We start from the raw sequence: 576,716 nt of genomic DNA on the forward strand, positions 1-576,716 counted from the left end.
ATTAACATGATTACCCTAACTGAAAGGGTTACCATGGGTAGCTTTGTTAGGTGTGACGCAGTTTATAAGAAGCCTTGCTTTCATGATATACTAAGTTGCATCCTCACTACAATGACTTGGCTCACATCTGGTGAAAGCCACAATTTCGACTCCTGTCTGAGTGAAACTGTAAACTTTTTAAAGATGAACTCCTCACTGAAGAAGTGAAATGCATCACACAATATGTATCAGAAATAAATATAAATTACAATAGACTTTCTTTTCCTTTGACCATACTTACTTCTTGAATGCTACCTATACATGTCTGTCTGATTCTAGAGCGTGAGCTAGGGAAGTCAAGCCAGTGCTGGGCATGGGTGAAATATTTCCACAGCTGGGCTTCAAAATAGAGCTGTATATTTCAGACAGGTTTATTATTCTGAGTCAAAGTATAGCACATATATAGTCGTAATTTTGTGTGTGCTTTCTCCTCCTGTCCCTTATATCTGTTGTTGTGATGACCTTACGTATTTCAGTATTTTACCTGAAGTCTGCCTTGAGTATTTTCGGAAGCTAAGAGAAAAAGTGGATAAGTTTAACCTTTTGATATCCCTTCAAACACTTGTATAATCACTCAACAGACAGTGAGGCATATCTTAACATTATGTCTGTAATGTATATTGCAGTCACCAAGTAAAAGTCAGAAAATATATATTTTTCTGTATTACCTTGAAGAAGCAGACATTTTTGTCAGAAATTATTTTTTAAAAAGTACCTGCCTTTTCTTATGATGCATATTTCTGTACCCTAAGAAATCATACTGAGAAGATTCCACTCAAATACAACTTTGTGTATAAAGAATTTGTTCCTATTTTGTGCCACAAACTCCTGTGATTGTTCACCAAAATGAGATGTAGGGTGGCAATACAATGGGAGAAAACAGATCACAGTGGTGTTTATTGCAGTGATGACTCCCTGAAGTCCTCTGTTAAGAATGAACAATATTAAGAAAATTAATTTGCTTGTCGTTATTATCTAGCATGACTAATATGAATAGGCTTACCGTGCAGCAGCTTTAATCAAGCTACTTTTGTAAAATAGCTGTGAAGACACTGAAGCATGAATGCAGCAGGTCAGCAGCCAGACACTATCCTCTAGCTGCTAATCTATGTTCAAAACCAGGTTATTTTTCACAAATACTCTTTCTTTGCTTCCCTTTCTCACCCACTTGAAGACGATTCTGTGGATGTCTCCTTGTGCTGCAATGACAAATTAACCTGGTGTAGTGGAAGTCTCCTTGTGCTGCAATGACAAATTAACCTGGTGTAGTGAAAGGTGTCCTTTCCTATGGCAGGGGAGGTGGAACTAATCTTTAAGGTCCCTTCCAACCCAAATCATTCTATAAAAAAACAATCATAAAAGACCAAGATCTAAAATAAGACACAGCTGGTAAAAGTCATAAAGAGCAACAAGAAGACTTTCAGTAAACATGTTAGTATCAAGATGAAGATAAGGAAAAAGATGATCAAGGGCAAGAAAGAACTGATGAATATATGAATTATGCTGAAGTGTTTGATGTTGCTTTTAGCTTCAGATTTTGCTAAAAAAATATCTGAGATCAGGCAGCTGACACATAATCAACAAGAGAGGGGTAAAAATTCATTCTGAAGGAAGGCAAACTATATTAAAGAGCTCTAACATAAGTAAGACTTTTTACGTTGGACAGTCTAATTGAATTTTATTCAGAAAACTTTAAAGACTTGCTGAGAACTTATAAAATACATGAAAGATTATGAAAATTTGGAGAGCTGTAAAAAGGAAAATTGCAGTTCTCATCTTCAAAAAGGTGGAAAAGTAGGAATGAAATATAATATGCCAGTCAGTTTGGTTCCTTTTTTAAAAAGTTGGAACAAATAATCAAACAGTTTATAAGCACCTGGAGATAACATAAGAGTACGGTAACTGTCAGGATAAATTTCTTGGGAACAAAGCTTGTCGGAATAATCTGATTTCCTTTAGGTGATATGATAATGGCCATACAGATAAAGGCGAAGAAATGCATATGATGTGTTAGATATTTTGAATTTACAAAATCTTTTGAAGCTGCTTTACATGACACTTACAAGCAAAAGATAAGATTAAGGCGATTAGTATTATAGATGTGCAAAGTGATCAGATGTGCCAGAAAGTCATTAAGAGTGACTGGCTATCAAATCAGAAGGTAGTATTTAGACAGGTACTGTGGGGGTCTTTCATATATCTTGTAAGGTTCTATTTTTTCATGAATGATTTATATGTTGAAATACAGAGTAAATTTATTTAATTTCACAAATGATCCATTGAGGAAGCGATCAGAAAACAAACAAATAGATAAGCTGATAAAATTCAACACAGAAAGTTTTGAAGTTCTAACCTGAGACAGGAATAATGAATGAATTGTGCAAATAAGGCTTAGAAAAGAAAACAGGCAGGAAAATGCTCTGAAGAAATCTATCTGGTCAGCATACTCACTCCTAAATTGAACTTGCAGTGAATATGCCATGCTGTTCTACGGTTCTGGATCATAGAAATGGAAGTGCTGTGCATAAGATATGTAAATTCATCTTTCTGCATTCTTTGCTGTAATAAGGCTGCCATAGACTACTGGTCTAGTTTAGTGTGCTGACTTAAGGCAAAAGTAAATCAGACAGAGATAGAGTCTGAATTCCAGTGCAGAGCAATAAGAATAAGATTTAAAAGTATAAGAAGCTATTATGTATGTTGTTTTGTTCTGTCATATACAGAGCAACAAACAGAAAAACTCTTTCAGGAGGCATAATCATGAACCACATCTTTGCTTTCATTGAAGAATCATATTCCCACAACCAGCAAAATAAAAGTATACTGATAGACAGTTAAACCTACTTTTTGTATGCAGAAACCTTAGTTTGTAATTAAATGGAAAAAAAAAAATCATGATTATTTACTTCTGAAAAACAGAGTGTTCAGAAAATGTTATACCATAAATTTTGTATTGATATCTGATTTTCTTTCTTGATGGTCATTTTGTCTACAGTTCTGACACTTGGGAAATGATAGTTTTTATTTTGTTCAGAATTCCTATCAAGCAACAACATATCACAGAATCACAGAATCACAGAATGGTAGGGGTTGGAAGGGACCTCTGTGGGTCATCTAGTCCAAAACCCTTGCCAAAGCAGGGTCACCTACAGCAGACTGCACAGGACTGCTTCCAGGCAGGTCTTGAATATCTTCAGAGAAGGAGAATCCACCACCTCCATGGGCAGCTTGTTCCAGTGCTGCGTCACCCTCAGAGGGAAGAAGTTCTTCCTCATGTTCAGAAGGAAATTCCTGTGCTTCAGTTTGTGCCCATTTCCCCTTGTCCTGGCACTACTGAAAAAAGTTTGGCCTCATCCTCCTGACAGCTACCCTTCAGATATTTGTAAGTATATATTAGGTCTGAATATTGACTGAATGTCATTGACTAAATGTAGCCTCAAAATCACAGCCCCTGGTTCACTTGGAGGAGTTCAACCACCCTGACATCAGCTGGGAAGACCACAGAGCTAGACACACGCAATCCAGGAGGTTCCTACAGAGCATCGATGATAACTTTCTGATGCAAGTGGTGGAGGAACCAACAAGTAGAGAAGCTCTGTTGGATCTTGTATGAACAAACAAGGAGGGACTGGCTGAGGATGTGAAGGTTGGAGGTAGCTTCGGCTGCAGTGACCATGAAACAGTGAACTTCAGGAACCTGTGTGGAGGAAGCAGGGCGATAAGTAGGATCAAATCCTTGGACTTCAGGAGAGCTAACTTTGCCCTCTTCAAGGAGCTACTGGGAGGAATCCCATGGGCCAGGGTTCTCGAAGGCAGGAGGACCCAAGAGATCTGGTCGCTGCTTAAACATCACTTCCTCCACACTCAGTATCAGTGCATCCCCCTGAGAAAGAAGTCTAGGAAAGGAGGCAGGAGACCCACATGGATGAACAAGGAGCTTCTAGCAGAACTCAGGTGGAAGAGAAAGGACCATGAAATGTGGAAAGAGGGACAGGCCACTTGGGAAGAGTACAGGAATGTTGTCAGAGCATGCAGAGATGCAATGAGGAAGGCTAAGGCTCACCTGGAATTGAATCTGGCAAGGGATGTCAAGGACAACAATAAAAGCTTCTTCTAGTACATTAGCAGCAAATGGATGACTCAGGAAAATGTGGGGCCACTGCTGAATGAGGCGGGTGTCCTGGTGACGGAGGACGCAGAGAAGGCAGAGCTACTAAATGCCTTCTTTGCTTCAGTCTTCAGTGCCAAGGCAGGCCCTCAGGAATCTCAGGCCCCAGAGGTAAGAGAAGAAGCCTGGTGAAAGAAAGAGCTTCTCTTTGTCGAGGAGGATTGTGTGAGAGATCATTCAAGCAAACTAGACACCCACAAATCCATGGGCCACGATGGAATGCACCCATGAGTGCTGAGGGAGATGGCGGATGTCATTGCTGAGCCACTCTCCGTCATCTTTGAGAGGTCCTGGAGGACAGGAGAGGTGCCTGAAGACTGGAGAAAGGCCAATGTCACTCCAATCTTCAAAAAGGACAAGAAGGAGGACCCAGTAAACTACAGGCCGGTCAGCCTCACCTCCATCCCGGGAAAGGTGATGGAGCAGCTCATTCTGGATGTCATCATCAAGCAAGTGGAGGAAAAGAAGGTTATCAGGAGTAGTCAACATGGATTCACCAAGGGGAAATCATGCATGACCAATCTGACAGCTTTCTGCGATGGCATGACTGGCTGGGTGGATGAGGGGAGAGCAGTGGATGTTGTCTACCTCGACTTCAGCAAGGCTTTTGACACTGTCTCCCATAACATCCTCCTAGGGAAGCTCAGGAAATATGGGCTGGATGAGTGGTCGGTGAGGTGGATTGAGAACTGACTTAATGGCAGAACTGAGAGGGTTGTCATCAGGGGCGCTGAGTCTAGTTGGAGGCCAGTAATTAGTGGTGTCCCCCAAGGGTCAGTACTGGGCCCAGTCTTGTTCAACTTCTTCAACAACCTGGATGAAGAGTTGGAGTATACCCAGAGCAAGTTTGCTGATGACACAAAACTGGGAGGAGTGATGGATACTCCAGAAGGCTGTGCTGCCATTCAGCATGACGTGGACAGTCTGGAGAGTTGGGCGGAGAGGAACCTGATGAGTTTCAACAAGGGCAAGTGCAGGAACCTGCACCTGGGGAAGAACAACCCCATGCACCAGTACAGGCTTGGGGCGGACCTGCTGGGGAGCAGCTCTGCGGAGAGGGACCTCGTAGTGTTGGTGGATGACAGGATGACCATGAGCCAATAGTGTGCCCTGGCTGCCAAGAAGGTCAATGGGATCCTGGGGTGCATTAAGAGGAGTGTGGCCAGTAAGTCAAGGAGGTTCTCCTTCCCCTCTACACTGCCCTGGTGAGGCCGCATCTGGAGTACTGTGTCCAGTTCTGGGATCCCCAGTTCAAGAAAGATGAAGAGCTACTGGAGAGAGTCCAGCGGAGGGCTACGAGGATGGTGAGGGGACTGGAGCATCTGTCCTACTAGGAGAGGCTGAGGGAGCTGGGCTTGTTCAGCCTGAAGTAGAGAAGGCTGCGAGGGGACCTAATATATGCTTATAAATATCTGAAGGTTGGGTGTCAGGAGGATGGGGCCAAACTCTTTTCAGTGATACCCAGAGTCAGGACAACGGCCAATGGGCATAAATTGAAGCAGAAGACGTTCCGTCTGAACATGAGGAAGAACTTCTGCACTCTGAGGATGACAGAGCACTGGAACAGGCTGCCCATGGATGTTGTGGTGTCTCCTTCTCTGGAGATATTCAAGACCCGCCTGGACGCATCCTGTGCAGCCTGCTGTATGTGACAATGCTTTGGCAGGGGGGGTGGACTAGATGACACTCCTGGGTTCGGCCAGGACAATGTTAATTTTCACCTGAATCCAGTAAAGGAGCACAGCCGGGCGGGCTGACCCCACCTGGCCAAACAGACCAGGATATTCCATACCATGTGCCGTCATTCTGGGTTCCGGTGGTGGCAAGCTGGGCGGCGGGAACTCACTCGCGGCTCGGGCGTGCGTGGCGGCGGTACGGGAGAGCGGGTCTCTGGGTTTTGCAGTTTGTGTTGTGTTTTCTCCTTATCTGTATCGTTGTTGTTACTATTCCCTTTGTTTGCTGTTCTGTTAATCTGCGCTTACCCCGACCCACCATTTTCTGCTTCTTTCTTTCCATTCTCCTCCGCATCCCAGCGGGGGAAGGGGTGGCCGCATGGCGCTTTTGTTGCCAGCCACAGCCAAACCATAACAATGACCCACAGAGGTCCCTTCCAATCCTGAACATTCTGTGATTCTGTGATTCTGTGATTGTGGGATGCATTAAGAAGAGTGTGGCCAGCAGGTCGAGGAAGGTTCTCCTCCCCATCTACTCTGTCCTAGTGAGGCCCCGTCTGCAGTACTGTGTCCAGTTCTGGGCTCCCCAGGTCAAGAAATATGAGGAGCTACTGAGCAGAGTCCAGCAGAGGGCTGCAAAAATGATGAGGGGTTTGGAGCACCTCTCCTAAGAGGAAAGGCTGAGGGAGATGGGCTTGTTTAGCCTGAAGAAGAGAAGGCTGAGATGGGACCTAATAAATGCCTATAAATATCTCAAGGGTGGGTGTCAGGTGGATAGGGGCAGACTCTTTTCAGTGGTGCCCAGTGACAGGACAAGAGGCAATGGGCACAAATTGAAGCATAGGAAGTTCCGTCTGAACATGAGGAAGATCTTCTTCACTCTGAGGGTGACAGAGCACTGAAAGAGGTTGCCCATGGATGCTGTGGATTCTCCTTCTCTGGAGATACTCAAGACCCACCTGGACAAGGTCCTGTGCAGCCTGCTGTATGTGGCCCTTCTTTGGCAGGGGGATTGGACTATATGACCCGCAGAGGTGCCTTCCAACCCTGAATATTCTGTGATTCTGTGAAGACAGAACAAATCCTAGTGGTAGTCCTTTCCAGACACATGAAGTCATTGTGAACCATCAGCATGTTATTTGTGACCATATTTCACCATTTCAAGTGTAACCATGCCAACTACCTTCTGTGATGAGACAATTGACTCAGTGGACAAGAAGAGTGTAAGAGTTGTCATTTTTCTTCACTTTAGCAATGATTTTGACCCACTATTTCACACTGTCCATGTAGCTAAATCGAACACTTATAGATATGGAGATTATATATAGAGAGATAGACATAAAAAAACCCTCTTCGTTGTGATGGTGGTCGAGAACTGGAACATGTGAAATATCCATACCTGTTAGACATTCTCAAATCTAACAAATCTAACAGAGCAATCTAAATTGAAAGTTACCCCTGCTTCGATCAGGAGGTTGTTTAAGAGGACTTACAGTGTCCCTTCCATCCTTACAATGTTTTGGTTGTTTTTTTCTTACAATTTTTCCAAAACTATAGGAAATCTATCTGTAATACCATATTTGTTGATTTAGAGGGCAGATTTAGATTAGATATTAGGAAGAAATTCTTCACCATGAGGGTGGTGAAACACTGGAACGGGTTGTCCAGAGAAGCTGTGACTGCCCCCTCCCTGGCAGTGTTCAAGGTCAGGTTGGCTGGAGCTCTGAGCACCCTGGTCTCGTGGAAGATGTCCCTGCTCGTGGCAGGTGATTTGGAACCAGATGATCTTTCAAGTCCCTTCCAACCCTATGATTCTATGAGTCTATCATTTAACCTTAGCTGCTTCTTTCAGAATCTAATGTTCTTTCTTCTAGCTTCCTTAGCGGACACAATTTTAAAAAACTGTTAAAATTTATTTCCTTCAGATGTTGTACTGTGTTATCATATTAGCCACTGCTTGGCCATGTTGTGATTATTTCTTTACATTTAATTTCTTTTTTGAACACTTCATCATTTTCAATGCTCTTTCCTGAACTCCCTCTGATTTGTTAATATATGTGTGATACTGAGGTTCCCAGAACTGAACTTATTCATGGAGGTGTGATCACACTGGGGCCATACAGAAAGAACTTTTGTCTGCCTTCTGTGTGACATCAATGTGACAGATTCCTTAGTCTCTAACAATAATTCTCGGTTCATTTAAAATGATCATTTTTTTATTTTTGTAAGCCTGGTACAAAAACACAGACATGCACAAACATGCACAAGCACACAGACATATACAGATGCATACCGACATACACAGTTTAGAGAAATTGAGCTAAATTCTGTCTAACATCTCCCGTCCAAAAGGACTGCTATATGAAAATAAAAAAAAAAAAAAAGGACAAAAAAGAAAAAATACTATTTTGGCCTTTTTTACAGCAGGAAAAATGGGAAAATCTGTGGTAATTATAATAATTAACAAAAACCATCAGAACAGATGTAGGAGTATATTAGTTATTGATTCATTTCCCTGGTACACCTGGTCATGTAGTGAGTGGAATGCTTTTATAAAAAACTTTCAATACGACAGTAAATTGTAACACTTTGTGAATAAATAAATCAGAAAGTATAACGGAACATGAACTGGAGGAAGATATCTTGGGATACAGGAAGTAGAAATGTTCTCAAAAGCTGTCTGTACTTAAAGCTTAGCCTTGGCAGACTGTCATCTGATTTCATACTAGCAGAGTCATACAAGCCATCCCTCCAGTTTTAGGACGGGATTGATCAGTTAGTTTGATCAGTTTGGGGAATCTCTCTCTGACTGTCCCAAGAGAATCATCTTCACAGCAAAAACTTCTCACTCTGCTTAACAACTGAATCTCAGCAAGATGAAGCATAGCCTACAGGATCTTGCTCCCCCTCGATTATATACCTAGACAAAATACAGTTCAGAGAGGTCCACAGGAACAGGTTATGAACTACAAGCAAGAAGTGAGTTCAGAGGGTAAAAGTGGCAGTTATTTTTCTACATGAACAAAACTGATAAAAACATTTGCCTTTTCCTTAAAAATGTGTCACACTGAAAGTCTAACACTGATGTTTTTATAGTCTTGCTTCGCACAAATGTCCCAAAAATATCTTCTAAAAAAAATCAGAAAAGCACCGATTTTTATATGATCAACTGATTGCACTTTTTTAAAAAGAAATATCTAGAACTCACTTCAGCATTTCATGACAAAGAATTATTTACAGATAAAGCAAAAACTTAAGATAATCTATGTAGAGGTATTTACACTTCTTCTGGTATCTACCATTTAAAAATCACATTTTGTGCCTCCAGGAAATTAGAACAGGTCTGGACTGTGCTCCATGTCATAAACTTACAATCTTTGAAACCAAAAGGAGCACAAAATGCTGATTTTGAAGATATTTTTACATTTATTTTCTCTGTTGGCACATATGTCATCTGATCCTCAAGGGATATACAGTGAAATTAATTTCTGCAAACATAGCTAGTATGGCTTCGAGGCTGAACAAGGAGTTGACCCGGAGAAGAAAGAAACCAATATGTCTCTCTCTGAGAGTTTCTGCCACTGAAAGGCAATTTTCTTATTAATCTCTCATCTCAGCTTGCTGAAGAGAGACTTGAAATCAAATGAAACAATTCAGACATCTTTGAGTGCCTTCAGATAGGATCTAGTAGGGAGTTGATGAGTAACCATTTGACACATTCTGCTCACATTCTGCGTTCATAGTCTTCTGTGTTTTATTTTTTTTCCCCAAGTGACTAAATGTGTTGCTTTGGCTATATATCATTACCATGTTTTTAATTTTAACTGCTTGCTTAGGCACATGAACTTCACTCTGACATCCTGCTAAAGTTTTTCTAGATGTTTGCTAAAGAATAACACCATGGGAAAACAAAAAATATATAAGAGCAACTTCTCTTTTAACACTTTGTGCCACAGTGGTGTAGCATATTTCCGTTATTCCACAATGAATTTCAGCTGTTGAAACATGTCTGCAGCCTAACTTGCCTCCATAACCTTTTGGTTGCATTTCTTTGCATAGTCATTTTCAGCTTTCTGTTTAGTGCGATCACTTAACTCTGTTTTTTTAGAAAGCACTCTCCACTTTAGTTATGCTTTTTCCCAGATATGTCAGCTCTGTAAAAAAATATAAGTGATTAAAAGTCATCTGACTTGAGACAGACATTTTGCTGACTGATCTTCCCTGTTTTCTGTTCGGAAACAGAAGAGATTCCCATCAGATCTTCCACTAGTTTGGCTTGCATGACACCAGACAGACAAATTTTGTCTTGTTTTGGAGTATGTTTATGCCATTTCTAGCATACTATATCAATGATCTTTCCACAAATAAAATTTTTATAAAAACATATTTATTTATTTTCTTTTATCTTAACCTGATCGAAGGGCACTTTGAGTGTCACCAGAATTAATATTACAACATTCTCAAAAATGCTTGTGGAATAACGCACTAGGAACTAACAGTAATTTGCTCATTATAATGTTGGTGCTAGTAAGATCACAAACATATCATCATCCTTGTTTCTTGATCCTGAGTGTCACGGTTGTGTCTTTTTTCACCAAAGCTCATGTTTTATTTGCCCTATTTTCCTGATGAAAACACAGAGACTTTAGTGGGTATTATTTATGCTTTGTGATGGAGGATAGGCCTCTCTTTGAACTCAAGAACTCTTCACAGGTAGAGTCAGACAATAATATACAGGAATACTAGATTTAATTATAATAACAGCTATGAATATTAATGCATGAAACATAATCTTACACTTTAGGATAACTATTCTTATTCAAGACTAACAATCAGTATCTTTTTTTCTAGTGATGGGGCTTCCTAATCTCTTTTCAATAGCACTTCGGCTAATCAGCATGAAGTAAACCACCACACTATTCAGAGAAAAAACGTACCTCTGTGGTCTGAACAGTAATGGAGTCTTACAACACATTATAAATCCAAAGTTACTGAGGCAGTAAGAAAGATGAGCAACAATGTACCCATACAGCAATTTACCTGGTCACTGATAGCAAACACAGGGTCATCAGTGATACCATGGCTCCAAGGAACTATCAGGGACGATTAATGTTCAGGTGATCTGACAGCAACAGCCAATCATGCAAAGAACTTTTGAATGTGGGTAAGAGCTGCGCCACTTCTTGGCATCACCAATGAAAATGTGAATTTACAAAATCATAACTTACATGGAAGTAGCACATCCTACATGTCATGTCAGGCAATGTCAGTGGAATAGTGCCTATGTGATGATGTTGATCAGGGGGCAGAGTGTCAGCTGTCAAGAAAAGAGACCTGCACATACAGAACAAGCTCATAATAAAGACACTCCCATAGAATTCCCAACAATTCTCAGCTTCTGTTTTATTACAGAATCACAGAAACACAGAATGGTAGGGCTTTGAAGGGACCTCTGGAGATCACCTAGCCCAACTCCCTGCTAAAGCAGATTCTCCTAGAACTGGTCTTACAGGCCACATACAGGTGAGCTTTCACTATCTCCAGAGAAGGAGAAACCATATCACCTATAGGCAGCCTGTTCCAGGGCTCCGTCATCCTCAAAGTAAAGAAGCTTTTCCTCATGTTCAGACGAACACCCTATGCTTCAATTTGTGTCTGATTCCCCTTCTCCTGTCACTGGGGACAACTGAAAAGAGTCTGGCCCCATCCTCCTGACACCTGCCCTTGAGATGTTTATAAGCACTTACAAGATCCTCTCTCAGTCTTCTCTTCTTCAAGCTATACAAGTCCAGGTCCCTCAGTCTTTCCTCGTAGGACAGATGCTCCAGTCCCCTCATCATCCTCATAGCCCTCTGCTGGACTCTCTCCAGCAGCTCCTCAACTTTCTTGAACTGGGGAGCCCAGAACTGGACAGAGTACTCCAGATGGGGCCTCACTAGGGCAGTGTAGAGGGGAAGGAGAACCTCCCTTGACTTACTGGCCACACTCCTCTTAATGCACCCCAGGATCCCATTGACCTTCTTGGCAGCCAGGGCACACTATTGGCTCATGGTCATCCTGTCATCCACCAACACTACGAGGTCCCTCTCCGCAGAGCTGCTCCCCAGCAGGTCCGCCCCAAGCCTGTACTGGTGCATGGGGTTGTTCTTCCCCAGGTGCAGGTTCCTGCACTTGCCCTTGTTGAAACTCATCAGGTTCCTCTCCGCCCAACTCTCCAGACTGTCCACGTCATGCTGAATGGCAGCACAGCCTTCTGGTGTATCCATCACTCCTCCCAGTTTTGTGTCATCAGCAAACTTGCTCTGGGTATACTCCAACTCTTCATCCAGGTTGTTGAAGAAGTTGAACAAGACTGGGCCCAGTACTGACCCTTGGGGGACACCACTAATTACTGGCCTCCAACTAGACTCAGCGCCCCTGATGACAACCCTCTCAGTTCTGCCATTAAGTCAGTTCTCAATCCACCTCACCGACCACTCATCCAGCCCATATTTCCTGAGCTTCCCTAGGAGGATGTTATGGGAGACAGTGTCAAAAGCCTTGCTGAAGTCGAGGTAAACAACATCCACTGCTCTCCCCTCATCCACCCAGCCAGTCATGCCATCGCAGAAAGCTATCAGATTGGTCATGCATGATTTCCCCTTGGTGAATCCATGTTGACTACTCCTGATAACCTTCTTTTCCTCCACTTGCTTGATGATGACATCCAGAATGAGCTGCTCCATCACCTTTCCCGGGATGGAGGTGAGGCTGACCGGCCTGTAGTTTACTGGGTTCTCCTTCTTGCCCTTTTTGAAGGCTGGAGTGACATTGGCCTTTCTCCAGTCTTCAGGCACCTCTCCTGTCCTCCAGGACCTCTCAAAGATGACGGAGAGTGGCTCAGCAATGACATCCGCCATCTCCCTCAGCACTCATGGGTGCATTCCATCGTGGCCCATGGATTTGTGGGTGTCTAGTTTGCTTGAATGATCTCTCACACAATCCTCCTCGACAAAGAGAAGCTCTTTCTTTCACCAGGCTTCTTCTCTTACCTCTGGGGCCTGAGATTCCTGAGGGCCTGCCTTGGCACTGAAGACTGAAGCAAAGAAGGCATTTAGTAGCTCTGCCTTCTCTGCGTCCTCCGTCACCAGGACACCCGCCTCATTCAGCAGTGGCCCCACATTTTCCTGAGTCATCCATTTGCTGCTGATGTACTAGAAGAAGCTTTTCTTGTTGTCCTTGACATCCCTTGCCAGATTCAATTCCAGGTGAGCCTTAGCCTTCCTCATTGCATCTCTGCATGCTCTGACAACATTCCTGTACTCTTCCCAAGTGGCCTGTCCCTCTTTCCACATTTCATGGTCCTTTCTCTTCCACCTGAGTTCTGCTAGAATCTCCTTGTTCATCCATGTGGGTCTCCTGCCTCCTTTCCTAGACTTCTTTCTCAGGAGGATGCACTGATACTGAGTGTGGAGGAAGTGATGTTTAAGCAGCGACCAGATCTCTTGGGTCCTCCTGCCTTCGAGAACCCTGGCCCATGGGATTCCTCCCAGTAGCTCCTTGAAGAGGGCAAAGTTAGCTCTCCTGAAGTCCAAGGATTTGATCCTACTTATCTCCCTGCTTCCTCCACACAGGTTCCTGAAGTACACTGTTTCATGGTCACTGCAGCCGAGGCTACCTCCAACCTTCACATCCTCAGCCAGTCCCTCCTTGTTTGTTCATACAAGGTCCAACAGAGCTTCTCTCCTTGGTTCCTCCACCACTTGCATCAGAAAGTTATCTTCGATGCTCTGTAGGAACCTCCTGGATTGCGTGTGTGTAGCTCTGTGGTCTTCCCAGCTGATGTCAGGGTGGTTGAAGTCCCCCATGAGAACCAATGCCTGTGACTGTGAGGCTACTTGCACTTTTTTCTAGAAGGCCTCATCAACTTCCTCCTCCTGGTCAGGTGGCCTGTAGTACACACCCACAATTATATCACCCATATAAGACTGTCCCTTAATTCTAGCCCGCAAGCTCTCAACTCCTTCTTCATCTGTCCCTAGGCAAAGCTCAATGCATTCCAGTTGCTCCTTCACATATAGAGCAACTCCACCACCTCTTCTTTTTGGCCTGTCTTTCCTAAAGTGTCTGTAGCCATCCATGACAGCATGCCAGTCATGCAATTTGTCCCACCACGTTTCTGTGATGGCGACCAAGTCGTAGCTGTCCTGCTGTATAATGGCTTCAGCTCCTCCTCTTTGTTGCCCATGCTACGTGCATTGGTATAGACACACTTGAGCTGGGCTGTCAGTCTCACCCCTGACCCTGGCATGCCACGCCTGGGCTCGTCCCATTGGCCTTCCTGGCAACCAGGGCACACTGCTGGCTCATGGTCAACTTGTCACCCACCAGCCCTCCCAGGTCCCTCTTCTCAGAGGCAGAGGTAAGACAGGCTTGTCTGACAGTTTTCCTCCTTGAAAACAGGCGTCACATTTGTTTTTTCTGTCATTGGGTATGTCTTCTAGTCTCTGAAACTAGAGTAACATTTTAAAGATAATAAAGACAGCCTAAGAGTGGCATCAGCTCTTTTTGATGCATCCAGTCTGGTCCCATGGACTTGTATACGTGAAGTTTGCTCTCGTGGTCACTAAGACATCTTCCATTTAAATGGTATTCTTTTACCTTTGGTAGCAATTCTTTACCCTATACTCTGCTACTAGGGACAGATACTTGGGTAGTCTGACAGCAGACCTTGTTGAGTAGAGAACGTGCTTAGTACTTTAGGCTTTTCCATATACCATGTAGCTAGATGTCTTTCTCATTCAGCAACAGGCCCACATTTTGCTTTTTCTGCCATTTGTTTCTCTACTTACCTATAGAATTGCTTCTTGTTCCCCTTCACATCTCTTGTCATTTTCAGCATGAGCTGAACTTTGCTTTCCTTAATTCTCTTCCTAGAGACCTAGGCACTGTTTCTGTATTATTCCTGATTGGAGTGTCCCCAGCTTCACTCTTTACACATTCTTTTTGTGCTTGAGCTCATCCAGAATTTCTCCTTTGACTCAGCTGGCCTTCTACCACACCTTCTTGTTCATATTGAGATTGATCTTCTTGTGTTTTAAGGAGGTTTTCTGTGAAGAAAATGGGATCTCGTCAGTCTCTTTGCTGTTCAGGTCAGCTTCCCATGGGATACTGCGTATCAGTCCCCTGAAAAAGCTGAATTTCATTCTTATCTTCACTGCTGAAGCCCAAATTTGCTCTTCTGCAACACAGAAACTGTATGGGTGAACAGAATTCACCTCATTGACAATAAAAGAGACCAAAGCAGATGCATCCTTAATCCTTGGAATGGTTCCTCTGGCTCTTTTTTCTAAAAAACTTTGTATCCAACAATCTTAATGGTCCTATCTGGAAATAAAATTTATAGTTGTGAAATGATAATAAAATGTAGTGACCTTGAATCTTTTCTTTGGATATTGATTCACAGATTAAATCTTAGGTAACAGATAATACTTTTACTCAGTAATATTCATTTAAATACCAATCATAATTTAAACTATGAGTAAAAAGAAAAGTACAAGTCTCATCACTGACATTCATTGGATAGTATTAAGTCTTTTAGTATTATTATAAAATATTAACTATGGTATTACAACATTTTGAATAATGTATTCACATTTAGATATCTACATAATAGAATCTCAGAAAAACAAGTCTAAGAAGGCACTGAGAGGTTATCTAGTCCTTTTCCCTACCGTAAGGCAGAATCAGCTATTTCTCTGATTCTGCATAGACAATTTTGTACTTCTCTTAAAGACTTCTGTGACAGAAACTCCCCCAGCAATCTATGCCTCTAATTCACTACCTTACCTTTACATGTTTCCCCAGTGTCTATTCTGAATTTTCTGTGTTGTTTTGAAAGCTTATTATATCTTGTCTGATACATCTTGATTATGGAGGACAGTTTTTTTTCCTTCTCTGTGTATATGGATATCTAATCTGGTTTACATCCACTCCAATGCCATTTAAGTACACTTTAACCATGTCCTAGTTTTGGCTAGGGTAGAGTTAATTTTCTTCCTAGCAGCTGGTATAGTGCTGTGTTTGGATTTAGTAAGAGAAGAATGTGACTGTTCATTGATGCTTTAGTTATGGCTAAGCAGTCAAGGCTTGTTCTACTTCTCACATCAACCCATCAACAAGCAGGCTGGCAGTGCACAAGAAGCTGGGAGGGGACACAGCTGGGACAGCTGACCTCAACTGACCAAAGCGATATTCCATACCATAGGACCTCATGCTCAGCACATAAAGCTAGGGGAAGAAGAACGAGGGTGTGGACATCAGGAGCGATGGCACTTGTCTTCCCAAGCAACCGTTACATGTGATGGAGCCCTGCTTTCCTGGAGACGGCTAAGCACCTGCCTGCTGATAGGAAGTAGTGAAAGAATTCTGTATTTTGCTTTGTTTGTGTATGTGGCTTTTGCTTTACCTATTAATCTGTCTTTCATAGAATCATAAACAGTTTGGGTTGTAAGTAACTTTATAGATCACCTAGTTCCAACCCCTCTGCCATGGACACGGACACCTTCCACTACACCAGATTGCTCAAAGCCCCGTCCAACCTGGCCTTGAACACTTCCAGGGAGGAGGCATCCAGGACTGCTCTGGGCAACCTGTGCCAGTGCCTCATCACCCTCATGGTAAAGAATTTCTTCCTTATACGTAATGTAAATCAACCCTCTTTCATTCTAAAGCCATTGCCCCTTGTCCTATCACTACATGCCCTTGTAAAAAGTCCCACTCCTGTTTTCTTGTAGGCCTCCTTCAGGTACCGGCAAGCTGCAACAAGGTCTCCCTGCAGCCTTCTCTCTATGCTAAAAGACCCCAAATCTCTCAGCCTTTCCTCATAAGAGAGGTGTTACATCCCACTGATAATTTTTGTGTCCCTCTTCCCTTTATCTCAACCCATGAGTTTTCTCACTTTTAGCCTTCTGATCCTCCCCCCATCCCACCGGGGAGGGGTGAGAAAGCAGTGTCTGGTGTTTAGCTGCCAGTTTAGGTTAAGCTGTGACATCCCATTTTCTTAAGAAACAGTTACGTGAAAGGGCAACAGATACGTTACAAAAGTGAAACTATATGACATGCAACTGCCTTTCTATTTGTCATTTTGTAGAAAGATTATATTGTTTAGGTTGATTTGACCCTACTTGTTCTTCACAGAGCTCCGTTCTGCGTGCTGTGTCCTTCTTTCTTATATCCTATGTACTTGCAAATAGGTTGTTTGATTATTTGCTCCTGAATTGTTCAGAAAGTTGAAGTCAGGGTGACTTGGCTGTAGTTCTCTAACATAGCTACCTGACTTCCCCCCTGCCCTTTTCTTTTTGTAGGCAGCTGTTAAGCTTCCTGTTATCCATAATTCATTAGAGTGATTAGTGCAACCGGTTGTATTGATACTGAGTTAACAGTAGTTATCCAGTTAATTTATGATTAACTGTACATATACCATCAATTGTATATTACTCCTGCATGTCAAACTAATTATTTACAGATCAAATTTTTGTTGTATTACTAAATCATCCATCAAAAGTGAGAGAATCTTCCTCGTGATCATTTTAGTTACAAATGAGAAAGTGCTGCTCTTTTAATAAATTATCGTCACCAACAAATTCTCATTGTGCTCCTATGAGTCATATAGAAAATGAGATGTAGTAGAAAATACCCTCAGCTGTAATAGACAAAATAAAAACAAACCCAAACATAAAAATTCAAACAGGCATAATATTGCAATAAATAATCTAACATTTTTTTTGTCTAACATAATTTCACACTGTCCATATTATTTTGTGGACTCAGACCCAGTGCTCAGTGTGTGCCACATTAATCCTGAAAAACTGGTGAATCATTAAAAGTGGTTATTGTGCCATGACTGTGCTTAGGTGTAGTGTTCCTTACAATTTCTAGGGAAAGGGTTTTGGCATCTGCTAAGCCACCATCGGTCACAACTATTGTATTCATCCCACTCCGTTTTAAGAACTTATCTCAGGAGTCTAGGTTAGGACCATAGGTTTTCACAGAATCATAGAATGCTTTGGGTTGGAAGAGACTTTTAGAGGTCATCTAGTCCAACTCCCTACAGTGAGCAGGAGTATCTTCAACTAGACCAGGTTGCTCAGAGCCCCGTCTAACCTGGTCTTGAATGTTTCCAGGGACGGGGCCTCCACTACCTCTCTGGGCAATCTGTGCCAGTGTTTCACCACACTTCTCTTAAAAAATGTCTTCCTTATATCTAGTCTAAATCTACCCTCCCTTAGTTTAAAGCTATTACCCCTTGTTCTATTGCAACAAGCCCTGTTGAAAACATTTTCCCCATCTTTCCTATAGGCCCCCTCCAGGTACTGAAAGGCTGCAGTAAGGTCTCCCCAGAGCCTTCTCTTCTCCAGGTTGAACAACCCCAACTCTGTCAGCCTTTCCTCATAGGAGAGCTGTTCCATTCCTCTGATCATTTTTGTGATCTTCCTCTGGACCCGCTCCAACAGGTCCATGTCTTTCCTGCGCTGGGGCCTCCAGAGCTGGACACAGGACTCCAGGTTGGGTCTCACCAGAGCGGAGTGGAGCAGCAGAATCCCCTCCTTCTACCTGCTGGCCATGATTCTCTTGATGCAGTTCTTTAAGGGCTGATCCTTAAAAGCCCATGTCCTCCCATTGGCTACAGGGTGACTGCTATTCTCTGATGCAGTGAACAACCAAAATAATATTGAATGAACCTAGTCCTTAAAGACATGCTTGAGTGTAATGTTTTAAGAGAATGGTTATATTTTAAGTAATGTATATATTCACTGTGAGAAACAAATGTGGAAAGATGTGATTTTGAAAGAAACCTAGATCTGGGAGGAAAGAGAAAAGTTAGAGAGTACAGATAGTATAGACAGCATGTGGCGAGACTAGTTTGGTTGTAACTACAGTAGTGCAACTGAGTTTGGCTTTGGACACTAAGTATTACATAACTGAAAGAAAGGAAAATTCTGGAAAAAATTTATATCAAAAGTACAACAAACAATTAAATGAAGGAATAATTTATTTAGCTGTTAATAATAAAATATTTTGCCATCTTTTAATGTATGCTATCCTCTGGAGAGATTTAGCATACTCAGTGTGTTGCAAATTCCTCCACTTCAGTTTGTGAGAGACGTGACAATTCAGTGCTTGAGTTGGAATCAATTTTTGGCAGATGACATAATCTTTCAAAACAATTGTTAATGGAATTTAAAGACATGATCATCATCTCTGAAAGAGTTAATTTTTTACTTATACTGAAAGATTATTTTAGTTCTCCAATGAAAATCTGTCACCTGGGCAGAGACTTTGTTGACGTATACGAACTACAATTATATTATACATAAATAAAAGGTTTGGTTTAGTTCTTCTATCATCCTGTTGTGCATAGTCATATATAACATTCATAAATAAAGAGATCAACATATTCATGAGATTATAAATATCTATGTATACAAACAGACTTGTGTGTGAACCTTTTCAAATTTTTAATGATTTATGCACAGGAAACAAATAAACTGAGTAATGGAATGAATTCTATGTAGATATGCACATTTCAGCAATCCTTCCATAAAAAGGTCAGAGGATACTGGAGTGGATAATATTCTTTTTTTTTTTTCCCCTCTCTATGTACAAGAATCTGCAGCTTCCCTGAAGGTCAGTTTGGCAGCTTTCGGATGCATTAAATTCATTTAAACTCTAAAAACCAGTGAAGAAATGAAATAGTACTGAACAACAGAAGCACTCTGTGGTGCTTACAAACACATTTACAGCAGGTGAACCCACTGTACATGCCAATTTTTTGCGCTCTTCATTATAATAGAAAAAGTGTAGGCAACAATGAACTGCAAACCTTATTTGGAAAACACATAACTTACAAGCATCAAAAGACACCTGAAGTCACCGCTAAAGCAGATTTCATAGTTGCCAATGAGTATTTTACCAATTTGATTAAAAGAACTTTAAAAGCATTTTAATCGTATTTCTTCTTTTGGCTAACAACCTCATTCTGAGAATATTATGTCTACAGATGCTCAGTTCTAAAAAGCATTATTTAGGCCTGAGAGAAAATTCCTACCAATGTTACTGAGGTCTAGACTAAGTGATCTTTCCTAAACTGTCTAACAGACTTCTTTCAAACACTAAATTGCTAAAATTTTCTCACTTCTGTTTACACTTACCTTGTTTCCTCCATGATAATGGCTGTGTGTGACTACTATCTCCTCTGAGTCTGCAAATCATAACCTACAGAAGAAGCAAAATATGGGAAAGAAGCTTAAGTCAGGGGAAAAATACAGGTCGGTGTGAATGTTATTTGGGTTTATTATGAACATGCTTCTGCCAGTATTGAATGATTTACACATTGTCCAAGCCTAGGAAAAGGTAATTCCCTGTTCTGAGTAAAGAAATTCAATGCTAACTAAATATATTGGAAAAAGCTGATCTCATAGTCACTAATTTACGCATAAAAACTTTCAGAAATTGCTCCAGTTTTAGGTACAGACCTAAGGTCCACTTCTTTGAAAATGGGTCTAGTAAATATAGGAAATGTAACTCTATATAGATAGTGGGATTTTTATGTTCTTTTCCTTTGCTAATGAAAACTAGATAAATATCTTGATAGAATGCTATGTGTCAATGGTATCACTAATTCATTTGGAAGTTGCCAGGAGTGTGTTTTAAGCTGATTTAATCACAGAATCACAGAATCATAGGCAGAACTGTTTGCTATATAAACATAGGAAAAGATAAGAGTAGCTGTACTCTCTGCTTGGGTTTCATTTGGATTTTTTATGCCGATTCTTGATCATTCAGTCAGTGGCAATGTTATATTGATGAGGGATGTCGTTCATACAGAAAATAATTTCCAATGTTCATCTACAATGAGATGTCATGATAAGATTGTCTGATTTTTTTCCTTTTCTGCTGGGTTTTATTTTGGTCAATGTGGTTGCACAGGAAGAGTGAAGAGCTTAAACAGTTCTTATGAGTCTTTATTTGTTGAAAATGCGAAGAGTATAGGACATAAGGAAGAGAATCCAAAAAAAAATGAAAAACTCCCTGAAAATGTTTTCTGTCATTCTGTTTTGATTTTGGTTTTTAAAGTGTCTTATTCTAAACTACTACTTGAGAAAAATTCTTTAGAATGCTTTAAGGACTCTTTATAAATCTGACGGCGTATATTTGAAAGCATAAGAAGCTGAATAAAAATTATGTTTTGTCGTAAGATTTTAAAAAAAAATCTATCTCTCAAAAATGAAGGCCTAAGAACCTATTTTAATGATTGTCAAATGATACATAAATATTGTTAAAATACTACTGATTTAGAAAATTTGCTGTAAAGTTTGGTGAACGAATACTTATGTACGTAGAGTTGGGGTTTGACCCATTGCTATCATTGACTTAATTCACTCATAAAAATGACAAAATAAGAGTTAATTTTTCATGGCACATAGGAAAAGAATCTATTCGTTTTCATAAAAATTGAATTAGTGTTCTTGATACATTCTTGTGAAAATTTTGTAAGTAACTGTCATTTAAAACACATTTGGCCCTATAATTCTATGTTTACTATTCTTTGTCTCAGGAGTTGACATTAGAAAGTTGTCAGCTGATAATAAGGAAGAGTTCTACTGGTTAAATAGTCTTAAGTTTAGCTTATGATAAATCAGCTTAATAGGCACATTGAAGTGCATTTTTGAAGATGAATCTATAGCAAAACTCTGTCCAGGGTGTGAATATTGTCTTCTAACAGGATCTACAAAGCATAATTTGGCACCATTTTTAGACTGATCATACTTCTTTCTGAATTCTTCAGCATACGTAGTCTGGACTGACTTGGAAAAGTGGCGCTCTGTCATCCAACTGCTGCCAGTTTTCTATCTCTGGCTTTTCTGGCAGTATTTAAGGTATGTTTTATCCATAGGAAAAACCTTGCTATATATATATAGCAGTTAATTTCCTCTCACCGGAATGACCAAAAGCAAAAATAGAACTCTTCGTGCTCAGTTCTTTCCTGAGAGATGATCAATAAGAAGCCAAAGGCACCTATGTAAGTCTTCATATCATAGGTGTCAAGTAATATGGTATTTTATAAAACATATAATAATAAATATTTTTTTAAAAAGTCAATTGAAAAGCTAAAAAATTGTAATTAGATATTGAAGTTGAATGTTTTTAGAGCAAAATTTCACAGAATATGGCTCATCATACAGAGGTTGAAAATTAAACAAAAGCAAAAATACACCAAACCCTGCAAGAGCTGTTTTGACAGCTGAGGCTTGAGAAAGTGCACAACATAAACTGATGCATTTGGCTTTTAGCATTAATACTGGGTCATTTTATGTTGAACTGTTTTTTAAGTATTCCAGGCAAGTCAAAAGAAAGTATTGATCAGATTTAACTGATGACATGCCCATAAAGTCATCAGCAAATATCGGTGTCTAATTCTGAAGTACGTGCACATGTCTAAGGTAAAGGATTATAGCACAGTGGCATTGATAAATAAGATTTTTTCATGTTTTTATTTAGATGTTAGATGCTTTCTGAGAGATTAATAAACTAATTTCTTCCTATCCCATTTTGGTCAAGTTTAAATGCTTAGACAGCACTAATAAAACATTGTTCTCAACTTATCTAGGGAACTTTGGGACTTAAAAGTTGCACCAAGCTTGGCAAATTATTTTTTTTGGAGCACTGTATGTGGATGTCTCATAAGCTTCATGTAGCTTTGCTCCTGGAACTCTGAAATAGCCTAACTGCACAATTTTTTTCCCTCTCAGTACACACAGAAACATCGTGATTTGTGATAATACTAATGAAAAAAGCAAAATAGCAGCATGTGAACCTCTCTCTCTAAATAGTATTTTCCTGTAATTTGGATATGAATTTTCTCACCTATAGTTTACTCTAAATATCACATGGTCTCTAATCAAATTTTAAGCCAGCTACAATGACATTTTTATCCTGCTGCTTTCTATGATTTGTCAGGAAGGTTAAAGAACTGTCATTACAGAAAAAATAAAGTTCTGTATTTGTTAGTATTGTATATTGGAAATAGCAATGCTAATACTCAGGCCAACATATTTCCACAAATTTTCAGTGGCTCACAGCTCTCATTTGTATTCCTGTAAGGATTATGGGAAAATTACAAAAAGGTATTTGTGAGCCTCCTGATAAGCAGAGTGGTGGAAAACAGAAGCAGCAAACCCACTATCTTTACCAAGGGCGTCCTTAGGAATACATCATAAAAATAATTTGGTCTGACTGACTTAGCAGGGAATTCGCACCAAATCTCCATGCTTGACAACATCTACGACAGTCCCTTTGCAGTCATGTTCATTCTTCTGGAAGAATATAGTATGTTGTATAGGCCAATCACACAGCCACTCTTTCTTGTCCATGTCAGTGACGATCTGACTGACAGCTGGTAACATATGGTGCATCCATAGGGACAGAAGAATGCTCACACAGGGGCTGCTGATAACCTTTCCTATGAGTGCCTCTATAAATAAGAAGCAAATATAAAGGGATTATATTGATTAAACTAATGTCAGAGCTGTTGATAAGTTGTAATTTCCTTTAAGAGGTCATTCGGAGGGATAGGCTGCTTCTTAGTTAAAATTATTCAGCAATCTAGAATTAGCATGAGCCTTTTCTCTTTTTCTTTTTTTTTTTTTTATTACGGTATATGCACAAACGTGTGTGATGGAGCTGATAACTGATGATGATGACAGTAATGATAATGGCTGCTTGATTTTTTTCTTATGCTGCTATTCACTAGTCCTGTGTGCTGAAGGCATATGATAAGCACTAAGAATTCATTAAGGAATTCTGAGATAAATGATTCCTTTTTTCACCTGAAAATACTTCTCGTCTATATTTCTGATCCCAGCTCCCTCCTGTTGAGAACTTTAAATAAAAAAGGAAATTTCATGGCTGATGTTATTTTTTAAATGAAACTTTATAATAACTGACATTTAAAAAGCAAGGAAAGACTCTTCTATATGTTGCACATCCTTCTAATAATCTACTTACCATTATCGATGAATCAAAAGAATTCTAACAAGAGAGCTTTTATGTTCTGCATATTACAGCAGGATCTATAAGTTGGTTTTCATAATGGAACAATGTAAAATTAAATAATCTCCCAGAAAATACACCAAATTTACACACTGAATAGTTCTTTAATTACCGAAACTGTACCACACTGTGCTGAATATTCTGGATCCCAAACTCCCAGAGTTAGGATTGGAGATGTAGCTCTTGTCACTCATAAGCCCTATTTATCACAGAATATCACAGAATATCACAGAATAGTAGGGGTTGGAAGAGACCTCTGTGGGTCATCTTGTCCAACCCCCCTGCCGAAGCAGGGTCACCTACAGCAGGCTGCACAGGACCTTGTCCAGGTGGGTCTTGAATATCTCCAGAGAAGGAGACTCCACAACCTCCCTGGGCAGCCTCTTCCAGTGCTCCGCCACCCTCAGAGGGAAGAAGTTCTTCCTCATGTTCAGACGGAACAGGACACAGGAGGCTGCAAAGTTATTGATTTTTAAAACTTCTATCATCAGATTCAGCAATTCACCAGGACTGTTTGATTGGTCATTTGTCACAGGTACACAGATTCTCTACTTGTACATATGGCTTGGTATTAATTTTCTATTCCAGTGATTAACCATAGACAATTCAGGTTAAAAAATGTAGGAGTGCTGGGTATGCACAGAGTAATCATGTATCTTCACAGTTACAACAGAATATACTGAGTTGACCTTGAAATGAAGAACAGAAGAGGAGAGATAGGGTCATTCTCTTTTCACACAAAAAAGGGAAATGAACTTCAGGTCATTCCTACTTTCTTGGCCATTGGCTGTTATCCTGGAGGTGTTGTGCTTGAGAGATTTTATCAACAATATTTTGTGATTACTATCGGGCAATCCAGAGAACCACATTAACATTGGCCTCAGAGGAATTTTTCCACATGTCATCCCAGCCAGAGGCTAAAGAGCTATAAGGGAAGTTATGGAGGAAAGCTAATTAGAAAAGGGAAAGGAGGATGGAATTGAGTATAAAGATAAAAAAACCAAAAAACCCAAAACTATTATTTTCAAAGTTGTAATGTTATCTGTCCTTGTGTGTATTTCTAGCTCCTTTCCTCTGATGTCCTGTGACATTCTCACTTTTTGAGTTACATTACATATTCAATCAGACAGCCAGCTTGGAGGAATATTATGCCATCAATTTTTTTTCAAGTATGAAATCATATAGCATAATATTTTCATGAAGGTCATTACTGTAAAATAAAAAACTGGAGACGTATAGTATATGTATTTATTAAGGGTGCCCATGTGTCATAAAACATAGGATTCAAAACATTTGTGACTAGAATCTGTCACATTTAGATAAGAGGTTAAGAAAATTAAGAGTGTTACCTGAAAGTTTGTATCTTCATGGAAGATCTTCCACATACCTTCTTTCTTTGTTAATTAGACTGTGACAAAAGAGCACTGTAATTTTTTTTTTTTTTACCTGCAGATTTCAGAACCTTTCTGGTACCTTTTGGTAGATTCCTTTACCACAGAGGACTAACTGGAAGTCTACAGCCCTTTTGAAATAGCTTATGTTTTCTGATATGCATACATACTTTGGTTCTCTTGGATGCAACTACGGTAAAAATCTGAAGTTCAAGAAACCACAGATGAACCAAGTCTTTCTTTACATTCAAAGAAAAAAATAGCACTCTTAGGACACGGTTCATTTGGATTTTTCTGCATATTTATGTTAAGAAGAGCTAATTTCTTTCCTAAGAATAAGTGTTTTTTTCCGTGCATGAGTTAACCTGGGTCAGACTGTTTAGAGGAAAACATTGATGACTTTGGTGCTGAAGAGCTATATATTTGATCAAGTATATCCAGGCCTTGAAGACTAGATAATTTCAACATCCTGTTTTCTCATGGGGGAAAGAGGTGAGCGGAAAACTGTATGAACTTTCCAATCCTTTTTTAGGTAGGTAGACCTTCACAAGCTCACATCCTCCACCTTTGCTCGTGCTTTTAAAGTGTTTTCTTACCTCTGTGTGTTGTAGCACAGCTGTTAAGACACTACTGTGAGGCACTGAAAATCATCTTTGTAGACTGAGCAAAATGGATTCTGTGTGGATCACCACTGCCTTTAGAATTTGCTCCTCTGATAGCTGTTGGAGAAACCTATTTGCCTTCAGAGTCAGACAATAATTTTATTTATTTATTTTTTGACTTATATCTATTGACTGAGTTTTGTTTTGTTTTGTTCAGATAACTACTACTGAGTTTTCTAATGATGCCTCTAAATGATGTTTCTAGCAGGAACACTTGTCTTATTTATTCGTGTTATTGAGAGTGGCATATGCAGTTTATACATTTTTAATTTTTTAAATCAAAGTGTTTAGTTTTGTGTTTAGCTGTTGTGGAAATCTGAACTCTAAAAATGAAAAAAATATTTTCAGAATGCCTAAAATTCTCTTATTCATGTACTGTCCACTGTGTTAAAACTCAAGGTGGTAGGCGCTTAACAAAATGACTGACAGGCAATATAATGCAAGTTGCTAGTAGCAGCACTAGTTCTGCAGCACGCACTTCAGTCCAGCCTAAGCCCCATATCTGTGAAGAATGATTATTAAAGAAGAATAAATACGAGATATTTAAAATGTCAGTTCACTGTGATTGAACAGACATACCACTGTATATTTTTTATTTTTAATTCTTTTCTTTTGCCAAAAGTTCTTTTTTCAGTTTCTTCATATTATCTATTCTGTCACCCATAAGCTTGAATATCCAGTACTAAGATATTATTCATTTCCTAAAGTTTAAGTTGTGGTAACATTTGCCTTCCTTTCTCAGATGGCTGTAGAGCTGCATTTAAATAAGATATTTGTGATCTACACTTCTAACACTACAAATAAATTCTTCTGCTGCTGTAACTACATATGTATGTAAAATTTTTAAAAGACAAAAAACTGTTCAGAACATGAAAACATCTCTTCTATCTATTGATTTATTTTTTTCCCAACTGAAGATAAAATTATAAAATTTACAGCATAATTATTTCCTTTCAAACAAGAAAAATCTCAAAAGTTTTGCAGGAGTTATACCAGTGAACTGGGAAGTCACACGTTTCTTAAGATAAAACAGTTCTGTGTAGGTTTCTGTGCGTGTATATACCCAGTGTGAAAATACCTTTCCCTATGCACTGGCAGGCCACTTGGATATAAACTGTCCAGCACTGAAAATATACAGCAGAGGAGCTTTTTTTTTTTCTGTTTTCCATCTCTGTTATAATTTTAAAAGGCAATTTTATTTTATCTAATAAGGATTGTTCTCACACAAAACCCTTATGACAACCTTCCCAGGTTTGTGAAAGTCTGTATTCAGTATTATTTCTGCAAATGAGCCCTAACTACATTCTTCTGGTAGATTACATATGAACTAAAGGAACTGGCCTCGCGCAAACACCGGATGACTCTTCTCTCTTAGGTAAACCAGAGATCTATGAGGGATCCTTTGTATTTACGAAATACTGGTATCTCAGTGCTGAGAAGTTAATAGGTCTGATAATTTTGTATTGTTTTACCCTTCTCTGCCACTGATCTGTTTTCCTGTGATTAACCTTCCTATTAACTAATTAGAAGAGTAGAATGGAAGAGGCAATTAATATTTATATTTATTTAATTACAGTTATGCTTCTGTATGCTTTTGGTCAGTTATCTTTGAACAATTCATATCTGCATCCCCATTAAAAAAATTGCAGTAGGGCAAGTTTCCTCTATGTAGTCTCAGAAAAAGTCCACTGAGATCACACTGGATAGGGGAATTATAAAAATACTTTGTACCCTTTTGTTGAAGGATCTGTATATAATTTTCAAACATAGACAATTTAACAGCGCATCTGTAATTTATATATACATATAAAGACATAGAAAATTGAGCTTTTTTTTTCTCTTAAGAAAAAAATGTTTCTAAAACTGACTTTTCTCATCATGTGAAATTTTGAGACTTATTTAAACAGCCACCTTATGAAATAAGCCATTTTATTTAGTGTCTGTAACCTTTTTCAGAATGCATATGATGAATTTCTGAGTGTGGCAAACATTCAGATGCATTTGTAAAGCCCAGAGCAAGTGATATCATCATGTAGTTCATACCCATCAAATATTATTTAAAGTATAATAAATCAGAACAAAATTACATCAGGTATTCAAACGTTATTAGCAATAGAGTTGCAGTACAAAGTCATTGGCAGAAGGAGAAAATCACTACTGCAATCACACTGCAATTATCCAGTTCTCGACTTCTTTATATGAAAAGTGGAATCGTAACAGTTTAATGAAATACTAATAATAATTGTAAACTAGTGTTTTGTCTTCTGCCGATTTGACTTTGCTAGGATGTTGTTGAGAAGCCAAAGTAACAAAATTAACAAGTAACTAAAAACCACGTTATGTTACTGTATCAGAAAACATCTGTCATGATGTCTAAATCCATATCATTTAGTGAGAATAAAATCTTCAGTGTGCAAAGTATAGTAAAAATGACTCCATTATTTTCTTCCTTCATGACATTTTGAGATTTATTAATAGTGCTTAAGCGTAAGCAACTGACATGGGAATTTCCAATCAAAATCAGAATACTTCAATAAAATTTCTGTTCTGAATCACCCTCTGGAAGAGTTTCTCCCTCCTCCTTCTCCCCCCTTCTTTTCCCTTGTCTCTTTCTCTTTGTTCTTTGGTTGTCTCACTTTCTTTCTTTATCTGTCTCTCTCCCAGTCCCTCCCTGGGTAATATAGAGCACCAAGGACACTTTCAAATGACTCTCTTGCAGCAGGATACTGTTAATATTCCCCTTTTCATGCAAATTTAGAAAATAAATATTTAGATTATCAACATTAGCTAAAGTAGAGTAAGATACTGCACAAGGCACAAGTGTATTCTTCATGCAAATAGAGGAGGTAAGTACCTGTGATTACCATGACACAATCAGGGAAAATTTGGCTCTGTCTCCAGCAGAAAGTACCTTCTTGATGAATTACAAGTGTGTTTGGTTATGTGGAGAGTTGGGCCAAAACCATACAAAATAGTGATAGCTCATTTTTATCCTAAATCCCTGAAGTTTAAGATAGGGCAAAATCCATTACTCTAAGATATTTTAATTTGTACCTTTCCCTCAAGTGTGCAAACTAATATCCACGAAGAAGAATCCGTAAAGGAGTTCATCAGAAGTCTAGAGACCTATTATGTGGGAAAGCACAAAATGATTTTTGAAGTCATAAAAGCCCTTAAGTGTACTGTAAATTTATTGTAAATACTGTCTGGTTCATCTTGCAGTCTTTTGGCAGGTAAAATTCTCCTCGATGCCAATGGGAGTTTTGCCATTATCAGAATTTCAAAAATGAGATCTTCTATAAACACCCTAGCAGTCTAAAACATCACGTTTTATTATCTCCATGAGAACTATATTCCTTATAAAGTTAATAACAGTGAATAGATTTGTTCCTGACTTGCAGCTCTGAGAAAAGTAATGCAGAGAGAAGACCGTGTCTAAGCCTTACTTGGGTTTATAAGTAAGAAACTGGGTGCACTCTTCGTGCCTTGCTGATTAGCTGTCTGCCAATATGTTGTTGCATTTCGTTCTGTGGGAACTCTGGCTCCATCTGTAATGAATAAGGACCATGAAAAATCATGAAGCTACCTTAGATAATTTGACTCGTTAATACAATGACTGTTTCTCTTTGTATTAGAATAACTCAACACCTGTGAAGTCTCTAGCCAGCCTTTCGTGATGCACAAAAGGCTGTCACAAGGATTTTTGCTTCATGTGAGAACTTACCATGTGCCAAGCAATATCTTCAAACTCAGGAGACACAGGAAAACAGCCATGCTTGTAAATGTATCTTCATGTCACTCCCTGTCTCCTGCTGCTCAGTGAAAATTATTTGCTCCCATGCTTACTATGAATTTCTGTGTATGAAAGGAATATGTCTCTCTTATTTAGCTGTTAACTGCAATTATATTTGTTGAGTTAAAGAGAGAAACTATAGTAGAAGCTATATATTAAGGATTAAACGTAAAGAAGAACTTTAAACGCCCAGGAACCTACAGACTCCACGGTCCTGGTTGGAATTTGTTACTTAGTAAGATCAGATGTACTGAAAATCATCTTATTATTCAATGTTAGTACAGATATGGTTGTTGAGCAGGCTAAATTAACAGACATCAAACTGGGTAAGAAGCTATTAATGTACAGTATAATGGCAAACATTTGAAGTACTTACAGTAACCAGTCCTATTGCACAGCAGTCTCCCTGTGCCTCATTTCCTAGTCACTTCAAATACTGTCACACAGAATACTTCTCCACAAAACCTCAGTTCCCAGTGCTGTGTAGCTGATGTGAGATAAGCCACTTTCACCCTCAAAAATAACTGTTGAAGATTGTCAGAAGGCAGTTTGGTTAGCTACCAGTGCTCTATATGCTGTAATAAAGTGTGAATGCTGTCATTGTAACCCAGCCTTTGCAGGATGCAGAGGCATAGCTCTTTGAACTATGTCTGTCCTCTAACTCACTGAGGATGACTGGACCGGATCAGTTCTTGTAAAGTAAATTCCAAAAGAAAACCAAGTGTACTAGAAACTATTTGGTGTTTCAGAAGGTCTTTCCTCCCAGACCAGCTCCAAACAAATATTCCATTACGGTTCTCCTATAGCAAGTTTTTTTCCTCTGGGTAATATGTGGGGAGGAAAAAAAATCCAAACACTAAGAGCTATAGCTTCTTGTTGTGGAGTATTCAGCATATCTATTACAACACAAGTCTGAATGTCTCAGTATCCTGGCCAAGTGCTATTGTTTGAATATTACGTATTATCAATAATAGTATAATTACGCTATATGGAATCCATTCCTACTTGTACTTAAAAATGGAAAATTTGTGCTATGTTTTCCCTATTCATTCCCTGGAATAAGTTGATTCTGCATAGTTTAAAAGATGACACATTTTATCCTGTCTGTGTTTCAGATGAAAACATATGCATTGCATACATATATATTAAATTATATCACATACGCAAATTAGAGTATGTAAACACATACATAAGGTATTTCGACATTCTCTGTGGAAAACTTACATTGATTTTGTCTGTGATTTTGAACGTGTGCTAAAAGTCAATGAGCAGCGAAAGGATAACACAAGTTATTTGAATCTCCAGAGTCCGTTTAACTGGTTGCTTTTTCTGACTGACATTTTTGGTTGTTCAACACACAAGACGCTGAAAGCAAAACATTGACCAAAACCTTTTCATGTGGGTTTCGTAGCAGAACTGAAAACGAGGTTGTCAGTTTCTTGGAAGAAAAACTCTTCAGACACAACTGTCTTCTACAGAGGAGGCAGAAGGCAATCTGACATCTGTGGCAGTGTGGTCCAACAAAGTGGATTTGTAATACTTTGAAGAGTAAATGGTGCTGTGAGTAAAGAGCCCTTTCAAACCACTACAAGTCTGTTCAGAGGCTTTCATTACTTAGAATTTTCCATTAAGATGCAACACCTGTAAACTACTGTAGTATTATCAAACAAGGTATCTCCAGTATACTTTAGAAATTACAGTTTGTGTATGAGGTTCAGGAAAAGAGAGTTTGCTCAGCTCTATTTAAGAAAACACCAAAGTACTTCCCACTGCTGTGTTAATGTTTGAGATGTGTTATTTCTTCCTGACACCCTTATCTAAAAAGCTCTCCCAAATGGATATTAAGCTGTGAAGCCTTCTGATTCTCTGACTTATGGTAATGTTTTTGGAACTGTTTATTGTGTAGTCCTGAGTTGTGATCCCAGAAGTCTGCAATGAATTCCATTATTTCTAAGCGATATTTATGTATTTGCCTCTATTCTAGCAAACAGTATTTGCTACTGCACTTACAAATATTTCTGGAGTTGCAGAAGGAATATCTTTATTGATTTTACTTTTTTAAATGATTATTCACAAGAAACAGAAGACTGAGACACAAGGAGCTTAAAGTAGCTTACTTCAGCAGAAATTCAATACCCAGCTGTAGAAAAGAGATTTTATCCATACAAACTACACAAGATAGGAATGAAGTTAAAATAGCTATTTTACTTTGACATTTGTATTCAAATCCTATTTGTCTAACTTATGTTGCTGTAGTGCCCGATCTTTTAATTTTCAATAAGCCTCTGTATATACACGTGTACACACAAACATCTTCCTATAAAACCCTTTTCTGTATGTACATGTATATGTAGGCATTGAGGTCTATGTGTACTTATCCATGTTTATACATATCATTAAATTCATTTATATGTCTGCGTTTATACATAGTTGTGTACACAAATATATAATTATTTTTACAGTTTGTTGAAAGTTTATAACTTGTCTTTGATAAAGGAATACTTAAACACTGATTTACTTTGGAGATATTTTCTTAAAATCTATATTCAAAACTAGAAAGACTGTAAATCACCTTGAAAAATATGGAATTTCATCAATAGAAATTTTCTGTCCCCCAACATAGGACTTGGCATTCCCCTTATTGAACTTTATGAGGTTCCTCTCAACTATTTTCTCCAGCCTGTCAAAGTCCCTCTGGATGGCAGCACAACCCTCTGACATAACTACTACTCCTCTGAGTTTTATTTCCTCCAGAACTTGCTAAAGTGCACTCTGTCCCATCATCTAGATCGTTAATGAAGATGTTAAACAGGATCAGACTCAGTAGTGATCCAGGGGCACACTACTAGTCACTGGTCTCCAATTAAACTTTGTACCACTGACCAATGCCTTCTGGACCCAGTCATTCAGCCTGTTTTCAACCCATCTCACTATCTTTTCATCCAGCCCATACATTGACAACCTCTCTGTCAGCATTTTGCTTGAGACAGCGGCAGTTTAAAAGCCGGTGTGCCCGCCATTTCGACCATTTCGGCGAAGCTACTGAAGGTGAAGGGTTCTGGAGCAGAGGCTCGCGCCGAGGGACCCTTTCTCCGGTGGCAAAACCGCAGCGGCGAGGCGGCAAAAAGCGCCGAGAGAGAGAGGAGACCCCAGCCCCCCCCCCCTCAGCGGGAAAGCGGGAAGTGCCAACGAGCAGCAGCTCTGACTCAGCGGGGGCGGAGTCGAGTGTGACAGCGGCCAAACCCCCTCACGGATAAGAGCAGCCCCCAGGGAGCGCGGGCGAACAGAGCCGGCAAACAGAGGCGGCGCAGCAGCCCGGGAGCAGCGCAGCAGTTTGCGCAGCAGTTCGCGTGGGCAGGGCGAGCGGGGAAGGCGACTGGCAGGGTACAGCCGCCCCTACTGGCAACTCAAGTAGTGGGCATTGCTCTTCCAGGAGATATTCTAGCCATGGTTACCACCCGTGGTAAAGGTGTTGCTCGAAGGAGTGTGGGGACCCAGACGGAGGCCCCACGCAAGAACGCGGGTGTCCAGGTCTCTGGCTGCAGGGAGTGCCTGAGCCTGGCGCTCGTACCGGAGGACAGCAGAGACAACGGCTGTGTTCGGTGCGAGCAGGTGAATGACCTGCTCAGCCTGGTGGCAGAGCTGAAGGAGGAAGTGGAGAGGCTGAGGAGCATCCGGGAGTGTGAGAGGGAGATCGACTGGTGGAGCCGCACCTTGCCCTCCCTGAGGCCGAGGCAGCAGGAGGCGGCTCCACAGAAAGCAGAGAACCCCCAACCCTCTTGCCACCGAGCAGAAAGAGGGGGCCTAAGAGATGGGGGGGAATGGAAACGGGTCCCTGCTCGGGGGGGCAAGCGAATTTGCCCCCGGCCTCCCTCACCTGCTCAGTTGCCCTTAAGCAACAGGTATGGGGCTCTGGAATGTGAGGGACTGGCCACAGAGGATGTGGGTGAAGGTGAGGCTCCATCCAGGGGGTTGCCTAGAACGAGTAAGACAGCCCCACGTATTACGACTGCCTCAACTAAGAAAAAAAGGAGGGTCATTGTCATAGGTGATTCCCTTCTGAGGGGAACAGAGGGCCCGATCTGCCGACCGGACCCATCCCACAGGGAAGTCTGCTGCCTCCCTGGGGCCAGGGTTAGGGATGTTGCGAAGAAACTCCCTGGTCTGGTGCGGCCTTCTGATTACTACCCCCTCTTGGTAATGCAGGTTGGCGGGGACGAGGTAGCAGAAAGAAGTCCCAAGGCCATCAAAAGGGACTTCAGGGCACTGGGGTGACTGGTTGAGGGATCAGGGGCGCAGGTGGTGTTTTCCTCCATCCCATCAGGGGTAGGGGACAGCACTGAAAGGGGCAGGAAAACTCACCTGGTTAACAGGTGGCTCAGGGACTGGTGCCATAGGTCAAATTTTGGCTTTTTTGATCATGGGGAGGTATACACAGCACTGGGCCTGCTGGCAACAAGTGGAGCTCAGCTATCACAAAGGGGGAAAAGAATTCTTGGCCACGAGCTGGCGGGGCTCATTGAGAGGGCTTTAAACTAGGTTCGAAGGGGGAAGGGGATATTGCCCAGCTCACTAGGGATGAGCCTAGGCTTGGAGTGCCAAGGCCAGGGGTGAGATTGACAACCCAGCTCAAGTGTGTTTACACCAATGCACGTAGTATGGCCAATAAACAGGAGGAGCTGGAAGCCATTATACAGCAGGACGGCTACGACTTGGTCGCCATCACAGAAATGTGGTGGGACAACTCGCATGACTGGCATGCTGTCATAGATGGCTACAGACACTTTAGGAAAGACAGGCCAACAAGGAGAGGTGAGGGAGTTGCTCTATATGTGAGGGAGCAACTGGAATGCATTGAGCTTGGCCTGGGGGCAAGTGAAGAAGGAGTTGAAAGCTTGTGGGTTAGAATTAAGGGACAGGCTCACACGGGTGACATTACGGTGGGTGTATACTACAGGCCACCTGACCAGGAGGAGGAGGTTGATGAAGCCTTCTACAGGCAGCTGCAAGCAGCCTCACAGTCACAGGCCCTGGTTCTCATGGGGGACTTCAACCACCCTGACATCAGCTGGGAAGACCATACAGCTAGGCAGGCGCAATCCAGGAGGTTCCTACAGAGCATCGATGATAACTTTCTGATGCAAGTGGTGGAGGAACCAACAAGGAAAGGCGCGCTGCTGGACCTCGTGTTAACAAACAAGGAGGGACTGGTGGAGGACGTGAAGGTTGGAGGTAGACTCGGCTGCAGTGACCATGAAATGGTCGAGTTCAGGATCCTGCGTGGAGGAAGCAGGGCGATAAGCAGGATCAAAACCCTGGACCTCAGGAGGGCTGACTTTGCCCTCTTCAAGGAGCTACTGGGAGGAATCCCGTGGGCCAGGGCTCTCGAAGGCAGGGGGGTCCATGAGTGCTGGTCGCTTTTTAAACAACACTTCTTCCATGCACAGGAGCAATGCATCCCCCTGAGAAAGAAATTTAGCAAAGGAGGCAGGAGACCTGCATGGTTAAACAAGGAGCTTCTAGTAGAGATCAGGCAGAAGAGAAAGGTCCATGGAATGTGGAAAGAGGGACAGGCCACTTGGGAAGAGTACAGAAATGTAGTGAGAGCATGCAGGGATGCGACGAGGAAGGCCAAGGCTCACCTGGAATTGAAGTTGGCAAGCGATGTCAAAAACAACAAGAAAAGCTTCTTCAACTACATCAGCAGCAAAAGGAAGGCTAGGGACAACGTGGGGCCGCTGCTGAATGAGGCGGGTGTCCTGGTGACGGAGGATGCGGAGAAGGCAGAGCTAATGAATGCCTTCTTTGCTTCAGTCTTCTGTGCTATGACTGGCCCTCAGGAATCGCAGGCCCCGGAGGTAAGAGAAGAAGCCTACAAAGAGCACGACTTTCCCTTGGTCGAGGAGGACTGTGTGAGGGATCGCTTAAGCGATCTGGATGTCCACAAATCCATGGGCCCCGATGGAATGCACCCACGAGTGCTGAGGGAGCTGGCGGATGTCATTGCTGAGCCACTCTCCATCATCTTTGAGAGGTCCTGGAGGACAGGAGAGGTGCCCAAGGACTGGAGAAAGGCCAATGTCACTCCAATCTTCAAAAAGGGCAAGAAGGAGGACCCAGGGAAATACAGACCGGTCAGCCTCACCTCCATCCCGGGAAAGGTGATGGAGCAGCTTATCCTGGAGGCCATCATCAAGCAAGTGGAAGAAAAGAAGGTTATCAGGAGTAGTCAGCATGGATTCACCAAGGGGAAATCATGCCTGACCAATCTGATAGCTTTCTACGATGACATGACTGGCTGGGTAGATGAAGGGAGAGCTGTGGATGTTATCTACCTTGACTTCAGCAAGGCTTTTGACACAGTCTCCCATGATATCCTCCTAGGGAAGCTGAGGAAGTGTGGGCTGGATGAGTGGTCGGTGAAGTGGATAGAGAACTGGCTGAATGGCAGAACTCAGAGGGTTGTCATCAGCGGCGCTGAGTCTAGTTGGAGGCTGGTGACAAGTGGTGTCCCTCAGGGGTCAGTACTGGGCCCAGTCTTGTTTAACTTCTTCATCAACGACCTGGATGAAGAGTTAGAATGTACCCTCAGCAAGTTTGCTGACGACACCAAACTGGGAGGTGTGGTAGATACACCAGAAGGCTGTGCTGCCATTCAGCGTGACCTGGATAGGCTGGAGAGCTGGGCAGAGAGGAACCTGATGAGGTTCAACAAGGGCAAGTGCAGGGTCCTGCACCTGGGGAGGAACAACCTCATGCACCAGTACAGGCTTGGGGTGGACCTGCTGGAGAGCAGCTCTGCGGAGAGGGACCTGGGTGTCCTGGTGGACGACAGGTTAACTATGAGCCAGCAGTGTGCCCTGGCTGCCAAGAAGGCCAATGGGATCGTGGGGTGCATCAAGAAGAGTGTGGCCAGCAGGACGAGGCAGGTTCTCCTTCCCCTCTACACTGCCCTGGTGAGGCCTCATCTGGAGTACTGTGTCCAGTTCTGGGCTCCCCAGTTCAAGAAGGATGAAGAGCTACTGGAGAGAGTCCAGCGGAGGGCTACAAGGATGGTGAGGGGACTGGAGCATCTCCACTACGAGGAGAGGTTGAGGGAACTGGGCTTGTTCAGCCTGAAGAAGAGAAGGCTGCGAGGGGACCTTATAAATGCCTACAAATATCTGAAGGGTGGGTGTCAGGAGGATGGGGCCAAGCTCTTTTCAGTGGTGCCCAGTGACAGGACAAGGGGCAATGGGCACAAACTGAGGCACAGGAAGTTCCGTCTGAACATGAGGAGGAAATTCTTCTCTCTGAGGGTGACGGAGCACTGGAACAGGCTGCCCAGGGAGGTTGTGGATTCTCCTTCTCTGGAGATATTCAAGACCCGCCTGGACGAGGTCCTGTGCAGCCTACTGTAGGTGACCCTGCTTCGGCGGGGGGGTTGGACTAGATGACCCACAGAGGTCCCTTCCAACCCCTACTATTCTGTGATTCTGATTCTGTGACAGTGTCAAAGGTCTTATCGACATCCAGGTAGACAATATCTAATGCTTTCCCCTCATCTACCAAGTCAGCCATTTCATCACAAAAATCTGTCAGCTGGTCAAGCATCAACTCACCTTCATGAATTTATGCTGACTGCTTCTGATAACTTTTTCATCCTCAATGTGCCTGAAAATGGTTTTCAGGATTAGTTCTTCCACCACCTTCACAGGGATCAAGGTGAGGCTGATGAGTCCTTCTTTCTTGCCCTTCTTAAAGATATGAGTGATGATTGCTCTCCTCCAGTACTCGAGTACCTCTCACAATTACCATGATTATTTGAAGGTAATGGAGAAAGGCCTTGCAAAGGCATCAGCAAGTTCTCTCAGCACTTGTGGATGTACCTCATTAGATCCCAAGGAATTTTTTACGCCCAGTTTTCTTACATATTCTCTAAACAGATCCTCATCCATCAAGGATAAGTCTTCTTTGCTCCTGACTTTCTGCCTAATGTCTAAATCTTCAGATTTCTGCAGGATAGTCCTAACAATAAAGACTGAGGTGAAAAGGGCATCTAGTACCTCAGCCTGTATTCCCATTAGGCACATAAACACAAAAACACAGAAACACAGCTTCACACCACAAATACACATATCTACACATGATAGACCACACAGAGTGACACGGGCACACACATTCAACACTCACACAGACACAAATAGCAGTAATGGTGTCATCCTGCTTCCATCTTTAGCTGAGTAGGATGAGGATACACACACACATGTACATAAATACAGTGTGGATCCCTCCAGCAGCTGGGCTTATACCTGATTGCAGTCTCCTACTGGCTGGTATATGAATATATGAGCCCCTGAGGCTGCAACCCCACTTTGTTTGCTGGTACAGACTTACATGCACACACGCATGTGCATATACACACACACACACATTCAGCATGTATCCTTGGATATTTTTAAGGTGTGAGTGTATGAAGCCCTGAGCAACCAGGGCCAAACCATTTATTGCATAAATAACCCTACTCTAGAGCAGGAGGTTGGAACAGAGACCTCCCGAGGTCCCTCCCAAACTCAATTATCCTATGATTCTATGCTTTTGTAACAGAAGTGAAAATACTTTAGTTTGTAACAAATAGCTGATGTAATTCAATGTATTTTTCCCCTTGCTGTGATTCTCAAAGCTTGAAGTAGTTCAGTTTGAGCCTACTGGCTCTTCTTTTGGTGCTTACAGAGAGAACTGAGATTCAAGAAGGCTTACCCTTCTGTGTTTAGGACTAAATCTTCAAAGGGATTGTATATTGCAGAAATTGACTTTAGGCAGTCTGCTCTCTGATAGAAAGCTCAGCCTTTAATTTATCACCTAGACTCCCTACAAAATGCTGTGGAAAACTTGAGCACCTAAAAAGCAATTTACAAAGTTAAGAAGAGGAGGAACTGGATAATAGGAAAAGCCACTGAAACGTGTTCTAGCACCCCTCTCTGTCACTGAGTTAGACACATAAGTGCAAGACAAAAGGGGACCTAATAAATGCTTATAAATACCCGAAAGGTAGATGTCAGGAGGATGGGGCCAAACTCTTTTCAGTGGTGCCCAGAGACAGGACAAGGGGCAACGGGCAGGAACAGAAGCACAGGAATTTCTGTCTGAACATGAGGAAGAACTTCTTCCCTCTGAGGGTGACGGAGCACTGGAACAGGCTGCCCAGGGAGGTGGTGGAGTCTCCTTCTCTGGAGATATTCAGGACCCGCCTGGACAAGGTCCTGTGCAGCCTGCTGTAGGTGCCCCTGCTTTGGCAGGGGTTTTGGACTAGATGACCCACAGAGGTCCCTTCCAACCCCTAACATTCTGTGATTCTGTGATTCTGTGAACTACTGTTTGGCAGAGACTAGTAAGTATTTTTTAGGAATGCTTTCTTCACTAACCTTGGAGTGGAGATTCGGGGAGAACCAGCAGCCTGACAATTCCATCTCTAGGTGTTCACCAGCAAAATGACACCTGGTTTTTGGTTTGCATATGCTTACAAGCAGGAAAAGTTTCAGTGCTGGCAGTCAGGTAACACCTGTGAAGATTATAAGGATGTAGTCACAGTGGATTGAAGAACAGATCCAGTTAGAAGTTTGCTTGTTTGCTTTTTGTTGAGCAGAGTGACATTCCTTTCTCACTCAGACTCAATTTTTGGCAATGTACTTACATTTGCTTTGGGTAGAGACCAGACTGTGGAGAGAGTACTACGGATTACTTTGTGTCTACGTGCTGTGTCCATACGGAAGGTACACACACACCTTGAAGTAGTGGTGGCTGTTAATGTGTAGACATGGATTTTACTAGTCTAGCTGTTAATCCTCAAAGTTCCATGTAACACGTGGGTATTTTTTACATCATTATGTAGCACACTTTGTGAAATTGACATGACTCAATCAACAGACTTCTTCAGCACCCACAACCTGGATACTTTGTCATATTACTTGTTTATTTGCTAAAATAAAAATAGAGTTTTAATTTAAGATTAGTTCCTTTCAAAATCCAGTGGATGAGTCTTTATAGCTCATACAATTTCCTGATCCTCATCACATGATTATAAAGAGAAAAATGTCAATAATTACCTCTCTCTTCTGCTTCTCTGTCTGGACTACAGCTTGTTTCTGGTATTTTGGTTGTTTGTTTTTTTTTTTTTCATTTGTTTGTTTGTTTTTCTTGGGTGGGGGAAGGAGGCTGAAGGTTTGTTGCCTTTTTGTTGTTGTATGAACGTTATAGACACTTAAGAAGCTTAAAGGCAAGCTAAAGCAAATCAATTATTCTTGCATCACTTCAACAAAAATATATATGCGTGACAGTAATTCTTCACAGTTAGGTGTCCAGATACTGTCAGGTATTTCACATGAACTTTATTCCATTGGTCAAGAGTTTCACTCAAATGTAATGCCTTGGGAGGTTGTGATCATGCAGGGAAAGACAATTTTTCTGCCTGTTAGTGCCAATGTTGTAAACAGTCTTAATACTAGACTAGTATCCTTGATTTGGTCTCTGAATTTCATGAGGAGATAATGGACCACAGGGGTGATGTGCTTATCGTGACCTCTGCTGCTAAGCAGATGAGCTAACACAGTCTATAATATCTGAAGGTTTTTCAAGTTGCACTGCACCTGATTCAGGGCAGCAGCTTGAAGCTGAATTTCCACATCTCAGTGTAAGCATCCTACTGCAGGTTTTTTTTTTTTTTAAGATTCTTTTCAGTTTCCTTTGATAACTAACCATTCAAAAGTTTACTACATGCCAAATACGAAGTGGAAGACCTATAACGAAGCTCCTGGTTCAGATTAATCAGAAAATCAAATTGAAAAAATGTCAGAACATCCCAAATCTGTACCCTAATCTTCAAGCTAAATTGTCAGCTATAGAATGGACCTAACAAGGATATAAGGATCACATTGCCTGCCTTTTTGTTATCTGTACAATAGATCACAATCCAAAACACCCCTAATGTGGTGAATGAAAAGTCAGATGTGTTGGACAATGACACTCAAAATAATCTATGCCCAGAAATTAGCAAAAGGAAACACTAAAGAGAAGGGTGTTCATGAGTATTTCCCTATGCTTAGTTACCCAAGACAGTTTTTCCAGCAGGTACCTTCTTCCATTTGGTGCATTAATGGTGGAAAAAAATTTGTTAGCAGTATAAGTAGTATTCACTTGACCATATATAATTTAATCCTTTAGAATCCCTTTACAAACACAGAAAAAAAAAAAAAGTATTTCAAGATTCAAGTTCATTTCATCCCTAAATAGATTTCTAAAACATGAAGAATGAATTGCAGCCTGTTACTCTCTGTTGATTATAGAGAAAAACTGATAAAAACACTTATATGGAAAATATCTGAATTTAGAATTAATATGTACTTCTTAGACATAGGGGACAGGATATTCTGGACATAGGGGAAAGGATATCAAGCAGAAATATATGCCTTGAACCTCAATATGTCGCTATTTATGTCTGCAATTTGAAAACCAGGTACAGTGCTTGTCTTGTTTTACTCTTGCTCACAAAGCTAATGAGAAAAACTAACAAGACCAGGACATTTTGGGATATGAACGGCTTCTTCCTGACTGTCACAAGAAAAAAATTACTTGGTTTGAATAGTTTAACTAAAATCAGGAGCAAAACAGTTTATAATTTTATTAGTGTCACATAATTAACTAGCAATCAGTGATCTATACACTCGGGATCAATATCATTGATGCAACAGAAAAACTGCAACTCTAGATGCTTAGAAAATGTTAATAAGCACGTACGCACTTCTAAATACCCATCTTTAACTAAAAGCCCTCTAGATTTTAATCCTCTACCCACAGTTACTTTGCTTCCCATTCTGAGGTGATTTGCACTCTTCCCCAGCAATATAGATTCCCCACTTTCTCATCCTCTGTGGGAGGGGTGAGCCCTCCAGCTCTGTGTGAGGAAGCCTTCTACAAGTTCCCCTGCACCCAGCAGTGTGATGCTGGCCCCGTGCTGACACCCCACTGCCAGGTTCAAGCTGCTCCCAGTGTCCTGCAGGGCAGCTGTGCTGCCTGGTCTCGGCTGAGGTTGGGGTGCTGCAAGGTTACCATGTCAGGCACAAGCCCAATGTGATTGCTGCTGTTTCTTCTCCAAGGTGTTTCCCTCCTGTAACAAATTTGCATGGTGGGGTTTTTTTGTTGCTCTTTTCTTGAATTTTTGAATACATTTCTTTTCAGATTACCTCTTTCTTTCCTTCAAAAGTCTCTGAAGATTCTTGGGTATTGTTTAATCCAGCTAATCACTGCCTTCCTGCCTAACACTGACTGTTTGGGGCAGGTAGTTGTCTTCTTACTTAACATGAGAACTTTATGGACAAACACCATTCATACAATTTTGTCTATTCAATCGCCACACACACTGTGTGCACTCTTACTCTTATCTTAACAGGTGGTGCTATCCAGGCTATTAGCCAACGGTGAGTGTGCACCCCCACACTGATTTAATGCACCAATCATCGCAGCCATGGTTTTTAAAAGAAAGCCAGCATCTGCTGTATTTTTGAAGTAGAATATATTTTGCAGAAAACCTGGTCCATGGGCACTAGAATGTCTACATCGTAGTTATTGGATCAGTCTCAGTAAGAAGAAACACTCAAGTGTCATTAATTTCAATAATTATTAATTTATAATAGGGAGCTGGATAGGTATGTTCTCCAGCTTGCTTTCTGCTCATGTGGAAATCCCTAAGAAGACTTAGTTTTCTTAATGAATTTAGGTACCTCCACGGTTGGTGACATCTGAGGCAGGATTTTATTTTTAATCATAATTTTCTAATTAGGAAGTTTGGCCTAGAATGAGATATTCATTTAAGGCCCTAATTCCCAGCAAAATCTGAGTACTTGAGACCTCACCTGGAGTACTGTCACCAGCTCTGGAGTCCTCAGCACAGGAAAGACATGGACCTGTTAGAGCAGGTCCAGAGAAGGGGCACAAAACTGATCAGAGGACTGAAACACCTCTCTTATGAAGAAAGGCTGAGACAACTGGGCCTGTTCAGCCTGGAGAAGAGAAGGCTGCGGTGAGACCTTATGGCAGCCTTCCAGCACCTGAAGGGGGCCTACAGGAAGGATGGAGAGGGACTTTTTACAAGGGTGTGTAGTGATTGGACAAGGAGGAATGGATTTAAACTAAGTGAGGGAAGATTTAGATTAAATATGAGAAAGAAATTCTTTACTATGTGAGCGGTGAGACACTGGCACATGTTTCCCAGAGCAGTTATGGATGCCCCCTCCCTGGCAGCGCTCAAGGCCAGGTTGGATGGGGCTTTGAGAAACCTGGTATAGTGGAAGATGTCCTCGCCCATGGCAGGGGGGTTGGAACTAGATGATCTTTGAGGTCCCTTTCAACCCAAATCATTCCATGATTCTGTGATTCCCTACCTGCCATTATTTATTCAGATTTCAAAGTTAGCAGATATCCACTTACAGTGGTGAGTTCTGTTGCTGTCCCAAAAGTGGGATTATTTACCTGGTATGTGATATGCCAATATACACATAGAGCAGAGGTATTGCCTTCATTGCATATTTGCACAGAAGTGGGTGCTAGGTGATAATTCCGTAAAGCCAGCACACCGCTTAGCAGAGTCACAAGGACTATATACTCTTACAAAAACAAAGAAATTACTTGTTAGATGCAGATGGGTTAACCAAGCTACATGCTTATCTTAGAAGTATATTCCTTCCTTACTTAAATACGCATGCTCGCAAGCTGGAGGGGTGCAGTCTTCTTGGTTCTGAATTGAGTCGGTGGTCGCAATCTCCCCATGCTGCCTTCAACTTTTTCCTCATTACTCTAGATCTTTGTTAACTTCATGCTTCTTCGGCAGTTGTCCAGCTTTCAGCACCTTCTGGACTGGATGTTCCTCTTTTATCAGTCTGTCAGCTTCTCTTGCGGGGCATGATTGTTAGTAAGGCATGCATTGTTTTTACAAAATAATCGGGCCTAAATTAAAGAATGCCACTACGACCTTAGCATTTCTGCCTTGTATCATTACAACCTAAGCATCACTATACTCTGAATATTTCTGTCTGATATCACTGTCTCTCTTCCTCTAAAGGACAACTTCAGTAGGCAGGGCAGGACACTCCTGAGAGAGTCACTTGGGATGGATACCTCAAGAGTACTCAGCTTCCCAGTCTGACAAAGGCTGTTTCACCCACATACCAATTAGCTGTCCTTTGCAGTTGGAATGAATAGCTGTGACAAATCAGCTCTCTCCAGCTGAAAATTGAAGCCGAATCAACAACACTTGTGGTTACAGTGAGGACATACATTTTCACTGGGAAAATAATAATACTTGAAAATGTAAAATTCTATTATCTAGAAACTCTATCTAGACTGAACAAAATGTTCAAATGTGTCACTTTCAAGAGGTAAACAGTTCATTTTAATGAGATCTAGAGTAATAATTGAAGGTGTTAATAAAGTATTTCATTTTTTGAGCTTACATATTTAGGAAATCATTCTAGCACAAAGTAGTGCATGAATTTGGAGAGGAACCAGAAGCTGCACCTAGGCTGGGCAAGAAGGTGTGTGGCACAGCGTTTCTGGGAATCCTGGCCTTTTGTTCTTCTAAGTTGGGTAACCTACCTGAAACACATTTCATTCCCTTCTTTACTAAGAGACTAAATATGTGGGAAAATGAAATGCTGGTATAACCACAAGCCCTCATTCCAAAATAGAGCTGTGAAGAGGACAGGATAGATACCTAAACTGGAGAGCCAGGAATTGTTCCCACAAGCACCAGTTTAGAAATGCACCTGCAAAATGAATTCTGCACATGAATAACAATGAAATTTTCTTCTTCTAGAGGAAGGAAGGCTTTAGATGCCTCCCGTGGATGTCTGTGGTCTAGACACTGCAGCACACAAGACTTCTGAATAGGATTAGAAGATGTGACTCCAGATGTGTGCAACACCAGTACACTTCTGGAGCAGCAGCTGGAGGGCAAGTTTGGGGAATGATTATTCCAATTTCCTAATGATTATTCCAAAATGTTCTGTAGAAAATCCCTAAACTAAAATTTTTCTGAGCTCCAGTAACTGAAAAATTACAAAGGATCACTATGATAAAGAGATTTTTACACACTTTCTGTAATTCTTACTATTCTGTTTCCTCAAGGAATTACGGAAATAGCTTAGAAATAGTATTTACAAGTATCTAAACTTCAGGCAGATACTGGTAATTATTTGGAGAACTCATGGAGTTGTTCTAGCATTCCTAATTATTTTCATTAGAGCTCTTTTAGCTTGATTTCATACCCCACTAATGACCTTCACAGATTCTAAAAATCCCATTTAAGAATTTCTTTTTGGTCATGTTCATTATGCTTTTTGTATAGCATATCAGCTACAGTATCTTAACCTTTGCCTACCTGAAATTTATATTACCATTCAAAAGTTTTAACAAACTCAAGGAAAAAAAAATTCTGTAACTGCAAATCACATTCTATTTTTTTTTCAGAGAAGGCTTTTACAATGTCTTTTTCTCTTCTCTACTTCTAATCTGAAAAGTAAAGCTGCTTCTATTTCTAAATACAAAGCTTTTGTTGATAAAAAGTAGAAAATGTACTTTCTACATTGTACTGTTATATATTTTGCAAATATTTCTAAATGTAAATACTGTGAGTTAGCTTTGAATCATCTGCATTGTACATGCAGGCTACCTATATTTTAGTAAATGAAATGTTTCTGAGAATCTTCTCTGTAACTGAGGGCAAACAGCACTCAACAAACTATATGTACACTTTTAAAATCTAGTATATCCTTCAAAATTGAGTTATAGTCTGCTGTATACGGTCTCTGGTTCAGGTTAATTTGCAAAATATGTTTGGGTTGGGAGTTGCTTGTCAGCGTACTGATCAACCCAAGCCAAGAAGGCAGTTGAGATTTTTCTAAAAAATTAGGAGTACTTTGTATGGACATGTATATATATACACAAATACACACTTATACATACACGGATGTAAATTGTATAGACATATATGTATACTGTATATATATTGTATGAAAGATTCTTTCAGATCCTGATGTTCCACAGCTCTCCCTAAGTTGCTGGTAAAGTAATTGTATCTCCTTTCTGCACAAAGAAAATGTTTTAGCTTTAAACTAAAGCTGCATGGGTCTGGTAGTGGCAAAAATTAAATCACGGCATCATGGTGTACAAAGCAAGGAATAAAACTCACAGGAAATTGTTTCAACAAGCCCAGACTAACCCTTTGCTGTATCTGTGGCACATATATTTCACTTCAAGAAGTGTCTGTCTTTTTTGTGAGAAGATTACCTCTTGTCTCTAAGATTTTTCCAGTAGTCAGACTGACTACGACTATGTCAACAGGCAAAGGACACGTATCTTCACATTATATAGATTCCATATGCTTTTTGATGAGGCTATCATGCAGAATTTCTTTGGTCTTTTCTTAAAGATTCTGTTTCTAAAAGTTATTATAATTATTATTTATTCTAAAAAATATTCTTTAAACACTTATATTGGTAAGTACTAACACTTCAAAACTCTACTTTTGACCTTTACGTTAGGAATTAATGCCTAACCAATCTGTTATTACCATCTAAGAACTTCAAATTCTAAACAAATTGTTATTAGACCTCATTAGAAAAACTTACATAGACCTCTTTTTTCTTTGAAAATATATTTCAGCCAAAAATCAAACTGCTTTCCAAACTTATGTCAAGATTAACAACATTTTATTTGGCAGAAAACATATAAAAATATGTGTAAAAATTTAGGATATTTAATATTTTTGGAATGACATGTTCTAATTTGCCATTTTAAAAGGACAATCTCCTTAAAAAAAAAAAAAAGTCTGGAGCCTGATTCTGCTGGAGCTTTAAGGTATAATTGTCTTCACTTTTACCTTAAAGTGAACACAGCTTTAACTCTCTAATGCTTTCTGTTTATTAGAGGAGAGAACTGAACAAAAACAGGTCCTGGAATGTAAAGGAAATAATGTTTACTGGCTGAGGCAGATTGGAATAAAAGAAAATTAAAATTAAATAAAATTAAATAAAATTAAATAAAATTTGAAACTAAACCTCCTTCCGGCCTATTTTGTCTCTGCAGAACAAGTTCTGTCTTCCAATCTTATTTTCAGTTCAACTTCAAGACACTTCTTGCAATATCAGTATCTCTATATAGTCCCTTTGTTCCATAGGGATGTTCTGCAATGCTTCATTGCGTGTCTTCTCCCTGCTTTTCTCAAGGCGTTTTTGATATAATTTTCATCATGCATGTCTTTAGATGTCCATATAGCAGATGTTTAAGCTGAGCTGTTCATTTTAGGCTTCCATTATAGTCAATGATGAGAAATAGTCATTCTCAGCCATTATTTCTCTGAGCTGTTTCAGCTGTCTACTTTATGATGAAATGAATCATGCCCAGAAAGCATTTAATTCTCCCTACAAACCTCAAACGGACTCCAGGCTGGTTGGCTTAGATGTAGCCAGCCAAAGTTCAATCCAGTCACCCTGCCACACCTGAGGATATCCTACTGTAGCTTGTCTGTCCTATAGAACAGCTGCCACTCCAGAAGCAAATGGGTTCCCCAATGGTTCTGTGTCATGTCTTCCAGCCCAGTATGGATGTTTTAGAGAACCAGATGCTTTCACATGGCACTCAATATTTTAATGTATCATAGTCCTTCCTCAGATATCTGTCTGTTAAGGTTGAGCAGTCCTGTTATAGTCAGTTGGAGTTTGCAGTTTGACTTCAGTTACCATTTGGATGCCTTTTGAACTGCTCTAGAGCATCTAAGATATCTATGTAATGCTGGCATTTATGACATAGAGGCTGAAAGAGATCCATTATCTCCTGGGTAGGAAGCTTGGCGGTAGATGGGATGTGTTATGTCATGGTAAAGAGTATGTCCTTGTTTCAGTTGGGATAGAGCTAATTTTCCTCACAGTAGCTGCTGTGTTTGGGATTTAGTACAAAAAGAATGTTGATAACACTGATGTTTTCAGCTGTTGTTATGAAACCAGGGGTTGTTTTTTATTTAGTTTCTCACACTCAGCTAATAAGTAGGTCTGAAGGAGCTGGGAGGGAGCATAGCCAAACAGCTAGCCAAGCTGGCCAACAGAAATATTCCGTACCATAGACGTCATGCTCAGTTTATGAATGGGGGTTGGTCAGGGGCAGGAAGCTCTTTTCTCTTCTCAGTTTCCCTGAGTTTGAATAATCTCTTGTCTGGGAGTTTGAACTTTTTGGGGGAATTTCACAGTTTCTAGGGTTCCATGATCACTGCTCAGGGACTGACTGAGAATCGGTCATTGGGTGGTGAGAGAAATTGCTTTGTATACAGTTTGTTTTGCATATTAATTAGTATCTATGTTATTATCGTTAGTAGTAGTATGACTGTTTCCTTTGTTGTCTTATTAAACTGCCTTTATTGCAGCCCACGGATTTCTTCTTTTGTCCATTTCTCTGTCCCATCCTTCGGGGTGGGAAGTGGAAGGGTGAGCAAGCGTCTGTCTAGTGCTTAGTTGCCAGCTGTTGTGTTAAACTATGACAGAGCACGACATATTTATATATGAGTAACTGAATCAGACCTTCAGTCATTACAGTGAAAGGATCAATTCAGTTTATGCTATAGCAAACATGCACTTTTTAGACAGATGAATCATACTTTGATCTGCACTGACCGCAGTGCAGGAGGCTTGTTTGTGCTGCATGGATGCATTGGGGGATTTCACGTCATCTCTGACTGTCACTTTAGAAGGTCTTTTATGTATTCTGTGTTGTGCCTACACATATCTGAATGTTCTGTGTTTCCGAATTGAGTCCTAGGTGTCTGAATCAACAGCTGAACTAGGCTGTGGAATTCTGTTCCTTTGGACAGGAACCTAAACACAAAACCTAGATGTAAACCAAAATATCTGACACACAGAGTATGCAAGATAATTTGCACTGAAGTTTGGTGAGATAAATTGAATCCCAGTCCTTATGTGTGCTGAAACCTTACTGTTTGTTGTGTCTGTCATGCGCTTACTGTCTGCATCACCTAGCACTCTACAGCATTTATTGTGTCAATGTCCCCTATCACTCTAGAAGAAGGAACAATTTCTGACTTCCTCTGAAGAATAGAAGATAGCATGTGATTAACACGACAGCAAGCAAGACAAAGAAAATAGGCACCCTTACTTCCTATGGAAGCACAGCTTCTTACCAAAACATAACACAAAATAACCAACAAAGGAACAAACGCATATCATTTGATCAAACAAATAAAACAATGATGTTGTAAGAGTTACCAAATAATGTTGAAAAAGTACATGGAAATTAAAAGCAGTGATTTCATAAAAACAAAACTTTTATAACAACTCAAAATCTGTTTGCCTCAGAAATTTTCCCTTTGTAAAAAAATTGTGACTTTTGGAAGATATTCCAAATTTAAATCTATCCTTAAACACAGTCTTAACAACTAAATCAACTCGAATCTCTATGTGAGACTATTACACATTTTATTCTGCAAAGAATTTCCTGCATGACATTTCTCTGTTCCTCCGTACTCAGTGTAAAATCTTTCCTTTTTCTAAAACAAACCCATAGTTAGCTGTTTCTAGTAATTTTGTCAAGAGAAATTGCTCCCTTGATCTGGGGTCCCCTTTTTTACTGTAACTGAAAAGTATTACTATGAGATTGTGTTTGTTTACCCCAGGACATTGTTAGATTAGAGAATTTTCACAATGTATGGGTTAGATTTCCTCATTCTTTTGTGCCATTAGCATTTCTCCCTACCTCCTTCATATTTATTATCTTCCTGTTGAAGGGCAAATATAGTCAACAAATAGGTAACCAAAATTCAAGACAACTTGGGTATTGTGACAAAACAAAAATCTAGGCAATAACTATGCTCAGAACTTAAGCCAAAAGTCAAGAAATCAGAAACTGGATTGGAAATAAGAATAGGTAGGTTAAAAGCTGGATGGCAGTCAGGTAGATGCCTGTGAGAAATTGAGAAGGAATCACAATTAAGGCAAGGGAAATAAGAAAGGGATCGGAGTTAAGGCAACCAAAAGTCTGGGCAGATCTTCAGCTAAGTCACACATTGAGCAGCAACATCAGCTGGAGGGGCTGATGCATATGCCAAATCCTGTGATTAATCACTGGTCTAGAGGTAAAAACGATGAGAGCTTCTTGTAAATTTGACCTTTCAAGAAAGAAGGAAGTATGCAACAGTTTGAAACAAGTAGAAGGTCAATACAGCAAAATAAGAGATCTATGAAGCACTTGTACTGTTTTGATGATTACAGTAGGAAGGCTTCCCCTTGGTTCGTGATTATTTAGGCTTTCAGGTACCCAGTGCTGACAGGTTAATTTTCAATTTATAAAAAAATGTTTTCCAATTAAAAGAAAAAAAATCATTCATTCCCTCAAAAAGTGGTCAAGCACACAATCCTATACTTTGAAAACTGAATTGTGTGTGTGAACTTGGTATTAAAAGTCAAAGAGGCTTTGTTTTAATTTTTGTTTGTCAATAGAGTAATAACTATTTAATTTTAAAAGTAACATATTTACACTGACCATATTTTCTTGGAGAAATAATAGTTTATCATCTTCACAGAAAGCTGCAGAATATGTATTATGGTTTCATAATTCTGTGTGACAGTGACAGTCAGCTGATGACCTGGTGACTGGCTATAGTAAAGCCAAATTATCACTATTAAATGATAACTATATGCTATTCATTTTTCCTTAGATAAAGCATTTAGAAACAGAAGTGGGTATTGAAGTTACAGCAGATTTATAGTTACAAAGAATATTTACCAATTTTCTTCACTGTCTTTAGCGAAATATATGCAGATAATTCCATTTTGCAACAATAGTAAGCATAAGTAATAAGAAAAAGGGATGTTATTTTTCGTACATTTTCATTTTATTATTGATATGCTTACTACTTATTTAGCAATTCACTAAGGAATCTCGAAGAAGAGACTCATGAAATAACACGAAAAGAAAAGGTGTTTCATTCAAGTTGTTCAAGTATCATTCTAAGTCCTTTAAGGATGATGTGAAGAAGCCTTACAGCTCATCAAGTTAGTCATGATTTGAATTGTTAGATTGATGCCACACAGGTCACTGCCTAGAAGGAGAGGGAATCGGATAGCTTCACAGATTGTTACTAGGCTTAATATTTCTGCAATGGGGCCAGAATCCTCCTTTTCTTTACGTTATGTCTTCCTTCACTACAATCTCTCTCTGAGCCCCAAGAAAAAAAAAACCTCATCTTCTCTTGCTAACTAATCAGATTCTATCAATGCAAATGGGCCCTGCTCCCCATAAATAGTGCCTCGGAAAACACTCTTCCACTATGCAGTGCTATTTCTGTGATTTGCTGTGTGCAATCCCGTGTTATACTGGTCTTGAGAGTGCTGTGATCAAATTGGTTTACATGTTTCATTAATTTTCTAAAAGGTAAGGTCAATATCTTACCACAATAGATTGACCAAATATAGGTTTGAATAGAAAATGAAATGTACTCCTGGAATGATAAAATCTCATTACTCTAAAGCTTCTGGGATATGTACTTTTTTTTCACAGTATTTGTGTGATTGTATGCAAGTTCATGTCAGGCTGTATGTAACTCCCAAAATATTTTTTTTTCTTCTGAGATATGATGAATAAATCTGCAAATTACACAAGAGACAGTAAAGTGAAGGGGGAAGACACTTCTCCAGAAAACAACTTAATTACAGATCAAAACTAATTAAGACACACCTGTCAACATTCCGGTTTCTTTATAAGAAATTTGGTGCAATGGACTTAGTCCACTGTGGCAGCTGTCTGTAATGGTAGTGCGTTTCTCAACTGAAAAGTAAGGAACAAGTAGCTCAGGGAGTGATACAACCATATGACTATCAAGAGATTACTTTTAGCTGATCATCCTGCAGACTCATTTGCTTATACTCTGGAAATAATGTGTTGGGGGTGGTGTTCTTTTATTTATTTTTTTTTAATTTGCTGGTGCAAAAAAAGATTTACATTTAGGCAAAGTTTTATTTGACTCATTTTTTGCAGTTGTTTGGGACCATGATTGAAATTTTCCTTTATAGCTGATTTCTTCAAAGTATTTCTCTTTCACCGCAAAGAATTCTGTACAGTGATTAGGCATAGGTAAGTCTGAATGGAAGTCCTTTTCAAACAACAACCAACTTTTCAGCTGGAATGTTCTTTTTTACTACTCAGAAGTAGTGTTGGCTCAGATGCCAAGAATGAAACATGGTCTCCAATTCATGAGTTATTAATTCTTAGTAATTTTTTTCTATTTTTTTGTTATTACAATGTTTCAGCTTTTATGGGGGTGCCTGTAAAATTGCACCATCTTTTCACCCTGTAGCTGCATTGACTTAAGTGCCGTACCGATGTGATACTGTTGCCGTGACACAACATACTTCCAGACTTCAGTGGTCCCACTACAGCTTCTTGACCCATGCTGCTGCTGCTGATAGAGGCCCCTGAAGGAAGATCACTGAAACTGTATTTAAGTATTTCCACAAAGCAACAGAAACACTGGGATGTGCTCTTATTTATTCAAAGGAGTTCAGTCTAGAGAAAGATTGATCTCTGGAATGTGACAACAAGTGAAGTACTAGAGCTTAGTTTAGATGCATAAAGGAAAAGGAAGAGCTATACCCTAGGAAAAGCTTCTCGGTCTGCTGCTCCAGAATGGGCTGCCATAGATCCTGCTGTCGTATCTGCCAGCCCATGCAGATTATTTTCATTTTATGAGGTATGGCAGCAGGTGTCTAATCTCAGGCAATTCAGTTCAGCCTCTAGTCAAAGTAATGAATGGAGTGTGGAGAGCTAAGTAGAGGTATTCAGTTTATTGGTTTGGGGAGACGTTTCATGATATGCAACTCTAAAAACTCAATTCAGAGCAATAACTGAAGGTAAGATTACAAATGGTTGAAGCAAGCAAAAAGGGAAGAAGCCAAGAAACTTTCTCTTATTTTTCATGACTGTATAAATCCTTTCAGCAAGGTAAAAAGATATTCTGATGTGATGATGAATATGTAAAACTCCATGTAGAATGAAGTACAGAATCAGTCCTTTTCTCTTGCATTTCTATCATGTGTATACTCATATACAACAGAAAATAAGTTAATTGTCATCCTAAAACCATCTCTGATGCCACTACTTGCCCTTGTGCATTAGAATGCATGGGCCCAAATCTGTGGTTCTTAATTGAGCGGAACTACCATTGAAAACAACAGGATTTCATTTGATTAAGGACTGCAAAATACGTCCCCATGTGTGCACTTCTTTGTTCATGGTTAGTCAGACAGTAAGTCATGCAAAAGCTCTTTTTAATTACATTTTCAGATGGTGACATAATTGGTTGGAACAATCAATATCTTGCTTGATTCCTGAAGGTGAGATTTCCCAGATGAGACCACTTTCATATTTATTCTGAAATAGAAAACCTTGAGAATAATTTTCTATAGATTATTAATATTTTTATTACCTACACTCACATAAATAGAAAACAAGATACAAATTTATGTATTATGACTGTTTTGAATTTGTCAGAATTCTCAAAATATTTGAAATACATCATGACTGTTACTTTACTTTTAGTATATTAAAACAAACAGATACGATCCTTAAGAAAATTAGATACTGCCACTATGGAAAAGTTGTACCTAGTACCATGTAAAATGTAGACACATGTTCATCAAGCAAGCAGAGAATTTTCATTAATGGAATTTTTTTTGTGGTGGTCAGTTCACCAGGGCACAATCTGAAGAAACTGGTTAAGAAGGACCAGAAATCCACATAGGCAGTGACATTCCCACTGAGAAAAAGATATGCGAGAAAAAGCTTTTAGCTGAGTTTTTAAAACTATACCAAAAAAACATTTGACTTCATTATCAATTTCTCCTCCTAACAGGAATAACCTCAACATCCTGAATTTAACTAAGCATTTGGGTCAAAAGGGCCAATAATTCACATCAAACTTTAATAGGTTTGATAGGCAGTATGTTAAGAAAGGGAAGTGAAGACATCAATGTTATTCACCCTTTTTGTTCCCAATATACTATGCAACCTGAAAAATGATCCACTGATTTAATACAGCTCATATTGGGGTACAATATCTTTTAATTTAAGCTGTTCTCTATATCCAAACTGAAGTGTGGCTTCAAGAAGTTAACAGTTCTAAAGCACTGTGATTCTGAGCTAGAAAAGAAAATGGAGGGGGGGGGGGCATATATTTGCGCTTGTTTTAACCCTGATCCCCTCTCACATCTTTTACAACCAAAATTCCTACAGAGATGAAAAATATAGCAGCTACCTCACATCCCTGAAAATCCTGTGTCACTGCCATCAGCCCATGTACTGTATTGGATGAATGCAGTACACAAAGACTAGTATTAACACATTCACATCTCTTGGGCTTCTTTTGTTACATAAATTCAAGATTTTTCAAAGTAAATGTGTTTGAGTGTTGTAAGGGAAAAACATCTGAAAATCTAATAAACAGGAGTTGCCATCATTCCTGAGTAACAATCAGTTTTCTGATGTGTAAATTATTTACTGTACTTAATGACTTGTGGATTGTGTTAACAATAACCATATGCTCCAGTAGGATGTCTTTTGTAATGCACACTTGTAGACATACAGTAGCAACATACACTTCCAAAACTATAGTTTAGCTCCTCTCCCTATGTGGCTACTTAAAAAAACCTTGTAAGTGTAGGATGGTACAGAAAATTGTAAAATTATGTTTGACAATCATTTATTTGTTATTGATGTCAGTTATTTCTCCACATACAGTAGGACTTATGGATCATTGTGGTTTAAAAGAATAAATGTATGGCTGAAGAATAAAATCTTCCCTACCTCCCATACTCCTCTGTCCTTGGTGATAGTTGGTAAGTCCTGACAAAGCATATGCATGTTGAAATCTTGGCATTGTTGTACTCAGTGCAGTAACATTCTCTGACCTCAGCAGATACCATTTTGCCCCTTTAAATGAAAAGGTCATTAATATCTGTTTTTCTGTAATGTTTGGCAGGGACTGCTGCTGCAGGATAAGTGATTTTACTAAGGTTTTTCCTCAAGATTGTTGTATGGATTGTAATCTGATGTCAATATCCAAGGTAGTGAAGAGTGTTACTGAACCTTATCTGATGCTAAAGACGATTAAGCAAAGCAGGATCAGCTCTGTGATATGTACTGTACATTTTGTTAGTTGCTGACCTCCCTTCTACACACCGACGTGTACAACTGTATGCTATAGTTTAATTAATTTCTGAAAGAGAAAGTCTAAAAGCACTGTCTGTGAGCTAGAAGTTACTGGATTCATAGCCAAAATGTTGGATTTGCATGGGAAAATGAACAGCATGAGCATAAATTAAACTAAGTCCCATCCAGAAGGTAATTGGATTCAGCTTCAATTTCAGTAATTAGTAGGCTTAAAGTAGAAACACAGACCCATTGCATAGCCATGCAGTTCACCCACCGCCATCTTCAGTGAGCATGTGTATTAAAAGGGTGCTCAGAAAATGTTTGAACTGTACTGTTTCACAGTGAATGAACTGTTAATTTGTAGGATATATATAGCCAAGATATATATGTGTCCATGTGATTATACAGGACAGAGAGGAGTGCCATTCTCTGACAAGGAATATCATGTTAACCAGAAAAAAAGAGGCAGTATGGAATAGAATACAGAACAGAGATGTCTGATGAGTGAATTGAGCTCGCTTTGCCAAAGCTCGGGCAAAGAGCAGAACTGAAAATTTAGCAGATAAGTAACTCTCAATTCTACTAAGCTAAATTAGGGCATATTAGCTTGGGGTCAGCACAGCACCGACTGAAATTTCAGTGGGAGTTTCCCTGGGTTACTGGTACAATGAATTCCAGTCTGCTCATAACATACCATTCGGTATTACCACACAATAACCACTCACAAGAACAACAGAGTGGGTTTTCAGCCTTCAGTAGATTGCCTTAAACCAATGTTAAATTCCCTTACCGTTTGCAGCCCATCCTCCTTATTCTACAAATGCAGAGGGTACTCTCGATAGTCAAGGTGAGAAGTAGCTTTCTGGGCAAAGCGAGGACAGTACTGCATCAGCATTTGTTGCGTCCCACCTACGGAAGGGAGAAAAGCAACTCAGGTTTTGGTGAATCCCCTTGGGCTAAATTAAGGTGAAATTACACCAAAGCATTTAATTTTAAACTCAGTTGAACTAACATTGCTTAGTGGTAAGCACATTTTAGTTTTCTTCTAAAAAGTATTAGGTAGCATAATGTAGTCATTGACTGAACTAATACTAGTCTCTGTCTTGACTGAGAAGTCTCACACATCAGAATCAACAAACAAGAAAGCTGCTTGGAAATGAGGCTGATGCACCTTTGATTTTTGGTAGGATCTAAGGAAGAATGCTACAGACCTTTGTGAGCCTTTACGAAGAACCAGGGCCCAAGCTGCCATTAAGTGAAGTTATTCTCCTGAATGTTCACCTGAATGTTTGCCTTTTTTCAGGCTTTCACAGAAGCGAAGCTGCAGATGACTCTGCTTAAATGTTTTATCTTGTTCTGAGGACCATTTTTCTACTGACCAAGAAGGAAGCAGGTACAGGCACACCAGCAGAGAATTTGACACTTCTTCTCTTCTATCTGCTTTGCTGCTTATCATTCTGTGCTCTTTCAAAACATTTTTCCACAGAGTGTTAGTTTTTGCAAGGGAGAGTTACGAGAGGCATTTTATATTTTTTTTCTCACGCCTAGCAAATTGTAAATAATTTCAATTAAATTCATGGAAAAGCAGTGCTCTTGTACAGCAAGTTTTCTTCTTTTTTGAATGTAACAAAACAAATAAAAAATAAATTAATGAAGACAGGCCATAAGCACTTTTCTAGATTTAGTTTTTGATACAGAGTCTATGCTCAGTTGTCAAATTCGCTGAAGTCTGGTGTTAATAATGTATGACACAGTGTTACATAGTCCAGTATTCTAGCATCTCTGGAGCTCAATCTTTTCACAAGTCAAACGAGATGAAAACAATTGAACTGTTTTTTGAGCTGTTTCTTAAACTGTGTATGACCAGACATTCCAGATTTTCTTCCAGTTGTTTTTTGACAGTTTAATTTGAAAAAAATTATAAACAGCTATCTCATATTTCTGAAATATAGTTGGAGCACACAACTGCGGAGGAATGTTAGAACATACAGTCTAATTGTCTTGCAGATGACTTATTAGTATTAGGCTGGTTAAAACTTGTTAGGATACCTCCTTCTCAATCCTCCTGTTAGGGCAATCCAGTGTCTTATCCCATTGTATGAATCCCCTATTTCCAGATTCAGATTATTCAGATGTAATTTATACCATGTATATTTATATTTACCTTAGCTGTTTCTTGTGGCTACCTGACACTTTACTCCACTTCCATTTTTGTAAGTGATTATGTCAGTGCTCAGTCTTCATATTTCTGGACAGATTTTCTTGTGTATGATTGAGTATTTGTTTCTCTATCTTTTTAATACTTATTCTCCACACCCATTTAGTTTGGGAATCTTGAATATGGATGAACAGAATGGTGTTCAGAATTTCAGATAAGGTCATATCAGGGTGCTGAACAATGATATTCACATTTCTTATTCTTTGCTGAAAGCACCTCTTGTGATTGTAGTTGCTTTTTCATAATTACATGATACTAGAGAAACATAATATTCTTGCAGCCAATTAATATACACCAGTGTCTCTCCTCCATCATTGGTAACAACAGAAAAGGTTTCAGTTTTTGCAGAAATGCTTATTAGAAGTCATTATCCGTAATTACATTTCTTCTTCTTTTGTCTTCACATGTAGTACTCATGTAATTTTAAGGTCAAACCAAGAATATGTTTAATCTCAAAAAAAAAGATGCTTACATATCATTAATACATTTCCTCACTCTTTTCCCACTTCTTATGTCATGGCTAAAGAACCTTCAACAATTTTTCTTTGCAAAATGTGGTATTGTAAGGTGACTGTAACAGGGAAGTCTACTTGCAATCGAAAAGACAGTGAAATGTCTGGATAATGCACAAGTAGTTTCGGCGGTACCACACGAAACCTGAGAAAGCACCTTGATAAGGACTTGGGAAAAGAGTGTGTTTGTGTATTATTAAGGTGTCCTTTATACTGGAATCAAAATAACGGGATGACTGAGAAGTTTTGAATAGGTTAAACATCAGTAAAATAAATGCATTCCATTTAGTTAAGCAAATGTTGAAAATTCTGTTTGTGTAGGCATCAAAATTGCATATTTGAATATCATAGTATTAAAAAAAAAGTATATTATTCCTTTGTCCTGGATTCGGCCAGGACAGGGTTAATTTTCACCAGAAGCCAGGAGGGGACACAGCCAGGCAGGCAGACCCAAACAGGCCAAACAGAACAGGGTGTTCGATACCATGTGCCATCATGCTGGGTTCCAGGGTCATGGAGGAGCTGGGAGCTGGCCAGGGTGAGGGAGTCGTGGCTTGGGAGCGCGTGGGGCATCAGACGGTGAAAGCTGCTCTGTGCATTTTGCTGTTTATTTTGTATATTCTCCTTATCAGTATTGTTGTTGTTACTGTTCGTTTCATTTGCTGTTCGGTTCAACTGCCCTTATCACTACCCATGAGATTTAGCCTTTTTCTTCCCATTCTCCTGCCCACGCCAGCAGGGGGAGGGGCAACAGAGTGACCACATGGCCCTTTTGTTGCCGTCACAGACAAACTGCAACATCCTTCTAAACCCCCTGTCTAAATTCAACTCTGACAAGATGACAGAGTTCTCAAAGGTATAAAGTTCCTACAGTAGCCCTGTATAATACAGCATACAGGCTACAGACAGGATTTGTAATTTGTTTGCTCTTCCAGCAGTGCAGGAGAAGCTTGTTCTATCAACATTCCAGCAAGTAGAAGACAGAGGTTCACACATACTGTTTATTCAATCTCACTGTAATTCAGATCTAGTCACAAAATCTGATGTTTGTTAAAAAATAAAAAATAAAAATAAAAATTAGAAAAAGAGGGCAATAGAAGGGAGGGCACATTTTGATGTGCTATAAAGTGAAACAGAGACATGGGAAATCAGACTTCCTTAGTTCTGCTTTTCATATAACTACTTATTTTTTTTCAGAACTGGCTATTTTTAATTCTTGAAATGACAGCGATTTGACTTTACATTAGAAGAGTATGTGTAACTCAACCTGCTTAGATTGAAACATATTTGGGTTGAAACAGAGGGGAAAGGACAGAGACCTACATCTAGGATGATATAACATCTTTCTGTTATCTTATGTAAGTGTGCATATAATTTTATTACAGAACCAATAATAAAGGGGACATCCTCTTGGCAGCAGAATACAGTTGGAAGATTGTGTTAAACTGATTGGATTTTTAGACGTATACTGTCTTATTTTCTGGTAAAAGAGAAAATGATTCATTGGTTTTGAATGTTACATTTATAATTATTATTATATTTATTATTATATTTGTTATATAAAGAAAATTAAATACAGAAGACTCTATTGGCAAAGATGATCATCTGCAAGACATACTGCATTTAACATTTCCATCTCTACCTATGGAACAAGAAATCATAATTTATAAGTAGAAATAAAATATAACAATCTCCATGATGTACTCATTACAAAAATCTGAAATCCCATTGAGAAGATTAACTTGTAAGGATACCCAGCAGATACAGTACCAAACATTTGTTCTAAAAGTGCAAACTAACTGCAGTAGTCAGAAAGCTGATGAAGTGATAAAAATCAACCACAAAATAAGACAATGAACATAAAACTACTCAGTAATCAAAGGGAAATTAAAATTTCCTGGCTGACATTCATGAGTACATACCTCTATATGTGTGTATACTCACATATATATATATACACTTTTTATTTAACATTAGCAAATATTTGTTTTCAGTCTTGACTTGGTCGTGAAAGTGATGTGAGTTGCTCTACTGTTAAAATTCACAGCTTCCCAAGTTTTAAAGCTAACAGGACCTATTAAATAAAGTCTTCTGACTGTGGGTAGGCAAACAGAGAATTACACCTCATTACTCTGATTTCCAACCTAACAAGAAGGATATTAGTAAGACTGCTGAAATGAACGAGGACACAGCCTTCACACACCTACACCCGAAGTGCATCCAGGCACCATCACTCACATGGCACTGCTGTTCCTTTGCTGTGTCTTTTCACTGCCCACTGTTGACTCTTTTCACAGTCATTTGTGGCTACGCATCAACAGTATGACACATTCAGGGCCAGGAAGCAAGTGTATGCATGAAAGTGAAACACCTAATGCTGCTGACACTGCCTCCTCTTTTTCCTCACAGCTGCTCTTTGCACCTACAGCACCTTTATGCTGCTCCATTAAGAGAGTAAGAGAGTGAAAGGACTGTAACAAGTGTATAAATATGAAAAGCAGGAGAGGAAAGAGCTCTTTAGCAACTTGTTTATGAGTCCAGTGAAAGGCTCTAATAGCCAGAAAGATGATCATTCAGATAAATTTGTCTTATTGCCTGCTGCCCAAATATTTGTACCACAGTCAGTGCCAAAGAACAGGAGATCAGATACTGTAACTGCAGATGAATGTGGCACAGTAGAAAGGGAAATATTATTTATCATAATACAGAGATAAAAATTCAATCCCAGACAGAGGATCCCATTATGAGAACTTATTTCTCCATAGGGGGCACTGTAATCTATTCAGCAGCATCTAGGACAAAACAAGTTTCAGCAAGGAAATGATGAATTGAACAGCTTGTGTGGAGGAAGTAAGAAGTTTTGAAGGTTTCACTGTCTTGGTACTTACTTTTTCGTGCTTGAACACTGAACAGATTGGAAAATCCCACACTGCATTTTGGACATGGTTACTGAATGCACTAAGGAATGAAAAGAACTTGGATGGAGATTCTGGTTAGATCCTGTTACTGAGATGAGTGGACCTGCATCAAGGTAAGTCAGTACAAAGGGTGAGATTCACCTTGTTTTTCTGTCATTCAGATGGTAGGTATTTTTAAAAAATTAGCCTGGAAGTTTTCCTCTCTAAGAAGGAGAAACGCAGACAACCTCTGGAGAGTAATTCCTGTATCATAAGATAGGTGCCTAAGACAGGTGGGATATACAAATCTCCGGCAGTTCTTCTCTCTCTTCAGTGAATATAAAAGGAGTCAGACAACTGTCTAGATTGCATACCTGCTTTTAGGGCAGGTAAATCCTTCTTGTAGTTTTTTGTTAGATTTTTCCGTATGACGAATAGCTCTTCTACATATTTTCTGTAAATAAATCCCAGCATCATATTCATTAAGGCAAAGAACTAACCTAAGCACTGAAAATTACACAAAATTTTATTAACTGAATGCCTGTGATGACTGAACAAAAATTTTTAATACTTCAAGGTGACATAGGTCCTACTTTGTGCTTGAAGCCACTCAGCAATGTGTGTGAAGACTTAAGATTTACCTATTTTATACTTGCCAGATACTTCGAACCCCTATCGCGCACCTGAGAAAGCATGAGGTTTAAAACAAGGGTAGGGCTTGAATCAGAAGTTTCAGGTCTACTGTTCTTCCATCTTTCCAATTATAACTGTTTCTGCAATTTTGTGAGCCTGGAGACAGAAAGAGGGCAGTCATACACACAGTGAGACTGCAGGAAAATAAACGACAGTTCAGGAGAATCCTTCATCATCTGCTTGTTCAGACATGTCAGTGACCCATAACATGCCATTTAACAGTGTGAGGAGGAGTCAGAACCACGTAGCTCACTACAGATGTTGAGGATCAGTGGCAGAGAAGATGAGATAGCTGTAATAATCACTGCCACCGTGAGGGAAGGGTCCAAAGGAACCAAGCTCCAAACTTTCATTTGGAAGAGGTCCCTAAGGCCAGTGACCAGGACTATGATTTCCAGCCATTGTCTGTGGTTCAGGCATTCTCATACTATCAAGCCAAATGCTGTGTTGTTGATTTTTGAGTCTTCTTCCTAAAAGCTGGCAAACTGACTACTCTCAGGTACAGGTATTCAACACATCATGCACCTGTGGAGCAAGTCTAATAAAGTATATGGTAACTACAACCCCAAATTTATTCACTGGACGCATAACACAGGAACACATTGAGTGTGCTCAGTTTGTCTGTCTAGGTTTGGAAAGACTGGCTATCAGGACTGCTAGGTCCTGCAACATCCTTTTCACAATGCATGTAAGTATACAGGTACTGTTTCTATGCATATATGAGCTTATGGAGTAAAACTGAACTACCCTACCTGCCCAGTATTCCTTGTTTATCTCCTGCTTAAACCTTCCCATCCCAATGATATAACAATGAGGAGTTGAAAGTTGGGAAGGTGGTGAAATCACCCTGCCTCTTTTTCTGGCTGGAAGCAATCCAGATCTTGAAAAGCAGTTACTAAAATATAAGGCTGCTACCCTTCTCTAATTTGGGGTTTTGTGTGTAGATTCAGGTTTTTTCTTCCTTTTTTTCCCCCTCTCACCAAAACATGTTTTCTGCTGTGTTTACTTATCCCTAATACTAATGCAGAGTGCTGGAATCAGGGTAACTTTCACCTTGTTTAGTTTTTGAGAGGATTATTTCCTCTTGCATTTGCTATGGATGTTAACCCTATTTCTCTTTACAACCCTTCTGGGGCACATACCAGTTTTGTTTTGCTCTCTTAGCCAGCAGATGTTTCATACTTTCTTTTGCCTTTCAGTAATGTCACCATCACCATCAACTTCTAAATGTATAAGTCCACCAGGGACACAGTTCAGGCTGTCGGCAGCACATGTTAGTCCTGGGCCCAGTCCTGCTGCTTTGACTCGGTTAAATCCTGATTTCGTAGGCAGGACTGCCGGGACTTTCTGAGGCTCTCAGTGGGTGCAAGAATCTGCCCATATAGCAGAATATGATGCTTCCCCACACAAGTGAGGGAAACAAGAGACTGCATTTGAAAAGCACAGCAATTAAACATTGCTTGGGTATGTGGGTTTGTTTGGGGGTTTTTTGTTCTTTTTGTTTTTCCCTGCAGCTTTGTTACTCTTTTTGTACTTGTGTACAGACTGACAATATAACATAACTTTTTAAAGACTGATCTAGAGCAGTTGAAGATCTTCTGTGATTAAGGCATTTTGGCTTCTTGAGCTTCTTTTTATGTTCAAAATGTAAAGTGAAGATAAAGATTTGTGATCAGATTGAAAGTGTTTCTAATAAGGATTAAATTTAGATTCCATTATGCAATTTTTGTACACATCTTAAACAGCAAATGGTTGCTACAAACATATTAATTGAGTTTTAATTATAAGATAGATATTTACATGATATGACTGCTAAGCTTTCTTGAAACTGTTTCTAGTAATGAACTAACATTCCGAGACATATTTATGAATGCTTTAACCAAGTAACTGAGTTATAAGATGAAGCAAGATATAATAATAAAAACAGCTTAAAAACCACAATTAGATACCAATTAAGCAGTCAGGCATTTCATATAATCTTTATTGTTATAATTAGTTTTTCACTTGAGTCCATCTTCTGATATATAACCAAATCAACTTATATTAACTACTGCAGCTATAGTACATACATCATCCAGAGCTGAGTGATTATTAGCATTGGACAGTTAAATAATACTCACTCATAAGAAAGATTTTTGGATTCAGCAGCTATATGATAAAACATGGATAGTCATACAGTAAAACACTGCAGAGTCATTAGCCCTCTCTAGATAGCTGCTCAAATGTCACATTATACACTTTTTCCATGCAATCATCTTATCCTAGTCATTTTTTTCCTGATCAGACTGTTTTGCATGCATAATTGGTCCTAGCTCTCTTCATGTGGATTTTTGCTTCAGTTCGTGACTGGGGAAACTGAGGCAAACATTTTTGAAGACTTGGTTGAATACAAAGATGCTATTCTCTCTTTTTCAAATGAGGGTAGCAAGATAAAATCCTGGGATCCAGAGTCATGAATGACTCACAAGTATCACAAGAAGACATTAGATGACATCCCAGCAAAGTGTAGAATGTGTATGGGGGAGTACTTGTTCCTAGCACAGTACTGACCCAATCCCTTAGCTGTCCACCGTAATACGGGGAAAGTTACTGCTGAAACTGTACATACCAACTTGGACTGCTTAATTGGATTGCAGTCAAATATACTTGAAACATTAACTTGCTTTTGTTTCTAAAGGATCTTTTGATGTTTGTGAGTAACAGTGGATTACTATCTCATAGCACTGTTATGACATCTGATTAATGTTTGTGAAGTGTTTTGAGACCCTTATTTGAAAGGCACTAAAAACTACAAGGTATTGTTATTATCCTTTTTCTGAATTCCCTGGTGTTCCAGGTGGCTCATAACATTTTAAGGAATGGCTGTCAGAGTAACCCCACAGATTCCATTAAAGCAATGTATTTCATCTGTTTATCAATAATTTCCATTTTATGCTTTTAGATTTTCCTAGTTTCTGGTCTCTTTGCTTCAGCAGAGTAATGTATGAGACAGAATGTCAGATTATATGATAAAAATGGGGCTGTTCCCAAGACTGAGACTTTTAATCCTGGCAACCTGTTGATAAACTGCTTTTACAAAAGGGTCTCTACAATGAAGCCACAGAAATAAATGGCAGGTAAAAAATGCAGACCATGCCAGGTATCTCTCAGAGGTTTAGTAAGTACCAAATGATTTTACTGAGAAATTCCCAGCTGTATGCATAGATCTTAATTTCTTCCAGTCTATGTGCTTCACTTTTTCTATATCAGTTGGACAGCTGAGTTAGTTAGTTTTGCATTTCTGACACAGAACTCAGATCAGATATTTTGAAGTCAGTCTGAGGCCATACAAAGCAAGGAGTGTGGTAGCACAAAATGGTTGTGCTCTGTGTGCATGTGTACAACACATACAAATGCACCAGAATTTGATACACAACATTTAATACAATTTGAATGTTAAGTTTCTCTGCATACATTGGTAGCTGAAAGGCTGCTGACAATTATTCTTCAAATAGTGCAGAATATTTGTTTTGGGAAAGGTTTCTTATATAATTCAGTTGTTTTTCTAGCTGCTCAGTGCTTCAGGATGAAAACAGATCAGGACTCTGGCAGATATTTCAAAACAGAAATACAAACCAGTTTTCTTGATGTTCCTGTCACGGGGCTGGATAAGGTACAACAGTAGGAGACAAATACTCAGAAGTAGTCCTGCCACTGTCTACTGACCTGAATACAAACAAATCAGGAACCATTCTAGTATTCCTATTTCTATGCCCTTTCCTTCCTCCCCCACCTCTCAGGAAAACAAAATTTATAATAGAAAAAGAGAAGAAAAACCCAGAACATTATATAATTATAATGTATTCCCTCCTCCTGTGGTATGTTTCTTTGAGCTTTAGACTAGCAGACAGCAGTGCAGCAGTGGAGTTTTAGCACACAAAATGTCTCTATCAGTTAAAGCAAACCATACGATAGGACCAACACCATGTGCCAGAATTCCTTACAGTCAAACAGTAAAAAAATATTCAGAGAGACAAAAAAAAACGACTAGCAGAAGCTTCACTGTCTTGCTTAGATTATCAAAGACGTGTGTGGTGGGAAAGAAATATAGAGGAAAAATTTGTTTAAAAATCACACCTTAGATTATTCCAAAACTGAGGTAATTTTCAACTTTTTCTATTTTTCCTTCCCAGATTTCTCTACTCATTCTATTGCTTTTCATTTACATAACAGAAATGTAGGCAGGTATAGTTTTCCTTTTAGTTACATTGTTGTCCCTTTTTGAATATCCTTTGCAATTTGTGTTCCAGAATCTAGGCTTTCAATAAAAAGCAATAATTGTAGCACAGATGGTAGTGAAGATAACCATGAAAACATCAGCTGAGTATAAACCAGGACAGTGATGACTTCCGTGTATTACCAACAGCTTGAAACTATAGCTCTGAAGAAAAAAATAATGCAGTGGGTGATCTGGCCCATTTGTCTCAACGCCTGGTTAACTCCTGCTGTGTTTAAACTCAGGGACCTAAGGACACCTCTAAGTAAACAGGTCTAGATGGACATGCTGAATATGTTTTCAATCCATTGTAAGGCATGTCCAAATGTCTCCCCTCTTCCCTTACTCTCTACAAAGAGTGACCCAGGTGTACAAGTCAGATGAGATCAATGGTGTGCTCCAGGGAAGGTCCATGATCTTGACGATCCAGTGACAAGGTTGCAGGGAATGCACCTGTAGGACTTCTTAAAGACAGAGTCAACCCCCTGTCTGATGCCCCTTATTCTCAAGCTCAAGGGAGTTTTAAATTTGAATTTTAATAAGGTGTGTTTTCTCTGTCAATAACAACTTCGCCCTACACAGAAAAACATTTTCAGTGTCATTTAGATTGTGCTTTTAAATGGACACATCTAGCTCATTTACACATAGAAAGGGATTTCACATGCAACATACAGTAACAGAGAGACAATGTTACAGGCATAGTGATACCAAAATCTACCACCACTCCCCCAATAGTTGTCTTTGTAGAAGAACGTTGTCTTTTGTCTACCACCACTCCCCCAATAGTTGTCTTTGTAGAAGAACGTTGTCTTTTGTGTTGTGTACATTATTTCACTAACTACAGAAGTTCCTGAAGCAACCAGAATCTCTGGGGCAATCTCCTGCCTCCTGCTCTCCTTAAACTCTGTGGTGCTCAAGAAAAGAATTACAGGGATAAGCCAGGCAAAAACTTAAACCAGGACAGCTGTTGCAGAAAGAATTTAAGGGGCAATGAACAGAGTTCATCTCTAAAGAGATTTTCTTTGGGGGGGAGGGGGGGAGGCAGTCTCACTTCTGTTTTTTTTCTTGCAGATTATATAAACAATATCCTGTCCCTGAAGTAACTAGCTATGTGGTTCATTCGCTGCAGCCCAGTGTATTCAGAAATGACCCCAAATCTCTAACCTCTCTGTCTTTTGTTATTTTTCATTCCATTATCTGCCTCCTAACATTATCCCCACTAAGAAATCTAAAATAATAAATCAGGAAAGAGAACAAAACAAAGCAAACCAAATAACCTCCACACTCTCACAATAAAACACAGTGGAGCTGTTCTTCCTGTTTCTATGCTTGCCTCTTTCTCTTACTTTTTCAGTTGGCTTGTCTGGAATGTAAATGCACCAGACCATTTATTCTGCTTCCACAGAACCCAGAACAATGTGCTTTGTTTTATTCCTGAAGTCTTTGATAGTTAGTGTGATAAAATTCTTCACTGATAATCCGCTGACAAAGAATATTCATCTGATTTCATAATCCCAACAATTTAGCCTTTTGCCCACTTATTTTTACTTATAAAAAAAAAATCCATTAAAATTTAGATTTCCAGCTCCATATTTACAAATATAGCAGGAGAATGTTTGTAACAAAAGACCAAACTTTTCCTATCAAAACCTGTATGTAACCCAGAAGTCAAAAGTTCTGGCTTCTCCTTAACAACTTTACAATGCAATGATGTGCTGTCAGTACAAATATCTAAGATGAGATACTATGGGTATGTCATGAAATAAATTTAATTTTCATGTGCAAAACTGTGCTGATTTTATTGTTTATGTGCTATCTTCCACATACATGTACACATACGTATGTATATATGTGTATGTATGTACATAGACACAAAAAACCATATGTGGGGGAAAGTGCTGTAGTTCAGACATACCTACATATACATGAATATATGGGTATATATGCTGCATGTAAATACATTGCACTTTTATATTTGGCTTTATACATTTACTCTTTAAATTTGCTATAAAATTTTACTTCACTTTGCAAAGAAAGGAACAACTCTTGTTGAAAAAGATAATTATGCATTTTGAGGCTCTCATACCAGAAGTAAACTGCAGTGTTCAGGTTGCAAATATGTCCACTAACCAAGAAAAATAACAACAACAACACAACACTCTGTAATAAAAGACTATTTCAATGATCAGCTGTGTAGGAATGAATTGTGAACGTCTCCTCCTCTGTTTAAATTTATAACAAAGTAAGAAAATAAATAAACAAATAAATATGGTAGTAACTCATAAACCAAAATAAATCTTAAATGTATTGGTGTCCACCTTTTTTTTTGTTTTTCCCATGGCAATTCAGTTCCCACAAGTAGCAGTGACCTGCTTGGTGTAGCTGGTTGGTGTAACTTCCCACAAAAAGAAGGTGTGTCCTGGAGAAAGACAGTGAAACTGTTTCTGCCAATAGCAACTTATTTTTATATGGCTTACTTGATAAGCCAAATCTGACCTGACAGCGTCCTTGTAAAGCTGCTTTGAAGTACTGAAATACAGATTATAGTTAGAATCTGTGTGGTTTTTTTTATGAAGGTATTAGGATTTTCACTTTTCATTTTTGTTTTGGAGTTGCCCTCTTGACAAAGTCTGTGTGCACTCTCTTCAGAAGCTTCAGTGTATTTGTCAGACCACAACACAGCAAAGCAAAGCATGTTAGTTCCTGGCACCAACGTTTTGTCTCCAAGGAACATCAGGACACCTTCTGTCCTGTAATTAAACTGAACCTGCTCTTGGATCTGTTTATCCGAGCTGGTGCCATCTTCTGACTGACAGTCCTGTGATGATATATTGGTGCAATGCATCATCAAAGTAACATGCTATGATGGTGCATTATGAGCAGGACAGGGAGCAGGTTCAGTTGAATCCTGGCACTGAAGACAGAATACAGGGCTTGCCCAGGGCCATGTGGCTGTGCTGATCCCACGGGCATTTTAGCACTGCTGTCAAAAGGGTGCAGAGCAGGGTGAAGAAGCATATGATATAATCATCCACAGTATGAAGGTATGCATCATTTTACAGGTAATACATTGGGTTCTTATGAGTCATGCAAACAGGCTGGGGAGTTTAAATTTCTCTAGAAGACCTTGCTTGGTATGAGGTTGTGAATAAGAATTTGTGCAGGTAAGAGGAGAGAAATCACACATCTTCATTAGAGATTAATAAATTTTGGGAAACAATAATCTCCATCCCCTTCAAAAATGAAATTTTTCCTGTGTTGGGGAGGGAAGCTACAGATTTTCTGCTAGTTTGGACATTTTGCCTCAAAGCTCCCCTTTGCTCTATGTGAATCCACCAGTGGATCCCAAGGATGTCTTGGGATCCAGGGATCTTTTTCTGTTTCAGGAACACATTGTCTTTCACTTTTCCTTTTTCTGATACAGAGTGTGACTGTATTAATTGCCAATAATCTATTTGACACAATAGGTTGCAGAATTAAATTCAGCATTCAGGAAATCAGATCGATTTGAGGAGCAGCTTTTAAGCACATGATTGACTTTAAGCATGTGCTTAAGTCAATAAACTTTAATGAGGCAATGTTTAATGTCTTTCTTCAATCAGGGCAAAGGTAGTCTGTGTTGACAGCTTACAGCTTGAAGCTTAGACACTAACATTATTTTAAGATTTAAATATCCATTTTAAATACAGCAGTATTTAAATAGGCTTTCAGAACCAATGCATCCTATAATATGTGAATTTTAATGTTTGAAATTATGCAACCAAAAAAATCAAATGTTTCAAAAAGCTAACATAACTTTCACATTAATAGACTTCGTGTCTAGTCTCTAGTCTAAAGTAAAAAATACATACTTCTGTTTTGGTGAATGGCACTTTATGATCACAGATATTTTTTTTACATATTTTTCACCTTCTCTATCCTTCTCATGCATTGACTAGACATTTTTTGGAAGTTAGAAGTTGCTTACGTCCAAGATGGCATACCACAGTGCTCTCTTTAGATTGGCCCATGATGAAAGGATAAGTTCTATTTATGAAGAATGGGGGAAAAAAATTTTATTAACTTCACATGATACATTCTAATGAGAAAACCACAAGTTTTTAGCTTTGTTTTTTAATAAGTAAGAATGCTGAGTACATTATTCAGATCTGACAGGACAAATGAACTATCTGATACTAAACTATGTTTTTAAGGCCTTTTTGTTAAATCTCATTTTCTCTGAACATTTTAATTCACCATTAAAAATATCAACCTATACACGAACAGGAAGTGTCAATTTTTGTAGGATCTTTTGTTTTGGTTTGGCCTAGGTAAATGCCAGGTACCCACCAAAACTGCTCTGTCACTTCTCCTCCTCAACTGGACAGGGAACAGGAAATATGATGAAAGGCTCATGGGTTGAGATAAGGACAAGCAGAGATCACTCACCAGTTACTGTCATGTACAAAACAGACTGAACTTGGGGAGAAAAGGGAGTTTAATTCATCACGAATCAAATCAAGGTAGGACAGTGAGAAGATAAATCCAGATCTTAAAACACCTACCCCCCACCCTCCCTTCTTCCCAGGCTCAGCTTCACTCCCATTTCTCTACCTCCTCCCCCTGAGTGGCTCAGGGGGATGGGGAATGGGTGTTGTGGTCAGTTCATCACACTTTGTCTCTGCCACTCCTTGTCCCTCAGGGGAAAGACTCCTCACACTCCCCCCCTGCTCCAGCACGAAGGTTCTTCTCACGGGAGACAGTTCTCCACAAACTTCTCCAACGTGAGTCCTTCCCATGGGCTTCAGCTCTTCACAAACTGCCCTAGCATGGGTCTTTCCCATGGGGTGCTGTCCTTCAGGAACAGGTTGCTCCAGCGTAGGTCCCCCACGGGGTCACAAGCCCTGCCAGCAAACCTGCTCTGGCATGGGCTCCTCTCTCCACAGGTCGGCAGGACTTGGCAGGAGCCTGCTCCAGTGTGGGGCTCCCCACGGGGTCACAGCTTCCTTCAGGCATCCACCTGCTCCAGCATGGGATCCCTTCCACAGACTACAAGTGAGTATCTGCTCCACCACAGACGTCCATGGACTGCAGGGGTACAACCTGCCTCACTGTGGTCCTTCATCATGGGTTACAAGGGAAGGGTCTCTGCTCCAATATTTTGGGCACTTCCTTTCCCCCCTCCTTCTCCAATGACCTTGGTGTCTGCAGAGTTGTTTCTCTCACATTGTCTCACTCCTTTCTCTACCCAGCTGTTTCTCCTCCAGAGATTTTTCTTTCCTTTCTTAAATCTGTTATCCCAGAGGTGCTGCAACCGTCGCTGATTGGCTTGGCCTTGGGCAGCAGCAGGTCAATCTTAGAACCTGGTGGCACGGGCTTTATCAGACATGGGTGAGGCTTCTCACAGCTTCTCACAGAAGCCACCCCTATAGTTCCCCCACTACCAAAACCTTGCCACGCAAACCCATAACATCATTGTAAGTTACAAAATGCTAGAAACCCTTCTTAAATGTAAAATTCAACCTTAGTTATAGCATTGTGAATGGCATACTGATAATAAAATCCAGTGTATCATTTGTTGTTAACATTAATTTTATTTGATTGCATTCCAGCTCTTTCACAGACATTCAGTCCATTTAAACACCCTTTCCTCAAATATACCTTCTTGAACAGATCTGGTGTGAGAAAGCCCTTGACTCCTGTCTTCCTCTCCCCAGATACTACACTGGTATTTCAGTGCAGCATGGGGCTCTTAGAAAAGGCTGCCCTGGGCATCGTGTTCAGAGATACCACAGTAACTCCTCTTTCCATTTCTTCTCTCTAACGCCTGGTGCAGTGTTGTGGGACCATACAAAACATATGGCCCTGATGCACCAGACCACTAACTTCCCCCATTTCTTTCCTTTGTTAGATGATATTGGGCATGACATCTGGGGAAGTGGAAGGCTTTGCTGGTCACTTCATTCTAAAATCACTAAAGTTTTTAAAAAGCAGTGCTGTATTTTGTTTAAACTTGCAAGACAGACATCATTTTTCTGAAGTGTACTGAAATAAAATCTCCAGTTGAGCTGCAATTTTAGTAAGCTATCTGGCTTACTCCTTATACCCCTTATGCAACTAAACCCAAGCATCTTAATGAACTTTAATGTTAACCTAAATGTTTAACGAAAACAATGCAGATAGGGAAGCCAAAACCAGAATAAAATCTTTCAGAGTGAAGTACGTGTATTTCACGTTTTCCTACAGTCATTCTCTCTATATTTTATGGACAAATTACAGGTATATATAAGCTACAAGCAAATGGGGCCTTTCAACATACTATACGCCTGCAAAAGCAATTGCTCACCTAGGGAAAACTCATTACTGGTAAACAATCCCATTTTAAGATCTCTAAGGAGGTAAACTATCCAGAAACAACACCTAAGGTAATAGCTGCCTATTTATCTGCTATACAGGAAACATGCTTCCTTTTTTTTCCCCCCAATACACTTTCTAGCTGAGCTTCATAGTTAGGTTAATTAGGAGTTGGACATGCTGTAAATTAAAATCTGACATCTGAAGTTGTTTTGAACTCTCAGATTCCCATGGATGAGGCAAATTTGTTTATATAGGCTCTCTTCTCATTCCTCAAATGTCCTTTAGAAAAGGTTAAGATTTTCCAGTTGGCTATACAGCCTGTGTTGAACAGTTTCACTGTTCTACATTTAATGACAGAATATTTTGTATGTGAGGAGTTTGGTAATTTTCTGTATTTTAACTGTGGTGTCTTCAGTTTGCTGGAATTATTTTTTTTCTGATCTGTGACCTTTAATTTTAACTTATATGCAGATTTCATAGTATAACGAAATGAAAGTGAGGAAAATGCTTATCTATTTTGTTTTCTTAATAATTTTCTGAACTAAATAAAGCCAGTTTAGAAGATACCTAGCACATTATTGCTGTTTTAATAGTCAAGTGTTTTAATAATCAGTAATAATGGTGCATGCATCTGCGTGTAAGGGACTTTTCCTTGGAGAATCCTCTGGAAAGTTAGCTATGGACATGGTGTTCACTATGGAAAATAGCAGTTTTACCTATTCAAAAACTGTTTCCAGGGTCAAATCTTTATGTGTTTACCTTATTATTATGTTACAGAAAAGGAAAGAAGAAAAAATAAACAAAAAAAAAACCACAAAAAGAAAGAGTAAAAGAGGGAGCAAACTTCAAGTGTAATTAAAAACACAAGAAAAAAATGGAAATTTCTTTTCAAGGCAAGGAATCTTCAAACAGCCAGCAAAGAACAAAAATTACTGACTATGGATACAGTTTCGTCAGTCAATTTGGTGTATGATAACGTTGTTATCACTATAAGAGATTATTTCTAAGAATACTATTTAAGATTATTTATTACCATCATATCCAATGCCACGTGTATATATATTTACATCAAATGCAACACCTTGATCCCTGTACATGGTATCTATACTTAACCTAAGAAGCAAGCAAAAACAGGAAAAACAAGTACTCATACTACAACATTTTTATTGTCTTTTATTTTTTGTAAACGCTGAAATATTTTGTATTGATAATAGGCTTCATTCCTGAGATAAAGATGCCTTGTAAATGACTAGTGATCACCAGTATTTTATTTAAACCCACATTATAGTTATAATTTGAAAGTAATTTTTTTCTTTAAATGTGTATACATATTTTAAAGAAGAGAATTGATCCACGTAGTGCAGACAAGGTTGACATAGATTGCAGCGCAGCTGATATCTAGCCCTGGAAAAGTGTATTCATACAGTTCAGTCCAAATATTATTCCTAACCCAAGGCTTCTCAAAAATATTCTTCCTTCTTTTCAAGCTCTGTCCTTTCCCCTTCCATCTTTAAATGCCTCTGGGGAGGAAAAAAAAAAACAAATGAAAGAAGAGCTTATCTATTTTATGAAAGTCTGCTAAATAAACCAAAAACAATTAAGCAGGTGATACATTTTTTGGCACACACTCACAAATAACACAAAAAGAAGCAGAAAGGTATTAGGAAAGAAGATGGATCTTTATTTAAAGTATTAAAAGAAGGACATTGCACTCCTTGCCTTGGGAAGTATGTTTAGGTCAGTGTGTCAGTCGTCAGAAGATTCATCTAGTTTTGCTTTCATGTTTGAGATAGGCTAGGTGGTTACCAAGAATAAGAGACTGTTTGATTTCTAAAATGTATTTTCCAGGTACTTCAGTGATCAGAATGGAGCAAGCTTCCTTCAGAATTGCAGAGACAACGGGAAAGCTTATCACTGTCTCCTTCTGCATGGGGGGCCTCTTGCAAGTAAGATAGAGCTAATCAAAGCCTCAAGCAGTTGTGGCAGGAGAGAGTGAATTAAGCATACAGAAACCACTAGGTGGTCTTGTCTTTGTAAGCAGAATGATTTGATGTGTGCTTTTACATTTTAATTGAAATGAAATGCACAGATACTGCATGCAGCAAAAAGAAAGTTCACTGTAATGAATGAGTCATATCTTTTGTGGTCTTAGATTTCTATCTAAAATTGGTAAATATTACATAAGGATTTTTAACTTTTGTTTCTCTCTGTTCTTGTTGTTTAAAATAAAAGTATTTCAGTATCAATAAATATATGCGTTCCCCAAGGTGTAAATTATTTCATTCACCATCAATACACTATCGGCTTTCACAAACGGATTGGCTGACCATACAACTCTGATTTTCAAATCTGAGTTTCAGGAAGTGATATTGAGCTGCTTTGAGCTGTCATAGCAATTGCACTTCTAAAAGAGATAAGTAGGTTTCAGATTCCTTAATATTGCTGCATCAGGAGCATTTTAGAAACTATAATGGAGCTATAGGTCTCAGTATTCAGAATTGTTGTATTGGAATGATCACATCATTTATGAAAACACATCCCTAGATGTCCTTGACCATTTATGACAGCAGTAATGAGAGCAAACACAGCCAACCTCAATTTAAACATGAATAAATATGAACCTTTCTGACATCAACTGTCCTTCCTTTGACAGTTTCACTATATACTGACTAAAGAAAACACAGTGCTATTCCAGATTAGATTTCATCTTAAAAAAACAGTCTGGCTCTTTACTGTTGGCACAGAAGACCTAAAGATGCTTTAAAATAATAAAACACCTTTATTTCTTCCTGCTTTTTAGAAATTGGAAATAGCGTTGAAGCTGGCTGATGTGGCAGGACTTGTGACTACATTGCTGATGAACATTGCAAAAATGGCGGTTGTGTTACATACTTACCTACAGTAGCCACATATTTAACCCAGACCAAGATGCTGGCACAAATTATGTTTAAATTATATGTACGTGCATAATCAGCCAAGTTTGTATTTTGTATACAGACATCAACGAGAGAGAAGAGTCACCAGGGTCAGGTTCAGCCCACTAGTAGTCTGCATCATTCTCTGGAAGGGTCTGCCTTTCTCCATTGACTCTGTAGGGCTGGTTAGATGACTAGCCTGTTTACACAGGCACCTATAGGTAGGTGGTTTGAATTGTCCTTACTACAAACCCACATTTTAAGAATTGTTTTTAGATACCTATTATATCTGTGTTTTCTGGGTCATTTGGAGAGCTTGTCTAATTTCATTTGGCATATTGCATTGATCCCTGTTAATTAGAGATCAGCCCCCAGGTCTGTTTAAATATTCATTGAAAAGAAATTTTAGGGAGAAATATGCCACTTCAAGTTACCTTCTACTACTTCTTAACTTTTCTATTGCGGTAACAACTTCAGCATTACCTTAAGAGTGTGATATCTGTGCCATCATCACACATTAGAACTACTAATGAGAAATGCCTCACTCAAACCCAACTGCCCCTACTTTGTCATTGAACACCAGATTCACAGCCTATGTGCTCAGATCCCTAAAATCTTTCTACCCTGATAAAGTTAGGTTGATCTTTGGAAGCACAGCTCTTTGGAAATCAGCTTTTTAACACTCTATTACAACTTGTTTTCGTCTTTCCTTTTCCCTAATGTGTTTGGCATCCCATTGGCACAGAGCAAATCTGTTCCTTCACAAGATTTGAATCTGAGAGTGGGTGAGTTGTAGCCCCAAGTCTGTCTTTCCTCCAACTGCATATTTAGGTCCTTCTGAAGCAGTAGGCTCAAACAACCATTTCCAGAAGGCTCCTGTCCTTCCCTGTGGCCATGTTCATGGCTATTTTTCATGCCTTCTTGTGACAGGGGGCCATTAAGTCTTCAGGTTCTTCAGAACATAATTTTCCGGTGGAAGTTGCACTAGGTCTGGGTGTCAGTAACAGATAGTAACCTTCCATCTCAGCAGTATGGTCTCCAGTGTGTAACTTCCACCTCCCATGGGTTCAGCCTGCTGCCACTCCAACCCACTATGCCCATAAGTTCAAGCAATTCTGAATTGTAGTTCTAACAGTGGAAACACAAATAGGTGTTACACAACGTCTTAGTTCTGCTCTGTAAAGAACTCTGTTACATGGTTTGTATTATTATTATGTGGTTGTGTGCATAACACACATCCAGTTCCCTTGCTTACTAATCCTTTTTTACCCTTCAATATTAGAAGTTTAGATTTCTGGGTTCTGAAGTTAATTTAAGCCTTTTTTCCAAACTGAACTAATTCCCATATTTTTGAATGAACATTTTCCCTTGTAGGCTCTTGATAATTTCTTAAAAAGTCACCCAACTTTGAAGCTGGAGTTTTTTTGTGTGTGTTTCAGTGTCTTTTTTTCTGGTCTTATTTTTTCTTTTTTTTTCTCTTCTGGCAAGGAAAGCAATACTTGGCAATCAGCTTAGCATATAATGCATTTGCTGCTGAAATAATTGATGTATATCAACTTTATAAATAAAACATGACAAAAGCCCATCAGCTACTCTTTGCAGTTAGGAGATTAAAAATAAATAATATTGTTAAAAAGTTGATTGGCAAAAATGTCCTAGTTATTCAACTAGTTTGCATCAATGTCTTTTCAATGACAACTAAGCTCTTTAAAAGTCTTATTTTGTTTGATAAAAAAAACTCTTTAAAGAGGAGTTTGAATTTTACACTTCCAAATTCTGTTTTTGAAGACTTTAAAAATGTGTTTACTCTTTTGAAACACTGCATTTAATCCAGTAAAACATATGAGCTAAGCAAACAACTTGTAAAATCTTACACATACAATAGCATATCAAAACATAATCTTAACAGACCTGACATAAAAAACCATTATTATCTATTAAATTCATAAAATTAAGCATGTAGAGTGTAGATGATGATGCATGTGCATGTGTGTGTATATTTAATTCCACTGTGATTTACAAATACTGAGCAGTACCATACAATTTATCTGATCAGAATTATTAAGCAAACACGTGAAGCAGCATCCTAATCAGACAAATATGGTAACATCTATAGAAATAAATTACTTACTGTTCTTCAGACCTGTGCTTACTTATACCCAGTTGGTAAATTGCATCCTTTGGCTTGGTTTAAACTAATAGCATGAGAAATAATAGACTGTTTGTCAGAAACCTATCACCTTTATGATATACAAGTGATATTTAAAATGACATCTCATCTGAATCCTGAAGAACTCATTGTTCTTATGTGTATCTAGAGGTCAAGTAAAAGTGACTATAAAAGTTGACTTCTTACAGGAGTTTTTGGAAAGGCACACATGCTCTAGAAATGATACACTACATGTGAGACAGTTGAACATGGATTAGAACTAGCAGGAACATAGATTAAATCATTCTTTTCTTAAGAATTCAACTACTAACAGAGCTAACTTGTCTCTGTGGAAACAAACTGATTCTTGGCCTATTTCTGAGACTAATAGAATCATAGTAAACCAACATATTTATCAAACCCGAATTTCAATTTGGATTCCTGAATATTCAAAATAATATGTCCAGACAATTAGGAAGAATCATAAAATCACAGAACCATAGAATATCTCAAGTTGGAAGGGACCCATAAGCATACCGAGCCCAAATCCCTGCTCCTCTTAGGACTACCTCAGTTAAATCATATGACTAAGAGCATTGTCCAGACACAACATGAACTCTGACAAGCTTGGTGCTGTGACCACTTCCTTGGAGACCCTGTTCCTGTGACTGATGACCCTTTCAGTGAAGAACCTTTTCCTAATGTCCAGTGTGAACTTCACCTGGTGCACCTTCATTCCATTTCCTCATGTCCTGTCACTGGTCACCAGAGAAGGAAACTCCCCCTCCACTGCCTCCCTTAAGGAAGTGGTCAACTGCGAGAAGATCACCCCTCAGCCCTCTCTTCTTCAAGCAGAACAAACCAAGTGACCTCAGCCACTCTTGTTGCTCTTGAGACCTTTCACCATCTTGGTCACCCTCCTCTGGACATGCTCTAATGGTTTGATGTCCTTATATTGAGGCTGCCAAAACTGCACACAGCACTTGAAGTGGGGCTGCACCAGTGTAGTGCAGAGTGGGGCAATCACCTCTCTCGATCAGCTAGCTATGCTGTGCTTGATGCACCCCAGGACACAGTTGGCCCTTTTGGCTGTCAAGGCGCACTATTGATTCATGTTCAGCTTGCCATCAACCCGAACCTGCCGATCTCTTTCTGCAGGGCTACTCTTCAGCCTCTCGTCCTCCAATTTGTATGTATAAGCAGGATTATCCTGTCCCAGGTGTAGAATCCGTTACTTGCTCTTGTTAAAAGAATCAAACTTTTTGAATGATTACCTCTAAGTAACACCAGTAGCTCAGAGCAGATGGTGGATTTAACTTGATTAAGCTCTGAGGCAAGCAATTCCCAAGCAAAAGGAAAGTCATCTCAGAAGAAATGTTCCTAGCACCGTAATGAGTAATATAGCAATATCGTAAGTTCAACAGTTTGATCAGCTAATAAAATAGACTAGCGGTAAGATTAGTTTGTTGTTATATTATGGACAGTAAGAAGAAGATTTGATTGGAGCTATGACTTCAACTGTGATTCCTTTGTTCACCCTTAGGTTTGCTCACTTACTTGTTCCAGGATACTTGAATCAAGAAGTAACAATAAATACTCTAAGTGTCCAATTCAGAAGGTTCATTTCAGGCAACCATTGTAACATGAATTGAAACCTACCTTCAGAGTGTCTGTTTCTTAAGAAAGATTTAAACAAAAGTCTAAACATGCATTTCGTGTATAGGTCTTTGTGTTACAGAAGTCTAGAACTGATTGTGACGAAAGCTAATTTTTTAGCTTCTGTTCAAATTCTCAGGGAATATCAGAAATTACTTTAAGTTTGTGTTACATGATACAACAGCCAATTTAGGATGGCAGCAGAATAAGAAATACCAGGAATAAAAGGAATTTTTTACAACTGAAATTAACTTTTCACTTCATTAGTATTTAATCTTCATTCTATTCTTTACAAGAATGATCAGAAAACAAGGGGAAATGTCATTATTACAAGATCTGTGGTCCTGTAGATTTTTATAGCGTGTAATTATTGCACATTCACTGCAGATATCCAATCCACTTCTTCAGCGCAATTCATATATATGATCGTTTTTCTTAATCTGTACTTTGGTGTGGGTTTTATTATTATTAATATTATTATTGCAATCATTGAGTCATGCAAGTTGATTGTATAAAATTCCTGCAGTAAAAGAAAACACAAAGAGAAGGAGTGAGGACAGGGTATGCAGGTACGAATTTTATCCTCCTTCCTCTTTTTTCAATTTTCTACATTAATTAACACTAACCCCTGAGGAGGGGAGGATGTTAAGATCCATCAATCCAACATACTTGCAGATAACTAATTCATACTAATGGTGAAGCTGTGAACTCATAGAACTAAGTTATTAAATTTAAAATATCACAAGACATCACCCCCTGAAAAAGGAATAAAGCACATTTATTACCAATGGGAAAGCCAGAACTGATCCTCCCTTTCTAATTCCTAAGGGAGAGGGCAGTGTTGGATTTAACTTACCACAAGCAAAAGGACTTGCTCACCTGTGTTCTGTGGCTGTATCTCCTCTTTCAGCAGCCTGGGGTCCAACAGAAATGGTGGAAGAATGTTGGCATGGGTTACGGATCCGTTGTAACGATGTGATCCCAATATGAGTATGATCGTTCACCTTTATTAGTCAGCAAAAACAAGGTTTATATAGCAAAACTATTACAGCATCTGAATGGTTAAACCCCCAATCCATATATAGGCAAAACTACTTCAACTCGTTGTGATTGGTGCAGAGCTGCATCTTGAAGTGAAAACCGTACTGTGGCAGTAAACAGCAACGTGGAAGGAAGGAAGTGACAGTGTGGCAGGAAATGGTGACGTTCCCCCTGCTCCAGTGTCCCGAGCTCGTCACTCTGCCTTCCCAGCAGGGTTCCGTGTCAGCCGCTCCCAAGGCTCACTTCTGGATCGAAACCTGGGTTGCTCAACGCACCAAACTATGTCCCCTCTCGTCCAGCCAGGACTCCACAGAAGAATATCTTTTATTAAACTACAGTTAATATCAGAGCACTAATAATTCTGCAATCTCAAAAACCAGAAGAAGGTTTGTGCTCTCTAGAGTGGCACTGACATAAGGGACAGCCGAAGCCCTGGTAAGAACAGCCTGAAGGAGGCCCTTTTTTGGTGGTGTTTATTAAAGAAAGCATCTGGATTTTGTCATATATCAACAAAAGCAATGAATTAGAGTGGAACTACTGCTAAAAGTAATTGCTTAACTGCTGTTTTCCATAAATCAAACTAGCCAGCTAGACCTTTTAACTAGTCCAATCCACAGAGCCTGACAAGTGTAGCATGAGTGAAATACTCCTGTGTAAGACTTGTTCCTTTGTCCAACTTACATTGAACTCAAAAGTGAAAACCCCCTGATGTCAGTGGCAATCATCTTCTTTTATCCCTTGTATAACAGACCTATTACTGCATTCAAAGGTAAGGAGGCTGCAGAAGCTGCATATGCTGTGAAAACCCTGAAGCTTTCACAGTGGCAAATAAACAGCCAGGGAGAAGGATCTGACTGGGAAGACCAAGAGTCCAGGACGTGCTTATGACAGGAAATTTCTGACCTATGAAATTTTTCGGGTAATTAATTCAGGTCATGGAGCATGGTGCTACCTGAAAGCTTAGTATATTCACATTGCTGTACTCTGAGAATTGCTATTTATTTGATAAATGTCCACAAGGCCCACAGAAATCAAATGACATTCATAAATCTAAACAGGAGATGATAAAAACACAAAGCCCAGCTTTTAATAAACAGGTTTTTCCATCTGGTAGTTCTTCTGGTGACATTATAGGTGTGTGCAGCAGAGGCATTTATGGATGCACAATTTTACTATCCCCAGGATTTCTTCTCAGCACATATATCTATTGATTCAGAACAGAGCAAAATAGCAGAAACTTGCACCAAATATTTCACAAAAGGGGTAACACTTTGACAACACTGAAAATACACTGGCAAAATGAGTTGAAAGAAAAATGCACAAGTAGACCTGGACATTATATTCTGTAAGAACTGTGCTTTGCTTAGGCTGCTGCAAATGCTTTCTTGTATGGTCCTGTTTCACTGAGATGTAAATCACATGTTCATATTACATGGCCAGAGGGATATATGGAGTTCTCATGTGCTGATTCATAGAAGTCTCAGTTGCAGCTTATAACAGTAGTCAGATTTTGATGTAGTAGCAAGCATGTTAAAAACACATGACAGGAAAAAGCTTGTCAGGAAAGGATACTTGGGGGTAAGGTGTTCCTTTCATTGTGTCTTTGCAAAAATCGCAGCAGGTGTGGATCAGAATATCTACAGCCTTAGTATGGAAAAAATAAAAAACATTTTTAAAAAGAAATTGGAAAAAAAAAATAAAGTTTCATCACAGTTTTATTTTGTGGTACAAAATTTAACTAATTGTGACTTATTTTAGATATGCTTCTTGTTTCAAAATAGAAACAAACCCGAACACCACATTTCAAACTTAATCTGACGACTATAGTAATAGAAACACAGAACTTTTTCAAATCAGTCTTTTTGAGGCTGTTCCTTTAAAAAGACTCTTCTGAACTACAAAAATATACTTTGTTTGATATTGAAACTATTCACAGAAATTGAAATGAAAAGGAGAAACCTGAATACTGGTATTTTCTAAATTTCTTGACAATCTTTCAAATGATAACTGGTAAATTAGATTACTTATAGACATCAAAGAACTCGGTGTCTCAGAAAAATTCTGAAAAATGGCATTACATGCACTAACTATTCTGCACAGTACCAACAGACGACCAAGATACAAAATTATTCTCACTGCACTGTGAAAATTCTAAGCAACCATAAAATAGATTCAGAAGAGAGTTCCTGAAGTTCTCCATCAGAAGTATTTAGTCATTTGTCTCAATCAGTCCCTGATAAAAGACCTTTCCCATTAGCACAGACTAACCCTGTCTCTGAGAAAAGAGACAAGTTCATTTACAATTTACTGCCGAGCATCTCAAAGCTGTGACCAGAACTAAACTTACTAGACACAAACATTTCAGTGTTTAAGATTGACTGACAATATCTCCTCAAGTTAGTTAGCAAGTAACTATACTTCCTAGTGTTGGTCAAAAACAGGGCATAGCCTGGTTCTGAAAAAGGGTATCTGTACAAAAATATTTTTTATTTTACTTAGATGTTCTGAAAACATTGTTCAGAAATTATTACTCTTAAAACAGTGATTACTGTGGTGAAATATTACAGCATCAGTCCATTAACCTAAATTAAATGACTTCCAAGACAACTTTGTTCAAATACAGTGATAATATGAATCCAAAGTCTACATTTACATGTAACACCATATGTATTTCAATAACAGTGTGCCCTTCAAATAAGCAAATAAAATACTTATGTGATCTCTACATTACAGGTTTTTTTAGAAAAAAAACCCCACTCAACAACTTGGTTTAAGTAACAATTTAGAAATGTCCATATTTGGTATTCTTCACTAAGGTACATAGTTTACATATAACAGTGAGATTTGTTCAGGACACATGGCAGGTTTCCATCCTATTCTTTGGTTAGCTCTAGTCTTTGGCCTTAATTCATTAAATCTTGGGATGACTTGCAGGTTTTCTCTCCTAGGTCCTGTTCAAAGATTTTTGAAGTCAAGGGAACAATGTCAACTGAGTTTAGACCAGTCCTTAAATATAGCTAGGATTTACATGTGCCCTTTCATATGGCACACAGGGGAAACACATAAGAACATTATGTGGTGTAACTGCAAATTTTACAATTAGTAAAAAATATTGTGAACATTACTGACAGTTTGGAAAAGGTCTGCGATTCTCCTGTTGTTGAAATAATTGTATGAAAAAAATATTTTTTCTTCAGAATTACATTGGGAAGTGTTTTACTCTATCCATCTACAGAAGTAGAGCTGCAACTTCAAGCATTTCTAAAAACTTCGTTTCACTGACTAGAAAACTGTACAAATCAACTTGCTAAGGAACTGAACAGGGACTGGATTATTGCATATTTCACTGAGAGAGACAAGTAGTAAACTGTTTGGTCATTGGTTGACAAACCCTATGCTGATGTCATTATGAGATACTGAGCTGTATTTTTTTTTTCTCTATCTTCCAAAAAAAGTGACCTCTCTGAAATTTTCTTAGACAATTCATTTACCTGATACATGAGTTCTGTGAGACATTTTTCGATGACTCTTGTCTTTACTACTGCTAATGCTAGAATTATTTGATCCCCAATTAATCAGAAAAAAGTAATACAAAAGATGTTCCCGTTCTTCACAAATGATTGCAGCGATAACTCACAGTAGCTTGTCTACCATTCCTATCAGACTATTTTAGAGTATATAAAAGCCATTCACAAAGTCTAATAATAAATAACTATTATGTAGATAAGTAACAGTATTTTTATATGCTGACAAATGCAGTTAGGAGACCGCCCATTTTTTTAAAAAGTAATTCAGGTATCTCTGAGTTTACTTGTCTGCAGCTGGTGGATTCAGAATGCTGTATGAAATACACAGCTTATTTCTAAATTTATTTAAGTGAACTTTAAGTCTCTGAATTGTTTATGGAACAAAGAAGAAGGAAAAGTTAATCAGAGAGATATGTCTGGACTTCAATCCCACTCTGGAGCTCATCAGCGGCTAAAATGCAGCCTGGTGTTCGCAGCCTGAGCATGAGCCCTCCTGCTGAAGTTGTGTCTTCCTTACATGTGAAGTAGGCAAGATATTTCCTGCTGAAAATGGCTTCCTAGAGGCTGTATCAAAAACTATCAGGAGTCCCGGAAAGGCAATTCAGAACGTCTGTCTCCATAAAAGGAATAATCTCTCTGAAGTTTCCTAAGAGCTCTGCAACTTGTCTAATCTTGTCAACCGTGTTTCCTCTTTAGTCAGTGAGGAGATAAATTTCAGCCACCAAGTGGAAAATGGCAATTAAGAGCTCCTCTCTACTTGATGGAAACAAATTACATTCCCAAGCCAAAGGAGGGGTTTGAAATAAGTGAGATATCTCTGGGAGTTCTAATCACTTTCCTTTGACTCTAGAGATATTCCAAAGCACTGAGGTGAGATACTAAAATTTTCTGTGTTAACTTAAAACAGAAATATCTGATTGTGTTACAAGATTTGCCCAGCAGCAAAATCTCTGTCAGCATTTCCTAAATTTAAATCTTCTACTTTCTTAAAATATGTTTTGTGTACTTGGTGTAAATTCACAAGGAACAAGACATGGTAATCAAGTTCTGACTCAGCTATTTCCTTTAAAGAAGAGGTACAGCTGTCCCAGAGCATAGTTTCGCTGAAGCTGATGTACCTGGATTCTTTCCTTAATGTCCATCAAGTGGAGTCCCTGGACCCTTGGAGAGTAATGGAACATCATGGCAAACCTCACGGCTCCAGACAAATGTGAGACAAGAGTAAGTGTTAGCAATAAGAAAAGGTCTGATGATCAAGCTTTCTCCCTTGCACTCCTTAACTCAGCCATGTTTTGTTACTGTACGCTGTTTCAAAGCAGTCAAAATACTGACTTAGAACCCTCAAAAATGAGGCAAAATATTAAATAAAAAATGAGATTCAGTATATAAGAAAATATTCAAGGGATTAGGGTTTTTTGTCTGAGTTTCATTTTTTCTTCAGAGTTTTGAGATATTAGGGTGCAAAATATGTTATTGTCTTTTAAAAATAATGTATTGACAAAAAAGAGAAAAAAATCACAAATATTTGTCACATTTGCCTACCCACTGCAGCCACATCCTAAACCAGTAAATCTGCAACTTTTTTTTGCCTTTTAGGAAACGAACAACCTACAGAAAATCATACTTTTAACAATGTTGGGGGATTTTTTCCTTTTCCTGGTGGGAGACTGAACTATGTTTCTTGTTCCTCACATGCCTATCTTTTTTGACGATTTTCCAAAACAGCTTTTAGAACCATTGGAAAGATGACTCACTCCGTGCATGATTTACTCTTAGCTTTCACTTCTCTCTCAATTACTCTGGGAAAGAAAATTTTTCTACCAGTTTGATCAGTTCTCCGAATTGCTGAGATAAACTTTGAGGGCTCTGCATTCTCTTCTCCTACAGCTACCGTGCACAGAAATTTTATTTTTACTTGCAATAACCACAGTGTCATATCTCATTCACCTAACCAGGTTAAACGGGTGAGAAGACTACCAAGTACTCTGTCATTCTAAACAGATAAATTCTGAGAAGTCTTTCTGTTAAATCTTTGCTTACCATTTCTTTTAAGATACTGATTATGTATGTGTGTGTGTAGCAGCCTGATACTTAGATGAAAAATAATATTATATATAAATGATTTCTTTGTCTAGATTTTTTTTTAATTAAAATATAGTAAAATATGGCATGTGTGAATGTGATTATAGTAATAAAACTTTTAATCCCAATCTCTGAGTAAGCTCCAATGGAGCTGTCATGGTCTATTATGCTCCAAAGTAGCCGTTAGGGTCTATTATGTCAATTATCACACACATCTATGACAGATTGTTCTTTTTTGGCTTTTTTATATTAAAATTAAAAATAAAACCAGGAAGGGGTTGGATCGCTCAGGGTATTGAAATGCAGCAGAGAACTTTCACTTGGAGGTTACCCACTGAAATCTAACTCGGGTCAGTGGTAACCGAAAATTGCTGTTTAGTGATGCGCATGAAAGGGTCTTAGTGTCTCAAAAAAATAAGTCTGAAGCATTGAAATTAATGGAAGTGCTGAAAACTACTTCAATGGTTACAGAAATATGTCCTTACTTTAGGTTCCGCCAGTTGATATTGCAGCTGGGCACACACTACTAATGTTGACACTAATTTGCTGTCTTCACCAGACAAGTACAAATATAGTCACAGGTCCAAAGGTCTTCTGAAGTATCCTGGTGAAATTCCACAAAGGCTTTACTGTATTGTTTTTAGTTGTTATACTACTTCATATCATAGTTTTCTTACTTTGAAAAAAATGCAGAACGAGATAAGGTATATCAAAAGGTAATAACAATGGTAAGAAGCATGGGACTTCTTCTGTGTGAGAAGGAGGGGTTAAAAATTACTTTTCACCATTAGAAAGCACAACCACAATAGGTATGGTAGAGGTCTATAAATCATAAAGTGAGTGATAACATTCTCTTTCCTGTAATTGGTAGTTTAAACTGTGGAACTCAAAGACAATATAGGTTGAAAGTACAAAGAAACAATCTCAAATTCACTGATCAAGGGAGAAAACCCATGGCAATCTAAATGCAGCTGAAGTCTTGGTGTATCCCAAAAAGCTGAATGTCTGAAAGCTGAAGTATTCTCCAGATATCTATCACTAGTCTTTTGAAAGATAGGATCATGGAATAAAATAACCTTCAGTTCTGTGACTCATATGTTCTTATAATTGTGTTATCAAAATCGAGGGCAGATTCTCACCTTTAATCTTCCTTTCATGCCAATGTTTAACCTGGCTTGCACATTACTGTGGAATTTTTGGATTACTGAGCTCTCAGTTATATGCAAAATCAAGGCAAGAAAATTCGAGGAAAGGAAAAGCAAGACAAGGAGACATGTCAGTCTTCATAGCTGAGACTCCTGCATCTTCTAAAACTGTCTCTAGAAAAAGAAAAAAAGGAAAAAAAAGAAAAGAGAAACCCCACCACAGTTACAAGGTATTATCCATCTCATCCTAAGATAAACATCTGAAAATTATGAGAAGAATAGTGACCTGGAAGTTTGTATTTTTATCATTGATTGTAATATTGCTAGATTTAACTAGCAAAGCAAGAAATGGTTCCACTGAGAGCTTGATGGTGTCCAGGACAGTTTCATATCACATATCATACAATACACGCAGAATACTCATGGCCTTTGGCACAAGTGATAAAGGTTAGGTAGTACACAAGAGGGCATATCAAATAGACCAATGTAGACAACTGAATTGACCCTAGAACATTCAAACAGATGGGTTAGGGGTGATATTCAGCCCTCTAAATGCAGGCATATAGTGAGATTTTTTTGTATTGTATTATACAGGACCTGATGCTCAGCTTCGATACCAGATTGTACAGATCTCCATAAGTTCTGTGCACTACCTAGGTGGCCTATGTATAACTTCAATATCCTAGAAAACCTCAAGTGGCACTAAATTCCTATGTTTAGGTAACTGAATCCTGTCCCAGACGTCGACATTCGTATTGGAAATGTCTAGAGGCAGGGTAAGTGAATTCAAGAACAAATTATTAAGGACATGTGAAATAACTCCATGTTTTGAGTCACTGATAGTGCATCTCCTATGTCAGTCTTCAAGGTTTAACAGTGGTAATACACATAGCACTCCTGTCTAGTGGGACAAAATCTTTTTGATGAAATCCTATCCGATTAACTTCAACAACAAAGCTCCCTTAAATTTCAGTGGGTTGCTCTTTCTCTAGCAGTCAGAGCAGGCACAAGGGAACAAGCAAAACACCTCAAATACAGCTTTTCCTTTCTACACACCTTGAATCAGGAAAACAAGCTAATATAGTTAGATAAGACAAACGCTCAAGTTCAATTTTTGCTTGTACAGCACTGTATTAACAATACTGTGAAAATTTGTGAGAAGTTCATGGAAATTAAGCTTCAAGAATGCCCCCAAATCAGTCAGGTAATAGGGACATGGCAATTTAAATAACCCATAAAAAGACACATTTGTCCACTACATTGTTTTACTAAAATCCTATTTTTTGACAATATCAGCCTTGCAGAAGTAGGGTAAATGATGATGAAATCGTTATTCAGTATTTTACACAGGTGTTCACAAAGATTGCAGCTATACTCACTACTTGGCTTAAGAGAAAAGGGTTCTTGTCTTTCCCCCACACATCACTGAGAGTATTGCCCTTTGTGTTTCATCTAAAGTTGAAAATTTCCTTTCTTCTGCTTGCACATAGTGTAATGTGACAATTATGTTACACATTTAAAAAAAAAAATGACAATGCTTGCATTGTATCCAAATGTGAAGAGATCTGCAGTCATTTCAAATGGGAAGCCTGCTATTAGCTCACACAATGGATTCCCCAGCTGAAAAGAAGACGTAAATTGGAGTGAATCAAGCATTCACCGCCAGCAGATCTGCTGCTTCTGTTCACTGATGAGATGTAAATGTGCTTAGCAAGAGTACAGCATCAGTAGAGGACCATGAAATTATAATATAGTGAGCGTAATGAAAATGCTTTAATTTGTAGCATTTCTTATTCTAATTATGGTATTTGACACTTGGGAACAAAACCATTTTCAGCCATTTTCTTTTCGTGTTGCTATCCCTTACTACAAGAACGAGAAACAAGAGCAATCTGCATGCTTTTCTGTTCTGTGAAATACAGTAGCATGCTGCACTGTTTCGACCCTTTCAATATTCTGCATAGGCAATTTGAGAGAAGACAGTCCAGTTATGGTCTCAGCAAAGAGCATTTAATGAATACAGGAAAAGTATAATTTACATGGAAATAGCCTGAATTATTTTTTTAAGTGCATAAGAATGTAAAAGGGAAAAAAACCCCAGCAAACCAATAACAAAACCCAAAAACTAGAAGACAGAAACAGCACAACAATTCTCCATCTCTAGCACAACGATTTTAATGAGAATTAAAATTTGTGTGTACGTAACCTATTCTCAGAGTGATCGCATGCTAGAGTTTCATCTTGCAGTGTGTAAATTACCTATGCAGACATATTCTCTTTGTAAGACAGATGTCCAGCTGGTGAAAAATATCCTGTTCCACATAATTCTAGTATTAATCCATTATTTTGACAGAAAATAATTATGCAGAGGTTAAGATACTTGCCACTCAGCCTAAATGGATGCATCTTCAGTCCTATGGGTTCTCTGTTTTCTACCAATGGCTACAAAATTATATCCATAAAGAACACAGAAACATGGACTTCACATTTCAATGAACAAACCCAAATTCTGATAGCACACATATGACAAAATACTCATTTTAACAAAATACTCTGACCTACACTTATAAGAGTACTGACAATTTCGTTAAAACTATCCGCCTCCGGTTTACCTGTATCTGCTTGGTAACTGTTATTTGAGGTTTATTGCATTTATGTGTAGACATGCACTTTTTGGACAAGTGCAAATTAGCTCTTCTTTTATGAGTTGCTTCTGGTACTCTGTATCCTGTCTTGCCTTTAAAAATATAAACATAGAACAGATTGTTTTTCTTAAAACTCACTGCCCTGAAAGTGTGAGATGGGTGAGGATAATGGAGGAAAGTAAAAAAAACAAAAAACACAACAAAGCCCACAGGTTTTCCTATCAAACCATATTCAAAGAGGGTGAGGAGGACATAGGCACTGAGAGGGAGAAGTGGGATCAGATTTTTAAGAAAGATTTGTAAGATTTATTATAACTTCATTTGAGCATTCAAATCAAATGTTAAGATTCAGGCTATTTTAGGTACCTATTTGGCCTGTTGAAACAGCTGAAAAGAAGGAATATGTTCACAACGTGATTGAAAAGTTGTCAATAGAGAGGTTCTCACCAGGGAATTAGAATTCGTGTGCTTCTTCAGTCTGTCTTTGAATAATGATGGAGCTTAGATAAAACATCAGGCATCTAACTGCTTAGCTAAAGATTGATCTAAAGATATCTGAGCATTTCTGTTTAGGCCTATAAGGAACTCTGTGATCCATAATGGCAGTATAAATCAATTTTAGGCTTCTCCAGCAATAATCCAGAGTCCAGGGACCAGATAACTTAAACTTTGTCTGATACGAGGATCGCAAATTGCCACAAGTCTGAACTTGGAATTTAGAGATTCTGTATCTCATTTACAAAAGTTCTTGTCTCATTAATTTTTCCCAAGTAATTACAGAACCCTGAGTTTCTTAGATTAAAAAGCTAATACAATTTGGAAATGAAAAAAATTTAATTTACCTAGTAGAAGGTTCATAAACCTAGTAGAAAGAGAGAAGAAAAATAGCGTTAAAACTATGCTATAGATGTACCAAGAAAAGGACACTGAGGTATTCTGACTTCAGGGTATCACAGGAAACTGCATTCAGACTGACAGAACAGCTCATACTCACACTGGTAACAGAGAAATTCATTTCCTTTTGAGTGCTCAGTAAAGGAAGTAGTCCTGAAATAGCTAAGGATAAAGGTTGCAGGAAAATAATTATCTGCTGAAGAAATCATTATATAACATAAATGCACACACTATATGCACATCTGTATGCACACGTGCATATGCACATATACACCATTATACAACACATTAATATATACATATATAATACATTATCCTAAGATCCATTTCATTTACTTATCAGTGGGTATTTCTTACATACCACACTAAACCGAAAATAAGATATTTTAGGCTTACTGTGTTTCCCTAAATATATTCATATATTTGAGGTGCTTGCCTAGCTACTAACTGTCAGTTGCCAAGGGAATAGGCCTCCTGTAGGTCCTGTGTCTTGGATGTTAACCCAGAAGTCTTTAATATGTTAGAGTACCTCAAATCACAATAAACACCTGGTTTTTGGCAACTATCATGACAGGTTCTGGGATCCGAATTGGCTGTATATCTCTGCAGCTGTAACTACAGCAGTCAGTTCGGAAGACTTCAGGTACCAAAACATAAGACAGACAAGGCATCGTGCCCAAAGTCTAGCCGCTGATCTCCAAAAGGCTGCAGATCCTCCATAAGTTTTGTCTCTAACCTGCCAGCTCCATTTAGGTGTGTTGGCATCTGAGATGGCAGTATATACCCATGTTTGTGTAGCTGAATCGTGCCCTAAGTCTCTATTAATTATAATAGGAGCATAGACATCTAGTTCACATGTAGATAATGAGGGGAAAACTTCACTTATTAGCTCTACTACTTCTTTATTAATAGTAAAAGTTAGCAAGATGATGAGGCCAAGATTACTTTTTTTTGCAATTCCTTATTTTGTCTTTCTTTTAACCCACTTTTATTTAATTGTATTTAAATCAATGTTGAAGTGAACTTAGTGCTATTTCTGGTGACAGTAGCTCAAACCAGGATCTATTTCCATTTATTCCTCTTCTTCCCCCCCACTCCACTCCATCATTTCTGTTTTGTAACCCACTTTATTAACAAACTGAAATAACATATATGAGGAGTACACAGAAGTGGAGCATTTTTTTTATTATTTTTAATTTATTTGTAGAACTTTGGATTAATATAATTGTATGTCTCTATCAATAAGTGGATATGTCACAGTAAATGAAAAATAACATATTATACATGTTTGTCAAGACTTTTTCAAGTCAAAAGGAAGTATGACTTTTATACACTATAAATAAAATAAAAAATAAAGATATTAAAATACTAACTGTTTTAAACATTTCTAATAAAAAAACCATAATAGCATTAAAATAGAGTTCAGGTTTTGTGAATTTTGTTTTAACAGTTTCATTGTAAAAACCAAAATATTCACCTTTCAATGAGGTTGCTAAAGTTGCCCATTTCTTGAGACTGCACACATAGTAGATCTCCTTTTATCAACTTCCATGAACAGCAAAGCTGAAAATAAAACTCTAAAATCACGTTCAGTCTTCAGACCATCTGGTCAGTTCAGCTTCCCATTGTGTCCTCTTATTTTTGATAATTTTATAGTGGCTTGATGTTTAATTTATGAACATTTCTTCTGCAGATTTTCCCTTTATTCTCTCTCATTAACAGTCACATAGATACCCATGTTGTTGCTACCTGCACATCCTCACTTTGGTCCTCAGCAAGGAATTCAATCTTGTATTCTATGTTTGAAATGAAGTGCAAAATTATCAGTGTTTTCCTTATAGAGTATTTTCTTAAAAAAGAAGGAAAAAAAAGACTAGTAGGACTTCTGCAATAGAAAGCAAATTTTTATTAGAATATAAATCACAATAATTTCTTTTCAAAATAAGAATGACAGAAGAGAAATAAGAAATGTTTATGACTATTCCTTTCCATTTCCGTTCATTCTTAGAAGATGTTTCCTTGTTATCACACTTGGTTTCACCTGGCCTGCCTATTGGCTTCCAGCCCCTCTCAGTGTCATCTGAGTCTCAGTGCTGTGCTATAGCCTTGTTTCTCATCCTTCTCTCACACAACCCTCCTAATACCCTTGAAACATTTCCCTGCCAAGCACACTCAACAGCTCTAAAGGGAAGGAGCAGCTTCATTGTTAGAAGTTTTCTTGTGATCTAGTCATTCCTTTTTAAACACAGCATAACAGATAATTTAGGAACAAACAAATTACACAGAAACTCCTCATCATGATACGATCGCATACATCTTGTTCACGAACTATATTCTATCCTGATAAATAAAAGGAAGCCTGGTACTAAACCCCAGTATCAAGGCCACTGGTACCATCTGTTTGGGGTTAAACTCCTCTTAAGAAGTATTTGTGAAGACCTAAAGAGAAGGGTCCAAAGAGGATCCAGGTGTTGGGTAGTAATTAGGTGGAATGGAGGTGCAGGAATCCCATGTTCAGGCTTGCTGCCTGATCCTCTTGTATTTAATGCTTGAAATAGACTGTGTCTCATTAATACAGAACATAAGACTAATTAAGCAAGAGGTAACAAGAAAATAGAGAGGATAGTTTGGAGGCAGTAAAATGGAGAGGGGAGGCTAATCTTCATTTTACAGATTAATCTCCCTCAGAGAATAATTCCAAGTGAGAGTCTCTGTTGCATGACCTTCATCCCTTGGGGGAGTCTACCACTCTCCACTTAACACAAGAGAAATGGAGGGAACTGAAGCACAAAAACAAAGCTCTGCTGAAAGAGTGTGCATCTCCTCCAGAATGTTCTTGTGGGTTCAAAGAACTGAAAGTACCTGCATTTAAACCAAATTCTATCCTGATTTTCTATCCTTCGGAAGAAAAGAATATGTTGGTTATACATTTTAGGTTACTGGACTAAAGAAGCATCTTTATAAACACAAACGAGCACAGAGAATCAGTGGCTAGCAGAGGAACACCAACAAACTGATCAGAGAAACAAGCCCCTGCCCCAGCTACTCCCAGGGCTGCCATGGGACAGAATCAGCCTCACGGGTGTCTGTTGGGGTCAATGTAGCTTGAGAGTTAGCATGACTAGGCCGCTTGAGCAAAACAGTTAGCATAATTGAACAAGCTGCTGGAAAAGACAGCTAAGAATAGCCATTAAGAAAGTTCTGATAGTGCACATGGTGTGGGTTAGCAAAAACAAGATATGTTCAGGGACGTGGAGGCAATTTGTTGCTATTGGCTTTAGTGCATAGTTACCAATCATAAGGGAATGTGGGGCGTGTGAACAGCGTGTGATTTATGTCTGTAGCCTATCCGATATAAGCGCAATTGCGTGTGCAGATATGGTAAATGAATATAACCACACAAGCGGGATAATAAAGAATCCGACTGTGCATGGTATCAATGCGTGTGAGAGTCGTTCCCGTCCTTTCATGGATGCTGAAACTTGGCAGGTGTCAAGTGAGACATGTCAAGATGGGTCAGTTGGGAGATGCTCTTTGCCTCTCCTCACAGGCTGACAGGGGGTCACTGCCTAGGGGTAAGGAACTTATTACGGGATGCCAGGGAAGACCACCTTGGGATTATGTAAGACTTATTATGGGATGTTTAGGGGAAGAACCAAAAGTGTGGAAAGAGAATGATTATCATGTTGTGTCATTCTGGCCATGCTTTGTGAGAGATCAGTGGAATCTGGCCTGTCTTCTTAACAAATTGGATTTCTATTTTCCTGGGTGAGGAACTCCTTATTCTGTGTGCATGTGTGTGTATGGATGTCTACATGCCAGTTACTGGTGAGGGACCACAAGTCATAGGGGCCCACGTGTCTAAATGACAGCATCTGGAGTGTGTGCATATTGTGTGGCTACATCAGTGTGGTTGCATGCAAATATCAAGGCAGACTAGCGCAATACTGGAGAGGCCAAAAGGGTTCAGATAAGTTACTCGAGAGACCATGAGGTCTGAGGGTTGATTTAGTGACCTATGTACATGTATGTGACTGTACTGGAGAAAAGAAGATCCCAGGGATGAGCTACTGCGTAGACAGATTGTTTAAGGACGTTTACTGGAGGGATTAACAGTGTGTGTGCACTAGTGCATCTGTGTGTGCACACAAATGTGTGTGTGGGGTCTTCTGAGCTACTAGGAGCTGGAGGGGCACTGCAGGCTTTGGGGATGCCAGCAGCTGGGAAAAACAAGGATCCAGGGCCAGTTCCTCCCCTTGGTGTGTAAGTCCATGCTACAGGGAAGATCCACTTTGCACATCTGCACACTATTTCCCACTAACAGACCTTATCCGGAGCTGCCAGAGAGGAGGATAAGATTAGGCAATTGTTTGTGCTATCTGTGTTTACATGTTTCTATCTTTATTGTTCTATGTGGCGTACTGCATGAATTGCCATGCTTGTGTGTGTGCCTTTGGGGAATGCACGCTCAGCCTCGCTACTGGCTGGGCCTGGGAACGCAGAGCTGTAGCAGCCTCCTCTCCATTATGCTACCTGATTCAACAAAACTTTACAGTATTCACCAGCACTTCCCCCCTTTAAAAGTTTGACTTTGCAAACTCACAATTTTTTAGAGTTCTTTTTATTTTTATGCATTGTTTGAATGGATATTTCATATTAACCCATAAATAAAGCCTTTCTGGCTTTTATTTCGCATTAGTCCTTGTTTCTTACATGTCGACAGTAAAAGCTACCCACAGTTTCAACTGAAGGAGAGAGAATCATAAGACAGGAATCATGTGGCTAATGAGAGAAAGTTAAAAAGCTTTGTTGTCTTACTGGCATTCATAGTTAGGTAGAGAAGTTACTATGTCTCAATTTAAATTTATATATATATGTATGTGTTTACCTATATGTAGGTGTACTGGGACAGTGATACTCAAAGTAAAGAAAATTTAGCATTTATCATCCACTGGAAGAACTTTATATCTGTGTGTAAAAAAGACTCTTCCAGATGATAGCTACAAAAATGTACTCCTGGAGCATCATTCATCAAGAAGTTATTTTTTATACACTCAGTACATAAAATCTGCAAGCCTTAGATAAAATTGTCAGAATAATTAGATTCTTTTTACCTCATCAGTGAAATGAAATGTAGTGATTCCAAAGTAATAATTCTGGAGAAGGCATCAAAGTGGCTGAGGCTGATTCACAGTAGCTATTAACGTGGCATGCACCCCATCCAAGCAAGCAAAAGCTAATAATAAAAGTAACTTTAATGGGTAATTTCTGTGCTTTAGAATGCATTTTCCTCGAGTTGAACACTAGAAAGAGAGAGAGAAGACATGCTTTTTGACTAGAGAGAGAGTTAAAGTCTTGCTCCTGCTTGGGCAGTACCATCTCTGATTAACAGGTGAAAAGGAGGACTTAGATGTGAAAGACAGAATTTATGGCATTCATCTTGACTTCCGCTGCACTTTGCAAAATCTCTTTTACAAAGTGCTTCAGTTCTAAGAGTTGTTAAGTATTAGGTATTTAGGGAATAACTGTAAAAAGAGCCATGGGACCTAACAGCAATATTTTTATGTCTAACTATCAACATGGGAAAAGCAAGAGGCTCATCAAGCTGACAAATATGCATCCACTCTAAACCAAATGTTGCAAAAAAGTTTTGACATAAGTGTTATGTAGTCTGCTTGCACCAGAAACAATGAAAACCAGTAAAATTAATCTGTTTATGAACATGGGCAGTATCACAGGTAGAACTGTTTCTATACATAGAAGCTTCTTTATCTGTAAATAATTACTTACATGTAGTAATTATAACAAGAGGTAGAAATAGTGTTGTAAATCACTCTCTTTTAACAGAAGCAGCACAGTCAGGATTAACCCAGCTCTATTGCCACTATAATGCGTGCAAAATACATGCCCTTTCATTCAAATGTAGCCTCAGCTGAGCCTCGTACGTGCATTGAACATGATTTCCAAGAGCAGAACTCACTGCTATCTTCAAATTCACTTGTACAAGTACAGAATAGCCATCTCTTTTGAATTTCATGCTCAAATTAGGCACCAAAAAAGCCTGTCCAAAGCTGCTTTCAAAAGGTTAATATATAGCAACATGCGGAGGTGAGTGGATAGCACTTTACCAGCACTTGGATTGAGAAATGGAAGTTCCTTTCACATGACCTCACCATGTTCACAGCAGCTATACAGGTGACAAGTTTTGTTTTGCCGTGTTTTTGCTTTGTGCAGCTGCCTGACCTTTTCCTTGGCCAGGCAGGCCTGCTGTGCAGTCAGCACATAAAGCCCTCTGCCTGTCCCAGGCTGGCAACATTTAATAGATCACATTAAGCTCTGATCTGTGTCTTAAAGTAATCAGAGTAGCTTTGGTTGGAAAAACTCCATTTTCATTTCAATAAAAAACTCAGGAAACTGGGAGCAGAAAGGAAATAAAAAGAGAAACTATAAAGAGAATGTTGGATTCTGTTGACTTTGCTGAAAACCTGAAGAAAGCCAAATGCTTCATCCAGCCTTAATAATGAGGCTTAGACTGGCTCTGATAGCAGTCTTTGTACCACCTATTGCAAAAGCTCCATTTATGTTCTATGTAAGATGTCCAATGAAGCATAGAAAACATGTAATTTGTGTAGAGAATGGGAGTTACGCAATTTTTGGTGACATAAACAATGCAATAACTGCTCAGAAATAGCCTTTTGCATTCATGAATGGAGTCCATTATCTGCTCTGTCTCTCTTCTTTGCTCATTCTAAGTTGGGGTGTGATAATGAAAGAAACACATCCTCTTTGCCTCAGAGCTTTAGTTTTCAAAGAGCAAGTGGATAACAACATATGACAGCTCATTCTTGTCTTCTGATTAAGCAGCTGCCATGTTTTATGGACACTTACTAAGTTGCCAGCCAATTAAACCTTTGAATACATCTATGTGCATTTAATTGGACTGTATTTGCAAACAGGGCTTTTCTGGAGTTACCAAGCAGATTAGACACTACAAGCAGTAGATAAGAAGCATTGAATTATTATTATTTTTATTATTACTATTACTGTCATCACTGCTATTAGTGGGAGTAGTTAGGGTAAATACAGAGTAGAACATTTGCAAGGTAACTTTCTGGCAGAGTGTGTGCCCTATATAATCAGTTGTCTGTAAATAAAGAGCTACTAATTGTATCTTTAATAATTTTCTGAGTGTTTTTGTTTGTTGTGGTTTTGGGAGAAGAATTTACACAAAGAGGTACTGACAGGGTTGCTGAGGGCACAGCAGATGACATAATATATTTGGATTTTCAGAAACCCTTTTGTAACATTCCACACGACAAGTTCCTGCTTAATCTCCAAGATGAAGCAAGGATTCAGGAGGGGACATGGGCAGAGATATAGAACAGTTTGAAAAATAGCAAAGCAGGGGCTATAGATAGTTCATGTGAAAGAAGCTATGCCAAACCAGAGAAAGTGTTATTTCAGGGGCTAGTGCTTGAAAGTCTACTGTGCATGTATGTGCTTTAATTTAGAAAGATGATGTACAAACACAAAGAACAACTGCTGTCTAGTTGTATTTTCTGAGCACAAAAAATGAAAGATGATGAATGAAGGCCAAACAGACATCTAAACTTAAAAGTGATTTAGATTTGATTTGTAAACAGGTCCTCACAGAAGAAATTAAATATAATATTTAAAAAATACAAAGTAATAAAACTTTAGTGCTGTAAACCCCACTGAATTCTAGCATAGAACTAATGGGATTAAACTCTAAGGGAATTTAAAAACAGAAAACCAAATCAACCAAACAAACAAAACAACCTCCACAAACAAAATAAAACAAAACAAAAAAACTCAACACTTTTCTGGGTTGGATAAACAAAGGAGTATTTCATGTTCCCTTTCTAAGAGTATACAATTAGACTTTTTCTTGCAGTAATAGCATTAAAAATACTTGGCATTTCTAAATGGTTTTCATCAAATGAAGCAACCTGCACAAATCCTCCAAGACACTGGTCATTACAGGAATTAATGTTTCAGAAGGCCACCTATTCCCTGAAAGAAAGAAGTGAAAGAAGTAGGAGATGGTACGAGGCACAACATTTTTTGTAGTGGTTATTTTATCGTTGCATGAGTAAGTTCACATCACTTTTGTAACTGTTTCTCCATTTGTTTGTTTGACAATCATGTTTGGAGTAAACACCACCTCTTCACTGGTCACTGACAGGACCAACAGCAGACAGTTTAATTTTACTCCTTCCTTTTTTCCCTTCCTCGCTACACAATCTATTTTCCTTCTGTTTAAAGGGGAAGAAGCTGAGCAAAGTATGAAAGCAGTTTTCTAGAAGAAGACCTTGCTGTTGATGATGCCATGTTGCCCCTTGGCCTTGAGAAGCCCTTTCATTAGGCTTCAAAACTTAGTCTTCATACTAAGCAAAAAAGCAACTAGATGAATATATTCCCACTGAATTTTCTTAAGAGGTTTTCTTCTAGAAAAAAAAGCCCATAACATAATAGTTCACAAACTTACTCATCTGGATACAAGAAAACTTTCAAATTTATTATATTCAGTTATGATAAATGCTATTGACAGAGGAGAGAGGAGGTGTTTATAAATGTCTAAGATTAAGCCTTTGAGTTCCTTGCCTAAGCTCTTATTTAGTCAATAGAGAGATATAGGCTCTTTTTAGGTGTTGAGAATTGCACTGCAAGAGAACCTGCATTTCTGATTCAGGGATCTGCAATAAGCTATTTCGAGTTAAACACTGTAAATGCACAGCACAGGGTGTCTGACAGTTGAAGTTTCAATATTTTTATGTGATCTCTGTTTTCTTCAGGATTTCTAATGATTTCCAAGTACTGCAGTATTTCTGAGGTTCAGGAACAAAAACCACAAGCCCATTCAGAACCCTGTATAAAATTTGTGATCTTTTAAAATTTTTACTTCCCAAAGGGAGTAGGTTTGTTGGCTTAGGAAGCCTGACAGCAAAACATGTCAGAAACAGGAATATAGAGACACACTCTCCTAATCTGGAGTCACAAACTTTAACACTTTGTTAGACTCTACAGTTAGATGGGTATTAGCTAGTAGTCACATGTTTATGTTGTTTAGTTTTTATAATATGCTTCCTCTCACCACGCTTCAGATTTAAATAAAGATATTTGTGCTTTGCAATGGCTGGCTAATCCCTGGGAAACTGCTGTCAGCAGAGTACAGACATCAAACTAAACTCGGGACCTGTAAAGGAGTTAACGGTAAGAGTAAGGACTATATTCTTGCAAGATCTACAGACTAAAAACCTGATTAGCAGCAAAAGTGACACTATGACTTAGACGCTCCCACAGAAGACAACACGAGGATATGTGGGACTGAAATAGGATGGTACTGAGGAATCAAAGAAAGCGTCAGCATATTATTAGCTTGTGGTCTGTGACAAAGTAATTTTCATTGACGGCTCATTCCCAAGGGAGAGGAGTGGTCCACAGGCGGAGAGATGATGGCAAGCTTGGCCCTAGACCTTTTAACCTCTGTAAACCTGAACTAGCTTTTTTCCTCCCACCTAACATAATGTCAGGCAAAAACACCAAGAAATGAAGTGTTGAAAAATTTGAAGGATTTTATGAATGAATTTTTTGTTGTTGTTTACTTCACCCCCTCAAGGGAAGATTTAGGGAAAATGAATAGCAGAAACCTCTGAAGTTTGAGGCTACCACTTCATAACAACCATCATATTTTACTCTTCATTCCATCCAGAGGGGAATGCACCTGAGTGAAAAGGACACAGGGAGAAACAGAACAAATACAATACAATCCACATTGCCTATGGCTACATCTGCATGAGCACTTATTTTGGCTCAGTTGAATCTATCCATACAGTAGAAGCATTCAGTGTTGAACTCCCAATATTGATACTGTACACATTTCAGGAAATCTTCACACTGGCTTTAGTTTGATCCCATGAACTGAAGAGCACATTGGGTGATCATATAACCTGGTTTAATTTTAGCATTCATGTTCAATAAGATTACTCAAATATGTGAACCAGACTTCACCCAGAACACAACATCAGTGTTTCACTTCAGGAATTAATCCATAACTCAGATGAAAATATTAACATTAATCTGCATTTCTAAAAGAACAGCACTCGTTACAGGACTTCAGAGATGTGAAAAATTATAAGTCTCCTCAGGTTAAAAATTGTCCCATCTCATTATGACCTTTAAAATTGTAAGGTTTGTTGTTTTTTTTCATTCTGTCTTCCTTCTAGAGCATGTAAAAGACAAAAAAGATTTTAAAGCTCTCAAAATCAGAACATTTCAAGATTCAGGCAGAGGTTTTTATTTGTCCTTTTGGGGTCTTTTACATTTATTATTTTTACTTTTCATTTAATTTTAGGGCAAGATACTTTTTCTTTCCACAATTATTTTATTTCTTGTTTCAGTCCCTCTCACTGGGTAGAGAACTATTTCCTATGCAGCTGTGATTAGGAGTTCACTTGTCATTATATTGTGGCACATTAGTATTACAACACTGTGCTGGTTAAGCTCCTTTCCCCAGGCTAGTATGTCATTTACATACAGAGGAGACATCAGTCTAAGATTCAGTTACCTGGACACACGAGTCTGTTTTAGCTGCCTAGATGCCAGCTGTTGCCATCGAATGATGTTGGCCTCCCACATCTGGAAGGTCCCTTATCAGCTTTGACCACACTGATGTGTGGCATAATCTAGGGCACCTATATTGGCATTAGATGTCAAAGACTGATCCCCGTGCAGGCAGCTAAAAGTTGTCTCAGAACTGAAGGGAAGTGTTGTATAAATGGCAAACTCTTTAATGTGTATCCACAGATTTTTCAGTCTTGCACAAGCTTCTTGGCATGTTAGTGGCTGACAATCTGTTAATAGCTCAATCTAGAAACGTAAGTGGTGGAAGTGGTAGGGATAGTGAGAGAATCCAAGGAAATACAACAGACTTTTTGTCATGTACTGAATATTAAGACACATATTACAGTCTTTATTTTTTGGAAATTAGCCAGAGAGATTTTGTTGTTATCTTTTACTGACACCCATTTGAAAAGGAATAAAGGAAGAAAGGAAGAAAGGAAGAGAGAAAGGAAGAGAGAAAGAAAGAAAGAAAGAAAGAGAAAGAAAGAAAGAAAGAAAGAAAGAGAGAAAGAAAGAGAGAAAGAAAGAGAGAAAGAAAGAAAGAGAAAGAAAGAAAAAAAGAATGAAAGAAAGAACGAAAGAACGAAAGAAAGAGAAGTTTCTTATTTTTTCTACATACAAAACCTTTCCTGTAGCTACAGGTTTAATTGCAGATTTCTTAATAGCTAGTCAAGACTCAGAGGAAAATTAAATTAGATTTGCTTCCTTACCTTTTACTTTGACATACTTTCAGTTTTCAAAAGATATCAAAGGTGGAGACAATGGACTGACTCTTGAAATATTTACCAAGTAAGTTTTATCACCTCAAATGCAATAATCACTTTAATTTCTGACTTTTTTTTTTCCATTAACCTTTTGAACATTTCCTTATTTTCTTCACTGAGAAAAAAAAATCCAAAACAAACAGAACATCAGCACAGGGTGTATCTATTAAGATCACTAATGCTTTTTTACCTACTCCCCCACTCAGAAAAATACCTACTCTGATACGGGTGATAATACTGCTAACAAGAGTAACCATCATATTGGGATAGAGTTTGCATTTTATCTGTTTTCCTGATAGTCCAATGGGGGGTCCTCTACATGTCTGAGGTGTTTTGATGCCTCTGGGAAGAAACACAAACAAGTTCTAGATGACTTCCCAGGTGGATCATGATTTGGCTATATCATGGGAAAAACAGACTTGACATTGGGAATTTAATTTATTGCCAATTAATGAAAAAAAAACCACTAAAGAGCAAAAAGAAACACCCCACCCCAATTCAGGTATTGAAAAATGAAGACAAGTGGTTAAACAAACACTTAAACAAACATCTTTCCTCCTCTGTTTCCAAACTCTGCGTCACTTCTGGCACCTCACTTTCCCCCTTCCTGCTCTCCACTCTCCTTGTTATCATAGAGGCTATGCTCAGTCCCTTTGGTGAGGTGATGGACATTGCAGGAGATTGGGATCAGGGCACAGCAGTTTCTTTCTGCCATGCCTTGTTCTCATTCCTATGTATTTTCTTCTGTTACTTCTTCTTTCTTACTTGTTTCCTCTGAGCTGGTGTGGGTCCTCCATAGGATGCAGTCCTTCTGGAGAAGTACCTGCTCTGGACTGGGTTGAAAGCTTGTGGGTTAGAATTAAGGGACAGGCTCACACGGGTGACATTACGGTGGGTGTATACTATAGGCCACCTGACCAGGAGGAGGAGGTTGATGAGGCCTTCTACAGGCAGCTGCAAGCAGCCTCACAGTCACAGGCTCTCATGGGGGACTTCAACCACCCTGACATCAGCTGGGAAGACCATACAGCTAGGCAGGCGCAATCCAGGAGGTTCCTACAGAGCATCGATGATAACTTTCTGATGCAAGTGGTGGAGGAACCAACAAGGAAAGGTGCGCTGCTGGACCTCGTGTTAACAAAGAAGGAGGGACTGGTGGAGGACGTGAAGGTTGGAGGTAGACTCGGCTGCAGTGACCATGAAATGGTCGAGTTCAGGATCCTGCGTGGAGGAAGCAGGGCGATAAGCAGGATCAAAACCCTGGACCTCAGGAGGGCTGACTTTGCCCTCTTCAAGGAGCTAGTGGGAGGAATCCCGTGGGCCAGGGCTTTCGAAGGCAGGGGGGTCCATGAGTGCTGGTCGCTCTTTAAACAACACTTCTTCCATGCACAGGAGCAATGCATCCCCCTGAGAAAGAAATTTAGCAAAGGAGGCAGGAGACCTGCATGGTTAAACAAGGAGCTTCTAGTAGAGATCAGGCAGAAGAGAAAGGTGCATAGAATGTGGAAAGAGGGACAGGCCACTTGGGAAGAGTACAGAAACGTAGTGAGAGCATGCAGGGATGCGACGAGGAAGGCCAAGGCTCACCTGGAATTGAAGCTGGCAAGGGATGTCAAAAACAACAAGAAGGGCTTCTTCAACTACATCAGCAGCAAAAGGAAGGCTAGGGACAACGTGGGGCCGCTGCTGAATGAGGCGGGTGTCCTGGTGACGGAGGATGCGGAGAAGGCAGAGCTACTGAATGCCTTCTTTGCTCCATTCTTCAGTGCTAAGACTGGCCCTCAGGAATCCCAGGCCCCGGAGGTAAGAGATGAAGCCTACAAAGAGAACGACTTTCCCTTGGTCGAGGAGGACTGTGTGAGGGATCGCTTAAGCGATCTGGACGTCCACAAATCCATGGGCCCCGATGGAATGCACCCACGAGTGCTGAGGGGGCTGGCGGATGTCATTGCTGAGCCACTCTCCATCATCTTTGAGAGGTCCTGGAGGACAGGAGAGGTGCCCGAGGACTGGAGAAAGGCCAATGTCACTCCAATCTTCAAAAAGGGCAAGAAGGAGGACCCAGGGAAATACAGACCGGTCAGCCTCACCTCCATCCCGGGAAAGGTGATGGAGCAGCTTATCCTGGAGGCCATCATCAAGCAAGTGGAAGAAAAGAAGGTTATCAGGAGTAGTCAGCATGGATTCACCAAGGGGAAATCATGCCTGACCAATCTGACAGCTTTCTACAATGACATGACTGGCTGGGTAGACGAAGGGAGAGCCGTGGATGTTGTCTACCTCGACTTCAGCAAGGCTTTCGACACAGTCTCCCATGATATCCTCCTGGGGAAGCTGAGGAAGTGTGGGCTGGATGAGTGGTCGGTGAAGTGGATAGAGAACTGGTTGAATGGCAGAACTCAGAGGGTTGTCATCAGCGGCGCTGAGTCTAGTTGGAGGCTGGTGACAAGTGGAGTCCCTCAGGGGTCAGTACTGGGCCCAGTCTTGTTTAACTTCTTCATCAACGACCTGGATGAAGAGTTAGAATGTACCCTCAGCAAGTTTGCTGATGACACCAAACTGGGAGGTGTGGTAGATACACCGGAAGGCTGTGCTGCCATTCAGCGTGACCTGGATAGGCTGGAGAGCTGGGCAGAGAGGAACCTGATGAGGTTCAACAAGGGCAAGTGCAGGGTCCTGCACCTGGGGAGGAACAACCTCATGCACCAGTACAGGCTTGGGGTGGACCTGCTGGAGAGCAGGTCTGCGGAGAGGGACCTGGGTGTCCTGGTGGACGACAGGTTAACCATGAGCCAGCAGTGTGCCCTGGCTGCCAAGAAAGCCAATGGGATCCTGGGGTGCATCAAGAAGAGTGTGGCCAGCAGGACAAGGGAGGTTCTCCTTCCCCTCTACACTGCCCTGGTGAAGCCTCATCTGGAGTACTGTGTCCAGTTCTGGGCTCCCCAGTTCAAGAAGGATGAAGAGCTACTGGAGAGAGTCCAGCGGAGGGCTGCAAGGATGGTGAGGGGACTGGAGCATCTCCACTATGAGGAGAGGTTGAGGGAACTGGGCTTGTTCAGCCTGAAGAAGAGAAGGCTGCGAGGGGACCTTATAAATGCCTACAAATATCTGAAGGGTGGGTGTCAGGAGGATGGGGCCAAGCTCTTTTCAGTGGTGCCCAGTGACAGGACAAGGGGCAATGGGCACAAACTGAGGCACAGGAAGTTCCGTCTGAACATGAGGAGGAACTTCTTCCCTCTGACGGTGACGGAGCACTGGAACAGGCTGCCCAGGGAGGTTGTGGAGTCTCCTTCTCTGGAGATATTCAAGACCCGCCTGGACATGTTCCTGTGCAGCCTGCTGTAGGTGACCCTGCTTCGGCCAGGGGGGTTGGACTAGATGACCCACAGAGGTCCCTTCCAACCCCTACTATTCTGTGATTCTGTGATTCTGTGATTCTGTGACTGGGTTACCCAAGGATATGTTACCTGCTCTGCCATGAAGCACTTTCTACTGCTTTGACATTTTTGTTCCTTTTTTTCTCAGGGTTTTGCCCTTTCAGAACAATGTATTCTGCCACCAACTTTGCTGATGGGCTCAGCTGTGGCCAGTGGTGGGCCTGTTTGTGGATCTGGCTGGAACTGTCTGGCACTGACTGAGTCCATCACAAGGCACCTTCTCACAGAGGCTACTCCTGCAGTCTGTCCCCCACTACCAAAACCTTGCCATTTATACCAAATACAGAATATCACTAGCTTACAATGACTTTTGAGAGCAAATCCCCCACACCAAAATAGAAAATGTTTCATTAGAAATCTGCTCTTTCTAAGAGCTCAAATACTTATGAAACGACCTAACAAATACATGCAGAATGAAGACAACCTTAAACAGAAGATGTATTAAGTGGAGACACACATCAGTACAGCACTTAGAAAGGGGATACAAAATATAAGGTTAAAGCCAATGTTTCCAAACCCTTGAAAGAATAGCAATACCAGTTGACCTCAACATGCCGTCAGGAGTTCAGCCGGTGTCAGTATGGTTTGTTAGCAGCATGGTGGATCAAAGCACTGCGTGCTCATACCGTCACATTGAACAAATCACAGGTGAAAAGGCTGTCGTACAGTGACATCAACAACGGAGGGATGAAAACCGTTAACCCTTCTGGTCACAAGGTCATGAACTACTACTGTTGCAAAGTTGCCAATAAAGAAGAGAGTTTGGATCAACTTTTAAAACAATTTTTTTCTCCTGAATGCACAAACAACCTGACTTGATGCATCTCTGGAACTAAAAGGATTAATTGTATTCTTTCAAGGTTTCACCTCTCTGTAATCCAGCCTCAGCCAGAATCAAAGCATTGGGATGCTCTTACTAAAGACAATGAGGAAAACCTTATGAACTTCTATTGTATTAGGACCATGCAACTTACTTTCTGTCAGCTAGCATGCATCTCTCTGTCTTGAAATTTACATGTACCTTTTTATCAGGCATGCTATAGATCCTGTGTGCATGTCTATCTCTGTTTTAAGACATTCTGTATTTCTCCCTCCCCTGTTGGAGACCGTATCTTAAGACAATTGCCTCAAAGCTTGTGTGCAAAGCTTGCTGCAGGACCTCCAGGTGTGTCAGTCAAATACAAACCATACAAGGAATAAATAACAACCCAAAAACAGCTTTGAAGGATGGGTACAGGGGTACGTCATTGTGGAAAATGTGTCTAGACACCAAACCCTTCCCCGACCTACCAGAGCCAGGACTGAGGAAAAAACACATACATGTGTCCTGGGTTTGGCCAGGACAGGGTTAATTTTCACCGGACTCCAGGAAGGGGCACAGCCGGAGGGTGGGGGCTAACCCCACCTGGCCAAACAGAGCCCGGTATTCCATACCATGTGATGTCACGCTGGGTTCCGGTGGGGGGGGGGGGGGGGGGGAGGGGAGCGGCGCAGCAGGAACTCTCTCGCGGCTCGGGAGAATGCAGCACCGGTCCTGTCCAAGAGAGCGGGTCTGTTGTGTGAGTTTGTGTCGTATTTTCTCCTTATCTGTATCGTTGTTGTTGCTGTTCCCTTTGTTTGCTGTTCTGTTAAACTGCCCTTATCCCGACCCACCAGTTTCTGCCTGTTTCTTTCCATTCTCCTCCGCACCGCAGCGGGGGGAGGGGCGGCCGCGTGGCGCTTTTGTTGCTGGCGGCAGCCGAAACTAAAACAACATGGGACTGGGGGAATGTGAGGTACGTGCCATTGCCCAGGGAACAATGTGCCCAAATACCTTATAAAAGGCTGTGCAACCATATGACAAGGGGACACCCACCACCAATGCACACTGAAACTATGGACCAACGGGACACCGCTGGATCCATGGTGGTGACAATCTCTTGTGACTCTATCCTGACTGCTTGCTAGGTTTCTTTCTTTCCTGCCTTTTCCTGTCTTTCCTGTTGCTGTTTCCTTGTGCCTTTGTTAGAATAAGTGATCAATAAATCTGTTTGATTGGCAGCATTTAATCTCTCTTGTATCTTAATCTCACTCTGGGAATAACAATGAATCTCTATGACTTGGGTCTTCCCGGACCATAACACCAGCCCCCCCAAAAAAAAGGACCGCAGAAATCCAGGCAGGCAACTTGGTTGGTTTTGTCTATCAATTCTACTTTGCTGTTTAATCTATGCTGTATTTTCCTCTGTAGTTTCCCAGATAGGTTTCTTAAGGATTATACAAAAGGACAGAACTTGCACGGCTTAGATTTTAACTTGGCTTTAGATAAAATAATAGTCACTCAAACGGAACTGTGTTCTGCAGTTGAACTCAGAAGCCTCTGTGCAGATCCTCCCTTTCCCTTAGAATGTGGGAGGTAAAACTAAGCATCAAAAAGTACATTGGTTCTTGCTACAAAAAAACTTAAAATTGGCAATCTAAGCAAGAAAAGCCCAGCGTTAAACAGTGATCCCTATTGACTGGAGCAACAGCATTTAAACCTTATTACTCTCAAAGTTCCCTGGAAAGACATGCACACATTTAAACTGTGGTTTAGAAGCTGCAATGTTTACTTTGGAGCACAGAGAGTCATCTGTATTTCTAGATTCTGCTTCAATAAATTAGCGCCTAATTTCATTCATGGCTGAATGGGCAAGATTAATCTGTCTGAAAGTGGGGTTAGAATACAATTTTTTAAGTCTCAATGTTTATATTGTAGCTGTCTATAGACTGGTAACTTACGGTCACTGAATTTTTGCTTAACAGAGGTAGTTAATAGTAGTAGTTAATATACTTAATAGGAACTTTTAGGGAGAAATTAATGTCATCCTACATTAGACATTCAAAAATCAGTGATATAACTCAGGAATATACCCTCCATTTGTGATAAGGGGCATCTGCAAAAGATATTTTCAGTATAGATTTCTACGTCTAGGTGGGATGAATTACACCTGATGTACATCTGAGTAAGTTAGAGGTTGGTAACTATTAACTAACAGATGAACATCTTCAGTCAGAAAAGCAAAACTGAATTCTTAGAAGATCATGGTTTGTTTGACTGAATGTATTAAAAAGGAAAACTTTCCTCCTTACGCTGTGTTTTATTTGTATTAACCCTTCTTCCGTAGCCTAGGACTTTGGGCCCTGAAAACCAGTCACCCCAGTTTTGAACCCTGTCATGATTCAGTCATTAATGTAGTTGTCTCACTAGTCAGTTTCTACCTTCATCAAAGTTGTATTTAGTTTAAAAAAAAATAAAAAAAACAACAAAAATCCTGAAGACTACCTAGACATCACAGCAAAAGATGAAAAAGTATCAGTTTAACTAACAAAAGCTGATTTGCTTCCTAAACGTTAAAAAAAATGTTTTCTATATTTTGGGCTGGCAAGACCTCTTATCTTGATGGATGTCTCTTAATCTATCTAAAATTACAGCAAATAGCACATCAGAGATGAATGAAAAGCACTGCATTCTCAGTGTGCATTGTACAAAGCAATAGATATTTCCTTCTATACATCATTTATAACTAGATGCTGTAACTCAAAAAAGCCACTAACTTTTAAAAACTTCATGAGAGAAGAAATCATTGTACATATATGTAGGCTTTGACACATCTGGGATAGAAAATGATGCTTGGAACTGTTACAGGCTTTAGGAAATGAAGCTTTTTCTTCTCCCTCAGACAACAAAATTATTTATTGAAATCTTAAGAGAATATATAAAAATAAGGGAAGGCATGTGTTTGTTAGATTCAAAGAATCATATGTTGGCTGAAGTTGGAAAATATTTTTCCCTAACATGATCCTCCTTATCCAAGACTTTCCCAGCAATCTCGAGGGTATGGTAATCCCAAAAGCCAGTCTTAATAGTAAAGACCAAGGCAAAAACTCACTGAGAACTTTGGCCTTTTCTGTGTGTTTTGCCACCAGGCCCTATGCAGCTGCGGACTAACATTTACCGTTGTCTTTCTTTATGGTTGATGTACCTGTAGAAACCCTGCTTGTTGCCCTTCAGGTTCCTCACCAGCTTCCAGGTGGGCTTTGGCTTTCCTAATCTCTTTCTTAAATTGCTTAGATAGTGTCTCTGTATTCCTTCCAGGTCAACTGAATTTGATTCCACCTTTTGTAGGCTTGCTTTTTATTTCTGGGTTTATTCAGGTTCTCCTTGTTTATCCATGCAGGTCTCCTGTTGTCTGTGCTTGATTTTGGGCTCATCAGGATTGACCATTCTTGAGCTTGGAGGAGGTGAACCTTAAAAATCACCCAGCTCTGCTGAATAACTCTTCTCTTCAGAGTGGTCACTCATGGGATTCTTCTGAGAAGGTTCCTGAGAAGACCAAAGTCTGCTCTCCAGAAGAACAGAGTTGTGATCCTGATTTTTGCCTGGTTCCTTCCTTCCAGCATCTTGAACTCCACCTTCTCATGATCACTGAGACCAAAAGTGTCCCTGGTGTTTATATCCCAGACCAGACCTTTCCTGTTTGTAACTATGAGGTCCAGCATAGCACCTTCCCTTGCTGGCTTCTCAACTACCTGAGTCAGGAATATGTCATGAATGCGCTCCAGAACTCCTGTGGATTGCTTGTTCTCTGCTGTGTTGATCCTCCAACAGATGATGGCGTGAATGAACACCCCCACAATGGCGAAGACCTGTGAGTGTGAGCCTTTCATCCTTTGTCTGAAAACCAGGCAGTTTGTCTTCCTCTTTTTCCTGATACGGCAGTCTGTAGCAGGCAACCACCACAACACCTCCTGCTCTGCCCATCATTCCCACAGAGTCTGTATCCAACTTTTATAGCCCTCCAGTTGTATGAGCTACCTTACCTGTCTCCATGATCCCAATGAGATGGTCATTGCAAAGAGACCTCTAATTTCACAGAATCACAGAATGTTCGGGGTTGGAAGGGACCTCTGTGGGTCATATAGTCCAACCCCCCTGACAACGCAGGGTCACCTACAGCAGGTCGCACAGGACCTCGTCCAGGTGGGTTTTGAATATCTACAGCGAATGAGAATTCACAGCCTCTCTGGGCAGCCTATTCCAGTGCTCTGTCACCCTCAGAGTACACAGAATCACAGAATCACAGAAAGTTAGGGGTTGGAAGGGACCTCTGTGGGTCATCTAGTCCAACACCCCTGCCAAAGCAGGGTCACCTACAGCAGGCTGCACAGGACCTTGTCGAGGCAGGTCTTGAATATATCCAGAGAAGGAGAATACACAACCTCCCTAGGCAACCTTCCAGTGCTCCGTGACCCTCAGAGTGGAGAAGTTCTTCCTCATGTTCAGACGGAACTTCCTGTGCTTTAGTTTGTGCCCATTTCCTCTTGTCCTGTCACTGGGCACCACAGAAAAGAGTCTGGCCCTATCTTCCTGACACCCACCCTGAAGATATTTATAAACACTTATTAGGTCCCGTCTCAGTCTTCTCTTCTTTAGGCTGAACAAGCCCAACTCCCTCAGCCTCTCCTCGTAGGACAGATGCTCCAGTCCCCTCATAATCTTTGTAGCCCACCTTTGGACTCTCTCCAGTAGCTCCTCATCTTTCTTGAACTGGGGAGCCCAGAAATGGACGCAGTACTCCAGATGGGACCTCACTAGGGCAGTGTAGAGGGGAAGGAGAACCTCCCTCGACCTACTGGCCACACTCTTCTTGATGCACCCCAGGATCCCTTTGGCCTTCTTGGCAGCAAGGGCACACTGCTGGCTCATGGTAAACTTGTCATCCACTAGGACTTCCAGGTCCCTCTCCGCAGAGCTGCTCTCCAGCATCTACGCCCCAAGCCTGTACTGGTGCTTGGGGTTGTTCCTCCCCAGGTGCAGGACCCTACATTTGCCCTTGTTGAACCTCATCAGATTCCTCTCTGACCAACTTTCCCGCCTGTCCAGATCATGCTGAATGGCAGCAGAGCCTTCTGGTGTATCCACCACTCATCCCAGTTTGGTGTCATCAGCAGACCTGCTGAGGGTACATTCTAACTCTTCATCCAGGTCGTTGATGAAGAATTTCAATAAGACTGGGCCCAGTATTGACTCCTGGGGGACATCACTCGTTCCAGGCCTCACAGTAGACTCTGCTCCACTGATGACAACCCTCTGAGCTCTGCCATTCAGCCTGTTCTCAGTCCACCTCACTGTCCACTAATCTAGTCCACACTTCCTGAGCTTGCCTAGGAGGATTTTATGGGATTCAGTATCAAAAGCCTTGCTGAAGTCTAGGTAGACAACATCCACTGCTCTCCCCTCATCTACCTAGCCAGTTTTGCCATCGTAGAAAGCTGTTAGATTTGTCAAACATGATTTCCCCTTGGTGTATCCATGTTGACTACTCCTGATAACCATCTTTTCCTCCACTTGCTTAATGATGACATCCAGAATGAGCTGCTCCGTCATCTTTCCTGGGATGGAGGTGAGGCTGACCGGCCTGTAGTTCCCTGGATCCTCCTTCTTGCCCTTTTTGACAATTGGAGTGACCTTTGCTTTGCTCCAGTCCTCGGACACCTCTCCTGTCCTCTAGTACCTTTCAAACACGATAGAGAGTGGTTCAGCAATGACATTCGCCAGCTCCCTCAGTACTCATGGGTGCATTCCATCAAAGCCCATGAATTTGTGGGCATCCGGATCACATAAATGATCTCTCACGCAGTGCTCCTCGACCAAGTGAAGGTCATCTATTCACCAGGCTTCCTCTCCTACCTCCAGGGCATGGGATTCCTCAGGGCTGGCCTTGGCACTGAAGACTGAAGCAAAGAAGGCATTCAGCAACTCTGATTTCTCTGCATTCTCCGTCACCAGGACACCCACCTCATTCTGCAGCGGCTCCGCATTATCCCTAGTCTTCCATTTGCTGCTGATGTACTAGAAGAAGCTTTTCTTTTTGTCCTTGACATCCCTTGCCAGATTCAATTCCAGGTGGGCCTTAGCCTTCCTCATTGCATCCCTGCATGCTCTGACAACACTCCTGTACTCTTCCCAAGTGGCCTGTCCCTCTTTCCACATTTCATGGACCTTTCTCTTCCACCTGAGTTCTGCTAGAAACTCCTTGTTCATCCATGTGTGTCTCCTGCCTCCTTTCCTAGACTTCTTTCTCAGGGGGATGCACTGATACTGAGTGTGGAGGAAGTGATTTTTAAGCAGCGACCAGATCTCTTGGGTCCTCCTGCCTTCGAGAGCCCTGGCCCATGGGATTCCTCCCAGTAGCTCCTTGAAGAGGCCAAAGCTAGCTCTCCTGAAGTCCAAGGATTTGATCCTACTTATCGCCCTGCTTCCTCCATGCAGGATCCTGAAGTTCACCATTTCATGGTCAATGCAGCCGTGTCTGCCCCCAGCCTTCACATCCTGAACGAGTCCCTCTGTGTTCGTTAGTACAAGCTCCAGCAGCACACCTCTCCTTGTTGGCCCCAGTCACGTGAACAGTGCCACCATATCTCTGTAATTGCAATGAGATCATGGCCCTGCGACCGCACACGGATCTGTAATTCTTCCTGCTCATTGCCCATTCTGTGTGCATTGGTGTACAGACATTTCAGGGAGGAACTCGAACATGCTGATTTCCCTGGAAGGGTGCAAGAGGATCTGCCATGTCCATGCCTGCCCTTGAGGTTGTTGGTCTTTGCTTCTCGGCTTGGGACACAGCTGAAAAACATTTGTCCCTGCTCTGATTAGCCACTCTTAATCCCCAGCCAGATGGGATGGCTTGAGCAATGTGACTTTGCCCCCCAGCCCCCAATACCTTCAGTTTAAAGCCCTCCACACCAGGTTGACTAGCCTGTTGCCAAAGACCCCCTTGCCTCTTATAGACAGGTGGATCCCATCCCTCTCTAACAGGTTATAATCTTTGAAGAAAGTCCCATTGTCATAAAAAATAAAACCCTCACGATGACACCAGCCACGAAGCCAGAAGATAATACTCATAATGCGTCTGTTCTAGCTGATCCCCTTCCTCCAACTGGTAAAATGCAGGAAAACATAACTTGGGCACCAAAGTTTTTGCTTTCACCCCCAGGACTTTGAAATCTTCCCTAATTCTGCCAACATTTCGACTTGCAGTGTCACTTGTGCCTACGTGAAGGAGTAACAGCGGATAGTGGTCTGTGCTCTTCACAAGTTGTGGCACCCTCTCAGCCACATAGAATCACAGAATCACAGAATCACAGAATGGTAGGGGTTGGAAGGGACCTCTGTGGGTTATCTAGTCCAATCCTCCTGCCGAAGCAGGGTCACCTACAGCAGGCTGCAAAGGACCTTGTCCAGGCAGGTCTTGAATATCTCCAGAGAAGGAGAATACACAGCCTCCTTGGGCAGCCTATTCCAGTGCCCTCAGAGGGAATAAGTTCTTCCTCAAGTCCAGACAGAACTTCCTCTGCTTCTGTTTGTGCCCATTTCCTCTTGTCCTGTCACTGGGCACCACTGAAAAGAGTCTGGCCCCATCCACCTGACACCCACACTTCAGATATTTATAGGTATACATTAGGTCCCCTCTCAGCCTTCTCTTCTTCAGGCTGAACAAGCCCAGCTCCCTCAGCCTCTCCTCGTAGGAGAGATGCTTCAGTCCCCTCATAATCTTTGTAGCCCTCCTCCAGCAGCTCCTCGTCTTTCTTGAACTGGGGAGCCCAGAAATGGACGCAGTACTCCAGATGGGACCTCACTAGGGCAGTGTAGAGGGGAAGGAGAACCTCCCTCGACCTACTGGCCACACTCCTCCTAATGCACCCCAGGATCCCTTTGGCCTTCTTGGCAGCAAGGGCACACTGCTGGCTCATGGTCAACCTGTCGTCCACTAGGACTTCCAGGTCCCTCTCCACAGAGCTGCTCTCCAGCAGGTCCACCCCAAGCCTATACTGGTGCTTGGGGTTGTTCCTCCCCAGGTGCAGGACCCTGCACTTGCCCGTGTTGAACCTCATCAGGTTCCTCTCTGACCAACTTTCCAGCCTGTCCTGGTCACGCTGAATGGTAGCACAGCCTTCTGGTGTATCTACCACTCCTCCCAGTTTGGTGTCATCAGCAGACCTGCTGAGGGTACATTCTAACTCTTCATCCAGGTCGTTGATGAAGAAGTTAAACAAGACTGGGCCCAGTACTGACTCCTGGGGGACACCACTTGTTACCGGCCTAATCTAACTATCTCGAACCTTAGCTCCCGGAAGGCAGCACACCTTGTGTGCCTCCCTGTCATGTCGGCAGATGGGTGCCTCAGTGTCCCTTAACAGGGAGTCATCCACCATGAGCACCCATCATTTTTTTTAACAGTACCCTCTGTGTGCTGCTGGTGTAGTTTCTTCTTGCAGACATTTATCCTTGGTATCTATGGTTGTTAAAGCCTCAGATTTGTTTTTGGTAGTTATGCTGGAGGGTGGAGGCTGGAGTGGAGTCCTGCTTTTGCAAGTCATCCAGGTCCAGGGTGCCTCATTCTCATTGTTGGTCTCCACAGGAACATCATTCTGCAACCATGGATCTATCTCCAACTCAGCTCCTCTGATACTGTGTAGCCTCTTAATTATTTCCTGCAGCTCACCCACTTGACCTGTCAGATCTTCAACCTGTCTGCATCTTGTGCAGGCACTTACCCCTGCTGCACGAGAAGGGTCTGGGCACTCGCTGCAAGCTACAGCCTGTACTGACTGGTCTCCTGTGTTGCCAATTCCATCTGGGTGGAGGCATTAGACACCACAGGGGCACCCACTGTGGGAGCTCAGGTTCTAGCTCTGAGGCGAGTGCTCACCACTACGGCAGAGACCTGGAGCTCTCCCCTCTGCTGTGGTCTTAGGCAGGTTGCAGGCCCCTCCCTAAGCGAACTGCTGCACAAACGGCCATGCCACACCCTGTTTGCCCACTCTGTTCACCACGCTCCTGATCACTCGCGCTCCTTAAGGGCTGTTTAAATCTCCAACAGTTGCTTCTGGCAATGCCCACACCAACGTCAGCCCCGCTCGCTCGCCAGAGCTTCTGGCTCCTGGTGGGTCTCGGTGTTCTTCCCTCGGGTTTTCCTGGCTCCAGAAAACCCCCTGTCCACCTAACTTGAGCACCCAGCTGCAGATTTTACAATTGCCGCTGCTGCCTTTCTCGATGACTGAGTACTGCTTCCGGTTTCACTGCATTTAAATCTCCCTCTCGTTTCTCCTGTTTGTTTCCCATGCTGCATACAAGCCACTGAAGGTGAAGGGCACTGGAGTGGAGGCTCGTGCCAAGGGACCCTTCCTGAAGTGGCAAAACCGCAGCAGCAAGGCGGCAAAAGCGCTGGGAGAGAGAGAAGAACTCAGGCCCCCCCCTCCCTCCCTGAGCGGGAAAGAGGGAGCTGCTGACAAGTGGCAGCTCTGACTTAGCGTGGCCAGGGATGAATGTGACAGCGTCCAAACACCCTCACATACAAGAGCAGCTCCTGGGGAGTGCAGGCGAACAGGGACGGCAAACAGGCTGGGGTGCATCAGTCAGGGTGCGGCTCAGTAGTTTGCGTGGTAGCTGGCACAGGTAGGGCATGCAGGGAAGGTGCGAGGGCAGGGAGCACTTCCCCTCCTGGCAACCCAACTCGTGGACATCGCCCTCCCAGCAGACATTCTAGCTAAGGTTTCCACCTGCGGGAAAGCTGTTGCCTGAAGGAGCCTGGGGACCCAGACGGAGGTCCCACACAAACACACAGCTGTCCAGGTCTCTGGCTGCAGGGAGTGCCTGAGCCTGGCGCTCGTACTGGAGGACAGCAGACGCAACAGCTCTGTTCGGTGCCACCAGATAAATGATCTGCTCAGCCTGGTGGCAGAGCTGAAAGAGGAAGTGGAGAGGTTAAGGAGCATCAGGGAGTGTGAGAGGGAGATCGACTGGTGGAGCCACTCCCTGCCATCCCTGAGGCCAAGGCAGCAGGAGGTGGCTCCATGAGAAGCAGAGGACCACTCACCCTCTTGCCAACAAGCAGAAAGAGGGGACCTAAGAGATGGGGGGAATGGAAGCGGGTCACCGCTTGGGGCGGCAAGCGAATCCACTCCTGGCCTCCCTCACCTCCCCAGTTGCCCTTAAGCAATAGATACTGGGCTCTGGAATGTGAGGGACAGCCAAATGAAGATGTGGGTGAAGGTCTATCCAGGGGGTTGTCTAGGTTGAGTCAGTCAGCCCCACATATTACGACTGCCTCGGCTAAGAAAGAAAGGAGGGTAATTGTCATAGGTGAATCCCTTCTGAAGGGAACAGAGGGCCCGATATGCCGACCGGACCCATCCCACAGGGATGTCTGCTGCCTCCCTGGGGCCTGGGTTAGGGATGTTGCTAGGAAGCTCCCTGGTCTGGTGCGGCCCTCTGCTTATTACCCCTTCTTGGTAATGCAGGTTGATGGTGATGAGATTACGGAGAGAAGTCCCAAGGCCATCAAAAGGGACTTCAGGGCACTGGGGCAACTGGTCGAGGGATCAGGGGAAAAGGTGGTGTTTTTCTCAATCCCATCAGTGGCAGGGAAGAGCACTGAAAGGGGCTGGAAAACTCACCTGATTAACAGGTGGTTCAGAGACTGGTGTCATCGGTGGAATTTTGGTTTCTTTGATCATGGAGAGGTTTACATAGCACAGGGCCTGCTGGTGACAGATGGATTCTTCCCCATAAGCTGGCAGGGCTCATTGAGAGGGCTTTAAACTGTGTTCAAAGGGGGAAGGGGGTATAACCAGGCTCACTAGAGATGAGCCCAGGTGTGGCATGCCAATGTCAGGGGTGAGATCGACAGCCCAGCTCAAGTGCATCTACACCAATGCACATAGCATGGGCAATAAACAGGAGGAGGTGGAAGCCACTGTACAGCAGGACAGCTATGACTTGGTCGCCATCACAGAAGCATGGTGGGATGACTCTGATGACTGGAGTGCTGCGATAGATGGCTATAAACTCTTCAGAAGGGATAGAAGAGGAAAGAGAGGTGGTGGGGTGGCGCTTTATGTTACGGACTGCTTCAATTGTGTAGAGCTCAACGATTGTGATGACAAGGTTGAATTCAACAAGGCCAAGGGCAAGGTCCAGCAGGTGGGTCGGGGCAATCCGAAACACAAGTACAGACTGGGCGGAGAGTGGCTCAAGAGCAGCCCTGAGGAGAAGGACTTGGGGTTACTGGTGGATGAGAAGCTCAACATGATCTGACAATGTGCACTTGCAGCCCAGAAAGCCACCCGTATCCTGGGCTGCATCAAGAGAAGCGTGGCCAGCAGGTCCAGGGAGGTGATTCTGCCCCTTGACTCTGCTCCAGTGAGACCCCATCTGGAGTCCTGCATCCAGCTCTGGAGCCCCCAGCATAAGAAGGACAAGGATGTGTTGGAGCAGGTCCAGAGGAGGGCCACGAAGATGATCAGAGGGCTGGAGTACCTCTCCTACGAGGACAGGCTGAGGGAGTTGGGGTTGTTCAGCCTGGAGCAGAGAAGGCTCCAGGGTGATCTTCTAGCTGCCTTCCAGTACCTGAAGGGGGTCTGCAGGAAGAATGGAGAGGGACTTTTCACAAGGGTGTGTAGTGATAGGACAAGGGGGAACAGCTCTGAACTAAAAGAGGGCAGATTTAGATTAGATATTAGGAAGAAATTCTTCACCATGAGGGGGGTGAAACACTGGAACAGATTGCCCAGAGAAGTTGTGGCTGCCCCCTCCCTGGCAGTGTTCAAGGCCAGAATGGATGGAGCTCTGAGCAAGCTGGTCTAGTGGAAGATGTCCCTGCTCATGGCAGGGGAGTTGGAACCAGATGATCTTTAAAGTCCCTTCCAACCCTTACCATTCTATGATTCTATGATTCTATGAATGCTTATTGGTAAAGATGAGAGGGAAAGCCAACAAGGCAGACATCCTGCCGGGAGTCACTTATAGACCACCCAACCAGGATGAAGAGGCAGATGAAGTTTTCTACAAGAGGCTGGCAGAAGTTTCACAATTGCTAGCCCTTGTTCTTGTGGAGGACTTTAACTTACTGGACATCTGCTGGATATACAACACAGCGGAGAGGAAGCTGTCTAGGAGGTTCCTGGATTGTGTGGAAGATAATTTCCTGACACAGCTGGTAAGTGAGCCTGTCAGGGTAGGAGCCTTGCTAGACCTGCTGTTTATTGACAGAGCAGGACCGGTGGGAGATGTGATGGTCGGAGGCTGTCTTGGCCTTTGCGACCATGAAATGATAGAGTTCTCGGGTCGAGATGAAGTTAGGAGGGAGGCCAGCAAAACCACCACCATAGACTTTCAGAGGGTGGACTTTGGGCTGTTCAGGACGCTGGTTTAGAGGGTCCCCTGGGAGAAAGTCCTGAAGGCTGTTTCGGTTTCGGCTGCCGCCGGCAACAAAAGCGCCACGTGGCCGCCCCTCCCCCCGCCGGCGTGCGGAGGAGAATGGAAAGAAAAAGGCAGAAACTGGTGGGTCGGGATAAGGGCAGTTTAACAGAACAGCAAACAGAGGGAAAACAGGAACAACAACGATACAAATAAGGAGAAAACACAGCCACGAACCGTACAACAGCCGCTCTCCCGAAACCGGACCGGCGCTGCGCCCGCCCAAGCCGCGAGTGCCTTCCCGCCGCACCACCCCCCCCACCGGAACCCAGCGTGACGTCACATGGTATGGAATACCGGGCTCTGTTTGTCCAGGTGGGGTCAGCCCCCACCCCCCGGCTGTGCCCCTTCCTGGAGTCCGGTGAAAATTAATCCTGTTCTGGCCAAACCCAGGACATTATCCACCCCTTATTCCATACCATCTACGTCATGCCCAGGTCCCCCACTGTCCAGTTGATCACCACCACTTCTCCTGTCTCCAGATATCATTCCTTTAATCTATGGATCATCACTCTAAAGTGTCCATTGAGTTCATTTAATCCATGACTTCAGGCTCCATCTGTCGTTATGGTCTTCCGTGGCAGGGGAGGTGATGTGTGGTGATGGGCGGCCACTTGCTGCATCCGGAGCTCACGGCTGATGTATCTGGTGTGGCCCGTGCCCACAGTCTGCAGGAGATGTTGATCTTCATGAAGTTGCTGGATGCCAGTTGTTGAAAACCAGGTCCAGTTCCATCATCGCTGTGCTCTGCTAGGTTTTCATCGAAAAAGTCCATCCTTCTTTAATCTGGACGATTCTTACTATGCTACTACTGGTACAAAATATAACAATTATAACAGTGATAACAGACAGTGACAGGGTTATTTAACAACTAACTTTATACAATTTATTAATGGACTATTCTCGCCCAAAATTAAATCCCCATGAGGTACACATCGGACTTCCCCATCCTTCCGCATTACCCACCAGGTACACCCAGGTCCTTGAGCAAAGGCAATCCTGAGGACGGGCTTGCCTTTGCCCGAGGCAGGACTAACCCAAACCGTCTTCCCTAACATGTTCCGCATGTGCACTACAGGGACTTTATCCCCTTCTACAGGGCGCTGAGGTTTTGACTGGGCAGGACCAGCCCGGTTGGTGGACCCTCTGGTGTTAACCAACCAGGTGGCCTTTGCTAAATGGGTATCCCAATTTTTGAAAGTCCCACCCCCCATTGCCCTCAAAGTGGTTTTTAGCAGCCCATTGTAACGTTCGATCTTTCCAGAGGCTGGTGCATGGTAGGGGATGTGATACACCCACTCAATACCGTGTTCTTTGGCCCAGGTGTCTATGAGGCTGTTGCGAAAGTGAGTCCCGTTGTCTGACTCGATTCTTTCGGGGGTGCCATGTTGCCACAGGACTTGTTTTTCCAGGCCCAGGATGGTATTCCGGGCAGTGGCATGGGGCACAGGGTAGGTTTCCAGCCATCCAGTGGTGGCCTCCACCATTGTGAGTACATAGCGCTTGCCTTGGCGGGTTTGTGGCAGTGTGATGTAGTCAATCTGCCAAGCCTCCCCATATTTATATTTTAGCCATCGTCCTCCATACCACTGAGGCTTTACCCGCTTGGCTTGCTTGATTGCAGCGCATGAGTTACATTCATGGATAAGCTGTGCGATAGTGTCCATGGTCAAGTCCACCCCTCGGTCACGAGCCCATCTGTATGTCGCGTCTCTTCCTTGGTGGCCCGAGGTGTCATGGGCCCACCGAGCTATAAAGAGTTCACCCTTATGTTGCCAGTCCAGATCCACCTGAGCCACTTCAATCTTAGCAGCCTGATCTACCTGGTGGTTGTTTTGATGTTCTTCAGTGGCCCGACTCTTAGGGACGTGGGCGTTCACGTGACGGACTTTTACAGCCAACTGCTCTAGCCGGGCAGCAATATCTTGCCACAATGGGGCAGCCCAGATAGGTTTGCCTCTGCGCTGCCAGTTGTTCTTCTTCCATTGCTGCAGCCACCCCCACAAGGCATTGGCCACCATCCAAGAGTCGGTGTAAAGATAGAGCACTGGCCACTTCTCTCGACTGGCAATGTCTAAAGCCAGCTGGATGGCTTTCGCCTCTGCAAACTGGCTGGACTCACCTTCTCCCTCGGCAGTTTCTGCAACTTGTCGTGTAGGGCTCCATACAGCAGCCTTCCACCTCCGCTGCTTCCCCACAATGCGACAGGACCCATCCGTGAACAGGGCATACTCTTTCTTATCTTCTGGCAGCTGGTTATACAGTGGGGCCTCTTCAGCACGTGTCACCTCCTCCTCTGGCGATGCTCCAAAATCTTTGCCTTCTGGCCAGTCCATGATTACCTCCAGAATTCCTGGGCGACTGGGGTTTCCCATTCGGGCACGCTGGGTGATCAGCGCGACCCACTTACTCCACGTAGCATCGGTGGCATGATGCGTAGAGGGGACCCTCTCTTTGAACATCCAGCCCAGGACCGGCAATCGTGGTGCTAGGAGGAGCTGTGCTTCAGTGCCGACCACTTCTGAAGCAGCTCGAACGCCTTCATATGCTGCCAGAATCTCTTTTTCAGTGGGAGTATAGCGGGCCTCGGATCCTTTATATCCCCGGCTCCAGAACCCCAGGGGTCGACCTCGAGTCTCCCCTGGTGCTTTCTGCCAGAGACTCCAGGTTGGGCCATTCTCCCCGGCTGCGGTGTAGAGCATGTTTTTAACATCTTGCCCTGACCGGACTGGACCAAGGGCTATGGCATGAACTATCTCCCGTTTAATCTGTTCAAATGCCTGTCGTTGCTCAGGGCCCCATTCAAAATCATTCTTCTTCCGGGTCACGTGGTACAGAGGACTCACAATTTGGCTGTAATTTGGGATGTGCATCCTCCAAAAACCCACAACACCCAGGAAGGCCTGTGCTTCCTTTTTGCTGGTTGGTGGAGACATAGCTGCTATTTTGTTGATGACATCCATTGGGATTTGACGGCGCCCATCCTGCCATTTTATTCCCAAAAACTGGATCTCTTGAGCAGGTCCCTTGACTTTACTTCGCTTGATGGCGAAACCGGCTTTCAGAAGGATCTGAACTATTTTCTCCCCTTTGTCAAAAACTTCCTCCGCGGTGTCGCCCCATATAATGATGTCATCGATGTACTGCAGATGTTCTGGGGCTTCACCCTTTTCCAGTGCAGTCTGGATTAGTCCATGGCAAATGGTGGGGCTGTGTTTCCACCCCTGGGGCAGTCGATTCCAGGTGTACTGGATGCCCCTCCGGGTGAAAGCAAACTGTGGCCCGCACTCTGCTGCCAAAGGGATGGAGAAGAATGCATTAGCGATGTCAATTGTAGCGTACCACTTGGCTGCCTTTGACTCCAGCTGATATTGAAGTTCTAGCATGTCTGGCACGGCAGCACTCAGCGGTGGTGTGACTTCATTCAGGCCACGGTAGTCTATTGTCAGTCTCCACTCTCCAGTAGATTTTCTTACTGGCCATATGGGACTATTAAAGGGTGAGCGAGTTTTGGTGATCACTCCTTGACTCTCCAGCTGGCGGATCAGCTGATGAATGGGGAGAAGGGAGTCTTGGTTGGTACGATACTGTCGCCGGTGTACCGTTGTGGTCGCGATTGGCACCTGTTGTTCTTCAACCCTCAGCAACCCCACAACAGAAGGATCCTCCGAGAGACCAGGCAAAATGGACAGCTGTTTAATTTCTTCCGTCTCCACAGCAGCTATGCCAAAAGCCCACCGATACCCCCTTGGGTCCTTGAAATACCCTCTCCTAAGATAGTCTATCCCAAGGATGCACGGAGCCTTTGGGCCAGTTACAATGGGGTGCTTCTGCCAGTCCTGCCCAGTGAGGCTCACTTCAGCCTCCAGTACACTCAGCTCTTGGGACCCCCCTGTCACTCCCGAAATGCAAATGGGCTCTGACCCTTTGAACTCTGATGGCATTAAAGTACACTGTGCACCAGTGTCCACTAGAGCTTTATACTCTTGTGGATCTGACGTGCCAGGCCACCGAATCCACACCGTCCAATAGACACGGTTATCCCTTTCCTCCACCTGGCTGGAGGCAGGGCCCCTCTAATCCTCGTCAGAGAAATTGCTGCTCACCTGCTGTAAAAATGACTTGGAGGTCCCCTCCAGAGGATCGGAATCAAGGTCAAACTCTCTACCTGGTCTGGAGAGCTGGCTTTTGGAAACTGGAGCGGCATTTTTCCTAACAGAGTCCCCTTTGGTGATTGTTTTACCTCGCAACTCACGCACTCGTGCCTCTAGACTTGAGGTGGGTTTTCCATCCCACTTCCTCATGTCCTCTCCGTGGTCACGCAGGTAAAACCACAGGGTGCCCCGTGGTGTGTAGCCTCTGTATTCCCTCTCCTGAGCAGGGAAACGCTTACCCCTAATAACTGAGACACTGGCCCTTACAGGTGGGGAGTAGGACCCACTCTCTTTCATTTGTCGGACCTCCCGGGCCAGTTTCTCCACAGCTGAGACAAGGGAGGAAAAGAGACTTTCCTCATATTGGCGGAGTCTGACAGCCACCTCATCCACTGTTGGTGCGTCTTTACCTTTCCAGTTTACAACTGCCAGTGAGTTGTCATGCGAGGAGGGTGCACTCTGCACAAACTTCCTCCACATGGATTGTGAGCACTGGAGTTCATCTGGGTCTGTGGGTACCTGCTCATCGTCTGTGTCACAGTAAACCAGCTCCTGCACAGCTAACTCCCTCAGGTATTGAATACCCCTTTCCATATTGGTCCACTTGCCAGGATAGCATACAAAATCGTCACTGAAGGGGTACCTCTCCCTCACGCCTGACAGAAGTCTCCTCCAGAGGCTGAGGATTTGTTCCTTTTTCCCAATGGCCTTGTCAATGCCCCCATCCCTGGCCAGGGATCCCAGCTGCTTGGCTTCCTTGCCCTCTAATTCCAAGCTGCTGGCCCCGTTATCCCAGCACCGCAGCAGCCAGGTGGCAATGTGCTCGCCTGGGCGGCGGCTGAAATCTTTCCGCATGTCTCGCAGCTCGCCCAGGGACAGGGACCGGGTGATGATCTCTGTCTCTATCTCCCGTGAAGACCCTGGCTCATCATCATCCCTCCCAGAGCGATCTGCTCTCTTTGCGTCTTTCTTTAGTTTTACGGGGGCGACTGCTACCGGCACAGGTTGGTCACTGGGCTCAGCCGTGATGCCTGCAGCTGGAGCTGGGGCTGGAGCAGCTGCTGTGCCTGCCAGGGAAACCGAGGCAGACCCTCCAGCTGTGGCAGCGGCGGTGCCAGTCTGGGGGGCTGTGACTGCCTGCTGGGCTGGAGGGGCTGCAGGGCCGGCTGGGGGGGCAGCGCCAGTTGCAGCGCCTGCCGCTTCGCTTCCCCCCCTTTCCCCTTTAAGGCACTGAACAGTGTTGAACAGGGCTCGGTAGGCATGGGCCAGACCCCAGCACATTGTGGTGATCTGTGTCTCTCTGGAGTTCCCAGGGTGGCAGCACACTTTTTTCAGATATTTTACCAGATTGTCCGGATTCTGTATTTGTTCAGGGGTGAGTTTAAAACACACCGGTGGTGCCCACTGCTCTAGACATCTGCCCATGCTGTCCCACACACCCAGCCACTCACAGCTATCCAGCCCCGGGGCAGGTCTCTGCACGATGTTCTTAACGACTTGCTTAACCCTAAACAAAACCCAGAACCCGTTCAGCAGGCAGAACAAAAGGAGAGTGCTGCCCTGAGCATCCCACGGGTACTCGAAATTCTCAAAAGCAGTTAGGACCAGCCTGAGGAAGAGAGGGGGAGCGAAAGAGTGGGGGAAGGTATCCCCTTTGGTTTTCCCCACAGGCTGGGTTTGATTATTAACAAAATCTAAGACATAGGATCCGAGGTACGGAAATGACCGCAGTGCCGCATGCAAATACAAGACTAATTTCATGCACAGTGATGTTATCATATCATAAGTCGATATCGTACAGTAGAGCAAAATTATCATCCTGATCTTTTTCCCAGCGATGATGAACAGCACGGCATTGAATACATACTGCAAATAAGGATTCAAAAACCACAGCCATCTGATCAAAGACAGAAACATTTTTACCGGTGACTATTTAACACAGAAAAATGCGTATGACAAAATTTAACAAAATCTAAGAAAACAGTTTTAACACCCGCTGCTCAGCCCTGCCGTTATCCCTGCCCCACGCTTGGGCGCCAATTTAATGTTTCGGTTTCGGCTGCCGCCGGCAACAAAAGCGCCACGTGGCCGCCCCTCCCCCCGCCGGCGTGCGGAGGAGAATGGAAAGAAAAAGGCAGAAACTGGTGGGTCGGGATAAGGGCAGTTTAACAGAACAGCAAACAGAGGGAAAACAGGAACAACAACGATACAAATAAGGAGAAAACACAGCCACGAACCGTACAACAGCCGCTCTCCCGAAACCGGACCGGCGCTGCGCCCGCCCAAGCCGCGAGTGCCTTCCCGCCGCACCGCCCCCCCCACCGGAACCCAGCGTGACGTCACATGGTATGGAATACCGGGCTCTGTTTGTCCAGGTGGGGTCAGCCCCCACCCCCCGGCTGTGCCCCTTCCTGGAGTCCGGTGAAAATTAACCCTGTTCTGGCCAAACCCAGGACAAGGCTAAAGGGGTCTAGGAAGGCTGGACATTCGACAAGGAGACAGTCTTAAAGGCACAAAAGCAGGCTGTCCCCATGTGCCTCATGACAAACTGGTGGGGAAGACAACTGGCCTGGCTGAACAGGGAGCTCTTGCTGGCACTCAGGGAATAAAAGGAGGGTCTACCACTTACGGAAGAATGGGCAAGCAACTCAAGAGGAGTACAGGGGTCTCATTAGGTCATGCAGAGAAGAAATTAGAAAGGCAAAAGCTCAGCTAGAACTTAGGCTGGCCGCTGTTGTAAGGGACAACAAAAAATATTTTTAGAATTACATCAACGTCAAAAATAGGGCCAATGAGAGTCTCCATCACTTCTTGGATGCCAGTGGGAATATTGAAAACAAGGAAGAGGAAAAGGCTGAGGTACCTTATGCCATCTTTGCCTCAGTCTTTAAGAGTCGGCCTGCGTATTCGTATGGTGGTCAGCCCTTAGTGCTGGAAGATAGGGAAGGAGAGTGGAGTAAATATCCCATAATCCAGTAGGAAGCAGTTAACAACCTGCTATGTCACCTGGAAGTTTACAAATCTATGGGGCCGGATGGGATCCAACCAAGAGTGCTGAGGGAACTGGTGGAGGAGCTTGCCAAGCCACTCTCCATCAGTAGTCCTGGCTAACAGGGCAGGTCCCAGATGACTGGAGGATTTCCATTGTAACACCCATCTACAAGAAGGACCAGAAGCAGGATACCAGGAACTACAGGCCTGTCAGCCTGACCTCGGTGCCAGGCAAGATTACAGAGCAGTTCATCCTGAGTGTGCTCATCAGGCATGTGCAGAACAACCAGGGGATCAGGCCCAGCCAGCATGGCTTCCTGAAAGGCAAGTCCTGCTTGTCCAACATGATCTCCTTCTATGACCAGGTGACCCGCCTAGTGGATGAGGGAAAGGCTATGGATGTTGTCTACCTAGACATTAGTAAGGCCTTTGACACTGTTCCTCACAGCATCCTCCTGGAGAAACTAGCTGCCCATGGTTTGGATGGGTGTACTCTTCACTGGACAAAGAACTGGCTGAAATGCCAAGCACAAAGCGTGGTAGTGAATGGAGTTAAATCCAGCTGGCAGCCGGTCACAAGTGGTGTTCCTGAGGGCTCAGTTTTGGGTCCAGTCATTTTTAATATCTTTATGAATGATCTGGATGAGGTGACTGAGTGCTCCCTCAGTAAGTTTGAAGATGACACCAAGCTGGGTGGGAGTGTTGATCTGTTTGAGGGTAGGAAGGCTCTGCAGAGGGATCTGGACAGGCTACAGTGATGGGTCGAGGTCAGTGTATGAGTTTCAACAAGGCCAAATGTCAGGTCCTGCACTTGGATCACAACAACCCCATGCAACACTACGAGCTTGGGGAGGAGTGGCTGGAGAGCTTCCCATCAGAAAAGGACCTTGGGGTGTTGTTCAACAGCCGGCTGAACATGAGCCAGCAGTGTGCCCAGGTGGCCAAGAAGGCCAACGGCATCATGGCTTGTATCAGGAATAGTGTGGCCAGCAGGAGTAGGGAGGAGATCGTGCCCCTGTACTCTGCACTGGTGAGGCCACAGCTTGAATACTGTCTTCAGTTTTGGACCCCTCAGTAGAAGAAGGACTCTGAGGTGCTGGAGTGTGTCCAGAGAAGGGCAACGAAGCTGGCGAGGGGTCTAGCGAACAAGTCTTATGAGCAGAGGCTGACGGAGCTGGGACTGTTTAATCTGGAGAAGAGCAAGCTGAGGGGTGATCTTATTGCTCTCTACAGCTAGCTGAAAGGAGGTTGTAGTGAGGCAGGTGTTGGTCTCTTCTCCCTAGTAACTAGAGATAGGATGAAAGGCAATGGCCTCAAGGTGTGTCAGGGGAGATTTAGATTAGATATTAGGAAAAATTTCTTTACTGAAAGAGTGGTCAGGCATTGGACCAGGCTGCCCAAGGAGGTGGTGGAGTCACCATCCCTGGAGGTGTTCAAAAAATGTGTAGACGTGGCACTTCGGGATATGGTTTAGTAGTCATAGTGCTAGGCTAATGGTTGGACTTGATGGTCTTAGAGGTCTTTTCCAACCTATGATTCTATTGTTCCATGATTCTATGTACTAGTGTACAAGGCACTTCAGAGAGGCACTCAGGTGTTCTTATTTCCCACAAAAAGATAGCAGAGCTTCCCCCATAATGTTCTTTCTGTAAGGGAATTCCATAATGGAATCTCTGAATGAATCCATTCCCATAATTACCCATAAGACACTTCCTTATCTATATGCATGCATCTGGGGTTGACACCCTGCTGCCCTGTTCAGTAGTTTTTGATGTCTTTCATTTCCACATCACCCTACACCCTTTGGTCCTCACTGCAACTTTTATACACTTATTTTTGAAAATACAAACTTATGTATAGAAAGAGGGCAGCAAGCAATATGTATATAATGTTATATTTTTTTTGCCTGCTTTCAGCAAACAGGAACAAAACCCACTCGTAACTTAAATGCTAGTGAGAATGCTCTTTATTAATTAGAAAAGCCAGTATTATATGAAAAAACTTAGAAGTAGACCTTAAAAGATCTGGAAAAGTTCATGAATGTAGTTGACCAAGATATATGACTATATGCAATGCACATCTTTAAAGGGCAGAAGATTCTTTATGCCAGAAAAAATTTATAATATATGGTAATTTGTTTCCTCCCTTAAAAAAAGTCATTCTAAAGCCAGATCAGAATTTGTTTCTACTGATTTTTCTCAGCTTTCATACAGAAGTATATAGATCTTAGTTACACTGGAAATCATATTTTTTTACAGGATTGTTAGAGTTAACTTAAAAAATACAAATTATTATTACCTTACACATACAACTGATAAAAAATACATTTGTACTGAGAATTTATGTGTAGTTAAAAATACATTTTTCTTTTACCATTGGTTAATATTAGGGGATTTTAGATGACTGTTTGTTATAAATCATCATATAAGAAGAAGCTATGCAGATATTTTAGACATTTTTCTGAAACCAGGTTGTGAATACTGCATAACCTTAAAGTTATGCTTGCATGACTATAGCAGAATTAGAAAAATAGAAATGTATACATGTATTATGGCTTGATAATAGCTGACCAATGTTTGTAAAACATCCAAAGAATAATGAAAATATCCAAAACCGGCGCTGAAAAAAGATGGCAGTACGAAACTGATAAGATAAATTTAACATATGAAAAGCTCACTAAAAGAAATACATTTGAAAAGGAAATATTTTTTCCTGAGATAATAACTGTCTTGTGCCCAATCACTTCATTCTGACTGAAGAAATGTAACGGTGTCAAAAGTTAAACAATACCTAATATGAGCACTTATGTGTATTTTTATGCTTATATGTCATTTGTTTACTGTCTTATACCTTACTGGCTGCATTCCATTACAATTAAACTATTATTTCTTGTGTCTCAGTTATGCTTCTCAGGGTACATTTTCTCACTTTTTGTAGTTTTACCACTTATTGTGCCTACTATGTAAATTCTGGCAATATATAGCTAATGTATTACAGTTACTAAACTAGCTGACGTTGCCTAAATGGAAGGCATCCCAATAATTTCAAGATTATCATAGTGTGATATGGTAACTGTAGATATAAAACATTATGTGAGCAACACCCAAATAGCTAGTGTTTTTATGTATTTTCTCTGGGAAGGTCTCCTGCTATTAAAGATACAAGGGACACAATATTTGCCTATGAATTGCAATTCTTTAGTTTTGTTTACAACTTCTGTTAACCCTACTGTGCAATACATGGATGTTTTCAATGACTGACTGAACAAAGAGTAAGAAACTGCCACTTACACGTTTGTAAGAAATATAAAAATAATCAGGAAAATAAGAAAGGAATATAATTTGAAAAGCAGTTTAAATTACAAAAAGTGTACATTAAAAAAAAAAGTGAGGCAAATCTTATTAGCAGTGAAGAAGAAAAAACTCAAGAAACTTCAAAGGGGGCAATGAAGGTATCTGAGTATCATCTGTGTAAAATTGATCTGGATTGTAGTGTGGAAAAAGATATCTCTACTTTTGGTTCACCTCAAGTATTTTCTTATTTTCAATAGAAATGAAAGGCAGTTTTTAGACCTGGAAACTTGCTACTTCATATCCGAAAAAAAAAACTACAGACATGGAATATACGAAAAGCTACTTTGCTCTGAATTAGAAATATTTCACAATAAATCAAATTCACAAGTACTTGCTAAGCAAACAAGCTGTCTACACTTCCATACTTCAGCAAAGAAATAAATTAAAATTGCATTTCCACCACTACAAGCTAGTAGTTTATATGTTTCTCGCATTTTCCCTGGGTGAAGTTATAAGAGAGCAGTTGTTGAAGGAGCACTGGAGTATAGAATAAGTGGACACAGAGTCAGGAATGACAAGTAACTCGTTTAGTCTTCATATATTTACTCTTAGGGGTTCTACTTTTAAAGGTTTTTCAGCTTTATTTAGTTTATCAGCCTAAATTGACTTCGATGGATGGAACAACTTTTGTAATCCACGGAACCACATATTTTACTAATATTGGTACTTTTTCTATGAATCGCCTACACACCAGCAATCTGACTGTGCACCACCAAAGTCAGTGGGAAATGCGCTGTTGACTTGTGTGAAAATAAAATGCAACAGGACACTCAGTCTGCTTTCCTGTTGCTGAAACATTTCCCCCTACAGCCTCTTCTCCAGTATCTTTGGCTCAAATGTAAAGATATGTTTACACGACACAATGCACTGTCATGTAGAGAGAACCATATTGATGTAGAATAATTGAGGAACAGGTATATTGCCCTGGAAGCGTGCCATACCTCGTATCCGTAGTGCTTCTGGCACCCCTGCTACATTGTTAGGCTGCAATACATCAGGTAGACATGTTCTCTGAAAGCTAAGACTTTCCACCTACCAAACCCTTGCCTAGTGTTCTCAGTCCTACCAAATAGCTACGCTTTGTTTTATTAGTCCCAAAACATATTAGCACACTGTTCTGTTAACTCTCAGCAGTCATTCCTGTTACTTGACTCCATCACTGTTATGTTAACTGCTTATGTGATATTCAGGTGTGACTTACACACTTTTCCAGATAAAGAACTGAGCTGATGAACAAGGCTACAAGTACTAACTTGTTCCTACCAACAACTCCTGCAATATTTAGTTTGGAAACTATGCTGCCCCTTGGGGGTGGGGTGGGGAAATAGACAATTGTTTTCTCAGTTTTCTAATTGCTCAATTTTCTGTACCCAGGACAATTGTCCTATGTAATTCAGTGTGAAATAAATTTTTAAGCTTGTGGAATCTCACGCAGTTCACTGAAAGGAAATATGAAGTCCTGCACCTAGGGAGGATTAACCACAAAACACAGGTATATGCTGATGGAAAGAAAATAAAGCAAGATTCTTTTCATTGGTGCCCAGTGACAGGACCAGGGGCAATGGGCACAAAGTGAAACACAGGAGGTTCCTCCTGAACATCAGGAAACACTTCTTTACTATGAGAGTGGCTGACCACTGGCACAGGTTTCCTAGTGAGGCTGTGGAGTCTCCATCTCTGGAGATGTTCAGAATCTGCCTGGACATGGTCCTGGGCAGCCTGCTGTAGGTGGCCCTGCTGGAGCAGGGAGACTGGACCAGATGACCTTCAGAGGTCCCTTCCAACTTCAATCTGTGATTCTGTGAATATTAAAGCATCAGTTAGCTTCTCAAAATTTCTGCTAGGCTGGCTGTCTAGCCCTACAGACACCTGAAGCTAGGCATTTGTACAACACCTTCTGTCTTAATAGTGTCCTACTTATAGCCTTAATATCAGCAGGATTTAAAATCCAAATTCTTCTCTGAATTGAAGTGGGCTAGAGCCAACAGAAGTGAGATGGATTGTGAGAACTATCATGGAGTTCAATGGTTATGACATTCGCCTGGGAGACAGCAGCACTACTGTCTTATGGTGTTTAAGCCCCATCTTAAGTCCCCAGCGTTCCTGAAAAGGTATTTTGAAGCACTCTCCATGCACCTACAAAACCCACTGGGAAACCACTGCCAGAAAGGTGCTCCAACATTCAGTATCTTTGGTGAATTTAGACACTAATTTTTTTAAACAATGAACTGATCCAAATTTAGAATTTCTGACTCAATGGTAATTTCATGTTAGTTCAAAATTTTCATGTTTTTGCTGTTGAAGTCACAGAGTCGTCCCACACACCCTAAAAGTAACTCTGTTGTAGTGTATGTTTATTCACCAGTCTTTGCATCATCATTCATCAAAGTCCTGAACCAGAAAATCATTTTATTTGTACAATAATTATTTGAATTATAACAAAAGGGGACAGGGATGAAATAATTCACAAAAAAAGCGTGCTTTACTGCTCAATATTTTCCTCACACCTCTTTGATCAGATTCCTTCTTTTAATATTGCAGTGGATATCCATGAAAAAAAATAATTGACACAGCAAAATTAAATGCAGGATTAGGCACTCAGTTTCAGATAATAAGCATAGGTACCACACACCTGGCATTTTTTGTTCATTTAGGTCTGCGGGGAGGTTGGGTAATTCAGTCCCAATCTGGCTTTAATAATAATAGTCCCCAGAGTATACTTAAATAATGTTAAAGGCCCAGCACAAACTGACAAAAGCAAGGCAATTCAAAGTCATGAAGGATACTGCCTTTCACTTTGCCTATTGTGCACAGCTACAAGCATTACAGAAAAAATCATTCCGTGACCTGAGAGTCTCCCTGTAATGGCTAAGTATAATGGAACAAGTCAAGCCTGGAGTATTATCCTTCACTCTGATTTTCCCTTTGCTTTTGTCAGTTTCTGTCATAATTTGGCTTTTAGCCCATTAATTTCCTCCATTTACGAAACACTCCCCATGGAAGCAGCTATGTGCCATGGGGATATGCAATCTGAGACTTCTTAAAATATGTATTCTGTAATTACATATCAAGATACCACTAGAGCAGCAATTATTATTTAATATTTCAATGACTATTATATGCGACACCTTTTTCTACTATGACTTGCTCTGCTGGATAATTACATTGTAAAGAAATCAGAAATGAGCTTTTCCATATGTTTGAAGTTACCCAGTTAGTAATCATACAGTATCACCTGTCATAATCAATAATGTTTACCAGAAAGTAAGTGAATTTTCTGAAATAACTGTCCTGTTACATTGATGAGATTGGCTGTTGACACTGATTGGCAGACAGCAGTGAGTCTTTCTGGCAGAATTGAAATGTAATAGCTATTGAAAAATGTAAGCAATTAAAAGCTACAGTTTAAGCTTTCTTCTTTAAAATTTAATAAACACAAAGAAATCTATGTGTCCAAAACTGTGCTATCTTTTTTATGTACCAAGGGGCTCTGAGTGGAAACAAAATGGAAAAAGAGTATTGCTTATTTAGGAGGGAAAAAAGAAAAAGGACCATAAAAACTTAATGATTTTTTTTCCTCTGTAATATACACATTTTTTGTTCTATCCATCTGCTATGACACCAGTTGCACTTAGTGCATATTTTATATGCAGTGTACATGAATATTAAGAAGGAACAGGTAAGAATAAGTATTAAATGTTGTCAGTTGGTTATGGTAAGAGACAATCAGCTAACAAATTTGCAGAGACAGGTGGATCTTCTCAGGAGGATCAAGGAGTTTAAGAGAAGCTGGGATGACATGGTTGCTGTTAGCCTCAGCGGGAGTGACAGCGGAGGGGGAGGAGGGCTGGCTGTGTGCACAGCAGGTAGAGCTCGGGGCAACATGCCCGTTGCTTTTCTACACAAGATGTTGATAGTCAGAGTAAAGGAAAATAAAAGATTGCCGCGCAAATAGTTTTGTAGCCTAATTTCATCCAAATGGCTGTGTAGCACCACAAAAGTGTAAAATGAAAGTCGGTAGAGGAAACACTAAAAGCTATTTGGTTGTGATGATCTAAAAGAAAAAATCCTTTGCCAGACTTCGTAAATAACATTTTCCTCTGTGTAGGGTCCTTACACCTTTGCTTTCCATGGCTACATGTCTTAACTGAAACCAGACCTACTTAATTTTTATGAGATAGTTGAAATCATTTGTTTATTGGGTCCCCATCTAATTCTTCTGTTTCTTTTCTTGATCTATGTAGAACAGAAGCACTTTCACGATGTTGTGTTGATCCTTGTCTGTAGTCCTTGCTTTGCAGTAAAATGCCCGTCTGTTAGCACATCTTCATGATCATGCAGCCCGTCTTCACCCCTGGGGGAAAAAAAAAAAAACACAACAGAAAAAAAAAACCCACAAAATAAAAAAACCCAAACACTTAAACAGCATTGGCAGAATGCTGTAGCATTTTTTCTGATCATTGCTTAGCAACTCCAGTAAAGCTTGAGACCTTTTAGCAACCGTCTTTTACTATTGTGAAACAGCTCTCCAGAACAAGACCTCAAAAACAGTTTCCCTCATTTGAATATCCCTGCCCCAGTGACTGTTTTTCCATTTGTGATGATTTCTTTACTACGTGCATGAAGACTCGCAACTTCATTCTCTGCAATGCTGATATTTATTCAGATTCTATGTTGCTTGTCTCAATAACTCAGGTATAGTTCAATCTTTTTTCCTAAGACTCCTAGGTTAGAACAGTCAAATGTTATTGCTAATGGAGGGGAACAGCAAATCCAGGAGATAAATCAATTTTTAGATGTACTGAATTGGGTTGCAGGGAAAAACTGCTCAGTTGAAATGGCTTAAACTAAATTAGGATCAAAGCACTTTAGTGATTTATTAATGGCATGTAATTAACCAGCAATCAGCAGGCTATACATTCAGGATCAATATCACTAATACAACAGCTAAACCACAATGCTAGACACTTACAAAATGTTAATAAGCGCCTACAAGTTTATAAACACTTTTGCATAAATAAACCTTAGAAAATTTTAATATCCCCCTACAGTTCCCCTGCCCCCCAGCCACGGGTCCCTGGCAACCCTCTCCAGTTGTGCAGGTTCTCCACTTGCTCATACCATGAGGGAAGTGTGAGGCCTCCAACTCTGTATGAGGAAACCCCCAACAAAATCCCTTGCTCCCAGTAGTGGGGGGCTCTGGGTGTTGGCCCCATGCTGATATCCCACTGTTGGGTCCAGGCTGCTCCCAGCACCCCAACGTGAGGTTGTGCCACGCTGTCTGGGCTGGGGTCAGGTTCTTAACCCGACCATTTTTAGTGCAAACACCCACCGGACAGTTGTAAGTGTGTTCAATCTCCACACACACCAAGTGCACTCACATTCTCATTTATATGTTATCCAGGCTATCTGCCAAGGGCGAGTGTGCAGGCATCCTCACAAAATGCCTGTTGAAGGGTCCCATCTCTCTCACCATTAGTGTTTGAGGAAGTGCATAGAAACTGGGCTTCGCCTGTTTTAGGCATCTCATTTATATTTGCCACAATGAATGTTGACCGGTGTGCTTAGTGCTAGACCATGGCTGTCACTCTCAGTAAGTACAGCTGGAAAGGTGTCTACTTATTTCAGGGTCAAAATTGATTCATGAGGAGTAAACTGACGTTTTTACTTTATAAAGTCTGATTTACACAGCTGATGGTCCACTATAATTTTAACGTTGCTATTTTTTAAGAAAGGCAGCTTGAAACAGTTCTGCAGCATTTTTCTTGTAGGGGAAGAACCAAGATTTTAATCCTGGATGTGTTCCTGATTCAAAGCTTCTAACTTTTGACTTTTTTAGGAAAGTCTACTAAAAATGGGGAGTCTCTGCTACAGGAAAACATACTGTTTCTGAATTGATGTCATCGTCAGTCAAAGCAGTGCAAAGACAGTGAATGCTATAAAGCGCAACTTTTCTCTGGTACCTGTTCATGTCAATATTGCATGGGAAATTGTTGTTTCTCAGGAGTATTTCAGAAAGTATACTCTGTATCTGCAGAACTCAACAAAAACTTTCTTACCTAAATAATAACTGTAAAGATGATTAATGTATCACTTTGCAATACCTTCACAATTTCCCAATCCAAACTTCAGTTTTCAAATCCTCTTTAATTTAGCATGTGAACATCAACACCCTGTGCAGGCCACATCAAAAAATATTTGAACCCAACAAGAGTTATTAATAGCTTTTAGAACAGGCTAAGGCCATTCTTGGAGTGTATAAAACTGATTTGGCATCTACACACAAAATAAAATAAAAAAGTAATGCCTTAAGATTCTTCTTTTAATTAATTTCTTAACTGTTATGCTTCTTGAAGTCTATGAGAATATAACATTTTGACTAAAATAAAGGGTAAAAAAGATTTTTGTTTTTATTTTTTTCAAGCAAACTATGCATACATTCATATTACTGGAATAAAAAAAACTGAAAGTTAACCTATACTTTTCAGCTAAAGATGGCCTTTAGTGTATAAAAATAAGAATAGGTTTAGGCATGTCAGCAATTTTTAAATGAGGATCACATAGATTAGCTCTTTAAATGTAATTTGCTAAACTACTTTCACGATTAGGTCAGTGGGATAAAATGGTTACTTAGTAGTGGTTGTCGTTGTCATTTTAATTGCTGGAAATAATTGCTCTTAAAAATTTTGAAAAGCCAATTTTGAACACATTGTTATGCAAAAGCACACAATATGAATCTTGAAATCAAGATTGCACTGGAGTAATGGTGCTTTACCATTAAAGTTGTCTGTTTACAACATTTCAGAGACAATATTGGTTTCTTTGGAATTCAGAAGTCCCTCTCTGAAACCAATAATATTAAATAAACCGCTTCCCTGATTTTTTCTATTCTGAACATCATTTGTTTCAGTAACACTACTCAAAGTCCTGTTTATATACATCTTTAATAACCTTCTTTGTTCTTGCCCAAAGTAGTTTGCAATGCAAATGAATTCCTGTATAAAATTAACCTCTGTTCATGCACTGCTATTTCATGTTCTCAAAGACATTTTGTCATTTCTCATATTGTCATTTACAGACAAGTTCAGCCATGTGAATACATCCCATCATATCCTTTCTAGTGCCAGGGTTTCTTAAAGAAAAACAAGTGTGAGATCATCTATAGTTTAAGAAAGTTTTTTCTGCTGTAGCTGTTTTTCTTGGGAACAACAGAACCTCTGATCCTTATTTCGCAATTAATATTTTGCTTCATAAAAAGAAATCCTATAATGCCAAGGGCCACAGTCCACAGAAAGACCAGTAGAGACTCCCTTAGTTATTATACTGACCTGATATTATTCCCCAAGGAATGTTAAGAAAATTTTTAGTTCAGAAAAAAGAAATCTGGGGAAAGACTTCAGAAAAAAGTGTAATAGCATCTATTAAAACAGAAATAAAATTTTTAAGAATGTAATATATATAGTATTTTTGTAATAACCGTTTCAGAAGCTCCCATTTTTGAGATGGCAGAAAAGACGCTATTGATTAATGATTTTATAACTAATTAAATGGATTATGATAGAGTACAAAATTCACAGAGAGATCTTTAAAGCATAAGAAGTAGTAGTTCATCCTCCTCCTGGTACAATATTATTTCAAAACATGTGATTCAGTCTTGTTTTAAATTATTTAAACAAAAAGAGCTGCCCTAATACATGTTTGACACAACTGTGTAACTGAACACCTCTGGCATGGTTTTCAGAATATGCAGTTTTATTCTTTTTCCTTAGTACTCTTTGTATCTCTCTAAAACTGCCTTTTTTGATACTCTTTGAAGCAGCAATTTACATACTGTTGTGCTGTCTTTAATGAACAGTTTAATCTCAATGTTTCTTTCTGGTCCTCCTGATTGTTCTCAAAATTTACAGTTCCATGACTGTCAGTTCTCTGTCTTTATGCCTCCAAATGTCTCTGTTTATATAACCAATATAAATACCAGTCATAACTTTTTTCTTTCCTCACATATTATACCACGTTTTCAATTAAATGAGTCCTCCCTTTCATCACTATTGTCAGCTTGAGGCCTCCCTAGCTGTCTTTCATGTTTGTGATTTGAATCATTACACTTGAAAGTCAAAAGGTTTTTCTGCACTGTACACTCATAAGCTCTTCCTAGGGCTTTCTGACTATTTTTGTTGCTCATTTAGAAGAAGAGAAAAGGAGCTGTTGAGCATATCTTTGGGAATGTGAATAAATAAAAAATTAAAATAATCTGAACTCTAGTATGGCTGTTCTTTAATCACAAAATTGCAGTTACCTACAAGCTTTCCTAGGCCTTTGGGGGGTGTGTGTGTGTGTGTGTGTGTGTGTGTGTGTGTGTGTGTATGTGTGTATGTATGTATGTATGTATGTATGTATACACACACATTCAGGAGCTCAGCTGGATTAGGAAAGTACCGGGAAATTGGACAGGCCTACTTGCAAAATCTTATGCCTTCTGGATAATTAAAAATCCCCAATTTTCATTAAGTAACTAAATCAAAATAAAACATAGAAAAACAAAATCACGAGCTGAATTTAGAAAGAAAAAATGAAAGTCATGAGAGGACAGAACAAAAAAAAGAAAACAAAACGGAGAAGGAAAGACCTCTTTTTTACTCTCTAGCTCATTAATTCACTTATTCTCTTGGGAGGACAGAGCTACAAACCTCCTTTTTATCTAATCTGAAACGCAGACTGGACTGAAGCTTAACTTCTCTCTAAAATAGGATCCTTTGATTTATATTACTGTATGTTCTGAAAAGTAGAACATGAATGCTACGTGCTTCTTCCCAGCCTGTGAAGTTGCTTAATCATGAGGTTATTGAGTCATTCTCTTTTTCACTCACTCACATCTAAAATGTGTGTGTCAGGTAAAATGACTTTTACAAGAGCAAATTAAACAGTACCAGAGGAAAATAGTTACAGAATGATCTAAGTTGGTGACTTGTACGTGAAAAATTTCAATATCTTGTTCTTGAACTATTAACATTTTTTAATATTTGAAGATTTTATTTGTTTCTTTCTTTTTTTTTCCTCTTTCTCTTTTCTTCTCTTTTTCCATCCGAATAGGTGATGAAAATTAGTGCATAGTTATGGCTTTTTTCATCTAAATTGCAAGCTGGATAGGTTTCATTCTCAAGTACCTTTTGAACCCAGTTTAGTAGACAGACTAAGCCTCAAGGGTGGGTAAGCAGAGCAATGAAGCACAGCCAACAGAATTTCAGGCCAGATATTAAGATTTTGTTCCATTTAATGACAATAAGAGAACCCTTACAGAAGTAGCAGGCTATTAGCACCATCAGCTCTTCATATCTGATTCAGAAGAAAAGTGGTGCTTTTGCAGCTGGGTGAGGTTTGTTACATTCTGACATGCCGAGTGTAGCAGTAATATCACCTATGCACTCAGTTATAGCCAATTTTGATTATTCCCCACCAGAGAATAAAATTGACCAGAATGAATAACTTTTTATTTTCTTTAATTTGATCACACATAAATGGATATTTTCTTAAATAACCTGCTCATCATGAGACCACCTATTCTCGTATCAGCTGGACATCTCTGAATCATATTCTTTTGGATAATCTGTTATTCTGTGGATGACCTGCCAGGGCATGTTTTTCTTCTGCTGCAGATTAGCATTCTTTTAAGAAATAGTATCATACTGATGTTTTTCAAAGTGCTATTCAGGACAGTCTTAATATATTCTTGGTCACAGACACAACCTTACTTTAGGTTGAGACTTTTCAGTGCCTCTGTCAAGTTGCATAACAATAATAAAGCATTATAAATATGTATAATATCTTTATAACTATTTGTTAACAACTACATAACTAGAACAGTGTTATAGTTATCAATTTTGTTTACTGAAACTTGTTTCATTCCCTTCAGCCTATAACACCTTTTCAAATTCATCTACCCCCCACATAAAAATCAACTTTCACTGACTCTGAATGTGTCCCACTTTGTTTTGGTCTCACGTTTTCCTTTCATTTGAAAACCATATATTTTAGTTTGTATGACTTGTTCTGTTTGTTTCTCACTTTGTTATTACCCTTACTTGAGTTGGTGTCTCAATAATTTGAGTCAGGACCAAAGCTTGGCGTAATGTTACTTGAAGTCTTCTAGTCCTCTTCATAATATGTAAGAATAAGGTGCTTCCTTTAACTTGTGGTCTCACATGGCATGATCTTTCTCCCTTCTCTCCTCTTTCTCTCCTTGTTATCTGTACTCACTGATAATTACCTGCTTGAGAAACTGAGATCAGAATACTTCTTCAGAATATCATGCCAGCATTTCTAGTATTATGTAGTTTTCTTTTTAATTTCACATTTAAACAAGTGATAGAAAGGCAATAAAAAAGAACCTTGAATATTACAAGTGTGGCCTACCTATTTTAGTGCAGATTTCCCCCATCATATGTGTACTATTGCTTGTAGCACTAATTTAACAGTTCTTGTTAGCAGAATTGTAGATGTGATTCTTTTCTTGAACAGCATACATGTTTTGCAGTTCTGGTGACAGCTAAACTTTGGTTTGTAAGTAATGTATCTCCCTGAAAAACTGAAAATTCTAGGTAAAAAAAAGCAGTCCGCTTTTGGTTAATCTTAGATTGAAAACTCTAGGTAGAAATTTAGTATCTGACATGTACTATGAGTGGAAGACAAATTAATAAATAGAGTGGACTTTCATATCTTGAAACAGGTAAACCTGGCAAACAGAAAGGAGTATGCATGGAGTTTTAGTATGAAATAAACCCTTCTTAAAATGTATTTCAAATGTGCATATGGTAGTATATCAATAATAATAAAAAAAGGATTGTGATTGTGAAAACAAATAAAAATCCTCTTCCTAGACATTTAGGTACTTACCTACTTCTCAGCATAAGTTCTGAAACCTAAAACTGTTGTATGCAAACTGGATTTATACGTGATGCCAGAAATATTTTTTTCTCACTTCAAAGATGTCATGCAGTTGTATTACATAGATGGAGTAGCTTAACTAAAGATGTTGACTCTGCTTCGGCAGGAGGGTTGGACTAGATGACCCACAGAGGTCCCTTCCAACCCCTACCATTCTGTGATTCTGTGATTCTATGTACATTAAATTAGAGAATATTAGGACCTGTAGATGTATCAATCCCAAATGAAGCCAAAAACACTACTATGGGAGTCATGGATAAAACACAGAAATAGTAGTTCATTAATCCTATCCCAGTGCATAGCTGAGACTCCATGCACTCTGAAGAAGAGTTTTCAAATAATATGTGATTTGCATAATGTTTAAATTTATTTTTTTAACCCTATTGGAACCCTGTAAAATACCATGAAAAATAAAAAAATGCTGTTTCATCTGCATGATGAAAACAATCCAAATCACCCTTGTAAAGTAATGGTGTTTCTCTGGTCTGTGTCTATCCAGAAGTTCAAGGAACAAATGTGTCTTGTTGTGGGAACAGGTTCTGCGATGAAGTACTGCATTACAGATCAGCAAGACCACACTAAACAATTACTCAATAATGTATAATCCAGAACTAAGAAAGCTTGTATTCTGAAATTAGCATGGGTAATTAAGTGGTCTAGAGTGGCCAGCTGGCCAGATTTACTATGGGTGTTAGAGCTATGGCACATATGTAGCAGCTGTTTGTCAAAGATGGCTTGTTTGTGTATCTTCTGACTGGTTTGTGTATCTCCTGACCTTATGCAGGATGTAAGCATGTAAGCATTGAGCTCAGCTAAAGATGTTATGTTACAACTAGGAAGATTTCTTCACTTTAAGTAGGCACCCATCTCAGTTCAGCAGCATGTTTCTGGATATCTTCTTCAGCTGAGTTTTCAAATTCCATAGAAAATGCATTATAGGTGTGTAGCGACAGTGTCAAGTGCCCATCTCAATATTCTGGCCCATTAGCTAAAAAGTGCAAAGCATACAAAAGAAAGCAAAGGTTCTGTATTGAGAATTGCTAAGATTTTAACACCAAGGAGGCTGTTAGAATCAGTTAATCTGATTTATTTCATGTAATAAAGACCAGAGAAACACACTTGGTGAGTGTGTTGCTAACTTCTCTTTGAATTTTCTTTGTAGTTTAATTTTGAAACCAAAAGCAATACAGAACACATTCCTTTCCTAGGGAAGCTATTCTGTTAAGATGTCTCTGAAATGACCTTTATATCTAGTCTAATTTACCTAACTTTGCCTTCAAACCACTGCATCTCATTATGCCTAATGCCACAAAGTTTCTCAGTTAGGCATTTGTAGATCGTTATGCAGTCATGTCCTTGAAGAAATTCAATATATGGAGGTTTTGCAGCTTCTCCACATGAGGCATTTTATTCAGCCTTCCTAATTCCTGTAATTATTTCCAAACACTTTTTAAATAATCAACATCTTTTCTAAAGTCCAAGCACCAGAACTTGTCACAGCAGTCAACTAATAGCTTCATTAATATCATATAGCAGTGCAGAAATAGTTCTACTTTTCTCTTTGCATAGTAGGTGATGAAGTTTGATTTCTGAATCCTATCTGGATTAGCAAATTCTGTGGTTATCTTTGTAAGCAATAATGACTCAAGGTTTCTCAAAAGTAAAGTCAAAATGGAGGTTTTGACACCTATGAGAATGAAAGATGAAAGAAGGGAGAGACCAAACTAGAAATAAGGATTAGAGTGAAAATCTTTGGAGGATCATGTTAGCTGTAGCCAGTGACAGCAGGGAAGGCAGAGATATAGGTGGCAAATGCCACAGAAGTCTAAAGATCGTCTCTCAAGCTTGGCAGCTGTACTCTCTGCTGTGTACTCTTCCTCCGTTCCTCTTCTTGGAAGCAGCAGGAGAAGAAACCAACCTCACTTTCCAGTGCACAGGGAAAGGAGAAAGCAGACCTCTGCCATTTTTTCAAGTCCATGGAGATTGCAACGTGGATAAGCATCTAGTTGTTGGATCAGCTCTAATCCTACTAGTATGATTTGATGTTTATTTTGACACAATCTTTCACCCTTTCATGTTAAAGAGTAAATTGTTTAAAAAGAAATTCATTTTACTAAACAAAACATCTTACCTGAATGTGTTTAGCTGAATTACCTCGTTATTTATTTACTGCTGCTTTACCAATTCTGGTATTTTCAGTATTTTTATTCACTGTTCCCTTATGTTTTTTTCTAAATTACCAATATAGATAGTGAATAACCTTGGGCTGAGATAAATTAATGTATGAGATCAAAGGAACATCCATCCAAAATGATGAATAATTTATCATCAACGGTTTCTTATCACAACCTAATACCAAAGACAATTATATGTACATTAAATATAGAAATTTTCCTTTAATAATAGTTCTTTTTTAAAACCAGAAAGTCATGTGGCGCGAAGCCGTGCATCCCTCAAAAGTCTGAATACTTTTTTCAGCAAACTGACCTTTATCAACTGAGATTGTAATCTCATGAAATACACTAAACAATTTGTAAAACAAGACTTATTTTCCATTAAACCTCATTGGCTGACATTAATTTTCAATGTTACTGACTCTTGATTATTTACTGATTGCATCCAAGTCATCTTTTTATAAGTGTCTGAGACTGATATCAACCTAGCTGTCCTTTAATTTTATTTTGTATAACCTTCTAAAACACCAGTGCATCATTTCAGCTTTTTTCAAATCTTCTGTGAGTTTTCCATTGTTCCTCTTTGAAAACATCTGTTTTAAACAGCTTATGGACATTTCTGGATAATTCGTTGTATCTTCTCACATTCAAGTGTTCTGGGTCTGCGTTTTAATAAATGTCTAACTTCATTATGTTTTTAATACTCCTTGTAATAATTATAATTATAAATATAAAATCTGCTAATTCTTCCTTTATTTTGTCCCGAGAGCTTGTTGTTGTTGTTGTTTTCTTCCTGATGCAGAACATAAATACTTATTACATACTTCTCCCTCAGATCCATCATATCCATATCCCTCATATTCATCATAATACATGAGTTTGATATCTCTATTTAATATCCATTATAACACTATCTGTAAAAGTCACTAGATGTGGTTCTGATGTCTATGCATCAAAACAGAAGTATATATACTTCATCCCTATTTCTTTAATCCGTATTTCTTCACTGATATTTGTTTAGCTACCCTTACCAACTGCCTGCATTCCTTAGCTAGCATATTTTACACATTACTTCCTCATTTATTTTTTTTAAATTTTACATATCTTTGTTCTTTAAAAAAACAACAATGCAAAGATGCAGCAAGCTCTTCTTTTAATTCAGATATCTTTAGTGAAACATGTATTTCGCAAAGCACAAATATATGATTGGGACATCTGACAATGCATCTTAAACGTTTCAATTATAGATATATATGTGTGGGTATATACACTGTATCTTTGCATATATGCTGTAACTGTTCATAAGGAGATTTTCTATAATTTTTCTTCATCCATAACTTCTCTTCCAGTTTTTGGATACTGCATTTAAAAAATTTACCAAGGTTATGCAGTACTTCTTAATAAGTATTCTTTTTGCATAAGTACAGGAATTAGATATTATTCATTTATCCCCTCTTCCTAAAAGTCCAAGCACTGCAGAAAATATTTCTAACATCCAATAACCTAGATGAAGTGAATTATATGAAAACTGCAAAAAATAACTGTTTACAATAGGCAAAGGCTGTTCATGTAAAGAAAACCATGTACAAATATGGAAGAGGGAATAATAAAAAGCAAAACTGATGAAATTCATTTGGGATAGACTATGCTTTGTTTGAGCATTTTTTGATGTTCCAACTTCAGTTTATTTTATTAAATATCAACAGTCTTGCTTAATAAAGAAGTCAGGAGCAAAAAAAAGAACCACTAGTGACATGAGAATGTAGGGTCCCTGAACTCAATCCTATTTGCAGGTGAATTGTCTCAGTCTACTTGAATTGCCTAAATCACTGGGAAATAGTTTTAGAAATAAAAAGAGAGCTCAACAATAAAGCAGACTTGTAAATGTGCAATTTGGCTACTGCCTGTGTTATTCATTGCTATTTTTTCCTGATGGAATGTGAGTTTTTCATATGTATGAGAGGGAAAACGGGAAAGGTGGAAAAAAGCTTATCAGTTTTTGCATTGTGTGTACATTTCCCTGTTCAAAAGCTGCATTGATGCATTCACAGAATAGAGAATTTTGTCTTATATTGTAAAATGACACAAAATTAACAACTTTACATTAAAAATTCTTACCTGATCTTCCTCTAATTCAGCATTAAGATTCAAATTTGTATTTCTATGATTAATTTCTGCACTCCCTGTGGTGCTTACTATTCATCCTATCTCCCCAGAATAGTAAAGCAAAACAACTGAGAGGAAAATGATGCTGCACATTTAAAATATCTATTTTTAATTTAAAAAGTAACTCTAGTTTATTAAAAACTGTAAATAAGTGTGTTTTCACAACCATTCATGTAGCTTAATGTAGGCAAAATTAAAGCATGTTTGTAGTACAAAAATAACCTTCTACAACATAGTACATCAACAACAGTTCACTCCAAATGTTGTAGATAATTAATCTAATTTTCCCTCTGCTTCATTTTGTGTTCTATTAGTTTTCTTATTCAAACTTTCAAGTCACAAATCTAATTTAAAGCCTCTTAACTGGTCTAATGTGGTAATGTGTTCCATCTGCGTGCAGTGTCTAGCAGTGAGTGATAGGGACAGAATACTAATTTGCCTCCTAGTGTGCACGATGCTCAATAAATAAATAAATAATATATTACCTGTGCTCACCATTACTTGGCTACAGAAAGTGTCAAAAGCAACAGAAAAGATGGATGCAGGTTGAAGACACTTAACAGAGAATGAACTGAAGCAGGGATGGGTAGGGAAGGCACAAGAAAACAGGAAGGCAGAGAGAGAGATAGTATAGTCTATGACAGAACAGCAATCATTCTGTTAACATTGATAACTATTTATAGCTGCACAAATAATGTGTATTAGACTACTTACTGATTAATGGTTAAATATTAAATATTTCTTTGTAACATTTTTGCCTTCTGTGTGTTCTTGTATTTCTCTATAGAGAAATATAGAATTTCTTCATATTGTTTTAGCTTCTCTTTGTTTAATTATTCACTTTCAGAAATATCTTTTTATTTTTTTTTCCAACTCTTTGATCTTCTTCCGTTTTTTGGCTTTGCTTCCTTACTGTGTGTAGAGGAGGTTGCTTTATATTAGGAGCTTTAGCTTTCATACAACAGAAAACTCCAGTTAAATAATTGTAAAGTTGCTGAGTTTCACTCTGATCTTCTGTACAGTCATCTAAGCTTGTGGAAAACCCACTGTGGTCAGTGAAGTCACAGCGGTGCAAAACTGCCAACTAGGAGATTAGATTCAGAGTGCTGGTGCTATAGAGAAGTGTGCAGGCAAGTGTGTAAGCAGAATAGAAAAAGAGAGGGTGTGTTGGCTATGTATGGCAAAATAAAAGTCTGAGAACAAAGTAAAGGATGGAAAGATAAAGAAGGTGGAGAAAAAGAAAAAAATCTGATTAAATTGTAAGTGTCCTGGATTATTAAAATATTATTTTGCAGAAAATGTCATTACAATTTTGTTTAAATTTAATGCAATTTACCAGACCATAAAGAACTCCTTAGAATAAATGTCTGGTTTCCAGTCACAGCTACTGTACTGCTGATTACAATACATTCTGAGTTTTATGACAGTTTTATAATTCTTGTATTTTGTACCTAGCTGTGCTCTGAAGTGTCTCTACTTTGCTGAAGGCTTTCACCTGCTAAATGACACCAAAGTTTTGTGGACTGAAAGGACAGGAAAACAGTTTGACAGAAAAACACTATTACTGTAGAATGCAAGCCTGCTGCTAATTTGTCTATCACTGTTAAAACTGAGGATTCACTTTATAAATACAAATACCTGTTTAAATTTACTGTCAGAAAAAAAAAACATTACCAACTTCAGTAGATATTCTTATATAAGTAAACTTACCAATATGAGTAAAGACTTGTAAGCTCGATGCCTAGATCCTTAAGTAAAATACCACAATTGCAAAAGTAACCCGACTGATGGTTTAGGAAGAAGAAGATTCATAAGGAATAGTGGGAAAAACGGCAGACCTAGATATAATGAAAAGAACAGTTAAAAAGGAACAGGAAGACAGGAAAGAAACCTTACTACACAGACTTTGACCTTTATGTAGGTCAATACTCAACATAGCATTTAATTATGTCTTCAAATATTTCAGAAAATTTTTATAAGAAAAATGTTATCAACACAATTCAGAGGATGTTTCCTGTTTTCCATTTAGAGAAAGAAGCACTTGAAGTATTTCTATAACTATTTTGGTAATACTTGTTTACTCTTTTCATTAAAAACATTTTAAAAAAATTCAGTGGAAAATGTTTTTGCCTATATGCACTTAGAGAGAGCTGTAAGCAGACAGATGCAGTTCTGGCTTAACTGTAAAACTTGAATCAAACATACTGTCCATTAAGCAGCCAGACAGTAAGAGGGAGACAGACCGAAAAAGATTCAAGTGGGCTTAGAGGTGGTACAGAGCATGCTGCTTCGCAGACAGAATGTGTATGCTTGCCAATATTTAGGATATAGAGCCAAAACTCCATTCATTCTCTGTAACATTATTACCTTGTCATCCTCTCCTTTCAATGTGAGGGAGGAAAGCCTTAACACCAATGACAAATCTACTTCCTCTTCCACCCTGCTATCTGTGTTTATTGCAGAGGATTATTAAAGAGGTACTCCTGGCATCTGTTTGCCCCTGAACTACCATGCCAATCAAACCATAGACTGTCCTGAAAAGGGTTTATTTCTAGAGTGCTTCTCCATTTCAGAGTGCTGGCTAGGAGAGATAATGCAATCATCTGTAGTGCTGCAGAAAAACAAATTTAAATTGTAATCATATGAAAACCCTTAAATTAAATGAGGTCAGTCTGGTCTGTACACAGATGGAAAGAAGACCTCCATGGGCCTCTAAAGTATTTAAGGAGATATTATCAGTGAGTGATACAGTAGGCAACATTTTTTTCCCTGTATTAGTACTACCCAGGTATCGTGCTAGATAGAACCCTGTTGCTAGCGATGTCATCTTTCAGATAAAACATAAAAACAAGGTCCCGAACATAACTGGCCATTAAAAATTGTATGATATCACTCGTAATGTTCTCATGGCCTAATTTGAAGTAGATAATTACATTCTGCTTGCCTTAATTAACCCTGAAGTCTGTGAAATGCATGTTCTTCCTTCTCATCCTAACAGCTCTGTAATGCACCTTTTCTCCCTACTCAATGTTCATAGACTGCTTTTTTCTAAAAAAAAAAAAAAGCTGCTATTGAATTGTAATAACTAGACAGAGATTTTAGTCTTCACCAAGGCCTGTGACATATTTCAATATATTTAGTTGAAGAGTGGTATACAGTATTGGAGTGATTAATTAAAAAATGAAATTAAGATTGGTTGAAAAAAGTGTAGGCCTTACTGTGGAATCTGTAAAAAGATCCAAAAGGTCAGTTGTTTCCTAGCACTCACATTTAAAGTAGCTAATAACTAGAACTTTTCAATTTTCTTAGTACAGAGGAAAAAAATATAGATAACAGAACTTACTGTTTAAATTTTCTTGTTTTTATTCAGCAAAAAAGACATTGTTTTCAAAATGCAGTATAAAATAATTATTCTAGAAAATCTGAAACAGAGCTCTAATATTTATTTATTGCAATAAAAAGCAATGGAGAAGTAAAAGCAATGGAAAATTTGAGTCAACTTCAGAAGGAAGCTGATACTAAGATCCCCATAAAGACCAACATACCTTGCAAGTAAGATATGGGTAAAAAGAAAGACATGTATGCTTACAGTCCACAAGGAGTTGGTTTGAAGCAGGTGAGATTAACAATTCAGATGTTACTGTCCAATTTGAATTGATTCTAAATCAGAATTTTTTCTTCCCAGAGGGATACAGTCATGCTCCTTGTGGCCCCTCTGAACATTTTAGTGTTAGTAGGTTGCTCAACATGAAAAACAAATGAAAATGAAGAGTTGTAGCAGGTGGAGAAAAATAAAATCATTGACATTACACCAAAATATTTAGCATCAAAAATGTTCTTGGTCCGTTTGTAGCACATAGTGTTAAAACCTGGTCACAATAACATGAAAGAAAGGATGGAACAGTACATTAGGCTTTGATCTTACCAGGATTTTTGCCCATTCTTAATTAAGCATGCACATCCTTTTGTATTCAGCAGGAATTCTGTGTGTTTATCTGTTAATTTCCTGCAAGTTTCTTACTCAATTGTGTCTACCAGACACAGTAATCATAAAAAAACCCCATTAATTTTTTTCAATTTTTGTGCACAACCATACATAACTTTTATGGCCAGCATCTGTTTTGAGTATATTAATGCAAATGGAAAAATCGAATTATAGGCATTAGCCACGTTTAGGAACCTTAAGGAATTCACCCACAGATTCCTAATGAAACTATCTATATGAACATTGCTTGGACCATTCAATCAACTTTCTTCTCCTGTATAAGGCCACAAACACTTCATAAGCCTCAATTAAAAATCAAGCTGAACAGGCCCAATTCTCCTTTTTGGGTCTGAAATTAAAACATCTTCCATGAATGTGAGGGAGTATTTCTAAGGGCTTCTGTTATAACAGTTTTGGCAATTCCCTTTGGAGTATTGCAAGACAGATTATCCACTTTAAGAAAACAAGAGGAAAGAAACAAACAAAAAGAATGAACAAAGCAGCAGAAGGAAATGGAGAAAACTTGCATTGAAACACAGTTTCTGAGGCAGCACTGAGGCACTTAGAGAAGTGTCTCTGTGTGAAGGAACCTCTCAGGTGTACTTAGTGAAGAATTTCCACGTGAGTATCTGCTCTTGTCAGTCATCTTTTCTGAACTGCTACCCTGTTTCTGTGTTATCAGCTGATAAAGTGCCTGCAAAATTCAGTGGTTGAATCATTTTAATTTTTTTCTGTCTCCACTGTGGAATCCCACTGGCACTTCCCTCTTGCAATGTGGAGCTAATGGCACTTCCCTCTGGCAATGTGGAGCTAAAGCTCCCACACCGCAAAATGGATACAAGTGAGCAAATTTCTTGACTCAGTTGTGCAGATGAAATGCCATCTGCTCTATTTATTGTTTGACTATCCATCTCTGCTGCTTTGACAATGTACAATCATGATACCCCATTAATGAAAATACTTTTCAGAATCCTCCCTAACATTTTGCGTTTTGGGAAGTTCATGGAGTTTTCGTCACATGCATTTCTATATCGTGCTAGTGATACAGCACTTTCATCATATTTGAGAAATCTTTAAGAAAATGAAAATGTAAGAAGTTTCTGTTACGGACGAGTGTCTCACAACTTTAGTGTGGTGAATATATATTATATTTCCACAGGAAATCTCTGTGGGTGCAAAGCTCCCAGGGTATTGAAGGCAGAAAGAGTAGGGATTTTTTCTGAAGTCTACTTAAGAAAATACAGTTTTTCTAGCAAGAAGGAATAGCATTCATATTAAATATCAAGAGGGTTGAACCACTTGGGGATTAAATTACTCTACTTATTGATTATGGAAAAAAAACCCACCTGGAAAAGAACTGAAGAACCACAAATGCATGTCGATTGGAGTATTAGTAGCACCAATTTGATCTTGTAATACTAGTTAAAAGGTAGTTTCAATATTCATGTAGATTTAATTTCAGTGGTGTACCTGGGAGCACAAATAACCTTCAGTAAGAGACACAATCATTTCTTAATCCCAGTTCTCTGAAAATTACTGCTGAAAATATTTTTAAACATACAAAGTTAAGATCATTGCAATGCAAAATTAATGTGCTATCAAAGCCAGACTGTCTTTGTTTTCAGTGAAAACATAAAAGCTAGTTTGTGACAACTTTTGGTTGTTAAAATCCCCATGATACTTCCATAAGAGACAGAGTGTTAATTTTCAGTTGTCTGTCCAAATCCAGCATGGGTACTTATATTCCTTCTATTTAAAAATCAGAATTGTCCTTTTAATTTAGTACAGTATAATTCTATTCTTCCTCTAAAAATCAAGATAGGGTAGGTTGTTCAGCAACTACCATGTCCTTATGCATGTGATTGCATTTCACTTGCAGCCAGTTCATGTTTTAAGCTCAAATAATCCTGTAACCTAAGGTTTAGGATGCAAACTTCAGTGCATATACATGAACATAGGTTGTCTCCTCCATACATTTCCTAGGCTAACTTCTAAGGGAAATATTAAATGGCATCCACAAAACAGTATTGAACTTTGTGAGCCAAATTATGTCAGCAGGATTCTTTACATTGATTTCTGCTGACTTTGAATTAGACCCTGTTGAAATAACAAGATAAAATAGGATGACACGAAATAAGAATAAAATTCTAACTCCACTGAAATTAGCAACAGTTTTGTGTGTGGTTTCAGAGCAGCCTGCTTTTCATCCAAAGGGAGTTTTTATTTTACTTTGGTTCACTTTAAAGGGAGAAAGAGAAAAGGTGGATAATGAGAAGAAATGATGGTTTCTGCCATTAAAAACACTGCGAATCATCTACTTCATTTTGGCATTAGCAGAGCATGTGAAACCCAAGAAGGTACTAAATAAATATAGGTTTTAAACCAAGAAATAGTAAGTGACTATAATTTAAACTCTTTTCTGGACAGCAGGGGGAAAAAAATTCAATCAACAACTCACAGAATTAACATTGAAGTGAGGTGTTGTGGTTTAGCCCTGGCTGGCAACAAATGGCCACGTGGTTGCTCTATTGCCTTTCCCTCCACTGAGGTGGGGAGGACAATGGGAAGAAAAAGGCAAAAACTCATGGGTAGGGATAAGGGCAGTTTAACAGAATGGCAAAGGAAGTGAACAGTAACAACAATAGTACTGATAAAAACAAGGGAATACACAGAGAAACTCTCTCTCACTGCCTGATGCCCCACACACTCCTGAGCTGCGATTCACTTGCCCCAGGCCAGATTCCTCACTCAGAACTGAGCAGGACGGCTCAAGGCATCGAATACCCCATTTCTTTGGCCATTTTAGGTCCTGGCTGTGTCTCCTCCTGGCTTCTGGTGAAAACTAACCCTGTCCTAGATGAACACAGGGCATGAGGGTACAAGTTAAAGGGGAAAATTAAAATAATTAAAATTCATCTCTACTATAAAAAAATCTAAATTCCAAGAAAATTTTTTTTATGGTACAAAAGCTAATAAAAGGGCATTTAATACAAAGTGCAACAGATAACAACATAGTAATCCAAAACCCAGCTTCTTAAAAAATCTCAAATGCTGACAAGGGAAAAAATAGATTAACATATAAGATCGCCCCCCAAAGCACTCTGTCAGTGCTTGCAACGGAAGTGTTTAATATAATCAAAAATCTTAATGAAAATCTCGTCTGACAACTGACTCCAGTAGAAAGAGTAGTAAAAAAAGCAAGAGGAACTAAAATATTAATTCATTGTTCATAGGGTGTTATAAATCACAAAAAACGGGCAGAGGAAACTGTATGGATAAATGGAATGATAACATTAGTTTCTATTTCTAGGTACCTCAGAGACGATAAGAACAGATATGTTGTGCATTAGCTCATTTGTCTACTTGTATATATGGAGGAGAAGGAAGCATACCGAACCTATATATAACTTAGTTAAAACAAAGAATTGAACTGTTCACTAAAAATAGCGTTTCTCTTAAAAACGTATCACAGACCTAAAAGAAAAGAGTACAGAAAGATCTTGTGGGAATTCTTGTTAAACAATCAAAAATTCTGTTGGACAAATGCCTTTATAGCTAATCTGTTACCCCGTTCCTTTGTGTGGGGCATGTCGGGGACATACCAGGATCAAACAGGGGAAGGAAGACAGACTAGAATACGCAGAGCTCCATCCAGTCGTTAGCAGCTAGAGGAGTTCCTGTGGGAAACAATCAAGGCAGGGCAGCCCTTGTGCTGCTTTGATTGTCGTGCTTGGGATTGGTTCTGACCAGCTCTACTGAGGGCTGGGGGAGGATGGATAATTATTTAGAGTTTTCCAGCAGGAGCTGCCACTTTAAAACACAGTAAAAAGTTCAAAACTGCAGTTGAACTACTGTCTTTCTCTTCTGATTCTGTCTTTTCCAATATTATGTACATAAATGTACATAATTTATATAATATGTATGTTAAAGTATCTTTTTTATTATTAGTCCCTTGCCCATGCACACATTTTTTTTCAAAAAGTTATTGAAAAAATCTGGATTTTCTGTAACATCACAGAGTACTTAGTTACTTAGGTGAAGTGATGTTACAAAGCAGCCAGATAAAAATTATTAATTTCATAGTGAACATGAACAAATGTCTAAATTTTCTATCTGAAATAGTGAGTACATTTAAAATGACAGCTCTTTTACATTTAAATACTGCATTCCTCCCTGTAGTTAGTATGATTTACACTTATTTCTGTAAAGATGTGTTTCTTATACTAATTGGATATTAACGGTTTTATACTTCTTAACACCACACTCTAGTGCCTATAAAGCTGTGAGAATATGAACTACATTTTTTTTTTTGTGCTCACAAATAATCAATAAATTATTAATAAAACTCCACTTGTAGAATTTAAATAGTGTCAGAATTTGACTTGCAGATCTCAGGACGAATTTGCAAGGTTGACTGTCAGAATAGGTTTTTGTTTTTTTTTTAAAAAAACTTGTCAACAGAGTACACTTAAGACAGAGTTAATGAGAGACAACACATAGAGGATCCAATTATACATTTTTTACAGATTGCTTATTGGAGTATAAGTATGCTTTAATAGCATACACAAAGTCAAAGAGTCCACTTAAGAATAGTCAAGATAATTGAGGATGAATTTATTCAGAGGATACAGAAATTACAACACAGATCCTTACCTTAGAAGCTGTCATCTGGGAACTACTTTTAGACTAGCTAGGACAGAGGGATTACAGATGGGCAAGAGGGGTGGGTGACATCAGAACTAAAGAAAGGCCCAGCATGTTGGTCTATATGAAAATAAACCCAGGCACTTAAGACACTTCATGCGCTTCAGATTCTGGATTAAAAAACTGTCAGAGCACACAGTCCCCTCTGTGCAGTTTGGATGTCTTCCTATGCCTGTCAAGACATAAGGCTCTTATTTCAGTTTTATTATGGGTCACGTAAGACTGCAAAGACTGTGGAACAACAGCATTCAAGAGGTAGCTGTATTCTGGGAACCGGCATTTTTAACAGCTAACATTTCTTTCTTTAACAGGTGTGAAGGGTACTGTTACTCTCAATCTTAATTACTTAATAGTTTAATAATTCTACGAAGTTTGAGTCCCAACAGGCAAAGAACTGTCTAGGTTCCAGTTTAGAAAAAAAAATGTAAACTTCCAGTCTGGAATACTGCAGGTCTCTCAAGCACAGATGTATTGTTTTGTGGTCCCCATGTGGTTTTGACTGTAAAATATCCATTCATATCCTTAGTTCAGCCAGGATACCAGATCTGCCCATGTGTAGCAGCAAAGTTTCTAAGGTTTCAATAAGATTTCTAGGGAAAGCTACCATGCCTGTAGTCTCCCAGGCCCTAAACAGATTAGGCAGAGTAGATATTTGGTGTTTGTCCTTTGGCTCTGCTTTGGATATATGTTAGCAGTTAGGTGACAGTTCAGATCTTGCCTGGGGAGTGTTAGGACTTGGATGTGATAGGTATTTTACAAACACCAGACTGGAAAACCATCTATGTCCCAAAGCATAGACACTGTAATTCAAAGATGAAATTCAGAAGAGGAATACAAAAAATGAGGTAGAGGATTACAAGAAAAAGAGATTATTTAGTCATCTTCCTCAGGAAGTTTTTAAACAGAGATCACAAAGACGAAGAGCATCAAAGGAACATAATGAAATAATACTGAATACATTTATATGAATCTCCTCCCAAATATTCAGAAAGGCAGTGTTTGAAAATTAAACTAATGGGGAAGGAAGGCTGACATAATGGATTGATGACAGAAGGTTGCGACTTTTTAAATGAGAAATGATGATCAAGTGAGGGTAAACAAAGCAGAACTTTTAAAGTAGCCACAAATATTTCATGCTTTATGTAACAAGGAAGAGCGAGGAGTAGTAAAGGGTACCGAAAGAGGTGACATTGCCAAAATAATATTGTTGGGAAGAATAATTCTGGGTGGATATTAATAGGAACCAATTGTCAAGACAAATGAAAATGTGGTATGTAAAGCTATTCAGGTGAGAGTTGATAAAAATCTGGACAGTAATTGTAGCTGTTTGGTTGAATAGGAAAGGCAAATGTTATTACAGGAAAACAGAGACATAAACTGCAGAATCCAGAGAGCAGTGAAATCACATCCAGGTTGTTGGTTTAAATGACATCCCAGAAGCTACATTGTCCCGAAAATTCAGGAAGTGCAGTAGAAGGTAGTGTTTTTGGAGGGGAAAATAAGGACTGTGTTTTAGGTATGATCTTGAGTTGACAGATAATCATGAAGAGATGTCAGGCAGGCTGACCAACATTTTAGTCTGAAATAGTAATAAGGCAGTAGTTTTATCAGTCATAAATACGTAAAAGAAGGTTGAATTTTTTATGACATTCAAACCTCAGCTCATATAGTTGGTAGGTCATGCAAGATGATGTTTGTCATTTTTGTTATGCATATTGGAAAAGAAGCACCAAAATAATCTTTGGCATAACTGATAAACAATATGAAAAAAGGAAAAAAAATTCTTTACTCATTGACATCACAGCAAATCTCCCAGTTCTGGAGGAAGGCTCTCATGGCACAACGGGGTAGCCAAAAACTTAGACAAGTGAAGACCACAAGCCAGGAACTGTAAATATTTTGAAAGCTGGACATGAATCTACTATAGAGCCGGATATATCATCAGGCTCATTCTGACTCCAAAATTTATTCACTGCGTTTTCTTTAGCCTAGCGACACCTCCATTCACTTGGTCTTCAAAGTGGTCTCCTGTAGTTAGATGCATTAGTAATACTCTTTGATAAACAAGTACCAAAGGGCAATTCCAAGAGTGGTTAGTCTTTCTGTTTGAGACACAAGAGAACAAGTCTGCGTTGGGAGATCAGGCTTTCCTTGATTGTGGAGAGTATGGACATCCTGTTTAGCTCTCTTTTTTTTCTTGAGATGCTCCAAATCGTCCTCTCCACTTTCCAGAAAAGTGCATGGTTTCTAGAGAACTGCACAGGTGACTATACTGAACTTTTCCAGTAGAAATTGTTGCTGTCCATGGAATAGTTCAATATTTGTTGAATCCAGCATGCTCGGGCAGGATTTTCTAGCTGATAGCAGTCGTACAGAGCACAGGGTGCTTCACTGGCACTGTAGAACAACTGTTTTGTTTTTGTTTTTATCTAATGTTAATGTTAATGTTTGCCAGTTGTGTCTAGTGCTTCTGGGGTAAGGCTTGTGATCTGAATATCTCAGAAGACAAATTGTGTGGCTACAATAAATTAACTGTTAGGGACACACACACATAGAGGAATGAAGTAACTTCTATGGAAGGTCTTGGGTTGTTCTTTTTTTACTGTTATTTTTACTTTTTTGATCACATGCAAGGGTTTACTAAATCTACGGAAGTTTACAAAACTAGAAGTTCTGTGTAAGAAACTATAAAGTTTATAAGTTTGCCTATATAACTTAGTTTTACAACCCATGCAAAGAATATCTAGATACTAACGTGTGTCAGAATCCACCCAGCAAGGTACTTACTGTTGCTCATAATGATAATACACAGAGACAGACATTCACTAATACTTTCTTCCTTTTGTGTCCCTACCCAAGTTCAATGAATGAGCTTCAAATACAATGTTAGTTCTGCCATATATATGGTCTGGCACCTAACAGTCTCCCTTGCCAGGCAATCTCGCATCCTGGGCTACTCCTCCCTCTCATTTCACACATATATATACAAACTGTGTCGAGTTCTTCAAGTATGGCTAGAATAAGTGTCAACATTTCTGAAATTTTGTGTAGGTTAGAAAGATAACTGCATCCTGGCAGAAGTGCAGTGAGGTGAATAGGGTTCCTAGGTGCAGACATTTCTGAAGATTATCACAAACTCTGATAAATGGGCATGTGTTACCTCAAATTACCTCCAACATACTGTTGACTGAAGCGACCAGAAGCTCAATTTCTTCTCAGTTAGAGGCCTACCAATTGAGCCTACCGCTAAATAGTAAAAAAAGTAGCACAGGCAGATGGAAAGTCACAAGATCAAGTGGCATTGACGGGTTCAGCCCAAGTTGCTAAGGGCCCCCTCTTCCTGTAGCAAGTATGTCTCCGGGCAATGTAAAATAAAAGAAAGGCTTAGGAGAGCAGTTAAAGAATAAGGATATTTTGGGCTCCAATGCTCTATCTTATCTGAGTCAAGATGCATCTGAGATGGATTACAAGTACTGTACAATCAATATTCCCAGACTATTGGATAAATGTGTTTTGAACAGTGACTTGGATAAAATTTTGAAATCCATAATAATTATTTATAAAATATTTATATGTTAGTAATCAATTAATTCAGTGAATAACCAACTATCAAAATTTAAAATGAGATTTAAGTCTGATGTTTGCATTTTATGATGCCACAGAAAACATTATTTTCCCCCAGAAATTGAAGGTATAATGCAAATGTCGATTTTTAGTTTAGAATTAACACATGTTGTTTAAAAATGTGTTCTAAATAGCCAAGGATTTCATTATTGCCACTTTTTGTACAATATATGGTTAATTTCAAAAATCCATGCTGTCTTTAAGTCTTGAAAGGTTTTAGTGAAGACATATGTTTTGCTTCGGTGTTTTGACATAAAGATAGTAGCAAGTTAATTAATTACAACTTTCATATTTGTTGTGAGAAAGTTGTTCTGCTAAATTAAAACCTATGACCTTTATCACATCAATCATAAACGATATCTGCACAGAAACAATTTAAAATATTAGGATCACTGACTACTGAGGTTTGTTTCTTGTACATTCTCTTTAAGTACCTCTACTATTTGTGTTATGTATGACATAGAATAAGGGCTATAGCTATCAGCTGGGTTAGATCATGTAATTAATTTTGGTCTAGACCAATCTCTAAGCCTTCCTTGCTGCAGACTTTCCTCCTCATCCCTGGGGCCTGGGATTGCCAAAGAACAGTCTTACTGGTGAAAGTTGGGGCGAAGAAGACTGTCGGTACCTCAGCCTTTTTCATACACTGCATCACTAAGACCCCTGCTCCACTCAATGCCAGGTTCACACCTCCGATAGTCATTTTTTTGCTGATTATACACTAACATAAATACTTTATGTACTTCAGAAACCTTTTTGCCCTCGACATCCCTCACCAGATTCATCTTCAATATTCATGTTTAACTTGTCTTTAATGGACTTCTTTAATCAAATAAATAATACTTTAGAGTAACTGGCACAGAAATTCTCTAAAGCTTTATAAAAAGTGCATAGAGCAAAATCATGTAATATTGGGCAACAAAATTCCCTGTCAGTTTCTGTTCGGTCCTCAGCTGGTCCGAGCAACCATTTCTGTAATTATTCTATGTTTTGGTTGAAGAAGGTGCTGAAATTGCAGCAGCTTCAGGATCTGGTCCGTACTGAATAATTTCAGTACTAGCAATATATGGAACTGCCCACTCCTCTGTTTACAGATGGAATTGCAGGCAAGGAGCACCTGGTGGTCATGAGATATATTTCAAAAGGTTAATTATTAGTTAAATGCAACCATAAATTTATATGAAGGTAAAAGAACAATGCATAGGCATGAGCAATGTTCTGCAGAATATAACTGTGTCCAGTATCTATTCCAGGTCAATTTGCATTGCGCTTAGCCTGAGGAAATTAAAATGGCATATGAAAATAATGGTGGATGCTGAACATAATCCTGTTATCAAAATTCTTTTGATTGGAAAGGCACAGCGCCTCTTACTTTGTGTAATGATGATGATATGTAAATTCTGTTGCGTACTGCCACTGGTATCATTTCACATGTATAATCTTAGTAGGAATCACAACTGATTTTCTATGTTACACACAGAACTGGGCAGTAGAGTCTGTTGTAATCTTTTTGTCATATTTAATGAGCATCTTTCCAATTATCTTTTTCAACCTCTCTTCTGAAGTAGACAAGAAGCTCAGTTTTAAGCATATGCTGATGTTCATTTGATTCCAACGACCTCTGCATCACTCTAAATACACTTAATGCAGAAGAAATTATGTCTTTTTCTTTTCTCTGCTGATGGCATAAAATTTGCATTTTTTGTAAAGTTCGTAATCTGTTTTTTGCATATTATCATTAGTGTTCTTATCAGAGGATTTGCAGATGTAATTCTTTTAATTTTGTACAGGCAATGCAAGGTACGGTAAAGACCTCACAGGAGAATAGGTATCCAGTTCTGTTAATACTGGAAACCTGAAAAGATAAGACTTTGAAGAAAGGGAGAGGGGCATATTTTAACTAATATTCATAATATAGGATATACTGAACTTAAAACAAGTATCATCACTAACATCTAGAAACCTTGTGTCTTTTCTCAATCTTCCTTCAGAACAAAATTCTAGAAGTTCTCCACAGCAGTTTATTTTGTTTTGTGACTCTTCGGTTTGGGTTCTGGTCTTAGTAGGTGAACCATGAAATCTCTACATTGTCTGAAACAGCTTTGTAAAATTCTACTCGTTAATTACTCTGGACAAGTATTTTATATACACACATGTTTTTATTTTTATATATCTTATTTTCTGGTGAGGAGATAAAATTATAATTACTTTTTCATTTCTCCAGAATTGTGGTAGCTGTAAGCACATAGAACTGACTGGGAAGTTGATTTGAGGTATATTGTTTGTTTTCTTTCTCAAAAGAAGAAAAAGAAAATCTCACCTTCTTTACAAATACATGTTAACGTACACAAGAGGAACATGAATTTTTGGCAGTAGAAGTCTTCATCTACTATTAATACATATCAGTAAAACTTGCCCAAAAGTCAGTGAGGTTTGTGTAGTTAGTAATTCAATTCTAAGATGTTTACACATTTTTGTAAGTATTTTTACTTCATTGAATTCATGAGGTCCTTTCTTGCCTTCATGAGATTGCAATGGCTGTACAGCGGAACAGCCTCTCCAACTTTTTAGATTGTGGCTGGATCCACCCTAAGAATTGGTCATGTTGTATCTGTGAAATTTTGTGTGTATGAGAAGGAAATATAAAAAATACAAGCGAAGAGATAAAACTTTGTATAAGATGTACTGAAGTTGCAGAAAGATGTAGCTGTAAGTCAAGCCATCTCAAATTGCACTACAGAGCTGAAATGAATCCCTCATCCGTGAGGACCATTTTTGTCCATCAGAACTACCATGAGACATAAGTCCTATCTATGGATATATTGTTTATTCTTCTTTATATAGTACTTATATCACCTTTATCATCATAAGGTTAGCAAAAGTGGATGGAAATCTCATTTAAGGCATTTTCATTTGAGATAGAAATCCTAGTCGCTCTTTTGGAGATTAATAGGCGCTTTAAGGACAAAATTCACTTCCTCAGATAGATAACTAAATTAGGTCAGATGAATCATAGACTCTGTGTGCTTATTTCCCTTTGTTGTCTATAAATCCTCATATGATTAGTGTAGTTTAAAAGGAATTGTATCCCATTCAGCATATCTGTATTGGCATAACAAATGCTTGTCTAGGTAATACTTGAACTACATAGGAAGCTGCCAGGCCAACTCTTCAAGGCAGCAAAGACCCTACCTCAGAAGGGAAACAGGTTGAGAAGTTATTCTATGTTCACACTGTTCTAGTACCTTTCTGCTCCGAAACGATATTGTAAAGCTGACAAGGATCTGCTTACATGAGCTTCAGTCCTGAGGAAACTGAGTTGTCTGTTATAGATGCATAGAAAAGGGTTGCAAAAGAATTTATGAGATGGCATCTTTGTCTACTTCTTCTGGCCAAATGAAGGCTTAATATGCCTAAAACATTCCTGACATGTTTATTTAGCCTGCTTTGAAAAATATCCTATTGTGGTTATTAATGAGAAAACTTCACAGAGTTCCAAGAAATCTGTTGCCCCTGTGTTTTACTGTCCTTATCAACAGAAATATATTTGTCTTGCTACACTTTAAACCCTTTGGTTTTGGCTCTAATCTTAAAGGATAGGACATGGACAACAGTTTATTCTCTTACTCCCTGCAACAACTTTCATATGTGTTTGAAGACTCCTCTCAGTATTTTTTCTCAAGATTAGTCCCAGTGCTTTTAATATTTTCTTGTAGGTGATTTTTAAACCTCTAATCAACAATAAATTTCAAGAAGGCTTGTCCTCAGTGAGGAAAGAACTCTATTCTAAAATCATACTGAACAGTGCATCTCCGAACTCTGCTTTACCTGGAATGACAAATTATCTGTATCTCAGGAAAACAATCACGTGAAATCAAAGTAGCTTCTTCTAAAATAGAAGGGAAAAAAGACACTATTTAAAAGTTCTGAGTACATCTTCTGAAAATCAGGGATAAATTTAAACACAGTTTATAGAAAAATTGTGCCATTCCTACCAAAAAATCAAATATTTTCTTGAAGAAACCTTTGACTTATTGCCATTTTCAGCCACTACTTGGAATCACAGTTTATAAGCAAAATTAACAGCAAAAAGAATAACAAACTTTTTTATTTTATTTAGGTGCTATCAGTGTTCAAAAGTAAGAATTTCAGTAGATGTATGGTAAGATCCTCTTTTCTCTTTTTCTGTTATTGGTTGGTTGGCTTTTGTTTCTTTTTTTCAGTGATGTATAGTCCCCAGCATACCAGAATATGATCACAGAATCATAACTCTGAAATTCTACCATAATGTCAGCGCTTAAAGAACTATCATGACCATTAAACTGAATGCACCTGTTCATGGCAGGGGATTGGATTAGACGATCTTGGAAGGTCCCTTCCAACCCAAGCCATTCTATGATTCTATGAAAATATCCTTCCCTTGTAAGGATACTGGCATCATATATACAAGTTTAATCAATCTGATCTGAAAGGTCCGAGATGTCCATTGACAGATACTCCTCAGGATCTCTCCTTGTGCTTCTCTATCTTTACCATTAAAAAGATTTTCACAATGTTTTTCTTGCTGCATTAAAATCTAGTACTTTTTTTTTTAAATTGTCTACCTTGGACCTGTAAAACAGATCATTCAATTTCTCTTTGTAACAGTCTTTTATGGACATGAAGTCTGTCATCATGTTCCTCTCTTACAAATAACAGTAGTTATGATGAGGATAGTACATAAGCTTTTTGGCAATTTTGAATAAATCACCTTTGCCTGATATTTGAGCATTTGGTAGTTTTGGGCTTTTTGAAGTACAACTGATCAGTGAACCCCTACCATAGAAGAAGGGACAGAAGAGACAGGCAAAGGTGATGTGTTCATGAAGCTCAGGGTGTGATACAGAGAATCCACATCTGTTCTAAGGAAGGCTGAACTCATCTCAACACAGAGATGACCAAAGAGTGGCCTATGTTTTAGCCAAACAGTTTTATCAGCTGTATGAATCAACTGGTTGTGTAAATGGCCTTCCCTGAATTAATCTAAAAAAGTGTCAACATCTTCCTGAGCTAGCCTGACCAGTCAAAACAGGGGAAGTATATACATGGCTCAGCCCAACAAAAAGTATAAAAATTGAGCAACCAACAAAATTATCATTGAAAAGGGCAACAGACGCAAGCTGGCTTCAACCCATGTATTCTTTCCAGTCAATTGAGGACACCCAGTGTGGTGATGGGAAGTATACAGAGACTATAATATAGAATATAAAAAAGTTTAATATATATATATTCCATGAGACTGGTAATTGGAATCAAATATATATTGTGATCCAATTGTATACTGTAATTGCTATATCATGTTTGGATTGTGATTTTATTACGCTGCTGTATCACTCTGTTAAATCAAAATCCCATGTAGCATAAAATATCTTTAAATAAATAAATTTGACATTAAAATGTTAGACTCTTCTCATGTGGAATATCTGTCTGATGGGTTGACCTTGGCTAGCTGTCAGGTGCCCACCAAGCTGCTCTCACATTCCCCCTCCTCAGCAGAACAGAGAGAGGAAAAAAGATGAAAACCTCATGGGTCTAGAAAAAGGCAGGTTAACAATAAACAAGTAAAGGTCACTTGCAGAAGCAAAGAAAAAAAAAATATTTATTCTCTATTTCCCATGAGCAGGTGATGTCTAGCCTCTTTCTGAGAAGTAGCGCATCAAGTTGAGTAATGGTTCCTTTGGAAGATAAATGCCTTAATAATTAGTGGCTGACCATGACATACCCTTTTCTCCTAGCTTTTTTTTCTCAGCGTGACATCATATGGTACAGAATATTCTTTTTTTTCTGTTTGGATCAGCTGTCCTGGCTGTGATCCCCCCCAGACTCTTGCCTCTTGCCCCTTGTCAGCCTACTGACCTTTGGGAAGGTGGGGTGGGTTGTGTCCTGTGGGTTGGACAGGCAGCCTTGATGTTCTGAAAGAATTGCTCAGCAGTAGCCAAAACAGTGGTGTGTTATGAACACTGTTTTAACTAGAAGTACAAAACACAGCACTATCTGGGCTGCTATGAGGACCATTAACTCATTGTCAGCCAGACCTAGTACAATTTAAAAGAACCTGGTCAGAGAGTGTTGGACTGTGACATACACAAACTGCAGAATCAAATGATATTTTGTATTGTCACGTTACTAATGAGATTTAATCATATCTAATGGACAGGATTTAAGTACAATGTTATTTAACATCAAATGTCTCTAAATCCACAGCATTGGTTTCTCACTAGGCCAGTCATTGGTTGGACTTAAGGATTAGTTATGGGTGATTCTCTTCTAATTTATATTTCTTTGTTCTAATTGTCCAATTGTGATAGAACACAAGTTTGAAATTATAAGGGGCAGAGACTTCTGAGTATGTATTAGCAGTGACATAGATATTTAGAAAAATAATACGTTTATGACTCATAAGGTACCGTGTAGAATTTATTGGAAATGAGTCCTGAATCAGATCAGATATCTAGCCAAAATGAGAAATACAAGATTTGCAGCAGAAAATAGTAGAAAAAGGTCTGTGAACATTAGAAACAAGTAACTGATTATATATCATGGGTTACAAGGTTTGCAAGTGTTCTGTTTATATCAGAATCATTTTCCAGCTTTTTACAAGAGACAGCTTAGCTGATAAATAAGAATGTGATAAGAAAAATGATCAACAGATAAAAAGAGGAGCTGAGTACAAGTGAAGGCTAACTGAAGATATTAAATTATATGCTAAGAAAATAAATGAAAATACAAAAGATGGATGGTGACGAAATGCAATGAGAATTAAAAAAATGAACAGAGAAAAAGAAAATTAGTGAGTAGAAGAATGAGGAGATAAAAATATAATTAAAAGACTGAAAGACCTAAGACAAAAAGAAGCAAAAAAAACCAATCATGCTGAAAAAAGTAACTGAAGAAAGAAAAGAAAGAAAAACTAAAAGCAGCTATGAATATAGAATAAACTAGCAGCAAGGTGACAATGCTGAACAAGTAAGATACCGAAGAGACCTTGAGAGATGCTTGTATTTTAAGATGCAATTGACTCAAAAGAAATGTAATTTAAATGATTTTTGCTTTGTTTTATCATAATATTTGTGTTGTTTCTCTCAAGATAATGAGGAATAGCCTGAGTATGAGAATGCTGAATCAGAGGACACATTTAACTCAGGACATGTAAAGAAGAAAATATGGCATATTATTACTCTCTTAGGTTCAGAGTGCTGCTGGGTGGAAGGAAAGCAATAAAGCCAAAAAAGCCCTTGGTCAGTTTTCCTATCAATAATGTAGTTTCCTTCCTCTTCTTGCAGACCTAATCCGATACTTAAAAAAAAAACCAAAAAATATTTCATTAAAAATAGAATCATAAATGTTATCCTATATTATTCAAGTTTTACTTGTTATTCCACATTCTTGTTGCAGCTGCTGAACATTTGTGAAATTGTTCTTAACTCCAAAATTTTCACAGATATTAGCAAGAATGAATATTTATTTTAAAAATCTTACCAGAATTCATAAATTATTTACCATTCATTATTCACTATTCAACATTTGTTATTCATTATTCATTCATATATTACAGCAATGAGCTGCTCCATTACAAGAATGTAAATGGATAGAGGCTATAGCTTAAATAGTTTCAATCCTTCAATTAGATAGAAGAAGTAATATCATGATGATGTAGATGACTAATCACACATCATGAATATTGAACAGTGAATAGTCTAAATTAACATTTTGGAAACAGCCTGTAGACCAGAAGTTGTTTGTCCAAATTATTTGTCCAATACTTACAAATAACTAGACATCAGGATTGACTTCTGAATGATTCATGAACAGAAAACAAGGCTAAAGGCCTATTTCAAAGCCCTTTAAAATCAGTGGAAGGGTCCCCACTGGCTTCAAATAACTTTTGGATAAGTTCTCCAAATGAGCAATTGATATTATTTACAGTAAGCATTCCAGCCACACAGTGTCTCATCACACAAGGTTAATAAAAATTTTGTGCTTTAGGGGAAAAGATAAAATATGTAATCATATTTCTTCCCAAAGATATCATTTAGAAAAATTCTGGCACAGCATCTTTTTCCTCATACCTTTCCTGTCCACTTACGCTAAAAAAAAAAAAGGGGGGGGGGGGGGGGGCGGCAAAAGGGAAAAAGAAACAAAAAGAAAGAAAAAAGAATAAAAAACAAAAAAAAAAGTTGTGCTACTATGGAGAAAAAAAAAACACTCTGCCCTTTTAAAATTAAAGCAAAGACGAACCATTTTTGCCTATGTAACACTGAAAACAAAACTGTGACATTTTAAAAGAGCATCTAACACCTGTGCATTCATCTTGATCTGCAGGCTGACTATGGCTAGTTTAGTCTGGAGGCAATTTACATAACCGAGCAGTGAAAGTAGTTCATTGTTTTTGATCTTTCTATACTCTGAGACAAACATGTCAATTACAGTTTGTTTTTTTGAAGCCAAAACTGTAGTGCTTTGCATTGTTTAGTACAGTAAACACTGAAAGTATTTGATGTTTGCTCTGAAGAGCTTATGATCTAATTGATCTTCACATGAGGAAAATGAAAAGGTCTTGCACTGAAGCTTATGGAACTCCTACACTGATTAGAGTCCAATTCAAGATCTATGATGAAAGCTTTCCTTTTGATCTGTACACCAAAAAGATTATTCAGAAGCAGAGTGATATCGAAGAGACTAAGTGTTTTTGCTAAGCTGTGTCAACAACTTTTCTTTAAAGCTTAGAGAAAATGCAGTAGTGGATAGGATTTATGCTCAAGCACCAGTAACAGCTCTGGATGTTTTGTTTATTGTCTGTTTAAAACACAGAACAGCATAAAAGAACAAGGTAATAGCAGGTGCCAAAAAATTTAAAACAGAACTCGAGAGCTTAAGTACCTGACCATCTTTTGATAGCCTCTTACTTTTTTCATAGATAAACATGTACTTTTTTCATAGATAAACATGTAGTACTTCATACGGTGAACATAAATCACAGTATTACCAAGGAACAATATATTTTTTTCCACTCTTGCTTCTATTTTTTTCAAAGCATGGTGATTCATGAAACAGTTTTTAAATTTCATTAATATGATCATGCATTGCTTAGGAGCTGCTTCATTAAATAAAAATGTCTTATTTTCATGGAAATGAACTTTATTTACCAAGTTCATGATTTTCTTCAGAAATCAAAAGCAGTTACTATTGGAAAAGAAACTCCTGCAGTGAATTGTAAAGCTTTTCTTCAGATTTCCTTTAAGTTGATCACACTATTAAAGCTCATTAGAATTGGCTTCCAAGTTACTCTTCATGTTCAATTTTCCACCATTTGGGAATCAGGAACAATCATCAAAGGACATACAATGCAAAACTGTTTTGTTTTGTTTTTTCCCAATACTTGCAGAAACTTCAAGCTTTGCAGATATTTTGGATTGTTCTGAAACTAAAAAAACAGTCAAGATCATTCAACCAAAAGACCAACAGGCAGCAGGTCAGTGAAAGAAAAATACTGCTTTAATGAGTTCACAAGACAGTTTTGATACTTCTTCACTATCTCAGATATCCACTGATTTTTTACACAGCAGTTAGCGGAGAAAGCAGGATTAACGATATGAAATAAAATTAGTACACAGCCAAGTTCCTTTGTATCCTTTAACAGTATGCTTATTTTACACCAAAGTTAAACTCATAAGGCTAGAGCAGACACTGTATTATGGTGTAAAACTGATCCTAGGGCAAAAGAGATGTTTGCCTTAGAGTGAAAAGGTGAGAGGAAGCATGAGTAACAACAGCGGGAGTCAGAGACTACATGCTATACAGTTTTGAAGACTGAGGGTCTATTAACAGGCTAGAATATGGCAGGCTTATGTTGCAGTCCATGTAAGACTTCCAACAAGCAAAAGCTGTTTGCGTGGGAATAGGAAAGGAATGTGCTTAATTTCAAGACAAACCTTCACAAAAGTATGAAATACTCCAGTCTCCTCACTTGTCCACTTTTAATCACTGAAGCAAAAAGATGTTTGAAGTAATGTGTAAAACTAGAGGTACCAGAATATTTCAGTAAATTCACCTGTGCTTTTTCATGCATAAGCAACTTTAATTCTCCCTCAACATATAAAGATTGATAAAACTGCAGCAAAAGATGAATTTTATCAGACCACAAAAAAACAGCCCTCATTTGGAAAATCCAGGGTGAAAAAACTGTTATTTTTGAGAATGGAATGTCTTTTGAGATATTTTTCTTGTGTAACTGGTAGATATTTAAAAGCGTCAAATCACAGTTTTACTAATTTTATTGATTCACTTGTTGACTTAAGAATATAAGAGTTTAATTTATGACCTTGCTACACAGGAGACAGGAACTGAGACAGTAGGAAGAACCTCACAAAGCAGCAAGATACCTGGAATTCATCCTGAAATATTAATTATACATCTGGCAGTACAAAAAGCCAGATTCATAGCCCATTGAAATAAATTAATTATGTATCTGGCAGACTCCAAAATCTGTTGAAGCCAAAGGAAGTCTTAGGAGTCTTTGACTCCATTGGGCTCTGGATCAAACTGCAGGAGGATGAGCAGAATTAGGCAGAGAGGAGCAGATCACCAGCCCTGCTGGGAGCAGAGCAAAATCAGATCAAGGAGATAAAAGCAGCAAGTGGCAGTGTGTAAACACCCTCAGGCTCTCAGAAACGTGTCTCTAACACAGAATGAAAAGGCAGGAAGTCTGCCTCCCACAGAATTTCTAAGTGGCCTATGTAATTTCATTCTCTGTAAATCTCAGTGAGAAGTGGTTAAGGATTTTGAAACAAATAGCTTCCTGGTGAAAGTATAAAGGTACAAAACCTCACCTTAGTCGCTCAGGTGTGATCACAATGTACTGTCCAAAACTCTCATCAGGGCTCTCCATAGGGGTCCCGAGCTGCGAGCAGGCAGTCTAGCCTAATTTTAATGATGGTGGGTGAAAGCTGAGTGTCTTTCCTGTTACAGGAAGGCATGGTCAGATTATTGAGAAGTTCATACCAGACTGGAGGAGGCCTTTTTGCAGAGACCTCTTGGTGTCTTCGAGTCACCTTATTTGTGGTAAGCCACTTGGCTGTTGTTAAAACACGTGTTTAGAAGACTAAAATTTAAATCTGCTGGATGGTCCTAGTGGATGAAACGGGGTTTAGAATTAGAAATGTCTTGGGATAGAAGAAAACAAGAGAATTAAGATGAGCACAAACACAACTCAGCTTTTTCTGTGCTTTTCTACTTGTGCACTGCACGCACATATTTCTTCTTCACTGAATAATGAGCAAAGAAGCTCCTTTTCTCTGTGCCTCTGAAAGCTGAATGGAGATTTGCCTTTTTTAATGTTATTTTAACTGACTTGCAGTGCAGAACAATGTCTTCTCAGTATTCAGTCTCTGAGACGTTTGCAGAACAAGGAAAGTATTGAAAACTTGAGTAGCATTTCATTCAATGGCTGTCACCACAATGTATAAAAGACTGTTTTCTGTTTGTCTTTTTTTTTTTCATGTGTGTATTTGTATATAGACAAGATAGACAAGAGATAAAGACATGTCTACATACAGTCATTTTTTATGCCTACACATTGATACACTCTGAGAAGCAACACTTCAAAAACCCTAAAATATACATGTGGAAATCTAGGAGAACAAAACAAAATTAATAACCAAAACATAACGTAAATATCCCCGATCTCACAGTGTACTGGTTTTGGCTGGGGAAGAGCTAATTTTCTTTATAACAGCTCGTATGGGGCCATCTTTTGGATTTGTCACCACGTCATGCTCAGCAGTAAAAGCTGAGGGAAGAAGGAGGAAGAGAAGTTCAGAGTTATGGTGTCTGTCTTCCCAAATAGCCGTTATGTGTAATGGAGCCCTGCTTTCCTGGAGAAGGCCTTAAATACCTGCTTGCCGATGAGCAGTAGTGAGAGAATTGCTTATTTTACTTTGCTTTCATGTGCAGCTTTTGCTTTACGTATTAAATTGTCTTTATCTCAATACACAAGTTTTCTCACCTTCACCCTTCCAATTCTCTCCTCCATCCCGCTGCTGGGGAGTGAGCAAGAGGCTGTGTGTGGCTGAGCTGCCTACAAGGGTTAAGCCATGACACACAGTGCAGAAAGTAGAACCAAACTATATTGATATAGTATAATTTGATATATCTTTGTGCCTCCCATATCTGTGGAAGAAGAGTGGGTAACAACTTAAGACAAGTGTGATCCTGGCAATCCTCTCACCTTTTTACACAACAGCAGCAGCAGAAATAAAGAGAAAGCAATGATTCTCAGAAATGGAAAGGATTGAGTCTGGTTCACTTGGTAACCACTTCAGCAGCAGTAGTTTATGAGACGTCCCCTTAATTTCATGGTAGAGAACAGGTATTTCTTACAACGTTATCCTCACAGTACTGTGAAAGAGAAAAAAACATTAAAGAAAGGAAATAACTGTTGTAAGGTTCATCCCAATGACTATGAAAAGCTTCCAGGAAGATCTGTAACAGTGAAACAGAGTAAGAAAAATTGATGAAAACCAACTACGATCTCAGCACGACTGGGAGATTATTAACAGAGAAAAACTGCAGTAATTGCATTTTAGGGTATTTTTTCTACGTTTGAGAAGATGGATAATTTCTCTTTTGTCTTAAGAAAAATGAAAACCTAAATCTGCTGTATTAGTGATTCTGGTTTGTGGGGTTTTTGTTGTTGGGTGGTTTTGGGCTTTTTTTTAATTGGTGGTGCAAATTAATCCTCCTTTTTGATTAAATGTCATTATTGGAAGTATTACAAATGCACAAACAAATTTTTTTTTTTTTTTAAATAAAATTTGCATTAGAAACTTATACAAATAGGAAAATTTCATGTTGGGAGAAAAGCATGTTGTGATATTGCGAGTTTTTTAAAATAAACAATATTTAGAACTTTTTTCCTCAGAATATATGGAGATGATACATACCCATCAATTATCATAAATACTTCTAAGTTTATAACACTACTTTTTTAAAATATGCAGTCAGACTTCTTATAGTCTTGATTCAAATATTGTAAAACAGGCTCAGATTTCTGAAGTTTTAAAAAATATATTTACCTACTGCTTATGTAACAGGAGACTGTGATAGACCCTTAGCTTCATTAGTATTATTTATCAGTGACATAACTACATATAAATAAATGAAGCTGTATTACATCAGGATTGAACTAGTACAATTATAATGCTATTTATCTGCGCTTATAGACTGCAAGTGTCCAACTCATCTGAGGCTGAAATTAAACATATGTTGAGGAATGTTTTCAGAAGGTTCTTAGCTGAATCAACAAGATTATAAGTATAAATGTCCTCAAGTTCTTTTTTAGATCTCCACCCCAAATCTAGTTAATGAAATTTTGCATATGACAACAATGTGTAATGTATTTATAAGGGGCAGTGGTCAGTACATCTCTGAAATGTTTTCTCTTTATACATCTGTCTCATTAATTTTCACATTTTCTGAAAAAGATCATGACCTTGCTCTGCTCAGTACCACTTATTCTGCTATAGGAAGATTTCTATGTATTATAAATAAAAAAGATATTTTAAAAATTGGAATGCAAAAGCATGGGTTCTGACTTCTCTTGGAAACACAGCAAAGTTTAAAATCCAAGGACTTTACATTAAAATTCTATGCTCTAATTATCCATGAATTATATCACCTCGTTATTCACTATATTTTATGACTGTTGCTTCATTTTTCATTATATGCATTATGAATTAACACGGAAAAATAGAAATATGCAAATACCAAGAGAAATATAATATACGTTAAAGAACTAACTTAGAAACATGAATCTGTTGAATATTGAAAAGTTACAAGAAGTAATTTAGCAAATGTCAAACCCAATATTAAAATAGTATTGGTTTGCATCACTTCCATGTATTAGTTCACTGTGAGGACTGTAAATATAAATGTAAATGCTGTGTTAATGATTTTAAATAAAGCTAAAATCAAAGAAGAAATCACAGGAGTAACTTACACTAACCAAATAAGAAATTATAACAAATAACACCATGTCAATGCTCCAGTGCTGTAATGATTTTAAATTAGAAAAGCAGCATTTACAGAACAGGTTGCTCATTTAACATTTTAAGGATCTGTCAATAAGACCACTTTTGGCGTGAAACAGCCTATTTATTTTGATTAAAGGAAAATCTCTCAACGAAAATACTCTTGAGCAAATACCATCAGGGGTCCTTGACTTGGTCAGTGCCTAGAGCATTTCTGCATATCACAAGGGCTGGAGAAAGAAGCAAATGGTGCTTGAGGATCTGAAAAAATGTCAATGCAATTTGTAGATAATCAGCTGAGGTTACTAAAGAATATTGTTCCAGCAAAGGTGGGAAGCTAGAGATCTGATTAACTCCTAGGTTGCATTGTTTGTAGTTATTTAGAATGTGCCACTTGCTGGATGGTAAGAGTGTTCTCTCTTTCTAAACTTTCTAATGAGTCATTCATGCTGAGTAAAGCAGTTCTCAATAAATGCTTAACAAAGATTAGCTGGTTGTCAGGTTTGGGTTTTTTTGGGTAGTTTTTTATTTTCTGTGAAAAAACTGTTATGTCTATGAAGGGCTCTGTGCACAAGTCTGTTTCTTCCACTCTGATGCATGCATTCTGTCTTTGGAGACATTTTCAGGCAAGAAAACTATAATTCATATCAGCAATGTAATGACTACAGCAGTACTACTCTACTAAGTGTAAATATGTTATGCTTGTTATTCTGATTTACTTTGGCTGCTATGCAGTCTCTAATCTGACCTTGCAAAGAGGTAAGGCGTCATCTGCATGAGGAGCCTGTAGCTTCAGCGACACTGAGGTCTTAATGTCCCTAATTTAGTTACTTTTATCCTAGAAGTTAAAAAAAAAAATCTTATGTAAAAATAAATTACATCAAGGAAAATATGAAGAGCCATAGCATCATATTAAAATCAGAATATGGTTATAAAAGTCACATGCTTTGTTTCAGAAAATCAGTAATATACAAACATCAAAGTCTTTTTTCTGAATAAACAGGGTTTATTTTTCTTGGGATTTATTTTTTTTTTAACCACAAGCTAAACATTTCAGTTTGGAAATATGAAAATATTGAAATATCTATTTGAATCAATATAGTATAGATATAGTATATATGATTTGGCCAGTAGGTACAACCTGAATGAGAAAATAGGAATTTAATATAACCAACGTACAGAACTTGTCATGGTAACATCTGAGACATCCAATTTTATGCAAGCCCAGAAGGGAAGTAGGAAGTCCTTGTCATTATGCAGGTACATGGCCTACAATTTCTTACCTTTTTAGGACACATGATATAACGGAAAATCGCTATTTCTATTCACACTCTTTAAAGGACAGATTAATTAATAACTCTAATACAGAATATAAATTCTGTTTTGAACAACTTGAATTCTTATTTGTTTCAGACATCTTCATTTGATCTTGCATGTTGATTGTCCAGTGAAAGGAACAATCTAGCCTGCAGATCCAGTTGAGTATTGTCTTTATGTACACTGAGGTCTTGATAACTCATTCTTTGAATAGTGGCCATACAGACTTCAACAAAGGTTCTTTTGCCATTGTAAAACAAGTACCCTTAATTACACAGATTTTTTTCCAGTCAGCAAGATCTTTTCAACAATTCAGGCATTGCAACAGGCTGCCAAGGGAGGAGGTGGAGTCCCTATCGCTGAAGGTATTTAAAAAACGTGTAGATGTGGCAATTCAGGATATAGTTTAGTAGGAATGGTGGTATTGGGTGGATGGTTGGACTTGATCACCTTACAGGTCTTTTCCTACCTATGATTCTATGATTCTATGAATTTGCAATGAATTGCTGAGAAAATAAGTCACAAGAGCAAAGAAAATTTGATGTGCATGATGGAAGCAGATTATATCAGTATTATCTTCCTAAAATTAAGACACAAAGAACAGGGCATATCACATTAGAGGCACCATCCCTAGTTAGCTAGATTTTCAAGACATAGACCCACATCTAGGTTTTCTCCACCAGTGCAAATCATTAAATTGTCTTGAGAGCTGATAGCTATGATCTGACATATTGGACTATTAGCTGTGCTTTTCTTTGCCTGTCGCACCAAGGTACTTATGGATAAAAATGCAAATACGTTGTATCTCCTGTGGACAATTGTACTTTACTAACACATGTTTTCAGAAACTTGTTGTTTGTTCTTGTGAAAGAATTTGTTCTGAATGTAACTGATAATCAAGTTCTGGAAATAAAAGTATCTGATTTATCTGACTAGTCACACACAAGACAATTCAAACTGCAATGTCTGCATATAATTCAAAGTATAAACAACATCAGCATCAACTATGTGTTTAGTAAATCCAAAGAAAATTTCAATCATATCTAAACATAATGACAACATACATTTCAGCATTACAGGCAATAAATTTAAAGTATATACAGAATATATTGACAACATAGATTTCTGAAAAATATTTTCATTCTAGGGATAATAAATTCTTTAAGCAGTTAAACATTGTTCTGCTGTGCATGGATCACTCATATCTATACAATATTATGTAATTAAAAGTAGCTTTTGTCATACACTGGCTATAGGTACCACACGTCATTGTTCCTAATACTTACATGCTAAGACCTCCTACATAATTAATGTGTTTCTTGTTTTCCTCAGCAGAAGTCTATGCACTGTCTTACAGTCTTCTTTATACTCCCAAATACTTCATCTTTTGATCTTTCTCTACTACTTCAATTTTCTAGTGTTTTTGCTTTGCTAGGAAATATCTCATCAGTAGAAATATACCCATTTTCATAAGTGCATTTGTGTATAATATTCTACTCCACCAGCTAAGCAGATATCTGACTAGTCTAATCCATCTGCTCTTTCTTATTTCTCCTTCAATGTTTGTCATATTATTCCCACCCCATCTTCTTACCTTACAGCTCACAATTTTTTATAGTCCAAAATAGACCTTATTGGAGTTCTGTCATTTATTGTCAAAGAGGTTATACAAATATGTCTCTGGCCCTATAGGAAGCTTCACTTTCTTCAGAGCAATATGACAGATGTGATTATGGCTGGAAGCCATACCCTTAAGACAAAGCAATAACTGTTCCTGCCTGAACTGACTGGCCTTTACCTGTGTTGTGTTTTCACAGTTTTTTAGAAGGGAGTTGGAGCTAGGTCTTAACCAGGGCGTCAAATGAGCACCTGTAGCAGATGAATATGCGTATCATCTGTGGATATACATCTGTAAGAAGGCAAGAACTGGAATCAGAGAACAGGTGTCTGGAGAAGTTGATGACGAAATAAAGAAATACAGTGGAAGAAAAATATGTTAATTTACCTTCAATTAAAATAAATTAATTCTTTTTTACTTTTAATGCTGTATTATTGTTGTTTTTTGTCCTTTCCAGACAGTTTTATTTATATACGTAAGTATAATTTTTAATGTATAAATGCACAAATACCAATATTAAGTCCCTTTGGGAAATTATGCTTATCAATAGATCAATTATACTAAACATATAAAGAGTCAAATAGTATTTCTAGTGACACAGCATAAATAATATCCTTAATTTGAGCTAGTTTGGTGTTCTTCCAGCTATGGCTAATTTCAGAAGGTTCAATAACCTAGTGGCTACCACTCTGTGGCTGTGTGTGTTTATGTATTTTGGTCTTTGATCACTGCTGATTTAAGACGCTTTCTGCTTAGAAACCAGTATTGAGCTCGGCACAGAGTTTTGCCTCTGAGATTATAATATCTTCAATCTATGTTATAGTCAGCTAAAATCTGTCTTTCTTACGCTTATTTTCTATCCACCTTTGTCAGGTGCAAGTTTTCCTTCATTTTATTAGTACATACTCTGTTTTGCATAGCTTGCCTGACCTTCTGACTGAATGTCCACTCTACATGTGCATTAAAACTGTAGTGTAAAAGGTCCCACAGTGAGTGAATCTCAGGATTTCTTATTGAAGTGCAGGTTTTAGTCTTAATAGGTAGAAAGAAGTTCTACTTAAATAAACATTGCAGCTTGGTTCATGATCTCTTGGTTTTCAAGTAAATTTATTTTTTTTCTGTATGATGTAATTATGACTATACAGAATAAAAAATACCAACCCCCCATGCCCTGGATTTGGCCAGTATAGGCTTAATTTTCACAAGAAGCCAGGAGAGGACACAGTCAGGCCAGTTGACCCAAACTGGCCAAATAAATGGGGTATTCAACACCAGCCAACGTCATGCTCGCTTCTGAGTAAGGCAGCTGGCCGGGGGAAGTGAATTGCAGCTTGGGAGTGTGCTGGGCATCAGGTGGTGAGAGTTGCTCTGTGCATTTCGTTGCTTGTTTTGTATATTCTTTCTATCAGTATTATTGTTGTTACCGTTTGCTTCGTTCGCTGCTCTGTTAAACTGCCCTTATCCCGACCCATGAATATTTGCCTTGTTCTTTCCATTCTCCTCCACACCCTAGTGGAGGGAGAGGTGGTAGAGCAACTGCATGGTCTTTTATTGCCAGCTGGGGCCAAACCACAACACCCCATAATTTTAGAGTGTCAATACTATTAGTTTTTATTTTATTTCAGTGGTGCAGATAAATGCAGAGCAGATTTATTTGTGTAGGAAGTAGAAAAGAGATCTATCTCCTGTATTGAATCTATGTGTTGATGCAAGACCCCAAATGAGGCAAAAGGCTCAAGCTCTGTAGAAAGATAAGAAAGAATATTCTCTCTCTTAAACGAGAGTGTCAGGGGACAAGGGTCTTTAAAATAGTCAAGAAGAGTTAGAGAAAGAATTATTTTTTTATAACTAACGTAACGGAACTCGTAACTGAGACTCATCTTTTTCTGAAAAATTTAACCTGAAGGACTTGCCCTAGATCACATACAACATTTCTGGCATAGCTAAACCCAAATTTCCTCAGAACACTTAGTAAGACTATTCCTCTAATTTAAAAACATCTTGATTTATCTTCTGAATATCCAACTGCTAAGAAACCAATTCCTAACATCCTTCTGAAAATCCAGCTGAAGATCTTACTTTCTCTGTTTTGCATCCACATATTTCACAGATGAGTGCAAAATCTTTTTTCTTAACCTGTGTAACACACTGCATTTCCTTCTAGACAGTAGCCTCTGCCAGTGAATATTATCAGTCCTGAGTTCATTACTACATTTTACTCCTGGAGACTGAACTCTGTGAGTCACTTTTCAGCTCATAAGCTTCTTCTCTCCAAATTCTTTTCAATCTGTTAGCTCTGTTATTCCCCATATGACACAACTGCAGAACTTTTAAAGCATCTTTGGTTGCAGATATGTTTAAAATTTCATCCTATTGAAGATCATCTGTAACGTAAGCAAATCAAAGTGATCTTAACATGGAAACAGAGAAATACTTTCTACCTGATATGAGATCTCTGATATCCCCAATTTTCCTATGTAATGAAAGAGTAAGATAAGATTCCCTCCTCTTTCTTTCCACACCCCTTGAGTGGATGGACCACAAAAAGGGGACTGGGGCAGCAAAATTTCTCTCACTGTAAGAGAAGGTAAGGTTTGGGACCATCCAAGGAACCTGAATATACACAAGTCTATGGGACCTGATGAGATGCATCCCAGACTCCTGAGGGAATTGGCTGATGTCATTGCCAAGCCGCTCTCCACAACATCTGAAAAGTTGTGGCAGTCAGGTGAAGTCCCTGGTGACTGGAAGCAGGGAAACATTGTACCCTTTTTTAAAAAGGGTAGGAAGGAAAATTCTGGGAAGTACCAACCTGTCACCTCTGTGCCTGGGAAGATCATGGAACAAATCCTCCTAGAAGCTCTGCTAAGGCACATGGAGGACAGCGAGGTGATCCAAGACAGCCAGCATGGCTTCACCAAGGGCAAGTCCTGCCTGACCAACCTAGTGATTTGCTACAATGGAGTGACTGTATAAGTGGACAAGGGAAGAGATACAGATGTCATCTATCTGGACTTCTGTAAGGCCTTTGATGTGTTCCCTCACAACATCCTTCTCTCTAAATTGGAGAGCCATGGTTTTGATGGATGGACTGTTTGGTGAATGAAGAATTGGCTGAATGGTCACATACAGAGAATATTTGTCAATGGCGCAATGTCCAGACAGAGATCAGTGACAAGTGGTGTTCCTCAGGAGTCTGTACTGGGACCAGTACTCTTTAGTATCTTCATCAAGGACACAGACAGTGGGATCGAGCGCAACAGCAGCAAGTTTGCAGATGACACCAAGCTGAGTGCTGCGGTCAACACGCCTGAGGATGCCATCTAGAGAGACCTGGACAAGCTGGAGAGGTGGGCCCATGTGAACCTCATGAGGTTCAACAAGACCAAGTGCAAGGTCCTGCCTCTGGGTTGGTGCAACCCCCAATACCAATACAAGCTGGAGGATGAAGGGATCGAGATCAGCCCTGACGAAAAAGACTTGAGGGTACTGATACATGAAAAGCTGGACATGAGCCATCAATGTGCACTCACAGCCCAGAAGGTCAACCCTATGCTCGGCTGCTTCAAATGAAGCATGACCAGCTGGTGGAGGGAGGTGATATTGCCCCTCTCCTCCGCTCTGGTGAGATCTCATCTGGAGCCCTGCATCCATCTCTGCAGCCCCTAGCACAGGAAAGACATACATTGATTACTCTTCCATTGACTGCAGTTGAAGTGGGGTTGCAGACTAAGCGATTAATCTTCATGTCAATGTTTCTGTTTTTTCAAGACTATAGTAAAAGAATATTTTTAAATAGTATTATGTAGCTGGAAAAATATATTTATAGTTTTGAGAAAAACTTTAAACAAGATATTCATTATTTTCTACATTTCAGTTTTTTTGTCAGAACTTTATTCATATTTTGACATTGAGGCAGGTTTACATGGGTGGCAGCAAAGCCTCCACCCAGCCACTTGTTCACTCCTCCCAAACAGATGGTGGAGACAATCAAAAGGGAAAAAGCAAAAAAAATATGTGGGTCAAAATAAAGATAAAGTGAAAGAGAAAGAAATAAGTGATGCCAAAGCAGTCACTCACCATCAACAGACGGATGCCAAGCCAGTTTTTAAGCAACAGATACTTTACAAAAACTCCCCTCCCAGTTTTATTGCTGAGTATGATGTTATACAGTATGGAATATGACGGAATACCCCTTTGGTCAGCTGGGATCAGCCATCCCAGCTGTGTCCACTCCTATCCCCTCACTTCACCCCCAGCCTACTCTCAAGGGCAGCAGAGCAAGAAGCAAAGGCCTTGAAGCTGTGCAAGAACTCTTCAGGAGCAGCCAAAACACTGGTGTGTTATCAGCACTGTTTTGTTCACCAATCTAAAACATACCACCATATGAGATGCTATGAAGAAAATTAACTCAATACCAGCCAGATCCAATACAAATAGATAAGAAGACAATGCTCAGATGTATATAATCACATATCCCTCAAAATCTACTTGCATAATGAAAAGGGATCCTGAATGAAACATATAATTTGAAAGTGACAAAAGTTACCTAGGTTTTTTACCTTTGTAAGGGTGTAAGACCAATATTAATATAGCTCCTGTACATTTAAAATAGATAAAAATGCATCTTTGGAGGGAAAGTTGTATCGTTTCAGAATGGATCTATGGTTAGCATTTCCAAGAAGTTTAATCTGGCCAAAATTAGACATCTGTCTCATGAAATGCATTGCACTCCTGAGGTATCTATTTCTCTCTAATGTGTATAAAAGGAGCCTATGGCAAGGCAAGGTAACTATAAGTTAATTTTTATGTTAGCTGAATCCCATTTTATGTATGCATAAGGCTTCAAAAGCAAGAAAAGGACAAGTGAGGGAGGAGAAAAGTTTACTGCTGCTTGCAGCTGGGCTTTGAATTGGAAAAGCTTGTTCCTGAGCATTTCAGCCCCTGGCTCAGCCAGAAGCACTCCATCCCATCACTGTGGAGACAACCATTTAGTGCTGTCACCACAAATAACTTCAGTTTCCCAAGTATGGGGGATGATCTCCTATGCATTTTGCTAATTCGAAATGTTTCAATATCCCTGGTTACAGATGAAGGGATAAAAAAATGTCCCCCTTCTGCAAGCATGAGTTTTCAAACTATGGTCTTGACAACTGAATGTATCACAAGGAATGAAAAGACTAATGATTCTAGTCCCTGTGAATGGGCAATCTGCTCCTTCTGCTAATCTCAGAAAACACGTACATGTTCTGATAACTGAAGCAATTTACTCATCTCATATGGAACTTCAACACTCAGGAGAAAACAAATGGTAATAGTTATTAACAACATTGATATACCATGATTTTGGCTGAGGAATTATTAAGAAGAGAAGCATAGTTTGGTCTCTGTTTCCTTAATTAACACATTTGCTATTAGTTTCTATATAAGGCTTTATTAGCTTCTCTGCTGAGGTAATTACTCCTTTTAGCAAAGACTTGTATTTACATAGGTAATCCTGAAGCTGGATGTGAAGCATCAAGATGATGTGCACTGGTGAGCAAAATGAGCAGATTACAGCAGTGAAGGGCAGGTGTAATTGATTCATAAAAGTAGACCGAAAAAATAAAATAACCACATCCCATTTTAGACATCACACATGACACACTGGCCCTTCTTATAATCAGATCAATGTGTACTGCAACACTAGTGTGTGAGGCTGATTAGATCATCACATTTCATAAGGACTACTTTGTGTTGGGACAAAGAGAAGCCACCCCTCTTTGGAATTCAGAAGTGAGACCTCAGGGCAGTAAGAGCCTAAGTCATCTTTCTGTTTGGCCTTTTGTTTTGGGCTTGCCTTGTGCCAAAAATAGGCCTGATTAGAAAATCTCTCTGTGCTCAGGATTGGATTAAAGATTTATCTCTTTAAATATTTTTTTACTGCCAGGAAGAGTTCAGTATGGGCAGGTAGTGACTGAAGAAGAAAAGAATAAGGAGAAGAAACAGGCAGTGACAGAAGGACAGAGAAAGAGATTAAGAGATAATTTTAACAAATATTTCAATTTCATTTATAAAGAAAAGTGAGAAATATATTTTTGTAGCAGCACAGGTAAGTTTACCTGTGTGGGGTATCACAATGGTGGGTGTGTCATTTACTGTGACATTGGTTACAGAATCACAGAATCACAGAATCACAGAATCACAGAATCACAGAATCACAGAATCACAGAATGGTAGGGGTTGGAAGGAACCTCTGTGGGTCATCTAGTTCAACCCCCCTGCCAAAGCAGGGTCACCTACAGCAGGCTGCACAGGACCTTGTTCAGACAGGTCTTGAATATCTCTAGAGAAGGAGAAGCCACAATCTCTCTGGGCAACCTGTTCCAGTGCTCTGTCACCCTCAAAGTGAAGAAGTTCTTCCTCACGTTCAGACAGAACTACCTGTGCTTCAGTTTGTGCCCATTGACCCTTGTCCTGTCGATTGGCACCACTGAAAAGAGTCTGGCCCCATCCTCCTGACACCCACCCTTAAGGTATTTATAGGCATTTATAAGGTCCCCTCTCAGCCTTCTGTTCTCCAGGCTAAACAAGCCCAGCTCCCTCATCCCTTCCTTGTAGGAGAGATGCTCCAGTCCCCTCACCATCTTTGTAGCTCTCCGCTGGACTCTCTCAAATAGAGTTGCTCCAGAGTTGCTCCATCATCTTTCCCGGGATGGAGGTGAGGCTGACCGGCCTGTATTTCCCTGGGTCCTCCTTCTTGCCCTTTTTGAAGATTGGAGTGACATTGGCTTTCCTCCAGTCCTTGAGCACCTCTCCTGTGCTCCAGGACCTTTCAAAGATGATGGAGAGTGGCTCAGCAATGACATCCGCCAGCTCCCTCAGTACTCATGGGTGCATTCCATCGGGGACCATGGATTTGTGGGCATCCAGACTGCTTAAGTGATCACGCACACAGTCCTCCTCGACAAAGGGAAGGTAATCCTTTCACCAGGCTTCTTCTCTTACCTCTGGGGTCTGGGATTCGTGAGGGCCTGCCTTGGCACTGAAGACTGAAGCAAAGAAGGCATTCAGTAGCTCTGCTTTCTCTGCATCCTCCGTCACCAGGACACCCACCTCATTCTGCAGCAGCTCCACATTATCCCCAGTCTTCTGTTTGCTGCTGATGTACTTGAAGAAGCTTTTATTGTTGTTTTTGACATCCCTTGCCAGATTCAATTCCAGGTGGGCCTTAGCCTTCCTCGTGCAGCCCTCCATGCTCTGACCACATTCCTGTACTCTTCCCAAGGGGCCTGTCTTTTTTTCCACATTCCATAGACCTTTCTCTTCCACCTGATCTGCACTAGAAGCTCCTTGTTTAACCATGCAGGTCTCCTGCCTCCTTTGCTCGATTTCTTTCTCAGGGGGATGCATTGCTCCTGAGCATGGAGGAAGTGATGTTTGAAGAGCGACCAGCACTCATGGACCCCCATGCCTTCGACAGCCCTGGCCCATGGGATTCCTCCCAGTAGCTCCCTGAAGAGGGCAAAGTCAGCCCTCCTGAGGTCTAATGATTTGATCCTGCTAATCGCCCTGCTTCCTCCACGCAGGATGCTGAACTCGATCATTTTATGGTCACTGCATCCGAGGCTACCTCCGACCTTCACGTCCTCCACCAGTCCCTCCTTGTTTGTTAACACAAGGTCCAGCAGCGCACCTTTCCTTGTTGGTTCCTCCACCACTTGCATCAGAATGTTATCATCGATGCTCTGTAGGAACCTCCTGGATTGCGCCTGCCTAGCTGTATGGTCTTCCCAGCTGATGTCAGGGTGGTTGAAGTCCCCCATGAGAACCAGAGCCTGTGACTGTGAGGCTGCTTGCAGCTGCCTGTAGAAGGCCTCATCAACTTCTTCCACCTGGTCAGGTGGCCTGTAGTACACACCCACCGTAATGTCACCCGTGTGAGCCTGTCCCTTAATTCTAACCCACAAGCTCTCAACGCGTTCCTCATTTGCCCCCAGGCCAAGCTCAATGCATTCCAGTTGCTCCCTCACATATAGAGCAACTCCCCCACCTCTCCTTTTTGGCCTGTCTTTCCTAAAGTCTCTGTAGCCATCCATGACAGCATGCCAGTCATGCGAGTTGTCCCACCACGTTTCTGTGATGGCGACCAAGTCGTAGCCGTCCTGCTGTATAATGGCTTCCAGCTCCTCCTGTTTATTGCCCATGCTACGTGCGTTGGTATAGACACACTTGAGCTGGGCTGTCAATCTCACCCCTGACCCTGGCACACCAAGCCTGGGATCATCCCTAGTGAGCTGGGCGATGTCCCCTTCCCCCTTTGAACATAACTGACAGGCCTCTCAATGAACCCTGCTGGCTCATGGCCAAGAATCCTTTTTCTCCATTGAGACAGCTGGACTCCGTCTGTCGCCAGCAGGCCCTGTGCCATGTAAACCTCCCTATGAGCAAAGAAACAAAAATTCCACCGATGGTACCAGTCTCTGAGCCACCTGTTAACCAGGTGAGTTTTCATGCCCCTTTCAGTGCTCTTCCCTACCACTGATGGGATTGAGAAAAACATGAAAATATGCATGCTATATTTTTTGTAGAAGTTTAGATTTCTCTCACATCAAAGTGATAAGATTCCCTTTGTATTTTCCTTTTATTTCTATCCCGGTATGAAACTGCATTAAACTGTCTAGTTTCTTTTGATTTTCTGAAGTGTATTTTGAACTTCTGCTTCAAATTCCATGCTGATTTCACAAAATGATTGTTAGATTAATTTGAATTTTCTTTCTTCAACATTTATACTAAACTTATAAGATTACTGCGGATTTGACAAAGGGAGAAATATGCACTTCCACCATGTAATCGAGATAATTTCAGAGGCATCTCAGCAAAGCCAGCAGCTCAAGTGGGACCAGACATTGATACACACACTCATTTTACAGTCCACTTTATTTTACAAGTAATCCAATAGAAATGAATGGACATAATTTTGACACACTTTTTGTTCTGAATAATAAATTACTCTGTGAATTTTATATGTTTGGCTCCCAGAATAAGGTAATTCAGGGTTTCATAGAAACCTGCTTAAGCGAAAATTAAATACATCATTTTTCTGTCCTGATCTTCATTGACCTGGAAAACAACTAGTTACTGTCTTCTCAGTTAATATCCTTTACACATTTGAAAACTGGTATTATGGTCTAAACCAGCCTTCAGTTTTCTAGATGAAACAGTTCCTGTTTCTTTAATCTTTTTTATTTTATAGATCTGATTTTATAAGTAGTTAGGATATGTCTTGTTTCACACAGCATCTAAGTATCCTGTAAGTTTATGTAGTCTCTCTAATTGTTTCAAGATGTGTTTTTTTTTTGAAGAGCTTCAAAACGAGACAAAATGAGACTATTAAAAGATTCACCTTTCACATGTATTAGACATGTAATTCAGAACACCTATATTTTCTTTTCTTTATCATATGAGAAAGGAAAATAGTTTCTGAGGGCAATGGAAATTTTTTAAGAATGAGACCTTATGGAGATTGCAAATAATTCCCAGGGTTTGTTTTAAGGATTTACTGTTGTTAAAGGGAGAGGAAATATCCAGCTTCCCTGTTTACATCCATTTTATTAATATATTTAAAAATCAGAGTTATTTTTTTGATTAACCTCATGTTTTTATTCAGTCTCAGCTTCATTCATCTACGTCTCCATTTTAGATTTCCACATTTGATTTCTTTTTAATGCAGTATTTCTCCTACTTTTATGTTGAATTTACTCTTATAAGTTTCAGCCTATTTCTTCAATTGATCATGATCATTCTAAGTTCTAACCCTATTCCTCATATATTTTGTAGTCCTGCCAAGGTCCATGACAGCACACATACTTAAATGGGTTTTTCTGTTTCACCATACAAGATATTAATGTAAATAACAAATAGTATTTTTTTTCCAAGACAGGTTCATTGGATATGCAGTGTAAGGCAGTGCTAGACAGACATACTGGTATTAACTTTGAGTAAATTTTGATCAGAATCATAACACTTGTACAGTAAAGCAAATAATCAACACTGGAGAGGGTGCTATTCTGACAACACCTTTGAATAGTTTTGCATTAGCTGTCTATAACAAAGCACTGCATTGTGGAGTGGAGGTTTGTATTGGGAAACCTCACTCGAAATCTTTTTTCAGTTTGAAAAAATAGCTATTCATGAAAGATTTATATATTTATTTGTTTATTTATTTTCATTTGGATGTGCATGCACTTTACAGTTATTGCATCTTGAACGCATTTCTTTAGTTTGCTTACAAGTTTATGACAACAGCTTTTACAAAATAAAGATTCCTTTGGTTTTCTATCAACTCTACCCCACACTTATCACATCTCAAAAAAATAGAAATAAGACAATTTCTGATTATTATTTCACTACTATATTCTTTGTACTTATGCACTCTTTGTTTAATAATTAGCTAGCAGCATCTTTCTGTGTGTGATCTTTATGTTCATGAGTATAGATTTTCACAAGTTCTTCTTTTCCCTTTTTATTGAAAGCTGATTTAACTGAGAAGTATCATTCACTAGTTCTCTAATACCTAAACCAAACCTCCTCACTTTTCAAAGATTATAGGTAGCCGTTGAGAGACAACCACGAGAAGTCCTGTAATTGCTCTAGTGTAAATTTCTTCAAACCCTGCAGTCTTAGATATTTCTAGCTTTAGCTAAATACTCTTTAAACTATACTCTCTCTCTCCATTCTTGCCTATGTCTGTAGCTACATGTTGTTAATTTTAGTTGTGTTGAGCCTCTGGCCACAGTCCACATTTTTCATGAAATCTCAGGGGAAAAAAAAGGTGAGGAGGGGGAAGAATTTCAGCTTCTTACGTGTCATCTGCTATATCTGCTATAATTCAATCAGCATTAGGTTTAGGACACTGCAGAAAGATGCACTGTGCCTCATATCACCCTGTGAGGCACTAGCTCAATAATGATCAAGTAAGGAAGTAGCTATACTGTTTTTAAAGTTGGAAATAAAATTTGAGTTCAATGGGAATCTTTACAGTGACTTCAGTAGAGTTTGGAACAAGAATTTAGGACAAAGTACTGGACCAGTCTTTAGGTACAAACTGTATATCAAAATTCCAGCTTCCAATCTTCTTATAACCTTGGAAGCATGAATTGTTGCTGTTATGGTTTGGCTGCGGCCAGCAACCAAAGCACCACATGGCTGCCCCTCCTGCCGCTGGAGTGCGGAGGAGAATGGAAAGAAACAGGTAGAAACTGGTGGGTCGGGATAAGGGCAGTTTAACAGAACAGCAAACAAAGGGAACAGTAACAACAACGATACAGATGAGGAGAATACACAACACAGACCGCACAACCCAGAAAGCCACTCCCGCCGACCGCCGCCACACGCCTCTGAGCCGCAAGAGAGTTCCTGCCGCCCAGCTCCCCTCCACCAGAACCCAGCATGATGGCACATGGTATGGAATGCCCTGTTCTTTTTGGCCAGGTGGGGTCAGCCTGCCCGGCTGTGTCCCTTCTTGGATTCCAGTGAAAATTAACCTTGTCCTGGTCGAACCCAGGGCAGTTGCTTATTGCTAAATTTTCCATGGCGAAGTTTACTGAGTCTCTCAATGAACATTTCTTTACCAGCTTCTCTCTGTTATGCATGTATCTTCTCCCAACTTGAAATAAGGAGTCATAGGAAATAACAGCAACAAGAACAGCAACGGAACTTGCAGTCTTAAGGCTGTGCCAGAGAGTCAGAACTGCTGAATTACAGCCACAAAAGGAAGACAGTTGCTGCACGATGGTAACAGCACGCAGCCACTGCCATTTCTGAGAAATCGGGATCTAGGGATAATGCAACTTCTGCAAGGCATCACATCTTTATCCCATCAACAGTGCTCTTAAAGATACAGCAACAACACCGTGAGTCTGTGCTGGGTTGTGGGAGGCTGGATAAATGGATATGTTTGGATGTCAAGATGAGGAATATTGATCAGACTTTTTCCTGTCTTTTCCAAGATACCCTTTACACTAGACAGAATTATCCTAAGGGCAAGGGTCAGACCCAGACCAGGTAACTAGTCAGGTGGTCCAAAATCATCCATAATCTGGTGACTTTGACCTTCTGATGGCTGATAGGGCTTTGGGTCTGCTTGGACAAAGAGAAAAAAATTACTTTATACTAGATAGGTGACGTAGTTATAAAGAATGACTGTAGATACATGAAGCACTGATGGAAACTGTTTTGTTGGAAAAAAAGAAGATTTCGTATTCTCTTAATTTTGAAATAAATTAATGTAGAATTGCGGGAATACAGGGCTTTACATGTAAAATGCAGGAAATTGTGTGTGCAAGTAGCACATATATTTTTTAAGGAAACTTAAGTACTAGTAAGCCATGTATTGCCAGGGAGCATTCGCATGTACTGAGCTCAGCTCTTTGTGCTGTTAGTTGCTAGAATGATCTCTGAGAAGCTTTTGACCCAAATAAACATTTACTCTCCTAAATAATTTCTCTGCTTGTTCCATGTGTAAGCACAAAGATAACTTCTAATAGGTATTTTAGATGCAATCACTGTATATGGAGGGTAAGGGAATATGCTAGTAAGGATGCACATTACTCTGTGCTCCTTCGCATAAGTGTCAGGATAGTTTATGGGCATTGCTTTGTGAAACATTACAGAGGTGGCCCTACAGCTCCATCAATGGAGAGACAAAGTTTCCTCCAACATCACACCTCAAAACTCTCTCTTAGTTCAACTAATTTCACTTATTTGTCTAGTCTTCTGGTACTCTATAAAAATATAAATTCTTCCATTTTTCAATGAGCCTACTATTGTTAACCATCTAAACAAAACTGACCTGTTCATTTCAGGTTGGAACAAAAAAGAAATCAAATAAATCTGTCTTTTCTGTGCAAGTGATTGGTAGCCACCCACTCTTGCTGAACAGCTGAATGCCTCTTTCACTAGTCTTCATACACAATAATAATTAAAAAAAAAAGTTTTTCCTTGGTTGTTAGACTGTAAGACTACTGTTGAATAGAATTCTCTCACAATTAAGGATATTACAGGAAAATGTGAGTATATGAATGTGAATGTTATGCATCTTTGGGTAAAAATTAGTACCAGGCTTTTGGAACAAAAAGGAAAAGAAAAAACAACACAAGAATACAGAATTCTTAATTCTCATGTTCCAGAAAGCAAAGGCTGCACTGAGATGGGGAATAACCTAAAACAACAACAAAAAATACCCCTTTCAGCAAGTCTATGAGGAATCCCAAGGAACAGACTTTTTCCAGATTCTTCCCAAGTTTCTTTTTCCTTCCTTTTCCTTCCCTTTTTTCTTACAGTTGAATTTCAGCTTAACCCTTCGGCTGCTGTTTTTGCTGTAGCTTCAGAACTGAACAAAACGTGACAGTTCCCTTTATAATTGTTATAACACACACTGTTTAACAGACAGTTACTATGCCAAGTACATGACACAATAATGAAGATTTTAAAAATTATTTTTATACTTGCTTTTATGGAAACTGATGAAGCAAGGAAAACATTCAGAACATGAGGTGAGTAACACCTATTCCATGTCATCTTTTATTTCATATAGTAATAGTAGATTGTCTGTAGAGATGGAACCAAATAATTATCTTTAGATCATTGGTAGAAAATACCATTGAGATACCGTTTACTGAAGGTAATAGACATTTTGCCTATATAGAGTGAGAGGTACCACTTCTGGCAATTTTGATATTATACGGACTTACAAGCATCAAGCAAGGTATAGAAACCAATGGAAGAGAGCCAGTGATGTTGGAAATGTATTATAGGCAAAGATAAAATGGGTCTTTGTATGAAAATCAAAGACATTTTTCATGCCTGGGGAAAACACAGTAGAAGAAATCCAAATGCTCATTTGGGCCTGATATATATGACTGCATCTTTCTAAAGCTGCCCATACAAAGAAACACATTTATATTTTTCTCTAACTTTTCATGGTACGAAGCATAGTCTAGGAAGCCACAGTTTACTCTCTGACCATGCAGCAGAATGATGAATAAGAAGAAAATCAGAGTGTGCTGCAGCTTGCTCCCAGTCTGTCACGAAAATGAACGGCTGGGAGGTAAGCATTGGTTGAGCTCAGCATCTCAAATGTTCACTTTTGCTGGGTCTGTGAGGCAAGCTGACAGGGAGAATTGTGTGCCTCAGGGAGCACTGACAGAATTCCTGCAAGATGGACAACACCCGGAGTGCCAAACCGGTGAAACTGCATCAATATCTAAACCTAAAAGGAAAAAGCTGGAGCAGGTAAGGAAAGCAAAGGTGAGAAAATCTAAAGATAGCAATTGAAGAAGTTAACACAGATAAAATAAAGTAAAATCATCTAATAAGTGTCAGATTGTATGGACCAGACACCTAGAAATGAAATATAACTCAATAATCAGGATACATATTTGAACAGAGATGGCTTCATGCTGCAGGAATCAGTTCAGGGGTGTTCAGGTATGGGGTTTTTGTTCTCCTTGTCAGACACAAGTATCATCTTCAGAGACAATGGATTTATTGTGATAATAAATATAAATAACCAGTGTAATTAAAGAGCAACTACATTCAAAACAACTGATTTACACCAGTATGATACAATTACCCCAGAGAATAGAATCAGATTTCTGCATCTACATTGGATTTTGGATTTTGAGTCACATGAAACAACAGCATGCAAGGGCTTAATGCTAGCTTTTGTCTGAGGCTTATAAGTACTAGTTAAACTATTTAACATGGTTTCACTGGGTTATACATAGAGAAAAGAAGTAATTTCAAAACCAGGAATGGTGTTTAAGACCCTAATATCAACAATATCTTTACAGCTATATTACTGTGTGCACATATATCCCTAATGACTACTGGATGATTATTATGGGGGTTTTTTTCTTGTTAAATATATATACAGATCTCATTTCAGAACAGAGGAGTTTGTATGCAAAATCCTGTAGTATTTTAAAATCATTTCTCCCTTATATTCTTAGGGGAAAAAAGACAACGATGATAAGAAAATGACTGACCACATTGATTTCAAAAAAAGTGGTAGACTGCATGCTAAAACAAGTAAAAGTTATCCACATGTATCCCCAGTAGGAAGCTGGCTGAGTATGGAGACTTAACTTTCCTCCTACCTTCTCAGTTGGGAATATAATACATGGATGAGACAATATAAGGAAGATCTCAGTTCTTGCTGTTTCCATCCTGTAGTTAAATAGAAAGCTTTATTCACCACATTGTATCTAGAACCCTACATACATCATGAATTAATAACAAATAGAGAAAGAAATTAAGCAATATACTGGCCTAGAATGTGCATCAAGGCAACCTGCTGCAAAGCAGCGCTGCGGAGAGGGACCTGGGTGTCCTGGTGGATGACAAGTTGACCATGAGCCAGCAGTATGCCCTTGTTGCCAAGAAGGCCAATGGGATCCTGGAATGCATCAAGAGGACTGTGGCCAGCAGATCAAAGGACGTTCTCCTTCCCCTCTCCTCTGCCCTAGTGAGGCCCCACATGGAGTAATGTGTTCGGTTCTGGGCTCCCCAGTTCAAGAAACATGAAGAGCTACTGGAAAGAGTCCAGCGGAGGGCTACGGGGATGGTGAGGGGACTAGAACATCTCTCCTACGAGGAGAGGCTGAGGGAGCTGGGCTTGTTCAGCCTGAAGAAGAGAAGGCTGCGAGGGGACCTAATAAATGCTTATAAATATCTGAAGGGTGGGTGTCAGGAGGATGGGGCCAAACTCTTTTCAGTGGTGCTCAGCAACAGGACAAGGGGCAACAGGCACAAACTGAAGCATAGGAAGTTCCGTCTGAACATGAGGAAGAACTTCTTCGCTCTGAGGGTAACGGAGCACTGAAACAGGTTGCCCAGAGAGGTTGTGGAGTCTCCCTCTCTGGAGATATTCAAGACCCTCCTGGACAAGGTCCTGTGCAGCCTGCTGTAGGACACCCTGCTTGGCAAGAGGGTTGGACTAGATGATCCCTAGAGGTCCCCTCCAACCCCTAACATTCTGTGATTCTGTGATTCTGTGATTCTGTGAAAAGTAAACAGATGTATCAGGATTGCACCACCTCCTGTTTCCAACTCCCGCCCCCAGTGTACAGACATAATGCACTCCGTTTTGAAAAAAAAATAATAAGAATTTATTTTTAGAACTGACAGAATGCTTTCCTTTCACTAGGCATGAAATCACATACAGCAATTATTTGGGATAGAAGGTTTATTTGGTCGTGACTACTGCAGCACAGCAAGATTTATTTCAGGAGCCCTGAAACATTGCTTATGAACGGATGTCAAACCCTAACCTCGAGTACCTCTACTGAGACCAATCCCACTTTACCCTTTGCAACTCACTCTTCTCCCTGACTATTAGCATAACTTTTAAGTTTTTCCTAATATTTAATCCAAAATTCTCTTCTGAAACTGGAGTCCAATACTCCTCTTTCTGTTCTTTACTAGCTAAGGGGAGTAATTGGTCCCTGTCTTCCTTAAAATATAGCTCTTCGGATTCCAGGATGATTTTATGACTTTTCAGTCTTCTTTGGCTGTAGAATGAACAGGCCCAGTTCACTTAGCCTTTTATCAAATGCCTTCTTTTTCAAACCTTTTATTCTTTTACTATTTCTTTGTTTCTCCTCTGAAGTCTCTCCAATTATCTTCTTTTTAAAATCTGCTCCCCAAAACAGTGTGTAGAATTTCAGCTCAGTCCATACTACTGTGGAGTACAGCATAACCATTTCTTTTACTTTATTTGTATATAATAGTTCTTTTAAGAGGACTCGAAAAAGGTGAGGGAAAAGTAATACTAGTTTTCTAACCTCTGCCTCTTAAAGACATAAGGAAAAGACAATACTCCTGTCTATTGGGTTGATGTGACCAAATGTCGACAGCGAGGGGCTGCAGGTGTGGTCTCCGTGAGGAGTGGCTGGGGCTGCCCTGTGATGTAAAAAATGATGGCTTGAGTGACAGCTGATAAAAGAATACTATTTATTAAAAAATGAAAGAAAAAGAAAGAAAAAGAAAACCATTGAGTAGGCTTCATCACTTTATATATTGAGAAAAAAAGGCCCACATTGTGAATATAACTAATATTTTGACAGCTACTTGAATCTGTCACTATAAACAAGGAATAAATTGCTTGTCCGTACATCTACATCAGCATTTTACTTTGGATCAGAGGAATACTTCTACAGTAAATCTACTGACCATATCCACTTCCTATACTTAGTCCTCATTCTGGAGAATGCACATTTAATCTATTCAAATGAATATAAACTCAAAACTGTGTTCAGGAGATCAATGTTCTCCCACTCCAGGACGGTGTTCAGTTCAGAGGACCAGAAAAGAGCTAATTTGAAATAAATAAATGAAATCCAAACTGTATATAGTGCAGATATTGAGTCCTCATTTGTTTTGCCCAAGACGTCTGTTCCTGTTACGCTTCGCTACTTGCTGATTTTCCTGTAACTCTCACTAAGAGAATATTTTGGTTCTCCCCTTTCTTTGACAGTTAAGTCCAAAGACAGGCAACCATCTTTATTCGTAAGACATACTGATGATCTTTCAAAGTAAATGTCAAGAATGGGGAACAAAATGACATCCTCAGAATGGGAAATGAATGAATCGCTAGCTGTTGATTTCTGATTACTATATACCCTCTACATTATTGAGTCTGTAAATGCAGTTCCATTTAATGGGGAGAAATGTATGGTGGTTTTGATAAAACACTGTTGTTTTGTTTTGTTTTGTTTTGTTTTGTTTTGTTTCGTTTCGTTTCGTTTTGTTTCGTTTTGTTTCGTTTCGTTTCATTTCATTTCATTTCGTTTTGTTTTGTTTTGTTTTGTTTTGTTTTTTCTGTTTTGTTTCGTTTTGCCAGGAAATGTTAGCTGGTAGGCTGCTTGATCTTCCAATGCCTATAACACCAAAGCAGGTTCCCATGTAGACTACCGTCTAGGAACTTCAGCATCTACACCAGAAGTTTACATGATATGTGAACTAAGTGAAAGTCAAGGATCATTGAGACTATCTGCCAGTACAGATGCATAAAACAATTAACAAGGCATTCAACAAAGACTGAGAATTTCAGAGACTAGAAGTGTGTTCTTCCCTCTTTCAGCTTCTAGTAATCATTTGGTTCAAAACTACTGGTGGACAAAAAAATTCTGTGTATCTCTGAGGTTTGTGGAGACTTCCTTATTGTGGTTTAGTTGTGTGCCTTCCCAAATGTAAAGAACTATTAAGTATTGACTAATATTTGCTGATTCCTGCAGATGTGATCTGGGGCAACCACTTCTGATTCCTCTTACCATCATTAGCTAGTAGATGTCCTCTTCTGTTATGCATATACAGAAAATTGATCATATAATACCCTGTAGAACTTCCTTATAATATGCAACAAGTTTCTTCATTTATGCATTTTTGCTTTAGTGAATTAAATATGTGGTGCCATACTTATTTTATTTGTACCTTTACTTAATTCAGTTGTTAAGACCCTTTTAGGTGTTGTCATGCATGCATATTGTTGCTCAAATTCCACTTGAATTTTCTCACATATCACATATAGTAACAATCCCTGAATTTCTCCTTGACATCAGAGATGAGAAAATAAAAAGGTCATATGGCAGCTCATATGGCAGCTTTAGTTTTGGTGAGGTAACAAATCTTGTTTCAATTATATTCTGAGCAGGATTTCTGAGAGTCAGCAAGGGTTAAGAGGGCTGCCCCAGGAGTAGGATATGTCATGTTTTTTCTTTTGGCCTGTGTAATATTCCCGCTTAGGGGAATATTAACATGTTAGATCCTTTGTACATCATTGCTTTTTGTCAGCATCTTGCTTTGAGACTTCTGCCCTTGTCCTCAAAAAATGACACTTGGCATATGACTACAGTGGCTTGGGGATTGGATGGTTTCATCTTCGGTTTGTCATCCAGTAACAGACTCATGTTGAGTCCCCTACATGCCTAAATATAATACTGAAGTGAAAAAATTCTTTTTGACATTGAGGATCCTCTTTAAAATTTGGTATCTGATACTCATTAGTTGGTACATGTTTTTCCAATTTTTATATTCAACACTGAAATGTTCTTTTAATTCAGTGTGACCATTAGTCCTAAACATAGAGGGTTCTTGAACAGGTGCTACTTTTATTTCCCCACAGATTTGTATAACTTGAAAAGAACCAAAGAAAACCCATACTAATAATATTTCCATAATTATATAGATATTAATGATAAATGATTACAGAAGTAGTAATAATAACACACACGTATATGTGTGTATATACAGATACAGATGCAGATACACATCATCTTTTAATAAATCATTTCTATACCACATATAAAGTGTGATAAAAATTTGTTGAGATTGCCAGGAACCAGTTTATGAGAAAACATCACTGGGGACAATCTGCTGAAAGATTTCCAATATACCATCAAAAGATGTTATCAGTGGCCTTGAAAATGCAAGCAAAAACAGGCTATCAACACAGATAGCCACTTTTTACTGAGTTTGAATGAATCCTGAGAGGAACTAATGGCACAGTTTGAGTAGGGTTCACATAGTTTTATCACGCACAGAACTGTGTATCAACCTATGAAGTCTGCCCATAACTGACCATGTAGTTTTCTTTAGATTGGTAAGTCCAAAACCAAAACAAATAGTTCAATTGGCTCTGTACTTCAGGATGAGGAATGGAGAAATGAACATGCTGATATCTTCTCCTGTACTGGTTTTTATGTAAGTCTTATTATCAATAATATTAAGTTCTGTGAAAAAACAAATACAATAACAAAAATATCTCCCGATCTTAAAGCACTTTCTATTCCAGAGAATCAAAGCTTTGTGCCAACTCTAAAGACTTCTGCAACGCAAGGAATATCGAGATCAATCCTTACACAGAAACAATACAAGGGTTAAGGAAGTGGATTAGTTTAGAAGATAAGTATTGTTATGGGTCATATACAGTTTGAAAAAAAGCAGAAAGAAAGGGAATCTGAAGCTTCTCTTTCTCCAGAACAGATACTTTTGAATGTGAGTGCACCGTGGGAAATAATGATAGTTACACAGCTTTTTTCAACCGACTGTGTAAAATGGTGTTGATTCCAGGAGAATTCTCACTGGAAGAATATGTTAGCATTCATCTCCAGTGGAAAAGAAGGCTATAAAAAATGACTAAATTGTTTCATTCTAGTTTTAGTCATACTATTAGCCGTAGATAATGTACCTAGAATATTGGAAGTTCATCTGGCTCCTATTTCCAATACGTTTTCAGGGAATAACTTCATGATACGGAGACCTAATGATACATGATAGGTTTTTGTTGGATAGCAACCTCTGCCTCCTCTACCTGTGAGAGCTTTTGATGTGTTGTATCTACCTGAGGAGTAGCATCAAGTGGCTGAAACACCATATTAAAACTACAGTACATTTCACATTTGTAATGCTGGGTCCAGTGCTGGGGTCTACAGCACAAAAAATATGTGGACATACTGGAGCAAGTCCAGCAAAGGGCCACAGAGATAAATAAGGGATTTGTTATATAAGGAGAGGCTGAGAGAGCTGGAACTGTTCACCATGAAGAGGAGAAGGCTCAGGGTGATCTTATCAAGGATAAATACCTGAGAGGAGATGTTAAATAAGATGTTCTTATTCACATCCAGTGAAAGGATGAGAGGCAATGGACACAAATTGAAATACGGAAAAAATCACTTTTCAAAAGAGAAAAAAGTACTGTGGGGGTCCAACACCGGAATAGCCAGAGAGCCTGGAAATATCTCTATGACTGGAGATAGTCCTGCAGAACTTGCTCTGGTTGGCACTGCTTTTAGCTGGGAGCTTGGAGTAGACAACTTCCAGAGGTGCCTTCTGACCTCTGCCATCTTGTGTATCATTGCTGTCCAATATTTTTAACCCCCACTGTGAATTTTGTATTTGTTATGTTGAAGAAACCTAAATGTTTTTGCATTCTTAATTACAAAGATTCTGTTGTGTATATTTGATTTATTCATGCTGAAAGAGGTTTACAATTTATGGACGGGTATCAAGTTAAGTGTGACTCAAGAATGTGTTTTCAGTGTAAAGAAGAGAAGCTGCATACTTGGCTACTTTAACAACAACGCATAGGAGAAGAGTGTAGATTATTATTCTCCTCTACATGCTGCTGTGGATGCCACATTTATACTACCACATGCTTTTGTGTTAGTCCAGCTGAAGGTGAATGTGGATAAGATCCAAGGACTGCTATCAAAATGGTGAAGGCATACTACGTGTCCTGTGAAGAGAGATTGAAGGGAGTAAACATCAGTCTAACGATGAGGAGCGTAAGGGACAATATAAATGTTTTTCACATCTGTTTTAAAGGCAGCTTACAAAGATGACGGGGCCGAGTCTTCTCTGCAGTACCGGAGGATGCAAAAAGGGGCAGAGGACACAAATTTGCAAGCAACTTTACAAGACTTGTTGCCGTGATTGAAACGTAATACTAAATATAATAACTATGAGAAATGTTTCCAAGTTGTTGGGGTTGATGTAGCTTGAGAGTTAGTATGACTAGGCTGCTTAAGCAAAACAGTTAGCATAACTGAACAGGCCGCTGGAAAGGACAGCTAAGAATGAAAATTGAGAAAGTTCTGATAGTGCACATGACGTGGGTTAGCAAAAACAAGATGTGTTCAAGGACGTGGAGGCGGTTTGTTGCTATTGGCTTTAGTGCATAGTTACCAATCATAAGGGAATATGGGGTGCGTGAACAGTACATTATTCATGTCTGTAACCTACCCAAATAAGCGTGATTGCGTGTACAGATATGAAAAATGTATATAACCCTGAAAGCGGAGCAATAAAGTGAACTGACGGTACATTCCATCAATGTGTGAGAGTCGTTCCTGTCCTTGCACGGATGCTGAAACTTGTTACCAAGTCTGCACAGAAAATCAAGTACAAGTGTTGAAGTCATGGAGTTAAGCAAGTGATAATGAAATTCTCAGTTTCGGCTTCCAAACTAGAAATCTCCATATTTGTCTAAAGAAAGTATATTGATCCTCATCTTTACAGATATTTAAGATTATGGTCATTCCTAAATTTTGGGTGAAATGACTGCAGAGTTTTTATCTTAAATATTTCATGAGAGCTTGGGGCATCAAAAAAGTGAGAACCAGTGCAAGTTTCTGCCAGAAGAATGAACAGATAAATATATGTGACCTGAATATTGTAGTACATGCAAGTAATTTCAGCTAGAATGCTCAGATTTGATCTTTAGAGAATTAACAGTTAATTGCCTACAGTTTAGTGCATCATAAATATATGCACTACATATTTATGAAACTAACACCACAGTAGTGAGATGAAACTGGAGAAAAAATATTTGTACCCAGAACTGACATATCCATTTTTTGATGAAAATGGAAACCTTGCTGCTGGAGATTATAAGAGAAACTCAAAGGGAAATATTTTTTTCCATAGATTTCAGTTTGGCAGGCTGCCTAGTGGACAGTTCAAAAAGGATTTTTGAATGATGGAGGCCTGCATCAGTGTACATTTTTTGATCAACTGAGAAGGCACAGAGCATACACATTTCATGAAGAATAATAACATGGGAAGATACAGAATTCAAATTTGGACAACTATTCAGATACTCCAGATCATTACTGAACAATGATGTCTACAGTTAATAATAAGTGAAATATGTAAGTTATGTAAACTTGAAATCACTATATGGACTGTTTTGTATATATGGATGTAGATATTTCTTCTTACTGAAGAATCCTGACTGCAGTAAACTGGTACTGCTATGGGAATAATAAAAATGCTGTTTCTTCCTCCTTCACTGTTACTATTACAGCTAATGTGATATATGGCAGTAGGTCACCCGTCAAAGGCTATATTTCTGCAGGCAATATAGACAATACCTGACATCACTGTCCAAGCTTCACTGAGCTCCCTATGCTGTGCATAAAATTTTGAAGTGAAAGGGATATTTTGTACTAAGGATCTTATTACAACATAGAGATCTTTATAGCCTGAGTAGGCTTATCATGAGATAAACCACACAGAATAGCTTATAAGGAAAGCCAGTGTTGTTCCTGGATGGAAAACTGCTAATTTCAAACCTGGGCTATGAAAGAATACGAATTCGAATACCAATAGTATCTGATACTTCTGCATGGAGTTTTGGCACAAGATAAAAAGCTCTCACTCTGTTTCTGAAATACTTTATTTTGAACAGTCTTCATTCAGCTCCTCCTGGGTCATAGAGATCAGAACAAGGTCACAATGGACTGTTTGTAGAACATGTGGACTTTGGTTGGACCAGGATTATTCTTTGCTTTTTTAAATGGCACTACACTGCCTTTCATAGTAGTGACTAAGAGAAATGTGACATTTTGGAAAAGTGACTGAATTTGCCAGATGTATAAATGCAGAAATTTGTCCCATAAAATTTATAGTATTGAATTAATTATGACTACACATTAATAGGTGAAAAATCAATTTAAGACTTACTCAGAGCACCCATGGTATCAAGCATCATTTTATCCCAAGAGTCACCTAACAATTATCAGTGCATCCATCTCAAAGTACTGTGATCTTTAGGCTGTTAAGGTGATGGTCTGTCTCATAAAACATAGATAGGAGCTATGAAGTGACTATCATCTAGTACAGTTCAGAGATGAGTAGGAAAGAACCTGATCTCTGCTTAAGTGTGTACGTTTATTGTGCTTTAATCATTGCTTGGGCTAGCTCAATGCAAGGGAGAGTTCATCTCCTGCTTGGGAGAGTTGAAAAGTGCATACTGTTTTCTCCTACATCTGAAATCTGGTTACTGTATAGACAGCAGTACAAGTATTATAGGACTACAGATCACGTAAGTAAAAAGAAATGAGGCATATGACATGGGAGTAGTCATCCGGGAAAAAGAAATCCTGAATTTCTGATCCTGATTGTGTTGCTTCAGCTATATCATTAACTCATTACATACAAAACAGAAAAAGACTAAATGTGTATTTCCATGTTTTTCATGTAACTTTGAGAAACTGCGATATATTGTACCTAGAACAAATATAATCAATTGATAAACTTATCTTAGTGATTTCAGCTGGACCATTATTCATTTCCACCTAAATATACTTAGAAAGGCAAATACTTCATTGCATATGGAAAAAAAAAAAAAGAAAAGCACTGTACCTTGTTGCCTAGATCACTACAACACATCGGGTTATTCATGCCAGCTGTGAGTTCTTTGCTATGTCAGTTGTATGGTCTTCCACGATTCTAAGAAGAGCAGACTGCAAAGGCAGCATTAACAGATTCTGCTTGGGGAGTAAACAGGCCAACCTTGGCTTCTTGAAATGTTAAATTATACAGAGAGGTTTAATTCAATTTATTATCTTTTTGTTCTTTTCATAGATATGTTCCTGTGTCCCATAAACACGTGTTTAAATTGGAAGAATTTAATGCAGAGAACTAACACACATCAGAGGATGAGAATCTAGAAAATAACTTATTTCATATCAAACTGCTATTCTGCTTTGCTGATTCTAGAATACGTAGGTTCTCGTTTTTTGAAAGGACTGGAAAACCACATCCTTTCAAGAGCACTCATCTGAGTTCTCTCAAACAGACTTAAGGCTCCATTTCTTTGTCTTTCCGCTCCATTTCTGGACTATATTATGTTGAACAGTTTCAATTTTCTGAAAAAGCAGATTAGTTATATGGGTGAATTTTTAACAGGAGCTGAAGTTGTCATGCTAAAGTGCAAGACCTAAACCGACATTTGTAAGTAAATTTTAATTGATTTTTTTGTATAACCTTGCACCCAAAACCACTCTTTCTTTATTTTCAGTGGTTATACTGTACTATCTCATGACTATTAATGATGTTAGGTGGAGTGCTGATCAGGTTGTTGTTTCCCCCACCTCAACCCACTTAATCACACAGGCAGCTGATATCCTTTTTCACACGCTTCCGGTAGAAGAAGTGAAACTCTTAGTTTTCTTTGCAGGGGCACTTTCGTGTTTCAGTACATTAACATTTTCATCTTATTGTGAGGAAAATAAAAAAGTAAAGCAAATCAAAGCAGCATCGAAGAGCTTCCAAAGCCATTACCTCAACCAAATCAAACCAATAATTTTTTAAATTTGTTTTTTTGACTTTTGCAGAGCTTCTGGAAGTTTCTAGACACGCCAATATGAATGGAGATTTGGATGGACAGTAACTTGCTGCTTTTGGCTAGTCAGAAAAATTGTTAAACATTAAAAAGATTTGATTTAAGTCCAGGGGAAAGAACGGGTAAATCTACAAAAGATGCTGTGCTTTGAAAAACAAACTATTCTCAGTCTATGACATCAGTGCCATGGAAAGTGGGAATGACTAGAACAGTTTCTCCAGACCTCAGCAGTTGTACAAGACTAGAAGCTCAAAGAAATTAATGTGATCAAAATGCATTTTGAAGCCCACTATTCAGTGTTTCCATGCTGCAGTATTTTTAGGTAAATGTAAGAAACTTCTAGGTTAAGTATGAAAATAGTGTGGACTGGGGTCCTGAACGTGGGAGAAATGAAAGCTGTGATTTAGAAATATCCCCAGCCCTGACTGTAAATGTTTTGAAAGTTGTATATGTCCTTCAATGTTGGCTGTAATCTTAATCCATATTGCTTTCCAGTGGTGTATAAGAAATAAATTAGGAGAAATGTAATGTAAATCTTTAAAATAGGACAGAAACTTGCAGAAAATCGTTCCCTGGAAACTAGTATCTATTTTAAGAGTATAGTCGTTTTGAAAGAGTGTTTCTCTGAACTGTTTTTATCCTTACTGAATAGTACCATTCTGTTGATAAGCTGTTGTGTAGTTGATACTGTCCTCTTAGATCTGAGGTGAATGGGCATTCACGTAAGTGAATTAAAAGTTAACTTTAACTTGCTGAGGTGACTCTTGCCAGGGAATAATTTGCTAGGGACTTTAGGACAGGTATTAATCTAAACTAATAAAAACATTAGTTACCATCCAAAGAAAGGTGGTGGGTGGATGGAACTGAATTGTTCTTGATGAGCCTATAGAGAGCCGGAAAGTATCCACAAAATATTTAAGGTTTATTTTCTTGAACAGAGCCTCTATTAATATCCTTAAATATTTATTTACTTAGAGGTTTTTGGGGTTTTTAATATTTCAAGATAGTAAAAAACATAATACTCAAGCTTTCCAGAAAAAAATTATCTTCAAAAAAGAAAAAAACTATAAAAAAACTTGAGAGAATAGAGGAGAAAGAAAACATTGAGAGGCCATCTGCTGTCAAGCTGACTCTTCAATAGCCCTTTCTACCACATATTCATTAATTATCCAGCTGCAGTCAAGTGAGAGATGTTTTCTGTGAGAAAATTTCAGAGATCCTATAATACCGTGCTGCATTTCTTCAGTCCTAACACCGCTCAGCGACTGTGTTTATTACAGAAAACCCAGTGCTATGAGCAAAAAAAAGACTACCACCACCAAAAGTTTAAAAATAACGAATCATATACAGTTACATTATAATGATACCTTCTAATTCCAATTATATAAAGTAAATTTTTAAATGGACTTTTCAAACATATGTAGGTAAAGCCTATTAGGAATCTCTCTTGCTTTTTGTCCATAGAAAGTTAGAGTGCTTAGGATTCATAGAAGATAGTAAGTCCTTACTCAGGAGCTCTGCCCTTTCTGAGTTTTATGTAGCATTAATAAACATCATCACATTTACTTGCCGGATTAAGTACTTCAAAGTTGTGGGTTTTTTTGAGGTGAAATACAGGGACACAGTCTTCTAAAGATATACTTTTGGAATAACCAAATTATCATTGTAGTGATATTTTCTTTTTTCATTCAACTTTTGGAGAGAGGAGGTACAGACACTGCATAATTAGTAATCTAGATGTGAATGCATGGATTTTGTTATTTTCTAAAGTTTTAGAGGTACCTGCCAAAAAATAGGTTCTGGAGACCCACAATCTGCCTATGGAGTTAATTTCTATTTTATTGAGTCATCTTGGATCCCTGTAATAAGATGAAAATCTTGTACCATAGTTGAAGCTGGAAATGGTGTTTACTTTTGCAGTGCTTCAGTTTTTCTGCAGGTCTTGCTGTAGCTGCCTGTACATCAGGTCATTCTTGCATTTTCACCCAACCATTCCCATCAAATTGGAAAGTTCACAAGGAAGCTTTTGCCTTGCTATTTAGTTTTTGTAGGTTTTGTTTGTTTTTTTGTTTTTAACAGCTACCATATGTGACTTCCTAACATACACTTCATGAAGAGGGATGACCCAATATTCATAAGGTTTTATTCTCCACAGCATTCTCTATCTTATGATTATGTTACTTCTTACTTCGTTGCAGCCCATATTTCCTGTTAAGCTGACAGTGCTCAGGCCAGGCAACAATACTACAGCATATTTTATGCTCTTTTATAGGCAACTTGATACAACTATTTACAGTCTACATGGTATTCTTTTTGTGTCCTTTTGGGCAACACTAATAATAATATTTCAGTAATATCTAGAGATGTCAACATTTAAGGAATCTCTTTTCCTAATAATAACAGTGTTTGTAAAAGCAAGCTCTTGCTTAGAATAATTCTTAATCCAAAACAAACAAGTGGAGGAAACAAACAAAGAACTGAGATTTACCTAACATCATACAGCTTGTAAGCAGAAGATTAAAAAAAAAAAAAAATTTACTGGACATGAGAACGGTCTTGCCATTCCTTTAATTTAAGGAACCAAAACCAAGTCACTATTCAGAACTCTTGCTTTTCTGATGACTATGTCTTGTTGTGGCTGCATTTCAAATAATGGAGATAATGCTGAGCCATGGGATGAAACATTCTCAGTACTACTAATATGGTTTTGGGACCCATTAGGTAGTTCAAGTTTCATATCCGTTCAGATTCAGCCTGGCTTGTATTTCTTTTATTTCATTCATTTAGTGCAAATGATCTTGTTTTATTGCACACAATTATGTAGAAGGTGACGATTGAGGCTAAAGTGAAGATAGCTTTCTGCATAATCCAAAGTAAAATAAAAAGGTGGACAAAGAGAGAAGAAAAAATAATAGAATGTCTTTTTTTCTTTTCTTTTATTCTTTCCAGAATAAACATATGAGCCATATATTAAGTATGATTACAACAGTATCAGCAAAGATCATAAAAATGAGAAACAGATAAAAAGTAACGTACTAAAATGATTATGGAACTCAGTGAAATAAGAGAGTTTTGGCACACCACTTTAGCTACTTGTGTTCAGTTTACAGGGAAAATGGCTGAACTGTGGGATCAAAAACTGGTTTAGTTATGTAACGGTGGGCCTATTTAACATGTTCATTAGAGCAAGAAGATTACTCTTTGCAAATCATTATTCACTCTCTTATCTAAGCCTATGCAACATAAACATTTGTGAAACATGATGGTGTAAGGCACTGACATGAGAATGTACTTGGAGGGTTTAGCATTAAAGAGAAAAGTTTAGAATCTCTGTATTACTGAATGCTATTTAGCTCTGTCCTTTCCTTTTTTCAACATGAGGAGAATATGCAGCAGACACAGAAACACTCAGGGATATAGCTGCCAGTTTTCTCACAAAAAGAAAAACAACAGCAACAAAAAGAATAATTAAATGTAGTGTTTGCATATGTTGCTGTATGCACATCATGGTTTATTGATACAGTTTAGGCAAACAGCCAAGCTATATGATTTTTGGTTTATAATGACAGAACAGAACAAAACAAAACAACAACAGAAAAGAAAGATCTAATAGACACTTTCCTCTTCCAATGTGACCTTCCAAGATTCCTCAGGAAATTAGTGCCAAGTTCCTTATACAGAGGCCTCACTTATGACTCCTCATCCATACTTGCACTTTTTAGTTCCACTGTCCTTCACCATACATAAGTACAGAAATTATTTATATTTCAGCTAACTTAGGGGAAATAAAAGGCCTCTTGTTTACCTTTCAAATTCCCTGTATAATTGGGTATCTCAGATGCTTTTTTCTCTTTTTCCTACAGTGACTCCTGTGGAAGGGGTCAGCTACTCTCTTGAAGTCTGTGCTTTTAAATAATTTCTTATGACTCACAGTAATGAATAATACTAATTGAGGAAAGATCACACTATGTTTTTCTGCTTTTCTTAGATAAACCAGAGAGTTACTTTCTTTTCTCCTTTGCCTAAGAAGCTAAAACATACTTGTCTGATTCCATATTCTTGAACATGTGTCTGAGTTGTATGTAATGCACACCATTCAGTAATATACCTGCATGTATAAGAACTACTGGATAAAATTTCACAAAATCAAGCAACAACACACTTGTTGTCTATGTCTATGTATGGAAGTCTTAGGTGTGCATCGCAAAATCTCTACAGACACACATGGAGAATGCAAAAGCCCATTGGCTTTCCCTATAGTAGTTTTACTTGAATGTCTAGAACAGAAGCCTCCATAATCACTTTTACGAGCTGTTACCATTTGAGCTACAGCATGAAATTGTGAAAGAGATTCCAAAATTATTAACAGTCTAATTGCAATATTATGTATTTGAATTTTAAATATGCTTATTGATTTGAATCATGAGTTTTATTAGGGCCAGACTGGAACATTTAATTGCATTAAATGAAGGCTGTCCTTGTCATGTTTGCAACTAAGTCCCTTAACCCAAGCAGGCACAGCTGTTTCCGCTGCTGCTGGATACCACCTTTTCTGCACCATCAATTCATCAAATCAGCATGGATTCACCAAGGCGAAATCATGCCTGACCAATCTAATAGCTTTCTACGATGACATGACTGGCTGGGTAGATGAAGGGAGAGCCGTGGATGTTGTCTGCCTGGACTTCAGCAAGGCTTTCGACACAGTCTCCCATGATATCCTTCTAGGGAAGCTCAGGAAGTGTGGGCTGGATGAGTGGTCGGTGAAGTGGATAGAGAACTGGCTGAATGGCAGAACTCAGAGGGTTGTCATCAGCGACTCTGAGTCTAGTTGGAGGCTGGTAACTAGTGGTGTCCCTCATGGGTCAGTACTGAGCCCCGTCTTGTTTAACTTCTTCATCAACGACCTGGATGAAGAGTTAGAATGTACCCTCAGCAAGTTTGCTGATGACACCAAACTGGGAGGGGTGGTAGACACACTTGAAGGCTGTGCTGCCATTCAGTGAGACCTGGATAGGCTGGAAAGCTGGGCAGAGAGGAACCTGATGAGGTTCAACAAAGGCAAGTGCAGGGTCCTGCACCTGGGGAGGAACAACCCCATGCACCAGTACAGGCTTGGGGCAGACCTGCTGGAGTGCAGCTCTGCGGAGAGGGACCTGGGTGTCCTGGTGGACGACAGGTTAACCATGAGCCAGCAGTGTGCCCTGGCTGCCAAGAAAGCCAATGGAATCCTGGGGTGCATCAAGAAGAGTGTGGCCAGCAGGACGAGGGAGGTTCTCCTTCCCCTCTACACTGCCCTGGTGAGGCCTCATCTGGAATACTGTGTCCAGTTCTGGGCTCCCCAGTTCAAGAAAGATGAAGAGCTACTGGAGAGAGTCCAGTGGAGGGCTACAAGGATGATGAGGGGACTGGAACATCTCCCCTAGGAGGAGAGGCTGAGGGAGCTGGGCTTGTTCAGCCTGAAGAAGAGAAGGCTGCGAGGGGACCTAATAAATGCTTATAAATATCTGAAGGGTGGGTGTCAGGGGGATGGGGCCAAGCTCTTTTCAGTGGTGCTCAGTGACAGGACAAGGGGCAATGGGCACAAACGGAGGCACAGGAAGTTCCGTCTGAACATGAGGAAGAACTTCTTCCCTCTGAGGGTGACGGGGCACTGGAACAGGCTGCCCTGGGAGGTTGTGGAGTCTCCTTCTCTGGAGATATTCAAGACCCGCCTGGACAAGGTCCTGTGCAGCCTGCTGTAGGTGACCCTGCTTCGGCAGAGAGGTTCTACTAGATGACCCACAGAGGTCCCTTCCAACCCCTACTATTCTGTGATTCTTTGATTCTGTAATTCTAATGCCTGTAGCAGCTCATCACTTGTTGGTGATGCTCTCCTTTTTCACCCCTCCACCCAGAAAAGCTATTGGAGCAAACCTTTCACCAAAACTGTGAGCAATGATAAGAATCTTGTTTCAGAAAACAGTTTGAACCATGAAGAATTACAGATTCTTCCTTTGGACTAAAATTCAAATTATATGGACAAAATTTATGTACTAAAAGCAAAATTGCAAATCAGTGGCAGATTGATTCTGGTATTTATATTAAGAGGTTTTTTATATTCCTATTATTTATTTGTAGTTAATTAACTTTATTAATAAAGAGTTTCTTTATTTGCGTAAAGCATTTCCATTTCATAAAGAAAAGGGTGTGTTGGGATTCTTATCTTAGGTGGATACTCTGATACGTAGAAGTGTGAATCTCATTTAAACTTTAATACATTGTAAACAATGGTGCAGAGGGGCTAAAGTGAAATATAGGGCATTTTATGATTAATACTTGCTGCTTGATTGAGATAATATATCACCATACCAGAGCTCATCACACACAAAGTTTCAAAATTAATTCTAAAAAGCTGGAAAAAAAAATAGAAAACACAAATAAAAAGGAAATGTACTAAATTATCGATGGTGATATTCCATTTTGTTTGTCACCTGGGCAGAGTCTTTTATTTATTTTTTTTTCTTTAGAAGACCAGACTTCTTTCCTATTTATCATTACTCATAAGGAAGGGGCAGACACTACCCCTAGAGGTCATCTAGTCCAACCCCCCCGCAGCCAGCAGGGACACCACTAACTAGATCAGGTTGCTCAGAGCCCTGTCCAAACTGGTCTTGAATGTTTCCAGGGATGGGGCCTTCACTACCTCTCTGGGAAACTCGTTCCACTGTTTCACCACCCTCATTGTAAAGAATTGCTTCCTTATATCCAGCCTAAACCTACCCTGTTTTAGTTTAAAACCATTACCCCTCATCCTGTCACTGCTGTCTCTACTAAAAAGATTGTCCCCATCTTTCCTATAGGCTCCCTTTAAGTACTGAAAGGCTGCAATCAGGTCTCCCCTCAGCCTTCTCTTCTCCAGGCTGAACAAGCCCAACTCTCTCAGCCTGTCCTCATAGGAGAGGTGCTCCAGCCCTCGGATCATTTTTGTAGCTCTCCTTTGGACCCACTCCAACAGTTCCATGTCCTTCTTGTGCTGAGGGCTCCAGAGCTGAATGCAGGACTCCAGGTGAGGTCTCACCAGAGCAGAGTAGAGGGGCAGAATCACCTCTCTCGACGTGCTGGCCATGCTTCTCTTAATGCAGCCCAGGACACGGTTGGCCCTCTGGGCTGCCAGCGCACATTGCCGGCTCATGTCCAGCCTTTTGTCTGTCAGTACCCCCAAGTCCCTCTCGCGGGGCGGCTCTCGATCCTTTCATCCCCCAGCCTGTATTGATACCGGGGATTACCCCGACCCAGGTGTAGGACCTTGCACTTGGCCTTGTTGAACCTCATGAGGTTCACACAGGCCCACCTCTCCAGCTTGGCCAGGTCCCTCTGGATGGCATCCCGTCCTTCTGGTGTCTCGACTGTACCACTCAGCTTGATGTCACCTGCAAACTTGCTGAGGGTACACTCGATGTCGCTGTCCATGTCATTGATGAATATATTGAACACCTCCGGTCCCAGTATGGACTCCTGAGGGACTCCACTCGTCACTGGTCTCCATCCAGACATTGAGCCGTTGACCACTACCCTTTGGCTGCGACCATCCAACCAATTCCTTATCCACCGAACGGTCCACCCATCAAATCCATGGCTCTCCAATTTAGAGAGAAGGATGTTGTGGGGGACCGTGTCAAAGGCTTTACAAAATTCCAGATAGATGACGTCCATTTGTTTTCCCTTGTCCACTCTTGTTGTTACACCATCATAGAAAGCCACTAGGTTGGTGAGGCAGGACTTGACCTTGGTGAAGTCATGCTGGCTGTCTCGAATCACCTCCCTGGCCTCCATGTGCCTTAGCATATCTTCTAGGAGGATCTGTTCCATGATCTTGCCAGGCACAGAGGTGAGGCTGACAGGTCGGTAGTTCCCAGGGTCTTCCTTTCTACCCTTTTTGAAAAGGGGCACAATGTTTCCCTTTTTCCAGTCACTGGGGACTTCCCCTGACTGCCATGACTTTTCAAATATCATGGAGAGTGGCCTGACAACTACATCAGCCAGTTCCCTCAGGACTCTGGGATGCATCTCATCAGGTCCCATGGACTTCTGTATGTTTAAAACCCAAACCAACCCAGACCAAACCAACAACAAAAGTAACCCCAAAAGCAAATCAAGTACAACCCCAATAAACAAAACAGAATAAAACAAGAACAAAAAACCTGAAGAGTTTGAGATTTGAAAAAGGTTGACAGTGTCGATGTGAAGAATTAATGTTTGTAACTAGAGCTTGGTCAAACTTAAGACAAGGGACTGATAAGTGATCAAATAGAGTCAAGATAGCCCAAACTCATTCTGCTTTATTTTAAGCTCTTTAATGAGTTGTTTAAGAATTTAGACTGCATCCTTTAGGTTCCCCCAAGACAAAAAAATATTTCCCCACCCCCAGATATTGCTCAACTCCCTGGGAACACACCCACCCCTGCTTACTCCTGTCTCTATTCCCTGGTTGTAGGACAACCCTGACAATATCTAGATTGCAAAGTGAAAATAGAATGTGAAGCAAATTTTCCATTGTGATCAAGGGTCATAGGGTGTGTTGCAACATTCTGCTGAGAAGCAGCATCATTCTTATATAGAAGAAAATAAAGCCATTCCAAATGGAGCCAGAAAGTCAGCTAATACATTAATAATGTTTATTTAAACAATTTTGTCCCCAGCTTTCTATCATTACTAATATAGTTAAATAACTATACTATAGATTCAAATCCTACTCTGAGGGAGAGCTCTTCTGACTGAGATACTTTACTGTTGTAGAAAAAGCTTGGCATTACTCATGGGCTAAACAATAAATGAAGGAAGAGCATATACCCAAAAGACACCTACGAAACTTTACTCAGAAACAAAGAAAACTATATATCTAAACCAGAATTCTGAAAGTGTGTACAGAAAGGTGGAGTATGTGGTGGATGGAGTAATAAATCACCACGAAATTATCCTTAAAGTCACCTGCCCTTATTATATCTGATTTTAACTTGAAGTTCTATGAGTGTCAGCTAAGCACTTTTCACTGCTTAATTTTTCCTCTCTGTTGGCTTTAATTAAGCTAGTCCTTGGGTCAGTCTCTTCAACCTGACAAATTTCAAAGTATACTTTTTAAACAAGTGCACTTTTCTCATATGAGAAAGGGTTGTCCTGGTATTATATATTTTGTATGATGGGCAAGAATATTAATATGTGTTTCTTAGTAAAATGTTTGCTTGTAAGTAAATTCAGGAAAACTGAGAAGTTGTGGGGAAAAATACCTGAGAAGAAATGAAAACAAAAGATGTAGGTGGTTACCGGGTACTTAAGATGCTAATCTCTTACTTGGCTCTGAAAATAACTGAGGGCTTATTATTACTTTTGACTAATATTGGGCTAATCCGAGAAGAAGAAGAATAATATCTTTTTGCTAAGGCAGAACTGGAAAACTAAGAGAAGAAAACTAGCTTGCCCATGATACAGAATGTCAGTACTGCAATTAATAAGTCAGTTTTCAGAATCAAGCATATCATAGTGATATTAGGCATCTCCTATCACAACATTCAAAATGACAGAGTAAGTTAGAAACACAAGGCAATTTTACCTATCACACAGCATTTCTTGTTATCTTAAGAACCTTGATACATTCTGACAGTCTGTCATCAAGCAGTCCAGTTTTCAGGATAGCTTTTTTGGCTTAAGCTTTCACAGCAGCTGGAGTCCTACGTAAGGAACACCCACTGCACTAAAACCACTGTTCTTCCTGTTAATGTACTCCACAGGTTAGCAATATAAAAAGCGGTTACACTTTTTTGATTTAAGAGTCTGATAAAAGTATCACATAATGTTCGTATGATGAAAAAATTGTTTAAAAAGAATCTGCTTCGTTACTCCTTTCTGTTTGCTGTGTTCAAATTATGGGAAATCAATGATGTGTGTCAAAAACTTTGCTTTCACATATTCTTCATTGTGCTTAAAAATTAATGTAATTAAGAGCTATCTGGAGTGAGTTTCTCATTTAGTGGCATGCTTTTATTTGTTTGTTTCCCACTCTACGGTTACAAAGCCTTCGGTTTCTGCCTTGTGTGCGAACTACACTTCAAGCTATCTGCTTGGATTTTACTCCAGATTAAGAGACCTATTCTTTTTCTTTCTACATGTAGACTAGGTATCAAAAATCCAAGGACAGTTAATTATGTAATCAGAATAGTAAAGGAAATCTTTACATATGTAAGTGCTGTAGATATATACATGGGGTCAGCTAGCCAGCTTTAAGTTCAATAGCTCTCACATAGGCGAGAAGTGCATTTTCAGGTAACTTACAATGACTGAGTCATCTTCAGGGGATTCTAGACATGACCAAGGACCTGCAGAAGACCTAGGTTTGTGTCACAGATGGAGATCACGCAGGTATCTCTACATCATTAACAACAGCAAGCATGTCCAATGTGCACTGCTAGAGTGTCATGTGTAACACTCTAACTTCACCTGAATCGAGAAGTATAACAACAACAGAAACTTAGGCAAGTTAACATGTAGACACCTGCATCTAGACCCCTAAATTTAGGTGGCTTTAAGCTGAAGATAAATTAGAATCATAGAATCATGGAATGGCAAGTGTTGGAAGGGACATTAAAGATCACCTGGTTCCAACTCCCCTGCCATGAGCAGGGGCATCTTCCACTAGACCAGCTTGCTCAGAGCTCCATCCAACCTTGCCTTGAACACTGCCAGGGACGGGGCAGCCACAGCTTCTCTGGACAACCTGTTCCAGTGTTTCACCCCCCTCATGGTGAAGAATTTCTTCCTAATATCTAATCTAAATCTGCCCTCTTTTAGTTCAGAGCTGTTCCCCCTTGTCCTATCACTACACTCTTGTGAAAAGTTCCTCTCCATCCTTCCTCTAGGCTCCTTTCAGCTACTGAAAGGCTGCAATCAGGTCTCCCCGCAGCCTTCTCTTCTCCAGGCTGAACAGCCCCAACTCCCTCAGCCTGTCCTCATAGGAGAGGTACTCCAGCCCTCTGATCATCTTCGTGGCCCTCCTCTGGATCCACTCCAACACATCCATGTCCTTCTTATGTTGGGGGCTCCAGATCTGGATGCAGTACTCCAGGTGGGATCTCACGAGAGCAGAGTCAAGGGGCAGAATCACCTCCCTGGACCTGCTGGCCACGCTTCTCTTGATGCAGCCCAGGATACGGGTGGCTTTCTGGGCTGCAAGCAAACATTGCTCACTCATGTTGAACTTCTCATCCACCAGAAGCCCCAAGTCATTCTTCTCAGGGCTGCTCTCGAGCCACTCTCTGCCCAGCCTGTACTTGTGTTTGGGATTGCCCCAAGCCACTTGCAGGACCTCGCACTTGGCCTTGTTGAACTTCGTGCGGTTCACGCAGGTCCACCTCTTCAGCCTGTCAAGGTCCCTCTGAATGACATCCCTTCCCTCCAGTGTATCAATCACATCACACAGCTTGGTGTCATCAGCAAACTTGCTGAGGGTGCACTCAGTCCCACTGTCCATGTCGCCAACAAAGATATTAAAGAGCACCGGCCCCAGTACCGACCTCTGAGGCACACCACTTGTCACTGGTCTCCACCTGGACATCAAGCCATGGACTGCAACTCTTTGAATGCGTCCATCGAGGCAGTTCCTTATGTAATGAGTGGTCCATCTGGCAAATCTATGTCCTTCCAATTTAGAGACAAGGACATCATGCAGGACACTGTCCAATGCTTTGCACAAGTCCAGATAGACAATGTCAGTTGCCCGCCCTTTGTCCACCAATGCTATAACCCCATCGTAGAAGGCTACAAAATTGGTCAGGCATGATTTGTCCTTGGTAAAGCTATGTTGGCTGTCCCCAGTCATGACCTCCTTGTTATGCATGTGCCTTAGCATGGTTTAGAAGAGTATCTGCTCCATCATCTTGCCAAGCAATGAGGTGAGAGTGACTGGCCTGTAGTTCCCCGGGTCTTCCTTATTTCCTTTTTTAAAAGTGGCGGTGATGTTGCCCCTTCTCCAGTCTGTGGGGACCTCCCCAGACCACCACAACCTCTGAAATATGATGGAGAATGGTTTGGCAACTTCGTCTGTCAGTTCCCTCAGGACCCACGGGTGCATCTCATCAGGCCCCATGGACTTGTGCACCTTCAGGTTCCTTAGTCTCAAAGCTGATCTTCTCCTACAGTGGGAGGTTCTTTATTCTCCCAGTCCCCACCTTTGCCTTCTGCAACTTGGGCCGTGTGGCTAGAGCACTTGCTTTTGAAGACTGAGGCAGAAAAGTTGCTAAGCACCTCAGCTTTCTCCACATCTCAGGTAACCAGGTCTCCAGCTTCCTTACAGAGAGGGCCCACATTTTCCCTAGTTTGCCTTCTATCACTGACATCCCTGTAGAAGGCTTTCTTGTTCCCTTTGACATCCCTGGTCTGATTTAATTCTGTCAGGGCTTTATCTTTCCTAACTTGCTCCCTGGCTACTTGGATGATTTCTCTGTATTGCTCCCAAGCTACCTGTCCTTGTTTCCATCCTCTCTAGCCCTCCTTTTTCTGCTTGAAATTGGTCAGGAGCTCCTTGTTCATCCATGTAGGCCTCCTGGCATTTCTGCCTGACTTCCTCTTGGTCGGGATGCATTGCTTCTGAGCTTGGAGGAGGTGATCCTTGAATACTGATCAGCTTTCTTGGGCCTCTCTTCCCTCTAGGGCTTTATCCCACTGTATTCTACCAAGTAGGTCCCTGAGGAGGCCAAAGTCTGCTCTCCTGAAGTCCAGGGAAGCGAGCTTGCTGCGCACCTTCCTCGCTGCCCTAAGGATCTTAAACTCCACCATTTCGCGGTCACTGCAGCCAAGGCTGCCTTTAACTTTCACATTCCCCACCAGCCCCTCCTTGTTGGTGAGAACAAGGTCCAGCATCGCACCTCTCCTCCTGGGCTCCTCTATCACTTGGAGGAGGAAGTTGTCCTCAACACATTCCAGGAACCTCCTGGATTGCTTGTGCCCTGCTGTGTTGTCCCTCCAACAGATGTTGAGGTGGTTGAAGTCCCCCATGAGAACCAGGGCTTTTGAACGTGAGGCTTCTCCTATCTGCCTATAGAGGGCCTCATCCGCCCGCTCATCCTGGTCAGATGGCCTGTACGAGACTGCCACTGTAGTGTCACCTGTCCCTGGCCTGCCTTTAATGTTGACCCATAAGGTCTCCGTGGGCTCCTCATCCAAACCCAGGCGGAGCTCCATGCACTCTAGCTGACCTTTGACATAGAGGGCGACATCTCCTCCTTGTCTCCCCTGCCTGTCTTTCCTAAAGAGCCTCCCATTCCAATACTCCAGTCATAGGAACTGTCCCACCACGTCTCTGTGATGCCATTGATATCATAGCCTCACAGATGTGCTCACATCTTTAGCTCTTCTTATTTATTCCCCATGTTATGTTCATTTACATAAAGGCATCTGAGCTGAGCCCCCAATGAAGCTGCACTGTTACTGCTGCACATTTCCCTGTTCCGTACCCTCACTGACTCAGCAGAGTGAAGGTCCTCGCTAGCACACCATCCACTAGCAGCCGAGTTGCCACCCCAAGGCTTTTCACTAGCTAGCCTGGTTTTATCCACTTCCCCCTTCAAATCCAGTTTAAAGCCCTATCAATGAGCCCTGCTGTCCCCTGAGCTAAGATCCTCTTCCCCTTTTGCGACAGGTGTACCCCATCTGTTGCCAGCAGGCCTGGTGCCATGTAAACTGACCCATGATCAAAGAAGAACACCATATTTTGCCTGTGACTCCAGGCTTGGAGCCAGGTATTGATCTGTTGACTCCTCCTGTTTCTTCCCTCATCTTCCTCTGCAACTGGAGGGATAGAGGAGAACACTACTTGTGTTCCTCATCCCTTAACCTGTCTCTCCAGAACCTTGAAGTCCCTTTTGATTGCCCGTGCGCTTTGGTCCCTAGCCTCATCAGTGCCAATCTGAACAACTATGAGTGGGTAATAGTCATAGGGCTGTACCAGACCAGGGATTTTCCTAGTGATACCTCTCACCCGGGCCCCAGGCAGGCAGTAGACTTCCATGTGAGATGGGTCCAGTCGGCATATCAGGCCCTCTGTTCCCTTCAGAAGGGAATCACCTATGACAATTACCCTTCTTTTTTTCTTCATGGAGGCAGTCATGATGTGTGGGTCTGATTGCCTAGCCCTGGGCAACCCCATGGGTGGGCCTTCATCCACTTTGTCATTTGCCTGGCCCTCCATTACATTGCCTCATACCTATTGCGTAAGAGAACCTGGGGGGCAGAGGGAGGCCAGGAGGGGATTTGTCTGCTTCCCCGAGCAGGGACTTGTTTCTTTTCCCCTCTGTCTCTCAGGTCCTCTCCTTCTGCCTGGTGGCGAGAGGGCAGAGGATCTTCTGCTTCTTGCTGAGCGTCCATCCTCTGCGTTTGTTTCGGGGATGGCAGGGCATGGCTCCACCAGTCTATTTCCCTCTCTCACTTCCTGATGCTCCTTAACCTTTCTACCTCCTCTTTGAGCTCTGCCACCAGGCTGAGCAGATCATCTACCTGGTCACAGCACACACAGGTCTTCTGCCTGCTGCCCTCCAGTACCAGTGCCAGGCTCAGGCACTCCCTGCAGCCAGAGACCTGCACAGCTGCCTGTTTATGCAGGAGCTCTGTCTGGGTCGCTACATTCGGCCTGGTGATGGCTTTCAGCCGAGTGGAGACCATAGCTCGATGTCTCCTAGATGAGCAAGCAATGACAACCATTTGTATTTACCCTGGGGAGATGGTCAAGCCTTGGCGCCCTGCATGCACACCCTGCTGAGTGAACTGCTGCGCAAACTGCCGAGGCACGAAATGGCTGACTTGCCACGCCCTGTTTGCTCGTCCTGTTTGCCGCACTCTGGGTCGCTCACGCTTCCCAGGGGCTGCTTTTGTGGGGGGAAGGGTGCCGCCGTCACTTGTCCCTGACCACGCTGAGTGAGAGCCGCCGCTCGTCATGACTCAGCACTTCCCGCTCTTGGCGGGGTGGGGGTGGGAGGGGAGCACCCTCTCTCTCTCCCTGGGTGGGGGTTCTCTGTAGTTCTGACATTTAGAAAAGGTTCCCCCAGTGCAATCCCTCACTCCGGAGCCCTTTGCCACGTGGTCTTCGAAATTTGGAAACAAATTCCAGTTGTTGTATTCAAGCTATATTACAAAACAATAATATTTTCTATAGAATGTAACTAATTCAATTACAAGTAAAAGTTTGACATGTCTTTCTGTTACCTTTACCTAGTTTTAATTCTTGAAGTCTCCCTCTTCGCTTCTAGTGTCATCCTTATCTCCCTCAATAGTTTTTCCTAATTTTCCATTTTTCCGTAGTTCTTCATGTCTACAAATCTTCATCTTATGTCTTGGAAGAGTTCCATATGGTTAATATTTTTGTCTTTTTTTAAATTCAAGAAACTTATTGGTCTTGCATACCAATTCTACTCTCGTTGTCATTGATTTCCTCCTGTCATGGTAGAGTGCTTCAGGATTGCTTAAAGAACCACTGTCAAAAGGGTTTAGCAAAAATGGTTTTAATATGATGTTGTAAAAAAAAATGCAACTTAACAAATTTTGATGGGAAGGTTCATTCTATTAACTGCTAGATGCAAGGAACACATAAAGCAGTATTGAGTTGTACTTGAGTTAGATTAGATTGCAGAGAGATTAGAGACAAAAGGGGAAGCAAGACCCTCCTGTTGAGTCACAAGGTTCAGAATGGACCCCCTTGCTTTCTAAACTCCCTCTCAGAGAGAAGCCTAGGTGCAGCTGGATCCAGACTTAGCCTCAGACTTTACCAATGGTTTGTGTCTAAAGGACTATAAATGAATGTTTCATCAGTGTTAATTCAACATGCAATCAAAGTTACCAAGGAAAAATCAAAGTTATCATACTACAGGGTTATAGAATCACAGAATCACAGAATGGTAGGGGTTGGAAGGGACCTCTGTGGGTCATCTAGTCCAACCCTCCTGCCGAAGCAGGGTCACCTACAGTAGGCTGTAGAGGACCTTGTCCAGGCGGGTCTTGTTATACATAATATAGATTGCTTACCAAAGATCTGCCATTGGTGAAAGATATTTCTGACTTGAGGAGCAACTTCCAGGGGTGTCCCAGCTCAAGGGGACATCACTGCACGCTGCATAGGAGGGAGAGCTCAAAGAAGGCTCACTTAGGCTGCCATATTGATAGGATAAAGTGGTTGGGTCATAGTCAAATTACATGCAGTGGACAGGTATGCAGGAGACTCCTTGTACCCGCAACTTTCTTTGTTCCTTGATAAATGAGTCTTGGAAAAACTACCTGCTATTCATGGATTAATCACATGATTGGTGTTCCAAACTCATATACATCAATGCTGACTGTGTCACTCTTCTCTGTTGTGGGTATTCAGAGAATAGGTTGAAGCTAGAGGAGTTCACGGCCCAGTCATGGCTCAGGCCTTTATCTCCTCCAGAGCTTGTACCAAACCACCGCCATTCTGATCAAGGGGTAGAGTGCAGCCATCACACCTCCTTAGTTATTTTCTGAATATCTTCTCTTATCTGTACCTAAACTTCCCACTATGCTCTAGGAACAACATACATTGTTACTACAACTGTACAGATAAATATTAATCAGTTTAATATGGTAAACAAAAGAATAAATTTCATCCTTAAAAGAATTACTTAGGCCCTCCAGTCATCCTCTAATTCATATTCAGTGTGGCTTTTTGCAGTAACAGAACTGTTTGTTTTTTTTTTTTAATTTTTGTCTCAATAAGCTAAAGGAAATTAAATTATATGATAGATCTTATGGGGTGGATGGTAATATAATGAATTATATTTTCAAGTAACATATGAGTATAGAATCTGTTTAGCAAATATAACTTTTCATAACAAAAATTGTTCTGAGGCAAAGATACCAAGTTGAAATCTAGATTTGAGAAAGTCTCTTTCTGGATATAATGTTAGGAATTCAGCTCTGATTCTGCTTTGTGTAGAGCAGAAATCCATTTCTGGCTTCAAGGATAGAAGAGAACAGGTGTGGACAATGCTGAAAGAAGCATCCAACCATGAACATCAGTGCAAAGGAGACTTTATGTGTGAAGTAATTTCTGCCCTTCATTGGAAAATGTTTATTTTAGTATAAAATGAAAAAGCTAGGAGTATTTCAAGACTCTTGACTCTTCACTCAAGCATTTCCTTGTTACTCTTTATTTCATTTTCAGGCACAGCTCTAGAGGCAATAAAATTGGCCAACATACAACAAGTAATTGAATGTCATTTAACTTAGCTATTTGATAAATACGTCAAAAAGGCATAATAACAGTAAGTGCTGGCATTAAAAAATTCACATAAAGAGGAATATAATTGATAATATGGAACACCTTTGACAGCTTTGGCCAATGATGGGGCAGGGAAGATATATTACACTACATACAAAACTTTTTCTGCAGTATATATATTACTTATGATTAGAGTCAAGAATCATAGAATCATTTAGGTTGAGAGGGACATCTGAAGGCCACCTAGCACACCTCTGTGCTCAAAGTGAGGCCACCTTCAACACTGGGCCCTGTAGCAACAAAAGGGTACAGATTTTGCAGCAAGAGCTTATACAAATTTTGTAAAAGAAATCTGGAAACTTCTTTGTAATTTCAAATTATTACATTGAATATAATCCAAATCCCTAGTCCCAATGCAAACTGCACACAGCTATTAATCTTAGGTTATAACGCTAATTATCAAGAAATTAGTGCATAGGTATATTTGACAGTGGGAATTTTAAAGATGTATAGAAATTAAATGTAAGACTGCATAGCATACAAAACTATAAATGTTCGGTTCATCTAAATTTAGGATCCAACATTTTGTAAACTCATTAAAAAAATCATATTCAATATCATTATTTTATGGAAATTCAAATAAAATATGTAGGACCATGTTTATTTTCCTCCTGTTTTCCCATCTTCACAGGAAAAAAGGTTCGTTTTTCTTTTACTTTTTTGGTTTTTATTAGTTCAGAAGTTTTTCCCTATTTAACTTTACTTCTTCTTGAAAGTCAAACTGCAATTAACTTTCAGCAACCCTCTACATTTTCTGCTACACTAAAACTAAGAAAGCAAAAGAATCTGTGACCTGGTACCAGAAACACAGGAAGCAATAAATCTATATAGATAGATTTTTGTTTTATATATGAGTTATATGTATATATGGGTGTGTATATGGCTGATTTCACAGCAGTATCGTTGAAGTTTGTCTTTGGAAACAGTAATATCCTTAGAAAAAAAAGTGGCAAATTCTACTTCCTTGGAAATAAAGAGTCTTGGAGGTTCAGAGTGTGATGAATGGGGCAGTTCATACATCTCAGCAGTTTTGTTGTGTTTTTCTACTTCCCTCAGGCAGAAGACAGTTCATCAGTTTACAGTGTCTTCGTGTGTTTGAGGCTGTATCTCCTGAAACCATAGAGGATAGCAATACAATAAAAAAATAAAAGCTTAGGATCATGGAAAACAAATTTTTAGGGAGTGTTGAATTTCAGAGTCATGAGAAACACACAACGCTATTTGCACCAAAATACATAGCATGAATCTAGGGGACTTATACCTAGATACTGCTTTATAATTCTTCTGAAGAGTGTAGGAGCATGACAAAAAACCACAGAGTTATACTCAGCACCCAATTTTCACCATATTTTATTGTATAAATTGATTTCAGCCTCTTTTAAGCCTTCTATTTCACTTAATAGCTGATCTTCCTTTGATGCAAATGTTTATCTTTTTTAAGAACACTAAATAGGAAAAAGGAATAATCAAATTGTGTAGAGAAAATATTACCGAAAAATTTGAAATGCCAGGCAAAAAGAGTTTTACTTTTAAGGACTAAAGTACAGACACCGTCATGTCTGTGAGTACCTTCATCATAATAGTGTGTCACTTGAAGGTAATATGCAATGAGTGTGATGCAGGGTTTGTTATGGTTTCAGGGGCTTATATGACTTTTATTGAATGTAAAATCCTGCCAAAAAAATATGCTAGACCTGACCCTGGAGCTGTAGCTCACAGAATGAAATACTCTCTTTATATAGTGTGAATAAGTGTGTGTGTGTGTGTACCTTTATATTAAAAGCAAAGGCATTTATCCCTCCCATACAAAGAAAGCTAATCTTGCTGCCTATATGCTTTCAAAAATGCAGAATAGTTTTTCTAACACAAAAAAATATTTTTTTCACTTAGTACTGACACATAATTGGATTATGCAGTGGGGGTGTGGTTAGGGAAGTTACGTAACTATTCCTAAAATAGATGGCTTTGCTAAACAGTTGAGAAATATTTAAAATTTTGTTTTAAAGCAACATTTCCAAAAAGCAGAGACAGCATGCATGCTATTGGTATTAAGTGGGAATTGGATGTCTAACTGCCCTTCATGCTTTTGAAAGTCTTTCTTTTTTTCTCCTGGACATTCTAAGTAAATCAAAGTCAATAGAAAGTTTCTCATTTGATTCAGGGATGTTTAGATCAGGCTATAAAGGCTTGAATTTGTTCCCACTGATGACAACATCAAAATTAGTTGACTTTGGGCTTCAGGACAAGTACCTAAATTGCCTTCCTTCTCATAACATGCACCATTTCCCTTAATATTTCCACAAAATGCTCACAGTTCATATTTGTATAATTTACCTTTAAATAAACTATGTCTGTTCTATGAGTTCGTCATCACAATTATCACAGAGTTCTAGATTATCTTACTGTATCTCTAATGTTTAATTTAACATTCCAGAGATTTTTCCTCTAATTCACTAGGTAGATTATTTTAATGCACAAAATACTCTTCCACACTCACTACCCTCCCGTACCATGCTTGCCATACACTCACAGAATATTTTTACTAATTTTCTTTCTTCTTAATGTCTTGTATTACACCCTGCAGGTAAATTAAGAAGGAAGAACTGAAGTGTATAATGAATGAAATATACAATGAAAATCCATGTTTAACACTATGAGGTATTTGACTCCTTTCCTACAAAAATGCCCCTTGCACTCTTTAGTATTGACTGTATGTTCTCGAAATAACAAAAACAAGGACTGCGTTTGAAATTATTGCTATTCTTGACCCTGTTTTCTCCTTGACTTACTGTTCTTTGTCAAATTGCTTGATTATCTTATTCAGGGAAGAAAATATTCAGTTCTAGATGAATAAAAATGTTTTTAACAGTCAATGGCATTACAAGACTTTAATATTCATAGTAATTGGATTGAGCAAGAGACTGAATGAAAATGATATGAAAAATATAATTCAGAATTTTTTGTTTACAAATGTTTTTTGTAAGTATGTGTTTTTTCCTTGATAGGGGTTGTTGCGTTAAAGGGAGTAAGGGGAGTCTGATAAGCGGCAAAAGGAGAGCCCTCCCGTTGAGTCATGAGGTTCAGAGCAGACCCCCTTGCATTCTAAACTCTCTCTCACAGGAGAGTCTAGGTGCGGCTAGATCAACTCCTAGTCCCAGACTTGGTCAACGGTTGATGTCTAAAGGGTTAATTTATCAGATTCAACTTGCCTGTCAGAGCCCTTCCAAGGACTTTCACTGAAACAGTTTCGAAAAGTTGAAACAATAGGTCATTTATTCAAGTGACAGGTATCACAGATTCAGAATTGCCGTTGATAAATGCACTGTCTACAAAAGTTGAGCTCAAAGTAATAGTTTAGCGCTTTAGTTAACAATGTGTTCCCGGGATACGTCTGACAAAGTCAGAGGCGCAGCTCTTAACAAAAAGGCGTCCCTTCTTGGGGGGTGAAGAGAGGTTCAGGCCTGTCCACCTGTCCGTCAGGTGAAGTTCTTGCTCTACTCCTCCTCCCAAAGAGAGTTTTCAAGTGGCAATTTTTATATGTTTGGAAATCTTTTTGCAAGGTGGGACTAAGTCAATTATCGTGTATCGATTGGCTCTTGGCATGGAATGTGCTGTCCTCAGAAGCAGGACTCAGCAGTGTGACACTCCTTCGGAGTGGGCATCTTTGTATGCGCGTCCAGGGGCCATTTGTTCTTTATCCGAAGCAATCTCTGGCTGTTCAGCCTCCTCAACGCCCCACAGATCACTGGGTTTACAGTGATGGGCTATCCCCCCTTACTTTAATCTGACAAGATAAGCACCAGTTAATTGCTCCCTTTGTTAGCTCTTTGGCTCCTCTTGATACCTCAGTCAGAGACGCCTCAGTCGGAGTTTATCTTTCGTCTTGCATTTGACAAGTCCAGCAAGGCCATCGATTACAGTAGCAACATTTTTTTTCTTGCTACTAGTTCTACATTTATGAACTGAAAATGTTCAGGGCACCTATCAGTTTCTGAAAAGAATATTTATGATAATCTGAAAATATTTTAGCAAGTAGGAACATAAAAGCTATGAGCAGTAGTTAAAAAGCAATTATCATTCAAAACTAAAGAGATAACGAGTAATCAGAGAACAAATATTACAGGCCTCTCATATCTGACTTACATGTAATACTCTTTTTATATAACTGTTATCCAACCCATTGTATTCTGTGAAAATCAATATTAAAGTATTATCAATTGTCATTGCTAAAAGAGCTTAATGAAGTGAGCTGCTCTGTATTTCTGTTTAATTTTGTATTATTTTGTCAGTTACATATAAAGAGATGTTAAGAAAGGGTATTACAAGAATTACCTTGTTTTGTTTATATTGTTAACATTTGGAGAACTAAATAATAACAATAGCCTGCAAAACTTAGACATGTCATAAGTGTGCTCTCTGTCCAGGCTTGTCCTGAGAAGTGGAAAGTGTCAATCATCTCAAATTTGTGATTTGGTCCTGAATGCAACGGCTGTCCTCAGTCCAACGAGATTTGGGGTTTGTGCCTCCTCACATCTTTGGGTATACATTTTAAATAACATAATTGTATAATGCTTAAGTTTAGAAGGGACATCATGAGGTCATCTAATCCAATTATTTCCTCCAAACACAGTACGGATGGCCAACTTGCTCCTTGGCTTCACTGTTAGTACATAGCCTGCAGTTTAAAAGAAGTGACTATTATCCCATATCGTTGTTGTGCAACGGAATATTGATTCCAGTTTTGAGGCTGCCCAGTACAAGAAAGACACTGACAAACTGGAGCAAGCCAGTGGAGAGCCACCAGATTGTGAAATGTCTGGAGTATGCAGTAATACAAGGAGAGGCTGAGTGAGCGGGCTTTGTTCAATTCAGAGAACAGGTGGCTAAGGGGTCAATTTAAAATTATCTTTTGTTATTGAATGTGTATTTATAGAGAAGATCCAACCAGATTTTTCTCAATGTTGCATGCAAAAGGATGAGAAGAATGGGCGCAAGTTACATGAATGAAAACTTCCTCTGGCTATTAAGGAAACAACAGTAACAAAAACATAGGGTGGTGAGACTCAGGGACAGCTTTCCTGTGGAGATTCTGAAGTCTCCTTGCTTGGAGATTTTCAAAATTCTGCTGGACAATGCCTGGAGGAAATTAATTTTAAGCAGATGTTTTACCTGATTTGACCAGGTGGCTTATGGTCCCTTCCAAGATAAATTGTTCTATGGTTTAATAATTTAATATGCATGACAAATTATGAGGGAAGAATTGTAGCCGTTCCCACTCAGGCATACTGAAATCTTCCCAGACTATATGGAGATACAAGGCACAAATCATACATCCTGTGAGCTGATGACAGGGCTGGTATTCAGCAGCAATTTACCAATAGGAGATAGCAACCACTCCCTGGCTGTCCCAGTGCTTCTCTGTAGCAGTTGCCCAGGACAACTGTGTTCAGTTATATGGCAATTCCTGAGAGTTTACCCTGAACAAAATGGAAAAGATGGTTTCTACAGGCTTCCACTCATGCCAAAGACTAGACAAAGGTTGGTGAGACTAACGGAAATCTAAGGGGTGGAATTCAACTTTTTCCCTATTATATTATTGCTGCAAAAACCTAAATGTAGCTGAATAGGTATACTGTCTATACTGTCAAATAACTGACCTTTTTAGTCTCAGATTCTGTTCCTCTGATTAAACATATAAATGTTAGCTTGCTTTTGTATACAATTCTGGAATAAAACTGCTACTTTCCTCCAAAACTAAGCCAGATGCAATTCTAAGGATAGTTCTAGACTGAGCTTCTGAAAAACGTTTATTTATTTCTGTCACTGACTGTAGAAAAGGTCCTTGGTTTTTAGCTTTAATATTTAATAGTGTTAATGCCACCCAAAATGACTGCTTAAAACATACTCTTTCTACCATTAGAATCAGTAGGATGTCTCCAGAAGTAGAAAAATTCAGTGTGTGACTGTGATTCAAGAATCTAGTTATCTCTTTTATGTTCTAAACAAGGTCTTTTTTTCTTTGTTTTCTCGGTTGCTTGGAATATAGTCAGAGGACTTGAAGGACTCTAAGTGATTAAGCATACATGAACTACAGTAAATTATTTGTAGAATATGTCGGAAATTATGACAAGTGATTATTTACAAATACAGTGTTTCCTTTCCTTTTCTCCTTTCCTTTCTCCTTTCCTTTCTCCTTTCCTTTCTCCTTTCCTTTCTCCTTTCCTCTTTCTTTGCCTTGCCTTGCCTTGCCTTGCCTTGCCTTGCCTTGCCTTGCCTTGCCTTGCCTTCCCTTCCCTTCCCTTCCCTTCCCTTCCTTCTGTGAGGTCGTTCTTTACTAGTGAAAATGCTCCTACTTCTCATTTATTTTAAGCAGAGTAATTCTTAATTCTGTTAATACTTGTATATGGAGACATAAGGATTTCCATATGGCATTTCTTTTGATGACGGTGCCATATTCAATATCTTACTCATGTACATGTCTGTGTAATCAAGTGTTTTATCTTTAATTTCCTGCACTGATATGCAGAAGAGAACTCTGAGTGTATTAGCACATTTCTGCTTTATCTATGTATCTATAGATAGGAGGATAGCATGTTCACAGGTTCTTTAATTGGGTAGTTAATTGGTCTAAAAGAAGCTGTGGCAATATGATATGTCTTCTGTCGTGAGTAGTATGAAAATCTTCTCCTTGGTAGTGATCATTTCATTGCCATAAATAAGCATGTCAAATTTGTCTTAAAGAACTTAAAGAACTAAAATGGAGAAAGATGGAAATTATGTGAAAAAAAGTTAAGGGAAATTTTTGAAATCTGGTATGGTTTATGTGACTTGGAATGTCACAAAATAAGAAAATTATTTGTTTATAGTGCTGTAAGCAGAAGGGATGGTTCTTTTTGATGAAAGAAGCGTGATTTCCAACAAGGCATTAATAGAAAAATGTAGTCTGAAATACTTCTTGAAGATGCAAACCTCGTAATGTCAAGTATTTCAGTTCAGCCAAGAATTATTACATATTTGATACAAGTAGATGCAGTTATGATTTCATATCATGACATTCCTCTACCAAACTAAGGAAACAAAGGAAACTTGTCATTTTCTGAGGTTAGATGCAATTAAAGAGTATCAAGTAAATATGCATATGTAAATGAGAACTAGAACTGCATAATCCTTAACTATTTAGAGTATTTTTTTCTTGTGAGATACTTTTGGCTTCCTTTTACAAAGTCTTCAGATTTGTAAGGTGCATTTTTCTCTTAGAAAGCTATTATAGGGAGTAGTGATTCTTGCTTTAGAAAGATCATAGATGTTGCAAGGATAAAAACTATATGTTTGCAAAATAAAAATTAAGTATTTTCCTAGTGTGATTTTCTTTTTCATGGTATCTGAAGGAATAAAAATGTTATCATAATTAATATTTTCCTGTGATTCTATAATAATTTAACCATTTACAAGGAAAACGAAAGAGTTAGGCATGACTTATAGATACAGTCTTTCACCTTTCCATTCTGTAGATGTGCAAACTGTGTAGTGTTACTAACAGGCAGAAGCTGTTCGATAGTCATCTTTTCCTCTGAGTAGGGAACAGTTTCTTCAAGGGAAATCAGTATCATAGCTTGATTCTGAGGATAGGAGCTATGATGTGTTCTTGATTTAAGCTTACATTCAGAGTTTGACTAGAAAAAAAAATCTTTCCGGTTATAGAAATAGATGAATATTTTGAAAATATATTTTAAAGCCTTCCTTGAAATGTAATTTATTAGGGGCTACTAGGAAACATGGAAAATAGTATTTCACCAAGAGAAAAAGAAAGAAGAAAAAAAAGAAAAACAAAAGAGAGATCGAAAGCGATATTAAAAACAGTTTGGGAAAACACGTTTGGGAAATATTTGGAAAAACTCATGCACATGCATACTTTGTAAAGCTGACTTTTTCATGCGTGAAGATTGCTTACTGTACATCTACATAGTCAGTTAAGTTTTATTGTATCAGCTTTAATTTTGTATGCAGTGCATCGTTTTAGTGCCCAGTTACTGCACTGATCTACACAGCAATACCAAATACATATTTATGATGAGAGAAGGTTAATGGTCTTCCAAAACTCCCATTTTGTTTTAATCTTTAATTAGTTCAGTAGAAGGGATAATATACCACTTCTCTTGTTTTGGGTGGGGTATTTTTATTTTGTTTGGTTTTGGAGTTTTTTCCCCCCTGTGTTTATAGGAACACACAGGAATAAAATCACCACAATGTGTTTTCTCAAATAGTTTATTTGTGTAAATATTAGTCTCTTAATATATAAACCTTCATAGTTTCCTATAAAATACAATATGTACCCTTGTCAAAATGTATCAGCTATGTAGAAGGACTACTGCGGTAAAAGAGATTAATGGTAGCAGTATAGTTTGGATCTTATATTGTGAAACTCTTTCCATTAAACAAAAAAAAAATCCGTATCAAAAATTTCATAGGCAGAGCTGGAAAGCTTTACTCAAGGCTTTTGATTTTTACTGTGTCTTTTCATTATCTGACTCTGTTCTCCAAATACTTTACCAAAAAAGATTTGCCAAAGTGCGAGCACAAGTAAAAGTTTGCCTACAGATGTATATAAAAGTTCACACATATTAAAATGCGTACAGAAAAAAGGGTATGTCCAATGACTATGCTGATGGAAGAAGTGGTATAATCAGTCACCTTTCTTATGAAAAATATCACTGAAGTACTGACCTATGCAGTAGATAATGAATATCGGCATTCTCTACATTGTAGTTATGCGAGCACCAATCCTAAGAAAGATTATCTTTTAAATTTCTCACTAATAAGTAAAAAGATATATAGTTCTTCTATAACTATCCCTGAAAGAATAAAAAAGCCATGGGAAAAAAATCAAAACAAATAAAAACTCAGAACACAAAATCAAATTGCTTCATATGTACTGTTTAGTAAGCGCTTCATCTGGTTTCAGGTTTTATAAGATTAATTATATTAAATTTCAGGAACATTTAAAGATACTAAAAATGTAGGTTACCTCAACAGAAAAAAAACCCCTCTACCTTATAACATTTGAAATGGGAATTTGTATCTATTGACTTGTATAATAATTATCTTCTTTTTCCTTCGTAGTGAACTCTAGTATTTATGAGTAGCGAAAGACCGTGAAAAATGATTATGTTGTGTGCATACACAAAGTGTAAGATCCTGAAATTATCTGAAGGACAACAAAACACACTGGAGCTCTCTTGCTTTCTTTTCACCCTGTCTCTATTGCTTTACAATTAGTTAACCTATGAGGGTGTATAATTATCCAAGATCTGCAATCAGTTCTTTTTTAAAAATAAACAAACAAAAAAACCCAAAAAACCCTGTACAGTATAGGAGTGTGACCAAGTCCAAACACTGAAGATTTAATCTGAATTATAATTTATTGGTTTTTTTTTTGTGGTTGTTTTATTTGATTTTATTCTATTTTCTATGAAAAAATTACCCTGTATCTATTTTTGCGAGGAGGAAGCAGGGAAAATTGAAGTGGGGGAAGTTAGAGAGAACAGGAGTGAAAGAGAACAGGTGGCACTGTAAATTTATGACCTTTTATTCAGTTTTTATCAGAAAAAGAACTGTCCCTACTGCAGTGTTTGCAGCCTGAAATGCACTCCATCGTTCCACTCTGAAACTCCGATATGTCCAGATGTGTCAAGGCCTTCAGCTTTAAATCAGGCTATGTACTTCTAATATGACCTTCCCCTAGGCATCACAAAGATATCTCTGTCTCTGACTTCCCATGCACAAATCGAATCAAAGTACTTTAGACATGTCTTCCTTAGCAACTTTACATATTGTACAGAATAATGGACATCAAAGATTTTTCAATTTCTGACTTACCCATTTCCCAGCTTGGATTATAATGGTAATGATGTGTTTATTCTCTAAATGTGAACAATGAAAAGAATAAAATATAATAGAAGAATAAAGTATTGTGCATTCCAGGCATGGCAACTGAATAACTAGCATACAAACTTAAAAAAATTCTTTTGCTGCATTTATAATCTCATTCAAGGTACAAAACAAAATATGACAAAATAGCAGTAGCATGCTATTCTTTCCACAACCTTCTGGATTGTTTTTATTTTTTTTTTTAACTTAATTGTCTTTTGTATTGTACTGCAGTATTTTTAAACTTCATAAACAGTATAGTTCTAGAAAAAGTAATGAGGAAGAAAATTTACAAAATTTAGAGGCTACTGCTTCTTTAGTACTCAATAACTTTAAAAATTAACATTAAAAGGTTTTAAAACAAATAGTTAATGCTCACACTTAATCTCTTACAAGAAATCAGTTAAAGCCACTCACCATGGGAACACACAGTCTTTCATCCGTGCTCCCTTCAATGGGAAGCAATTTTGACAAACACACTAGATGCCAGCAACCCTCACTGCATCTATAAATTCTCAAAACTTCCAAGACGAAGGCATGGATAGAAAACTAAGTTTCTTGAGATTATGGTAATTCCTGACTAGATGTTTGTGTTGATCTCCCCCTGAGCTGGTGATAAACATTCTGTGGAAAACAGTGTTCCTTATCACTTCCAACTAGATCAACTTTCCGTGCTTCAACATGATGATGCCTGAGTCAATTTAAAGTATTATGCAGGAAATGGTGACAGGAAGATTTGCTTAGAGGAATGCTGGTATGTTAGTGAAATTTCAGTGGCTTTTGTCATTTTAGCGCAAGGATAGAACTTCTAATTAAAACAACCACAAAAACTCCTCAAAAAAACTCAGGTCATTTTGCCTCAGAATCCAGCAGCTGAGGAGACGTGAAATCACTTTACCAAATGCCTGAGCAAAGTCCTAGTTTTAAGGTTCTTCACAGAAATCAAAATTAAACCTAGATATTTTCATTTCTTCCTGATTCAAATTCCAAACTACTGGGGGGGGTGAGGGGTGGGAGGTGAAGGGCAGAACCGAGACATTTCAGTCTGTTAAAGTGGACTCATTTTTGTAAATACTTGTACCTACCAGGCTGCAAAATGACAAATCTGCTTTATACCCTGGTAGCTGTACTCTCTGTCATGAGAGAAAACTCAAGACAAAGCTATAGCAGTGTATTTATTCCACATTAATACAAGGTTGAATACTTTCTTCTGGAGAGAGCAAGCTTGAGCTCTTCCTTATACTGCCTCTCCTCCTACCCTTCAGAAAAAAGCACTGTCAGGAAACTGGTTGTTTGATCTTTCTCCTTTGTCAAAATCTGGAAAATTAGTGCTAAAATTTAGGACAAGAAGCTCAGGAAAAGCTTTAGTCAGTTAACTACTCTAGTGTCTTGTTTGTCATAAGACACTTCAGAAGGTCTTTGTTTTATCTGACTGCAGAGCAAGAACATTTATAAAATCTTACAGATGATGTTTTGTAGAAAAAAACTAATTTCTTGCCACACTTCCTATTGTTGCATAAAGCTGTAGGATACAACAATGGCTTCTAGTGCCTCTGAGGGCTGCCTGTTCTGTTTTTCTTAATTTGCTACCTCCTGGTCTCACAGCAGATAAGAGGACAACAAGGTTAATAATTGTTACCATAAATAGAAATTATGATAATTAATTCCTTCTCAAATAGTTAGATTTCATCCACTTGAGTCCTGTTTTATAAACTCCAATCATTAATTTATTAAATATTAACCACTTCAAATAACATATGGCTGTACATAGTCACACATGTTACTACAATATGTAGGAAACAAGCAGAAATTTTTACATACCTTCATTCAAGAAGAATGCTATGACCAAATACTGGAATATTATTGTATATACATTTTATGCACATTACAAACAATAAAAAATGATTTAGCTGGGTTGTGCCTAGACTGTAAGATTACTTCTCCAGTTCATATACGACAAACACATTGTCATGACATATATATTAAAGACAAGCGATGTATTTGGGGTGTTGGCCGACAGACGGCTGAACAAGAGCCAGCAGTGTGCCCAGGCGGCCAAGAAGACCAGCGGCATCCTGGCTTGTATCAGGAATAGTGTGGCCAGTAGGTGTAGGGAGGTGATCTTGCCCCTGTACTTGGCACTGGTGAGGCTGCACCTAAAGTACCGTGTTTAGTTTTGGGCCCCTCACTACAAGAAGGACATTGAGGTGCTGGAGCGTGTCCAGAGAAGAACAACAAGGCTGGTGAGGGGTCTAGAGAACAAATCTTATGAGGAGCGGCTGAGGGAGCTGGGGCTGTTCAGTCTGGAGAAGAGCAGGCTGACCTTATTGCTTTCTGCAACTACCTGAAAGGAGGTTGTAGTGAGGCAGGTGTTGGTCTCTTCTCCCAGGTAACTAGCGATAGGACAAGAGGCAATGGCCTCAAGTTGTGTCAGGGGAGATTTAGATTAGATATTAGGAAAAATTTCTTTACTGAAAAAGCGGTCAGATATTGCAACAGACTGCCCAGGGAGGTGGTGCAGGCACCATCCCTGGAGGCGTTTAAAAAACATATAGATGTGGCACTTCAGGACATGGTTTAGTAGGCATGGAGTTGTTGGGCAGATGGTTGGACTTCATGGTCTTAGAGGTCTTTTCCAACCTATGGTTTTATGACTCTATGATTCTATGGTTAAACCCCAAGAAGTTATATTTTTACTCAAAAGTAAGTTAAAACAATAAATTTAATGTGTGCACCAATGAGCCCAGTGTTTTCAAGCAATGATCACTTGCTGTTTAATTTTCCTGGGGTGGATTGCTTTATCTCTTGACCTGATGACCCGTTTCAGCTGTCTTCCCTACCCCCATATGCTTGACCTTTTGTTCATTAGAATTGGTTTTCCTGATCATCACAATACAAGATTAGCTGTTTTATTTAGAGGATATGATGGTGTCGCCTCTCCATAATCGAATCTGGAAGATACATCTGCTGTTCTTCAGAATGACATGTTCGGGAAGCCAGATAATCACCTCAAGGGAACAGCTTTCTGTGCCTGAGAGATTCAGGTTGACTCATACTTCACCAGTAGTTTTTGCAGAAAATGTGAAGCTTTTGTCAAAACAAGCCAGCTCACCTGATAAATAATCATGTCATATAGAAATATATGTTTTTTGCTAAAAATGCTTTAAAAATAAGGTTTAAGGTACTAATTCAGAGAGAATGGGATATAGAATGGTCTATTCATCACTCTCTGTTGTCTTACAAAGGTTATGTTCCAGGACTAAACTTCAAGTGCTTTTTTGTTTTGCTGTGTTTTTTCCTTCCCAGAGATAAGGACCATAAAAGAAATGATACTTAAAATCAGTACTTAGAAAAGAAGTCTTTATGTAAAAACACAATGGGATTTTTCTTTCTTTTTTTTTTCATGTAGGTAAACCAAACACTTATTGTAGAATGCATTCTTTCTACAGGGAAGGATCAAGGACACCCAGAGAGCACTATATCCATCCCAATATCTCCAGTTTTGAAAAAGTAAGAGAATGCTGCCAGTGACCATAACTGGTAAGAGACATGTAAGACAATCTTCATAAAAGTAGAAAGAGCAATTAGAATTCCTCTTAATTTCCATGTCAATACATGCATGCAAGCATAAACTACTACGATTTTTTTTTCAAATTCACATTGTGGATATCCAGGAATAAGTAAGTTTTAGGTATTACTTTATGTATTTCTTCTTATTTTCTTTGTAGTAAATTTAAAACTGCACAAGCCTTAACAATTTTCAACTTTTCCTGTTTCCTCAAGAGTCTTTCCTTTCAGAATTTTAGTTTCACTGTTACCTGTATAAACAAAGGAAGAATGTGTGATTTGATAGTAAAAACTTTTATAGTAATGCAAAGCATGAAAAACAGTTCTTCATAATCTATTTACATAATCTAAAATATGAAGAAGATTATTCTGAGTTCGAGTTATACCACAAGATCATGAATGGAGTCTTTCGGAAAGAACTACTACCTTTTTTGCTCTCTGACCTCTGGAAGACGATCAAATTTAAAAATCAGACATTTGTGACTTAGATTTCCTCCTTTACTAATATATATGTTACAACTTTTTTTATTTGATATTATGATGGATATTCAACATTGTTTTTCTCACCCTACTTCTCTGTCTCATCCTTTCCTCTTAAGAGAGATTCTCCTGCCCCTTCATCATATTTGTGGCCCTTTTGTTGAATTGTCTCCAGTATGTCCATGTCACTCATTCTGAGGAGCCCAGAACTGTAGACAGGAATCCAAGTGTGGCCTCACCAGTGCTGCATAAAGGGAAGGATCCCCTTCCTCAACCTGCTGGCAATACTTTGCCTAATGCAGTGCAGGATACCTTTGACCTTCTCTGCAGCAAAGAAAACCTTGCTGGAACCTGTTCAACTTGGTGTCTTCCCAGAAATCCAGAAGTGTTTCTGCAAATCTGCTTTTCCTCTGTGTGGTTTCTAACATATATTGGTGCCTGGGGTTTTTCCAACCCATGTGCAGGACTCGGCACTTCTAGTTGAACTTCATGAAAACAATCCTGTGTGCGAAAGGAGCATTTCAGAGACATTCTGTTGATACCAAATCACTTAGAATGTAGCAGATTTTCATTCCACCACTTACTTGTTTACCTTGATAACTATGTGTTGCATACTTCTGGCTCAGAATAAACAAAGGTCTTCAGTTAAATCAAATCAGTTTTGAGTAATTGTGAACTTATAAAAATTATGCCAAAATGTTTTGCAGACTATGTTTTTAACTAGTGAAATCTAAAAATTCATAATGGAAGTGTTTATCTTGCCCATAATACCTAATGAGTAATAAATTTACAAGCTGTTTCCACCAGGGTTATTTTTAAGGCACTATTTTCTAGTTCTGATGCATATTTTATACTTTAAGTGTGGTCTATGCCTAAAGACTCTGATGGTTGGTTAAATACTTTGCCCATACTGGGTTTCACCATCTGCTTTGATATCCTTCTAGTCTTTTCAGGTAAAAGGGAGACAACATATGATCTTAAAGGAAAAAGAAATTGTTAATGGAAGTAAGGTGCGAAAAGTGAAAAAGATTCACTCTTCCCATACCCAAAAGTTTTTTTCTTTATTTATGTGTGGAGGAAGGAGAAGTGAGTGAAAAGTCTTCACACACTCATACGCTAGATCATAAAGGAGCCTGGAATAATGGAGAAATAAATTGGTTTGGCATCTGTATTGTAAAGCTAAGCATATGATTGTGGCATGAATGTAGTCTCTTATATGTAATATTTTCCTCTATTGTCATAAAAATGTACTATAGTCCATTAATATCCATTCACATCTCTGCCTTCCTGACGCAACTACCTTAACATTTTTTCAGGATTTTTGTCTAACCGTGTTAAAGAGAATAGATATGTTAAACAAAGACTTTCCAAAGGGCACTTTATCCTGTGTTTGTTCCAAGTGTTCCAGGTATTTTCTTTCCGAAATGTATTGACCATTATTGGTAATAAGGTATTACAGGACATGCACCAGCACATTGGTCTTTAATCTTAAATTCTTACGAATGTCACGCAAAGATGAAAGATACGTAATGGTTTAGGCTTTTTTTTCTTTTCCGTGAAAGACAAACTCTCCCTCTGTACACTGTCTCTCCTCACATTTTTATATCCCAGTTTTCACTTCATTTTAGGCTCAAAGAACCAAATTAGATCTTATTTCTCTTTAAAGCATGGAATTCTAGAGCATATTTTGTAGAAGAACATGTTGAAACTTTACAAGGGAAAACAAAACAAAACAAAACAAAAAAACACAAGCAAAACAAAAACCACATACACAATTTTTCAAGTAGCTAAAATGAAGAAAAGTATAATACTTCTAGATTATAAAATATATGCGTATAGTGTATTGGAAATATATGACTTGAATATTGAAACCTGTTGTGGTGGGTTTACCTTGACTGACTGCCAGACACCCATAAAGCCGCTCTCTCATTTCCCCAGAAGAGCAGGGCAAGAAGATAAAATTAAGATGCTTGTGGATCAAGGTAAAATGGGAGACTGCCTACCACTTACTGCTGTGGGCAAAAGAGACTCAGCTTAGGGAGAAAATATTTAATTTATCACCAATTAAAGTAGAATTGGATAGTGAGAAACAAAGAAAAAAAAATCTTCCCCCCACAGCTTTTCTAGTCTCAACTGCAATCCTGCTTTACTGACATCTCTACCTCCTCCCACCTGAGCAGCACAGGGGGGATGGAGAATGGAAGCTGTGGTCAACCCATGAGATTTCCTCTCTGCCACTCCTTCATTTCTCTGGTGTGGGGTCCTCTATAGGCTGTGGTGTGGATATATTCTCCATTGTGACCTCTTCCAAGGTCTGCAGAAGAATCTGTGTTCTAGAACCTGGAGCACCTCTTCCCTCTCCTTCTCCTCCAACCTTGGTGTCCACAGGGATGTCTCTCCCTTTTTTTTTCCCTTACTCCTTACAGCCATGAAGTGTTTTGCCCATTCTTAATTATGTTTTTCCTGATATGCTTGGCTGTTGACATCACAAGTGGCTTGTATTTTGTTCTTTGAAACTGGCTGGAACTGGCCAGAACGTCTGTGTTCCGTTCCAGCTGTCAGCCTCTGGCCTCTTCTCACAGAGACAGTCCCTGCTGCTGCCCTGCTACCAATGTTTTGACACCGACACACAATACACCAGCAAAATTTATTTAAGGGATAGCGCCAAATAGCATAGCAATGACTTTAGAAAAAAACATATTGTGCCTGTATTTTTGTTATCTTTCATGTAGTCGTATATCCACTTTTATAAAACCTTGTCGCTTTACTTAATATATCAAAAAAATTGTCATTGAAGTAAACCCATTTTAAACAGGTAACATATCCTTTTCAAATCAGGTATCCTGGGAAGAGTGTAGGGATGTGGTCAGGAAGGCCAAGGTGCAGCTGGAGCTGAACTTGACAAGGAAAGTGAGGAATAACAAGAAGGGCTTCTACAGGCATGTCAGCCAGAAAAAGAAGGTTGAAAAAGTGTACCCCCCACTAATGAACACAACTGGCAAACTGGTAGCAGTGGATGAGGAGAAGGCTGAGCTACTCAACAATATTTTTGCCTCAGTCTTCACTGGCAGCCTCTCCTGCCACACCTCTCAAGTGGATGGACTGTAAGATGGGGACTGGGGGAGCAAAGTCCCTCCCACTGTAAGATAAGATAAGGTTTGGGACTACTTGAGGAACCTGAACATACACAAGTCTATGGGACCTGATGAGATGCATCCCAGAGTCCTGAGGGAACTGACTGATGTCATTCCCAAGCCGCTCTCCATGATATTTGAAAGGTCATGGCAGTTCGGCAAATTCCCTGGTGACTGGAAGCAGGGAAACATTGTGCTCTTTTTTAAAAAGGGTAGAAGGGAAAATTCTGGGAAGTACCAACCTGTCACCTCTGTGCCTGGCAAGACCAAGGAACAGATCCTCCTAGAAGATATGCTAAGGCACATGGAGGACAGGGAGGTGATCTGAGACAGCCAGCATGGCTTCACCAAGGGCAAGTCCTGTCTGACCAACCTAATGGCTTTGTATGATGGAGTGACTATGTCAGTGGACAAGGGAAGAGACACAGATGTCATCTATCTGGACTTCGACACGGTCCCCCACAACATCCTCTTCTCTAAATTGGAGAGAGATGGATTTGATGGATGGACCATTTGGTGGATGAGGAATTGGCTGGATGGTTACATACAGAGAGTATTTGTCAATGGATCAATGTCCAAATGGAAATCAGTGACAAGTGGTGTCCCTCAGGGGTCCATCCTGGGAAGGGTGCTGTTTAGTATCTTCATGAAGGACATAGACAGCGGGATCGAGCACAACAGCAGCAAGTTTGCAGGTGACACCAAGCTGAGTGCTGCAGTCAACATGCCTGAGGGACAGGATGCCATCTAGAGGGACTTGGACAGGTTCACGAACTGCGCCCACGTGAACCTCATGAGGTTCAACAAGGCCAAGTGCAAGGTCCTGCATCTGGGTGGGGGCAACACCTGATATCAATACAGAGGGATGAAGGGATGGAGAGCAGCACTGCCAAGAAGGACTTGGGGGTACTGGTGGATGCAAAACTGGATATGAGCCAACTGCGTGCACCCACAGCCCAGAAGACCAACTGTATTCTGGGCTGCATCAAAAGAAATGTGGCCAGCAGGTGGAGGGAGTTGATTCTGCCCCTCTATTGTGCTCTGGTGAGATCCCACCTGGAGTCCTGTGTCCAGCTCTGGAGTCCTCAGCACAGGAAAGACATGGACCTGTTGGATGTGGGCCCGAAAGAAGGCCGTGAAAATGATCAGAGGGCTGGAGCACCTCTCCTGTGCGGAAAGGCTGAGAGAGTTAGGATTTTTCAGGCTGGAGAAGAGAAGGCTGCGGAGACACCTGCAGCTTTTCGGTACTTAAAAGAAAGAAAGATAGGGACAGACCTTTTAACAGGGCCTTTTGCAACAGGACAAGGCATAATGGTTTTAAACTAAAAAAGGGTAGCTATAGACTGGAAATAAGGACGAATTTTTTTATAAAGAGGGTGGTGAAATACTGTTACCCAGAGATGTGGTAGGTGTAACCTGAACTCGGAAAGCGTAGCAGCAGGTGGCATGGGTTCTATTAGGACATTTGTAAGAAAGAAAGAGAGAGAAGGCAGGGAAAGAAAAAGAAGAGAGATATCACCACCCTTGGATCCTGTGATGATGGACATAGTGATCCTCCAGTGGTGGGGCACGGCTGGCTCCTTGGAGTTGCATCTTTTAGATCCATAGTCTCCATCCCCCTGATTGCACTACTCACACCCTGCAAGGATAGTTTGCCTTCAAGAATGTTCTTCATCTGCTGCGCAAATGCCATTGGAGGAGGGGGGTGGTCACAAAGGGTCTTTTGGATGGTCATGAGCCTCTTCCCAAGATGAACCCTGTATGACCCTCAGTCATACACGTTGCTGAACAAGACACACAAGAACACGGAACTGCACATCCTCTGGCATGCCCTCCACGTCCTGTTTTAACCAGCTGTAACTTGTTTTCACCACAATGTTTGAGACATTAAAGTCCTTTAGTCCCTCACACCCTGGGATTAACAGTAACTGTATTTTTCTGCTGACTTCTAGTAATAACACCTTGCTACCCTTTTTGTAGTAGGGTATTATAGAATCACAGAATGTTTGGGTTTGGAAGGGATGTTATAGATCATCTAGTTCCAAACCCCTCTGCCATGGGCAGGGACACCTTCCACTAGACCAGGTTGCTCAAAGCCCCATCCAACCTGGCCTTGAACACTTCCAGGGATGGTACATCCACTGCTTCTCTGGGCAACCTGTTCCAGTGTCTCACAGCCCTCACAGTAAAGAATTTCTTCCTTATATACAATCTAAATCTACCTTCTTTCAGCTTGAAGCCATTACCCCTTGTCCTATCACTACATGCCCTTTCAAAACGAATGACTCATTGCTCACCTCATCTACTTCCTAACTGTCTATACGAAAGAGGAAACTACTCTGGACAAGCTCTCTATCTTTATTAACAACCTGGGCTTACAATACATCTCCAGGTGGCATGGAAAAGACCTTGTAGAGTCCCTATTCACCCACTTAATCATGCTTGGGCTCTGTAAAGAGCAGTTCCCCACACTACAGATTTTGATAATGAAATTACTTAGTAGGTTATTTCAGATGTAATAAGTTCTGAAGATCTTTTAATTTGTCTGCATCCTTAGCTTTGATGTTCATGAAGTAATGCTTTTAAATTTAATTTTCTATTTTCATTTAAACATTTTTGTAGTGTATAGATCATTACAGCTTCTTAAAAGTGCATTTGCGTTTTAATAATCCATATGAGTTCTCGGCATCTGTGCAGCAGGATCATGCTGAGAAATCTTAATTCTTATGCTATTATGAAAAACTTGTTTTTTTCAAGTAAAAAATCTCATTTAGGTTCTTTACAAATGCTTTTTTCCTTAATCACTCAAAGATCTCCAGGCAGATTATAGCAAATTGTCCTACTTTTCTCACTAATACAGACAAAGGATAACTAAAATGGCACAGTATTTATTTATGTTACTTCCTATGGAAAACCTTCAAAACAAGATTAAGGAAAAAAGCAATGAACTGAATCATGTTAGAGACATGCACTCTAAATTTATATTGCATGAAGTTAGATAATATAAGCTTGTTATTGGATGCATTTTAAAGCACGCTCTGCCAAATCTTTCAACTGAAGGAACTGTGCTGAATCTGTGTACTGTTCAATGCACCAGATATTAAATTCAGTTTGCAGTACACAAAGTAATAGAAAAGAAAGTGTTCAGCACTCAAGAAACCATTCTATCAATCAAATTTGTAGATTGACTTCTTACCAGAAATATATGCGTATAATTATACATGATCTCAAGTTTAGATTTTGCAGAACAGTATCTTGCAACAAAACATAGAATAAAAATAAAATCTAAAAAAGATCAACCAGAAAACATTTTGGTGAGAAGATAAGTTATGAAAGGAAATTACGTATGAATCTCAGTTACAAGTGAGTCCCCCAGAGTAGTTCTTGTAAGCAGTTATATCACTATAGGAAGTGATCTGAATTCATAACATCTGAAGTCACAAGATTTAAAGTCACAAGCCAGTCAGGTAAGCTAATGTTGGGTTCTTCATTAAACAAAATCTTTAAAGCTCTTGAAAGACTAAAGCTTTACTTTCTACAATCATGTTTTAGTGTTAGATGCAATAAGAAATTCTTCATTAGTTGTGTTGCATTGTACCCACAATGTAACATTTTTGTCATGATAGCGAGAAATAAATAAGAAAAATTTCATTAACATTCGGTCTAAACAAAAGAACAGGGCACTACCTGAAAAAGCTGGTTTCGTGCAGATGAAAAACCTGAAAGGAATACCTGCCACTTGTATTTGTCAGACTCTACATATAGAGATTTAGTAAAATTTATTATTTGTATCTTACAGAGACTCCATAAGCTTGATCAAGGACTAACATGTTCTTATTGTAAGAACAGCACAATTAATTATGGGGAAGATAGTACTTATCAAATATTTTACAGCTGAACAAAAATGAATGAAACAACTAAAAAAAGACAAGAAAAAAGGAAAAAAAGAACAAGATGAACAGCATATCTCGGCATGGTAAGAGTCATAAAGAATATTAGAATATGACTACTCAGATTCACTGATGTTGAATTTGGACCTTAGAGTTGAGATTAATCTCTATTAATAGCACCACCAGAATAGATATTTAGGCTAGTTAGGTATCTAAAAGCTAGTAAGACTCTTTGCTAATCAAGGTTTTATCTTACTCGTACTCAACAGAACAAGAGGGGTTTTTGACTAGTCTTAGCTTTTAAGAAGATTTTTTTTCACTTTAATATGTTGATCCTATTGGGTGGAAGTGTCCAGGTGTTGGTAGCAGGGTGCCTGCATGGGCATCTTATGTGAGGAGAGGCTGGGGCTGCCGCTTGCTGGACACAGCCAGTTCCATCCAGCTCCAACCAACTCACCACAGCGCACAGATGAGCCACTCAGCCACGATGGTGGCATGTCTTGTGGACACCAAGCTCAGAGCAGAAGGAGGGGTAGGAGGTGCTCCAGGTGCCAGAGCAGACATTCCTTTTCAGTCCCTGGAGAGGACCAAAGTGGAGCAGTTATTTCCCTGCAGATCATGGAAGGTCACTCTGGAGCAAATATACACACTGCAGCCCATGGAAAACCCCATGATGGAGCAGTTAGATATTTTGTGAAGGACTGCAGCCTGGGGGAAGAACCCATGCTGGAGAAAGGGAAAAGGGTGAGGAGGAAGGAGTGGCAAAGAGGGACTGTTATGGACTGACTCCAATCCTCCATTCCCCATCCTGCCTATAGGGGAGGAGGTCAAGGGGTTGGGAACAAACGAGTGAGGTTGAGCCTAGAAAAGGGGTAGGAAGAAGTTGTGGTTTTACTTCTGTCTTTGTTTCTCACTATTCTACATTTTTAAATGGCAATAAATGAAATATACTTTCCCCAAGTTAAGTTTGTTTTGCCCATGTTGTAGGCAGTCTTCCTCTCTTTATCAAAACCCACAAACTTTTTCATCTTATTTTCTCCCATTGTCCTGTTGAGGACGAGGAGTAAGAGAGCAGCTGAGTGAACATCTAGCAGTCAGTCAAGGTCAACCCACCACAACGGTACAAAGCAAAGAAAGAAAGCAGGGACTACCAAGAACATGGTTCTTAATTTGCTCAGTTTATTTTTTCCTCTCTCTCTCCTTTATTTTTTCCTTTTTTCCAAGTGCAGATTAAGAGACTTGGGATCTAAATTAAAGAAACCAAGACAGACAAATTAAATTCAGTAATTCTTGTATTAGTCCAACTGCTAACTTACATAATGACAGAAATGAAATTACCTAGCAATGTATATGCAGTGTGAACTTTCAAAGCTTCAATTCAGGCACTGAGTCTAGACTAATATAGTTTCAATCTTGGACAACTTTTGATTTTTCCAGAAAGTTTTCAGAACTGTTCAATCTTTGAAAATATACTATTATTTAAATGTGATTGTAGTGTTCTTTCAGATAAGTAACTTTTATAGCCCTTACTAGACAGGATGAAACACAATATTGCATAATGTTGCATGGGTATGTTCTTTACTATAACCCACCCCAGAAGTATAGAACTTGTATTCTATTGCCTGAGAAATACTTCAAGGTAATGTAAATTCAAACTGGGTTGTAACTTAGAGGCTGGCAGGTTCACAGAATCACAGAATCACAGAATGGCAGGGGTTGGAAGGGACCTCTGTGGGTCATCTAGTCCAACCCCTCTGCCGAAGCAGGGTCAACTACAGCAGGCTGCACAGGACCTTGTCCAGGCGGGTCTTGAATATCTCCAGAGAAGGAGACTCCACAACCTCCCTGGGCAGCCTGTTCCAGTGCTCCGTCACCCTCAGAGTGAAGAAGTTCTTCCTCATGTTCAGACGGAACTTCCTGTGCCTCAGTTTGCTCATAAGCTTGCTTGCTGCAAGTGCCAGATTGTTTAAGAGTAATGTGCTCTTAACATAGTTATTTTCCTCCAACGCACGAGGATTTTCTATATATTTTATTAGTTGTTCTGTCTTATTTAGGAAAATTAAGAGAAGAAAAAGCATAAATAATAAATTTACCTGACTGCATTCCTATCTCTGCATTTGTAAAACAAATCAAATAAAAAATCATATATATCATCTGTGCATATAAAATATAAAAATTATCTGCATTGGTATTGTTTGCAACTTTGGGACTAACTAAATCATAGAATCATAGAAAGTTTTGGGTCGGAAGGGACCCCTAGAGGTCATCTAGTCCAAGCCCACTGCAGCGAGCAGGGACACCACTAACTAGATCAGGTTGCTCAGAGCCCTGTCCAACCTGGTCTTGAATATTTCCAGGGATGGGGCCTCCACTACCTCTCTGGGCAACCCGTTCCAGTGTTTCACAACCCTCATTGTAAAGAATTTCTTCCTTATATCCAGCCTACACCTACCCTGTTTTAGTTTAAAACCATTACCCCTCGTCCTGTCACTGCTGGCTCTACTAAAAAGATTGTCCCCATCTTTCCTATAGGCTCCCTTTAAGTACTGAAAGGCTGCAATCAGGTTTCCCTGCAGCCTTCTCTTCTCCAGGCTAAACAAGCCCAACTCTCTCAGCCTGTCCTCATAGGAGAGGTGCTCCAGCCCTCAGATCATTTTTGTAGCCCTCCTTTGGACCCGCTCCAACAGTTCCATGTCCTTCTTGTGCTGAGGGCTCCAGAGCTGAACGCAGTATTCCAGGTGAGGTCTCACTAGAGCAGAGTAGAGGGGCAGATCACCTCTCTCGACGTGCTGGCCACGCTTCTCTTGATGCAGCCCAGGACACGGTTGGCCCTCTGGGCTGCCAGTGCACATTGCCGGCTCATGTCCAGCCTTTTGTCCATCAGTACCCCCAAGTCCCTCTCGCAGGGCTGCTCTCGATCCTTTCATCCCCCAGCCTGTATTGATACCGGGGATTATCTCGACCCAGGTGTAGGACCTTGCACTTGGCCTTGTTGAACCTCATGAGGTTCACACAGGCCCACCTCTCCAGCTTGGCCAGGTCCCTCTGGATGGCATCCCGTCCTTCTGGTGTATCAACCGTATCACTCAGCTTGGTGTCATCTGCAAACTTGCTGAGGGTACACTCGATGTCGCTGTCCATGTCATTGATGAACATATTGAAGAGCACCGGTCCCAGTATGGACCCCTGAGGCACTCCACTTGTCGCTGGTCTCCATCCGGACATTGAGCCGTTGACCACTACCCTTTGGCTGCTACCATCCAACCAATTCCTTATCCACCGAACGGTCCACCCATCAAATCCATGGCTCTCCAATTTAGAGAGAAGGATGTTGTGGGGGACCGTGTCAAAGGCTTTACAAAATTCCAGATAGATGACGTCCATTGGTTTTCCCTTGTCCACTCTTGTTGTTACACCATCATAGAAAGCCACTAGGTTGGTGAGGCAGGACTTGCCCTTGGTGAAGCCATGCTGGCTGTCTCGAATCACCTCCCTGGCCTCCATGTGCCTTAGCATATCTTCTAGGAGGATCTGTTCCATGATCTTGCCAGGCACAGAGGTGAGGCTGACAGGTCGGTAGTTCCCAGGGTCTTCCTTTCTACCCTTTTTGAAAAGGGGCACAATGTTTCCCTTTTTCCAGTCACTGGGGACTTCCCCTGACTGCCATGACTTTTCAAATATCATGGAGAGTGGCTTGGCAACTACGTCAGCCAGTTCCCTCAGGACTCTGGGATGCATTTCATCAGGTCCCTTTGACTTCTGTACATTTAGGTTCGGCAGGAGGTCCAGAACCTGGTCTTCACTTACAGCTGGAGGGATTTTACCCTCCTGGTCTCCTTCATGCAATCCATTGACTCGGGAGGGGTGAGGAGAGAGGTTGCCAGTGAAGACTGAGGCAAAAAAGTTGTTGAGTACCTCAGCTTTCTCCTAATCTACTGTTGCTAGTTCGCCGGTCTCGCTCATGAGTGGGGGTACGCTTTCTTTGACCATCTTTTTCCAGCTGACATACCTGTAGAAGCCCTTCTTGTTTATTTTTTGCATCCCTTGCCAAGTTCAGCTCCAGCTGTGCCTTGGCCTTCCTGACCCCATCCCTACACAACCGGACAGATTCCCTATACTCTTCCCAGTCCCAGCTTCCACTGCCTGTGCAGTTCCCTCTTCTTTCTTAGTTTGACCAGCATCTCTTTCCTCAGCCATGCTGGTCTCTTCCCTTCTCTGCATGAAAAAAGGGGATCGAGAGCTCTTGCGCTCTGTGGAATACATCCTTACAGACCTGCCAGCTCTGTTCTGTTCCCCTGTCCCTGAGGACCGTTTCCCAGGGAGTCCTTCTGACTATCTCCTTGAAGAGCTGGAAGTTTGCCCTCCTAAAATTTAGAGTCCTGACTATGCTCTTCGTTATTCCCATTTCCCTCAGTAGCATTAGTTCCACCAGCGCGTGGTCACTGCAGCCCAGGCTGCCTCCGATCTTGACATCCCCAACGAGCTCACTCGCTTTGGTGACCACCAGGTCTAGTATCGCATCCCCTCGGGTAGGGGTGCTTATTACCTGGCTTAAGAAGTTGTCTTCAATGCATTCTAGGAACCTGCTGGATTGCCTACAGCTTGCCATGTTGCTTTTCCAGCAGATGCCAGGGTAGGTGAAGCCCCCCAGTAGGACAAGAGCCTGCGAGCGCGAAGCCTCCTGGAGTTGGAGGAAGAACGCTTTGTCTGTCAGCTCCTCTTGATCTGGCGGCCTGTAGTATACACCAACCACTAGGTTCCCTTTGTTGCCTCCCTCTCCGATTCTTACCAATAAGCTTTCGACCTGCTCGTGGCTATTCTTCAGGGACAGCTCTTCATTCTGTAGTGTTTTCTTGATGTAAACGGCAACGCCCCCGCCCCTCCTTCCTCGCCTGTCCCTTCTGAACAGCCTGTAGCCATCAAGAGCCACATTCCAGTCGTGGGATTCATCCCACCAAGTTTCTGTGATGGCAATCAGGTCATAGCTTTCCAGTAGCACGATTGCTTCCAACTCCTCCTGTTTGTTTCCCATGCTGCGTGCGTTTGTATAGAGGCATTTAATCTGAGCTGTCGGCCTCGTTACCTTCATAGCAGAGCACCCCTTTTTTCCCTTGAGGTGTTTCATGGTTATTTTCCTGTTGGCACCTGATACCTCAGGCGCCTCCAGCTCCCTTCCGCAAGACTTCCACATTGCTGCAGTGTCCCTCGCATGCTGCTGGGCAACGGGCTGAGGGTTCCTACTAGCCCCACCATCCCTCTAACCATTGTGTATCCTCCCCTAGCCTGTCGCTGGCAAGCCTGATATGTTCCCCTTCCCCCTTCACCTCTAGTTTAAAGCCCTGTCAATGAGCCCCGCGAGCTCCTGGGCAAAGATCTTCTTCCCCCTTTGATAAAGCTGGTTCCCATTTGATGCCAGCAAGCTTGGTGCTCTGTATGTCATCCCATGGTCAAAGAACCCAAAGTTGTGGCGGTGACACCAATCACGGAGCCATGTGTTAATAGACTGAATCTGTCTATGTATGTCACTCAGCGTCTCTGCCCACCACTGGAAGGAGCGATGAAAGGATAATCTGTGCTCCAGATTCCTTTACTAATCGTCCTAAGGCTTTGAATTCTTTTTCAATTAGCCTCGGGCTACTTACTGCAACTTCATTCGCACCCACGTGGAAGAGCAGCAGAGGATAACAGTCTGAGGGTCGGACCAGTCTAGAAAGTTTCCTAGCAATGTCCTTGACCTGTGCTCCCGGGAGGCAACACACTTCCCTGAGAGGAGGGTCTGCCCGGCATATTGGACCCTCTGTTCCAAATGTGATACCAAAGATTCAGCATGTGTGCAATGTAATTTAATAAGGACCGTATTGACTGAAATCTAAACTGCAGTTCTGAGAAATCTCAAAAAGTACTTCCTCAAAAACATCCATGACTAACTCTAGCACTGTGTTATCTCCTTGTTGGTGGTTACAGGGTACAAATGCAGAAAAATACATTTTTAACAAGGGCAGTTGTTTTTGTTTGGTTTCAAGAATATTTCAACTTGATGGATTGATCAAAATGTTTTAAAATATAAAATTTCCCTGAGAGTTAAGTAGATGCAGGGATAATGAAAAAGCAAATTCAGTAATTTAAAGGTCAAATCCATCTTATGTCAGTAATCTGAGTCTCAAATCCACCTTTTCCTAAAATTTTTCCTTTTTTTTCCCTCCCAACTATATTTGTCCATTCTTTGACTTCAGTCATTTCCTGTCTTGCAGTATGACTTCTCCATGGTTTGTTGCTTCTTCCATCTTCTACCATTTTTTTTCAAGCAGAACAACAAGACTTCTCTTTTTCAGCTTTTTTTCTTCTTTTTGTCTTTTTTCTCCTGTTCCTGAAAGGAACAGGGAATACAGTCTAGACAGTCTAAAGTCTAGACAGAATACACTCATGTTTTTCTTTTCCAATCCTGAAATCATCCCTGGTATTTTTTTTAATTTTTATTCTTTATTGTCATTAGCTCATATATTCTGTAGCTTATATCTTTATTTGATCTTTTACTTGTTTTGAACTTTTCCTTATTTTTCAGTATACTTTCTCATTGCTTCAGGTTTTTTGCTTTTATTGAGTAAGCAGAGAAAAATTCCAAGTCCTGTAGTTACGACAGAATAACTTGCAATAGTACAAACTGAGGGCTGAATTGCTGTTCTGCAAAAAAGAACATGGATGACCAGGTGGGCTGCAAGTCATGCATGAGTCAGCAGTGCATCATTTTGGTGATGAAAGCTGACCACTTACAGAGCTATATTACCAAAAGCATACGTTGCAGACCAAGGGAAGGGATTATTTATCTTTATTTGGTACTTGTGATGCCTCTCTTAGAGCACTATCTTCAGTTGTGGGTCCGCATATAAATATATAACATGGTTTGGGAGCTGGAACAGATTTCATATGAGAAGAGATTGAGGGAACTGGGTTACACAGGATGTAAGAAGGATCAGGGAAGATCTAATCATGGCCCTCCACCACGAGGAGGGCTGTAGTATAGAAAAGCCTAGACTTTCCGCAGAGATGCACAGAAGAGGACACAAGAATACGGTCACGAGTTGTAATAAAGGAAATTCCTTTTCTTCACAATAAGAATGGCTAAGCGCTAGAGTATTTTCTATGAAGACTTGTAATAGCTCCATCCTTGAATATTTTCTAAACATAGATGAGCAAGGACATCAGCCAACTCTTCCTGATTCAGCTTTGAAGCTAATCTGGCTTTGAACTAGAAATCAGACTGGATAAAATCCAGAGATGTCTTCCAACCTTGATTTTTCCATGATTCCATAAGTCTATAACCAGCACTACTAGTCTATAACCAGCATAGATTCACAAAGGGGAAGTCATACTAGACCAACTTGATAGCCTTCTACAATGAAATGACAGGCTTGATAGATGGGGGAAAGCAGTGGATACTGTCTACCTAGACTTCAGTAAGATTTTTGACACTGTCTTTCACATGATCCTCATGGAGAAACTGTTGATGTATAGTCTGGATGAGCAGACAGTGAAGTGGACTGAAAACTGGCTGAAAGGCCAGGCCCAGAGAGTAGTGATCAAAAGCTCAAAGTCTAACTGGCAGCCAGTGATTAGAGGTGTACCCCAGCAGTCAATATTGGCTCCAGTTTTGCTTAACATCTTCATTAGTCATCTCGATGATGGGCCAGAATGTACCGTCACCAAGTTTGCTGATGACACAAAACTGGGTGAAGTGGCTGACATGCCAGGGTGTTATTATGCACTCCACAGGGACCCTCTGTGACTAACTAAATCTCTAGAGGTAGAATGTAGGTCACTGAATAAACCCCTAAAATGGAAGAATGCTCAGAGGAGATGGCCAAGACCAATGAGCCCATAAATCTCAGGGAATAACACAGGATGTGTCTGATGACAGCTGTTGCAAAAAAGCTCATTTTTTTCGCAATCAGTGAGGCTACACACGGAGTATTGTGTTCAGTTCTGGCCTCCTTGGTACAGAATAGACAGTGTCCAACAGAGGGCTACAGAGATGATGAAGGGACTAGAGCCTCTCCTACGAGAAAAGGCTGAGACAGCTGGAACCGTTTAGCCTAGAGAAGAGAAGGCTCAGACGAGATCTCATTAATGTCTATAGACACCTGAAGGGAGGATGCAAGGAAGACAAAACCAGGCCCTTTTCAGTGTTGCACAGTGACAGGGCCAGAGGCAACGAGCACGAAGTGAAGAACAGGAGGCTCTGTCTGAACATCAAGAAATGCTTTTTTCACTGTGAGGGAGACTGAGCACTGGCACACGTTACCTGGAAATGCTGTGGAATCTCCCTCCCCGAAGGCACTGAAAAGCTGTCTGGACATTGTCCTGGACATTCAGCTCTAGATGGCACTGCTTGAGTAAGGGAGGTAGGACCAGATGACGCTGCAGAGATTCCTTCCAGCCTCGAATATTTTGTGTTTATGATTCTGTTAGAATTAGATTCTTACTTCCAGACCATGACAGTAAGGACATTTATAACTTGACTTAAATTTGTGTGGCAAGTAGTGAATAGGAAAAAAAAAACCAAATATGTTTATAGTTGGTTGTGTTGCTAGGAATTTATACTGGACTGGTTGAAGCTGGATGGGTTGAAGGTATATTGCTCGCTAGGATGGAGACCTCTAGCCAGATGGAACTAATGGAATATGGAGAGCATTATGATCACCAAGGAATAAAGGTGTATTCTAAAAAAAATGCACTGAACTAGCTAATGATGATTTTGTACCTGAAACAAACAAGATTTCGCTATCAGTGTGAGGTTTCCAAAGGCCTTCTCTTCATCTGTGTTTCTCAGGTTGAATTTCTTCCAGTTATTCTTCATTCAGGAAACCATTTCTTCCCAGCCCAAGGAAAGGTTGGGGAGTAACAAACACATTTACACAGTTACACAGTTTCTAGATATCTCACCTCGCTGCAAATAATATTTGTTGAGATTTTTTTTAAATCATGTATTTTTTTAATTACATTCTTTTTTAAGAAAGAGAAAATTTATAATTATCACATTTACTGCTAACTTAGCAAAACTCTGGTCACTTCATTAATAGCATTGGAAGATTTTGTCCTCTGAATAAAAAAATCAGATGTGATGCTTGTCATCAGTGTTCCAACCTGTATTGTTTGTACAAACTTCTCTTTAAAGTGGCTAAAATAATCCGGGGGGGAAGGGTGTTAAGACTTTTTTTGCAATTTATTCTAGTTGGCCAGACCCCCACCATCCTGAAAATTGCCCTTGACTACTATCATTTTCCTGGCAAGACGTGTGTGCAGTGTGCAGCAGAGCAAGAGATGTAGTTCTAAGGAGGATTTCGAGTGACTAATTCCAAGAGCAAAAGGCAAAGGAGGCATTGCATCAAATGAAACGGTGACAAAACTAACTTTTGTCTGTACGTTAGAATGGAAATGTAATAGAATGCAGAGCAGTCAGATGTACATACTCTGTGCACAAGGGAATATATTACTTTATGAGCAAATTATAGTCATTTGTATTCTCAGCAAGCAGTGGTGTTAATTTGTATGAATTAACAACAAATTAAAGTAATTGCCATGGAAATTCTTTTTATGTCACATGTTCTTTCCTGTGCTTGTCATATATTCTGTAAACTGTAAAGGTGTCCTTTCACGTAGTAGTTCAGACTGTACAAAAGGTTTAGGGTCCTGCTTTGAGAGTGATTGTCTAATGTTTGTCAAATTTCTGCTGCTGTGTGCTTTCTGGAAATAGGCAGTACACACAGAACTAAACCAGTGTTTGTATTCTGCATTTTTTATTCTGCATTTTTTCAAGTCAGTCTACTTCAATAAAGATTTGGGATTTAAACTTGTTTTCAACATTGTCTCATTTATGTTTATTGAACTCCACAAAGTCAAGACTAGCATTTTCTCATAACGCAATTCCTTATCCCTTTCTGTCAGTATGACACACACCTCTCCTTAGCTGTTCACTGTCAGTTGCACACTGCCCCTCTTTTTTGCCCTCCATTCTACTAGCAAAAAAAATCTTTGGTGCTGCAAGGTAAACTAGGTCAGAGAAATAATCTGGTATAAAGTAACTGAAAAAAGAAATAAGAGGGTTAGCGTGAAAGGAAGGGAGGCTGTATTTCAAGGTAGCATGAAAGGGTATACAAGAAACATGTATGAAATTATAACTTCAGAAACACAAAGTTCTGACACAATCTTTACTTCTGTCAAGTGCCTGTGCTCTTTAGCCATTTAAAACAGAATAATATAGCTGCAAAATATTGTAAAAAATAGGAATAGTACTTTTAATACTCTTTTCATAGAGGAAAAGAAGTTTTTAAAACCAAAATATAAAGGCTCAAGGTCACCTGTAGAAATTTTATTTCCTTATATGTCATTTTGCAGCCTAGTTTTTGGGACAAGTTCTGCAAGCCATATTGACAAAAACATGTTTCTGAATATCCTGACCAGGGGCTGTTGTCAGAAGCATTTCCAAATTATTGTGTCTACAAATCACTGAATTAATTAGGCATGATATATTTTTGGCATGTGACTGCATAGAATGTAGCATAATGTCATGAAATCTACCAGCCTGAACTGCACTGTTTGTAGAGGTGACAGTCTTGTGGGAATATTTTCAACTTGGAATGCATGCAATTTACCTTGAAAGTAAACTGCTGGCTCTGACTAATGCAACTTCTTTTCTCTCCTTCTTGTTCAATAGCCAAGCCTGATAGGCTAGTTATTTTGTTTTTTTTTTCTTTCAGATCACATTTTGCTACACAAGTTAATAAGCAAGAATTAAATAATAATGTCCCAGTTAAACTCCCAGTACCTAGGTAAAAACTAGATAAGAATGTAAGATAGCTACAGTATAATAACTATAAATGCCTGGGAAATTTAATTTCATTATATGCTATTTTTAAAATACCAAAGTAATACCTGTGTGTATATACGTACATGTTTCATATATTTATGCTCATGCAAATGTATTAATTTTCCTCTTTATGGACTTGCTAAAGTGCTTAATGTATAGTGATTTTTGTGAAAGAAATGACAGTGTGTACAATGATGAGATGAAAGAAAGAGTCTAGTTTGTTTCAGAACATAGTTTTACAGCATTAACGATTGCTATTTCAAGATGGTGATTTCAACAATATCAAGCCTATAACTTAAAAACTATTTTCGCAACTAATGAAGTACTTCAGACTGTGACCCTATGACTACTTTATAGAATCGATGGTGTATTTAACTGAAGTACTAAATTTTACACTAATAGTTCTGTAAAAATTTGTCTAAAAAGATATCTTTCCTGAGACAGATACATATGTAGATGTTCAGCTCAAGAATATGAAAATTTTCTCCAAATTGATTGATTTATCTAAATTTTATTAAATTATATTTTGTATATTAAAATTATTATTATTTACCAAACAGGAACACAATAATTCATATTTGTAATGAAGATTTTATCAGAAAATATATTTTACATGGATATCTTAATTTTGAATACTTTCAGAAAAAAAAAATCAAAGTAATTTGTTTTATCATCCCAATTTGAAACAGCACGTTTCATTTTAAAGAAGCAAAAAATGTGTCACTGAATGGTATTGTTCCACATCATTTTGTACAGTAGGAAACATCTAATATTCTATATATCACATTTTTTACTGTATTATAATATTTTAACTCAGAATGTCAATCAGTCATTTTTTCAAGCTGAGACAAATGTTGAAGTAATGACATTTTCTAAAGAATGGTTATTTTGTTTTCCTACCAAATGAACTGCATTATTTCCTTCTTCTAAACTCTAGTGGTACCAAGACTTGAAAGGTACCAAGGTGAATCATATCTTACTTCATACTTCAAATCATACTAAACAATAAGGCTCATAACATCACTCTGTGTTTTTACTATTGCTGTTACAATTATTATTAAGAAAAGGAATGAGGAGTAGCAATAGTGTAAGCACACATTTTTGAGTCCATAACTATAATTGGCAAAACAATGGCCTTTGCAAGAACAGAATAAGAGAGAAATAGATGCAGCAGATCAACAATGCTTACACAAGCAGACAATTTGATAGCACTGTTTAACATGTAAGAGTCTAGGTTAGTAATAGTCTTATTAGGTCCACTTCCTATCTGTTCCCAAGGTTTCCATGTGTCTCTCAACAAACTTTTTTGCTATACATTTTAATAAACAGACTCAGCGGACATGTACAGACATGTCAATGAACAACAGATGACAATAAAAAACCTCTCTGAAAACCTAACAAGAGAGCAGTAAAGGCTGGCTTCACTGACACAGCAAAGGTAAGCATTTACGTATTAACATCTTGATCCCATATGGTAAATGGTAGGTTCCTTAATGGGAAAGGGATATTTTGCTTCCAATTTATTGAGAATAAGAAGCCAAAATAAGGCTACAGGAAAAGTGATACTATCTAACTGTACCGTACGGTTAAAAATAAATTTTAAATCATGTAGATACTACAGAGTGTCGGGGCCACTGGACAGCAGGTGTTGCTGGATTAGAGATATTCACTTCCTTTGGAAATCTAAAAATGTACTTGCTAAAGATCATAGAGACAAAACACACTTTGTCAACCTTGTAATCTGTTAAAAGAAATGGAAATATTATTTTTATATAGCTCACTTCAACTTCCTTTAATCCATTAAGCTACATTTTTTCTTTTTTTTTTGTACCAACATATGAAACTTGAACACATCACAGGAAGTGATATGTAACAGCTAAAGGACTCAGACACTAAAAAAAAAAGGAAGAAAAAACAGAAAAAAGAAAGAAAAAAGGGTAGTCCTTGTTTCTTCTAAGTAAAAACCTTTTGCCACAGTAATGAAAGGACAGGCAGGGAGGGAGGCAAAATAAAATGGCACATTTGATGAAAAGATACATCTCAATCAGGATGAACAATTAAGGTTTAACAAGAACTACTCTAAAAATAATATTGATTAAATAAGCATGTGTGTTACTCGCTTGGTTTTGGTCAAAACAGAAATTATTGTCTTTTAGTGAATCTTCCTTACAGCTAAATTCTTCTAAGTAACTGCATTTTTCTGAAGCTGGCTGCATATTTTACAGACAGTCTCCACTCCAAAGTTGATAACACCTAATGTTTATAGTTACACTGAGCTAACAGTTGTCCTGGTCTGACGTGATCCCAGGAGACGAGATTAAGATGCAAAAGGAGTCAGATGCCGTGCAACCTTGTAAACTTTATTTCGGTGAGCCGGGAATCGGAGATCGGGCAGGGACGGCAGCGGGGGGGGGGATGCAACAAAGAAAGAAAGAGAGGAGTAAAGTCGGAAAAAACCCAGTGGGCAAAGAAAAGAAGTGCGGGGGAATGGGATCAGTTACCACCACCACGGATTCGACGAAGTCCAGCGATGTCTGGTTGGCTCAGTCTCTGTGCAGGCGTGGAGACCCCGGCGAGGGCGGAGCCCAGCAGGAAGGCAGCGAGGAGGAGAGCAAGCGAAAGAGGGCTCTGAGGAGCATGTGCTGCCCTTTTATAGGGGCATTTGCGCATGCACAGAGCATGTCCACATAAGTGCAGTTCCTGCCATATGTGCTGCCCGCTTAGACAAGTCTGCTCTTGTCAGTCCACTTGCTAACTCTGCATGCAAGCGTTTTCCTGCAGGTCATTGTGGTGTATTTTTCAGAGGCCAGGAAGAAATGACAATGGCAATGTCGAGAAGAAACCAGTTTGTAGCGGTCTTCTACAATGGTAGGAAAGGAATGCAGAAAAAGGACCCTGTTTATAATTACTAGTATAGCATCCAAGGTCACCAATAGACCTCTTAGGTCCCGCAACTGAGGAGTCATAAAGGGTCATACTTGCAGAAAGAGGCGGACAGGACAGGTGACCCAATATTGACCAATGAGGTATTCCATGCCATGCACATCATACTCAGTTTAAAGCTTGGGGATCATGAGGGTCTCCCTCTCTTAGTTCATGGCCAGCTTCTGAAGAGGACCCTGTTCATTGTCCTGCCTGCGAATCTGACCCAGATTCTGATCGGTGCATTCCTGAGTCCGGTTCCTGTCTCTGCTGAGTCTGGTCTGGGGCTTTGTGGTGCTGCCTGGCAGCTGCTGGTGGGACACCAGCACCCCAGGACGCAGCTCTGGAAAACTCAGTATCGGTTTTGTATATTTCACATTATTTCTGTTATTATTAATATTAGTAATGTTATTAGTGCTATTAGCAAAGCTGTTTTTATGTTCAATTTGTAAGTATCTCTCCTTTTTCCTCCTTTTTCCCTTCCTCTGGTGGGAGGGCAGGGGTTAATAGAGAGTGTCTGCCACTCTATTTATTGCTGCCCTGCTCTAAGCGGTGACAGTTACCCATTATTTCCTTTTTAAAAACAAAGATTAGAGAAGTAACCATCTACAGAATATCATACATAAGTTTAAAAACCCTCAAAAAGGATATTTTTTTCAGGTAATACCTCTGGGCACATTGTCATGACTCTGAAAACACTGAAGTATGAGACACTTCCATTTTTACCTATGGGTATCTAAAAGAAGGATTTTTTCCAGTGTGTGTTGCAAAAAAGAGCCAGCTGAGCCATAAGAAGGCTGAAAAGGAGGAAGGGATGGATAGTAATCTCTCTAGCACAGTGAGTCTGAGTAGCAGATCAAATGGCTCTCTGTTAACATGAGCAGACCAGGGAAGAAGAAAATGGAACATGGTTTGGAAAAAAGAGGAAAAACTCAAGTTTTAAAAGGATGTCAGGATATGGTGAATGAAAATGAAATCAAGGTTGAGAAAATAGATTTGTGACTCATCATTGTGGTAGAAGCCATACAGCTGAAGATGGTGATAAGGAACAGAGAATTAAAAATGAAGATCTGAAGGACAAAATCTCAATAACAGACAGACAAGGAGAAAAGAAGAGCCAAAGGACATTTTATAGCAGAAGCTGGAAAGGGATGGGGAGAAATCCACAGGAGTATGGGGTAACAGAAGCCAATTAATGATTTCAGTGCTTTGCTAACACTCTTTTTTTGGCTAGCATGTATTATTTCAGTGTAATCTGGTTTTAACAGCCTGGGTAATCACAGGTTTATCAAATTAATGAGTATTCATATTGACATAAATCTGGACAAGAAAAACTATTGTCAGGGAAAGTTGAGCTGGCAAGCAGGGAATGGCTGCTATTTCAGCCTAATGATAAAAAGGTTTTAAAATCTTTTTTGAGGGCGGGGTTTATTCGTTTTTTGAGATATATACCTATATGCTCATTGATATCTCCGTTTTTTGCTGCTGTGTGCTGCCTGCTGTTACATGGATTCACTTTTGGCATGTGTTTTGTCAGCCATTAAGTGGTTGTTACTACTTTATGCAGATGGCTCTGTTTCAAATCAAACTGAGAGCGCAGAGACTAACTAGATTTTTCTACCAAAGTACATTTAGTCACAGTTATATTTGATTTGGGCATGGCCTCTCTGCTTCACTTGAGTCATGGGGGGGTGGCGGACTGGGGGTGTGCAGAATACCTGCTTCTGATTGGCTGAATTTCCCACTGTGCCTGGTGACTGGATGTTGCTGTCACTGTAGCAACCACAGCGCCATTAACAGGTTAGTTGTAGGAAAGCCATTTAAGCATAAACAGAGCTTAACCAAGCCCAATCCTCTGCCAAACTACCATCATAGCCTGTCTTGCACTGCACTTCTGCCAAGATCAGGGCTCTGTTCTGGTGTGGTTTTGATCATTTGGCTTAATAACTGTCCTCTTTCTAGCTTATTTATAGGTTGTCCACTTAAAATCTACACTATCTACAACAGGCATTGTATCCCTGAATAGCAAAGCAGAGACCCTCCAGCCTGCACTGAGACCTGAGGTACTAGCATAACATAAACAAGTCTGTAATAATGTAGGTTGCTTATGAAAACTACAGACCAGCCTGACCACTCCCAGGTCCCATGCTGCAGACATTTCCATGTTAATCATCTGCAAGGAGAGTTCTTTTCCATGCTGGAGTTCACGGAGTTTTCTGTTCTGTTGCAGTGTAATTTGGTGTATTCTGCTTTGTCACTGGGTGTTGCCTTTATCCTCTTGCCATTGCTGGATTGAGTGAAACATAAGGTCAAACATCTTAGAAAAATGACACATGGAGACGTGGTTTTTTTTCCCAATGTTAATGCTAGAATATTAGATTCCTCCTATTAAATTTTATTCTAGAGTTATACCAAGGATGCTGGTTTATCACTAATCACTGACCTTAGTTTATATTGCATCAAACAAAACTTATATTTAAAGATTCTTTCTTGTGCTCTGGACACTTCCAAATCTGTCAGGTATTAGAGGAGCATGTGCCTTCAAATGTTGATAGAGCTAAAACAAGCAAGGAAGCAAACAGACAGTCTCAGTCAAGAACTTTGCCACAGAGAAGGAACATTTATATTGCAAATAGCAGTAGCTCATCATAGTCATCTGTTTTCTGGTTCTGTAGCAATTTATCTGCAAGTAAAACTTTGACATTCACTAAAAGGCAGTAAACAAAAACAGAGCAGGTAGGAAACTTAAAGAAAGACCCTACAGGACAATGTAAGAAAAGGTACAGTAGCTGACAAAGATAGCTTAGGCTCTTGATGTAGCTGGGATCAATGCTCCAAAAGGTCAAAATAACTCTTCAGTTCCTGGAATAGCCTTGAAGGGTTCAGACTTAAATCCCACTACTAAGGAGACATTAAAAACCGAGTTGTCAGTGTCTGTTGCTTGTCCTCCAACTCACTTCGGAATAGTTCTGAACAAAATGAAAAGGAATGTCACCTTCAAGTATTCAAGTTAGATGTGTAGAAGCCCAGGCTTTTAGTATAATTAAAATATACAGAAGTATTTCTATGCTTGGTGATTCAGTTCCTTTTAAAATTCATCCCTTTGTGGTCCCTCTTTTGTATAAACTGCAAAGAAGCTTGGGTATCTCCATTCTTCACTTAGATATTTCTGTTAAATGGGGTGGAACTGGACTGGAAGGGTCAGATTTTTGGATATAATAGGTTAATTTTTGGTTTTTTAAACTCAATTTAGAATTTCAAGGGATGTTTAGAGAGGGAAAGATGGTTTTGCACATTTCTATGTTTATATATTCTTTAAAATAAAAAAAAATATATGCTCTTCTTGTTAAAGATTGTTAATGGGACCCCTATTTTTTCTTCTCTCCTTGGAGTTTCTAAGCTATGATTTCAAGATTTCTTAGCAGTCCCCTTATTATTTTAATTATATTTCTACTTTAATCAACATGAGAACTTAGGTTACCAGTAAATGTTTAAAAAAATCTCCACCTAAAGTCACACCTAAATTTAAACCTCTGTAAGAAAACCATTACTAAGAGAGCTTAGTGAAAAAAATCTTTTAAAAATTACTGCTGAGCAGGGTTGTAAAATCATGCTGAGCAGTAGGTCAAAAAGCCCAACCCATCCACAACTGCTAGAGTTAGGGAATTCACTTATCCTGGTAGGTGGCTACTTCTCTTCAGTCACCCCTTTTAAATTGTTATCTTCTGTCATTTGGACATATTCAGTAAGGTGATATAAAGGGCAGACTTTCCCTGTGCTAATCTGTATGTAATAGAGGTATGGAGACTTGTTAGTGCTTAATAGGCTACTTTATTTGCACTTACTGAACAAGCTCATCATCACATAAAACTAAGTGCAGGGTGAGCAGAGACTTGTACCAACTAGGTAAATTCTGTTTGGAATTCTTCCTTTCTAACCTGCACAGCCCTATTGAAAGAGGCAGTATGTCATTCAAGCCTTATCCAGACTCATGTCCTTCCATGGTCTGGCACTTTTGAGGACCGAGCTGGAATCCATTTAAGTGATGTTTTCTGAAGTTTTTATAGATGACATAGTTAAAACTAGCACATGTGCGGTCTGTACAAGTGAAATGTTCTCCTAAAACAGAATAGAATCAAAACAGCTTCTTGCTGAGTCACAGTAGTGAAAGCAAAGTACTATAAGATGAAAACACAGTCATTAACTTGTCAATGACATGACTGATGAGCCACTGCAAATACCTGATTTCCATCTGAAAATCCAGGTGAGAATCAGTGTAAAGAATCAATTGTTTAACGGTCAGCAACACAAGTTGAATAACTAAAAAAATGAGTCAATTGTATCATTTTCAGGAATAAAAGGAGAAATTTAACCTAAGTTCTGGATACATTTTACTTTTTACCATAGACAGGGTAAAACAGAGAAAGTCTATTCATGTAAGCATAACTGATATTAAACTTTGAAGGAATTCATAATCCAAGGTCAAGGTAGACACAGGGTGCATTCTTGTCTCTCCTTTGAATTTAGTGGAGATGGTGAGATTGATTGTGTGATATGCTTGGGAACTGTAGTCTAATACAGTTATGTAATTTAATAGCTTGTAATCATTGACCAGAATGTAGTTTTAATGAACCCTTATTTTCATGTTGCCCACTGATTCGTCCAAGTTCTCACGTGTGCCTACACGGCTGCACAACCTCTGTATGTGATGGACCTCAAACAGTTGGGAGCTTGGGTTTGCTTGCATCTACGACAGTATTTACAAGGCAAAAAAAAAAAGCTCTTTCCTAGCTAAGTAGGTAGGTAGGTAGGTAGGCAGGTGGATAGATAGATAGATAGATATAGATAGATAGACAGACAGACAGACAGATAGATATTACGGAACTCAGATTTGGAGTTGGATTGTGCAGTTAGAGAGCTGGTAATGTGCCCATTATTTACACATGTTTTGTGACATGCATAATCAGCTGCACAGGACCTGGAAGGTGCATATGCCCTGCTCACATTGTTTTAAAGTTGTATTATCATCCCAAATGTATTCAATAATTACAGTGTTAATTGAGCTCGAAGTGAACAAATTCATCTACTGTTTCATTAAAGAATTAACTTTTCCAATTAAAGTTTAGCTTTCTTTAGTCCATTTACATAGACATCATCCTAAAGCAAATAGAAGAACAATTTACCACCGTTATGGCTTTCTGAAACATAATCACGATGAGCTTATCCAGTGTCAGAGTTACTGAAATAAAACTGTTATAACAAAATTGATTAGGCAGATTTAAGGAAAAAAAAAATGTTCACCACTATTTGTATAATGAGATACTCAATAGTCAAGTTACAAAACAATTTGTAGTCACTGAAATGTTGATTATTCAATAGCTGTTGTCTAGGAAAGTCAAGTGTGTTTATATATAAAATTAATTCTATTACAGAGCACTTTATTTTTACTAACACTTTTCACATGTCCTTCACCTTCCCTCTATGTTACCATTTTTCATCCTGGTGTTCTGCATTTCAGTACAAAGAAATCTTTTTATTTCTCAAAAAGCCACCAAATTTTCAGCTTTTCTGTCATCATTTTTGAAAGTTTCAATAAAATCTGGGCATTCAAAAAGGTCTAGCATTTTCCCAGGGTTCCTATTCTTCTAGTTCCAGATCATGACATTAAAATTCACCTTTCTTTTGACAACCTTATTTCTCTCAGCTGAGTGTTTAAAACTATCATGGTAAAGAATAGATGCAGAGTTGTCGTGTCTCACAACTGCATTGGGACCTTCTAGGAGAAATCAGAAGTATGCACGCTTCAGAACAAGTGGCTTATTTTACTGGAAGTTTATCAAAAAACGCTAGAAAGGGGTATGATAGTGGGAAAATCTGTGTTACTCAGATGTTTATAAGCTTCTGTTCTCACTCTTTACTCACAGCAGTCTGGTGAGGCAAATAAGAACTACCCTTCCCATTATATAATTAAAGAACATAACACTAAAAATAGGGTTATCTTCATTTTGGACATCTAAAATTTAGGTATCTTAATCTGAACTATTACTGTAGACTTCCTGTATTAGTATAGATATTGAGTCAACATTAAACACATCAGCAGGGCTTTCATCTGCTTGCCTCTGATTTCACTATGACGTGGGTTGTACTTTGAGAAAACCTGCTTCAATTTAGTGAGAACAGATGATTTTTGGAAAACAAACTCAGTACTAGGAATCATACATACACTTTGCATTGTCCTGTACTTTGTATTTTAGTCTGGAACACAAGCAAAATAAAAACACTGTCAGGAGATACTGAGAAGTACAAAAGAATATTTCTTGTTCTCTTATACAGACAGAAGCATTCTGGATAATTTGAATAAGTTTCAGATAGGCAGCCATATTTTTGGGTGCTCATTAGAGCTTGGTGAATAATTTATAACAAATAATTTAGTTGATGAATTTTAACTCCCTTCAGCTCACAAATTGTCCATGAACAGATTGTGATTTTCCTAAATTAGCTCATTATTCACAATCATTCAGTGAATAATTTCTGTGAGTAATTCTTTCTCCGTAGCTAGTTTGTGGCCAGTTGTGGTAAACAGTTAACTTTCAAGCTGTTTTGGTCTGATATATAAATCCTGTAGAACATTTCTGCTTAACCGTAATGTCTGAAATGGGAAGACTTGGGGAACTACAGACCAGTCAGCCTCACTTCTGTGCCTGGCAAGATGATGCAGCAGATCCTCCTCAAAACCATGCTTAGGCACATGCATAACAAGGAGGTGACTGGGGACAGCAAACATGGCTTCACCAAGGCTAAATCATGCCTGACCAACTTGGTAGCCTTCTATGATGGGGTTACAGCATTGGTGGACAAAGGGCGGGCAACTGACATTGTCTATCTGGACTTGTGCAAAGCATTGGACAGTGTCCCGCATGATGTCCTTGTCTCTAAATTGGAAGGACATGGATTTGCCAGATGGACCACTCATTACATAAGGAACTGGCTCGATGGATGCACTCCAAGAGTTACAGTCAATGGCTCGATGTCCAGGTGGAGACCAGTGACGAGTGATGTGCCTCAGGGGTCGGTACTGGGGCCATTGCTGTTTAATATCTTTGTCGGCAACATGGACAGCGACATCGAGTGCACCCTCAGCAAGTTTGCCGATGACACCAAGCTGTGCAGTGTGGTTGACACGCTGGAGCGAAGGATGCCATTCAGAGGGACCATGACAGGCTGGAGAGGTGGGCCTGCATGAACCACATGATGTTCAATAAGGCCAAGCGCAATGTCCTGCACGTGGATCAGGGCAATCCAAAACACAGGTGCAGGCTGGATGGAGAGCGGCTCGAGAGCAGCCCTGAGGAGAAGGACTTGGGGCTTCTGGTGGATGAGAAGCTCAACATGAGCTGGCAATGTTCGCTTGCAGCCCAATGTCCTGGGTTTGGTCAGGACAGGGTTAATTTTCACCAGAATCCAGGAAGAGACACAGCCGGGCAGGCTGACCCCACCTGGCCAAACAGAGCCGGGTATTCCATACCATGTGCCATCATGCTGGGTTCCGGTGGAGGGGAGGTGGGGGGCAGGAACTCACTTGCAGCTCGGGAGCGCGTGACGCTGGTCCAGTCCGGCAGAGACGCTCTGTGGGTCATGCGGTTTGTGTTGTGTTTTCTCCTTATCTGTATCGTTGTTTTTACTGTTCCTTTTGTTTGCTGTTGTATTAAACTGCCCTTATCCCGACCCACCAGTTTCTGCCTGTTTCTTTCCATTCTCCTCTGCACCCCAGTGCGGGAAGGGGCGGTCACGTGGTGCCGGTCACAGTCAAACCATAACACCCAGAAAGCCACCCGTATCCTGGGCTTCATCAAGAGAAGCGTGGCCAGCAGGTCCAGGGAGGTGATTCTGCCCCTTGACTCTGCTCTCGTGAGACCCCACCTGGAGTACGGCGTCCAGCTCTGGAGCCCCCAACGTAAGAAGGACATGGATGTGTTGGAGCACGTCCAGAGGAAGGCCACAAAGATGATCAGAGGGCTGGGTACCTCTCCTATGAGGACAGGCTGAGGCAGTTGGGGCTGTTCAGCCTGGAGAAGAGAAGGCTCCAGGGTGACCTTCTAGCAGCCTTCCAATACCTGAAGGGTGCCTACAGGAAGAATGGAGAGGAACTTTTCACAAGGGTGTGTAGTGATTGGACAAGGAGGAATGGATTTAAACTAAGTGAGGGAAGATTTAGATTAAATATGAGAAAGAAATTCTTTACTATGTGAGTGGTGAGACACTGGCACAGGTTGCCCAGAGCAGTTATGGATGCCCCCTCCCTGGCAGTGTTCAAGGCAAGGTTGGAGGGTGGAAGATGTCCCTGCTCATGGCAGGGGAGTTGGAACTAGATGATATTTAAGGCCCTTTGCAACCCTTACCATTCTATGATTCTATAATAAAATCCTTTATACTACGTGCACTTTCCACCCTAAGTTTCAGTTCTGTGTCTATCACTGTACTATTTGGGAGCTGGCCTGCAAAATCAAGTTAATTTTCTCATATGCCCACAGAGAGACAAATCACCATATATTCAAAGGATCTTGACAAGTTTCTGAAAATGTTGTTCATTCCTTGGCTTCCTTTGATTCAGTGCTCACACATTCACTGTGAGGGGGCTACATCAGCTGAAAACATCACGAAGTTTGAAAACAAAGGGAGTATTCATGTCACAGCAGTAAAATATTTTAAAAGTTTAAGGATATTGATGGAGTGACTTTCCAAGCTCAAGTAATAAAATGTATCAAAGTTTCGGAGTTTGACTTGTCTTTTGTAATATTGATGTTGATTTTTACTACATAAGGCCAGTGCTGCATGAGTAACCCCTTTTAAATTTTGAAAAAAATATTAATTATTTATCTCAGGATGTAAATCACATCTTTTTGGGATTAAAAGAGGAGGGTCAGATGTATGTTTCTGAGAAACTTATGTCCTTGTATTGTATGTATATTATCAATTTCTTAAAAACTTCAAATTTTCAAATTAAGCCATTTAGCTTTACGACTGCATGACTGCTCTTGAGTTAATATTTACTTAACAAGGCTTATGGAAAAAATTTTTTTCATTATTCCATTAAATCTCTGTTTAGTTTGAATGCTTTGTCAAAATGTTTTCACATAGCTGTATTTTCTTTATGAAGGGAAATGTTGAAATATTAAGTTATATATTTTTAATGACTCAGCAATTTTAATAATTTGCAGTGAATGTTCAAGGTGAATTCTCTAAACACAGGCATAATCAAGCAAGAGAAAACAGTTTCACAGCAGGAGGTCTCTTTAAGCAATTAATCAACCAAAATCCCTCTTCCTTAGTTTCTGTTAAGAGTACTGATGTTTTTGAAGCTTCCATACTGCTTTCTGTACCAGCTTTTGTTCCTAGACACCAAGAAGAATGATCTTTCTTCAGACACTAAGAACCTTAATTTGCTATACTTTTGCCCTGGAAAAATGGCAGAGGTCAGAAGGCTCAGGTTATATTCAAGTTTCTGTTTGTCCCTGTGCTCTGGATCTAAAATTGATTTAGATATTGCATTACATGGAAAAGTTTAATAAATGAAACATCCTTAAAAAAAAAAGTTATCTCTAAGAAAATAACTACATACTTTAACAGATTCCACAACACTGTTCAGATTTTTCCAAGGCTTGATTGCTAAAATTAAGTGGACTTTGATTTAAACAACAATTGCAAGATCAAGTCTCCAGTTCCAAGTGATATTTTTGCATACAGTAGGCTCTCCATCCGTTGATATATTTAATCAGAAACATACAAGCATGCCACACTGTTGGTATAAAAAGACACATTTTAATTTGCACACATTTATTATTCACATCCAAAAAGCTTGTGTTGTGCATTAGCTCATACTCAGTAACTATCAGCTACAGAAAACTCAGACAGTGCTGTAACAGTCACTGTCACTTCTTATTACCTTCAAGTACTTGCTTTGTTTTCTGCGCAGAACCTCTGCTCTATAGCTGTGTAGTTTTCAGTACCTAATACTACTTCTAGTAGTGGGGACGTTTTAGCATGGATTCTCACTCAGAAACTTTCAACAACTTATTTCACAAATAATTCATGAAGTCCTTTATGCAAAAAAGAGTTTTTTCAGAAAACCATCAGCTTTTCTGGTTTTAATGTTGGGGGGGGGGGGTGAGGGAGCTGTCTGGTCGTTGGTTTTTAATTCTTTTTTCTCGTTTTAATTTCTATTATCAAATTTTACTATCTGTATTTCTGTAAGAGTCACAGAATCACAGAATGATAGGGGTTGGAAGGGACCTCTGTGGGTCATCTAGTCCAACCCTCGCGCTGAAGCAGGGTCACCTACAGCAAGCCGCAGAGGACCTTGTCCAGGCGGGTCTTGAATATCTCCAGAGAAGGAGACTCCACAACCTCCCTGGGCAGCCTGTTCCAGTGCTCCGTCACCCTCAGAGGGAAGAAGTTCTTCCTCATGTTCAGACGGAACTTCCTCTACCTCAGTTTGTACCCATTGCCTCTTGTCCTGTCACTGGGCACCACTGAAAAGAGTCTGGCCCCATCCTCCTGACACCCACCCTTCAGATATTTGTAAGCATTTATAAGGTCCCCTCTCAGCCTTCTCTTCTTCAGGCTGAACAAGCCCAGCTTCCTCAGCCTCTCCTCATAGGAGAGATGCTCCAGTCCCCTCATCATCCTCGTAGCCCTCCGCTGGAATCTCTCCAGTAGCTCCTCATCTTTCTTGAACTGGGGAGCCCAGAACTGGACAGAGTACTCCAGATGAGGCCTCACCAGGGCAGTGTAGAGGGGAAGGAGAACCTCCCTCGACCTACTGGCCACACTCCTCTTGATGCATCCCAGAATATAATTGGCCTTCTTGGCAGCCAGGGCACACTGCTGGCTCATGGTTAACCTGTCATCCACCAGGACACCCAGGTCCCTCTCCACAGAGCTGCTCTCCAGCAGGTCTGCCCCAAGCCTGTACTAATGCATGGGGTTGTTCCTCCCCAGGTGCAGGACCCTGCATTTGCCTTTGTTGAACCTCATCAGGTTCCTCTCTGCACAACTTTCCAGCCTATCCAGGTCACGCTGAATGGCAGCACAGCCTTCTGGTGTATCTACCACTCCTCCCAGTTTGGTATCATCAGCAAACTTGCTCTGGGTAAACTCTAACTCTTCATCCAGGTCATTGATGAAGAAGTTAAACAAGACTGGGCCCAGTACTGACCCCTGGGGGACGCCACTTGTTACCGGCCTCCAACTAGACTCAGCGCCGCTGACGACAACCCTCTGAGTTCTGCCATTCAGCCAGTTCCCAATCCACCCCACCGACCACTCATCCAGCCCATACTTTCTCAGCTTCCCTAGGAGGATATTATGCGAGACAGTGTCGAAAGCCTTGCTGAAGTCAAGGTAGACAACATCCACGGCTCTCCCTTCATCTACCCAGCCAGTCATGTCATCATAGAAAGCTATCAGATTGGTCAGGCATGATTTCCCCTTGATGAATCCATGTTGACTACTCCTGATAACCTTCTTTTCTTCCACCCACTTGTTGATGACCTCCAAGATAAGCTGCTCCATCACCTTTCCTGGGGTGGAGGTGAGGCTGACCGGCCTGTAGTTCCCTGGATCCTCCTTCTTGCCCTTTTTGAAGATTGGCGTGACATTGGCCTTTCTCCAGTCCGCGGGCACCTCTCCTGTCCTCCAGGACCTCTCAAAGATGATGGAGAGTGTCTCAGCAATGACATCTGCCAGCTGCCTCAGCACTCGTGGGTACATTCCATCGGGGTCCATGGATTTGTGGGTGTCCAGGTAGCTTAAATTATCCCTCACGCAGTCCTCCTTGACCAAGGGAAAGTCATCCTCTCTGTAGGCTTCTTTTCTCACCTCCGGGGCCTGAGATTCCTGAGGGCCAGTCTTAGCACTGAAGACTGAAGCAAAAAAGACATTCAGTAGCTCTACCTTCTCTGCATCCTCCGTCACCAGGACACCCGCCTCATTCAGCAGCAGCCCCACATTGTCCCTAGCCTTCCTTTTTTTGTTGATGTAGTTGAAGAAGCCCTTCTTGTTGTTTTTGACATCCCTTGCAAGCTTCAATTCCAGGTGGGCCTTGGCCTTCCTCGTCACATCCCTGCATGTTCTGACTACATTCCTGTATTCTTCCCAAGTGGCCTGCCACTCCTTCCACATTCCATGGACCTTTCTCTTCCACCTGATCTGCGCTAGAAGCTCCTTGTTCAACCATGCAGGTCTCCTGCTTCCTTTGCTCTATTTCTTGCTCAGGGTGATGCACCACTCCTGAGCATGGAGGAAGTGACGTTTAAAGAGTGACCAGCACTCTTGCACCCCCTGCCTTCGAGAGCCCTGACCCACGAGATTCCTCCCAGTAGCTCCTTGAAGAGGCCAAAGTCAGCCCTCCTGAGATCCAAGGTTTTGATCCTGCTTATTGCCCTGCTTCCTCCACGCAGGATCCTGAACTCGACCATTTCACAGGCACTGCAGCCGAGTCTACCTCCAACCTTCACGTCCTCCACCAGTCCCTCCTTGTTTATTAATACAAGGTCCAGCAGAGTGCCTTTCCTTGTTGGTTCCTCTAGATTCCTAAGCTCAAAAATAATGTCTAAAACATTTTTATGAGAGTTCTGCTGTGGCATGCTGTATTGCAATGATGTGAAGCATGAAGATGTAGTTTTCTCTAAGATTATGTCCAAAGCAGTGTTCCCCAAAGAACAGAAATTCCACCTAGTCATGAAGAAGTATATAATGAGGGTCCTAAACTGTCACTGGCAGAAGTGTGATACTTTATAGAACTATTTCTTTAATCTGAGCAAAGGCTCATATTTTTAAAACGTGCACTGAAAGAATGACAGGAAGTCAACAAGTTTTTAAGCAGTATACTTAAATAAGAATCTACATTCCCTGAAGTCAACAAATATTTCAAACAATGAATGAGTGCATATTCCACTCTTCTCTCATTGCAAAAGGGTTGAAAAGAACCAAATAAGAACATGATGAAAAATTAGTTGTCAGGTTAGTTCTTAGGGCATGGAAATCAATGATTGGTTTTGTGCTTTTGCCTTGAATCCTTTAGCAGAAGTGCTTGCTTTCTCCCCTTGAATTGGAGTTAGCTGGTATTATTGCCATATCTGGAGAAAGACTGTAATTTAAGAAATGTATAATACTTGGCAATGAGTTTATTTAGGGGAGCTTTTGAATGTCAAGGCCATTTAAGACAGTTTGCTCTTTTTAGGTTGAATAACTCCAGACATGAAAAGCTAAAAATAGATACACTTTTTTTTTTTTGTCCTATACAATGCACAATAGACTTCAATTAATTCCTTTTTCTTCTTCAATTTCTATGCCTCATAGTATTTAGCATACCTGTCCTCAGAAAGTCCCATGCTGCACAGAAGAGTTAGATTCTGTGGCAGCCACTGAATCTTCAACTTCCAAGTCTTTGGCCTAGCATCAAATTCATTATTATATAGTAACTTTCTCTAACAGCAGAGTATATCAGATACTGAGAGCTGTCCTCAGTTGTGTATATATTCCCTTTTGTTTATAGAAATAGGGCTATTTTTTCCCAAAATATACATTGGCCCTTCCTGTGTGCCAGAAGAATGAGTAAGTATAATTGCTCATACTCTCTACATATCTAAAACATAATATAGTCTGAAGTCACAGACTAAAGTCAGGTTTTCATAACGCATTCTTTCAAGTCATTAAGTAGAGTCAAGAGCACGTCCTACAGGCCTGTTCCAACTTCCTCTACAGCCAGGATCTTTCCAGGGAGCGTGCTTTATCAGTCAGGTTCTTTATTTTGCCAGCAACAGTGTCCACACAACTATTAAGTCCTATTAACCTATAATGATTACTGATTCTTATTAATAAAAGCTTTTAATTTCTTTAATTTAAAAGGTTTTACTGTATACAATATTTCTTAGAGCTATTTTAGAAAATTCAGTAAAAGAAGTACTTCATTTCCTCCTCATTATCTGAAGACATTAGCTAACATTCCTTTGAAATACCTGCTATTGTTGATAACTCAGTGATTCAAAGAGTCTCAGTAGTGTCAGAATACTCTACTGACTACAAGAAAGAGCAACCTACTGAGATTTCCCTTCCCCAAACTCTCAGTCTCTGGCTAACCAAGGTGTTTTATTTTTCTCAGGTGAACACCTATTGAGTGAGCTAATGTAGCAAAAGATTGTTAGCCAGCTTGTAGCTGTTATAGTGATTCAGAGGGTACCACAAGAGGTACATGTCATCACTTGGCATGCTCCTCATATCTCATCAAACACAAAAAAGAATGCTTGATTACATTCACATAGAATCATTGAATGTTTTGGGTTGGAAGGGACCTTTAAAGGTCATATAGCCCAAGCCGCCTGCAGTGAGCAGGGACATCTTCAACTAGACCAGGTTGCTCAGATCCCCATCTAACCTGACCTTGAATGTTTCCAGGGGCGGGGTCTCCACTACCTCTCTGGGCAACCCATTCCAGTGTTTCACCACCTTCATGGTGAAAAATTTCCTCCTTCTATCCAGTCTAAATCTACCCTTCCTTAGTTTAAAGACATTCCTCCTTGTCCTGTCACAACAGGTGTTGCTAAAAAGATTTTCCCCATCTTTCCTATAGGGTCCCTTTAAATATTGAAAGGCTGCCATAAAGTCTCCCTGCAGCCTTCTCTTCTGCAAGCTGAACAGCCTCAACTCTCTCAGCCTGTCCTCAACAGCACAGCAGGTGGTCTGAATTCAACCTTTGTTCTTCGAAGTAATTTACTTGAATGCAGCCTTAATTGCACAAGTCTGAAGTTTTTAGGGAATTACAAACACAGTTTGACAGACTTCGAGCATATGTTGTTCACTGCTCTGGTGGAACTATGTTTTCTGAAGAGCTGGATTGCCCACAGTTTAAACACTGATCAGAAGAAAGATGTACAAGACGGTCTTGAAAATGTAACTCACTTTAATCTTCCTATTCTCCCTAAGTATTTACAATTGTCATAATCAGTCTGTTTGCTTTTGTGCCATCAAATTTTGGGCCTGGATAGCACAGCTACAAATACAGATGTAAACCAGAAATCCTTCCTATATTATCTACCAGTAAAAATGCTTCTGGAAAAAAAATCATATGTACACAAAAAAGCCTTCCTTTAGAGGAACTAAATAAAATTTTGAAAATATTCCTCTTGAAAGAATTAAGTTATATAAAATTTTACTCATAGCAGATTGATTTTATTCAGTGTAGTATTTCTCACATTTCTTTGTGTCAAATATATGTACAGTCTTCAAAAAAAGTCTTCTACAATATTTGACTAATATCCTAACATAATATGTTCTATAGAATGACTTTTAAGTCTTGTAAGAAAGTATAACGTAGTGACAAAGGATTTATTTATGATTTAGGTTCCCATTGCAGTCTGTGTAATTAACAATATTTCCATGTACCTATAGTAAAATCTATTTCTGTACGTAATTTCTTTTAGGAGTTTAACTCTTCCATTTTGCTTTGAGTCCTTTAGGCATTGAAGAAAGAATGAAAGCAGTAATACCTTACTAGTAGTGTTCTCTGCTTTTTCCCGTGAATTAAAGAACATTTCACCTTACTGTTGAGATTTTATCTTGTGACATGGCTTTTATTGTTTGTTTCTCCTATTTTAACTGAGCTTTCATTACTATACTATTTGAACACTTCAAGTTAAATTCTGAGAGTAATTCAGGGAAAGTCAGCACACCAGCTCTGGAAAGTAAAAAACTTACGTTGTCCTTAATTTTCCTGTGAAGGCTACAGACTTTGACCTGTATGTCTAAGGTCAAGAGCTACTTCCGTGAGCCATTCCACCTATGTATTTATTTGCAAGTGTGGGTCCAATGGTAAAGCTCCAGGTACAGCCCCTGTACAGCTGAAGTACTATAGCAGAGAGAATATCTATAGAAGAGTAAGATAGTTTAATTTCCCTACTCTGTTTTACCCCATGTAAGACTCCGGGAGAAAATTTGGTCATTGGTTTGCCCTTTTAATGAGTTTGAAGGAGCTTGTACAGAAATGCTTATAGACAGGCTAAGGAGGAAGTGAAACATGAAAAGATGCTTAGTAAGGAATAACAAAATGCCCATTTGAGATGGCAGGATTCATCACATGATGTACTAAGCATATAGAAGGACATATGAATCTTAATAAATAATGACCATTGAGTTCACGTGTGTCTGTGTAGAAATTTCCATCTTCATGTTCTTTTTTATTTGGTAAATCAACTTTCTCTTGAACAAAGAAACTGCTGATCTCCTTTCAGCAAAGAACTCCAGAGATATGGATGGAAATAAGGAAAATCTTCATGAAACATTGAAATTTTTAAGCTAATTATATTTTTCAGTGTTTGAAGTGCAACACCATTTTCCTTTCTTGTGATTCTTTTCCTCTTTCTCAAAGGAATCAATAACTCTGTGATTTATGTATATTCTTTCTTTTACTTTTCCTTGTATTTACCACAGAGTAAAAGATAATAAATGATATGTAGAGCTCATTGTTCTCTTACCAGTAGACAAAAATACTGTTCTTAAAATGTTTACAATTTCTACAGTGTTGGAAAACTACAAAGCTGCAAAAATGAAACAAAAAAAACCACACAAAAAATGGAAAAAACAACGTTCTACAAACATATTTACAGATAACGATTTGTATTGCATTGAGTGAGTGAAAGAAATGAAGGGAAAATGAATAAAAGAATGTTTTACTGAAGGGTTATTTTTTCTTTGCCACCATTCATATATGCCAGATTTACAAGTAGCTATAACAGTTCCAAATGAAGATAGGTACTAATGCCATTTTTCTGAACTAATCATTACAACTTCAGGAACAATTGAAGGTTTGCTTATTAGTTTGGATTATGGTGCTAAAACTAATGGAACCAAACTTTCAGTTTGGTTTGTTTTTAACAAGGACAAAAAGCCAGAACTTTTTTATATTTTGTTTTACAAAGAAGAGAAGAAACAAGAAAAGACATCTCATTTTCCCTGAGTAAAATGTTTCAGACAAAAAGCTTTTGATAATGTCTGCATTAATATTCTTAATATTCTTTAATTGATATACCCCATGTAACCCTTTCTTTTTCTACAATAACAAATCTTGCTTTTGTATAACCTCATTTCCTACCATACTTTTACTTATCTATCTTGTTCTTCTTCAGTGAGTAGTAATTTTTTCTAATGGCCATCCATTTCGGAGTAAGAACATAATTCATTTTGCATAGGGCACTGAAGAACTATCAAATCGTAATGATTTTCAGTCATTGCAGACCTGGGCCAGATTTAAGCCTGGTGACTCAGTGATGAAAGCCCCTGAACACTATTAGCAATTCCCTGAATTGCTCAGTTCCCATTAAATAAATGCACAATGTATTTGTCATTAGGTCTCCTATCTTCTTATTCTAATACTCCATATTAGAAACTGTTGGTCTAAAAACAAAAATATATTTGCATGCATCAGGAAATTTTTACTCCAGTTGCAATGTTACATTAATATATCCACATTTATGGTCAGTGAAGTTTTCCACTGCAAATGAGTGATTGGAGGATTCCTATCTTCATTATTTTGTTCTAAATTCTAAGCAGTTTCTAGGTGCGATATTCATTTTCTGAGAAAACATATTACAAAAAGCAAAGAAAATCTCCAACAAAAAAGTGTATTTTTTTCATGATCCAGTAAGAATAGATAGCAATAATCGTCCAAACTAATTACAGTCAATGGCCTTCTGAAATCTCTTTTGTAAGGTCCATAATTCAAAAATATACCTTAGCTGTTTCATTTAACACTGGAAAAGAAGTTTTTAGCCAGATGCATTCTTTTGTAAAAACAGTTTTAAAAAATGAAAAAAAAAAATTATTTTAAGCCACTGTCTAGTGACCATGTAACCACAAAATAATTATCTAGTTATTTTTCTATGTAAACTGAAAGCCTTATTACAAAACATAAAAAAAAGTTATAAGGTAATTTGTTTTGAACTACTTGGTAACTTCAGGTATAATTGCTAAGCATTTTGCAAAATATGTAATTACAGTGGGCCATATGCTCCTGCGTCTTGTGTGCTGCACAATGTGGAATTGTGTCACAAAAGTGACTCGGAATGCCTAAAAGAGGGCACAGGTACCTGAGTAGTATTATAGTTAAAGTACTTTGAAGAGAAATCTGAGCACAACCTACAGTACTTTTGCTGATAAGCAACAGAAGACATTGCTGTTGGAAACGTGGGAGGAGCCAGCTAGGAAGTATTTTGTACCATATGTCTGCTTCACAATCCACTGAAGAAATGTCAGAAGAATATTGCAAGTTAATATTGCCTGAGACAGTGATAACTTACAATGCACTGACAACACAGATTGCAGATGGTCAAATTACCACTACAAACACCTTCTGGCACCTGACAGCTCACCAGCTGCTGGTGGGTGTCATTTGCTACTTAATCATGTACCTGAGGAGAGATTATGGAGTTTCTATCCAGGATGCTGCGGTATCCATGTTAGTAAACAATCGATGGTCCTGATGCAGGAATTCAACACAGTGCCAGGGTAAATAATGTCATGTATGTATGTAGACACCCTGATGCAGTACTTCTATTGCCTCACAGAACAAATACAAGACAGGCTTAACTGATTGCTTTGCATTGGTAACCTTGTTAACAGTAAGGTTAGAGAAATGTCCAAATATCAGATAAATTATTTATAAAGTTGCAGAACAGCGAATCAGAAGTTTCTACCACACTGGCTTCTGGAAACACCTCTATAACCTGGAGAGTTTTATTCCTTACATCCAGAAATAGTCATAGTGTATTTGCACATGGCCATGTAGTTGGAGTTGTTTGTCAGCTTTAGATTTTTAATGTAAGCAAATTCTGACTGCTAAATAAATATTCTTCTGGAAACCTGAGAGTGAGAATATTCCAAAGTATCCTGGGAATTACATGTGTGTTTGCTTTTCCTTTTCTATTTTAATATTTTATCCAACATTTTAAAATTATTTTAATCCCATTTCCCAGTTGTGAGCTTATTCAAGAATCTGCCAGCATTTAGCCATAAAATAAAATTTAAAAAAGCTCTGCAGACTTCATAGAAACCAAATCACATAGCAACAGATCACCAAGGTTTTCATGAGCTTTAGTGCTTTCAATATATACTCTCTACTGACGTTATTTTATAGGTATTTACATAGACTACTTTAATACACAGCTTAAAAGGCTTCAGAATAATTACCCAGCTTGCAAGGTAAAAATAATTCATAACGAGCTCTGGGAATTTAGTCACATATACTTTGGTGGCTCACAGATTCTTTTTACTTTTCCTACTCAATGTTCCTAAGTGACTACTACAAACTTTTGTTTCGCGTAGCATTGAATACAGCAAGGGAAAGTTGGGATCCTAGAATCAATGCTAGGTTAGTTGCCAGATAAGAAATTAGGAATAAAAATTGTATATGTAATAAAGAATACAAGACTTGTATTTAGATTAATACAGTATTAGTATAGACCACAGTAAGACAGCTTGAAATCTTCAAAAAAGCAGGAAGCAGGATCTAGTGATAGTCAAATGCAAAAAGTGAGAAATCAGAATCACAGAATCACAGAATGTTCGGGGTTGGAAGGGACCTCTGTGGGTCATCTAGTCCAACCCTCCTGCGAAGCAGGGTCACCTACAGCAGGCTGCACAGGACCACATCCAGGCGGGTCTTGAATATCTCCAGAGAAGGAGACTCCACAACCTCCCTAGGCAACCTCTTCCAGTGCTCCATCACTCTCAGAGGGAAGAAGTTCTTCCTCATGTTCAGACGGAACTTCCTATGCTTCAGTTTGTGCCCCTTGCCCTTTGTCCTGTCAATGGGCACCACTGAAAAGAGTCTGGCCCCATCCTCCTGACACCCACCCTTCAGATATTTATAAGCATTTATAAGGTCCCCTCTCAGCCTTCTCTTCTTCAGGCTGAACAAGCCCAACTCCCTCAGCCTTTCCTCATAGGAGAGATGCTCCAGTCCCCTCATCATCCTCGTAGCGCTCCACTGGACTTTCTCCAGTAGCTCCTCATCTTTCTTGAACTGGGGAGCCCAGAACTGGACATAGTACTCCAGAAGGGACCTCACTAGGGCAGAGCAGAGGGGAAGGATAACCTCCCTCGACCTACTGGCCACACTCCTCTTAATGCATCCCAGGATTCCACTGGCCTTCTTGGCAACTAGGGCACACTGCTGGCTCATGGTCAACTTGTCATCCACCAGGACACCCAGGTCCCTCTCCACAGAGCTGCACTCCGGCAGGTCCACCCCAAGCCTGTACTGGTGCGTTGAGTTGTTCCTCCCCAGGTGCAGGACCCTGCACTTGCCCTTGTTGAACTTCAGCAGGTTCTTCGGCGCCCAGCTCTCCAACCTGTCCAGGTCTCGCTGAATGGCAGCACAGCCTTCCAGAGTATCCACCACTCCTCCCAGTTCTGTGTCATTAGCAAATTTGCTGAGTGTATTCTCTAACTCTTCATCCAGGTAATTGATGAGGAAATGAAGTTGGTATTGTGGTAGGCATGACAGAACCCCTGTCTGGACATCAGATATTGATTTAATACAACAAATGGGAACCTATATGGAAGAAAAGATAAAGGTATTGGAGTGGAGATCAAAACAGAAGAAGGTCTTTGTCTAGTAACAGCAAGAAACCACACAGGAGCTGAGAAAGAGCACAGGGATCCAGACTACTCTGCAGCAACATACAAATTTAAACAGATCTGATTACCTGTAGTTTTACATATGCAGATTCCTCATAAATGTAGTACATCCTGTGTTTTTTTGTAGTAAAGTCATACACCTAGTGACCCGTGTCACTATATTTACTCTTCAGAGTACAAATTAAAGCTGAAGTAATCATATATTCTCAGCGTGAAAATGTACTTGCCTAGATATTTTAAATTAAATGAGCTAATAAACTGAATGGTGATTGGACTGAAAGTGTTCCCTCAATGAGCTAGTCTGTTTATTAGATGATAAGTTGTCTCCCAACTAGACAGTCAGGGCTGGCCCAGTTGGTGATCCGTGACCTTTCACACAATCGATGGCACATGTTACTGAGGGATAACAGCACTTGATTGATGAGTATCAAAAGGTAGCCCAAATCTTCCAGTAGTGTAAGTCCGTTATGTAAGCATAAGAAGATTATATTTAATCATAGGAAACACCACACAATACAAAGGTGATTAAATTCACACACAACATTCAATGAAATAATATAAAGTAATGAGCTGGAGTTAAGAAGAAATGATAATTGGTCATGGACCTAATGCAGAGTGTGTCAGCATCCTACCTATTTCATGCAGTGTTTGCTAGCCCATCTTCAGTCCATCTAGAACTAAAACTGGTACAAAATGCAGTAAAGATTATATAGTATGTGATGGACTCCATCCAAAGAAACAACTGATATTACTATTGTTCATCTTGCAGAGGAGGTGAATGAAAAGAGTAGGGCCAATCTAATCAAGAATGACACTGAGAAGATGAGTTGGAAATAATCATTCTAAATTTCTGATACCTGAAGAATTAGAGATATGTGGATTTTTTAGTCAGAATACTTAGAAACATTTTATACAAAACCTGAAATGAAATTATAATATTTACTTCCCAATGAAGTGAAAACTGCCCTGGAGTCCAATAGGGGATTAGACAAAATGTTGAAAGATAAGTCGATAAATGACTATTACACGTGATCATCCAGGTGAAACTTTGGGTGCATGAAGTTCCTACATCACTGATTGCAGAAAGCAAGGAGATGGAAACAGTCATTTAATACTTGCCCTGCTTTTTTGGCCCTTTCCCTAACCATCTTGTCTAAGATGCTGCTGGAGATGGTATACTTGACTAGATGGGCCTTCAGCCTCATCCAGTACAGCTATTCTTACTTTCTTTTGTATTTATATACATGGTTGGTATTGAATAATGAGTAACAAGGGGACAAATATATGGTAGAAATGAGTAGAAGTCCAGATTTAAACTGCATGTTCATGAACTGTTACCAGAGTCACAGTTTCTAAGGCCTGTGAGACTATTGTAAGGAGTTAGGAAACCAACACCACTTTTTCACAAAATCTCTATTGCGTTTATAAACCAGTAAATGATGATAACGATCTGTGAAGGTGTCTTCCCATGGCATGATAGATTCTTGAGTTCTTGGAGTTATTCATACTAGATCTTTGTTTTTTAATAGATGTCCACATAACTGTTTACTAGAAAATTTTGGGTTTGTTTTTCATTATGCGGGCCAATATAACGCAGGGTAGTAAAAAATCATTCTATAATAATGTTTCAGAAGAATCATTTCTGATATGATTTTCTAGGCTAATATTTACTACATTATATATTTTCTTCTGTGAGTAATGCATTGAAGTTATAGAAGAAGAAATCTCTTATATTAGCAGTATAAGTGATTCCCTTTTTATACTCAAAATTCATAAATCTGGACATGCAGGATAATGCACTTCTATCAGCTACGTTTGTTTGAATCTGATCTTGAACTAGAGTGTGCTAGGCTGTTGCAGAACATTTGTCTGGGACAAAGCAGAGAATCTTCGAAGAATCACAGAATCACACAAAGGCTGAGGTTGGAAAGGACTTCTGGAGATATTCTGGTCCAACCCCCAGAGGCCAAGCAAGGCCACCTAGAGCTGGGTGCCCAGGACCATGTCCAGACAGCTTTTTCATGTCTACAAGAATGGACACTCTGCATCTCTCTGGAAAACCCGTGCACTCGGTCACCCTCACAGTAAAAAAGTGTTTCCTAATGTTCAGCAGGAACCTCCTGTGTTTTTCTTCGTGTCCATAGCCTCTGGTCCTGTCACTGGGCACCACTGAAAGAGCTTGGCTCCATCCTCTTTTTGTCCTCCCTTCAGGTATCTATAAGCATTGACAATATTCCCCTGAGCCTTCTCTTCTCCTGGCTGAACAGTCCCAGCCATATGTGAGTTACTCTTCTCCCTTCATCATCCATGTGGCCCTTCGCTGGACTCTCACCAGTAAGTCCATGTCTCTTCTGTACTGAGGAGCCCAGAACTGGACACAGAACTCTAGATCTGGCCTCACCAGTGGTGAGTAAAGGGGAATGATCACCTCCCTTGTCCTGCTGGCAATACATTGCCTAATGGAGCCCAGGGATATTAACCTTCTTTGCAGAAGGGGCACATTGCTGGTTCATGTTCAACCTAGAATCCACCAAGACACCCAGGTTATTTTTTGCTAAGCTGCTTTTCAGCTGGTCAGCCCCCACCATGTGCTGATGCATGGAGTTTTTCCTCCCCAGGTGCAGGACTTCGCACCTCTTGTTGAACTTCATGAGGTTCTTCTCAGCTCATTTCTCCATCCTGTCAAGGTCCCTCTGGATGACAGCACAACCCTCTGGCATATCAATCACTCCTCCCAGTTTTGTATCACCAGCAAACCTGCCAAGACTTACTCTGCCCCATCATCCAGATCATTAAAGATGTAAAACAGGACAGGAGACGGTATTCGTCGCTAGGGTACACCACTAGTCACTGGCCTCCGACAAGACTTCCCACCGCTGATCACTACCCTCTGGGCCCAGCCTTTCAGACAGTTTTCAGTCCACCTCACTGTCTGCCCATCCAGCCCATATACCATCAGCTTCTCTATGAGTGTCTTGTGGGCCACGGCGTCAGAGGCCTTACTGAAGTCCAAGTATACAATACCCATTGCTCTCCCCTCATATATCAAGCCAGTCAAAACCTGTTTGCAGGTTACAGGACCAGCTGCAGAAACAAGCTGGTTGTAATGGGACTGAAAAGACAGGTGGCTGTCACCTCGATTTCCTTTTCCTGGCTCTTTCTTCAAACCTATATGCAGTTAGTGGTTAGGTCTTCTGGACTTCATTGTGCCAGATTATCCAGCTTTAGAAGGACACAGTTTAAAAGCTCTAGTTTATCTGAAGGACAAAACTGACAGATTTCACAGCTCTGCAGTGAACCTTTGGAGACATTCGCTGTTTTGTTCAACTGACACCATACGCTGTATTCCTTCACAGCAGCAGAAGTCTGAATACTACTACATTCTCTCTAACTCCCTCAGTGAAAACCAGTAAAACAAGTTAACACTAAAACATAATTTTTTACTCACCTAACAATATTCCAATTGCAGTACTTGATTTATCCTTATGCCTACGGCCAATTGTTGCCATTAAATATAATTTCTTTCTTCTGTCTTGCTTTCCACATCTTCAAATGTATTTCTTTTGACTGTTTTTTTTTTTTTTTTTAATTCTGGTTGAATCTAATAAATAATCAAACATGTAAATAAACAAATGCAAATGTTAGAGACAAACATTAGAATCACCATATCAGTTAAGTTGGAAGGGACCTCTTAAAGTCATCTAGTCCAACTACCCTTGTTCAAAGCAAGGTCAGCTAAAGCAGGTTGTCTGGAACCATGTCTGATTGGGTTTTTTGCTGTCTCCAAGGATGGAGACTCTACAACCACTTCAGGCAATCTGTTTGAGTGTATGACCACCCTTACAGAAAAAAAGTGTTTTCTTATGTTCAGGTGGAATTTTGTGTGGTTTAATTTGTGTACATTGTCTGTATCATGTCAATAAGCACTACTGAGAAAAGCCTGGCTCCCTTTTCTTCATTCCCTTCCTTCAGGTATTTATATACATTGATGAGATCCCCTTGAACCTTCTCCAGGCTGAAGAGTCCGAGGTCCCTCAGCCTTTCCTCATACGGAAGATGATCCAGTCCCTGAATCAGTTTTGCTGGAGCATTGCTTTGTTCATTAGGTCAAATAAGTCTAAATCTTTCTTGTAGTGGGAGCTCAGAACTGAACCCAGCCCTGCAGGTGCAGCCTCACCAGTACTGAACAGAGGGGAAGGATCACCTTGCTCAAACTGCTGGCAACACTCTTAAAGCAGTGCAGAAAGTTGTTGGTATCCCTTGTTGTGAGGGTGCATTGCTGACTCATAATAAGCTTGTTGTCCACCAGGACTGGAAAGTTGCGTGCAGAGGAACCTGATGAAATTCAACAAGTGCAAGTGCAGGGTCCTGCACCTGGGGAGGAACAACCCCATGCACCAGTACTGGCTTGGGGTGGACCTGCTGGAGAGCAGCCCTGTGGAGAGGGACCTCGGTGTCCTGGTGGATGAGAAGTTGACCATGAGCCAACAGTGTGCTCTGGCTGCCAAGAAGGCCAATGGTATTCTGGGATGCATTAAGAGGAGTGTGGCCAGCAGGTCGAGGGAGGTTCTTCTTCCCCTCTCCTCTGCCCTAGTGAGGTCCCATCTGGAGTACTGTGTCCAGTTCTGGGCTCCCCACTTCAAGAAAGATGAGGAGCTACTGGAGAAAGTCCAGTGGAGGGCTACAAGGATGATGAGGGGACTGGAGCATCTCTCCTATGAGGAAAGGCTGAGGGAGTTGGGCTTGTTCAGCCTGAAGAAGAGAAGGCTGAGAGGGGACCTTATAAATGCTTATAAATATCTGAAGTGTGGGTGTCACGAGGATGGGACCAAACTCTTTGCAGTAGTGTCCATCGACAGGACAAAGGGCAACAGGCATAAACTGAAGCCATGTGAACATGAGCAATAACTTTCCTCTGAGAGTGATGGAACACTGGAACAGGTTGCCCAGAGGGGCTGTGGATTCTCCTTCTCTGGAGATATTCAAGACCTGCCTGGACTTGGGCCTGTGCAGTCTGCTGTAGGTGCCCCTGCTTTGGCAGGGGTTTCGGACTAGATGACCCACAGAGGTCCCTTCCAACCCCTAACATTCTGTGATTCTGTGACCCCAAGATCCTTCTTGGCAAAACTGCTTTACAGACAGTTGTCCTTCTGTGTATACTGGTGCGTGGGGTTGTTCTCCCCCAGATGCAAGACTTGGCATTTACCCTTGACGAAATTCACAGTGGTCTTCTCCAGCCTATTTAGGTCCCTCTGAATGGCAGCACAACCCTCTGGTGTACAAATCACTTCTCCCACTTTTGTATCATCTGCAAAATTCCTGAGATCTCACTCTAATCCATCATCCAAGTCCTTAAAGAAGATGTTGAAAAGTATTGGACCCAGGACTGACCCCTGGGATATACTGCTAGCGATTGCCTCCAATGGGACTTTGTGCCACTGATCATACCCCTCTGGGCCGAGTTGTTCAGTTGTTCAGTTAGATTTAAACCATCTCACTGTCCATCTAAACCTTAGTTTGTTAGTTTGTCCATGATGATGTTATGCGAGACATTGTCAAAGGCTTTTCTGAAGTCAAGCTAAACATTATCTGCTGCTCTGCCCTCATCCATCAAGCTATTCACATAATTGTAGAAGCCTATCAAGCTGGTCAAGCATGATTTCACCTTCATAAATCCATGTTAATTACCTTCTTGTCCTTCATATGTTTGGAAAAGCTTTCCAGAAGGTTTTTCTCTATTATCTTCCAAGGGACTGAGGTGAGGTTGCTTGGCCTGGAGTTCCCCAAGTTTTCCTCCTATGCTTCTTGAATGTAGGCATATTTGTTCTCTTCTAGTCTTCAGATACCTCTCCAAGTCACTATGACAATTCAAAGGTAATCAAGAGTAGCCTTGCAAAGACATCTGTCAGCTCCCATCAGGTCCCACTGCCTTACTTGCATCCAGTTTGTTGTAGTGCTCCCTGACTTAGTCATCCTCTGCTGACAACACATCTTCGTATTCTCCATAGTAGACACAGTACAGATAAATCTGTATGACCGTGTAATATAATGTTTACAACTCCTTTTTCCTAACCATTGCATAAGGATTCTATTGCTATTTTTTGTTGTATGGTAGAATTCTTAAGGTGACAAACAATCTACATGGTTCTCAGAATTGCTTCTCTTTTCTTCTCTCTAGGAGGGCCCATGCCTAAATTAGTATCCTCGGAAGTCCAACAGCTATTTGGATATTATCTAAATGTAATATCTTATAAAAAGGCTGAAGAAGAACATTTATAAAGCAGAAAATACAATAGCTGACATAGTGTCAGAAAATGTCTAAGGTCAGGGTCAGCCTACAGATAAACACAAGATTAGGGGAGAGCAAGCAGGCTCTGAAACAAGTGCTACATTCAGAGTCAAAACCATATCCAAAGATTTCCATTCCATAGCCAAGAGCAGTTGAATACATCTGGTACCAAACATCTGACCTGCTATGGCTCTGACCAAGTAGCTATCACAAAGAAAGCAATCTCTATTAGTGAGAAATGTGGCAGGTGTTTAATTTGCTACATGTCTCTAATCAGTGACTGGAAAATAGTTTTTCCTCGTAACTGCGACTTGGTGGTTTTAGTTATGATCAAAGGTCCTTTATTTGTATTCCTGGCCTAACAGAGTCAGTATGTTACTTCAGTGCGCATTTGTGCCAAAAAAAAAAAAAAAAAAAGAGAGCATTTTGCCTATTCTGGGTCTGTTAGCCAACTAAAGTGGTATTTCTAATTATAGTCTGATTGCTATCTCACACTCAGATGAAGTGGACTTCACTGAGTTCTGGATTTCTTTAACAGAATGAGTGATTTTCCTATAAAAGGACTTTGATGATTAATAACTTCAGAGACTTCTAAAGAAAACATAATAAGAAAAATCTTTAATTTCCACAAATAAAAACACTATCATATTATAATATGGTACAGCTGCCTTGTATAAATCTCAACTATCTTGTAAGATTTCATTGTCTCAGATACTAACTAAAATTTATAGTCTTGTGTGGATAAAAAAAAATTGCAAATCACTGCCGAACTTTGCTTATTGTATTTTGAATCAAAGCTGCCTACTGCTACATTGAATGCCCTACTGACTACTAAGCAGTTGTTTCATGTGCATTCTTTTGAACGTCAAAAGGCATGAGGTAAATTCTGTGATGTTCATACACCAACTGGAAAAGCCGGAATTATTTTTTGAACATACAATGTTAATTTCTTTTGAAGACGAAAAAGGCAAAAAGGAAAACAGTGTGATTTTTGCATCCCACATTACATTTAGTTTAAAATTGCATTTTTCCAGTGTAAAATAAGCAAATAGTCTCTTTAAGACCAAAGCTATATCAAATAATAAAATCTAAGTTTTAATGTGATATCTTCATCATTGGAAGATTCAAATTAAAATCCTCCTCAGTGTTCAGTGGGAGTATTAAATCCTGTGAAGCCTGAGATCTTTTAGAAATTCATCTCTGAATCCCAGCTTGTCATTTTTCTGAGAAGATTCTCACTTAGGAGGGATTCATTTGGACTTGATTTATAAGGTGATGTGATGACAGAGGCTTGACAGAAAGATGAGTTGAGAAGTTAAGCTATTAGTCTCAGATTTCATTCTTGTCATTCCTTGTTCTAAAGAGCAGCTTTCACTTTCCAAAATGTACATTTTGCGGAATAATTCCATTTAGCTTTTCTTTAGTTTTTAATTTCAAACACAAGGCATTAAAATACTAACCTCTGAATAGGTTAAGCTCTGTTAAGAGCTGTATTCTATGTCTTTTAGTCTCTTTCAAACCTATCTATATCTGTATTTCATACTTCCATGCGCTTTATGACGAACCCTGGAAAACAGAGACTGCTAACGAAAAAAGCAAAAGATAGCGTCCCTGGCAAATCCTACCTCAACTGAAAGAATTCTGCTTGCTGCAACATAAGGGGAGTAAGTCTGTGAACATTTGGAATCCATTCTTAACACATATTAACGGCTAATCCTCAATGAGGGTTTACATATCTCTTAATCTCTACACAGGGATTTCCCTTTCCTACTTTCCCTCAATAGGAGAGGTTTAAGAATTTGAAGACTAGAATGCACTAATAATTGTTTGACCTTACTTTCCCTTCAGCAATTACATGCTCTTTTGTTTAACTTTACATGTCATATATGAGCTGAATAAATTTCATTTTTTTTTCAGAAATTGTTTGTAGCTGAAAAATGTCATGGCTTTAGTCTTTAAAGGTAGCTGCTTCAGTCTATATTTAGAGGCTCATGTAGAAACCCTTAGATTTTTTTAGAGGTCTCTATCATCGACATTCCCTTTCTGACTCACGCTTATAAGCTTAATATCCTGGTGTGGAGGGAGTCAACATCCTTAAGGTAGCTATATATAAACTAGTTTTAGAGACCAGACAAACTAAATAAGACACAAGGCTACCAAATGCAAAATCACAAACCTCAGAACATAAAGGGTAAAACCATGCAACAATATTAAAATAATTTTAACACGAACTCTCCCTTTTAGTAAAATTACCAGTTTTATAATATTGAAGTATTTATAAAAGTCCATGTAAACAGTAAAAGAAAGATATGAAATCCTGTTAATGTCAGGTCTTCTCCCGTTCCATTTCTGAAACATCAATCACAAAGACATAAAAGAGGAAATACAGTCCTATCGGTAAGGTACTAATCAAATATTTCTTTGTTCTCTCTGGTGTTAGAATGGTGCTATTTTTCCATACACCATCCTCTTCTCCTGAAGCCTCTGCTAACCTCCCTCCTTGGCTGTGTCTCTGAATCTTGGAGGGAAGTTTGCTTAACTGCAGACCAAAATCCTCTCACATAAGGATGGGTCACACTGAACTGGCCATATGTTTGCTGTGTGCAAACAGTTTAGGTCTGGAAGGCTTCAGAAGGTATCTAGCCTCGGGTGGTTTACTATGAGACTTGGCAGGTTTCCTTTGGTATGTCCTCCAGGTACCTTAACCACTACTGACAGTAACTGTGATAAATCTGTTTCTTATGCTGCAGAATAAACCTTTGGTCCAAATACCTCTCTTTTCTGCTGCTTTTTTTCAGAATCATACTCAGATGCTCATCCCTATGACTTCCGGCCATAGCAGCTTTTCCAGACAGGTTAATGCCTGGACACAATGTTCTTCTGAAAGTTTGTTCAAAAACACAGGGGTCTCCTATCACTGGACCAGGATAGTTATGGTTCACGGTATATTGAATAGAGACACAGGTCCTAAAAGTTTAAAAAAAAACCCAGAGCTTTTCTTTCAGCCACTATTTGAGCAGTCCTTGTGAACTACTGTACTTGGCTATGGTTGGAATCAGCTGCGCTGTCTCTCAAATACACTGCTTGCATGTCCCAGGGGCTCTAGTATCTGAAATTTCTCCTTCTGGTCACTCCAGAACTTTTCCTTCCACTTTCAGTTGATATTTCTGGCCAAACTAGGGAGTGTGTATTTCTAGTCACAGCTAGGGAATTGTTTATGAAGAATCCCAGCATCCCCCACAGAACTGACCGTGCACAACACGATGTGATGGGAGTTAGTTGTGCTTGCAAGCTATGAAGATGTCCTAGAATGTTACTTAGTGCCAGGATCAAATAGGCCCAAGTAGCAGGACATCCAATTCAGACAGATCCCTACAACCTCTGATTTTAGTTTTCAGGCTACTTGTCATCTGACTTCTCGTATAACTGGCATCAAGGATTTAAAAAAACCCCAACAGATCAGGACAGGTTTAGGATATGATATCTCTCTGGCTTGTAGAACTCAAGATCTATCAGAAAGTGCACATTGCTCCATTCACACCCTCTTCCCATTCCCCATGCAGTTGTTTAAATCCAACTCAAAACAGTACCTTTCTACACTGCATATCACTCATCCTGCCATCTTATACAGTGTTATGGTTTAGCCTGGATAAATGTCAGGTGACCACCAAAACCTCTCTATCACTTCCCCTCTGCAAACTGGACAGGGAAGAGGAAATATGATGAAAGGCTCGTGGCTCGAGATAAGGACAAGGAGAGATCACTTACCAATTACCATCATGGGTAGACATGGTGAGACAAAAAGTTTCATTCGTCACCAATCAAATCAGAGTAGGACAGTGAGAAATAAAACTAAATCTTAAAACACCTTACCCCCACCCCTCCCTTCTTCCCAGGCTTGACTTCACTCCTGTTTTTCTACCTCCTCCCCCCAAACAGCACAGGTGGAAGGGGAATGGGGGATGTGGTCAGTTCATCACATGTCTCTGCTGCTCCTTCCTCCTCAGGCGGAGGAATCCTCACACTCCTCTTCCCCGGCTCCAGTGTGAGGTCCCTCTCATGGGAGACAGTTCTCCACGAACTTCTCCAGCATGAGTCCTTCCCACGGGCTGCAGCTCTTCACGAACTGCTCCAGCATGGGTCCTTCCCACAGGGTGCAGTCCTTCAGGAACAGGCTGCTCCAGCGTGGATCCCCCAAGGGGTCACAAGCCCTGCCAGCAAGCCTACTCCAGCATGGGCTTTGCTCTCCACAGGACCACAGGTCCTGGCAGGAGCCTGCTCCAGCACAGGTTCCCAACAGGCTCACAGCCTCCTTCAGGCATTCACCTGCTCCGGCATGGGGTCCCTTCCACAGGCTACAGGTGGATATTTGGACCTCCATGGGCTGCAGGGGGACAGCCTGCCTCACCATGGTCTTCCTCACGGTCTGCAGCGGAATAATCTCTGCTCCGGTGCCTGGAGCATCTCCTCTCCCTCCTTCTTCATCGACCTTGGTGTCTGCAGGGTTGTCTCTCTCACATAGTCTCACTCCTCTCTCTCCATTGCTGCTTTCCAGCATTTTTTTTTTCACCTTCCTAAATATGTCATCACACAGGTGCTACTGCTATTGCTGATTGGCTTGGCCTTGGGCAGCAGCAGGTCCGTCTTAGAGCCAGCTGGCGTTGGTTCTATCAGACATGGGGAAAACTTCTCATAGCTTCTCACAGAAGCTACCCCTATAGCCCCCCTGCTACCAAGACCTTGCCATGCAAACCCATGGACATATAGCATCTGCAAAAGCATTAAACCCTAGTCCTGCCTAAAAACAGAGCAAAGCTCAACAGTCTAAATAGGCCATGTGAAAAACTCGTGCTCAACAGAGCCTACACAGGAAGGTTGCTTGATAGGGATTAGTGATGCGTCTTTGTCCTGTTTTCCCTGTCTCTGCACAGGCACAGAGGATGTCAGTGTTCACCTGTCAAGTGTGGTATTCTTTGCTTTCTTACAGACTCCTGTATTCTTAAATTTCTAAATACGTTTTCAAATGTGGTCTTCAGTTTCCATCTCTTAGTTCATCTTATGCAAACTGAGATGAGGATATGTTCTTATCTCTCAGAGGTATTGCATGGATAAATACTATGAAGATTCAGAGGTGTTAAGACATTATGGTAATGGGGCCTTTGACAGTTTTTCAATCAACCCTGTTTTTTATGACCTTGTAGAAGAGGCAGGTGTTCCACACTATGTTGGTGGTTCAGAATAGTGTATTAATAATAGATTTTTGTCTCATTTTCTCATTCCCTCTGAAAGGTTTCATCTTAGGAGATCTAAACAACTTCTTCATGTTGCTAACTTTCTTCCTAATATACTAACAATATCAGAGCTTGGAGAATACAAAAAATAGCACTGCTCTTCATTTGAACTTTTAAACGAATTCACTTTGACTGGGTTTGAATCCCTGTGGTGTGTGCTTTCCACATGCATTTTAGCAAATAGGTTAACAGGAAGACACATCCAGTAAAATAGTTGATTTTCAGGAACAGTTTTAGAATATATACACAGAATCACAGAATCACAGAATCACAGAATGGTAGGGGTTGGAAAGGACCTCTGTGGGTCATCTAGTCCAACCCTCGCGCCGAAGCAGGGTCACCTACAGCAGGCTGCACAGGACCTTGTCCAGGCGGGTCTTGAATATCTCCAGAGAAGGAGACTCCACAACCTCCCTGGGCAGCCTGTTCCAGTGCTCCGTCACCCTCAGAGTGAAGAAGTTCTTCCTCATGTTCAGACGAAACTTCCTGTGCCTCAGTTTGTGCCCATTGCCCCTTGTCCTGTCACTGGGCACTACTGGAAAGAGTTTGGTCCCATCCTCTTGACACCCACCCTTCAAATATTTGTAAGCATTTATTAGGTCCCCTTGCAGCCTTCTCTTCTTCAGGCTAAACAAGCCCAGCTCCCTCACCCTCTCCTCGTAGGAGAGATGTTCCAGTCCCCTCACCATCCTCGTAGCCCCACGTACATAGCCCTTCGTAAAGTAAATCACAAATTCACAATCATTTAAGCAGGAAGCAATCCTATATTGGTGATAAGTATTATGTTTATAAGGTAAGGGAACAGAATACATATGATGTGAAATGCTGAGATGATCTGTTAGACCTAGAGCACTTCACAAAAGGTGCTGTTGTATACCTTCCACAAAGCTCAGTACTTCATAAGAATTTGAGAAGTTGACAAAATATTACAACAGATATCATTTACTTCTGGAATAAAAGCATGTATCATTTCTGATTCTTCTTAGCTGCAAGACCCTGACTGTCAAGGCGGTGTTAATGGCCCTTACATCTATTTTAAGGCCTCTTTGCAATCAGAATTACAGAAAATGACAACAGTATAAATGAGATTTGGATAACAGCATACAAAGCTTAAGTGAGTTCCTGAATCCTGGAAAGAGCACGTGTGTTACACATTGAGAATGTGTAAAATATACATTTATGGCTCTATGAGGCCTACATGCAAAATTATTTCTAGTTTATTCACAATGCATGCTATTCAGTTTTTGCTTGTTCCAAGTGTGTTTAGTAAACAACAGGCGCTTGTGAATGATATGTTCTGAAATCGAATTTTAGGGTAAACCTAATTACGTCCACAGATGGTGAAGCATAATTGATGACAGTATGTCAATGTAAACTGGAACTAGCTGTGTCTAAAAACATATCATCAGTATCAACAACATAACAACATTATGAATATTTTAAATGAGTACTTTATAAAAAGGATGTGCTGGTTAATTCTGGTTGCCTCCACAAATAGCCTAGTGTATGTGAACTATTTTTGCTTATGTGAGTTTCTTTTTCATTCGATACTGCACATCCTACTTTTATTATTGCTGCAAAGAGTCAACAGGGGAAATATTTTGGTAGGAAAAGGAAAATACATGGACTACACTTTTCACAAAACAATAATTGGGGCACTGCCACCTGAGTTTCACAGGAATTAAACAAGAAAAATAAAAGAGCATAAACATCTTTCTGCATGATTTACCATCACCAGCAGTGAAATTCTTTCTTGTTATTATTTCATTTGGTAGCAGCCACTTCCCCTTTACATAAGACAGAGTGACTGTAACAGTAGAAGAGCATAAGCATCTCCAAAGGGAAGCAGAACATTTGTTCATTATATGACCACAGTCCTTAAATGTGAAATTGCATTTCAGTAGTCTGAACATTATATATGATTACCAGGCTTGCATGTTTCCAAAGAAACTCTCCCTATGTTCATTTATTATAAAACTGTGAGACTTGGAAAGCTTTATTACTATTCAGAATTGGTTCATTTCTTTTAAATACAGATTTTTTCTTCTTATGATGGGTGTATTTTAGCATTTGACTGAACACTGGTAGAAGACAAGAACGCTGACTCTCAGGTAGCCTTCTTTATGACTACCTGGAGTGTGGGCATGGCCTAGGGTTCTTGTCATGAAATTTTAGTGTCGCCTTACCCTAGGTCTCTAGGTATAGCATTAAGTTGTTGAATGTTCTTAATCTCAGATTATTCTTGTCTGCCCAGGAAATGCTTGCAAAAAGCAAATAAACATTTACCATACTTGTATAAACTCCCTTCTAAATCAAGAGAAATCAGAGGGAAAATGGAATCTGCTCCCATAAACCATTACATATCTGATATTCTTTGTTCACCTCCTTCAATAAATATCTGAACAAAGCAGTGATTTGCTCTATAAGGAGCCCACATTAGCAAAGTCCAAAATAGTGGCATAGACTGGAAAATTAGAAGTATGAGAAACAAACAAGGATACATTTTTATGTTTGAAAACCTGTCTATATCCATAACTCCTGCCAAGGTCAGCTTCTAATTGGACCTGTTGTCAATACAAAAGACGCTTGTTCATACTAACCTGTCAGTACTTTGGTGCTATGTAGCTCTGAAGCAGCTGTTGCTGTTCCCAAGTGGACAGTAGAGTACATGATAGGGAATATGTTGCTGCGAAGTGTTGTGTGCAAGCTGCCACTGCCCTTGCAAGTTGTTACAAACAGCTGACTATCACAATAACATTTGTCCATGTCTGCATATGCTTTTTCTGGGGCCTTAGCTTCCCTGAAAATTAAACAGAAAGATTTTGTCAATACTCTGGCATATAGCAAGGCTTCCATAATGGCCTGCATAAATGCAGAAGACACAGTGGGATTGATCTGTAGTGATAATGCCTAAATGTGCTTAGGGAAAGAATGCTTTAATTTAAATAGACTTTATGCTTTTTTTATTATTAATAGTATGCTTTTATTTATGTTATACTTGTTTTCTGCCAGAGAAAAATTTACATTTCAAGAAGCAATTACAAGAAACACTCAGGTAGAAATAGGTTAGCAACAAAGTGAAACAACTTTATGACTCTGTATACCTGAATAATTAAAAAAAAAAAAAGGGAAAAGAATAACATCTATGTCATGAAAATACGAGAACTCTGGGAAAACCATTGAAGAAAACATTCCACTACAAGAAGAAATTCATTAGGCTAGTGTAATTTCCTCTGAAGAAAGCATGTTCTATGGATGATATAGCCATTCAAGCATATCCCTGAGACTTCTGTGAATATGTTTGTGCATCCTTGTTTAAATGGATTTTTTTCAAGTGCTGCAAAATAGCAGCAGATCAAAGCAGCTATCTCATATGTTCTACTTATATTATGCTATGACTATATTAACTGTGATTAAAAAATTAATAAAATTTAATTTAACATCCATTAGAAAATCTATGTTTAAAACAAACAAAGGCACTGCAACTTAAAATATCTAAGTCCACTTTTATCACCGTCCTTTCCCCATTTAAAGAATGTGATGGTATGATGCTACCCTGTGTCAGAAGTAGAACCATAAGACTCTCTAACGTTCAGATGAAAGCAAGTTTTCAAATGTTTATAGATGTAATATGTTTATGTGTCAAGGTTTTGCTAGAAGGGGAAATGAAGAGGTGGATTCTGTGAGAAGAGACTTGGAGCTGCCCCCATGTCCAACAGAGCCAACTCCAAAAGGGACCCACTGCTGGCCAAAGCTGAGCTGGTGGCACTTCTGTGATGACATATTAAAGTAAGGTTAAAAATATTGCACAGCAGCTGTGAGAGAGGAGTGAAAAAAATGTGAGAGAAACAGCCCTGCAGACACTAAGGATAACAGCTCATGGCAGGGGGGTTTGGAACCAGATGATCTTTAAGGTCCCTTCCAACCCAAACCATTCTATAATTCTATGATTCTGTGAATAAGCAGGAGGAAGGAGGTGGTCCAGGTACCAGCGCAGACCTTCCTCTGCAGCCTGTGGTAAAGACCGTGGTGACGCTGGTTTTACCCCTGCAACCCATGGAAGACCACAGTGGAGCAGATATCCACTGTAGTTTGTGTAAGATACCACACCAGAGCAGGTGGAGATACCTTGAAGGAGATTGCAGCCTATGGAAAACCCACAAAAAAGCAAGCTCCTGGCAGGACCTGTGACCCATGGAAAGGACCCCATGATGGAGCAGGTTTTCTGGCAAGACCTGTGGCCCCGTGGGGGACCCATGGTGGAGCAGTCTGTTCCTGAAGGACTGCACCCCATGGAAGGGACCGACACTGGAGCAGTTATTGAAGAGCTGCAGCCCGTGGGATGAGCCCACACTGGAGCAGTGGACAAGTGTGAGGAAGGAGTGACAGAGATGAAGTGTTATGAAATGATTACAGCCCCCTTTCCCATCTCTCCCTGTGCCCCCTGGGGGAGAGAATGAGACAGAAAAGTCAAGAACAGGAATGAAGGAGTGAAAATGAGCTTGGTGAGAAAGGTAGGGAGTGGGGAGAAGGCATTTTTAGCGCTGCCTTTGTTTTCTCATCATCCTAATGTATTTTTCATTGGCAATAAATTACATTAATCTTCCCCAAATCAAGCCTGGTTTTTCTGCAATGGTAGCTTGTAAGTGATCACCCTGCCTTTATCTCACAAGCTTTTATAACTTATTTTGTCTCCCTGTCCTGTTTAGGAGGGGAAATTAGAGAGCATCTTAGTGGACATATGGCAGCCAGCCAAGTTTAACCTAACATAATGGATCATCTTTTGAAAGCCACACCTCTAATGTGAAGTATTTGATCAAAAGTCCATTTGCTTTAGTTTTATTTCTCTGTATTATTGCAAATTCATGTCACTCTCATATGTTAGGATTGGCTGAGTTACCTTCTGGAGCTTCTTAGAAATCTTGGTTGACTTTACAGGTCACCTATGGTGATGAACTTAGACTAGACACCCTGTTTAAATGACTGAAGTTGCAAAGAAAATGTGCAGAGTTTACAGACTCTTTGTAGAATTGAACAGAATTAGTTTTAAGTTACTCCTATCTATTAGAGGACTGTTGGATGTTTTTCTAAAAAGCTGTCTTCTGGAGAGTGAAATAGTGTTTTTGAAATAGTGTTTTATTTTGTCAGATGTCTTATTTTGCCTGACACCCACAGTTGTATGGATGATCAGAAAGCCTGACAGGTGAATTCAACATTGAATAGCTTAGTGAGGATCAGTTCAAATAGAAACACAGGGAAGAGAATTTCATTCATATCCCACATTCATGATGAGGATTTAAAGAAGTCCATCTTTGTCTGTCCTGACTACTTCTGAATGTTCATTCAGCTCACCTAGGAAAGGGAGCATTATCATTACTACTGACATCCAATAAGTTAAACCCTCAATAGTCTGTATGCTTCAAGCAAGGCATGAGGAACAATAGGGCCCTGCTGGAGTTTGTATAGGTTTAGGAATTCCTGACTTCGAATTCCAGCTCTCTTAAAGGGTTGGTTTGTGTCCTGCAACAGCATGTTTAACACTATCAGTTTCTCAACAAGAAACTTCTCTGAAAAAGATAGTAATATTTTTTTTTTTTTCTCTTCCCAAGAGTGACATGTGGATATATGACTTGTAATTTGCAAAGCATACTGAATTTAAAAATCTATACTTTGTGGATAGAAGTATGACTGCTAAAACTCTCAGTAGCATTTCATTGCCTTCTTATGAATTCACTGACAGAAATATGGATTTTGCTGAGATCTCACACATGCAATTTAGTAGACAATCATCTACTCTGAGGTGCGTACCACAATACTAGAAGAAATTTTCATTACTGGCTTCTGATACCTAGCTGAACTCAGGTTATTCTATGTAAAAACTTTGAGTAAGTTCAAGCAAGTTGAAGCTGAAAAGAGTAAGTGTGCCAAGAAGGTTCTTCATGAATGGTTAGTTATGACACTGTGGAAAAAAGTGCTATTGGCAATGTTGGAACTTAAACAGTTAGATCTTTAAAAATCCTCCAAAATTTTATGAAATTTCTAAGATACCATTGCACAATTTAAAAAAATTGCAGGTTCTGCAGGGAACATTTTTATCTTTGGTATCTGAGACAGTCAAATTTTGTTTATAACTGGCAGTAACTTTGGCAGTCCTGCTTCATTTGCAAGCAATTACGTAATAGCCGTCTTTTGATAAAGTGTCATTTCACTCTTTTTCACATAACTGGAGTAACTGGCAAAGAAAAAGGAGAAAGTACTGTATCATCATATGCGATTAATACATTTTATTCCACAAGCACAGAGAAAGCAACAAGTAAAAGCAAAAGAAGAAAGGTTTATTTTCTAATTCCAGTAATTTAAATAGTCAAATTATTTGAATATTGTAACCAAAACTTACCACTGAAACACTGAGTTGATGATGAAATTTTGCAAACCAACAGAAGCTTTCAACCACCTGAGTTTTCCTTTTTGTAGACATTGGATCTATAGGCCTAAGAAATTGTCACTTGTTAGGATAGCTTTGTTAGAAGAAGATCATGTTTATGCTATTAATTCCTAACCTAGAAAAAACACTTAGAAATTTATGGAGGAAACAATTCAGAATTTCTGTTGATTAAAATATGAAATTTATTTTAAGTAAATTTCTTATATCCAGTCAAAGACTTAACAAAATTTGCACAGTTTATCTTGTGTACCTGAAGCCAGATTACTCATCCACAGGGAAATGGTCAGTATTTTAACCAACTTTCCTGTCCCTTCTTTTCTGGCAAATGCATTCTGCTTTTCTGGTTCATCTATTGCTGTTCTATTCTGAGCTCATGCCTGCCCTTAATGTTCAGTACAAAAACTAATTATTGTGCTAAGCAGTTTTTCTAAAGGCTTTACTTCTGCATCTTTGATGCTTCATGAACAGAATGACAATGTAAAACATTGATAAATGATCCAAAATTGAAAGAAATCTTTCTACTTATCATTTAATAATAAACACAAAGCTTTTTTTAAGAGAACATATATATTCAAAGACATTTACAAGTCTGCTTTTCTACAACTCATGCATCACCTCCTCACAGATTTTTTTTTGCAGTAATAGCTACGTAATGAGTCTGTTTAGGATATATCTTATTAAATGATTCTAATCTATATAGATTCTCATACCACACTCATCACCATAGTATCTGAGTGCCTTCCAGTACTGCATTAAGCAATGCAACTAACATCTGTTCCATATTTTTGTTCTCTCATCATTTCCCCAGGGGGTGAACTATGAGCAGTGGAGTGTTTTGTTTTGGATTTATCTATTTTTTAGGCATTCTGTGACTTGAGGGTTATTTAGTCCACCCAGGGATATACAGATGAAGTAAAGATTATTGTGAGTCATAGAATGGTCACAGAAAAATGTAAACAGGGATGAAACACTTACCTTGAACTGAGCTGTTGAAATGAATGTTCCGAACAGTTAAGTATACCTATTGATAATTTTTTTACCTGCACATACCCCAAAAATTCTTTCTGCAGCATCACCTTAAGAAATTACACTATATTTTACTCCTACCAGGTGAGTGAAACCTAATCTTTTAGACAAAACAAACCACAGTATGCACCTGGAGCTTTTGTATTTCACATCTGAGAGCTGATCTAGACAGTTTACCCGTGTCTTGTCTAAAAATAACTTGTAATTAAGCAGCTAGCTTGGATTATGCTGCAAATGTAGGAACCCATGTCAGAACCACACTGACGGAGTGTTTTATGTTGCTTTCCATTCAGGACCACATATAAAATTAAGTATTGACTTTCTTATATGAAGACAATAAATGTAAAGCAGATGCCTGCAAGTAAGCATGTGTTTAAGTACTCTTGTTTTCATGAATCAGGGCATAAAGACAGTAAAAGACCTATTTACGTCCTTTACCCTATTTCTCAGACCATGTGCAGCTCACATATGCTTCCCTCATGGCAGATTTGATAGTATTTTTTTTCTTTTTCATGTTTGTGAAGTGTTTCAAAGCAAGGCTCAGTTACTTCTTCATAGTACAATTGCATAGCTTAGCTGGTGTTCTGTTCCCTCTGAGTTCATTCTTACTCTTCTTAGTTCCCTTCTGTGACTGATAAAGCAACAAATTCTTAAGACAATAAATTATTTTTCCATGTCCAGGTAGAGAGGGATTTTTGAGGTGAGGAGGCACTTGGATGCAAAAATTGGGTGTTCAAGCTCTTGACAGTCAGTCAGTGTCATCAGAAGGCAGGTGGAGCTGGAGTTACCTGCAGCGCTGTGTGTTTCCAAGGTCTAATGTGGGCGTTAAAGAATGTGAGTGCTTAAGAATTTCTTAAAGCTGCCCCAAAGCCCACTAGACAATCTGTTTACCTCTATACTCTGAGTGGTATAAGCATTGGCTTATGTATCTCACTTGTTTCTGAAAATATATAGTTTATTCCCTTTTCTTCTCTTGGCTACTTTGAGACATCATTTGCAGAAGACTTTCTCACTGCCACGTTCTCTGTGTAAGTGTTCTGCAATCAAGTATCTGACTCTTTCCCTAAGCCCTATCGTGCCTGTGTGCTTTCTAAACCATAGAAGGGCAGAATAAAGGGCAGAGAAGGCTTTCAGTGCAAAGCTTATTTGAAAAGATACTTGGCAAAATTCTGAACATGTATACAGGAAATTAGAAGAGTGAAGAAAATAGAGACTTTTGAATCTAATGATTTAAGATCTGCTCCATTGTACATACTAATAAAGCATGATTGTTTGCATTAATTTAAGTAAAATTTATGATATCACTGACATTTATCAGCATGACACTACTATGGAAATTTAGCTAATAAGAAAAATAATGAACCCCCATGCAGTTTCAAATTGTTTAGTAGAAAGGATTTATTGTAAAATTTCAAATTTATTTTCAAGCAAGACAATGGAAAAAGTGCAAAATATTTTTTGTACTGATTCACTTTTATGTGCTTAAGCTACATGTGTTGAAGAGTTATTCATACCTCATTTAAAGAGGTAGAAAATCACATAAAATAATTGATTTGAATGCCATCAATGAAAATAAACAAGGTAATTACAGATATCAAAGGCCATCAAGCGTTGAGTTTGGGATACCTAAGAAATCTAGGAGTGGATTAGACATGTTCAGGGAGGTGTCTACTTCTCATTTACTTTTGCTAGTCAAAACCCACAGAATTGCCCCTATTTTTACTGCAGGTGTTTTCAAATGAAATCTAGTTTAATCGAAGCTATCCAGAATTGCATAGTTATATAACAAGAAGCACTTAGAAAAAGATGGAATTGGAATATTCCATAAGCATCAAAGGAAACTGTCAGCTTGCCAGGATGAAAGTTTATAAGAAGTGGATGAAAGCCTCAAGAAAGTGAGAGAGAATTCTGCCACACACAATCAGATATACTATGCATACATGTGAAGGGAGGGACACATGAGAGTGAAAGAGAACAAATTGCCAGAAATCTTTTGTTCAGTGAATATTTTGTTTCTCACGTAAATTTATCCCCATTTTTCTGTTAAGTATACTATATATCTCTCTCTATATGTATGGGTGTATGTACATACGTATATACACATGTATGTCTGTATATCTGTACACACACATTAGTCTATATTCTAAGCATTTTGGAGATATGACCAAAAGTCCCTTTAAAGAATGTCATGTCCTTAGGAAATTTAATTTTTGACCTTGCTCATGACTACCTCTTAGTATTACATTATCAGCCATCATCTTAACTTAAACATCAGCGTTTAAAAAAAAAATGTTAGTTTTTAGATGACCAGAGAGTTACAGTCAGTGAAAACAACAATAAAATTTTCTTAGCTCTCTGATTATGCTTAATCAAGCTTTAAACTCAGTTGTAACCTGCAGCTGTTTCAGTGAGAGTTGGTATGGTTGGAAAGTGTTCCTGCTGACATCTGTCACAGTAATCATCACTGTTATTAGAAGAGGGAAAATGTTTTATGATGGAACAATGCTCTGTCAAAAATATCAAATCAATACATCAAAAAATTCACAGAGATTGTGTTTAATTTTCATTGAGAAGTGTGTTTCTGGTATAAAATTCAAAATTATTTGAAGGTTTTTGTTTTATCATATGTGACCTGCTATATTTATAGCGTAACACTGTTCAAAACTAGTGTTATAACTTCAGTAACACAGAGATGAAGCTCAAACAAGCTAGGGCTTTTCATCCAATCCTATTCAAATATAAAATATTAGTACTAGCAAATATTAGTGTTTATTTTTATTTCAACTTTTACATTAAAATTATTGCCTTTTGATTTATTTCAAAATAGTTTATCAAGATATTTATTTTTCAACTCAATCACGGGAAAAGTTTTTTCCTAAAATATTCATCTAAGTGTTCTCATAGTATATTGTTCAAAATAAAATTAGAAAATAGAATTAATCCTTGCTGACTATTTGTTTACAGATGCTACTAAAGTGTACAAAAGATTTCTTTTTCTCCCCTCAAGACTAGGGCGGCTTCCCTATGTTCTGATCTATTATGTGCAATTATGTTGATAAAGAAAACTGAGAAAAACAGATAGGATAAACTGTCAAATTCTTATTAGTTCTGAAAAAAGACATAGACAATGTGCTTAACATATGTCTTTTTACTTAGATAATAAACTCTTTTATCATGTATTTGCACAATGTATAATGAGGCTTCATATTATACTTACATGAAACTGCATTACCTTTTTTTTAATAATGACTAGAAGAGAATAATAATTCTATTAACTATGATACTGTATTTAATTATTTCATTTCTTAAAGACTTCCTCTAGTTAACTGCAAAGACAAAAAATTATTTTTCCTCCTTCGTGTTTGCAAATCGACCTCTATATTTGTTTCAGTTGTTGCTATTGTACTTTTTGAAGATTTTGCAATACATACACTTAGCTTTCCTCATAAATCTCTCATAGATAAAGAAAGGCACTCAGTAACATACATTCATGCTTCTAGTGGTAGTGGTAGCCAGAACTTGCAATTCCTTTCGGGTGTTGATTCTGGTAGTTCATTATTAATGAATTTCTTCTAAATATAATGCAAGTATTTTTCTACACACTGTAATGCAGATGAATAAAAAGGGAAGTCACATGCTATTGGCCAATTTACGTGCCACTTACCCTTTCCTTTATCTCTTGTTTTCCCTTTCCTTTTCCTTTTTTTCTTTCCCTTTCTTTCTTCCAAAATGTATTGGAATATTTGGAAAATATACTGGAAAATTTGCTATGATTTCTCGAAAGAAAATAAATTCACTAGCAGAAATCAGATGTCATGTATTGAGGTCCAGACGTATTACTTTCCACAAATCTGATTTATTGTTGCTTGTTATCAAAAGTTAACAAGGTAGGCAGGTAGAATAATGAAGTTTAGATTTAGAGATCTAAAGCAATGTCATTTCTAATATAAAAGCAATTCCAAATGTAATAGTTTTACATAGAAGTGACTTCAGAAAAATTCAGGCTTGATCAGAAAAAGAAAAAAAAAAGGTTAATTTTCAGCATATGCATTAGTTGAACAGCTTTGAGACTTCAGTCTCATTATGTGACTTCAGAAAGCTACAGAACTGCTGTCTCATAAAGCTAAATATGTCAAAGGAATGATTCAGCATCACAGTATGTTTCTGCCAAACGAGTTTTCTGCTACTCTGCATGTTTTGAGTTTTCATCTTGGGTACTGGTGTTATTATTAGCATGTACAAAGATGCCTTTCTTATCTCAGATAATGTTCAGCACTCCACTTTAAAGAGGAGTCTGATGCTTTTCTATTTATGCAATACATCTCTCCTTCTATCTTACTTCTCATAGGATGAGACTGAGAAGAAATACCGTGTATAATTAAGTAATTTCATGACAGCTCATGACACATTCTCTGTACAGAAAAACCCTAACAAAGGTAAAACCAATCTCCCTGCCCTAGAAAAGATGTGAATGTCCCTCTTATGAAAATACCTGGTTGTTAATAAGCTAGCTAGCAAAAGTGAGCTAAAATATTTGTATAAGATTATATGTTACTGTGCTAAACACATCACAGTTTCTTGCCAGACTCTGCTGGATATAAAAAAGGCATCCAATAAGGCAGAGCATGTAAGTAACTTCTTTATTATTTCTTAGAATATGCAAGATTAGGGGAGCTTGCTCATGATTCTGTCTGCTCTGGTCCTATCCCTAAAGGTTCCCAATACATTAGGAATAGGATGTATTTGTGGTCCCTTTCTACTTCTGTCTTGCTTGCCAGGCAAAATGACATTCTGGGAGAAAGCAACATGAAAAAAAAACAAAATCAGAAAAAAAATCCACCCCATAAAAAGGTGTAATAGTAAGTACGTTCTCACTGCTAAGGAGCTAAGTGTGGCATTCAGCTTCTCTGAGGCAGACAGTCTTCCTATCCAGCCACGGAATTACCAGACACGTGATCTGGTTAAGTTCCAGGTGCCACGGAAGATTTCTCTATTTTGTCAGTCTTCTTATGTTCACTTGTTGTAGAGCCTTGGGTTGGAGTGAGCAATTCTCGCAAACATCCATCTTGAGAAACTGAGACGGAGACTCTTCAACCAAGCAAATTTACAAATGAGGCATTATACTTTGTACTTTCGCAGGCAAACGTCCTCGCTTGGCAAAGGACCATAGCAGGCAAGTGGAGCCCTGCAGGATGCTGCCTTGAAAAACCTACTTCTCTCACCCTGAGATGTCACATAAGCAAGGAAGTTAAGTCAACTCTGCAGAGGGGAGTTGTGAGACCACCAAGACCCACCCTGCACCTATGGACTCATTTCAAGAACTTGCATGACAGTACTCCTCCCCTGAGGAGGGTTGACAGGCACCCAAAGGATATAAAAGAAGAATGGGCAAGCCTTTTGGCACATGCCCATGATTAGGGGACCCCAACCACCAGCAGAAACCACTGCTAGATCCAAGGGAGGTGATATCTTTTCTTTCATCTCTCCTTTAGTTTTCCTCTCTTTCTTGATCTTTGACTTGATTTATAGGCACATAAGGGTAATGTCGTTGTAAGTTTGTCAATACTCAACTTGTAGGCACATAAGGATAATGTTGTTGTAAGTCTGTCAATCTGCTATATTTTATAATTTTGCAAAATCAAACCTATCGTAGTGAATTTTGCCAAGTCAATATCCATTGTTACCCCACTGCATTTAAAGCAATGTAATTATAATGTTGCAATGTTGCTATCTTTTGTAATTTAGCTGAATTCCAAGTAAACCTTGTTTTTAGTCAAACCTCTTGGGTCATCGTCATGACTCCTGTATACTGCGCAGAGAACTGAAACAGCGCAGCTCCCCTTACCCACTGGACTTCTTCAGGTTTGCCCAGCTCTGTCTGGTACCTCAATATTAAATTGATTAGGTCATAGTAGGGACTTCTGGAACTTTTAGACTATTTAAAGCTCCAGCTTGGTCACTGGGCATTCAGTATTGACATACGCAACCAACGTTCAGAAGATCAGCCTGCTCTTGCGAAAGTACCACTTGGCTGGCTGACACCGAAGCTTTGAATAGTGCCTGTTTAAATGGTCTAGATAGTACGTGTTAGATAATTATCATTTTAACCTGCTTGAAACAAGACTATAACATCTGATCCTGCACAAGACTTAAGGCTTCTGAAACTCCTTACAGATGACTCCATACTGTTTGATTCTAATTAGTGGATTAAAAGTGAATAAAGCAGCAGACATTTTAAGTATCATGCTCTTTTCACATATTTTGTTCCACATGCACTCTAACTTAAATAAAATCTCTAAGGCTGCATAACTTTAGGCAGATATGTCAATTACAGGATAGATACAATATCTGTCTTGAAAATATTAGCTATGTTAAGACCAATCTCTTATTTCTACAGGGCACTCTGTGAGACCATGTTCTGTTTATACACAGGTAAAAAAATATTTATGCCAGATTTGTCCATCTGAAACTTCGAAGGCTGAGTAATGCAATGCATTGAGTTTTGTCCTAAACATGATATCGCTTATTTCTTATTATATTGCTTATTTTTTACCGGTGCTGTTCAATATATTTATCAATGACATGGACAGCGACATCGAGTGTACCCTCAGCAAGTTTGCAGGTGACATCAAGCTGAGTGGTACGGTTGAGACACCAGAAGGATGGGATGCCATCCAGAGGGACCTGGACAAGCTGGAGAGGTGGGCCTGTGTGAACCTCATGAGGTTCAACAAGGCCAAGTGCAAGGTCCTACACCTGGGTAGGGGTAATCCCCGGTATCAATACAGGCTGGGGGATGAAAGGATCGAGAGCAGCCCTGCTGAGAGGGACTGGGGAGTACTGACAGACAAAAGGCTGGACATGAGCCAGCAATGTGCGCTGGCAGCCCAGAGGACCAACCGTGTCCTGGGCTGCATCAAGAGAAGCATGGCCAGCACGTCGAGAGAGGTGATTCTGCCCCTCTACTCTGCTCTGGTGAGACCTCACCTGGAGTCCTGCATTCAGCTCTGGAGCCCTCAGCACAAGAAGGACATGGAACTGTTGGAGCGGGTCCAAAGGAGGGCTACAAAAATGATCCGAGGGCTGGAGCACCTCTCCTATGAGGACAGGCTGAGAGACTTGGGCTTGTTCAGCCTGGAGAAGAGAAGGCTGAGGGGAGACCTGATTGCAGCCTTTCAGTACTTAAAGGGAGCCTATAGGAAAGATGGGGACAATCTTTTTAGTAGAGACAGCAGTGACAGGATGAGGGGTAATGGTTTTAAACTAAAACAGGGTAGGTTTAGGCTGGATATAAGGAAGCAATTCTTTACAATGAGGGTGGTGAAACAGTGGAACGAGTTTCCCAGAGAGGTAGTGGAGGCCCCATCCCTGGAAACATTCAAGACCAGTTTGGACAGGGCTCTGAGCAACCTGATCTAGTTAGCGGTGTCCCTGCTCGCTGCAGGGGGCTTGGACTAGATGACGTCTAGGGGTCCCTTCCGACCCAAAACTTTCTATGATTCTATGATTCTATGATTATTTCTCTCTTTCCTAATTGTACCCTGCATGGATCTTTAACAATGTACCATATCTTTGAAGTGGATTGGTTTCCTGGAGATAAAATGACTCTTCATATCTGTTCTGAAGGAAGAAATTAAATAGGTGCACTTCATGTGTATGGGAAGTACTACTATGTTCGGCTAGATATGCATGGCTTTTATGCAAGAATAATTGGAGATGAAATTCATGTAAGGGCACTGAGCATTTCAGGTGTAAAAAAAACACATCAAAAGAAAACACAGCCTTGTAGTCTGGATAGCACAATGGCACTGAGCTGTCTCTTCGGTTGTTGGTTCATTCTCGTTTTCATTTATTAGAGGCTAAGATTCATCTAACTCAGGTTTAATGGATTTCCAATCACAGGAGCACTAAGGAACCATGTTCTGAGGTGCTTAGTGAGGTCATCAGCGAGACCTTTGAAGAGAGAGCCTTAAATTACAGGTGCTTTCTGCAGAACTGAAAGCAAAAATGTAGCAGTGAATGTATATACTGAAAGGATCTTATTAAAACAAAGTAAACGATGAAAGAGGGGACTGAACACGTTAACCTATGTTACAGGGGGGACTACGACAATTGTAATGCTCAAGATTCTGCTTCAAGGGTTATATCAGCACATATTTGATAAGTTATATTGTCAGGCGAGAAGTAGTAAAGGAGCTCACCTTTGCAAAGTGTGTGACTTCAGTGTTAAACAGACATGGACCATTTGCCTTAACTTTGGTATTGCACTGACGGCAAAAAGGAAGGAAGCGATGTCAGCGCACAGTCTCAGCATTATTTCTGTTCATATTCTTTTATCATTAACTTGCCGTCTGCAGCAGTCAGTGGCGTGTACTGCCTAGAAACTAGCTATTTTGGAACTAAGATGGAGTCACCGGGGGGAAGATAGTTTTGACCCCATTCTGTGGCAATATGTTATGTGCTTTGCTCTTCGCTTGGCAAAGTTAAATGTCCTCTGTGTTAAAATGATTCAAGTTTTAATACAGTTTTTAGCTATTTCTATTAGTTTGGCTCCACTTTGTGAAAGCCATCTGAATGTTTCAAACATCATTTAAAGTAAGGGACATTTATAAAAAAACAATGGACAGCCTAGACAAACTGTCTAAATTCTGAATAAATAATTTTGCAAATATGAGTACAGAATAAAGACTGGGGTGGATGGTAAGTGACACACTTCTCATTAGTCTGAGTAGTGAAAATATATGCCAGCGAGGTTCAAGAAGATTATTAAAATCATAGAATCGTAGAAAGCTTTGAGTTGGAAGGGACCTTTAGAGGTCATGTAGCCCAACCCCTCTGCAGTGAGCAGGGACATCTTCAACTAGACCAGGTTGCTTAGAGTGCCATCCAACCTGGCCTTGAATGTTTCCAGGGATGGGGCCTCCACTATCTCTCTGGGCAACCTGTTCCTGTCAGTGTTTTGCCACCCTCATGGTAAAGAATTTCTTCCTTAAGTCTAGTCTAAATCTACTCTCTCTTAGTTTAAAGCCATTACTCCTTGTTCTATTGCAATAAGCCCTGCTGAAAATATTTTCCCTGTCTTTCTTATAGGCCCCCTTCAGGTACTGAACAGCTGCAATCAGGTCTTCCCACAGCCTTCTCTTCTCCAGGCTGAACAATACCAACTCTCTCAGCCTTTCCTCATAGGAGAGGTGCTCCAGCCCTTGCATTGTCTTTGTAGCTCTCCTCCAGACACACTCCAACAACTTGATGTCCTTCTTATGCTGGGGGCTACAGAGCTGGATGCAGGACTCCAGGTGGGGTCTCACCAGAGCAGAGTAGAGGGGCAGAATCACCTCCCTCGACCTGCTGGCCACGCTTCTCTTGATGCAACCCAGGATATGGTTGGACTTCTAGGCTGCAAGTGAAGGTTGGTGGATCCTGTCCAGCTTTTCATCCACCAGAACCCCCAAGTCCTTCTCGACAGGGCTGCTTTCCATCCCTTCACCCCCCAGCTTGTATTGATAGTGGGGCTTACCCTGACCCAGATGAAGGACCTTGCATTTGGCCTTGTTGAACCTCATGAGGTTCACACAGGCCCACTTCTCCAGCTTGTCCAGGTGCCTCTGGATCACGTCCTGTCCTTTTGGTGTGTCAATTGCACACCACTCAGCCTGGGGTCGTCTGCAGACTTGCTGAGGGTGCACTCGATCTCTCTAAGTCATTGATGAAAATGTTAAACATCACTGGTCCCAGTACAGACTCCTGAGCAATGCCAGTTGTCACTGGTGTCTATTTGAATATTGAGCGGTTGACCGCTACCCTCTGACTGCGACCTTCCAACCAATTCCTTCTCGACCTAGCAATCCACCCCCATCAAACCCATATTGCTCCAATTTAGAGAGAAGGATGTTGTGAGGGACTGTGTTGAAGGCCTTGCAGAAGTCCAGACAGATGACATCTGTATCTCTTCCCTTGTCCACTGATATAGTCAAGCCACCATAGAAAGCCACTAGGCTAGTCAGACAGGACTTGCCCCTGGTGAAGCCATGCTGGCTGTCTCGAATCACCTCCCTGGCCTCCATGTACCTTAGCATAGCTTCTAGAGGGATCTGTTCCATGATCTTGCCAGGCACAGAGGTGAGGCTGACTGTCGGCAGTTCCTAGAGTACTCCTTCCTACCCTTTTTAAAAATGGTCACAATGTTTCCCTGCTTCCAGTCACCAGGGAATTCACCTGACTACCATGACCTTTCAAATATCATGGAGAGAGGCTTAGCAATGACATCAGCCAGTTCCTTCCAGACTCTGGGATGCATCTCATCAGCTCCCATAGGTTTGGGTATGTTCAGGTTTCTCAGGTAGTACCTGATCTTCCTGTACAGTGGGAGGGGCTTTACCCCTCTGGTCCCAATCTTGCAGTCCATCAACTGGAGAGGGGCAATGAGAGAGATTGCCAGTGAAGACTGAGGAAAAAAATGTGTTGAATACCTCATCCTTCTCCTCATCTGTTGATACAAGGTTGCTAATCGGGGGTTTACGCTTTCTTTAACCTTCCTTTTCTGGCTGACATACCTGTAGAAGTGCTTCTTGTTATTCGTAGCGTTGCTTGCCACGTTCAGCTCCAGCCGCGCCTTGGCCCTCCTGACGTCATCCCTGCAGAACCGGGCAGCATCCATAACTTCTTCCCAATATCCCTGTCCCTGCTTCCACTGCCTGGGCTGTTCCCTCTTGCCCTTTAGCTTGACCAGCAGGTCTGAACTCATCCTCTGTCAGAGATACCAGTCAGTGTCATACTTCCCCTCGCTTCATATGACACTTTAAATTCTTAGAACAGATGTATCTGCACCTGTACAGCCATTTATGTGGTGAAAGGAATATTATTTTAGGTAGTATCAATATGGTATTTGTAAAAGTGTCTGTAGCACTGTTAACAGTAACTATGCTGGTCAGATCCCTTAACAGACAAAGAAGTTCCACTGTTAAAGGAATTTCAGCTAAGGTATTTTAAAATTAAGATTCATAAATAGGATTATACTTTTTCTGTGTCTTGTTCAGTTGACAAGCCTGAAGGAAGATAGCTTATCTCCAGTAGAGAAACCTCACTATCTCAGAAAAAGAGCATACCATTTGTGCTGAAACGATGAACTTATTTGAATGTCAGTCTATTTTCACATAACTGAAGTAATTCTGTTTCCTCAGTCTCTTAATTCTCATGTCTGGTTAGTTTTGTTAGGTTGCTGACTGCTGTAAATATATTTTTGTTGTCCTCTATGGAAAAAGATGATGGGGTGTCCCAATAAAATATTGGGAGGGTGTTGGGATTGATGTAGCTTGAGAGTTAGCACGACTAGGCCGCTTAAGCAAAGCAGCATAACTGAACAGGCCGCTGGAAAAGACAGCTAAGAATAGCCATTGAGAAAGTTCTCATAGTGCACATGATGTGGGTTAGCAAAAACAAGATGTGTTCAAGGACGTGGAGGCAGTCTGTTGCTATTGGCGTTAGTGCATAGTTACCAATCATAAGGGAATGTGGGGTGTGAACAGCATGTGATTTATGTCTGTAGCCTATCCGATATAAGCGTGATTGCGTGTACAGATATGGAAAATGTATATAACCGCACAAGCGGAATAATAAAGAAAACCGACTGTGCACTGCATCAATGTGTGAGAGAGTCGTTCCTGTCCTTGCACGGATGCTGAAACTCGGCATTGTGGTGACGCTGAAGATTTATCACAGCCAAAGAACGCAGAGGACTGCAGGCTGGCAAGGTAAGCCGGACTGCCCGAGAAAGGCAGGAGCGGATCTGCGGCACGCCGGGGGGGAGCGTGAACATCGGCAGTATGGGTTCCACTGTATCAGTGTTGGAAAACACGGCGCTGAAAAGCCTGTTGGAATTGGCAGATTGAAACAACGCTAAGTTAACTGAAGGCGACATATCAGGACTATAATTATGGTGCCGCCGCCGAAAGCTGAAAACAACAATGGATCAGCTGTTCGATCTGGATGCATGGCACAGAGTTGGGATGGACTTGTGGGACTCTGTGCAGGTTGGAAACAAAGAGGAATGACAATTAGCCCCTGTTTTCTGAACTGTTAGAAATATGATTGCCGATATGAAGGACGATGCTACTGTGGCTGCAGCCACCACGAGAACTGTTTATGCAATCAGTCAACCCGCTGGAGAGTATCAAGATCCCTGTATGGCGCCCCGGGCTTATACCGTTCGTCCTAGTGAAAAGGAGTTCTGGGGAGGACCGAGTATTGAACTGGGAGACTGGGCACCAGAGCCACCTACAGCTCCACCACTACTGGAGAATGTGCCACTTCCAGACTCTGATTTTCAAGAAAAGGATACTGACTCGCCCTAAGGATCAACATTGCTATTATACCCAAAGATTCATAAAAGTGAACTTACAGACACATTGAGAAAGCAACAGGATCAAATGACAAATCTGTTGGATGAGATGCAACGACTAGATAAAGGATCCCGTAATGCCACGATTAAACAGGCATATCAAAAGGCTCACGAGGCCGTAATGGATGGTTTGCGAGCAGTTGAGTAGCATATATGTGGGGAGTCGGACGGAATGGGGGAGGTGATTTCAGGGAGGTCAAATAATGGAAGCATTGATGAAAGTGAGCCATCAGAAAATTTGCAGTGATGCTGGGTTAGGGTAATGCTGGAAGACGGGGAAATGAGCTTAGATGACGCTGATCGCTATTTACGCAGTAAATACGGTAAGGGGGTGGGGGATGACGAACATGAGGCATGGAAGAGGGGCGTGAAGTGGAGAGAGCAAGGAGGGGCGGCATCCGGTGTTCAAAAGCTTGATTGTGCGCATGGTGGGTGTGGTCTGCAGGGACCCGGCGGTACAGAGAGGTGTGGTGTGGCCGCTGGAGGTCAGAGTGTAGAAGGGATGCCCTCGATACGTGACCCTAATTTTAATATGGGACAACGATGGAGGGGGGTAATAGAAAATGCTGTGATTGAAGGACAAATACTACCAAACAGTTTAACAGCATTCCCGGTGTTTACACAGTGGAATCAACAGATATGGACTCCTTTTGACTGGAAAACAGTGAGTCAGTTACAAAAAACCATAATGAACTACGGTTTGGATAACAAGCAAGATATGACATTGGTTGCCACCTTTTTCAAAAATCATATATTAGTGCCAGCTGATGCCAGAGCCTTATTAGAATTGGTGTTGACCCCCACTGCCTTTATGTTGTGGAATGATAAGTGGCGGGATAAATGTGAGGTTGCAATGATGCAAAACCTTCAGCTAGGTGCCGATGATACTTTACGTGTAGTTACACTAGACCAGCTCATGGGTACTGGTGCTTTCCGCGAGGGGACGGCTCAGGCAGCACTACACCCTCGAATATTGCAACAGTCAAAGAGCTTAGCCCTGGCCACTTTAACTGAGTTACCACAGATTGGGAAGCCTGTATTACCTTATACAAAGATTCGTCAGGGTCCTCATGAGCTGTACATGCACTTTATAGACCGATTAAAGGAAGCATTAGATGCGGCACCAAATCTGCCAAGTGAAGCAAAATGTGCAGTAGGAAAGGATTTAGCTTTTCAAAATGCCAGCACTCAATGTCAACAGATAATTGCATCCCTACCTAGTGAGTCTACCCTTAGTCAGTACGTGGAGGCTTGCTCCCGATTACCTCGCTTAGCGGAGGAAAGAGAGAAGGCCAGAATACATGTGGCTGCTATGGCTGCTCCTTTACGACCTGCCATGCAAACGGGGAAAGGGGATCGAGGTGCTAAAGCAAAAATTGGTTGTCTTATTTGCGGGGAGGAAAACCATTACAAAAGAAACTGTCCTCAGATCAAGAAGCAAAAGGTGGTGGCTGACGAATTTGTAGGGACACGCCATAGATGTGACAAGTTCGGGCATAAAGCAGCTCAATGCAGGTTGCAGTTTAAGAAGGATGGTACCCCCCTGCCAGGAAACAAGCAGAGCAATGCCAGGATGGGGGGCGCGAGGACAAGAAAGTTCCCCACAGCTATGGCTGTCTCGACGAGCTCCGAGCCACCACAAGCGGCTCCGCAGGAGTCAATCTGGCCGTGGGACAAGACATCACTATAGAAGATGATAAGGTGCATGTCATCCCCTCGGTAGCCACAGGACCTTTAGGTCATGGGCTGAGTGCATTGTTGTTGGGGCGATCCTCTGCAACTAGACAGGGAATTTTTGTCCTACCAGGGGTAATTGATGAAGATTTCACCGGCCCAATAGGGATTATGTTAAAGGTATTCACGCCACCATTAACCATCACACGAGGCAGCAAGGTTGCCCAACTGATTCCTTTTATTGCTCAGGTCCCCCTAACTGACCCTAACTATAGGGGAAGTGACGCCTTTGGCTCAAGTGGACCCCCCTTGGTGGCATTTGTACAATCTCTTTCCACAGAACAACCCATAATAAAGATCACTATTAAAGGACCGAACGGCATTGTACTAAAAGACCAGAAAACATTGTTAGACTCTGGAGCGGATGTTACTATAATCCCGAGGGCCCAATGGCCAGAGTCATGGCCATTGATGGTAGTGTCGGGCATGGTGACAGGAATCGGTGGTGCAACAGCGACACAAATGAGTACTGAGTTCATTACCTTTGTAGACCAAGATGGTAAGTTGCTGGCACAAGCACGCCCTTATGTCTTGAATACCACTATTTGGCTATTAGGCAGAGACGTATTATCACAATGGGGCTGTGTCATTCAGACGCCTTTTTGACAGCGGCCATTGAAGCAAGCGCATCCAGGCCTACGCTGAAGCTCACGTGGTTGACACAAAAGCCAATCTGGGTGGACCAATGGCCGCTGTCTACTGAAAAGCTCGCCCATCTCCAAGAACTGGTGAATGAACAAGTGAAGTTGGGGCACTTGGTCCCGTCCACTAGTCCTTGGAATACTCCTATGTTTACCATTCAGAAAAAGTCCGGAAAATGGAGTCTCTTACAAGACCTAAGAGCATTTAATGCAGCAATGTAGGATATGGGGCCGCTACAACTCGGACTACGGTCGCCAGTTATGATACCTGAACAATGGGATATCCTGATTCTAGATTTGAAGGATTGCTTTTTTACCATCCTGTTACATCTGGATGATTGTGAAAAGTTTGCATTTACAGTACCTGCCATTAACAGAGCATCACCCATGAAGCGGTACCAATGGGTAGTGCTACCACAAGGTATGAAAAACTCACCAACAATGTGCCAATGGTATGTGGATTTGGCGCTGCAGCCTTTCTGACGACCTCATCAGGAACTAATTTTGTGTCATTACATGGATGACTTATTATTGGCCTCATGATGTCCAATCCAAGATGACATTGTTCTTGAACTAAAGGGGATGTTGGAAGATTGGGGTTTAGTAGTGGCTCCTGAAAAGATTCAACGACAACCCCCATGGAAATATTTGGGCATGACTTTAACTGAAACTGTGATTAGGCTGCAAAAGTTGACTATACGTGCTGATAACTTCAGAACCCTTAATGATGTCCGAAAGTTGGTGGGAGACCTTCAATGGATTTGGAACATTTGTGGAATAACCAATACGGATTTACAGCCCTTGTATGAACTATTGCAGGATGGAAAGGATCCTTACGAACCACGCCAATTAACACAACCCGCAGAGGCAGCACTTCAAATTATTGCGCAGAAGATTTCACACGGTTCTATCTCCCAGATACTTGAAGGCTCCCCGATCCAGTTATATATCTATGACTCTCTGGAAGAGATCATTGAGATATTGGCTCAATGGCGGGAGCAACAATCAGACCCATTATGCGTCCTGGAATGGATTTTCGGTCTTAGCCATTTCAAACGAACTGTGACCACAAGGATTGAGGCTATTGCGGCTATAATTCATAAAGGATGCCATGAGCAAAAATTATTGCTGGAGCTGTATCACACCAAGTAATAATGCCACTTTCATCCCAGTTGGTCACACAGTTTTGTCAAACCAATGATGAATTTGCGGCGGCCGTATTGAACCAACTGTTTGTAATAGATAATCACTACCAGAGTAACCCATTGTTTAAGACATGTTTACGGTTGTTGCCATGGAATATTGTGACTGACTGCCCGCTAGACGCATTGACAGTGTTTACGGATGCGAGCAGCAAATCAAAGTGTGCTGGGTTTGGGTGGCAACTACATGGCTACTGGTACTCGCACAGCCTTGTGGCAGAAGGATCTGCTCAAATTTTAGAACTTTTAGCAGTAGTGGAAGTATTGAAACGGTGGCCTCAACAACCTCTTAATATTGTGATTGACTCACTATATGTTGTTGGTATCATACAAAGGTTACATTTTGCATTTATCGGTAAGATACAAAACCCATTGTTGTTCAGTGCCATAACTCAGTTATGGCACATGCTTCAACAGCGGCAAGAAGCACTATTTGTAGATCATATTAGAAGTCATACTTCCATTCCTGGGGGCCTAACAGAAGGTAACCACTGTGCGGACCAACTAGTGACAGCCACTCCCACAAGCTTTGATGCTGCACGAGCAGCGCATGATTTTTTCCATCAGTCTGTGGCAGCGCTGCAATGACAGTTTTCATTATCTTAAGCAGATGCACGTGCTATTGTTGCAGCCTGCCCTGACTGTGCGAGACTCACTCCTATACAGGATGGTGGAGTAAATCCTCAAGGTCTACACCCCAGACAACTTTGGCAAACCACTGTGACCGAGTTCCCCCAGTCTGGGCATTTGAAGCACATCCATGTCTCTGTCGATACGTGTTCGGCTGCCATCTGGGCAACAGCAGCTACTTCTACCAATGCCAAAGCAACACAACGACATTGGGTGCAAGCCTTTGCTGTGTTGGGAGTACCTGAACAAATTAAAACTGATAATGGCACAGTCTACAGGTCTCAGGTGGTGGCCTGTTTCCTTCAGCGGTGGGGTGTTAAGCATGTAAGGGGCATGCCATACAACTCCACTGGTCAAGCTATTGTTGAGCGTTCCCATCACTTACTAAAAGATCATTTAAATATTTTAAAAAAGGGGGAACAATCCCCAATAGACTGTTTGCACAAAACCCTTTTTGTCCTGAATTGGTTGAATGCTAGAGGAGGTTATAGTGACCCCCCGGCTGTTCGGCACAGGGGAACAAACAAAAATGTCTATGACAATGATGTGGTGTTAGTAACGGTATTCCACACAGATAAAGTGGTTTGGAAGGTTCAGTATGACTACTCACTTGGGGGAGGGGATATGCTTCTGTTTCTACAGATAATGGACAGATGGAGTGGGTGCCGGCAAAATGGATCAAACCATCTCGAATGAACACGGAAGAAGAATCATAGAATCATAGAAAGTTTAGGGTTGGAAGGGACCCCTAGAGGTCATCTAGTCCAAGCCCCCCGCAGCGAGCAGGGACACCACTAACTAGATCAGGTTGCTCAGAGCCCTGTCCAAACTGGTCTTGAATGTTTCCAGGGATGGGGCCTCCACTACCTCTCTGGGAAACTCGTTCCACTGTTTCACCACCCTCATTGTAAAGAATTGCTTCCTTATATCCAGCCTAAACCTACCCTGTTTTAGTTTAAAACCATTACCCCTCGTCCTGTCACTGCTGTCTCTACTAAAAAGATTGTCCCCATCTTTCCTATAGGCTCCCTTTAAGTACTGAAAGGCTGCAATCAGGTCTCCCCTCAGCCTTCTCTTCTCCAGGCTGAACAAGCCCAACTCTCTCAGCCTGTCCTCATAGGAGAGGTGCTCCAACCCTCACATCATTTTTGTAGCCCTCCTTTGGACTCGCTCCAACAGTTCCATGTCCTTCTTGTGCTGAGGGCTCCAGAGCTGAACGCAGGACTCCAGGTGAGGTCTCACTAGAGTAGAGTAGAGGGGCAGAATCACCTCTCTCGACGTGCTGGCCATGCTTCTCTTGATGCAGCCCAGGACACGGTTGGTCCTCTGGGCTGCCAGCGCACATTGCCGGCTCATGTCCAGCCTTTTGTCTATCAGTACCCCCAAGTCCCTCTCAGCAGAGCTACTCTCGATCCTTTCATCCCCCAGCCTGTATTGATACCGGGGATTACCCCTACCCAGGTGTAGGACCTTGCACTTGGCCTTGTTGAACCTCATGAGGTTCACACAGGCCCACGTCTCCAGCTTGTCCAGGTCCCTCTGGATGGCATCCCGTCCTTCTGGTGTCTCGACCGTACCACTCAGCTTGGTGTCATCTGCAAACTTGCTGAGGGTACACTTGATGTCGCTGTCCATGTCATTGATGAATTCTTCATTGAAGAAGGGGAGGTGATAAAAGGACAGTGGGCCCGGTTAACAAAGATGCTAACCACATGGTTGAAGGTGCTACATCCTAACGATGTATAGCTGTTATCTGTACTATCTGATGAGTGTCAATATGAGTGCCTGCTTTCTAGGGCTTTGGGGTTAAGTTTTGGAGAGTGAATTATTTTGCTCCTTTCTGGTAGTAGAGTTTGGGTACCCAGGTAGGACCCTGCTCTTGAACATCAATGGTCCCAGGGAACGCAGGACCTCCAGCCGGCACCAAGTGGTTCTCGGGGAGAACCTCTGATCACTGGACCAGAAAGTTCTGAGCAGGGACTATTAATAAGACAAAGGCATTCTTCCAGTATTACTTTTTGTTGCCTGCCTGCTGTCTGTTCATAAGTCTTTGTAATATTTGGATTTATGTTAAAAACGTAGTGTGCTTTTGTGTGTGTGTGTGTGGTCGCGACGATAAATGTGTGATTTTATGTTACGGTGTTTGTATTTACGTGATTTGATGGATTGATTTGGTTTTTGTGATCTAATGGATTTGTCTGGACTAAGTAACTGCCTTTGTATCTTCTGGTTTGGTAACTTTTCCGGTTTTTGACTTTAGACTATTGTATCTGCATTCTGATTTATTGGGGCTGCAGAAGTATTTGATGCAGCAGGAAATAGATGGGGAATTTCTGGCTGATTAATGTCACTAATCAAAATGTTATTGCTTATTGTTGTAATGATTATGGCAATGATTATGTTGGTCCCGTGTATAATATGCATAACACAAAAGGCACTAGAGGTAACTGTGAAGAAAATTTTTGTGATGCAACTAACAATTTTGAGCAAATGTTTTTAAGGCAATGATAAGATAGCTTAGCTTTTTTTGAAAAGAAAAAGGGGGAGATATTGGGGTTGATGTAGCTTGAGAGTTAGCACGACTAGGCCGCTTAAGCAAAGCAGCATAACTGAACAGGCCGCTGGAAAAGACAGCTAAGAATAGCCATTGAGAAAGTTCTCATAGTGCACATGATGTGGGTTAGCAAAAACAAGATGTGTTCAAGGACGTGGAGGCAGTCTGTTGCTATTGGCGTTAGTGCATAGTTACCAATCATAAGGGAATGTGGGGTGTGTGAACAGCATGTGATTTATGTCTGTAGCCTATCCGATATAAGCGTGATTGCGTGTACAGATATGGAAATTATATATAACCGCACAAGCGGAATAATAAAGAAAACCAACTGTGCACTGCATCAATGTGTGAGAGAGTCGTTCTTGTCCTTGCACGGATGCTGAAACTCGGCAGGAGGGTTTTTGATGCGATCCCAGGGGACAAGATTAAGACGTAAACAGAGTCAGATGCCGTGCAACCTTGTAAACTTTATTTCGGTGAACTGGGAATCGGAGGTCGAGTGGAGACGGCAGCAGGGAGATGACACAAGAAAGAAAGAAAGAAAGAAAGGAGTGAAGTCGAAAAACCCCAGTGGGTGAGGAAAGAGATGCAGGGTGGGGAATCGGTTACCACCACCACGGATTCGACGATGTCCAGTGATGTCCAGTTGGCTCAGTCTCTGTGCAGGCATGGAGGTCCCATCGAGGACGAGGTCCGGCACCAAGGTGGCGAGGAGGAGAGCAAGAGGGCTCCAAGGAGCATGTGCTGCCCTTTTATAGGGGCATTTGCCCATGCGCAGAGCATGTCCACATACGTGCAGTTCGTGCCATATGTGCTGCCTGCTTAGACTAGTCCTCTCTTGCCGATCCACGTGCAAGCGCTTTCCTGCAGGTCGTTGTGGCGGCTTCTTCGGAGGCCAGGGAGAGACAACAACAGCAATGTTGAGACAAAACCTATTCATAGCAGTCTTCTACATGGGGACAATACTCTTGAGATACAGCCCAGGGCAACAATGTTTGTTTAATCATTAAAAAATCTGAATGAGTTTTTCTAGTGTCAAAAGCATGTTGTACTTAGCATTCTGTTTCAGAAGTTATGGAGGATTATCAAAGCAATGACTTTGATTGCAGAAGTTGAAACCTGTAAGTTACTACTCCAAAAATTAAAACAAATGAAAGTTTGCCATAATTTCGGAATGTAGGACAGCCTCCAGAACAGCTGTAAGTAAGGATTGTTTTGATTCCCACTTACCTCTAGTCTACGTGACTGCTCCTGGATATTTAGACATACTTAGAAGCACATTAAGCCACTGGATATACAGAACCTATATCGTATGCAAGTAGATGCCAGCTGGGCTATAATACCAGCAAATTATACAACTTGGATGTGCAGTATTCAGAATACTCCAAAGTGGTCCTCAGTAGACAGTACAGATAAAATGAAATTAAAAATCTCCCTGAAAGAGTGTCCATGTTTTGTTTTGGTCTTTTTATGACCAATTTAACTAGAATAATCATAACAGCCCACAGCAGAAAATATTGTCAACTGGAGATTCAAAAGCTTTAAATTTCAGTTGAAAAACTAGGGAGGTGAACTGTGTCCAAGACACCATTGCCCAATACTTACTCATGAACTGCTGTAGGGTTTGATTTGTATTTGCGTTGTGTTAGAAGTCAGATTTGTTTCACTCTGTAACAGGCACCTGTTGATAGCTATCACCAGTGTTTCTGTCCAGTATCTGCAAGAGGCACATCTACTGCTGTGCTCTGAATTTGGTATACTGAGCTGACCGCAAAATGTATATTTCCATGATATGTATTTGGTATTGAATTGCCACGGTTAAAGGGTTTATGTGATTATGTGAGCAAAAATGGAAGTCTGAGCAGCGTTTCTTTTTTAATGTATGTTCTGTTGATAACTTTATTTTAATTTTATTTTTTAAACAAAAATTTTTTTGTACGCATAATTTCTGATCTACAGTGATAATAATATCTCTTTAGATAACTTGTGGAAAAATGACAGGTGGGCATTTTGTTCCTTAAACAAAACCAGAAGAATTGTGGACACCTCTGTTGAGAAATATAAATCACAGTTGAATGACTAAAATGGGTATTTATGTGCCCAAATGATGACTTATCTTATTTACTGGGTTTGCTTCTTAAAATGTAGCTGTTCATAAACATACATAAAAACGGTAGAAAATTTTCTAGAGAGAGTGTTTGTTAAACGGGTGACATTGATTATCATGTTAAGGATTTAAAAGTACTTCCTATGAAATTTTAATTTCTAGAAACAAGGACAGTTGCAAAGAACTTCACATGCTAACTTAACTCAGTGACACAACCCGAAACATCAAAAAGCTCTGAGGTGAAGACACCAGCTACTCTGGCCTTGATGGCTTTCTGAAATGTAAAATACTGAATCTAGTGAAGTGTCATATGCTGTAACTTACAAGTTTATTTCACCTCTGAAAACACAGTGATGAGATGCTCTTTAAGATTTAGAATTCCTAAATTTAGATGCTGGTATCTTACACTTCCAGCATTTCCACTGACCATAGTGGAAGTTCAGAAACCTGTCTCATACATAAATACGAATGTGTAAGTGTCTTGCACTGAATCCCATCCAATAAGACTTAAATTATATAAACTGCAGCTGCTTTGCTACTTTAAATTGTCTCAAGAAAAGTAAAACACAAGTGAGAAACCAAGCAGCAAAACCACTTTTTAAAATCATTTTATACTGACAAACATTTTTAAGAAATTAATGCTTCTTTAGAAACCTGAGTCACTAATCTCTGATTACCTTTAAAATCTAACATACATGTCCTGTAGGCTGCATTCTTCATTAACGTGTTTGCAGTGCTTTATTAGCTAAAACCTACATTCAAATATGGCATTCCTGCTTACAAAGCAAAGGCAGAACTGGAAGCACTTTTCTTATCTAAGGTACCTTTTCTGTTTTGTTTGTCTATGTAGAATCTGAAGGCAGGCTTTCTCTGCCTAAATGTCAACATCTTCTTCTGAATATCTATGCCAAAACTAATTTCTCTAAGCATTCTTAATATGCTCCTTTATGCTCCTATAGAGAGAGAGAACCACTTGTAGGGAACAATTAATCACACCTTAAAATAGAAGGAACAAATTGCTTCCTAAAAATGCCTCTTTGTTTCACTTAGAGGAACTATAAAGAAATTTTAAGGAGAGTGTCTCAGATGTAGGCTTCCACATTATAGACAAGTAAATTTATATGAATAGTTGTGCGCATGGAGCCAGTATACTTAAGTTTAGGTACATTAAAGACCCACATCATGAAATTATAGCATTTAGATAAGAAAGTTACGGCAGTTTCATAGCAAAGCAACTTTCTAAATTACTTTGATGTGAAGTTGTAAAAGTACAGTTTTGATTTTAACCCTGGATTTTTTTCTGCTTTCATAATCCACAGTGTTTATAGCTCTCATGGAAAAGGTAAGAGTGAAATATCACTTCAATGACTTTTCGGAACTTAATAGCTACTCAGACCTCGTCTGTAGCTAAAGATATACATACATCACATGCACTCCTACACCTACACACGCCCTTACATACACTTATATGTAAAAAAAATGTATATATACATTCCAACACAATAGTTATTGCAGTACAGAGGCCTCACAAATCCTTAATTGCTTTAAAGGAAGGCATTCAGAAAACATTAGGGGAATAATCAAAGACATAATCAAAACTAATAATGTTAAAAGGACAAAATTACAGTGGTTTAGCAATATTAAACAGTTTTGAGGATCTGAGTTCTTTCAAACTTGTACCTAATTTCTAAACATCCTAAGTGTCTGAAATTTTCTTGCTTCTTCCCTTCCTCCTTCATTATTTCTACAGAATTCAAAGAGAACTTTAAAAATTTTTGATCATATTAAACCTTAATTTCACATTCCTTAAATATAACCAGATATGACTGTTATCTGGATTTAGCTGTATAAAAACTTATATGTGGGCCCTTGGATGTCATGGTACCAGCCATTCTACCACCTCACCTACTCATTTTAGTACAATATTAATTCATTATCAGAGCTCCCAGGGAGATGCTTATAACTGTTCTCTCCCCATGGTTGCTTGCACGACCATTATTCCCTCTTGTCCTAAAGTAAAACACATCAGAGGTGGTATCTGATTTGATTGTTTGATGTTTTCATTTTTTTTGCTCATCACACATTTTTTCTCATTTTCCCCTTTTAATCTTACTAAGACCTGTCTTTCCCATTCTTTGTCCAAAGTCTGCTTTTCTTGTTCTGCTTGCTGTTTGGTTTTATTTTGTTTGCTTTGCTTTCTTTGCTTGTTTGTCTGTTAATACTACATAATATTTTTTGTGACTTTCTTCCTATATTCTCCACACGCATGACTTGAAAGGTTTGACTGTTTTGAGTATATAGACAGGAACTGAATTATTTCTTAGATGACCAGAAGAAGTGAAAGTGAATTCTCCATGAAAGCAAGGATAGATATGTAGTTATGTTAATAGGTATGCAGGTATTATGCAGGCATTATGTTAATACTTTATTATAAACACATTTTTAACCCAGAGTTCTGTGCATATGAATAGATAGATGTTTCTGTACTGTTTCAAGCTGATGAGTTTTGTATTTCAAAGGAGTGTCCTTTTGCCTGTTTCTTTAGTACTGTTTTGGCCAGTGAGAAGGCTTACTATAAATAAAGACATGCATAAGCTGTGAAAGTGGATCATTTTTAAGACTCAGAATCTGTGTACAAATATATTGTATAGCATTTTAGAATAATACACTGACTCATCTGCCAATACAGCATCTTTTCGTAGATGTTACTTTTCTTGATAATTCACTGCCCTTTGACACTGACTGGCGATCTATCGTGCTGCTTCTTGGATGTCCAGAAATCCTGCAAAATAGCAGAATGACATACTGAGCTAATCTTCAGCAAGCGGCACACGTTCAGTCAATTTTAGTTGTCCTCGAACAAAGAGATTCACTGTGCATGTGATATGTAACCATATTGTGCAGGCACAGTGTAACTCACAGGTATGAAACATTTTCAGCTGCGTGTCTGCACAGCAGGTTTGTGATGACAAGCATTGAATCAACTACTTATAGGCTTTCATTTCTTACTGGCAGTCTAGTATAGGTACAAGGTCATATGTTTTGTTGCTATTATTGCTATTAAAATCTAAGTAATTTAAGGGATCAGTCTAAAATTTAGATAGGTTAATGTCAAATGAGAGCCCTATTGATGATGTAGTTTGAGGTTTAATTGTCAAATCATGGTTTTATCCTTGTTCCAAGGAAGATTAGTTTTGATGACAGTAAACAGATAATGATCAAAAAAGTGTGGGCTTTGTTTTCATAGTGAAGTTCACAACAATGAGCTGAGTACATTCATTTTCACCTGAAAATACAAACGTAAGAGAGATGGGATGTAAATGTAGAATGGATAACAGCCAAAGCAGACAGCCTGTAGTCCTTCATGACCTGTGATTTTCTTTCCTTTCCTCTAAAAGGTTTTTCAGATTTGATTCTTTTACCTCACCTTGTAGGCAGCAGACAAATAAAACAGGGTACAAATCTTTTTAAATGTCTCCTTTCTTCTTTTGCTGCTACTCTACTTTTCATGGAATAATTAAAAAGTCACAAGTTTAGAGAGAAGGAGAATAAACATCACTATATAATCTCACGGCACAGCAGTGTGGTCTTGCTTCCAGATTCGTTTTCAATACTGATTAGTTTCAACAGAGATTGAGGGCTTTTGAAAATACTGTTGGAGCCTCCCTAATATTTTGAGCACCTACCTACACTTTAAAATCTGACTTACCATCTCAGTTTCTCTAAAACGAGAGCCAGGTTTTTGACGTTACAAATTAAAAAAAGGAAAGGCTACATGAAGGAGTAGTAGAGCGCAATAAGGTAAGTTAGCTATTAAATAAAATAATGATAAATTCTTACCACAGTCACAATGATATAAATCTAGACTAATTCTGTTGAGGATGATTAAGTTATTCTGAATTGATGGTGCTTTTTTTTCACATTTATATCTTCAAAAATATTGTTTTCTACAACTACTACAAGCTTTGTATTATAACAATATGAGACATATAAGAAACCAATAATTACTTTTTTCAGAGAAGATCTTCAACCTTACTTGCACAGGTACTTTTGTTGAAGTTGGGTTTCTTACAGGAGTAAGGCATGTTAGTGTAACTCAGGGCAGTAGCGACATTACTCGCATCTTTTACATATTAAGTGAAAAATTAAAAATAGATTAAATTGATAGCTTAGAGGAAATAGATTATAAAACTGTATATTCGTAAATTTTACTCCTAATTACATTTTAAACTGTTATATCTTAATGTCAACTTAATCTTTAATGTAGAGGGAATTTCAGTGTAAAAGAACATGGTTTTTTGTAGCAGCACAAATATCTTAATGATATAAGTTAAAATCACTTGCTAAGCAGCAAGAAAAATGTGTCACTGCATTGGCTGTGGAAAGACATTTCTACCATGCAACAGTGGACTGACAGGAATAAAGAGCTATGGCAGACAGAAAGAATCACAGCTGTCTTGAACTTTCAGATTAACTCCTTTACAGCAGAGTGGTTTCCATGGCACATCACTGTTACTCTGCGTACACTTTTCTTCCTTCTTTTTTTTTTTTTTTTAATTACTGACCAGAACTGATTTTTTACTCTTCATTAACATAGAACCTTATTCTAAAAAGTCCAGAGCAAACTGTTGCTGACAAATTGAGTGCTCAGAGAAAGGGAATGCATTAAAGTTTAACTGGACAAAAAGTATTTTGTAACATTTTCATCACAATGAAAATGTAGTGGAACCTGATTTAAGCCAGACTGTTCCACTTTTAATCCAGTGAAAGTGCACTATATTTAAAGTTAGGATAATAAAGTGATGAATAAGGCCTTTCAAAGTTAGAAACAGAAGTAGTGCGGGAGGCCTGTGACTCCCGAATTTATGAACATCTGAATAGACTGAACTTGACAGAGTTATACCAGCTTAAAAATGTGACAGTACAGCTGTGAATTAAGCCAAAAATTCACCTCACATTAATTTTAATACATATTTTAAGATAGATCTGCCTTTTGCATTGTATTTTTCTATTTTATGATAATATCTTTCAAAGTCTATTGGCAAACTTTTTTTTTTATTGTCCTAATTTGTTGGGGTTTTTTTCTTAGCAATCAGCCCCATGACCTGCTTCTTACAGATACTCATCAGTATCTTAGTGCTCTAGCCCTTAATCCCACTTCTTTGCCCTAGTTTAGTGTAGCTCCCTGTAGCTCCCTGCTTTAGACAGGAGGCTATGCTGATGCCTGCCAGGCAGAAGTGCTGCAGAGCAGCTCTTCCTGTGTCTCAGAGAACATTGGGAGATTTATTTATGTATTTTACTGCAAGGAGGCATGGAAGCTCGCAGAGGCCCTGCTGGGGTAATGTACTACACAGTATGCACTTTGTGGTTCAGACAGCTGATACCATTTCCTCTAAAGCAAAAGCTAGAAACAAACAAACAGACCTCCCCATCAAAAAAAACCCAACCCAAAAAAAAAGGTCCTGTTAAAAGCATTTTTTCCGCTTCAGGGAACAGTTTACTGTAAATTCCCCAGCCTGGATTCTCATTGTTGTGAAGCATCCTGCCAGGCTTTGCCAGGTGAAGTATGCAAGGTGACTGATGGTAAGCAGCATGATTCTCATTACAACAATGAATGTGGCAGGTCAGGAAATTCCACACTGAATATATCCCTTGTTCAGTCAAAGATATTAACTAGAGTTATAAATACTGATGGCACTGAATGGATTCTACTGGCAGAAACCTTGTTCTGCTTTAGAGAACATTTGCAGTTTGAATCAAATCTTTGTTTTCAGTGAAGTGAACCGTAAATTTCCACTTGACTTTAGAAAAATTACATTACATCTTCTTCTCTCATAACTTAAAGATATTGCACAAAGTCCAAGAGTTCTAAATATCTAATAGAGTTTATTTGTAATACTGGGAGACATTACCATAAGAGTTAAGTAAGTGGTACTTGTCTGTGGACAACTATTTTCCTTCTGATGTCTCTGCCATCTTACTTCAGCCCAGATAATCTTTTCCCTTCCTCTCATGCATAGACTGAAGAGGAATATTAGCAACCACAGGTGCAAGACTATTTGTTTGTAGTCTGTGTAAACATATAGTCTTTTTATTGTAGTCTGTGCTGTTTATACTCCATCCCATTTTCTTTTCTCTCCTTTCAGAAAGTCAGAGTAATAACTCTGGAGTAGAACTGTCACCATTAGAATATTCCGCACCTTCAGCTATTTTACTGAAGTTCTATATTTCATCTCTGCTTTGCTCGATTTTATTAAATGGATATGCCAAAGTTTATTGGAAAAGTAATATACCGTAATGAAGAATATTTTTGTGTCACTGTTTTCTTTTTCTTCCTTATTTCCACTTGTAGAAGAATGTTGTAGAAGGAGAAAGTTTTTCTTCATGCAGAGGTGCATAAGTTTGATTGGATCCTCACTTGGATTTTTTAAATGATTGCTGTAAATCAGCTGTTTACAAAGAGATGAGTGGGCTTTCTCTGAGTACTGTTCCACCAGTTTAATAGATAGTTTTATATCGATGCTATTTGTTAAATTCTTGACAGGATGCCAGCAGGTCGAGGGAGGTGATTCTGCCCCTCCACTCTGCACCCAGGTCTGGACCCCCAGCACAAGAAGGACATGGAGCTGTTGGAGCAGGTCCAGGGGAGGGTCACAAAGATGATCTGAGGTCTGGAACACCTCTGATACAAGGAAAGGCTGAGAGAGTTGAGGCTATTCAGTCTGGAGAAGAGAAGGCTCCAGGGACACCTTATAGCAGCCTTTCAGTACCTGAAGGAGGCCTACAGGAAAGACAGGGAAAACATTTTCAGCAGGGCTTATTGCGATAGAAGAAGGAGTAACGACTTTTAAACTAAGAGAGGGTAGATTTAGACTAGACATAAGGAAGAAATTTTTTACAAGTAGGATGGTGAAACACTGGAACAGGTTGCCCAGAGAGGCAGTGAAGACCACATCCCCAGAAACATTAAAGACCAGTTTGGATACGGTTTGGATAGTTGAAGATATCCCTGGTCACTGCAGGGAGGTTGGGCTAGATGACCTCTAAATGTCCCTTCCAACCTCATCTATTCTATGATTCTATAATTCTATGGTTCTATGTGGTGACATTTTTTAGAGGATTACAGTGAGGTAAAGTAAATAAGAATTTTGTCAGCCTAAACTATTGTAAAAATAACTTTCTTTTTCCCAATCAGTGAACAATTTTTTAGATCAATGAAAGTTTAAAGTACACAGTTAAAGCTCAGTTCTGACCATGTTTACATTAAAAGGCAAATATATATAATTTTATCTATCAAATAAAAATATTTTCTATTCTTTTTTACAATGTAAAGATAATTATAAAATTCTTTAACAAGCAGAAATTTTCAGTTACATAACCTCAGAAGCTTGAAAATAAATTATTTCATGTGAACTCAATGAAGTTCAGGCTGGAGATAATCCATGTATCAAATCTGATATGATAGAAACTTTTTGGTGGTCTCCTAATTTACACTGACAGGATATCATTGCTTCTCTCGGAAGATTTTGAGATCTATAAAAACAGTCTGATATAAAGTGTGTTCTTTATGTTACGTTAAAAATGTTCTTTAATTGCTCTCTCTATATAAGATACTTAAATTCTTTTCCAATTCTCTATTTTTTACAATGTTTATGAGTTATTTGCCAAAACTTCATGAATTATATCAGCTACCTCTTTCAGATGTACTGTTTTCAGCTTGATGTTTCATTCATAGGACTTTTTGTCTCTTAATAGTTTCATAATGACTGGGCCGTACATTAACCAACAAAATACCCACAGAAAATAAGCTTTTAAAATTAAACTAAAGACAAAACCACTGTAATTATTTTTACGACCTATGTATATTGCTAATTTGCAATAATTTATTTATCTTTAAAGAACAATCAACAAGCCAGAAGTGTGCCCTTTTTTCCAAGAAGGCCAATGGTATCCTGGGGTGTATTAAGAAGAGTGTGGCCAGCAGGTCAAGGGAGGTTCTCTTTCTCCTAGTGAGGCCCCATCTGGAGTACTGTGTCCAGTTCTGGGCTCCCCAGTTCACGAAAGATGAGGAGCTACTGGAGAGAGTCCAGCGGAGGGCTACAAAGATGATGAGGGGACTGTAGCATCTGCCCTATGAGGAGAGGCTGAGGGAGTTGGGCTTGTTTAGCCTGAAGAAGTGAAGGCTGTGAGGGGACCTTATAAATGCTTACAAATATCTGAAGGGTGGGTGTCAGAAGGATGGGGCCAGACTCTTTCAGTGGTGCCCAGTGACAGGACAAGGGGCAACAGGCACAAATTGAAGCACAGGAAGTTCCATCTGAACATGAGGAAGAACTTCTTCACTCTGAGGGTGACGGAGCACTGGAAAAGGCTGCCCAGGGATGTTGTGGATTCTCCTTCTCTGGAGATATTCAAAACCCGCCTGGATGAAGTCCTGTTCAGCCTGCTGTAGGAGACCCTGCTTTGGCAGGGGGTTTGGACTAGATGACCCACAAAGGTCCCTTCCAACCCCTACCATTCTGTGATTCTGTGATTCTGTGATTCCATGAACAAAGCCACATTGTGGCATTTATGCTTCTGATTTGGCTAATAGTGTGACAGATGACTGAATCTGTGTAATTCATAGTAGATACATTCTTAACATATTCTAAAAAATACTTTAAAAGTGAATGATAGAACTATATGCTCTTTTTTGGCTTTTGAGTACTATGACTTCATGATGATACCTCAAGACTAAGGAAAAAGTTCAATATTCTGAAATGGAAAGGAGAATTTGGAGGGAAGTGAAAAAAAAAGCAGGAATGAACAATCTTTTTATTAAGGTAAGCCTTGAAGAAAAATACTTTGCAGAAATGAATGAAAAAATAGTAACAGAAGGTGATTGTAGAGAGAAATCAAAAGTATAAAGTGAAAAAGAGAAATGTGTAGAAATGAAAATTCCTTATTTTATTTTTTCAGTAGAAGAGAATAATCTCAAACATCCATGAAGAAGATGGCACCCCTGAGGGAGCACTGCTCCAGCATGGTCCCACAAGAACTAGTCTAAGCATACTGCTGTGGAAAATAATCAGAAGAAGATGAAGATGAACAAGACTTGCATTGAATCACAAAAGCAATTTATAAACATGTTGAAGATTAATTTCCTTCATTATTATCTTTCTTTGTAAAAACTAAGGTAAGCACTGTTATTGAAGTGTGTTGAAATGCAGAAGTGAGAAAGGCAAGTATACAGCACTGTTTCCACCAAAGTTAGCATGGAATTTTTACACAAATGGCCAAGCATGTGCCTTTGTTCAGCAGAAGAGCAGCTAAATGTGTTATGAGGTTTTAAAAGTTTGTTTTAGGTATCATTGACACCAGTGGAAACTGAAAATTCAGGTAAGCCATAGTTCATTGAGTTCAATATTTTCTGTTCATTTCAGTGAGCATGTCACTTATTTGTACAGTTCTTCTTTACTATTATTCTATGTTTGCTTATGTGCAAAACCAGAAAGGAGAAAAATCAGAAGTGTTCACAGAATTATCTACATATTAAGATGATAAAATTATGCCCATCAACACATCTTGAATGTTAAAGGCATCTGCTCCTTAGGAAGTCTATGAGAGGACAGTGATATAAAATAACTTAAGCATATGAATGCAACCTTTGCAACATTTCTGGTGTCTCCCAACTTGCTAGCAGGTGAGATTTTCATACTCCTGTAACTCCCCTAATGGTTATCTAGTCTTATCTTAATTTCCAGTACAAAGATCCTACGGTATTTAGGAGATCTGATGAATATGTGTACTGGGAAACTGAAGTGTACCTTTCACTAGAATGTATATGACAATCTATAGCAATACAATGCATGTTCATGTGAGTTGACTGGCATTTATGTCTGTTAGTGTCTGATTTTTCACTTTCCCCAAATCCAAGGGATACTTCTATTGATAGGATAGAGCTATTCTTTAAAATACCCATAATCTTTAGTTTTCTTACCTAACACTTTTCAGAAATTGTGATCCAGTTAAACAGAAAGTCAAAAGTCACATTTTGATATCCAGCTGTAAAAAGGAAAATTACAGTGCCATCTTCATAGAAGGCAATGTATCTGAGTCTCTTCTTTAAGCAGAAAAATTAGCTCAGCCTTAACAACAGAATGTAATAACTTCTAAAATGTGGGTTTTCTACTAAATTTTTAAAAGAGAATAAATTTTTATCATGTTCTTATCCTTTGGGGGACGTGAATTCTGACTGCAGTTAATGACTGGAATAGCTTGAAGATTGTATTTTCCCTTACATTCAGTTCCAGGCAGGTTTGATGCCCACAACAGTATCCGCTTTTCGGCAAATATGATGTACTCTGACTCATACACCCACCACTCTTGGTGCTGCAGTTTCTGAGAGAAACAGGTCTGAAGGGAAGCAAAGGGTAAGATCTGATCCTAGATATTTATATGCTTCAGTCACTGTTGCTATGAAGTGTCTCATTCGGGAAAGACAAGATACTATTTTTGGACATGTCAGAGCAATAATTATCATCTAGTACTCCTTTCCCCGAGGTCCCTTCTATAGAACAAAAGCCATTGACACTTGTGAACATTAATAATCAATATGGTTTATTCTATTCAGAGCAATTTCAGTGGCTAATAAGGTTACTGCTATCCATATTTCAGAACTGGTTTTTCCTGTGTTAGTAACACTTAGCTGCGTGATTAAACCAGACCTTGGTTTGCCTCCCTCTCTCCAGATGGGTACTTGGCTCAGTATGACCCAAAAACAATTAGTTAAGTGATGTTGCTGTGCTATTTTCATGTGACCTTAGATGGCGGATACCCTGTACGCCAACACTGAGGCTCAGATGAGCCTATCTACATTGTGTGTGGGCCCTGAACTCTCTCAACTACACTTGTGATTTCCCCTATGAAATAACTAAGGTCTTCTTTGCCCTGTCAAATCATTTAGTTTTGCTGCCAGACGTGACTTTTACATGCCTGTGAAGAATTGCTCAGGAAGGCAATAAAGTTCTGCTCTGAGAACATGAGAGATTCACATCTAAGTTCTGGTTAATTGACCTCAAACCTCTAATTTAATCTGCAGGAGCTGGATCACTGACAACTAAAATGAGTCCAACTGCCAGCTTTAATTCAGCAGTCTCTTGTGATCCGCTCACCTCATGTGTGTGAAGATCCTACACATCATCTGGATAATACACGTTCTCTGTGGAGGCAGGTAACCCTTGTGCAGCCTTGAATCTTCTCTGCCTGAAGTCTGAATTCTCAGCTATACTCTCTGATGGACACACAAAAGTGAAATATATCTTCAAATAAGTTGTTTCAGTGACACTTCTGTGCTCACAAAACACTTCCTGCAAGAACCATAAACCGAGTACAAGTTTCCAAACAATTAACAAGGAAATTATTTAAATCCACAATGACAAGTTCTAGAAGTGAAACTTTATACTCAACTTTGGAGTCAGTCCCTTGGGAACAGCAGATGTTAAAACACTGGAAGCCCCTCAAAGCCTTTGACTTCTGTGAAAAACTTTACTCTGTGAAAACCACACTATAGATATTTTTTCCTTAAAATGTGCTTTGATCTAACCTTTTAATTTGGTTTCCCTTGTACTTTTACTAGCTTCATGCATGACATAAACCATTTTTGTCTCTTTTTTCCTATGTTTTCCCTTATCCTTTTTTCTGTATTTCCTCATTCTGTCACAAACTACTATATAGTTCAACTACTGTATTGAATAAAAGATACTACAAAACAGCTCATCACAGTCTACTAATGTTCACTTCTCTTTTCAGTTATGCCTCTGTAACATTAAATGTAACAGCAACAAGCCCAGATATCTGTTTTGAGGAAGATTCTTGTCTTTCACTGAAGGATAGACTACGTAACAGGGAAAAAGACTGTCGTCTTAGTATATGAATATTTTCTTGTACCAAGGCCAATGTTAAACAATGTATGATCTATCACACACCTTTTTTTTCCACTACAGATTTTAGTGCTTCCATTTATGTAGGAGAGAATGAAGTCAAATAAATAAAAGCTCTCTCAATCACACACACAGAAACAAACACAACTTTTTTTTTAATAACAGTGATTCCATCTGATCTGTTATTTTTTCATGAGAGAAGAATCTTCAATGGCTTGCTGTTAACTTCTAATCCCAGAAGAACCAACTGCATCTTACTTCTTTCCTTAATCCGTGGCAATTGAATTTCAGATAAGGAGACTATCTCCTTGTGACCCATATTTAGCTAGGATAAATCTGTTTCACAAAGAACATGCAAGAAATCTCATTACAGTTCTTGGATTATGATCTGTTGCACTGTCTCTTCTTTCTCAAACTGAAAAAAAAAGTTTTTGTTTTTCTTCCCATTTCAATCATGTGCAAGTAATTTGTCAGAAATATTCCCCTTTTCATAGTACATTCGTTCATTAAGCTTTAACACATTGTCTGTGTTATTCATCACAAAGCGTTTAGTTTCCCTCTGTTTAATCAAAAGTTGGAGGGTCCTAGGGTACCTGCTTTTTATGTTGCTTTTTTAATCTCATTAACTTCCTTTTCTAATTTATTCTGGTACTCAAGATATACTTTTTGTACTGCTGCTGCAGCTAAGCAAATTATTCTACCCCTCATGACTGTTTTGGCCGCTTCCCACAAAACATCCAGGCTAGTTTCTTGTTTTTTATTGATATTAATTTATTCTGAAATAGTCTTCATCTGTTGCACAAATGCCACAGCTTTAATTAGAGAGTTGTTAAATCTCCATACTTCAGATCTCCTATAATTCAGTATACCATCCAGAGACATAGACACCAGAATATTATCAGGCAAAGCTGGATTTCAAATACGAGATGGTTACACGTTACAATGTATCCTTTTAAACAAATAAGAAGAATCCCAGTTTAAATGTAGTGGAACTTAAGTATAAAAAGTGCTGGATTGCCTGTTTCAGTGTTGCTGTTGGTATGGATCAATGAGGACTAAATCGTTGCTATATACTTTGCTCCCTTCACTTTCAAATTGTTTTTTCACTAACAGAGGTCAAATCTCATGTACCCTTTTCAAAGTAAACAATAACTAAAATCTTCATTGATTACAGCTCTTGAAAACATCTGCTGTTAGGTAAGAAAGGATAAAGAAAAAATCTAAAGAATTTTAACTGGGGGGGGGGCATATGTATTTGCAATTAAAACAGGGCTACCTGCTATAATCCTTTGCATTATTCCATTTTTATAGTAAAATCATTGATCAAAAGAAAAAGGATTTTTTCACCTCAATACTACTTTTTAAATTAAAAATCGTGCTGAAAGTAATGGACCTTTTATAAATTGGCTGATTTCACACGAATAAGCAAGACAACAATCAAACAGAAGGACAATCAAAACATATATAAAACTTATATAATCAGAAAACCTCAGAAATAGTTATACTATTAGATGTGTTTTACTGTGTGTTATACCTTTTATTCTTACTTTACAATTTCTCAGCAGTAACATACTGTGCAATCTTAATTCAGTTTCAAAGTGAGGACTAAAAAAAACCTAGATCAAACCATAAATTTTTAGGGGAAAAAAAAAGAAAACAAGTGAAATAAGATATTTGGGAGTGTTCTGAGGATAAAGCTAAACAGAGGAGATGTGCTAAAGTGTAGGAAATAATTGTAAGAAACACATTTGTACTTCTGAAACGATTTTAAGTACGTTAATTCTATAATATTAGTAGTATAATCAGAATACTACTTCAGAACCGGGATAATTGGAGAAATACATTTTAAACATCATTTAAACATTTAAAAATAAAAGGATCTTTATAAACTACTGAAAAAAGTCAATTTGGAATAATGCCTGCCTGAGGCGTGGCAAATAACAAAGTGAGCAGCTACATCGGGAATAGAAAATAGTGTGAACAGAACATCATAATAATTCAGTGGAGAAGTGTTATTACTGGCCAGCAAGAGTAAAGCCTGAACATTAAGTTTTCGTGAATTTCATTTCAAAAATGTGGACCCTCTGTATACAGAGTCAGCAAAATTTCACAATTGTTATGGTAATCCTTTTACCTTATTTTGGCTTTCTAAAATGTGCTTATCTAGCCTAAATTTTTAATCTAGATGGTTTTGCTGGCAGTAGAGGGAGAAATGTACTTTCAGAAGATAATTCATCACCGTGATAAGAGATGGAGCTCCTGCATGTGGCTATCTCTTTTGGTCTATTAACTTTGCGTTCAGTAACTTTATAGGATACTCAGACCCAAATTCAGCTGTTCATTCACAGATATCTAGGACCATTTCAGATACTGTAAGGTATTCATGACATCTTCAGGGAGCTGACGCAGAATGCCCTTGTAAGACAACAAAGCCATTGAGGCTATCACAAATGGCACCAGACACCCACATGAGGGCAGTTCAGTAGTTTTCTTGGAGACTAACTCACTCAGATGGAATGTCTGACATTCAGATAGTTTAAATGACATGCAGTGAAGCCCACCGAAGAAGAAAATCGGATTGCCTTAAGGAAAATGGAGACTGTAAACTAAATGAATTGGAATATGAACAGAGTAAATTGACACATCTGTTTTCACAACAGCCTTCTATTTTATTCATCCTCAGAATTTCAGGACCTCAAATTAACATCCGTCACACACAGGTGCATGACATCGGCTGTGCATGACAATAACCTAGGCAACAAGTGGCTATTTCTGTTCTTAAACCTCCTTAGGAGTTGTCCAAGTGTGACAAATGCTTAAAATTACAGTTTAAGGTACTCCTCATATTCACCATCTTTTTCCTTATAAATCTGGTGCTATAGTTACCAAATGTATCACTGTGGAGACTGACTTCCAAGAAACAATTTGTCCTGGATAATCTTTTGCAAAGAGATCCTCTGGTTCCTAATCTATCAGCTTGGTAACTACTCATTCCCCCTTGTATTACTAGTATTTTCTGTTTCAGCACTGCAGGGATGAAGGATGACCTTAATCTGAAAAAGTTTGTTTCTTGGGAAGCTCTTCATACTCTGGGGTGTACTCTTTTGAAAGAGAGTGAACCACTGACCACAGAAGGGAAGCTTAAATTAGTGCATATCCTCAGGGCAAACCTCTTGTTCTCTGCACTTGCCTGAAGCCAACACAGTTCTCCTGCTTTATTTGGTGGTGCAAACTAACCGAATTTCCATCCTTATGTATCTAAATAACATCTAGGTGAAGACACTTTCTGAAACTAAAACTTCAGTTGATATATACACACTTGCCCACCACTATGCCACCGAACTGCTTTTGGCTTGAGCTTAACATAATTAGTTGATACTAGCAGATATTCACAATGTTAAAACAGGACATTATTAGTGATTTTGTGTGTATATATATATACACGGAAATAGAATACTGTGAAATGTGGTTTTAGTGCTAGGTTTTCCTCGTTTCTCCAAATGGGCTTTCAGTCTCACAAGATATTTTGAAATATTTTCTAATGTTTCAGAAGAAAATAAAAGTACTAATTGTAAACTACTACTTAAAAGTTGGGAGGTTTTTTCCAAGTCTGTTATGTGATATGGTAACTTCTCAGGGATTCCAAAATTATTTGGGTTCTTTCAGGCTGTTGGATTAGTGTGGGCAATCTCTTTTTCTTTTTCCTTATCATTTTTTTCCAAAGCAAATGAATAAATAGAAGTTCCAGATAAGAAAGGTCTACAACTGAAAAATTACATAATTCTGTGGTAATTGACAAATTCTATGATAATAGCTGCACAGCTATAAATAGCAAACAATTCCTTTCTTTCGGTGGGCTTCTTTTATCATTTATATAGACTTGATCTTTCTTTTTCTTTCTTTCTTTCTTTCTTTCTTTCTTTCTTTCTTTCTTTCTTTCTTTCTTTCTTTCTTTCTTTCTTTCTTTCTTTCTTTCTTTCTTTCTTTTCTTTCTTTCTTTCTTTCTTTCTTTCTTTCTTTCTTTCTTTCTTTCTTCCTTTCTTTCTTTCTTCCTTTCTTCCTTTCTTCCTTTCTTCCTTTCTTCCTTTCTCTTTCTTTCTTCCTTTCTTTCTCTTCCTTTCTTTCTTTCTTTCTTTCTTTCTTTCTTTCTTTCTTTCTTTCTTTCTTTCTTTCTTTCTTTCTTTCTTTCTTTCTTTCTTTCTTTCTTTCTTTCTTTCTTTCTTTCTTTCTTTCTTTCTTTCCTTCTTTCCTTCTTTCTTTCTTTCTTTCTTTCTTTCTTTCTCTTTCTTTCTTTCTTTCTTTCTTTCTTTCTTTCTTTCTTTCTTTCTTTCTTTCTTTCTTTCTTTCTTTCTTTCTTTCTTTCTTTCTTTCTTTCTTTCTTTCTTTCTTTCTTTCTTTCTTTCTTTCTTTCTTTCTTTCTTTCCTTCTTTCCTTCTTTCCTTCTTTCTTTCCTTCCTTCCTTCCTTCCTTCCTTCCTTCCTTCCTTCCTTCCTTCCTTCCTAGAATCATAGAATCATAGAATCATAGAATCGTAGAAAGTTTTGGGTTGGAAGGGACCCCTAGAGGTCATCTAGTCCAACCCCCCGCAGTGAGCTGGGACACCACTAACTAGATCAGGTTGCTCAGAGCCCTGTCCAACCTGGTCTTGAATGTTTCCAAGGATGGGGCCTCCACTACCTCTCTGGGCAATCCGTTCCAGTGTTTCACAACCCTCATTGTAAAGAATTGCTTCCTTATATCCAGCCTAAACCTACCCTGTTTTACAGAATCATAATTCCTTCCTTCCTTCCTTCCTTCCTTCCTTCTGAATTGATGACAAAAATGTGGCCCTGATAATAGTGTCTTTTGACTCATAAAATTATGAAGCAGAGGACACGACAGTATGGTCTGCTTCAATGTTCCTTTATTTTCCTTGAAAGTTCATCAGAGATAATGCACAAAGTCCCCCAAATGAGGACAAAAAAAGTAAGTATGTATCTAAAGTGTGACTTCAGAGGAATTTAGGCACCCAAACTGTGGTCCTTTGGATTCTCCATAGGTTCCTGGAAAGTTCCTGAGAAACTCGTGAAAAGCCTCATTTGCAACTATGAATTTCACTACATACACAAGTTCTGCTTTTGTACACACCTGAAAATACCTTTATCTCATAGAGAATGCTAAGCAGAGTGTATGAATAATATTGCTATTGAAGCACTTGCTAGGACAGAGGAAGGAGGAGTTTCTAGTCAAGATATACTCAAAACATGAAAATGGACTAAATCACACTTCTCCCCACATTTGCCTAGAGAACCGAGTTCTAGAAATTAGAAAAATCTTGGATAAAAAATTAGGGGAAAAAAATTTCTTGGACTAATCAAATTCTAATTATTTAAAGAACAGAAGAACATCTGGGAGAAGCAGGATGAAAAGTTGCAGGACTCTGGTCTAAGAAATGGCAGGAGTGTTGGACTTCTTGTACAGAAGAAGAATATCGGGCAATTTTGTCCCTGATATTTCTTCATAGTTAGTATACTGTCTTTGGAGACTGTGTCTGATGAAACTACTCAGCAGAAGGCTTTGTGTGGTCTACCACTTGTGAAAAAGTCACTGTGTCATTGAAAACTGTATGACTCCTGTTTCAGTTGGGTTTGGATTTTTGGCTGGTTTGTTGTTTTTTGGTTTTTTTTTTTTTAAGTTCTAAACTGTAATTATCCCAAAAAAATGCTGGACCAGTTTTTGGGTGGAGATTACCGTTCATACTGCCCAAGTTTGTTACATGAATGGGGTAACTCCTGCCAGTAATGAGTGACGAAACAGCCCGCAGAGAGAAGAGTATACTGATCTTTACTGGATTTTGGGATTCATGCAAATATTCTGAAAATTTAACTCAAAACTTCTTACATAATAAACCTATATTGCTTAAGAGAATTATAACAACTATATGATTCGGCTCCATGTTGTAGAAACTTAAATTTAGGTATCCAGATGGTGGTCTGTGCATTAATGAGTGCATCAACATCTAGAAAAAAAACCATGAAGATTTAGCCTTACAGGTTCTTGGTCAGTTACCTAAATAGAGATGTCCAAAACAATATAAGACATCAAAGGGCAGGCTTTCAGGACATCTTCATGTGTTTGGAAACATCCTGATGAGCCTACAAGATAGTCAAAACACTTAGAGAACCAGTTGGAGGTCAAGTAGGATACCTTAAAGCATCCAAGATAGACATGATACATGCAAATGACTGAATTGAGCCTGACAAAGTAAATGTGTTCCAGAAAGTTATTCAGCTCACAAAACACAGGTGTGATATCAGAGAGAGGTGAAAAGCTCTTGATACTCCATAAACTGTGTTGACTAGACTCCACTAGCAACATACACCTGAACAGAATCCATCAGCAGCATAGGTATCTGCATTTAAACAACTTCATTTAGACATCAGCAGTCTGAAGTTACATGCCATCCTTCCCGTCTCAACAGGAAAGCTCTCTGGAGAAAATGATAGCAGTTCCTCTGTAGAAGGATTTAATTTCTGAAATTCTCCTTTATGCAAGCTTGATGAGGGCCTCAAATATAATGAAATTTAAGAAATTAAATATTTAATTATTCAGAATTTTCACTCACTAAAAAATTGATCCTTCCCTAGTATTTAATTAACTACATAGTAAGTTCTGCAGTGGAAGTATCAAGGACTTCTCATATTTTCATTTTTTCATACTATAAAATATAATGAAAATGTAAAATCTGAAAGAAAATTGTAATGTGTTCTCAGGAAGGAAATAAGGCTTACAGCAGTGCTGTATATTCATTAATCTGAAGGGTGGAATTTTAACATATTTGTTGTGTTTTAGATTTTTTTTTTTAAACTATTACTCATTTGCTAAAAGAACAAGGATAAAAGTGGAGAGTGCAGATGGAAAATGCAAGCAGAAGCCCCATATACTAATTTTCTCTTTGTCTGCTTTCTATTAACAATTAACTTAAGAACTATTCTGGAAAGATATTAGCTAAGCGCTGCTGGAACAATTGACCAAACAGGCTCATCACAAGAAAACCAGCAGAATTACACACTTAGACATAAATTTGACCCAGTATCTACTGCAGTCGTAAAACTCCAGAACAGAAGATTTTTTTTTCTTCCTCAGAAATGAATAGAAAGAGTCAAGCAAAGAATTTCTTGGGAGGATGGAGAATCCCAAATGTGTATAGCACAGAGAGGCAGTATCCCACTCTTTCCTTGAAGTTCAGCACTGTCAGCCGAAGTTACATCTTTGAGAGGCAGTTCTATTCTGGGAAGTATTCCAGATTCATTTATGAAAAAGTGAATCATTCTATGACCAGCATATATTAAACAACCTATTGGGCACAGAGTAAGGGATATTCTTCCTTTTCATACACCACTTCATAACCTCAAATGAATATGTATACACCATGTACAGAACAAATACCACTCAAATAGCATATTATAGCACTGAATCTGTTCTCTGACTAAACATCAACAGGTAGATCACTCAAATTTAGAGCAAGGTTCAGGTTTTGGTTGTTTTTTTTTTTTCACCCAGTGCTGGCCAGAATGGACTTTTCAGTTACTGATACATTAAAGGATTCTCCCTGACACTAGTAAACCTTTTATGACAGACAAATGATAAAGAAGTAAAGTGATTGACTGAAAAGAGTATCCCATTTTTGATCTAATGATAGAATGTTCAGGCTGTTCATATGTTAAATTGCACTCATAAATTATACACTAATAGTGAGTAACTAGGACAGTCACAGTAACTATCATACCCGCCTGGTTTGTCTTGTACTTAATTTCCAGAAACTTCAACATATTTTCCTTCAATCTTTTCCTTACAGTGCACATCCTCAATAATAAAGGACAAATATTCACAACAAATTTTACTATTTCAGTTCTTGACTATTTGTTCCAACACACACCCAGTCAAGGACACCCTATGCAATTCAACTCTAAGTAAACATATGCATTAAACACACTGAAAATTTTTGTGAGGATTCAAAACTCTGTTTCTGGTAAGAAAAAGACAGTTACTTCAGTGCTCTTTTGATGATTACAGGTGTCTGGATTCTCTTTTCTTCTGTGTAATTAGAGGTCAAAGCCACAGACCTCTTTATTTTAAAATTGATTAGGTTGACACCATCGTTCCAGTTATTTTCTTTCCAAATTCAGTTATTACCTTGTTCTGTGTCACAGTACAGACAGTCTCTTCTGAGGTATACTCTTTCCAGTACTATAAAAACTAGTAAAACAGTAGCAAACCATTGATTCAGCTGCTTTCTTCCCTACAGCCCACTAAAATCCTCTTAAGGGTTTTATGCTGCTGAAAATCACTATAATATTCAGATGCCTTCCATTACACTATCTAGGAAAAGGGAATTTTTAACAACTTGGTTGATTTTTCAGGAGTGAAGAACATTTTTGGCTAAATAGGCAACAGGAATATATGATAAAAGCAGCTAGTTAATAATAACTTAATTTTCATTGTAATGAGGAAAAATCATTGTAAAAAAGGGTCTTAAAGCAATTTCTAAACATAAATTTACCTCTTATACTCCTTGAACCCTTTCAACTCTTACGTAAAAATCACATTCAGATGATAACAAATCAAAACTGGTCAACAAAATAAATCCATTTCACTTTAAGTTTAAAGCCAGTGAGAAGATGTTCAGTCTACTTTTGAGCTATCTGTCCCCTTTCTCTTCACTCTATGTTTGAAAGCAAAATCTTGACCTGTAATTAAATAATGTTTGGATAAAGAAAAAAATCATGATAGTACTTCATTAATTTTAATTACAGCAAAAGTAAAGGAATTGTGTGTAGTATCACATAGTATGCAAAAGCCTGAAGACAGATAGTAGGAATGCTGTCCCTTGCCAGAACAATTCAAAAGCAAGGAAAAGCAACACAGCATGAGTTAGGCAAAGTTAAAATCATTCATGTGATGTTACTTATCAAAATGTCAAGCATAACCTGAAAACTTCCTGTCAGCAGTCACAAAATGTTACAAAAAGAGAAGCTTACCAGGCAATAGAAAATCTTTTCTTTTAGACAGAGGTGTGATATGAGTTCAGGCCTGTAAGCAAAGGAACAGTGTTATAACACAAACTTGGAGACCAAATATCCTTTGTAGCATTGGACGGAACCCTTAATCCTCCATGGCATTTCCTCCAGAAGAATATGATAAGAATAATATTTGCTTGAAAGTACTGTTACCCAGATCAGTTATCTAGTGGGACAAAATAATAGTAGGGCTAAGCAAGCAGAAATCTGTTAATACGAGTGCAACTGCACTTGTTTACCACAGCACTGGATTTAACATTTTATGGAAAAATGCCTCAGACAAGTAAGTAAGCAAATAAACAAATAAATAAAAAATAAGTTTTTTTGTTCCAGCCCTATGTGATGCATTCATACAACTGCAGTTCAAATCACTGACTCTAATCACAATGAATATACAAGATAGTAATCAGAGGCATGAAAATTTTTATATAATGAACTTTGCTGGCATTATTTTCCTTGTTCCTGAGTTGCTTACAAAAATAAATTTAATTTCTTGGCATTTGTTGTCTTGAATTATTTCTATACATAATTCTTATTCTCTTGGTTTAGTACAATGACTTGATTCCATATATCATCAAGTTTCATGATGATACTGAGCCATTTTTCTTGGTCTCATTACTCTTTCATGATTCTGTTTTTATTCTTTGACTGTATAAATGAAACATTAGGAGAATGAAAACATAAAAACCTGCACTTATAAATGAGGTAGACTGAGGTAATATTAACTACCACTGCTTATCTTAAATAACTGGAAGTTGTGGTCCTAAGCCAAGCTGGACGTCTTTCTTTGTCATCTTGTTTACTCAGTTAAGAGATACAGTGACCTTAAAAGGCAGTTCCTCTGACATGCCTTAAGGTAATACAATCACATGAAATGTCTTCTGGAAGTTGTCTCCATTGGCTAACTCAATCCACAACATATATATACACCTGTTTAATCCCGTTTAGACGCCATACTTCCTGTGTTCTAGTTGCTAATCCAGAATAGCACAAATATTTGTAGGTCACATACCACATCTGCCAGAGCTGTGAGAAACTAGCACTATGACACCTATTTGTGGCCTGGAGTAATTAATTCTGTTGCAGATATCAAACTTCAAGAAATCCAAGGTGGGGCTGATGGTTTGGGAAGATATTACACATTTTATTTGAAAATGCATTCACTAAACTGAAGGGAAAAACAAAACAAAACACAAAACAAACTCAAAATTTACTCAAATACCTGTTTAAATAAAGAATGCTGGAAGACAATATGAATACGCTAATTGAGGTTCAGGTGAAATATCAACTTTCATGAGATATATTGATAAGAAGCTGCATTATGATATGCACTATGAAGTGTGAAGTGAATTAATGGACTACTTTGGCATAATTTTACCTTTTTACATCAGCTCTAAAAATCATAAATCCCCAGTCCCTGGAGATTAAAAGTGCAAATGTTTTTCCCACACTGAATATATACTTCTTTACAATATCTACAAGTTTTTGGTTGAGAATAGCACATAGTAATGAGTTAGGTTTGTATAAAACGCCATAGCTCTTTTAAAGTTTATTATCTGCTTCATGGAACTCTGGAAATAACTTGAGAAATACATTGCACTGCTTAGAAAAGCAAGAACAAGTAATGACCACCAAGAATTTCATTTGAAAACACCTCTAAATCTTCAGGGATAGTGTATGGAAAAATGGTGTATTTTTTGTATTCCACATTTCTCTGTGAAAGCAGAGCATTCTTACACGCCCTTTGTTCCTCTATGTGCTTAATGTATTCCTGACAATGGACTGTTGCAATAAATTTTGTCTCCCTCAGGTGCTACTGTTCCTTGAAGAAGTGAAAAAAGGCATTAACTTCTTTTGTTCCTCTAGATCAGAGAATCAAAACTTTGACCCCTGGAAGTGTATGTGGAAGGCAGTCATCAGCTTACTTTCTCTTTTTATGAACAATGTCTCACTGGGCACCAAAGGCTTTAATGCTGCATGAAATATACAGGAGGAATGAACATATAAAGCAGCCTGATTTCTATTTCTACTTTTAATTTTGCTAATTGCTTATTAACAATTTCAATTATACAGGAGTATTTGAGAGGAAATCAACTCATGTTCTTTAAGCACTGTTACCATACTGATAAGCAATGGAAGACTCTAGGTTATTATTTCCTTGACAACACTGGACTGAAGTAATGATGGGGACTAGATGACAGTGCAGCAAGGCCATTTATAATCAGATGCATAAAGCCTGAAGGGATGGCTTGGGCACTCAAGCCCCTCCAATATTTACATTTGGTGTTAAACACTTCAACTGAAGATAATGCTTTGCCTCATTGCCCTTTTCCAGTATTTTGACATAGCCATGCACCCATGGTCATAATAAAGATAAAATTAACTCCACTGCAAATACAGAGGAACAGTTGCAATTAAAAAAAAAAAAAAGTCACATTTACAATACCTATGTTGACACTAATTTTTAAGGAACATTTTTCAAACTTTGAAGTCCACCTTCTGCTCACAGGATAAACAGATAAATTAATGTGGTCTTTCTGATCTTGCAATAACTGCCAAAAGTTGACAAAAGGCTCTCAATAAACACCAATGTGAAGTTCCTCAGTAAGGACAATAGTAATCACAGCTCCACATTTTGTTGGTTTCTAAGTTAGCTCCTGGGGTGCATTAGGAGGAGTGTGGCCAGCAGGTCGAGGGAGGTTCTCCTCCCCCTTTACACTACTCTAGTGAGGCCCCATCTGGAATACTGTGTCCAGTCCTGGGCTTCCCAGTTCAAGAAAGATGAGGGGCTACTAGCGAGAGTCCAACGGGGGGCTACTAGAGAGAGTCCAACGGAGGGCTGCAAAGACAATTAGGGGACTGGAACATCTCTCCTACGATGAAAGGCTGAGGCAGTTGGGCTTATTTAGCTTGAAGAAGAGAAGGCTGTGAGGGGACCATATAAACGCTTATAAATATCTGAAGGGTGGGTGTCAGGAGGATGAGGCCAGACTCTTTTCAGTGGTGCCCAGTGACAGGACAAGGGGCAAAGGGGACAAACTGAAGCATAGGAAGTTTCATCTGAACACGATGAAGAACTTCTTCCCTCTGAGAGTGACGGAGCACTGGAACAGGCTGCCCAAGGAGGTTGTGGAGTCTCCTTCTCAGAAGATATTCAAAACCCGCCTGGACAAGTTCCTGTTCAGCCGGCTGTAGGTGACCCTGCTTCAGCAGGGGGGTTGGACTAGATGACCCACAGAGGTCCCTTCCAACCCCTAATATTCTGTGATTCTGTGATTCTGTAATGAATAAAAATATTACAACTTATCTCAGAGTGATTCTGATTTCAGTGTTAAGGCCGCAATTAGATATTTTTAAAACAATGAGAAACTGCTTGGTCATTGTTTTTGTCCCCCTGTCTCAACAGCTGATAACCACGGCACAGATAATATATGACCTTATGAAAGCTATTAAATAAATTACTTAACTAATACAAAGTTACTCTCACTAAATAAATAATTAAGAAATATTCCTCTAAAAGCAGAAATGTGTTTAGAAAATACACTGAATGCTTTACAGACTGAACTCGAGATGAAGATGCCAAGGGACATAGCATTGTAAAAGTAATGATGTCCTTTGTTACAGAATCTAAATTAAACAGGATATATAAGGAGAGGAGTTGTTTAGCTTATGAGCAAGAAACAGACTTCCACTAACACTTTTTCCCCTCATAGACACTGATAGCAACTCCTTTTGTGAAGCAGTAGTCTGCTTCAATGTAAAGACTGGAAAAAAAGGAAGAATCCCTGGAAATGTTGAAACATTAACCTTTGAAGTAAGAGAAATAACTGTGTACTTTGTATTGCTTTCTAGAAATTAATATTGTTATTTCTTGAAAAACAGCCTGCAAAACCAAATTTTCCTGTTTTGATTTCCTGAATTATAAACTCTGTGATAAAATGTACCTTCCTGTGGCTAAAAACAAATAAATAAGTAAATAAAATTAAATAAATAAAATCATTTAACTAAATCAGTTAAAGGCATAACAAGAAAAATACCTTGACATTTGTGTGGTCTTTACAATTTATTAGTACCGAATAAGAACGGTCATAATAATGTTGTGCAAAAGTTAAGTCTTATTGTCCTATCTCAGAAAGCAGGGAAGCTGAAGTAATTCTGAATCAAAACTGATGCAACGACAAGCTTACCCACAGTATAAACTTGGTCATTGTTATAAAATTGTGACTGTTATTAAAAGTTCAGTATGTTTTTTTTTTTAATTTTTGAAGGTTATATAATGTGGATTACATGTGAAACCTTTGGATGCAGACTATCAGCTTTTAATTATTAAGCGTTTAAACTCGGTGGTAAAGACTCTGTGCAGCAGGGTGACTTGCACCTTCCTTTAAGCCATTGAAGGCAGGTCAGTGTCAGTGATAAAATATTGAATCAGATAGGTTTCGGATATAATGTTACATAAGAGCTCATAGCTTCCTTAAAACTCACTCATAGAACCAATAACTGCTTCTTTCTTGTATTAGTTTCTCTGCCTTAAGAAGATCTGGAAATACTACTGGATAGTGTAAAAAAAATCTAAATGACAAAACTCTGTCAGAGTTGTAATGGCTTGAATTCGAACTACACTATGCATGGAACTGAACAAATAACTCCTCTACAATTACCTTGTAGTCTCAACACTAACCCCTAAGTCTACTAATACGAGCTTTGTAGATTAAGCAGTAAGATTAACTGCTGTATTCCCCAGACATTGCCATCCTGAAGTAAAGGAGGCAAGAGGAGGTGAAATAGTTCTTTTGTAGTGAATACCAACAAATCCCAACATAGAGACACTTTCATCACCTGAGAGATAGAAGAGTGTCTTTTCCAAGATACTTATATGTCACTGTATCATTGTTCTGTGATGTTTTTACCAGCTCCAGGTAAAAACAATGAAAAATACTGCAGAAAATAAATATTTTGTAGGATCAATTAAATATAATTTTAATTGAAAATGTCAATTTCTGAATCAATTGTCAGTTGGTTTAAAGCTGAAGTCTGATTTCCTCCATTGTGTCAATAGAAACACACATCTAGTTTGGAACAGTCAGAACAACTGGTTTCATTAGGGTTTTTAGAAGAGTATTTCTGAACTACACAGGATTAATTTTATCACTTCTGATTGGAAAGGGAACAAGGCCGTGTTCAAAATAGATGCAAAACTGTCTTCACAGCGGCCTCTAGAGAGTGTTTGGTCTGGTCTATGTGAAGTATTTTTCTTAGGATGAGAAAACTAACTCACAGTATTTCTTTATTCATCTCCATTAACTGTAGAGAGAAGAAAGTTAAAGTGATGATCTCAGTCACAGATGTCTGTTTCAGAAGTTTACAGTTATATTAAATGAATCCTGTCCAAGATATACATTTTAGGTAGGACTCATTTAGTGACTCATAGATACCTAGAGTGTAGACATCCGTGTGTAAACCAGCTGACTAGCTGTCTGCATAAAACATTACTCCACACATACAAACTTGAACAGCATGAAAATCTTCTCATGCAGGTTACAAAATTTAATTTTGTGCAGTTACTTGCTAGACACCTAGAACAGGGAACAAGCAGAGTTTTCCTATCTCAAATTGAAATTAAGACTATTTCTGCAAGAGCCTTTGATACTATTCACTGTGGTTACACCAAAATTTAATATTGCAATGTTTTGCAATGGGGAAAATCCTGTTTGTCTCTTTGGTTTATCCTTTCATTTTTTTTTTTTTTTTTTGAGTGTTTAAAAATATTTTGACCTGGTAAGATGCTAAAAATTCCAGCTGCTGCAAAACCAAGGAGAACTTTGTGCTTGAAATTATTTTGTTACTTTTCTGACATTAGACTTCCATGTCACGCATTAGCAGAAATTTCTAAGCATGAAGTCATTAGTCATTCTGAAACATGAAGAAGAGACCAATCAACTCAGTTTCATGAGCTGACTTGCTAATCTTCCATTTTGCTAGTATTAAAATAATAATAAAAAAAGCATTACACTGGTAACCAAGCTACTCGGAAAAGTAATATCTGCAATGTTACACTTCATTCCAGTGGATTTAAATTTGCTTTCACAAGGTAAGCAGTGTCAAATATATTGGATAGATCCACTAGAACTGACTGTGCAACCTAATGTTCCATTAGTTTCATAGAATATCATTTAAGACAGATTACCACAGAAATTATGAGAGAAAAAACTCAAGTGAGTTAGTTAATCATATTTACAAATGGCCATGTCATATAATAGCTCAGTTTGGCCTTGCTTTCTTTGCATTTAAGAAGAGTCATCACATTAGACCATTGATTCACTAGACTTCTCAAAAACCTTTTACTGTATTTTATGACTTTATATGACACACATTTCCTTAGAAACACTTTTCTTACAAGTCTGTATGACCTTCTCCAGTTTTAAAATCCACTTTGGGGATATTGTATATGATATCTCAAGTTTATAGGAAAGTATACACTTATCTGCTTGAATATTTTTCTGTATGTTTTGCATTCTCTGACTTACTTTAGTCTGTCACCCATAAAATAATCAGCTTGGCCCTTGCTTCTCCAGCTGGAATATTATGCTCTTCAAGGCCCAAAGCACTTCAATTCCTTAGATCAGTGTTCCCAAGACAAATCTCTCCCCTTTCCCTTCCCATTTTCTTCCCTTCTCCCTTATCCATAGTAAAAATTTTCTCAAAGCTGTGTCTTTCTTATAGATTAGTTAAAGGACTAGAGGTGTCCAGGGTGGCATAGATAAACACATTTTCAAATTGTCTCATTGCTATTGTGAGAAAAATGATAAACTGGAGTTTCACCTGTCATGAAACATCTTCTCTGCCAACAAAGATTCATTTAAACTTGTCTTGTATTTCTGCCTTTCATTTTTATTTATGTTGTGAAAGGAACGGCTGGTGAGTACTTTCTTTCACTATGGGATGTGTTTCGGGTTTTTTTAAGGTATTTTGGAGAGCAAATGATACTAGATACATACTAGCAGCAATCAATCAGCTGTCATTGCACTGTGAATCTCTATCCAGAGTTCTGAATTTTATTAAATAGATAATTAAAATGGGAATTAGGCCTTGCCTCCTTCCCAGATTGTGGTGAATAATATAGTTTTCTTTCAAGCCAGTGATGTACTTGACTTTCACTTGTCTAGGATATCACCTTGGACAATTTGTGTACCACTGTATTACTAAGCCTTGAAAATGAACAAGCAAACAGAAGTAATAAATAAATAAAAGCATTTGAAAGCAAACAAAGGAAACAAAACTGCATTATTTAGCTGTGTTAGTAAGATGGTATTTTTTTAAGGTAAATTTGATACATCAACAGGAGGCCTGAGTTGAAACATAGACACATACTGTAGCTATTAAAGTTCAAGCCAGGATGGTTCTCTGAAATGTATGAGGATATTGGAAATGTCTCACACGTTGTAGCTTTTCTGGGCATATTACAGCAACAGATGAACGGTTCAGCATGCTGATTTTGGACTGCTGAGGATGAGTGTCTGGAACCAGAAGCCAGGGTCTCTCTTCTGTATATGTCTCTCTTTAGTACCTGGCAAAAGGGAAAGCAAAATCCTTCCAAAAAAGTTTGAAAGAAGCAGCTTTCAGCTGCCATATAAGCTCTGTCTGTTGAGGGAAAAAGAAGTGTTTAGTCTTTACGTAATGCGGCAAAAAATAAAAGTGTTTGTTTGATTTATACACATTTTATATATGTGACAAATCACTTGACTCACTAAAACCTTTATTCTCTATAGGTTAGACCTAGTAATGGCTTCTAAGATCATTAGTCATACCTAAGTTAAGAGAAAGAAATCTGACAAAAACTGATGTCCAAAGCAATATACACCTGAAGACGGTAGGCATAGAGAAATATTCCTTGCTTCTCCTACCTTGCAATAGCTGTGCCATCTCTCTCTTTCCTTCTGGGATTTCTACCACAAGTGACCCAAGCCAAAGAAGTATACTATGCCTTGACAATATTTCTTTACGTATTTATTTACATCTATTATTATTTGAAGAGACACCAGACTGGGAGACAAGTAGGGCCATTCAGAACAACTAGGGAGACACTGTTGGGTTATTTAAGCAATAATATAAATAATGATGCTGTTTTAACTCAAGTAAATACATCAAAAAAAAAATCATTTATATTCTAAATTCACAATACATGACATGTAAAATCCACTACTATTTCTGGTGTCCTTATGCCATTTCTAAAGGTCTTTCAATCAGGACATAGAAAGGTAGAACTTTATGCCTTCTTGAATCATTCTATTGTCTACTTTTCTTGTTTCACATTTTTGCTTAAGTAAATTGCTCTATTTTGTTCTTACATTAACGAACATCATAATCACCACAACAAATACTGTTACAATAAGTTTCAGGTGCTTGATGTAAAGTTGTTCACTTCAGGTTTGTAGAAAGTCTTATTCATCACTGTCGTGACCAAGATGATGACAATTAACAAACATCTAATTATGTGCTGTGAAAAATAATATACTACTATTATTTTCTAAAACTTCTTATTCCTTTCATCTGTCTGCTCTGTGTTAGAACTTAAAATTTTTAATATGTAACTCAGAACACTTTTTCTTTAAACTTATTTTCAGAGTTTATTAATAACTATACTTTCAGAGAATGTCTCTTCTTTATGCATGGGCCTCTGAGAACTGAAGAACACAAAGATGTCAGCAGTCGTAACCAACGACAAAAAGATGGTACTTGTTCATTACAGCTATTTGTAAGGTCAGTTAGAGCAATACTGGTTGGCTGCTTTTTCTTCACCTTTTTTTTTCTTTTTTTTTTTCCTTTTATTTTTTACCTAGGATACAAGGTTTTCCTTAGCAGAGAAAAAAAAATGAGTTTCATAGTTGAGCTGTGAGATCTGAGGACTATGGTAAACGTCTGCCTAAGTACAAGAGAGAACACACAGAGCTCTGCTTCAGTTGGCTCAACCACCTACTGTGTCAGTGGCTTAAAGTTAAGGAAAAAAGGAAATGTACTGAAACAAGATGATGTTAACCTACAAAGGGAAAGAGTTTTTTGCTCACTGAAGTACTGGAAGGAACAATCTGTAAGAAGTCATAAATATAGACTGGCACAGCTGTAGTCCCTCCTGATCTCCAGTGAGGCAACAGTCATATTATTATAAGCAGGATCATTGCACAAAAACCTGGGTTTTCTTCTCTGTAGTATTTCTGAAGAGCAGACAATTCTTCTCTTAATGTTCCCTATTATTCTAAAGACTACCACCTTTGATTAAATGGTATCTTTTATTTCCGAATGTTAGTAAGTAGATCAGTTCTCTCAGTTCAGCTGGTGTTCTTTCTGAAAGCAGGTGTAAGTGGACAGTAAGAATTTTATTTCAGATATTAAAACAGCTTCCAGCTATAATATGAGAGAAACTGAGCAATAATGCCAGCTACTTCACAGTACGGAAGAAGCGTTAGCATTCTGTCAGCTCATTCCATTACTTGCTTTTGAGTTATTAGCTGTTCTGTAAACATCAGTTCATTATCATATAAGACATTAAGTAACCCAAACAATCCAGTTATTCTTAGCCATACTGCACAAATTCTACATAATCTATTTCCTCATATGGCTTCTACTTTCCATGCTCTTGCAAATACTTTACATTTTTCTCCAGTAAATTATCATGCCACTGACTCTTTACTGTCACATTTTACCTTTGTGTTTGCACCTGTACCTGTATTTGAAGTAGCAGAAATGGTAGTTCAGTTTCCAAACTCACACTTGAAGTTCTAGCTTTGCAAATATAAATTTATGTTAGGCTGCAAGCTCTTGACTATTTTTTAAACATAGGTTCGCGCATAAATTCTACTTGCTGTAACTCCACTGGGTTAGTGGAGTTCAATAGTAATAACACTATATACTTCAATAGTAATAACACAGCAAGATTACAAGTATAATTTAACTGGAGGGCGAACAAAGTAACAGTGCCAAATCTACCTTTTTCTCCTGAAATTCATGTCAGACACTTCGTATTTTCCTTAAACTGCAGAGTTGACCAGTGAGCTGTTAACCTGACAACGTCTCCGAATATCCTGTTAATCAGGAAATACATGACTAAAAAGCGGTAGTCTTAAAAGAAATATCTATATGTCCACTGTTAGTCAGGTATGAATTCACAGATCACATTTACCTATAACCTATGAAAGATCAGATCAAAACTTCATTTTAGTCACGTTAGTAGTGTGGGAGGTAAAAGTTCTGCTGAATAGCAAGATCTTATTTATCCTCTTCTACAAATTACTCATATCGAGTTGTTCATCTTCTGTTACAAAACTCTGTTTTCACTTGTAAATCAGCTTTTCATTATACCCAACAAGGACGACAGGTACACTAGAATATTCAGTATTTTGTGAATTTCCCTGTTAAGTTACCTGAAACTAAAGAATGAAATTACTTCTTCAAGCTCTATAGCATAAAACATTCATATCCCTCACCTTGTCCGCTAAAAAATTAAGAAGTGTCTGTATGAGGGACAGATGGTGGGAAATGTGAAAGGATGCCTATGTACACGGGATGTGTGTACAGGAGGAAAGAAACCATCCATCCAGTGCTTTGAACTACTGTTTGATTAGGTTGGGTGAACTATATTATCTATATTTTTTCAACTCTGAAATATGACCTTTTTCATCAGAGTCATTATTGAGTCCATCCTGAAATCTAATCAAATTAAACTCCTTAGTCCCAAGAAAACAGTAAGTCTGCATTATGGATGCACATTATCAACACATTTAGTCATTTTTAATAGGAACCACTAATTTACTAGCACTGGAAAAAGGCAGCCCTTTCACAGTTTCCAAGATAAGATCAATAAATTAGAATTGTGTCAACTGTTGAGTACAGAACAGTTTGAAAACCAAACTACCAGAAAACCATACAGTTAATTGTGAAATAATTCTAGTTCTCATATAAATAACATCACATATATAAATATATGTGTATTATTTTCTTTTTCTGTTTTAAAAAGGGTTTTATTTGTTAGTTTCATTTTTTTTCTGACCTAAAACCTGACATGTAACAACTGGCAAGAATGAGGAGTTTTAACTTCCCCAAATTTCCAACAAACCTTCATCAATGTGATGTCAAGTCACGGAAGGGCAGGGGAAGTTCCCAGTGGATTCAACAACTAAAGAAAAAAGAACACTTGCAAGGAACATAGATTACACAAATTGAGAGTGCCAAAATATAAGAGTCTGTATGTTATATCAATAGTGATGTTTGGAAAACGTAAATTATGTCCTGCATTCAAGGAAAATAACTGTGGCAGGAAAGATAGAGTTTCACACCCTTACTTGAAATCAGGCTGAGCACTGTTCAACTGATTACAATGGAACCTGTCAGGGTGGTTTTCTCAGGTAGAGGAAGGAAGAGGCCAAAGTGAAAACAAGCTGCACATTTGGCATGGCCAGTATGGTCTTGGCTAAAAGAAGTTAATGAACTGCAAAGGAAAAGGTGCAAGACAATTCCAATCAAACAGTGTAAGAATTTGAAACATATTTTCACATGCTGTGCTTGAATGCCTTTGTTGTTTGTTGATGTCATTATTGCTTTGCTACAGTGGGGATCTTGTCTCACCCAGAAAAGTAATCCCAAATCTAATTATTCTAATACAAAATTAACACTTGTTTAAATTGCCTTAGAAAAGTCTTCTTTCAAAGATTTTGAATTTTCTCATAGCATATGTATTTTGCAAAATAATTCCACAGACAACTCTACTTTTTTAATACCTCCACTACTTTCTATAGATAAGTAGATAAGTTTTTTATCCTCAGCTAGAGCTTTTTTTCCCTCCATATAACAGTTTTATATCCAAAGTGTTCCACTCTGTCAACACTTTGATAATAAAATAGAAAAAATGAATGCTTAACTCAATATCCTCCATTATTCTAGCACTGTATATTGTAGAAGAAAGAGCAAATGTGAGGTGCATACTGACACACAGATGTGTACACACAAACACAGGAAAAATATTATCTAAATACCTTTAAATCAGGCATGTGTGATTAATTTCTTCTTCCCTTGCCCCTGATTCTCTTTTGTGTCTTTATTTCTTCCACATGAATCCTAGAACTGCAAATGCTCCTTTAAAATGGCAGCAACTACAAACAAAATCTGAACTGTGAGTTCCTTAGGTCTGTGACTGCACCTTTACTTAATTTCCTGGTCACTATTGGAGCTGCGGTTTAATGTTCAGCAAGAAATTTGGGGGAGGGGGAAGGACACCATGCGTATTCTTCAGCAGAACTTGTGAGTTTTCGCTTCTGGCATTCAGGTTAGGGTGTCCCTTCAGATTACTGTCTGCTGCAAAACTCCTGAGGTTGTGACTACATTTCAAAAAGCAGAAAAATTGGATGTTACTTCAGATTACTTCTCCACTGTCTGTGTTAAATATATGCTAGAATAATGAAGGAAGTGAGGTTACACATCGTTTCTTTTCATTTTAACACTAAATCAGTATGCCTAAGTAGCACACAGTATATAAAATATTGTTAAAAACAGCCCCAACAAAACACCTTAGCTTCCATATTTAGAAAAATGCTTTTTAAAAACTTCTAAGAATGCAATTTCTTAATTTTTTTAGGCTTTTTGATAAAGTTTGCTTCCACTGGAGGCTGAAGATCCTAAGATCTAAGAGCTGGGATGACTTTTGCTTTCCTAGCTTGCCTTTCTTCCTAGTGCTAGTATGTAATAATAGTGCCATGTTTCCACTGTTTGTTAGAAGTAATTTCATGTTGCTGCATGTTTCCTGATCATTCTCATATCTTGATTTTTATATCAGGCCAGTTAAACAAGGATGATTTGACATTTTCTGCTTCAGCTACAATTCTGTGAAAAGAGTAGACATTGTTTCCTTCTTACATTTTTCAGTTTAGAACAACTATAGCAACTTCACCACCTATACTCCTATATGTATTACTTTCTAAGTGTCTGTGACAATTCAAAACTGCCTTGTAATGAACTCTTTGGGAAACCAGGTGTCAACTGAAGTATGTTGCCATTAAATTTAAAAAATCTCATCTGTTACCCATCCTCCAGAAAAGAACTTTGAAAATGTAAGAAATACTAACCTTTAAAGATTGTGGGGAACATACTCATTTATATGAACACCTTTGTCCATTGCTCAAATAATTTTTAAGGAAAATTTAAAAAAAGAAACAAACAAGAAGTAGTCTTAATAGCCTTAATATAAACTCTTTTGATGATGACATTTAGAGACATCTTAATGAAAAGCTGTGGGATGACAAACCATGGTTAGAAGGATGGAGTGTTAGTATGGGCCTTCAACCTGTTGCCCAGAGGCTTCCTGTGAACACTGCAGCACTGTTGAAGTCTGGCAGAGATGAGCTAGGGTCTCCTGAGGTAGCAAAAGCCAGCAAGGAAACTTCCGTGAAACACATCAAGGGACATAACAGGTGTTCCACGAAGAAGGTGACATGGCCAAAAGCCCAGATGAACTGCCTCTGCATGAACACACACAGCATGGGATGACCCTGTGAACTACCAACCTGTCAGCCTCACCTCTGTGCCTGGCAAGATCATGGAACAGATCCTCCTAGAAGCTCTGCAAATGTACATGAAGGACAGAGAGGTGATTCAAGACAGCCAGCATGGCTTCACCAAGGGGAAGTCCTGCCTGACCAACCTAGTGGCTTTCTACAATGGAGGGACTGCATCAGTGGACACGGGAAAAGCAACAGATGTCATCTATCTGGGCTTCTGTAAAGCCTTTGACATGGTCCACCACAACATCCTTCTCTCTAAATTGGGGAGATACTGATTTGATGTGTGGATTGTTGGGTGGATAGGGAATTGAACAGCGTGATCAAGTGAACCCTCAGCAAGTTTGCAGATGACACACCAGAAGGACGAGATGTCATCCAAAGAGATCTGGACAAGCTGGAGAGGTGGGCCTGTGCAAATCATGGGCCGTGAGGTTCAACAAGGCCAGCTGCAAAGTCCTGCACCAGGGTTGGGGCAACCCCCAATATCAACACACTCTGGGGGATGAAGGAATTATGAACAGCCTTGCTGAGAAGGATTTGGGCATATAGATGGATGAAAAGCTTGACATGAGTCACCAATGTGTGCTTGCAGCTCACAAGGTCAACCGTGTCCTGGGCTACATCAAAAAAAGGGTGGCCAGCAGGTCAAGGGAGGTGATTCTGCCCCTCTACTCTGCTCTAGTGAGACCTCACCTAGACTTCTGTGTCCAGCTCTGGAGCCCTCAGCACAAGAAGGACATCGAGATGTTGCAGTGGATCCAGAGGAGGGCCACAAATATGACCCGAGGTCTGTATCACCTCTCCTATGAGGAAAGGCTAAGAGTGTTGAGGCTGTTCAGTGTGGAGAAGAGAAGACTCCAGGGAGACCTTATAGCAGCATTCCAGTACCTGCATGGGACTATAGGAAAGGTGGGGAAAATCTTTTTAGCAAGGCCTGTTGTGATAGGACAAGGAGGAACGGCTTTAAACTAAGGGAGGGTAGATTTAGACTGGATAGAAGGAGGACATTTTTTACCATGAGGGTGGTGAAACACTGGAGTGGGTTTCCCAGAGAGGTAGTGGAGACCCCGCCCCTGGAAACATTCAAGGTCTGGTGGATGGGGATCTGAGCAACCTGGTCTAGTTGAAGATGTCCCTGCTCACTGCAGGGGGGTTGAGCTAGATGACCTCTAAAGGTCCCTTCCAACCCTTACCATTCTATGATTCTATGTGAATGGAATTTGGAAATCTTGTTGCTATTCTGAAAGAAACTCACAGTTAAGCTACCTCTGAGTTTTAAGACTTTTAACAGAGCTTGTGTCCTGTCATCTCTTATGAACAAATTGGTGTTGTTTTACAGGTAAATGATACCTCTGTCTTGCTGTAGATAACATTATGCACAAGGGGGGAGGTATTTTATGTTTCTGTAACTGTTCTCATCACCAAGAATTTTGTGGCTGTTTTTTTCAAGAATTCTTGCACCAAGAGGGTGCCTGAGGGAACTGTGTGGGCACCGAGAGCTAAATGACCCGCAGGTAACAAATGCTGTTACATATATACTACTTTTCTGTGTGCAGTGCAAATGAGCCACTTAAAAGCATAGCCTTTTTTTGTTGTGGTAGTGGCTGTTATTTTTTTCAGAGGAAACCAGCCATTGTAATATATTACAGTAATATTATTACTGGCTAGTATTCAGCATGCTACATGTCGACAAAATGCCTGTAGAATTTGCTTTAGCCAAAGATATAATAAACCTTCTATTTTGCAAAAGAAAGCCCATGCAATCGCATAACGGTAGTTTAATATTTCCCATTAAAACAGTTTGTGAACACTTCTTATCTCATAAAGACAGAGTGCAAATACGAAGCTGATCACACTGTTCTTGCGCAAAATCCCTTTAAATTCAATAGGAGTTTTGTATGAGAGAAGACTGCAAGCTTGGACCAACACTAGTAATGTTCAGTGATCTAAATAGACAGTGAAGCCATTCAAGATTTTTGTTTTAAGCGTAATAAACATAGAGCATGCTCAGCAGACAAAAACCTGTATATGTTCACTATAAATACCTGCAAGCTAGGCCAGCAGTTAACCTTGCAGATTAAAAAGCAAGAAGGAGCTACAGGTGGGTAGTTGATCCATTCTGTCAAAATGTCAGAGGACCGTAGCTCCTTGCTTTTGTGTATTAAAACTTGCCCCAAGGCTTTTTTTCTCTTTTATTTCCTTCTCTCTTTGTCTAAAACAACATGATGGCTCCACTGCTGGACAAATGCTACTTCCTATTCCTTCTGCAAAAAATAAACAAACAAACAAACATAAAGGCTTTTATGGTAAGACTAACATCTGGTGTCAATACAATTTTGAAGAGAATATCACCCTTGGAGAGCATCTCTTCACCTTTTTTCTCCAGTTTAATTTAACAGATCACACATATGCCAGAGTGTGTTTAGTCTCAATTTTACATTTGTCTTAGCAAATACAATATAAAGGGAAAAATTCAAGTTCATTAGTATAAAATGCATGTGTAATTTTGTGGCTACGGTTTTGAAAGACTTCGGGTGAGATTCCTGAGATGAAAATTTTTAGACAACAGAACTTTTTCTGCAGGATAATAAATTTGATTTAAGGTGAAAACAAAAGATAAAAATAATCTTTCTCTTCACAATTCCTCTTACTAAAACCAGTTTCTCACCTACTTTGCTACTGTTTCTCCTAGTATGTGGTCCACTACATGGATGTGCTGGAATCCAAAAAATGAAGAAGAGCTATTTGTCAGCTCTGAAAAATCTACATACTTTGTGCACATATCATGTCAGTTTTAAGGTGAAACAAGATGTTATTAATCCTTCTCTGAATGTGTACTGATAGTTAACATTGCATATCTTTAGAAACGAGGCAAAATATTTCTCAAGAAGTGCAGTCCACTCACTTTCCTCAGTCTTTTCCCATGTTTCAGAGGTGAAAACTCTAGGATCAGTTAAGCTGTTTAGCTCAAGCTTAAAATAAACCTGACCTAACACAGGAGGAAATAAGAAGGCATTTCATCCAATGATTGATTAAGTCAGTGGGAGCTGAAGGCATTAGACTGCGCTAGTTATTTATTAGCCCACTCTGAAGAGCTGGTTATCATCTTTTCCATGCTTTCTGCACACACAGTGAAAAGACAGTCTGATTTTGAAAAGATTTTTCAGGTGATAGTGCATCTTCTTTCATGCAAATAAATGAAATACAACCCAGTTCTGAAGAGATTTGTTTGAACTGTACAGTTTGTGCCAAAATTCCTTTTTGCCTCATCACAAATATCTTTGTTCAGTACAGTGTTTTAAAGTAAAATAAATAACAATTTTAATCACTGGTCACTTTCAGAATAAGAACATTATTATCAGCAGTGAATTCACATGTCACAGTTATGAAGCAGAATAGTAAACTTAAGTATCTTTTTTTCTGTCATCAGTTTTACTGATAATCATTTTTTTTCCTTCCACAACCCAGTCTGAAGTGCCCATGGGTGATTAGCCTGCTGAGATAGGTTAAACACTAGTCAAGCATGATATTAACTAATAAATAGAGAAATTCCCATTAACCATGTGCTGAAAACGAAAAAGCAAAATCTCTTTAAAGTCAAGCTTGACTGATAAAAATCACACAGTCACTACTTAAGGGAACTACAGAGGAGCAGTCACTGTACAGGACCTATGCTAAGAGGATTTTGCTTACGCTGTCTTTAAGACACAGCATACAACACATTTTAACTTTTTCACATAATACATATTTTATAAATCCTCACCCCTCCCAAATTTAAAAAAAATTGTTTTATTTTTAATAATTTTTCATTTTTTAAACATTTCATTTGTAATGTCTATGACAGAATTTAAAATTAGCTTAAGACTATCCTGAACAATACTATCCCTTGTAGCTGTTAAAATGTAGTTCTAAGGGAGTTCTTGAAAATGTTTATAAATGTTGCTTTTAACAGCCTTAGTGAACGTATATTCCTTCAGCTTATCTAACTAATTTCCGCCCTTTTTTAATTTTGACCTCTAACAATTGGCAATATAAAACCAAATACTTTTCCACATGTTGTTCGAATTAGCCAGGTGCCTGTGAGAAATGAGCAGAACATTGGCTGCTTCCTCTTTTCACATAAAAAAGTTTCCCACCTGGGACCATTGTCTGTAAACCAGAAAAATGAAGAAAATGTAAGCCTGGTACAAAGCATCTCACTCTTCAGCGACACCATGGAGTTAGGCTTTTAGCTATTGAAAGGTTCAGCAGACCACTGTACTACACCAGAAGGCATGTGGGAAATTTTAGACTTTTAGTGAACGACACCAACACTTGTAACTTAATTTTTTGAGGTTATAGTCCAGAATGTTTGTATTTGTATGTGTGTTTTTTTATTTATAAGGATGGTCTTTGTTTCAAATTAAATAGTATTCAAATTTATTTTAGCAAGGTGATAGCACTTATTTTTCTTATATATTTTTCATGTGTTAGAAACTAAGATTTTTTTTTTTAAGTAGAAACTATCCAAAAACTTTTCATCCAAAACATTAATAAGAACTCTATTCAGAGGTGATTGTCCTCATGAGAATTCTGTCTCAATATTTTGACTAAGTAGAATTGGATAACTTGTTATAAAATATTTAAGTTATGAGATTATTATTCTTGCTAGTATTGTGGCCTAGAATTAATACTAGGTTTTTTTTTTTTCATTTAGTATGACAGCTGTATTTTTTTAGTAAATAATTTAATATGAACTGTTTTAAAAGAATACTTAGAATATTGCACAAAACCCCCAGTATCCTAACTGATGCAGAGTTTTTGTTTGTTATGTTTTTTCATAGAATCTAAGCTGACTAAAATACATTGCAAGTGCATTTCTTTATAGCTGTGTACCAATTCTTTTGCACATTGTCCCACTTCCCCTTTAAAAGACCGGAATAAACACACATAGAAAGAAAATAGAAGAGGAGGAAGAACTTTCAATTGTAATTTCTTACTCTCATATGTTGGTCTTCCTTTTGTTCACTTGCAGTTATTTCTGTGTTGTTATCTACAATGCCAACAACATAGCCCGTAAGATGGAAATTTTTACATTGTTATGGCTAAATTTGTCAATAATCCTAATACTGAGAGACTTTCTGGAATGTATTTGGCAGAAGAGTTTTTGGTATAGTTCTAACTGCTATTGTCAAAAGCATTTTTCTAATCATGCAGCCTCAAACAGTTTTTTCCCTATTAGTTTTTGAATAAGGGGTATTGAGATCAGCGGTTGATTTCTGTCGAAATATATCATAACATATGAGATAGCATCACAGCTAAATCTTTTATTTCAGCAAATAAATTATATGTGCATAACAGTTAATAAAAAATAATAAAAGAATAAATTAATTTAATTCAGAATTAATTTATTATACTTTATTTTTTTAAATGAAGTTTGAAATTAATTTTTGGTTAATAGACTGGTACCATTTCAGGTAATATTTTTTTTGAGAAAGAAAATGTATAGCAAATTTACTCATAAATTAAAAACACGGTACTTCTGCTTTTATGGAAGAATACCAAAGGTTTCTTTATGATATACTGACTGTACTGTCCTAATTTATCTATCTGAAGCTTGAAAACATGAAAGCAAGCCGCAGACAGTTGTAAGAGTAATGATTCATATTCATCCAATTATTGTGTTTTTCAAACAATGGGTATCATGTGATATTAGAGAGAAATTTATTTTTGGTCAGTTTCCTAACACGATGTCAGATGCTCTTAGTAAGTCTGATATTAGCTGAATATCAGCTCATACTCCTTCTTGCTCTTGCTGTCTTGTCTTATTATAGTTCTTTCAAGAAAAACTCATGAAAATGAGTTCTTATTTATTTTTTTATATTATTATTCCAATAAAATTGGTTAAATATTAATTCTATTCTTTAATTTTTCAAATTACATATACTGTTACAGTGGAAAGTTTGAAATAATATTTTATTACCTAATGTATTTTGTTGATAAAAATATTTCATTCTTACTTTTTCCTTTCCACAGACTCTACAGTTTCATTAACAAAAGTCTGCCTTTTTCTCTGCAAATAATCCTGGAACTGTATATCAGTAATGTACCTCCCCTGTTAACTCAGTCTAGCAGGAACCTGCCTTAATCCAAGCCACAAAATATGGGGAGGGGTTAATTTTGGTTTTGTTTTTATGAAAACATTACCTACATTGACAAAAAAGCACATTTCTCTGGTTGGAGCGCTTATTGGGTCTGGCTGGGATGCAGCTATCTTTCCTTATAGCAGTCTACATAGCGCTGTGCTCTGCACTTGTGTCTAGAATGGTGTTGATAACACACCAGTGTTTTTGTACCTGCTGAGCACCACTCACACAGCTTTCCAACCTAGTGACAGTAGGCTGGGGGTGGGCAAGATGTTAGGAGGGGACACAGCAAAGACAGTGGACCCAAACTGACCAAAGAAATGTTCCATTATGTATGACCTCATGCTCAGCAATAAAAAATATAAACAAATATAAGCAAATAAAATCTAGGAGAAAGGACATGCACAGGGGAGACACAGATATTAATTATTAAGGCATTTGTCCTTTTGAGGAGGGGAAGTGAGAGAATGGCTTGGTGGGCACCAGGCAGCTAACTGAGGTCCACCCACCAAAGAGTTACAGTCAGAAGACATGTGGAGGTAGCCACTTATGCCACTTATGGACAGCCTTTTCCAATGCTTGATAACCTTTACAGTGAACAAATTTTTCCTAATATCCAACCTTAACTTCCCTTGGCGCAACCTGAGGCCATTTCCGCTTGTCCTATCACTTGTTACTTGGGGAAACAGACTGACATCCACCTCGTTACAACCTCCTTTTAGGTAGTTGTAGAGAGTGGTAAGGTGTCCCCTCAGTCTCCTTTTCTCCAGGCTAAACAGCCCCAGTTCCCTCATCTGCTCCTCACAGGATTTGTGCTCTAGACCCTTCAGCAGCTTTGTTGTCCTTTTTTGGAAATGCTCCAGCACCTCAGTGTCTTTCTTGTAGTGAGGGGCCCAAAACCGGTCATAGCATTCAATGTGCGGCCTCACTGAATGTGAGTCCTCATTGCAGCCAGTGGCCAAGAAGCTTTTTCTTCCCAATTTCTACATGTATTAATAGGAGAAATTAAAATATAGGTGAATTATATTATCTCTAAATTTGCAAGACAGAGAGAATTTGCAAGAGACCTGTATGTGACTTTACGACTGCGATATGTGTGACTGATAAAAAGCAGACTATGGGGAAGCTAAATTGTGGGAATGAAAATGCTTTGTAAATTCTCCTGCAATGTCTCCACTCCATAATCAACAAATTCTTCTGGAGATTTTTAGAAGGATTTTATATGGTCAACAAAGGAAAATAAGAATATTAAGGCAGTAAAATTAAATTAACATATTGAAATCACCAATATAGAGTGTTAAAATTTTTGAGAATGCAAAGAGTTATGAGACCTCTTTCTCACCATATCAAGGAATAAATATACATACCAGCTCTCACATATTGAGTTAGTCACCTAGCACTATTATTGTGACTGCTTCTTTTTCAGATGTCCTGTGACCCTTTATCTGTAGTATTTTCACTGTCAAAAATTTTTTTCATACTGCTTATGGTGAAAACCATAAAATCCATCATCTCTCCTCGTTTCATTATACAGCACTGGCATACAGCATTTTCAGCCAAGAGAGACGTAAGTCAGAACATTGCAGGTGGACCATTCCTCAAAAGAGTCCTTTAAGCTACCTTCACTGACCACAGTGTTTGTGTAATTACTGAAGAACAGAAAAAAATATATACTCATAATCGACAGGCAAAGGGACAAAATAAAAGACTGAAGTAGGAGTCCCTTTGCTTGATGTTATTGCATACTTCTTGCTTCTGAAGTTGTCAGAGCTGTGTTTCAAATTTAAATTAGCAACTTCCGTAATCCAAATTTCTGCCACGTGCGCAAATTGCGCAGAATGAAAATATTGGTTACTTTGCATGTAGTGCTTTTTATAATGGAGCATTAATTTCCTGATTTGTTTGTCAAGTATTTGTTGATCATACATTGAAGTATGGAATTGATGAGATTAAAGGACATTAAAAACTGAGTTTTAATAGAATCATATAATTAGGATAAAATCTGGTTTTCACATTCTGAATGTCTGGTACTGGCTTATAATAATGGCATGGATTATTGCATGCAATTTTAAATACTAGAGGATGACTTTAGAATGTAACAATCTAAACGAAAACATGTGTAAAAGTATGTCAAAATAAACAGCATAATTTATCCTAGAAGATTAGTTTTCCTTTTTTTTTCTCCAATTTTTCTCTTTTTTTCATTCTTTTTTCTACTATAAAGATGTGATTATGTGTTAAGAACAATTCCTTGCCCATATGGCAGCTGTCCAGTCCTCCCAAATTCTTGTGCATCCCCAGTCTACTCACTGGTGGGGTGAGGTGAGAAGCAGAAAAGGCCTGGACTCTGTGTAAGTACTGCTCAGCAATAACGAATACTTTCCTGTATTACCAATGCTGTTTTCAGCAGAAATCCAAAACTTAGACCCACAGTTACTACTATTGGTTCCAGTCAAAACCAGCAGATTAATAACTCCTGTTTTAATTTACTTATCTGCATTCACACCTTATTTACTGCTTTTGTGAAGATATTTGGAACTACAGGTTAGGCATTCCTCAGTCCACGTTTTGTATGAGAGGAATTGGTGTCATGATCCTAATATTTCCCTGATAAACACTTTCAGTTATGTTTAAAGCCATTTTCTCTTTCATGATGCCTTTTTTATGCTTTGTGATATTTACCTTCTGGTTGTTCTTAATTTTTAGATCAATATCACTATATCATGACATACATAAGGGGGTTTATGTAACTAAAAGAATACACTTAATTATTATCTGTGTCAAAATAATACAATATCTGTAAGGACGCAGGCTTGGAAAAGTTAAATACTGGATGAATGCTTAGTCCTTTGAATGCTTTAGCCTACCTGGACACTTGTAGTCCTTAAAAGGCAGAAAAATGTTTGTTTGGTGCTGGGTGCAACGGGAACTTAGCTGTGTAATGAAAATCTGTCTCCAGCATGAAGAGTCTCATGTCTGAAAAAAGAAGAGGAAAAAGATGCACAGCCAGAGAAAAAAATGAGGTATGCTTCTATGATCACAAGGTCTGTGACAGTGCTATGAGTACAGGATGCCCCCTTCCCTGTCTTTTGCCCTACTGACTACAAAAGGCACTTTACAGCCCAGTTAGTACAGTATTTTATGGGGAGGGTGTGCCCTAAAGCGGTAAAGAAGAAACAGAAAAGAGGGTTTCGTTTTAAAAGGCCAAGCTGTTCTAAAGGAAAATATTTTTTTATGAAGAAGTATAGACTTCATCATATTCTTCAAATAGAACAAAGAAAATGAGATATTAAAAAGATTTCCTCTGGATGGTAATAATTACAACAGATTCAGCTGCATATTTTTTCTTAGGGTACAATAGCATTTTAAATTAATAACATTTATATTCTAAAGAACTAATGGAAAAGAAGGAAAAATATAAATAATAATGTAAAACAGATAATTTTCTTCATAAAGAATGTTTTGCTTCCTTAGACTACTGAAGATTATTGAGATGTATCATTTTAGCATAGCGTGCCTCTTTATTTCTCATATTTATTCATGATTTACTTAATCATATCTATTCATTATAGTTCTGTTCATACTCTTCCTTTGTGATGACTCATGGTAAGAGTGTCACCGACTGTCCTGTGTGCTTTTTTTGGTGGAGCCATCATAACATAAATAGGATCCTTTCATTATTATTTTGTTACTTCACAACATGAAATAAATGTCACAAAGAAACTTACCCAGCCAGCAGTATTTCTAGCGAAATAATAAGTACTCAAGGAAGACAAGGATTTCTTTTCCAAGAGTCATTGTAATCAAACCATTGGAACTACCACAGATGGAACTGTGTTGGCTGCCAACAGATCTTCACTACCTGAAGCAACATATATGTTGATCCTGTAATCCCTTTTCTCAGGGATTCAGCTGTCTGTGATTGAAAATAGTGTTTAAACACAGTACAGCTGAGTAACTTTCGCTTAGATTTTTGAGATGACGGAGATAAGAAAAAGCAGAGAGAAAGTACACAAATAAGAGCTGTGCAAAATAACAGAAGTAAAAATAGTGATACAGATAAAATAGTTTAAATAGTAATAACAAAAATATTTAAATGCTGATTATAGTAGCTCAAGGATTCAAAAAAAAAGAACGAGTGCACCCTCAGCAAGTCTGCAGATGACACCAGGCTGAGTGGTGTGCATTTGGCACGCCAGAAGGATGGGATACCATCCAGAGGGACCTGGACAAGCTGGAGAGGTGGGCCTGTGTGAACCTCATGAGGTTCAACAAGACCAAGTTCAAGGTTCTGCACGTGGGTCGGGGCAACCTCTGATATCAATACAGGCTGGGGGATGGAGGGTTTGAGATCAGCCCTATCGAGAAGGACTTCGGGGTACTGGTGGATGAAAAGCTTGATATGAGCCACCAATGTGCGCTTGCGGCCCAGAAGGCCAGCTGTATCCTGGGCTGCATCAAGAACAGCGTGGCCAGCAGGTCGAGAGAGGTGATTCTGCCCCTTCGCTCTGGTGAGACTCCACCTGGAGTCTTGTGTCCAGCTCTGGAGCCCTCAGCACAAGAAGGACATGGACCTGTTGCAGTGGATCCAGAGGAGGGCCATAAACATGATCCGAGGTCTGTATCACCTCTCCTATGAGGAAAGGCTGAGAGAGTTGAGGCTGTTCAGCGTGGGGAAGAGAAGACTCCAGGGAGACCTTATAGCAGTCTTCCAACACCTGAAGGGGGCCTATAGGAAAGACGGGGAAAATATTTTTAGCAAGGCTTGCTACAATAGGACAAGGGGTAATGGCTTTAAACTAAGGGAGGTTTAGATTTAGACTGGATAGAAGAAGTAAATTTTTCACCATGAGGGTGGTGAAACACTGGAGTGGGTTTCCCAGAGAGGTAGTGGAGACCCCGTCCCTGGAAAAATTCAAGGTCAGGTTGGACTGGGCTCTGAGCAACCTGGTCTAGTTGAAGATGTCCCTGCTCACTGCAGAGGGCTTGGGCTAGATGACCTCTAAAGGTCCCTTCCAACCCCAACTATTCTATGATTCCATGACTCCATGGTTCTGTGAATCCTTGGTTCCATGATTCCGTGATTCCATGATTCAACATAAAAAATACTGGAATGAAAAGTGTTAAAATCCTAGGGGAGTGAGAAGAACAACATCTCATCCACAAAACAAATCAACCTGTTTGAACCCCTTTATTGGCTGCCTGACCAAAAACGACTGCAGTGTCTCATCGGACGATGGTGAGATTAATGTCTAACCTAACAGTTTACTAGTCCCACCTGTCTCATCTGTATATCAGCTAGTGAATAAGTGTTTATACTCTTACCCGGTATATATTCTGGTTATGGCATCTGTTTGGATACAGTTGATTGAGCAGAGGTGACACAGAAAGAGAGGGTAACAGAAAGATAAAACCTGTTTTTTTGCTAGCGTGATTCTTAACAAGGCAGCTGATTAAGCTGTAGATATTTTCTTCTGTTTTGGAATGTTTCGTGGTTGCTGTATTACCACTCATACTCTCAAATAAGCACCCACTTCTCAGTACTGTGATGTAATGTTATCACACGCTTGTGGCTAATTCTTGGCTTACCCAGTTTAATGTTAGAATGCCACATTTATTTTTTTTTAAATACTGGTCATTTGTGTGCTCAGCAAAACACAGTTTTTGATAGACATCCATGTATCAGAAGAAATATATATTTTATTTTACCAGAGTAGCACTTACTTCAATTCTGTTGTGACTGGGTAGCCTTCAAGGGAAAGTCTCATGAACTCCGACACATGGAAATTTGATGTGTCCTCTAAATCAAAACTTGAACTTGCCAGTTTGCAAAAGCTATGCATTCCACTAATGTATTACAAGAATGTATTTCACTTGCATAGGTATTTCATTCTGTACAGCTATATTACTATTGTTTCATGCCCTGGGTTTGGCCAGGACAGGGTTAATTTTCACCAGAAGCCAAGAGGGGACACAGCCGGGCAGGCTGACACAGACTGGCCAAACAGAATAGGGTATTCCATACCATGTGCCGCCATGCTGGGTTCCAGCTGGGGGAAGCTGGGCAGGGGGAAGTGAGTCACGGCTCGGGAGCACGCGGGGCATTGAGTGATGAGGGTTGCTCTGTGCATTTTCGCGGTTTGTTTTGTATATTCTCCTTATCGGTATAGTTGTTGTTCCTGTTCCCTTTGTTTGCTGTTCTGTTAAACTGCCCTTATCCCCACCCTCGAGTTTTTGCCTTTTTCTTCCCATTCTCCTCCCCACCCCTGTGGGGGGAGGGGTGATAGAGTGACCATGTGGCCCTTTTGTTGCCGGCCATGGCCAAACTGCAACATTTCGTTATGAGGGATTTCATGCTATATTGCTGTTTTGTTTTTCATGTAAACTGTTGTCTCCTTTCCTGTTGTATGTCACTGAAACTTTAATAAGTGCATGATATCTTTGATATAGTAAAAAAGGAAACTTGCAATAGATGAGGAAGGAAGCCAACCTGGTCTAGTTTTATTACAGGTCATTTACAACAGTAATCAGAATGCTGCTTTCTAGGGAGTAAAAGCTATCATTTTCCTAAGCAGTCATAGACAATAGATAACTGGTTTTGATGCACTGCTTTAGTTTTCCTCCTTGCAATCAATGAAAGTTGCTAAAATTCTCTATAGGTAACTGAAATTGTGGCTGCATAAGCTTTCATTCTCATTAAAGAAGTAAAAGCAATCCATGTCCCTCAGTTGCGAGAGCGCATTTCAAACCAAATTGAACTATGGTTGATTTGGCACCATCTGAAACTAATGGGAAACAGTCCTCAGGGACAGGGGAACAGAACAGAGCTGGCAGGTCTTTAAGGATGTGTTCCATAGAGCGCAAGAGCTCTCGATCCCCAAGTGTAAGAAGTCGGGCAAAGAAGGGAAGAGACCGGCATGGCTGAGGCAAGAGATGCTGGCCAAACTAAGGAAGAAGAGGGAACTGCACAGGCAGTGGAAGCAGGGACTGGCTTCCTGGGAAGAGTACAGGGAAGCTGCCCGGTTGCGTAGGGATGGGGTCAGGAAGGCCAAGGCACAGCTGGAGCTGAACTTGGCAAGGGATGTGAAAAATAACAAGAAGGGCTTCTACAGGTATGTCAGCTGGAAAAAGACGGTCAAAGAAAGCGTACCCCCACTCATGAGCGAGACCGGCGAACTGGCAACAGTAGATTAGGAGAAAGCTGAGGTACTCAACAACCTTTTTTGCCTCAGTCTTCACTGGCAACCTCTCTCCTCAGCCCTCGCGAGTCGATAAATGGCATGAAGGAGACCAGGAGGGTAAAATCCCTCCAGCTGTAAGTGAAGACCAGGTTCGGGACCTCCTGCAGAACCTAAATGTACAGAAGTCCATGGGACCTGATGAGATGCATCCCAGAGTCCCGAGGGAACTGGCTGACGTAGTTGCCAAGCCACTCTCCATGATATTTGAAAAGCCATGGCAGTCAGGGGAAGTTCCCAGTGACTGGAAAAAGGGAAATATTTTGCCCCTTTTCAAAAAGGGTAGAAAGGAAGACCCTGGGAACTATCGACCTGTCAGCCTCACCTCTGTGCCTGGCAAAGTCATGGAACAGATCCCCCTAGAAGATATGCTAAGGCACATGGAGGCCAGGGAGGTGATTCGAGACAGCCAGCATGGCTTCACCAAGGGCAAGTCCTGCCTCACCAACCTAGTGGCTTTCTATGATGGTGTAACAACAAGGGTGGACAAGGGAAAACCTATGTATGTCATCTATCTGGATTTTTGTAAAGCCTTTGACACGGTCCCCCACAACATCCTTCTCTCTAAATTGGAGAGCCATGGATTTGATGGGTGGACCGTTCGGTGGATAAGGAACTGGTTGGATGGTAGCAGCCAAAGGGTAGTGGTCAACGGCTCAATGTCCGGATGGAGACCAGTGACGAGCGGAGTCCCTCAGGGGTCCGTACTGGGACCGGTGCTGTTCAAAATATTGATCAATGACATGGACAGCGACATCGAGTGTACCCTCAGCAAGTTTGCAGATGACACCAAGCTGAGTGGTACGGTCGAGACACCAGAAGGACGGGATGCCATCCAGAGGGACCTGGACAAGCTGGAGACGTGGGCCTGTGTGAACCTCATGAGGTTCAACAAGGCCAAGTGCAAGGTCCTACACCTGGGTCGGGGTAATCCCCGGTATCAATACAGGCTGGGGGATGAAAGGATCGAGAGCAGCTCTGCTGAGAGGGACTTGGGGGTACTGACAGACGAAAGGCTGGACATGAGCTGGCAATGTGCGCTGGCAGCCCAGAGGGCCAACCGTGTCCTGGGCTGCATCAAGAGAAGCGTGGCCAGCACGTCGAGAGAGGTGATCTGCCCCTCTACTCTGCTCTAGTGAGACCTCACCTGGAGTACTGCTTTCAGCTCTGGAGCCCTCAGCACAAGAAGGACATGGAACTGTTGGAGCGGGTCCAAAGGAGGGCTACAAAAATGATGTGAGGGCTGGAGCACCTCTCCTATGAGGACAGGCTGAGAGAGTTGGGCTTGTTCAGCCTGGAGAAGAGAAGGCTGCGGGGAGACCTGATTGCAGCCTTTCAGTACTTAAAGGGAGCCTATAGGAAAGATGGGGGCAACCATTTTAGTAGAGACAGCAGTGACAGGATGAGGTGTAATGGTTTTAAACTAAAACAGGGTAGGTTTAGGCTGGATATAAGGAAGCAATTCTTTACAATGAGGGTGGTGAAACAGTGGAACGAGTTTCCCAGAGAGGTAGTGGAGGCCCCATCCCTGGAAATATTCGAGGCCAGTTTGGACAGGACTCTGAGCAACCTGATCTAGTTAGTGGTGTCCCTGCTCGCTGCGGGGGGCTTGGACTAGATGACCTCTAGGGGTCCCTTCCAACCCAGAACTTTCTATGATTCTATGATTCTATGAAACTGAAATAGAACTTCTTTGGCAACAGAGAAATTATTTGTTGGTGGGTTTTTTAACACTTTCTGAACTGTATTTTTATTTCATCTCATTTTTTCTCTTCACATTGTGATATTACGTTAAGGAGAAGTTCTGGAGATTTCAGACCTGTAACAAAGACTTTGTTTACCTAAAACATATCTATGACAAATAAGTGAATAAAGGAAAGAAAGAAAAAGACAACAGGCATCTGATTAGAGAACAGAAATAGTATTTCGTATTCTAGGTCTTCAGCCACAGAACTGAAAAGATTAATTCTGGATATCTTTTACACCATGAACATCTTACAAAAAAATCTACACTTCTAGACAGATCACTGTTCATTAAATAATATACATGCCTTTCAGATTCAGTAAGTACTTAGTGTTAGGATGTCATTGAAGCAAATCAGCTCTGCATTTGTTAGACTTGACAAATACTGTGAACAATGAGTAAAGCTGTTCTAATGTCTTACATTTCACTTGTATTTTCATGTCCAGACTGACAGTAACATGTACTCCCTTGGGAATTCAGTGAAACATACACAAATGGATAAAACACATAAATGCTATAGTTTCTAAGGAATATAAAGTCCTGTGTTCTAGATGAGCATTAAGTTAAAATTTCACCCTTAAAAGTGTGACTTTCTTCTCTCTAGGAAAAAAAATCTGTTATAAACACCAGAGTAATCTCTCCAGCTGTTACTAATAGTCCACTGCTTAGAAGGAACAACCTTTTGCACAACTTATTTCGTTCTACATTCTTTACTTTTCTGCAATGCCTGTGTTTCTGCTGGCTTTGTGAATAGGTAATAAAGAACTGAAATCTGTTTTCTGACACTTTCTGCTCCACCTATTCAACTCTTTCTTCAGTATAAATATGCTATACCAAAGCATTAAATTTCTTTTTTTATACTTGCTACTCTCTTCCTTCCCATGTATTTAAAATACTTACATGTGATACTTCAAGTTTAAGAGGCTACAAATATTTTCCTAGCTCATTATATTAATATCGATTTCCACTGCTTTTCTTCCTGTCTGTAAAGTACAAAAATAGCGTAGTCAACTGGTTCACAGGCAAGCAAGTAACCTCCTGCATAGTGCATAGCTATCCATCTTAGCATAGCTAGCGAACTTTGGAAAGTGAAAAGAACTTAGAGACTAGATGATTAATCTTTCAACTGCTGAGTGATGTGCTATATACAATGCATCAATGAAATGTGCTTCCCTAGTACAGCCTGACATACCTGGTGTACTCTGACATTTCCTTCAAATGCATGGACGTTCATTTGAAAACTATTGCCGGAGGTAGAACTGCAGCTTTCAGGTTTAGACTGGTGATGGGTGGGACTCTGAAGGTTTGGAATTTGGGTTTGATTGAAATGAGCATCTAAATGTTCACAGACTTAGCTGAAGCTTATTAGGATCACACGAGCCCCTCAAGTCTGCAAAATTGGGGCAGAAATCTGAAAAGAGATTTTCTTGTCAGATTTTTTTAACAGTCTCAGTCTTAGAAGAAAATGCCATGAGAACAGCTTTTCACAATATTTTCGCACCTCTGCTTCCAGCTCCAGACATAACATGGCATTGAAAGAGCACATAGAAGTGTAACAACTGACTGAATTAAAACAGAAAATTCTTTGAGTTTAAGAGCTGAGACAACCTTTGCCAATCTCTAGGAATATTTTCTTGCCTCTCTTGAACTTCTTACCCACTCTTTAGCCAGTCTATGGAGAAAAAAAGATGCACACATATTGGTATATTTCATTAAGTAAGAGTTTGTGGTGGGTTGACACTGGCTGGATGCCAGGTGCTCACCAAAGACCTTCCATCACTCCCTCTCCTCAGCTGGACAGGGGGAGAGCAAATACAATGAAAGGCTTGTGGGTCACAATAAAGATAAGGGATATCAGTCACCAATTACCATCATGGGCAAAACAGACTCAACTTAGGGAAATTAGTTTGTTACCCATCAAATCAGAGAAGGATAATGAGAAATAAAACCAAACCTTAAAAACCCCTTCCCTCCACCCCTCCCTTCTTCCCAGGCTCAACTCGTGATTTTCTCTACCTCCTTCCCCTGAGCAACACAGGGAGACAAGGAATGGGGGTTGTGAACAGTTCATCACAAGTTGTCTCTGCTGCTCCTTCCTCCTCAGGGGGATGACTCCTCACACTCTTCCCCTGCTTCAGTGCAGGGTCCCTTCCCTGGGAGACAGTCCTCCACAAACTTTACATTAAAAAAAAAAAAATCCACAAAAAAGACCCCCCAAAAAACCCAATAAAAACCCTGGTCTAGTGGATGATGTCCCTACTCATGGCAGGGGGGTTGGAACTAGACGATCTTTAAGGTTGCTTCCAACCCTTACTTCTCTATGATTCTGTGAAACTTCTCCAACATGAGTCCTTCCCACGGGCTGCTGTCCTCCATGAATTACTCCAGCATCGGTCCTTTCCATGTGGTGCAGTCCTTCAGGAACAGACTGCTCCAATGTAGGTCCCCCAGTGTGTCACAAGTCCTGTCAGCAAACCTGCTTGGGCGTGGGCTCCGCTTTCCACAGGTCCACAGATCCTGGCAGGAGCCTGCTCTAGTGTGGGCCCTCCATGTGGTCACAGTCTCCTTCGGGCATCCACCTGCTCTGGCATGGGGTCCTCCCTGGGCTGCAGGGGGACAGTCTGCCTCACCATGGTCTTCACCACTAGCTGCAAGGAAATCTCTGCTCTGGTGCCTGGAGAACCTCCTCCCCCTCCTTCTTCACTGATCTTGTTGTCTGCAGAGTTGTTTCTCTCACATTGTCTCACTCCCCTCTCTGGCTGCAATTGCTTTTGCACCAGGTTTTTTTTTTTCTCTTTGTAAGTATGTTATCACAGATGTGCTACCACCATTGCTGATGGACTCTGACTTGGCCAGCAGTGGGTCTGTCTTGGAGCCGGATGGCATTGGCTCTGTGGGACATAGGGGAAGCTCCTTGCAGCTTCTCACAGAAGCCACCCCTGTTGCCCTCCAGCTACCATAACCATTTTGACAAAACTGTTTTTAAGTCCTTCTCCTTCACTGAAATACGTTGTTCATCAAGAAAAAAGTATATACATTTTGTTGTAAATCTGAATTTAAAGACCTTTCTTTTTAATGAAGAGAACTTTCCATGCTGTGTAACAAGATACGGTGTCCCAAGTACTAGGTTTTAAAAAAAAACACTATCTGCTTTTTATATATGTATTCTATACCTATATATGTATGTAATTATACTTTTCTTTCTTCTTGTACTGTAGCAAAGAAGCTATGTACATCATTCGAATATTTTACTAAAAGGAGATAACCTTTCTTTAGTCAGACTTAGGTATGGAACAATCAGTAGTAAAAAGGAAGAAAGAAGCTACTAACTGACTCAGTATAAGATACTGAGAAAAAAATATAGGTAATTCTTCACATAATTAGTAAATACTTCATTAAAATCCTTCAGAAAATCCTTTATTATATTTTATGACTAGGAAAATAAAAATTGCTGGCTGATTTTCCTTTTTTATTTTGCATTTTTTACTGTTTTGCCTTCATTATGACTATTATTTTAGAAATTAGAAACATACATGAAGTAAAAATATGATGAGTATTACAACAAAGACAGACACAAGTATAGCTTCGGGTTCATGCTGTTTGCAAAGTAGGAAGACTCATTACTTATGGTAGTGTTTTGGAAATAGACATTTTTCTCACCAAGTGAATATTATAGCATGGATGGAAATTTAAAAAAATTAAGAAGAGAAAGAGCACATGACAACTGTTTTACTAGTTAAAATAGGAACAATCATTAAATGCTCTTTCAGGCAAACCTGGTCAGTTGTTACAAAATCTTTACAAATAGTTTAGAAGTATTTTCAGCAAGCAAGATTTGTCATAATATTAATCTACCATTTATAAAGTGATTATTGGTTTAAGAGGAAAAGAAAAGTTGACAAATATATTGTCAAATCTTTAAAAAAATAATTAAATCACAATGGAGAGGGGAAAAAAGAAAAAAAAAACATAGCTTGCACACGAATGCTCAGACACTCTGCATTTATTTTAGCAAGATTTATAGATCCACAGAAAAATAGTTTTTAGAATAATTTATCAAGAAGGAATGTAATGAGATCAGCCAAAAAGCTAATTCTCACACAAAAGCGAAAGGAATAAAACATGAAAACAATCAGCAAAACTACTTCTTAACTGTTCCCTTCTTAAACACAACTGAAGAAAAAGTCTCATTTCATTTCTGAGCTAAACTTAAGAACACTGCTAGTAGCTTTCATGCACAGACCTGATTTTCTGTGGGAAAAGAAGTTTCTGACAGTACAGACCAAATAAAGTGTTAGAAATGGAAAACCATAGAAAATGTTTCATGTCATTTCCAAGGTAAGCATGGAAAAAAAAGTGAAGGACTTGGAGACAGAAACTGCTATTACTTTTGCTTATGATTGTCTTAATAAGACTGTATATCAGAAATGAAAACTGTAACTGAAGAGTACTTCGAATTTGTGCTATCTCTAAACCATATTATTCTAAATTGTCTGATTTCAAACTATAAGCTATCTCATTTCAAACTTTATGGTAACTCACCTTTCGTATTCTGAAAGACGAATACCAAAAAGTTGAGAGAAAGAGCTTGGGTTCATGCTACCAGCTACTGTGAATTCAAGTTTGGATTTCTGTGGTCGAAGTTTTCTCCAGTTTATATCTGGAGGCTACCAAGTACAACTCCACATTCAAGGCAGGGCTCACTTAGACCAGGTTGCTTGGTTTGTTTTTCAATCTGAACATCTCCAAAGAAGGATATTTCACTGCCTCTCTGAGTAACCTGTTTCTTTTGACTTCATTCATTGTGATTTTCTCCCCCTGATATCTAATTAGTGCTTCCCTTGGTCCAGCTTGGGTCTATTGCATTTCCCCCTGTCTTAGTGCACCCCTGGGAAGATTCTGACTCTGTCATCCCTGATGAGGTAAATGAATACAGTAATGTATCACAAAGTTTGCCAGAGATGCCGTGTGGCTTTCATTAGACAAAAAAAATGACCTGAATCTATCCTAGAAATGCAAAGTTGTTACAAATCAAGACTGCGTGAGATATATGTGTCACTGACTGTACATGCTCATGTACTGTACATACTGATGCTAGAAAAGAAACTTGTGCATGGTAGCAATACTGTAAATCAACACTCATGAGAAGTTGTGAAATACATGAGAATTTACAAGTAGGAAGTGGAAAGAAAACTGGAGTACACCATTCCTTACCATCCCTGGAACAAAATAGGGATAGTTCCTTTCACTAAAATTGACAAAGTCACCTCAATATGCAGACTGCTGAGGCTCATGACAGATAGGTTCTTTGTCAGACATGATTACTGCAAAGAAGCATTTCATTGGACATTGGATATGAAATGAGGTATAAGTTGCACACAATAAATTTCAGGTTACTTATGCCAAGCTGATCAAACTTACCAAATCAAAGTTCAGTAATCTTCCATTACCATCTACCACTCCAGGTAAATGAAAAAACTGAAGCAACCAGTAAAGTTACTAAGATTCAGTTAAAGAAAGATGCTAAAAGAACAGAAAATAGTGTATGACAAAGAATTCTTAAATCAATGTTACAGATTATGTCAGTAGGAGTATGTTACAATTCCTTTGTTAAGAGACAAATACTCACTGATGGTGGTTGCCTTGGCATTATTAGACACGTCAGGTTTAGAAGGAGAAACAGACAAGTGAGCAAAGCCCAGAGACTGGGCAAAGCTCCAATGGTAAAAGACTGATCAGGTCTTCTCACTCTAAAATTACTTCTTTATAACTATTTGTTTCTGAGAAAGCTACTTGCATTGGCCAGACAAATCCCTATTTCATAATGGAACGCTGGTCAGACTTCTATTTAATTGTTGCCCCAAACAGCCCTTTAGTAACAAACATCAACTGTGAATGTAGTGAAATTTCTGCTTAGACACTTTCTGCAGAGACATAATGACCAGGATAGTCATGTAACAGGCTGACAAGTGACTAATAGAGATCAGAATGGGATCTTAAATACTACCATGGCCTTCTTAGCAGACAAAACTGCAAGACAGACTCCTGACTTAACTCTAAGCAATTGAACACACTGAAAAACCCACTAAACTACACGCTACCAAGGTTTTGCTATTTTTATTGTATAGATGCAATAATAAATATCTTCCCCACAGGGGGATTATAGTATGGTTATAGTGTCATGTGTACCAGTTTAGAGAAGTACATTTCCAGCTGATAGTTGCAGGGAGAGATTATGCTGACAAAAAAGTCAAAATATTTCAGTGTTTTGAATCCTTTGTTTTATATCTTTGACAAAAAAAAAAAAAAAAAGAAAGAGAGAGACAAAATGCAATTGCTAAACAACGTAAGATACAAGCATAAGAATAAAGTAGCTAACATTGTCAGCTGGCAATATAGTGTGAATTAGTACAAAATTACTAATACTTTAGGAATACAGAATGTTAATGGGTGATGACCTTCAATTTTTACATCTAAATTGGCTGAGACAAGAGGATAGCAAGGGAAAGGAAATGTGAAACACTTAAAAAATATAATGTGATAACACAAGCCAGCATGAAGATTGCGAAAAACAAAGTGAAGGTTCTCCAATTTCTAGGCCTCCATAATGTTTATAAAACTTTATCACTTCTTTACCTAAAACCAGACATAACTTTTTTCATTGTCAGCAAAAAATTTAGACATAAGAAAGAAGTAATGCAATGTATTCTTTTATTTGTCATGCAGTCTTGAACAAAGCCACTTAAAATGCTTGCTAAGAAAGTTAAAGGAGTCAGTTTCCACAGATTAGAAATTACCTAACAGAAAGATGTATGTAGTCAATTTTCTCTTTGCCAGTAGTCCCATAGTGATGGGCCTCAATGATTTCTTTTAAAGATACATTTGTAATGTTTTAGTGGTAATATTAAGAATATTCAAAAAGATAGTTGCACTTTCTGATGATGACACACAGCCCTTCATTTTAATCAAGACTTCAGTACTCTAAGCAATTTCATAAGGGAATACGTTGTTGGTAACTGTGAATCAAAGTATGCTGAAGATGACAGTTTGGACCTGAGAGTCAGGATAAAAGTAAGTTGTAATCTCATTGTGGACATTAAAAACGTGGTGTATGGTGTTAAAAAAATAACAATTAAAAAAAAATGTGTAAATTGAAATGGAAGGACAAACCTTTTTTTCTTCTACCTTGTCTACATTCTCACCTCATGTTTCACAATCTGCCACTACATCATAACTTCAGAGTCATCCAAACCTTGCAACATGTAAGGTACTACTTTCTCAGCACCAAAATACTTGAAAGTTTAAAAGAACTTTACTGAAAGAAGTGAACTGAAGAAAGCACCATAACAATGAAAAAAGTATTTTGTTGCAGTTATCAACATGTGAGAACAATGATCTATCAGTAATGTAGCAAAACATCAAAATTTCATGTATCAAAAAGCAATAAAATTCTATACAAAAATAAATGTTTTTATAGTGTTTAAAGCATTTTTATTATAATTGGAAATATGCAGGTTTTAAAAAATTCATAGGTTTTGACATTGTGTTACTACCACTTAAGAGAAGATTTAAAAGCCTTAGATTTTCTAGGTTGATGCAGAGAAGATGAATGCCTACCACGTACAGTAAGGATTAGTCCCTGCGACAGGCTCAAATTTAAAAACATCACGTATACTGAATCTGCTCAAATGTCCATCAAGAAGTCTCACTAAATCTGCAACTAGGTTGTGATTTAGATATAATTCCTTTGGATAACCCTTTGCTTAAGACAGATCTTTAACACTGGATTTTTAAGAACACCATCTGTTTTCCCTGTTTCATACGTATTTTCGGTAGCTGACAATTTTTCACTATTTCTTAAGCCAGCAATTAGTAAGTTTTGATATTAAAAAGTGATTAAAGAAGTGAACCAGTTCAGAATCACAGGAGCAGTACTTTCAGAACTACTTATTCATATATACTACTTTTATTCAGGTATTTGTGACCTATGTATGCAATGTTTTACATATTATTTTTTAATTTAGCGCAGATAGATGTTATGGTTTGGCTGCGGACGGCAACAAAAGCGCCACACGGCCGCCCCTCCCCCTGCCAGGATGCGGAGGAGAATGGAAAGAAACAGGCAGAAACTGGTGGGTCAGGATAAGGGCAGTTTAACAGAACAGCAAACAAAGGGAACAGGAACAACAACAATACAGATAAGGAGAAAACACAACACAAACCGCACAACCCAGAGAGCCACTCTCCCAAACCGCAGCCACTGTGCGCTCCCAAGCCGCGAGTGAGTTCCCGCCGCCCTGCTGCCCCCCACCAGAAGCCAGCATGACGGCACATGGTATGGAATACTGGGCTCTGTTTGGCCAGGTGGGGTCAGCCCACCCGGCTGTCTCCTTTCCTGGATTCCGGTGAAAATTAACCCTGTCCTGGCCGAACCCAGTACAATAGATCAACCTTTCAGCTACAGAAAAGGATTTGTTTTTGCATCAAGCAAATGAAGCACCCAAGGGTGGTTTCTGTCCTGATCAGAACCAATGGCACTACCAGTAAGGACAAAGTCTCTATGTATGCAATACAGAGGCTCCTCAGAGGCGGTTGTGGCATGCAGTTAGTTCAGAAGCTAACTGGTGAAGAGAGACACAAGTGGTCAGATAATCTCTTCCCTTTCATACCAAATCATCCATAAAGGGCTGCAGGTGAAGGGTACGCTAAGGTACAGTATTTGTGTGTGCTGATTCAGCCACTGTTTGTCGACTGCAGGTAAGAAAAATATGGTCTTGACATATCATCTTATAGCAAGGCAATGTTACCCAATAAATACTTACAAAAGGCTGAAGCGGTGGTCAGGAAAATGAAAAAATACTGAAATTAATGGTTCTGCAGAAAAATTTGTTTCAGCTTTCAGTGAATCTCTATAGATCACATTCATCAAAATAGTGTAGGAACATGATTTTTGACTCATCTTTAAGCTTCCATAAGCTTATTATATTTGTGAACACATTGAAATTTACCGTTATGTTACCATTAAACTTGATTCCTTTTTTTACATATGGATTCTAGCCACTTCAAGTTATGTCTTTATCACCTTACAACTCAGTTACTAGAATTTGCTAGACTGCACCTGAATCTGAAGGACTCTGAATCAAAGCTTAGAATGCAGCTGTCCATATACAATCCAAATACAGAAAAGAATGAAAAAAAAAAAGTAAGGACAGGAAAAAAACAAAACAATTCACCAAAACCCAACAAAACCCACCACTAACAACAAAATAATACCTGAAAATAGTAGAAAATATATATTATTTCTCAGAGCGTATATTTTCCCTTAATTGGCAATGGATTTCCAAACTGAGTGTATTTGCTACATAAGCCAATGGATCGAAAATAAAATTCCCATGCTCACACAGAAGATAATATAATTTATCTTTGAGTTATATAATCAGTATACCGTTACCTACTTAATCTGCCCAAGGTAACCACACATGTTTTACAAAGAACATTTGTTTAAGGCATGTATGGTCATAGCATAGCATAACATAGCACAGCACATGTAGTTGTCATGAATTAATGGCATCCCACACAGTGCATCTTTATATGCATTTTTATATGGAGGAGCTGTATAGCTTAATGCAAAGTTCTATGTTTATCCGAAAGAATAAATCAACTGTCCTCAGAACCCTTAAGATTTTGGATTTGTTGTACATTCTTTCTGAAATATATTGTATATTATTTGTATCAAAACCTTGGGTCTTATATTGATTTTATTAAAGGATTATGGTTTGTCCAATTTCAAAGTTTTTATCCTGAGTCTCTAAAATTTCTGAAATATCTTCCCAAGTTTTTGAAAAAAAAAGCAGCCTAATCCCAGATCAGACACAGTCTCATGTGTAGTGCTCTACAAGGAAATTGGATGCTTGCAGAATTCTGGTAATGTAACCAAGGCTCAGAATAAATATGTCTAAAAGTAATAATGTTTTATAACAAAACAGTTTGATAAATAAAAAAAAGCAAATTTTTAGTTGCTTTGTTCTGTTTTAATCTTTCCCTGCCTTTCTTTTTTTCCACTGAAAGAAAGCAACTTCTAAGCATAGACATTTTATATTCGTGTTTAAACAGATGGCTAATAAAAGCTTATGTACCTCAAACATCTCACCTAACCATTAATCTGCATTTCAGAGCAAGTGCTGCACATTAGTTGACACAATTCTGTAGGGATTTTGTGAAAGAAAATCCCAGATACTTCCTCTCCTTTACGTTATAAGGTTTACCGTTACTTTATCCTACTGCAGCTTTACTTTATAAAAAAGGAAGGACTAAGAAAGGACGGGAGCAGGCAGGCAGTGAAGGAAGAATAGCTGAATCAAAAAAAACCTGGTGTACAAACACTGATTCTGACTTTTAGTTTGTGATGATGTATCCAAAATACATTTTTTTTTCCTTTTTCATTACCATGAAATTCATGGTAGGAAAGAATACAAATTCTGATAAAGCTTTGCAATTTTGGAAATGTTAATGACAAGAACAAAAAGCCTTCTGACACCAATTTCTTCACTATAAATACGTGTTTTGAAGTTAAAACACAGAAGTATGACATTAGCATAAGATACTGACAAATTAAGCTTACTACTGGGGATAAGATTGCAAAGGAAGTGATTGTAAGAAAAGTCTATAACTAAAATCTGAGGTAAACAACCTTTGCTTGGCTTAAAAAAAGGCATACTTCACATATCTTTTTTGTTTTCTCTACTGAAAAAAACAGTGTATGGGAAATTATATACAGCATTTGCTGATTTTGATTTTCATTTTTAGGTCTCCAATAGGACTCTTCTGCTAAGTAGGACTTGGCAGATCATTTTGATTAAATTCTTCATTCATTATTACTATACTGTATTGTGAACATGTTTTTTTCTAATTAATTTATTTATTTCTCTACAACAAATGGAACAGGCATTTCAGAGCTCATATTTATGCAGTCTAAGCTCAAGGCTCTTTAACTAAAAGATCACTAATAATGTAGATTTTCCTCCATTTCTTGCTATGTAAGACGTCTTCACATCTTGGTGTGCTCCGCAGAAACCCAAAACCTACTTTGCATGGCAGATCAGTGATTCACAGAAGACTGACAGGCCATGTACCAACCCTGCAGGCATATAGCTATAAGAAGAAAGCAGTGAGACAAGGGCTACAGAAAAGACTTTCTGTATTTGGGTAATCCAGAAATTCAAAGTCTGGCTTTGAGATTATTAAATGTTAATGAAAGAGAAGTGGGTTTTCCAGCAGCTCAGTGTTTCATCTCATGGCTGAAACAGTCTTTTGGCTTTCATCAAAAAGTAAATGTGACAGACTACGAAGTTGCACATGATTCAATTCTTGGTCCTGTTTGTACTGTTCTGAAGGAATAATAGGTTCATATCTTTTGTTATAGATTTCGCAGAAGTCCCTCTTCAGCTGCTTTGCCACAGTCTGCAGCAAAGAAGAAGGTATTCTGTCTGTCCCTTGATAATGTCATCCATGGGGATAATGTTGAAGAAATCAAAGGACTCTACTGACTTTGATCTGACCCAGGCCTGGAAAATGAAAACACAATCCAAAAATTATGTATTGCCATTTTTTTATTTCTTCTTCTTCTTGTCTGGGATAGTTTCTATAGTTATGCTTTTGCTTTAGAGAGTAAAAGAGGGCACAGATGAAGGTGGAATACCCAGTTTGATAGCAGGTCTTCCAAAACTGGGTGGAGGCAATCCAATTGTTTCTGCACAGTTCTATTAATACCTGCTTATTTCTTATAAAAAAATTGGCAGTGAAAGTTAACCAAGCCTACTCTTTCTTGAAGGGTGTTGTCTAAATATTAACTAAACATAAGGCTTCTTTAGCTGATACTTTGAAGTCCTTGTTAACTTGTGGAATTGGAGCCTAACTAGAAAAAGAAAATACATATCACTGTTAGGGTTTTTTGTTTGTTGTCCTTTTTATTATCTTTTCAAGAAATAAACTTTATTGTAGCCTCATTTCAGCTTGCTGGCAAATGTAACAGTAAAGAAAATAAATTCAAATAGACGTATTTATTGGCAACGAGCTTTTTAAAACTTGAAAGATATTAGCTTGATGATCTCCAGAATGCATTTTTGGTAGCAACATAGGAGTTGAATTACAGTCTTGTGCTGCTGTGTAGGTTGGAATATCTTAACTATTGACATACTATAGTTTCAGAAAATATAAATTTTTACCAAAGCAAAATATTAGTACTATCTAGTGCTTAACATAAAACTCACTGTAAATTTCTCCATTAAACGATATGTGTAGGTTGATGGAGGTATGATGCTAAGAAATAACTACTTTGTGTTTCCTATTAGATGCTATTCAGAAGGCACTGTGGTTTTAACGCATTCCTCTGACACCCATTTCTAGATTTATGCTCCCATCCAATACTTGAATTTGGACTGATTTGTATCCCACTGTCTGTGAATTTAAACGCACTACGTTTGCAAAATTGTTGCATTGTGACAAACCAGCTATCAAAGATGAGTAAATTAAATCCCCCTGTTTTATTTATGTTGTTTTAATATCTGATGTGGAATTTAACTCTGAAATATTACATGACTGCTTGTCTAAAATCTACTTCTATTACCATCATTGCCTTTGTTCTACATTATAAAAAAATGATTTAAGAACACATTTGGCATTCATCATATTTTCCACTTCTTTTTGGATCTAAACTTAAAAAATCAATAAGTAAATAGCCTTGGTAAAGATGAATCCTATGAATATTGTTAATCTAATTATTTTTTTTTAAATTATGCAAGTTTCATACTAATTCTTATGCTTGTAATCTTTCAAGTTGTCAAGGTATCTCAACTAATATTTTCTGAAGCAAGATGGATGTCTGCCATTGCTTCAAAACTATGGGGACATTTAGCAGATCAGCCACTGTGTGGATAAGAATAAGTAGATCCTCTCTGTTTGCAAGACTGATGAGTAGAAACTGAATTAATGTACTTCACTGAACGGCTGTCCTTCACTAGAATCTAATTAGTTAACGTGGTCACTTAAATAAGTGATGTCTAATTATATCAGTTTGTTTATGGATATCCATGAGAAACAAAAACAAGACTTCGACACCAACTTTGTGCTGGCTGTTTTGTCCTGGGAGAATTCAACATTCCAGACGTCAGAGAGTAAGCACTTCGTGACTATTGATGTCAAGGACATGACTAAATTATTATTATTTTTTTTAATCTTAACTGTGGATCTTTACTAAAATTACTTACTAACAACAGTAATTAAATAAAAATGTTCATTTTATATGTGGATGTATATAGGTATATAAAAAATCACTGAAAATGTTTATTGGAATAATTTTCTTGTTCTAGAGCTGCACAATAAAAGTAAATCCTTCCATTTCTTATAATTACAGTGTCCTATCTAAATCCTGGAAAAATGGTTGAAGTAAAAGCAGGGGCTAATTCTTACACATACTCGGCGGTATCAGCAGGCTATTTGTTAATTTATAGAATAGTAAAGACATAAGCTGTGATAAAGTTGTTGATATTTGGTATTTACTGAGAAATGCAGAATCAGCACTTTTCAGGGAAATGTAAATATCCCCCAGAACATAACATACAATTTTATGCATTTGTATTATATAAATTTCATCTTCAGTTAGGATGTTCTCAATAACCAGCATTAGGTGTGTACATATATAGCTATATTTATCTATATATATATCTATATCTATATATACATCTATATCTCTCCCAGAATAAAGTTTTCTGTAGGATGGTATTTTGGGGGGGGGGGGCGTTTGGCTCTTTCTAGCAAAACAAGCTTTTGATACTAGTTGGAGAAATTATTACTTTAAAAACCAATATAAGTAAAATGTTTTCAGGAATGACCCTTCTGAACAGTATCTGGAGATACAGACAGTGCTAGTAAATAAATGCAACCCCTTAGTAAGTACTGTATCCAGAAAACGAAACAATTTTTTTCTGAATCAATAGTAATAAATATCTCAGTAATCATTAGTGTTCTCCATCTTCTTCCAGAATTATAGGTAGTTTGTTGTGGGTGTTTTTGGCCCAGTGTAAAGAAGTCATCTACCTTTTCCACAAGAAACTACATCTTTCATCCACTGCTAGTTGCAGCTGAAGTGTAATTCAGCTTTATTAGAGTAAAAAATCTAATGAGTACCTTATTATATCAGAAGTGTGTGTCTAATAGAGTTGGTTTCTACTTTTGAAATTCTAACCACCTTTGGACCTTAGCTGATAGATTTATGCATCTATTTGTATGAGAGAGAATTAATATTAAAAAGAAATATTGATTGATTGATTGATTGACAATACTGTTAGAAAAATGTTCCTTTTATGAGGATTTTCTCAGACTGAAGTACTTCTCTTCAGAATCAAAAAAGACAAGGCTAGGAAGAGGATGAAAACTCACCTACCCGTTGATTGAAGGAGTCTTTCTTTCCTGCCCACTTGTCTGCCTATGCATTTAATCATTCATCTAAATTGCATTGCTTTGAAAGACAAATTTGTTGGCCCAAGATGTACTGTGTAGTCTCCTGATTCTGGTTCCCCTAGAAGAGCACACTTTCACAAAAGACACATGAACTTAAGTCTACAACACAGTCAATAGATTTGCTAACAACTAGACATTGACTGTTTCAGGCCGGTATTCCATATCTACTTGTCTTGAAGTTTGCATGTGAAAACCAGTATTTTCCAAATTCATATAGCTATTGTATTTGTATCTCTATACATGAGTACTGATGTATAAAATACTTATATGCACATATGCGTGTGTGTCAAAAGTGTGCGTGTATGTAACAGGATTCCAATAACATGTGCCACCCAGTTCTAAATGGGACCACCTCTTCCAAATGATCTTTTCCCCTGTTGCATTGCACTAATACTAGGGTGATCAACAGATGTAGGTTGATAGGACACCATTGGTTAGACCACTGCTAAAGGTTTGATTTTATTCTTGTTTTCTTTTTGTGACTTTTTAAAGTATCCATGTGACTCATTACAGTATTATCAGTAAACTGGAGTCTGAGCAGCAGAGCTTTCATGGAATATATGTGTGTAGCTGTAAATGAATATGTATGATTAATAAAATTATGATCATAGTGTCAGGGCCCAAAGTACACTCACAGGCTCTACAATCTCTTTCCCACTCTCTCAGGAAATTTTTCTAATCTCCACTTCAAAATGCACCAAAGTTTGAAAACCTTTCTGAATGCTACTCAAAATCAATAAAAAGGACATACAAAACAACCAGCATTTAATCAGAACAAAAAGTTAAGGATGCCTTTTAAACCTTTCCTCTGATCTCACTGCAAAGCATAGAAATTGTTTCAGAATGTGTTTCTCACAAGTCTGAGGACTGCAGTTTCAAAATCACTGGCTTTTATGTTAGCTAATGTTTTTAGTTTGCTTGTGGACAAACAGTCTCAGCATAAACACAGTCACAATTGGCAATCCTAATGACTGCCTCAGCAGGACAGCCAAAGAGTTAATGGACATGAAAGCTGAAATGGTTCAAGTTGAGATGCACAGCTCTATCCTGTTGGTAGAGCACTTCTGTTTTTTCAAAGTGATACAGATAGAATCTTTTATTGGAGTTACAGGGAAGAGCTTGTTCCTTGGTTTTGTCTCAACCAGGGAAAATAAGCAATTGTAGGGACAGGAAATGAGTTTTCTGGGTACTGTTTTGCTGTGGTAAATGATATATTACTAATGTAATTGCTAAACCCTAAAGTCTTTTGGAATTATAGCCTATGGCAAGCAATATGATAGATTTGGATAATAAGATGCTGTGTGAAGTCCTTTTATATAACCACCACTCTCACACAGTCAGAAGTTAAAAAGTAGGCATAAAATGTAGCATAAAAAAGTGAACAAGAACATTTTTGAAAGAAGTAATTTGATGCAGTTTTCCATGTCACAGTAGGCCTGAACACAAGCCTTCTCTGTGCAGCCCAGAACCTTTCAGCAGAAAAGCTTGATGTGTGTGTGGGGCAGCTGAAGGCAAAATATATAGTGCCTAAGGCAATCAGTAGTGTCTCTAAAACCTCTTGAATATTTCTGAAAGTGCAGTAATTCCAAAGTGTGTTATGAAAACTTACATGAACTACACTCCAGTTAGAAAAGAGGGTCTCACCTCATTTCTGCATGGTACTCAGAATTGTATTTGTTACCCAATGGACATAAGAATTCTTCAAAGCAATCTCATGCCTCAGATGAAGTATCTGGGAAAGAAAAATATTTATCATCTCTGTTACTTACACACCAGATTAAATCTCAGAGCACACTACTGAACAAGAAGGCTCTTAGCATTGCTTTTCTTCACAGAGTACTCCCATAATTAGTCAAGAAGCCAATATGTGGATGTATGGCTCTGTTCTGTAGTGTAACATAAAGCTGGTCATTGAAATTGCTTTTTAGAAATGAACATGATCCTGAATAACAGAGATTTTGTTTGTATCTTTCTTTCTTTCTTTCTTTCTTTCTTTCTTTCTTTCTTTCTTTCTTTCTTTCTTTCTTTCTTTCTTTCTTTCTTTCTTTCTTTCTTTCTTTCTTTCTTTCTTTCTTTCTTTCTTTCTTTCTTTCTTTCTTTCTTTCTTTCTTTCTTTCTTTCTTTCTTTCTTTCTTTCTTTCTTTCTTTCTCTCTTTCTCTCTTTCTTTCTTTCTCTCTTTCTTTCTTTCTTTCTTTCTTTCTTTCTCTCTCTCTCTCTTTCTTTCTTTCTTTCTTTCTTTCTTTCTTTCTTTCTTTCTTTCTTTCTTTCTTTCTTTCTTTCTTTCTCTCTTCCTTTCTTTCTCTCTTCCTTTCTTTCTTCCTTTCTTCCTTTCTTCCTTTCTTCCTTTCTTCCTTTCTTCCTTTCTTTTTCTTCCTTCCTTCCTTCCTTCCTTCCTTCCTTCCTTCCTTCCTTCCTTCCTTCCTTCCTTCCTTCCTTCCTTTCTTCCTTCCTTCCTTCCTTCCTTCCTTCCTTCCTTCCTTCCTTCCTTCCTTCCTTCCTTCCTTCCTTCCTTCCTTCCTTCCTTCCTTCCTTCCTTCCTTCCTTCCTTCCTTCTTTCCTTCCTGTCCTTTTTTCTACTGGATGACAAGAGACAAGGCCACTGCCTCACTCAGCTTCAGCCCAGGACCCACCTGCCCAGCTGCTGGAGCCCAGCCCTGGTATCCTTGGGTCTCTGCCGAGGCTGAGGGATGTGGCTGCTGCTCTCCTGTTTGCAGATTCAACCAGCAGAGAAGCTACTGAACAAGTAGTGTGATGCAGATGTTTGTTTCTGGCTGTTGTCTTTGTTAACACAAATTGGTCAGGTTCTATGGCTCTGTGTGTTTTCCTCCCTCTTTTTCCTTATTCTGCCATCTGAGAAAATAAATATTTTCTCATGCTCCAGGCATACATACCAATTGGTACAAATGACAAGGTTTGTTTTTCTCAGGACCTCCCTTATCATGTGTTAATCAGGTTTGTCTCTGTGTGCTTGTTTATGGCTGCTTTGATCAGAGACCCTTAAAGGAGCAGACACGCTTTGTCCACATACCCCTACACTGTCCACTTCAGAAATTAGCTCCTGGAAGTCACCAACAGGAAGTTCTAGTCTCCAAAAATTGGTGGAAACATCACTGAAAGCAAATTCCAAATCATTGGCCAAAGGAAAAAAGAACAAGAAAAAAGTCCCTTAAACTAAAGACCAACCCCTCAAAAATATTCCTGGTATAAATAAGAGAAGGAAAAAATTAAAGAGAAAAGTTAATTTCCTGCACACTGGTATGTTGCTGTAAAGGAATTATATTAGAAAGAAACTACAGATATTTCATTTCTTTTCTGGTGACAATAATTAAATTCACATGAAAAAAAATTTACCGTCTTTTTTTTTTTTTCTCAGCAATTCCCCTAAAATTACCTGAAATAAACAAATCTGCCCAAGTTGGTAAGAAAACAGAAACATAAACATACTGCTTTGCCTAGGGTTTTCAGATAACTGATAGATAGCATGGCACAGAACTGTCTTCTATGCTGGATTCTAAGCTCTGTCCACTATATCAGCTCTTATTTGGTGTTGTCACCATTTTTCTGGAACAAGCAAACACTGTGTTTTTTACTGTTAGAAGCTTACTCTCTTTCCATATGTGATGGCTGAAATATAGCTCACTGATTCAGCTACGATAAAATGCAAATACACCTGTAAGACCTGATACTCCTTGTATGAGAGGTTTTTTAGTTAAGACAAGACTGTGAGAAGGAAAAAAAAAACCAGAATTTAAATAATGTGGTTTCTTTCTTAGTCTTTTACTCATTTAGTACCTAAGCTAAATTTTAAAGTGAGAGGGAGAGGCAATGCAAAGTGAGGCAAGGCTAGCCAAAAAAGTTAAAAAAAAAAAAAGGAAAAAGAGAAAGGAAAACAGAGAGGAGAGAGGAGAGAGAAGCAAGAAAATCAAATGGAAGGAAAGCTCCTGTATTCCAAACCAGCTCTTGCTGTGATCGGCTGGATTTTTAGAACTGCATCCCATTGGGTTCCAGCGACATCCCATCGAGGACAAAGAGTAGAAGTGATGAACTCAGGGTAAGAAGTGCTAAGGTTATTTACTGAAAAACTAGAATCCACTGAAACGATTCTGATTCAACAAGCAGAAAAGATACATCAGTATATGGCAAACAAGAAATCAAGATGGTAAATTGTGATTAAAAAGAGTTTTCAGGAATACGTGAAACGTAACAGGGGTACAGGAAACAGAACAGAAACTTGTATGTGTATTCTTTAATAGAATTCACAATCAAAATAAAAAAGCATCTAAAACTCATATGTTTAAAACCCCCACCTATTGGCATTATTTACTTTTGGAATCTGTTACAACTTTTTGGAAATTGTTCAAGAGTCTTAAATATGTTTTTTGGTGTCTCTTACTCCTCTAAAAATTATAACATAGATCAAACTCCTTTACCTTTCAGCTAAAACCTAAAACAGAACTAAAAATCTTGCAGCAGAACAATGAACAATATTTAGGCGTTGAAGACACATATGTATAATTTCAGTCACAGCTGAAATGCACATGACCAGGGTACACAAAATTTTTCCCCAACAAATCATAATTTAGTCAGAAATGGAGACAAAAGCACATTGTGCGTATGCAAAATGGATTATGATGTGCAAATACTTAGAAAGTTTTTTCAGGTCTGAAAGTCAGCAAATGATTTTCTTAGATATTTCAGTAATACTTAGATTATTATTAAGCAGATAGCAAAACCATAAGAATTGGATCTGGTCTCTGATGTCAGGAATGTAAGTTCAACAATTCTAGTTCACTGTTAGTACACAGCTCATTTCAGCTATTTGTAAAACCTCTATGGACCTGATAATCTTTGCCTGATGAGTAGTTATTTGAAGTTGAGCAACAATGATCAAGAACTCCTAAGCTCTTGATAAAGAATTTTAAAATTCTTTTAATGTATATTCAATATGTATAATTTCCTAAGGATTGTTCTCTCTTTCTACATTCATTCCTTCTTGATCAAAAGAAAAAAAATTAAACTGCCATACTTAAGTAATCCACTAACATTTGAATTCCTAGTAAGTTCTTTGTTCTCATATGCAACCCCACAATTACTCAGAACATCAGAAAAATGGATATATGCTATACAGTGTTCACAGAAATTAAATTCAAGAAGTGAAAGTAGCATGAAGTTTGGTAACACACTCTGAAAGATAGTTTTTCACCACTGAAGAGGCTACAGTTGTGAACATTTGCAGCAATAAGAAATGACAAAGAAGAATTCAAGTTTTCACCCCAAGGCTAAGAGATTTAAAAGTGTAAAAGATTTCTGTATTTTTCCTTTACTTTTAATTGCAGAACACCTAATTTTCCTTTTCCTTTTCCTTTTCCTTTTCCTTTTCCTTTTCCTTTTCCTTTTCCTCTTCCTCTTCCTCTTCCTCTTCCTTTTCCTTTTCCTTTTCCTTTTCCTTTTCCTTTTCCTTTTCCTTTTCCTTTTCCTTTTCCTTTTCCTTTTCCTTTTCCTTTTCCTTTTCCTTTTCCTTTTCCTTTTCCTTTTCCTTGTTAGATCCAGAGCTACCTGTAAGGAATCTTTCTGGAAAAGACAAATTTTGAATATAAAGTTCAGTAAGCAGGATTTCAGGGCAAGTGAAACAATGAAGAACTTAAAAACCTCAAATAACAAGGTCGTATTAGGAAATATCAAGACACACTAATAACTGTTGGCACTATTACTTGGTCTTTACTATAGTAAAATCTTTTAAGTAGTGACTGTTCCTAAGTATGTATTTACAGTGTTTGCACAATAGATCCCTTTTGCTGTTGGAGTCTGAATAAATATCTGTAATACAATAAACAAACAAATAATAACAAACGAGGAGGGTTCAGGAGGAAAACCAAACATAAAGTCCTGTGATGTTATTTTTAATCCTATGATATTTGAGATTGCTTTTTAAGCAATGCTGTAACATTCAGGAAATGTACAAAAATCATTTAAAGGCTGATGAAATTCTCAAGGGTGAATTGTATGCATGTATTCTGTTTCCTGTGTGAGAATCTATCAAAGACTATGCAAGCATATTTAAACTTGTAAGGCGAAAAATAACAACATTCTGTGCAAATGAACTTACAATGCATAAATTCAGCTTGAACGGTAAGATGTAATTGAACTCTATTTTCTATATTTTAGTTGCACTGCTGATGATCCTCAGTGACCAGTTCTGGCATAGATTAGGTTTCCTGTCAAAAAGGAGCATCTGAAATTAAGTCAGCAATATCAGACGCTGTAATTTAGTTTTATCCTGTGATTAAAGATATAATAAGGATTATATTACATGCTATTATTGCTTTATGTCAGGTTATAGAACATTATGTTCCATCAGTGCACAAATAATCTCTATCAGGAAAGGACATAGTAATGGTAATGTACAGCTGGGCAAGCAACCAGCTTTGGGAATTTCTTGAAGGCCAAAACTGCATGAAGAAATTTTTGGCAGCTGGAAAAATACAACAGAGATGTTCAAGTATATATAATGGCAAACAATCTTCCTTGTTTTCTTTTTTTTTTTTTTGAAATGCAAACAAAAAAGGCAGCTTTCACACATTCAAACCTTGGATTTATTTTTGTCCCACAAAACATTTTATGAAGGCACAAAATGCAGAAATGAGCTAATGAAATGTTTTAACTGACTCCTTAGTTGGGTCCTTCTCTTACACTTTTTGAAACACCCTGCTGAGCCAGGATACTATTAAATGGCTGAAAGAAACCACACATACTGGGAAAAGAGAAATGGAAGGGAAAAGGAAAGTGAAATTTAAGGTAAAATGAATTAAAACAAAGATGGGTTTGACAGGTGCACATTACCAAAATGACTGGTTTTTGAACTGAGTCCTGCAATGCAAATGCAGTCAAAGGATGAACTCTGACAAGGAAATATTTGACAGCTTCCTACATGTAATATATGGTTTCATAAATAGTGTTCATATTTAGGGATAGAATATTAGAAATTACTTTGATGAGAGTTATCCATGTTAGATATCAAACAATACATCTTTAAGCTGAAAAATATGAATACCTTCATTATCACAAACCTTGTGAATAACTACACAGCTAGACATACACGATATAGGTTCATAGTGATTAAGCTTTAATTTGATAAGAGACAAGTTAACTGTTTACAGAGATTTTTCTCACTGGAGATATTCAAACTTAATATAAGAAAACAGACTACATATACTAATAAGCTACCAGTCTTCAGATCTCTCAGAAGCATGACTAAGAACTAGGAATAACAATTACTGTGGGCACCAGCCCCAGGGACAAAGAGTCAGCATTTAATATAACTGAGCTTAAACAGGATCTAATATTTTAACCTCTCTCATGTTTATGCTTACAACAAAAGTTTAAAGAATTATTGGACAAGATTTGACACAGAACAGGCAGGGGCTGAAGTAATGCCCAGGCATATGTCAAATGGCATTGATTGGATACATGTATTTTGTGCCCTTATGTAGTATACAGGGCTTGATTTACTCACTAAAATTAGGTACTCAGTGTCATTTTGGACTTTCTACAATACCCAAGTCTTTTTCACACATTCGACAGCTATGTCTCAGGTTGTCCAGGAGGCACACTTAAGGAGTGGCAGTCAAAGGCAAGATTGGGTACCCCAGATTTAGATAGCTGAGCCATTTATGGCCATAGTTCATATGTTGCAAGTAGAAACCTACAACTGGCTACAACCTTGAACGGAATTTCACCCCTGCTACTCTTCCTGTCTCTTAAAGCTAATAGGAGATTACTGAAGATAAACCCTAAGAAACACGATAGCACTTAAAGGGTTGTCAAGAACTATACTGCTCTAAAATTGTTCGTAACCTGGGATTTTTCTACTAACTGAAACATAGCTTCCCCTGAAAGTAAAATTATTTAAGAACATAATTAAATTATAAAAATTACAAGATCAAAGATGTGGAAGAGAAGGATCAGGAAGTCACTCTGAGCAAAGAGTTTCAAAAGATAACAAAAGATGGTGCTTGCTCACAGGGGTCTCTAAGAGGTCATAATGTCAACAAAATTGAGCTCCTTAGTGAAAAATTAAAATTCATATAGATAGTTGCTATAGAAAGTGGAGCAAGGAACAAAAAGATAAACCAAACTGCATAATTGGAGCTACTCAGCAACTGTCCCACCAGGCAGACCTGCCCCTGGTCAAATCAGTTTGAAGTAGCAAAATAAACCTATTGTATTAACCATACTAAATCGTCCCTGACTTGCCCTGGTATTGACAAGGGGACATCTTGAAGGAGGCTGTGGACAGATCATATGTTCTACAAAAAAATCCTCTTCTTTTTTTTATTTAATTATTTTTTTTTTAATCCTTAGAGAAAAGCACTAAAGGGATGAAATTACTGGATTTTTAGATTGGTTGAAATACAACAACTAACAGGTTGCTAAAAGAAAGAAAAGTAGAATGCAACCAGTACAGCGAAAAATAATTGGTCAGCACAGATGAAATATTTTTAAAAAAGGATTAATCTTTCTGTACAGGGAAAGGGAGGGAAGACACCTGCTGCTTGAGAGCTTTCATTCAGAGAGATGAAGAAGTTCACGGGTGCAAATATCTCTGTCACTATGACAACAGTCAGAAGCTCATTTGGGGAAGTAGGAAGCCAGGAGCTTGGTTGCCCATCACTGCCTCCAGCAAAATTAGTCTCAAAGCCAAGTGAAGAACTGATTTTTTAAAAAATTTATTGGTTGCACATCCAAGTATATTTCAAGACAATTCAGAGCAAAAATTAGTCAAAATTTCAGTGAAAAGACTGGAGAAAAATGTTTTACAACAATATTCTTTTTTTCTCTTTTTTTTTTCTTGTACTTCAAAGGAAAAAATTTCTTTTGATATCAACTATTTGAATATTATTGAAAATAAAAAAAGAAAATTAATGCACATACATACACAAAAAATCTAAACATTGGGTGGGGTTTCTTTGCAGGAAGGGGGGCCTTTTGTTTTTGCTAGTGTAAATAAGCCTTTCTGAATTCAGAAAGAGTTAGTTTTCATTTTGTAAAAGCTACACTTTTCAGGAGAATAAAAGTTTTGTTCAGAACTTTTCATGTACTTCCAGCCCAAAATGTAGTTCAAAAAACTACAGAAAGAAATTATCTCTGCCACCCACCCTAAAACCCCCAACTGATGTTTAATCTTTATTTGTCCACTTTCAGCTGATGTAGCCTAAACTAGATTCAGTGACAGTCATATAAAAGGAATCAAATATAATTCAACTTGCTTCTGCCTTCATAGGTCTGTAACTGGAAAGTAACAACAAACTATTTGATATACTAAAATAGCCTGATTCATCATCATTTTTAAAGAGAGGAGTTGAAAAGACAGACAGAGTAAACTGTAAGCTTCATTATAAATATGATTTTATGTTTCATAAGTTGTGCCTTGGATATTGCTATATGTTAACAATTATGCTTTGTATGTCTGTGATGAATGTGCGTCTGTTATCAAATTTTAGAAAGCCAGTATTCAATCTCATTACAACTGAAAGCTTTAAAAAAGGGCTGTTTTCCTAATACCACAGATAACCTGTTTGATGATAATTTGTTAATTTAAGGGTTTCTTTTAACCTTATATTTTAAAGCACAAGAAAAAAATGTTTGTTTAATGAAAATTACACCAGGCATTTAATGAAAATCCTTTTTGGTCTACATAAAGAACATTGTATGAGTTCCTGCTCATGACAGGGAGGTTGGAACTAGATGCTCTTCAAGGTCCCTTCCAACCCTTACCATTCTATGATATGAATATATGTGTGTATACATAACATAAAAGCTATAATAATTACCCAAACTTTGCATCAAGAAGTGTATTTTGCTATTTTAACAATGAAAATAAAAGACCCACAAAAATAGTGTTTTTCAAAAGTTTTCTTCCTATTTAGAAACCTTTCATGAACAAAGGCAAATAAATGTGTAACTTGCTCAGGGCAAATAATTGGCATTACTGTGTGTGCTCAATAAGCAAGAAAATAAAAAATATGCCTCAAAGTCACAAAAGCTATTTTACCGTTAGGGTTAGGGTTATGATCATGAGCTCCTCTCACTTGAACTAAAGGCCTAGGCTCATTAATTTGCAGGATTAGAAGTCTATGATTAAATTTGCAGCCCCATCATTTGGTGGGGATGGGACTCATTCACTAGAGATGAGGGTCTCAAAACAAAATTTAGTCTCTGTGAAGAATTTAAATATCACCATGATTAATGTACAGATATGCATGTACCTATGTATTTCTTAATAACTTTTTGTATGGAAGAACAGGCAACTTTTTCAGTAACTGCAAAGTTGATTTCAAAGCACATCTGTATTAGATTAACAATGAAACATATGCCTAGTCCCTTGCTGTAATGTACAGTCTAACGCTTCATTCCCCCTTTTTCCCTCCTTCTTCTATCCCTATCTATGAGACAGGATTTAAAAGATAGATAATCGATCTTGTTGAAACCAAACATTTTTAGTAGTACTATATGTTCCTTCAGTAACAGTCACATGCAAACAGTTGCTTCAACAGACAAAGTTTTCAACTCTTGACTCATAATGTTTCACTCTTTTTTCATGGGTTTTTCTTTTCCTCTGAATGTAGAATTCTCTTTCAAGGCAAAATGCCACTCATTTGCCTGTTTTTAGCACTCAGCTAATCTGAACAGACATATAATATAGGGGTATTCACACATTTCAATTCATATTTTCTGTTCATTCCACTTAAATTTCACATTTTTCAGTTCAAATCTAATATGATTCATACCTTAATATATGCTCCTTTCACTCGTTGTACTGGTAATGATCTTCTTTCACAGTTTGCACATGTAGGGTTGTTTCATGGATCTGGTTCTCAAGGTGCATTTCTCAGTGTTTGTGTCCTGGGTTCGGCCAGGATAGGGTTAATTTTCACCAGAAGCTGGGAGCAGGGACAGCCAGGCTGGTTGACCCAAACTGGCCAGACAAATGGGATATTTGATACCATGTGCCGTCATGCTGGGTTCAGGTGGGGGAGCTGGCCAGGGGGAAGTAAATTGTGGTTCAGGAGTGCACTGGGCATTGGGCAGCAAGAGTTGCTCTGTGCAGTTCTGTGATTTTTTTGGTATATTCTCCTTCTCAGTATTATTGTTGTTACTGTTCACTTCATCTGCTGTTCTGTTAAACTACTCTTATCCCAACCCACGAGTATTTTGCCTTTTTCTTTCCATTCTCCTCCCCACCCCTTTGGGGGGAGGACTCATAGAGTGACCGCATGGTCCTTTGTTGCCGGCTGCGGTTAAATCACGACAGTCTGCTACCTCGAGGCATATTCTCAGAAGTAGTATACTGTGAAATGAAAGATTTTATTTTAATTTCACGAAACTGGTATTATAATTGTAGATATAGCAGATATAATACATAAAACGTGTATGAAGTGTGTATAATTTTTAAAGACAGTACTGGGGTTGTTCCTCCACACATGCAAGATTTTGCACATCTCCCTGTTGAACTGCATGAGATTCCTGTCAACCCATTTCTCCAGCCTGTCAAGGTCCCTCTGGATGAGAGCACAACCCTCTGGCATACTAGCCACTCCTCCCAGTTTTGCGTCATAAGCAAACTTCCTGAGGTGCAGTCTGCCTCTTCATCCAGATCATATAACAAAGGGTTTGACAAAGTTTTCAACCAGGTGAAGAATGTTTTTTCTTTAGATTTCCTAACAAACACAAATTTTTTAGATATTTGGTTTAAGACATACAAAAGATGTTAAAAAAAAAAAAAAGAAATTGAAGGCAGAGAGAGTTGTATTTGTTTATTTCATAATATTACAAACTTCTTGTTATGCCAAAAGAAACTGAAATTGTCTTTGCCGTGCAGATATCAAAGTGAAGTAAAAGTTGTGCAGTTCTATGATGACATGATCTATTCATTGTTCAGTTTCAGGACAGTGGATAACCCACCTTCCAAAACAAAGGTGCAAGAGTCCTATTCTTCATAACGTAGCCTTTCTCTACAAATACCTTGAGACCAAATTGTTGAAAGCATCCATAACAAAAAAAAAAAAAAAAAGGAAATAGGATCTGATGTTTTAACATGTCTTTTTGCTGTATTTTAAGGTTTTTATCATAATTACAGGAAATTAAAAGCTGGAAAAACAGAGAAGACAGTTAGAAGGAAGGAAATAGTGTGAAGTGAGACCTATCTAAAAAGAATTTAAGGGAGGATAATGGGTACTGCTTTTAGAGAAAAACAGATTTGGAAAAGGGATGAAAGAGGTGAGCAGAAACAGAAAGTCTTATAAAAAGAGATGACATGTTAGCAGCAAGAAAGATAAACAGGTGTGTGATAGTTTCTGATCCCAAGAGATGGAAAAGGAAAGTCTAAAGACCTTTGCTCCTTGTAAGGGCAACAAATGGAATTCTGGAAACTTGTTCTCCAGGATCAAACTTAGATCTTAATTTTATTTGATTTGACATGACTCAGAGACCAAATTCACTGTTACTTTTCAGCTTTGCTTCTTGATGGGTAAAACTAGATATATGAATACTTTAGGTTATCATTGTAAGGCAGGCTAGTCGAAAGATACTTCATAGAATCACAGAATCACAGAATGTTCGGGGTTGGAAGGGACCTCTCTGGGTCATCTAGTCCAACCCCCCTGCCAAAGCAGGGTCTCCTACAGCAGGCTGCATAGGACCTTGTCCAGGCGGGTCCTGAATATCTCCAGAGAAAAACACTCCACAACCTCCCTGGGCAGCCTGTTCCAGGGCTCCAGCTTCATTATGATCATTCACTTTGTACAAAGGTGTTCTGAAAATATTTTTTTAAAATTTTCAATCGTCTTACATTTTCAAATTGTTTATTAAACAATAGGACAAATTTAACACTCATCTACTCTTCATATATAGCTCTATTAATCTTGCCAACTTCAATGGGATAGGCAGAATGCAAATCAGATATAATTTTGACTTAATGGAGAAAATCCTATAATTCTTCAGACAAAGTTCCAGTCCTTCATGTGGGAATGTTCTTTGCAAGCTGGTGCCACTTTAAATGTTTATAGCAATAATGAAATGAAGAGCACAAGCCTTATAACCTGTAACAGTTAAATTATTACATTTAAGTAGTTTTTGTTGCATGTGGTCTACTTTTTGTTAGACAATCTCTTAGACTCTCCTGTCAAGAGAACAATCTCTCTTTCTTTCTAGATATTACAGCAATGCATAAGAACAATCACTCCTTTAGAAAGTCTGCAGTCGCAATAGACCTGAACACAGCCAATCAACAAAGGAATATCTTAAAAGCAAGGCATTTTATGTCTGAATTTTTTTTATTCTTTCTTTAAATATTTCTGCAAACTATTTCTGGACATTGCTTTCAATATGAGTACTTCACATATGTAAAGAAAGCATCAGCTCTTAGATAATCTTAAAAGAAATCTTTCAAGGCACTGAAAATTCTACGATATTATTGACAGGTCTTTTTGCTTTGAAAAGCTATTTGAACTCCCTTCTTATTTTTGTGTCATTCACATAATCCATGGATTATTTTTGATTGCGTATTGTCATTTTACTCCATTCTATTGAGGTACACAGAGATTTTAGAAATCTTTAACAGCATTTAATTAAAGTGACAAAGGTTAATATAATTAGCATAAAGCTTAAAGTTCGTGTATCAACGGAGTATTAAAAATACCACATTCTAGTCTGAGCATTTACATTTAAATAAGAGGGACAAATCCATATGCCCTGTATTTCTTTCAGGTTGAAATATAGGCAGAGCTGAGATCCCAAGACCTCAGGCAGAGATGTAGACTTCCTTTCAAACAGTGAAGGCATTGAAAAATCAAGAGGCTCTTCCTTCAGTAAGTGAAAATGTTCTTCAAAACCACTAAAGATAGGTATTATTACATCCTTTTTTTTTTCTTCTCCTGAGGAGCCTGTCTCATTCTCACACTCGATTACAATCTATATTTAGTCAGACACTTTCTTAGACATTGATTGCATCTCCACTACAGCCTGAATCACTAGTCTTACTCTAAGCATGATGAACGCAAATATGATTGCACTGAAACTCATTAAAAGTGGAGATAGCCACTTTTTTGCATAATAAGCTCATGATTAAAGCATTTGCCCCTCCATCAGAAAAATGAATGCCTGTGGAACACAATATCCACCATACCACAGGACACTTTGGAAAAAAATATTTTCCTGCTGAAGTTATGTCTCTGTTCAGCCAGGATTCCAGTATCCATTAAGCCAGAAGGAGAAAAGGTAATAGGTTAGTGCCATGAGACGAAAAAGACAGGAAATCTCTTCCGTTCTGATTCTTATTCCAGAATGATACTGATTCCTAACCAGTGCTGGTCGGTTTTGGGGTGTACAAAATGTTGTTTTGTAGAACAGAATGGTAATAAATAATCTCCCGTGGTTTTGAAAAATTAACATACACAAAAAAACATAAAACATACACAAAACATACACATAAACATACACAAAACCACATGTACTAAGGACTAGAGAGGAGTCTCTGTGTGTATATCAACCTACTTAAATACCTATATAAGTGTTGCGGTAGGTAATTTGGCCAGCTACTGAAGCACCCAGTCCCATAGTGGGACTCTTCTGGCACAGCCGTGTAGATACAAGGTTTCTTTGGATCCATGTGTTCCGATGCCGTTGGTAGTGAGGCTGAGCACATTTTCCCATGACTATTTCTGGTGACTTTAACTCCAGGGACAATGAACTGATCATTTTTCTTGATTTTTTTTGAAGTAACAGAGTCAGTGTACTCTGTTCTTCACAGTTTAGGTTTCTTGGTTCCTCTGGCAAGCATTGCTCATTTGATCCTCATGAAGTCTTTTTAGTTAATTAGATAAGCTTTTAGTCAGATAGCTCATATATCTATATAACACATATATACACAATACGCACATACACATATATGCAAACCCTCAAAAACTCTATGGAATGTTTTGGATGATTAGGTCTGATTTTTCACCTCAAAAAGGATTCATCAGAAGTATAAAAAGTTTAAAAATGAACATATATATACATTAGTTTCTGCAGAAGGAATGATTAAGTAAACAAAGAGTTTTCAGCCTGGAGAAACAGAAGACTATGAGGGTATATCTATAAAGTTATGAATGTCAAGGAGGAGATGAAAAGAGAGAAATTGCTCACTTCCTTTAAAACAAATAGTAGATATCAAATAAATATGACAGGTGGCAGGTTCAAAAGATGCAGAAATCAGTATTTATTTAATTATTTTAATATTTTGCATCATTTTAGATTAATAAATCCACCAAATATCTTTCTTAATATTAAATTTAAAGATGACTTACAATAGAATTTTATTTTAAGATTCAAATTGGGTTATACAGTAATGACATTAACAAAAAATAGTTGACAGGTGTATGAAATATGATATGAAAGCTCAACAAATTGAAGAATGAGATGGAGTTGAAGTACTATGTTCCAGTCACACTAGTTTTTCCATTTTTCCTGTCTTTCTGTTTCTCTCAGGAACATAAACATATAAAGCTGTTTACTCAGTTGTTGAACAAAGTCTTTAAGATATAACCCGCCCAACTCTAGAACGGAAGTTCCAGAAAAACCCCTAGAACAGCTAGAAGAAAAATCCCATAATACGTTAGTAGCGAACAGTGAAATAAAAGGTAGTATTTGCCCCCCACTGTCATCTTACTTTCATTCTGTAAGTGGTGACTTCCCTCTGTTAAACTGATGGAATCTCTGATCACATATGATGCTGAGGCATGACGAAACATGTTTAGTTGCAGAAATTTAATATTAGAGTATGTCCAATGACTTACTGTGATTATATGTAAACATACAGATCACACCCAAAGCATTACTAAAAATATCTAAAGGCATAAATAATCTTGCAGGTTTTGAAGGTCATCATCTATGATCCATGATCTCTACAGATAATTTAATTTAGATAATTTTTACTGCAAAACTTCATTCTTTTTTTTCTGGCTTTTTTGTTTTTCTTCTTTTTTTTCTTAAACATGCTTGACTCCATGGAAAACCAAACAGTTAATGATGAAGACAGAGCCTGTACACTACTAACACTGGTTTAAAGATCAAGCTTCCTAATTTCAGTGAAGGGAACACCTAGTTTTACATCTGCAAATCTGAATCAATTAGGTAAACATTTAGGTTATTTAGCTGTCTTCAAGTGATGCATCTTCTTTTTTACTGTTGTCTGAACTAAACTGTACCGTTGTGTAAAGATTGAAAAGCATGTCCATGTTTTATGTGCAGCTTCTAAAAGATTTAAATCCTTCTTAATGGGGATAAAACCTTTGTAGGGACCAACATACACAGCTTATTAGGTTAAAGTCAGAGGTATTTCATGAGAATCTAATAACTTCTTATGAAAGGTTAGGAATTTCTAAGACTTAGGAATTTCTAAGCCTTATCAAAAATTCACACACTGGGATGTAATTCCAGCAGGAAATTATTTTTTTATTAAATGCAGCAGTATTCTTGTGTTCCATGGTACACATATACAAGCTAAGGGTATATTATGGGCTTGGACACAAATGATACTAATTAGGTGGGAAGGCTGAAAGATCATAAATCTTTTTCCTGACTTCTTATTTCAAATACCAGGTAGTAGAGGTTGCTGCTGTAGCTCATTCTAATTGTATCTTTTCTGAGAAACATCAAACTCTAGGAAAACTAATTATAAGGTACTATCCTATTCTACTGATTATTGCAACTGAATATATATCTGTAGGTTATATTAATCAAGGAATTAGTCCTCACTGTAAGAAGAATCTTCAGAAGACTGACAAGTCAGGCCAGATTTAAAATTTAAAACAGAACTTTACAAAATTAATTCATTAACAGCATCCTTTGTGCCAATAATTAATTCTTATATGTCATTAATAAATATTACTACACAGATGTAATTATTAGTCTTTAACATCTCATATTACCTGTGAGTACAAAATTTCACAGAGGTGATTTTGCATAGTTGGTGCTGATGACTGCAGTCCTTGGTGATCCTTGGTCACCAAGGTCCAGGAGATGAGACTTCAGAACTCATTGACGAGAGAAGCAAGAACTGAAGTGGCCTTGTCTTCTTTCTTCTCTGCTTTTCCTTCCTTGTGCCTGTTGTTTTTATGCTACTCCCACTCCCAACCATGCCAAAAAGATAAAGAAAGGGCTCATCTGCTTCTGAAGCTGCTTATGCTGTGATTTTGTCAGTCAGTATCCTGATGTATTTGGAAGGATGTTCTGTTCATTCTGTCCCTTGTATTCATCTTGTGCTTTTTCTGGCAATGTTTTAACACTTGGGAGGCAACATTTTAACACTTGACAACCTCTTTCATTTGACCACACACATCTTTCTTTGCCCCTTCAGTCAAATCGCTTTCATGTGTCTGCCAAATGCTTATAAGTTGTATCTGACTCTGCTATCACAGGTATTACAAAATACATGTGCAGTTGTTAGTTACACTATACTAGTACACTTACAAATAGGTTCAGGATAAACTAATATTAATTATATCCTTATTAACGCATTTAAGATGTACAAGTGCCACAGCCTCTGATCTGGTTACATGATATTTTTGGATCTGCCCAACTTCCTTCTCAAGGTTTATCCAGGGTGCAGCAACATCAATGTTTTAATTTACATCAGGTATATGTCACCAAAATAATTATTCCAACTATTTCTGTTTTTTTCTGTTTTGGTTTGCAAAATGGAGCTGTCTAACATGCATGAACAGATTTGCTTTCAGACAAGCAAACATGAAAGTGCGTTCTGGTGGCACATCAAATGCACTGTGGTTAGAAAAGATCATTCAGTCCCTCAGACCTGGCTAGCATCATAGTGTGATACAGGTTGGAGGGGACCTCTGGATGTCACCTGGTCCAGAGCCCCACTCAAAGCATGAGCAACTTAGATCAGGTTGCTCAGTGTCTTGTCCAGTGAATATATCCAAGGATGGAGAGCCCAGTCTGTTTCAGTGTAGAACTACTTCTGTTGTGGGAGGAAAAAAAAAGAAAAAATAATTGTAAGTAACTAATCTTGTTGCATCTGGTGCCTGCTGCCTCTTGCCCTATCATTATTAACCTCTGCGAAGGATTTGGCTCTGTCTTTTCTGTACTCTCTCATTAAATAGTTGAAAACAACAATGAGATTTCCCCTAGTCTGCTTTTCTTAAGATTGAACAAATTGAGTTTTCTCAGCTTTTGCTTGCATTCATTGAAGCTAATCAAACTGGTACACTGGAATTTTATTTCGTTTACACCGAAAGTGTTGCTCTGCAGATCCTAACCTTTTTGTTCTATACTGCCTGTTTCAAGAACCAATCTGGACTTAGACCTTTGGATTTTTGAAGGATGTAGCTACACCTCTTGCACTAAACAGTTTTAAATGTTAACTTCCAAAATACCAAATAGAGTAGATAACGATCATTAACAGTATTCTACCACTACACCTTGACTAATATTGAAAGGACCATTTTCCAGTCATACCAAATTCCGAAGGAGTCAGAGTGATCTCAGAGTTCTTTAAGCACATATGACTGCTCAGAATTATGTAGTTCATTAGTATTTGAGTTGTTTTTCACCCTTTTGCAACTATTTTTTTGTCTTCAAATGTGTAAAATGATATTATTTGAATAAAAATATTTATATATTGATTATTACTGCAGGATACAAACCCAGCTGGTTAAATGTATTCTGTTCAGTTTCTGATTCTACTGAAAATAGATCAGAGCTACAGGAATGACCACAGAAAAAGAGACATCTTCAACAGCCTCTTCTTATGTTCAGCCCTCCTTCCTGTACCTCTAATTTTTAAAAGAGGACTAAATTAATAAGTGCAATATGATTAATATTATTTACTACAATTCATGAATAATAAATGCCTCAAAGGATTTGTCGTTCATTTGGATATGTTAAGAAATCTGGTGCACAAAGTAAGCGCACCTGATACTAATGCTGCCTTCTAACGCTAAAGCACTAATGCTGTCTTCAAGAGCATGAGCATTAAAGCCAAAGGCCGGCTTTTTGTAACTGCTCCAAGAAGAACAGGTAATGAATTAGTGTATAAGCATAATCTTTCCAATGTCCTGACTTGTGTAGCTATGTGCGGTACTGCCATAGTTAAACTCAGTACATCAGCACAATAAAATATTTTTACTTTTAAAGTCAGTTGACCACTGGCTCACCTTTCAAAAGAATGCAATAATTTTTCCATGCCTTAAAACCTCTGAATCACAAGTAGATACATTTCCGTAAGACTGCCTAAAGAGTAGATTGTTACTAGTTAACAGTTCACGAGACGTGGTCATAGAATCATAAAATCATAGAATCATAGAATCATAGAACCATTCAGGTTAAAGAAGACTTCTAAGATCTTCAACCCAACACTACCATGCCTGCTAAACCACCACATCTGCTAAACCGTGTCCTGAAGTGCCACATCTACACATTTTTCGAACACCTCCAGGGATGGAGACTCAACCTCCTCTCTGGGCAGCCTATTCCTATGTCTGACCACTCTTTCAGTAAAGAAATTTTTCCTAATATCCAATCTAAAACTCCCCTGATGCAACCTGAGGCCATTGCCTCTCATCCTATTGCTAGTTGCTTGGGAGAACAGACCAACACCTGCCTCACTACAACCTCCTTTCAGGTAGTTGTAGAGAACAATAAAGTTTCCCCTCAGCCTCCTCTTCTCCAGACTAAACAACCCCAGTTCCCTCAGCCACTCCTCATAAGACTTGTTCTCTAGAGCCCTCACCAGCCTTGTTCTTCTCTGGATGCACTCCAGCACCTCAATGTCCTTCTTGTAGTGAGGGGCCCAAAACTGAAAACATCACTCGAGGTGCACCTCACCAGTGCCAAGTACAGGGGCACCATCACCTCCCTACTCCTGCTGGCCACACTGTTCCTGATAGAAGCCAGGATGCCATTGGCCTTCTTGGCCACCTGGGCACATTGCTGGCTGATGTTCAGCCGGCTGTCGACCAACACTCCAGGGTCATTTTCCACCAGGCAGTTTTCCAGTCACTCCTCCCCAAGCCTGTGGCGTTGCATGGGGTTGTTGTGACCCAAGTGCAGGACCCAGCATTTGACCTTGTTGAAACTCATACAATTGGTCTTGGCCGATCAATCCAGCCTGTCCAGATCCTTCTGCGGAGCCTTCCTACCCTCAAGCAGATCAACACTCCCACCCAGCTTGGTGTCATCTGCAAACATCCTGAGGGAGCACTCAATCCCCTCATCCAGGTCATTGATAAAAATATTAAACAAAACTAGACCCAAAACTGAGCCCTGAGGAACACCATTCGTGACCAGCCTCCAGCTGTTTTTTACTCCATTTACCAGCACTCTCTGCACTCGGCCATTCAGCCGTTTTTTATTCCAGCGAAGAGTACACCCATCCAAACCATAGGCAACTAGTTTCTCCAGGAGGATGCTGTGGGGAGCAGTGTCAAAGGCCTTACTAAAGTCCAGGTAGACATCATCCACAGCCTTGCCCTCATCTACTAGGCAGGTCACCTGGTCATAGAAGGAGACCAAGTTGGTCAAGCAGGACTTGCCTTTCATGAACCCATGCTGGTTGGGCCTGATCCCCTGGTTGTCCTGAACATGCCTGATGAGTGCACTCAGGATTAATTGCTCCATAATCTTCCCCACCACCGAGGTCAGGCTGACAGGCCTGTAGTTCCCAGAATCGTCCTTCTGGCCCTTCTTGTAGACGTGCGTCACACTGGCGATCCTCCAGCCATCTGGGACCTCCCCTGTTAGGTAGGACTGCTCATAGATGATGGAGAGTGGATTGGCCAGCTCCTCTGCCAGTTCCCTCAGCACTCTTGGTTGGATTCCACCCAGCCCGATAGATTTGTAAGTGTTCAGGTGGCATAGCCATAGCCAGTTAACTACTTCCTCCTGGATTTTAGGAGGTTTTTTCTGCTCTCCTTCCCTGTCTTCCAGCACTGCGGCTGGCTACCCTGTGAATAACCAGTCTGACTCTTAAAGACTGAGGCAAAGGCATTAAGTACCTCAGCCTTTTCTTCATCTTTGGCAGCAGTGTTCCCCCTGGCATCCGATAAGAAATGGAGACTCTCCTTGACCCTCTTTTTTTTGTTGTTGATGTATATGTAAAACATACAAACATTTTGTTCTCCCTTACAACAGTGGCCAGCCTGAGTTCTAGCTGGGCTAGTCTAATTAGTCTTTCTAATTTCCTCTCTGCATGACCTAATGAGACTCTTGTACTCCTCTTGAGTCACCTGTCCTTTTTTCCATAAGTGGTAGACCTTCCTTTTTTTCCCTGAGTCCCAACAAAAGCTCCCTGTTCAGCCAGGACAGTCGTCTTCCTTGCTGCTTCATCTTGTGGCACATGGGGACAGCCTGCTCCTGTCCCTTTAAGACTTCCTTCTTGAAGAATGTCCAGTCTTTCTGGACCCCTTTGCCCTTCAGGATATTCTCCCAGGGGACTCTCTCAACCAGCATCCTGAACATGCCAAAGTCTGCCCTCTGAAAGTCCATGGTGGTGGTTTTGCTGACCCCCCTCTTTGCCATGAAAAGAAAACCGTAAGGGTCCAGACAATATCAGGTTAAATGTCTCGAACATTTGTCTAAGGTGCTAATGTGAAGGACAAAGCCTGTGAGAGTTGGATATAGGAGCATTGTACTTATCTTGTACCTATAAGCACTGGGCTTAAGCAAAGCGCTGGCTCATCCTGGCAGCTGGCACTAAATCAACCAAGTGACATCTGGACCGAAGGAGAGATCCTCACAGCCCGATGCTACCCTGGTAAAACTAAGCAGACCAATTTTTATTGCCTTTGTACTCAACTGCCTTTTTACAGCCAACAAGCCAGTAGTCCTGTACTGGGAAAAGGTCAAACAGAGGTAACTGTGGTAGGGAGAGAGTGCGACCACCGACTCAACTCAAAACCAAAAAGACTTGCTCCCCAGCACGTAAGGAGCATGTGTGTTAATTTACATGGGAAGCAAGGCTGACTTAACCTAAAAAAGAAAGGTGGTTATCACCACTAGTTAATTAGCATGAGAATCGAGAAACTCATCTAAGGGAAGGGGGCTAGGTATCTATAAAAACTGAGAAAAATCACTGTAAAGGCAGCACACCCCAGGACCTGTACCCCCCCCCTCCACTGGCCAGATCAATGCTGGACCCAGGACTGCTGATATCTTTTTATTTCTTCTTCTTCTTCTTTTCCTCTCTAACTTTTCTTTTCTGTCCCCTGGTACATTCTTTTACATCTCCTTTGAAACTACAAAAGCAAGGTTTATCATAATTATACCACAGTAGCTTGTCTATCATAGTCGTACTACTGTAGTTTGCTTGTTGTAATCATACTACCACAGTTTGCTTGTTGTAACTGTACCACTGAAGTTTGCTTACCGTAATTTGCTTATCATAATCCTGCCTCAGTAGTTTGCTTGTCATTATTGTGCATAACTGTGCCTCAGTAGTTTGCCTGTAGTAATCATGGTACAAAAAGTTGACATCAAAATCGTGAATAAACCTTGTAAAGTAATATAGAATCTCTGATGTCATTTCACCTTAATCCAGCTGAGGGGACTGGCGAATCTGAGTGACTCTCGTTAATGAAGTGGGGCATTTAATCACTCTCATTATTGGGATGTGACAAGAACTCTATCATTTCATGGTCTCTAAGCCCAAGACACCCTCTGACCACCACACGTCCCACCAGTCCTTCTCTGTCAGTAAACAGCAGGTCAAGCGAGGCACCTCCCCTGGCAAGCTCACTTACCAGCTGTGTCAGAAAGTTATCTTCCACACGCTCCAGGAACCTTCTAGACTGTTTCCCCTTTGCTGTGTTGTATCTCCAGCAGACATCTGGTAAATTAAACTCCCCCATGTGAATAAGGGCTAGAGATTGCGAGACTTCTGCCAGCCTATTGTAGAAAACTTATCTGCCTCTTCATCCTGGTTGGGTGGTCTATAACATACTCCCAGCAGGAAGTCTGCTTTGTTGGCTTTCCCCCTCATCTTTACCCATAAGCACTTGACCTTGTCATCACAATAATTGAGCTTTATACAATCGAAACAGTCCCTAACATAAAGAGCTATCCCACCACCTCTCTGCCTCTCTTTCCTCGCCTATCCCTTCTGAAGAGCTTTCCGTCAGTTTAAAGTTGTGGGATTGGGAGGTTTTATGGTTGGTTGTTTGTTTCCATATCCGCCAAATAGCTGTTACAGTACTCTGAATAAAAGCTTGTTCCGAACATACTGACTTTGTTTTCATTTTGGGACAGGGAATTCATGAGACTTAATTGTGGTTTTAAACTAAAATACAAAAGTTAGTTTTCCTTCAAGAATTTTCAATATGTAATAAATTGACCAAGGGACACAGGCTTCTTCAAGCTAAAGATCAACATCAAGCATGCAGGATGGACACTGAATTGCATGTCTAAATTATTAAATAAATGAAAATGTTACTATACTTACAATATTATATATTAAACAATTATTACATTATAACATTAACAGCATTAGTTTCTAACAGATATCATATGCAGTATCATATGCATACCAGAAGCAGTAAGACTTTTAGTCACTGTACAAAAACCTTGCAAGCACTAGTACCACCACTTTTACTAAAGTGCCTTTTTCTTGTGTCTCAATCTTTCAACTGAGTCCAATCTGTATTCATGAAGAATAAGAATGATTGCACTGGGACTGTTAGTGCATTCAGCATCCTACCTGCAGTAATCTGTTTACAAGGTCAGGACCTCATCAAAGACAGTGATAGATATTGTTGGTCACATTTTTGGGTGATACACGTGTATCATTGAAATCGAGGGGAAGGATTCAGTACCTTTAGAAATTTTACTCTTTAAAATTATATAGGAAAGAGGAATTAGCCAAGAGATATAAATCTTGGTCACTGACAAAACACACTAATTAGCCTGTAAGATAAGCCTTCAATTGTAGCATTTTCACAGTATTTATATTCTGACTTTCAAAAATAAGTTATTTTATAAGGTGGCAAATTTCTTTAATGAATGATTATTTAAACAAGATATCTTAAGATTTTTAATAAGCTTGTAAAACTTTGTACTTTTCTCTGTTTCTGCTATATAATGAAGTGGACTGCAGCACACACAGGTAGAATTTTTAAATGAGATACCTAATTTTGTCAGGTCTATGTCTAAGTCCCCTGTTTCTCAGGAGTTTTCTTTATTTCAAGTTCTGTTAGCAATGTACGATGCTAACTCATGTCCAGGCACATTCCAGAAATCCCTCCTGAGGTACTTAACCATGTAACTTTGAAGAATACTGAAATGAGCAAGAACAGGGCCTTTCTCTATTTTTTCTTTGAGTCTTTTAAATTCATCTCTTTGACATAACCTTTGAAATAGATACAGCCATACAAAGGGGTTGAAGAAAAAATAGACAAGTTTTAAGAAAAAAGAAAGCAGTGATAATTGTGTTCAAATCCTGCTAAGAATGAAACCCCACTGATTATAATGGGATCAGAATTGGGCCTCACATCTCATCTAGTTAAATCTCAATATTACAATAAAGAATGGTCATTGTTTCGAGACCAGTTTAATACTTGAAGTGGGGTCATGCATTCATAGCATGATGAGCTTCATTCTAAGCTCTGAATTTCTTTTCATTGTCAGGTAATTTACAGTATTTCAACAGCTTCTGCAGTTGAAACGAATCTGTCTTTTTAACATTTAAATGAACAGTAGGAATACAAATAGCTAGGTACTGACAAATGTACGGTAAACTCTTGAGCAAAGGACAGAAATAAGAGAATAAATGGGTTTTGCAAACTGATCCTTTAGTCTAATGAAGGATTTAAAAATATAAAATAAAGAAACATTTCCCATGTATTCACTCTGCTCATAATCTCTGCTGAACTCCACTTCACATTCCCTCCATATTGTTCATTAGAAAAAAATACCATCACTGGAGTTGCATCAGAAATGAGTGGCTGGGTGCTAGGAAGTGAGATGGGAAAATAGAACTTGATAAACAAGCAGAAAAATTCTCTTGGTGTACCAGAGAAGTCACACTAAGTAACAGGGTTGCATATAGATGTGCCTTCTGCTTCATACGAAGACAGGTGTTACTCCAGCACCATTTATTTTGGATTTCACAAACAGCACTTGAAAAAAGAGCTCTACAGATAATTTTGTTTTATTCCTTTGTGTTATCATATTTGAGATTAAACCAATTTGGGCAGATGGATATTGAGCAACAGTCTTCCAGTTCAGCCTCATCTGAATATTTTCCTTCATAAATTTTGTATTCACCAAGGAGAAAAATAAATGTACATACACGTAGACACACAAAATTCTGACTCTGCCAGTCTACACGCTGAATCATAATGATGCTACAGAACTGTTGAGACCTCTGTAAGAAAATGGTAAAGTTATATATGTGGAGAGCCCACATACACGTTCTGCGTAGGGCCACAAAAATCATCAGAGGAATCGAACACGCCTCCTATGAGGAAAGGCTGCGAGAGTTGAGATTTTTTAGCCTAGAGAAGAGAATGCTTCAGTGACATCTTATACCGGACTTCCAGTACCTGAAAGGGGCCTACAAGAATGCTGGAGAGGGACTTTTTACAGGAGCATGTAATGAAAGAACAAAGGGCAATGTCTTCAAACTAAAAGAAGATAGATTTAGATCAGACTTAAGAAATTCTTGTCTCTGAGGGTGGTGACTTCCTGGTACTGGTTGCCCGGAGAAGTTGCGGATGCCCCTTCCCTGAAAGTGTTCAAGTCCAGGTTGGATGGGGCTTTGAGCAACCTGGTGTAGTGGAAGGTGCTCCTGCCCGTGGCAGAGGGGTTTGGAACCAGAAGATCTATAAGATCCCTTCCAAACCAAATCATTCTATGATTCTATGATTCTATGATGCTGTGATTCTATGATTCTATGAGATGAGCTGCAAACATGAAAATAAGAGTGATGATGTGGATCAGTGTTTTTCACTTCAACTATTTCTTGTTCTATTACTACATAGAAACACTACTGTTTAGAACGGCATTGTCTAAAACAACTGACAGAGGAGAAAGAAAGAAAAAAAAAAGGAGAAAAGGTGCTTCTGGAGATTTTCAAAGGCAAATGGAGTGCTTCGTCATTGAAGGTAAAGCCACTTCATTATTTGGTTTTGGTGCTGCCATCAAGGAGGTGTTCTGTTTTGAAATATGCTTAGTTAGGATGTCATAGTTTACACCTTACTTTTGTCTTCAGGTTGTATGTGTTTTTTATCTTGCATGAGCAGTAACAACAATATAAGCCATTTTTAGAATGGTATTTACATCTTTTATTTTAGTGCTGTAAAGAAAAACATTATAATGAAAATCAGCTTAAAGGAATTCATAATATAAGATGGAAAGGGATAGTCATCATCACTGTGGCTGACTTTGGTCATGTTTATTCCCCGTGAAATTAACAGGATAAAGTTACTAGCATGCATAACTATTTGTGAGACACAAGTTATAGTTAACAACCTTGATGTAAAAGGAAGTGTTACTATCGTGCAAATATTGATATGAATTGGAATTAAGCTTTATAGCATTAAAAATTATCTTACAAAGACATTTTCTAATATTATCCTCCTTCAGAAACCCTACAATGTTAGTGTGACTGGAAATACTAACTGGGTAAAGTAACTCACATACACAGTCAATAACAAAACGGAACTTCTAGGAGAGCTTCAACTCCTAATGGACATCTCAGGTCTTATCAAGATCAAGATAAATAGAAGAGGTTAGAATGTAATGCTGATGATTGTATCTGGGGAGAAAAGCAACATAATTTAGTGCTATGATGTGTGCTGCCTAGGTAGAGCCCCAGAGAAGTCATCAAGGTTCACGGTGGGTAAATGAACATTTTCACATACAGCCTTGGCCTCTGGAAGATTATTTGCTAAGTATATTATATAAAATTCTGGCAAGTATCGGTTCTTTAGCATATCAGCATCAGAGTTCCATAAAAGTTCATAATTTATCTCTTGAGGGGGAGTAATTTTAGACTATAGTAATGTATTTCATCATCATTATCATAAATGAATATTTAATTCTCCCCCAAATTATTGTATAATTTATGAGAGTAAAATACCACCAAGTGCACATCTACATATACTAACTCATACTTCAGTGTCCCATTTATCACATTGACTTCTAAGACTGTCAAGATAAATAAAAATAATATATTTTGGCCTCACAGATACTGCTCTATCTATACCCCAAGTAAAGACAAAAAATATAAAATAACATATTTATTTTTATCATTTTATTTTTTGCACATAATAACTAATGAAATAATTTCATATCCTGTAAATGACATAAGACTTACCACATCATCCAAAGACTTCAAGACAAGCTGCTTTTTCCAGCTACAGATGACCATGGCTGCTCCTATTTGTAAGTATTCAACACACAAGTAGTCTTTGTGTTCTGCTCACACTTACATAAGTGCTGTCCAGTTATTCATACTGAGGTGACATACGAAAAGTTAAGTCGGCTTTCAGCTGGCAGCTTGGGTCACTTCTGCTGCTACAGACAGCACTTTCAATATGATTGAAATGGTATCTTACCTTGATCAAGGATGACAATGTTCAAAAGGTATGGACAAATATATGTTTCTATCTTTCAACTTTGAAAACAAAATATTAAAAAAAAAATGAAGTCGAGGTTTGATCCCATGGGAAACTGATACAGGTTGTTAATAGAAAGGAGAAGAAATATTGTTGCAGTTTCTCAGTGCTCTGCAGATACTAAAAACCTAAGGATAGAAAATACAGCTGGCTTGTGGGCTGATGAGAACGTTGTGCCCAGTTTATATTATAGAGCATTTGTTAACTTTTAAATGATAGCAATATAGCACTGACAGTTAGCTAAATAACACAAACAAGTTCTTACATACATGACAACAATATGCAATGAGGTAGTTGGAAAAACACTCAATTTTTTTTTGCTTTGTGTTTCTTACAGCTTTTAGAAACAGGATGTTAACTTTCATCTATTCCACATATTAATGCAATGGAGTGATAACTTGGTTCTTTATCAAACTTTTCTTACAGCAGCACAGGATTCATGTTTGGAGGAATTTTTTCAATCCTTTTCCATACCACTATTGAGGACAATATTTATTATGCATAAGGTTTGGAAACAATTGACGCTGAACCTACCAGATCCTTAAATCTATTGTGCTTCTCTTTCTTTTTTCTCTTGTTTTTAACAATAAAATATCTCTATTATTCAGCCACTGGTATTTTTTACCATTTGTTTGGCACTCATGGAATTCTAAGCACATCAGTCTCTTTAATATCACAAATAATGCACTTAGTAGTAATAGCCAGTTTTTCTACACATTTTTTTCAAAATCATTAGATGATTTACCAAACATATTAGTCATTCCCTTGGAATTTGGTTAGAGACAGAATGTCTTTCATTTGGATAATATTTATTATCTAATGTCCTCTATTTTTACTCAGTTTATTTTGCATCCTTTGAGAACACTAAAAGTATCTAACATCTTTATTATTTCTTAACAATGGGGGTGGAAATGCCAATAATAGTAATGTCATAGTTCAACATTTCCATAATTTCTCATCTTTCTTACTACTCACAGTTTTCAAATTTCTAAGCCATTCCTTTATTTTCATGCCAAAAGACTGAACACCAAAATATGTAGAGGCATAGACAAGGGACACCCATGTTCTTTATCTCATATGAAGGTATTAGTGTATGTAACTTCTCTGAAATTGCTTGTGTGTGGTTAATTCCATCCAGCCCATTAAAAAAGACAAATCTGAACACAAATAATCACAAAACTATCCAGGCCTCCATGAGATGATTGCCCAGCATTTAAATATTTAACATTCCTATTAATACTGTCTAAAAGCACTGTGCATTATAGACAAAATATAGTTTAAATTTATAGAATAATAGTTCTGAAATTTTCTTAAGCTATTATAACTAAAATCTGGCTTTGATTATTTAAACTACTTCAGAAATATATTTACATTTTTTAAGAAGTTTTGTTACCTTAGCTCTATATGTTTGTGGCTGTGTTTTTCTCTCTGCTTCTTCACAAATTGTTGTACTTCACTACTGCTTCTGTATTTGACTGGTGTTATGGTTTGGCTGTGGCCAGCAAGAAAAGCGCCACGTGGCCGCCCCTCACCCCGCCGGGGTGCAGAGGAGAACGGAAAGAAACAGGCAGAAACTGGTGGATCGGGATAAGGGAAGTTTAACAGAACAGCAAACAAAGGGTACAGGAACAACAACGATACAGATTAGGAGAAAACACAACATAAAACGCACAACCCAGAGAGCCACTCTCCCAAACCGCCACCACTGTGCGCTCCTAAGCTGCAAGTGAGTTCCCGCCGCCCTGCTCCCCCCCACCGGAATCCAGCATGACGGCACATGGTATGGAATACCGGGCTCTGTTTGACCAGGTGGGGTCAGCCCGTCCGTCCGGCTGTGTCCCTTCCCGGATTGTAGTGAAAATTAACCGTGTGCTGGCCAAACCCAGGACAACTGGTAGTATAAATTTACTATTACATAAATAAAGCTTCTTTGCAATTTAGAAACAATTACATACGCATGATATTATATGGCACTGGACAGATTTTTTAAGAGATTTGACCACATCCAGCCTGAGGAAAATGTAAAGTAAACAGAATATTTTGGAGGATTTATGGTGAATTATTTCAACATGCTTTTCTATTCTAGGAAAGAATAAGAAATATTTTCCAAGCATTTTTAAAATATGTCCCTTCTTTTTTGCTTATCATTTTTCACATCACTTTATGAGGCCATGAACAGTCAGTTGTTCTTTTTTTTGTTGTTTTCTTCTTTTTTTACCCTAAGTGTTTCTTATTCTAACTTAACACCGTGGTTTATGTTGGCAAATTTGCAAACCTTCATGACTCTCAATGTAAAGCATAACAGTCTGCATTAGGGAGCACTGTACAGAAGGAAGATAGTGTTTTTATTTAACAAGCACTGTATTGCAAAAGACAGTTTTCTAAATGAAAAAGTGAAAATTAACAAGCATATAATCTTATATTTCTCTTAAATTCTATCTAAGACAATTCTATTTAAGACTATTATGATATATAAAAATATAAAAATGATATTTAAGAAAATAATGATAAGTAATATAAAATCTACTCCTAACATTTTGTTGTACATAAAATAATATTTTAAAAAAAGATTTAAGGGTCTTTCTATGATTATTGAGTAACTTTTTGAACTTTATGCACATGAATTTCCCAGTTGGGATTTAAGATAAGTCCATGCATGAGTCTTTTTACAAAAAGAGCATTAAGTGACTCTGTGAAATAAGTAAGCATTGCTGTGCCTGTGTTGCTGCTAGAGAGACTCATACAGAAATTGAATAAATCACCTGTCGGAGGAGGTTCCTGAAACAGAGCCCTCTTTACATTTGAAGTCTTGTGTTCCAGCTACAACACTGTCTTCCCTGTGCAGGAAAGGAAACACTATTTTGAGCAAAATATAGCTCACTTGTGAAATTCACTGCTGTAGAAGACTAACCGAAATAGCTTACTGAAATTCAGAATGAGATTGGACACTAACAAGACAGGGGCCATCAGCATCGATCCTCTCATTCCATCTCCTTTTAACAGGATACCAGGGCGTAGTGCCTTAGGTGCCTAAACCTCCTTCTGAGTTTCCAAGAGCAACTAAAGCTGTTTACTACTTTCTAGCACTGTTTCCCTCTCAAAGTAATTAAAATTATTGAGGGTGGTATTCAGACTGACATTAAGAAGTGACATTCAGCTGCCTACAGTGCCTTTTGCAAAATTCTAGGGTATCTTCAATGTCTTAGTTGGGCTGACAGATATCTCAAAAAATGTATAGAAGACCTGTGGCCTTCAGGAGTGGTTTTAGTGTCTTGTACATTTTAGGTATCTCAAACGACAGCAGACATCAGTGTATTGGGTGTCTAAACGTAGAGTTCTACAATGTGTCAGTGTTTACCACATGTCAAGATCTTCATGTAAATGAAGTGTCTAAATTTTAGTAAATCTAGAGCTCCAAGAGCAGTTGTTCCAGGAAGTTATGAGATCCTCATGAGTCCCCTGTCATGTATTCCTGCCCTGTGTGAATGGTCTAATAACCTAGTTTGCTTCAAATTACATGACGTGCCACAGTATAGGAACTCAGATGGAGTGCTGGAAGTTTTCTCTGACGGTCTGAAAGTCTACTGGGTGTGTAAATGCAGTAATCTATGCATATACAGACACTTGTCTTTTACCAAGGAAGTACTCCTTTGCCACAGAGTTTATGTTTCTTTCTCCTTGTTCCGTTTTCCAGCTACTCTAGCCTACAAAGAGGACGACTTTCCCTTGGTCGAGGAGGACTGTGTGAGGGATCGCTTAAGTGATCTGGATGTCCACAAATCCATGGGCCCCGATGGAATGCACCCACGAGTGCTGAGGGAGCTGGCGGATGTCATTGTTGAGCCACTCTCCATCATCTTTGAGAGGTCCTGGAGGACAGGAGAGGTGCCCGAGGACTGGAGAAAGGCCAATGTCACTCCAATCTTCAAAAAGGGCAAGAAGGAGGACCCAGGGAAATACAGGCCGGTCAGCCTCACCTCCATCCCAGGAAAGGTGATGGAGCAGCTTATCCTGGAGGCCATCATCAAGCAAGTGGAAGAAAAGAAGGTTATCAGGAGTAGTCAGCATGGATTCACCAAGGGGAAATCATGCCTGACCAATCTGATAGCTTTCTACGATGACATGACTGCCTGGGTAGACGAAGGGAGAGCCGTGGATGTTGTCTACCTTGACTTCAGCAAGGCTTTCGACACAGTCTCCCATGATATCCTCCTAGGGAAGCTGAGGAAGTGTGGGCTGGATGAGTGGTCGGTGAAGTGGATAGAGAACTGGCTGAATGGCAGAACTCAGAGGGTTGTCATCAGTGGCGCTGAGTCTAGTTGGAGGCTGGTAACAAGTGGTGTCCCCTAGGGGTCAGTACTGGGCCCAGTCTTGTTGAACTTCTTCATCAACGACCTGGATGAAGAGTTAGAATGTACCCTCAGCAAGTTTGCTGATGACACCAAACTAGGAGGAGTGGTAGACACACCAGAAGGCTGTGCTGCCATTCAGCATGACCTGGATAGGCTGGAAAGCTGGGCAGAGAGGAACCTGATGAGGTTCAACAAAGCCAAATGCAGGGTCCTGCACCTGGGGAGGAACAACCTCATGCACCAGTACAGGCTTGGGGTGGACCTGCTGGAGAGCAGCTTTGCGGAGAGGGACCTGCGTGTCCTGGTGGACGACAGGTTAACCATGAGCCAGCAGTGTGCCCTGGCTGCCAAGAAAGCCAATGGAATCCTGGGGTGCATCAAGAAGAGTGTGGCCAGCAGGACGAGGGAGGTTCTCCTTCCCCTCTACACTGCCCTAGTGAGGCCTCATCTGGAGAACTGTGTCCAGTTCTGGGCTCCCCAGTTCAAGAAAGATGAAGAGCTACTGGAGAGAGTCCAGCGGAGGGCTACAAGGATGATGAGGGGACTGGAACATCTCCCCTACGAGGAGAGGTTGAGGGAACTGGGTTTGTTCAGCCTGAAGAAGAGAAGGCTGCGAGGGGACCTAATAAATGCTTATAAATATCTGAAGGGTGGGTGTCAGGAGGATGGGGCCAAGCTCTTTTCAGTGAAGCCCAGTGACAGGACAAGGGGCAATGGGCACAAACTGAGGCACAGGAAGTTCCGTCTGAAGATGAGGAAGAACTTCTTCCCTCTGAGGGTGACGGAGCACTGGAATAGTCTGCCCAGGGAGGTTGTGGAGTCTCCTTCTCTGGAGATATTCAAGACCCGCCTGGACATGGTCCTGTGCAGCTTGCTGTAGGTGACCCTGCTTCGGCAGGGGGGTTGGACTAGATGACCCACAGAGGTCCCTTCCAACCCCTACTATTCTGTGTGATTCTGTGTTATTCTCTGTACTCTTGCATTCCTGTGTTTACATTAGTGTCCAGCTTTGAAGATACCCTAAAGCTCATGGGTTCAGATCACCTTAGGATGGGAGAGACCTGGAACTTATGTATTATACTGAATGGAGAAGTGTTCAAATCATGTCTGTATTGCATGAACACTCTACAGAATGCTACTTATTCTATCTTCTGTTTTAACATGCGTCTGTCCTCCTAAAAATGTGGCAAAACTGGTTTTGAGTGGAAGTTGGTATTAGGCATGTCTCTCCACAGCCAGTGAGGACAGATGAATATATGCTGTGAATGATATTCTGTCTATAGAGGTACTTCTCTACATTTTCTTTATTGCAAATGTAGCAGCTTATAACCCACGCAAGTTTTTTTACAATTCATCAAACTATAATTAGCATTGAAAAAAAATGGCAGGTGGACGGTTGTTCATTCTAATGTACAGGTCAGCTTTAAAATGTGAAAGGAACCATCCTTACCCTATTTAACAGCTAGATTACTGTATTGTACAGATGACACTAGTTACCCTGAACTGCATTATTTCAATGACATGACCTTTAGATTCTTCATCCTCTTTGAAAGGATATTACAAAGAGCAATGAAACATATTACTGTCTACAGCTCTGTCTCTGCAGGAAAATGAGTTTCTTTAATTTACTGAGATCATTTTCCCTGTGAAGCTCTCAAGGTAAGTTTCTGGTCCTTTGTAAAAATACATTTGTTCTTGATTAATTGCAGTTTGGGGAATAAAGTCATGTACTCTGTTCTACTGGCTCTAAATTCTGATTCTGCTACTTAAATTCACAGATGCATTGTATCTAGATGGACATTAACATTCATAATTTTGTTTGTGTATATGTGTGTAGAGATTTTTATGTCTATTTGTTCTGTATAATAAAATAGAGTGATTTCTTATAATTATTTTTTTAAATGTTACTCTCTAAATTATTTTACCCTAAGACTATGTATAATAATCATGACTGATGACTAAAGGCATTATCTGGGTATATACTGCTTGACTTAACTTTGATACTAGTCCTTTTTTTGATTTATATTAGCCCTTTTTACTTCACATTTGTGATACACTGATTGGGGAAAAATTTATTACTAACAAATTTTCACATTTTCCTAGAAGAAATATTTTTTAATATTCTGAAGGATTTTCATTTTTAATATTGCTTGCAGGTAAGAAGTAGGACTCACATACCATGGCAATACTATTGTAATTCAGAAAATACTTCTGTGATGCTATATATATTTAAATTAATAAGGGGAAGACATCATCTTGTCTGTTTTTTTGCATCAGTACATCAACTTCTTTATCATAGAATCATAGAATCGTAGAATCATAGAATCATAGAAACATAGAATCATAGGTTGAAGAAGACCTCTAAGATCATCAAGTCCAACCATCCACCCAACACCACTATTCCTACTAAACCATATCCTGAAGTGCCACATCTACACATTTTTTAAATACCTCCAGGGATGGGGACTCAACCACCTCTCTGGGCAGCCTATTCCAATGTCTGACCACTCTTTCAGTAAAGAAATTTTTCCTAATATCCAATCTAAAACTCCCCTGATGCAACCTGAGGCCATTGCCTCTCATCCTATTGCTAGTTGCTTGGGAGAACAGACAAACACCTGCCCCACTACAACCTCCTTTCAGGTAGTTGTAGGGAACAATAAGGTCTCCCCTCAGCCTTCTCTTCTCAGACTAAACAATCCCAGTTCCCTTAGCTGCTCCTCAGGACCAAAAATGAACACAGTACTCCAGGTGCGGCCTCACCAGTGCCAAGTACAGGGGCACCATCACCTCCCTACTCCTGCTGGCCACACTATTTCTGATAGAAGCTAGTATGCCATTGGCCTTCTTGGCCACCTGGGAACACTGCTGGCTGATGTTCAGCCAGCTGTCGACCAACACCCCAAGGTCCTTTCCCACCACACAGCTTTCCAGCCACTCCTCCCCAAGCCTGTAGTGTTGCATGGAGTTGTTGTGACCCAAGTGCAGGACCCAGCATTTGGCCTTGTTGAAACTCATACAATTGGCCTCAGCCCATTGATCCAGTCTGTCCAGATCCCTCTGCAGAGCCTTCCTACCCTCAACCAGATAGACACTCCCACACAACTTGATGTTATTAGAATTATATTCATTGTTAATTTAAATTGGAAATTGTTGGCGTGGGTAACGGATCCATTGTAACGATGTCACCCCAATATGAGTATTGATCGTTCAACCTTTATTAGTCAGCAAAGCAAGGTTTATATAGCAAAGCAATTACAGCATCTGATTGGTTAGACCCCTAATCCATATATAGGCAAAACTACTGCAACTCGTTGTGATTGGTGCAGAGCTGCAGCTCAATGTGGAAGCAGTGCTGTGGCAGGAAACAACAGAGTGGCAGGAAGTGTCAGTGCAGGAAGTGACAGTGCGGCAGGAAACGGCGATGTTGTGGTCCCCCTGCTCCAGTGTCCCGAGCTCATCGCTCTACCTTCCCAACAGGGTTCTGTGTTCGCCGTTCTCAAGGCATACCTCTGTATCGGAACCTGGGTTGCTCAACAGCACCAGGCTATGTCCCCTCTCGTCCAGCAGGACTCCTCAATTCCCCCTTCTTGTTTTTGAGCAAGCCAGGTATGCTTCGTCATCTTGGAGAGAGCCTTTTTAAGACAGCTAAAGCAAATACATATTATAATTCCAACAGCAAGTAACATGATAGATATATGCAAAATTTCTACAATTAAACTGTTAAGCCAAGTGGGCAGATTACCAAAGAGCGAGGTGAGCAATCCATCAAAAAATCCCTGGTTTTGTTGTATTTGATTGGCATGCTGTTCGAGCCATTGTAATTTCTTGTGGATGGACTTACTATGATCGGACAAGTTCATACAGCACATGCCTTCGAAATCCTCACAACCATGTCCTTGGGCCAGCAGTAAAAAATCAATTGCGGCTCTATTTTGCAATACTGCATGTCGTAGACTACTCTGATCTTCTAGCAGGGATTGCAAGACTTTCGTGGTAACACTGGCTTGCTTCTCTGCCCAGCACGTCAACTTCCCTAGCTGATTTAACGCTGCGCCGACGGCGGCACCGGGCACCAATAATGCCAGAAATACTCGCTCGGTGGTACTTGGGAGAATGATTCGATCATCGCAGTCAGGAGGAAGACCTGTAACACCTCGTTTGGAACGAGTTGTTACCTTCTTCCACCACTGTCGATCTGGAGCTAGCAATGTCAGCTGACCTAAGTAACAAGGGCCACCATAGACGTTACTTGGAATTCCTTGACATGCCCTGTCGCCACAGATTAAAAACACATCAGGAGGCAAGGCTTTAGGCGTAGCATTATTCCACAAGGGAGAACCACCTTCCATCCCGTAGACGCCCAGACTTTGGGGGCTTCTTTTGTTCATGTCATTGGTGCCACAGAAGGTGACAGCTCTAGAGTGGCCCTGATAGTCATAATGAGAAGCAATTGGAGTGACATTGGTCCACCCTGACTAGTTGAAGAAATGGCGAGGGTTAGGCCTAGCAATAGCAGGCTGTACAAATACAAAACAAGTTTGAGTCCAGTTTTTGGTCATGTTACCAGTCCTCGTCGACCCTAGCAAGTTCAACTCTTGACGATCCCAGGGCAATGTGCGATTCAGACCTTGTATGAGTTTGGCACTGCAATTACTCACTTGAATCTCCTTTGTACATCTGCCTGCACTATAATTAGCAAAATGAGTAACATTGTAGCTAGGTACTCCTATTAGACAGGTGCGAAAAGGTTCTGTTGTGGAAGTAAGAGACAAACAAAATGCTGATTGGCCTGTTTTGTTCGCCCAGGTAACCCATAGATTTTGTCGGGGCTCAATGTGGTAAAGGGTTTCTTCGCCTACTATAATCTGACAACATGTAAAGAGTATGGCTAACAGGGTAACCACTCGTTTTCCTGCCATTCCCTTCAAAACTGATGTAAGCATCGCACTCTCGTCTTTCCCCCTCCGCTTTGGGGACAGTCCAAACAGCAAGCACTAACTTACTTCGGCTATATTAAAAGAACTACTTACCCATATGGTTTTAGCTCTCCGGTTTACTAAACTTACCCACTTCAAGCAGCTACAGAGATAAGCATCGCTCCCTTTTGTCTTGAGCTTTGTAACAATTAAAACGTGAGCTACTCTGTGCCCTATTAAAGGCACTGATCACACCGATGCTTCGCAAGTAATATTTGAAGCGGTCGCTATTTTTAGCAAGTATAACAACTACGTAAACCCCGAGGCTTACAGATCTTACAAAACATCACAGGTGGTATCGGTGGCAAGTACCTCCTGGTAACCACTCATATACTCTTCCCTCTATTCAGGTTACTTCTACTTGATTGCTCTGTTCGTGAGTCTGCTTGTTTCTTCTTGGCTAACTTGTTCGTCTGATTCAAAGCAGGCTTCATGGCTTGGCTAGGCACCCAGACTGGACCGCGATCTGTGGAAACACACATATACCCTCGACCGTTAAATATCACTGGTACGGGTCCAGAACACTCTCCAGTTGTCGGGTCTCTATAGATCATTTTAAACCACGGTAAAGTCATTGAACTATTGAATTTTAAGTTCTGGTGATGCACCACAACAGGCGGTGCCTCCTGATCACCCATAAGGCACAAATAGTTTAAAGTAAAAAGAACTCGATGCAACCTTGATTGCGCTTCTGTTTCAACCCCTCGCTGTTTATGTAAGTAGTCTTTCAGCACACTATGAGTGCGCTCTATGAGGCCTTGCCCTGTCGGAGAATGCGCAATTCCCGTGGTGTGCTTAATTCCCCACGTCAACAAGAATGATCTCAGCTTTTGACTGGCATAGGCAGGTCCATTATCGGTCTTAATTTCTTCAGGGACCCCCAGTACTGCGAAACACGAAAGCAGATGCTTACAAACATGTTGCGCTTTCTCCCCAGGTAAAGCAGTGGCCCATATCATTTTCGAAAAGGTGTCTATTGTGACATGCACATACTTCAGTCGCCCAAATTCGGACAAGTGCGTGACGTCCATCTGCCACAGCGCAAGTGCCTGCAGCCCTTTTGGATTTACCCCTTGGCCTATATCTGGTCCTTGGTTTCCACACTTAGGACTGGCCTGTACAATATAAAGAGCCTCATTCTCTGTCAGTCCAAATTGCCTTCTCAGACCTCTTGCATTTTGGTGAAAATTCTCATGACTCTGGCCTGCTGAAACTTGTCTACTGGAGGCATAGGGCATGCGGGACTGACTGTTGTCAGCAATCTGATTGCCGTGCCCTAGTCCCAGATCCCATTGGTGGCTACGTACATGAATGACACAACAAGGTACAGCGTGTTGAGACAGTACGGTTTGCAACTGAATAAACAGCTTGCCTAATCTAGGGTTGACTGCCTTCCTAAGCAAGGCATCTGGTATTCGAGGCACTATCCCGGCTACATAAAGGGAGTCAGCTACAACATTTAAAGGCTCATTTAGCCAATTAGTTAAAGCCCAGACCATGGCAGTCAGCTCTAAAATTTGCAGCGAATCTCCATCCTGTCCTTGTATCATATGATGACACCACTGGCCCCCTTCTTGCCAAACACAAACTGCCTTATGCAGCCTCCTGCCTGCATCTGTATACACTGTGATGCTTTCAGCCAGCAGTTCCTTCTGAACTCTGGACTTCTCAAGCCATAGATTACGCTTCAAGAACTGCCACAATCTCCCTTTCGGCTGTCGGGAATGTATCTTCCCATCGTAGCCTAACAGAGCTTTCTGTATGGGTAGAGCATGCCTCAACCACCATTCCAAATCTGCTGCTTTCACCAGTATACTGATGTCCTGCGGCTCTTCCCCTGCTATTTCCACTATCCTCGTCCTACCTTTTCTGATTAGCTCTCCCACAGCTTCTGATCGTGTCTGTGTACTAGTCTTTGGCTGCACACTTAAAAACACCCATTCTAGTATGTAAAATGGATCATCACCCCTAATAGGCTTGTCAGTGGCAAAATCAGGACTATTCAATGATGCTGTACAGGAATGAGTCTCCCCCTTCTTGTTTTGCCACTGACAAACAAGGGCATATGGTGACTCTGCAGGGTTACAATAAGCAAGGAAGCAGGTAGGGTTAGCAATCGCCTAGCAGTCCAGGCTGTTTGAAGCTTCTGTACGGTGTGTTGCAAAGCTTTTTGATGCGTCTGTGATAGGGTGACTGCTGTGCTGGGATGTGAGCCACATAGTAGTAATGTCAATGGTGCAATGTCAGCATTGCAAATACCAGCACAGTTGCGCACCCACTGGATATCTCCAAGCAAGGTCTTTACATCAGTCAATGTGAGCAAATTTGTCGGTAGCTCCACCTTTTGTGGTTGGATCTTAGCGTCAGAGATGCACCACCCGGAATACTTCCATGGTGCAGATCGTTTAACCTTTTCTTGGGAAATAACAAGATCCTTGCTGGCTAAAACAGCACTCAGCTGTGTCAAGGAATTGTCATTGAACGCTTTCTGTTGACAGTAGAGGAAGTCATCCATATAATGATAAATGATGGTATTCGGCCTTTGCTCCCTGAGTGGAGCTAAGGCCCAAGCCACATAAAGTTGACACAGCGTGGGTGAGTTTCTCATGCCTTGTGGCAAGACAACCCACTCATAGCGCTCTGAAGGTGCTGCTTTGTTGGTCACCGGTATCGAAAAGGCAAACCGTTGAGTGTCTCTTGGATGTAAAGGTATAGTGAAAAAGCAGTCTTTTAGGTCAACAGTGATTACGTGCCAACCTGACGGAAGCATAGCAGGTGATGGCATTCCAGGTTGTATGGCTCCCATGGGTTGCATTTGCTCATTAATCTTACATAGGTCGTGTAAGAGGCACCATTTGCCGCTCTTTTTCGGAACGACGAAAATGGGGGTATTCCATGAGGTGACTGAAGGCTTGATGTGGTTTGCAGCGAGTTGCTCTGCTACGAATTGCCTTGTTATTTTCAGTTGCTCTTCTGTCATGGGCCACTGGTCAACCCACATGGGTTAGTGGGAAAGCCAGGTTAGTGGTGAGTTGGGCGACTGCTCGCCAGTGCCCATAACTAAAAAGGGGTAGTAGTTAGTACAACTCCAATTTGACTCAAAACGTCGCGGCCAATTAGGGCTGCAAGAGTTTCGGGCAGCTGCATGACATAGACCATTAAACTGACCTCCTGCCCTTCAGGAAAGGTTATTTGCACAGGGTGTTGGCTCATCATGGGACCAGAGTGTCCCCCCACACCTGAGATAGCCGTTGTGGGAACACTTAGTGGCCACTTCTCCAGCCAAACACCCGTACTTACGATTGTGATGTCAGCTCCGGTGTCTAGCATGGCATAGATTTGTACTGATGCATTTTTCTGACTCAACACAACGCGCATAGTAGGGCAATGGTCCATCTTCGTAGTGAAACAAACTGCAGGATCTGTGGAATCAAGACTTCGGTTTTCACGGGAAGTCTTTGCTAAAGAATGGTCGATTGAACTGCCTATCACTAGAACATGCGCTATCTTACTGCCTTTTGGAACAAACAAAGGAGGACAAAGGGTATGGACCATAATATGAATCTGGTCCGCATAGTCTGTATCAATAACCCTAGGAACAATTGGTAGTCCCTTAACACTGGCAGAAGAACGTCCCACTAAAAGTCCTTTCATTCTGCCATTTAAATTAATCCTTGGCTCGGCCGCATTGCTAGGGATCTCATGTACGGTCACGTCGTTAAGGACGACGTCTATTGTGGTTTCCAAGTTGATTACCAAGCTGCCTCTGGGTGCGGTTTGAGGCTGTTCTGAAAAACTCTTGCTTTGCTCAGAGGATTCATTTTTTTCCACACGCAGCCTCTCTCCGTGCTCCTCCTCTTGTTTCCCGAACATACTTTTGTGGCATGGGTATCCTTTTGACAGTTCTCACACCAGACAGCACTACAGCAGCAATGTCTGACGTGCCCCTTTTCCCCACACCGACAGCAAATATGGCAGAATGATGATTGCACCTGCAGAGAGCTATTTTGTTGCACTGCAGCTGCAAGTGGCTGGACAACTTCTCTGACCACGCCTTGCACGGCAGCAGCGACTGTCGCCTGTTGCTTTTGTGCTCCAGCCCTCTCGACCCTGGACAACATGCCTTCAACCCCCGCCCCTTTCGGCAGACCTGCCAGAAGCTGTTTTGTAGCCTTATTGGCATTGTCAAAGGCTAACACACGAAACATTTGCTGCTTGCTTTCCTCATTTAAATCTGGATGATTCATTAACGCATCATACAGCCGGTTGATGAAGTTGCTGTAATTTTCAGTGGCTCCTTGCACTACAGTTCCAAAAGATGGAGCGGAAGAACCAGGCAGTGCAAGCAAAGCTTCCAGGGCAAGACTTGCTGACAATTGAAGCACATGGGCGGGGAAGGTCAATTGCTGCTCCAGGTTAGCATAAAGTCCTTGTCTGGTAAGTATATCCACTGTTACTCCATGGTGAGGATCTTGCTGGTCCTGATGTTGCATCACCTCATCCATAGCCCGTTGTGCCCACGCTGCTCCCCACAACAAGAACTGAGTAGGGGTGAGTAACAATCACATTAAATTTCGACAGTCATACGGACACATCAGGTCAGCGGAGTAAATCCAGGTAACAATTTGTCGAGTGGCCTCAGATCTCACTCCATATTGAGATATAGTATTACGGGCCTGTTGTAAAATTTTCCAGTCATGTGGTTCCCATTTGCTTTGACCATTAACCTGTACCACAGGACAGGCTAACGCCTGTGTACCTCCCATAGTGGTGGCAATGTTCCACTGTCCATCTAGGATGGCATCCCTTATAATACCGCTCCAGCGGGCAGGTGTGATCGATGCCGGAGGCCCAACTAAACATTTCGGAGGGGAAGCCTCATTTTCCTGGTCGGGGGGGTTGGCAACGATTGACATATGCTGCAACTGCGAGCTCATGTCTTGGAGACGCTGCAAAACTGACTGCAAAAGATCGCACGCTGCTTTTTCTTGCAATCCGCTCTGGCCGCCATCAGAGGGCGTCGGGAGTGGAAACGCCTTGCTGGAGGGTGGCATCAGAGGATAGAGAGGAGGGGCCGATGTTGCAGGCCGCGCCCCAGGACGGGCCGATGTTGTAAGCCGCGCCCCTTCTCCCTCCCCCTCTGGGGATAGTACTTGCCGCTCCTCCCCTCTTCCGGAAGGCAGTCGTACTTCCGCGCCCGATTCCTCCCCTCTCCCCGGGGGCGGTCGTACTGCCGTGTCTGGCTCACATTTCCACTTGATTTCTTTAGCGGTCACTTCCAGTGGGCCCTCCCCCTCTTTGCCAGGATCGGAATCATGCAGCCTCCCAAACCTCGGCAATTGTATTACAGGTGATCCCAGTCATCCCTCTAATTGCAGGTAGCCCGAAAACCTGTGCTTGTGCTAATGTCCCAGGCTTAGGCGCGTGATCTTTCCCGGGCTCAGGAGCTAGCATCAGAGCTGCAGCACATGCCACCTCTCATTCAGCTCTCATGGCTTTTAAGGTCTGTAATACTGTTCGCCAGAGATCGCGGACGGCTTTTATCTCCTTTTCTTCCTTTTCCTCCCCCGTTATTGTCCTCTCCCACATTGTCTCTCCTAACTCTTGCCATTCCGAGACGGAAAACAGTAGCAGGGTATCCGCAAAGTGACCCCATCGCTGCCCCAGTTTAATCAACTTCATGAGTTGCTTTGCCCTTGTGTCTATTCCTCTCTTAGAGAGCATACTGACAAGCAACGTTGCTGCAGTGTCTATCTCCATGCTTGTGACCACGGCCTCCACGTTCAATTTTAGCTGCGCCAGGCAGCCCCAGTGGGGCTCGATTAATTCCTGGGAGGCGGCCGTCCGTGTCTGCCCTGCGACTCTGCACCCAGGCATCACCTCTCCCAGCCATTGTTCCCACGCCCCCCCTCTAGCTGCTCACCGCAGTCTCAGGGATTCCTGCAGGGAAAACCGTCCATCCTCTGCTACCAAATGTTGACATGGGTTACGGATCCGTTGTAACGATGTCACCCCAATATAAGTATTGATTGTTCAACCTTTATTAGTCAACAAAACAAGGTTTATATAGCAAAGCAATTACAGCATCTGATTGGTTAGACCCCTAATCCATATATAGGCAAAACTACTGCAACTCGTTGTGATTGGTGCAGAGCTGCAGCTCAATGTGGAAGCAGTGCTGTGGCAGGAAACAACAGAGTGGCAGGAAGTGTCAGTGCAGGAAGTGACAGTGTGGCAGGAAACGGCGACGTGACAGTCCCCCTGCTCCAGTGTCCCGAGCTCATCGCTCTACCTTCCCAACAGGGTTCTGTGTTCGCCGTTCTCAAGGCATACCTCCGTATTGGAACCTGGGTTGCTCAATGGCACCAAGCTATGTCCCTTCTCATCCAGCCAGGACTCCACAGAAAATATCCTGTTCTTAATTTTCATTTAATTGTTTTTCTGTTTGTATTTTATCAAAACTGATTTTACTATAAACATAACAAAAGCAAATAGGAATGTAGAAAATAATTCATGTATGTCTGCAGTTACATGTAGGACTATCCCGTTCCCATGTCTAGTGCTATGATGGGGTTGTACCTTCAAACTGGATTACATGAAAAGACATTGAACATTAGTTGGAAAAAAGATTCATTGTCCAGCCATCAAGAACTGCTGAAGTTTCTTCAAATCCTTAATCTGAAACTCAGAGTTGAAAATTAATTTAAAAAAAGACAAAACAAAACCAACAATGACCCAAGCCAAACAAAATCAGCAAACCAAAAAAAACCACCAACAAACCGACTCCAACAACCCAATTTCAAACCACTGTCCTTTTCTAGACGCACATGATTTGATAGTTTTACAGTAGTGTATTAGGAAATGTTGATAGGTTACTAGCCCAGAAGGCTAATAATCTCATTCCTCAATCGTCTTTGCTCCTGCCTTGTTGAGTCTGTACAAGAATATGATTTAGTACCAGAAAAAAAAGAATGTGGAAAGGTAAATGGAAAAGAGGAAAACAAAATGAAAACACTGTCTTTAACAGTGACTACAGTCAAGCTCCATCTGATTGTTTTTGTGTAATTCAAAGTTGTAGAACATATTGTTTAAATATAAAAAAAGGTGGTTTTCTGAGGCCATTTGGAATCGTAATTCTGATCTACTGACACAAACTGTAACAGTTTCCCTTGTACAGCGGTGATTATATAATATTTTTATTTAGACTTTAAAGGTAAAAAATTACTCGCTTTCGTGTTAAGATTTATGTAATTACTGATTGAATAACATGAATAGTTCTTCTTGGTTTTGTTTTTCTCTAGGTCTTTCCCCACCAAAAAAATTAGAAATTTAAACTTTGTGATTCCTTATCCTTCCCAGTTTTTTATAACAGGTGTCCTCTTTAATTACATGTCCTTGTTTAAGGGGATAGTAGTCAAGGAAATATATCTAAAATTTCATTCTTCACAAATATTTTGTTGTCCTGTCCATCATATTGTCTCTGAGAATTAGTAAACCTTTCATAGAATACTTCTGACCAGTGCTTCAAAATCCTGCAAAATAAATAAATAATAAATGTATAGAACAAGCGATGCATAAGAAATAATAAATATGTCAAGCCTCTTGCTGCCACAGAAAAAATAAATGTTGTGTTATTACCATGTTATTGTAATAATTGACTGGTGGAGCTGAATAATACCAGCAGTCTACATGTAACGTATCAGATTTTAGACTTGATTTTAAGGTTAGCAAGACACATTGAGGTATAGTAGGGAATAAAGTCTTGAGTGAGAGGGAATAATATACAGCTTAAAGAAGGTTTAGAAAGATCAAAAGAGCCATTACTGGGCCAGCATTCAAACGGGAGGAAGGGAAACCTGGTGTTCGTAACTGTCCCTGATATTGTGGAAAAAGCCAGTGAAGGGATTTATAATGCAAAACAAAAATCTTGAAATCAATAGGATTCTTTACTGGTATTCACAGTGGTGCCTGTAAAGTATGGGGTGGAGAGGTTAATTAATCCATTTAAGAGGCTGTATTTTGAATTCAATTGAGGTTTTCTGCAGTAAGCTGGAAGACCAGTTTACAAAACTCTGGGAGATGATAGAAGCAGGTATCAATAGCTTTGAAGTGGTGTGCAAGTGGATCAGTTGCTATCTGGACATCTCCTTTCAATGACAGTTAAGAAACTTTGCTGATGTTATTCAAATGCTTTTGAATGGCAGAATAGGTTCAGATCTGTCTTAGCAACCTAATATAACACCTCAGAATTACACTGCTTTGAAACAAAATAAAAAACAAAAGAAAAGATTGGGAAAATACTTTTTTGATAATTTTAAACATTTCAGCCATCTCCTAAATGCAAGAATGCATTTTAAAATTTATAAATCTACCGCAGCATAATTAATGTGTGTTTGTATATGTCGTGGGTTCGGCCATGACAGGGTTAATTTTCATGAGAATCCAGGAAGGGGCACAGCCGGGTGGGCTGACCCAACCCCAACCTGGCCAAACAGAGTAGGGTATTCCATACCATGTGCCGTCATGCTGGGTTCCGGTGTAGGGGCGGCACGGTGGGAACTCACTTGCGGCTTGGGAGCACGCGGCGCCGGTCCTGTCCGGCAGAACGGCTCTGTGGGTCGTGCGGTTCATGTCGTGTTTTCTCCTTATCTGTATCGTTGCTGTTGCTGTTCCCTCTGTTTGCTGTTCTGTTAAACTGCCCTTATCCCAACCCACCAGTTTCTGCCTCTTTCTTTCCTTTCTCCTCCACACCCCGGCGGGGGGAGGGGCGGCTGCGTGGCCCTTTTGTTGCCGGCGGCAGCCGAAACCAGAACAGTATAATGCAGTGACATGCTGTGTATGTTTATTTACATTTTTTCAGAAAATAAAATATTTTTGTCTCATATTCTTAACAAACTAAAAATATACCAACAAAGGCTATATTCGGATAGCCACCAAGAAACATTCACATTAATTATTGTCACTTAAGGGAGCAATAAGCATAGTTTGATAATAATAATGCCATTTAATTACTGTTTGTATTCTCTCTGAAAAGATCAAAGATGACGTATGTCACTTGTCCAGATGATTAACAAAATTCTAAGCCTAGTTTTACCACAGTGGAGAGATGGATTTTCTCTCACAAGTAAACATCCTCCTGAACAGTCTTTTCCTTTTATAAGAAAGGGACTCCTACACATATAAACCAGCATTTCAGAGAGGGACACACTGCAGCCTAAGTCTGCTACATTGCGCGAAGAGACATGACCAGATGCAAAATCTGTCTTTTTATTTGTTTGTGAGTCTGTACACAGTCTTAGAAAAGCAGAAGGTGATTGAGATAGTTTGCCTTCCTGCTAGCATCAAGAAGTAGGGGTGTCCAGCACTGCTGCTTAATACCCAAAAGAGAAAATCGTGAAATAAGGGAAGACCACAAAAAAGACGGTGAATTAAAAAAAAAAAAAAAAAAAAAAAAAAAAAAAAAAGTGGAGGAAAGACTGTCTTTGTCTTTAGAGGCCAAATATTTTCAATCTCAATGATTCACATTTTCAAAGATTTCTTTGTGGTTTGGGGGGTGAAGAAATTTGTTCCTTTTCAGAGAAAGATAAGTTTTCATTAGGGATTGCAGCAAAATATTTTTCCAAAGTCACAGTATCAAAGTATGTTCGGGATTGGAAGGGACCTCTGTGGGTCATCTAGTCCAACCCTTCTGCCAAAGCAGGGTCATCTACAGCAGCCTGCACAGGACCTTGTCCAGGCGGGTCTTGAATATCTCCAGAGAAGGAGACTTCACAACCTCCCTGGGCAGCCTGTTCCAGTGTTCCATCACCCTCAGAGAGAAGAAGTTCTTCCTCATCTTCAGACGGAACTTCCTGTGCCTCAGTTTGTGCCCATTGCCCCTTGTCCTGTCACTGGGCACCACTGAAAAGAGCTTGGCCCCATCCTCCTGACACCCACCCTTCAGATATTTATAAGCATTTATTAGGTCCCCTCGCAGCCTTCTCTTCTTCAGGCTGAACAAGCCCAGCTCCCTCAGCCTCTCCTCGTAGGGGAGATGTTCCAGTCCCCTCATCATCCTTGTAGCCCTCTGCTGGACTCTCTCCAGTAGCTCTTCATCTTTCTTGAACTGGGGAGCCCAGAACTGGACACAGTACTATAGATGAGGCCTCACTAGGGCAGTGTAGAGGGGAAGGAGAACCTCCCTCGTCCTGCTGGCCACACTCTTCTTGATGCACCCCAGGATTCCATTGGCTTTCTTGGCAGCCAGGGCACACTGCTGGCTCATGGTTAACCTGTCGTCCACCAGGACACTCATGTCCCTCTCCGCAGAGCTACTCTCCAGCAGGTTCACCCCAAGCCTGTACTGGTTCATGAGGTTGTTCCTCCCCAGGTGCAGGACCCTGCATTTGCCCTTGTTGAACCTCATCAGGTTCCTCTCCGCCCAGCTTTCCAGCCTATCCAGGTCACGCTGAATGGCAGCACAGCCTTCCGGTGTGTCTACCACACCTCCCAGTTTGGTGTCATCAGCAAACTTGCTGAGGGTACATTCTAACTCTTCATCCAGGTCGTTGATGAAGACGTTCAACAAGACTGGGCCCAGTACTGACCCCTGGGGGACACCACTTGTTACCAGCCTCCAACTAGACTCAGTGCCGCTGATGACAACCCTCTGAGTTCTGCCATTCAGCCAGTTCTCTATCCACTTCACCGACCACTCATCCAGCCCACACTTCCTCAGCTTCCCTAGGAGGATATCATGGGAGACTGTGTCGAAAGCCTTGCTGAAGTCAAGGTAGACAACATCCACGGCTCTCCCTTCGTCTACCCAACCAGTCATGTCATCGTAGAAAGCTATTAGATAGGTGAGGCATGATTTCCCCTTGGTGAAACCATGCTGACTACTCCTGATAACCTTATTTTCTTCCACTGTTCGATGATGGCCTCCAGGATAAGCTGCTCCATCACCTTTCCTGGGATGGAGGTGAGGCTGACCGGCCCGTATTTCCCTGGATCCTCCTTCTTGCCCTTTTTGAAGATTGGAGTGACACTGGCCTTTCTCCAGTCCTCAGGCACCTCTCCTGTCCTCCAGGACCTCTCAAAGATGATGGAGAGTGTCTCAGCAATGACATCCGCCAGCTCCCTGAGCACTCGTGGGTGCATTCCATCGGGGCCCATAGTTTTGTGAAAGTTCAGATCACTTAAGCGATCCCTCACACAGTCCTCCTCGACCAAGGGAAAGTCGTCCTCTTTGTAGGCTGCTTCTCTTACCTCCGGGGCCTGGGATTCCTGAGGGCCAGTCTTAGCACTGAAGACTGAAGCAAAGAAGGCATTCAGTAGCTCTGTCTTCTCCGCATCCTCCATCACCAGGACACCCGCCTCATTCAGCAGCGGCCCCACATTGTCCCTAGCCTTCCTTTTGCTGCTGATGTACTTGAAGAAGCCCTTCTTGTTGCTTTTGACATCCCTTGCCAGCTTCAATTCCAGGTGGGCCTTGGCCTTCCTCGTCGCATCCCTGCACGCTCTGACCACGTTTCTGTACTCTTCCCAAGTGGCCTGTCCCTCTTTCCACATTCCATGCACCTTTCTCTTCTGCCTGATCTCCGCTAGAAGCTCCCTGTTTAACCATGCAGCTCTCCTGCCTCCTTTGCTATATTTCTTTCTCAGGGGGATGCATTGCTCCTGTGCATGGAAGAAGTGTTGTTTAAAGAGCGACCAGCACTCATGGACCCCCCTGCCTTCGAAAGCCCTGGCCCACAGGATTCCTCCCAGTAGCTCCTTGACGAGGGCAAAGTCAGCCCTCCTGATGTCCAAGGTTTTGATCCTGCTTATTGCCCTGCTTCCTCCACACAGGATCCTGAACTCCACCATTTCATGGTCACTATAGCCGAGTCTACCTCCAACCTTCACATCCTCCACCAGTCCCTCCTTTTTGTTAACACAAGGTCCAGCAGCGCGCCTTTCCTTGTTGGTTCCTCCACCACTTGCATCAGAAAGTTATCGTCAATGCTCTGTAGGAACCTCCTGGATTGCGCCTGCCTAGCTGTATGGTCTTCCCAGGTGATGTCAGGGTGGTTGAAGTCCCCCATGAGAACCAGGGCCTGTGACTGTGAGGCTGCTTGCAGCTACCTGTAGAAGGCCTCATCAACCTCCTCCTCCTGGTCAGGTGGCCTGTAGTACACCCCCACTGTAATGTCACCCTTATGAGCCTGTCCCTTAATTCTAACCCACAAGCTTTCAACTTGTTCCTCATTTGCCCCCAGGCCAAGCTCAATGCATTCTACTTGCTCCCTCACATATAGAGCAACTCCCCCACCTCTCCTTGTTGATCTGTCTTTCCTAAAGAGTCTGTAGCCATCTATGACAGCATGCCAGTCATGCGAGTTGTCCCACCACGTTTCTGTGATGGCGACCAAGTCGTAGCCGTCCTGCTGTATAATGGCTTCCAGCTCCTCCTGTTTATTGCCCATGCTACGTGCATTGGTGTAAACACGCTCGAGCTGGGCTGTCAGTCTCACCCCTGGGCTTGGCACTCCAAGCCTAGGCTCATCCCTAGTGAGCTGGGCAATATCCCCTTCCCCCTTCGAACCTAGTTTAAAGCCCTCTCAATGAGCCCCGCCAGCTCGTGGCCAAGAATTCTTTTCCCCCTTTGAGATAGCTGAGTTCCACCTCTCACCAGCAGGCCCGGTGCTGTGTATACCTCCCCATGATCAAAGAAGCCCAAAATTTGACCAATGGCACCAGTCCCTGAGCCACCTGTTAACCAGGTGAGTTTTCCTGCCCCTTTCAGTGCTGTTTCCTGCCACTGATGGGATGGAGGAAAACACCACCTGCGCCCCTGATCCCTCAACCAATCGCCCCAGTGCCCTGAAGTCACTTTTGATGGCCTTGGGACTTCTCTCTGCGATCTCGTCCCCGCCAACCTGCATTACCAAGAGGGGGTAGTAATCAGTAGGCTGCACCAGACCAGGGAGTTTCTTTGCAACATCCCTAACCCGGGCCCAGGGAGGCAGAAGACTTCCCTGTGGGATGGGTCCGGTCGGCAGATTGGGCCCTCTGTTGCGCTCAGAAGGGAACCACCTATGACAATGACCCTCCTTTTTTTCTTAGTTGAGGCAGTCGTAATACTTGGGGCTGTCTGACTCTTTCTAGGCAACCCCCTGGATGGAGCCTCACCTTCACCCATGTCCTCTGTGACCAGACTCTGCCCAACTCTCCAGCCTGTCCAGGTCTCACTGAATGGCAGCACAGCCTGCTAGTGTATCCACCACTCCTCCCAGTTTTGTGTCATCAGCAAACTTGCTGAGGGTACATTCTAACTCTTCATCTAGGTCATTGATGAAAAAGTTAAACAAGACTGGGCCCAGTACTGACCCCTGGGGGACACCACTAGTTGCATGCCTCCAACTAGACTCAGGGCCGCTGATGACAATCCTCTGAGTTCTGCCATTCAGCCAGTTCTCAATCCACCTCACTGACCACTCATCCAGCCCACACTTCCTGAGCTTCTCTCGGAGGATGTTATGGGAGACTGTGTCGAAAGCCTTGCTGAAGTCTAGGTAGACAACATCCACGACTCTCCCCTCATCCACCCAGCCAGTCATGCCATCATAGAAAGCTATCAGATTGGTCAGGCATGATTTCCCCTTGGTGAATCCATGCTGACTACTCCTGATAACCTTCCTTTCCTCCACTTGCTTGATGATGGCCTCCAGGATAAGCTGCTCCATCACCTTTCCTGGAATCGATGCTGACCAGCCTGTAGTTCCTTGGGTCCTCCTTCTTGCACTTTTTGAAGATTGGAGAGACATTGGCCTTTCTCCAGTCCTCGGGCACCTCTTCTGTCCTCCAGGACCTCTCAAAGATGATGGAGAGTGGCTCAGCAATGACATCCGCCAGCTCTCTCAGCACTCGTGCGTGCATTCCTTCGGGGCCCATGGATTTGTGGTCATCCAGTTTTCTAAAGCCATCCCTCACACAGTCCTCCTCGACCAAGGGAAAGTCATCCTCTTTGTAGGCTTCTTCTCTTACCTCTGGGGCCTGGGATTCTTTAGGGCCTGCCTTGGCACTGAAGACTGAAGCAAAGAAGGCATTAAGTAACTCTGCCTTCTCTGCATCGTCCATCACCAGGACACCCGCCTCATTCAGCAGTGGCCCCACATTGTCCCTAGCCTTCCTTTTGCTATTGATGTAGCTGAAGAAGCCCTTCTTGTTTTTTTTGGCATATCTTGCCAGCATCAGTTCCTGATGGGCTTTGGTCTTCCTCATCGAATCCCTGCATGTTCTGAAAATATTCCTGTATTCTTCCCAAGTGGCCTGTCCCTCTTCCACATTCCATGTACCTTTCTCTTCCACCTGAGCTCTGCTAGAAGCTCCTTGTTCAACCATGCTGGTCTCCTGCCTCCTTTTCCGGATTTCTTGCTCAAGGGGATGCACCGCTCCTGAGCGTGGAGGAGGTGATGTTTTAACAGTGACCAGCACACTTGCACCCCCCTGACTTCTAGAGCCCTGGCACATGGGATTCCTCCCAGTAGCTCCTTGAAGAGGCTAAAGTTACCCCTCCTGATGTCCAAGGTTTTGATCCTGCTTATCGCCCTGCTTCCTCCACGCAGGATCCTGAACTCCACCATTTCATGGTCACTGCATCCAAATCTGCTAGACTCTGAGATTCACCAAACAATATATGGCAACATTTGGTTAGGGAGCAATTAGTACAATGAGAAAATATATTGTTGTTCTACTTTACAGGTTAAATCCTGACCATGCCATTTCAAAATTTTCCTCAAGCCTCAGATTTCCTTAATCATATTGAGGAGCATCCAGCAGGAACCTAAAAGACCCTGTAAAAACCTGAGCTTCTTTTTTTCATTTTGTGTTTGTGTGTATGAATATTAATAAAATTTCGCTATATTAGTGCTGGTTTATCTCCCTTCCATTCCTGATCATTCTCTGCTATCTGAAATACCTAAATAATGTCAGCTCCTTCAAGACTTTGTTAAACATCTTCATTCCTGTTAAAAATAACAACTTTATCCCTGACTGCTCTTTAAGAAAATAAAATATTACTTCTGCTTTTCTGATAAATTACAGATTTATCTGTATTCACTGTATTACAGTGAACTTCTTCACTGAGTGAATAAGAAAATATGTGTTATGAATTTGGTTTTTGCAGACAGTGAAGAACAAGCTGAGGTTTGTGCACGGTCTTTTGTATGTACTAGAAGTACAATGCATTCCTTGAAACAGACAAATTCTCCCTTCTTGCATAAAATCACAGTAAAATGCTTTGGGAAGAATTTCCCTGTAGAGGTGAAAATACATGGATTCTTCCATCCTGAAGCTGTGGACTGCCAAAAGAACTTACTGCAAAATGTCACAGCAGTCCTTGAGTTTTCATAGTCTCCACAGCTGATGCTCCATACAATTTTCAGTGGGTTTTATTAGTGAATAAATTCATAGGTTCGATTTCTATTTCACAATAGTCTTCCACTCTTTATCCCAAATTAGAAAGGAGCTTATATGTTCTTGAACTACAGAATGAGGAAAAGTCAAGGTGATGACTTTTGCAGAGCACCACCTTCTTGAAATGGTGATTTTGTACTGTTTCTAAAGCACAAAGAAAGAGTGCTGAAAGTCAGTAAAGCAGAATGAGCAAAACCCCAAAAAACCTCCACATTTCCTAAAGGTTTCTGATTTCATTTACACGTGAAGCTCTGTTAGTTCTAATGAACTCTGTATGGATGTGAGCATCAATATCAGTCAGAGGAACAAAATGGTTATCAGGACAGTAAACACTGAATCTCTGATCAACTGCACTGCGAGTGGCTTATGAGTAAACATAAGAAAATCATAACAGTAATGTTCATTAAGATACATTCCTCTGAGCATGCAGATGTGTCCTGGGTTTGGCCAGGACAAGGTTAATTTTCACCGGACTCCAGGAAGTGGCACAGCCGGGGAGTGGGGGCTGACCCCCCCTGGCCAAACAGAGCCCGGTATTCCATACCATGGGACGTCACGCTGGGTTCCAGTGGGGGGGGGGGCGGCGCGGCGGGGACTCACTCGCGGCTCGGGAGCGCACGGCGGCGGTGTGGTCCGAGAGAGCGGGTCTGTTTTTGTCGTGTTTTCTCCTTATATGTATCGCTGTTTTAACTGTTCCCTATGTTTGCTGTTCTGTTAAACTGCCCTTATCCCGACCCACCAGTTTCTGCCTCTTTCTTTCCATTCTCCTCCGCACCGCGGCGGGGGGAGGGGCTGCCGCGTGGCGCTTTTGTTGCCGACCGCAGCTGAAACCAAAACAAGATGGCAAGCACAGAGGTCAGAGTGCAGTGAAGTCTGACTTCTTGTCTGGATCAAAGAGAAGGACAAGCAAATGCTTGCAGAATGCAGCTGCTCAAGCTCTTGGTCAGGGGTGATATTTGTTCAGAAGCTATCAGAGATCAACAAACCCAAATTTTCTGAAACTTTAAAAAATTTTTGGTTTATGCTTAGCAGAAAATTGTATAGAGAAGTGAGGACTCCAGATAGATCAGTTTGAAAAAATGCATTGTTTTGTTTTCTCTACAGAAAATATAAAAAATATTTAGTGTTTTATTATTGCATGGGGTACAGAAAATAGTAACTAATACAAATAGTCCTCACTCCTTTAGCTGCTTAATTTCAAAAATTACGGAGTAGAAAATGTTATACACTATGGTCAGTTTACCTGGTGTTCATTTTCACAGAATGAATATTGCTTTTGTCTTTCATTTATTCTATGCTTAGTTTGCTTGGATTTTTGAAGAGATATCTTTGGAATAATTTTCAAGGTAGAGATGTAACTTTTCTTCCTCACTGACAGCATGAAGCAGAAACTGAAATGGCACCACATTTGGTTTTTATGTTGACAGAACAATTCCACATAGAGTTTTCAAAATGTTCTGTTTTCTCCTTTGCTACCAGTTTGAGCACAGAAGACTTTCTGTAGGAATAGTTAAGCAGAAGTACAAGGAAATTCTCCAGGGGAATTTGCAGGTTTTGGAGTTTCTCTAACATACCTGCAAGCTAACCTGTGGCTCAGTATTTACAGTTATATTTACTGTCATGAGAAACAATTTCTTCAATCAAATTGGCATTTCTTGAGAAAGCATAATTGTTTGCTGTAAAATGGTTTTAGGACTACATTCAAAGATTACTGAACAAGGCATGCCTATATGGGGAGGCAAATATAAACCAAAGCTGAGTTTTTGTTCTGTGGTGAATTCTAGTAATGTCACACTCTCATGGGCATAGTATGTGCATTGGAAAATAGCATTGTACGTACACTATAAGGACAGTAATGTTGTAGTCCCATGTTCCCAAATAGCAAAGAAATAGCTGAATTTGAATCTTTCTTGTACTGCCAGACATTGCCTAAGGCTCAGACAAAACTTTTGACATTCAGGCTACCATTCTGTTTTCTGTAATGGCTACCTATTATTTTTTTTCTGCAACTTTATATTTCTTTCTGTGAATATAGACTATTGCCATATTTCTATTTCTAAATCCTCTCCCTTGCTTCCAAACCTAGACGCTCAAGGCACTGGTTTTCATTAACATATACCAATATTTAATTACCTTCTTATATGACACAGAGACTTAGAGAAGGGATTGTAGCCACCTTACAAGGTGATCAGCATCATCTTCTGTTTCTCATAACAGAACTCAAAACCATTACTAGGACTGTAAATAAGCTTAATATTTTTCATTTTATTCCTTCAAAAAATTCTGTTTCACAAGATGGCTGTCCCTACTTTTGGAAGCACAAGACAAAAAGTCCACCTGCATATGCAGAAATGAATGTATTGTTGCCCCAGCCTTTCTACTCGAAATTATTCCAAACCAATGGGACTATCTGTTTTCTGAGATCTGGACAGTAAAGCTGTTTACTGAATTACATGTGGAATGGAAGTATTTTCTGCACTCCACCATATACTCTATAAGCAGAAACAACAGCTTTTTTAAAACTGGGAAATATTTTCATACTCTCAGAATGGACAAAATCCAGCATTGTTCCAGAATGCAAGACGCTCTGGAAAGCAGCAGACTTGATACAGACCTACACCAGCATCTTCATCTTCCTCTTCATCATCATCTTTATTAACATTGACACATCCTCTTTCTGCAGTAACTACCTGACCCCAAACCAGGTTTCTTTCTTCAGTACCACATTCACATGATGAAAATTCAGAAAAACAATCTTTCTTAATTTCCTTCTCCAGCATTTTTTCTTTTTTGTTCAGAAAGCATTTGGTAAGTAGCCTTATGCTGAAATGTCTCAGCTTAAGCACTGTTCTTAGAAAGAAGCTTTAGAAAAGCTATCATTACCTTAATATGTTCATGAGCAATATAAAGAACACAGTTTCTCTTGTTTTCTTTTTTCTTTCCATCTTTTTTTTCCATTTTTTATTTTCGTTTTTCTTCTTTTTTTTTTTTATATCTGTTTTTCTTTTTTGTTTTTCTTTTTTGTTTTAGGGCCTGGTACAAGTGTTGTATCCCAGCATGAATGGATAGAAAGGGAGATGTTTATTGCAAGGCTGAAGTGAAACTGCTCTATAATTGCTGTGTCATAAAAATATTACAGCTGTCCAGTGCAAGGACTCTGAGGAAGATAGCCTGATTCTCCAGCTGTGCTAGATGAGGTCTCCAAAGGCTACTGCTTTCTGTGTGCTTTCACTAAAGATGAGTATTGCTCTGGTCAGGTACTGGGGACAACATCAAACAGATAAACAAAAGTTCAGTCACACAGAGCAGACAGCATGAACTATGACTTCACAGATGGATCTATCTCACCTACTCAAGCCATCTGAAAGTTGGATTGATGGACTAAGCTGGCTATCTGAACTCCTTTAAAAGTTAGCAGAAAATGAGTGAATTGAATCAGTCACATGCAATGAATAAACACTTATCCACATGTGGCAGGAATTGAAGCTTCCAACACCAACCTAAAATCGGATAGTAGAGCTAAACCTGTAAGATATACATGAAATAAGATGGTTGCTTCAATTTCTGAGAAATTAATAAAACCCAAAAAAATATTTTTCAAAAATATTTATGCAGTTGGTAAAAGACTCATAAAAGTATTTTATATGAACAAACACATAATATTTTCCTTAGGGAAAAATATCTCTTAATTAATTCAAAATTATTTTTCACTAGCTCTAATTATAAGTTCTAATGCTTTTCATTTACATCTTTATTTTTGAAAAGTACAAAAAGTAAAAAGGTAAAAGAAAAAGTTAAAAAACATAAAAAAAGGGTGAAGTTTCTGAAGCATTAGCTATGAACTGAAAATATAACTTGTAAGAAAAAAAGCAAAGCTGACAACTATAACTTGTTTCTCTACCTCTGAATTGTTGTATAAGTATTTTTTCATCTCAGACATTTTTGTTTTTTCAGATATAAAGTGAAGCAGTTTACACTAAATCAAGAGTCACATATTCCATGTTCTTTTAGAGCAAGTTTATAAAACATGGAGGGTTTTAACAAAGAAAGTGTTCAATAACTATTACTAAGATAGCTAAAACAAGAAGTAGTGGCTATATTTAAGCTGGAAATAAAGAACTGTCTTGCTGGTATTGAGGATAAAGATGAACAGCAATAGACTGTGGGTGAGAGGGGCAGAACAATGGGGGATTCCTCACCTATCCAGAACAGTTTGGTAGACATGATCCTGCTTTAGGGTTTGGGGATGGAAAAAACGACAAGTCAAGACCACATCTAATCTTATTTTCTGTTATTCTATTTTTATCAAGAAGCAAATAATTTTTTTCCTGTCCTCTCCTTCACCCCTCCCCCTCCTCCCTGAAAATTCATATTCTTGAAACATGTACTTCCAGTGCCTGGAGTCAGTGGCGGATATTTAAGCTGAAAAGATTAGACACACAACGGAAGATTCAAGAGTTAAATATGGATAGGAAATGATTAATAGACTCTCAAACAGAGACTGAATGGACAAGTCATTTCAGAAGCTATTTTCACTGAGCAAACAACAAGGCACTGTTTAGTATACTGGTTTGCTTGGGATTAGAAGTCAAGGTGGCCTGACTGAGCTAGAGGCTAATAGCTAACAACAAACATTCATATTCACATTGATGGTAAGAACAGATGAAACATTAGAATCCAAAAGAAGCTACTTCAAAGTAGCTTGTGTATGTCTTCGACCTCTGTGTAGTAGTAAGTGGAAAATCCACAGTGGCATATTTAGACATCAAATAATCACATTCAGTTACTGTTTACAAGAGTTCATTGCGAACATACACTGCTTCCTGCATAGAGTCTGACAGCTTTAGCACTTCTTATCTAGCCCTCTGTTCCTGGCTTGCAACGTGATGATTTAAAGATGGAAGAGATGCTGCCTGGATCACCTAATTTGTCTGCACTCATTGCAAATTTCCTTTTCTGCCTCTGAAAACACTCAGTCCATTTTAAAAAGAGAATCTTTGAAGCACTGAGGCTTATCAAGGAGACTAACTCATGATCCCTCAGTAGTTGTAATCTCTCAGTTCTGCATCCTTCTCTTTAACTAGCAGAGCTCATTCTTGCTCAGGTGAGGAATTAATGAATATACAGTTCTATTTTTCAACAGTGAAGCTCCATCTGTTATCTTTTGCAGGTAGTAATATAATGATATTTATATAAAATGTGATTTATTTATTTGAATGAACAGTAAATACATATTGTATATGTTTCTATAGAAATGGAAGGTTAGATATGTTGGATTAACTTTTTCCACATAGCCAGACTAAAATTAATAACTTTCCACTTCTTTAAACAGAACATCTGATATTTTGAGTTTACTTATTCTGGAAGGTTATGTTCAGGACAGAATGCTGAATAATTGTTCTCTTATTTCTACTGACCAAACTTTCAACAATGGCTCCTCTAAAGCGGTATATGCTTTCTCCTTTCTTGGTCTGATGTCTTCTGGAAATACAATGGCAATGGAAGGAAGGAAGGAAGGAAGGAAGGAAGGAAGGAAGGAAGGAAGGAAGGAAGGAAGGAAGGAAGGAAGGAAGGAAGGAAGGAAGGAAGGAAGGAAGGAAGGAAGGAAGGAAGGAAGGAAGGAAGGAAGGAAGGAAGGAAGGAAGGAAGGAAGGAAGGAAGGAAGACACAAACAAGTAATGCAGAATGCTTTGCATTAGACTTATGTAGTAAAAGTGAAAATTTATTTTATTGTCCTGGGATAACAATTTTCCACACAAAAACATTTGTTCAATATTATGATCTATGTTCTCTTATTTACCGTCACCATTAATAGTTTATGTAAAATAGATCTTTTAAAACACTTTTTTTCAGACAAAACACACATTTTAAATTGTACATTTAAATCCCTATCTTTAATATTTTGATGCTTAATGCTTTAATCTTCTGGACATTAATTAACTCGTGTCTAAATGCTTCAGAGATGGAAATAACTAAAAAATTGCTAATTACTGGTGATTTTCTTGATGGGTTCTGCAATCTTTCTTCCATATTTTTTCAGGCCTGTTTTTTCTTGAGTTATTTATACTTGCCAGGACATATGACTAATTCAGACAAAAAAAGCAAATGAAGACTGAACCTGATGAGGTTCAACAAGGGCAAGTGAAGGGTCCTGCACCTGGGGAGGAACAACCTCATGCACCAGTACAGGCTTGGGGTGGACCTGCTGGAGAGCAGCTCTGTGGAGAGGGACCTGGGTGTCCTGGTGGACGACAGGTTAACCATGAGCCAGCAGTGTGCCCTGGCTGCCAAGAAAGCCAATGGGATCCTGGGATGCATCAAGAAGAGTGTGGCCAGCAGGTCGAGGGAGGTTCTCCTTCCCCTCTACACTGCCCTAGTGAGGCCTCATCTGGAGTACTGTGTCCAGTTCTGGGCTCCCCAGTTCAAGAAAGATGAAGAGCTACTGGAGAGAGTCCAGCGGAGGGCTACAAGGATGGTGAGGGGACTGGAGCATCTCCACTACGAGGAGAGGTTGAGGGAACTGGGCTTGTTCAGCCTGAAGAAGAGAAGGCTGCGAGGGGACCTTATAAATGCCTACAAATATCTGAAGGGTGGGTGTCAGGAGGATGGGGCCAAGCTCTTTTTAGTGGTGCCCAGCAACAGGACAAGGGGCAATGGGCACAAACTGAGGCACAGGAAGTTCCGTCTGAACATGAGGAAGAACTTCTTCCCTCTGAGGGTGACGGAGCACTGGAACAGGCTGCCCGGGGAAGTTGTGGAGTCTCCTTCTCTGGAGATATTCAAGACCCGCCTGGACAAGGTCCTGTGCAGCCTACTGTAGGTGACCCTGCTTTGGCAGGGGGGTTGGACTAGATGACCCACAGAGGTCCCTTCCAACCCCTACTATTCTGTGATTCTGTGATTCTGTGACTGATATGCTAGCTACAAGGTGAAATAAATGGGTCAATGCTTTCTGATTGACAACTGCACAAAACACTGCTACCTTAGAACTGTTCATATGGAACTAATGGGCGAGAGTTTCTAGTAGGTAAGTTCAGTACATTTCTGTTGACTTATGTGGCTGGACACAATTTTTTATTCAGTCTTTATAGTATACAGTGACGCAATATAGAAATGCAGAACCTGATAACTCAGATCTGACTCTGCATATGACAATGTCATTCTTGGAAGTGCTGGGAGGCTTAGAGCAGGCCTTTTAATCATGTTCATATTAATCAGCTCAGATACTGTCCCACAGAAACACCTGTCAGGGCCTGTCTCATGTAAAACTGCATATGAGAGCAAATTGAAGCTCAGAGTGTTTCCAATTGTGTACTTTATCATAGAGACCTCATTGTCCATTTCAAGGTTTCTGGATGTCTGGTTGCACACCATATACAAGTCCATCAGCTCTTGGCTTCTTCTTAACTTTTTTATCCATTCAGTTAATGGGGCAGACTGTGGGAATTAGCTTTTCTCAACGAAGTCAAAGCCTGTCTTGACTGAAGAGAACCTGGGAGCATCAGGAGCTTGAGAGCAGAAGGAAGAGAGATTTAACGAGGACTCAGAGGATGAGGTTTATTTTAAAGTCTGCCTTAAAAAGAACAGGTGTCAGTAATTTTCCACCAAAAAAGCCTTTCATATTTTATACGCACTTTCCCAGATCTTGTGCCAAGTGACATAAACTTTTAAACTTGTTACACAAAATGCGTTCTATGTTAGTTATTGTAATTTTAATCATTTGTTGTATTTATAGATTTCTCTGAGAAGATTTAAAAGGTTAACTGAATGACAAGGATTTAAGTTTGAAGTGCACTTGAAAAAATTCTTGTTATAACCTCACACAGACAGACAAATCTATAAAACAGACTTTTTGATAAAAACTTGCTTGAGAATCAGTGTTTTTACAAAGTCCATAAAGTCACTTTGCTCTCCTTTCCCCAAGAGAATAATGAATGAAAAATCCCTTTGAATTCTGCTCTTTTGTATTCCTTATCACCAATCAGCAAATGGAGGTAGTCTAAATTAGCTATTCATGAACAGCTATTCCAGAATAACTATTCCTGAACAAACACATGTGAAAACATTTCTTAGTCTGGAATAGCTGTACTTTATCTCCACTTGAAATAATCTGCCTTTGATCTAAATGGGAACAAATCACTCATGCTGAAATAAAGTCTATGGCTCGGACTGTTTGAAAATTGTTACTGAGCTTTAGTACTTAATGGGAAACATCTTTAAACATAAACATGTTAATATTGAAATGGCTGTAGGTGGTGTATTATTCCAATAACAAAAATATCCAAAGCAGAGGAAAGGTTCAAAGCTGGAGAGCATTTATAGCATACACAGTTTCTAATCATGATAATTATTTCAAATTGTGGTGCAGACATTGTCATCAGAATGTAGAAGAAAGGAAAAATTAACAAATCTCAGCCTCTTACATACTTTAACAGACCCTAAACCCAGTGAAGCCAATGAGTCTTTGTATAAGGATTGTCAAAGCCATATTGTTTGTTGTACAACATAATTCAGAAAATTATTGGACCTACCACGAGACACTTCTCCTAGTCTGACTTTTTTAATTGCAATTTCAAACAACCAAGCTGAATTGGAGCTGTCCTTTTTCATGTTCACAGTTATTGGTAGTGGTTAACTAAAAGGGGCAATAGCTCTTAAGTCACCCATATGCCTGCAGATCAATTATCTCTTTTTCTCGAAAGTATGTGGAACAGTATCAGAATTAAACTAGTGATACTTCTAAGAGAAACTATTAAAAATATTTGAACAAGAGAAATATATGAGCTTTACATATTCTAGGGTGTCAAAAATTAATCAAAGGGATGTCTTATTAATTAAATTTATAAATTACCTTTCAGATTAGCTGTCTTTGTGACTAATCTACACCCATTTGCAACAGGAAGTCTGTGAAGTTGAGATTATTTTCTTTAAAATAAAAAAAAAAATTAAAAAAGGTCTTACTTTCAGAAAACAAAATTGCTCTCATCTGCGTAATTGTCCCTCTAGGTAGTCAGCTATTACTTCTAAATGCAGAGCCACATTACGTCTTGGTAATACAAATACTCATTTTCCTGATTCAGATGTCATCTGATTGAAACTACCAAAGCCTGTCTATATTACTTTGAGAGCTGGCATCACTTCATATCACACTGCAACTTGATTCTTCTCTCAAGAAACAGCTTGCAACTTTCTAAATTATTTGGTTTTTTAATTATTATTTTAAAGCATCAAAACTGTACCTGATTGAAGTGATTTGTTACAAAAGAGCTTTTACCTTTTGTGTTTGACCTTTCCCTCTTGCACCTTCACTTTAAAATATATTAGTCTATTGTAAGAGATAATAGCCCCAAGGTAGAACAACACTGGAAAGATCTATGCTTATCAAACTACAGTAAAACAAGGCAAATTAGCTACTGTTCACATAAAAGAAATTGGATTAAGAGATTTGATATGGTCCATTTTTCTTAAGAGAAAGCAGTTACTGAGAAATAAGCTAGGTTAAGTTCAAAAACAGTGAAAACAAAGGCAAAAAAGTTCAAACACAATTTAAAACAGCAGAGATTAAAAAAAAAATCCCATAAAGTTTCATGGAGTTAAGTTTCGCATTTGAAGGTGATGAAGTATGTAAAGAACATTAGAAATCTAAAAGCTTGGGGTATTCATCAACAAGTGTACTTTCTGGCCTTTCTGAAGTTTATATCTAACTATTTGGTTACTGAAGAAAGTGCTAGATAGAGCTTCCAAGGAAACAATCAGAATTCCTTAATGGATGTGATGAAAGAATTGGGGAATGAAAGTCATTGTATTAAATAGTAGGTCTGTAATTTTCTATGAGAATGTACTACCTTTCTCCCTCAGATCCCACTCCTCACTAGTATCTTATAGAGAGTCTACAGACAAAACAGAGAGTATGCAGCATGATAGATACCTTTGTGCCCATAAAAGGGCTACTGCTATTGATTTAGAGCTTATTACCCCTAACAGCAATGCATCTGATTAAGCTGTTTTTGAGAATAGACATAAAACTTTTTTTTGTTCCTCCAACTAGTTCTTTACATGACTTTATTTTTATTAACACTAGAGTTACTTTGCCCAAAGACTTTACGTAAGCATACTGGTTTCTTTAAGGTTTTTTTAATCCCTTTTTTTTTATTTTTAATAATACATGCCTTCAACAAAGTCTGAATTCTGAATTACTGCATCAGCTTTTGTGCACAATCATGCTGGAATAATTTTGTCTTCTAAGGATGGTATCCCAGTTAGTATATACAAATTAATCAATACAGAATACAGAGCAAAATTCCTTCTTGAATTAGAACAGAGTTACTCATGTAGTAGAACAGAGTTATTACTAGAGAGAAGAAATTTGGTTGAATAGATGATCTTCCATAACAGGAAAAAAAAATAATTCATTCACCTCAAAACTGCAAAAATGTTTATAGAGTAGTTAGGACAAATTGGTCCAAAAAATAAGATATAAAATCATTTACAGGCAAAATTAAACAACATATGTGGATGCATCTCCAGTCTTTACTTTATCCTAACAATTCAGAATTACAAAAGCCTATATAGTCCAGTGCATGACAGCCACAATTTCAAAGATTGCAAAGTACCACAGAAAAGCCTACTTGCTCCTCTTTATGAAAAGAGAAGACAGAACAACACAGAAAATAGACTTCTGTTCAGACCTACATCCAAAAGTGCGAAGTACATGTCTCTGAGTGCTCTTCCACTGCAGCTGGAAAGGGATAATAACTTGAGTGATCTCTCTGGCTTACTGATGACATATTTTAAACTCCATGGAAGTAAAGAAGTGTTGCTGACTTTCAAGTCAAAAAAACATCATTCAGTATTTTCACTCTATTTAAATAAGTTCTCTTATGCAATTAGCTTTTATTTTTGCAGTTCTTTTCTTGCTTTTAGCAAAGCAAATCTAAGTCACAACAGCAAAGAAAGAGTCTGAATTTACCTCGGTGTCCTATTTCCTTCAGAATTCCTAGTTATCATGTCATTGCTGACATTTAATTTCTAGAAATAATTGGGATAAAATCTGAAAGATGTCCTGTGTTAGAACAGATCCAGAAAAATCAACAAATAGCCAAGCCATGCCAACTGATATAGAATTAGATCCATAATTCTTCTCTTGAATATTTTTTTCTTTTTCTCCAAAATAACACACAAACCCTCCCAAATTATCACAGAGAACTTCCTATGTAAACTATTACTGAAAATGTACATTTTTTGGCATTCGTAATGTACCAATGCATAGTTACATTAGAAGATATTAAAAAAGAAGGACAAATACATTCCAAATCACTTTTTAGCTTCATGTGTATCCATTTTAACATTTACAACAGTAAAGACAAGAATAAATTTGGGGGTGGTTTGCTGTGTTTCGATAAGAAAGTAATTAAAAAGTTATTTTGCTTGACAGAAATTATCAATTTTAAAATCTCCAGTAGTTTATTTACTCACGCGTTACCTCAAAGCTAAGTACATAAATGGTATTGTGTGTATCTTAACCAATAAAAACATCTCTTTATCTGTTCGGCCTAACAAAGACACATCACAGGGTCCTTGTGTAGAGACATACTCCAAACTTTTGTGACCCAAATCAGTCTGAGTGAAAGAAAGATGGTGCATAGGTAGTCTGCTCCATGGAATTTTTCTCTGAGTTGTTCCGTCAGCAGTTCAGTTAAAATACATCTCATCAGGTTACAACACATCTTTATGTACAAAGACACAATCTGCATTTGTGCTCTTGGTCTCTCCACACAGGTACTCATGATGTGTTGAAAATTTTGTGCAGCAACAGTCAATCAAAAGAAAATGAAAAGATGAAACTGAAGCTGACAGGGAATGCAGAGTTACCAGTGTTGCACCAGGAGGAAAAGTATTTTGTGACAGCCTAATTAGACAATAGAATAACTATAAATCTTTGCACTGATGTATTTTTCGAATTATAATTCTGACTAAAAAAGGAAAGTAAAGCATTTAATTCGGCATCCTTTTTATACTTATGTGTAAATTATTAATGAATCGAGAAGACATAGGTCCAGAACTTCCTCATATTTTTAAGCAGTATAGATAACATTCAGAAAAGAAAGGGTTCTAGCAAGAGTTTTAAAGAATTCTTCAGCAATTTTTTTTACTGTCTGTAAGTATACAGAAGGCATTTGATAGAGTGGATTGTGTTTATATTTATGAGCAACATTGGACACAATCAAATGATTATGTACAAAATATCCTATGTATAACTACTGTATTGAAATCTCTTTCAAAATTTTCTAAAGGGTAGCCTGGACTCCCTATCCAGCTGCCCCACCCCCCCATCCCTCACAATAGGCTCTTTATTGATTTGGGATTCAGAAATATACATTGCTTTTAAGTGGAAAAATGAATACAATTGATGAAGGACTTTAGGACAGGAATAAGAAAAAAGAAAATATTTTGATATGCTAAAAAACTCTTTCTTTTTCCAGGAAAAAGCAGAGACCTTGCCATGCATTCCAGGAATCATACTGCAGTCTGTTCCAGACAGATGGATCCCTGTTGGCTAGATCAGAATTTTGATGCTTAAATATGTAAGGATGATAATGTTTTTTGTGTACCACTGAATTAATTAACAAAAATTGTAAAGTATTCCTTTACTATTATCAGCAGTCGTGAGATCTTATAAACTAAGTAAATTTCTGCAATTAATTTTATGAGATATGCAGGGAATCTCGTTAACAAACACTCAAAACTATTATGAAAGACAATATTTACCCCCTTGTACTACTGCTGTGATACAGCATAATAAATTGGAACAGGTTGCAGTTCACTAGGTGAGGTAGACTGAAAATCCATTAGATTAATTACTTCTCATAAGTATAATTATGTTTACAGTATGCTACATTTCTAGATGTCTAATGGGTTTCAAAAAAGTGCAAGGTATAATTAAAAACTTTATCTGGGAAGGCAAATCACTAAGCTTAAAAAGCAAAATTCTTCCTGCCAAAACAGGCAAGAGTGGGCTTCATTTTCTCTAATTTGTAACTGTGTTGTCTAAAGAAAGAGCTTACATTCTGCAAACCACAGCTAACAGTGAAATCACACCATGGTGTAACAGTGAAAAATATGTTTTTGAGAAAATCTATAATCCTTTAAAGCATACAGGTATTTAGCGAGTCTAAGTGCAGGGTGTTGTTGTTTATACTGAGTAAATATCTGGTTCAGCAGTTTTAGCCAAGTGAAAGTGCAATGATATGTGTTGTAGAGCTTATATGTAGTGAGCAGTTGTGAAGAGTAGATAGACTTGCATTGGAGGACAAAATAGAATTTTGATTAATCCTGAAAATTTATTTAAAATAGCATAAAAAAATAAAACAGAGCCAGAAGGGAGTTTAAGAGGTCTTCTAGAGAAGGAGACTTACTCTGCCTAAAGTTTGATGTCTAAAAGTTCATCATTTGAATTATGCATGCTAAACTCCCCCTGTAATTAGCAGAATGAAATATATACGCACCATGGATTACAGTCTAAGAAAAAAAAAATCAGGCAGATAATATGTACATATCGCCATCTTATCAAACCTGTTTTTCCTCAGGGTGACTGTCTGATGTATCTTATATATCTAATATTAAACATCTCTAAAAATCTTATCATACCGTTGACAAAATAAATCATTTTTTATCATACATTTGTCTAAACTTTCCTTAAAAATCTCCATTTCTTTCTAACTTGTAGTGATGATGTAATAGTTCCAGTAACCTGTAACTTTCGACAAATCCATTTTGTTTCTTCAGCTCTGCCCACTGGGAAATACCTTTTCAAGATTCTGGTGTACTCAGATCCAGTCACATATAAAGACTCCAAAGTATTTCTCAGAAATCCCTTTTATGTACTTTTCAGTCTCCCATTTATACTATTTTTTTCATAACATCTAACCTAACGTGTCTTTAGAGTGTGTAGTTTTGTACAAGTTACATATCTGAAAAACACACTTCACTGGATGAAGCTGGAGTTCAGTTCACTAGATCTGGATCAAGAGACAGAGCACCTTTGTGTACAGTGACACAGGATATTATCAGGTCTACCCTCACCTGAAGTTCATCATACCTGAGGTGATAGTTTCCCTGAAATCACAGTAGAGTCACCGCCTTTTTCTAGAAAAATGGGACAGGAAACAGGAAAGCCTGACTTCCAAAGATGGGTGGTTGTTTTAGAAGCCAATCCAGACTACTCTGTATGGATCTACATCTAAATTATGGGATGCAAGAGCACTTCCAATCTCCAGCAAACAAATGATTACAACAAAAGGTTCCTTAGTAATTTTCGGAGGAAATTTGTTCCTTTCTGCATGCTTTCTTTTGCATCCCCAGTCTCCTTACACTGGTTTCTGCTGGAAGAGAAACGAAGTGAAAAGGCAAGAAAGTAGGTGTGATTTGCTCCAGTTCGTGCATCGGTGTAAAAGGTTGGATGGAGAAGTTGGACTTTAGGACACATTATAGATCAAAATGCTCCTGTGGTTAGACATGACCTTCTAGTTTATTTTAAGATCTTTGCAGCTGCAATTACAAAAGGACATATGCAAAATAATCACTTCTTTTTTGGACCTGGAAAACGAGCTCTTAGTGCTTTGCAATTTCAAGTCTTGGAACAAAAACTGGAATGAGCCAGTGAGCAGGACCAGGAATCCTAGGTTTCACTATATCAAATCAATCTTTAATCAAAATATTATTTTTTAAATAACAGTCACAAGTATAGTGATATTTCTGAATGTAATCAATGTAATCTCATATTTCATCTTGACCACAACTAAACCTTGGGTCTCATCTAAAAACTTCTGAAGTTGTGTAGCTTCTCGTATTTTTATTCACATCTTTTCATTCAGATTCCTGGCTCCCCTTACAGAGTACTGCTTTAAAACGAGGTTGGAGATGAGGTATTTGTCAAGATAAAAAATAATCCAAAATAGAGGCAACTTCTTTTTTTCTTCTTTTATAACATCTGTACTTAACAGATGACTGAAAAACAGGCATACCGAAGAAAAAAGGAAAAAAAAAATGAAAAAAACAAAGAAAGACCAGTTCCAGTGGGTTTTATTTCTAAACTTACCATATTACTTCTCAGCTTTCTCCTTATTTTATAATAGGAGTATGATACAACTGAATGTGTTTATTGGTATTATAATCAGGCCATTCTCTTGTTTAGAGCTGCTGAATGTGTTTATATTCAGAAAATAAATTTATCAATTTAATTTAACTTGAGACACAGCAGTCCATTGATGCTGCTCCTTCTCATAAAACTGTCTGTTAGTGGCAATCTAAATTGACAAGTAATTGACCTCTTTGTGTCCCTCTCAGGAAAAATGTGAAAACTGACTTAACCAGGATAAGATATGCAATCATATTGATGTGGGTGTATGTTTTATCGTCTGATTGCACGTGAATGTCAGATGCATTTAGGATGAGCATCAAAAAATAAAAGATACAGAAAAAAACACCTTCCTATGAAAATATTTGTTACTCTTAGGGTCTCAAAGTCAGAAAAGGAATGCTACAGACAAGTATCAGGTTATACTTCTGTGTAAAACATGGCTATAGCCTCAGTTTATTGAAGTACACAGAGTTCACCACTGATTATTAAAACAAACATTCAAATCATGCTGAATTCTACTAAGAACACTCCCTAGGATATTTTCATAAGAAACAACAGTGTCTTAGATTCTTCTGATGCCTTGTTTTCACATATATTTTTAAAGCGTACTCTCCTCCGAGCAAAATGAAGGAACATATACTAAAAAAGATTTAGCTTTATTATATAGGTTTGTGGGGTCTGTTGAATAAAAAAGAAGCCTGTAACTAGTGGGGTCCCCCAGGGGTCAGTACTGGCCCAGTCTTGTTTAACTTCTTCATCAATGACCTAGATGAAGGGTTAGAATGTACCCTCATCAAGTTTGCTGATGACACAAAACTGGGAGGAGTGGTGGATACACTAGCAGGCTGTGCTGCCATTCAGTGAGACCTGGACAAGCTGGAGAGTTGGGCAGAGAGGAATCTGATGAGGTTCAACAAGGGCAAGTGCAGGGTCCTGCACCTGGGGAGGAACAACCCCATGAATCAGTACAGGCTTGGGGTTGACCTGCTGGAGTGCAGCTCTGTGGAGAGGGACCTGGGAGTGCTGGTGGACCACAGGTTGACAATGAGCCAGCACTGTGCCCTCCTTGACAAGAAGGTCAATGGTATCCAGGGATGCATTAGGAGGAGTGTGCCCAGCAGGTCGAGGGAGGTTCTCCTACCCCTCTACACTGCCCTAGTGAGGCCCCATCTGGAATATTGTGTCCAGTCCTGGGGTCCCCAGTTGAAGAAAGGTGAGGAGCTACTGGAGAGAGTCCAGAGGAGGGCTACAAGGATGATGAGGGGGCTGGAGCATCTCTCCTATGACGAAAAGGCTGAGGCAGTTGGGCTTGTTTAGACTGAAGAAGAGAAGGCTGAGAGGGGACCTTATGAATGCCTATAAATATCTTAAGGGTGGGTGTCAGGAGGATGGGGCCAGACATTTCAGTGGTTCCCAGCAACAGGACAAGGGGCAACGGGCACAAACTGAAGCATAGGAAGTTCTGTATGAAAGTGAGGAAGAAATTCTCTCTGAGGGTGACGGAGCCCTGGAACAGGTTGCCCAGGGAGGCTGTGGAGACTCCTTCTCTGGAGACATTCAAGACCCGCCTGGACAAGGTCCTGTGCAGCCTGCTGTATGTGACCCTGCTTCAGCAGGGGGTTTAAACTAGATGACTCACAGAGGTCCCTTCCAACCCTTAAAATTCTGTGATTCTGTGCTGCTGTGATTCTGTTGCTACTGAGAAAATCTTATATTCAATAATAAGGGATTTTAATAAGGAATCAATGACAGCACGTTCATTTCGTATTTATATATTGATATTCTAATTAGAATGCTTAAATTTGAAAACAAGCATTTGAAGAAGGTTATGATTAACTGCAGCATGGACCATAGAATAATGGCCATTGGTATGAATTGACAAAAGGTCTTAATTGTAGGCCCAGTCTATAGAAATTGTCTATAGAAATAGTCTTGATTAAACAATTTCTTCAAATAGATCTCTTCTAGAACAGAAAAGCATAGTATAGAACAGAATAGACTATTTCTTTCGGAAGGGACCAAGAGTGATTTTCTAGTCACAGAATCACAGAATGACAGAATGGTAGGGGTTGGAAGGGACCTCTGTGGGTCATCTAGTCCAACCCTACTGCTGAAGCAGGGTCACCTACAGCAGGCTGCACAGGACCTTGTCCAGGCGGGTCTTGAATATCTCCAGAGAAGGAGACTCCACAACCTCCCTGGGCAGCCTGTTCCAGTGCTCCGTCACCCTCAGAGGGAAGAAGTTCTTCCTCATGTTCAGACGGAACTTCCTGTGCCTCAGTTTGTGCCCATTGCCCCTTGTCCTGTCACTGGGCACCACTGAAAAGAGCTTGGCCCCATCCTCCTGACACCCACCCTTCAGATATTTATAAGCATTTATTAGGTCCCCTCGCAGCCTTCTCTTCTTCAGGCTGAACAAGCCCAGTTCCCTCAACCTCTCCTCGTAGGAGAGATGCTCCAGTCCCCTCATCATCCTTGTAGCCCTCTGCTGGACTCTCTCCAGTAGCTCTTCATCTATCTTGAACTGGGGAGCCCAGAACTGGACACAGTACTCCAGATGAGGCCTCACTAGGGCAGTGTAAAGGGGAAGGAGAACCTCCCTCGTCCTGCTGGCCACACTCTTCTTGATGCACCCCAGGATTCCATTGGCTTTCTTGGCAGCCAGGGCACACTGCTGGCTCATGGTTAACCTGTCGTCCACCAGGACACCCAGGTCCCTCTCCGCAGAGCTGCTCTCCAGCAGGTCCGTCCCAAGCCTATACCGGTGCATGAGGTTTTTCCTCCCCAGGTGCAGGACCCTGCATTTGGTTTTGTTGAACCTCATCAGTTTCCTCTCTGCCCAGCTTTCCAGCCTATCCAGGTCACGCTGAATGGCAGCACAGCCTTCCGGTGTATCTACCACACCTCCCAGTTTGGTGTCATCAGCAAACTTGCTGAGGGTACATTCGAACTCTTCATCCAGGTCGTTGATGAAGAAGTTAAACAAGACTGGGCCCAGTACTGACCCCTGGGGGACACCACTTGTTAGCAGCCTCCAACTAGACTCAGCGCCGCTGATGACAACCCTCTGAGTTCTGCCATTCAGCCAGTTCTCTATCCACTTCACCGACCACTCATCCAGCCCACACTTCCTCAGCTTCCCTAGGAGGATATCATGGGAGACTGTGTCGAAAGCCTTGCTGAAGTCAAGGTAGACAACATCCACGGCTCTCCCTTCGTCTACCCAACCAGTCATGTCATCGTAGAAAGCTATTAGATTGGTCAGGCATGATTTCCCCTTGGTGAAACCATGCTAACTCCTGATAACCTTCTTTTCTTCCACTTGCTTGATGATGGCCTCCAGGATAAGCTGCTCCATCACCTTTCCCGGGATGGAGGTGAGGCTGACCGGCCTGTATTTCCCTGGGTCCTCCTTCTTGCCCTTTTTGAAGATTGGCGTGACATTGGCCTTTCTCCAGTTCTCGGGCACCTCTCCTGTCCTCCAGGACCTCTCAAAGATGATGGAGAGTGGCTCAGCAATGACATCCGCCAGCTCTCTCAGCACTCGTGGGTGCATTCCTTCGTAGCCCATGGATTTGTGGATGTCCAGATCGCTTAAGCGATCCCTCACACAGTCCTTCTCAACCAAGGGAAAGTCATCCTCTTTGTAGGCTTCTTCTCTTACCTCCGGGGCCTGGGATTCCTGAGGGCCAGTCTTAGCACTGAAGACTGAAGCAAAGAAGGCATTCATTAGCTCTGCCTTCTCCGCATCCTCCGTCACCAGGACACCCGCCTCATTCAGCAGTGGCCCCACATTGTCCCTAGCCTTCCTTTTGCTGCTGATGTACTTGAAGAAGCCCTTCTTGTTGTTTTTGACATCCCTTGCCAGCTTCAATTCCAGTTGGGCCTTGGCCTTCCTCGTCGCATCCCTGCATGCTCTCACCATGTTTCTGTACTCTTCCCAAGTGGCCTGTCCCTCTTTCCACATTCCATGCACCTTTCTCTTCCACCTGATCTCCGCTAGAAGCTCCTTGTTTAACCATGCAGGTCTCCTGCCTCCTTTGCTAAATTTCTTTCTCAGGGGGATGCATTGCTCCTGTGCATGGAAGAAGTGTTGTTTAAAGAGCGACCAGCACTCATGGACCCCCCTGCCTTCGAGAGCCCTGACCCATGGGATTCCTCCTAGTAGCTCCTTGACGAGGGCAAAGTCAGCCCTCCTGAGGTCCAGGGTTTTGATCCTGCTTATCGCCCTGCTTCCTCCACACAAGATCCTGAACTAGTCCAACTGCCTGACCAATTCAGGGCCGACCAACTTAAAGTATGTTATTAAATGCCTCCTAAATATTGACAGGCTTGGGGACCTACCACTTCTCTAGCAAGCCTGTTCCAGTGTTTCACCACCCTCATTGTGAAAACTTTCTGCCTTGTATCTAGTGTAGATGTACCCTTACTTAGTTTAATATCAATACTCCTTGTCCTGTCACAACAGGCCTGGCTGAAAAGATTGTCCCCAACTTTCTTACAAGCTCCTTTTAAATACTGAAAGACTGCAATTAGTTATTCCCATAGCCTTTTCTTCTCCAGGCTGAACAACCCCAACTCCATCAATCAGTCCTCATAGGAGAGGTTTTCCAGACCTCAGATCGTCTTTGTGGCCCTCTTCTGGACCTGCTGCAACAGCTCCATGTCTTTCTTGTGCTGAGGACTCCAGAGTTGCATGCAGTACTCCAGGTGAGATCTCACCTGAGTGGAGTAGAAAGACAGAATGACCTCCCTCAACCTGCTGGCCACTCTTCTGATGCAGCCTGGGATATGGTTGGCCTTCTGGGTTGCGAGCTCTCATTCTTGGCTCATGTCCAGCTTGTCATCCACCAGTACCCCCAATTCCTTCTCAGCAGGGCTGCTCTGAGTCCCTTCATCCCCCAGCCTGTACTGATATTGGGGATTGCCCTGACCTACGTGAACGACCCCGCACTTCACCTTGTTGAACCTCATGAGGTTCATAAGGGTTTGCTTCTTGAGCTTACCCAGGTCCCTCTGGATGGTATCCTGTCCCTCAGGCATGTTAAGTGCACCATCAGCTTGGTGTCATCTGCAGACTTGCTGAGGGTGCACTCAATCCCAGTGTGTATGTCATTGGTGAAGATATTAAACAGTACTGGCCTTTCAATAATACCCAGTATAATCTTCTCCACAACTTTTCCAGGAAATGAGGTTAGACTAAGAGGTCTGTAGTTCCCTAGGTCTTCCTTCACACGCTTTTGGTATATTGGAATAACATTGGTTAGCTTCCAGACAGCAGGGATCTCCCCAGACTCCCAAGACATTTGATTGATAGATAATTAAAAGGTGTCCTACCATAATATCTGCTAGCTCCTTCAGTGCTCTCAGATGAATACCATCAGGCCACATGGACTTGTGAACATTCAGCTTATACAGCTTCTCCCTTACAGTTTTAGTGTTCACAAATGGAAAGTCACAACTCCCACACTCGTCCTCCAACTCAGGGGACACAGCAGCCCAAGGTCTATTAATATTATTAGAGACTAAGGCAAAAAATGCATTGAATGCCTCTATTTTTTCTTCTTTCCTATTAGTCAGATGACCATGTTCAAAAAGTGTCAGTCCAATGTTTTCTTCAGACCTCTTCTTGCTATTAATACATTTTTAAAAGTCCTTCTTGTTATCTGAACACTGGCCAGATCCAGCTCTAATTGAGCCTTAGCCTTTTGTATATTCTCCCTTCATATACAAACCACCACTCTGTAATCTTCCTGTAAAGCCTGACCTTGCTTCCAGAGATCACACAATTTCTTTTTCCTCTGGTGCTCCGCAGGGAGTTCCCCTTTCAGCCAAGCTGGTCTTCTGCCTCACTTGTTTGACTTATGACACAGTGCAGTTACCTGCTCACACAGTGGAATCATCTGATAGACAAAAGTAGAACTTGTTGAATAAAAGATCACTTTTGGTCATCTCTTCCACACACTGGCCAGGGTTCAGATTGCTTAGGCTTCCTTGGTTCATATGGCCACAAAATAACTTTTCCAAAATAAAGGAAACTTCTAAAAATTAATATACTTTATGGTCAAACAGTAAATGTTGTGACCAGCTGCTCTCAGGATGTCTTAAATTCTTTATAAATATGCTGACCACTACTTGCATGAGGAAGGTCAACAGAACTGTTTTGTTGTCAGGGTGGAAGAAAAACACTAGAAGGGAATATTCAGATGGGATATAAAGCAGAAAGTTATTACAATGAGGGTGGTGACCCACTGGAAGGTTGTCCAGAGAGGTTGTAGATGTGCCGTCCCTGGAAATCTTCAAGGTCAGGTTGGACGGGACTCTGAGCAACCTGGTCTAGTTGAAGATATCCCTGCTCATTGCGGGGGGTTGGGCTAGATGACCTCTAAACATATCTTCCAACCCAAAGCATTCTATGATTCTATGAATATGAATTTTAAAATTAAGGCTGCCAAATTTAGGCAAAAAAAAGTTAAATCCAATTTAGATATGCATTTTTTACTTTTAGTTTAAAAACTCACATCTGAAGTAATGTGTCTAGACTTATAGTATTGATGAGAAAGTTGTAGAATACAAAGCATTTAAGATCTGTCTTTTTTAACCACACATATTTCCAAGACACTTCATGGTAGTCCTTATCAAATGGCATCAGAATTTCCTTCAGACTGTTTAGAAACACTGTCTTGGTCTTGGTATTTTGTACAGTTTTATCATCTTGTAGTATAAAACAAAATACTACCATTTTCTAATTATAAAACTAATTAGCTCTCACAAAGTAAAGGACCTGGACTTCAGCTCTTGAGCTGTTTCTGTAGGTGTAGAGCACAAAACAGTTCACTATCTAATCTCAACCCTAAATCGTGTATTTAAAGAACAGGGACCTCCCATTAATGGCCTAATTATGAAGTTTTACAAAATGTAAAAATAACTGTATTTGATTATATAGATATAGATTTCCTGGACAGTTTTGAGTTTTTTACTCACTATTTTTAATAAAGAAAATAGTTAAAATGTGTCTTGCTTATATATTCAAGTTATATCACTTCATCCATAGATTTGAACCTTTTGTCCTCAAAATGATAGTGGTAAAACTGTAGTGACAGTTGTTGAGTTTAACGTTTGTCATGCTTTCTGATAATTTAGTCACTTTTTCTGTCTTATCTTTTTTTTTTTTTTTTTAAGTTTCAAAGGCTTGGTCATACTTTAAAAAATACAAAGCCTGATTAATGTCACTTTTGATCAATACATACCATGCAGAAATCCTTTATATTGGCAGTCTATAAATGTACATTTTGATATTCCTTTTTGTAACTTCCTTGTCCTTGCTTTCTTATCCTTCACTGACTATTCATTTTATAGCTTTCCTTTTACACTGTTTTAAATTTTATAATTGAGTCTGTGAATGATGTTGGACTAATAAATGCCTTGGAGACAGAAGTCTACATTTTTCCCAAAAGAGAAGTATGTCCTCGGTGTATAGTTTTCATGAGATTACTGAAATCTTTCTTCTCCCTTTATTTCCTTCTTTTATTCTCTGAAGATCACTTTAAGGAGTCTTTAGAGATTGCCTCTTGGCACAAATATCAGGAATATTTGTTAACACTTGAAACCACCTGTTCTAAACAAGGCACACTGAAATCTACACATAGAAACAGATATATCTGAGTAATGAGAAAAAAGTGAGGGGGAAGAAATCTGGGAACATGTGTTAGTAGAAACTTAGGTAGTTAATTATATTTAATTTAGAAGAATTCCATGTCTTTAAGGACAAATCTATGAAATTTAAAAAATTAGTTTTAAAAATGCACATTTTTAAAAGACAATGAAATGGAAGGGGAAGGCCTGGATTGCTAAAAGAATGACATGTAAAGGAAGCCACAAAACAGCAAGTTTTGGTCTGCTTTTCATCTTTTCTAGACAATGTAAAAATAGTTGGAATGAGCAGTCTTGTGCATTGGAAGTGTACAGAAGACTGAACATTAGGATAGTTTAAAAAATTTTAATATACAGTAATTTGGAATAGATGTTTGAGAAAAGGATGAGAAAATTTGAAAAAAGACTAGTGATAAGTGGTGCAAAGAAATAGCAAAACCTGCCTCAGCCACAAAAGATACCTTTTATGACCTACAAATTTTCCTATTCTGAATGTCATTTATAGAAAAATCCTACACTACCAACTTTGTATAGAGCCTAGTAAAACAGAAACAAAAAAACATAATTCACTTTTTATTATATTTTCAGTGAAATAGAGGTGGAAGGAGGGAAAAAAATAATAAAAGGTTTGAGTATTAATTATTTTTGTTTTCCTAGTAAATGATTTAGTTGTTTAGTCATTTTCTGTATTTCTACTTTAAAAAATATATTTAGAGTGCAGAATCTGCTGAAATGTCAAACTCCTTTCATTTATTAAGTAATCTGAAAAAGATGTGCTGCCATCATGACATTTGCATTTGATTAGCAAAGACAACATAATCCAGTATGACATTCTGTTAAAAAGGATTAAATATTATTACATAGAGAAGGCGGTCAAACAATTTACTAAAATTTCTGTTCACTTCTGTGCAGTTGAAAAGTGTCATTTTGAAACTAAATATTTTAAATACGATAATAGACAACCTTTCTCCAGTTTCCCAGTAGCAGTTATTTTAATTCCTTTTCCTTTATTCTAAGAAATGACAATAGACATTTACAGCTTCAGTTGTAGACTCCCAAGTCACTAAGTCACTTCTAAATGTGACTCATTTCTCTGTATCGACTTACTTAAAGCTTAATCTATAGGCAGGCAAAAGTGAAGAGCTGGGCCACTATTTTTAGACCAGTTAAAAGACAGGTAAAGTAAAACTAGTTCAAGCAAAACCACTGTCGAAAAAGACGCCTTCGTACCAAAGTATGGCTTCTCACAGCCATGCAAGAAACAAGTAGAAATCAGAAATTATTGCAGTGAAAAGTATTTCTTCCAGGACACCATGTGAGATAAGCATATATCATGTAATAAAACACGTAATTGAACTGGAAACACGAAGAAGGAACAAACAAAAGTGAAATGGAAAAAATATATGCTTATTGAAGAAGGTAAGATCAGTAGTATAGATCATAATTTTACATCAGAAAAGGTTGATTTGAGAGTGGTACATCCCATCTTGGTTACGTCAGAATTCTTGAGACGGTCAGTAAGACCTGTTATGTGGGTGACCTAAATATTATATTAAGTCATCTGGTAAACTCTGCTCCCTATTTCAATTTTGTTTAGAAAATATAAGGCCAAAGTACGCATCAGTGGCAGCATATTGTTAAAGAAGAAAACTTCTGAGCAAAGACTAAAAGGTGTTTTTTTTCAATAGTGATCCTGAGATATACTTATCTTTTGCATCCAGCTATAACTTTCATGAGTATTCTATGTTTAAATAACATTAAAAAAAAAAAAAAAGGAGAGGCGGGGGAAGTAGGAGCTGTCATCCCATGTCACAATAACTACAGTGAAGTGGTAAAACCTAGATTCAGAAAATAACGTGTCAGACTCTTCAGAGCAATCAGATGGCAGAAAAGAGATGTTATTTGGAATGAGTTGGAACATTTTGTAACTTACTTTCTCTCAGTCACCCAACCACTGCCTGGTGCCTGCTTTCAAGGTACTGGAAAGGCTGAGACGGGGACCTGAAACAGGTGGCCTGAATTGAACTTAAGTTTCAAGATGGAGATTTCTGTTCCCATGGAATTTCACAGCTTCTGATATCTCTAGTCGAAATATTAAAGCTAAACCCTGTTTTCACTTGAAACTAGCAATGAAATCATAAAAAAAAATCAAACATAAAACAATAAAAAAGGAATGCCAAATTAGATTAGTATGTTAATGTCAAAAGTCCATTCAGAAGTTTATTTTTAAGCCAAGAGTTTGATGTAGAGAACTACCATGGATTTCAGTGCAGACACCTACATCTCAACAGACATTTTCCAGTAATACCCTTGTCTTCATGCATTGTTTCCAGTATGCACAGTTTCAACCATTCAACATTATACTACGAAAATAAAACAATGTATTAAAAAAAGAGAAAATATTCCTTTCATGCACTGCAAGATATCACTTTAAAAAGAATGCAAAAAAAAAACCCAAGACCCTTCAGAGTCTCTAATCCACTCCACGGAAAGAAAGTAATGGGATAAGATCATGATCAGAGTTCCTTTCATTGAGTTAAATGAGCTGAGTGTTATTGAAGAGGACTATCCTCCTCAATAAAGCAGAACATGGAAACACTTTTGTTGGTGTTACAGTTAGATGTCCTCATTGTGCTCCTTGTGTCTAGTCATGTCATTATAAAACCTCTCTTTCACCTAAACTCAAAAACCCTATTACTAACAGCTGCTTAAGACTATACAAAGAAACAGCTGTCTGAACTAATTTTCTGTCTGGAATTTTTAATTGGTGGCTTCATTATTAAATGTCAGCCTCTAATTTTGATCTGTATTTCACAGCAGTGTTTCTACCATATCTGGGAACATTCTTTCATGTCTTCATTTCACAGTTCAGCCGTTTCATACATATGCAGTTCATCTGGTTTAGATGTCCACTGCTGTACAGTAACAATACATAATTCATCAAAATATGTTAAATCTAGTAGGACTATATCAAATATATGAAAGGATTTATTAACTCATTTCTAGAAGGACAATTTATCTTTAATCTGATTAAAAGAGAACACAAATAAATCAGTTACATTAGCTTTAGGCACGTCTATAAGCTTTAGTTTTAGCTTATAGTTCTATCACACATACAGGATCACTGAAAATGTAATATGGCAGGAATTTTTATTGAAAAAGAAGATTCATCAACATGGTCAAAAACTGCCATTGAAAAGCTGATGATCTCAAGTCTAAACTTTCACTTTTTTTTTAACATATACATCTAGATATGAGAAGTCATAAACATACTCTTTTGTATTAATTTACAGTGAAAATGATGATTTTCATCACAAACAAAAAAAAGCAGATTCTTAAATAATATTTTTGTAGATTATTTTAAAATAAACTTCAGTTTATGTGTAAATTTCCTCCTACTGTTTCTGCAAAATGCTTCCTTCTTTTTCGTTTACAAAGACTTTTAAGAAGGGATTTAGTTTTGACTGAGCCTCTCCCAATGCTCTTAATGTGTGCTGACAACATCAAGATTGAATATTTTAATCTTTATATAACATCATCCTTATTTATCTACTTTGACTTGGCATTTCATACAAATTGCATTTCCTGCAGTCTCATGGCTCTCCTTCTTTGCCTAGTTCCTGAAAGGTGACAGTTCAAAATAAATTTTATTAATATTAATATAGCTAGAAAACAGAATATCTATGGTCCAGCCTCTACTGGTTTACAGTTTTCTGTCTTAAGCATCAGGAAATTTTAGCTACCATGTTACCAAGCAAATAACAACAAATTAGCAGAAGTCAGGGAAAAGAAGAATAAATGATCTTGGGAGCTGGAGGGAATAGCTTCAGAGTAATGACGAACAGAGCTAAACATAAAAGAGTTTAGCTAAACAGTAATTAAGCGGGATGAGAGGGACAGCAAGACAGAGAGGGAGAGAAAAGAAGAGAAATTATTTTATATGGAAAACAGACTATCCTAGAAGTAATGACATGAGATTAACAAATGGAAAGTTTAGGTTGAATATAGGTAGATATCCTGACAGGTAGATGTATTAGGATTTGGAATAGTCTCCTAAGGGTAGTGATAGAAGATTTGTCTTTTGGTGTTTTCAGCACTAGACAGGACAAAGCACAGGTGAAAATATAGTTGGAGAAAATCCTGCCTTGACAGAGAGATGAAACAAATAATCTAATAGGCCTTTTCCATCTCTAACTTGTTGCTATGAAACTGCCAGAAAAGACTAAATTTAATCTTCTCAGTGTCTTTTATTCTTTTATACATAAATTATCTTAATCTTTTCTGTGCATTTTCTTCCTCTTCTGTCTCCTTCAACACAGATTTAGAACGAGTATTTAAAATGTTTTTATTCTATTTCCACTTCTTCAACTCTTGTGATTTCATTTTAGTTCTCATATGAATGAAACATGAAAATGAATAGTAGCTAGCTGGATATTAGAGATGAGCAGGAATTTTTCATTTAAATGTTTTCTCTTGGAATTGTTTGGATTTTCACTAAGCTTTTGTAATATTTTAGAATGTAGTTCCAACTCAGACAAAATTAAAAATAATCTTCAATCACCTGCCATGTTTTGCACATTTTATTTAGAAATTATAATGAAAAAATGGTTCAGGAAAGTATTTTTGAAAGCGCAGAAGTGATGATGTTGAAGGAAATATAAATGTCAGTGAAATCTTTTGTGCAGTACATTTTACTGTTCTCTTACTCTTCTTGATTTCTTTTGCATTTATATGTGTTGTTTTCTTTCAGCAAAGAGGAATGGGAATGGATGCTTTATTCCCAATGGATCACATAGACATGTGTCACAGTGAAGTTACCAAGCAAGTGTATCATGTCTTACGTGAAATAGTCCTCAGAGAGTCAAGTGCCACAGGAGACTTTGAAGTGACACGCCACAAGAGACAGACCACAACTTTTGAGAAGATGCTGTGAGATTCATAGCTTTTGTCACCTGTGTCAAAACGGAAAACCACAAGAAGAGGAAAATATGTTGTGCCAGACACAAAAGTGGAATGAACAATGTTTTTCCAAAAGCCCTACTGTGTGGTTTAATTAATTGCTTTTAATGACTTAATGCCATTATTCAATAGTTAGGGGAGCCAAACAAAATCTGAATTTCCTTAGAAGTTGTATCTTCACCTTTTTACCATGTTTTGAACAGCTAACTACTTGCTCAAAATATTGTATCTAACAAGCTGTGTAAATCTTTTAGCTCTGACAAGTGATACCTCTTTCAACATACAAAAAAAACCCGAAAGATGTGGTTTGGATGAGATGTTTTATAACTCATTTTACTATTGTAATTAAGTAACAGAATTACAAATCTCTTTAAGAACTTAGATAATATCAAGATGACGTATGAACACTCCAGGCATGAAGAAGGCTGAATAGACTAAATAAATACTATTCATAGCTTTAAGAATTTGCAGCCATTTGTAATGGCTACATTCATAGTAGAAAATATAATACAGTAGAACCTTTTCTCTGCTCCTGAAGATAAGTGGCAGAACATTTCTTTCTAATTACTGCCTACAGTTAAACTCTCTTGTCCCCTTAAATAGAATTACAACTATATTGACACTTGGGAAAAATATGGCTCACCCATGGCTCTCCCCCAGCCTGTTCCTAAGCAGTGTCTGGAGAGCATTAGCTGTTACGAAAAAAACTTACAAAGATGCCAGGTAGTATGCTTGACTACTTTCCATTACGCATATATTCAAGGAGTCCTTCATTTTTGAGTAACCAGCTCGAAATACCTTCACTGTTACCAGGATTTTGAAAATGTTAAAAATTGGAGCACTCACCTCCTTAGGAATATCCTCAGGATATTTCCAACTGGGCACCTAAAATCACTTATTTCCCTGAAAGCTGTTTTCCTTTAAGTTTGATAGGTTGCAACACATGTCTAAGTTTTCTCCTGAAGACAATCATTTGATATTTTGTGCCTTTTCTTTAAAATAAAAAACCAGAATACAACAGAGAAAAAGGAGCTTTTAAAATAGATAAATAAAAAGCAAAGCATGAACGTCAGAGAAAAATCTCTAAAGAATGCCTGCTGTAATAATACTTGACACTCAATTACTCTGTAATTCTAGGAGATCCATCACTGCATTGCTGTCTACACATATGTATAAGTAGTTACCCTGATTAATGTTAGCACATGAATACGAAAAGAAATAATGATGATTTGTAACTTGTTCTGAAGGCCTGCCATAGAAACTTGCTAAAAATATATGAAAATTGCTGGTTGTTTAAGTGAGGATGGCACTTTAAAATGATAGCCTAATCATTATTAATTCTTTTGATATTTACTGTATTATCACTAATCCAAAAGAGTTCTTTTGGAATTAGTGAAGATGTCATACAAATTTCTAACATTAATTCAACATTAATTACTTGGAGCATTTCTAACGCATAAACTAAAGAATGCACTAACGTGTTTCAAATTTCAATGCATGTTATAAGTAATGGGAAATTCTTTTCAAAGTAATAGAAAAATGAGTAAGAAACTACGTGGAAATATTACTATAGCTCTAGGCTACAGAAAGTCTGAGCCATGTCCTCTTTACTGGCAAAATGTTCGGAATGGTGTTGTGAGAACCACCTCCCAGCGTACTGTTGGTAACTGTTTGTCTCTTGTCCAAGTACTCCATTCCTGCACTGTTTGTCTCTTGTCCAAGTACTCCATTCCTGCCTTAACTAGGTACCCTTGTGCAGGGAGGTTGTAAAAGTTCTGGCAGCTTTTCTTGAATAATGATAGATACAAAGATTTCTTCAGGAATACAGATGTGGCTTCCCAGTTGTGGTTACCTTGCTGTAACAAGTGTGACTGGTCTGAAGTTCTTTTTAAGGAAGATAGGCACAGACCTCATAATCATCTCTCCTGGGATGCTAGGAGAAGCCTTATACCAGCCTCTCACCCTGGGGTAACTTTCATTCAGAGAGACTTTAACAAACGGCCAAATTCCTGCTGCTTTCACACAGAAAAGCCCGGACATTGAGAGAGATGCAACTTTGCCTTCAGGTACTCACCTCATTCACAAGAGGATTCACCCTCATAATTTGCATGTTATCTTCCATGGAAAGAAAAGAGAATGAGAATTTTCTGACAGTCTGGAAATACACACTGAAATTCATACAAATGTGGAATGGCACTAATAATAACAAAGCCCCATTGAAAAAAAAAAAGGTAAATACCGATTTATTGCAGAACTTCTGTGGATATATAACAAAGACGATCAAGAAAATCAGAAGTCCCATTGCATTCAGCATCTATTATTTCATTCAAAAGCAAGATGTTTTCCTGAATCCATTCTTAAAACATATTGAATTAGCAGTATGAAAGAAAGCGCCAAACCCACACCATATTGTAAGGAATAGAATGTTCATGGCATTGTTAAAAACTGGGAGTGTCAAATACTGTGTTGAATCACTAGCTTCCTAACAATAAAAAGGAAATTAATAGCTTTTCAAATAAAAGAAAAATAAAGGATGGTGCAAAATAGTGACCACAGTGGTCAAAGCCAGAAAAACAAAGATCTGCATGGAACAAAGCGGAATTACGAAGTGAATCCCATGACTACTATACATGGCTAGTGCACAACAGTGAGAAAGATTATGTCTTAGTGAGCATTTTGTTTGGGGATGAAATGTTATTGGAATCTTCATGAAGTTAAATACTCAATAATACTAAATCTATGAGATATGACAGAGTACGAAGTAAAATTCTTGCCTTTAATATGTTCTCTGTGTTTTGTATAACTTACTAAAGGCAGGAAAGATTTCAGATGCAATAATCTAAAGACTGTTGATATTCCAGTTCTTGTTCTGTGGTCTAATTTGATCAAGTAAGCAATAGTAAAATGTTGCAGCTGCTGGGATTTTTCTAATGGCACAGCCCTTCATTTATCTTGTCCTATACTTGAGCGACGGGTCAGAGGTTTTAATATTTATTCCCTCAAATTATTTTAGTTTCATGTATTTGAATCTTGTCCTTTCTTTTGGATTTATTTTTACTTCCATCTATTATAATTTTAAACAGTACAATGCTGATAAATCTATGGAAGGCAGTCACACTTGGAGAGAGCACAAAACATTATTTCATATAACAGTAAATGCGTTGCAGGCCTATACAGTATTATCTCTACTGTTCAAGACTTTCAGTTTGGTCATTAAACCTGAAGATTACTAGTGTAAAAATCTGAAGCTCTTATTTCATCTGCAAATATTAAATTCTTAGTATGACAATGTCCACAATTACTGTTTGCACTTCTAACTGAAAACAGCATAACTAATAAGTTGCAAAGTATCTACTGTCAAGTAAAACTGTGTTACGAAGAAGAAAAATAAGATCGATGGATTTACTCTGAAATTAAGATAACTAAACATAAACATCTAAACGTAGGTGTGAACATTTAAACTAAGGGTCTAATGTCGTATTTAAGTCAATTGACTGCAATCCTAGGATTTTACCCCTCCCTGGAAGTGTTCAGGGCCAAGTTGGAAGGGGCTCTGAGCAACCTGGTCTAGTGGAAGATGTCTCTGCTAATGGCAGGGGAGTTGGAACCAGATGATCTTCAAGGTCCCTTCCAACCCAAACCATTCTATGATTCTATGATTCTATGATTCTATGATTCTATGATGCAGTTGTCTAAATATACATGCCCACGCTTTTTGAGCTCATGTAGAGTACTGAAGACACTTCTATAGACCTGACATTTATAAAACAGGACTTAATTTTTGATGAGGCCATTGAAGACTAGTAGGTACTCCTCAAAACCTAAAAATACCACTAAAAATGTGTATTTACTCAGTTAATCCTAGTCATAGGTAACGGAATGTACTGGAAGACTGCAATAAGTTCTCCCCACAGCCTTCTCTTTTCCAGGCTGAACAGCCCCAACTCTCTCAGCCTTTCGTTATGGGAGAGGTGTTCCATCCCTGTGATCATTTCTGTGATCTTCCTCTGGACCTGCTCCAACAGGTCCATGTCTTTCCTCTGCTGAGGGCTCTACAGCTGGACGCAGGACTCCAGGTGGGGTCTCACCAGAGCAGAGTACAAGGACAGAATCACCTCACTTGACCTGCTGGTCACTATCCTTTTGATCTAGCCCAGGATATGGTTGGCCTTGTGGGCTGCAAGCTGATATTGCTGACTCATGTTGAGCTTCTCATCAACCAGCATTCCCAAGTCCTTCTCAGCAGGGCTGCTCTCAATCCTTTCTCTGCTCAGCCTATATTTGTGCTTGGGATTGCCTTGAGCCATGTGCAGGATCTTGCACTTGGCCTTGTTGAACTTCACGATGTTCACAAGGGCCCACCACTCAAGCCTGTCAAGGTCCCTCTGGATGGCATAAGACTGTTTGGTCTCTAAAGAAAATCTCTAATTTTTAAAGCTTAAAAATTTTAATAGCTTGAAAACTATATGATAAGATTTTCTTAAAAAAATGCAAAGTCTTGGCTGTATCAGTAACACAGAAGTCATAGGAAATATCTGTGAAACAATTATCTTCAAAATAGAGATCATAAAACAAAATTTGGATCATCAAACATCCTCTGGAGATTCATTTACAAAACATGAAGATGGTGAGTGGAGACACTTCTCTCTGTCCTTTTTAGCAATCTAAATGTTAGACTTTGGACTATTTGCCTAGGTCTTCTCTATCACCTTGAAGGAAAAACAAAATTTGAAAGCAAAATTGTGTATCCAACCTTAAGGAAAAGTGTCTAAAATGTGTTGAGGTACATTGCACACATGCTTTTTTTCTTTCTAAGGATTAGAAAGCAAGTCTGTATGACTAGAGCAGACACCTAGATAGGCAATATTTGATTGGGAGAGATTAATGGGAAAAGTTGCAATAAGTTCATTAGCTGAGCCTTTCAAAGTGAGGCCTTTTGCACTGTCATAGTGATGATTAATTTACACAGATGTGACAAGGATGGAAAGGAAGAAAGGGGAAAATGCCAGCAGCATAAGGAACTGCGAAATTAGCTGTTTTTAACAAGGGCTGACCAAGAAGTAATAAGCATCTAGCAGACAGCTGATGGCAAACCAAAACACCCAGCAGCTGGGAATGTGGGTTGACGGGGGAAGAAATTCCAGATGACACCAGAGCAAGTGCTACTGTACAGTAAGATGAATGGGCTTGGGGATTACATGAGAACCAGCTAATAACAAACGGGGATTTCCTGAACCTTTGGACGGTTTTCATGGGAGCAGCGTGAAACTTGTTTTTTTTGGAAGGCTCTCAGCAACTTTGAGTTCTGAAGGGTTTTGTACATTGATCTCATACTAAAAAAGAGTCACCTAAATCACAGGATTGCACAGTTAACTATAGACCTTATGAGTTTCACAAGGAAATATCTTTGAGTACTAAACATCAGAAGTGTCTTTGTGCACTGTTACTATTTAGCTCTACAATTTATATGGCCATCATGTTGAAATGTTCATATGAACAAAAATAGACCTTCTCAGACATCCCACTTTAAATTGGTAAGTAAAAAGAATTGCTTTATCTGTCATGTTATTGGTATATATGAAGTTTGCACAGTTGTAGTTTATGGATTTTAAACAAATCCTGCTAAGTTGTGGGTAAAGGTATAACGCTTTTAATGTCAGCAGGACAGATTTTTTTTTTCTAATGGAAAACAATTAAAAGCAGTAAGACTTCAAAAATTTTCAGTGACTAAATAACATATTTTCCAACCAGATAATTAGTGTCAAGCAGTTTCAAGCAGATTTGAAAGACTAAAACAAGCCATGGTGAACTGAACAACAGATTTCCTGCCACTTAGGAAAGTAGAATGTACAAAGCACTGGAGGCAAGATGATACATTTTGACCAAAGATAAACACTTTTCTCTCCAGATGTGCCAGAACAGGAAAAGGTTTTTTTTAAATTAAGTTCTTCCTTATTCTAGGTAACTTATATAGAGACAGTTACAAAATGACAGAATAAGCCCACAAAAACTGAGTATGGTTGTAGTTTTTGTGGATGAGGTAGTCAACTGTTTTCTTCATGATAGGAAGATGAATATATAACCCAGTTGGAGCACACACTTTGATAAGATTGAAGTCGAGGATAGGTAAGATTATTTCAGAGCAGTTTTGGAAGTACTCTGATGGCATTCACTGACCTTTTTGAAGAATAGTGAATATTATGAATAGTAACATCTATTTATTCTTGAAATTTGGAAGAGGTCCTTTTCACACTAGAGGTGCATTCCATATAAAGAAGGAATTTCTTTTACAGTTAAGGAAAAGAATTATCTTTTCCTGAATTTTCCTCCTATCATCAGACCTTAAAAACCAGGATGATGGATTTAACCCTAACTGCTTTGATGAAAAGGCATTTTCTAGTACGTTTTCTGCAGTGGAAGATACAAGTGAGTCTTTTGCCATAACAAGACCTTTTTCTCTTTGCTCTTGATACTGTTGTGACTCTGTGTGTGCTGACTCTTTATTCACAGCAAATTTCAGTTGCAGGTTATGGCAGTATACACTATTCCCCACTAGGGAATTTTTTTAGACAGTTTTGGAGCATGAATTAGTACTTGTTATTTAAAAAAAAAATTTACCCTGACATCTGAAACATTTGGTTATAGTCTCAGTGACTTGGCATGCCCTGCTTTTCAGGAGGACGAAATGACATGCGTAGTTTATTTTCCAGTATTTCAGCAGAAAAATAAAAGGTAAATTCTTCAAGCTTTAAACAATTTTCACCACAGAATTTTCATTATCCATAAAATCTTCCTCTCTTACTAAAATACATTGCATCACAAAGATTACTGATTATTTGACAGCAAAAAGTCTGCTAATTTATACAATGTATTTACTACAATTTTAAAAGCTTATTTATTTATTAGATTGCCGAAATTAAGAGATGCTATGCTATATTAAGAAATTCAGACTTGGTATTTTCTCTTTGATTTTAATCATTACCTGTGCTTATCAATTAGACACCACCTTAGTGGTGAAGACCCTAATTTTTTCCTTTCACTAAAAGTCGGTCCTTTTTTAATTTCTAATTTCCCCATTAATAATCCTGATTTAGACTTCTCTGCAGACAAGGCATTCACTTTTACTACTCCATTAGCCTAATTTGTAAAATGATCTCCTACCAAATCTCTAGTTACGAATGTCACATTCTGAATTTAAGTTTCTTTTAAATATGTAGCTATTCAGTCATACATTTAATGATGCACAATTGCCTGCATTATTGAGCTAGAATCTGAAATCTCCTTTTAAAGGATTTTTTTGATTTTTAATTTGAATATATTTACTTTGTGTGGCATGCTGTGATAACTTAATTGAATAAGTTTACACCAATGCACGTAGTATGGCCAATAAACAGGAGGAGCTGGAAGCCATTATACAGCAGGACGGCTACGACTTGGTCGCCATCACAGAAACGTGGTGGGACAACTCGCATGACTGGCATGCTGTCATAGATGGCTACAGACTCTTTAGGAAAGACAGACCAACAAGGAGAGGTGGGGGAGTTGCTCTATATGTGAGGGAGCAACTGGAATGCATTGAGCTTGGCCTGGGGGCAAATGCGGAACGAGTTGAAAGCTTGTGGGTTAGAATTAAGGGACAGGCTCACACGGGTGACATTACGGTGGGTGTATACTACAGGCCACCTGACCAGGAGGAGGAGGTTGATGAAGCCTTCTACAGGCAGCTGCAAGCAGCCTCACAGTCACAGGCTCTGGTTCTCATGGGGGACTTCAACCACCCTGACATCACCTGGGAAGACCATACAGCTAGGCAGGCGCAATCCAGGAGGTTCCTACAGAGCATCGACGATAACTTTCTGATGCAAGTGGTGGAGGAACCAACAAGGAAAGGCGCGCTGCTGGACCTTGTCTTAGCAAACAAGGAGGGACTGGTGGAGGATGTGAAGGTCGGAGGTAGACTCAGCTGCAATGACCATGAAATTGTTGAGTTCAGGATCCTGCGTGGAGGAAGCAGGGCGATAAACAGGATCAAAACCTTGGACCTCAGGAGGGCTGACTTTGCCCTCTTCAAGGAGCTACTGGGAGGAATCCCGTGGGCCAGGGCTCTCGAAGGCAGGGGGGTCCATGAGTGCTGGTCGCTCTTTAAACAACACTTCTTCCATGCACAGGAGCAAGGCATCCCCCTGAGAAAGAAATCTAGCAAAGGAGGCAGGAGACCTGCATGGTTAAACAAGGAGCTTCTAGCGGAGATCAGGTGGAAGAGAAAGGTGCATGGAATGTGGAAAGAGGGACAGGCCACTTGGGAAGAGTACAGAAACGTAGTGAGAGCATGCAGGGATGCGACGAGGAAGGCCAAGGCTCACCTGGAATTGAAGCTGGCAAGGGATGTCAAAAACAACAAGAAGGGCTTCTTCAACTACATCAGCAGCAAAAGGAAGGCTAGGGACAACGTGGGGCCGCTGCTGAATGAGGCGGGTGTCCTGGTGACGGAGGATGCGGAGAAGGCAGAGCTAATGAATGCCTTCTTTGCTTCAGTCTTCAGTGCTATGACTGGCCCTCAGGAATCCCAGGCCCCGGAGGTAAGAGAAGAAGCCTACAAAGAGGATGACTTTCCCTTGGTTGAGAAGGACTGTGTGAGGGATCGCTTAAGCGATCTGGACATCCACAAATCCATGGGCTACGAAGGAATGCACCCACGAGTGCTGAGAGAGCTGGCGGATGTCATTGCTGAGCCACTCTCCATCATCTTTGAGAGGTCCTGGAGGACAGGAGACGTGCCCGAGGACTGGAGAAAGGCCAATGTCACTCCAATCTTCAAAAAGGGCAAGAAGGAGGACTCAGGGAAATACAGGCCGGTCAGCCTCACCTCCATCCCAGGAAAGGTGATGGAGCAGCTTATCCTGGAGGCCATCATCAAGCAAGTGGAAGAAAAGAAGGTTATCAGGAGTAGTCAGCATGGATTCACCAAGGGGAAATCATGCCTGACCAATCTGATAGCTTTCTACGATGACATGACTGCCTGGGTAGACGAAGGGAGAGCTGTGGATGTTATCTACCTTGACTTCAGCAAGGCTTTCGACACAGTCTCCCATGATATCCTCCTAGGGAAGCTGAGGAAGTGTGGGCTGGATGAGTGGTCGGTGAAGTGGATAGAGAACTGGCTGAATGGCAGAACTCAGAGGGTTGTCATCAGCGGCACTGAGTCTAGTTGGAGGCTGGTGACAAGTGGTGTCCCCCAGGGGTCAGTACTGGGCCCAGTCTTGTTTAACTTCTTCATCAACGACCTGGACGAAGAGTTAGAATGTACCCTCAGCAAGTTTGCTGACGACACCAAACTGGGAGGTGTGGTAGATACACCAGAAGGCTGTGCTGCCATTCAGCGTGACCTGGATAGGCTGGAGAGCTGGGCAGAGAGGAACCTGATGAGGTTCAACAAGGGCAAATGCAGGGTCCTGCACCTGGGGAGGAACAACCTCATGCACCAGTACAGGCTTGGGGTGGACCTGCTGGAGAGCAGCTCTGCGGAGAGGGACCTGGGTGTCCTGGTGGACGACAGGTTGACCATGAGCCAGCAGTGTGCCCTGGCTGCCAAGAAAGCCAATGGAATCCTGGGGTGCATCAAGAAGAGTGTGGCCAGCAGGACAAGGGAGGTTCTCCTTCCCCTCTACACTGCCCTGGTGAGGCCCCATCTGGAGTACTGTGTCCATTTCTGGGCTCCCCAGTTCAAGAAGGATGAAGAGCTACTGGAGAGAGTCCAGCGGAGGGCTACAAGGATGGTGAGGGGACTGGAGCATCTCCACTACGAGGAGAGGTTGAGGGAACTGGGCTTGTTCAGCCTGAAGAAGAGAAGGCTGCGAGGGGACCTTATAAATGCCTACAAATATCTGAAGGGTGGGTGTCAGGAGGATGGGGCCAAGCTCTTTTCAGTGGTGCCCAGTGACAGGACAAGGGGCAATGGGCACAAACTGAGGCACAGGAAGTTCCGTCTGAAGATGAGGAGGAACTTCTTTTCTCTGAGGGTGACGGAGCACTGGAACAGGCTGCCCAGGGAGGTTGTGGAGTCTCCTTCTCTGGAGATATTCAAGACCCGCCTGGACAAGGTCCTGTGCAGCCTGCTGTAGGTGACCCTGCTTCAGCAGGAGGGTTGGACTAGATGACCCACAGAGGTCCCTTCCAACCCCTACTATTCTGTGATTCTGTGATTCTGTAAGTTAAATAATTTGTGCAGTAGTTTATTGTGTGAAACAAAAGGGTCACAGCAAAATATTTTCTTCAAATGATAATCAGTTAACTTAATCAAAATAATTTATGCCTAGAAACATAAAGGGAAAGATTACCAAAGGCGAATCGTATTACCTTTCTTTGCATATAATGAAAGAGTTTGCATACAGCTAGGAAGATATTTCCTAAAGTACTAAAGATATAGAAACTACACAGAGAAACATCAAAGATAACAGAAGCAATTTTTATTGCCATATAGAAGCTGAATGAAAGAGTAATAGTCAAGTATTCCAATACCACTTTGTCTTTCCATTAATAAATACCCCCTTCTTCGCTTTTGAGAAGCACACTCAGGAAAGATGAAAGCTGAAATAAAACATCTTTCCTGCTGACAGAAGTATTTTTTGGTATAAAAATTAACTTTAAAAAGATTGTGCATTCATTTTGATTTTAATGCATTATGTAGATTTAAATATTAGAGGTTGTTACTGAGTTATAAGGTAGAATTAAGAGCAGTGTTATCAATAATAAGAGGAAATAATTGTATGGGTTGACCACAGAGCTTAGGCTTAACACTTATAAGAAAAGATAACAGCAAAACCAACAGGTATTAATATGCATTATGGGGAAGTTCTTCTTAAATGGGATCTAAATATCCTAAAAAAACCGTATTAATCTGATAAATATGGATTAATTTTAACTTCATGTAGTGAGTGTCATAGTAGCAGGAGTGAATGCTCTGTTATTTGCTTGAGCGTCCACTGGATAGGATTGTCTTTTTGATCTTTTTCATTATTACAACAAAGCATGGACAATGTACTTGGAAGTAGAATTGATTTAAAAATCTGTTTAGTCATATAAAGTCTTTTGATTGACCTAAAACTGATCTTTTAAACAACAAAGCAAATACAGTCTTTGTTCAAAAGATTTTACCATCCGAAATGTAAGCATAGACAGGAGAGATTGCTGATTACTAGATTTGGCTAATTAGCTTGAATTTCAGGGCAGGGTGGGGATCCAGCCAGAGAAGCATGGGACGGAATATGGTCTTTTATACTCCTACATATGGTCTCATAGTATGGCCTTTCTGGGTATGTTTTCCAGAACAGGTATATCATAAGCCTGAACTAAATGGTGAAAGTTTCCCTGGTATGTCTATATTATGTAAATGTCAGCCCACAGATGTCATTCAAATACTGTACGTATTTAAATTCAGTCTTTAAGCATGGCCAGATTGCAACCTTTGCAGCGTGCCGGGTCTCATGTTCATACACAGCTGATCAGGCTCTGAAGTAGAATCAGTCTTTTCATAGATGATAATTTTATAATTGACAGAAACAACCTTGTATGGGTTACCACATTTTATTTTTCTGTAGTTTTACCTTACTCCAGTGCATGATATAGGTACTGTTTTCAGCCAGCAGTACGGCTACTTGTTTGCAGAGGAGGAAATATTTATCCTAAATGGTTCTGGACTGAGCATTTTATAACAGTTAGCCTTACAGCTGGAGAACATGGCGTCTTTTAATTTTCAAGTACAGATCCAGGTTTAGGTAACCAAATGCTATTCAATATTGAAGTAAGGTGGAAAGCATTTGAATTTATGGAAATTAATCTGTTCCCATGATTTCATAATCAGATTTATAAGAAATGTGCTGAGAATAATTCAACTGAATATTAGAAATAACTGGAAGCTGTAAAATTCAAATTATTTAGAAATAACTGGAAGCTGTAAAATTCAAATTATTATATTAATTCAAACTACTGTAACTCTCAAGAAAATCTAATTTTAGACTGAACTTGTAATTTTTAACATTTATAACATTTTAGTGCTGAGATTATTACCTACTTTGTATTGCCTTAAACTTATCTCTGGAACTCAATGCAAATTTTACTTTTTTAAATCATGAGAAAGTTAGGAACAATCTGGAACACTCTTGATAACTCCACTCTAGATGCGTCCTTAAACTTGTTTACAGCATGTGTATTTTCTTGCTGAAACAATAAAATTCTTAATGTGGTAAATAAACTGGATTCATAACACTTCTTTCTGGAGTCAGGGCCCAGAAGCAAATTTGATCAAATTTCTGAAGATACAATTCTTAATTTGGACAAACCCATTCCATCTGTGAGAATGGATTAGCAATAATCTAAAAGGCTCAACATTCATTAATCTCAGTTATCTGTCATTTCTTTCTTCGGGTTAAATATACCACCAACTCCTTTAAGCCAGCTTTCTGACTTTCTTTGCTCAGTTGGAAATAGAAAACAGTTATGCTTGTTTTACTAGTATATATGTTTGTGTATGTACAGATAAGGAAATAATCCAAAACCACATCTGTAGTCAAAATAATTTCAGACGCAAATGTCCACATTTAAACTAGCCATCTTAAGTTTCCTAGTCTGCAGGGAAAAATAGGAACTTTTACAGCAAGGGTGTTTTAATCCTGAAGTAGTTGTCTGAACTAAGTCTTCTCAACAGTTGCCCTAATTTTACTCATTTTTCTTCATCTGCCTGGTAGGAGGTTTGGGTTGCCCATCACATACTTGTCTACACGTAGCCATGTAAAGCTTGAATCCTACCACTCTCGTAACACAAATATTTTCCAGTATACTCTCAAATTGATTAAGGTTTCTGAAAATTCAAAAACAGTGAATATTGCATTCTGTAATGCTAATATTTTTTCCCTGCTTCTTAAAATTATTTTCAACACATCCATCGCTGTTTAGCACTAGGTTGGATACGTCTGTGCTAATTTGTAATATGCAATGTGGGCATGCTTTTGAATGGAGGGGTAATTTTTTTTGAACACTGTGGATTTGGATCAGCCCAAAGGTTAAATGCAGATGTTTACATTGTCAAACTAGTGTAATTCTTTGAGCAGATGAAAACAGAAGGTGGCCTATGCTCAGTTTGTTAGTCCAAAGCCCTGAAAACCTAGTATGACCACCACCATGAGACGTGGCAACAGAAGGACTAAGGCTATTCCTATGGGCAGGAGCAGTCATAGCTCCCAGCTCTGCTAATCTAGATGGCCCAGAGGAAAATGATCATATCTGAATCCTTATAGGTTGTGTCTCAGAGCTTACCGTCCCGGCTTCATCATCTTTCTTCCTCACGAGACAGGTATGGCCAGCTGCCATAGCCAGGAGCACAGAAACCATTGCCTTTGGCTACGTAGCTGCCAGGACCTGCCTGGGGTTGCCCAGCCTGCAGGTGGGGAGAGACCAGACTCCGGGTTTCTCAGGACTCCACTACACATAGCAGCACAGAGAAGTTTACCTTTAGATTTCTCCCCTTGATTACAGTGTGTGCAGCATGGCAAGTTCTCAGAAAGTTCTTTTTGGGCTAAAGATAAGTCATTTTTATGTCACAGAGACATAAAAAGGCATTGAATACCACACCTTCAAGCAGCCACTACGTGCTGTTAATTTCTGTTTTTCTCCTGGGACTGCTGGTAAATTAGGGTCTTTTCTGTTCTCTCAGACTGATTTTTATGTTTCCAGGCTGTTTTCCTGTTCTTGCAGTTACTGGCAGTTACGGACTCTTACTTTCTCAGGATGTTTCCCCCCTTTTCCAGCCTATTTTCCCTTTTCAGTAGATAAGTCACCCTTGTAGTTCCTTTTTTTCACACTTGTCAATGTCATCCCATGATGTCTCTGGTTTCTAGGTACCCAGCTGCACTTCAAAGATGCCAGCTGCACTTTTCAAGGATGGTTCTGGTTCACAGGCCTACTTCCCAGGCTGGCAGGCATTTTCTCTGTTAGTATTTCAGCAGACATTTTCTTCTGTTCAGTAACTTTCCCCTGCTAACCAGGTCACCTTTCTGGCTGCTTACATCCATAGCTTAAAGTCTTGGTCAAGTTATACTGAAGCAGAGGTTTCACCTATTGTTTCTTACCCCCTGTACAGAAGTACTGAGGACTGCTCCATAAGCTGAATGGTCCTTAGTGCTCACTTTCAAACACTAAAGCCAACACATTTCAACACCCAAAGGGATCAAAGTTTTCCATCAGTGTTAAGAAGAAATTATCAGCATTCAATAGAAGCTTGAGCTGTTGCGTGAGTCTAATAGAAGAAAAATGGAGAAAAATGAACTTCAGCACTTCATACCACTCCAAAAAATAAATAAAAAATAGTAAATATATTCACTGATTAATTCCATAAACCATGCATATATAAGACTTCATAAAAAACAGGCAAAATAGTCCAATGATTTTTTCTTATGTTCCATGACAAAAGGGTTTTAAGTGTGTCCTTTAGGTACAGGTTGATTTTAGTTGATGATGACAATGATAATAAAGCATAACAATCTCTTTTATCAGAGTAAAACACAATACAGAAAAAAAGACAAAAAAGGTGAATTTTTTGCAGTCTTTTCCGTTTAGTGTGTATTCAATACGGTATTTCAGTACCCTGTAGTATCCTTGCAACTGCTAAAATATTAAAACTTAGTTAGTTTAAAATAGCTGTTATCCATAATAGCTTTTATGATCAGGATACATGATCGTTAGAAAATGATCACATCTAAAACAAGCTGAAAGCATCTCAGACCAAAACAAGGCACGAAGAAGTCCTGAAGCAGTCATATCAACACGAAGCCTGTGCCCTTTTATAAGTAACAGCAAACTTGTATTTAGGGGGCTACAGAAGAAAAGTATCTACTATTACTATTTGAAAAGTCCGTAACAGGGTTGGCAGAAATGACACAGACTCCTTTCTGGAGTACACCAGAATCTATACAAAACACCCTAGCATGCCTAATATGCCTAAACAACTCTGTTGGAACAATTGGATGTCATCTTTACATTTTTTCAGTTGAGTATCTCTGTGTACTCTATGTTCCATGATAGAACGTGAGCATACTCTGAAGGTGAAATGATAGCAGATATTTTTGTGCTTTATTATCATTATCAACTAAAGCCCAGTGACGTGGATTTTGCTAATAGTTGGAGCTTTTGAATACCAAACTTACACCTAGATGTCTGTAATGGGAGCCTAAATGGAGGTATCCTCTTTTCAAACTGAATTACAATACTGAACTTAGAGTAACTACTAATACTCAAAAATCTGTAGCTGTCTCACAAGTACCATGTCATATTCCCTAGATTTCTGGGGAAGTCTTGTAGATTGCAGGCAGTTCTATTGCTGCAGTCTAAAGCAGGAAAACTAGATCCTACACATTATGTCTAGCAAAGTTTTCAACCTGTCTTTGACAAATAGATTACTGTAAAATTGAAAGAGGTCAAACACGTCAAACTAAGAACCTTTAAAAGTTATATATGCATAAAAAGGTATCAAAAAGGGGCTTTTTATTCGTGTTTATAAATAATTAATTCTACATAAGCAGTCTTATGTCTGAAGTATTGCATAGAATTGGGAAATATATACATCTGTGCACCTGTACCCAAGTATAAAAAACATTTGAAGTTGGCTTAAATCTAAAACTTTAAGTGCTCTGAAATTTTCAAGTCTAAAAATTTTCAAGTTTTCTTAACTCCAAGTTACCTCAGTTGAGAGCATTGATACAGCTTTCGAAGTTAGGGAGTAATTCTCAGTAGCCTCTTGGACCAGCTTACATATAGCTTGTTTCTAGATGACACTTTCTGAAAAGGCACTTTCCAAGGTACTTTCTGAAAAGGTGCTCTACTTGATACATCCCATGATGTAGCCCTTGGAAACCTTTTCTATCGGGTTGGAAAATCAGAATCTTTTCTGACTGTTGGGTCTTTTTCATTACCAAACACAGCATCTTCTGCCTGTGTCTGTCTGTTATTTTTGTCCAGGTGACATTTTTGATTCACATGTAGAACAAGTTTTTCACTAGTATTTAGGACAAGAGAGCAGTTGCAGAATTTAGAGATTGAAAAATATACAGCAAAGGCCATTGAAGAACCATTTCTGCTCGCTTGTTCTCCTTTTATCTGCACTCTTTATACCTCTGCTTTCTTTGGGTGTTTTTAAAATTTATTTGTTGGTTTGTTTGTTGGTATTGTTTTCCTCTGTTATGGTTTGGCTGTGGATGGCAACAATAATGCCATGCAGCCACCCTTCCCCCTCCAGGGTGCAGAGGAGAATGCAAAGAAACAGGCAGAAACTGGTGGGTCGGAATAAGGGCAGTTTAACAGAACAGCAAACAAAGGGAATAGGAACAACAACGATACAGATAAGGAGAAAACACAGCACAAACCGCACAACCCACAGAGCCGCTCTTGCTCTCCCGGACCGGACTGGTGCCGTGCGCTCCCAAGCTGCAAGTGAGTTCCCGCCCCCCAGCTCCCCCCCACCGGAACCCAGCATGACAGCACATGGTATGGAATACCCTGCTCTGTTTGGCCAGGTGGAGTCAGCCCACCCAGCTGTGCCCCTTGCTGGATTCCGATGAAAATTAACCCTGTCCTGGCCAAACCCAGGACATCCTCATATCGTGGCAGTTTGGCTAACTGTTGACAAAACACTGTATTTTGTAAATAACCCCAGGCTATCACTTGCTGGTCTGTGGAAACTCTGTCTCTGGACTCTGTCACCAAGGTTGATCCTCTTTCTCCCTGTCCCCTAACAAGAGAGAGCCTTTCCACTTGGACCACTGCTTTGTCTGCAGAAGACATATGCTTCTAAACCTCACAACAATGGCACATGGAGACCTGCAGGGAGGGGGTGGGACCAACTGTGGGTGGCACCAGTATGGGCATGAAGTATCCAGGGAACTATCCACTTGTACTTGTGACCAAAACCAACATGGTAAAGCTTCTGGAAAGCAACTTGGCAGAAAAGGCCCTCGGAGTTCTGTTGTACACTAATCTGAACAGGAGCCAGCAAGGTGCCGTTTCCCAGTAACAAACCACCATGAACATACCGGAGACACCTGCCCAGTGCTCTCCCCACCCCTGCCCACAGCAGGTCTGTTGGGGTCTGAATGGCATGCTGCGTTGGCCCGGCGCTGGCCCTGCAACGGCCTCAGTGCCTGCAGGGACGGCACTGTGCTGTCACGGATCAGTGCTGGGGAGAGTCAGGCCTTTGCCGAGCAGCACTGCCTGGCATTGGGATCCCCCTTCAGAGCCTTGCTCAGGCTGACTGGACAGGATCCTGAGCCCCACCAGCATGTTCCATGTGACACTGCTCCTGCCCTCGGTGGGATGGGCCAGGTGAACTGCATCAAGTCTGTTTTGGGGTGGGAGAGAGTGTGAAACGTGGACAATGCAAACCAATCCAAGCAATCTGCTTTTAAGTACCTAGGTAGCCATTTGGCAAACAGTAGCTTCCTACTGAGGTATGTCCTTGGCACCCGTTCACTTCTACATGTCCACTGTAAGTGCCTGTGTGGAATTTTTGCATGATAAATGTCTTAGTAGATAGAAAAAAGAGGTTTTGTGCTTATATTATGTACCCTAAAAAGTGAGGACTCTGAGTAATATACAACATGACTACTTTGTCCGGTGGCAGTTAGCCAGTCGTATTCCAGGCTTTCTGTTGTACTTCCATGCAATGCAGGAGAAACACAAAAACTACAAACATCTTGTATTGTAGCATAACTACTGTGCATTAAATATGAGCTATATGGAACACTAAAATACTTATTGATTGCAAAATGGAGCTTGTAAGAGCCGTAATATCCAGTGCTAATTTTTCAACAGTCCATACAAAAATTGTCACATAAGCAGTCTCTACCATCAGACTACTCTCTTTAAAGATTTAATGCTTTTTAAAAGTATAAAACAAACAAGGAAAAAGAAAGCTGATGCTATTCAATGTTCTTCCAGAAACCTTTCCTATTGAAAAGCAGAGGCAGGAGTGTTGGCCACAGAACATACTTTGGCAGTCAAACATTAATGTAAATTAATCCTCTGTGACAACACCAACATGTTACTTCCCTATTATACTTCACAGAATCACAGAATCACAGAATGGTAGGGGTTGGAAGGGACCTCTGTGGGTCATCTAGTCCAACCCCCCTGTCGAAGCAGGGTCACCTATCAAAGACTTCATCCTGAAATTGTTAGCATGCTGCATAAATTAGTCCATATTTCCAGGAACTAGTGCACTGTTCACCTGTAAAAAATAAGCTGACTTCTTTTCTTTTTTTTTCCATATTATTGGAAAGATATTTTGGGGCAAATAATATTGACATACTTTGATTGTTTCAGAGTTCACAAAGAAATCTACTAGGATGTTTTCAGTATTCTTAACTTCCAAAATAATCTTCCACTTTCTTTAGAGCAGGGTTGCCAGTTTTGTCATTGAACTGAGTCTGTACTACAATACTCATTGTAATTATAAGATCCTCAGAAACAAATTACAGCTGTATCAGGAGATCAGCAAACTGCTCTTCCAACAGGTTTTTTGGCAATTCCATTCATGTACCAAATTTAAACAGAAATATCTCAAATATAGCCCTGGCTAGAGAGGCAAGCTGCTTGTCCTGGATTTGGCCAGGACAGGGTTTATTTTCACCACAATTCAGGAAGGGGCACAGCCGGGTGGGCTGACTCCACCTGGCCAAACAGAGCAGGGTATTCCATACCATGTGCCATCATGATGGGTTCTGGTGGGGGGGAGCTGGGGCACAGGAACTCACTTGCAGCTTGGGAGCTCGCGGCGCCAGTCTGTCCGGGAGAGCGAGAGCGGCTCTGTGGGTTGTGCGGTTTGTGCTGTGTTTTCTCCTTATCTGTATCGTTGTTGTTCCTATTCCCTTTGTTTGCTGTTCTGTTAAACTGCCCTTATTCCGACCCACCAGTTTCTACCTGTTTCTTTGCATTCTCCTCCACATCGCGGCGGGGCAGGGGGGGTGGCCGCGTGGCGCTTTTGTTGCTGGCCGCAGCCAAACCATAACACTGCTGATGACAGTTTAGTTACAAGACAGGAGTGTGAGGTGCATTAACTTCCTTTTGACTTTGGCACCTAGAGATCAAAATACAGACTTTTCTTTTTGGAAGCCTCAACAGAATATTATTCACATCCTAATATTGATCCTATAGCTGTAAGTCTGTTAATTTAAAGGAAGACTTCATTTTAAATAAACATAAAATTGACAATTACTTCTCTTTCTCTTTACCTTTTTCCCAGTTCTCTGGAGAAAAAAGAAATAATTTTTTTCCTGCACATGTTTTACTTGAGATAGAAATAGAATGATACATCAAACCCATGAGGACTGAGAGTTCACTAGGTTCTTTTAAAATGGAAAAGTAAAGCCATTTTTGTTATGAGAAGTGTCTATTTTGACTCAGCTACTCTGTAAATATTTTTTTCTCAGTTATAAGCAGTCATCAGGATTAGTGTCACAGACTTATCTTGGTGTTACAAAGGTAAACAGACTGGCTGTACGATGTGCCCTTATATCACTGTATTTATTCATCCAAACTGCGGAACTGAGCACAGTGCAAAATACTGTCTTCCACCTCATATTCACTGTTTTCTTACTTCAGAAATCATGATATGCAGTGAAGTGAAGGGAGGGTGCTGCTGTAGCCTTGGACATACCCTGGGATTGAGATGAGACAATCAAAGTGAAGAGTTCAGAAGTGCCTCATATCCACCAGTAAAGGCCTGCCTATAGACAACTTTGAACTTCTGACTAGTGACCTTGAAATGGAGACTCCTTAAAGGACAGGAGACATGCATAATGGTCCCTAACTTGATGTGCTGCACAGTGTCTTCCACCCCTTATAGCTTGCTTCAGAGGAAATGAGTCTGTGTCAGTGACTTGGTACAAATCTGAAGCTGCCACTACAGACGCACAAAAGTATTGATCATATGATTCACAGACTGGGTCGATCAACTGCAGACTAAACAGGGCATTGACTTTCAATACTGTTGAATATAGAAATGCTTTATTTGGCCCCTAGCTAAAGAAAATAAAAAAAAAAAAAGAAAAAAAAAGAAAAAAAATCAAAGAAAGAGAGGGGGAGAACTAGCTTCATTTCTGAAAGATTGAGAACAGAAGTACTGGTGGAAGCAATGACGGATTTGTGAGATTATGGCAGAAGGCACATGATCTGGGCTTCTACAGAAACATCTCCCTTTGAGCATTACATTTATATGCATGAGCACTATTTTATTTTCAGTAGCAGACAGGTGGCTAATAGAATATTTTAAAAATTTCTAAGAACATGATTCCTCTACCTGATTGAAAGCAGGACATTTTGCAGTAGTAGTGTTGTGACATGCCAGTAAAATCAATAGAAAATGTGAGTTTTTTACATACAGGACTGGTTATGAATGTATTTGAACAAGATCCCAATACTAAGCAAACAATGAAAAATAAATCTGTTGCAAATACACATGGAGCAGAAAACTATCACCATTTCAACCATCCTATCCACATGCTTTAGTTTTCATACAGATCAATTTACAACACACATAAGATTCTGGACTACTAAGTGTTCATTTACAGAACTGCCAATTCTATAGGTCTTGGAATATACCTATAATAGGCCTAGGACTCTCGACATATAGACGATACCAAACTGAGTGCTGCAGTTGACACACCAGAAGGACAGGATACCATCCAGAGGGACCTGGACAAGTTGGAGAGGTGAGCCTGTGTGAACACCATGAGGTTCAACAAGGCCAAGTGCAAGATCCTGCATCTGGGTTGGGACAACCCCCAATATCAGTACAGTCTGGGGAAGGAAGGGCTTGAGAGCAGCCCTGCCAAGAAGGACTTGGGGGTACTGGTGGATGAAAAGCTGGACATGAGCTGTCAGTGCGAGCTCACAGCCAACAAAGCCAACTGAATGCTGGGTTGCATCAAAAGCAGCATAGCCAGCAGGTGGAGGGAGGTGATTTTGCCTGTCCACTCTGCTCTGGTGAGACCCCACCCGGAGTCCTGCGTCCAGCTCTGGAGCCCTCAGCACAGGAAAGATGTGGAGCTATTGGAGCGGGTCCAGAGGAGGGCCACGAAAATCACCCGAGGGCTGGAACACCTCTCCTATGAAGAAAGGCTTAGAGAACTGGGGTTGTTCAGCCTGGAGAAGAGAAGGCTGCGGGGAGACCTTATTGCGGCCTTCCAGTACTTAAAGGGGGCCTATAGGCAAAACGGGGACAATCTTTTTAGCAAGGCCTGTTGTGACAGGGCAAGGAGCAAAGGTTTTAAACTACAGGAGGGTAAATTTAGACTAGATACAAGGAATAAATTTTTTGCAACAAGGGTGGTGACACACTGGAAAGGGTTGCCCAGAGAACTGGTAGATGTCCCATCCCTGGAAACATTCAAGGCCAGGCTGGACGGGTCTCTGAGCAACCTGGTCTAGTTGAAGATGACCCTGCTTATTTCAGGGGGTTGGGCTAGATGACCTCTAAAGGTACTTTCCAACCAACAGCGTTCTGTGATTGTACGATTTTATGAAAGCTGATATCTCACAAAAATTTTTTATGAGGAAAATGACAGTAGTGATCTTACATCTTTTATCCAAAAAATTAATTATTTTTACATAACTCATCAAAATGGCAGGTAACTCACCTACTATTTTTCTATATTATCTTTTGCTGTTGTAAGGAAACCAGGCAGTTCTGAGAAATGACTAATGAGCAACAGTAATTGTGCAAGTGGGAAAATTCAAGATTGTAAGATTGAGCATTGGGAAGAGGTATGATGGAATGTAGGACCGGGATCTTACCCTTTTCAGTTGAGTTAAAATTTTTTGTCAGTATTGTGTGAGTACACCACATTTTATGTGACTACTCTAAAAGTAAATTATATAGAGATCTGTGAAAAATCCCTCTCTCAGTCAAAGAGATCAAATAGATGAATGCTGACTTTTCAGTAAAATGGTTACTGCTAGGCATCTGAGTTAACACTTGAGTATTTTGAGGACTGAGGATTACGTTTAGTCTTCTGCTACATTTGCATCAATTCATGTCACTAATAAGAGATATATTAAAAGCAGTATATGAAAAAAAAACGCAAGAAAATGAGTTCCGATCAGTAAGGAACATTTTGATGATACAGAGACATCTGCCACAATACTAGTTCATCCTCCCCTCATATCAAAGCGGTGATGTCCTGCATATCATAAAGTTGGATCACAAGTGAAGACTTAACTTTCACAAATTTCCAGAATTTTGTGCTGTCAATATTTTCTAATATGAATACCAACAATATACAGTGTTAAGTCCAACTTTTAAACATTGAGGTCAAGAAAAAACAGCTGTTGTGCCTCACAACAGGTGATCATGTGTTTAATGAGGCTTACTTCGAAAATGTACCCTAGTGTTGGCCATTGGTAATATGCTGACAAAACAGAGTATCTGACCTTCTTCTCCCTTCTCCAGATCATACTGTTTAACGTTACTCTGATTTCAACTTTGTAGAATCTGAGAATCATGTATGTTGGAAAAGACTTTTAGATCGTCGAGTCCAACCATAAACCTGACACTGCCAAGTCTACAACTAAACCATGTCCCTGCTAAGTGGCACATGTATACATCTTTTAAATACCTTGAAGGACAATAACTCAACCACTTCCCTGGGCAGCCTGTTCCAATGCTTAATAACCATTTCAGTGAAGAAATTTTTCTCAATACCCAATCTAAACCTCCCCTGGTGCAACTTGAGGATGTTTCCTCTTGTCCTATCACTTTTTACATGGGAAAAAAACCTCTCACCTACCTTGATACAACCTCCTTTCAGGTAATGATAAGGTCTTACCTCAGTCTTCTGTTCTCCAGGCTAAACAACTCCAGTTCGCTCAGCCGCTCCCCACAGGACTTGTTCTCTAGACACTTCACCAGCTTCTTTGCCCTTCTATGAAGAAAGGTGCATATTTGCCAAATTAAAAAGAAGCAAACAAAAAACCAAAGATGAACCTGTTGCTATTTTCAAGGCTACAGAACAGTAAGTGTTGTGGCTATATGGTAAATCATTAACTTTTTGGTGAAGAAGCTGTAAAAAGGAACATTTTTGTTGTGAAATGCGTAAATATCTTCACGAATTACTCCATTCTACTTCTGAAGATACTTTAAATGTCAGTAGTTTCAGAACAGTTCTGACTACAGACATCTCCTTTCAACCTTCTAGAAAAAAATATAAGTCCTGTTGTCACTAAGCAGTACGATTTTTCAGTGGTGTTGCTAATTGTTTCACTTGTGTCCAAAGGCATTAATTTTGTTTCATCCTTACTGTGACTCCAAGCAAATTTATATTACAGTACTTTTTAAATTTTACATAATACTGAAAATAAAGAGACAACATAGTCTTCTTTGAAGAAAATATATTCCTAAGTCAGAAATGAAACTACTATTTAATTTATTAAGTACACAATATCATATAGAAAAAAAACAAATTATAATAACCTTGAGACTTTTAAAAGTACTCTTCTAACAGAAAGGTCTGTCCAAGAAAACAAAGAAAAGAGTAAAAATTCAGCTATATTAATAGGAAAATGGAAATTCACTTTTTCCATGGTAAAGCAGGAAGCCTTCAAGTCATTAGCTGACAGTAAATTTTAAGTCCTTGATCTATTTTATATTCCCATGAGGTCAATGTTATACAAAGTTTAAAAATCATGAGAGTGGCAGTTTATATAAATGCTGTTACTGTACATTTTAATTTTCTGTTTGATCCACACAAATTTAATCTTCCCTTTCAGTTCAGCACTTTAGTACTCCAGTACAAGCATATTAACTGAATGTTATAAACCTAGACTCAATATGAATAGTGATACTTCTCTAATTAGAGATCGAAATAAAAGTGGTCTAACTCTTGAACAGCTTCTGAGCAGAAGCACTATAAATTAAGTTAATTGTATTCATATTTGTCTTGTCAGTTCTTGAACTTGCGTGCCTAAACATAGGTAAACATGATCTCCCTTTAGCGTCCTCTCAGGAAATAGGAATCAACCTTTCTCTACAGACTATGGGAACTTAAATAGTTGTCTTGGGATAGCCAGATCTCAACCTTAAATCAATATTTATATTCTGTTTCAGATAGGTAATAAAAAATTTTATTTGAATTCAGAGGTTATGATAGCACCTTCAGTTACTGAAAATGTACTTTTTTAATACCCTATAGCCTTTTACATGTTATAGCACTACTGTGCTAAGTGTTCCTACTAAAGCCCAATAGACTAAGAACCTGTCCTCTCAAAGCTGTATGTCACTAAGAAATCAAAACAAAAAACCCACTGTAATAATAACGGTTTAATGCATTCACAAAGCGAATGAAACTTTTAATAACGTGTTCAACTCACAGTGGTGGTTTTGAAAAAATGTTTAAAATCTTAGTCAGACTTCCTGTTCCAAATAACCACCTGAGGAATAACAACACCTGAGGAGTGAGCAGTAAATTTATTGACTAACCACCTACTCATGCAAAGGTAAGTATTTGTGACACACTTTATTTTCTCCCCCTAAATGGTATATTCCCATTCACAGAAGGAACTATGTAAAATTTTATAATCAATTCTACAGGCATAAATAAACTATTTCATAGCTTTATAATCTGTCCATCTCCCTTCTGAGGTTCTAAAATAAAGATAACCAACTGTTTTGGTTTCGGTTGTCGCTGGCAACAAAAGTGCCACACGGCCACCCCTACTCCCGCCGCGGTGTGGAGGAGAATGGAAAGAAAGAGGCAGGAACTGGTGGGTCAGGATAAGGGCAGTATAACAGAGCAGCAAAGAGAGGGAACAGTTAAAACAACGATACAGATAAGGAGAAAATACGACAAAAACTCGCACAACAGACCCGCTCTCCCGGACAGGACCGGCGCCGCGCGCTCCCGAGCCGCAAGTGAGTCCCCGCCGTGCTGCCCCCCCCCACTGGAACCCAGCGTGACGTCGCATGGTATGGAATACCGGGCTCTGTTTGGCCAGGTGGGGTCAGCACCTACCCCCCGCCTGCGCCCCTTCCTGCAGTCTGGTGAAAATTAACCCTGTCCTGGCCAAACCCAGGACATTATCCACCCCTTATTCCATACAATCTACATCATGCCCAGGTCCCCCATTGTCCAGCTGATCACCACCACTTCTCCTGTCTTCAGATATCATTCCTTTAGTCTATGGATCATCACTAAAGTGTCCGTTGAGTTCATTTAATCCATGACTTCAGGCTCCATCTGTCGCAATGGTCTTCCGTGGCAGGAGAGGTGATGTGTGGTGATGGGCGGTCACTTGCTGTATCCGGAGCTCACGGCTGATGTATCTGGTGCGGCCCCTGCCCACAGACTGCAGGTTGGAGACGTCGATCTCGATGAAGTTGCTGGGTGCCAGTTGTTGAAAATCAGGTCCAGTTCCATCATCGCTGTTCTCTGGTAGGTTTTCATCAGAAAAAGTCCATCCTTCTTTAATCTGGACGATTCTTACTATGTTACTACTGGTACAAAATATAACAATTATAACAGTGATAACAGACAGTGACAGGGCTATTTAACAATTAACTGTATAAAATTTATTTATGGACGATTCTCGCCCAAAGTTAAATCCCCATGAGGTACACACTGGACTTCCCCATCCTTCCGCATTACCCACCAGGTACACCCAGGTCCTTGAGCAAAAGCAATCCTGAGGACTGGCTTGCCTTTGCCCGAGGCAGTATTAACCCAAACCATCTTCCCTAACATGTTCCGCGTGTGCACTACAGGGACTTTATCCCCTTCTATGGGGCGCTGAGGTTTTGACTGGGCAGGACCAGCCCGGTTGGTGGATCCCCCGGTGTTAACCAACCAGGTGGCCTTTGCTAAATGAGTATCCCAGTTTTTGAAAGTCCCACCTCCCATTGCCCTCAAAGTGGTTTTTAGCACCGCTTGGTGCAAACCCATTGTACCGCTCGATCTTTCCAGAGGCTGGTGCATGGTAGGGGATGTGATACACCCACTCAATACCATGTTCTTTGGCCCAGGTGTCTATGAGGCTGTTGCGAAAGTGAGTCCCGTTATCCGACTCAATTCATTCAGGAGTGCCATGTCTCCACAGGACTTGTTTTTCCAGGCCCAGGATGGTATTCCGGGCAGTGGCATGGGGCACAGGGTAGGTTTCCAGCCATTCGGTGGTGGCCTCCACCATAGTGAGGACATAGCGCTTGCCTTGGCGGGTGATGTAGTCAATCTGCCAAGCCTCCCCATATTTATATTGTAGCCGTTGTTCTCCATACCACTGAGGCTTTACCCGCTTGGCTTGCTCGATTTCAGCACATGTTTCACATTCATGGATAACCTGTGCGATGGTGTCCATGGTCAAGTCCACCCCTCGGTCACGAGCCCATCTTTATGTCGCATCTCTTCCTTGGTGGCCCGAGGTGTCATGGGCCCACCGAGCTATAAACAGTTCACCCTTATGTTGCCAGTCCAGATCCACCTGAGCCACTTCAATCTTAGCAGCCTGATCTACCTGGTGGTTGTTTTGATGTTCCTCAGTGGCCCAACTCTTAGGAATGTGGGCGTCCACGTGACGGACTTTTACAACTAAATGCTTCAGACGGGCAGCAATATCTTGCCACAAAGGGGCAGCCCAGATAGGTTTGCCTCTGCGCTACCAGTTGTTCTTCTTCCATTGCTGCAGCCACCCCCACAAGGCATTGGCCACCATCCAGGTGTCGGTGTAAAGATAGAGCACTGGCCACTTCTCTCGACTGGCAATGTCTAAAGCCAGCTGGATGGCTTTCACCTCTGCAAACTGGCTGGACTCACCTTCTCCCTCGGCAGTTTCCGCGACTTGTCGTGTAGGGCGCCACACAGCAGCCTTCCACCTCCGCTGCTTCCCCAAAATGCGACAGGACCCATCCGTGAACAGGGCATACTGTTTCTCCTCTTCTGGCAGCTGGTTATACAGTGGGGCCTCTTCAGCATGTGTCACCTCCTCCTCTGGTGATGCTCTGAAATCTTTGCCTTCTGGCCAGTCCATGATTACCTCTAGAATTCCTGGGCGACTGGGGTTTCCCATTCGGGCGCGCTGGGTGATCAGCGCGACCCACTTACTCCACGTAGCATCGGTGGCATGATGCATAGAGGGAACCTTCTCTTTGAACATCCAGCCCAGGACCGGCAACCGTGGAGCTAGGAGGAGCTGTGCTTCAGTGCTGACCACTTTTGAAGCAGCTCAAACGCCTTCATATGCTGCCAGAATCTCGTTTTAAGTGGAGTATAGTGGGCCTCGGATCCTTTGTATCCTCGGCTCCAAAACCCCAGGGGTCGACCTCTAGTCTCCCCTGGTGTTTTCTGCCAGAGACTTCAGGTTGGGCCATTCTCCCCAGCTGCGGTGTAAAGCACGTTTTTAACATCTTGCCCTGACCAGACTGGACCAAGGGCTATGGCATGAACTATCTCCCATATAATTTGTTCAAAGGCCTGTTGTTTGTCAGGGCCCCATTCAAAATCATTCTTCTTCTGGGTCACTTGGTAGAGAGGGATTACAATGTGGTTGTAATTTGGGATGTACATCCTCCAAAAACCCAAACACCTAAGAAGGCCTGTGCTTCCTTTTTGCTGGTTGGTGGAGACATAGCTGCTATTTTGTTGATGACATCCATTGGGATTTGACGGCGCCCATCCTGCCATTTTATTCCCAAACACTGGATCTCTTGCGCAGGTCCCTTGACTTTACTTCGCTTAATGGCGAAACCGGCTTTCAGAAGGATCTGAACTATTTTCTCCCCTTTCTCAAAAACTTCCTCCGCGGTGTCACTCCATACAATGATGTCATCGATGTACTGCAGATGTTCTGGAGCTTCACCCTTTTCCAGTGCAGTCTGAATTAGTCCATGGCAAATGGTGGGACTGTGTTTCCACCCCTGGGGCAGTCGATTCCGGGTGTACTGGATGCCCCTCCAGGTGAAAGTAAACTGTGGCCTGCACTCTGCTGCCAAAGGGATGGAGAAGAATGCATTAGCTATGTCAGTTGTCACATACCACTTGGCTGCCTTTGACTCCAGCTGATATTGAAGTTCTAGCATGTCTGGCACGGCAGCACTCAGCGATGGTGTGACTTCATTCAGGCTACGGTAGTCTATTGTCAGTCTCCACTCTCCAGTAGATTTTCTCACTGGCCATATGAGACTATTAAAGGGTGAGCGAGTTTTGCTGATCACTCCTTGACTCTCCAGCTGGCGGATCAGCTAATGAATGGGGAGAAGGGAGTCTCGGTTGGTACGATACTGTCGCCGGTGCACGGTTGTGGTCGTGATTGGCACCTGTTGTTCTTCAACCCTCAGCAACCCCACAACAGAAGGATCCTCCGAGAGACCAGGCAAAATGGACAGCTGTTTTAATTTCTTCCGTCTCCAAAGCAGCTATGCCAAAAGCCCACCCATACCCCTTTGGGTCCTTGAAATACCCTCTCCTAAGATAATCTATCCCAAGGATGCACGGAGCCTCGGGGACAGTTACAATGGGGTGCTTCTGCCACTCCTGCCCAGTGAGGCTCACTTCAGCCTCCAATACACTCAGCTCTTGGGACCCCCCTGTCACTCCCGAAATGCAAATGGACTCTGACCCTTTGAACTCTGATGTCATTAAAGTACACTGTGCACCAGTGTCCACTAGAGCTTTATACTCTTGCGGATCTGATGTGCCAGGCCGCCGGATCCACACCGTCCAATAAACGCGGTTGTCCCTTTCCTCCACCTGGCTGGAGGCAGGGCCCCTCTAATCCTGGTCAGAGAATTTTCTGCTCACCTGCTGTAAAAATGAATTGGAGGTCCCCTCCAGAGGATCAGAATCAAGATCAAACTGTCTACCTGGTCTGGAGAGCTGACTGTTGGAAACTGGAGAGGCATTTTTCCTAAGAGAATCCCCTTTGGTGATTGTTTTACCTCGCAACTCAGGCACTCGTGCCTCTAGACTTAAGGTGGGTTTTCCATCACACTTCCTCATGTCCTCTCCGTGGTCACGCAGGTAAAACCACAGGGTGCCCCGTGGTGTGTAGCCTCTGTATTCCCTCTCCTGAGCAGAGAAACGCTTGCTCCTAATAGCTGAGACACTGGCCCGTACAGGTGGGGAGTAGAACCTACTCTCTAGACACCTGCCCATGCTGTCGCACACACCCAGCCACTCACAGCTATCCGGCCCCGAGGCAGGTCTCTGCAGGATGTTCTTAACTACTTGTTTGACCCTAAACAAAACCTGCAACCCATTCAGGAAGCGTAACAATAGAAACCCGCTGGCCTGAGCGTCCCACGGGTACTTGAAATTCTCAAAAGCCGTTAGGATTAGCCTGAAGAACAGAGGGGGGGCGAAAGAGTGGGGGGACGTATCCCCTCCAGTTTTCCCTACAGATTGGGTCTGATTATTAACAAATTCTAAGACATAGGATCCGAGGTACGGAAATGACCGCAGTGCTGCATGCAAATACAAGCCTAGTTTCATGCACAGTGATGTTATCATGTCATAAGTTGACATAATACAATACAGCAAAATCATCATCCTGATCCTTTTCCCCGCGATTATGAACAGTACCACAGGGAAAACATAGTGCAAGTACGGATTGAAAAACCACAGCCATCTGATCACAGACAGAAACATTTTTTCCGGCGACTAGTTAACTAACACAGAAAAATGCCTATAACAAAATTTAATAAAATGTAAGAAAGCTGTTTTATCACACACTGCTCAGCCCTGCCATTATCCCTGCCCCATGCCTGGGCGCCAATTTAATGTTTTGGTTTCGGCTGCCGCCGGCAACAAAAGAGCCATGCGGCCGCCCCTCCTCCCGCCGCGATGTGGAGGAGATTGGAAAGAAAGAGGCAGGAACTGGTGGGTCAGGATAAGGGCAGTTTAACAGAACAGCAAACAGAGCGAACAGTTAAAACAACAATATAGATAAGGAGAAAATACGACACAAACTCGCACAACAGACCCACTCTCCCGGACAGGACCGGCACCGCGCGCTCCCGAGCCGCAAGTGAGTCCCCGTGGTGCCACCCCACCCTCACCGGAACCCAGCGTGACGTCACATGGTATGGAATACCGGGCTCTGTTTGGCCAGGTGGGGTCAGCCCCCACCCCCCGCCTGCGCCCCTCTTCCTGGAGTCTGGTGAAAATTAACCCTGTCCTGGCCAAACCCAGGACACCATCTTATTTCTACCTGAAGGAAATATAGCCTAGGACACCTTTCATGAAAATAAGAAAAAAGCCTGCAGATTCTGTGCCTTAAAATTATATATTGCTTTCTTGAATATAGAAATAAATTCTGTTATTTCTCTAATTGATCAGGTTAAAAAATTTGTTAAATGAGTGTAGAAGAGAGTTCTGTAGACTAGCACGATGGTAAAATGTCTGGTCTTTTGATTTGACAGTATACACAACTTAAATAAAGTTATTGACAAACATGGTCTTTAAAAAGACTCCACACTGCTAAAGCATTGCTGCAGTTAACATTGCCATACTGAAGTGACTGATACGTGACAGAAAATATTCATCGTATTTTAAGAATATTTAAAATGGATGAAGAGTTAGAATGTACCCTCAGCAAGTTTGCTGATGACACCAAACTGGGAGGTGTGGTAGATACACCAGAAGGCTGTGCTGCCATTCCGCGTGACCTGGATAGGCTGGAAAGCTGGGCAGAGAGGAACCTGATGAGGTTCAACAAGGGCAAGTGAAGGGTCCTGCACCTGGGGAGGAACAACCCCATGCATCAGTACAGGCTTGGGGTTGACCTGCTGGAGAGCAGCTCTGCAGAGAGGGACCTGGGTGTCCTGGTGGACGACAGGTTAACCATGAGCCAGCAGTGTGCCCTGGCTGCCAAGAAAGCCAATGGGATCGTGGGGTGCATCAAGAAGAGTGTGGCCAGCAGGACGAGGGAGGTTCTCCTTCCCCTCTACACTGCCCTAGTGAGGCCTCATCTGGAATACTGTGTCCAGTTTTGGGCTCCCCAGTTCAAGAAAGATGAAGAGCTACTGGAGAGAGTCCAGCGGAGGGCTACGAGGATGGTGAGGGGACTGGAGCATCTCCCCTACGAGGAGAGGTTGAGGGAACTGGGCATGTTCAGCCTGAAGAAGAGAAGGCTGCGAGGGGACCTTATAAATGCCTATAAATATCTGAAGGGTGGGTGTCAGGAGGATGGGGCCAAGCTCTTTTCAGTGGTGCCCAGTGACAGGACAAGGGGCAATGGGCACAAACTGAGGCACAGGAAGTTCCGTCTGAACATGAGGAGGAACTTCTTCTCTCTGAGGGTGACGGAGCACTGGAATAGTCTGCCCAGGGAGGTTGTGGAGTCTCCTTCTCTGGAGATATTCAAGACCCGCCTGGACAAGATCCTGTGCAGCCTACTGTAGGTGACCCTGCTTCGGCAGGGGGGTTGTACTAGATGACCCACAGAGGTCCCTTCCAACCCCTACTATTCTGTGATTCTGTGATTCTGTGATTCTATGAAAAGGCTTGATAACACATAAAAGACAAAGAATTGCTTTATTCTCGTATAACATCCTGGGGACTCTTAACCCATTTTTTCAGGATACAACCTACATTGGATACAAACAACAGAGGAATTCTGCTTCCTCATTTCTGGGCAGCTGTCAGTAATTGAACATAGAGCATACATTAAAAAGCTCTACTTCCAAAATTGAATATTTTTAATATCATTAAGGTTTAATTTTTATTGGAATTCATTTTCTGTGGATTTTTGCAGTATGGAGCCTCTGGTGGCTTTCCATAATTCTGCTGCAATGGAGCTTAATCCTGGTATTGCTTAATACGTTGCTTTAGTCAAATACTCTCTAGTCAGGTCCAGAAAACTAAAACTAAAAAATGACTATGTTAAACATGTGAACCTAAAATGTATTTTTTGCTTTAGCTAAAGTTTTGCTTAATAAAAAATAGACTGACTAGACTATGGAGGAATATCTTTTGTCTGGAAAAAAGTAATTGTAATAGAAATGGAAAAAAAGAACCAATTCAGGGCATAATGTGTATTTTCTCCTCCTTGCATAATTGTCAAACTTCGAAAAACATTACTAACAGAGTATAAGATGGAAAATACTGCAATTTGCTTTTAATACATTGTCCCAAGCTACAAATGCACAAAATGTTTTTGGATCACTTCATAAATCTTCAAAATGTTAAAGTGTTAAGAAATCCTATATCAATGCACTGCAAAATTCCACTCTCGTTTTTCTGCTTTGAATCACATCTTTTAAGCATATTGATGCCTTTTGAATCACCTTGTATGCTCATGTGAGTAATTTCTAGGAAAGGATTGCAAATAATCTGAGTATAAGGAGGTAAGTAGTGCATAGGTGATTCCTTCTGGTGATTCCTGGTCATTACACCTGTTTGCTTGGCTCTTGGCTTTCAGATACCTGTGATTATCTGTATTTGCTCTTCGTACTTGTTAGAGGACTAGCAACTGGCTCAGTGTTTCTTCTCTTTCTATACTGCTTTTGATTTCTTGAGAGGAGTTTATGTTTTGTCTTTCGTGTTCACCATGAAGCCACCTTACTTTATATCAAATTGTCAGTTTCTTACCTTTTGGAAGCCTACTTTTGTGATTCATTTCCATTTCATTTTAGTTGCTTATATTATACTTCTACCCTGCCTAGTCTAGGAATATTACTTGTGGGAAGACAGATAAAAAATGAGCTTTCATTCTCTTTTGGCCACAATGGATATTCAGATGGGAATTCATGGTGCATCTTCCAGGGCAGCTTCAAAACACATCATGGACTGTTCATAAGGAAGAAACCATTTCTCTGAACCACATTTTAACTGTCGTCACCATACTCACAGAAGATCTCCAAGTTTCAGGCTCCTCTATGCTATAATGCAATATGCCTAAGTCACACTGCCTAACATATGTTCACAAGAAGATGCCACAACTTGGTGCCACTACTTTCATCATCTTCCTTATATCCTTCACAGCCTCATGAAAGAAAATGTGGGAAGTATTTTAGTTGGCATGCAGAACACCGGAAAGTATTCTACATTCAAACTTCATGCCAGATCAGTGCCTCATTTTGCATTACCTCTTCAAGTGAAATGGAAGGCCTGCGATTTGCCTAAAAATAATTAAAAAAAAATATTTCTTAGCTTTAAAGAAACCAAACTTAAAAAAAAAAAACAAACAACGAAACCCCACAAACTTTAATGTGGTAAAATTTACAGCTTATTTACTCTTATACTAGATTTTGAAGTGGACGGAAGCAAATGATAGAATAACATAGATCATTCTGTCTATGATTCTAGTTTACAGGTATACTTTTTTCAGCTTATTTCCTTCAGTTAGCAAACTTTTAGGTGACATAGTTTGATGAAGTTGGGATTCAGATTGGTTCTGAATACAAATAAATTTCTTTGCGTAGCTGTTTGTGATTTGCCAATAAATAATTTTATAATTATTTATTTCAAACATACATACATACGTAGAAATTGGCACAATGTATATAGCTCATTAGCAGTTCTTAATAAAGTTTATGACACACAGATACTTTTCTGATTGACAATGTGATAGAAATTACCTCAAGATAAGAGTGGCTGGAATGAGAAGGAAAAGCCTGATTCCTTTTTTGTATCCATATACTCCTTATTCTGCTTGGTGTTCTTTGTGCATCAGACCAGCCTGTTAATAACCGGTTTTCTTTTCTTCTCACACAATGCAAGGATGTTAGTTAAGCCATTGGACTTACCACAAAGATGCCTGATTGAAATCTCTTGAAATCAAAGTGCCTCAATCTCACAATATACCGAAGTACAAAAAAGAAAAACGACAAAATAGAATGCAGCACATTTCTTCTTTGTAAGGATTTTCATTTATTTCTATTTCGAAGATCTTTCTCCTCACTTTAAAGGGTTGGGCTGCTGCAAACCTAAGTGCTCCATCTTAACGGTCAGCGCACAGTTGTGATTCCATATTCCCTGGAAAAAATTATCATGTTCTCACCAGTCAGAAAAAAAAGATAACTACTTCTCTCTGTATTTCACTAGACAGTCATTATCTCTTGGGACGTAACATTTCCACTGTTGTTCATGATGTAACATTTGTTCCAAAATACTTTTTCAAGTTCAAAGACAGACATATGACTGCAGTGGTTTGTTATGATTATACATCTACCAAGTGTCAACTCTACTTCATGTTGTTTGTGTCAATTATTTTCTCATACAAAAAGCTACATATACGTATATTTATACAAATATCCATACACACAAACACAAATACAAACATACTATACACAAACATACTGTACATATTAATTGCAAATATTCAGAATAATTGAAAAAAAAAAACTTAATAAACTAGTGCAGTTTCAATTAGTAGTTTCACAAAATGTGAAATATGTAGCTCTGTCACCTAGCTGAGCAGGCTCTTCATGATCCCAAGGGTCAGGTTTGTTCACAGGGTGGTTTCTAAGTTTTAGATTGTATTTGGCAGTTTAGCAATCAGAAATTGATCCTTAACTCTCCTTCCAGTATGTTTTCGACCGGAAGATTCATGTTGCTGTAAGTAATAGAGATATGTAGGCAGACCTACTTGGGAAAGCCTGTATAGCCTCTTTCTTCCATGTACCTGGCCCAGCTAAGGCTACTACTGCCTATTGATTCCCTCTATAAACAATACATTTCATCAAAATCATCCCCATGTATGAAATTGGTACAACACATGAGGAACATTTGTTGCACAGTCTATTGTTGTCCCAGCTCACTGAATCATTAAGAATTAAGCAAATCACTGAAGCAAAGAGAGTTGAACTAGAAAATCCTGAAATTAGTAAAAAAAGGAAAAGATGTTTAGGCTGAGGGATTTTTATTTATTTTTTCTAAAAGTCTTCTCTTTTGTCATGTCTCTGACTAATAGCAAATCACTTTTCTGAACTTTCTTCACTTTTGCCTTGTCTTCACATTTTTTACGTTTGGATGGCTTGGGTATTTAGGACTCTCTCCAAAACCTGTTACAAGGTGTCTGCTCTGCTTTGATGCATGTAGCCTTGCAAAACAGATTATTTTGATTATTGGCAACAGGTGGGATAGTCCAGGACATGGCTGTGCTCTCTTTAGGGAGCTGACTGCCATGGCAGTGCGCAGGCTGGAGGCTCCCTGAGGGAGGGGAGGTTGGGAGGGGGGGGGTCCTCATGAGGCCTGACAGGGCAGGGCCTGGCAGCCTGTCCTGTCCCACCACCCCAGCCAGGAGCAGGGCAGCTGGGGGGGTACAGTGGCAGCTCCATCCTTGGACATTGGGCATCTCCCTGGGGATGGGGACAGGCCAAGACCAGGTCCGGCCCATGGCTGGGCAAAGCAATGGCTGTGGCGTGGCAGGGACGGGAGCTCAACTGGGCATTGAGCAGAGAAGCCTCAGATTAAAAGCATCTCCCAAGGAAGGAGAGGGGAGCCCCTCTGAGGCTTCCTAGCGGAGATATTTGGGGAAGCCCCCAGTGAAGTACCTGCTAGATCACTTTTTCATGGCTACTGGCAACACTGTCTTTAGTTCAGTGCTGAGCCCAGACAGCTGTATCCTGGGAAGGAGGGAACTCAGAGGCATGACACTGACCCTTATTTCTAGAAAAATGAAACCATCTTGCTTTTATGAGTGGGCTGACCACAGAGCACCTGAAATAAGAATTTCTGGATGATTAAATGAGTTTAAGAGGACAGTAGCCTGTAATGTGTCCATTAAAAAAGAAAAACTTCCAAAGCAATAAAAACTTAAATAATACATGAACTCCACAGCATCAAGTATGTAAATATATAAAACTCTATTTAGCACTCACCACAAGCTAATTTAGTGCAATTTAGCACAAAACTGATAAACGAGTTCAGAAATAATTTACGAAGGACTTGAGTATGAACTGTGAGCCATATACATGGCCAGAAAGGTGAAACAAACTGTCCAAGTGTTATGGGTTTGCGTGACAATGTTTTGGTAGCCAGAGGGCTATAGAAGTGGCTTCTGTGAGAAACTGCTGGAAGCTTCCCCCGTGTCTGATAAAGCCAGTGTCACCAGGCTCTAAGACGAACCCGCCGCTGCCCAAGGCCAAGCCAATCAGTGATGGTAGTAGCGCCTCTGTGACAACATATTTAAGAAAGGGAAGAAAAAACTCTGGAGGAGAAACAGCTGGGTAGAGAGAGGAGTGAGACAATGTGAAAGAAACAACTCTGCAGACACCAAGGTCAGTGAAGAAAGAACTGGGGAAGGAGGTGCCTAAAATGTTGGAGCAGAGACCCTTCCCTTGCAACTCATGATGAAGACCATGGTGAGGCAGGTTGTACCCCTGCAGCCCATGGAGGTCCATGATGGAGCAGATATCCACCTGTAGCCCATGGAAGAGGCCCCAAGCAGGAGCAGGTGGATACCTGTGACCCCTGGGGAGCCCGTGCTGGAGCAGGATCCTGCCAGGACCTGCAGACTGGTGGAGAGAGGAGCCCACACCAGAGCAGGTTTGCTGGCAGAGCTTGTGACCCCTTGGGGGTCCCACGCTGGAGCAGCCTGTTGCTGAAGGACTGCACCCTGTAGGAAGGACCCATGCTGGGGCAGTTTGTGAAGAGCTGCAGCCCGTGAGAAGGACTCACATTGGAGAAGTTTGTCGAGAACTGTCTCCTGTGAGAGGAACCTTCATGCTGGAGCAGGAGAAGAGTGTGAGGAGTCTTCCCCCTGAGGAGGAAGGAGTGGTAGAGACAATGCGTGATGAACTGACTGTAACCCCCATTCCCCGTCCCCCTGCGTTACTGGGGGGGAGGAGAGAGAGAAACAGGAGTTAAGCAGAGCCTGGGAAGAAGGGAGGGGTGAGGGGAAAGTGTTTTAAGATCTGGATTTATTTTCTCACTGTCCTACTCTGATTTGATTGGTGATGAATTAAACTCCCTTTTCTCCCCAAGTTCAGTCTGTTTTGTCCGTGACTGTAATTGGTGAGTAATCTCTCCCTGTCCTTTTCTCGACCCACAAGCCTTTCATCATACTTCCTCTCCCCTGTCCATTTGAGGAGGGGGAGTGATAGAGTGGTTTTGGTGGGCACCTGACATTTATCCAGGCCAGACCAAAACAACCTTGGGTATTAGATGTAGCTAGCAGATCAGAAAAAGATCCCATGTGAAATAAGATAAATGGAGATAATCTCCGGCATGTGCTAGGAGAATGGAGCAGGTATGTTTTCCACACCTTGAACAAGGATGAGAGATGCTGAAGGATTTTTCTAATCAGTCACTCTCTTGCTTCCATTGCTCAAACTAACGTGCAGATATCAGAAATTTCTTATGTATTGTAAAGGGAAAAAGAAGTGCTTGTGTTACTAGCAAAAATCTCAGGGGCAGAGTTTAAGTCTAGTGTCCCAAAGGCTGCAAGTGTAGAAAAGTAGTATAGAAACTGCAAGTGTCACAAAGAGAAGAATGTTGGAAAGAAATCAGAATTTAGGGTATTTTGTGTAACATGGGTCAGAAAGTATCATATATGTGATCTGTGGATGCAACAGATGAACTCACAAAACTGAAGTTCAACACAAGGTAAAAAAGGCCCGGTAGAACACTGTAAAAAAAAGCCTGTCAGTTTTATCAGAAAGAAAAAGGGAAAAATCATCCTCTGTGTGGCAATCTGAATCAAAAGCAATCAGGAAATGGAAGTGCTTACCAATCAGTAAAGTGCAGTCGAACAGTGAAAAAGAACTTCTGACAGATGAATGCTTCAGCCTCCTCTACAAGGACTTAGTAACCTCGCATCAAGCTCTTCCACCGTTCCTCAATGCCAAGCGTCATTCTCCATGACAAACAAAGCATGATTCTTTGGAGGCTAGAATGGCAGAATGGGAATCTGAATGATCTGTGATGCTGAAACAAAGAACACTTTACCCTAGTCACCAGTGGAAATACTGTTCAAGTAATCATAGCTTGTTACAAGAAAAATCAGTCTAGATGGAATTGATCGGATTTAAATGTAAGTTTTTCAAAGTTACATGTCTATTTTTAGTGACTTGCTGGAGGTGTCTTTACAGATGATATAGAAAAGCAGGCACCTCCAGAGGGTGATTCTTTCACCTATTTTAGACACCGATGTTAGAGCAGATTAATCACTCTATGATGATGCCAATTCCTCTCCATTGACTCTAGAAAGAAACTATTTGATAACTGTAGACTAAAATGAATGACTTTTAGATGCTCTAAAGTTAGTGACATGAATCCTACATTAGATTAGCAAATTAAAATAATAGGAATTTTTCCCTCCCCCTCTGCACATAAAGTGAGTTAATGGACTAGCCAGAAGATCACTACGTGAAAGCAGCTAAATCATCAGGAAAGGACTTTGAAAAGAGATGTGCTGTTTTTCTTAAAAAGTCCATTAAAAAAAAGATTTTTCTTCTTCTGCCATGTCCTTTCAGAGCTTTCTTCTTACGTTTATTTTGGGATTGCTTCTCTCCCATGAACTTAAGATGCTTTACATGTTACAGCAGTATTGATACTAACAATATTGCTCTTTCAGGAACCAGCTTTTGTCCTGGGTGCATAATTTAATGGTGGTACAAGAATATTGTTTATATGTTTGAGTGCATATATTTCTGTATTTCTCTGCCAGTTGTCTGTAGTAATGTTTTTAGCCGCGTTATCAATTTAGGCCAGATCTGATGATGGAGGTCTCTTTTATTTATATAGCTAAAAAAAAAAAAGGAGCTAGAATTCAATCCCTTGCTGTAGGACCAAGTGGCCCTGACTCATGTATACTGTGTTTATAACTAACCACATCAAGAGCGGATCTGTATAGCAGGGAGATCTAGCTGGAGCAATGCAAACCAGTGCCTTTGGGAGGGCTATATTTAACTAAACAGGGATCCGATACTTGAACTTATTTCCAGAATCTTATTTTAATTACAAGTATAGAGCTGAAGTTCCACAGGTTTTATGAAAGAAAGCATCTGTTGGAGGAGAGACCTAACTCAGTGTTTTTAGTGACAGAAAACTTTTAATACAAAGTTTAAAAGCTGTAAAGTCACAGGATATAAGATTTCACATATTCTGTTTCTCATAGTAATACTTGGTTTATTTGATGACTGATCATGTTTTCTGCACACATCTTAGACTTATTTGGTTTATTAGCTTTTTTCACATTCAGTGGAAGACTAATCAAAAATAAATATGCTCAGGTGATAATGTGGTGTAACTTTATTTTGCATCTGACATTTTTGTTCATGCAGAGGTTGTATTTTATCTGAATAGTCCCTGAGATTTCAGATGGCACAAGCTGCTTTACAGTACCATCATTTTTATCCATAGATCCCTAAATACTTTTCAAGGGGTAAAATCATTGTCAGTTTGGCTAAACTCATCACACTGAGAGTTCATATGACCTGTTTGGAGTCAGTCATACCAACAACAACATCAATGGCTTCTCAGTAGCAGTAAACACACTGGGAGAAACACATTGGAGTTCAGATTATCTATTCAGTGAGTGTCTCCTCTACATGAAAAATGCCAGGAGTGGCCTTCTGTGTATGTGTCTATGAATACATCTATGCATGTGTATGAATGCTCTATAGTATTGTAATAAATGTCATACATGCATAAAATTAATTTCCACCTTATAAGTAATTTCAGACCTTATACAGTGAAGCCTTGCTGTGGATCTGAATCTGCTTGCTTTTGTGGGTTTTATTGAAACCCTTGTGTATGCTGAGCACAGGGGTTTTTTTGTAGCTTAATGTACTAGAGTTACTTCTAAAGCTTCTTGCAAAACAAAGAATCAAAACTGAAACGCCTAGGGAGAGGAACAACAGCCAGAAGGTGAGACAAAGACAGAACATAAGAAGTAATCTCAGTTGGCAGGTCCAGCCAGTCACAACAGAGAGATACCGTGGAATTTTGTTGAGAGAGATTTTCAGGACACCTCTGTCCACATAGGAAATGGTACGCATTATACAGTTCAAAGCACAACCCTCTGCATTACTGCTGCTCTCAAATGTCCGTGTGTGGCAGTCCTTTCATCATTTATACTTCTATTTGAGCAGTAGCCAGCCATCTTTATACACTTAAAGTCTGCTGGAAGGGGAGGAATGTGCTTTTAAACATAGTTGCTTTAGTTGCTTGCAGTATTTTCCAAATGGTAAATAGCATTCTAGCTAGTGACATAAGTTGCCACCATTTGTTTGACATGAGCTTTCAGGAGTGAAGGGTGAGATGTTTTCACAGAAGTATTTGCAGTTGTCCAAATGGAGGCTGTATAAAAAACAAACCAAAATGAGCAAGGAGTAGCAGAGAGCTGTTTTACAGCAGTGGATGCTATGTGTGTGCCATTGTGCAGAATTTCAGGAAACTACTTCTGCACTAAACAGGACTTGGATCTACATCAGTTTGAAGAGGCATATGCGCTTATTCTGTGCACTTTGGCCCAATTCCTAAAGGCAGTTTTGAGGCCTAAATTCATTGAAAGAAACACAAGCTAGATGCATAAATACCTTTGAGGACCCAGCCTTGTCTAACTATATCCTGTGAAAACTCTGAAGTTATAACTGTATTAGAAAATTAAACAATGCCAGGCAATGTTCCCAGGTACTGAAACATAATCGTTTATACTGTTAAATTTTTAACTTGGTCTCTGGCATGATTTTGTCCTGTGCCAAAGGATTCTTGGCTGTGGCTCATGAGTTTGCACAGAAGTAGGATCATTCCCAGGATATAGTTTGGATACAGGCACCTTGCTCTGGAGTGTAAAAGAGTTTATTAATGGGGACATAGGCTCTTTCAAGCCAACTGGCCACAGTGCCAGAAAGTCTAGTTCTGTATATGTTCCATAGATGTAGCCTGAATGCTCTGGGAGAGGTTAAAAAGCAGCGCTGAAGGCTCAGGGATGCCTTTGAACTAAAAGAGGAATTCCCCAGGGAACAGAAAATTCAGGCCGTCTCTAAACAAGAATGAAAGAAAGACAAACTGGGAAAAATCACGTACACCCCATAGTAAATGTTTCGTTGCAAAGTACAAATCCACTCAAATTAATGATTTAATTTGAAATGACCATCCGTTAGCTTGCAGATACTTGGACAATAAAAATGTAAACGTATATGCCTTTCAGGAGAGTGCTGAAACATGAAGAAATATTTTAGCAATGACAGGGCAGGGGAGAACATCACACAGTACTTTGCATGTCAAAATCCTACTGGTCTAGAATTAACTGTGCTGCTGAATCTGGCCTCTTATTGACTATTCTGTGTGTATATATTCTGATACACTGTAGAAAACGTATCTAATATGTCACACGTAGTAAAAAAATACAGGCCATGCTGGTTTGATTTTTGTGCTCCTCGTTTTTCAGTCCTTATACAGTCCCTAAAAAAAGCTGTTCTTTACTCTTGAAGTCTCCTGAAAAATATGCACCTTCTATAATTTTTCTAGGGCTTTTATGAAATGTTCTTTTGTGTCATTTTGATCATTTACTGTATGCTGAACTGAAAATTATTTCTTGATACATAGAGTTGTTTATACTGAAATTGTTTAACTGGTTCATCTTTATATTTTTTTTATAACATTGCACATGTAATAAACCTATGGCACGTTTATTCCCAGATTTAGTTATGTTCTTTTTGTATTTTACTTATGATAATTTTTTTTTTAATACATTAAAGAATTAGAGGAGAAAAACTTGTGCTTTACGGGCTGGAATATTTTCAATTTTCAGATACATCCCTGGTACAGGTAGAAATTTCTAGGCCAATGAAGTTGGCAAACATTGACTTCTATTACAGCACTTCCCCAATATTTCTTTTTTTTTTCTTTTTCAGTACAGAAATTGAAGGCACGATCCCATTGAAGTTAACAACAGAGCTTTCATTTATGTTAGACCCTTGTATAGGGAAAGTTTATTCTGTAACAGTACATCAGTAAGCATAATTTCCCAACAAAATATTTAACCACGACAATGTACAGTAATCTCCGAATTAATTCTTTCTGAATATAATTATCTAAGGTAAAATTTGTCATACAATAATGATCACCTCTGATCTTTCATCAGTTAATGCTGAAACATTTTGACTTCCATTCAGAACTTGGAAAATTAGGTTGCAATCCAATTTACATGGACTTTGTACTTTAGAAACAGGTTTTAAAGCTCTTTGAAAATTTATATAGCTAGGGTAAAAAAATGACGCTTCCTGTTTTTTCATTCAGGTAAGGGTTTGCAAGTCTGAGATCTCCACCAGAAAAATCCTGTGAATCTATAAACACTGTTCTAAGAAAATATTTTTACCTGTAATGATTTCCAGAGTTGCAAGTATTATTCCAAAGTTTTTAAAATCTGCATGTTTTATTACTAATTTCTAAAGAATGTGGTGCCATAAAAGAATGTTTTAGCATGTTTTTTTAACTGAAAAACGGTCTTTTCAATTCAAATAATTTTGCCTAGTTCTACTAGTAATATTCTTTCAGTAGTTAGCCTGACAAGTCCCAAAGATCAACACATTTTTGGAAGGTTTACTAAATTCTTTTTTGCTAGGGGTGTTTAAAAATGAGAAGAATCATGGTGTTTCCGTCTCCTTTAATACGTGTCTTTTTTTCAAAGAGATTCACAGAACATATATTTTTCTTCACAAGGACTTCTTGTATTACAATTTCTAAGAAAAGGTCTCTCTTTCCCTAACCGTTCACAATCTTGTAATATTTTAAGATCATTTTGACAGAGTGTATGGAACACTACAACAGGTCAGAGATTTCCAAGATACAGTCCTATTCCTTGTTCAGGTGGTTAATAACACCTATTTGCATAGTAAATGACCAGCTAAAATTACTTTGCACTATAAACAAAAATGATGACCGTTCTGCATCCTGTTCTACACCCTGTGATTTCTGTTCTTATTTGTCTTCAGTTACTTATAAAAATATATTTATGAGGAAGGAGTTTATCCCTTTGTGATAACTGGCTTTCTAAACTGTTTTCTCCATGTGTTATTGTAAGTCTATTAACTGCTCCATTACTTCTGTGCCACTGTCTTCTTAACAAATTTTCCATTGTTTTCTATCTTTTGCCAAGAATAAGAAACAATAAAGGATATCAATGTTTAAAAAAAAAATAAAATTATTTTATGTCCAATTGCTATTCTCCAGGTTCCAGTAAATGTCATTTAACTTTCTGTGTTTAATGTGGTGACTACCCAGGAGCTCGGTGAGCCTGGCAGCCTTGGCAGGCATTCTTGACAGCTTGTCAAGCCTGAGGCTACTGCATGTTGTCTTTCCCAGCAATAATTAATAATTAATTAGAATCCATGATTTTTTAATGATGAACTGATTTAAATGTACTGGTTTTGGGGCGTTTGTATTTTTCTAAAGCATTCATTTTTTGAAAGCAAAAAGACAAGTAAGAGGAATGATATAGATGCTTTTAAACAAGACAGACAAAATCACTGAAGGAATAAAGATCTACCATACACATACATTCATCTGCATATATAAGGATGCATTTGCACACAAAGAATATAGTCCCTGCTGGCCAAACACAAGTGACTAAACACCTTTTTGCAAGCCCAGAAAATCAAACACAGCCTGAAGCACCTCATTTAAGGATTTCCCATGCATACAAAGCACAAATCCCAAAGCAGTATTTTTTTTTTTCCTAGTCATTTGGTGTGTTCTGAGGGAATGTAGGAAAATTATGGCCCTAATTTTCAAAGATGCTACAAGAAGCCACAGAACAGAGAGGGGAAAGGACAAGATGCCATTGTTAATTGATGTCTATCCAGCATTCTCCTGGTGTTATATATTACATATCACATATTACACATTACATATTACACATTACACATTATGTATTACATTTTACATGCTATTTTCTTTATGCTGTGTATTGTATTCTGTATAGTAAATATTATCTCTATTTCTATTTTGTAGACTTCCCCCTACATTTCATTTAGCCTTCGTTTACCTTGTTGCAGAGGCCCAAGTTCAGTGAAGACTCTGGATGTTGCTGAACTAGTGGCAGAAGTCCACAATTGCCCCTTGGAGCACAATTTCCAGCCTTAAATTAAACGTCTATGCTCTGCACCCAGTGCCTAAGGAACACCTCTCAAAACAACAAGAGGCTAGCCCAGATACAGCCAACAGGGAAAAGCTGAGAACAGCTCTGGTTGAAGTCCATTCCTCTGTAGGCGTTAGATGCTTTGTTACCAGAAACATGTCTCCCTACATTCAGGATTCAAAAACTGATCCTACAAAGCAGTGTCTGCATGTTTCACCAGGACACAATGTCAGCTTGGTTTCCACGAACAGTTCATCGACAGAGAAGCAGAGCTTCTCCTGGGGTGATACTGTTCCCTTGTATGCAGATGATGAAATATCAACAGAAGAGAAGTGATTTCACACTATGCACAACAGCAGCGTGACAGCTCCATACCCAGCTGCAGTCCTTGTTATACTAAACCTCCCTGAGTGAAACTATATTTAGTCTAGTAAATGCAATTTTATTTCTACTTTTCGGGGGGGGGGGGGAAATCATCAGTATTAAATGATATAGTTATTAACTTTCAGACACCAGTATCTTTTTTGTAACTTTAATATTTGTGAAAGGTTCTTTGTTTAACTTATTCTAATAAATAACACTACATACATAAACATCCTCTCCCACACCTGCAGACTTGCCAGCACTGTCAGTAATAACCACCGAAAGGCTGATCCAGCTGCAAACAGAGGCATTTCTGCAAACCTATATTCTGTAACTTGAGATTAACTGTGTTAATCATCAGGGAATGTTCTAACAGAAAAGTTCAAAATGGGAGTAGAAGTGATGTCTTTTAGGTTATTTTGGTTCTTCTCTTACTATTGTTAGATGGTAAATACCACCAGACAATGATGGTGTAGAATTTGTGATCTCTTAGTTCTTTAGAGAAGCATCCTATAGAGAAGAAAATGTATCCGCTAAAAAGGACTATCCAATTTATCTCAGTCTCTAAATTTAGTTGCTGAAGCTGAATTCATTTTGGGGACAAAGACTCATTTGACAGATTGAAATTTCTGAGTCAAATTAATTCTTTGTTGGACAAGTCTAGTAAGTTTGAAGTTTCATGTGGAAATAAATCTCAAAACCTATCCAAACTCCAGTGTTTTTTGCACTTATGAGAATTTAAGGAGTCAGTTTCTAACATCTTGTCACAGTCACTATTTGGTGAAATAATGGTATAACTGACAAAAAGAGGATGAAAATAGGTCTTGACAGGTTGACTAAATTATTTCTGCCCAAAGTCAATAATGACTGTGCCAATGTTGTTCTGGACAGTTGCTTTTATCAATCTGTTCTCAAAAACTTCCAGTGATGGGGATCAGACACCAACTCTAGATGATCTCTTTGAGTGCTTCACTATTTTTACTGCTAGGAGAGATTTCTGGCTTTGTGTGTGCAACCTAAATCTGCCTTTCACATCATTCCTTAAGTCGATGTCACAGTGGTGTCAAAAAATAGATCAAAATATCAAAGAGAAAATGCTTTTCTACACCTTTAGACACTGTTACCTAGAACTTCCTGAAAAATGGTGGCATGTTAGTTTGAAAGTGGTAGCCTGTGCATTTGTACAAGTGCTTGAGTCTGTGATATACAGATTGTGTAACAACATGTACATGATGATCTTATACAGATGCTATGCATCATACTATGTGTGTGATCTATTTCAATGCAAAATAATAATAAAAAACACACAGATTTTATAGCCCAAGGGGTAGGTAGTGTCTGGCAGGTTAATTAATTGAATAGCAATCCAGAAGGAAATGTATTCCAGTGGAGACAGTGGAACACTCTCCTTTTCCAATTGTTCATACTTAGCTACGAGGATTGGCAGGGACAGATACTGGGCAGGCTGAAGTTCCGAGCCCAGGTGCTGGAGGGATTCACAGTGTACATACGTATGTATATATTCTCACAAGTGGACCTTTGTGTTGCTCAGACAGTGAAGGGAAGCCTCTGCAGTTCTCTTTGTTTGGGTGAGTACTGCATGTGTATGTCTGTGTTGATCTGTGTTACCAGCCATGTACATATGTGTATCTGTGGTCTACACGTGTGTTTGTGTCTACTGGAAATAAATACTCAGACTCACTCAGTCCCTCTCATGGGAGACAGTTCTTCACAAGCTACTTCAATGTGAGTCCTTCCCACAGGGTGCAGTCCTTCAGGAACAGGCTGTTCCAATATGGTTCCTCCATGGGGGTCACAAATCCTGCCAGAAAACCTCCTCCAGCATGGGCTCCTCTCTCTCCATGGGTCCTGGCAGGACCCTGCTCCAGCGTGGGCTTGCCTCCTTCAGGCATCCACCTGCTCTGGCATAGGATCTTCCTTGGGCTGCAGGTGGATATCTGCTCGTCCGTGGACCTCCATGGACTGCAGAGGGACAGCCTGCCTCATCATGGTCTTCATCACAGGCTGCAGGGGAAAACTGTCTTCTCTGGCATCTGGAGCACCTCCTTCCCCTCTTTCTTCACTGACCTTGGTGTCTGCAGGTTGTTTCTTTCACATAGTCTCACTCCTCTCTCTCGACTGCTGCCTCACCACAATTCTTTTCCCCTTCTTATATATGCTATCACAGAGGTGCTACCATGGTCGCTGATTGGCTTGACCTTGGCCAGCAGTGGGTCTGTCTTAGAACCGGCTGGAACTAGCTCTATCAGACATGGGGGAAGCTTCTAGCAACTTTTCATAGAAGCCACCTCTATAACTCCCCCCGGCTAACAAAACCATGCCACACAAACACATGTGGTCATACAGATATTAGCTGAGGTAGTTTCTGACAGCTTTTCCAAGGACATAAGTCATCAGAAAAAAGTGTACAACAGACAATAGAGAATATCTCCAGAGGATCACATAGGTACATATCTTTGTTAATTGAAATCAGGAACTTTTCTTCATTTGTTACAACAGAAAGAACACACCAAGGAGGTGTTGAACACTGTGTAACAGGTCTTGAATATTGCATTCATGAACAGGAGCAAAAATATATAAAAGCTGTATAACAGCCAAAAGACTAAGTTTACAAATAAATTCCTGTATATATCTTTTAAACATTTTGTTTAGTCATAGTCACAAAAAATAGTGGACTTAAGTGTTATTGATGAGGTTGTCAATCTTCTACCCACATAACTAGAATATTAGTATCTGTTATTTTGATTAAAAATCATCACATTTTAATTCAGGAGTTTTCAGGCAGTGTTATGTTTTCTTTTCTCAGTTCAAAATTCTGTTTAAAAGGACAGTTAATATAGAACTGCATGCTTATCCCTGCTGGTACTCCTTCATCACTGTTCCCACCTTTTCATCCGGTAGACTAACCCCCTGTTGACTTTAATAGACAGGCAGGGAATTTCGGAGACAAGTATAAGAGAGTGGAGGGAAGTTAGAAGTTGGAGGAGGAAGAGAGAGGATAAAAATGAGAAAAGTATTGTGCCTATTCCCAAAACATCTTTCATATACCTACACTGAATTTGCTCTGCCCAAACCTTTCATCCTTCTTTTGGTCCTTCTCCTGACCTTGCCTTTATTTTTCTAAGTCTCAGTCCTAAGCTCCCCAGCCATGTTTCTGGGCCTTACTTCCAATCTTTCTGCTTTTGGGGCTGTTAGGCAATTCTTAGCCTGTTCACAGTGGCTATGAACAGTCTGCAATTATCCACAATGAACACATGCCTGACCAATACTGGTGGACAACTATTTAGAAGTAGTAGTAGTAGTGGTGGTGGTGGTTGTTGTTATTATTAATATTATTATTATCTTGTGACTCCAGGTTCTAAGATATACCCAGTTAACATTTTCAGTGTCTCTCCAACCACTCTGAGTAGAAATCTATTTCTGTTTTCAAATGTAGGTCTGATAATTCTGAATTAAATAGACGGTAAAAATAACCATTGGAACACAAAGTTGGCTATATCAAGGGATAGCCAGTTATGTAATGACAAAGTCAATATTTTTGTTTGGACAAATGGAATGGAAGGTCTACTTCCTTCAACTTTAACCAAATCTCTGACTTGCCAGACTAGCTAGCTAACCATCAGCACAGAATGCATGCCAAAACAGTTTCAAATAGAAAGATGACGAGATTCCTTAGACTAGCTTTCCAGCATTCAGATGTGGAGAGACATCCATCTGAAGTGTCTCACCACTATTACATTGGAAGAATTCTTTTTAGTCAGCAAGAAATAATACCAAACACTGCCTTCACTTAATCTAGAAATCTAATATAAAGAAACCCTGACTGAAATCAAGCCAACTGGGCAGAACATCAGGATGCTGCCTGAGGAAGTCTTAACGTAGGGAAGTAATACAAGATAAATTGGGAATAGGCTTCCCATAGAAGACACTAACCCTAAAAGTCCCCAGATTAACAGTTTGTGGACAAGCAAGGACAGAGAATGTCCAATTCCTCACTTTGCTTTTCCACCTCTCCTATCCCAAATATATGTTGTGACTTCAGTAGAAAGGGGAAGGAAAGAAGAGAGTTCTGCTCTACCATTCTGAAACCTGAGGGGTTCCCATACTCTTTACCTTGCTAAACCAAAACTTGACATAGTGGGTCTGTGATTAATTTCCAAATGAGATACAGCAAAAGTGTTAATAAAAAGGTAAAAGGGCTTACTTTTAAAAAAAAAAAAAGTAGTCATAAGGCTTTGGTGACAAGAGTGAGCACGTGCTTGGCCGATCAGTTAGTATGTCAATAACAACAAACTAACAGGTGAAATACTAGTAAAAGACACAAGAGGACCCAGAGCTATGCGCATCATGCCATCAGTTCTCTTGATTGTGCTGGATATTGATCATAAATAAATAATTGTTCAATTCTGATGTGGATTAAAATGTTAGTAAAAGTACAAAGTTACAGGAGCAGAATCTAAAACTATACCAGAGCTATGAAAAATCTGGAAAAAGGGTCAAAGTCTTTTTCCCTTCTGCTCAGTCCTTAGATTAATATCACCTTCTTGTCATATGGAATTTCAGAAGGATAACATGTCTGAAAGATATTATTTTATTTTCCATCTACAAGTGAAAAACATTCTTGTTGAGCATTTCTATTATATTGTACATACATTTGTTTTCACTTTCTTTAGTATAAAAGCAAATAATTACAGTAAAGTTTATATAAATCATATATGAGTTTACTTATGTCAAAATTGAAAGGAGGTAAAAATCCTGTTCTTTATCAGTAGTAAGTCACTGGACCAAATTTACTGTGCACTTTACTTCCCTTTGTAACTAACAAAAAAAAATTAGAAGTATAAACCAGATTTTTTTTGGTTCCTAAATACTGAAGAACTTTTTATTTTCTCTCTCTCAAGGTTCAGAATATCTTCCTTACAATGGAAGTTCCTGTGGCCTTTATTTCAATGACTAAATGGCAGATTGATCCTCTTAAAGTCTGTTCAGAGACTTTACATAAAATTGTACATCATTATACAGAAACCAGCTGGCTGTTATGGAGGTGATAACATCCAGCTGAGAGGTGGCTATAATTAACTGGTGGGCATTGACATCTTAAAATGACAGCCTTTTCTGCAGTAACACTGGGATAGTGGCTCACATTGCCATCTTTCAGCAGGATTTATTAGCTCTTGCTTAGACAATCACCTGCATGGTTAAAGAAGTTGTGGAGCAGAACCGGCTTTTGCCTGTTCACTTGGTACTCTCACTTGGAATGCTGTTTATCACTGCTTCAATTACTAATATAAAAGTTAATTATTGCAACAACTATCTTTTAAATTCCTAAGTATTTTTTCAGAAATATTCCTTCGTACTGAGAATAATTCTTATTTGTTACCAAGAAAATAATTCCTATTATAGCAATTAAATCCATTAACTTAAATAAGCATTTTAAAAAGGAATTAATAAAATTTGCTTTTATTTTTAAATAAGCAATATATTGATATATAAATTAAATGGGAGAACAAAAGTGTTTCCAGATAAGTATTCATTATGTAAAGTGTCTATCATCAGAGTGTCTGGACGCTCATTTAATAAGGAAAGGAAAAAAAAAAAAAAAGTATTCACAATATACAAACTGAAATGCAAACTTCTCTGTCATTGTGGGGGGAACACATTTTTTTCATAGCCAGTCAGAAATGAAGGACACTTTTTGTGTTCTTTTGACTGAGACAAAAGCAAACAAACAGACAAAACCCCTGTAAGTCTTCCTTGAATACAGTAAAAGGATCATACTTTCCTAGAAAAACTGTGTCACTTTGAAGATTTATTTATTTTCATCTCTTCTAGGCGAGAGGGGGCGTGCTTCTCTAAAACTTATAAAAAAAGGGATGTATCACCAAAAAATATGAAAACCTAAAGGATGCTCCAAAATGAAATATTACCAATTATTTGTTTTAATAATTTTTTTCCCTGTATCCAGCACTCTTAGAAAAAGGGAATAAGATGTTACATAGCAGTGTCTTGTTGATCTATCTTTTCTGCTCTTCTCAGTTATGCATGTTAACATTGCAGCTACAGCTCAGCTCTCCAAGATTTTGGCCACTTGCCTTTGATTTCAGTGCTCCTCAGCTGCCTCAACCACAAGACCAAAAATGTGGTGTGGAGTTTGAGGTGAGGAATAGTTACTGTGCTCTAAGACTTGTGTTGATTTATCACATGAGTTGGTAGAGTGCATTTCTGATACATAGCTACTCATTCTTCTGTTTTGCCAAATGGGATGGTTGAGATTTGAGATCCACCTATCAGCAATCAACGAATTGCAAAATAGTGACTGCAGTTTGCTGGATGAGAGATAAAAGTAGCTTTGGTTGTGAGTACAGGAAAGTAAAGGAAATATTACAAGAAGTTTTCATGGAAATAAAGCTTTAAAAACATGAAAACAGTAAATGAACCACATCAATACCTGGGGAAGGAGGAAGTAAAATATCACAGAATAGGTGGATACAACAAAGAAGGAAGATTTAAAATTTGTTTATTTATTTATGTCTATGTATTTTTTGGTATCTGTGAAAGGTCTGAGTAGCATGTGGAAAGTGATAGGGCAAGCTGGGTTCAGCTCAAATACTAACTGGAATTTAAAGAAAATGCCAAAAGAAAAGTCTTCTAGTATTTCACTGATTGTCCTTATGTTCCTTTATGGCTTCACTGGACTGTTAATTTGTTTGTTTTACAACAGTAGAGATTTTTTTCTGTCCTTCAGGAAAGGAGGAATTCTTCAGCAAATGTTGACATCTCAGTTTATCTATCTTGAGTATGTCACAAAAAAGAAAAGAAGAAAAAACAAAAATAAACCCCAATAACACATATTTAGCAGCAATCTTTAAAATCAAAGTAGGCTTGAGGCAATCACAATGACTGACAAATTTGCATGAAAGACAGCAACTTTCGCATTCACTTACAGCATTTCTCCGTACTACATGCATTTTAAACTTAAATGACAGCTCTTATGAACATCACAGAATCACATGATCTTCTCATCGCATAATCTATTTCTGATAATAAGAGTTTTTTAAGCTTCATATTTCTTCAGTCAGAAAATGAATGAATTGAGCTTTTGTAATACATATGATCTGTACTTATTACAAGGCTTTATTTCTTGAACAAGGTATTGAATTTGCTCCTTCAGAAGATACATTTCATATGTCCTGAAGACACTCTTCCTTGTAGAATAATTATCATATGAATTTACTAAAAGTTCACTGTCATATCTTTTTTGTATTTGAATCAGTGATGTGAAGAATCAAGTAAAAGACATCATCAGTAGTGAAATCTGGTGGGTAAAACCGTAGTTCGTTCTCTCTGAAAACTTTTTTGCTACCTCTCTGTGTTTCTCATTCTCATTCATACAGTCTTTTAAACAAATCTATAAAGCAGAAGGCAGAAATTCTGCAATGGTAAAATATATGTTCTACAAAAAATGCAATTAATTCTACGTCATGGTTGATAAAATGCATTAATTAACATAACCAATCCCCAAATCGAGGGGAAACTTTCCATATCAGCATAGAAGAGACATAAGTCAAAATTCCTCTTTCTGATTTTTCTCTATCGTATTCAGAGTACTCAACACTAAACACAGTGTAAAACAACCCAAACTATAAAGAAACATAACATCTTTGCTAATAAATCAAAGGAAAAGAGACCTCTAATTTTAATTGATCTAAATGTGAAAAAAGGCTCCTAAATAATCACATCCAGTACTCTGATGTGACTGTTGACAAAATATATGGATATGTGTTATACCAAATAACGCAATACCAAACATAGCTGTTTAAAAAAACACAAATGCCTTTCCTGATCCCAATCATATGGCTGAGTCTCTCCTGAATTGCATAATTGACTTTATATCAACAATAATAAGGACACCTTTGGGATTTTAATACATTTTATGAGAATGTTTTTCAAACAATCTCAGAAATCAGTCCACAGTAAATCATGCTTAGATCATGCCATTTCTTTGTAAACTGGAATTATGCATGGAAAAAAAACCCAGAGTATTCTACTTATGTGACTCCAAGAAAGGTACTCACATCTATAGTGTGGACATTTCCAGTCATAACATTTGTCTAGTTGTCTAAGTGACATTACAGTCAGTGAAGATTTAGTTAGTATAACAGATAAAATCTAAAGACTTGACGAAGTCCCCTCAACATAGGCATCTGATGCTATTTCAGATGACCCGTGGTATCTTATCCAGTGTCCAGCTGATGCTCAGGGACTGGAGTCTTCTGTATGTGCTATATTAACTCTGACAGCTATTATGACATATCATGACTCTGACAGCCTAGGGTAGTCAAATAACACTAGACATGTAGCACTAGACAATTCAATTGATCTGTAGGTGTCTATTCTCTTGACCTGAATCTCACTCTAAGACTTCAGGTTTCAAGAAAAATACTAAACATCAGGACCATACTGACAAATGACAGCGTAAAATGCAAGTGTAGTATGTACAGATCTCTTATAATATAGATATGCCACCTCTCTGAGGTGAGGGATGGGCGTGCATCTTTTAAGTATGATACTTAAAATGTTACTATGCTAAATAAGTGAAAATATGCTGCTTAAAAAAATGTCCAGCTATTTTGTTTTTGCTAATCTACTGTTCTGAAAATATTTGTAGCAGATCTACAAATTTCATACAGATGTATACAAATAGAAAACTACAACTCTGCATACACAGAGGTATTTTATTTATTTTCCTGTTCTTCCTCACCTCATCCCCACATCTGCAGTAGAATAACAGCCTAGTAATAAAACCAAAGACTAGTAGAAGTCTAGCAGCTGAATTCCCATTTCTCAGCATTATGGCAATCAGTAATATGTTTAACTTATGCCCTAATACGTGTGGGGAAGGCAATTCGAATGGAATTCTTTTTCCTCAGCTGGAAAATTGCAATGTATGTTGTATAGATCCTTTGTAAAACAGAACTCCAGCTTATATCCAGAAAAGATACAACAACAGAGAAATTATTAAATTGCTCACCATCAGGTGTGCTCAACTAATGATACAAGAAAGGACGTCATAGCAAATTGCAGTGGGTGGAAAATACTACAAAACATTGCCTCCCAGTACGTCCTGGGAGGAAAATCATACTTGGACAGCTGAACAATACAGGGATAAATGTGTGGAAAAGTTTCTAAAGAGCAAGGTAAACTCACACTCTGCTATTTGAAAAGCTCTTTATGCCACATTTGCAACCAACTAGAGAGGTAAAGTTTCAAATTAATAGTAACAAGGAAAACCTTTGAAATGGCCTGTAAAGGAAGGATGAGTTCCATCTGAAGCAAATAAAACTGGAACCTAAAATAAAGTTTATAGGGAAGTTTTAAACTAAAGATTGAGGCAAATCCAACAGGTGTACAAGGGTGAAATAATAAAATCTCTGCGGCATTACAAAACCTGACAGAACAGAAGTCAATAGGATTCAGGAAAGTAGTTGATAGGAGCAATATCTATAAATAAGATTTTATTGAAGCAGACCACAAAAAAACTGACAACCAGAACAGGGCCAAATATATAAGTAATTATATAAGAATTATAGAAATGTAAAGAATTAGTTGGCCGAGATGAAAGTCCTGATTTTAAATAAGAGTGCAGTGAGAAATATGGTGGAAGGCTGATTACCAGTGCAGCACTGTAGCTTGGATGCTGTCATACAATTTGCATTAGGAATGGCAGAAAAAGTTGTATGTTAAAAGAAAGATTAGATTGAAATAACGGAAATACACAGAGCAAATTAACTACTGGCAAGGAATATCAAATTTCTTTGTATTGAAATCCTGTTTCCAAATAGAATAGTATAACTGCAGGGCTGTACTATCAACACCTTGGAACACTCTGATATGAAATATTGGGGAAAAACTGTTTTGCAGGTGTAAGTAGTGACAGTGAAATCTATTAAATTTCATTAATAGAGTGAGATAGCATCTGGCTTTAGTTATCAGGTTATTTGCTGTATGTTTCCAGAAAGCTTTCTGGAAAGATTCTTGAAAAAGTCACTGCTGTGTTTCATAGTAACAAAGGAAGGTTGTACAGATGGATTAATAACTGCAGAAAAGAGGCAAGAAAGGACTACATATACCATCTTTCCCCTGCTGAATCCAAGTGTAGGAGAATTAGCAGTGAAATTTCAGACTCATTTCTGCTAAGACTTGTGCTGGTCAATATATTCAGAGGATGAATAGTTAGGTGATAAACCTTACTGATGATATGCAGTTAAGGAGAGCTATAAAAAAAGAAGTCTGTCTACAAAGAGTTGCAGAAAGATCTTACACTGCTAAGTGCCTGGGAAATAAAATGGCAGACAAAATTCTGTGCTGACAGGTGAAAAAAAGTGCACATGAGGAAGAACAATAGAAACTGCATGTGCACAATTATTTTCTCTAAATTAGCCATTACTGCTTATAAAAGAGATCTTGCAGTCATTGCAAATCATTTTATTAAAAAAAGCTAAACCCAAAACTTATCAGCTTGAAGCTGAGCAGTGGCCAAAAATACAATTAGGATGCTATGAACCATTAGGAAAGGAGCAAAACAAAAATCATAATTACCTCATTGCTTAAATCTAAGGCAGATTCACATTTTATCTACCAATTATAATAGACTTTCTTGCCTCAAAGAGGATATGGCAGAACAAAAATAGAGCAGGGAGAAAACACAAGATGTCCATAACTATAGAAGATCTTATATGTGAAGAGAGATAGAATAGACTAAGATTCTCCAATATAGAGAAAAAAGTAGAGACAGATGGGATTATTACATGTATCTGTTAGAACACGAAAGCCCTAGAGATCTTAAAAGGTATTGTTTAAAAATAATAAAAAAAACCACCTTAGAACTTTTAGAGAAAGAATAGCCAACCACACAATCAGAAAAAAGTTTTGTTTTTCTTTGTTTTAAAAAAAGAAAATTTGTATTCACTTTTCATGATTTGAGGACACCAATAGACTCTGCAACCTCTTCTCCCCTCCTAGGATATTGCCTGTTTGTGGTCCAGCCCAGCTCCAGTACAGTGCTGCTGTAACCTTGGGTCAGACAGCTGGGAAAAGAGCTGCGTGAGAAGGATCTGCGAGAAGCATTAATCGCATTGCCCCATCCTTTGCTTCAGAACTACATTTAAGCTCAAAGTCTTGCCCTTGCCTGGTCTACATTGCAGGTGTACCTGTGCCTGGTCATGTGCCTTGCTAATGCTGACACACTAACTAGACTGGCTGGCTTGATTATGGCCCTGCTTTAGCGAAGTTTAGGCTTGCTTGTCAGTCGTGGCTGAAACTGCTTATTACCAGCTTCTCTACTCAGCCTGTTTAGCTACAGTGGGATGATTTGCTGCCACCGCTTGCCTTACTGTCCTCCTCAGTTCTTGGCTCTCACACAGAGAAATAATATCACAGGGGTACCACGAAGGGCAGAAAAAGACCCATGCCTAAGCACAGTGTTGTGTTGAAATGAACAGTTCCTCTGTTTATGACAGAGGACTTTTTTTGATAGTGCTTTACATAAGCATGGGACTGCCTTCTGTAAAGGACTGGGATCAAGCCATTTTCAAGGCTGGGGTCTACAAACGCTTTCCTAATTGGTAAACACTCTCTATTTATGTTTTCTGTTGACATATTTTGTTTTGGGAAAAGGTGGTCGAACAATCTCGAACGATCTATCCATCTACCTACTTACCTCTCTGTGTACCTATCCACATATATATGAACATACATGCATAAATATATGTATGATACCATCTACGATTATTCTCCATTATGGTACAGCATTTCTTGATCCCCTTTAGTGAAGTTTTACAACTTTAATTAGTTTTTCGTAGTTTCACACAGACTCCAAAAGCTTCCTGCAGTTATTCTGCCGTTGTCCATTGCCAATTCTTCTATGTTCAAATGCAGTTTCATAAAACAGGGTCTTGTTCTGCCCAGGAAGATAAACATAACAACCTATCACATGTAATTTTATAATTGTATTTAAACAGTTCTTTGGTAACAAAGAAATAATAAAAACCAGGTGAAAGAAAGGACTATAGGGAATCGTTTTGTTGGGGGGAAAAAGTTGGGGTTTTAGAGCAAAACTGTGAACTCTGGGAACAAAGAAAAAAGTGAGGGGAAAAACATGCACACCCGCTTTGGTAACTGTAACTACAATTTTGATAACAGGAAATTTACACACTGTGGCTTCCAATGCCTTACAGGGATTTGAACCTGGTTCTTTTAGACTTTATCTGAAGTCTTTAAATTATACATTATTGGACATTCTGGTGAAAAAGTCTGTTTTTCAGTAAGTGGAGACTTATACCTAAAAATTTTTTTCATGAAAATGTTGCAATGCAAAAAATATTTTTAACAGTTTCATTTTTGTTAATTCAGTCTTTTCCAAAATAAACAAGCCAGCACCACTTAATTGAATTATTTTTAGCTAATTATAGTTATTTAAAAAAAAATATTGAACCTTAACATGCACAAATTTGAGGTCAAACAACAAACATAATCATATACAAAATTCACGCAGCACTACACTTGCCATTAAGAATATTTTCCAACATACGACTGTTAATGACAGCAACTGTTAAAGAGGAACCTTACACCTTTTTTTAAATTTAGATTTTTGAAAAAAACAAGTGACAAGAAAACTTATATCACTATGCTATATCAAGCAGTAGCCCTTTTATATTAAAAAATGCTTGTTCATTGGTTTCTAAACAAAAATCTTTTTGGAAGAAGGGGTTAACAGTAGCAGGATAACAACATCTCTGTGGAAAGTATGGCTTAGTGAGCCTTTGCAAAAGATGAAAATTTCTCCTATAAAGTGTTTCCATGGGGGAGGGTTGTTTAGTTGTTTAAAAAAAATCTGCTTATTTGTTCTGACTTAAAATGACTGATTCACATTGCTGTTGATAGACTAACACAGAGGTTAATACTGAGAACTGCCTATATACATGGCCTTCATTAACACCATATAATTATACTGAGATTTCCTGAGCTTGAGTTGTCACACAAGATCTTATCTAGATGAATGGTTTTTCTTGCTTTGAATGCTTGAATGAATCTGAGAGTCATTTGGCACTTGGCAGCCTACATTATGACATGTTATCAGCCAAGTAGTGCAATGAGAAAATTAATTATTTCAAAGAAGAAATACATGATAGAAATATTTTAAAATGTAACAATAGCTGTATTGGCTCTAAGGAGAGAAAAAAGTATTACAAAGCGGAGACAAGTCCAGTGAAGAAGAACATCTTTCTTCAGAAACTTGCAACAAGGTTACCTATCAGTGAACACAGCTGTCAACTATCAGTCCCCTGCTGGAACATTATTTGGAGAAAGAAAGTTGAAGTAATTCATTAAATGTTTCATTGTCCTCCTCCCCATAAATTAATGCACTTTTGCTGTTATTGTCATTGTCTTGAGGCTTTTTCTTGACATACTTTCTCTCAAAGAATGTTAGAAGACAAAATGCATGTTGAGATAAAATGCTGGAATGCCTTTTTTTTTTTTTTTTTTTCTATTCCACCTTAATTTCTCCCTTGTTCTGTGGCTATCTCGTTCACCAGGTTACCTGGTGTTGAGCAGCCTCAGCATAGCACAGAAATGTAGCGGTTTTGTAAAAAGCTCAAAGAATTACAGGAGTGTGGCCACTGTTTATGGAAGAAATATGTTTAAATCTACTTCAGTGACAGCAGAGTAAGTGACTGTGCTTGTGTATAAAGGCACGTAACTGAGATTTGAAGGATCTATTTGTTGATTTGCTGTGGGCACTTAGTACTAAAATTACCATGTCTACTCTTTAAACTTTTCTGAACATGAAGCACATAAAGCACAGATTTTGTCAGGTTTTTTTGCAACTGTATTTATATCAATGGACTAGTTAGTATACATGCAGTTGTGTCTCTAAAACACTTTTATACCTATGCAACTGATGTTTTTTCTATGCATGATATTAATGCAGATTAATATATAATATGAATTCAACACACTATAGCTGCTCCTAAGTAGCTCCTTGTCTGGCTACTCTGAATATCTTTAAAGCAAGAAAATAAAATGGTCCAGGCCCTTTCTTCATCTGTGAGTACAGATGGTATAACAAGGGTCACATATGTACAGCTAATCGTTTTTCCTACTCGAAACAGGTAAGGACAGTTGCACTGCACGTTAGGACTAGCACCTGGCTGGTATATCTCCTGAACCATACCTGGCTCTTGTCCAGAGAACGCAAATTGCTATGCGGCACAGATGTGCCCAGCTGTGCACCGTAAACTGAGGAGTCACGACAATCAAGGACCAGCACTGAAACCTGTGCTGCAGTTCTACGCAGCCATGCAACTCTGCTCTTCTGGAATATGCCCCTTTCTTACCCTCCTCTGGGCAGTCCCAATGATCACTGTTAGGGTCCTGACTAGGGAGCCTTATCTTGAACTGAAGTGGCTATTATTATGCTGGTAACAGTGCTTTGTTTGTTTACCCTACAAACCTAGCTTGAGAACTACATGTTGCACTGTTTTTCTCCTTCAGTTGTACTCTGTCAGTTTCTTTCTGTCGGTCTCTGAATACAATTTTTTGAGAATATGCACACTACAGTGAACAACAGTCAGATTTCTTCCAGGCTTGTGGTCTGTGCCTGACTACTGGGACCTTGTCTGTGGTCATGATTTCTAATTTTGGAACTTCTAGGCTGAACAAAATCAGAGAAGATTCTTGTCAGAAAAACAATGAAATCTATATTCATTTGAACGATGAGTTGATGGGGAGCGATTCTATAATGCCAGAAACTCTTTCTTTAGACACCAGGATCACAGTAAGCTGAAAGAAATATTTCTACCGTGTGATACTGGTGTTTGCTGTAACTGTTTAGATACAGTTAAAGCAGCAAAACTTTTAAGTATGGACAATCCTAATTTTCTCATTTCTTCCACATAAAAAGAATGTAAAGAAATATCTTTCTCCATATTCTCTCTCATTCTTCACTGAATGTCAGCCTTTTAGGACAGAGACTAAGCTATATCCTGTCTTGCTCACGAGTCTAGCTCAAGAGTGGAAACAAGCATCTGCTGAGAATTCAAAGTACTACAACAGTCTAAAATATAGAAATATTTTAAGGTATTTAAGCCCCAAAATATGGACAGTTAATCTTTTTTCAGTGCTAGCATACTTCAACATGTGTCAAATAAGGACCTACCCATATACCACAATCTTATCTCTAAACTTGTAACTACAGTTAAAATAGTCACAAGTGCAATTTGATAATCTGTCATCATATAATTATTCGAAAACTACAAATAACACTTGTGCCTCCTACTATTATTATTTAGCCCTTAGGTTAATTGCTTGTGAATGATATATTCAGACTAAGATCCTAGACCCTATCCTCTTGAGAGGACACTAATGCCCTTTTGTCCTTTAATACAGAGTTTCTTTTGGTTTTAAAGAAAAAAATGCCACAACAAAAGCTAAAATCTGTTCATTTGTGTGTACCTTGAATATTTGTTAATTCTTACAACTCTGTGCAAAATTAAACTGATCATCAAAGACAAACACTGAAGATGCTGGCTGAACATTCTCTCTCTATTTGGAATTTTCCTTAACCACGAAAAGCAACGGCTGTCCACTGTAGTGATTTCCCTGTCTCTCCTTGAGTTTTCTCAGACCTTCCAACCTAGACCAACCTAAACCAAATTACTAGACTCTTGTCTTTGGCTTGTTTTTGAGGCATTTTGCAAAGTGACTTTAAAATATTATTGAAAACAAATCAGACATTATAAAGCATGCTGAGACTACAGCAAGTGACCCAGATCTTAACCCAGACTATTGAAGAAGGTGACAAGTATTTTGAGTCCTGAACTGCATTTTGTAGCAGTGCTGTGTGAGAGGTGAGAGTTCAAACAGAAATTGTGGACCTGTAGCAAAACCACTGTAAGCAATTAACGTTTTCCATATGCACCTGATAAATACAGTTAGCATACTGTTATAAATGTTGTTTTCAAGTCACTGCTGTCTCTTGTTTTAACTGATTGGTGTACTAGCAGACTGATGATTGACAGTAAATAACTGCAGTCAGCATTGACAACTAGCAAACATCTAGCGGGGAAATATTTGATGCGGGGGAAAACTGGAATAAAATGCCTGGAACAGGACCTTTTGTACTAGCATATAGATTCCATCCAACTCTGTAATCCATCTGGGGGATTTAATCAGATCTATTTCTATATGTGTAGCTAGATTAGCTATAGATCTGAATCCTGGAGTTAAATGCAAATTTTGTTAATTTCTCCATATGATAAAAAGTATATTTGGTTTGGGAATCTACTTTCCAAGCACTCTCTTTGATGCATGGTTAGGACAGTTCTATGTTTCAGTAACACTAACACAGACAAATTAACAGGACCTTAAGAGATCTGTTAATCAAATTTAGGAAATGTGGATTGTTAATAGTCCTTAGCAATACTTGACATTTGGAGTATGCAGCACTTTACAAACATTGAATAATTACTGTCTCAACATCTTCAGGTGCTAGGAAAATCATTTTAGCACTAATGTGCAGACAAGGAAACCGAGGCAAAGACAGCTGTGCACTTTTTCGAATATCCTACTGATTGGAAAGAGTTAATCTCACTGTCCACAGTGCATTGACCCGGACATTTACAAAAGTGGTAAGGAGACATTTCCAAGGTGATATGATTCTACCATTTTTCAGAGCATGCAATGTGATGTTGTAATGTGTGTTAATGAAAATTCTGTATATTAGTTGTAAGAACAAATTGCTTACCACCAATTTCTGCTACCAGTTAAGAGAAACAGGCTCAAAGGGAAATCCCATTCATCTGTTTTTGGTAGGAAAGTAAATAGGGATTTTGGAGTATACATTAGAACTGTAGATATTTTTATAAATGATAAAGAACTAACAGCTGTGGCAGCCTACATCATTGCAGGGCAAGTTTTGTTGGGTCTTTTTGTTGTTTAAGTTTTTTTAAGAATCCTTTGAAAAGCGAAAATAATGTGTACACACTATTGGCTAGAGCCAACATTTAGAGAACTGTTACAGTAAAGGTCTGTGAACTCATTAATAGTTTCACTGATAAGAAATAGGTTATTCACATAAGTAATGATGATTTAAGTATGTAAATTTTCATGACTAGCATGTTGGTTTAAGCCATCCCAAAGTTTATAGGAAAAATATTGGATACATCAGAGTCTCAGTTTTTAATCTATTTTTCATTAATATTTGTTTCCTTAGTGCTCCATTATTTTGCTTTGGATGCAAATTATTGTACTGGAAAGAAATTTCCAGGAAATAATTATGAAATGACAACAAATAAGACTTTATACTGATTACTTTTTGCAATGACAGAAGCCTAAATAACTCTCTCTTACTGAGCTGGTAAGACAAAATGATAAAATTGAAGTAATGTCAGCTAAAGAAACATTAATGACATTATAAATATGAACTTCATCTATAGTTCAGAATCAAATATGACACTTTTTTATATTGAATTGCATCTATTTTATTAGTTAATAAATATAAGTTCTGTTTTTACGTTGTCATTTTTAATATATTCTGAGTTATTTGTGATATTTGTTACTTCTTGAAAAAGCCAAATGTATTCAAAAAGAGAGACAAAGATACACTATCTAAGATCTCAAAAAAATTACTTCTTTAAGGTAATTCATAATCCCCTATCTCAAAGACCATTTTCACAAGTTTTTTCCCATAACTAAGCAGGATTTAATCTCTCAAGACAAAATTGAATCCATCAAAAAACAAGACACTTGACTAATGAATTTTCCTGGTAAGGAAGACTGAGATTTCCATTTTTTGTAGAAAGTAGTTAAAAAATACAACCATCATCACCTTTGTATAGTGGCAGAAATTTTACTTTGTTTATTCTTACATATGTTGGCTAATTTGGGTGAACTACTTAATGTAAATAATTTCCTGAGTGAATTTCAGTTTGCTTTTTCACTCATTTGGTGAGAATTTTAAATATCTTTTTTTCCATATTTTGGAATTACATGACTACCTTTTATTACATTGCTGCATAATTTATTCAAAAAATAATCTGATAGGTCAATTTCTGTGGAAAAGTTGTAGTTGGCAAGTTTGTTTTGATTATGCCTTAATTTTTACTGCGTAATGAAATATTCGTAAGTCTAAGTGTGATGTAAGTATGATACTGATTCTCATTTGGATATGTGGTCGAGAAATAAATGGAGAAAAAAAAGTTTTACATCTTTGTTCTTTACATTCAAAGAACGTCTTTGGATACATCAAAAAACTTCTTGACATGTTTTTTAATTTTGTTTGTTTTATTCTGCAGTAAGCACAGCCTGCAGTTATCTGTATGACAACACAAGTCAGATTAATAAGTAAATATTAGACATACATTGACGAAGTGAACAAGCAATCGTGAGCTTTCTCAGTAAATTAATGAAAGGAAACTAAGACAAGAAATCACCTAATAAAACGAATATCCATTTGACAATGGAAAATCAGCCGCAACAGACATATATTTTCAGTACTGAAAGAGATCAGCTGAGTTGTCAAAAGCTTATGTCTAATTAAAAAAACCCCAACTATATAAGCTACATCAAATAATTAGTGAATTGAAATAAAAATAACATGTTTTGTGGCATGATCTAAAATGAAATGGATTCCTTAGATATTTGTCTTTTTTTTTTGTTATCTTTTACTGAATATTTGCCATTAGTTTCCCTCTTCTTTGGATGAAGAAGCAGAGGACAGAAAAACAGTTAGGTAAAAACTTTCTGATCATATCCAGAACTATGAAAAGTATTGTAAAATGTCACTTATCCAGTTTACTGAAATAAAAGGGACACTTGGCAAGTGAAAATAAAGTAGTATTTTTTCATGATGAAACAGATAGTGTGCTGCTTCTTATACTTTTGAGGAAGAGTCCAGGGTAATAGAAATGGCTTTCAGTGCATCAGTTTTGGGTGAAAACAATGGCATACACAGATTCATAGAAAAAAATGTCAGAAGATCTATTTTGACTGTATAGTATAAACTTCTGAGCTGCATTCAAGGCTGCAATCTTTGGTTCTGTTTTCTTCTTTGTTTTTACATACATGGTTTTCAGAGATTTTTATTATTCTACACACAATTTTATTTTAGGAGCAGTTCCTCATGGTAGAAAATGGTATTAACTGAAAGCAAATTATACAAATGCATCAAAATTGTGCTTTGGTGCATTCAGCTTTTCTTGTTCTTTTCTTTTGATTCATGATTGTGTTCAGTCTTCCTTGATTCACAAGAGTAAGAGCAAATTTTGCAGTCTAATTCTTCTAGGTAACATGTTACTTGAAAGAAATACTATTAAAAAAAAAATATTATTTTGCTTTCTTGCACCATCCAGTGGAAAGCAAATTTCAAGATCTAGGGATGAATAACAAAAAATCAATTTCTTCTTTGAACTAGTCCATTTAGTTTAGTCTGCTACAACTTTCAGGTAGTAGTTTGTTACACAGTACTACCTGTAATAAGAATTTTTTTGCAATATAATATAATATAATATAATATAATATAATATAATATAATATAATATAATATAATATAATATAATATAATATAATATAATATAATATAATATAATATAATATAATGGTGTTTTTTCTGGTTGTTTAACAGCTCATTCAAAGTTGTGCTACACTTAGAGAATACAGGTCCCCACATATCTCCAGAGCACTCTGGAGATATACTCCGTGTCTCCCATATCTGGTCATAATTCAAAACCAGAATTACTGCCTAAATCAGGAAATTTCTAAAATATGTATTTCTTAAATTGGTGAGAGAACATGGTTTAGTTTTGATGACTAACTGTAAAATGTCACTCACTTCAAAATGCCCCTGATTCTTATTAAGTTTAATAAGTACTTTATGAAAGTCTGTATCTCCTACAAGGCTGAATGACTGGTACATGGAGAGTTAGTACGATCTTTCATACTTATATCGTGCTTGAAAACAGGACAGAAGAATTGAACAACTACCATGATTACAAGTTAAATTATTACCATCCAAACTAACAGTTCAAATTAAAAATACAATTATTAATGAAATATTAATTAATGTCTATAGAGTATGCAGGCTAACAATAAATTTAAAGTAATAATGATAACATCGAAATTTAAGCTATTATTGTAAACGTCCTGAAATCCCACATCCCTCATGAAGAAGTCAGAAGCACCGAACTGTCTATTAGAAAAGACTTGCAATAGATGCAAAGCTGACATTAAAGTCGAAAGTGTCACAAGTTATCATGCGTTCCCTTGCTTCACTTCTTGAAAAACAAAAATAAAAACAAATAAAAAAACCTCCACACCACCACAACAACAAAAGCCATCCCAAAACCCAAAAGAAAAATCAAGTAATCTGGAAATCACAAAGGTAATAAAAAATACCATTTTAAGGTGGAAAATACACTGCATATAGTTTAGGCAAGTCTGTGGTCGTAAAAGGGAAGGGGGCAATTGGACACAATTAGAGGCAGGGTCAATGTCTTGATCCTGGTCAGAAGAGGCTGAGGCATACTAGCACTACATACATCCGATATATTCTGTTGGTTGGTCTACTACACCTGACTTGATTCCTATTTTAAATTCCATTTAAACATGAAAAAGAATTTTTTTGTGTTGAGGATTTTCAAGTACAGGAAAAGATTTCTTAGAAAAGTGAGGTTTCCATCCTTGGAGGTATTCAAATGCCAACTTGACACAGCACTGAGCAACCTGCTCTAAATAACCCTCCTCTGAGCAAGAGAGTTGGACAAGATGATCTCAGGAGGTCCTTTCCAGCCTCAAACATTCTGTCATTCTGTGCGGTTTTAAGGCCTCTACAAGGAAAGAGGCTGTGGCTGCTTGAGTCCCTGCTTTCACAAAATGCTGTGATACAATGCACTGGTTGTGGCTGGGACAGAGATATCTTTCCTCAAAGCAGGCCGCATGGTGCTGTATTTTGCATTTGTGATCAAAACAGTGTTGGTAATACAGGGACATTTTAGTTATTGCTAAACAGCGCTTACACAGCTTCAAGGCCTTTTCTGCAGCTTAAGCAAAGGTTTTCTGGATCCTTCACTTACAATAGACAAATTCCAGAGAAGTCACATTTTAGGTTCCTTAGGTGTCTTTTGGGATCTCATCATAAATAGTTAATAGTTAGTCACTCACTTTTATTTTTCTCTACACATTATCAGGGTTATAGGGAATTATTAGTGATATTTCATACTTTTGGAGCATTAGAAATATGTCAGTAATTGCTGTTCTGTCTCTACTATCCAAACCCATTTGAATGAATTCCCACACATAATTTGTTTTCAACATAGAAAATATAAAACAGAATTTTTGGTGTCTGAAGGAACTCTGAGGCACACCTTTATGTTCCTAGGCAGAAAAAAAAGAAAGAAAAAATAAACAAATCAACTCTGAAGTTTTGGAACTTTTACTATGTATAAAATATTGATTTAATTTTTGAAAACTAATACCATGACTGAAAGAGTCTCCTATCTACTGTGCCTTTTATAGGACAGATTACTATGACAGATCTCTAAATAGACCAAAACTTGAATTTAGACAATATTGATTGTTAGAACTTCTTTAAAGTGTCTCCAGTATACTTTCCAGACCACAATAAAGTGAATGTGACATGATTATGTGAAATACCACATAATGTTGAAATACAGTTTTCTTAATATTCTTCATGACAAAAGGCAAATATATGTGAAAGATAAAATTGGTACTTTTATCTATGAATAACAAATGTCACTTAGAAGACACCTTCTCTTCTAGTTGTAGTAGTCAACTCTATGAAGAATGATTCAAAGAACATCCCCTGTTTGGGTATCAGAGATGTAGAAATACAGGACAGAAGAAACAATAAAAAAAAAAGTTTTATTTTTCATTTTAAATAATTTTTTAACAAGTCTTCCTCTGTAAATTGATTTTAAAATAAAAACATAAAATTTAAATATAAAATATAAAAGAAATATCAAATATATATCCAGAAATTCAAAGCATTTTTCAATTCATTAAGTTACAACTAGATAGCACACTATGATTTCTAGACAAAAATCCCATTGTAATGTAACAGTTCAATGATGAAAGTTATAGATAAAATTTGAACTATAAGTCTGTACATAGCAGACGTATAATATTTGGCTACACTACTAGTATAGAAGAAATATACTACTACTACTCTGGTCTATCAAAAAAACTAAGTTGCATAAAATTATAAACTATAAAATGAAACAGGAAATTTCATATTAACATCTGCAGGAAATAAATTATTCTACTCTAATACTGATATTTACATGGAAAACAACTAATACTTTCAGTGAACTAACAAAGATTCTTACAGAAACTTAATTCGTAACTCTATTAAAATATTTAATTGGGTGCTTCATTGTTGAAATGAAAAAGTATTAATTAGACTTGATAGATCTGAAACTGGGCAAGAGACTTTCTTGGGTTCCAAGAATAACTAATGAGCTTTTTGGTGACAGAAAGGTGAAAGAGAGTTTACAAAGGGGTATGTAGAAAATAAAGAATTACTAAGTAGTTTTGCATAAAATCCAGGATGCCATTACTCAGCGGAGTAGACAAGAAGCAGAAATCAGGACACACAGAATTTAGACCTTGGCCAAATAAACTTTATTTTTAAAATATTAATTGCTTTATTAGATTAGATACCTGTGTTAATTAAACTCTGAAGTTTATTTAATTGTTCTTATAAATATTGAAGTATTGAAATCTTAAGAGGCTTGGGTTTTACAGGCAGAGCACTGAGACACTAGGTTGAAATAGCTGTGAAATTTGTAACCTGAAGTTATGGGATCCATACACTCTGAAAAAGTTGAGAAAGACTGGAGCTAAGGTAGTCAACAGAAAATGCTAAGAAGACAGCAAGATTTAAGTCCTACTCTAGAGCAAATTTCTCTCTCCTCTTTCATAAGCACTCAGCTAACCTGAGCGTGTAAACCAGACCATTTCATTCTTGTAAGACTAGCTAGAGAAGCTTCCTTCTAGTATCCAATAGACAAGTGATCAAAGCACTCGGTGGCCACGTGTAGTGTGTACATGCAAATGAAGTATTTAGTGGGCTAAAGCGGTGGACAGCAACTGCCTTCACAACCTGTTCATCAACACACTCACAGAGTATGTGACAGCTTTCTGTCAAAGCCACATGTTTCTGAACAAAACACCTTCCAAATAATAAGCACAGATCAATCCATATTAAGTCACAAACTATCTGGTGACCTAGGTGGCCCCTAAGAAAGAGCAGATGTGGAATGAGATCCAAACTGACAAAGAGGAATGAAAGGGACTATAAATGGAAAGTTTTCTTTACAAATAAGTAGGTATATGTAGAAATATTTTCAAATTGATTCTGAAGTTGCAGACATTGTAAAAAGGGAAACATAATATTTTTTGAGTATGTTAAGACTATGATATTTTTAGAATAGGTTATGAAATTAATGCTTTACTCAAAATATGTAATGAACACCTAGAAATCATAGATGGTATTTTTTTCACAATCATTTGTTACGATGGCATACTTTGTCATGTGTAACCTTTCCCTCGCACCGTAAAACTTGTCAATATTTGTTTACTCTCCTTAACTGCATATTTGAGCTCCACAAGAATCTTATGTTGTTTGTATGTCCTGATACTGCAGGATAACTCAGGCAGTATGTGCGGGAATAAACTGTGGGCACATCTCGCAGCAAACATTCCTGGTCACCAGGGTCTGCATATTAATCCTATTGTACTGGGAAGAAATTAACTGAAATAAAGGGGGGGGGGGAGGGGAAAGTGTCTGAAAGCATCAGTGCTTTTACACCTGTGCTGCAGAAATTACCTTTGTGGGCAGCTTTTCACTGCTGTAGCAGTTCCACAGGATAGTACTACTTCTTTTGCTGCAAGTTAGCCCAGAAACAGTAGGCAAAGTACAAGATAGCTTGGGTTTTATCCCAGGGATGTATGAACTTGTGTTGGTATGGTACATGTATTTCTGCCCCTTCAGAATTGAGCAAGTGAAGAATGAACTCTGATTGTTGGATTTATCTATGATGTTCAGATCTGCTTTTGGCACTACAGAGGTACACACTGTGTCTTAATGTGCCTTAGTTACTATGTCATGCTCTAGATGTGAATTTTCTCTGCCCTGATAAATTGAGAAGGATATGCCTGTCTCACATGTCCCGAGAATAAGTTGCCAAGATTTTTCCTTATGGTTAAGTGTTTCAACTTAGTGCTGAAAAAGAGCTGTCCCCAGCATGACTATCAGAAGAATTATAAGAAGATTTACACATAAGATTTTAATGACTCCCTGCCATCCAACTGGATGCTAAAAATTACCAGTGAAGCTAAATTTTTTGCTTGTGAAGTTCTGACTTTGTGTATACATATAATTGTCTAAATGTAAATGTTCTTGGGATGTCACACCTGAGTGGTACATAAAACTGACTATTTTGTACAAAGAAAACCATTTCTGATCTGATTCCATGGTCAATCTGAATAGGCCAACAGAATCAACGCAATCCTCCTCCTCTCAAGAAGATGCATATTTTGTTCTGGTTTTTAGCCTCCAATCTTGGGCTACAACTTGCTATACTGGGATAATTAAAATAAAAATTAGATCAGTAGGGAAAGGCTAAGACAGGAATGTCTTCAGTTAGAGTTCCTGTCAGAGAAGATTTACTGTGAGGCCATATTTGAATTTTTCTATCTCAAATATTTTTTGAGATTAATGTGCTTAGAAAAGAATCTGAAGGAGCATAAGCAGTTCTGAAGTGCATTTCTAAGTATAGTTTTGACTTTTTAAAAAAAGACAAGGAATGAGTAGTCTAATCTGAGTTAAATGGTTAGCTCTCTTGTAGAAAATATCAGTTGGCTGGGCCATAATATATCTTTTCATTCTATATTCAGTTATCTGTTAAAAACAGCTTGTTCATTGCACAAGTAACATAGTATTCTGGTGATCACAGACCTAAAATGACTATGCTAAATGGACGTCTTAAAGGACAATACATGTTTTTTTGCCAGAAAAAAAAAAAAAGGTAGAGACATTCCACAGCACGATCTACTCATGTTACATATTCTCGTATGAGTGATTCTGTTCTTTGTTGGTTTTATGACCTAGCTACAGTTACCTGAAATGGCATAAATGACACACACAAGTCAGAAATAATTAGTCAGATGACAGAGAACTGAAATTGATTGTAAGAATATTTTGGATTCAGAAAGGTTTTCCTTGATTAGAGATATAAATGTCAGCTATGTTTTTTCCAATCAAAATCAGAAAGTATTATCACTGAACAGCTTTTTACGTGGTGGAAAATCTGAAAACTTTCAAATATTTTGGACAAAGAAGGAAAGACACTCGTATTCCAGATTAAGGAGATCATTCAGAAACTCACCTCAGATACGGAAGACAGGATTTCTTATTGGATCATGTATTTGAACCCAAATATCCACACAGACTAATAGACTAATTTTTACTTATTATCTGGGAGTGCAGGCTTCTCTTTTCCTGGACAGAAATGGCTAGAGAGGTCTGAAGTTTGTTCCACTGAAAATCAAACTGCAGGGTCTGCTAGTGGAGGTATGGATGGTGATATAATACAGTACAAGAACATTTTCATTCACTGACAGTCTGGGCCACCAGAAGGAGTCAGTGGTACTAAGAAGTAGGTGAAAAACAAGCAAATATTTGATTTTGTACACTGAAACGATGCTGGTAATAGGAAAGATGGTAGCACAAATATAGAAATCTAATAATATATTTTTTTAGAATCTGTGTATTAAAAGATCAAATGCAAAGGCAGGAATTACGAACAGATTAATGTACAGATTGTGGCTAAACACCAGAACACATATAGATATATTTTGTAAATTTCCTACAGTGGATACATATCTTTCTGGAGGAGTAGAAGTTACCTACATAAAAAAAGCCATAATGACCCTTCCAGAGACCAAGGAGCTCAGTGTCCACAGATAAAATCGAAGGCAGGGAACAGGAATAAACATCAACTGGAAAACAAAGGCCTTAGGAAAACCATTAATAGACTAGCATATACCACACCTGAAACTGAGCTAAACAACTGCTAGAAGAACTGAAATCTGATCATGATCATTTTATTACAGCTGCAAATGTAAATTCTACTTTTTCTAATTGTTTTCTATTTTTGTTATGTTGAAGAAGCAGGAGGGAAAAACGCTAAGGACCGCTCCCAAATAATTGGCTGTTCTGAATAAAAAGTACAATATATTCCGAATAAAGATCTCATGTGCTGACATCTTTACCTGCATGACTTTGTCTGAGAGTAAATGATTATTATTTCCAGTGAAATTTCCATCCGTAAGAGCTGTTACAGTATAACCGAGTGTGTGGGTGTTTTGGGATGGTGTTGGTCGACATAAGGTTATATGTTCAATACCTAAAGGTGAAAAGATAATGTCTTTTGGAAAATAAGCCCTATGTGGGTTTCTTATTTTGGATAAGTGATAATTTTCTGCCACGTGCAGGTACAGTACTTGCCCTCCTCTTGCTTTCAGAAAATAGTAAGCTGGTAAACAAAAGGAAAACGGTAGTTATATGCAGAGGCTTACACAGAATCACAGAATCACAGAATCACAGAATAGTAGGGGTTGGAAGGGACCTCTGTGGGTCATCTAGTCCAACCCCCCTGGCCGAAGCAGGGTCACCTACAGCAGGCTGCACAGGAACATGTCCAGGCGGGTCTTGAATATCTCCAGAGAAGGAGACTCCACAACCTCCCTGGGCAGCCTGTTCCAGTGCTCCGTCACCCTCAGAGGGAAGAAGTTCTTTCTCATCTTCAGACAGAACTTCCTGTGCCTCAGTTTGTGCCCATTGCCCCTTGTCCTGTCACTGGGCATCACTGAAAAGAGCTTGGCCCCATCCTCCTGACACCCACCCTTCAGATATTTGTAGGCATTTATAAGGTCCCCTCGCAGCCTTCTCTTCTTCAGGCTGAACATGCCCAGTTCCCTCAACCTCTCCTCGTAGGAGAGATGTTCCAGTCCCCTCACCATCCTCGTAGCCCTCCGCTGGACTCTCTCCAGTAGCTCTTCATCTTTCTTGAACTGGGGAGCCCAGAAATGGACACAGTTCTCCAGACGAGGCCTCACCAGGGCAGTGTAGAGGGGAAGGAGAACCTCCCTCGTCCTGCTGGCCACACTCCTCTTGATGCATCCCACGATCCCATTGGCTTTCTTGGCAGCCAGGGCACACTGCTGGCTCATGGTTAACCTGTCGTCCACCAGGACACCCAGGTCCCTCTCCGCAGAGCTGCTCTCCAGCAGGTTCGTCCCAAGCCTATACAGGTGTATGAGGTTGTTCCTCCCCAGGTGCAGGACCCTGCATTTGCCTCTGTTGAACTTCATCAGGTTCCTCTCTGCCCAGCTTTCCAGCCTATCCAGGTCTCCCTGAATGGCAGCACAGCCTTCTGGTGTATCTACCACACCTCCCAGTTTGGTGTCATCAGCAAACTTGCTGAGGGTACATTCTAACTCTTCGTCCAGGTCGTTGATGAAGAAGTTCAACAAGACTGGGCCCAGTACTAACCCCTGGGGGACACCACTTGTTACCAGCCTCCAACTAGGCTCAGCGCCACTGATGACAACGCTCTGAGTTCTGCCATTCAGCCAGTTCTCTATCCACTTCACCGACCACTCATCCAGCCCACACTTCCTCAGCTTCCCTAGGAGGATATCATGGGAGACTGTGTCGAAACACACGTTTATGTGTATCATCAACATCCATAGAATGAGAATTGTGCCTGTCCCATGCTGAGAAAATCCTGTCCTAAAAAGGAGAAAGTTAGAGAAATCTTCTTGAGTGTAAGCACAATAGAAATGTTTTAGAAAGACAAAGCTTATTGCTGAAAGAGGCAATGTTCCAGTATATAAAAGTCTCCCAGTTATAACTGATGGAAATTCTTCCTTCCTAATGAATTATTTGAATCTTTAAGGAGCACTTGATGCCACCAATCATGATGTTATTTCATTCTGATTACAGTCTGTCGTGGGTGTGCAGTTCAAGGTAGATGGGAATGGTCAGTGACCTATTTCTCTTGTACAAAACACAGCACTCTTGAGTGACTGCTCTCATTTAAATTCAGGTATGATGAGAAATATTTGTATATTGTATAATAGTGCCTTACTCTTTTTTTTCTACCATGTTTTGCTGCTTGCACAAGGAGAGGAAATGTAGGTTCTTTTGATGGTCAGTGACTTATTTCTCTTGTATGAAACACAGCACTCTTGAGTGACTGCTCTCATTTAAATTCAGGTATGATGAGAAATATTTGTATATTGTATAATAGTGCCTTACTTTTTTTTTCTACCATGTTTTGTTACTTGCACAAGGAGATGAAAAGTAGGTTGTTTTTCTTTTTTCCCTGCGTTAACTAGCTGTGTAAGTTAATGATAACCAAAGTGGGTGTGGGAATGTGGTAGTCTAGATGCTGTGATTTGTCTGCTCTTTTCTCTGTGTATAGCTACAGCCACTGCTTTACAGCAGAATTTGTTCTTTCTGGGAGACTGTATATGGGGCAACATATATTAAGGCTGCCTACAGGGTGGCTATGACAGTGAGTGGTGACTGCTAATAAATATTTGCTCTACTCTTATTTCAAAGTTTTCTGGTGGAAAAGGTAAGTGGATTGCAGTAGCCCTGTATAGGAAGTTATGATTTTTTTTTTTAATAGAAAAAGAAGAAACCTGTTGTGTCAAATGAAAAAAAAAGGATGTAGTCATTTTGAATAGTGTCTTTAATAATAAGAAAATAAAAGATTTTTGGAGGAAAAAAAAATCGCTGTAATTTCTAGCAATTTGAGGCCAGAGAAGGAAAAACTGCAAGTGTGACGTTGAAAATATCAGTCTAAATGTATTTAAGTAATTGAGTTGACCCTGCCACTTTAAGAAGATTGGAAATTATAAACAAAAGGATATTTAGTTGATGAAAAAGTGAACAGACTATGAATATTGGAGCATCTCATAGGTCCTTTTTCTCATATTTTTTTAAAGTAGACTTTGGAGATCAAGATCTCCAGAGATGTAACCTTACAAAAGTCTGAAGGTCGTCTTCATCACTGCAAATATTGAAACAGTATCTTTGCCCTTGAGGTATTCCAGAGATGGCCCAATCCCAACAAGCTTGAAAAATCTCATGCCACAACCTTTGTAGTAGGCAGGACTTGACTTTAGCATTTCTGGTGTTGTTCCCCTGTCCTTATTTCTCTATGTGCCTCTTTCTATTCCCTGTTTTTTTCCTCTTCTCTGTTTCCTTTTTCTCTTGGCTTCTGACCTAAGACAGAAATCAATTGTATCTTGCAGCATATGGCACTAACACATTGAGATGAGACAGTTCATCCACCCCTGACCAAACTAAACAGAACTAGGAAGAGAAAGACACCTGCCAAACTAATCCAGATGGTATCCCAGACCACAGAAGCAGGCCAGGGCCCAGAGCTGCACCTATTATGCCAGCATGCCAACTCAAGGCTTGCAGATATGCTTGACCTACAGTGACCTCAGTGGAGAATAAATAGAAAGTGTGTTTTCTGAATCTTTCTAATTTTGTTTTTTTCTATTGTTTCCTTTTTTTAAAACAAAAATAACCTCAGAATGACCTGTCCATATTCAGTGGAGGAATTTTACTTTTTTAGTAGTGAAAGAAGAGTTTAACAAAATAGCAGAATCTGAGGTCCATTCTCTGAAACAAATTTGGTGTTTCTTAAAAAAATATTTTATGTGTTTAATATCTACTCCAAATAGTTTTTTTTTTTTTTTTTTTAATTTTATTTTATTATTTTTGTGCAAAGGCACAATGAGTTAGTGGTTTTACTATGTTGGGTCCACTCAGCCCATCAAATAACAGTATATTCAGCAACTACCTTGCCTGCATTTTTTTTTTCTTATTAGAGACGAGTAGGAGGTAAAGGTGGTAAAAACCAAGTTTCATTTTTAGTATACATGTTAGGAAATGATCTGCAAGTTAATGGATCTGGAGAGCTTGAGGGTTCACATTTGACCTGCTTATAGCTATTGGTTCAGGCCTTTCACAGTCATGTAGTTGTTGAAATTCAACAGTTATTCTCAGTTTCTGGTAGAGTCAGCATATATTTTTCCACCTACCAATTTAATCATAAGTTTTCAGGAGTGTGGGTCCGTAAAGAGACTGAAGTATCACAATGCTGACTATTGCAGAAAATGTAACTTTTAGCATTCCTGCTAAAAAGTGGAATACACAGCCCCAAGTCAGATTTATAGGTTCTCTATCCAATACATACAGATAATCAGGCATATAAAAACTGGCTTTACAGAAACTAGCATTCCTCATTAGGACACTGCCTAATCCACCTTTTGCAAAATATGAAGGCCAACTCAATATATATAATGTGTCCTTGACACTTCCAGAATGAAGTGTCTTCCTTATCTCAGACATATATCTGTGAATTTTATCTTAGATTAGTACATGCGGATCAAATCTGAGAAAGAGGAAAAAGTGGATAGGTGGAAAAGTGGATCTTTGTTGGTGGCTAGGGAAGTTTAGTGGCTAGAGACTTGATTGTGAGGTACATAGTCTGGATCAGCTTCTTATTTGCTTCAGTCAGCTCTCATACCAGGATTCTTCCCTTACTCAAAGGACCAGTTATGAAAGTATTATGTGATGATATTCTATAATGCTGAAGCCATGCCAATACATAAAATCGTTTATCCTGTCACTGGGAAAGTAGCAAGACGCTTATCGGGTAACCATGACACTGTCTCTGAATCCCAAGTTTTATTATTTCCTTCAATAAAAAGTTATTAATTTTATACACTATAGCATGACTTCAAAAGGTCATTTCTAAAAGGACTGAAATTCAAATAAATTTAGTTTTTCAAAAGAAGAAAAAATCCTAGGATATCTAAGAGAATGAAGTGAAAGGTGAGTTGTGGACTCTTGAGTGAGCTATGAACTACACGGACTATGGAAATTTCAATGAAATTTTACAGTAAACGGTTTTTTAAAAGAGCTATTGGTCTTTGCACATGGATGTGTAAGATGAAGAGGTCAGAGTAGTGAAGTATCTTTTACAGAACAGACACCGAGGGAGATAATTGCTTTGGAAGCTCAAGACAAACGTAATTGTTACTAGAGGCATGTCTATTATTAATGAGAACGTGTACAGAGAAACATAGCACAGAACACGTGCCTCATTCAGTCATTACAATACAAAAGACAGCTATTGATGGGCCCTTAAGTAAGTACAACCAATATGATATGAGATTAAAGTAACTGAACAGTCGAGGATTAAACAATTCTCACATTTCAATGTTTCAAGGGCTCTTAAAAGAGAAAGAAAGGAATGTTATAAAAAATCTTGAGGAAAATTTTAGTACATCACCTAGGAAAACATTACCTATTCCATTCCTTTCTCATTAGTCACCTAATTTAGTTATCAAGCCCTGAATAAGACTCAATGTCTACTATCAAACACAAAGGAACTAATTTGTGATTCACTTCCCTAATGGTGTCTTGTTTATTTCAGAAGAAGTTCAGTGTCCTTAAGCTGTCATTTTAGAGCTTAAGAATTGTAGGAAAGAGGCTGAAGGAAGTAAAATCTGTCAGCCAGAGACTCCATAGCATTACTGCAATGAGGGATTCAAGTGTAGTCCTGAAGAGGAACACTCAAAATAGTGATCTAAACCCAGGCATTATTAAAGGCCACAGTGAGACCACTCATGATCACAGCTTGTGGCACATATAGAGCAAAATGGACACATATTGTTAGGCTGCTATTATATATCCATGGTAATTCAAATGCAAGACACTTTTCTTTGATTGACCCAGGATACATGGATCCTTGACTAGGGTAAACGCCTAAAACAGCTTAGCATAGGTCTTCCTCTTGCCTTGGGAAAGGTATTTGGCTTCTATAACTGTGTCTCTACTTAGGAGATTTTCTAGTCTTGCAATAGATTTTGTTCATCCTGCTGAAGAAGGCTGGCAGTTACACTGGAGGCCTACCATTCAAACTTAAATGACAGTTAATGAGCCAACTCCTTTTTTCTCATGTAGAACAACGATGTGGTATTTTCTATGTCTGCTGAGACAACCCAGCCCATTCCCTAAACTTTCTTCTGGAATATCTTTTATTTTCGGTATCTCCTAACATTTTTCCACTATCTATGTATGCCCCTTCGAAAATCAGGCATACGTTGTCCAGTTTCTCTATTTGTTTCTTGTTCTAGATGGGTGACTAAAACAAATAAGAAAACAGAAACAAGGTTATCCACTTTTTTTCTGCTAGAGGATAATCTGGATTACTTCTTTTCCATGTAGTATACAAGATATGAGAGGAGACGGGACCTAATTTAATGAAGGCAAATTTACTTCACCATTGATTGAATGACATAATGAGATTACTGCTGGAACCCTGTTCCTTCCTTAAAAGTTACTTCGCCCAGAGCAGTAGAAGCATAGACCAGCTTTCCAGTTGTGTGATCTATTGCAGATGTATCATTTTTCCCTACAGACAAAACACAAACACGATTCTGTGTAGTGTTATTGTGATTCAGTGTCATTCAAGTAATGATGTTCTAAGAGAACATTTTACAGCATCACAGAATCACAGAATGGTAGGGGTTGGAAGGGACCAGTGGGGATCTTCTAGTCCAAACCCCCTGTCAAAGCAGGGTCACCTACAGCAGGCTGCACAGGACCTTGTCCAGGCGGGTCTTGAATATCTCCAGAGAAGGAGATTCCACAACTCCCTGGGCAGCCTGTTCCAGTGCTCCGTCACCCTCAGAGGGAAGAAGGTCTTCCTCATGTTCAGACGGAACTTCCTATGCTTCAGTTTGTGCCCATTTCCCCTTATCCTGTCTCTGGGCACCACTAAAAAGAGTTTGGCCCCATCCTCCTGACACCCACACTTCAGATATTTACAAGCATATATTAGGTCCCCTCGCAGCCTTCTCTTCTTCAGGCTGAACAAGCCCAACTGCCTCAGCCTTTCCTCATAGGAGAGATGTTCCAGTCCCCTCATCATCCTCGTAGCCCTCTGCTGGACTCTCTCCAGTGGCTCCTCATCTTTCTTGAAGTGGGGAGCCCAGAAATGGACACAGTACTCCAGATGGGGCCTCACTAGGGCAGAATAGAGGGGTAGGAGAACCTCCCTCGACCTGCTGGCCACACTCCTTCTAATGCATCCCAGGATCCCATTGGCCTTGGCAACTAGGGCACACTGCTGGCTCATGGTCAACCTGTCATCCACTAGGACACCCAGGTCGCTCTCCACAGACCTACTCTCCAGCAGGTCCGCCTCAAGCCAGTACTGGTGCATGGGGTTGTTCCTTCCCAGGTGCAGGACTCTGCACTTGCCCTTGATAAATTTCATCAGGCAACTACAAATACATGTACACTTCTATACATCTAATGTACACTTTCATACATCTTGGGTGTTTATATCTACACTTTTTCTTTAATTAGAGTTTAAGTTGCTCTGCTGCAGTGATACCAGTAAACTGGTAGACGTATAATTCACTGTGCTAAATCTATGTTGATACTTGCAGTTCTTTAACATATCTCTTAGTTTCTTGTAACTGGAAACAGGCAGCAATATTTTTAAACCATAGAGGAATGATTTTTAGGTAATTACATAATAGCTCTGGTTTGCATTGTGTTCTTAAAAAATAAAGATAAAGCTATTTATGTGGATGTTGCAGTTGCTAGAGTCGTTACAGAACAAAATATTTGTAAGTCATCTGAATGGTTACTTCATAAATTTCAGTTTCTGTTGTCTGGAGCATCTGCACACCCACACCACCTTTTTAATAAAATAAGGGGTTGCAAGAGCTTGAGCTTTGCTCAAGACAAAAAATAAACAATTTGTCATTGCTGCTCTAAAGCTTTTAATATCATTAAAATCAGTAGTGCATTCTGATGCCAGAAAGAACCTTATCCTCTTTTATGATTCTTCACCCTATGAGGCTGGTGCAGTACTACTGTACAGTAAAAAGATGACTGCTTAACAAATTATTTGTTTTATGTCCAGAACCATCTCCAGCAGAGAGAGCGTATGTTTCACTTGCTAACAAAAGTTGGGTGGAGTTGTCTGGAGAGAAAAATAGTTCATTATTGCATATTTAACTTCCACTATACTGTACGTACAGATCAGAAAATGCTCCAGATTCTTTATACAATGGGTATCAAAAGATCTATCTTATGTGAAGACAGGTTATTAGGATTTTGCTTGACTGTTACTTTTACAAATGGACACACACCAACGCATAAAAGAACTTTTTATTTTTACAAATAAGTTACAAGTGAAGAACTTTCAGAATGAAGATTTCTTCGTTATATATTGAATCTCTGAGTGCTGCTTTGGCCGATAAGCCATGCCTCTTAAGCTAATCAGTTACAGGAAGGTTTGAGCGCCAAATATGGTCCATCTATCATACCACCTCATTACTGAATTTAGGTCTAACTGACAGTGACTTCAGGCCTTCAGTTTCTGACAGAGAAAACGTGGAGGTATGTCACTAGGTAGCAGAAAACAGAATGGGACTCCTTTTAGTGGTCATGTAAATCTTATTCCTGAGAGCAAAGTTGTCCTGAATTAAATGTATTTCAGGAGTGCCTCTTTGCTTCTATTTAGTCAGAAGGGAAGATGGTGCCTGAGTTTCACTGGGATGGTGCACTGAGACTTTTCCTCTTTAAAGTTGTAATGCTGTGGGAGCCTGTAGAGGCTCTACAGATAAAGTTATGTAAGCCTGACACTTGCTGAATACAGTGCTTAGTGATCACACTAGATATCATTGAAGTAATTTGTGATCTGAAAGCTGAAAAAAACTTGTTAAGGGAAAAGGTAAAAAGCTGTAATGAAGATAAGAGGTACCCAACAATTCACATTCTGCATTTCTTGCAAGAAAGTTGTTGTCTGTGATCCCAAAGAACTGAATGTTATGTCAGTTTGTCTGAATAATTTTACAGACAAAATAACAGGCTTAGGTATGCCAGATTAAATATCATCTCATGTTCCATCATCTTCTTAATATATAGACAAACACCAAGATGAAGGCCAGTTATCTTGTGAATCCTATTTTATCAATGCACAGTTTGGAATGTGACTGCCTCTTTAACTGGAAAACAGCAAAACAGAAATGAAGACAGGAGAAATGGAAAAGTAATGCTTGCATCTCTAATTTAAAGGCATTTTTAAAAGACAGAACTGGGGCAAAGACATGGGTAAAAAGTATTTATGCTCACTGTAGCTGTGGTAGAAGAGAATAGTTCATTTGATATCCAAATGAAATCAAAAAGAATTTGAGCAAGGAATGTGGGGGGAAGTGAGGGGGGCTGTATTTTTAAAAGGGCTGAAAAAAGAATGCAGGAATAGCAGGTCTTAACTAAATGATTTGTAGTGAATATTAAACTCGTGATGTAGCCTCTCTCACCTGGTGAATCATTTGTGCAGATTTTTGCAGACATTGTTTCTTGCAAAAATGGGAACTATTATGTCAGGAAAAGCATCTGAATAGTACAACTCATGATTTTATTTGCTTCTCTTCAGTTTATGTATTTGTTATTGTTTTCTTACTCTATGCCATTTCAAATACTGTGCTCAGACAAATGGGTACACTTTCAAGTATGTTTTTCCTCCTCAAAGACTTGTTCTGTATTATTTTGTCTGCCTGAGAGCAGCAAAAGAAACAACTTGTATTTGAGCACAGAGCAATAATAAAACCATTCTACTGTTAGATGTTGTATTCTCTAAGGAGATGATGCTACTGTATGTTTGTGATATTTGGGACCATACCCTAAAGAAAGGCCATTCTGATTTTGTAGATCAAAATAAGCACATTGTAGAAATTAAAAATGAAGAAAAGGGATCATCTGAGACAAACATGTATAAAAAGTACACATGCCATATGTCTTAATGACCCTAGAAAACAATGTTTCAAAAAATTGTGGATAGAACAATAGAATTTTCAATGTCGTATCACCATCTAAGCAGCAGCATCAGTGAGATTTATTTCACATCATCTCTTTTAGGTGTCAGATTTAGCTTCACTTTTCAATAAAGAGGAAAACTAACCTTTTCATCCCACCTCTCCATACACACCTGCAACTCGCTGTAGGCTTCTACACTGTAACCACTGAAAATGCCACTTCACTGCTTGCTGATTTCTGTATAAGCTATGTAGAGGATTCAAACAAAACAAAATCAACATTTTAGTTCAGAGCAGTAAAGCAGTTCTGATTTAAGCTCTCTGGTCATACCCCAAAAAGTGTGTTTACTTGATACACACAAGGAGTACTCTTAATGAGTAATGCGACTAAGATTCTTTCTGAAGGAAAGTAAACTGGTATCTCCATCCAGTTGCTTATCATATGTGCACCACAGAGTCATAAGAGTCTGAACCTACTGCTCCACACCACCACAAGTTTTTTCAACACACATGTCCTATTAGAAGTACATGTACTTTCACATATGCTGTTGCTCTCTCAGCTCTTTGACTAATGCACCTTCTTCATTCATCCTCGCTTTCCTTGGCTCAGATTCATTTTTTCTTCTTCTTCCATTTGCAGTTCATGAATATCTTGCATATTCTGTCTCCCTTTTTCATGTTATTGCCCTTTATTGATGTTTTTCGCAAAGGCAAAGAATCAACAAGATCCCAGCTGGGTTCCTACGAAAATGATAACATCAAAAGTTTATGTGTCAGCAAGATAACCTTGTGGGAGTATATAACTGCTGATGGGTGCAAGGAAGGTAGGCAAACAATGCCTCAATTCAGATCAGAAGGTGACAATGCTGTTTATGAAGACTCAGGAAAACTACCACACTTTGGATGCAATGCAGAAGACGTTAATCAATAACAGTTCTTGAACTGGTCTTCAGATGAGAAGGTACCACCAGGACTGCTATTTGACTGCATGCTCACACCTGAGGTTCGGTGATGACCATATAGGAAAACTTTAGGAGCCTGTCTAGAACTGCATTATCATTCCCTTTTCTCACTGAGGACAAGAGCAGATCTACAGATACCTTTCCAGCTTGCTACCTGCCACAGATTTCATCAGGAGCCCTCTGTGTGAGCACTCCAGTTTCCACCCTGAAAAAAATTTTGATGTTGTTCTGTACCTGTCATTATTACAGAATCACAGAATCACATGTGCAGAAGGAGGGAGGAATGATATCCCTAGTCCCAGAGGTGCAGGGAGATGACACATAGCACTGGCTCATAAAGGCTGTTTTGTCTTTAAAAGATGACCTGAGGGACTGAGGTATGAGGGAATCTTCTGTCTGGAATTTAGGTATGCCCGAAAATGCCTGTCTAGCCTGTGCCGTGTGTGAGTCTAACTCAGCCTCAGTACTAACCAAGCCATAATAATGCGGTCACCACAGGCTCCTCTAAAGACCTAAACACATGGTTCCTTCCCTTTTTCAAAAGCAGTGGGTTATGAACTGATGATATGATCAAAGAGCCACACACAGGATAGTTTTCTGCCAAGCAGCCTTTTGAATCTCTGCATAAGAACTAGAATGACAAGCAGCGGAGAGGGTGTTTTTATTAAAGATGCAGAGTAGTTAGTCGTAGAGTAATGTTTGCTGGTTGTAATGCTCCTCCTTCCCCTTCCCTCCTTCCTTTTTCATCATTCACAAAGTCTCATAGAACACTCCAGGCCTTAGCAGGCTATGGAGACTAAGCAGTGGCAGAGTAAACATGCTCCTGTGATTTCACTGGGTCATGGATTTCTTCATGTGGTTTTGAGTAGCCACTTCAGGCTCAGGTGGCTAATGGTTTGCAGGAATGACATCATATGCAGGTACTCGTCTCTAGTTTTAGTAGGAAGTCTGGATGTAGAGATGCTCAGCTGTGGGTTGTGCGCTTCATGGCAGTCAGGTGAAGAGGAAGGTGTGTTTTGCCATACTGCAGACACGCTATCAGTTCTGATGGATCACAGTCTCACTGCACGCTCTATTGTTACTTGGTTTGAAATCAGAAACAGCAGACTTTATTATCAGTACAAACTCTAGGCTGTTGATTCTGAAAAAGACAGCACTGTGGTGTTTTGCATGGTCTTTACAGCACACATCCCAGACCCTAACGCTCCGTTACAGGGTGTGGAGCAGAGTCAGAGAAAACACAGGCTGGGTGACCTTGCTACCTTCTAAGACTGCAACCACTGTACTTGGGAGCTCTCAGAGAAAGAGATTTTCATTTTTTTCACTTTTGTGTGTGCGTGTATTCTTCTTATAGAGCAAGCTAAACAAGCAAAGTAAGAGATTACCATTACTATAGGCATTACCTATTTTTAATAGAAAGAATGATATTTTTGAAGACACTTGGAGTATCCTACTCCATCCCCTCAATGTGTCACATAGCCCCAGCTACCTTAGATTTAGACAATCAAAGGCACAATCCTTTTCCACCCTATTGAGGTTTATAACTTCCTTATCCAGGTACAACCTTATGATCTGTTAGTGAGGGGAATAGTTCTCCCAGTGAACCAGCAGGAACCAAATATGGTGAATCATTATGTCCATTCTTTCAAAGAAAGTACTAAAATCCCCACAAATTTGAGATAGGAATTAACCACATCAAAATAATCCACAAATTTATCAGTGGATAATTCGGTAGATCCCAGACAGTTTAAAAACCCATGGAAACATAAGCTTTAAATTTTTTTTGTGATGTTATCCATGTTATTCAAACAAGAAGGTTTGGAATATGACATCTAAACCCTTGACCACTGTTTTGCTCACAGTAGTGGATTTGCTGATCTTAAACTGGTCAACCACCGATCAGTAGGGGTTCAGTATAGCAGGGCTTCACAAAAGAGAGGGAGAGATAGTCCCTCCCTTTAAAATAGGTATGAATTTCTGAAATGTTAAGCCATGATAGTGAAGTAGTAGTAGTGCACAGTGCTGTCAACTCACAGAAGAAAGCCTGCACTGCCCCTGCAAAAAGAATATTACATTCGCTGCTAGTCATGCCATATCCCCGAGACAGATGAATGCTGGTGTGTTAATTGGACATGAGCAGGAATAGAAACAGGCAAGATCACAGGCAGGAACAGAAACTAGGTTCATTTCCATTTGTGAGGTTTTATTTAAGCCATGTTAGAGTGGGCTATGATATGCTAGTATCATTTGCCTGACATGGAGAAAAGGCCAGTACGACACTTTGTAGTGTGGTGAGGGTTTGTGGAATGCCTTTACTTTTTACAGCTTTAGAACACATGAAATGGAAATATTAACTCTAGGAAACAGAACTAATCTATCCTGAAGTAAAATCCCAGACCACATAGAGTGTGCTGTAAGGACAGACCTTCAGTTTATTCATTCTTCCTATTGTACGATTAGCAAGTAATTACTCACTAATGTAGACCTAGCCAAAGAAGCCTGGAGGCTGTGTTAAATTTTCTCTTTGGAAATCGTCTCCATAGCCCTATCTTCAATCCATCTAACTTCATATGGTTCTTTGGACATGAAGAACGATCCCTGTCACACTAGAAAGAGTTACCAGTAATAATGCAAAAAAGGCATGTCAGATCAGTTATATTCATGGAGAGGGCCACTCTCTGAAGGGCACTGGGAGTAACCAGCAGGGAGAAATATAACTAAAGAAATCCTTTTGTAGAGTCCCCTTTGCTTTTCTCTTCAGTCAACAGAATGGGAAATACATAACATTTCTATTCTTAGCCATACCACCAGAGTAGTCCCTGTCATTAATAAAATTTTTTTACCTATGTCTAACTGTAGCTTTGTTTTTCTTCCCATCATCATAGTGGCCAAACTTTGGCCAAACATCACAGCTTTGTAACGAGGACCATAACAGAACTTCAGAGAAAAGCAGTGTCTTTCCTAGTATTTCTTGATAAGTAACAAAAAAACCAAACACAAACAAATAAACAAGCCCCAAAACTTTAGGAGACAAATTCTGTTCTCCAGTAAGATTACAGGTCTATCTCTCACTGATGTTGAGTCACAGGTGCGCACAGGGGGGTAAAAAGACGAGGTCCAATCTATATATAGCCCTTCTCAAATAAAACTGCTGTACGGTATTTAAGACATCCTCTTTCCTGTGTTTATTCAGAATGTATTTTTGATGCAGCTGGGAATATTACACTAACAAATAAGCAAGCCTGAATAATGACAATGTAGCACAGCTAATATTCTTAAAGGTAAATATGAGAATTTGTATCACTTCTAGTACAAATGCAGATATAGCTCCCAACACCGATGTGTGACAAGTGACTAATATCACCTCAACGTGAAAGACTGCAAAGGCAAAAGAAGTTCTTTGATCATGAATCCTCCCAGGTTATCATATCATCACTTAGAAACCTCGGAGTTTATGAGTAGAAGGGGACTGGTTAAAGGTCTGTTATAGACTTATTTATTGACAAATGTTCTGATGATTTCGAAGCAAAGCTGTAGCCAATATTTTTCTAATCTCATTTCTCTCTGATGTGTTACATTTTAATAATTGTTTGTCCCAGGTTTGGCTAGGAGACAGTTAATCTTCACAAGAAACCAGAAGGGGACACAGCCAGGCTGGCTGACCCAAACTGGCCAAACAAAACAGGGTATTCGATACCATGACCCATCATGATGGGTTCGGGTGGGGGATCTGGCCGGGGGAAGTTAATCGCTGCTCGGGAGTACACTGGGCATCGGGTGGTGAGAATTCCTCCATGCATTCTGCTGTTTTGTATATTCTTCTTATCAGTATTATTGTTGTTATTGTTCACTTGTTTTGCTGTTCTGTTAAACTGCCCTTATCCCGACCCATGATTTTTTGCCTTTTTTTTCTTTCCATTCTCCTCCCCACCCCAGCAGGGGGACAGGCAATAGAGCAACCACATGGTCCTTTGTTGCTGGCCAGGGCCAAACCACGACATTGTAGTTTTATGAACAGAATGTGTAGCCTACCAATAGGGGTGAGGAAGGCCCACATCATAATTAAAGTATGAAGTAAATTTGTTCAGACTATGAAACAGTAATATTAAGTAGGAAGTGGTTAAGCAACACACAAAAAATAGGGTCAAAATCTTCCACCTGTTTCGATTTCAATCATCTGGAGCATTTTCACTGAATATTAGAATATTCCAGAATTAAAAAAGAAAAGAGAAATAAAAGAAGTTATATCCGACCTTTGGTCCATAGAGGAGGGAGACCGGATCTGGTATGAGCTCAAAACTGGCATAAATCTGGCAATTACTCCAGTGAAGTTCAAGAGAAAAATTTGAATCTGGGTACATCAACACATTAGAGGTCTAAAGCTCTGATCTCTAGTCTAAATTGGTTTTTGACTTGGATTTCACAAATGTACCGGAAATAAAGACACAGTAAGAACCTTCTTTAAATATCCCAACAGGCAAGACTACTAGGTCTGAATATGTGGAATTAAATCAATAATATTCGTCCTATTAGCTCATCTGGAGCACATGGAGAAAGGGAGTAGAGTAATGAGAAGAGATCAGGCTCCATAGTTTCCCCATAATCCTGTATGCTGGAGTTAATAAGAAACAGTAGTAACCATCCAGTAGTCTAGAACAGAAATAATTTATTTCCTTGGAGGAAGAAGAAGGCAGAAACATTTTTATTTGCTCCATCAATGTTTGAGCAGGGCTGAAAGTAGACAATCTGCAAATCCAGAAAATGAAAAGCTTTCAACACTGTTAATGAGCTTGTTACCCTCTGTCTTTTCTTAGACTGTGTTCTGGTCCCTGTTTCCATTTTAATTAATGTCAAAAAATTCCTATTTGCATTAACAGTATGGTTATTTTATGTGTCTGTGTCCTCTTATGTATTCATATGGTGTTTTTTTTTAGTTTCACTCTTCCTTTTGCACAGAAATGCTATAGCTACTTCAATTTGTTTTATGCACATATACTTAAATTACGAGGAATTTGCTCATTAAGGCAGATTTGCAAAAATATGCAAAGCTTTGGAATATTCCCAAATACCCTAAAAGATTTTGTGGCTTTGACAGTAAAACTATTTGTGCATAGAGCTATGAGTAAAACTGAACTTTGTAATAATACATAACAAATCAACAAAGAAATACTTTAACGATACAGGACCATGACTTGTTGCTCCATTTGTAATTCATTATACCATGAAACTGAAGCTTTATGATGTCATTAAAATGCATATACAGTAATAAGAAATCAACATTTATAAGAAAAAGAATGATTTGAATACGTCCTCATAATAAGGCAAACAAAATAGATAAATAAACCTACGATTTTTGTATCAGTACAGTAACAATAAAAGGCAATGTATGAGACAAACAGAACAAAACAATGAACAGAAAAAGACCATATAATCATGTCCTTAATTATAGAAGAATTGTAACAAATCCAAATTTTCTAAACTCATTTCAAAATCAACTTTTAGGTTTTAATTCATACAAAGTTATTTAGTACTTGACATGTATATAGTGCATATTGGTATTTGCTTGTCATTCAGTGTTGCATTAAATATCATTCTCTAAAACAGAACTGAGGATAAATTCAAGCTGTTAGTTTAGTGCCTGTCAGGTTTTGTGAATATTATATATCTAAACATTTTGAATGGAGTACTGACAATGCAACACACAATTCTGCCATCCTTCCTCACACATGGAAACAACTCGATCCGTTAAAAGTTCCACTAGTTCCAGATGGGCATCTCACAGAATAAAATGATCCTTAGTGTATTCAAGACTGGTGAAAAAAAAAAAATCCAGGCTGCTTAGTACTCACAGTGCAGATTGTTCTAAAGACCAAACAACAAAACAAGTGTATATGCTCTGTATAACCATGCAGAGAAATTCTTGAAAATTGAAGCTTAATGCATTTTTGCCTTTTTTTTTTCTTTTTTTTCACAATAAGCCCATATCAGGGACTCATATGTCATTTAACTAAGTGCATAGTGTAGATATGACTTTCAAATTAAACTGAAAGATTCGTTAACCTTTGATACAATATTACAAATATTTTTGTCCTCGGTGCAATCTTAAACCAAAGATTAACAGATGGATTAGTTTCCAGAACTAAAACTGTGTCTGACACAGATATCTGTATGAAAGGTAGGTATCTAAAACTTTAAGCATTTCAGTCAGCAATGTCTGGAGAGCTTGCAGGGAGATGTAAAACTCCTTAGACTACATTCATGGTACTGAGAGTATCAGTAAACCAAAACATTCTTTTTTCTTTTTTGTTCCTACATCTAGATCTGCCAAATCTTAGTAGTGAAAGCCCTGAACCAGGAACCTGCTGCTGACCATCAATAAAAGGATTGCTTCCTGTCACTCTCATCTAATACTGTACTCAGGGGACTGTTTTGCATACACTGAAAATGCTACCAGATACTGTATCCTATTATTATGAGTCATTAATCAGATATTTCTACAGTTAAAAGTATTGGTCTTCATATCTAAGCAACTACTTCCGTAGCTTCTTCTTGGAGTTCTGTCTTGGTATGTGAATTAGAGGATTTTAGTCTGCATATTGAGGTGAATAAAGACAAATATTGCATTGAAGAATGTGATGGAAAAACCTAAGCCATGTATCAATATGTGTAACTCCCTAGATACCATAATTAATGTTTTCTTATACTGAGATAAGTGTGAAAAAATTATCAGCTTCACTTAACATACTGAGCTGAGAGAAGGGTCAGGAGTTTGAGGGAAAGTTTCAGGACTAAATGGAGGAGGAGGAGAATTGATGCATAATCAAATTAATCTCTGAAAAGAGAATTATACGTGGTGAGTAATCTCATATTTCATTTTTTCTGCTGTGCTAGGATATTAGGGTTTTCTTTCAGGCCCAGGAAAACTGCCCCAGTGTTAGTGGAAAAGATAATGTAAAAATACATAAATATTATAGCAATAATGTCAAAACGTACAATTTTATGGCCATCTCAAGGTCAGAAAACGGACCAAGGAGGCAGCTAATTTTTTTACTGCCTCTTTCTTCTCTCTAATGTACAGACAGACATGTGCAGATACTCTAAGCACACTACTTCAAACTCTGCTTTACAGATGGCAGGGCAGAGAATGGTATCAAAATAGAACACTGTGTCATGATATGATACCCCAGTGAAATGACAAGAAGTTATGCATTAATTGCATTTCTGGTGGGACGGGTAACTCAACCAATTAAGATATGAGCTCAGTTCTAATGCCTATTTTATATTCAGAAAAAAAAGGGTACAAAAAAAGCCTCAAAAACTACGCCTCTCTGCTAAATCTTGTGAAACTTCGAGGCAAGGAAAATTCTGTGTTCCACTACACAAAGGAAGGGGAAATTTTTTCCATACTACTATTTATTTGGGTGTCTAAAATATAATGTGTCACTAATAAAACATTCAGGAGAAATCATACTACAAAACAATGCAATAGTACATCTTTATTTTCAGGGACATGAGCCGTAGACACAGATGTGCACCATGCATCCATTCAAGCAGCTTTGTTTTCCTTTCTGATTGAGTTTACATGCTGAAAGCTGTTATCCCAAACAGGTCGTTAGTGTCAAGCAAGGAGTTTGAAATTACTTTTTTCTCCCTAGCTTTCCTCACATTTTTTTCTACAATGCTCAAAAAATTTGCACTATATTGCTCTTTTATCTGTAACATTATAAAAATTTTAGACCTTTTGTAGTTTTAGACCCCCTGTAATAACTAAATTTCTTTAAAAATTCACTACCGTGTGTTCTCTAAATTATAAATAAAATAGATTTATGTTATCTTGAAGAAAAAAAAATCTCGGAGTATTTCAAAATATCACATGAGATGATTACATTTTTATTGACAATGACTATATGAAAGCAAGTACAGAAGTCTAGATAATCACACACTTGTTTTGCAACTATTTTCACAGCGTATGGTTTCAAAGCTCTACTTAAATCTGGTCTGATGACTTACCTCCTAGCACATGGCACTACCAACAGGAAAGACTTGTGTTAGTACCTCAGTCTTACTAGCACAATCAACGAGCTAAACTCAAGTGACAGCATGAATGAACCATCAGTGTGACTTACTTAAAAAAGAAAGAAGAAAAGTAACGTTGTAAGGAAAGCTTTGCCCCAAAATGGAGGGCTTACCAGGAATTTAACAGTCCCAGAGGTCTTGTATTTTTTGGTTTCCAGCAAATTTAGACTTTTACTTGTGTACTATGAGGAACAAAATTGTTCCAAGCCTTCTCAGTAAAATATCTGAATTCTGCCACCCTGACTTTCCAGGGTAAGGGTTGGCCAAAACTAGAATGCTCCCGTGCAGAGAAAAGTAAGAGAGAAAAGAAAAGATGGAAGATATGGGCCAAAGAGAGAAGAAGGACGAGGGACAGGAAGGAGTGCCAAAACCCCATGATACTTCTACATCTATTTCCATGGAAGGGTAAAGATGAGAAACGGTACTTAAACCACAGAGCATCTTCCACCTTCTGTTTCCCTACCACATCTTTGGTAGCAGCAACCAACTTGACTTTCTAGGGCTCTGGCACAGGCAGAGGAGGGAAATGACTTGTCTGTCCATCTCCAACCATGTGTTCCCCTAAGCAGCTGATCAATCCAGCATTGCCTAAAGGTGTCACTGTCATGGTGTGTGTTGCAAAGGGAGTGAAAATGTCCCTCTCATCTTTTGACAAATAGGACAAGCACAAAAACACATGGAATAAAAAGCCATCATTTTCAGATGTGACAGTTTCATGTAGTTCTTGGGACCTTATTCCAGCAGTGAAACTGATATAGTAGAAATCACACGCCATGTGAAGCATCTGATTTCATATCTTTCTTTAATCCATCTCTAGGATTCTACAGATGCAAACTTATTTATGTCATCCTAAAGCATGTCTGACTGAACCCTGTGCAACCCATTGCCCATCAGCTTTGGCTAACTTCTAGCAGAAGTGACAGTGGAAAATAGTTCTATATAGATTAAAGCCAAAGACAGTTTTGAGCACAATACAGTGATCTCTGGCTTTCACTAATCAACAGCTAGAGCAGTTATAACATACAGAATCAAGTCTGATAAAAATGCACTCATTTATACAAAGTGGAACAGCCTTAAAGAGAGCAATTAAGAGAATCTTGCCAGAAGTCTCCACGGAGTAACAGAGATTTTAACCAGTTCCTCTGTGTCCCAAGTGAGAACTGTCCTATCTCTCAGACAGAAACTGTTGCTTTGGTCTGTATTTATACAGTCTACCACACAACTCTTGTTAATTTTTAAGTAGTACAGTAAGATGCTACCCTCATGTAAGTAAGTATAAGTGTAGCTACCACACCAGAGACACATTCATTCCTTCCTTATCATGTGTGACTGACTATCTTTTGTTGTGTTTGAAGAAGGTTTTTGGAGCTCTCATTACAAAACAACATGCTTCCTACTGGACAGCTCAGTACTTAGTGCAATAAAGCTGACTGGCGTGAAAAGATGCTTTGCCGGATATACCTGGGGAACCTGGACCTGTAAAACAGTATCTGTACACGTGGATGGAAGCAAACAGATCCAGATGCTCTACTGGTCTTCCGTGATATTCAAGCATAAGCCTACTTTTGTCCAGAAGCCTTTTAACAGCTGTGTTAGTGTGACACTGTACCTCGCTGTGGGCACAGCTCTGTGCTGAGGCTTGCTTGTGGCCAGCTCAGATCTGTATGTTCCCACCTATGCACTTTGATTCCTAAGGGAGTGGATATCACACAGATATTATGCATGATATATTAATATGCATTCATGTGATTTTTTTCCACTTCTATTTAGAAAATATGGTAAAGTATGAAGTTATAAAATACAAGAATAGGAAGTAAAAAAAAATAAACCAAAATAAAGCAAAATAGAATTAAATTAATATTAAGGCCTAGTTTTCAGGAGTTCATCTACCCCTTTAGGAAACAATGCTTCATGCACCCTTAGAAATGTAATCGTCGTTGGAATCATTAAATGTTTCTGAAATTATAACTCAAAAACATTTTAAATCAGGCCTCTTTCTTGTCTTTCTCTTGCCTTCACCATACTTTATAATTACTCTTTGGGAGTAATATAAAACTTCAGAAGCAATGAAAAAAGAAAAATAGATTAGAAATATTTTATGAAAGCAATTGCTTACTTTCATCCATAATTTAGTCTGGAAAGTTTCTTAAGAATCTAAGAGATCCACTGGGAGATTAGAACTCCTAAGGTAACTGACCTTGGAGAATTCTTTTATTTTCCTTTTTTTTTTTTCTGATTTTCCAGAAATAGTTCTTTGTCCTCTATTTGTCTTCATACTTACTTAGTTGCCAGAATGCTACATCTCTATCATGTTAACAATAAATTGCTGTGGTCTTTTTGCATACCACAAGCTCTTCATTCGTATTACTACTTAACTTCTAAAATGTTTCAAGATATTAAATCAGACATTTTTAGATTTTTGAGGGGCTTTGATTATCTGTTTATATCTCTATTTGTAAGAAATACTCCTATATTTAACAATTCTTAGTCAGTGAAAAAAAATCATACATGACACTCAGTAAGCTGGTTAAAGACTATTCAGTTCTGATGACAACGTGGCATAAACCTTTGAAATGGTGAAACACTCAGCTTCCTTTACTACATGAGATGCTGTCTGAGAATCATGGTAAGTTGATACACACATGGATGAGGATGTTACTGTTTAAAGGTAAGTAAAGAATCTTTTGTAGCAGTAAAAATTTTTGAGATTTTTTTTCTGTTGCTTTATTTCTGATTTCCATTCAGAGACTTAGATCTTAAATTTAAGCCATTTTTAAGTAATTTTCAAAGTCAGAATTTATAAAAGATTGTTTTCATAAAATGCTGATAAGGCACTTATCCTTCCTACCCTAATTTTTTTGATTCCCTGATATGAAAGCTAGTATTTTCAGATAGATATGACCGTGACAGTTGACAGTGAAAGCAAGATGCTGACCCATGGGGAGGACTTATTTTGGAAGAAGAATCTACAAAAGTTTACAGGAGAAAACTGAGCGGAGGATGATGAACAATCTGTTTGAGTCAAAGATAGCAATACTTCCAAACTAGGCTGGGGAAAAAAATGTATGTCCTGGGTTCGGCCAAGACAGGGTTAATTTTCACCAGAATCCAGGAAGGGGCGCAGGTGGGTGGGTTGACCCAATCCCAACCTGGCCAAACAGAGCCGGGTATTCCATACCATGTGCCGTCATGCTGGGTTCCGGTGGGGAGGGGCAGCGCGGTAGGAACTCACTCGCGGCTCTGGAGGACAGAGTGGCGGTTTGGTTCGAGAGAGCGGTTCTGTTATGTGGGCTCTGTTCTGCTGGTTTGTTTTGTGTATTCCCCTTTTCTGTATAGTTGTTATTCCTGTTCCCTCTGTTTGCTGTTCTGTTAAACTGCCCTTATCCCGACCCACCAGTTTTCTGCCTGTTTCTCTCCATTCTCCTCCGCACCACAGCGACGGGGGGAGGGGCGGCCGCTTGGCACTTTTGTTGCCGGCTGCATCCAAAACCAGAACATTAAAATTTGGCACCCAAGCGTGGGGCGGGGATAACGGCAGGGCTGAGCAGTGGGTGTTAAAACAATTTTCCTAGACTGTGTTAAATTTTGTTATATGCATTTATAGTGTTAGTTAAATAGTTGCCAGTAAAAATGTTTCTGTCTTTGATCAGATGGCTGTGGTTTTTGAATCCGTACTTGCACTATGTTTTCCCTGTGGTACTGTTCATCATCGCGGGGAAAAGGATCAGGATGATGATTTTGCTGTATTGTATGATGTCAACTTATGACATAATAACATCACTGTGCATGAAACTAGGCTTGTATTTGCATGCAGCACTGCGGTCATTTCCGTACCTCGGATCCTATGTCTTAGAATTTGTTAATAATCAAACCCAATCTGTAGGGAAAATAGGAGGGGATACCTCCCCCCACTCTTTCGCCCCCCCTCTCTCCCTCAGGCTAGTCGTAATGGCTTTTGAGGATTTCAAGTACCCGTGGGATGCTCAGGCCAGCACACTTCTATTGTTGTGCCTCCTAAATAGGTTGCAGGTTTTGTTTAGGATTAAACAAGTAGTTAAGAACATCCTACAGAGACCTACCCCGGGGCTGGATAGTTGTGAGTGGCTGGGTGTGTGGGACAGCATGAGCAAGTACCTAGGGCAGTGGACACCCCCGATGCTTTTTAAACTCACCCCTGAGCAAGTGCAGAATTTGGATAAACTAGTAAAGTATCTGCAAAAAGTGTGCTGCCACCCTAGGAACTCCACAGAGACACAAATCACTGCAACATGCTGGGGTCTGGCCCACGCCTACCGAGCCTTGTTCAACATTGTTCAGTGCCTTAAAGGGGAAAGGGGGGGAAATGAAGCAGCAGGTGCTGCGGCTGCTGCTGCCCCCCAGCTGGCCCTGCAGCCCCTCCAGCTCAGCAGGCAGTCACAGCCCCCCCGAACGGCACCACCACTGCCGCTGCCACAGCTGCAGGGGCGGACTCAGTTTCCCCGGTGGGCACAGCAGCGGCTCCAGACCCAGCTCCAGCTGCAGGCATTGCAGCTGAGCCCAATGACCAACCTGTGCTGGTAGCAGTCGTCCCTGTAATACTAAAGAAAGACGCAAAGAGAGCAGATCCCTCTGGGAGGGATGACGATGAGCCAGGGTCATCGCGGGGCGGGAGAAAGAGACAGAGATCATCGCCCGGTCCCTGTCCCTGATCGAGCTGTGAGACATGCGGAAAGATTTCAGCCGCCACCCAGGCGAGCACGTTGTCACCTGGCTGCTGCGGTGCTGGGATAACAGGGCCAGCAGCTTGGAGTTAGAGGGCAAGGAAGCCAAGCAGCTGGGATCGCTGGCCAGGGATGGGGGCGTTGACAAGGCCATTGGGAAAAAGGAACAAGTCCTCAGCCTCTGGAGGAGACTTCTGTCAGGCGTGAGGGAGAGGTACCCCTTCAGTGACGATTTTGTATGCTATCCTGGCAAGTGGACCAATATGGAGAGGGGTATTCAGTACTTGAGGGAATTAGCTGTGCGGGAGCTGGTTACTATGAACCAGATGACGAGCAGTTACCCACAGACCCAGATGAAGTCAAGTGCACAGCATCTATGTGGAGGAAGTTTGTGCGAAGTGCACCCTCCTCATATGCCCACTCACTGGCAGTTATAAACTGGAAAGGTAAGGAGGCACCAACAGTGGATGAGGTGGCTGTCAGACTCCAGCAATATGAAGAAAGCCTCTCTTCCTCCCTCATCTCAGCTGTGAATAAATGGTCCCGGCAGTTACAGCAATTCAAAGAGGATATGTCCTACTCCCCACCTGTGCCGGCAGGTGTCTCAGCTATTAGGGGCAAGCGTTCCTCTGCTCAGGAGAGGGAATACAGAGGCTACACACCACGGGCCACCCTGTGGTTTTACCTGCGTGACCACGGAGAGGACATGAGGAAGTGGGATGGAAAACCCACCTCAAGACTAGAGGCACGAGTGCGTGAGTTGTGAGGTAAAACAATCACCAAAGGGAATTCTCTTAGGAAAAATGCCGCTCCAGTTTCCAGCAGCCATCTCTCCAGACCAGGTAGACAGTTTGATCTTGACTCTGATCCTCTGGAGGGGACCTCCAAGTCATTCTTACAGCAGGTGAGCAGCAATTTCTCTGACCAGGATTAGAGGGGCCCTGCCTCCAGCCAGGTGGAGGAAAGGGACAACCGCGTTTATTGGACGGTGTGGATCCGGTGGCCTAGCACATCAGATCCACAAGAGTATAAAGCTCTAGTGGACACTGGTGCACAGTGTACTTTAATGCCATCAGAGTTCAAAGGGTCAGAGTTCATTTGCATTTCAGGATTGACAGGGGCGTCCCAAGAGCTGAGTGTATTGGAGGCTGAAGTGAGCCTCACTGGGCAGGAGTGGCAGAAGCACCCCATTGTAACTGTCCCCGAGGCTCCGTGCATCCTTGGGATAGATTATCTTAGGAGAGGGTATTTCAAGGACCCAAAGGGGTATGGGTGGGCTTTTGGCATAGCTGCTGTGGAGGCAGAAGAAATTAAACAGCTGTCCGTTTTGCCTGGTCTCTCGGAGGATCCTTCTGTTGTGGGGTTGCTGAGGGTTGAAGAACAACAGGTGTCAATCGCGACCACAACGGTGCACCGGCGACAATATCGTACCAACCGAGGCTCCTTTCTCCCCATTCATCAGCTGATCCGCCAGCTGGAGAGTCAAGGAGTGATCAGCAAAACTCGCTCACCCTTTAATAGTCCCATATGGCCAGTGAGAAAATCTACTGGAGAGTGGAGACTGACAATAGACTACCGTGGCCTGAATGAAGTCACACCACCACTGAGTGCTGCCATGCCAGACATGCTGGAACTTCAATATCAGCTGGAGTCAAAGGCAGCCAAGTGGTATGCGACAATTGACATCGCTAATGCATTCTTCTCCATCCCTTTGGCAGCAGAGTGCAGGCCACAGTTTGCTTTCACCTGGAGGGGCATCCAGTACACCCGGAATCGACTGCCGCAGGGGTGGAAACACAGTCCCACCATTTGCCATGGACTAATCCAGACTGCACTGGAAAAGGGTGAAGCTCCAGAACATCTGCAGTACATCGATGACATCATTGTATGGGGTGACACAGCGGAGGAAGTTTTTGAGAAAGGGGAGAAAATAGTTCAGATCCTTCTGAAAGCCGGTTTCGCCATTAAGCGAAGTAAAGTCAAGGGACCTGCGCAAGAGATCCAGTGTTTGGGAATAAAATGGCAGGATGGGCGCCGTCAAATCCCAATGGATGTCATCAACAAAATAGCAGCTATGTCTCCACCAACCAGCAAAAAGGAAGCACAGGCCTTCTTAGGTGTTGTGGGTTTTTGGAGGATGTACATCCCAAATTACAGCCACATTGTAATCCCTCTCTACCAAGTGACCCGGAAGAAGAATGATTTTGAATGGGGCCCTGACAAACAACAGGCATTTGAACAAATTATATGGGAGATAGTTCATGCCATAGCCCTTGGTCCAGTCCGGTCAGGGCAAGATGTTAAAAACGTTCTCTACACAGCAGCCAGGGAGAATGGCCCAACTTGGAGTCTCTGGCAGAAAACACCAGGGGAGACTAGAGGTCGAACCCTGGGGTTTTGGAGCCGAGGATACAAAGGATCCGAGGCCCACTATACTCCCACTGAAAAAGTGATTCTGGCAGCATATGAAGACGTTCGAGCTGCTTCAGAAGTGGTCAGCACTGAAACACAGCTCCTCCTAGCACCACGATTGCCGGTCCTGGGCTGGATGTTCAAAGACAGTGTCCCCTCTATGCATCATGCCACCGATGCTACGTGGAGTAAGTGGGTCGCGCTGATCACCCAGCGCACCCGAATGGGAAACCCCAGTCGCCCAGGAATTCTAGAGGTAATCATGGACTGGCCAGAAGGCAAAGATTTTGGAGCATCGCCAGAGGAGGAGGTGACACGTGCTGAAGAGGCCCCACTGTATAACCAGCTGCCAGAAGATGAGAAACAGTATGCCCTGTTCACGAATGGGTCCTGTCGCATTGCGGGGAAGCAGCGGAGGTGGAAGGCTGCTGTATGGAGCCCTCTACACAACAAGTCGCGGAAACTGCCGAGGGAGAAGGTGAGTCCAGCCAGTTGGCAGAGGTGAAAGCCATCCAGCTGGCTTTAGACATTGCCAGTCGAGAGAAGTGGCCCGTGCTCTATCCTTACACCGACTCCTAGATGGTGGCCAATGCCCTGTGGGGGTGGCTGCAGCAATGGAAGAAGAAGAACTGGCAGCACAGAGGCAAACCTATCCGGGCTGCCCCATTGTGGCAAGATATTGCTGCCCGTCTGGAGCAGTTGGTTGTAAAAGTCCGTCACATGGACGCCCACTTTCCTAATATTTGGGCCACTGAAGAACATCTAAACAACCACCAGGTGGATCAGGCTGCTAAGATTGAAGTGGCTTAGGTGGATCTGGACTGGCAACATAAGGGTGAACTGTTTATATCTTGTTGGGTCCATGACACCTCGGGCCACCAAGGAAGAGATGCGACATAAAGATGGGCTCGTGACCGAGGGGTGGACTTGACCATGGACACCATCGCACAGGTTATCCATGAATGTGAAACATGTGCTGAAATCGAGCAAGCCAAGCGGGTAAAGCCTCAGTGGTATGGAGGACAACGGCTACAATATAAATATGGAGAGGCTTGGCAGATTGACTACATCACCCGCCAAGGCAAGCGCTATGTGCTCACTATGGTGGAGGCCACCACCGAATGGCTGGAAACCTACCCTCTGCCCCATCCCACTGCCCGGAATACCATCCTGGGCCTGGAAAAACAATTCCTATGGAGACATGGCACTCCCGAGAGAACTGAGTCGGACAACGGGACTCACTTTCGCAACAGCCTCATAGACACCTGGGCCAAAGAACATGGTATTGAGTGGGTGTATCACATCCCCTACCATGCACCCGCCTCTGGAAAAATTGAGTGGTACAATGGGCTGCTAAAAACCACTTTGAGAGCAATGAGGGTTTGGACTTTCAACAACTGGGATACTCATTTAGCAAAGGCCACCTGGTTGGTTAACGCCAGAGGATCCACCAACCGGGCTGGTCCTGCCCAGTCAAAACCTCAGCACCCCATAGAAGGGGATAAAGTCCCTGTAGTGCACATGCGGAACATGTTAGGGAAGACAGTTTTGGTTAGTCCTGCTTCGGTCAAAGGCAAGTCAGTCCTCAGGATTGCTTTTGCTCAAGGACCTGGGTGTACCTGGTGGGTAATGCGGAAGGATGGGGAAGTCCGATGTGTACCTCATGGGGATTTGATTTTGGGGGAGAATAGTCCATAAATAAATAAATCGTATAAAGTTAATAGTTAAATAACCCTGTCACTGTCTGTTATCACTGTTATAATTGTTGTATGTTATACCAATATTAGCATAGTAAGAATTGTCCAGATTAAAGTAGGATGGACTTTTTAATGAAAACGTAGCAGAGCACAGCGATGATGGAACTGGACCTGGTTTTCAACAACCGGCACCCAGCAACTTCATCAAGATCAACGTCTCCAACCTGCAGACGGTGGGCACGGGCCACACCAGATATATCATTCGTGAGCTCCGGATGCAGCAGGTGACCGCCCATGACCACACATCACCTCTCCTGCCACGGAAGACCGTTACGACAGATGGAGCCCTAAGTCATGGATTAAATGAACTCAACGGACACTTTAGAGTGATGATCCATAGACTAAGGGAGTGATATCTGAAGACAGGAGAAGTGGTGGTGATCAACTGGACAATGGGGGACCTGGGCAAGACGTAGATGGTATGGAATAAGGGGTGGATAATGTCCTGGGTTTGGCCAGGACAGGGTTAATTTTCACCAGAATCCAGGAAGGGGCACAGCTGGGTGGGCTGACCCAACCCCAACCTGGTCAAACAGAGCCGGATATTCCATACCATGTGCCGTCCTACTGGGTTCCGGTGCGGGGGGCAGCGCGGTAGAAAATCACTCGCGGCTCTGGAGGGCAGAGTGGCGATTTGGTTCGAGAGAGCGGTTCTGTTCTGTGGGCTCTGTTCTGCTGGTTTGTTTTGTGTATTCCCCTTTTCTGTACAGTTGTTATTCCTGTTCCCTCTGTTTGCTGTTCTGTTAAACTGCCCTTATCCCGACCCACCAGTTTCTGCCTGTTTCTCTCCATTCTCCTCTGCACCACGGTGGGGGGAGGGGCGGCCGCATGGCGCTTTTGTTTCTGGCTGCAGCCAAAACCAGAACAATGTACAAGTGTAACAGGCAGATGAATGAAGACAAACAGAACTTTTTGACAAGTACAAATTTTTTTTTTGTCTATGTATTGACCAGTTCTAGTCTCATGACTTTGACCTTTTTTCATAATTTTTTCTGACAGCCTCTCTTTGGGCTACACATAGGCTACTCATAGTCACAATGAATTAATTACAATAACATTTACATTTCAGGAAATGTTTTTTTTTTTTAATCTTTGAAAACGGAAAACCAAAGCATACTCTACAGAAATAAAAAGGCACATAAGTAACTTCTTATGTGGTTTGAATATTTTGAAATAAGCAGTGCATTTTACTTATGTAGAGTTTTTTATATCCATTATGTCCTTAGCTCATTCATTCATAATTTCACTCTTTCTTTACTTCCAATTGAGTGGGAGGTTGCGTAGGGGAGGGAAAGAATTAGTACTTTTTGTTCCATGGACACAGTCATATTATCAATCTTTGTCACGATTTTCTTTCTGTGTAACTTGAATAAGTATACTTTTCTTTCTTTAAAAAAAAATTCATATCACTTAATTTCTCTGTCCAAGAACTACTGAAGGCTGATTTCTGAAAATGGAATTTTCAGACACCAGTTTGCATCTTTGTTTCAATTGGAATGACTTTTGTTGAAATTTGTAGTAATTTTGCTTCTTGCATACAAGCATATGACTTCAGATCTGGGAGCCGGCTTTTCAGCATTCTGGAACACTATGGCATTATGGTGTCTTACATGATATAATGTCCTTGCGGCCTGACATGGTGAATTGTACACTCCCCGTAGAAAAAGTAACAGCTTTTAGTTTGCAGTGATTATAAACTGCCGATTTACTCTTTACATAGATATTGTACTGCTTCTACTCAGTGAATGCATTGTTTAAGCAGCTTCACACATTTGGACAGTCCTGCTTCTGAGCTTTAATAGTAACTTTATAATTCAAGTATTATCAATTGCATGCAGTTGAAAGCAAGTTTACCTTCTGTCACAAGTTTACATAATCTTCTCTTCTAGCCCCTGCTTCTGTTGCCTAGTTCTACTAAAACATACAGAAATACCCAGTGTGTTTAAGGAATTTGTCTTTAGCATGCTAATTCCCCAGTCATTCTGAAATAAATAAATTAAAAGGAGATAATTTATATTTAAACATATATTTCTTACAATTCATCACCTTGTGGAAAAGCAGTATGATTTTAATCTGTGACCTTCACACAAACAGCTTGTTCTAGAAGTGAACTAGGATTTCAACCTCAGGCTAGAAGAAAAAAAAAGATATTAAACATGAAGTGCTTGATCTAAACTCATAGAAGGCAACAGGAGGTTTCATCTGACTTTTGACCAAGTTCACAGTTTTGTTAGGGAAGTATACTCAGCTGATGTTTTTCTCTTTATTGGTAATGGAGCAAACTTAGCCATGACGTATAGTAAGTGATTCAGTAAAAACATTTAAACCGTTAGTGTGGCCTCTGCCAGTCCTCAGTATATTCTCTGCAGTAATGGCCACACAAAGAAAGCCACAGTGTGTGTACATGCTTCTAAGCGTTTCAATGTGAATATTTTTATGCTTTTCTGTGGCTTACTATTACTATTGTTAAAGGGCATTAGATAAAGTAGTTAGTCTAAATAGTGAATTAATTTTGATTTGTTTCTTTTGTTTCTTAACTCAAGGGAAGTGTTTACTGTCTTCCTGCATGCTTCGTAGCACACCTAGATTCATATTGCAGTTTCCTGGCTCCTGTCTTTTACTAGGCTGTTGATCTTGATCAATATTGATTTCAAATCTATGCTCTGTGAGAGAATTATAATAGTTTGCAAAATATGTAAATAATCTTGGGAACAGTCACATACTAAAGGAAAAAAGAAAAATTCTACAATTTATATTTCGTAGTACAAAGAAAGAAGCTTATCGGGACAGTGCAGCTTTTCTATAATTAAAACTAATTTTTACTGTTCAGCAAATGTTGATTCTCATCAAAATTCTCCAAAAAAGGGGGAATATTGGTGGTGTTCAAAAAGAAGCTTCCCCACCCAATTAACTTGATTCAAACAAACTTTTTTAAAATATTAAATATAACTAGAATAATTTTGCCTTTTTTGCCACATATTATCTGGGAAAAAATCAAACCAAATTAAAAATCTTCTTGTTTTCGAAATCTCTAATATAACTCCTTTGCTCACTTTATTTTTAGAGTTTTATTCCACAAAGATATGTTGTGTGTTGAAAAGAAAAATAACAGTCATCTAGGTTTCTACACCTGCATCACGGAGCCATACACTGCAATGTTCATTGCATTAGCTACTGTAATCTAACATGTGTTGACCGGTCTTCATAACTTTAGAGGGGACATCAGTTCTGATTTTTAACATTTCTCTGCTACCGAAACTGTCACTGGCTAGGCGTATAATATGGTGTCTTGATCTCCTTTTCTTTAGAACAATAAAAATTGTAATGCTTTACAGGCGATGGGGATCCCCCTTGTTGAGGACAAAGGTGCAGCCTCCTTCCCATCCCCATGCAAATGCCTGTCTGGTGTGTAACATTTGGTTTTGTACTTTCATGTGTACTGTCTGTGTGGAAGAAAAGCTCACAAAGATTTTTCCTAAGAGTTAAAAAATTCTGGTGGGAATGGATATTAACACCCCCAAGGCAACAGCTGCCCTTGCATTTTGAGCAAGAACTACAAATGTCTTCCAGCAGGGATAAAGTCTGTCTGTCACTTTGACAATCAAACAGTAGTTCTATGAGGTATTTAGAAACATGTAAAGTGTTGTGGACCCTCCTCTCTCGCCTGAATCTGTAGGAACTTTACTATCAGTTCCTGAAGCACATAAGCATGGACAATTTGTGCTATTTGTAAAACCATATTAATTAATGCTTATGTTTAGGTAATATCAAGTCTTTGAGGATTTTTTTTTCCCCTTAGTATTTGTTTAATGATTTATGTGTTTTTCTCCCCAAGGCAATGAGTATCAGGATTTTTTGGTAGACATTTCTAGGATTATTTTATTAGTCATTTTTAAAAGACTAGTGTCATATCTGGATTTTTTCCAGCCTCTTGTTTTTTAATCCTCTGATACTTGCCCCAAAGTCCATGACTTCCCAGAATAATTATTAACAGTGGCGCAGTGAGCTAATTAGCTAATTCCCTGTGGGAAGCCTGAAGAAGGCCAAAAGATTCAAATGTTAGTTACCTAGAAACAAGAAAAAATGTATGAGTTTTATGAAGACAGAATTTGTCTGCTTTTGTAAAAAAACATAATTCAATCTTACTTTTTAATTATGATCAACTTTTTACATATCTCTATATTCCATACAGAGATCATTTTGACAAGCATAAACATACATTTTCTTGATGAAAATAATTTTCTTTTCATGATTACACTTGCTGGCTCCTCATTACTTAAACTGCTAGAAAGCAATCTCAAGGGAGTGGTTTAGCCTATTCCCATAAGGTCAAGAGCTTCACAAGTGGTTGAAAGTAATTGAGTTATAGGGCAAAGATGAGCAAAGCTTTTAGGAAGTTAGGAAGAAAATTCCTCTTGATAAAGAAATGAATCTAATTTACAGAGTGCTATTTTAGTACATAAATTGTCTAATTATATTGTATCTCACAGGCAAATTTCCTATTAATTACTAAAAATGAGGGACTAATTCTGAGCCAGTTCCGGCAATCCTTTTATCACAGAGTGGAGGAATTAGCCATTAAATAAACCTCAGCGTGCCCTGAAAATGAATTTTGAATCCTATACAGGCTTGCTTACTAATGTTTTGTCACATAAGTATAACTAAGTAATTGGGACAGCAGAGAGCTGTAGTTTACTAGGGAGAGTACTTGTAGTGTTCTGGGTGGCAATTTTTATGAACAGGGGTAGAAATGTGCTTACATCTACATCTCAAGTAGTCATAGGGAAATCAGTGAAGGCAAAATGGCACTTTTAGGTCACAAGTCATCCCGTCATAAAGTACTTGTGTAAAATAGATCAGATGAATCTTGCCCTACAGCTTCTCCTGACTATAAAGGAAGTTCAAAATAACTAGTCTTATATGGTTATATCTGTGTGGGACCTTAAATTAAACACTGAGGGTTTAATTTAGTCAATTTAAGCAGGGGTACATAATACCATTCAGATTTATCAAGGGAATTCTGCATGGGAAAGACAAATATGAGACTGCACAGTATCTGTCCTTCTCTGGAAAAGTAGCTGGATGTCAGCTGGTATACCTAATGTATCTCTAATGAGACTAGGTAGCCAGCAGGTTGAGGGAGGTAATTCTGCCACTCTGCTCCGATGAGACCTCACCTGGGGTATTGTGTCTGGCTATGGAGCCCTCTGCACAAGAAGGATATGGAGCTGTTGGAACGGGTCCAGAGGTGTCACAAAAAAGATCAGAGGGCTGGAGCACCTGTTCTGTGAGGACAGGCTGAGACAGTTGGGGTTGCTCAGCCTGGAGAAGAGAAGACTGTGGGAAGACCTTATTGCAGCCTTTCAGTACTTAAAGGGGACCTATAGGGAAGATGGAGACAATCTTTTTAGCAAGGCCTGTTGTGATAGGACGAGGAGTAATGGCTTTAAACTAAGGGAGGGTAGATTCAGGCTGGATATAAGAAATACATTTTTTTTACAATGGGGGTGGTGCAACACTGGAATGGATTGCCCAGAGAGGTGGTAGGTGCCTCATCCTTGGAAACATTCCAGGTCGGGTTGGACGGGGCTCTGCGCAACCTGATCTAGTTAAAGATGTCCCAGCTTACTGCAGGTGGGTTGGGCTAGATGACCTCTAAAGGTCCTTTACAACCCTAAGCACTCTACAATTTTATGATTTTGTGTCTGGGTGATTATCTTGATCTGATAACATTAAGTGAAATGCAAACACCATCTCCTCACACTGAGAGTTATTACATTGCTTCCTGGCACATTTACATCATATACTTTTTTGTCATTGAGTCTTCTGATTCAAATGTCTTGGAAATCCTTATGGTCTGTAATTCCACCCAAACTGTAATCATGATCCTTGAGAAGGAAGGAAGGTTTATGCTTTTTCTCCCAGCTTACAATATAGCCACCTGAATAGTATTGCACTGCTACAGTAAGGGTAGCCTGAAAGGAGACAAGATATGAAGGAAAGAATTTTTATGGAAATTAGCCGAAACAGAAGCATCTTTAACAAAGTCAGCTCCTTGAGAATTCATCTCTGTCTGATGATGCAATCTTTATCATTGTCTAATGTGCCAGTCACTGCAGATTTAAAGAGCCTGCCCAGGACTAGGTAGGCTTATCTGGAAGCTAACCTTTTGACACTAACGCCTGGGTCATTGCTTTTGACTTTCTCTGATTCAAGAGCAGAAGCCAGCTGATACCATAAGGATCTTACTACTGAAAATTACAGGGTTAAGGAGCCTTCATCTTGAGAAAAGTTTCCTCAGAGATAGATGACAAAAAATAAGCAATGAAATATCAATCTTCATTTCGGAAAATATAGTTTTTCCTTGTTACTTACACTGCTCCCACCAAACATTTAGAATATGTGAGTTCGTAGCAAATATTTACTAAGATAGGAACTTTTATCACTAGAGACAGTGCAGGTGTATTTATCCAGTTAAAGGTGCTGTTGCTAGCCATATAAGTTGTTCCTCAGTTACTGTTTCAGGTTTTGACCCTTAGGAATATTTTTTTTAGTTTTCTGAAAATATATTGCTTCACTTAAATATAAAATTTCTAAAAATAGTGCGAAAGAAAAAAAAAAACACTTAAGAAAAAATAATGAGAGTTATTTGCTAAAGAACAGAAAACAAATACTTATGAAAATGTGCAGTTTTACTCACAGAAGTCAGTGGGACTACTCAAAAGACAGAGTTACTCAGTTTCATAAATAGTATCACCTCATAAGTGGGATAGTTTGAGAATATTAATAAATGTTTTAACTGCAGAGGTGCAAAGGAGAGACAGATCATGAACAACAGATAATGAAGTGATAAACCATATAAATTCACTATACAGGAGTGGTAAGAAAAAATAAAGAATTAAAAAATTCAGGGCTTATTAACGTAGGTCAAAGAAGGATTTTGCAGTTTTTCACCATGACATAGAAAGAAAGCAAAGGAAGGGAATATAGGTGTTAAGGATACTGAGAAATTTATTTTTAATAAGTTCTTGCTTAGCCTTTCTTTTCCATCACGAATCTAGACAAGAAGTAGTAGTTTCAGATTGTTGGCCACCCAACTTGACTTGAATATATAAAATTCACTGTACATTATGAACAATGGCGGATGTCATTGCTGAGCCACTCTCTATCATCTTTGAGAGGTCCTGGAGGACAGGAGAGGTGCCTGATGACTGAAGAAAGGCCAATGTCACTCCAGTCTTCAAAAAGGGCAAGAAGTAGGACCCAGGGAACTACAGGCCGGTCAGCCTCACCTCCATTTCGGGAAAGGTGATGGAGCAGTTCATTCTAGAGGTCACCATCAAGCAAGTGCAGGAGAAGGCGGCTATCAGGAGTAGTCAGCATGGATTCACCAAGGGGAAAATCATGCCTGACCAATCTAAAGCTGTTTACGATGGCATGACCAGATGGGCAGATGAGGGGAGAGCCGTGGATGTTGTCTACCTAGACTTCAGCAAGGCTTTTGGCACTTGACTCCCATAACATCCTCCTAGGGAAGCTCAGGAAGTGTGGGCTTGATGAGTGGTCAGTGAGGTGGATTGAGAACTGGCTGAATGGCAGAACTCAGAGGGTTGTCATCAGCAGTGCTGAGTCTAGTTGAAGGCCTGTAACTAGTGGTGTCCCCCAGGGGTCAGTACTTGGCCCACTCTTGTTTAACTTTTTCATCAATGACGTGGATGAAGTGTTAGAGTGTACCCTCATCAAGTTTGCTGATGACACAAAACTGGGAGGAGTGGTGGATACACTAGCAGGCTGTGCTGCCATTCAGCGAGACCTGGATAGGCTGAAGAGTTGGGCAGAAAGGAACCTGATGAGGTTCAACAGAGGCAAATGCAGGGTCCTGCACCTGGGGAGGAACAACCCCATGCACCAGTACAGGCTTGGGGCAGACCTGCTGGAGAGTAGGTCTGTGGAGAGGGACCTGGGTGTCCTGGTGGATGACAAGTTGACCATGAGCCAGCAGTGTGCCCTGGCTGCCAAGAAGACTAATGGGATCCTGGGATGCATCAAGAGGAGTGTGGCCAGCAGGTCGAGGGAGGTTCTCCTTCCCCTCTACACTGCCCTAGTGAGGCCTCATCTGGAGTACTGTGTCCAGTTCTGGGCTCCCCACTTCAAGAAAGATGGGGAGCTACTGGAGAGAGTCCAGCGGAGGGCTACGAGGATGATGAGGGGACTGGAGCATCTCCCCTACGAGGAGAGGCTGAGGAAGCTGGTCTTGTTCAGCCTGAAGAAGAAAAGGCTGCAGGGGGACCTTATAAATGCTTACAAATATCTGAAGGGTGGGTGTCAGGAGGATGGGGCCAAACTCTTTTCAGTGATGCCCAGAGACAGGACAAGGGGCAATGGGCACAAACTGAAGCACAGGAAGTTCTGTCTGAACATGAGGAAGAAATTTTTCCCTCTGAGTGTGATGGAGCACTGGAACAGGCTGCCCAGGGAGGTTGTGGAGTCTCTTTCTGTGGAGATATTCAAGACCCGCCTGGATAAGGTCCTGTGCAGCCTGCTGTAGGTGCCCCTGCTTCGGCAGGAGGGTTGGACTAGATGACCCACAGAGGTCCCTTCCAACCCCTACCATTCTGTGATACTGTGATTCTGTGAAATTCATAAATGCGGGGCCAGAAGCGATCATCAGATCATCTTGTCTGACCTGCGCTGTAACCCCACAGAATATTACCCATCTATGACCTATAATTTGTGCTTAAATAATACATACAATATTTTCTCTCTTACATTTTTTTCCTGAGTCTTCTGAGAAACAGCTAGACTCATTGAAGAATTTTGTGAACTCCTGAGAGAACTGAAAAACCCAAGATGCCAAAATTTTAAGGCAGAATGGTACCTCACCATCAGTTCTGAATAACTACAGCTAAATCAAGGTGAAAATGATTTTGATGTAAGTATTCATGTGTGCAGCATTCAGAGGATTATCTCTTTGCTTAATGAAATGGGATCCAACCTTGTAGTGAGCCAGTGCAGCAGACTGTAATGGGAAGACAGTGATTTCGGGCACAATTTAGGCAGAGTTTTACGATAGATTTTGGTTGTAGAGACCCATATAGTGGCATGAGTTGATATCGGACAGATAGCTGACCCAACAGAGCGACCAGTGTTTAATCTAGGCACATACCATGGCTGCCTTTAACAATACCACCTCTGTGTACTACTTCTAAGAGCTCATTTCTGCAGAGATGGGTAAGAGTGTATCATTCTCAATGAATCTTGGTGTGCCATCTAGGAAGTTCAGTGTTGTACAGGTAAAATATGAATAACTTTGTTCACTTAAAAGAATCTTCTAGAAATGTGAAGAATACTGAGGCTGTCGAACTTCACCATTGATTGTAACTCTGCACAGCATACTGTGGTCAATGAGGAGAGGCTTGTCAGAAGAGATGTAAGATTTCTATCACTTTGCTACCATATCTGTTTTTCATAGAATAAATCATTATCTAGCCTTGTGAGTCTGTGCCTTTCTTACAGAGATCCCAAAGGAACTGGCACCGCCTCAGTGTATAAACCAAGGCCTTCATAATACACACACACTGTTCTTTAAAGTTGATCCAAAATGATGTTAAAAAATTCCCATTACAGTCACATTTATCCCTCTTTCAAAAACTACTTATCAACTTTTCCACATTTTATTGTATGTCAGTCCTTTGCTCATCTTCTACAGTTCATCCTCCTCTGTCCTTGTTTTACTAGTCATGTCATTATTGTTTTCTAATGTATATAATTTTGGTTTGTTCTTCTATGAAGTATTTTTCAGTTTTTATACTCTACATTTACTTATTTATTTACTTCCCTGGGTTTGGCCAGGAGAGGTTTAATTTTCACCAGAAGCCGGGAGCGGGTACAGCCAGGCTGGCTGACCCAGACTGGCCAAACAAATGGGATATTCGATACTATGTGCCATCACGCTGGGTAGGGGTAGGGGAGCTGGCCAGGGGTTCAGGAGTGCACTGGGGATTGGGCAGTGAGAGTTGCTCTGTGCAGTTCTGTGATTTATTTTGCATATTCTCCTTATCAGTACTATTGTTGTTATTGTTGGCTTCATTTTCTATTCTGTCAAACCTCCCTTATCCCGACCCACGAGTTTTTGCCTTTTTCTTTCCGTTCTCCTCCCCACCTCAGTGGGGGTAGAGGTGACACACCGACCACGTGGCCCTTTGTTGCTGTCCACAGGCCAAACCAAAACAATTACGGTTAATAGATTGGAACTGAGAAGGAATGTTCTCATTCATGTATATTTTAAAATTGTCTTTTTTCCTCAGATCACAAAAGTTGTACTCTATAAGAGAACTGAGAAAGCAAGCAAAAAAAGGTTTTGATCAAATTAATTTATCTCTTTGAGTGACCCACAGATATTTTACACGTAATGATAATAATGGGAGCTGATTTATATTGCAAAGCATGTCATTTCAGACTGGAAAAAAATGAAAAACGAAACCTTTTATTTTTTTTAACTGAAGAAACTCATTAGTTAAGCCTTTCCCTTAAAGGAAATCACACTGTCTAATTTTTTTTTTTTTTTTAATGTTCAAAATTTAACAGTCAAGTATTAGTGAAGAACTTTCTTAATAAATCTCATTGTACAAGAGAACAGCCTTATTGTCTTCTATATACATTACTTTTTGAGAAAAGTTAGCTATGCATGACAGTATTCTACAAATTTTGAGATGAAGAAAAGCCAGAATTCTGTACACATTATTCATGCATGACTTGTGGTGCACAGAACTGTAACAATACAAGCCATTTCACAAAGTCTTTTAATGTAGAACTGGCAGGACCACTTTCTCAAGGGCGTTTCTATGCCAGCTCAGTCATTGATCTCCTTTGTGTAGAAATGCCAAGAACATCAACTTTTGTTTATGTGTTCTAATAGATATTTTACATTGGAGAGCAAGTCTCAAAAGAGCATGTCCCCTCAAATTTTTTGTCTCTTGTAACACTTGGCATGATTCTGAAACCTCAGAAGTAATTAAACAAAATTATGTTGCAAATCCCAAGATAAAAGTGTGACTAATGATTAATTCTTTGGTATTTTGTTAAAGCCTTCTTCATAATTTCAAAGCTCTAGTCAATATTCATGTAGCTAATTCTCCCTAAGTAGATTTTTCTTTCCACAACTAAAAAATTTGTGTGCTGATTAATAAATAATTTCCAAAAGTTCCAAGGATATGGGTTTAATAGTTATTTTTCTTCAATATTTTTATCCAAGATTAGGTTTTCAAAAGTATATTTATTTTGAGGTTCACACTAATAAAACAAATTTTTATGTATGTATGCATTTCATTTTTGCATCAGGAAAATGAAGAAGACTTACTTTCCATAAAGGTATAAAAATCCAGTGCTGCATTTTATATGGCCCTGGGTAACACTTCAGTTAAAAAGCAGGTTTTGTTCAAAAAAAGAGCTTTCAGAACTGCGTTTCTTAAACTATATGTGCAGAAAGAAATCAGATACAACAAATGCACATTTTAAATCTGCTTTTCTAATATCTAGCTATTACACATGAAATTATTACCATTCTGACTTTTCAAATCCCCAGCAATTCTTACATCTCTTTCTGTTGCACATGATTTATCTGTGGCTCTATACACAGCTTTGAATTCATACTACAAAAATAAGTGGTCTAATTGAACAAATTTATTTGGCTACAACACTTTCACCTAAGCAGGGTTTTTAGTGGTCCATATAGTAACAACATTCACTGGGTATTTTTATGGAAATTTTGTGTCTATCTTTAATTTTCTTCCCTCTGCTAGTTTTAAGTGACTATTTTGGATGGTCCATTTCAACACACCCTCCTTTTTTATTTTTAATACTGATTAGAATTTTTAATATGTATAATATGTCAAAGACACTGAAATTATTCAGTCTTTCAACAACAACTACCAATAATTACACTTCACATTTAATTCTTTGCACTGCAATATGAAATCCAAAGATTTTAATTTTATTCCTTTGGATATATGAGTTTATTTAATTTGCCCCTATTTTGTTACTTTAGAAATTCACATTTTTTTCTAGACATGTCAATAAAAATGTAAAACAATTCACAGTACTTGGTGTGAATGAACAAATAAGATGAATTGAATCATGCTATTTCGCATAAAACTTCAGATGTTAAAATGTGCTATTATAGTTCTGCTGAGATTCAGACAGAGGTAAGACCACAAAAATATCTAGATACATAATACAATTTCTCATCTATTAGCTTAGACCCCAATCCAACATTTATAAGTAAGGAATCATACTTTACAGGACAAGGAACTTTTAAGTTTTCAAGAAGAGCACATGTGAAATGAATTGTATTATAACAACATAGTGTTTCAAACGAGTTCACATGAGAAACCTGCAGACAGGCTGTGACTTGAAGTCCCATTGCTGAAGAAGAACGTGAATTTCTACCTTTTAAAGGTGAAAGTCAGTGTAGGACCCTTCTCTTTCAGCCTTGGATACCTGCCACGCAGATATCTTTAACTGAATTTCTCCCCATAAGCTCCTTTTCCAGTTAGAAAGGGAGAGGAACAGACACTTTAGGGAACAAAATTTCGATTCTGTTTCAGACATCAACATCAAGATAAGATAAACTGTGTGCCTTTGAAGTTGCTGTTATTCTTTGTTGATTACGACAGAAGCCTAGGGTGAAAGCTCAGATGTAGATGCCTAAGTAATAGACATCTCACTTCCAAGGCCCAGAGACCTTAGAGGGTACCTTTCAGAATGTTGTAATTAATTTGGGTGCATAACAAATTGTTCCGTTACCACATTTACTCATTTAGAATTTCTCTCTAATTCTAGTCTGACTGAGATTACTTTTGATTTATTCCACAGAAATCCCCCTGGTGAGCTGTGACACAGCTCACTATCACAGGATTGTCAAATAGAAAACATCTAGATAATGATTGATTTTTAGAGATGTGGGGAAGTGGAAAAGAGCTGAAGCATGTCCTGTGTATTTTATGCATGGTCAGTGTAGCAGAGATTAGCCCTACACACAAACCATTCTGTACGTGGAGGCCAGGATATATCCTGGCATTAATGCCTTAGGTGGTGTAGAGGTCACTAGATTAGTAGGTAAGTATTAGGGAGAGCCAGGTACCTAGAGAAAAATTCCGTCTGCCTACGTTTAGACACCTGTCAGGACAACAGATTTGTACAGCTCAGCAGTGAGCTGTCTCTATTTACAGACATTATAGAGAACACCTGGAAAAAAAATTATTCAGAACAACATTTAGGTGCACACTATGAAAGTATATATCTAAATACTTACATAGCTCTGCTACACATCTTCTAGTGTCTAATACAGCTTCCATCACTTACAACCCCGTTAGTGTGTAGGATTAAGTCAAAGAAAACTGAGCTTTCTTTATTTTGATTACTGCGAATTTCTAAGCTGTTTGTGCTTCTTCAAACCTCGTGTCCATTTACCATGACCAGTTGCTATTTATCCCATTTGTCCCAGTTCTCTGAAATTTCTAATATTTAATTATACAGACTGGTGTCTAGAGGTACTTTCAGAAATGCTAATACATTTAGTTTCTATTTAATTCATTGAGAATTAGGTATTTTTAAAATCCAGTCAAATATCCCCCCAAACCATATTAAGGATAAAAGCATCAGTTCATGATCAATGGTGTTGTTCTTTAGCTAGAAAACATCCTTCTGCAAAACATTCATTTTTTTCAATTTCTTCACAAAATTCCACAGAAAGAAGTCCCTGAAGGTGAACCTGCACCTCACACTAGAGAACAGTGTCTTCTAAAAACTCTTTTTTTTCCAAATCCACTTCCAATCCTTAAACCGATATTCAGAGTGCTGCATAGATAGCCACCTGGCAATATCCTAGAGTAGAATTATGGCAGTCACAAAATTTCCAGACCCCAATATCTGTGTAAGTGTCAAACCCAAAAGATTTTGCGTTCTTCAATTTTCTTTCTAAAAATGCTGGTTTGCAAGTGGAAAATTCATCCCAAGAAATAAATGTTTTTGAAATATTTTCTGAGGAAAAAGTCTTGCAGTATTTATACAGACAACAGCTTCACTTCCTTTACTGGTCTTCATTCAGTTATGCATCACTATCTTTGTCAAGCATGCACTTGCAGATTACTATGACTATGACTATGACTAAGACTATTATTATTTATTACTACTACCATTGCTTTTGCTATTTCTATTACTGTTACTATTGCTGGCAGGAATTCAGGTTTCATTACAAAGTTATTTGAAATAAAACCCCAAATCCAGGTAACCTCAAGCTTTGGCGAAGCCTGCATCCAAACCCATAGTTACATTACCTATACTGGGTGTTCTTTTCATCTGAAAAAAATTATATAACTCAACTCCATTATTATCCTTTGCATTAAAAAATAATTACTATATACTTATATGTATTATTTTAACACAAGACAGAAGACACATATTTTTTTTCTTTAGTACTTGCTAAACCCATACAGAAAATACGGGACTTCAGGAAGTTCAGGAACTATCCTGAGGCTCTTTATTAGCTCTTCTTTCCGGTAGAAAGATCAAGAAATTGATTATGTTGCATAACTTATATTTATGCCTATCCTCACTTCTAATGCATGTTTCAAGTAGTAAACTCCTTATAATTATCAATATTAAACATTTATATTTCAAGTCAACACATTGTAACACACTTTTTTAACAGAAAATCTTTTTGATATTTCTTTTCACTTTCAAGTTCAGGGTTTTTTTGAAAGAGCTCTGCAGTTTTATCTTTTTTTTTCACACTTTCTCCTTCAGCTTTTAAATCTGTAGCATCCTATGAGACAAAGGATAATGGGATTTCATTGACACCATAAGGTCTTTCCCTATGATAAAAACATAATCTGTCCCAAAGTAAAAGGAAAATATATGGCAATGTCAGGTTCCAATATTTGTTTTTGAGTAAAAATAGAAATTCCACAAATAACAACAATGTGATACTTCTTTGAAAATCCACGTTCACTCCATTCTTACTCTTCGTTCATCTCCGTCTGCTTCGTACTTGTTTGTACTTTTCATTCACACAGAGTCATGCAACACTGACTTGGAATGCAAATGCAGTCAGCCTCTCCTGGTGCCTGCCTATAGTTCAAATGGGATACTCTACCTGCCTGAGGACAGAACACTGCCTCCCAGGTCCTGACAGATAGCAAAATAGGTTCACGATCCTTGAGTCTGGACAAAGCAGAATCGAGGCACGGTAACAGTAAACCAACCAGCCTCACGATTTTATTTGTTACAACTCTAAAGGTAAACAGTCTAGCATAAATGGCGAGAAGGAGAGGAAGAAGGAAGAAAACAGAGAGGAGAGAGAGAGAAGGGAGAAAGAGGGATTAGTACCAAAAAAAAGAAAGATAGTCACCACTCTGGATCCTGCATCCCGTCGTTCCCCCACTGATGGTCCTCAGCAGTCAGGGTGGGCGCACACCCATAGTCTCAAAAAGCATCTTTTTATATCCGAGTCAATCTGGGGTGATCAGTTTGCAGCAATCTCCTTGCACCGGTCGTCTTCACACTAGTCACTTTTACACCAATCATGTTTACACCTAGAATCATAAAATCATGGAATGATAAGGATTGGAAGGGACCTTAAAGAACATCTGGTTCCAAGCCCCCTGCCATGAGCAGGGACATCTTCCACTAGACTAGCTTGCTGAGAGCTCCATCCAACCTGGCCTTGAACAATTCCAGGGAGGGGGCATCCACAGTTTCTCAGGGCAACCTGTTCCAGTGCCTCACCACCCTCATGGTGAAGAATTTCTTCCTAATATCTTATCTAAAGCTGCCCTCTTTTAAAGCCATTCCCCCTTGTCCTATCACTACACATCCTTGTGAAAAATCCCTCTCCATCCTTCCTCTAGGCCCCCTTCAAGTACTGGAAGGCTGCTAGAAGTTCACCCTGCAGCCTTCTCTTCTGCAGGCTGAACAGCCCCAACTCCCTCAGCCTGTCCTAATAGCAGAGGTACTCCAGCCCTCTGATCATCTTCGTGGTCCTCCTCTGGACCTGCTCCAACACATCCATCTCCTTCTTATGTTGGGGGCTCCAGAGCTGGACGCAGTACTCCAGGTGGGGTATCACGAGAGCAGAGTAAAGGGGCAGAATCACCTTCCTGGACCTGCTGGCCACGTTTCTCTTGATGCAGCCCAGGATATGGGTGGCTTTCTGGGCTGAAAGCGCACACTGCTCGCTCATGTTGAGCTTCTCATCCACCAGTACCCCCCAAGTCCTTCTCCTCAGTGCTGCTCTCAAGTCTCCTGCGTGTGGTGTGAGTTTAGTTTGTAACAGTTCTTGTCCTGTTGCTAACCAGCCATGGCCAATCAGGCTGCAGATACAGAAACCCTTTTGCCTGTAGCTAGGCTGTGGTGCTAGGGGAGATTTGAGATGGCAGCGAATTTTGTGAGACATCACAAAAATGTCGGGACTGAGTCCCACAGGTAGTGATTCCATGTTTATGACCATCTCTTTTTAAAAATTTAATTCCTCAAGAATGGGCACAGAAATATTTGAGGGATTAATTATAAAATGCATTCTATCTCTTATGAAATATGTTCAGTTTTATAGTTATGAAAAGCGACATCATACAAAAATAAAGCAAGGAATGAACAATTTTGTAAATGCTGGGTATAAGCCGTAATAGCAATATTGTTTTTGTGCGCAACTGGAATTTCTCTGTTAAATATCAGGCTCTAGAGTCCAACTCAGTATAAAGCTACCTGAAAAGAAACATTGACAGAAGTGAGAGAAAACAAGCATTTGGTGGTTTCTAGAAAGAGCATCATTGCATTTTCTTTATTTATCTCCAAAATGGGTAAACCATTTTAAATGTTAACACAACCTCAGACAGAAAACTAGAAACAAAACATTTGTCTTTAGACACTCTTAAATTAAGAATTATACTTTAATGTAGAAAGTTAAACTCCCTCTAGAGTCAAGAGTGAGACGGAGTCCTCTGGCTAGTGATTAACACTGTACAAACCGTCAATCACAATCTTAAGTGCTAAGCTTACAGTCCTGGATGATGTTTAAGTTACTAAAGTAGACATGCCATTTACATTGGTGGGTTAGTAATAAAATGTTGTCTTTCAAAGAGTTTGTTGTTAGTAGCTGAGGAAGAAATCCAAAGAGCTGATGAGACTGATATATAACTCAGATGCCATCTGAAATCAAAACTGAGAAACCTAGTGAACGTTCACTTAATGGCTTAGAAGTCTGCAAGTTTGTATGCCAATCTTTTGTTACCACAGAACCTACCTAGAATATTACATTGATAAACTTGCCACAGTCCTGAGAGATCTGAACATCTAAGCATTATCTTATGCTTGAGAACTTGCATAAGTACAATTCTATGTACTTTATTCAATCCTGGATGAATTTGGGAAAAAAAAGAAAATCTGTACCCTGGTGGTGAATGAACTCATATGGGGCACATCTTTTCTGTGCTATTTCTTGTTGGTTGACTTAGGTATTTTCCTGTACAGCATATTCCTTTCTAAAAAAACAGCTCCTAGGGCCTCCTTACAGAAGAGAGATCTAAGGGTGTGTTATCCCTGTATAATACCGTAGGATACAAGTGTTCTCCAGGCTACCTCAGAAGTAGCATTCCAGTCACTTGACAGGGCAGTAATGTGCAGAGATGCTACTGCATTATTCAAAATTATACAGGTTCATGAACTCAACTTGGCATGGATTATTAGCTTGAATATTTCATTGCATTGTTGATGAAGAGATACTGATTCCAGTTTTAGAATTTTTCTGGGCAACAATAGATTAGAACTCCTTGCTCCTATTGCACTGCATGATGCAGAAAGGCATTGACGTGTGATTTGAGAATGTGGTTTCACTCTTAAAAGCCCTGGCATTTAATTTAGCTTCCTTTTTAGGATCTGGCTTTTATTATTCAGCAAGCTGAACAGTTAGCAACTTTCTATCTTTTAGCACACAGAGCATGAGAAGAAATGATACATTAATACTGGGACAAACCACACAAGTCAGTATGTAATTCATTAGAAGGTAAAGAATACCAGACTGAAATATTAGTACTGTACTGAATAGCATACATTCTGCTGTCTAATGTTTAGTACTTAAAGACAGCACCTAGTCGAGATGGACACGAAAAACTATATCCCTTTTATCTCCTCCCCTTTCTTGGTAACTAAGCAAACAATATACACTATCTCCTGATGATAAAAGTTCCATAATTCAGATATTAAATAATCTTTTGCATCTTAACAAAATATCACCTGGTATTAAAATTATATTTTATTAACAGGTACCAAACTTATATGTCAAGATATAATTTTAAAAATACATAAAAATTCTAATACAATTCATGCATTGTATTGCCAATTTTACATCCAGACTGAAACAAGTCTTCAAAGACACATTCCATTTGCTGCTCATTAGCCTCCTAGTTTTTTGTTTTGACAATATATATAATGAAAAAGAAAAGCAAATCATCTCCTTGTAGATGATATAAGTACAGTGTGTGAAGTGAAACTAGTACTCATATTATATTTATGTGCCCATCTCTGTTTAAATACATTGAGGAAGATGAAGCTACCACTAACAGAAATTATTTGTTACTAATCAAAAATGAGGTTGAGTTCCTCCATATAATTTTTGACAAGTGCAGCATTATTTGTTTGGTGGTGTGGTGTGGGTTTTTGACTTTGTTTTGAAATATGACTATAAGAAAATGATAACTCTTCCTTTAAAGTTTACTCTTTCATGGAATCACAGAATCACAGAAAGGTAGAGGTTGGAAGGGATATTTGGAGATCATCTAGTTCAACCCCACTGCTAAAGCAGGCTCAGCTGGTACAGGCAGCACAGGACCTTGTCCAGGCAGTTTTTTAACATCTCCAGAGAAGGAGAATCCACAACCTCCCTGGGAAGCCTGTTCCAGTGTTCTATCACCCTCAGAGTAAAGAAGCTCTTCCGTATGTTCTGATGGGCCCAGCTCCCTCAGCCCCTCAGCCTTTCCTCGTAGGAGAGATGCTCCAATCCCTTAATCATCCTTGTAGACCTCCGCTGGACTCTCTCCAGTAGCTCCTCTTCTTTCTTGAAGTGGGGAGCCCAGAACTGGACACAGTACTCCAGATGGGGCCTCACTAGGGCAGTGTAGAGGTGAAGGAGAACATTCCTCGACCTGCTGACCGAACTCTTCTTAATGTACCCCAGGACACCATGGGCCTTCTTGGGAACAAGAGCACACTTTCACTTGAGCAAGCTCTCAAGCTGCATTTTGTATTTGTTGTGTATTTTAGCTTGGAAAGAGAATATATCTTAGGGGTTGAATTGTGTGAATTCCTTCTTTGAAGTAATGTCAAAAGAGTATTTAGTAGAGTTCTAACAAATTGTATATCCAATAAGCCTACTGGAGTCAGTAAGATTATTGAAGCATCTTGAGGGGATAACCTGAAGACCTCTGCTAACAGTGCAGCCTTTTGCTATGACAGAATGTAAAGCCTACAGATGTTCTGTAGATTTATTTGTATTTGGAAATGATCCTGTGTATTTTTAAAATCAGTTTTCAGATAATGGGCTTAAGTAATTTCATCCATTTGATTAAGAGAATTTAAGGGACTGATGAAACTGTTCTCCCAGTTAAATACTACCTGACAGCACAAACAATTTCTGGTCTTCTCAGGTATTTTTTTTATTGAACCTCTGTTACTCTCAAAGTGCCTACGTGTGCTTCAGGAACAAAATTTCTGAATGTAGAGCAGCATTTTCCCATTTCCTTGTTATCTAGTATACAAGTTACCCAACAGCTTAATTCTTTAAAACAAACTATAATTCCTTGCTTAGAAAAGAATTGGGGACTGAATAGATCCAGCACTACAGAACAGTCTGAGAACTTCCAACTTTTTCCTTATGACCATCTGCCATATTTTGCTGTAGATAATTACTGCCTCACGTTTTCAGAAGACAGCAAAGGAGCAAATGTTGAGATACAAGTGTAATAAAGCACCTGGATATTACTTGTTTTTATTCTCCATCTTTACTAAAAAACAAATTAAAAAGTCAGCCTTTTCAAATGGACAAGTCACAGGCAAATACAGATTTGATTTTGAACGGATGTCACTTCCATCTGAAAGCTCGGTCTAATGCCATGTGTTAGGAATATACCATGCAGTTTAAAAGAAGCGAGAATCAAACCACATGATTCATTCTAACAGAATTTAGACGCTATTAAATAGGATGTTTTCAATATTCAGTTGCTTCAGTTCCTTCAGGAGTTTGCACAGCTTTTAAAAATTCTACAAGCCAGTAATCATGGAAACACAGATTTTTCTCCCACAATAAAACAGTATTTTCTTCATCTGTTTGCTCCATGATCATTTAAATGAAAATTGTCTTCTTACTTATTATATTTATCTCATTTCTTTATAAATGGTATTAGGTGTATCTTAAAGATTTATTTTCAATGGCACCTAAAACTATCTACCTATGTAATAGATCTGAAATTATTAGGCAAAACTGTGCGCACACATAAAAATTTTTTTATTATACTTGTAATGAAAACTATACATTTTTTATATTTCTTTCTAAATTAGTTACTGTTTATTCTGCATTGTTTTCTGAAGTGAAGGGGTCCAAAAAAATCTATAATCTATTAAATATTTCCTTATATAAATTATTTTTTAAATAATTATTAAATTTTCCTATGGGATGCAAAGTAGCAGTTTGTTTTCTTTTTAATTCTTTTCCACTTCAGAACAAAGCAAACTGAGGTGCATTTCTGACTGAAATTGGCTAGTATCTCTTATTTGGAATGACCAGAACTTCACTAAAATCCACAAGTTAAATGCTTGGACTTTCAGAAGCATGTAAAACTGAATGGATTTCCCAACTACCTCTTGTAAGCATAAATCTCTTTTTACTTGCAATCAGGTAGGATTTTGAAACCCAACAGAATCTAGTGAAATTGTTTGAAAGGCTTGTAAAGGGTTGCCATTGCTCTTTCTGGCTGCGTGACTCATCTTCATGTAAGTAATATGCTTCCCTGTGCTACTGTCCCCTTGAACGTACTATTTAAATGTGGGATGATTTTCTGATGATATGGAATCCATATAATAGTTCCTGTGCAACTCCTACTGCAAAGAAGTGGACATGTAGTACATGGTTAGAGCTCTACTAAATGCAGTAGTCGTCAAGTTGCTTATACTGAGTTTTTGGAAAAGCCAATGAGTAGGAAAGGCATTTTCCTTTTGTTGAAGAGAACAGAAAGGAATAAGGCAATTCAGCACTCCAATTTTCTATTTGTGTTGTGCACCCCTCAGTGTAGTAAATCATTTTCAATAATCTTTCTGAAAGTATGCTTGAAATTATTTTTTTATTAGTCACAGCAAATATAATTGAAAATTTTAACAGAGCGAAAGACAGTTGTTAGCTGAAACATTGCTTTAATATATACTACCTCAGTTAGCTAAAGCGCTATATGTTTGCAAAAGGATATCAAGAATTTTGAATTATTCAGATCCCTGGGTACAGTTAACTGCTTTCAGAGTCCTGCGGTTAGTGAAATAATCACTATCGTAAACTAACTGTGGATAATAGAAGTTTCTCGTATTCAACATAGATATCATCCCTTGAAAATTATGCTAGTAGTTTGTATTTCTCTGGTTCTGACAGAATTAACAGACATCCAACACTGAAGAAAGAAAAGTAGACGTCTTAAGAATTCTGATATACAGAGCAATGGATTAAAAGTGAATAGACAGTGGGGGTTTTCAGTTAGGTTTTGTTTCTCAGACTGGATTGCTTTATTCCAGTAGAAGGCAAGATCAGATTTTTAAATAAATGCTGTGGATTGAACCATGGTGATTGAAATATTGATTTCTTTACTACACTGTCTGTAAACTGACGAGTTAGAATAACCTGGAGCAAACTTTTTTCAGAAATGCGGGGTTTTTGGTTTCTTTATTATATCCTCAAGTCTGTGGCTGTAAAGGCATGATCAGAATAAGTTAAAAAAATGAAAAAAGGTGACTTTGACCAAGTGAGAAAACAGTGGAATGGAATGATAAGCAAAAGGACGACAAGAAAGACCTGATAATCAACAGCGCAGGGCTGAAAGTGGTCCATCCCAAGAGCATACATCTAAATAATGCAGCACCTACAGGACAACGTTATGGGGTGAAGCTATTGTATGTTTTCTGAGAAGCCAGCATAACTTAGTGCCTCTCTAAAGTGCCTGTACGCAGCATGGGGAACAAAAAGAAGGAATTAGAGGTCTATATGCAGTTGAAGGGCTATGATCTCAGTGGAATTATGGAGATGTGGTGCGATAGCTAGTATAAATGAGTGATGCCATGAGTGGACACAACGTCTTTAGCAAGGACAGGGCAGGACAGGAGGAGAGACAGCTGCTTTTTCTGTGAGAAAAAGTAGTGTGAGTGCATGAAGCTCTGTCTAGGAACAGGTGATGATTAAACTGAGAGGTTATGGGTCA

The sequence above is a fragment of the Opisthocomus hoazin genome, chromosome 1, assembly GCF_030867145.1.
Source record: "Opisthocomus hoazin isolate bOpiHoa1 chromosome 1, bOpiHoa1.hap1, whole genome shotgun sequence".
Taxonomy (NCBI): Eukaryota; Metazoa; Chordata; class Aves; order Opisthocomiformes; family Opisthocomidae; genus Opisthocomus; species Opisthocomus hoazin.